Source organism: Doryrhamphus excisus, chromosome 21 (genome assembly GCF_030265055.1).
Source record: "Doryrhamphus excisus isolate RoL2022-K1 chromosome 21, RoL_Dexc_1.0, whole genome shotgun sequence".
Classification (NCBI taxonomy): Eukaryota; Metazoa; Chordata; class Actinopteri; order Syngnathiformes; family Syngnathidae; genus Doryrhamphus; species Doryrhamphus excisus.
Window position 1 is genome coordinate 10,325,795 of NC_080486.1, and position 576,716 is coordinate 10,902,510.

At 41.5% G+C, this 576,716-nt stretch overlaps 18 protein-coding genes and 1 long non-coding RNA gene across 49 annotated transcripts in view; 8 read left to right on the forward strand and 11 right to left on the reverse strand.

The window, feature by feature from the left end:
• Positions 1-15,859: 15,859 nt before the first annotated feature.
• On the reverse strand, positions 15,860-86,972 carry eya1 (EYA transcriptional coactivator and phosphatase 1). Of its 8 annotated transcripts, XM_058060168.1 has the most exons (22): positions 86,789-86,972; positions 85,136-85,209; positions 84,246-84,358; positions 78,576-78,661; positions 65,733-65,857; positions 65,539-65,574; positions 57,107-57,234; positions 53,215-53,292; positions 51,171-51,237; positions 50,735-50,880; positions 50,098-50,235; positions 44,573-44,655; positions 44,086-44,272; positions 42,040-42,182; positions 41,403-41,486; positions 36,293-36,382; positions 23,667-23,725; positions 21,047-21,207; positions 20,803-20,917; positions 19,456-19,577; positions 19,059-19,159; positions 15,860-16,343 (listed from the first exon to the last, which is right to left on the reverse strand). In XM_058060168.1, exons 7-22 carry the CDS (start codon positions 57,228-57,230, stop codon positions 16,263-16,265), a joined length of 1,779 nt encoding a protein of 592 aa, XP_057916151.1. In that variant the 5' UTR covers positions 57,231-57,234; positions 65,539-65,574; positions 65,733-65,857; positions 78,576-78,661; positions 84,246-84,358; positions 85,136-85,209; positions 86,789-86,972; the 3' UTR covers positions 15,860-16,262. The 8 variants fall into 8 exon arrangements, with proteins under 8 accessions (XP_057916151.1, XP_057916150.1, XP_057916148.1 ...); XM_058060167.1 differs by having other exon boundaries at positions 65,539-65,857; positions 84,252-84,358; XM_058060165.1 differs by having other exon boundaries at positions 65,539-65,857.
• On the forward strand, positions 85,429-138,872 carry LOC131108830 (uncharacterized). Its single transcript, XR_009120547.1, has 11 exons — positions 85,429-85,983; positions 89,698-90,967; positions 91,063-91,136; positions 92,045-92,125; positions 104,149-104,294; positions 112,045-112,172; positions 122,921-123,657; positions 125,148-125,222; positions 127,288-127,424; positions 137,863-138,056; positions 138,239-138,872. It is a non-coding gene; the product is annotated as an uncharacterized LOC131108830 (long non-coding RNA).
• On the reverse strand, positions 114,275-116,682 carry LOC131108829 (musculin). The gene is made up of 2 exons (XM_058060185.1): positions 116,309-116,682; positions 114,275-115,095 (listed from the first exon to the last, which is right to left on the reverse strand). Exons 1-2 carry the CDS (start codon positions 116,615-116,617, stop codon positions 115,012-115,014), a joined length of 393 nt encoding a protein of 130 aa, XP_057916168.1. The 5' UTR covers positions 116,618-116,682; the 3' UTR covers positions 114,275-115,011.
• trpa1b (transient receptor potential cation channel, subfamily A, member 1b) lies at positions 120,596-142,688 on the reverse strand. Its single transcript, XM_058060160.1, has 29 exons — positions 142,598-142,688; positions 140,460-140,559; positions 140,217-140,343; positions 138,490-138,652; positions 138,230-138,405; positions 138,050-138,157; positions 137,860-137,968; positions 136,069-136,214; positions 135,525-135,661; positions 133,257-133,305; positions 131,791-131,890; positions 131,608-131,708; positions 131,198-131,373; positions 128,786-128,950; positions 128,574-128,688; positions 127,238-127,404; positions 127,089-127,179; positions 126,945-127,004; positions 126,786-126,878; positions 125,409-125,479; positions 125,139-125,295; positions 123,765-123,854; positions 123,500-123,669; positions 123,300-123,429; positions 123,047-123,229; positions 122,895-122,963; positions 121,423-121,524; positions 121,235-121,353; positions 120,596-121,157 (listed from the first exon to the last, which is right to left on the reverse strand). The coding sequence occupies exons 3-29, from the start codon at positions 140,310-140,312 to the stop codon at positions 120,929-120,931; spliced, it is 3,372 nt and encodes a 1,123-aa protein (XP_057916143.1). The 5' UTR covers positions 140,313-140,343; positions 140,460-140,559; positions 142,598-142,688; the 3' UTR covers positions 120,596-120,928.
• Positions 142,689-161,096: 18,408 nt separating this feature from the next.
• kcnb2b (potassium voltage-gated channel subfamily B member 2b) lies at positions 161,097-260,606 on the forward strand. Of its 2 annotated transcripts, XM_058060161.1 has the most exons (3): positions 161,097-161,903; positions 162,362-163,056; positions 254,954-260,606. In XM_058060161.1, the coding sequence occupies exons 2-3, from the start codon at positions 162,472-162,474 to the stop codon at positions 256,844-256,846; spliced, it is 2,478 nt and encodes an 825-aa protein (XP_057916144.1). In that variant the 5' UTR covers positions 161,097-161,903; positions 162,362-162,471; the 3' UTR covers positions 256,847-260,606. The 2 variants fall into 2 exon arrangements, with proteins under 2 accessions (XP_057916144.1, XP_057916145.1); XM_058060162.1 differs by lacking the exon at positions 161,097-161,903 and having other exon boundaries at positions 162,042-163,056.
• Positions 260,607-260,799: 193 nt separating this feature from the next.
• Positions 260,800-264,633, forward strand: terf1 (telomeric repeat binding factor (NIMA-interacting) 1). 5 transcript variants are annotated; one of them, XM_058060176.1, is made up of 11 exons: positions 260,800-261,021; positions 261,101-261,196; positions 261,261-261,388; positions 262,892-262,978; positions 263,047-263,196; positions 263,543-263,646; positions 263,705-263,775; positions 263,831-263,924; positions 264,048-264,100; positions 264,207-264,250; positions 264,335-264,633. In XM_058060176.1, exons 1-11 carry the CDS (start codon positions 260,844-260,846, stop codon positions 264,494-264,496), a joined length of 1,167 nt encoding a protein of 388 aa, XP_057916159.1. In that variant the 5' UTR covers positions 260,800-260,843; the 3' UTR covers positions 264,497-264,633. The 5 variants fall into 5 exon arrangements, with proteins under 5 accessions (XP_057916159.1, XP_057916160.1, XP_057916156.1 ...); XM_058060177.1 differs by having other exon boundaries at positions 264,051-264,100; XM_058060173.1 differs by having other exon boundaries at positions 260,801-261,021; positions 264,048-264,139.
• LOC131108826 (somatomedin-B and thrombospondin type-1 domain-containing protein) lies at positions 263,614-273,639 on the reverse strand. 6 transcript variants are annotated; one of them, XR_009120545.1, is made up of 11 exons: positions 273,512-273,639; positions 272,949-272,984; positions 272,700-272,871; positions 267,773-271,210; positions 266,886-267,426; positions 266,239-266,433; positions 266,090-266,168; positions 265,724-265,900; positions 265,498-265,643; positions 264,558-264,621; positions 263,614-264,448 (listed from the first exon to the last, which is right to left on the reverse strand). XR_009120545.1 is itself a non-coding variant. In XM_058060179.1 (11 exons), the coding sequence occupies exons 6-10, from the start codon at positions 267,115-267,117 to the stop codon at positions 265,526-265,528; spliced, it is 801 nt and encodes a 266-aa protein (XP_057916162.1). In that variant the 5' UTR covers positions 267,118-267,426; positions 267,773-268,016; positions 271,092-271,210; positions 272,700-272,871; positions 272,949-272,984; positions 273,512-273,639; the 3' UTR covers positions 263,622-264,448; positions 265,498-265,525. The 6 variants fall into 6 exon arrangements, 5 of the variants coding, with proteins under 5 accessions (XP_057916162.1, XP_057916165.1, XP_057916163.1 ...); XM_058060179.1 differs by lacking the exon at positions 264,558-264,621 and having other exon boundaries at positions 263,622-264,448; positions 267,773-268,016; positions 271,092-271,210; XM_058060182.1 differs by lacking the exon at positions 264,558-264,621 and having other exon boundaries at positions 263,622-264,448; positions 271,092-271,210.
• A 251-nt stretch (positions 273,640-273,890) lies between these two features.
• zfhx2 (zinc finger homeobox 2) lies at positions 273,891-286,415 on the reverse strand. 3 transcript variants are annotated; one of them, XM_058060157.1, is made up of 5 exons: positions 286,089-286,415; positions 283,128-283,286; positions 282,306-282,360; positions 276,740-280,653; positions 273,891-276,630 (listed from the first exon to the last, which is right to left on the reverse strand). In XM_058060157.1, the coding sequence occupies exons 1-5, from the start codon at positions 286,131-286,133 to the stop codon at positions 276,241-276,243; spliced, it is 4,563 nt and encodes a 1,520-aa protein (XP_057916140.1). In that variant the 5' UTR covers positions 286,134-286,415; the 3' UTR covers positions 273,891-276,240. The 3 variants fall into 3 exon arrangements, with proteins under 3 accessions (XP_057916140.1, XP_057916142.1, XP_057916141.1); XM_058060159.1 differs by lacking the exon at positions 286,089-286,415 and adding an exon at positions 285,415-285,542; XM_058060158.1 differs by lacking the exon at positions 286,089-286,415 and adding an exon at positions 284,801-285,005.
• On the forward strand, positions 285,929-288,713 carry thtpa (thiamine triphosphatase). Of its 2 annotated transcripts, none has more exons than XM_058060184.1 (4): positions 285,929-286,200; positions 287,081-287,150; positions 287,541-288,044; positions 288,371-288,713. In XM_058060184.1, the coding sequence occupies exons 2-4, from the start codon at positions 287,081-287,083 to the stop codon at positions 288,469-288,471; spliced, it is 675 nt and encodes a 224-aa protein (XP_057916167.1). In that variant the 5' UTR covers positions 285,929-286,200; the 3' UTR covers positions 288,472-288,713. The 2 variants fall into 2 exon arrangements, with proteins under 2 accessions (XP_057916167.1, XP_057916166.1); XM_058060183.1 differs by lacking the exon at positions 285,929-286,200 and adding an exon at positions 286,410-286,581.
• Positions 288,714-289,561: 848 nt separating this feature from the next.
• dcaf11 (ddb1 and cul4 associated factor 11) lies at positions 289,562-299,496 on the forward strand. The gene is made up of 15 exons (XM_058059556.1): positions 289,562-289,757; positions 290,387-290,606; positions 290,695-290,822; positions 290,907-291,025; positions 291,167-291,231; positions 291,923-292,023; positions 292,154-292,300; positions 294,489-294,543; positions 294,845-294,913; positions 296,002-296,059; positions 296,262-296,447; positions 297,054-297,207; positions 297,403-297,555; positions 297,645-297,751; positions 298,830-299,496. The coding sequence occupies exons 2-15, from the start codon at positions 290,401-290,403 to the stop codon at positions 298,899-298,901; spliced, it is 1,620 nt and encodes a 539-aa protein (XP_057915539.1). The 5' UTR covers positions 289,562-289,757; positions 290,387-290,400; the 3' UTR covers positions 298,902-299,496.
• A 229-nt stretch (positions 299,497-299,725) lies between these two features.
• Positions 299,726-309,486, forward strand: LOC131108540 (fat storage-inducing transmembrane protein 1). The gene is made up of 4 exons (XM_058059561.1): positions 299,726-301,349; positions 302,425-305,338; positions 306,683-306,734; positions 308,875-309,486. Exons 1-2 carry the CDS (start codon positions 300,943-300,945, stop codon positions 303,062-303,064), a joined length of 1,047 nt encoding a protein of 348 aa, XP_057915544.1. The 5' UTR covers positions 299,726-300,942; the 3' UTR covers positions 303,065-305,338; positions 306,683-306,734; positions 308,875-309,486.
• On the reverse strand, positions 303,158-307,191 carry psme1 (proteasome activator subunit 1). Its single transcript, XM_058059563.1, has 11 exons — positions 306,955-307,191; positions 306,692-306,724; positions 305,784-305,846; positions 305,588-305,698; positions 305,469-305,514; positions 305,202-305,299; positions 304,899-304,967; positions 304,759-304,826; positions 304,632-304,686; positions 304,452-304,538; positions 303,158-303,354 (listed from the first exon to the last, which is right to left on the reverse strand). The coding sequence occupies exons 1-11, from the start codon at positions 306,991-306,993 to the stop codon at positions 303,274-303,276; spliced, it is 750 nt and encodes a 249-aa protein (XP_057915546.1). The 5' UTR covers positions 306,994-307,191; the 3' UTR covers positions 303,158-303,273.
• A 372-nt stretch (positions 309,487-309,858) lies between the features above and the next one.
• pck2 (phosphoenolpyruvate carboxykinase 2 (mitochondrial)) lies at positions 309,859-320,871 on the forward strand. Its single transcript, XM_058059555.1, has 11 exons — positions 309,859-310,008; positions 314,181-314,384; positions 314,454-314,638; positions 315,750-315,820; positions 315,898-316,033; positions 316,304-316,491; positions 316,564-316,726; positions 316,798-317,013; positions 318,081-318,218; positions 318,429-318,524; positions 319,868-320,871. The coding sequence occupies exons 1-11, from the start codon at positions 309,977-309,979 to the stop codon at positions 320,335-320,337; spliced, it is 1,899 nt and encodes a 632-aa protein (XP_057915538.1). The 5' UTR covers positions 309,859-309,976; the 3' UTR covers positions 320,338-320,871.
• LOC131108537 (protein disulfide-isomerase TMX3-like) lies at positions 320,491-458,234 on the reverse strand. 5 transcript variants are annotated; one of them, XR_009120478.1, is made up of 21 exons: positions 458,078-458,234; positions 457,769-457,826; positions 457,571-457,610; positions 456,938-457,061; positions 456,804-456,849; positions 454,939-455,019; positions 454,558-454,657; positions 454,382-454,459; positions 453,650-453,716; positions 450,645-450,743; positions 449,465-449,522; positions 449,222-449,275; positions 447,546-447,602; positions 444,137-444,266; positions 442,998-443,066; positions 425,217-425,271; positions 422,771-422,926; positions 341,235-341,290; positions 334,482-334,509; positions 332,158-332,211; positions 320,491-320,568 (listed from the first exon to the last, which is right to left on the reverse strand). XR_009120478.1 is itself a non-coding variant. In XM_058059557.1 (16 exons), exons 1-16 carry the CDS (start codon positions 458,217-458,219, stop codon positions 440,333-440,335), a joined length of 1,452 nt encoding a protein of 483 aa, XP_057915540.1. In that variant the 5' UTR covers positions 458,220-458,234; the 3' UTR covers positions 439,178-440,332. The 5 variants fall into 5 exon arrangements, 1 of the variants encoding a protein (XP_057915540.1); XR_009120477.1 differs by lacking the exon at positions 334,482-334,509; XR_009120480.1 differs by lacking the exons at positions 334,482-334,509; positions 425,217-425,271.
• On the reverse strand, positions 349,048-355,344 carry LOC131108533 (dermatan-sulfate epimerase-like protein). Its single transcript, XM_058059551.1, has one exon. It carries the CDS (start codon positions 354,380-354,382, stop codon positions 350,810-350,812), a length of 3,573 nt encoding a protein of 1,190 aa, XP_057915534.1. The 5' UTR covers positions 354,383-355,344; the 3' UTR covers positions 349,048-350,809.
• A 1,449-nt stretch (positions 458,235-459,683) lies between the features above and the next one.
• pxdc1b (PX domain containing 1b) lies at positions 459,684-474,771 on the reverse strand. The gene is made up of 7 exons (XM_058059564.1): positions 474,413-474,771; positions 473,257-473,345; positions 464,777-465,178; positions 461,724-461,815; positions 461,545-461,662; positions 461,355-461,466; positions 459,684-459,833 (listed from the first exon to the last, which is right to left on the reverse strand). Exons 3-7 carry the CDS (start codon positions 465,030-465,032, stop codon positions 459,722-459,724), a joined length of 690 nt encoding a protein of 229 aa, XP_057915547.1. The 5' UTR covers positions 465,033-465,178; positions 473,257-473,345; positions 474,413-474,771; the 3' UTR covers positions 459,684-459,721.
• On the forward strand, positions 467,171-473,185 carry prpf4bb (pre-mRNA processing factor 4Bb). Of its 2 annotated transcripts, none has more exons than XM_058059554.1 (16): positions 467,171-467,426; positions 468,221-468,299; positions 468,645-469,774; positions 469,857-470,030; positions 470,100-470,258; positions 470,325-470,406; positions 470,476-470,677; positions 470,744-470,817; positions 470,890-470,980; positions 471,046-471,193; positions 471,270-471,407; positions 471,472-471,625; positions 471,693-471,807; positions 471,871-472,022; positions 472,126-472,212; positions 472,276-473,185. In XM_058059554.1, exons 1-16 carry the CDS (start codon positions 467,266-467,268, stop codon positions 472,477-472,479), a joined length of 3,150 nt encoding a protein of 1,049 aa, XP_057915537.1. In that variant the 5' UTR covers positions 467,171-467,265; the 3' UTR covers positions 472,480-473,185. The 2 variants fall into 2 exon arrangements, with proteins under 2 accessions (XP_057915537.1, XP_057915535.1); XM_058059552.1 differs by having other exon boundaries at positions 467,175-467,426; positions 468,642-469,774; positions 472,276-473,184.
• Positions 474,772-474,946: 175 nt separating the features above from the next.
• gli3 (GLI family zinc finger 3) lies at positions 474,947-572,526 on the reverse strand. 4 transcript variants are annotated; one of them, XM_058059547.1, is made up of 18 exons: positions 572,469-572,526; positions 572,311-572,380; positions 566,413-566,448; positions 564,760-565,018; positions 546,280-546,453; positions 525,773-526,009; positions 512,417-512,522; positions 498,752-498,963; positions 496,530-496,703; positions 492,050-492,251; positions 489,890-490,112; positions 489,307-489,420; positions 487,988-488,128; positions 482,266-482,415; positions 480,653-480,817; positions 480,300-480,590; positions 478,444-478,834; positions 474,947-478,359 (listed from the first exon to the last, which is right to left on the reverse strand). In XM_058059547.1, exons 5-18 carry the CDS (start codon positions 546,410-546,412, stop codon positions 476,210-476,212), a joined length of 4,689 nt encoding a protein of 1,562 aa, XP_057915530.1. In that variant the 5' UTR covers positions 546,413-546,453; positions 564,760-565,018; positions 566,413-566,448; positions 572,311-572,380; positions 572,469-572,526; the 3' UTR covers positions 474,947-476,209. The 4 variants fall into 4 exon arrangements, with proteins under 4 accessions (XP_057915530.1, XP_057915531.1, XP_057915532.1 ...); XM_058059548.1 differs by lacking the exon at positions 572,469-572,526 and having other exon boundaries at positions 572,311-572,385; XM_058059549.1 differs by lacking the exons at positions 572,311-572,380; positions 572,469-572,526 and adding an exon at positions 571,218-571,288.
• Positions 572,468-576,716, reverse strand: part of LOC131108538 (C-C chemokine receptor type 9-like) — a 4,986-nt gene continuing 737 nt past the window's right edge. The window contains exons 1-4 of one of the 3 annotated variants that reach the window (XM_058059559.1): positions 575,578-576,716; positions 575,440-575,501; positions 572,809-573,878; positions 572,468-572,537 (exon numbers count right to left, since the gene is read on the reverse strand). The exon at positions 575,578-576,716 is cut by the window's right edge and continues 737 nt beyond it. In XM_058059559.1, the coding sequence (XP_057915542.1) occupies positions 572,817-573,878; positions 575,440-575,496 (1,119 nt within the window). In that variant the 5' untranslated portion in view covers positions 575,497-575,501; positions 575,578-576,716 and the 3' untranslated portion in view covers positions 572,468-572,537; positions 572,809-572,816. The other 2 variants (XM_058059560.1, XM_058059558.1) reach the window with 2 other exon arrangements.

Sequence of the window (576,716 nt, forward strand, 5' to 3'; positions counted from 1 at the left end):
TAGGTAGGTAGGTACTAGGTAGATACTGTATTCATCCCCATGGGGAAAGGGTCACGAGTATGACAACTTTAACAAACGAGTTTAACAAACTGTCTCTCTCTGACTTAAAGCAGCTGTACCATTACACCACAAGGGAAAGTCTTCCATTTTATTCTCAAGGTATCAGCTGTACCATTACACCACAAGAGACTGAACTTAGACATTCTGCCAATTTATCTTTAAGGTAGCAACTGTACCATTACACCACAAGAGACTGACATTTGACATTCAGACATATTATCCTTAATGTAGCAGCTGTGCCATTACACCACCAGGGACTGACATTTGTCATTCTGCCATTTTATCTTTAAGGTAGCAGCTTTATCATTACACCACAAGAGGCTGACATTTGACATTCTGCCATTTTATCTTTAAGGTAGCAGCTGTACCATTACACCCCGGAGACTGACATTTGACATTCTGAGATGTTATCCTTAAAGTAGCAGCTGTACCATTCCACCAGCAAGGACTGACATTTGACATTCTGCTATTTTATCTTTAAGGTAGCAGCTTTACCATTACACCAGGGACTGGCATTTGATAATCTGCCAATTTCTTATTATTCTGTCACTGTAAATCAATCAATAACTGTCTAATCAATACAGTGATTGTTTGGGTTGTTGTGTGTCACTTGTCTTGTGTCACTTGTGAAGCAGCACACACACACACACAACACAGAATAATTTCCACAGTGCAGACGTTTGCAAAAAAAAAAAAAACTTCCACAGAAAGATCATGATTATGTTTTTCTATCATGGACTGCAAGACAGAATGTGCCACTGATGTTGCCTTTGCGTCACCTTTTCCTTGTTTATCTTTAGTATCTATATCATATTTACCTAGGGTGTGGATGATTCCTGGGGGCCCTTAAAACGATTTGGCCGATGACCTCATCCAGTGCACGTACTTGTCAAGAAGCAAGTGTGAAATCTGTGCACGCAGCACTTTTTTTTTTAAAGTGGATAGAAACATTATAGTTGAGTGGTGTGGGAGCCAGCTGCAGCTTTAAGACAAAGGTAAAGCGCTCACATTTGCAGCAATGTAAACAAATCCCAACAATGAAATTCCTATAAAATGATGTGTTACGACTTGGATCCATCCTTCAGACTCCCAACGGTCACGTCCAGCCACATTAAAAGGTGAGTATTGTTATTCTGCCTGGGGTCCTGCTAGACTCATCAGTTATCCTCTATCGGCCTCCTCCAGGATGTCTGCCATGTTTGTTTTAAGACACGAAGTATGTGACACAAACGTAAAAAACACATCTTTCATGTCTAAATAAATCTGACAAAGAAATGCTTTATGAAGCGTCGCCGTTAGGTTTGTCCCAAAAGTTTAATCCAATTGGCTTCCACGCAACCGTCTTAGCAGATGGCCCTCTGACTGTAATAGCAAAGTTATTCACCCACTCACTACTGCGCTGTGTCCTGTTATTCTTTATGGCTTCCATAGGCACTAAAGAGGAGAGAAGTTATTTTCTTTTCATTACTTTGCTCTCTCGGGAGACCTGCAAGACTTGGTCCGGCTCTTCCACTCTTCCAGTGCAGAAATTCTTTTCAATTAAAGGCCAATCCCGGCAGATGGTGGAGACATTATAGGACGCCGCTGCAACCAATAAGACGGTAAATCTTAAAGCTCCTCGAAAATATTGTCAATTAGAACGCATGACGTCGAAGGGTCCTCTAAAGCGTGAATAATTTATCCCGAAACCCTACCACTGTGTTTGTATCGGTTACCATCGTAAAGCGCAGCGAGGGGGCGGAGGGTAGAGGGCGGATACATCAGCCAGCGTGACCGTACAGTAGGGGGTCAAAGGGGCAACAACATGCATGTAAATCCACATGTCTGACACATGTACAAGACAGCTAACAGTATTCATTCATTTTCTACCGCTTTTTCCTCACGAGGGTCGCGGGGGTGCTGGAGCCTATCCCAGCTGTCTTTGGGCGAGAGGCGGGGTACACCCTGGACTGGTGGCCAGCCAATCACAGGGCACATATAGACAAACAACCACCAGAGAAACATATGGACAAACTAGCATGTTTTTGGAATGTGGGAGGAAACCGGAGTACCCGGAGAAAACCCACGCAGGGAGAACATGCAAACACCACACAGAGATGGCCATTTTATTTTATAAAGGTAGCAGCTGTACCATTACACCACAAGAGACTGACATTTGACATTCTATGATATTATCCTTAAGGTAGCAGCTGTACCATTCCACCAGCAGGGACTGACATTAGACATTATGCCATTTTATCTTTAAGGTAGCAGCTGTACCATTACACCACAAGAGACTGACATTTGACATTCTAAGATATTATCCTTAAGGTAGCAGCTGTACCATTCCACCAGCAGGGACTGACATTTGACATTCTGCCATTTTATCTTTAAGGTAGCAGCTGTGCCATTACACCACAAGAGACTGACATTTGACATTCTGACATATTATCCTTAAGGTAGCAGCTGTACCATTCCACCAGCAGGGACTGACATTTGACATTCTGCCATTTTATCTTTAAGGTAGCAGCTGTACCATTACACCACAAGAGACTGACATTTGACATTCTGACATATTATCCTTAAGGTAGCAGCTGCACCATTACACCACAAGAGACTGACATTTGATATTCTGACATATTATCCTTAAGGCAGCAGCTGTACCATTCCACCAACAGGGACTGACATTTGCCATTCTGCCATTTTTATCTTTAAGGTAGCAGCTGTACCATTACACCACAAGAAACTGACATTTGACATTCTGACACTTTATCTTTAAGGTAGAAGCTGTACCATTACACCACAATAGACTGACATTTGACATTCTGCCATTTTATCTTTAAGGTAGCAGCTTTACCATTACACCACCAGGGACTGACATTTGATATTCTGCCAATTTCTTATTATTCTGTCATTGTAAATCAACCAATAGGCCATAAACACACCCAATAGTATTTAGAGGGTTTTACCCTGTTAAAAGCCAGCATCTTTGCATGGTTAGCTAGCAGAACTGTGGGTCACTAGCGCCCCTTGTCTTTTTTTGAGCCACACCTGAATCTTCTGCGGTAGGTTACCGCTCATTCCCTTAATCATGTGAGTCAATTCATTCATTTCATTTTTCATTTTGGCCATTTCCCGCCTTTGATCGTTAACGATTATGATCAAGTCACTGCGAGGTTTTTCCAGTTTCTCGATCTGTCTCAGAAAGTCCAGTTCCTTCAGTTTGATCTGTTTACGAAGATTGCGGATTGTGTTCTCGTAACGATCAAATTTAGCCTTCTGTGATTCGACAGCTTGAAATACGGCCAGGGCGGTGTCAATCATTCCTCCTTTGTCGTCGGCTAAAAGTTTTTCTTTTATTCGAATGATTTCCTTGATGAATTTGGTTGGGTTGTTCACCAGAGACATGGAGTTTTCTATGTCCAGGCTGATATTCTGGATGAAGGTCGCCTTGGCTGATATCTGGGATTCGAGATCCTGAACGATGGTCTGATGGCTCCTGATTCTGTGGTTGAGGAATTTGATGCGTTCAATCAGGACGCTGTGTTTCCTGAGGACCAAGCCGGATTTTTTTTTGGTGGCCATGTGAGCCTTCTGCTCTAAATCATACTTGTTCCACATGGCCTCCAACTCCTTATGCATTTCTGCTACGTTCTCGATCAACGTCGAGGTGCGCTTCTTCTCCCGTTGCAGCTTTTCGCCCACTGACTCCATCTGCACCAGTAAGTCGGTGTTTTCTAATTTTTTAATCTCCAGTTCTTCATAGTTTAGTTGAATCTGGTCTTTCAATGTCGTATTTTCTTTAACCATCTCCTCTGCTGTGGTCGATAAGGTCTCCACCCGATCGGTCAGAACCTTGTTCTTCATTTTGGCCGTCCTCATGTCCACCTGGTATTCAAAGTGAATTTTTTCAATGCTTTTTTTGTGGGCTTCTTGTTCCTTTTCATATTTTTTCTCCGTCCTGTTGAGATCTTGCTTTAATGTGCGGTTTTCATCTTTCAGTTCCTGGACCAGAGTCTCGATTTTTTCCATCTCCTTACGCTGCGTTTCGTCCTTTACCTGCAGAGCCATTTCTTTATCATGCAACCGCAACATGACCCTGTTTACCGCCTGTTTGAGGTTGCCTTTGTACCGCTGAGTCTGCAAAACCAGACGTCCCTCCAAGTGGGCCTGCACCCTTTCCAGATCTGCTATCCTCTTTTGCAGATCCACTTCAGTTCTTTTCAGCTCGCTGACTTCGCTCTCTAAGATGCTGTTCTTCTGTTCCTGGAGGAAGAGTTTGGCTTGAAAGACTTTCTGTTGGGACCGTAGGGTCGTGTTCTCGTTGTCGACCGCGGTGAGTTTGTCCTTGATGGCCTGTTGTTTGGTGTGAGACGCTTCCAGCTGTTCGTCGAAAGTCAGAACGTCCCTTTTCCAGAGGTTACTGAACTCCCCTTGCTTCTCCACCAGCCTCCTTGCTTTCCATTTGTGAATTTTCTCATGCTCTGAACTTGAACTCGCCATTGTTCAGATGTTACCTTCAAATCAAATATGGAACGTATATAATAATACCTGAATGGGACTTTGGTGAAGTGGTTAGTGTTCTGGACTCCGGAGCAAACACCCCGTGTTTGAATCTCCACTTGTAAGCATCATTGGTATTCGTCAGGAATCAGTATGCGAATCAAAACGACTTTGTACTCAGGAAAAAGCCGAAAAAAACAAACAAACTGGAAGGGACTTTGCTGTATACATACTCCCAAAGTCCAAAAATATTGACTTTTATATTTTGTCAAAGCCTCAAAGGTCTTTTCATATGATGTCATGGACCTCAAGCATCATTTTGAATTCCCAAATTGTGACTTTGATGGAGATCGATAAAAATAAAATACACATTTTGTCGTGGTACTCATAGGTTATGGTACACTGTCGCACATAACACTTTGGTATCAATAAAGACGCGGAAAAACGATATTGTTTATTGTTTATTCAGCCATCTTGGATCTCACAACCAAACACCAAATTTTGCGATACAGTAAACCTTGGATATATCGGACTCGGATATATCGGAAATTCGCTCACAACGGACAGATAAAAAAGAACCAATTTTTCTGTAATGCATTTCCAATAAAAATTTGTTGCATATATCGGATTTTTTATAACGGATTTCGCCTATTTCGGACAAAATCTCCAGTCCCGTTCCAATGCATTTCCATTAAATTTCCCTCGCATATATCGGATGGCCGCATCGTGGCGCTCCGATTCGCCGAATCGTGACAGGCCGCTATACGACGTCATTTGCAGCGTTTGCAGCGTTACCAGCGCGTCCAGGTACATTGGAAACATAGTCAAGGAAGTGCCTTTTTATAACGGATAAAATCCGATTTACGCATATACCGGATATAAATCCGATATATGCGTAAAATGGACATTTTCCGGTATACGCATATAACGGATTTCGCTTATATCGGACAAAACCAGTGGGAACAATTGAATCCGATATATCCGAGGTTTACTGTACTTACTGTGGTTTTCTGTAAGGCAAATTCAATTGAGTGTCAAGCTTTCGGTTTCAGTTCTCAGGGTCCCTTCTCTGATCCGTCGGATTTTACAGATCACGGTTGCAAAATAACCGACTGGGAGCCAAAAAAAAGTCGCTAGCGCGGTGATGAAGAATTCAAGAACTAACCCAACAACAACAACAAGTTTTCGATAAATGTTCATTTATACATTTAATTTGTCTATTGGCTACTAATCAGTATTGACCGATTTTTGTGTCCTGTTCCGCTCTAATGTCTTGGTTAGAGTCTCGCTATAAAATTAATAAACGTTTATATCCTGCAACACATACCACAAGACTCACGGTGCGGCAACAATCTGCCAAACGGCAGCTAACTTAGTCAACAATCATCGGTATGAGTGTTGACAAGTCGGAAGTCTAAGCAAATAACCCGGAAAATAATTGAATTAATCGAACTAAATGACTAACTCACGAGATAATCTACATTATTAAGTCCAGAATTAATTAAAATCAGATCTTAAATGTGTAGTCCACATGGATATTAGCAGGCAAATGGTGATGTCAATTGTTTCCATGGTTACAGCTCATCTTAACGAGTTCACCGATGCTGACATGACTTAACGAGCAAAACGGTGAAAAAAAGTGATATCACCTGTTGCATAACCAATACACCTTTGTAATCAAGCCATGCCGTGATGTAATAACGATGTTTCCACGACCTATGATGTCATCCGTCAGCTGTAATTGAAAGCGTCGCCAATTTGCTATTTAGCCTTGTATGCTAGCAGCTGAGGTTTTGTGGATTTTTCATAAGGTTCGATAAGAGTATGATGGCTTTGTTAAATGATGACAAAGGAGCCTGCACGGAGGGGTTTAACCTGGCGGGCAGGGGTTAGAGTTCAGGTTCTGGGTTGTCGAATTGAAGTAAAGAAAAAAAAGGATTCAGCCATTCTGGTTCAGGATGGAAATCTTACGGAGAAAACCACAAACCAAAACGATCATCTGCCATCAAGGCTTCCTTTACAATATCCGAGTCCCGCCTGAGAAGACATACAGCACCACAGTGGGTCTTCCCATTACGGAGCACGAACGGATCATGGAAAATGCCAGAGGGCCGAACGCCATTGAGAAAGAACTCCAGCTTATTAGACAAGCTTCTTTAAAAAAGAAAGAGATACTAAAAGCTGCAGAAGTGAGGAAGAATCAGATTATTGAGAGGGATCTTCGCACTACCAAGCAGGAGGAACTCTTCAAGAAGCAATCTGAGAAGCAGGCCTATCATCAATACCAGCGTCGACGGGAAAAAGCCCAACTGGAGCAGGACGTTCAGATTAAAATGCTGGACAGGTGGATCCTAAACAGCAAAATCCAAGCCGAGCAAGACAAGCAGCTCATATGGAAGAAATACTGCGAGGACGTTGAGGTCACGAGAGAAAAAGCCGAATTCGACCGAGTACTGGAGTGCACCCAGATTGCTCTAGCCCAGCACGAAGAAGTCGAAAGAAAACGTGAGAAGGACGGCAAGAGGCACCTGAAGTTTATCAAGGAGCAAGTGAGGGAACGAGAAGAGGACGCTTACATCAAACGTTGGGAGAGGCTCACTGAGGACGCTCGTATGAAGGAGAGCCGTCAGGACATTGATACATGGATGGCGGAGCTGAAGGAGGATCGACTGAACGCAATGGATGCTTGCGATATCCCCCATCAGTACCGCGAGTATGTGAGGAACAAGACCAATAGCGATGGATTGCGTATTATGGATTCCCAGTACCGTACGTTCAAAACCTATGACGTACTTCCGAGATGGATCACTGACAAAACACGCTACGTTAGGAAAAAAGCGGAGAACTGCGAGGACGATGACAATGAATTTTTCCATTTCAACAGGCCGTTTAATCTAATGGCGGACCTGTAGAACAAACAAAGAGGTACTACTTTCGATCCTGAGGTACCTTTGTTGGGGTTCACTCACTTTAGAACCAGAAATTTGACATTTGAACCAAGTTCCTTCAGTTAAATCAACCAATGATACCATGTACTGGGGGGTACTGGGGGGTGGGGGGGGGGCAACTCTTGACATTTCTAAGGAAATAGTCCTTCAATGTATTACCACTAAAATATTTACAAATTCACTCAAGTGTCCAATGATTTTCCCTGGAGTTCACCAGGGTAGCGTTCTAGATCCGTTTCTGTTTAATACACAAGTTGCATTGGTTCTGGTGCATCCATCCATTTTTGTTGTTTATCCGATTTTGGGTGTTGGGGGGCAGTAAACTAGACTAAGACTGAGGCCTTCCCAAGCCAATTGAGAGATGTGTTTATCCGATTTTGGGTGGTTGGGGGCAGTAGACTAAGACTGAGGCCTTCCCAAGCTAATTGAGAGATGTGTTGTGGGTCTTTCTACTGGTTGGTTGGGCCCTGAACACCTCCCCAGGTAGGTATCTCGGAGGCTTCCTGATCGGATACCTACGCTACCGCATCTGGGTCTAGGTTCTTCCGAATAACAGAGCTTGTCACAGGAACCCTATGGAGGAAACTCATTTCATAGCCTTACCAATAAGTCATGACCATACGTGAAGGTAGGAACCTAGACCGAGTGGTAAATTCCTCCTTCTCCGCAATTGACTGATATGGAGTACGGATCACTTTGAGGATGCAGATTCCATCCTAGTATTCCATCCTAGTCATTGCCGGTCTTCTGAAACCCATTTGGTCAAGTGTTTTCACAGTCACTGAACTTGAGTTTTGGGTATTCCTGATGTTTACATCCAGTCTTCAGAGACCTGGAAGACCAGGTCTTATTTTAAATCCTGAGGAAACTCATTAGTTGTTATTATTTGAGGTCAATTGTCCAACTTTGGAACTATAACCATGCCGTCCAACATGGAGGTGCCGATTTGATTGTAGGATAACTGGCGTTGGTCCCAATAGACTACAGACCTCTTCGGTCTATCGTCCCTGTTAGGTGACTCCCTCGACATTAAGACAGGTTTAGAGTTCTTCTATTAGTCATCCCGCAGAAGGGTTGGTTGTGGTCCTTAAAGAAATCCCAAAGCTAGCCGGTTGAATTTTTCAGGACTTTTGTTTCTACCAGCAGCACAATGTAAAGGATGCAGATGATGTCATAGTCTCTTAGGCTCAGCGAGGAACAGACCAGATTTAGCAGGACTGCGCTCAAGACATGACAGCTTTCATTACTCAACTCTGGCGGAGAGGTAAACTAATTGAAATGCTGTTACCTGTCAGGAGGCCAACCATCACGGAGGAGCAGGAACAGGCAGGAAATGAAGCTTTATCTCCAAATAAACTGTGCGTCTTTGCCGAGACAAATGTCTTTTCAAGGCCTAATGCTCTCTAAAATGTGTTAATGTCATGTATAAAGTCTTTCCGAGGGGGGGGTCTTTTTTTTTCCCCCTTCCCGCATAAAATACCAAATCAAATTATGTCTCTGGCCCAGCTGCCAGCGGCCATGGAGAGAAAGAGGCTTTAGGTCTTAGTACCTTTTTGTGTGACAGGAGCCATTACTGAGGCGCCATTATGGTGGAACACAACAGCAGATGAACAGATGGGAAGTTGCAGGGACAGTGAAGGTATCGCGGGTGATCTTTGAACCCCGGAAGGAAAACAACTCACCTGTGGGTTGATGCAGAAATTGATCCTATAAGGATTTAATTGTCATTTTCTAATAAGGAACATAACATGTATTTGAAAGGTTGGGGAATGTTGGAAAACTGAGGCAAAAAAAGATTGTGAACCAGGGCGTATGCTAACCAAGGTTTGACTGCATTCTTCACACATCTCTATATTTGTGTTAGTGAGCATTTTCTAATTAGGAACAACATGTATCTGAGAGGCTGTGGAATGTTGGAAAACCGAGGCAAAATGGCAAAAAAGATTGTGAACCAGGGCATATGCTAACCAAGGTTTGACTGCATTCTTCACAAATCTGTATATATTTGTGTTAGTGAGCATTTTCTAATTAGGAACAACATGTATTTGAGAGGCTGTGGAATGCTGGAAAACTGAGGCAAAAAAAGAAAGATTGTGAACCAGGGCGTATGCTAACCAAGGTTTGACTGCAGTCTTCACAAATCTGTCTATATTTGTGTTAGTGAGCATTTTCTAATTAGGAATATAAAATGTATTTGAGAGGTTGGGATTTGTGGGAAAACTGAGGCAAAAAAGAAAAAAGGTTGTGAACCAGGGCATATGCTAACCAAGGTTTGGCTGCATTCTTTACAAATCTGTCTATATTTGTGTTAGTGAGCATTTTGTAATTAGGAATATAAAATGTATTTGAGAGGTTGGGATTTGTGGGAAAAGTGAGGCAAAAAAGAAAAAAAGGTTGTGAACCAGGACGTATGCTAACCAAGGTTTGACTGCATTCTTTACAAATCTGTCTATATTTGTGTTAGTGAGCATTTTGTAATTAGGAATATAAAATGTATTTGAGAGGTTGGGATTTGTGGGAAAAGTGAGGCAAAAAAGAAAAAAAGGTTGTGAACCAGGACGTATGCTAACCAAGGTTTGACTGCATTCTTTACAAATCTGTCTATATTTGTGTTAGTGAGCATTTTGTAATTAGGAATATAAAATGTATTTGAGAGGTTGGGATTTGTGGGAAAAGTGAGGCAAAAAAGAAAAAAAGGTTGTGAACCAGGACGTATGCTAACCAAGGTTTGACTGCATTCTTTACAAATCTGTCTATATTTGTGTTAGTGAGCATTTTGTAATTAGGAATATAAAATGTATTTGAGAGGTTGGGATTTGTGGGAAAAGTGAGGCAAAAAAGAAAAAAAGGTTGTGAACCAGGACGTATGCTAACCAAGGTTTGACTGCATTCTTTACAAATCTGTCTATATTGGTGTTAGTGAACATTTTCTAATTAGGAACATAACATATATTTGAAAGGTTGGGGAATGTGGGAAAACTGAGGCAAAAAAGAAAGATTGTGAACCAGGGCGTATGCTAACCAAGGTTTGACTGCATTCTTCACAAATCTGTCTATATTTGTGTTAGTGAGCATTTTCTAATTAGGAACATAACATGTATGTGAAAGGTTGGGGATTGTGGGAAAACCGAGGCAAAATAGCAAAAAAGATTGTGAACCAGGGCGTATGTTAACCAAGGTTTGACTGCATTCTTCACAAATCTATATCCGTGTCAGTGAGAATAATTGGCCACAATAAAAGGCCACTTCAAAATGTGCACTTTAACAATATGAAAGGTTGTTTAGAATGCCATTTATGTATTATATATTTTTATATTGGCTGCATAGTGGTCAAGTGGTTAGCGCACAGGCCTCACAGCTAGGACACCTGAGTTCGATTCCACCCTCGGCCATCTCTCTACAAACAGTATAAAACGTATGAAGAATTCATGCCCTTTATTAAAGAATTAACCAACTAACCAATCAGGTGAAGTGGTCACACCTGCACACACACTTGCACGGACACACACACACACACACACACACACCTCATTTTGGTTGCACAGAATCCAAAAGTGATTGCCGTGTGAAAGACCCTCCTCCTGCGCTGAGAGTGCATCTCCGGTTACGAGGTCACACACAATTAGAGAGAGAGGATCAGACAGCTCACTGTTGTCATGGTGCAGTCACACACACACACACACACACACACACACACACACACACACACACACACACACACACACACACACCAGCTAATATGTATGCAAACATAGCAAAAATACATAACACACAAGTCTTCCTACTCTTATAGTATCTAAGAATGTCACGTATTTAACGGCTAATGGACTTCCTCGGTGTCATGGCGGCTCGGCGAGGGCGGGGCCCGGCTAGGAGAGATCTTATCCATGGCCGCCGTCCTCTTAGGTTACCTGCATTTTTTAATTCGGCATACTGGGAGCAACAATGACGCCTTTATGAGCGGCGTCACCCTCTCCTTGTGTACTATTGTGCTGCCCTCAGTCTCCTCTTGGATAAAAGTGCAAGTCCTTGATAAAATATGTACTGTGTTGTGTTTGTGTGGAAGGGAAGGGAGGGAGGGGGGTTGGTTTCCTGTCCCTGAAATACCTAGCTCCTGTCTGCGGTGCAGGTACACAATCCCCCCCCCATTTAGAGGTTCTGGATGAAATGATGGTTAACAGATCTGCTGTCACCTTTCCTTCTCCCCCGCCATGTTTGTTTACATTTTCCCGACCCTTTTTAGCATTTTCTGGTCAAGCCATATTCCTGTCACCGAGCACTTCCTCTATCGGTGGATTAGCTTTGTTTGTCCAAACTGTGGCCTCCTATGCGTCCAAGCACAACTTCCGTCTGTCCCACTTCAAGAAAACTAAATATTTCATGAAATAACATAAGAATTATGATATTCTTAAACTTTTCTCTCGATTTTAGTCCCTTCTTAAACCAAGCTAAGTCAAGCAGTAGCAGTTAATGGTGCTTTTTACCCTCCCTTTCCCTCTGTCCCTTATTAAATTTAGCAAACACATGTACTAGCAGGTTGTGTTGCTATGTTATTGTCCCCTTTTTGTCCCCTCTTAAAATAAGAAGCTAACCCCAGTACTCACAGGCAGTGTTGTCAGCCCTGTCTGTCCCCTGTTAATAATGTCAATAATGATATTCTTAAACTTTTTGCATGCTTTCTGGTCTTTTCTCTTGATTCTAGTCCCTTCTTAAACCAAGCTAAGCCAAGCAGTAGCAGTTAATAGTGCTTCTTACCCTCCCATTTTCTCTGTCCCCTCTTAAATTTAGCAAAGAAATGTACTAGCAGGTTGTGTTGCTATGTAATTGTGTTTAGTTCTCTTTCTGTCCCCTCTTAAAATAAGAAGCTAACCCGAGTACTCACAGGCAGTGTTGTTGCCCCCCTCCCACCCCTGTCTGTCCCCTGTTAATAATGTCAATAATGATATCCTCAACCTTTTCTCTAGATTTTAGACCCTCTGTCCCCTCTTAAATTTAGCAAACACATGCACTCGCAGGTTGTGTTGCTATGTTATTGTGTTTAGTTCTCTTTCCGTCCCCTATTAAAATAAGAAGCTAACCCGAGTACTAATAGACAGTGTTGTTGCTCCCCTCCAACCCCCGTCTGTCCCCTGTTAATAATGTCAATAATGATATTCTTAACCTTTTCTCTAGATTCTAGACCCTCTGTCCCCTCTTAAATTTAGCAAACACATGCACTAGCAGGTTGTGTTGCTATGTTATTGTGTTTAGTGCTCTTTCTGTCCCCTCTTAAAATAAAAAGCTAACCCGAGTACTCATAGGCAGGGATGTTGCTCCCCTCCCATTCCTCTCTGTCCCCTGTTAATAATGTCAATAATGATATTCTTAACCTTTTCTCTAGATTCTAGACCCTCTGTCCCCTCTTAAATTTAGCAAACACAAGCACTTGTGGGTTGTGTTTGTATGTTATTGTGTTTAGTTCTCCTCCCACCCCTCTCTGTCCCCTCTTAAATCAAGCTGGACTTCCCCATTTTGTTCGTTTTTCAAATTCAGACTCATTTCTAGGGCACGTGGATGCTGCAAATTTGAATTTGCGACCCTGAACCAAAACCAGTACGGCCTCGAACAACTGCAGAGGACATCCGAGCACCCCAAAAACGGTCGCGAAAGCCATTTTGTGCCCTAGAAAATTCCCCCCATCCTCTTCCTGTCTCAATTTGCCAACATCTGCTGGCTCCACAGACTAATTCCACCTCAAGTTAAGACACATTAGCCACCAGGAGGAGGCCTATTAATAGGCTCGTAAAAAGAGATGTGGCAGATCATGTTTTTGAAAGGGGAGTTTGATATGCATGTAATATAATATAAGTTCAATTGTGATGCACAGTCAGTGGCCTCCAGTATGGAAATGTGCATGAAATCACCGTCTGGGCAAGCCAGTAAATCACCGCTGGCTTGTTTATTATCGCTGTACGCTTTTATGGCGGGTGGGTGCTTTGCTGGGACGTCCCCGTGAGATGATGTGAACAAGAAGAAGAACAAGAACAAGAAGATGCTAACCTGACTTACACTAAAACTCCATCATCATGGACTAAATCCAACCCAACTCTAGCAAGATGTTGTCTTTTGTTGTTCTCGGTTCCCGACATTCGTCCCCTCTTAAATTCAATAAGTGATGTTGATGTCTGCTTTGTCCCCTCTTAAATCTTTTATTGTCTAATTGCTCACTTTTTTCGCACAATTTTGATGACTTTGGACTGGAATCGGGCGGCACGGTGGTCGAGTGGTTAGCGCGCAGACCTCACAGCTAGGAGACCAGGGTTCAATTCCACCCTTGGGCCATCTCTGTGTGGAGTTTGCATGTTGACGTAAGCTGGACTTGTATGTCATGACTCAAAAAGACTTGACTTTCTTGAGACTAATTTGATCCGTGCTTAATTAATGCATATTAGGACTGTAAATTGATTAACATATTTCATTGCTTTTTGTCCATAGTTAACTCACAATTAATCACAGATAGAAAGACGTTTTATTTCCAAGTAGGGATGTCAATCTCTTTGTTGTGATAAATTATTTAATGCATTTTAGGGCTGTCAATCGATTAACATATTTAATTGTATTTTGTCCATAGTTAACTCACAATTAATCCCAATTAATCACAATTAGAAAGACGTTTTTATCTCCAAGTAGGGATGTCAATCTCTTTGTTGTGATAAATTATTTAATGCATTTTAGGGCTGTCAATCGATTAACATATTTCATTGCATTTTGTCCATAGTTAACTCACAATTAATCCCAATTAATCACAGATAGAAAGACATTTTTATCTATAAGTAGGGATGTCAATCTCTTTGTTGTGATAAATTATTTAATGCATATTAGGGCTGTCCATCGATTAACATATTTAATTGCTTTTTGTCCATAGTTAACTCACAATTAATCACAGATAGAAAGACGTTTTTATCTATATGTAGGGATGTCAATCTCTTTGTTGTGATAAATTATTTGATATGCTTCTAAATATATGAGTTAAGACACAGTGAAAAAAATTATATATTTAAAAAACATAATAATTTGATACAGTGTACAAATAATATGATTAAAATGTCAGTTAATTCGGTTCCTGTGATATCTATTGAAAGCCAAAGTAGCATATGGGGGCCTTGCTGTTTGGTCTAGACGTGCACCAGATCCAGTTTCTTCCTGCAGGGATTAGTTAGACCTGTGACACGGCGCGCCACTTCATATTAAAAATATCAAAAAAATACATGGACTAGCAAAAACCAACATTGTGTACTACTTCACAAATCAGTTTTTATTAATTTAAACACAAATAATAATGTCCAAAAAAAAAACATCTGTACACATATATTGCAGACACAACAATCCGTTTCACAATGAGGCCTGTGTCGCGCGACGCGTTTCCAGTTTGCAACATTTCAAAAAAAAAAAAAAAAAAAAGTGGTGTTTCGCTATAAAACGTCCCTCGGATTCCCGATTATTTTGATCTAGCAGCAACATGTGGTTGTTTCAGATCACACAGACGGAGGGAAGGTAACATGTAAACAACATGTGCAAAAAAGAAGAGATAACTGTTTTAAGAAATTCACAGTGGATAGCACATGTATGTTCACCTCACAGAGGGGGCGGGGGGCAGGGGGGGGGGCAGAATTATATTTATTATTACGCTACATCATACAATTTTTAAGATGTTGTTTTATTTGTTTTGCCCGATCCAGATGTTCATTTTTTTTTTGCAATTTTTATGTTCTGATTTTTACTAAAATAAAATTCCGGTGAGCACATCGGACATTTTTTTGTACCATACTTAAGCAAGTGTACCAAAACCCCATCTTCAAGTGCTTGAATGAAACTAGATCGAGTCAACGGCGCTAGCAGAAAAATCGCGCCAGGTTTATGCTAGTGCATAAACATTGCTCGTTTGGTGCGCTAATGATAACAAACTGCGCTATTGTAAAAATGGCACCTGAACACATCTTAGGCTAGATTTATGATACCGTGTTTCAACACATTCTTAGTCGATTCTATGATAGTTTGAGTTATGAAGCAGGAGGAGCGTCCATGATTGTGCTTCTGCGTTAGCAAGCACTTATTTTGGTCTTAACAAAACACAAAAAAAAAAAAAATCATTATCTACATTTTTTTTTTTTTTTTTTTACTGAACAATCCTGGAACACATCAACACTTTGCAAGCTTTTTTTTTTATTTTTTTTTTTAGTTCCGTTAAAAAAAAAGCCACCTTTGAAGAAGAGCACATGGATATAAGTCGGAAGGAATAGTCCAGTGATTACAAACTTTTACACACGCACAAAAAAAAAAAAAAAATCCTCTGTACACGATTGTCTCAGCTTAAATTATTTTGTTTAAAAAAAAAAAAAAAAAAAAAAAAAGCCCCCGTTTATTCCTCCAGCTGGAAAAGTCTTGCTGCCGTGGAGTCCATAAATAAGAAGCCATGGAGGAATCACCAGTAGTTGCCGTCAGTAGTCCAGGTGTCCATTCACAGTTAGCATGGCTGGAAAATCACCTCTTGTCGTCGACAACAACAACAACAAAAAAAGCCTTAAGACAAAGTGTGTGCGACAAAGTGTGTCAACACATTGATTGTTCCTCGTCCTTGGGGAAGACAAGACGCCAGTGGGCCTTTTGTTTTTTTTTTCCGCAGAACCATCAACGGGGGGTCGACGTCTTCAAACAAGCGTGGTGGGACGGGTTCCGGAAAAATAAGCTGGATCAGTTTTTGGGGGGATTTTTTTTTTTCGAATACGATGTTGGCTACAAGTACTCCAGATCCAGGGCGTGATGGAGGGCCATGAGGTCTGAATGGCTGGAGATCCTCCAAAAGGGCATGTTGTGCTGAAATCACACAGGAAACCGTGTCATTCCGACAATATAAATAAACTTCCATACGGAGTGAGGTTCCCACGTACATGCAAAGTTAGCGCATCAATACATCCGCATCTTCTCCACTTTGCCGCCCTCAAGAGATGCTGTTTTACAGCAGCTGTACTTGTTTATGATGTTGCGTTGCACTTTAGCTCTGAGCCTCAGCTTCCTTCCTCCAGTTAGTTAGGTGCATCCACAATAGAGAAACCCGAGTCGCAGCAGAATGAAAGGTGCTCGTCACAGGTGGATTGGTGATCTCCTCAGTCCCGCCGTGGAGACCATTAAGCCCCCTAAGCTTCATGAGAGGTAAGGCTTCTCTCAGGCACACGTTCCGCTTAAGAGAACCTGCATTGACCCTTAAAAGCTCCTTGGCTTTTTTTTTTTTCTTGTTTTGTAAATTGACTTTGCTTTTAAAAGTTGAAAAGGCAGATTTTTATCTTGGCCGCCTTCTTCTCTGCTGAGTCTATTCAAATTAAATGAAGGCTTTTTTTTGTTCCCATGATTTAACCAATAATAAAAATAATAACCAATAATAAATAACAATCCACTTAGAACTACTGCTACTGCTAATAAAAAAAAAATTACATCAATTTTTTTTGCTGCTTATCCTTATTAGGGTCATGGAAAAATATATATATATATTATGTATATGAAAATAAAATAATATAAATAAAATTATATATCTAATTTATACATCATCCAATATATTATCCTTTTTTTTAATATATATATTATATATATGACTAAAATAATATAAATAAAATAATATATCTAATTTATAGATCATCTATTGTATTATCCTGACTAGGGTTGTGGAAAAATTTAAATAAAAATATATATTATATATACAAATAAAATAATATAAATAAAATTATATATCTAATTTATATATCATCCATTGTATTATCCTGACTAGAGTTGTGGAAAAAATTTAATAAAAATATATATTATATATACACAAATAAAATAATATAAATAAAATTATATATCTAATTTATATATTATAAATATAATATACAAAATCAAAAATGAATAAAAATGATCAAACCATGCATATGTTATTATTAATAAATTATTATTATTATTATTATTATTATTATGCTGGTATAAGACTGCTGCCCCCGTGACCCGGATAAGCAGAGGAAAATGGATGGATTATAATAATAATAATAATAATAATTATTATTATTATTATTATTATTATTATTATTATTATTATATACTATTTACATAAATATCCCAATTTGATACATATTTTATATTAAGATATATATTATATTTCATATTTATATTTATAGTAAATATTTTATACTACAACTACTACTATTATTACAAATATGTGATTTATTATTGTTTTCTATATGATATATAGGTATGTTATTACTATATAAATATGAAATATATATGATATAGTGTAACTATATATAAATATGAAGACATGAAACAGTTTGTCTCCATGTATGTTTTTTCCTCCCAGTGATTGAAGTGTCCTTTATGTGGAGGCCTTCAGCATGACTCAAAGGGTCCGGTCTAGTGTTACATGTGCAGCTTTCACACAGCTGAGGGTACGGAGCAGGAATATATAATTATGTCACATAGACCCCCCCCCACCCACTCCTCCCTCCACTACTCTGTAAACCTGAGATGGCGGAGGAAGAGCGCTGATTACACACTACTTTCTCTCCTGTACTGGGATGCCCTGTAGGAGGATACGTGAAGGGGAGTCACGTTGGAGGAGGAGCGTTGGTGACATCTGACAGCAATGGAGGAGAACGAGGATCTCCTCTATTTACTTCTCGGCAAGCACAAACATTTTATTCAAGGGGAGATTAGGGACTGTGAAGTATAAAACTGCGACATCCACCTGGTAAGCTAACATGGCTATCCTCAAATGTAACATTTTATTCAAATGGAGACTGAGGGCTGCTAGAAACTACAGCAAAAAAGAGACTGCGGAGTCTAGTACTCCAGCATCCACAATGTAAGCCAACATATTTATTTTGGGTTATTTTGGTTATCCTCAAATGTTATGGCCAATATATATATATATATATATATACAGTATTTTATTCAAAATGAGACTGAGGGTCGCTTAAAAAAACGCAACAAAGGGGAGATTGTTGAGTATAAAACTACAGCATTCACAGTATAACATAACATTTATCTTGGTTATCCTCAAATGTTTCAGAAAAGAGGCATTTTATTCAAAAGGAGACTGAGGGCAGCTAGAAAATTTAGCAAAAGGGAGATTGTGGAGTCCAGTATTCTAGAATCTACCGTGTAAGCAAAGATTTATTTTGGTCATTCACAAATGTTACAGCAAGGAGATGCATTTTATTCAAAAGGAGATTGAGGGCAGCTGGAAAACATAGCAAACTGGAGACTGTGGAGTCTAGTACTCTAGAATCCACCATGTAGGCTAGAATTTATTTTGGTCATTTTTGGTAATCCACAAATGTTCCAGCAAGAAGATGCATTTTATTCAAAAGGAGATTGAGGGCAGCTGGAAGTTGAGACTGCCGAGTCTAACACTGCAGCATCCCACAATGTAAAACAACATGTTTATTCTGGTTATCCTCAAATGTTACGGCAAGGATACATTCTATCCAAAAAGAGACTGAGGGCAGTGTGGAAAAAAACAGCAAAGTGGAGACTATGGAGTCAAATACTGCAGTTATTTCTCACCTTTTTTGAGCCTTGCTCCTCCTCCACGCCGTCGCCGACCACGATGTAAACAACTTTCCTCCCGAATCGTTGAACGACTCTTTCGAAGCAGCTCTCTTTACCTGCAAGGGCAAAGCGAAAAGATGAGTTCAAGGGGTGCTGTTTATTTTGCATTTGAAACAGTGAAGCAGGGAGGATGGTGTTTGAGGGGGGGCATTGGGGGGGTTGGAATGACATAAATGTCTCCAAGTGGTTTCATATGCAGAAGAGAGGCCTGAGGAGGCCCAACTCCAAGAAAATAATCCCAGACTGATGAGAGCGATTTTTTATGAACAATCAATGAATCAATGAATCAATTATTATGAACATGAATCCTATCCTTAAACGGGACAACACATCATGAAAGAAACAAATGTACCTATTTTGGTGGCGCTATAAATATTCTCGATAGGAAAGACGATGCCCAGGCCGTAGAGCAGGACCTTGGCCAGGGCGGGGATGAGCTGCGTGGTGGTCACCAGGATATTCACGCAATTTGACCTGCAAAATAAGAGCGCAGACGTCAGCGCTATGGTTTGTTGGGGGACATTTTTTGGAATATAATAATAATAACAACAGAAAAAAAACAACATCAGTAATTTTACAAAAAAATTAAAAAATAATATTAGTTATTACTATTAAAGGTGAAATATTACTTTAAAAATTAATAATATTACTTTAATACTATATTATTATTTTTTCATTATTATAAATATTATACTATAATATTATAATATTAGTTTTTACAAGAATGAAGAAAAAAATGGCAATTTTACAAGAATAACAAAATATTAGGAGGAAAAATAGCATCATATTAGCAGCGTGAAGTTGAAAAATTAAAGAACAAAAACAAACAAAACAAAATAAAGGTATAATTTCTGGAAAATTATGATGGCAGAAAAGTTATAATATCAAAATATGAAGTCAAAATATTATGTCAATAAAGTTAGAATATTCAGAGAATAGTTGAAAATAGTTAAAAACAATGAACCAAACAAAACAAAATAAAGTTATAATTTTTTAGAAAAATTACAATGGTGGAAAGGTTATAATATCACGTGAAAAAAAGCCAAAATATTATGTCAATAAAGTTTGAATATTCCGAGAATAGTTGAAAGATTAAAAACAATGAACCAAACAAAACAAAATTAAGTTATAATTTTTTTTTAATTACAATGGTGGAAAGGTTATAATATCACGCGAATAAAGTCAAAATATTATGTCAATAAAGTTAGAATATTCCGAGAATTGTTGAAAGATTAAAAACAAAAAAAACAGCAGAAATGGAGGAAAAAAATCTAATTTCATGAGAATGAAGTTATTGAAGTATTAAGAGAAAAAAGAGAACAATAATGTCCTTTTAGTAGCATAAAAATTACATATTGTTTTTTTAAACAAACAAATCTAAATGCTTTAATTTTTTGAAAAAATTCTAAAAATACGAGAATAAAGTCAAAATATTATGGGAATTTTTTTTTCAAAAATTACAAATATTATTGAAGAAAAAAGTAGATATATTTCAGAAAAAAAAACCCTGAGATGCAAAATACATACTGCATAACTGCTTAACAAATGTACATGTACTGCTTTATGAAATATCAACATATCCCTTGTACTCTTTCATGTTTAAGTATGTGGCCCACGGTGGAAAAAGTTTGGACACCCCTGATTTGTGCCACATGTATGGTATGTGGTATGGCTACAATTTCCCTCAGTGGACTTTTACCTTGAGTGGATTAATGTTAGTGCTTTCAGTGCCAGTGTTAACCAGGAGTCCGTCAAGGCTTCAATTTCTGCTCGCAATTGCAACCAGGCTTCCCTCTTGGCCGGGCCCAGGAGACCTGAAACGTATGGGAACATTGTTTAGCTTGGACCGCCCCTTCAAATACCCCCAAAATGTTCAAAGTACCCACGAAATACACTGAAGGACGGCTCTTTTTCGACTTATTGCAGGGGGGGGGGGGATTTACCTCCGACGTTATTTTTGTAGGTGGTGTAGATTTCTTTCACTCGTCTGTAGCGGAACGCCAGTTTTCTCATCCAATCGACTCCGCCCCTCACACCTGTGGCTAGGCAGAGGTTGGCGCTGGTCGCCGCTGCGTGGAAGCCGTCTGCGCCGAAGTTGTACGTACTGGGGGGAAAATTAGAGAGAGGGTCTGTCTTATAGCGGAGTGATGAACACCAAAATAAAACTAAAATAAAGCAAAACTGCTCACCATTTAGTGACACATGATACAAATGTAATGCCAACACTTTCTTCAGATGACAATGTATATTCTAAAATCTGAGATTATACTTCTTAAAAAAATATTATAAATAATATAAATATTATAGAAAAAATATTACTTAAATACTGTACAATAAAACTAAAATAAAGAAAAAACTGCTCACTCTTTAAGGGCAACTGACTAAAAATGCAGGTCAAAACTATGTATTTTGATCTATTAATGTATATTCTAAAATCTGAGATTATACTTCTTAAATAAGAGCAGAAAAAAATATTAGTTAAATACTGTGCAATAAAACTAAAATAAAGTAAAACTGCTCACTCTTTGAGGGCAACTGACTAAAAATGCAGATCAAAACTATGTATTTTGACCTAACAATGTATATTCTAAAATCTGAGATTATACTTCTTAAAAAAGAGCAGAAAAATTATTACTTAAATACTGTACAATAAAACTAAAATAAAGAAAAAAACTGCTCACTCTTTGAGGGCAACTAACTAAAAATGCAAGTCAAAACTATGTATTTTGACCTAACAATGTATATTCTAAAATCTGAGATTATACTTCTTAAGTAAGAACAGAAAAATATTACTTAAATACTGTACAATAAAACTAAAATAAAGAAAAAACTGCTCACTCTTTAAGGGCAACTGACTAAAAATGCAGGTCAAAACTATGTATTTTGACCTAACAATGTATATTCTAAAATATGAGATTGTACTTCTTAAATAAAAGCAGAAAAAATATGAGTTAAATACTGTACAATAAAACTAAAATAAAGTAAAACTGCTCACTCTTTGAGGGCAACTAACTAAAAATGCAAGTCAAAACTATGTATTTTGACCTGACAATGTATATTCTAAAATCTGACATTATACTTCTTAAGTAAGAACAGAAAAATATTACTTAAATACTGTACAATAAAACTAAAGTAAAGTAAAAACTGCTCACTCATCAAGGACAACTGAATAAAAATGCAGGTCAAATACTATGTATTTTGACCTAACAATATATATTCTAAAATCTGAGATTATACTTCTTAAATAAGAGCAGAAAAATATTACTTAAATACTGTACAATAAAACTAAAATAAAGAAAAAACTGCTCACTCTTTAGTGACACATGATACAAAATTAAGGTCAACACTTTCTTCAGATGACAATGTATATTCCAAAATCTGAGATTATACTTCTTAAATAAGAGTAGAAAAAACATATTACTTAAATATTGTACAATAAAACTAAAATAAAGAAAAAACTGCTCACTCTTTGAGGGCAACTAACTAAAAATGCAAGTCAAAATTATGTATTTTGACCTAACAATGTATATTCTAAAATCTGACATTATACTTCTTAAGTAAGAACAGAAAAATATTACTTCAATACTGTACAATAAAACTAAAATAAAGAAAAAACTGCTCACTCTTTAAGGGCAACTGACTAAAAATGCAGGTCAAAACTATGTATTTTGATCTAATAATGTATATTCTAAAATCTGAGATTATACTTCTTAAAAAAGAGCAGAAAAATATTACTTAAATACTGTACAATAAAACTAAAATAAAGTAAAACTCCTCGTTCTTTGAGGGCACCTGACTAAAAATGAAGACATAAAATATGTATTTTCAACTGACAGAGAGATAAGATATGAATAAATACATGGTAAACAGTCTACAATAAAAGTAAATGAAAGTAAAAAGAAACCTTAAAATAATATTCATTTTCAACTACTAACATAAATACTATATTAGACAAATTTGCTTATTGTAAGTCGTATGTAGTAATATGAGATATATTACTAAAAATAAGCAAAACAATCGGTCAACAGAACCATTTTGTTTATTTTAATTGTAATTATTTTACTTATTTTATATAACATAGCCCAGATTTCCTTTATTGAAGTACAATTAGTTCACATTTGATTATATATGTACATTGTTGAAAGTACATATTTTTTACTATTTATGTCAGGTGTCATAAATTTTTACATTATTTTAGTTTTATTTTACAGTATTTAAGTAGTTTTGCTTTATTTTAGTTTTACTGAAGTGTGTTTAACTTCTGTTCTTCATTCTTATATCAAAGATTTTAGATTATAACTTTGTTTCATGTTATTAAATATGAATTTTGATGACTTTTGGTATTTAATTTTGCTCGGATTTTAGTGTTTGCAGTACAGGAAAGCGACCCGTGATACGGCTAGTATATGTGAATGCTTAGTAAAATGAGTTTTTGTATGTAATAAGATGTAAACACAGTCAGAAGGTCTACTATGAAGTGCTATGAAGTTCAGTTTGTGGCTCTATGGTTATCAGCACACTATTCGAATCCCATGTATAAACATGTGTAATGTAGTGTTTTACCTTAGATCCTGGCCGTTATCATCGGAAGAAACATCGTCGATATGTACCTGGTCACATTCCTGGAATACATGAAAGAAAACATAACATATTTAGCGGGACTCCCAGACTCTAACCACACCCGACCGGAGCAGGGTTCTATTTAAAAAATTTGCAAAGGCTTCATTTTTTTGCGTGGAAGAAAATTGGCACTCCCGAGGACACATAAGTCATTTTTCACTAGAGAAAACACAGCCTGGCATCGCTCGGACGCCTTCATGTTGAAAGGCCCCCCCCCCATCCAAGAACGTTCTGAATCAGCACATGCCGTAATTCTTCCCATGTGCCCTCCTCGCCAGCGCCGTCTAAACAAAAACTAACCTCATCATCAGTCAGCACGGTGCTGAAACGCAGCTGTCACTAGGGGGCGGTGTAGAGGCCGACCGCAACTCTTAAGAGCATTCTCCGCGTTTTAAGTGCGCCGTTGATGTATATAAATATAGCAAACCGTACGTATAAAAGGACCTTGGATGGAACGGTCCAACATGTCTTTCCCTTTTGGCTCTTCTTGGAAAGCTCCACGGATTCTTCAGCTCCTCGCTGATTCCTCGCCGGCACGCCGTAACACAATCCAGACTTTCTGGTAAATGTAACCTAGTAGAAAAATTGAACCTGATGCTAACCGCCCAATGAAATTATGACCTCTGATTGCTGCCGCACACCACACACCATCACAGCCCCCGGGGGCGGCCGGCCAGCCAGCCAGCCAGCCAGCCGGCTAAGGAGTTCAGACTAAAAAATCTGCTATTAGTTTTCCATTTATAGGAAAGTGCTGTGCTCTGGCCTCCATTGCCCCCCCCTGCCATCTTGGTATATGCCGTTGTCTGCTATCTAGAAGTGACACAGGAAGTGAATCGGTAAGTGACTCGGAAAAAGGGTAGGATTAAAAATTAAAATAAGCTCTACTTCTTCCTACTCCTTTCGGACATGTTGAATGGTAATAGTGTACATATGTGACAAGGTACCTTTGCTAAGCATGTTCAACAAAAAACTAAACCATGACAATTAATTACTGAAAATAAGCTCAGCTTCTTCCTACTCCTTTCGGACATGTTGAATGGTACGAGTGTAAATACGTGACAAAGTAACTTTGCTAAGCATGTTCAATAATAAACTAAACCATAACCATTAATTAGTGAAAATAAGCTCTGCTTCTTCCTACTCCTTTCGGACATTTTGAATGGTACGAGTGTAAATACGTGACAAGGTAACTTTGCTAAGCATGTTCAATAATAAACTAAACCATAACCATTAATTAGTGAAAATAAGCTCTGCTTCTTCCTACTCCTTTTCGGACATATTGAATGATACTAGTGTAAATATGTGGCAAGTTAACTTTGCTAAGTATGTTCAACAATAAACTAAACCACAACCATTAATTCCTGAAAATAAGCTCTGCTTCTTCCTACTCCTTTCGGACATGTTGAACTTTGTTAAGCACATTTAAAAATTAACGATACCCATTAATTACTATAGATAAGCTCAGCTTCTTCCTACTCCTTTTTGGACATGTTGAATGCTACTAGTGTAAATACGTGACAAGGTAACTTTGCTAAGCATGTTCAATAATAAACTAAACCATAACCATTAATTAGTGCAAATAAGCTCTGCTTCTTCCTACTCCTTTCAGACATGTTGAATTGTGCTAATGTCACCATGCAATGTGCTTCAAAGTGACTTTGTGAAGCGCATTCAAAAATAAACCGAACCATGATCAAAACACTAATTACTGCAAATAAGCTCTGCTTCTTCCTACTCCTTTTCAGGCACGTTGAAATGTGCAAATGTAAACACGTAATGTTCACAAAAATATACCTTTGTTGAGCATGTTCAAAAATAAACTAATCCATGAGCATGAACCGCTGTAAATAAGATCTGCTTCTTCCTACTCCTTTCAGACATGTTGAGTTGTGAAAATGTAACCATGTGATGTGATTCAAAGTGACTTTGTGAAGCACATTTAAAACGAAACTGAACCATTATCAAAACACTAATTACTGCAAATAAGCTCTGCTTCTTCCTACTCCTTTTTGGCCATGTTTGAAGTTATGTGCAAAACGCTCATTTTGCATGTAATCCAGAAAGGAAGGGAAATCATTTCCTCCTGATTTTGTACGCTTTTCAAAAAAAATGAGGTTTCATCCAGCTGTTAGGACACCCAAACACTTCCTTGTTTTAAGTCGATCTATGTGAGCCCCAACGCTGACGTTATTGCATTCCTTGCTAATGCTAGAGCAGGGTAAGGGTAAAGGCTTTCGACCGTAAACCTTTTTTATTTTACTGGTTCCCCTCCGAACAAATTTTTCATCTCCCTGGATTTGTGGGGAGAAGGAGAGGGAGGGGGGGGTGGCGAGGTGAGGAGAAACTCAAACCAGCTGTTCTTTAACAGAATTAAAATCTTGACCCCCACCAACCTCTGCTCTAATGCAGCAGTTCTCTCGCCAAGCCTCTCCCCGGCAAGATCCAAAGAGGAAAAGACTTTGACCCCGTGACCCACCCTCCTCCTCCTCCTGCTCCCCTCGTCCTCTCTGGGGCTCCCCGCACCCCGATAAGGTATAGAGGTGGAAATGGAGGAGAGGAAACCCAAAGTGACCTCACATGGAGCCTTGCGGTCCACAAGAAGGACTACCAATAGAGATGTATGACGTGGACCTGTTTCACTCCACCTGGCAACATGTGAATTATAAAATAAGGGGAATGTTTGGAAAAATTAGGAAAATTCTGTAGTTTTCCGACAAAAATGGGAGGGTTGATTGATTCATGATTTTTCCTTTTTTGTTGTTGGAAGACATGCTCACATTTAAATAATCATTAGACAAATGGTCAGTGATTCGCAAAGACATTTTGGTTCGTGGCGGCCATGTTTTTCTACCAATCTTGATCAAATTAGACAAACAAGTGCTTGTCTGTCGCCTGAATGGGTTTACCAATAATTTACATAACCGGTACTATAGTAACTGTCAATGTAGTGATTGACAGTTACGTCATTATATGGTCATATCACCTTGTACTTTGGCATGTGACAAAAAACAAAACAAAAAATATAATAGGAAAGAAGGAAGTGAACAAATGTAACAGTATACTGTTACTGTTACAGTATACAGTTACTATAGTAACTGTCAATATAGTGATTGACAGTTACTATGGTACCGATTATGTCATTGTATGGTCATATCACCTCGTACTTTGGTACGTGACAAAAAAAAAAACAAAAATATAATAGGAAAGCAGGAAGTGAACAAATGTAACAGTACACTGTTACTGTTACTGTCATTGTATGGTCATATCACCTTGTACTTTGGCACATGACAACCCCCCCCCCCCAAAATATAATAGGAAAGCAGGAAGTGAACAAATGTAACAGTATATTGTTACTGTTACAGTATACAGTTACTGTCAATATAGTAACTGTCAATACAGTGATTGACAGTTACTATGGTACCGATTACGTCATTGTATGGTCATATCACCTCGTACTTCGGTACATGACCAAAAAAAAAAAAACTATATTAGGAAAGCAGGAAGTGAACAAATGTAACAGTATAATGTTACTGTTACAGTATACAGTTACCGTAGTAACTGTCAAAATAGTGATTGACAGTTACTATAGTACCGATTATGTCATTGTATGGTCATATCACCTTGTACTTTGGTACGTGACAAAAAAAACAAAAACTATATTAGGAAAGCAGGAAGTGAACAAATGTAACAGTATACTGTTACTGTTACAGTATACAGTTACTATAGTAACTGTCAATATAGTGATTGACAGTTACTATGGTACCGATTATGTCATTGTATGGTCATATCACCTTGGACTTTGGTACATGACCCCCCAAAAAACGTTAACTATATTAGGAAAGCAGGAAGTGAACAAATGTAACAGTATACTGTTACTGTTACAGTATACAGTTACCGTAGTAACTGTCAAAATAGTCATTGACAGTTACTATGGTACTGATTATGTCATTGAATGGTCTTATCATCTTGTATTTTGGTACGTGACAGAAAAAAACTTAAACTATGTTAGGAAAGCAGGAAGTGAACAAATGTAACAGTATAAAGTTACCGTAGTAACTGTCAAAATAGTGATTGACAGTTACTATGGTACCGATTGAAATAAAAAAAAATATATATATATATATATTTGTACAGAAGGAATGCTTCCTATGCTAGCTATGAGCGACTCAGGATCACGCTCCATGCCGGGCCGAGCATAAACCTCTGCCCCGGCTCCCTGGGAGGAAGCAAATTCAGGAGGTGGTGTTGGGTAATGTGGTACAGTAACCCCCTCACGCATACTCATTAGGAGCCACTTCTGAAGGCCTCGTAAACACCACGCAACCTCGGGACGCATGCATGTTCTTGCCGGCAGGTTCAGCAGGCCAAGTTAAGTAGAGTCGTATGCTGGGAATTTTACTGACTGATAGCCTCGGTGAAATGTCAGGCGGACTCTGAAGGGAGGTAAATGCCTCCCTGGGCGCAAATAAAAGTACCACATAAGCGGCCTCGACAATGGCCGATTTTCTCCAGAGTCTTTTGAACATCTCTTTTCCATCACCGAGATGATGAAATCCTACAATCACCTTTAATGTATAGCAGATGTTCCTACTGTACTCCACTACCTTGTACTTGGTTCTTTGTGTATTAAAAAAAAAAAAAAAAAAACGCAAAAGGAACAAGGAAAAAAAAAGGACTAATCATTCCGAATCCGAATGAATCAGTCAACTTCTAGTCTCGTCTCCGGCACTCTGTCTTTCCACTCGTCTACTCAAAACTTTTCAACAAGGAGGAAGCCATCAGAGGCTTCTTTGTTCCCGTGGCGTCTGTCATCGAGCAATCAAGCGATGACGGCCTGAGTCTTCCTGGAGAGAGAGAGAGAGAGAGCTCCGAGTCGGGAACTGCGGGAGCGCCGAGACCAAAGCGAAGGTTAATCACCGATGTGTGTCAACAAAACACTGAGCCTATTTGTTTCCTGTTTCCTGCCGTTATCCCACACAGATTTCCTAATAAATTTCCTAAGTCTTTGTCCTGGTTCGATTCCTTCGGTCAGGTGTGTGATGACGGATCGGTCATCGCAGGATTCCGACGCCATTTTAATGCCATGTGAAAAAGCCTCATCCGCGGTTCGCAGCTTCTCAATGCCGACACTCTAACGATAGAGCCTGTCATTTATACCGACCCCCACTCGGTGACCCCCAGCTCTTCGTTCCCACAGCAGGTATAGCAAGGAGGCGGGTGGAGGGGGGGTTGTGATTATACCTAAGGGGTCAAACACAGGATGTGGGGGAACAAAGGGAGAGTTCTTCCAAGCTATTTCATTCCGATCTGTGCTTGAACAGTTACGGAATTCAAACAATGGGGGCCAAACAAAGTATGGGGGCGGGTGGGATGCATGCTGGTAGGACAAATATTCACAGAATCGAAGAATAGAAACATGGATTTTTTTTTTGCTGCATTTTTTCTCACCAGGTGAGCTCTGGACGGAAAAACTTGTTGGTGCCTAAATAAACAGTAACCGGGGGCTGAGATGACGGGGGTGCGACAAGGTGGGGCTCCTTGTTATGAAAACCCTGTTTTGTCTCTCTGTAGCCGTTCCAGTGGTTTAATTAGACCAGGGGTCTCAAACTCCCAAATTTACTTGGGGGCCACTGGAGCTCGGGTCTGGGTGAGACTGGGCCGCATTAGGTTTTCCAAAAAAACCCAAAATTTATTAAAAACAAAATTTTTTAAAAAACTTCGCTTTGGTTCCGATTTTCTACAATAAAAGCTCTGATAAAAAATTCCACTGTTCTCAAATATCTTACTTTTTATTTTTTCTACACAAAATAAGATGAAAAATAAATAAACAAATCAAGAATAAAGAAAATCAATTAATCAGTAATAAATAAACAAATATAATAATATTAATAAAACGGCAAATAATAAAAACTTAAGAAACCACATATTATTATTATTATAAATTATTTTTTTCAGATTAAAATGAACAAAGCATTATTAGAGCCCTGTAGACATGACAAAACCCGACTACTTTTTTTATTTACAACATAAACTTGCGCAACTGCAGGGTCTTGAGACACATGCTAACTCGCAAACTAGAGCGCTAGCGACCTAAACGGTAGTACTTCAAGTTATTTCCTTTAAACTTAAATAGCCCAAAACTTACCACTTCCACACGGATAGAGAGGATAACTATTAACAGTTATTTAACCTTTAACATGAACATGAATCAAACGTAATAATTTTTTCTGGGTAAAAAAATTAGGCTGGGACGCATCAGGTTTTCAAGAAACCCCCCCAAAAAACGCATTTATTAAAAACAGAAAAGCCAAAAACTTACCACTTCCACACGGATAGGGAGGATAACTATTAACAGTTATTTAACCTTTAACATGAACATTAATCAAACTTAATATTTTTTTCTGGGTACATGATACCATACAGCATCCATATCAAACTTAAACTTTCATATCAAGGCGGGGGGCCTCAAACTAGTGTCCTGCGCCGCGTGTTTGAGACCCCTGAATTAGACATGATCAATTATGATACAAAAAACTAATCTACTCCAGAACCGCTTTATATAGAAGAGTGAAAATTGGTCAAAACATGCAACTCTACTGTGTTGCATGTGCTATTATTTTTCAGATAAATACACCACATGGTGGCGCTGTTATTAAACCCTGTGAATCTGATCTTAGCTCAATACGCGCCACAAAACACCGACTGTAACTTTAAGGTGTTTAATCGAATCATCTCGAAATTCGCTACACACCTTTAGGGAACTGACAAGCACATGGATGTCGAATTTCGGTGAGATTGGTAAACAAACATGGCCGCCATCAAGAAAAATGTATCCGCACTTATTACCTGTAGGTTAATGTTTATTATTTAAATCATTAAAATGATATTTTTGTGTTACGCAATCGAAGCAATTCACGGAAAAATTCCCAAACAAGCCCAAAAAAACCCACAAAAAAGTTCGCTACGAGACTTCGGAGGCCTGTAGGAAAAGAAGCTAACCGTTCAATTCCCAGCATCCGTCATTAACAAGGCAGAGCGCAGGTTTCAAGCTATAAAAAGCAGGCACTTCCACGGACGCCGCCATAGGCCCCCGGGTGTGCGATGCATGTTTTGGAGAGTGTGAAGGGCTGAGGCATCGGCGGACTAATTGAAAATGTTCCCACCTTTGGAGACCTCTCTCCCTGCCCCCCTTTTTCCACTTCCCCGTGAGTGGTTTGCCCCCGTGCCGGGAGTTGTTTTCTCACCCGGGGAAGGGGAGGGGGGGACGGCCGCCCGTGTACCCCACTGAGAGGAGAGCTCTGGGGGGATTGGCTGACACAAGAGAAGCCCCCCACCCCCGAGTTCCCACACGGAAAACTCACATCCCAAACCAATGACAAATTACAATATTTTTATTTTATCTTTAATTGGGCCAAAATGTTACTGATTTTAAAAATCATTTTTTGGTTTAAGTTTTTTTAACGGCATATGGAACAGTCTAAAAATATAATTTAATAAAAAGAAAAACAACAGCAAAACTGAAAAAATCTGCAGTAATTTTTAAGAATAAAAAAATCATAATTTTATGGGAATAACTGTGATATTATGGATATATATTAAATTCATCATATTTAAAAGAACAAATAAAGTTTGCAGAAAAAGTTTGTGTAATGACAATAAAGTCAAAATATTATGGTAATAAATTATGAGCAGAAATTCTACAAGAAGAATATTGAAATAGTCAAGAAATAAAAAAAATATCAAAGACTAACGTCAAAATATTCAGGAAAAAGTTGTATTCCAACAAGAATATTTTACCAGAATAAACTTCAAATATTATGAAGAAAAATAAGCAGCATAAGGTTGAATTATCTTTTATTTTTTAATTTTAATTTTTTTTTTTATTTTAATTATTTATTAATTTTATTTATTTTAGTTTTATTTTATTAATATTATTTTAAGTGTAATTTTCACAAAATTAAATTTGGTAATACATTGTAAACAAGTAAAAATATTATGGGAATAAAGTCATAATTATGACCAGAAATTCTACAAGACAAATGTTGAAATAGTTGTGAAATAAAAAATATTTAAGTTGTAAGTTTGGTAATACATTGTAATATGACACGTAACAATTAAAAATATTATGGGAATAATAATAATAATAATAATAATAATAATACATTTTATTTAAAAGCGCCTTTCAGGACACCCAAGGTCGCTGTACAGGAGATAAAAATAAAGTCATAATATTTTTAAAAATCAATAAATTAATTTATAAGTGGATATAATGCAAATATTTTTTATTAATCTGAAAAAAAATGTCAATATCAGAGTAATTTTTTTGGGTGAATCAGAATAAAAATGTGTGAACCCCCCACCCCTACAAAAAAAATGTTGTAGAATAGAATACCATTTTTCTGAGCCACCAGTCAAACATGAAACCGCGACCAAACATGAGTGATGTCAGGCTATAACAGATCCGTGTTGAATCCTTTGTCCCGCCCCCTTTCTTTTTATGACTTTCCTCTGCATCGTCGCTCACCAGCTCCATCAACACACACACACACACACATGAATGCACACCGGCTAAAAGTAGACTTCCGCATGCCGACTACAATGCCAGTTATGCTGTGGCCATGGCTAAAATAACACCCAAACAAGGTTTAATGGATTTGATTTGTGCACCGGCCATATTTAATGTTCCTCTACATTGGCTGGCAGGACACCGGTGTTAAGACTTAGATGGACCCCCCCTCCCCCGACCCCCCACTTCACTGTTAGGCCACTAACTCTGCACCTGTGTTTCTGCACGGCCTCCGGGGTCTCCCTTTATGGCTCCGACTAAATTAGATGGACCATATGCATTTCTGCACATGCTTAAATACATAACTGCTGCTGGCCTCCGTATTTATAGTCGCACTCCGTTTAGCTCCGTTTAGCTCTGTGCGCCCATGGACCACTGGAAATCAGTGGGAGAGGAAACACAACTGGTTAGGCGTTGCTGAGAAGCGCCACTTAACACTCGGAAGGAGAGGTCCATACGACTTCCAAGGAACGTCATCGTGTTGTTGGTGACAATCGGGGCAAAAGTCCCACAAGGAAACAAGAATTAATTCATCCCCCCTCATTCATTTTCTACCGCTTTTTCCTCACGAGGGTCGCGGGGATGCTGGAGCCTATCCCAGCTGTCTTCGGGCAAGAGGCGGGGTACACCCTGGACTGGTGGCCAGCCAATCACAGGGCACATATAGACAAACAACCATTCACACTCACATTCATACCTATGGACAATTTGGAGTCGCTAATTAACCTAGCATGTTTTTGGAATGTGGGAGGAAACTTCCTTCCTTCCTTCTTTCCTTGCCTCCTTCCTTCCTTCCTTCCTTGCCTCCTTCCTTCCTTGGCTCATTGCCTCCTTCCTTCCTTCGTTCCTTCCTTGTCTTCTTCCTTCCTTGCCTCCTTCTTTCCTTCCTTGTCTTCTTCCTTCCTTGCCTCCTTCCTTCCTTCCTTCCTTCCTTGGCTCATTGCCTCCTCCTTCCTTCCTTCCTTCCTTCCTTCCTTCCTTGCCTCCTTCCTTCCTTCCTTGCCTGCTTCCTTGCCTCCTTCCTTCCTTGGCTAATTGCCTCCTTCCTTCCTTCCTTCCTTCTTTCCTTCTTTGCCTCTTTCCTTCCTTGACTCATTGCCTCCTTCCTTCCTTCCCTGCCTCCTTCCTTCCTTCCTTGCCTCCTTCCTTGTCTCCTTCCTTCCTTCCGTCCTTCCTTCCTTCCTTGCCTCCTTCCTTGGCTCATTGCCTCCTCCTTGCCTCCTTCCTTCCTTCCTTGCCTCCTTCCTTCCTTCCTTCATTCATTCCTTCCTTGCCTGCTTCCTTGCCTCCTTCCTTCCTTGGGTCATTGCCTCCTTCCTTCCTTCCTTCCTTCTTTCCTTCCTTGCCTCCTTCCTTCCTTGACTCATTGCCTCCTTCCTTTCTTCCCTGCCTCCTTCCTTCCTTGCCTCCTTCCCTGCCTCCTTTCTTCCTTGGCTCCTTGTCTCCTTCCTTCTTTGCCTCCTTCCTTCCCTCCTTCCTTCCTTGCCTCCTTGCCTCCTTCCTTCCTAAATCCACTGGGGTTGAATATCCCAGCTGTCTTCGGGCGAAAGGCGGGGTACACCCTGGACTGGTGGCCAGCCAATCACAGGGCACATATAGACAAACAACCATTCACACTCACATTCATACCTATGGACAATTTGGAGTCGCTAATTAACCTAGCATGTTTTTGGAATGTGGGAGGAAACCGGAGTACCCAGAGAAAACCCACGCTTGCACGGGGAGAACTCCACACAGAGATGGCCGAGGGTGGAATTGAACCCTGGTCTCCTAGCTGTGCGGTCTGCGCGCTAACCACTAATCACAACATTTTTATTTTTATTTAATTTTAGTTTTATTTTACAGTATTTATGTTTTGCTTAACTTTAGTTTTATTGAAGTGTGTTTAACTTCGGCAGTCCCAAATGGAGCCGTTTGGAAATGAGCTATTAAAGAAAGGGATCAACTTAAGCATGATCTTCCGACTCTCGCGGTACACACACACCGTCGTTTGTCTTCATGTAACAACATCTCCACGCCACGCTGAGTCATGAGACTTGGCACGGCGGCCCGCACATCTCTTCGCACTTCAGTATCAAAGAAAACATTTCCTCTCCCGTGAGGTCAGCAGAATGCGGGGACGAGATCACATTCACTAACCCTCCATAAATCACACAGAGACTACTTTATTAGGTACACCTGTGTGGGATTATGCAATCCGGCACAATCAATATTATTCATTCATTCATTCATTTTCTACAGCTTTTCCTCACGAGGGTCGCGGGGGTGCTGGAGCCTATCCCAGCTGTCTTTGGGCGAGAGGGGGGGTACACCCTGGACTGGTCGCCAGCCAATCACAGGGCACATATAGACAAACAACCATTCACACTCACATTCATACCTATGGACAATTTGGAGTCCTTTTAAGGATTCATGTTGGTACATGTTTGTATATTTGAGTGTGAAGTTGCTGTATGATGACTTTAGTGACTATTATATTGTTGTATACAATATTTTTATACACTATACTGTTATATACAATCACAGGGCACATATAGACAAACAACCATTCACACTCACATTCATACCTATGGACAATTTGGAGTCGCTAATTAACCTAGCATGTTTTTTTTGGAATGTGGGAGGAAACCGGAGTACCCGGAGAAAACCCACGCATTCACGGGTAGAACGTGCAAACTCCACACAGAGATAGCCGAGGGTGGAATTGCACCCTGGTCTCCTAGCTGTGAGGTCTTCGCGCTAACCACTCATCACTAACACCACATAATGCATAGTGCAAAATGTTAGTATAATTATGTTAGAATGCTAACATGTAAGCATTAGCATGCTCACACCTAGCATAATAGCGCAAAGTGTTTGTAAAGATCCTATCCCTGAAAATGCTAGAAATGTTTGTATAATTATGTTAGCATGCTAACATTGACGTGCTAGCATGCTAACACCAAGCATGAAATGTCTGTCATTGCCTCCTTCCTTCCTTCGTTCCTTCCTTGTCTCCTTCCTTCCTTGCCTCCTTCCTTCCTTCCTTCCTTCCTTCCCTCCTTCATGCTTATGGACAATTTGGAGTTGCTAATTAACCTAGCATGTTTTTGGAATGTGGGAGGAAACTTCCTTCCTTCTTTCCTTGCCTCCTTCCTTCCTTCCTTGCCTCCTTCCTTCCTTTGTTCCTTCCTTGTCTCCTTCCTTCCTTGCCTACTTCCTTCCTTCCTTCCTTGCCTCCTTCATACCTATGGACAATTTGGAGTCGCTAATTAACCTTGCATGTTTTTTGGAATGTGGGAGGAAACCGGAGTACCCGGAGAAAACCCACGCAGGCACGGGGAGAACGCGCAAACTCCACACAGAGATGGCCGAGGGTGGAATTGCACCCTGGTCTCCTAGCTGTGAGGTCTGCGCGCTAACCACTCATCCACCGTGCCGCTTGCAATCAATATTAATTCTGAATTTTAATGGAGTGATTGCATGTAGAAATGTGCTGTAATGCAGTAATTTTGCACATTTTTTTATATAACTATTACAGGAATTATGCCAACATTAAGCTAACAGACACATAACAACAAAATAAACAGGCTGGGATAGGCTCCAGCATACCATACCAATTGATGGATTACTTTCAAATAATGCTACTAGCATTATGATTCACTCCTCGCTCAAATTCAAGTCGGTTTCGTCTTTGCTCGTCCGCAGACGAGACATCTAACGACACACACGTGCACCAAGCATGAGCGAGGCCAAGACATGTGGGAAGCAACATGTGGCGTAGGTGGACAGCGACACCAAAACACACAGCATGACATGCAGACAGACAGACGGGGCGGCCGCAGAAAACACTAAAGCCTGACAAATTGCACTGAGTGGGAAGGGGAAAAAGGGGGTGCGGGGGGGTCGGGAGACTGACAGCACGTGTAAAAGTCACGGCGTCCCTCGGGGGATGAAAAGGTAATGCGTCTCCAATATGAGAAGCTTATGGGCTTTCATAAAAATAAATCATCATACGTCTTACCTCTAAGTCGTTGAAGAATAAATGCGTGTCGGCCAAGTTGAAGATCATTTCTTCCATACGTAGTCCTAATGATACTGATGATGGTGGATCCTAAGGGGGAAAAAATACAAAATACATAAGTAATCATCCCATATGTGTCTTATCACATGTTTTTTTTTACATTTTTTTCAAGTGCGTACTCCTTGTAAGTCATTCAAATAATTTCCCAGCAGGCCTTTCTCATAAAAGACTTGAAAGTGTGTTTACGAAGTTGCAGAAACGGACCAGGAACGTCATCAGAAAGACCACAGACTGGAATGAACGCAGTAAAAAAAAAAAAAAAAAAAGTCATAAAATCTTCCTCTGTATACTTCAATCATTTATTAATTTTCTGGTGCTGGAGCCTATCCCAGCTGTCTTTGGACCCTGTACTGGTGGCCAGCCAATCACAGGGCACATATAGACAAACAACCATTCACACTCACATTCATACCTATGCACAATTTGGAGTCGCCAATTAGCATGTTAGCAACTAGCATGTTTTTGGAATGTGGGAGGGAGCCTATCCCAGCTGTCTTCGGGCGAGAGATGGGGTATATACACCCTGGACTGGTGGCCAGCCAATCACAGGGCACATATAGACAAACAACCATTCACACTCACATTCATACCTATGGACAATTTGGAGTCGCTAATTAACCTAGCATGTTTTTGGAATGTGGGAGGAAACCGGAGTACCCGGAGAAAACCCACGCATGCACGGGGAGAACATGCAAACTCCGCACAGAGATAGCCGAGGGTGGAATTGAACTCGGGTCTCCTAGCTCCTAGCTGTAAAGCTGAAGTTAAACACACTTCAATAAAACTAAAGTAAAGCAAAACACAAATACTGTAAAATAAAACTAAAATTAAAGTAAATTGAATAAAAATAAAAATAAAAATAAAAATAAAAATAAAAATAAAAATAAAAATAAAAATAAAAATAAAAATAAAAATAAAAATAAAAATAAAAATAAAAATAAAAATAAAAATAAATTAATAGTAAAACAGCCAATATGTCAATCACTGATTGCCAAAAATATATCAAAGTACTGTAAATGGAAATATGTAAAAAAAAAAACATGATTAAAAACCCCTTCAAACTCCAATTAGCACAAAATACCGAGATGCAAAAAAAGTTCTCATGGACTTATTTCTCGCAGCTGCATCGGGAGTGAAACCAGGCCTGCCAGGACCAGAAGCAGGGATTAGCGAGCTAAACCACCTGAAGACACACCTGAGCTTTCTACTGATTAGCCGTCGTAGCCTATAGCGCTTAGGTTTTCACTAAAGATGACAGCAGGGCAGCCACACAAGAAGCTCAATCCCCTTCCACTTCGGGGGGCTTTAGGACATGGGGTGTGCAAGAGGCGGGGGCCCATTTGTGGCCCTCAGCTTATTGGGTTAAAAAATAAAAAAATGAGGGGCCATATGTATATACTGGAAACTCGGTTCTTCCTGTCATATTAAATCGATAATAATACCGTAAATAAACAATAACACACACAATGCTACTTGCAGATAGTACTATTTATACATAACAATACTCGCTAATACTCACAAATAACACATTTTTTTCCCTCTAACCTAAAAAAATTATTACATACAGTAATGCTACTAGCAAATCATGCTAATTTCAAATACTTGGCCCCATGGCGGGTTATTTTGTCATTGATTTATTGGGTACTCCAGTTTGCAGAAAGGGACGGGTTTGTTGTAGTCGATTGAGACAGCGCCAAAAATTTTAAATCCTCTCAATTAGCATGAATTTTTAGCGCCATTTTTTTCCAACAAAAAAAAAATACTCGCAGAGATGAAATCCAAACAATCAGCGAGGAAATACAAGCCGGTGGTCCTCCGGCACCACCTGCCTCGAGATGTCAGTGCCATCCACGTAGGCCGCCGAGCCGACACCCCCCCCCCTCCCCCCGTCATCGTGTCCAAACACCCCCACATCTCCACCTCCTTTAAGCTCCGGCCCAATGGCATTACAGCTGGCTTTAGCCGTCAAAAGCTTTGTGGGGGCGGACTGCTGCCTTGATGCCAATTAAAAGAGCTGATAAGAACAGCGTGGTGTTTATGTGGTTGGAAGAGAAGCGGGGAGTTGGGGGTGAAGTGGGGGGGGGGGTCACCGAGTGTTAGGGAAAGTGAGGATACGCGCCTATTTATAGTGATTACAGGGAAAATGTGTTTTGTTTACGCCACTGAGACAGGGATGACACCCAGACGGGGTCAAGGGGGTGGGTGGATGTCGGGGTTTGTGCTTGCCTCCATTATTAATAATAATTCTGTTCAAATGGTCAAAAATGTCAAAGCAGTGAGTGGGACTCTTGCTGCTGTCACATCCTATATACAAGCAGATGAAACGGGGCCCTTATGGGGGCGGGTGTGTTTCCTGCTTCAGACGCAGGAGACCCTCCATGTGTGTGTGCGTCCCTCATGGGCTGCTACTTGGCATAAGCTCGTTCTCTATACCCAGCATGCCGGGCTTGGGAATAAAGTAAATAAACAGTGGAGGGTCGTGGGGCAGCCCCCTTCTTTCACCCCCAAAACAAAACAGTGCCCCCATCATACCAGAACAAAGGCGCACAGCGATGGGGCTGCAGACGCTAAGATCTTTGACATATGGAGGAGAAATATGTCAAAAAAGCAGACACCTCCATAGTCAAAACAAGCCGTGACTAAATAATGTCAATTCGTTCAGGGTAAAAAAAAATAAAATAAAAAAAAAAAAGTAAATGAAGGAGAGGAAGTCATGAGAATAAGATTCGGCCTTATTTCCCAAATCAAGTTTGTTTGCAAAGTTTAAATATGGAGACGCAATTTACATGGAATAATAAATATGAGACTAGAAAAGCAAACATTTCATCTTATGAGAATGCATAAGGAAAATAGCCTTGCTGTATCATGAATAAATACAGGAGTTCTAATGGACAGGAGGCATTTCAAAGCAACAAAGGAGGTCAGATATTGGCTTTTTGGACAAAAAATGATATTTTCTAATATATCACGCGATACCAATACCGATATGTGTCACTTTTTTTACAATCGGGAAAAAAACTGATATCGATATCAACTGATATTGCTTTTTTATGATGATATCGGTAGTCTGTAATCTGTGTAATATTAAAAACCTTCACCAAATCAATATGTGGAGTCAAATACTGTATTTTCTGGACTATAAGTCGCTCCGGAGTATAAGTCGCACAAGGCAAAAAAAATACATAATTAGGTAGAAAAAAAACATACATAAGTCACACTGGAGTATAAGTCGCACAAGGCAAAAAATGCATAATTAGGTAGAAAAAAACCATACATAAGTCGCTCCGGTGTATAAGCCGCACAAGGTCAAAAATGCATAATTGGGTAGAAAAAAAACATACATAAGCCGCTCCGGAGTATAAGTTGCACAAGGTCAAAAATGCATAATTAGGTAGAAAAAAAACATACATAAGTCGCTCCGGAGTATAAGTTGCACAAGGCAAAAAAATGCATAATTAGGTAGAAAAAACATACATAAGTCGCACAAGGTCAAAAATGCATAATTAGGTCGAAAAAAACATACATAAGTCGCTCCGGAGTATAAGTCGCACAAGGCAAAAAAATGCATAATTAGGTAAAAAAAAACATACATAAGTCGCTCCGGAGTATAAGTCGCACAAGGCAAAAAAATGCATAATTAGGTAAAAAAAAACATACATAAGTCGCTCCGGAGTATAAGTCGCACAAGGCAAAAAAATGCATAATTAGGTAGAAAAAAACATACATAAGTCGCTCTGGAGTGTAAGTCGCACAAGGCAAAAAAAATGCATAATTAGGTAGAAAAAACATACCTAAGTCGCACTGGAGTATAAGTCGCACAAGGCCAAAAATGCATAATTAGATAGAAAAAAACATACATAAGTCGCTCCGGAGTATAAGTCGCACAAGGTCAAAAATGCATAATTGGGTAGAAAAAAAACATACATAAGTCGCTCCGGAGTATAACTTGCACAAGGCAAAAAATGCATAATTAGGTAGAAAAAAAACATACATAAGTCACACTGGAGTATAAGTCGCACAAGGCAAAAAATGCATAATTAGGTAGAAAAAAAACATACATAAGTCGCTCCGGAGTATAACTCGCACAAAGTAAAAAATGCATAATTAGGTAGAAAAAAACATACATAAGTCGCACTGGAGTATAAGTCGCACAAGGTAAAAAATGCATAATTAGGTAGAAAAAAAACATACATAAGTCGCTCCGGAGTGTAAGTCGCACAAGGCCAAAAATGCATAATTAGGTAGAAAAAACATACATAAGTCGCACTGGAGTATAAGTCGCACAAGGCAAAAAAATGCATAATTAGGTAGAAAAAAACATACATAAGTCGCACTGGAGTATAAGTCGCACAAGGCAAAAAATGCATAATTACGTAGAAAAAAAACATACATAAGTCGCTCCGGAGTACAAGTCGCACAAGGCAAAAAATGCATAATTAGGTAGAAAAAAAACATACATAAGTCACACTGGAGTATAAGTCGCATTTTTTGCATTTTTTGTAATTTATTTTCCAAACTACTTGACCAAAACAGACATTACGTCCTCTTGGAAGACAAGTTCTAACAATAAAAGAATGGGTGTAAGATATGCTAACACAATGCTAACAGCTACATAAAAAATAAACAGAAACAGAAAAGGTGTCCAGTCTTTATGTAACATAAACAGTTTTTTCATTTATAAGTCGCTTGAAGTATAGGCTGTTTTACTTTATTTTAGTTTTATTTTACTGTATTTGTGTAGTTTTACTTTAATTTAGTTTTATTGAATTTTATAGTGTGTTTAACTTCAGCTGCACGGCCGATTCAATCCCACCCTCGACCAAATACGGTTAAAAATTTTCCGCTTTTTTTTGTTCCACATTTTCGGAGAAAGTCTCACTTAAATGTGTCACTAGACGCCCATGCGCAACTGTTGCAAGGCCCCCTGCAGCCGTGCCCCAAGCAGCCATGCACGGCTGCAACAGCTGCACGGACAAAGCACCGCCAAAACCCCTCCAAACGCTTTTGTGCCTTATATATATATATATCGTCATAAAAAACGTCCACTCACCCGTCCGTATCTGTTGGCGTAAGAGCCCGTGAGCAAGGAATGGAAAACGATGATTGTTTCATCCAGGTCCCAGATGAATACTCGCTGGAGAAGCACGGGGGGGTTTTCGGTGTGCAAGGAAGGAGGGAAAGAAAAACAAAAAAAAAAGAGGCAAAATCAATGGTGCACTCTGTCGGGCTTGCAAGGTGATCCTCCTGGTCAATAAGGCCAGGAGCGTGTATTCGTGCACCCGCAGGGACCGTCGGTCCATTTGCTCGGGACCGCAACACTCCTCTTCCACTCCTTGCCCTTTACATTAGCGTGATCAATAATGACAAACTAATTAACTAGATATGTTAACATGCAATGATGTAATCGCTTCAAATTCATATCCTATTAATGACGAGGAATTTTTTTGACAATAAATATACATAATTCACCCCAGGGATGACTTCACTTAATGACTTATTAATGAAGCAAGAACTTATATATAAAATATATGTGAGTCATTATAAACAATGCATTAATTATTGATTTTTCCCTTTAATGAATGAGCGGCCGTCACGCGTTAAAGGCAAAGTGTCAGCCATATTCTAAGTAGATTAATGTCCCCCCGGTGCCTCAGCCGTCTGTCGCCAAGGTAGCCACCTCACCCTACCTCAAGGTCGGAGTCGGGCGGCGGTGATGGGTTGTTGTTTCTTCTCCCCCGGCCACGTGATTTTCCATCCGAGGCCCGGCGCAATCGATCCGAATCTGAATCTTTAATGGGGGTTGATGGACTGTGGATGGTACTGTACTCTCCTGGAAGGGGAAGGGGAAGGGAAGACGGAAGAATGATGGTGTGCTTTTTGGCAAGGACGTTTCAATGCAACTTTTAATGATGTTCTAATAATAATATGTGTCACTCAAGTCTGATTATGAGCAAAAATGCATCATTATTAACTTGTTTGATTTACTTTTAAGAGACAAGATGCTCAAACGCTTACTTTTTAAATGAACCAGGCTTCGCTACACACCTTAAAATAAAAAAAAAAATCATCTATAACATAGGATGTATGTAAAAAGTGTAGAAACGGGTACATTAACGCTTCTTGGAGGCACACACAAGCATAGCTAATCACAGCTCATTAGCATTATAGCTACAGACATTTTGAAGCGTCCATTTTGAAGCATGACTGTTCTGGAAAAGACTTTTTGGAGTTTTTGCCCAGTAGTTAGTATGGATTTAAGTGTTCTTTTTTTCCACGCCAACCATCCGTGACTTTATGGACCTTGCTTTGCACACTGGGAAACACAAGCTGGAAAATAAAATGCATTTTCCCCACAAAGCTGGAAGCATAGAATATAATTTTTCTTAATGCCTTGTAATAATGCTATGCTGAATAATTAAGATCCAGGCAAAGCCACTGATGTTAACTCAGTATCTGATGTACTTTTATCCATATCTTGTAATTTTGCTTGATGGCGGCCATATTTGTTGTTTTAACAAAATTTCAGCCTTTAATGTGGAGCGTTTCGGGAGTAGAAGCTTACACATGGTCAAATTAGACCCGAGGCAGAATGTTATTTGAACCTGAATTTAGTTAGATTCATGTTTTGGACTAATATGAATCCAAGGGAAACTAATTGTTCAATAAAGTAATAAAATGTAAAAAAAAAAAAAATTCCGCCTTAGAAGGCAGCAACTGTACCATTACACCACCAGGGACTCAATGAGTAGGTCACTTTTGCCAACGTATTCACCTTAACATCAATTTTTAAAAAGTAGTACTCAGATTTTGGATCAAATAGGCGTCCTTAACCTTATAAGGCAGCAGCTGTACCATTACACCACCAGGGACTCAGTGAGGTCACTTTTGCTAACGTGTTTTCTATAACACCTTAACATAAACTACAAAAAATTAGTGCTCAGGTTTGGGGTCAAACCAGCGCCCTTTACCTTATAAGGCAGCAGCTGTACCATTACACCACCAGGGACTCAATGAGTAGGTCACTTTTGCCAACGTATTCACCTTAACATAAATTTTAAAAAAGTAATGCTCAGATTTTGGATCAAATAGGCGTCCTTTAACTTATAAGGCAGCAGCTGTACCATTACACCACCAGAAACTCAGTGAGGTCACTTTTGCCAACGTGTTTTCTATAACGCCTTAACATAAATTACAAAAATTGTAGTTTTTTTAGTGCTCAGGTTTGGGATCAAGCCAGCACCCTTTACCTTATAAGGCAGCAGCTGTACCATTACACAATCAGGGACCAAGAGGTGTATATGTATAGTTTGTCAGCATGTTTTCTATAACTAATTAACATAACTTAAATATACTCTTAAGGAATGGGACTGAACCAAAACTTTCGACCTTAGAAGGCAGCAGCTGTACTGTTACACCCCCAGGAACAGAAAAAATAAGTAGGTAAATTTCGCCAACATAGTTTCCATAGCAAATTAAGTGAATTCTAAAAAGTGCTCGGGGATGGATCAAACGTGTGCCCTTTGCCTGAAAAGGCAGCAACTATAGCATTACACCACCAATGACTAGTAGGTGAGCAAATACTTTCTTTTCTGTGTTTACATGTTTTCTACAACAAATTAAGATAATTTTGCTAAACTGTTCAAAGATGATACTGGACTTGCATTCAATGCCTTAGAAGCAGCTGTACCATTACACATCGCACATTAATGCACACAAAACGGGGGCCCTAATACCTGGAGGGTTCTCTGTGAGAGCCTGGCTGGTGATGCCGGCAGGAGGCTCCTGGAGGGTGTAGGTGGTCGTGGTGGAGGGCGTGCTGGGACTGGTGTTGTTATTCGTCATGTAGGGCGAAGTGTAGGGCGAGCTGTTGTAATACTGGGCGTACTGACCCTGGCCGAAGGCTGGGTAGCTGGGATACTCCTGTGGGAAGAGAGATTTTGATCACAGGGGTGAAAAAAAACAAAAAAAATGGTGGGGTAATGTAATGTGAGATATGCCCTTCACTATAGTTGCTACTTTACAGTGAGGCTTCCAAAAAACATAAATGCAAACATATGTCAGTTCTGTCCCACATCTGGACTACCATCCCTTGTGGGTTTTGTTGCCCTCTGTGCCACTCCACATACAAAATAAGAGGTAAACTTGACTGATTTATGCTTTATGGATTAAAATATAACATTTTAGCAAACACAACAACCGATAACAAATAGACACAAGTACCTGTTGCGTGCTGTTGAAGCCCGTGGAGTTTGTCAGGGAGTTGTTCCCTCCGTACAACCCTGACGTTGTTGTGAAAGTACCACCTGGAACAGTTCATGAACATGACTGAGTTTATTTTGCACATGCTTAAGTACTGAAAACTTATTAAATAATAGAAATAATAAAAATAACATAGTATAGATATTTGAAAATAAAATTAAATACAAAACAGAAAAAAGAAAGGCCTAAGGCAGGGGTCTCAAACTCAATTTACTTGGGCTCGGGTCTGGGTGAGACTGGGCCGCATCAGGTTTTAAAAAAAAACAACAAAAAAATGTAAAAAAAACTTCGCTTTGGTTCCAATTTTCTACAATAAAAGCTCTGATAAAACATTCCACTGTTCTTTACTTTTTATTTTTCTACACAAAATAAGATGAAAAATAAATAAACAAATCAAGAATAAAGAAAATCAATCAGTAATAAATAAATAAATAAATATAATAATAATAATAATAATAAAAACTTAAGAAACCACATATAGTTGGTGGGTAGACAAATTATTTTTTCCACATTAAAATTAACAAAACATTATTAGAGCCCTGTAGACATGACAAAACATGACTATAGTCACATTTATACTTTTTATTTACAACATATTGCGCAACTGCAGGGTCTTGAGACACTAACTCGCAAACTAGAGAGCTAGCAACCTAAACGGTAGCCTTCAAGTTATTTCCTTTAAACTTAAATAGCCAAAAACTTACCACTTCCACACGGATAGGGAGGATAACTATTAACAGTTATTTAACCTTTAACATGAACATGAATCAAACAACATTCAACTTCCATATCGAGGCGGGGGCCTCAAAGTAGTGTCCTGCGGGCCACATTTGGCCCGCGGGCCGCGTGTTTGAGACCCCTGGCCTAAGGGGTATCCCTGAATGGTGACTTTATCTTTCCCCTCTTCCTCTCTTATCAGCGCTGATGAATGAGAGTGGGGAGAAAATGTGGCACAAGGGGCTGTTGTGTGGGGAGCCACTGGAGGGTAACGTGTGGGGAGGTTAGGGGAGGGGGGGGGGCGGATCTGAATGCGATGAGAGGAAAAGGTGGGCAAGGCTGACATCCAGCCTGAATTCATATGTATGTTTCTCTTTTTCACTTGCTCAAAAGGATGATCCCTCCTGGGTAATTAAGTCATTCAAAGAGAGGCGACTGATAGCATCTAATGGCTTAATAATATACACGGCGTGTGTTATATAGAGTTGCTGTGGGCGCCTCCGGGCTCGAGCCTTTCAGCCGCGCTCCATCTGTACTTCAGTGGAAAAAGGAGCCGACACAGTGAGACGTCACATAAAAGGATATTCCTTGTATGTGATTTGTATTCAAGTGAAAAATCATACATTATTTGGATTGTGGAGTTTGGATGTGGCATTTTTATACCCGGCATAAGAAATGACAACAATAACTTCTGACATATATGACAGTAATAAAGTTTTAATAAATAGAGCCTGTGCTTTATTTGTATTCATATCCATTTAGCAGGATGTATATGCCACATTAGTGTGATAAATAATAAAGTTATACATGAATTTTAAAAAAATTATAGTACTTTGATTTATTATCATTTTCATTGCATGTTTAAACTTTATTTGAAGTGTATTTTGTAAATTTTTTACAAGGGGTTCTCGCGAACTGAAGGTGTCATGGTACAGCTGCTGCCTTTTAAGGAAGAAGGTGCGACTTTCATCCCATGAACAAGAAATGCTAGTTAGTTTGTATTTCTACAACATATAATAGATATAATAGTTATATATAATAGTTTGATTTATTATCATTTTTAAACTCGTATTTTGGGAGGGCATGAAACTCCCTCTTGTTTGTTGCCGGGTAGAAAAAAAGGTGTAATTACACCCACGTGTATTATATTATTTTATTTTGAGGCCAAACTAATTATCCTTATTTTTAGTGCCAAATACAAACTAACAGCATTTTTTTCATGGGATGAAAGTCGCACCTTCTGCCTTAAAAGGCAGCAGCTGTACCATTACACCATCAGTTCGCGAGAACCCCCAAAATACACAACAAATGAAGTTTAAAACTGCAATGAGAATGATAATAAATCAAACTACTATCATTTCTTTGTAAATTCATGCTTTTACAAGGGGTAAATAATGATGTAATGGTACAGCTGCTGCCTTTTAAGGAAGAAGGTGCGACTTTCATCTGATTAAAAAATGCTGTTAATTTGTACTTGGCACTAAAAATAAGGATAATTTTATTTTTTTTTAAATAAAAATAAGGATAATTTTATTTTTAGTGCCAAAATAGTGCAGGAAATAAGGATAATTTTATTTTTAGTGCCAAACACAAATTAACAGCATTTTTTTCATGCGATGAAAAAAATGCTGTTAATTTGTATTTGGCGCTAAAAATAAGGATAATTTTATTTTTAGTGCCAAAATAGTGCTAGAAATAAGGATAATTTTATTTTTAGTGCCAAATACAAATTAACAGTATTTTTTCATCAGATGAAAAAAATGCCGTTAATTTGTATTTGTCACTAAAATTAAGGATAATTTTATTTTTAGTGCCAAAATAGTGCTAGAAATAAGAATAATTTTATTTTTAGTGCCAAATACAAATTAACAGCATTTTTTTTTTCATCGGATGAAAGTCGCACCTTCTGCCTTAAAAGGCAGCAGCTGTACCATTATACCACTATTACACCAATTTGGCTTCAAAATAAAATAATATAATACACGTGGGTATAATTACACGTTTTTTTTCTACCCGGCAACAAACAAGTGGGAGTTCCTTTCATGCTCTGACCATTGGTCCCATCAATAGTGCTCTCCCACACCGTGACAAACATGAATCAGGTTTTCAGACGGAACGGGAAGGAAGGAAGTAAATGACGAAAAAGTAGGAAAGAGCAACGCTTCGGTTACGTTTCCAGCAATTAAAACACATGGATCTTTTCACCTTTTTTTTTTCATCCTGGCCCCTGCCGGTTATTTTGTTTTTCAAGGTCTTTCCAAGGGTTGGGGGGGCGGGGTGGTGTTTAAAACCGAGTTCAAAATGGAGTGAAAGTCTGACAGAACGATCAGGAAAAAAGTCAGAGAGGCTGCAAAGGACAACAAATTAGCCCGAAGCACGGTCATAAAAGTTCTCGCTGGCAGGGTTTTGAGGCTTTCTCCGTGGAGAGCGAGGAGCCACATAAAAGCCGAGGGGGACCCCCGTTCGGGGCCCCGGCGAGAATGGACTCATGCTGTTCGGAGTAGTGGTGCTGGGGAGGAGAGCGGGGTATTGTGGTTCCCCCGGGGGCATGTTTTCTCTCTCTCTCTTTCTGTCCTGCTCCAGTTAGTTCACTCAGTCAAGACCAGACATCCACCCCTCCCCGACTGCCTTCTGGCTCCACAATTGGAAGTCCATTTGCTTTGCTTGATCAGTCCCCTTGCCATGGGCTATGTCTATCATCAGCGCACAATATTTGTAGCAGAAGTTTGTATGCCCCACTTGGGAATACCCGATCAAGTCCAGATGGGGTCTTTTTTTTTTTTTAAAGAGGCTTTGGCTTGTGGCTTGCACAGACAGAATGCAGGAATCCAATTATTCACCAAATTAGCATCTGTTCAAACCCTTCTTACATGTACACTAGACCAGTTGGGCAGAACCCCCGACTTAAGGCGACTTTAGCACCCACCGTGGGCATCGAACATGAAAGCAAAGAGCAGAAACATGAATCTAATCGGTCGGTCGGTCGCCTTGACAGCTGGTCACAAGCTGAAAAACATATGAAAAACCGCTTCTTTGGTTTGGGGCACCACGGTGCCTAAGGCACCTCACCCCAGGCGGATCAATAATCAGCCAATCTGTCACGCAACATGGCAGCCAATAGTCGCAGATAGCGGCAAAACCAGACCAGGAATTAAGAGTAATACTTGGAAGACAAATGGGCACATAATGCTGTCAGCGGGAGTAAAACCGCTAAGAACTGCGAGCACATACCACCCCCCTCCTTTACTTGTGATCCACTGAAAAGAGACCCTACCCCCGCATCTGGTATTTACTGGAGTATCTTCAACGACCAATACAGGTGGAACTTTTGTGGTGTGGTGACTCTGAACTCCATTCCAACTGACAAAGAAGCGGGGGCTCGTCTTTATTAGCTTCAAGGCTATAAATCTCGGCAGTCCCGATGCTTAAACAAATACAAATATGATCACAGGGAGAGGAAAAACAAAGGCTGGGGAGTCGGGTTGAGTTGGGGCCGGTGCCTCCTAAGTGCCGGCCATTTTTCCATCTGTGTTGATTCTTCTAAGAGGGGAGGGATGTGAGTCTTTTGGGGCCATGTTGGGAAGGAGTGGGGTATTAAATCAAAGGCAGGGAGGTATTTTCTGTAATCGCCTACGAATGGCGCGAATTCGCCTGATATGGACTAGGCGAAAAGTTGGTCCCCGTGAACCAGAGCCAAGTCGTCCTTGATTTATACGTACAAAACAGCAGGTGCCACAAAAGGTTTTCTTCCAAACCAAGTCCGAGCTAACGTTGGATGACCCTGCGAAACCTGGTTCAATCCCTGGGAGTTCGATCCCCAGGAGCTGACGATACGGGTTACATCGGTGAGGTTTAGAGGGGTGGCTGTTACGGACGCGTAAGAGTACGTCGGTAAACGTCAATCATTGACATCTTAAGAGTCGTGCTGGACCTCGAGTTGACAGTCAGTGTTTTTAGCTCATGACTCTCAAATACTGGTTCGATCCCTGGATGTGTGCAGGGACGGACAAGGTGGGTTACATTGGTCCCTGGACCCGGATAAGAGGTTGAGTATCACAGATGCTAGCTGTGTATGTTTGTAAACGTCACTCCTTGACAACTGAAGAGTTGGACTTCCAGTTGACTGTCCACGTTTTTAGTTCTCGGACCCTGGTTCGATCCCAGGGTGTGTGAAGGGGTGTACCATTCGGGTTACATTAGTCCCTGGACCCGGATAAGAGGTTGAGTATCACAGATGCTAGCTGAATATGTTCGTAAACTTCACTCCTTGACAACTGAAGAGTTGGACTTCTAGTTGACAGTCGGTGTTTTTAGTTCTCGGACCCTGGTTCGATCCTGGGGTATGTGCAAGGACGGACAAGGTGGGTTACATTGGTCCCTGGACCCGGATAAGAGGTTGAGTATCACGGATGCTAGCTTTGTATGTTTGTAAACGTCACTCCTTGACAACTGAAGAGTTGGTCTTCTAGTGGACAGTCTGTGTTTTTAGTTCTCGGACCCTGGTTCGATCCCTGGATGTGTGCAGGGACGGATAAGGTGGGTTACATTGGTACCTGGACCCGGATAAGAGGTTCAGTGTATGTTCTAAACATCACTCCTTGACAACTGAAGTGTTGGACTTCTAGTTGACAGTCTGTGTTTTTAGTTCTCGGACCCTGGTTCGATCCCCGGGTGTGTGTACCATTCGGGTTACATTAGTCCCGTGATCCAGATGGGGGTAACAGATGCCAGATACAATCCAAAAAAAACAGTGTCTTCACACTCCTCACCTTGCATTTGGTAGCTGTAAGGCGCCTGCCCCGTTTGCGGCGTGTTGAACCCGGAACTGTAGCTGAGAAAACCGGTCTGCCCTGGCGACTGGGACTGGCTCAGACCACCTTCTGTCTTGATGCCTGCCCACAATGGACCTAAATCGGTTAGCGACACCAGATCGGTTTGATGCACTTATAACAGTCATCAGTTTAAATGACACGATAGTATGTTTACATGCACTTTTGGACCTTTTGGATCGGATTAACGATTAAATACAATATGCTAACATTAGGCAGCAGCTGTACCATTACACAACGACTAGAGGTCTCACAAGTCACTGGAAAAGTCATAAATTTAGCAGCAAACAACATTTCGGAGGCCAATGATTGAGTTAGTGTAGAAACATAAAAAAATCTGATTAATCCGATTAATTTAGTGCATGTAAACGTAGTCAGTGAGCTCAATGAGGACAATGGAATCAGACTGATTCAGCATTGTTTTATTACAGCTTGTGTTTATCAAGAACGCACACGTTAGTCTCCTCAGGAGAACATCCAGGGAACTAAACAGCAACTCGGCACATTTGCAACTCAAACAACGGGAATGTTGTCATGTCGCTTTCAGGGAAAAAAAACGGAGAGATGAGTTTCTTACCATAAGCCGAGATGCCATAAGGCTGTCCGGGTTGAGGGTAGCTAGCATACGCCGCGGCCTGCTGCATTCCTGTGGTGTACTGCGTCTGTCCGTACGCGGCCATATTTTGGGATGAAGGAGTTGGAAGAATATGCGGATATGTCCTGCTGTTTGAAACAAAAAAAAAATTGAATTTTCTTCCCCAAAAAAACCAAAAAACACTCAACTAACTATGCTGGCTGACAAATTCGAACGATGATATCGCATAAGTTAATATACATCATAAAAAAAACAACCACTTTTGCAAGATAAAGAACATTTGGAGGTACACAAGCTGCAGACATCCCGGCAAACAAACCCGTATGAAACTTCACAATCTGGCAGAAGGATCGAATTAAATCCTCAAATGAAGTTAGACGCTGCTTATTTATTTGAGGAAAAATAAAAGAAGCCTTACTTGGAGGGGTAAATCTGCGGAGAGAACTGGTGAGTTTGTCTTGGGCTGAAGCCACTGCTTCCAATTGCTGAGGAGAGTTCAAAAACACAAGAGCGCGTTTTAAACACTAAAGAAGCAAGGTAAATATATATTTTTTTTGCCAACAGGACCTCGGCTTTTTTTCCAAAGGAACCAGTAATTACGCTGCACGGCTATTTATTTGGCTAACCTTGCTAAAGGTTGACAAGACGGAGCGTAATAATGAAGTCAAATAATCAGGTTAGGAAGAGCGGGCTTTTTTTTTTTTTTTTTTTTCTGCTGACTCATTTTGTGGAGGAGATTGTGCTACCATGGCAACCGCTGGTGTAAACACTCACCAAGTGATCCGACCGCCCACAGGGGCGTAAACTTGCTGATACATAATTATAGTAATAAAAAATATAGAATTTAAAAACAACAACAATAATAATAATAATAATAATGTTAATAATAATTAATTCATTTTCTACCGCTTTTCCTCACAAGGGTCGCGGGGGTGCTGGAGCCTATCCCAGCCGTCTTTGGGCGAGAGGCGGGGTACACCCTGGACTGGTGGCCAGCCAATCACAGGGCAATAATAATAATAATAATAATAATAATAATATTATTAATAATAAAATAATAATAATAATTCATTCATTCATTTTCTACCGCTTTTTCCTCACAAGGGTCGCGGGGGTGCTGGAGCCTATCCCAGCTGTCTTTGGGCGAGAGGCGGGGTACACCCTGGACTGGTGGCCAGCCAATCACAGGGCAATAATAACAATAATATTAATAAAATAATAATAATAATAATAATAATAATAATAATAATAATAATAATAATAATAATAATAATAATAATAATAATAATAAAATGCTTCTAAGCCTGCAAGTAAATAGTTAGATTTTTCTAAATAAATTATTTATTAATTAATTAATTGGGTTTTTTTTCAAGTATTTAATTAATTAGAAATAATACAATTATATAATAAATAAATACAATTATTATTATAAACTATTATTGATTAATTCATTGCTTTTCCTAAGTATTTAATTAATTATAATTAATAAAATTATATAATAAATAAATAAATATATTATATATTTTAATTAATAAATAAATTTTTTACATATTTTTATGTATGTATTTATTATTTTTGTATGTATATTTATTAGAGCATTGCTTTCTTTCAAAATTAAAAAAAAAGTATTTTCTTGTTATTTTTTTATGCTAGAAAAAAATTCAAACAATTTTTTTTTTTACATTTTTGACGGTAATTGTGGAATAAAATAAATTAATTAATTCACATTACATTTTTAAGATGTCCAAATGAAGAAAAAAAAAGACAATAGAATAATTCTAATATTAGAATTCTCACTTCATTTGAATGAAAAATGTAAATAAAAATAAAAATGTCTCCTTCATTTCCTTCAATGTCTCCGTCAGTTTTGCCGCTTGCGTGTCATCGCTTGAAACGCACAAAATAATATGGCTGTACTTAATGTAGCGTCATTAACATGAACGCCATGCAGCAACTGTCACACAGGATGCATCCCCGCTCGCCCCGGTTTCCCCCTCGCCGGTGGTGGAGGATATGGGATATAAGATTACTAAACCCTCCAACAAAGGGCTGTGTGTGTAAAATAGTGACAAGATGTACGCTTTTCAGTTGTTATTCAGTTTCAGAGTGTGTGTGTGTGTGTGTAGCGCTTCAGTGTGGGGAAGGAAGGTGTGAAAAGTTCGCTTAACGGCCCCCGGAGAGCGAGGGCCAATGGGAGGCCTTGTCATTCCACCGCATGTTAGAATTCAGCTCTCACCGGCATGGGAACACACACACACACACACACACACACACACACACACACACATATACATATATATATATAAATGCTGACGGAAGCAAGGAGCAGTGTCTTGTTCTTAAACACACATACACACACTTTATTGGCAGGGACACTTCCTGAGCTTATCAGGCAGCCATCTTTCATTCGTCGCTTCTACACAAACACACACAAACACACAAAAAATGTACACAATCCTCACCTGATCCGGAGAAGCTGTCCAGAGAGGTGTCTGCTACTGTGGCGGCTATTTCGCTGCTGCTCATTGGCTCGCTTTTAACTGCAAAAAAAGTTTGGGGGGGGGGGGTTAAAAAAAAAAGCCACGTTGTCACAAAAAAAAGCACAACATCTGAAAGTGATTGGAGTTGCACACACACACACACACACACAATACACACAGTCTCACATTTTCACATTTTGCAAAGGGATTTTGGGAGAATGTAAAATAAAAACAGACCTGTCAAGGAAAAGGGGCGGAGGGTGGGGGGGGGTGCATTTTTCAATTAAGCGTGTACACAATACCGTTATCATTTTAATATTATTTGGTTATATTGTTATTTAGGGATGTCTGATATTGACTTTTTTGCTGAATATGCCGATATTGTCCCAATACCGATATCACCGATACAGGTGGAATAAACACATGTTAAATATCGGTTTTCATGATCGGGAAAAAAAAAATCCAATATCGACTGATATACCGATAATTATCGGACATCCCTATTGTTGTTGTTTTAGTGTTACAAGCTAGGTCTCATTGAAAACAACGAAATATCAGTTTTCATGATCGGGGGAAAAAAAATCCAATATCGACCAATATAACAATTTTTGTGCTGATTTCGACCCAATACCGATAATTATCGGACATCCCTATTGTTGTTGTTTTAATGTTGCAAGCTAGGTCCCATTGAAAAAAACCCCGAAATATCAGTTTTCATGATCGGGGAAAAAAAAAATCCAATATCAACCGATATAACATTTTTGTGCTGATTTCGACCCGATACCAATAATTATCGGACATCCCTATTGTTGTTGTTTTAATGTTGCAAGCTAGCTAGGTCCCATTGAAAAAAACGAAATATCGGTTTTCATGATTGGGAAAAAAAAAATCCAATATCAACCGATATAACATTTTTGTGCTGATTTCGACCCGATACCGATAATTATCGGACATCCCTATTGTTGTTGTTTTAATGTTGCAAGCTAGCTAGGTCCCATTGAAAAAAACCAAACAGGCTATACAAAATATCATAGACTGATCCAAAAAAAAGTCTTTTTGTCCCCAGAGACGTGGAATTACATAAAATAATTGGGAACCACCAAAGTAGACTAGTACTAGGGATCTATATAGTCATTTGTTGCATGTAAAAGTAACATACAACGTTTAAGTCGGCCATCATTCTTAAGATTCATGTGATGATCCGTAGGATTTGTTGACAACCGAGCGTAACCGAACTGTCAAAGATTTTCCAGGGTTCATTTATTTGGTTTTGTTCAAAACAACTTGAAACGTTCGGAATGGATTCGGATGAAAATTTGGAAAAAGGAATTGTCAGAAATGGGATGTGTAGGAACTTTTGAACTCAAAAATTTTGATCCGGATCCCTGTCTAGATTCAGGGATTTTTTTTGAAAGGATTCTTCAACATATTTGCTTGTAACTCCATAAAAAATTGTTAGAGCGCTTGGACAAAAGTTGACTATGCAACAGGCTATACAAAATATCATAGACTGATCCAAAAAAAAAAGTCTTTTTGTCCCCAGATATGTGGAATTACATAAAATAATTGGGAACCACCATACTTGGGATCTATATAGTCATTCAAAGTAACACGCAACGTTTAAGTCGGCCATCATTCTTAAGATTCATGTGATGATCCGTAGGATTTGTTGACAACCGAGCGTAACCGAACTGTCAAAGATAACGCATTCGCGTGTAAATTCACTTTAAATGCGTAGCAGCCGCTTTGTGACCTCGGCTGTCTGACTGAGCTCACTGATAGATCCGTAAAGAACAATTTCACAGCTACCTGACAGCTCTGGAATCTTCCAAATCATTCCACTTTCTTTTTCTTAGAGGCTTTGTTGACAATGTGGGCAAGGCGGTCATGCTCAACGGAATCCCGCACGGCTGAAGAAGCCATCGGCTTGTCATGTTCCGTATGTTTCCGCTGTGCTTGTTCAGCACAGAAAACATGCTGACAAGCGGAGATGCTTTTTGCAAGAAGACGCGGGTGGAAAAATTAAAAAAAAAAAAAAATGGAAGTGCATGCATAAAGTAGCACACACCAAAAACAGCAACTGAAAAGCAACGCTGGCAGTTCAAACCATGCTTGCAACACCACTAAATACCACAGATGTTCTGTATGAAAGGAACAACAGTCCAAGCAATGTATTGTCCTTCCATTTCGGCACCAAAAGTACACAAACCTGCGGCGGACTGCGAGTTAGAACCTAACAACCAGTCTGCTGTGGTAAGCATTGTGATGCTGTCACCTATGGGAAAGACACACCACGTGAGTCTACAACATGTCCGTCCCTCATCAAAAAAGCAGCAGCATCAAGATGTTTTTTCGGGACTCTTTCCCTCTGCTTTGGGACACGCATGTGAATCACCTGAGTCAATAACGAGGCCCGTGTTGGAAACCTCATGCAAACTGTGACGTCTAAGCATGTGCAGGGATTTGAATAATGACACGCCGGCTTAAATAAACACCATGGAAAACATCAACAGCAGCAATGGTGTCCACATACAAGGTCAGGGGTGTCCAAACTTTTGTTACATAATATATAAAAGTAGTACATAAGAGTATCTCAGTTAGTTTTTATATATATATATATATATGTATATATATATCAAGAAAAAAGTGCATCTCAGATTTGTGAAAAAAAATTGAAAAAAATTGAAAAAATTACAAAAATATAAACGCTTCACTTTTTGCTTTTTTTCCCCATTTTTGCAATTGTTTTTAAATATTTTCCAAATATTTAAACTTTCTTTTTACATAATCTTTGGATGTTTTCAATTCAGAATATTATGACTTTATTCTTATAATATTATAATTTTTTCCCCATTTTATTTCTTATGACTTAAAAACATTTTTTTGAATGTATTACATTTAAAAAAAATTCTGTAATATTTAAACTCCAGGCTACTAAAATTGCATTATTTTTCCTAATTTTTTTTCATGATATTATAAGTAAAATTGAGACATTTTTTCTCTGAATAATTTGACTTTATTCTCATAATATTGCAGTTTTTTCCATTTTTGTTGTTCCAAAACTTTTTTTAAGTTGTTTTTTTTTTACAATTTTCCAACTATTTCTTCCCATAAATGTTCTCCTCATAATTATCACATTATATTAACTTTATTCTCATTACATCATAACTTCTTCCACCACCTAATTTGCCCTCCAAAATATAATAAAATTTGTTGTTTGTTTTCCATAATGTTACAACCTGAAAAAATAATTATTTTTCTTGAATATATCAACTTTATGCTACAAATATGATGTATTCATATTCATCGAAGCAGTAACCGTAAACCTGAGCCATGCCACCTCTTGTACAGGGTCAGGCAAAAATGATCTGACAGGTTTGTAGGTTAAATAAAAGGCAAATAAAGTAAAGAAACTAAAAAAGTGTTTTTACATATTTTCTTTATAATGCCATTGTTTTTCCTTTCTTTTTCAGTTGCTGTCATGAATTGGACCGGTGAGCATCGCGCTTCCGTAACTGTAAACGAATCTGTAACTGCAACACAACGATCGTTCAATCTTGGTAGACATGATCCCGTACCAGCTCCAAACGTCATCTTGTTATGGGTTACCGACTTCAGAGCTACTGGATCTGCATTGAAACCAAAATCAACCGGTTGACCTAAAAACACTTTTTAGTATCTTTACTTTATTTGGCTTTTATTTAACATACAAATGTGTCATCATTTTGCCTGACTTTGTATAAAAGAAAGAAACGCAAAATATGCCATTAGTGCCATAGTGCCTTTTTCAACCACTATAACACCTTTCCGACTTAATCCTCACGAGACCGCGTTAACCGAAGTTCGAAAAAATCTCTAAGCCAAGCGTACATACCTTCAGTGCCATTGGGTGTCATGGAATTGTTATTGATGTGGGAGTTATCAAGGCTGGCACCGGTTGGAGATTCACTGCTTCCACTAACTCGGCTGTGAGGACTGGCTAGATCCTGCATTTCCATAGACCTGATTGACGAGAAGGAAAAAAAAAAAACAAAAAAAAAAACGGGAAAAGCAAATGATTACATATGGATGACAAGAGATGTCTCTTTGACACAACACTACAATTGTCAGAGATGAAGTGAACAGTAAACATTTGTGACAAACAAAGCCGTTTGTCATTCCTTACGGTCACGCCGAGTCTCCACTTTACACCCACACCAAACGGCTCGGCTGTCACTCGCAGCCGTGATGCATCTCCAAACAAGAAACGGCCTTCGTTTTTCATGACTGCTAACAGATGTTCGCTGGTTTGAGTGGGTGCTGGTAAGGGGGGAGTGGGGGGTGATGGTTTCAAAGTGAAGCGCTTGATTGTAAGAGGCTGCTCGCCTCGACTGACGGGCAGGCGAGGAGGCTCGGGGAGGCATGTGTTTGCTCTGGCGAGCTACTTAATTGTTGCTGTGTTTACATGAAAAGACCAACACTGCAGAAAACAAGTGTGCGCTCAAGGGATTTGATGGAAGAGAGACAATGGGGATGGTGAGTTCATGAAAACGGGACATTGTGTTGCAGATTTTGACTGCCGGTCCATGAACATTTGACTTTTTATGCTAGGTCGAAGCACCGGAGTAACCCTGAAAGATGCCTTCAAGAAATGAATGGACTTAGCAAACTATCATGACAAGGAAGAGATTGATGATGCACCTCTCCACTAATGCATTGTATTTATAATGCAATGTATTAAATTAAATTAAATTAAATTAAATTAAATTAAATTAAATTAAATTAAATTAAATTAAATTAAATTAAATTAAATTAAATTAAATTAAATTAAATTAAATTAAATTAAAAATTGGAAATAGTTCATGGTATTTTTCATGGTATTTGCAGATGAATTGTTATTTTGATGTAAAACAACCACTTTTTTGTGTTGTTTTGCAATGCTTGAAATGTATCTTTTCACATAAAGCTCTCCCCCTTTTAGTCGGGAACTGATTTTTCCCTGAAACTTACCTATGTTCTACTACTGAGAACAAAAAAAAACATTTTTTTTTTAAATGAAAGACAGAAGGGTGGGTTCCATCTCCAATGGACCAGGGCTGCAATTCTAAAAACAAATAAAGGCTCCAAAATGTACCACAAACGTACTACTGTACATTTAGTATGGCCCTCACTGCTGGAACAAGTACTTTATAGTTACTTGGCTGGAAAATCTACTATATTAAAAGTAAAATCGGTATCGGAAATTGACAATATTGCTATTTATTTACTATTAAATTAAATTAAATTAAATTTTGGAAATAGTTCATGGTGTTATATTTGCAGATGAATTGTTATTTTGATGTAAAACAACCACTTTTTTGTGTTGTTTTGCTATGCTTGAAATGTATCTTTTCACATAAAGCTCTCCCGCTTTTAGTCGGGAACTGATATTTCCCTGAAACTTACCTATGTTCTACTATTGAGAACAAAATAAACAAACAAACAAACAAATAAAGGCTCCAAAATGTACCACAAACTTACTACTGTACATTTAGTATGGCCCTCACTGCTGGAACAAGTACTTGTACTTGTACTTTGTTTAAATTGTACTCAAGTAAAAGTGTCTGAAAATCGACTATATTAAAAGTAAAATCGGTATCGGAAATTGACAATATTGCTATTAAATTAAATTAAATTAAATTAAATTAAATTAAATTAAATTAAATTAAATTAAATTAAATTAAATTAAATTAAATTAAATTACATTAAATTAAATTAAATTAAATTAAATTAAATTAAATTAAATTAAATTAATATTGCTATATCGGTTAGCAGGAAAAGAGCCAATATCGGACATCCCGTGACACTCAATTCAAGACAAGCTAACACGCTAGACGAGACAAGATTTTGACTTTTCTTTGAATAAAAGAACAATGATAAATATATATGACAATAATATATTACAATTTCTACTACATGACACTCTTCTACACTTTGTGTGTATGCTAGCGGCCCCGTCTCCACCCACCGAGACAAAGAGACTGAATGACTGCTGACATGCATGCACATGGCAATAGATTGAAGGTGGCAAAATTCCAGTTAATTTTAATTTACCGTGTGATTAATTCATTTAATTAATTAATTTAACATAATCCCAGAAATTGTGTCACTGACAATTCTACTTATTTATGTCTAATATATTTTATTTTCTGTTATTATGTCTACTATATTGGGTAATGTGAGTGTAACAGTGACTATAGGGGTGTTATTTAATATCTAGAGGGCTCTAATAATGTTAAAACAGGTTTTTTTTATACCGTAACTGTAAAAATATGCCATAAGAAGGTTAATTATGATGGAATTATGACACTTTGCAGCACTAGCTTGGAGATTCTAGCTTGCTGTGTCTAACTCGATACATATTTTCATTTATATGGGGATTATAAACATAAAGTTTTGGCGTTACGTAATGTAGTATAAGTGTCTACTTTTGGATTAAAGTGAACAAAAACATGCATTATCGTCTTTCTGCAGAATATACCGTCCTACCCATCAAGTAAAGTACTTTAAAGGCAACATACTGAAGTAAAAGTCCAGGTGTAGATTTGAAAAATTATTTAAAAAAGTATTAATACATAGTTAGTTACATAAACATGTGTAAATGGGGGGTCTGTGGAATGATGGGAAAAAGGTTCCCCATCCTTAAAACGAGCCTTCAGGAGGTCGGTTCTCACTCTTACCTGCACTCCAAAAACCCTGTTCCTGTTCCTGCCCCCCCCCCCACGCGGAGAAACAATGTCACTCCTTGTTCCTGCATCTCTGTGTCACAGTCCAGAGTCCATCCATGACACAAAAAGCCCGCTCTCTGAGAAAACATTATTGTTGAATGGGAAGACGGGGGGGGGGGGCAAGGCAGGCCCAACAGAGGCGGACATTGTCTCCCCGAGCGAGAAGCAGCAGCCCGTTGTTTCCTCCTACAGGTCCCCCCCCCCCCCCCCCCAGTAAAGTGGGGAGTGCAGCCAAATGACGGAAAGGTGATTCATCATTGGTCTACGACAGCTGCAAACTGGATTAGCCCTCCCCCAATCAACATGCAAAGCGACTTTAGCTAAGGTAAGCGGGAGAAAAAGGTAGGGGGGGGGGCGAAGGTAGGCAGAAGGAGATCACACAGTCCTTTTTTTTTTTTTTTTTGGGAAGGGAGATGGGACTTGTTGAGCGGCGACAAGTGGAGCGTGACAGCGCCCGAGCATCTCCTGCACATCTTTCATGTGCAATTGACACTATCTGAAATTTATCAGCACCCCCCCCCCGCCCCCCCCAACGCCACCGCCGGCCTACTGACAGCTCCTAATGAGCGTCAGGGCTGCTTCCCCGCGGGCCTGCCCCAGCCTGGGGCCCCGAGTTGCAGGGCACACAAATACACTTCAAAGCCCCATTCACTGTGAGCAAAGACGCAATAACATACTATATGAAGATCTCTCTATATATATATATGCATTGTAAAATCATGCTTCAGAACCCCCCCCTTCATGATGCACACACACACTCAAGGCACTTAAGAGGCCCCCAGATCAGCGGCATCAGCATCTCAGACAATGCAGCAAAACACATCGAGCATATGGAGCCACATATGTTTCCTATGACAACACCAATGCCTCCATTACTCTCCTTTAGATGACAGTTAACATTCTGCTCGGTCGCCTCCACAACATCAAGCCAGGCACCGGCCATAATACTATATTAGACCTGACTCGGGCCCACCGGGGGGGGGGGGGGGGGGGGGGGGGGGGGGGGGAATACAGGGGGGTCTCAAAAGGGTCAAGAGCATTAAAAAGTGGGGAAAAAATACAAATGATAGATGTTAGACTACACCAAAACATCATCATTGATATTCATTCAGGTCATAGAAGGGGTCGGCAACCTGTGGCACATGGGTAAGGTATGGGTGCTTGAGTGTTGGATCCGGCCTGACATTTTTTTTTGTATCATATTTGTCTTCAAAATTGTGTTTTCTATTTGGCGCTTCCACTTTTTTTTCTTTTTTCATTACTTGAAGCATTTTTTTAAATCATAGTAAATATGAAAAAAATAATAAAAAACAGATTTTTTTTTTGCAATTTTTAATGAATTTATTTACATTTAGTTGATTATTTGTTTTGGAAATCGGTATCCAAATTGTCCATTTAGAGAATCGTATTATCCTTAAAACTGCAGGATCCATACAAAATGATAGTAAATATGAAATACATTAAAATGAATGGATAGATGTGTTTATTGCAATTTTTTATGTATTTTTTGGGGTCCAAATTGCACAACGTATAATATGTGTCCATTTGGAGGTTCCACTTGATCCTTGCAAAATTTTTATTTTTTACCAGAAATTTGAGAAATTAAAAAAAAAATCTTTATTTTGATTAGTTTTTGATATTGTTTTTGTTTTTAACATACAAACTTTGATGTGTGTGCATTGGGACGTGGCACTTAATCTTTGCATCATATTTTTTTTCCCATAAAGTGGAGGATTACATTTTTTTTAAAGGAATTAATGTATTTATTGCAATTTTTTATGTATTTATTTAGATTTAGCTTAATATTTTTCTTGAAAATTGGTGTCCAAAATGTTTTTTTCCCCATTAAATGGACATGTTTTTAATTGTTTGTGTACGTTTTTCTTGAATACGGCTGTCGAAAATTTTCATCATGGGAGATATAACATAGAGAAAGGATGCTAAAGTGTAAAACATTAATAATTAATAATGCAAAGCCAGAATTTACTTTTTGATACAGTGTCACTGCATTATAATACATAGAATAGAAGCAAGATGGATGACAACCATCGCCATGCATTGCAAGGTGAACGCATGCAGGTGAGGCGTGAAAAAAAAGAAGAAGAAGGGATTAAAAAAAGTCTTTCTTCTGTGCCGCTAAATATTTGTTGCTGCTGGGGGTGGAGGGAGGGGGGCAAGGGGGGGGGGGGGGGGGGGGGGGGTTAAGAAGCATCTTTCATGTGCTTCCCACTTCAACCTGAACTGCTGGTGTGTCTTTGAAGAGAACAAAGCGGGTCCTGGATGTGTCACCATGACGGTGGGAGAAGAAGAAAAAGAAGACGAAGAAGCCGTCACGGTTGCTTTTTTTAAAAAAAACTAAACAACAACTTTTATCTTAACGTCACGTCACGTTTTTGCACGTGTGTTTTTTTTAATGACCGCCTCCTTAAAGGGCGGCGGAATCAAAAATGGAACCTTGAAAAACAACTAATCCCCCCACTTAAGCCGGTCAGCTGAGTCCACATGGTGGCCCAGGAAAAATAAATCCGCTGGTAGAAGAATGTAGATGCACATAACAATTGGACACAGATGTGCGTGGACGGTGACGGCGGGCACGGTTTACGTGACGCTTGGCTTGGCTGGAAACATGACGCGGAATGGCGCCTGTCGATGCAAATTCAAATCGCTGCCCAGAGTGACAGCACCTGCACGCGGAGGGTTTGGGGGAAATCGAATAAAGCCTCACATGCATATTTCAACGTAAATAAATGACTAATTAGCACATATTTGCACTTTAGGGACCTTTCGTGACTTGTGTAAATAAACGGCGGCAGCTGATTAAAGCGTGGCACGGATAAAAAGCGTGCTCGCCCCGTGCTTTCAGGGTGGCACCACGAATGGGGTCGGCGGCTTATTAAATCTGTTAATACCGTGCTCTTCAACCTTCAAAATCACTTCCAGGAGGCCCCGGCCTCGCTTTGCCTTTCGGGGACCATCAATCAAAATTTAAGGTGCATGTTGTGGTTTTTATTTAGCTAACCATCACTCCGAAAATTTGAATTATATGTCAGTTTTGTTATATTTATTAATTGTAATTTTTTAAAAACACTTTTAGACATAAAAAAAAAATCTAATTTAGGCTTCTTCCTGCTCCTTTTCGGACATGTTGAATTTCCAATATCAGCATTATATCAGCACCACAATAAACAATATGTGCAATGTTTTTGCAGCACTTCAAGCTCATTTCCTGCTTTGTCAGCCCCAAACAGTGATGTGTTCACAAAATAACACCCCCGTCCCCCCCCACCCACACTATTTAGTAAACAACCCCATCCCACTTTACAAGCAAGTAAAGTTATATTTTGTTATATTTGTTATATTTTTTAATATAACAAATATAACTTTATAAATTTGAATTATGTGTCAGTTTTGTTATATTTATTAATTGTAATTTTTTAAAAACACTTTTAGACATAAAAAAAATTCTAATTTAGGCTTCTTCCTGCTCCTTTTCAGACATATTGAATTCCCAATATATATCAGCACCACAATAAACAATATGTGCAATGTTTTTGCAGCACTTCAAGCTCATTTCCTGCTTTGTCAGCCCCAAACAGTGATATGTTCACAAAATAACACCCCCGTGCCCCCCCACACTATTTAGTAAACAACCCCATCCCACTTTACAAGCAAGTAAAGTTATATTTTGTTATATTTTTTATTATAACAAATATAACTTTATAAATTTGAATTATGTGTCAGTTTTGTTATATTTATTAATTGTAATTTTTTTAAACACTTTTAGACATAAAAAAAATTCTAATTTAGGCTTCTTCCTGCTCCTTTTCAGACATGTTGAATTCCCAATATATATCAGCACCACAATAAACAATATGTGCAATGTTTTTGCAGCACTTCAAGCTCATTTCCTGCTCTGTCAGCCCCAAACAGTGATGTGTTCACAAAATAACACCCCCGCCCCCCCCACACTATTTAGTAAACAACCCCATCCCACTTTACAAGCAAGTAAAGTTATATTTTGTTATATTTTTTATTATAACAAATATAACTTTATAAATTTGAATTATGTGTCAGTTTTGTTATATTTATTAATTGTAATTTTTTTAAACACTTTTAGACATAAAAAAAATTCTAATTTAGGCTTCTTCCTGCTCCTTTTCAGACATGTTGAATTCCCAATATATATCAGCACCACAATAAACAATATGTGCAATGTTTTTGCAGCACTTCAAGCTCATTTCCTGCTCTGTCAGCCCCAAACAGTGATGTGTTCACAAAATAACACCCCCGCCCCCCCCCCACACTATTTAGTAAACAACCCCATCCCACTTTACAAGCAAGTAAAGTTATATTTTGTTTTATATTTTTTAATATAACAAGTATGACTTTATAAATTTGAATTATGTGTCAGTTTTGTTATATTTATTAATTATAATTTTTTAAAAACACTTTTAGACATTAAAAAAATATCTAATTTAGGCTTCTTCCTGCTCCTTTTCGGACATGTTGGATTCCCAATATATATCAGCACCACAATAAACAATATGTGCAATGTTTTTGCAGCACTTCAAGCTCATTTCCTGCTTTGTCAGCCCCAAACAGTGATGTGTCCACAAAATAACACCCCCGTGCCCCCCCACACTATTTAGTAAACAACCCCATCCCACTTTACAAGCAAGTACCCCGCATCCTACCTACTCCCATTCTCGGCCTCCACCTTTATCTCCATGAGCTGCAACAAACACTTTAGCACACAGCAGGCAGCATCAAACAATGGCACTCCTGCTTGTGTGCATCCAGCAGCATGAGGGCAAATACGCAATGCAAACAACCCTCCTAAATCAACCCCCCCCCCCCTGCTTATTATGGCTTAATGGGATAAATAAGGTTATTGTGCGAGTGAATGGAAGCAGGCGCTTTGCACACGCCGGGCATGTTTGTCCACGCAGAAGGTCCCGGTGTGTGTTGTCGTACGGCAGCGACACACACCTTCAATTTAGATTTAAGTCATCTTAATTGCGGTGGACGGCGACCGGGGGAAGCGGCGAACGGTTACGGTTAAAGTCCGGCCTTCTGTCTCGGGGGCCCAGACGTCGAGGTCTCCTCATAGCATTCCATGGCCGCAGCAGATGGCGTAAAATGTCAACTGGGAGCTTTCAGCTAAACAGTTTTTTGCCATTTAAATATTCTCTTAACTTTATTGATTGTATTTAAATTACAATTTTTAGAAATTATAACATAACAATTACATTGTATAACATATATTGAATTTATAGAGAAAATCAAAATGGGTATTTGTTTAACATTTTAAAATTTAACTATATATTTTTTTATATTTTGTGCTCATCGTTAAAATATTTTGTACTTTTATTGCAAATAATTAAAAATATTTTTAGATGACAACTGAATTTTTGTTCCATATTATTTAATTCCATGCCATGATCTATTTTTGGTACTATTTTTAATAATTATAAATAACCATGTTGCTTTACATTTTTGCACATTTTACACACTTTAAATACAAGCAATAACAATCCAATCATAAAAAAGTCATACTCACTGCAATTATGGTTGAATCCCGGTGTCTTTATCCCTTCTTCCGTGTTTAAAAAAAAAAAAAAAACACACACAAAAAAAAATATAAAATTAAAAATCTGCAGAAAAAGAGTGCAGTCCAGGAAATTGGACTGCAAACTTTCTTTAAAAAACTTTTTCCGGATTCTCTGTCATGGTAGTCTCAAAAAACTGCCTTACTCGCTTTCATTTTACGCCTCGGAAAAAAACCCCACTGGAGCCCCCCGTGCTGTCGTATCTCAGGAGACCCAGTCCGATGGTGAGGAAAAGAGAGTTGTCCGATTCTGCTGCAGGCGGTGTGTTGTCTGAGAAAGTGGTGGAAAAAAAAGCTAGAGAGAGAAAGAGAGAGAGAGAGAGAGAGGGAGGGAATAGACTAAAAGGGAGGGAGAGGGAGGTAGTGGGCAAAAAAAAAAAAAAAAAAAAAACAGAAAAGTTGCTCTCTCACTACGGACAAGTAAAGGGGGGGGTTTGTGGCTGATCCCTCCACCAGCTCCCTATATGTCACCCACGGCTTTAAGCTAGCAGGTCTTCTCCAGATTGTATCAGCGGACGCTAAGACCCCCAAAGGGCGGCCACCACTAACACTCAACCCCAATTTCTTTACTTTTTCCCCCCATGTTGGATTTCTCTCTAAACAAAGCTTTAGGATATTAACCGTCTATTGCAGGGGTGGCCCAAATGCGGCCCGCAGGACACTAGTTTGAGGCCCCCGCCTTGATATGAAAGTTTAATGTTAGTGCAAGTGCACAAGTTTGATATGGATGCTGTATGGTATCATGTACCCAGAAAAATCAGGGGTCTCAAACACGCGGCCCGCAGGCCAAATGTGGCCCGCAGGACACTAGTTTGAGGCCCCCGCCTTGATATGAAAGTTTAATGTTAGTGCGGTATCATGTACCCAGAAAAAAAAAATTACGTTTGATTCATGTTCATGTTAAAGGTTAAATAACTGTTAATAGTTATCCTCCCTATCCGTGTGGAAGTGGTAATTTTTTGGCTATTTAAGTTGAAAGGAAATAACTCGAAGGCTACCGTTTAGGTGGCTAGCTCTCTAGTTTGCGAGTTAGCATGTGTCTCAAGACCCTGCAGTTGCGCAATATGTTGTAAATAAAAAGAGTATAAATGTGACTATAGTCGTGTTTTGTCATGTCTACAGGGCTCTAATAATGCTTTGTTCATTTTAATGTGAAAAAAATAATTTGTCTACCCACCAACTATATGTGGTTTCTTAAGTTTTTATTATTTGTTGTTTTATTATTATTATTATTATATTTATTTATTACTGATTGATTTTCTTTATTCTTGATTTGTTTATTTATTTTTCATCTTATTTTGTGTAGAAAAATAAAAAGTAAGATATTTGAGAACAGTGGAATGTTTTATCAGAGCTTTAGTTATATTTAAGTTTATTCATTTTTCTGTTTTTAATAAATGCATTTTTTTTTTTGAAAACCTGATGCGGCCCAGTCTCGCCCAGACCCTAGCTCCAGTGGCCCCCCAAGTAAATTGAGTTTGAGACCCCTGGTCTAGTGGAAGTCTTCCCTCAACACATCTGTCGACTCCAGTGGGGGTTAGAACTCGAACTATACGTGCAAACATGGCCTCGCTGCTACTGACCGGCGCTAAACTGATGATTTCTTTTGCTGTTTCTTATCAAAAAAGGGAAACATTTGCTGATTAAATCCATACATACTCATTTAACACTCATTAAAAATGCCAATGGAGCATTCCTTTATGCTAAAGAGGTGATGACAGAGGAAGAACACTCACGACTAAAAGAACGGAACACTGTGTCAGTCGTCGGACTGATGATTGGATTCAAACTGTAACACTTTACATCAACTAAAACCGAAGAAAAAGAGTGTAAGGGGTGGTAAAAACATTTGTTCTAGGTGTGCAACGAGACAGGTAAAACATGGTACGGTCCAGACCGGGCTAGACTCTGGACTGGTCGCCAGCCAGCCAATCACAGGGCACATATAGACAAACAACCATTCACACTCACATTCATACCTATGGACAATTTGGAGTCGCTAATTAATTAACCTAGCATGTTTTTGGAATGTGGGAGGGAGCCTATCCCAGCTGTCTTCGGGTGAGAAATAGGGTATACACCCTGGACTGGTGGCCAGCCAATCACAGTGCACATATAGACAAACAACCATTCACACTCACATTCATACCTATGGACAATTTGGAGTCGCTAATTAACCTAGCATGTTTTTGGAATGTGGGAGGAAACCGGAGTACCCGGAAAAAACCCACACATGCAAGCTCCAACCACTCGACCGCCGTGCAGCCGAAGTTAAACACACTATAAAATTCAATAAACTCAATAAAACTAAAGTAAAGCAAAACAACAAAAATACAGTAAAATAAAACTAAAATAAAGTAAAACAGCCTATACTTCAAGCGACTTATAAATGAAAAAACTGTTTATGTTACATAAACACTGGACAACTTTTCTGTTCATGTTTATTTTTTGTGTAGCTGTTAGCATTGTGTTAGCATATCTTACACCTATTCAGCCTTTTCGATGTTCTTTTATTGTTAGAACTTGCCTTCCAAGATGTCGTAATGTCTGTTTTGATCAAGTAGTCGTAAAAAATTGCGACTTTTTTGTTTTTTTCTACCTAATTATGCATTTTTGGCGATTTGTGCGACTTATACTCCAGAGCGACTTATAGTCCAGAAAAAACTGTATACAGTCCAATACTCTTTTTGTCCACTTTCAGCAAAATTATGGAAAGGTACAGTGCAAAATCTATTGAAAAACCGTCACATGACTCCCATAACTCGAATTCATAATTATTTGGACATGCTAGCATAATTTTAATACAGATATCCTGAATGTTTTCAAATCATTGGACAACTGGTCATTGGCTTATACGAAACTAATTAGGTGCCCATGTATACTGTATATGTTTTGCTTGGTGGTAGCCATGTTTTTTTTTAGCCAATCGCAAATGTTTCGTGACTGATCAAGTTCCACCGGATGTTTTGGACAAATTTTCACCCTTTTTGTGAGCGGTAGTTCAGAAATAGAAAACTTCTCCCATGACCAGACAGACAACTGACAAAAAACCAAGTCGGGATCACACGGAAATAGATTCAAGTGACAATGTGGACTCGCTGGAAGTGCAAAGGCGCAAAACGACCCCCACCCCCCCACCCTTGTTTCCGTTTCAGCAGCCGGCAGGTGAATCCATATAGGCTCCGGTTTCTGTGTGCGAGTAAATGGCGTTTATTGCGTACTGAACAGGCTCTCGATAACTCAATTGACTGATGGAAGCTCTCAAGTAACTAGGCTGCACACGAGCCAAATGAGGCGCTGGTTTTGGACTCGCCGTGTCGGAAGGGGGAGCTTGTACCAAAATCACTGCGGCGCAATTAGCCGTTTGTTTTAATGACTTACAACAGATGCATACAAAAAGCTAGGAGTGCTTGGACCTTGTTAATTGAATGATAGTTGCAAGTGTGATGAACAAAATACAGCGCTACCTCGGTTTTCATTATCAAGTCGCTCCAAAAAACCTACACAAACCAAGGCAGATTTTCCCCTAAGAAATAATAATGGAAACCCAATCACACTCACTCAACTTCACTCTATTGTATTTAAAAAAAAAATCACAAAATGTCGTTAGCTTCTAGCAATGCAGCTAGCTGGCATAAAACTAATAAACAAACATTTAAGGTTACTTTTATCTTCACTGAAGACGTGATTCTTGAAGCAAGTGTTCCCAAAGACACGATACAGCAGCAAGACACCACACAGATACCACCTTCTTGTTTTGCCATGAGTTTTTTTTCACCTTCCTTATCCAAAATACTGGCACTTTTATTTATTTGGTGTCATTTTAGTTTATTGAGCTGAGAAACATTGTATTCAAGAAATTGTATTCAATTGTATTGAATTGTATTCAAGAAAAAAAAACTCATGGCAAAACAAGAAGGTGGTGTGCGATTTTATTCTCATAAATGTACGAATTCTTGTAAATTTGCAACATTTTATTTTGTACATTTTGGACTTTTTCTTGTAAATGTGCAATAGTTTTCCCGTAAATGTACGACTTTATTCTCATAAATGTACGACTTTTATTCTTGTAAATGTTGGACTTTTTTCTTGCAAATGTGGAATAGTTTTCTTGTAACTTTACAACCTTTTTTCATGTAAATTTACATCATGAATTTACAAGAATAAATGTCGTAGATTTATGACGTTTTTCCCGTAAATTTATGACTTTATTCTAATAAATGTACAACTTTTATTCTTGTAAATTTGCAAAATTTTATTTTGTAAATTTTGGACTTTTTTTCGTCCAAATGTGCAATAGTTTTCTTGTAACTTTACAACCTTTTTTCTTGTAAATTTACGTCATGAATTTACGAGAATATATGTTGTAGATTTGTGACGTTTTTTCTGTAAATGTATGACTTTATTCTATTTTTTTTTTTTTTGGTAAATTAATTTTCTTGTACATGTGCAACTTTTTTCTCTGAAATTTTCATTGTAAATTTATGACTTTTATTCTCGTAAATTTGCGACCTCTTTTGCTGGTGTAATGGTACAGCTGCTACCAAGACTGCACAGATTCAATCCCATCCCTAGATTGTATTAATGTGTCTTGAAGTGCAATTGAAGAATTTGAAATATTAGATTGTGAAAACGAACATGTTGGAGCTGACTAGCCTTGACAGTGTTTACATAAAATGTGCAAAAACACACAAAAAAGCAAAAAACGATGTGACAAGGGATCAAAATAGTGCGAATGAAGCGAAACGCTAACCCCCGCCGGCGACACGGTTGCAATATTTTCTTATGTATATGCTGCAAATCTGTTTGCTTAGAACCACTGCTGTGTTTGTTCAGTGTCACACACATCGAGTGGGTCGGGGGTGGATTTTGCCCCCCCCTCCCCCCGAACCAAGAGAAGCCGAACTCAGGATGAAATAATGATCTATTTACACAGACATTACCTGGTTAAGGAGAAGGCCCGAGCGAGGGTGTTCAAGTCGCGGGGACGGGCAATTTGTCTAAGTGCTCTGCAAGTGCGAGGCACTGGATATTCTCGGCGTATTTAACACGCTTCCTAATGAAAACAACGACTCCGCACGGAGTGACACATCCTCGGTGAAGCAACGCAGCACTGATGACAAAGGTGAAATTCTAAACCGGTTCCAATTCGATGTCGTAGCGGTTTCGAATTCTCTCCTGCGGATCATTTTGATGACTCAGAATAAAAGGCAGCACGAGGGTATACAAGACGCTCTTTGATGATAAGTTGCATACAAAAAGCTAAGAGTGCTTGGACCTTGCAAGTTCATTGAATGTTAGTTGCAAGTGTGATGAACAAAATACAGTGCTACCTCGGTTTTCATTATTAAGTCGCTCCAAAAAAAGTCAGTCAAAAGCCGATACCTACACAAACCAAGGCATTTTTTTTTTTTAATCACTACTTTTTGTTAGCTTCAAGCAAAGCAGCTAGCTGGCATAAAACTAATAAACATTTCAGGTTATTTTTACCTTCACTGCACAAGCTGTTATTAGATTCTAAAGATGCTCTTTGATGATAAGATGTCGCCACAAAAAAAGCAACAACAGATCATTCCGACGTCCTTCAAGGTAAATTAGAAGCAAGTCAAGTGCTTTCAAGTGGCGAATGAAAGTTCACACCGAAGCCCATATGCCCCCCCCCCCCAACCCCCCCCCCCCCCACCACCAAAAAACATAAACATCAAGTCGGTCTACCTACCTCCCGATAAAAGTAAACATCTCTCCAGCTCCGAAGGAAATGGTTAACCTCGCACGGACGTCACAAACTCTGTTGCAGGCGTTTTGCTTCCAAATAAAATAAGGAGAACATGTTCTGAATTAAATCCGTTTCAACGTGAGCCGGGATTGAATAATGTGTCGGCAGAAGCTGACACATTTATCCAGCGATGAGGCAGGTTCTACTTTTACGACCAAGGAGAGACGCACTTAGGAAGAGTCTATCAGGGCCTTCTGACACGTGCTTTATTGCTCTCCGATGGCTCTAAAAAGGCTAAACAAGCACAGTGTGGAGAGCCATTACTCACAATGAGCCAACGCTATGACGGGAATTATCACTACAGGCACAATATTACCGCAACGTATCATAACGTATATCCTATTAGACCGGGAGTCTACAACATTGTTACACCAAGGATGCAATTAAGGGACACAAAACTTTCTCAAGAAAAAAATAACCCATCTCAGTTTTGTGATAAATGGGAAAAAAGCAACATGGATTTTGGTCCCCATTTTTTCAGTTTTTCTTCCTAATCTTCCTGAATTTATTTTAATTAAATTTTAATTAAATGTTATTTATTTTTATATTTGTATATTTGTATATTTTTATATTGTTATTGTATATTTTATTGTATGTTTTATTTTTATTTTATTTGTATTTTTTATGTTTTTATTTTTAATTTATTTGATTTTAAATTCTAAATAAAAAATAAAAAATAAAAATAAAATTCTAATAATTATTTTTGTAATAAAATACAATTCTTAAAAACTACATTTTTTCTTTTTCTGCTGTTGTTCCTTAACATTTAACTATTTCACCTTTTTTGTTAAATCTTTTTCTCACAATTATGACTTCATTCCCACAATATTTTTACCTTATTCTCATTCTTTTTTTTTTAAACATAATTTTCCCAAAAAATTACAATTGATCAGTTTGTTTCTCACCATATTATGAATTTTAATGCATTTAGTTTTTTTCTTTAATATTTTAAGTCTGTGTTGCAACATTTTTTCCTTCTGAATATTACAATTTCATTGTCATAAAATTGCAACTTTTTTGTTCGAATATTACTTTTTTATCTTAATATTTTTTATATTTTTTTCAATTTCTGCTGTTTTTTTCTAATTATTCAACTATTTCAACTGATGACTTTATTCCCATAATATTTTGACTTTATTTTTTGTAATATTCCGCAACCTAATATTAAAAAACAACTTGTTTTTTCGTTCACAAATTTGTTTTTTTGTTTGTTTGTCATAATATTACAACTTTAAAAACATCTTTAATATTTCAACTTTATGCTGCTAAAATGATATTATTGTTTCTCATAATATTACAATGTTTTTGTTGTAAAATTACAACTTTTTCTTGTTAGAGGACATTTTTTTTATATTATTATTATATTATTATTACTTAATATGTTGATTTTATTAATAACATTAATGCTGTTTTCTTGTTAAATTGTATTTTTAGAATGTGCGGTGGGCCAATAAAAAAATAGCCCCGGGTTGCAAATGAGTCCAAACATGAATCTCAATGTGTGTCCTGTCCCATTAATAGTGATTATAGTGCATTGCCTTTTTTGGTGTGACTTGGTTTACAACCTTTTTAGTGTGCTTCCTGATATCCCGCATTAAACATGCATGGAATTCTGGTCAGGAAAGACAGTCATCAGCTATAGGAATGCCTCTAAAAACCAAATAAGCAGCACCCTAAAATACAAAATATGTCTGGTCATAAATTGTCAACACCCCTCTAATGGCAGCATATGCGACCCAACTGGCTTTTGATTTGTGCAACCAGGACGTCCAGCAATGCGCCACTCCCCGTCGTCTCGCCCACAGCTGCCTGCGCAGCAGTTGGGCCAGGGTCAGCAGAGCTCCGGGGGCCCCCCTTAACCGAGTCTGGACATCTCCAGTAGAGTAGACTCCTCGGGGTGTCCACCCCCCCGCCCCGAGCCACCAAAACCCCCAGTAGTGCAGCCACTGAGTCCACACAACAAAAACACATTAGGCAAATGTCTGGGGTCAAACGTCTGTTTGAATTGGCCTGATGGAAGCCACGCACGTTGGGCTTGAGCCAGTCTGCAGTCCACTGAGGCTTTTTTTTTTTTTAGCAATAATTTTCTTGTAATTTTACAACCTTTTTTCTTGTAAATTTACGTCATGAATTTATGAGAATAAACATTGTAGATTTATGAAAAATTGCCTGTAAATGTACGACTTTATTCTCGCTAATTTGCAGCATTTTATTTTGTAAATTGACTTTTTTTCTTGCAATTGTGGAATATTTTTCTTGTAAATTTACGTCATGAATTTATGATAATAAATGTTATAGATTTATGACATTTTTCCCGTAAAATGTACAACTTTATTCTCATAAATTTACAAATTTTATTCTCATAAATTTGCGGCATTTTAATTTTTGTAAATTTCTGACTTTTTCTTGTAAATGTGCAACAGTTTTCTTGTAACTTTACAACCGTTTTTTCTTGTAAATTTACATCATGAATTTATGAGAATAAACATTGTAGAGTTATGAAAAATTGCCTGTAAATGTACGACTTTATTCTCGTTAATTTGCAGCATTTTATTTTGTAAATTGACTTTTTTCTTGCAATTGTGGAATATTTTTCTTGTAAATTTACGTCATGAATTTATGAGAATAAATGTTATAGATTTATGACATTTTTCCCGTAAATGTACAACTTTATTCTCATAAATTTACAAATTTTATTCTCATAAATTTGCAGCATTTTATTTTTTGTAAATTTTGGACTTTTTCTTGTAAATGTGCAACAGTTTTCTTGTAATTTTACAACCTTTTTTCTTGTAAATTTACGTCATGAATTTATGAGAATAAACGTTGTAGATTTATGAAAAATTGCCTGTAAATGTACGACTTTATTCTCGTTAATTTGCAGCATTTTATTTTGTAAATTGACTTTTTTCTTGCAATTGTGGAATATTTTTCTTGTAAATTTACATCATGAATTTATGAGAATAAATGTTATAGATTTATGACATTTTTCCCATAAACGTACAACTTTATTCTCATAAATTTACAAATTTTATTCTCTTTATTTTGTAAATTTTCAACTTTTTTCTTGTAAATGTGCAACAGTTTTCTTGTAACTTTACAACCGTTTCTCTTGTAAATTTACATCATGAATTTACGAGAATAAACGTTGTGGATTTATGAATTTCTTTCCTGTAAATGTACAACTTTATTCTCATAAATTTACAACTTTTATTGTCGTAAATTTGCAGCATTTTATTCGGTAAATTTTGGACTTTTTTCTTGTACATGTGCAACTTTTTTCTCTGAAATTTTTCTTGTAAATTTACCACTTTTATTCTCGTAAATTTGTTACCTGTTTTTTTTTTTGTAAATTTATGACTTCATTCTCATAACTTATTGTCAGAAATTTGTAGCTTTTTTTTCTTGGAAATATGCTGGTAAATTTCCGACTTATTTTTTTTTTTGTCTTATTGCTTCTACGTCCAAGTACGTCTAAGTCACCAAAAGGAATTGCACACTATAACAAACAATCAAAATATAGTTCTACAAGACCAAAAAGGGACCGCTTATTATCCATAACATCTGTTTTGGACAACAGTGTGAGCTAATTTAAACTACCGAGCTTCCTTAATCAGCGTAATCTCAAAGGGACATGAATCAATGGGATAATCATGATGTGGACGGAGTGTTGATGTATTTCTTCCAGGAAACTGCCTCTGGTGTTTGTTAAAGTCACTTCTGTGAATGGCGGAGACGTACTTACACGTACTGTTTGCTTTAGTCCGATATCGCTGTACTATCAAAGACTGTCTGGTGTATTTTTATGAGATATGAAACTAAGATTTTACACCAAGTCACTAGATAGGACACTAACTATAAACACAAACATGACAGAACAATATGGAACAGGTAAGGTAGTCTACACTGGTCACTAGGTGTCAGTAATGTTACTGTAATGTTCAAAGAGACACACAAGCACCAGGTTTTTAGTGTGATGTAAAAATGGGGACTTATGTGACCTTTGGTCTTGGTCAAAGGTAATATTATGACTTTTAGATGTTTAATATATTGTTATAATATATATATTTCATAAATTTGCAACATTTTATTTTGTAAATTTTTGAACTTTTTTCTTGGAAATGTGCAATAATTTCCTTGTAATTTTACAACCTTTTTTCTTGTAAATTTACGTCATTCATTTATGAGAATAAATAGATTTATGACGTTTTTCCCGGAAATGTACAACTTTATTCTCATAAATTTACAACTCTTATTGTCATAAATTTGCAGTATTTTATTTAGTAAATTTTGGACTTTTTTCTTGGAAATTTTTCTTGTAAGTTTATGACTTTTAGTCTAAAAAATTTGCAACCTATTTTTTTTTATTTACGACTTTATTCTCATAAATGTACAACTGTTATTGTCAGAAATTTGTAGCTTTTTTCTTGTAAATGTGCTGGTAAATTTCCGACTTTATTCTCAAAAGTTTATGTATTTTTTTGTCATGAACTTTGTACTTTTTTCTTGTAAATTTATGACTTTATTCTCGAAATCTCCGCTTTTTTAATACTCCGTAGTAGGCTAGCTACTTGTGTTTAGCATATCCAATTATATTTTTGTTTATGTTACCACATGAAATACATGCACATCATAGAAAGCTTCATGTTGTCACCCTAATGGCTTATTTATGCTTATTATGACGACTATATTGGATATTAAGAGTGTAAATGTGACTATAGGGGTGCTACTTCATGTGCAGAGGGCTCTAATAATGTTAAAAAAAACAGTATTTAGAAGGTCGTAAACAGGATTTCTATGCTCTAGCTACAAAAATATTCCATTCATAAATAATCCTACTTCTCACGGCCAGTTCTGGAACCAATTAACCACGATGAACGAGGGTTTAAAGTACGGCCCCCCAGTTAAGTCGAGTTTGGGACCCCTGCAGTTAAAGGAATCACTCAATAGCCAGAAAGGACTGAAGTGATGCAGATGAAGTCGAATAGAAGTTAGCATGTCATATGGAAGAGATCCTTGTCAACTTCTGACAAGTTTTTTTTTTTTTTTTCTCCAAGTGTCATGATAAATAATCAGTTTAATACAGAAGGTTCGCTGATGGACCTTTTGATACGGACGCCCGCTGCGAGTTTGATTCGCTTCGTGCCAGAAGCTCAGTATGTCTTGTACTTAAAAAGAAATAAAAAAAAAAACTGAAACTGAAATGCTCACTTGCGACATTTTGAGAGTATACACATAAATAGCAGCATAGCCCGCCGAAACAAGCGTGTAGCTAGCCTCCGAGTTCGGTTACAAAGTAGCAACTTTTTTTTTTATAGGTCAAAAAAAACTTCCAGTTGCCTGGGAAATAATGTGTGAGAATAGCGCCCGGAACAGGTAATACCGGTCAGGTGCAATTGGAGGTCAGTGAATGGGACTATCGGAGAGTAATTGAAGGGGTTGTCCCTCGCTTGGCCTCGCTGTGGGAGGCTGCAGCTGCACCTTGAACAATGCAACAACGGAACCACATAGGTATTTGTTTTCCGTCTGCAAATGGGGCTTTCCAGTGTGAAAGTGCAACGGAATGACATTTTTAGCAACATTTTAGCTGTTTTATGATGATGACTTGTGGCACAAAGTAGAAACAACATCGGGAATTCCCAATACAATGGCATCCTAATGATAACATTAGCGCCACAATACAGGGATTGTGTGATACACCATTTATGGTATTTTTCCATGCCTAATAAACACAGGAGAACTAAAAAAATTGTTTAAAAATACGCGATTTTCACATATTAGCATTAGGAAAATATGCTGATTATTTATCATTTTTTTGCATATTTGATAAAAAAAAAACACAACGGAAACACAGATTTAGCACCAGGACATTTAACATTATATTTAATGGCTTGGGGGCCATTTATGATTTTTAAAATTGACACTCTAAAGATATAATTTCATTTTTAAATTGTTTTAAAAATTATTGTTAATTTTACAATAATAAAATCATTTAAAAAAATTATTGTAATCTCAGTTATCTAAATTGTAATTTTGCAACAATTATATAATATAATATAATATAATATAATATAATATAATATAATATAATATAATATAATATAATATAATATAATATAATATAATATAATATAAATGAAACAACAAATAAAGTTGTAACTTTAGGAAAGTTAATATTATATAATATAAAAGTTAATAATAATACTACAAGAATAAATCCAAAATATTCATAAAAAATGTCATTAAAAAATATTGGTAATTTTACAATAATAAAATTATTTAAAAAAAGAAAAATAATCCTAATATAATTTATCAAAATTGTAATTTTGCAACAATAACATAATATATTTTAATAGCATTAACTTGAAATATAATTTTTAGGGGAAGTTTGTAATATTATGATAAAGTTGTAATTTTAGGAAAGTTAATATTATATAATAGAAAAGTTAATAATAATATTACAAGAATAAATCCAAAATATTAACAGCTGTAATTTGACAATCATTAAGTCATTTTTTTGCATTTTCCTGCTTTCGGTTAAGCTCAGTCCAGATGAATGAATAATGAATAAATATTATCAATTTTTTTCTTGTATTTACATTTTATGACCAATAATAATTAAGAAGAACTGTATTAAGATATATTGAATGTGCCAGTCCGGTCCCTTGTTGAGCCTTAGGACATGTTAGCGTTTCTTAGAAAGTGTTTGGGTTTCCTGTATATGAGGTAATGATAGGATATATTTAGCTCCACCCCCTTTATACCGTCTTTCCAACTCCGGCTCCACTGCCGGTTTGAACTTTTCTTTTAGCGACACATAAAACTCGCAGGCAAGTCCGGCAGGAGCGTGCCGGTCCGTTGCATGATGACTATGCAATTTACAAAATTACAAGCTCGCTGAAACCCGGCCCCGGCAGAATCCCCGGACTCTGTCTGAATTATTAATGGACTATTGATGAGGCCCCTGATGCACTGTGCTCGCAAACCCAATGACATTCTTGTCAGGCCGTCCTGCAGCTTTGGCTTTATGCAGCACCGAATGTCAGTTAATTACAGATTCACGCAAATGGCGTCCATTTTGTCTAGGAAGAAGCACACACACGGGTTCCTAAGCCCATCCAAGATATATGCCTGCATGTATCTTCCGAGATGCTAATTAATCAATACGATGCAAAGTGTCGAATAACTCTCAAGGCATGCACTTCCGACTCACCTCACCCCCCCACCCTCGGGGTACGTTCCTCCGTATCTCCACCGCCATCAACTTCACCAGACGCAGAAGCACTTAATAAATTGCACCTTGAACAAAAGGAAGAGGTGATGAATTGAAAAAAAGGCCTTCCATGCATTATTTATGCCGCCATCTCCCTCAAATTGGCCACTGGTAAATAATTAAAATTGATCTCATTATGGGAGTTTTCATTATTGGGTAATTGAATTAAATGGAAACCTAAAGGGACGTCTGAAGGCCTGGAGACTCACTAGGGCAAAACATTCATTGGGAAATTTATTTATTCATACTGCAGAAATATTTAAAATATTTTTAAGCATTTTTAAGGAACAAAGAGTCATTGTAATATTATAAAAAAGCATTTGAAGTCATAATATAATGAGAAAAATGTAAATTAAAGTGTCATTTTATTCAGGGATGTCCAATAATTATTGGTGCCGATAATTATCGGCAAAATATCAGCATAAAAATGCAATATCGGTTGATATCGGTATCAATTTTTTTCCCGATATTTAAAAAAACAAACGCGTTCATTCCACCACAGGAGATATGTCATCGACTAATATTGGTATCGGAAAGTAAGAATTGGACAAAATCGGTTTTCGGCAAAAAAAAGTCAATATTGGACAACCCAAATTTTATTTAACGAAGTTGTACTATTATTATTATTAGACTATTTAGTACCATGATATTATTAGCAAGTTGTAAAAGTTTAAAAGGCATTAAGTCAAATTAAAGTGTCATTTTATTCAGAGATGTCAAATAATTATCGGTGCCGATAATTATCGGCACAATATCAGCATAAAAATGCAATATCGGTTGATATTTTTAACAAAGTTGTACTATTATTATTATTAGACTATTTAGTACCATGATATTATTAGCAAGTTGTAAAAGTTTAAAAGGCATTAAGTCAAATTAAAGTGTAATTTTATTCAGGGATGTCCAATAATTATCGGTGCCGATGATTATCGGCATAATATCAGCATAAAAATGCAATATCGGTTGATATTGGTAGCTAATTTTTTCCCGATCATGAAAAACGATATTTAAAAAACAAACGCGTTCATTCCACCACAGGAGATATGTCATCCACTGATATCAGTATCGGAAATTAAGAATTGGACAAAATCGTTTTTCTGCAAAAAAAGAGCTAATATCGGACAACCCAAATTAACCCTAATTAATTTGTACTATTATTATTATTATTAGACCATAATATTATTAGCAAGTTGTAAATGTTTAAAAGGCATTAAGTCATAATATTGTGGGAAAAATAAATAAGAAAAAAAATAAGAAAAAGTTGCAAAATTATGAAAAAAAAATGAGAAAAATTGCTTAAATCTTGTTTTTTTTTTAAACATTATTGCAACTTTTATGATCAGGACATTCATATATTCATCAAACATTTTCACTGTTTATTGTGTTCAGTTAATGCACTGTTTTTTTAAATCAATATATCATTGACTTTTCTCAAAATGACCGCCTTTGTGGGTTTCTGAGACGACTATCGATAGTGGTTTCACCTGGTTTTGTCAGCCAATCAGCTGCTTGCATGTCGTCCACCACCCCAGTTGTGCCTGATGAGTCTATTTAGCTCCTCTGTGTTTCTCCTATGTTTTTTTTAGCGTGCATGTTTAAATAAGAGCCACATCAGCTTTGCATCACAAGCAGGATACCTTCAGTATAAACATTAGCATTTTGTGGAAACAAGCCGGTAATTAGTTTAAAGTGTAATAAGCTCGGGGGGTAGGCACACAATGAAAGAAAGCATTCTGCCTTTAAAATGAATAAAAATTGATTGTGTCCCAATAAAAACCGAATTGGCGGAGTGTTAACTAGATTGCGCATAAACGTCCGTAGCAGTCCCGGGCCACGTTATTGTGTGCTAATGCAATAGAGAACACTTAGCAATAAATGCTCCTCTCTGATGAGCTCACAGAGGGCTTTCCAAGATGGCCTGATGAAATTGGAAAAATTAGATTTCAGCGAGCTGCTAATGACTCCTAAAACAAAGGGAAAATCTCCAAATAGAATTAGCCTGGCCTCCTCCACTCTAAATACATCATATGTAAATTACTGTCATTTGGAGAAATATACTTGCCTGCAAGGTAAAGCCTTCATTAGAGAGCTCGGTGGGTTTGGGACTTGGACTAGAACTCCTCCAGGACGTTTCGGGAGTTTTAGTGCAGAGAAGCTAAATGTATTGTTCACTTATTGCTGCAGTGCAGAGATGCTCTGTAATTTACAGCCTTACTGCATATCCAAGTAGGAGTATATCGTATATATATGCACAGTATTCATTGTTTGTCATTCAGAATTATTATTTTAAAAAGTGTTCAAATATTATTCGATATATTTTTATAATATGTTTTAAATATCCAGATATTCAAATATTGACACTATATATGTATATTTTTGCACAGCCCTGCTTTCAACATAATATCAGTAATTGTGTGTAATTTTGCACCACCACTCTCAGCTGACTTAATCACGATTAATTAATTTGAACACTGATTAATTTGACGACAATTTTTTAAAGCATTGGACAGTCCTACTTTCAACACAATATCAGTATTGTGTGTATTTTTGCACCACCACTCCTAATGCAATTCTCAGCGGACTTAATCATGATTAATTAATTTGAAAACTGATTAATTTGATTACAGTTTTTTAAAATCATTTGGCAGCACAATATCATACAATACACATCAGTATTGTGTGTATATTTGCACCACCACTCCAAATGCAATTCTCAGCTGACTTAATCACGATTAATTAATTTGAACACTGATTAATTTGATTACAATTTTTTTAATAATTCGGCAGCACAATATCACACAATACACACTATCAGTATTGTGTGTATTTTTGCAATTCTCAGCTGACTTAATCATGATTAATTAATTTGAACACTGATTAATTTGATTAAAAAAATTTAAATAATTCGACAGCCCTACTTTCCACATATCAGTATTGTATGTTTTTGCACCACCACTCCTAATGCAATTCTCAGCTGACTTAATCACGATTAATTAATTTGAACACTGATTAATTTGATAAAAAAAAATAATAATTCGACAGCCCTACTTTCCATACAATATCAGTATTGTATGTTTTTGCACCACCACTCCTAATTCTCAGCTGACTTATTGGTTGACTTGAACCACATATGTTCAACTTCTATTTTGCACCATCACCATTTTTAATTATTTAATCTATATATGTTTAACAAAAAAACTGGTTTGGTTTACGTTAACCACATTGTTTATTCTTCTATTTTGCACTTCCACTGTAATACAATTTTTAGACTTAAAAGAATAAAAAATGTCAAATCCAAATCTCTCCACAAGGAACAATGCCACTTTGTGGAACTAACGGTTCCAGACACAAATCCTGCAACCAATTATTTGCCCTCCTGGAGGATTCTCCACTTAACCACTCCATGACCTTTCACGCTCCCCTCCGCTGTTTGCGTAGGGCAGCAAAAACAGACATTATATGACAACTGTGTGGGAATTACACACCAATTAAACGGGGTAAGTCGCTGCGTTTGTGGGGGGGGGCTGCTTCCGAATGCAAACAATGAGCCTGTCAGTTGTGTGGGGGGGACACAAGGCCTTGTATGTTTCTAGCAGGTAGGTAATTGACTTATCTAGGCATTGTTCTGGCTTCATCCCTGTTGAATAACATGGCTTTGCTGTGAGATTTGCGGAGCTTTAGGTAAACCTCCGATAAATATATGCACAGACCTCACAGGGTTTCCCGAAATAAAGCATGCAAAAGGTTCTGTTGTGTGTTTTTAAATGCACGTTTGCTGTACATCTGATGCCCCCCCCAGTCCTACTTTCAACACAATATCAGTATTGTGTGTATTTTTGCACCACCACTCCAAATGCAATTCTTAGCTGACTTAATCGTGATTAATTAATTTCAAAACTGATTAATTTGATTACAAATTTTGAAATCATTCGGCAGCACAATATCACACAATACACACTATCAGTATTGTGTGTATTTTTGCATCACCACTCCTAATGCAATTCTCATCTGACTTAATCGTGATTAATTAATTTTAACACTGATTAATTTGACGACAATTTTTTCAAGCATTCGACAGTCCTACTTTCAACACAATATACAAATTTTTAAATCATTCGGCAGCCCTACTTTCCACATAGTATCAGTATTGTGTGTTTTTGCACCACCACTCCTAATGCAATTCTCAGCTGACCTAATCACGATTAATTAATTTGAACACTGATTAATTTGATTACAATTTTTAAAATAATTCGACAGCCCTACTTTCCACATAGTATCAGTATTGTGTGTTTTTGCACCACCACTCCTAATGCAATTCTTAGTTGACTTTAACCACATTTGTTCAACTTCTATTTTGCACCATCACCAATTTTTATGCCCCCCCCCACATGCATGCATGCATGCAGGCTGGCTACTGTACGGCAACTTAGAGCTCGCTCTAAGTATTTTCTGAGCATTTGACAGGAGGCTCACATATGGAGCGACGGCTCTGCTGCAGCTGTGGGGTATTTCCACTATCCATAAGCACCTTCCTATTAATGGGCTGGGAAAAAGCCAGCATGCATTTAATTCGCTCGACAGTCACTCTGTTGTGTTTTGGCTGGCATTAAAAGCGCTTCGATACATAGCAGAGATATCAATATAGATATTTAATGTCATTAAAGAAGCAAAGATGCCACATTTTGCTTCTTGAAGGCGGCGGGATTATAGTAATTGAAAGTCCATACTGCGACATAAATAACCGTTCTCCCACACCAGCTAGGCTAGACCCGCTGGTGCCGCTTGCTGTCTGTTGCCGAGAACTAAATATAATTTTCTGCATTCTGAATCGCATTCCGCTCGAACGCAATACATGCCAGTAGTTAACAGCGCATGTGAATAAATAGCTTTCCTCAGTCCGGGACCTCGAGACGTGTCAAAGTATGATGCAAGTGATTTGTTTGCGCGCAATTAAGACGTGATGTACGTTAGCAGCTGCGGTATTCTTTGAGCGTGATCGCCATTTTGGTGGCTTTATCATCACACGAGGGAACAGGTCGAGGGAAACAGTCAAAGTAATAACTCCTCTTGCACAGCGAGGGCCCGACTCCTAAGGAGCCGAACGCGGAGCCAGAATTATGTCACTCCCACCACCTGTTACTGTTGAAAAAAAAAAAAAAAAAAAAGAACGTCACCAAGCCGTAAGGAGTTCCGGCATGCATCCAAAATGTGAACTTCTGAACCGTAGCGCTTAACTTTCTCATTTGTGCACAAGCAGGAGGGGTAGCGGCGTGTAGCAACAGCCAAGCTAATTTTGTAGGATGCCGAGACGTGCCTGTCACTCAATCTGCCTCCGACGTTGTTGTCTTGTGACTATTAATTCATAGAGGAAGACGGTTTGTTGCACCCTCATTCATATGCAATCATATCAAAAATAGGCTCCAAAATTATCAATACTTAGATATTTCAGTCATTTGAGGTAATGCATATCATTCACAGTGGAAGACAGTGGACACTATGTACATTATTGAGTCCTTGTCTAAATAATAAGCAGTTGTTTACATGAATAAATGTACTGTATATAGTTCATACTATGCTATTATTTGAAATACACTACTTTCAAAAACGTACCCTTACTTATCGGATTAGCATCCGGTCTCCAGCTCATTCTTCATCAGACTTCTCCGGTTCTGCTCCCAACAGTGAACGCTATACGTCATCCGGCTCGACAATACCTCACCTGTCTGTAACAGAAAAATCGATATTTATTAAAATTTTGCTTTTGTTTTCATTCATTCATTCATTCATTTTCTACTGCTTATCCTCACTGGAGCCTATCCTAGTTGTTTTCGGGCAAGAGAGGCGGGGTACACTCTGGACTGGTGGCCAGCCAGCCAATCGCAGGGCACATATAGACAAACAACCATTCACACTCACATTCATACCTATGGACAATTTGGAGTTGCTAATTAACCTAGCATGTTTTTGGAATGAGAAAACAGAGAAAACCCACGCATGCACGGGGAGAACATGCAAACTCCACACAAAAATGGCCGAGGGTGGAATATAAGTATTGTGTGTATTTTTGCACCACCACTACAAATGCAATTCTCAGCTGACTTAATCATGATTAATTAATTTCAGAACTGATTAATTTGATTACAAATTTTTAAATCATTCGGCAGCACAATATCACACAATACACACTATCAGTATTGTGTGTATTTTTGCACCACCACTCCTAATGCAAATTCTAAGCGGACTTAATCACGATTAATTAATTTGAACACCGATTAATCTGACGACAATTTTTTCAAGCATTCGACAGTCCTACTTTCAACACGATATCAGTATCACAATATCACTAATGCAATTCTCAGCTGACTTCATCGTGATTAATTAATTTGAACACTGATTAATTTGATTACAATTTTTTTAATTATTCAGCAGCACAATATCACACAATACTTTTGGTTTTTTTCCCTTTTTTTTCCCAGTAATGAACAAGACGTAGACCTCACCTGTTTTGAGAGTTGCCGTGACGATAACAATTCCTCCAAAACCCACGAAAGACTGATCCATTGTCTCCGGTAGTCTACAAACAAAGATCAAAATTAAACAATCATAGTTTCTAGTAATCCCACAAAATGATGCATTTTGAGGTATAATGTGCCTCTGCGTGCACTTTAAAATGTCCGTTGCAATACAACTACTAATACTCCTATAATAATAGCAAAATTTGCTACTATTTTAAACCGAGGTAGCATCAGATACCCAAAACTCATAATCCAATCAAATTGGGTGAAGTGTTTGGATTAGGACGCAATAGCAGCACTGCTAAGCCGCCTGTTTCTGCACAACTTTGACTTCCTATTTGTTCAACAAATAACCCCATAAGCATACTCCTACATGACTTACAGTAGCTTGGGCATACAAGAGTGATTCAGCGAATAAAAAAATAGAAAGTCATTGGCATAGACTCACAAATGATGTAACTAGCAGCGGCCACCCTACCAACAGCTGTGCGTGTGTGGTCTACAGATGCTGGCTCAGCTATTTAAGCAACGTCCAAAAGAAAAATACTGAATAATTTAGCTCTCCACACCAATAACAGGCAAAGTTACACTTAGCATAGCTATTACATGAAAGACACCCCAATGAACAAAACACTACTAGGGTATTAAAAACAATAAATACATATAAATACATTTTTGTTTTGACAGACAAATGGAGCCTTGCCACAGACTAACTAAACGTTTTTGTGTCTGTACAAAAATGTTAATTTTCACCAGCAGTCGTTTGTGTTTTTGGATGCTAAAAGGCTCAACACTGCGCTAATAGCGTTAGCACGTCAATGGCGTTTTCCAAGGTAAGTTACCATTATGCTAATGGTTTCAGTTGTGGCCTACACTTGCCTTGCTATCTGGCGACATATTTTACAACGATTAGCTCATCAATCATCCGATTCTGGTGTTTATTTTTGTATCTTGACATTGTTAGCTCCGTGTTATTCCTGCGAAGTGTGTTTTTGTATGTGTAAACACGACGCTAATCGCATTAGCATGTCAATGGCGATTTCTAGGGTAAGTTAACATTATGCTAATATTTCAGTTGTGGCCTAAATTGTCTTGCTATCTTGCGACATATTTTACAACGATTAGCTCAATTAATCATATGATTCTAGTGTTTGTTTTTGTATCTTGGCCCTGTTAGCTCCGTGTTATTCCTGTGAAGTGTGTTTTTTGTATGTGTAAACACGACGCTAATCGCATTAGCATGTCAATGGCGATTTCCGGGTTAAGTTAGCATAATGCGAATGGCTTCGTTTGTGGCCTATTTTTGCGTTGCTATCCGGTGACATATTGTACATCGAATAGCTCAATAAATCATTTGATTCTAGTGTTGTAGTGTTCCTGCCATTCCTTTGACGTTAGTTATTTGGATGTTTAATTATTATGCTACTCGAGTTAGCATATATATGTTCGATGCTAATGCGTCAATTGCGGCCGACACTTATGTTGCTATTTGGTGAGTATCTCAACGAATTAATATTATTCTGCAATAATGAAGCAAACTATATTTGATTCTAGAGTTGGTTTGTTTGTTGTATTTTCGTTTTAAAATAAGGAAAAACAACCTAGCTAGCTGCCGCCTAGGTGATGTTAGCTACCTACCATGCAAGCCACACTTCCATTATGCTTCATATTGAAGGCAGAATATAGACTAATATATACTTTTTTGTGCGTGTGTTTAAAGTTAATATAAACTGACTCAGTTGTAAAACCAGCTAAGTTTTTCATTGGAAATATTCTTGCACTAAATAGGATAAATGTCATAGCCCTCCAGTATAATACATGGCTTCTATTTGCACCATAGGTGTCTATCATCTGCGAAACAAGCTTATTTTTCCACAGCCGTGCCTTTTTGACTCTGGTGACATAATACTAGAGAGACTCGGCAAATATTCCCTCATTTCAAGCGGCGAGTTCAGCAGGAAGACGTAGTAAAACGAAATAGGCAAGACTGCCAATGTTTCATAAATAATAGGTAGCTGGGAGTTCGCAGTGACGTCAAAACATCAACACCGTATAAAAAGTTGATCGTTCATTCCCGGGGAGAAAAAGCCAACGCTATAAGTCATGCCTTGCGTAAAAAAACAGAAATTAGATAAATAAGCACCAAGCTTTTTATAGTGGCTGATTGCGTTGCTTTATTTGGACCTCATTTGTGACTCAGGTGGTCTGCAGCCCACCTGCATGCATACTGTAAATTACTCGCCGGGCCTAATTGCCCGTGTCCGCTGTATTCCTATAACCCACCAGTGCAGCGTTAACTCTATTGTCAGGTACTTCATCAACACTGCTGGATTTATTTCCTTGTAGCCCCTCTCAGTAAAAAAAAAAAAAAAACACCAGAAGAAAGCATAGTAACAGGATCTTTTTATTATTTTATTGAAAACCCTGCAATTAAAGACCTATTCTTAACGAGAGCCAGGCTTTTGGAAATGATAACATAACCGTGTTATCAACCAACACCATATGAGACCGAGCCTAGCATTGTGGGAGTTGCATAATGCATTATAGGCCCAGATGTTGCCCTCATGTGACCTTACCTGGGGGGTGCGGTGCCATTACGCCAATCAAACACTGTAACACTTGATCGGTCGCAGGCACCAAGCAGGCACGAGGAAATCAATTATTCAGTTTAGCATTACATATGCACGGCAGAACGCAGGCTAACTTGTGGACATCAAATGTAGCTTTTTTTAAAGTTGGTGCTAACTGCATGTGTCTCGACTGTATAGTTGTATTTTTTTTTATCCTACTGGATAAGCTATGGTCATCTTTTACTTTGTTGCCCTGCAGCACAATTTATTGACTTGATCTTGTAATGATTTATTTGCTACTTTCATACATTTTTGCATAACCTATGCATTTCAACATTGTAAAATATATGGATTTAACATATAGGCAGATGATTAATAATGTTTTAATTGTTAAATCTCAAGCAAAATGCAAAAAAAATTATGTATCTTTTTTCTGTATATATTTTTAAATTTCTATTTCTTCTTTGATTTTTTTCATGTTTTAATTTTCTTCCAAATTTTTTTTAGACTTTTACATATCAAGCAAAAAATAATAATTTTGTGTATTAATTATGTTTTTCTTGTTCCTATTTTTAAAAAACATTTTCTTCTCTTACATATATTACATATTTTTTTAAAAATAAAAAATATACATTTTCACTCAAGATTTGAGAAAAGTATAAATCATATTTACATGTTTATTTCAAGGAAAATGCAAACAATTAAAATATAAATATTTGTCTATATATTTAAGAATATTAATTCTTATTTTACTAATTTTTCTATGAAATTTTCTTAATTAAAAAAATATTTGAATCAAATTTGGACATGATTTTCATTTAATTGCCATTTAATTTAATTTTGCAGAAGTTACACTTCACTACAATAGGAGGAGTTTGTGAGCATGACACCCAATTGTTCCTTACTGGTGCTTTAAAACAGAGATGGCCTATTTGTTGCATCATAAACAGATTTCTTTTAAATCTTAGTACGGACATATTTACGGTCATATTTATAAAAATGAATGACTTTCTTGGGTCCAGCAGAGGTGAAGTTGTTAAGTGGTGAGAGCTGACATGTGACTTCTATGGGCGGGGGGATGTGGTCTACATGTCAGGAGCATAATGGCCAGCTGAGTCATAGGTTATAAAAAGCTGTCATTGGGGATTTCTTGTCTTCAACAGCTCATCATCACATATGACCTGCAAATTATTTATTACACTAGAAACTGAAGTGGCCTGTTACCACCTTGTGTTATGGTCTTCCTTATTAAAATATCACTTAGGGTAAATAATTAGACCACTACTAACTGTTTGGCATTAAGTTTTATCCAACAGGTTTTTCATGTTTTAGTGCCTCAGAGTCCACATTTTTGTTCGCAAACTCCGTGCAGGCATTTTTTTTCCCCCCACGTTGTTTTGTCCTCGCTGTATGAAAATGGTTAAAAATCCCAAGGGTCAGGGAAAACGATCCCTCCTACTTGAGTCGCCTGCTCAAAGTCAGCCAAAACATTCCAGACTTCAAACGGGAGAGTTTTGCCATTTCTGTGCCCAACCTCCATGGCCCAGGAGGACTTGGTTATTTGGATAAATTAATTTCTGGAGTCTGCCCGAGTTGCAAAAACAACCTCCTGCTTGACAGCAAATTAGTCTCACTGAAAAAAACCCTTAAAAGTGTAAAGAAACACACCTTCTGACTTAAAAAAAAAATATTAATCTTCTGTTTCATGTGTTTATTTTGGTAAACATAACTCTGGTCATAAAATACAGTGGAATTCAGTTTAACTACCTCCATGCAGGTGAGACTCTCAAACGTAGCACAAAGCTGCCAGGTTGCAGCAGTGCGTCGTGTTAAAAAAACATGACACAAAACAGAAACCATGCTAACATTTGCGTCTGCTAAAAAAAAAAAAAAAAAAAATCACAGACGGTAAATCTAATAGCAAATTATCCAAGCAGATGAAGACAATCCAGATCTAATGGTCCACATCTTTTTCAGGCACTCCGAGACATCCAAGGACACCTTTTGGGGGAGACTGCTCATGTAATTGGAGGAGCACGGAGCTTCAAAATGAGTCTGGATGCAAACATGAAGCATGTGTTTTGTACAGTAGGTGATATGTGTGAATGGAGCTGGTTGTGGTCGTAGCAGCGAATGTAGCGGCGGCTAACAAACAAACGACAACAGCCTCTTTAACACAGCTTGGAAATGTGAATGGCAGCTGGCAGAAAATATTCCATTCCTATCAAAGGCCACACAAGGGTAGATAAATGCTGAATTTATTTTATTGTTTTTATTTTTTATTATTTACATATATATATTTTTTTATTTCTTATTTTCTTATTTATTTTTCATTTCTCTTTCCGCCAGTATTGAGTGTGTTATTATTATTATTATTGTTATTATTATTATTATTACATATATATTTTCTTTATTTCTTATTTTCTTATTTTCTTATTTCTTATTTATTTTTTATTTCTCTTTCAGCCAGTGTTGAGTGTGTTATTATTATTATTATTATTATTATTATTATTACATATTTATTTTCTTTATTTATTATTTATTATTTATTTTTTATTTCTCTTTCCGCCAGTATTGAGTGTGTTATTATTATTATTATTATTATTATTATTATTATTATTATTATATATTTATTTTCTTTATTTCTTATTTTCTTATTTCTTATTTATTTTTTATTTCTCTTTCCGCCAGTATTGAGTGTGTTATTATTATTATTATTATTATTATTATTATTATTATTATTATTATTATTATTATTATTATTATTATTATTATTATTATTATTATATATTTATTTTCTTTATTTCTTATTTTCTTATTTCTTATTTATTTTTTATTTCTCTTTCCGCCAGTGTTGAGGTAAAGATACAAAATAATTTGTCTCAATAGTCTCCACATACTGTGTGAAAAACTATATGGCAATATTTTGCAATCTACCACTATGTTACACGCTTCTGCATTCTGTGTATGTATGTATGCTATGACCCCGCCTCTTCCCACCGAGACACAGTATTGGACACAGTATTGGACACAGTATTGGACACAGTATTGGACACAGGTTGGACGGCGCTATCTGCAGGGGGAAAAAAAAGAGTGCTGCTGCTCTGAATCTGGAAGACGGCGTTGTCTCAGAAGTCCATTCACTCAACATTTTCCAGCAGGAAAATGCTTTGTCAAGACGTGATGTTGAGGAACTCTAGCAGCAGCACAGAGCCATTATAGAAGAATGTACAACCACTAACCAGAGGTGAGGAGCTTCATATGATGTAACAAGGTGCTTACATATACAGTAGAAGCATCTTGAATGGACATTAAAACGGTTGATGGACTTCTATTTGACAGCCTCTTCCTCCTTTCGGACAAAGAAAACATCCAATCATGGAGGTCCAGCATTATCCAAGCTGGACGTATTCGATGTACGACGGCAATCTTGATGGCATATCTTCAACAAAAGCAACACTTTTGCAATGCATCACTCCCGACGAGCAAAAACTAAGTGTATCACCTCAGAATGGGAAAAGCAGAATAGGGGGGGAACACAATCTTTCCAAGGTTCTTTTTGGTTTAGAGCGAAGAACGCCATGTGCGCTTGATTCCATCCAACATACACGCAGAAGAAAATGTTCATTTTTACCCTGTTATCCATCACTGTCAGCTTGCGGTGCACTGTAAAAAAAAAAAAAAAAGGAAATAATTAGACAGAAAAATGACGGCGGTCGCCGGCAGAATGAAAGAGCAGAAACGCTAAGCTCCCAAATTTGTACATTCAAAGGCAAATCATATTAATAAATCACAAGTTGCGCATGTTTACACTTGCACAACTTAAGCCCTTCTCTATGACTTTATACAGTGTCATATTTGTTATGCTGTATGTCAGATATTTATCATAACCAGATGCCTCAAGAGAGGAGAAAAACTGCATTCAATTTATTTTTGTGCCTATATACCTCTATGGAAGTGTATATAAGACACAAAAGATGCAATATTTTTTTTTTTTTTTAGGGGAGGGGGGCGATGCTCCATCTGTCGAAATGATCAAGTGCAGCCATGATAGAAAGCAACAAGATTAAATTAATCAGGTTTGTCCATTACAGAGCTGCAGGCCCTTCACAGATTGCAATTTCTCTCAGTCCATTATTGAGAGATGCGTTTAAAGGCGTGATGCGATTAAAGCGTGCCTTTAATGTAAATGCAACAACACAAAATAATAATGTTTCCGTGGAGCAACGTAGCCATTTTTAACTGCAAACAAAGAACACGTGTTATCCGATTACCATGATCAATAACTATGTTTCATGTTTTTGTGTTCCCCGGGATGTCATAGGATCTGGTTGCAGCCGACCACCCTTGTCTGGACACCGGTCGGCAGGAACACAACACCTTCCACGGGGTAATATCGGAGGAGGTGAGTTTAATGGAGACGCTATTAAGCGTGCAGGCTTATTGTTCATGAACGTCACGGCACGGCGGTCAGGCAGAATTTATTAATAATACACAGAGTCGATGTGATGCGTTTCTGATTGGTTTCTTCCTTCCTGTTGGATCGGATCACTGCCAGCGAACAAAGCTGGACAGGATGTGTGGTTAGCAGGAGGGGAGCATCTTTTTAACACAGGAAACTGCTTTTTATTCATGCCGGAAAGTTGTACAATTTGGAGTTTGGACAAAAATATGCCTCAAAACTTCTTCGTTATTGAGAATTAGTCAGCTAGCTTAGCACATATTCACCTACATAGGATTGGTTTTTACATTTTTAACGTACAAAATGTATCAAAATGGCCTCCTTGTATGCGATAAAGTAAAAAAAAAAACCCAGAAAGTACTTTATTTATTAGTTTGTCAGGCCTCTTCAAAAGGTGAGCAGTTTTACTTTATTTGAGTTTTATTTGTTATACAGTTTTTATCTTCTTCTTATAGTGGAAATCTGGACGTCAACCAGCGTCACATAACAGATTGTAGCCTTCTGATTCATTCCATACAGTAAAACATAACAATGCACTAACGCTTCCTCCGAGTAGATCCGCTTCCCTACGCATTTCTTTTTGGTCGAGGAACCATTTTTCATGAAGCTGTCCGCAAAGTCAGAGCCACATCTGTTTTTAAGTGTGCTTACAGGTTTCGACGTGGCTCGGGTTTAAATGTTCTCTCCGGCACGAATGAGTGAATAAATGAGGAATTACCATAACCAATCAGACAATACTCTTTCTTGCATTTTTTCTCAGGTGTTTTGCATTAGCTTCCTATCACGTTTCAAGCGAAGTGAAAAGAAGGAATTTTCTTATCACACAATGAGCTTTAATTCCAACTGCACCGCCCCTGGTAACGTGAGTCGTTGTGTTTGTTGGAGGCGCTTTTCATACAAGGTGCATTCCTGCGGTCGTGACAGGCCAATGACGAGTCAGTCAATCAGGATCATTTAGCAGCTCGGACAAAACACAATCGCTTTTGTTAGCCGTAGAACGCAAAAACGGCGACAGGAAAATTAAAGGGCATTCCAATGCACTTGACCTCTATCAGCAGTTATTAGCAACGGATGCAGCTTTGTGTCAAAAGTTTTGGGATCGGTCAAGGCAAAAATATAATGGATTTTGAGCGGATGGTCAAGTTAAGATGTACATCGATTTTTAAAATTATGCCAATCGTTGGTCAAGGCAAGAGTCGGATTGGTTAAGGCAAGATTTCCATTGATTTTTGTAAAATTGTAAGACTGATTAAGGCAAGAGTCTTATTGATTTAGGAAGGTTTTGGGATTGGTCAAGGGTGTTTTTCATTTTTCAAAGATTAGCCAATTGGCAAAGAGAGAATATGACTGATTTTGGACCCACTGATTTTAGAATTAGTCAAGGCTATATACATTTGGTGATTGTTTGCAAAGGCAAGAGTCCTATTAATTTTGGAAAATTTTGACCTTGGTCAAGGCAAGAGTCCCATTTTTGTTAGAAGATATTTGGGATTAGTCAAGGCAAGATTTGCTTAGATTTTTGAAAGATTTGGCGATTATTGGTCAGGACCAGAGTCGTAATTCATGTTGGAAGATTTTGAGATTGGTCAAGGCAAGAATCCAATTAATTGCAATAAGATTTTGACTTATGTCACGGTAAGAATCCAACTAACATTGTCCCATTGATTTTGGAAGATTGTAGGATTGTCAAGACAAGAACCAAACTGATTTTTGGATGGATCAAAGCAAGATTTGAATTGATTTTTGTAAAATTGTAAGACTGATTAAGGCAAGAGTCCTATTGATTTAGGAAGGTTTTAAGATACTATACATAGGCATAGGTCAGCAGTAGGTGTGGCTAATGCAACAGATGAATGGCGATCATGTGGATTCAAGTGTATTCAGACACACTTGACTCCTGGGATTTTCCTCTGGCTACATGCGGGCGGACACCGAGCCAAAACCCCGGCTTGCTATTTTGACAGCGGAGCCAGAAAAAACAAAAGTGTTTTGCTTTTTCTTTAAGAAAAAAAAAAAAACAGAGTGAGAGAAAGAAATGAAGATGTAGTGGAGAGAAACGGTAGTCCCTCAGCCACCGCCTCACTCGATCTATATGCAAGGCTTAGAGGCAGGAAATACCCACAATTCAGTGTAATCACGGTAGAGGCTGCATACCCCATTAGAAGAGCCCCGGTGGAACTGATTGGGCACCATTAGAAAGAGCTGAAATGTTATATTTTCATACATCTATGGAATGAATCAAAGTAGCACACAGAATATTCCATCTTGAAGTTTTCCAATGTTGAACAAATCCCTTATCTCGGATCCTCAGTTTGGGAACCCTACATCAGTGATGCATATTCAAGTATGTAAATGTCCGACCGCCGCAAAAGCACCAAAATCTCCCATGTGTGCTGGAACCGCAAAGGAATAGTTATATTTGTTACCCGTTAGGATATGCTAATTCCCCGAACCCACTCATTTGGTTTGGACCGAAGCAAACAACAAACGTTGTTTGACAAGCTAGTGGCTTTGTTTCACGTCGAGAAGGAGAACTGCTGGCATGTTTGAAACCATAATCACACTTTCTCCCCACTTTCAAAACTAGCGTGCTAGCTGTAGTCTGGTGTCACAACCAGCGAAAGGGGGATTCCCGGTTATAAAAACAGATGCCAGTTGCAGCTTCTTGGCCCCCCGAGCTTGTGGAATTTTTAGGAGTCTGCATGCTGGGTGATAGTTGGTTTTTGGTTTTGTCCCTTTTTTTGGAGAAATAATTGGAGAGGGAAAGAGGAAACAAGATGAGCGACAGCTGATGTGGTTTGGTCAAAACGGGGAATGAACATCTGAATCTCATTTACTTGTGTGGCCTAAAAGACAAAACCAATGGTGTTGTTGCAATATTTTCTTATAATTTTTATTTTTTTTTACATTGTATTGTTTCTATTCTGACTCAATCACTGTTTTCCACATGAGTTTGGATTCAGTGGGACAGTCATTTGAAACTTTGTCAAAGATCTTGAGGGTTTTGGTTAAGAGGTAGACCCAAAAAAAATGTCGGAGGATTCAACTGGCTGTCTGTTCAGAAACAGGACCATCCTCGGCCCAAATGAAGTTTGTCACTGTTCGATAACCATCTTTCCCTTTCATTTTCTGTGAGGAAAAAATATAAACTTGACTTCCAACATTACCTGGACAGTGAAGGCAGCACCATCACGATCCGGGGTGCTTTTTCTTTAATGGAACAATGGAGCTTCAAGTTCTGAAGGGGTATCAAACATCAGCTGGCTGTGTGGAGATGTTACTTGGGGCAACCTTCATGACTGAAGGCCCTCGTCTGGGTGGTAATGACTGGCTTTAATCAATAGGACAACACAAAAACGTCTTCCAGGGGAATATCATCAATTTTTCGAGTGTCCCTCTGATCTAAATCCAACGGAGAACATTTGGGGATGGGTGGCAAGGGGCGTTTACAAAAATTGACATCACTTCCAGACGGGCCCACGAAACTCCCGGAAACTCTACCCAACCAATTTTTGAGGTGATTAACAAAAATCCGTGTTTTGTTTTGTTTTTTTCGGTTCTGGGGGGTTCTCAAACTGTCTCCAAGAGTGCAAAATATAAATTATTATATTTTTCATCTGCTCTTAAATTTTTTAGTCAAGGGTGTATAGGGGATCTCGTGTCTGTTAGAACCACAGACTTATTTTGTGTAGGAGAAACCTTGCTGGAATAGTTCAAGTCCTTGATTTGTACCTTCTCCTAACTCTCACAAGTCCCCCTTTCCCTCCCCTTCGACAAGCCTCTCCGCCTCCCACACAATTCCCAAGTCAAGGGGAGCTCTCGATATGAAGCTATGAGGCATGTCTGGTCTGCTGTGACGCCATATGGTTATCCACTCAAGGTGTTCGCATACATGTCCAACAAACAATAGGCTTACAAGACGCTTGTTCACTCTCTGCTTGTAAAAAAAAAAAAAAAATGTCAGACTGGTGAGTAATTTTGGATTGTTACTCTCTCTTTCTTTTTATTACTCATCCACTCTGCAATCGGAGCTTCACTCGTACACTCTGTTTATATGATGCTAGGTGGCGGTTATTATTAATAACTAGTGAGCTTCACTTGTTCTTGAATAGCATCACATTATCATACAACGTTGGTTTGCTGAAACTTTCCTGACCTTGTAGCTTATTTCAAGTCATTCTGCTATGCTAGGTGGAGGTTATTATTAATAACTAGTGAGCTTCATTGTTCTTGAATAGCATCACTTTATCATACAACACTGGTTTGCTGCAACTTTCCTGACCTTGTAGCTTATTTCAAGTCATTTTGTTATGCGAGGTGGAGGTTATTATTAATAACTAGTTAGCTTTACTTGTTCTTGACTATCATAATTTTATCATACAACACTGGTTTGCTACAACTTTACTGACCTTGTAGCTTATTTCAAGTCATTTTGTTATGCTAGGTGGAGGTTATTATTAATAACTAGTGAGCTTTACTTGTTTTTGAATATCATCACTTTGACATACAACACTGGTTTGCTACAACTTTACTGACCTTGTAGCTTATTTCAAGTCGTTTTGTTATTCTAGGTGGCGGTTATTATTAATAACTAGTGAGTTTTTTTGTTCTTGAATACATCACTTTATCATACAACACTGGTTTGCTGCAACTTTCCTGACTTTTTAGCTTATTTCAAGTCATTCTGTTATGCTAGGTGGAGGTTATTATTAATAACTGTGCTATCTGCTGTGACGCCATATGGTTATCCACTCAAGGTGTTCGCATACATGTCCAACAAACAATAGGCTTACAAGACGCTTGTTCACTCTCTGCTTGTAAAAAAAAAATAAAAAAATGTCAGACTGGTGAGTAATTTTGGATTGTTACTCTCTCTTTCTTTTTATTACTCATCCACTCCGCAATCGGAGCTTCACTCGTACACGAAGCGAAGAGTAAACACACTAAATGAGATGCTGATTACATCACAGGCGTCTGGAATGGTATCGCTTGACGTTTTATGAGCACTGTCAGCTACCTTTCAAATAATACACTCGCCACGGAGATGATGTTTACTTTAGGGGCGAGTGTTGCCGTTCTTCCTTAAGTGGTCGTGCGCAGATGTTTATACTGTAAACACTGTATAAAAGCACAAAAAAAATGAAGTAACGCTGCCACTCCACGGTTTCTGTGTAATTAACCACGCTGGAGATGCTAATTTGATGACTTCATGCCGCATCCACTCCCATCAGATGTGACTGATTGTCCGCCGAGGATGGCGGACAGTTTTGTGCGGTAGAATGGATAGCATCTCAGAGAGGCAGCTCCCCAGAGTTAATGGGGGAGTTTATCCTATTAGAGGCCCTTCACTGCTCCACTCCTCCTTCATTGTTCTGTCTCTCCAGCAAGTAGTGCAGGCTAATGGCTTCTGAACACAGCAAAGCCGTTTACTCCCTTTCCCCGATTGCCACCAATTCCCCCGGATCGATAATTCTCAGCAGGGGGTTTGTACATTTTCCCTCTCTGGACATCTTTACCTCGTAAATCACACTCATGGTTCTCCGACCGAGCCTAGAAGAACGTCTCCAGCTAGCTCAGGTCAAGCGGAAAGGTGAGGACAGCTTTAACGGACTGTCCCAATAACATGCCATCCTCTATTGCTTTGACCAAAGACATTTTGTTCCTCAGTGCTGACTTAAAGGATGGATTGGGAGGGGATAAATTAAGAAGAGGCATTAAGCTGTCACCCCATTGCGCAGATGGACTTTTCACATGTGGTTCTCAGAGACGGGGTGCTGAGGAAGCGGGTGCATCTTGAAGCCATATTGATACAAGAAAAATACAATACAATCGTGGAAGGATGCGTTTCAAGAAGACTATCCTGTACTGTGTTTCCGCAATACAGGCCTCCTTTGCCCACACAATTAGGAAACAAATGTCATTAATATACCCAAATAAATAATAAACAACAAACAAAATCTGTAAACCCTTCATCCCTTGTGTTTCACTGCGTACCCAAATTGTACATAAATCTGGAGCTCATGACCGACATATTTTTATTGGGGTAGGCTGTGAACGGGACCGACACTGGTGGCAGTTTTCTGGTTTTTGGACCTGTAACCAAGGTAGAGTAGGGACTATATAAAAGTTTGCGAACTAAAACATCTTAAAAGAAGGCACAAGGGAGTAGTATTGTAGTTTATTCGTAAAGACGGGACAGATAAAGCGGAAAAAGAGAACATGGTGATAGACAATAGGGACGGTCACATTAAGTCTTGTTGGGGGACTCTGGGGACGGACAGGAAGGAAGAGTGCAATACAGGAACAGACAGTGATAACATCGACTTCATCGCCTGTTTGTGGAGAGGACTGGTTGAGATGGTTAGGTACTGAGTGTAGGAGTAGCTGGAATCTGCAAATGAAGACCCGATTCTGACTCAGTATGAGGATCTACCAAACAATTTTCAAAATACCGTATTTTCTGGACTATAAGTCGCTCCGGAGTATAAGTCGCACAAGGCCAAAAATGCAAAATTTGGTAGAAAAAAACATACATAAGTCGCATTTTTTGTGGGTAATTTATTTTACAAACTACTACGACCAAAACCTACATCCTCTTGGAAGGCAAGTTCCTACAATAAAATAATATAGAACAAGCTGAATAGATGTAAGATATGCTAACACAATGCTAACAGCTACACAAAAAATAAACATGAAAACAATTTTCGAAATACCGAATTTTCTGGACTTTAAGTCGCTCCGGAGTATAAGTCACACAAAGCCAAAAATGCATAATTATGTAGAAAAAAACATACCTAAGTCGCATTTTTGCGGGTGATTTATTTTACAAACTACTACGACCAAAACCTACATCCTCTTGGTAGGCAAATTCCAACAATAAAATAATAGAGAACAAGCTGAATAGGTGTAAGATATGCTAACACAATGCTAACGGCTACACAAAAAATAAACATGAAAAAATTTTCAAAATACTGTATTTTCTGGACTATAACTCCGGAGTATAAGTCACACAAAGCCAAAATTGCATAATTATGTAGAAAAAAAATACATAAGTCGCATTTTTTGCGGGTAATTTATTTTACAAAGTACTAAGACCAAAACCTACATCCTCTTGGTAGGCAAATTCCAACAATAAAATAATAGAGAACAAGCTGAATAGGTGTAAGATATGCTAACACAATGCTAACAGCTACACAAAAAATAAACATGAAAACAATTTTCGAAATACCGTATTTTCTGAACTATAAGTCGTTCCGGAGTATAAGTCGCACAAGGCCAAAAATGCATCATTAGGTAGAAAAAAACATGAATAGGTGTAAGATATGCTAACACAATGCTAACAGCTACACAAAAAATAAACATGAACAGAAAAGGTGTCCAGTGTTTATGTAACATAAACAGTTTTTTTATTTATAAGTCGCTTGAAGTATAGGCTGTTTTACTTTATTTTAGTTTTATTTTACTGTATTTGTGTAGTTTTACTTTACTTTAGTTTTATTGAGGTTACATAAACATAAACAGTTTTTTCCTTTATAAGTCACTCTGGAGTATAAGTCACAGGAAAGGCCAACCTATGAAAAAAAGTGCGACTTATAGTCCGGAAAATACGGTAATCGTCATAGCTCAAGAACAATAAAGTCCAAAATGTCACTAAAGACAATGCAACATGTGAAACAACGACTCTCTTTCCACCCCCCCCAAAAAAAATCCCCTTTAAGAAATGGCACCCCGTTGCTTTATAGCAAACCCTGCTGCAGTGTGATTTACACAAGCACAGATCTGACCAACATATAAAGCATTTTTACTGCGCATCACTTTGGTAGGGAACGTCATGGGAGGAATCTTTGAAGACCCGCGAGGAGTGTCCGCATCTGGGTTCCTCTCGGATCGCCGACTCCCTCGAAGCGCAGCCGCCAGTTATTTCCCCCCCCATGGCTCCTGAAGACGGCAGAAGACATTGACCCAGGCCTCCGTAACGGCCCCTTTGTGACCGAGCCGGCTTGCAATGTTCCGTGGACACGGACTGAAGCGCATGACAGTTTAAGCCGCTTCTTGCCTGGCGATACCATTTCAACAAGGGGGCAATAGGAAGATACTACAATAACGGACGCGAGGGGAGTGCTGTAAAGAAGTTGGAAAGATTAAAACAACGGCATACATCAGTGTATGTCAACAGGGCTCCGCTAGCGTCTGCTTTTGCAAATACTTTTTCACCATCAAAACATCGAAGGTGAACCGGGGGAGGAGAGTCACCCTACGGACATAAGAATGATGAATGTTCTGGTGAGGGAGGGACGGACGGACGGGGGTTTGGGGGGGCTTCAGGCTCATTGAGGGGCTCATGTGGAGCGTTCTTGGACAAACTCTCACTGCACCGTGTTTTCCCCGGAGAGGGCCCATTCATTTCCTGGTGTTTTCCTTACAGAAGATGCTCAGCCGTAGTCGGCCGTGGATCTGGCAGTGTAAACATGACAAGGCTTTTACCGCATGTTTATGAAGTTATTGTTTTCAATGGGGCGTGAGCTGTTTTGGCTTAAAAAAAAAACACCCTACTGTTGTAGTAGTACTTCATAGCTGTGGGGTTTAGTTATTGTTGAAGTTTAGTGTATTATTTTTGTTTGTCGGCAACTTCCTGCTTTGTTTGCATGCTTTGCTCTGTGAAACATTGGAATAAACGCCATTTTTATGTACTTGTTCTGGTTTGCCGCAACTTTCCTGACCTTGTAGCTTATTTCAAGTCATTCTGTTATGCTAGGTGGTGGTTATCATAACATAACTAGTGGGAAGATCGATCCAAATCTGCCCTGTGTATGATTGAGTGTCCCTTGGGCTTTGACTTTTGGATTATTTCGAGTCATTCTGTTTATATGATGCTAGGTGGCGGTTATTATTAATAACTAGTGAGCTTTACTTGTTCTTGAATACCATCATTTTGTCATACAACACTGATTTGCTGCAACTTTCCTGACCTTGTAGATTATTTCAAGTCATTCCATTATGCTAGGTGGCGGTTATTATTAATAACTAGTGAGCTTCACTTGTTCTTGAATAGCATCACTTTATCATACAACGTTGGTTTGCTGCAACTTTCCTGACTTTGTGGCTTATATCAAGTCATTCTGTTATGCTAGGTGGAGGTTATTATTAATAACTAGTGAGCTTTACTTGTTCTTGAATATCATCACTTTATCATACAACGTTGGTTTGCTCAAACTTTCCTGACTTAGTGGCTAATTTCAAGTCATTCTGTTATGCTAGGTGGCGGTTATCCCAAAATAATACATGCCTGTGCATGACTGGGCTACAATGGGCTTTGACTTTGTGGATTATTTTGAGTCATTTTGTTTGTTTATCATATGCAAAATGCCAGTTATCATTAATAACTGGTGGGCGGAGAGATTGCATTTAAATAATTCTACTTCTACAGTCTGCATGGGCACCATATGCTTTATCGTTGTGGTTTATTTGGAGACTAATGGTCTAAAGGTTGTCCATTACTACAGCACAGCGAGTGCATTATGCCTATAAAAGTGTAAGACTCCAGAGACACTGACATTGCTACTGCAAGCGTGTCTAATTGTCCCGTGAAAGGAGGCCCTGCGTTTTGGCAAATTGCACCAGATTCATCTCACTATAAGCATCCCCTTTCCTGCCCCCGTCTCGGCTTTCCTCCACCTCATCGTGAAGCCCCGTTCTCAATAGAAGCCAGGGAAGGAACCTCACAGAAGGAACAGGTGTCCCCTCTGTCCGCCTGCAGTCGAGGTCCCGCGCTGGAAGCCTGGGAAAGGGCATGAGCCACCAGTGCAGGTTCTACCCCAGCGGGCAGGTAACAGTGCGCCTTTCAGGGGAAGCTGAGTTTAGCTAAATTGTCGATGCTTTTAGGGGAAAAAAAGGGAAAGCAGTCGAAGGTCCGTGTTCTCACCACTGGGAAGTGTTTTGATGTGCAAATGCAATGAGAAGGAGACCGCGGGCTGACCTTCTTCGTTGGTCTGCATCCTCATGTTTAAATCAGTTATATTTTACCTGCATCATGCTGCCCTCAGTCTCCTCTTGGATAAAGTTTTGTGCCAATTAAGACGGCACATGAAACATGAAACACTACACGCTTTTTTTTTTGCTACCTTTTTGAATACACGTGAGGGCGGCACGGCGGTCGAGTGGTTAGCGCGCAGACCAGGGTTCAATTCCACCCTAGGCCATCTCTGTGTGGCGTTTGCATGTTCTCCCGTGCATGCGTGGGTTTTCTCCGGGTACTCCGGTTTCCTCCCACATTCCAAAAAAACATGCTAGGTTAATTAGCCAATCCAAATTGTCCATAGGTATGAATGTGAGTGTGAATGGTTGTTTGTCTATATGTGCCCTGTGATTGGCTGGCCACCAGTCCAGGGTGTAGAAGACAGCTGGGATAGGCTCCAGCACCCCCCGCGACACTCGTGAGGTTAATTGGCCAATCCAAATTGTCCATAGGTATGAATGTGAGTGTGAATGGTTGTTTGTCTATATGTGCCCTGTGATTGGCTGGCGACCAGTCCAGGGTGTACCCCGCTTCTCGCCCGAAGACAGCTGGGACAGGCTCCCTCCCACATTCCAAAAACATGCTAGGTTAATTAGCGACTCCAAATTGTCCATAGGTATGAATGTGAGTGTGAATGGTTGTTTGTCTATATGTGCCCTGTGATTGGTTGGCGACCAGTCCAGGGTGTACCCCCGCCTCTCGCTCGAAGACAGCTGGGATAGGCTCCAGCACCCCCCCCAACGACCCTCGTGAGGAAAAAGCGGTAGAAAATGAATGAATGAATGGATACACGTGTCTCCTTTCCAACAAACACATCTGAGAAGTAAATACAGGAATCTCGGCCCTCGTTCTCCGACATTGTTCCTAGCTTGTGTGGTTATAACTGATGCGTTTTCCAGCGGTACTATCATAAAGTGGGGGAAAAAAAAAATCCACCTCAAACAAAGGCAAAAAAAGAATCTGAGAGAATAGTCGTTTTTATGATTTAAAGCAGTGAAGATGACAAAGTTGTCGGATAATGCTCAAGCACCGGGATGGATGTAGCTCCCACAGGGAAGAAGGTCATTTGGGAAAAGACATGAAAAGAGCTGAAGTGTGCGCCCCGCAGCATAAAGTGAGTGATCAATGGCGCAGGTGTGGAGGAGGAACAGTAGGGCAGGTAAATATCTCTGAGGCTAACACCCTAAACACCTCATTAGGTACAAATTTGTGCGAACCCTGACGGATGGCTGTATTACTACACCATTCCCAGCATCCATTCATAAATACGGCAGAGCAGCTAATCAGTCAACATGAAGGATTCGGTTCTACGCATGACCCCCTTCAACACGAAAAGTCCACCGAGTGATAATATATTGATGGGGAGCGCCATTAAAAAACGGTTTCAAAACCCCCCTCTTGCAATCATTTGCGCTGACCCAGAATGCAGTATTTTCTTAACGCAAGCAGCAGGCCGCTTTGATGTTATCTCCCTATCCAAACAAGCGGAGGGCCGGCTGCCCCCGCCGCCTCGCCGCCCCACGCCTGTGGCCACAGAGGATGGCGTCGATTAATCACCGTGAAGCCTGCGAGGGCCCTCTCATAAATCGCATCGCCGCTCCTTAAACAGGAGAGCCCCAGGGCGCCGAGGCGTCATTCATCAACACTCCCCCTTCTGGAGGAAGGGGTAAATAAAACTGGGCGAAGCAAATCGCTCACTTGTGATTTTAGACGTTTTTTACTCTGTTTTGTTTGTTTAGGCATTCATCACAATTTATACTGAATTTTGTTTTTAATTTCAGGCACTAATATCCACAAAAATAAAAAATAAAATTGAAGCAAAGTGACAATTTTTGATGTTTCGCTAAGTTAAAAATTAGTAAATCAAATTCAATGCATTTACAGATAGAATTATTATTACCTCCATTTTGTTTCTGACCCCTTCTTTTTTTTTCTCCCTTTTTTTGAGCAGTTCAATCTCCATCATCAGGCTTGTGACCCCCACAAAAGGCCTGCCTGGAGACACATGACAGCGCCACAAAGACAACACAGGTGGCTGCTTGAGGACCACCTGGAGCAAGATGGGGCAGGAGAGCTGCGACATCTGGGAAAATCACCGTAAGTATTCCTGGAAGAAAAGACACGGATGCATGCACTTTTATATTCATTGATTTTAGTTGTCATAGTTTGTATTAACCATCGTCAAACTTAGTCATTTTTAAATCTCTTTATTTTAAAATGTATCATTATTATTGAGATTATTATATATTGAATTTATATTATCTACATATCTATAATCTACATATTTAAAATCAATGCGCATGGAAGTGTCTGGATGACTTAAAGAAGGCGAACAATATTAACATGCTAACATTAGCATGCTAACACCCAGCATTCATTCATTCATTTTCTACCGCTTATCCTCACGAGTGTCGCGAGTGGTGCTGGAGCCTATCCCAGCTGTCTTCGGGCGAGAGAGGTGGGGTACACCCTGGACTGGTCGCCAGCCAATCACAGGGCACATATAGATAAACAACCATTCACACTCACATTCATACCTATGGACAATTAACCTAGCGTGTTTTTGGAATGTGGGAGGAAACCGGAGTACCCGGAAAAAACCCATGCAAACTCCACACAGAGATGGCCGAGGGTGGAATTGAACTCAGGTCTCCTAGCTGTGAGGCCTTTCGCACTAACCACTCATTCGCCATGCAGCCTAACATCCTGCATAATAGTGCAAAATATTAGTGTAATTATGTTAGAATGCTAACATGCAATCATTAGCATGCTCGCACCTAGCACAATAGCGCTAAGTGTTTGTACAAGAGCCTACCTCTGAAAATGCTAGAAATGTTAGTACAGTTATGTTAGCATGCTAAAATTGACATGCTAGCATGCTGACACCTAGCATGATAGCGCTAAGTGTCTGCATAACTTCATATTCATGAAAACTGCACAAATGCTAGTGTGCTCATGTTAGCATGCTAGCAATGCTAACATGCAATGCTAACACTTTGCATGATAGCGGTAAGTATTAATTCATATACGTGTTTACCCATGTAAACAGCAAGAAATGCTAGTATGCTAACATTAGTATGCTAACAATGTACTGGAAAGTGCTCTGACCATTTTGTAGTGGCGTTATATGCACAAATTACAATGTTTAGGAATCCTTTAAAAAAATTCCTGGATCCAAACGGTGAGCCAGATCGCCCCCAAAATTGTATCTTCCATTTTTTTCTTCCGTATCCCATTTCCGACAATTCCTGAAAATATCCAATTCCATTCACTGAACACAGACAAACAGATAAACTTATCAGTGCCTTTAGAGTTATATAAATTAAGTGTAATATAAATATTAATTTTAGACGGTTTTCAATATGACTTCATGTTATTTCAGGTGGTGGATATCATCATTAAGATGCAACAATCAACCTGTATCTATCTATCCATCCATCCATCTATCAGCAACATCCAAATTTGACCTCTTTCTCCCATTTCCTCCACTACTGCACTTTCCCAATGAGATGCTGTGTCACGCTGCATAGTGAGATTACATGCCCTCCTTTCATGACCATGATAAATCCCTACGGTCCATGCCCACCTTTGAACCGTCCGCTCCATCCAGGCGACACAACCCACATTTGTCATCCATGATGGAGAATTAGACTCCAAATCAGCGGAGATGTAAGGGGATTCCCAAGGAGAGCAACAGAGGGCTAGAAAATGGAATCAAAGGACATGAATCGCCTGCTTTTATCATGCAGACTTACTTTCTGGAAGAGCATAGTTGGACCACGATCAAGGAGCAGTCTCCCCATTAAGCCACTTCGCAGGAAATAAACACAATAGTAAAACTGTGGAAAATACTCCTCCCTTTCTTGTTATCAGTTCCCAACATCCCTTTTCACCTTTATTTTCATCCTGTCACTATACTACTTCTGCACGCGCTTTATTCAATTTTTTGCCCTTTTTCTTGCCTTACAGCACAAATCTCCACTGTAATATTTGCACAATTCCACATTGAAAAAAGGAGGAAATTATAAAAACATACAAGCCCAGACAGTCATAACTTAACTGGAGTGCCAGTGGTGCCAAGAAGCAACAGAAGAAGAGGTCAAAAAGTGACTTAGCTTGATGCTATCTCACTTTTTTTATATACTGCAAAGCTCTAAAGCGGATAGAAACGTGCATGACTGGAATTCCAGACCGGGAATTCTACCACTACCACTACCACTACCGCTGACCTATAGGATACAGCTAGTGAGAATAATAAAAAAAAAAAGAATGACAAAATAGTACTTCTGTGGCCAACAAACAGGACGATAAGAGGAATGGACACATGACCTTTCACCCCACCTGACCCCTCCGAGCACCTCCTCCTTCCTTCCTCGTCTGCCACCAACATCACAAAGAAACACACACATGGTGGAGGGGGTGTTTTAAGTACCCAAATCCTTCTCGGACCCCCTTCTTTTTCTTCGTCTTCTTCTTGTGTCCGTCACATCAAAGCTGCCCAGGGGTTGAGAGGGAGCTGACCCATGGGAGAGGTAGCAGGAGGACCCTGCTGTTTGCCTTGGCGGCCGTGTGGAAAGAGACAAACAGGCAGCTCCCAGGCTTCTGATGCATTAAATCCACGGAGGGTTCTCAAGGCCATGAGCTGATTGTTTGTTCTCTGATCACACACACACACACACACGAAAGGACTTTAACTACACACACTATAGGCACACACTTGTCATTCACTGTCAGTCTGAGCCACTGACATTGATTCATTTGCACTAGGGGCAAGTTCTGTTGTGCCCCATATTTTATTGATTATATTCAATTATCATATTTTATATGTAAAGCGCACTAGTAAGCAACACCATCCATTCATTTTCTACCGCTTATCCTGGAACCTATCCCAGCTGTCACTAACACCACATAATGCATAGTTCAAAATGTTAGTATAATTATGTTAGAATGCTAACATGCAAACATTAGCGTGCTCACACCTAGCATAATAGCGCAAAGTGTTTGTAAAGATCCTATCCCTGAAAATGCTAGAAATGTTAGTATTAATTATGTTAGCATGCTAACATTGACGTGCTAGCATGCTAACACCTAGCATGATAATGCTAATTGTCTGCATAACTTCATTCATTCATTCATTTTCTACTGCTTATCCTAACGAGGGTCGCAGGGGGTGCTGGAGCCTATCCCAGCTGTCTTCGGGCGAGAGGCTAATTAACCTAATTAGAGTCGCTAATTAACCTAGCATGTTTTTTGGAATGTGGGAGAAAACCGGAGTACCCGGAGAAAACCCACGCATGCACGTGGAGAACATGCAAACTCCACACAGAGATAGCCGAGGGTGGAATTGAACCCGGGTCTCCTAGCTGTGAGGCCTTCGCGCTAACCACTCATCACTAACACCACATAATGCATAGTGCAAAATGTTAGAATGCTAACATGCAAGCATTAGCATGCTCACACCTAGCATAATAGCGCAAAGTGTTTGTAAAGATCCTATCCCTGAAAATGCTAGAAATGTTAGTATAATTATGTTAGCATGCTAACATTGACGTGCTAGCATGCTAACACCTAGCATGATAGCGCTAGGTGTCTGCATAACTTCAAATTTATGAAAATTGTACCCGGCGAAAACCCACGCATGCGCCGGGAGAACATGCAAACTCCACACAGAGATAGCCGAGGGTGGAATCGAACTGGGGTCTTATAGCTGCGAGGCCTGTGTGCCAGCCACTCGTCCACCGTGCAGCCCTAGATTCATGACAGTAAAAATGAATTCTCCTCGTATTCTGTGTGGAAGTGGTACATTTTACGCTTTCTTAGTTTAGATTAGAATAAGTTTAGAATAAAAGTAGTTTAGAAAAGGTGTGTAAAGGTGACTATGAAGTGTTATTTGATGCGTACTAGGCAAGTCATAAATGTTTACATATATAGTCTATCTATTAACATTGAGTCCTATGTGTAAGTTGCCCCTAATGAGGGGTTACTTGTACTGTACATACTGTACTGTATGTAATGATTTATATTTATACAATTCACTACATCCTTTGCGCATGTGCAGAGAATGCGCCCCCTTTATTTTACTTGCGGCTGTGTAGTTACTTCCTGTAAGTGCTAATACAGACACGGATGCGGTGTGTGTTTTTATAAAGACGTGTATTTAATTCAACTGCTGTACACACTAATGACCCATAAGGAGGAATATTGATGGGAAAACTTAACAACCGGCAGCTCCGATTTCACCGGGCGAGATGGATAAAATACACGGCTGATCGCTTGAGACACCTGACGCTCGTTTGAGCTACTTCTCATACTTTTTTATGAAGTGTCTCCATCTCTAGAGTGCAACTAAAATACATCAGCGGCGTTCACAGACTCCACGCATCTTATCTTTGCTTTACAAGGTGACAAAGCTGGCCGCTGTGTCCGAGCACAGCTGGCATCCGAGCAAAGGGGGGAGGGGGGCTCCCATGTGTTCTATCGTGTTATGTCCGGCGAGGGCATTTAAATCTCGATGCCTTTTCCACATGGCTAGTGGAATGAAGATGTGGGAATCGTGCAGGATGTAAGAAAGACGGTGTCTGATACGCCAAGTATAACCTCAATGATAAATATATTTGATGTGTTAGCCTCACAGAATAGCGACGGAGGCGGGGCTTAAGTGTCCGTCCATCCGCATGTCCATTATCCACCACGCCTTTCCCCCCGCCTCTGACCACCAAACCCTCCCCTCCTCCTTCCCCTTTTGAAGGCTGAGTAATTAACACGCCATCTGATCCATCATCCTTCCACAGAGCCTCTCTAGGGTAACACACATAAATCTATGAACACACACACACACACACTGACACACACTCGCATGAACAGGTGATCCATCACACGGCGTTAACTGGACTGGAGGAGCTGTCAGTCGCGTCTCTGGCGCATGGCGGTGACCCTGAGGTCAGCACGAAGACACCGTCATCACGATCCTGTTAGAAATGGGATGTATCATAAAGCCCTCGTGATGGGCTGATATTATATATAAATCAATAACTTAACGTCCAATCCTAAGACATCATTTGTTTTCTAAAGGTCAAAAAATTTATTTTATTAATTTGCATGCATGGGAATATTCTTTTTCAGGCTATGCAGTTATTTGGTGTTAATCCAGAGATTAACCTTTCATAATAATGCACAGCAAGGAAATAATTAATCTTTATTGTGAATGAACAATGATGATTTCATATGCATCCACAATAAATGTAAGCATTATTAGTGCACATCATATTAATTTTGTTATTTTTTAAATATTATTTGGCATTTTTATTGTTCATTTTTATTTATTTGATTGCCTTGTGAAAGTACTTATATTAAAAAAATATTTATAATTTATTTATGTAAAATGTAATACATTTTAAATTAATAATATTCAATGACATTATGATTAATTGGATTTTAATGAATGGTAATTAGAACTTTTTTTGAATGAAATGTTGTGTATGATGGATGTGTATCCATGATAAATGTAAGCATTATTAGTCTATATGATTATATTAATTGTGTTATATTTATAATAATAATTATTATATAATATTTAATATTATTTAGCATTTTTATTGTTGATTTTTTTATTTTATTGCCCTGTGAAAGTACTTATATTAAAAAATATACAATTTATTCTTAGATTATTTAGAATTTATATATGTAAAATGTAATACATTTTAATTAATATTATTCAATGATAATATGAGTAATTGGGTTTTAATGAATGGTAATTAGAACTTTGTTTGAATTAAATGTTGTGTATGATTGTTGGATGTGTATCCATGATAAGTGTAAGCATTATTATTGCATATGATTATGTTAATTTTGTTATTTTTTTTATATTATTTAGCTTTTTTATTGTTGATTTTTATTTATTTTATTACCTTGGGAAAGTACTTATATTAAAAAAATTATAATTGATTCTTAGATTAGATTTAGAATTTATTTATATAAAATGTAATGCATTTTAAATTAATATTAATTATTATTATTCAATGATAATATGAGTAATTAATGGTAATTAAAACTTTGTTTGAATTAAATGTCGTGATTGTTGGATGTGTGTGTGAAAGGTTGAATAATGTAACGTTAGAAGGAGCGATAACCTCAATAAAAGACGGAAAAGGGCGACTATTTGTTCGCCATCAAAGTGTCTATTTAGTGGCACCTGTGCCGACTCGACGCTCCCAAATCTCCCGTCAGTTTTAGGACATCACGTTCTACACAAAGAGCGTGAAATCGCTTTGATTTCCGATGTGGTCAGGAAAAGTTCAAGCCTCTTAAAAAGCAACAGAAAGAGAGAAAAGGGGGAAAAAAAGTTGGGATTTAGTTGCTTGGGCCAGGTCATCAAAGATGTTTGACAGAATACTTTCTCTCTGAGGTCAAAGGTGAGGCAGGCTGTCCAAAATAAGACTGATGCACCGACTGATTTATTCTCTGACATTTATTTGGGCATGTCCTCCATTTGATACCTTTATCTGATTGGCTTCCCCGCAGGTCTCATGTACTCATGTGTGAGAAAGTACATTGTGAGATTTGTGCTTTCTTCTGTATTCATTTCTATGATGCAAAGTGGCGGTTATCCTAAATAACTGGCAGGAGGAGTGACCACTTTATTGTAAAGTTGCTTGTGCACGAGCAGGTGTTCCTTAAGCTTTGTTGATTATTTTTGAGTTTTTCTATTTATTTATATTGTAGAAGGTGGCAGTTATCATTAATAACTGGCAGGGGGAGTGAGTATAATTATACAAGTTGCCTACCACACATGCACATGTATTGTTATATGAGCGAATGCATTCTTATTTCAAGTCTCTGTGCTAATTTCTATTGTGGAAGGTGGCAGTTATTAATAATAACTGGCAGGAGGAGCCAGCAAAATAACTGCAGAACTCATCTACAGAGGACACACATGCTCTTGTATGAACGAGCACATCGTTATTTCAAGTCTTTTTGAAAATTTCATTTGTGAGAGGCGGCAGTTATCATTAATAACTGGCAGGGGGAGTGATTATAATTATACAAATTGCCTAGTACACACGCACATGTACTGTTATATGAGCGAGTGCATTCTTATTTTAGGTCTCTGTGCTAATTTCTATTGTGGAAGGTGGCAGTTATTGATCATAACTGGCAGGAGGAGCCAGCAAAATAATTGCAGAACTCATCTACAGAGGACACATGTGCTCTTGTATGAGTGAGCACATTGTTATTTCAAGTCTTTTTGCAAATTTCTTTTTGTGAGAGATCATTAATAACTGGCAGGAGGAGTGAGTATAATTATACCAGTTGTCTAGTACACACGCACATGTACTGTTATATGAGCGAGTGCATTCTTATTTGAGGTCTCAAATGGGTCTCAAAGGTGGTAGTTATCATTAATAACTGGCAGGAGGACCAAGGAAATAATTACATGTGCTCTTGTATGAGCGTGTTGCTATTTAGAGAATAGAAGAGAACTTATTTCTATTGCATGTGTTTCGAGCCTTTCTGTTGTATTTCTGTTGTGCAAGGTGACCGGTATCGCTGATAACTGGCAGGGGGAGCATTGTGACTATCGCTATTGCGTTTGGCTGTCGCCCCACAGAGTCAGGGACTTTTGATGTGTTCCAACAGCGCCAGAGGCAAAGTGTCAGCACAGAGAAAAGAAAAGAGGTTCTAATCCATAGTTTGCAGGTGTGTTGGACTTTTGTAGGCCAGCAGAGGTTGATGCCGACAAAGAGCATTGTGGCCTGGAGAACAATGAAGGCAATGTCTAATCCCTCTGCGGCGCTGACACTTTGGGCCTTCAAGCAACCTGACCGCTCATTTCTCTTCTCTTCTCCAGGATGACACGCATGGGAAAAAAGCCACTGAGAGACTTAGCCTTCACCTCCTCCTGCTCCTCCTCCCTCCATTATCACCTTAGAAGATGAGAGCGTGCCACTCTCTGAGGCTGTGTGATCTTGTACACAGGTATTTGTTTTATGTACATTTTAACCATGGAAAACACATGCCATAAATGCTAAAATGGCATCAAACAAAAAGTTATTTTTAAAAGGATTACTAGCTGGCAAGAATAACATCTTGCAAGGTGAACAAAATGTATTGGTAAAGAAAAATATGATTTATTTATGCAGTTGCAGCTCCTTAGTCTTAAGTCTTAAACATATATAGCCATATATAGTTTTTTAATGAAAACATATTTTAAAAGAAAAAAAGGTCATTTTTAAAAGAAAAAAAAAGAAACATGGAATAAATCTGATTAAAAATCGATAAAAAAATTTATTCAAATTAATTATTCATTTTTTTCCCCCAAGAAAAAAATGTTAGGAGAAAAAAAATGTAATCTTTAAATCCTAAACCTTGAAAATCACATTTTAAAGAAATGAAAATCAATTTAATAATCATGTAAAATTAAAATATATATTTTTTTAATTTCCAAGAAAATGTTTTTGTGAGAAATAAAAACCTTAAAATTCACTTTATATAAATATTAAAAACAGAAAGATATTTCTAAAGGATTAAAAGATTATCTCAAGATATTTGGGGAAAATAAAATTAATATTTGTTGATATGTTTTTGAGAAACAAAATTATGAGTAAAAAATGTAATTTCTTTTAAAGGTGGCATCATAAACCTTGAACATTTAAACATTAAAAAACTTTTTTTTTCATGAAAAAATATTTTAAAATGAAAAAAAAAAGCTTTTTGAAAAGAAAAACTCCTAATTTTGCATGAATTAATCTGACTTTTTTAGTTCAAAAAACATTTTTAATTTTAAAAGAATGTCTTATTATTTATATCTTCACATTTTTTAAAGAATATATATCTATATTTTTTTTATGGGGAACAAGGTAATTTTTTAAAGGGGAAATAGTATGATCATATTGTGTTTTATTTTTAAATGGTAATTTTACATGATTAAGGTCATTTTTAAAGTCAGAATGTACATTCTTTTAACCTCAGTTGCAGAACTCATTCAGCTAATTCCTGTATTTCAGACGACCGTTTCCCTCCCAACAAAGAAAGTATCTTCTATTATTATAAACAAAGCTGTGAGGAACTCATCTGACTCATAAGGGGAAGTGTATACACGAGAGAAAAAAAAGGTGATTGAAATAGTTTGGGATTCCTCATTAGTGCTATTTGAGTGAGAGGATATGGAATAACAAACATTCCCAAAGTGCTTTTGGAAAAAATCTTCAGCGTCCATCCAGTTTTCAGGGCGGTCGGTCGGTCGCAGAGGCATCCTCGCTGAACCTCCTCATGTTGGCTTTGGACCTAACAAGCTCCTTTCTGTTCAAGGAATGCTGCAGTCATACCAAAAAAAGCAGGACAAATTTGCATTGTGCTGATTTTTCATAACTGATGGCTCAACCGAGCTTTATTTTTTTGCTACCATACATAGTACGAGTTTGAAATAACTTGCAAAAATTGGTAACAGAATTATTGGCAAATTTTTCATTGTTTTTTACTTAGTAGAGGAGGAGAAAAAAGAAACATGACAGAAAATCCCTATGTGGGGTCAAACATGTGGGCACACTGCCCTCTGCTGGATGTATAGAGTTATTGCTTGTCAATATGTCACTGCAGTAAAATTGTATATGTCAATCTTTTTATTTTGTAAAAAAAATTGAATTACCATTAGTAATTTTAAAAAATTACCATTGATATTTGGGTTTTTTGGGGGGGTCAATAATAATAATAATAATGATAATAATAGTAATAATAATAACAATAAAAATAACAATAAAAATAACAATAATAATAATAATAATAATAATAATAATAATAATAATAATAATAATAATAATAATTACTATTATTATTATTATCATCATCATTTTACCTTCCTGAAGTCTGCATTTTTCTAGAAATGTATGTTTTTTTGTAAAAAAAAGGCTAAAATAAAAGTAATAATAATTATTATTATTATTGTTGTTGTTTTTTGTAAAAAAAAAGGCTAAAATAATAATAATAACATTATATTATTAATAATAATTATTATTATATTATAATAATTATTAATAATAATTATAATAGTTATTATTATTATAATTAGTTTTGCCTTTTTTTTTTACAAAAAACACACATTTCTAGAAAAATGCAGACTTCCGGTAGGTAAAATCTGTTGTTTTATTCTTGTTTTTTCTCTATTTCCCCCCTTTTTTCCTCTAAAAAACATTTTCATTGAAGAAAAATGAACGTAATTATTTTAAGAATGAGTTATGGTTATAATCTGAATATAAATGTTAATATATATTTATTTCACATCATACAAAGTGTGTATTTTAACCGGCCATACATGCGTTCCCTTCACATAACAATGTAGGACTTGCAGTTCTATTTGCAACCACTAGATGAAGCCAATGTAACACTGTCAAGTGCTGCTGTTTTTTAACCAAACGTCAACTGGTGTTGTCGCCGTATTATTTATATGTCAACGTACTGTATCTATTTCATATGAAAAACCAACGTCACGCCACCCACATCATCACTTCGTCCCCACGATTGATGGCCCCACTTAAACACAGGACACTTTGTCCTTGACGAGTGTGAGAAGGCAGCTCATTAGACGTCCCCAGAGAGTCCCTGAATGCATGCTCGGAATTCTGGGAAAGTCACCAACATGAACAACAGCTGCAACTTTACAACAACCTGATGAAAAGTGCTCTTTTTGTGTGGTTCTCCTCTACTGTTGGTCACAATATTAGGCACACCTGTACCCTCATTTGGATGGACATTAATTGAATAGGATATGTTTATTATTGTGACCTTGAACAATCATAGATGATAAGGTCATGGCGAGGCCTCAGCAGGCGGTAGCTCCATAAAGTCTTCCAGTGGTGGACAAGTCTTGGTCCTCGGAGTGTCCTGACGTCACAAACGGCCATGTCTGTTCCAAAGACAACACATGGGCATGACAGGAAGTACAAATATGGGCTCCTTCCTCCTCGCTTCCTCGTACTTTTCACCATATTATGGACAGTAGCATGTGACTTCCCAACAGCCAATAATAAAATAATATTATATCATGAAATTAATACATGAAAATAACGTAACTATTTTATCCAAGAATTTATTTAAAGATATGTTTTCTATAAAAACATTAAAATAAATAAGTTGATACAAAAAAATATACTAAAAAGATATAAATATGTTTGAATACTTGAATACTAATAAAATAAAGCAAAATTAATTTAATTTTGAAAAAAATAATCGCTTTTTAAAGTAGGGTTTTTAGAGCAAAACATTGTTCAGTGATGTATTTTAATTTTAATAGAATAAATAAAATCCATATAATTTGTAAAATAATTAGTAAAAATATTTTAAATAAAAATGTGTTGAAACAACATGTTTAATCTTAAAAGAATAATTTGTTTAAAAACACTTTTAACAAAACATATAATGTTTTGTTATTACTTCATATTTTAATAATATTTAAAATATACATATTTTACAGAAGTGGGAAATAGGGGTACATATTTCTCAGTGAAAAAAATATATTTAATTTTATTTTAACATGATTAATCTTAAAAGAATAATTTGTTTAAAAACACTTTTAACAAAACACATAATGTTTTTTATTTCTTCATATTTTAATAATATTTAAAATATATATATATATATTTTACAGAAGTGGGAAATAGGATTAAGAATTTCTCAGTGAAAAATGAATATTTTATTCTATTACAATAAATAAATAGTGTTTAAAAAGCCATAAACAAAAATCATGTTTAAAAGTAGTTAATGATTTATTTGTACATAATTGACAAATACTTAAAATAAAAAAACTTTAAAAAACTTTTTAAACTTTAAATAAAAATTTAAAATAAAAATGTATTTAAATATATTTTAAAAAAATAGTTTTAAAACAATTTATGTTTATTTAATTATATTTTAATATATTTATTTAAACAAGAAAATGATTGTAAATTATTTAAATCATCTGTAAATATTATTTATTGTTTATTTATTATTATTAATATTGTAATTATTTTATAATGTAATTTGAATTGTTATGGGTGAAATAATGTTATTTTAGGCCATCAAATATATGATGGAGCCCATAACTGTATTAAGTAATGTAAATACAGTAATTGTCATACCAAAGCGGACGTCTGCACAAAGCTGTCCTCCAGTCGGTCCTCCTGCAGAAGCTGCCTCAGATGTGAGATGTAGTTTGATGCCAGACGCAGGGTGTCCAGTTTGGACAACTTGGTGTCCGCCGGCACCCACGGCAAACTGGTCTTAAGTCTGGAGAAGGCTTTGCTCAGCACCCTCATCCTCGCCCTCTCCCTGGCGTTGGCCGCGTCACGGTGCGACTGGCGAGCATCCTTCTTGGACCGTTTGTCTTTGGGTGCGCCGTTCCGGTCCGAATAGTCCTCGGCATCGCTCGCCGACGAACCAGTGGACATGACCACCTGCTCTGGAGGAGATGAGAAGTCCAACTGGCTTCACCGGGCGTCCTCTGAAAGCAAAACATGCCCATGGCCTGGAAATCCTTGTCATTTAAGACGCATTCTGGACATCTGGGCGCTCTTTCTCCATAACATTCCTCCTCCCACTTTTCCCACTTGACGTCACGCAACAGTAGACTATGCTGGGATTAGGCTACAAGCCATATGACAAGTGAACGCATCACAGCACAAGGGCTGGAACCTACCCTAGCTGACCACGACATGATCAGTACCTTCATTTAATTTCATGTATCCATCTGTTTTCTACACCGCTTACGCTTATCCTGTTCAAAATAACCGAAAGCTGGAGCCTACCCCAGTTGATCTAAAAATTGTCTTTTTCGTCATCCATATCACACCGATTCCGTTCAAAATCCCAGGAAGCTGGAGTCTATCAGACTGAACTATCAGAGTCTACTGCTCATCCTGTTAAGACTCACATGGTGAGCTGGAGCCTACCCCAGATGACCACTATGCTATCAGTGCCTTCATTTAATTTCATATATCCATCCATTACGCTTATCCTGTTCAAAATAACCGAAAGCTGGAGCCGACCCCAGTTGATCTAAAAATTGTCTTTTTAGTCATACATATCACATTGATTCTGTTCAAAATCCCAGGAAGCTGGAGTCTATCAGACTAAACTCTCAGAGTCTACTGCTCATCCTCTTAAGACTCACATGGTGAGCTGGAGCCTACCCCAGATGACCACTATGCTATCATCAGTGCCTTCATTTAATTCCATGTATCCATCCATTACGCTTATCCTGTTCAAAATAACTGAAAGCTGGAGTCTACCCCAGTTGTTCACTACACTATCAGGCGCTTCATTTGATTTGTACATTTTATTTCACTTCAAAATGTAAAAATCAAATGAAGGCCCTGATAGTGTCATGATCAGCTGGGGTAGGCTCCAGCTTTCTGCTGCTTTCTGCCTGAACAGAATAAGTCGTACAGAAATTGGAGGGGTTGATACATGACCACCTGGGATAGGCTCCAGCTTGCTCTCTTAACAGGATGAGCGGTAGACCCAGTGTAGTGTAGTGGGATAGGCTCCAGCTCCCTATGTATTTCTGAATAGTATCACCGGGCCATAAAATGGATTGGTAATGTGAAGTGAAATAAACTGTAAAAATCAAATTAATGCCCTGATAGTGTAGTGATCGGCTGGGGTAGGCTCCAGCTTTCTGCTGCTTTCTGCTTGAACAGAATAAGTCGTATAGAAAATAGAGGGGCTGATACATGACCACCTGGGATAGCCTCCAGCTTGCTCTCTTAACAGGATGAGCGGTAGACCCAGTGTAGTGTAGTGGGATAGGCTCCAGCACCCCATGCATTACTGAATAGTATCACCGGGCCATAAAATGGATGGGTAATGTGAAGTGAAATAAAATGTAAAAATCAAATAAATGCCCTTATTGTGTTGTGATCAGCTGGGGTAGGCTCCAGCTTTCTACTGCTTTCTGCCTGAACAGAATAAGTCGTACAGAAATTGGAGGGGTTGATACATGACCACCTGGGATAGCCTCCAGCTTGCTCTCTTAACAGGATGAGCGGTAGACTCAGTGTAGTGTAGTGGGATAGGCTCCAGCTCCCTATGTATTTCTGAATAGTATCACCGGGCCATAAAATGGATTGGTAATGTGAAGTGAAATAAACTGTAAAAATCAAATTAATGCCCTTATAGTGTAGTGGTCAGCTGGGGTAGGCTCCAGCTTTCTGCTGTTTTCTGCTTGAACAGAATAAGTCGTATAGAAAATAGAGGGGCTGATACATGACCACCTGGGATAGCCTCCAGCTTGCTCTCTTAACAGGATGAGCAGTAGGCCCAGTGTAGTGTAGTGGGATAGGCTCCAGCACCCCATGCGTTACTGAATAGTATCACTGGGCCATAAAATGGATGGGTAATGTGAAGTGAAATAAGATGTAAAAATCAAATGAATGCCCTTATAGTGTCGTGATCAGCTGGGGTAGGCTCCAGCTTTCTACTGCTTTCTGCCTGAACAGAATAAGTCGTATAGAAAATAGAGGGGTTGATACATGACCACTTGGGGTAGGCTCCAGCTCACTCTCTTAACAGGATGAGCGGTAGACCCAGTATAGTGTAGTGGGATAGGCTCCAGCACCCCATGCATTACTGAATAGTATCACCAGGCCATAAAAGGGATGGATAATGTGAAGTGAAATAAAATGTAAAAATCAAATGAATGCCCTTGTAGTGTAGTGATCAGCTGGGGTAGGCTCCAGCTTTCTGCTTGAACAGAATAAGTAGTACAGAAAATGGAGGGGTTTATACATGACCACCTGGGATAGCCTCCAGCTCGCTCTCTTAACAGGGTGAGCAGTAGACTTAGTGTAGTGTAGTGGGATAGGCTCCAGCTCGCCACAACCAACTCCTATTTTGTTGTTGTTGTGTTTTTCGCTAATAGAAGTATCTCGGGGTCCTCATCAAACGTGTGTAATCCTTTTGGAGGTTTCACAGAGGGATTGTGTTTCCGCACACGGAGCGCCTCAGCCACAGCTGTTTGCCGTTCCCATGACATCTGGCGCGTTGGCATGACGAGGGATAATGCCGCCGTTTTGCACTTTGCCGTACATCCCACCTTCTTTCACGCCACTCCGACGTATGAAGCAACAAGTTAAAAAAAAAAAAAAGTTTGTAAAAGTGTCAATTTGGAGAAAGGACGAGCGTGTATCTTGTAAACCTGCAAGTCCAGCCTGAGGGAAAAGCGAAGTATGATTTAAGGTGTTGGCAGACGGTGGGAAATAGGAAGCGTTGGGCAACTTCCAATACTTGGAAAGCAGCGCGTCCTTTGTTAGGTGTTTATAAACAGCTCCCTGTTGATGTCACATGACACTGGTCTGACTTATGGAGGTTCCCGTGCATGTAAATCCGAAAATATTCCCTGTAACGCTGCTTGCTAATGGATGGTTAGAGGCTTGTTATGATACTTGCCCTGGGAATAATAACATTCCTGCAATAAATACCGCATGATGCTTCACTTAAAGGCATTTGTCCGTCAGCAATGACTTTTTCTGGGTCGTGACCTCTGGGTGGAAGTTGGAGGGGGTCTAACGGGGGACAGGTGCAAGCCTGTGATGATGTCAGAAGTAGAAGAAGGCAGGGTACACCCTGGACTGGTCGCCAGCCAATCACAGGGCACATATAAACAAACAACCATTCACACTCACATTCATACCTATGGACAATTTGGAGTCGCTAATTAACCTAGCATGTTTTTTTGGAATGTGGGAGGGAACCGGAGTAAACCTCCACACAGAGATGGCCGAGAGTGGAATTGAACTCGGGTCTCCTAGCTGTGAGGCCTTCGCACTAACCACTCATCACTAACACCACATAATCCATAGTGCAAAATGTTAGTATAATTATGTTAGAATGCTAACATGCAAGCATTAGCATGCTCACACCTAGCATAATAGCGCAACGTGTTTGTAAAGATCCTATCCCTGAAAATGCTAGAAATGTTAGTATAATTATGTTAGCATGCTAATATTGACGTGCTAGCATGCTAACACCTAGCATAATAGCGCAAAGTGTTTGTAAAGATCCTATCCCTGAAAATGCTAGAAATGTTAGTATAATTATGTTAGCATGCTAACATTGACGTGCTAGCATGCTAACACCTAGCATCACAGCGCTAAGTGTCTGCATAACTTCATATTTATGACAATTGTTTTTGGAAACCGGAGTACCCGGAGAAAGCCACGGGGAGAACATGCAAACTCCACACATAGTCGAGGGTGGCATCGAACTCGGGTCTCCTAGCTGTGAGGTGTGTGCGCTAACCACTCATCCACTGTGCAGCCCATAAAAAAAAACAATTATTCTTATTAGTATTTTATTAATTTATACTACATTCCCTCATTCGGTGACCACATGTTTATTTACTCAACTGCAGAGGGTAACAGGCATCATTTAAGTAAGGCATTGGAAGGGGAAGCATAAATATACTGTATGTCAAATTCAACTTAACTGCAGAGGGTACCAGGCGTCTATTAGCGGTCAGGTTTATTTGGACTAATTAATTTTGCCATATAATTAATTACAATCATAACACATATTTGGAATATTAAGTCGTATGAGGTGATTTACTCAACTGCAGAAGGTACCAGGCATATATAAAAAAATATTAAAAATGAATAATGATAGATGAGATGATGCTGTAAGTAACTTTTGACTTTTGGTAACCTAGCAACCAAATTAAAGGACTAAAGGATGTGGACAAATCCAGAGAAACTACAAGCGCTTCATTTGTGCTTGGACTCGATGGCCTTCATGAGCGGCACCCAGCGAGACACTGTCCCGCCGCCGCTGCTGCTGATGGAGCGTTTGGGCGTGCACACTCGAGGCCACATGCCGCCCCTCTTGTTCACGGGACCGTCGTACTCGTCCGCCTCGGACGTGATCTCCATCTTCTGGATGATGAGCTTCAGCAGGGTGTGCTGCTTCTCCAGCATGTTGGACATATCCTTCATCCTGGGGACGCAATGATGTTGCTTAGCATAAACACTAGGGGGCACTAATGCATCACTTTAGATTACAGTTATTATTACCTGCACTTCTGCTTTTTCAGCTCATTTTCCAATACCGTGCATCTTTGTGAAGCGGCCTGCGTGCGCTTCCACGCGTCGTCGCCGTCCTCCCCGCCTGATAATAGTTGCATTATGAAGTGCTGCAATTAAAAAATAATAAAAAAAAAATATTTAATTAATGTATTCCCAAAAAGGCGTTAATATCATACCTTGGAGCACTTCCGGTTAGGATGAATGACGATGGAGCGTTTGTCGGCTCGTTTGATAAACCAGTAAGGCAGCTTGTCTTCCAGAGCGGTGTGGAGATCGATCTACAGCGGGGCAAAAAGTGCATTTTTCAACCAAATAATTAATCACGACAGTGGTCGCCCCACAGGGTTGTGTTTATTAAAGACTACCTTCAGAAATTGGGAGTAGAAAGAACGCCATTTTGGGTTTTAACCCAACAACGGCTGTGGGATCAGCACCGCTGACTTAGTCTGTCGGTGTGTTAAATGCCATCCCACAACAGTGTGTGACCAGAATGACTCATTTGAGTCGTTCGGTTTACTTCCTGTTTAGCTGTTCATTTCAAATGGATTGAACGAACATAGGGGAAATTTCCATTTTATTTATTTACAATTTTCATTACTCAAATTAGTGTGATTGGCTAGCGACCAGTCCAGCGTGTACCCCGTCTCTCGCCCGAAGACAGCTGGGATAGGCTCCAGCAACCCCCGCAACCCTCGTGAGGATAAGCGGTAGAAAATGAATGAATTATTCAAATTAGACAAAAAGCAAGACATTTGTTTCTCATGACAAAATTATTGAAAAATGTTTTTGATCCCGAATTAATCTTAAAGTGGACCTTTTTCCACTTTTATGACCTATAAATGTCGTTAGAATGTTGTATTCTTGTGTTAAACAATGCCAAAGTTTCAGATAATGAGGTTTGGACATTCGGAAGTGAGCCCTAAAAAAAGTTTGGGACGGCTCAAAACGCTCGGTTTCAAAAGGCGTGGTAATATCGTTCCTTTTGTGATGTCACAGAGGGACAGTGTTACTTTAAAAAAAGTAATTAGTTATAGTTGCTAGTTACTTCTCAAAAGAAATAACTGAGTTACTCCACTACAAAAGTAACTAGTTATCAGTAAAAGTAACTATCCCCACCCCCCACCAACTCAACTTCTCTGATTGGCTGAAAACGCAATCTTACTAAACCTTAGCCAATCCTCATTGCTTATGTGCTCTAAACACCCGCCCACCCAACTTCTCTGATTGGCCGAAGACGCAATTTTACTACGTAATTAGTTAGATTACCCGTTACTGAAAAAAAGCTAACACCGTTCGTAGCGCTATTAACCGTTATTCCCATCACTGGGGGTGGACTTCCTTAAATGGTCCATACGTAGGTAGCACATTGGGCATGTGACCAATCACAACGGAATCTGCGTTTACGGAATAGGTGCAGATTCTGGAAAATCTAAAAAGTTTTCTGTGCGGGTTATTGTGTGTAGCTGCTCTATAGGAGACCACAACTCAATACAAAGTGTCAAAAATTTAGCATAATATGTCCCCTGTAAATATCGTTATCGGCTGATATCGGAAATTGAGAGTTGGGCAATATCGGAATATCGTTTTTTGGCAAAAAAATTATTAATAATAATATTAATCATAAGCAAATACTTGGACATTGACATACCTGCATGGCTATTCTTTTCATTGCAGCGTTTTTCTGCACTTCGGCGATGTCTCCAACCGCCAATCCGATCTGCAAAGCGACACAAAGTGGCCGATAAGGTGAAAGGTCGAGGGGAGGAGCCTGTTCTGTTCCCTTCATCGGGTCGCGCTCACCATCAGATTGACGAGCAAGATGGGCATGAGCAGAACGAAGGACGTTAAAATGAACAACGTCAACACATCGAATGGAAGCTCGTTGTTCAGATAAGCATCCAGGAAGTTGTTCTGGTAGTTGAGCTCCCCCACCATCATGACAAAGGACTGCATCAGCGCCAGCGGCAGGTTCTCAAACTCTCTCTGTGGGGGGGAACAAACTCACCAGTGATGTTTGAAATCAACTAAAACCATCAGTACGGCGTTCCCGTACCTGGTTGAGCATCAACGCATGGAACGCCAACGCAAACGCCAACAAGAGATAAAAGAAGAGCATTACGACTCGATACAGCGTCCGCATGATCTCGCCGAACATCACAACGTAGATGCCAATACCCTCAAACCTGCAGGAAGAACAGACCCGGTCAAGTGGGCGGCCTCCATGGATACAATCAACAGAACTTTCCAAGGTACCTCTGGAGATAGAGAAGAAATCCAACCCAGGATTGTAAAACCGCCATGGCGCCTGCTTGCCAGTGCAAAGAACCTTGCGCGTTTGCCATTAGAGGGATAACGAACAGAAGCGAGAAGATGGCGGAGAACCAGTCGTTTTGGTTGGAGGAGTCCTTGAGGTAGTTCCAACGCTGACAGGAAGAAAACGTCAGTAGGATCCACTTTGTTTGTTTGGGTTATTATTATTATTATTATTATTATTATTATTATTATTATTATTATTTACCTGCTGTATTATCTGCAACACTTCCTTAACTATGGCGTAGATGTTCATGACCAACACCATCACCATACAGAAGGACAGGAACAGACTCTGCTACTCAAAAAAAAAAAAAAATAGGGGGTCATGACAGAAAAGGAGAACCAACTTTGTTTATATTTGAATTTTCAAGCATAAAAATGGTGAACGGTGGTCAAGTGGTTAGCGCGCAGACCTCACAGCTCGGAGACCCAAGTTCAATTCCACCCTCGGCCATCTCTGTGTGGAGTTTGCATGTTTTCCCTGTGCATGCGTGGGTTTTCTACGGGTACTCCAGTTTCCTCCCACATTCCAAAAACATGCTAGGTTAATTAGCGACTCCAAATTGTCCATAGGTATGAATGTGAGTGTGAATGGTTGTTTGTCTATATGTGCCCTGTGATTGGCTGGCTGGCGACCAGTCCAGTATAAACCACGCCTCTCACCCGAAGACGGCTGGGATAGGCTCCTTCTCACATTCCAAAAACATGCTAGGTTAATTAGCGACTCCAAATTTTCCAATAGGTATGAATGTGAGTGTGAATGGTTGTTTGTCTCTATATGTGCCCTGTGATTGGCTGGCGACCAGTCCAGTGTAAATCCCGCCTCCCACCCAAAGATAGCTGGGATAGGCTCCTTCCCACATTCCAAAAACATGCTGGGTTAATTAGCGACTCCAAAATGTCCATAGGTATGAATGGTTGTTTGTCTATATGTGCCCTGTGATTGGCTGGCGTCCAGGGTGTACCCCGTCTCTCGCCCAAAGACAGCTGGGATAGGCTCCAGCGTCCCCCTGCGACCCTCATGAGGATAAGAAAATGAACAAATGAATTGAACTACAAATATAAGGCATTGGGAAAACCCATTTAAGGATGCCGTTATGATACTACAATGATGACTACTGGTCATCAGGTGTCAGTAATGACACACAAGCACAAGACTCGATCGCCAGAACAAGCATCACACAATAATCCTACTGTTACAGCTTATTTACTCTTAATTTAATGGGTAACAAGAATGTAAATATGACTATAGGGGTGCTATTTCATGTCTAGAGGGCTCTAATAATGTACAATTATAGACAATTGTAGACCAGTCCAGGGTGTACCCTAACTCCCACCCAAAGAAAGCTGGCATATTAGTCTTGGAGCACATGGCTTAATCAATATCTATCAAGTGGTTGGATGCCATTCAAGTGGAATTAATCCACGGCTGCTATATTTATTGAGCAAACGCTTGTTAGGGTCACTTGATGGCTTGTTTAAAAAAATGGGAGAACCAAACCCAGCTAATGTGTTTACCCGAATATAAGACAACAGGTCCTGAGGGACCACGGTCTGTTCTAATTTCATTGTGTTTTACCTCCTTCAGGGACACGGGCACCATGATGAGTTGACGCTCGCCCGTTTCTGTGACGTTCATGGACGGCCTCAGAGCAACGATAAGGTGAGTCAGCGGCAGCAAACCAAGGAGGTACAGGAACATGTTGAGCATGTGGGCCGTGCTCCCGTACGCCTCCCTGCATAGCCACACAAAGACCAGAGAACCACTTGTGGAACCACAGGATTGCAATCTAGCTGCGACTTTGAGTACCACATCTACAGTATCTGAGATGTGATAGCGAGCACTCACCACTTCATGGAGAGGTACTTTTTGCAGACCGGATGGTTGAGGAGCTCAAGGCGGTTGTATTTCACCATCGCCTGCAAGGAGATGCAGACACGATTTTCATGACTTTTGATTCAACTTGACAATATACATAATTCAAGACTTAGGACCTGACTCGGACTTTAGTCTGATGACTTGAAAATACTTTTCAGTGAGTAAAACGAGTCCCCATTTAAAGTATTCCATTTACGTGATTGTTATTATGTCATTTCCAGCAAAACAACACATTTTCCCGCATAACTATTAACGTCCAATCAGCTTTAAGAACGAACAACAAGGGTTTGAGTGTCAGACCAAGGGCAATCATCGACATAAACAAAAAAAAAATAATTGCATTGTGCAAAACCGGCAACGGTTTTTATATACAGCGCTTTAACACATAGTATCAAATGGTGATTAATCATTATTAATTTGCACTGTGTGATTGATTAGATTTAGAAAAATGTGTCATCCCTTTGACATCCCTACTTTTGTTTAGTTTTTGCCAAATAGTGAATTAAATGGTGATTAACCATGATTAATTAATTTGAAAGCTGTGATTAGATTTTTTTAATGTGTCCTTTGACATCCCTACTTTTTTGTTTTTGCCAAATGGGGATTAATCATGATTAATTAATTTGAATGCTGTGATTAGATTTTTTAATGTGTCCTTTGACATCCCTACTTTTGTTTTGTTTTTGCCAAATAGTGAATAAAATGGTGATTAATCATGATTAATTAATTTGAAAGCTGTGATTAGATTTTTTTTTAATGTGTCCTTTGACATCCCTACTTTTTTGTTTTTGCCAAATGGTGAATCAAATGGTGATTAATCGTGATTAATTAATTTGAAAGCTGTGATTAGATTTTTTAATGTGTCCTTTGACATCCCTGCTTTTGTTTTGTTTTTGCCAAATGGTGAATCAAATGGTGATTAATCATGATTAATTAATTTGAAAGCTGTGATTAGATTTTTTTTTAATGTGTCCTTTGACATCCCTACTTTTTGGGTTTTGCCAAATGGTGAATCAAATGGTGATTAATCATGATTAATTAATTTGAATGCTGTGATTAATTGGAGTTTTGAAATGTGTCCTTTTACATCCCTACTTTTGTTTAGTTTTTGCCAAATGGTGAATCAAATGGTCATTAATCATGATTAATTAATTTGAAAGCTGTGATTAATTCGTTTTTTTTAATGTGTCCTTTGCCATCGCTACTTTTGTTTTTGCCTAATGGTGAATAAAATGGTGATTAATTAATTTGAAAGCTGTGATTAATTCGATTTTTTTTTGTTTATTTTTTGCCAAATGACAGCCTTAAAAAGGCTGATATTAGTTAAAAGAAGAAAAATACGCTTACGTTAAGTGAAGCTAGGGGCTGAATCCGATGGGACTTGTCCACGTCCTTCTGCATTTCAAGGGGAGCTTGGAGCCATTTGAAATCATACTCAATCTGTTGAGCACAGAGGTTGCCTTCACGTCCTTCCGTACACAACGCAATCATGTGTGGCGAGCTTACATTGTAGTTGAGGCTGTTATGGTCGTCCTCAGACTCCCTCACGCAGCAGTCCAACAGGTGCTGAAGAGCAGAGGAGTCACAGAGAGGGACTTTTAATGACTTTTGGAGGAGCCGTAGTGGCTGTGATACACCACGGAGGCAAACCTTGTAGGTCTCAGGCAGATATTCGATCATGTCGAGTATGGGGTTTCGCTGAGAGGAACCGGGTTTAAAGAGGATCAGAGCATCCTCACACCTGCCGGGACAACATATATGATGGCGCTGCTCGGTCGTGCCGCTTCCTCTTGACATACCTTTCGCTGTCAATGACAGAATTGACCACATCTTGTCTTCCGTTCTGCAGCGCCTCGTGGAGGAACGACGTGTTGTTCTTGTTCAGCGTGAACTCCGCGGACCGATTCACCAGCACCATGACCGCAGCCACGTGGCCCATCCTCGCCGCGATGTGGAGGGCGGTGTTCTGGGGTGGCACACATGGTCGTAAGTCAATCTTTTTAATCCATATTCACACATTCATGTGTAGCAAAAATTTAAAAATCTGCGGTAAAGTGAAAATATTCAGCAAAAAGATTGTCATTTTATGAGAATAAGAAATAACATCATTTTAGTAGCATTAAATAAAAAGATTGAAGAAAGTTATTTTTGTATTAGGTTGAGGTATAAAATTTATTAAAAATGGAAAAAAATCTATTAAAATTATAATAAAATTAAACAACAGTAAAGGACAAATTGTCATACTTTTCCAGGAGAAAAAAATAATATTCTAACAAGAAAAATGTCCTTTTAGTAGCATAGAGTTTAAATATTTAATACAAATATTTTTTAAAGTCATAATACTCTGAGAAAAAATAAGGTTATAATATTTGGAAAATATGGTTAGGGTAAAAGTTATATTATAGTAATAAAGTCAAAATATTACAGTAAAGAATATTACTGTAATGGAAAAAATATATTATAATTATATTGTATTATAAAAAGTTATATTATAGTAAAGTCAAAATATTACAGTAATGAATATTACTGTAATGGAAAAAAAATATATTATAATTATATTGTATTATAAAAAGTTATATTAAAGTAATAAAGTCAAAATATTACAGTAATGAATATTACTGTAATGGAAAAATTTATATTATATTATAAAAAGTTATATTATAGTAATAAAGTCAAAATACTACAGTAATGAATATTACTGTAATGGAAAAAATACATTATAATTATATTGTATTATAAAAAGTTATATTATAGTAATAAAGTCAAAATATTACAGAAAGGGAAAAAATATTTTATGGGAATTTTTTTTACATTTTTTATATGATTTTTTAAGTTGTAATATTATGACAAATATAAAAAAACAAATAAAATTGTAATTTTAAGAAAAATTAATGGGAGTAAATTGGAATAAAGTCATAATATTCCAAGAAGAAAATATTTTGGAAAAATAAAAAATAATAACTGAAAAAAATGGCAAAGAAAACGCCAAAGTTCATAATAATAGGCTTTTTTTCAACATCACAAATATGAGATGCAGTTTTCATGAAACAAATCTACATCATCCAAGTGGCCCTTGCACACACACACCAATATGTGGCCCTCGGTGGAAAAAATTTTGGACCAATAAATGTATACCCCATCTTCATCTGTTTTATCTAGTAGCTTCATATTGGCCGATAAGATAATCTCCATGGTTTGAGTGAATCCCTCGGAGGCGGCATGGTGCAGGCAGGTCCAGCCCTTGTAATCACTGCAGACAAACAAACATTAAGTATGGTCATGGGGAAATTGGTTGTGTACATAGGACTGCACATCAGCGGATGTGATTAAATGTGTTGGAGTTTTACCTGTGAAAAAGAGCACCTTTGCGCAGCAGCAGTTCCACCACCTCCGTGTGCCCCCCTCTGGACGCCAAATGTAGAGGTGTCAGGCCGCGTTCGTCACCTTCGTTCAGCAAGCGCGAGTCTTTGATGGTCTCTAGTAACCTGTGACACGTATTAACACGTCCATACCTGCAGTGACGGAGAGGGGGAAAAAAAACGATAAGCAATACCTACCTGATTAATTAGATTTTTTAAGTGTCTTTTGACATCCCTACTTTTGTTTTGTTTTTGCCAAATGGTGATTAATCATGATTAATTAATTTGAACGCTGTGACTAATTAGATTTTTTAAAATGTGTCCTTTGACATCCCTACTTTTGTTTGGTTTTTGCCAAATGGTGAATAAAATGGTGATTAATCATGATTAATTAATTTGACCGCTGTGATTAATTAGATTTTTATGTGTCTTTTGACATCCCTACTTTTGTTTTGTTTTTGCCAAATGGTGATTAATCATGATTAATTAATTTGAACGCTGTGACTAATTAGATTTTTTAAAATGTGTCCTTTGACATCCCTACGTTTGTTTGGTTTTTGCCAAATGGTGAATAAAATGGTGATTAATCATGATTAATTAATTTGAAAGCTGTGATTAATTAGATTTTTATGTGTCTTTTGACATCCCTACTTTTGTTTTGTTTTTGCCAAATAGTGAATCAAATGGTGATTAATGATTAATTAATTTGAAAGCTGTGATTAGATTTTTTTTGTTTGTTTATTTTTTGCCAAACGACAGCCTTAAAAAGGTTCATATTAGTTAAAAGAAGAAGAAAAAGACGCAGGTCAGGGGCGCTCAGGGGCCAGGAGCACGGGTACGGTGTCTATAACTCATAAGTGGTATTATGAGCCTCCTTGGCCTTTAAAGCAGTGCCACGCTAGGACTGGAAGAGCTGTCTAAAAGATTTAAAGCATGATATCATAGCACGGCTTTTTATTCGCCCCTTAGCTCTCCTGGAATGATTGCGCCTAACGTACAAGTCAATGACAAAAAAATGGTGGATGTCCACTCATTTCACACTCTTAGTTATAAAAAAAAAAAAAAAAAACTCACATATGCCTGGCTAATTGAATTCTATTCTAGTCCTTTGAGTCACTGCGTAATGGAGATGTCACGGACGATTAATCCTCAAAAAAGCTTTTTTTTTTTTTTTTGCGCACAAAAATTGCCGCCTGGTCTGAAGCGACAGAACATTGAGGTATCTTCTAAAGAGCACTTATGTTGATAATTTGTTCTCATCACGCTGTTGTTCAATTATATAGATGAAAGATTTGGCTGGTGGAACATCGTGACTCAAGCCTCAAGTCTCCAAGGCTCCATATTTTAACGGTTATGCTTCTGCCGAGTCACTGATCGATAAGCAATCTTTTTTTTGTATTTTATCATATGGCGTAAAAGTGCCACAAAGTGATCCGCAGAGTTTTTGATTATTGATTTGCACTTAAAAAATAGCACAGCGAGGAAACTGTAAAATGATAAATGCTGTTTATATCTGAAATTTTATCCAAGGGGAGACTGAGGGCAGAAGGAAAATGGGCCGCTGCAGCTAAGAGGCTACTAAGGAGAAGCACAAAAGTAGGGCAATAACACTTTTTTTTTACATGTGTTGGTGATAGGGCTGTCACTTGATTAAACATTTTAATCAGATAAATCCATTTTCAAATTAATCATGATTAATCATCATATGGAACGATGTCTGAACTGAAGAGAGATCTGAGGAATTTTTGATGATTGATTTTCACTTTTAAATAGAAGAGCGAGAAACATTTAAAAAAAAGATGGTTCTCCTGTGTTTGATACAATTTTATCCAAGAGGAGATTGAGGGCAACTGCAGCTAAGAGGAGATTTTGGAGTGTAATTTTGCAGATTATTATTTTTTTTAACATGTGTTCGAGATAGGGCTGTCACTCTATTAAATATTTTAATTGGATTAATCAGTTTTCAAATTAATCATGATTAATCACCATTTTGAATGATTCCTGAAAAACAAAACAAAACACATTTTTTAATACTGGTTCTCCTGTGTTTATACTTAAATTTTATCCAAGAGGAGACTGAGGGCCACGGCAGCTAACAGGAGACTTTTGAGTGTAATTCTGCAGATTATTTTTTTTTTACATGTGTTCGAGATAAGGCTGTCACATGATTAAACATTTTAATTGGATTAATCTGTTTTCAAATTAATCATGATTAATCACCATTTTGAATGATTCCCGAAAAACAAAACAAAACGCAAAACAAAACATTTTATACTGGTTCTCCTGTGTTTATACTTAAAATTTTATCCAAGAGGAGACTGAGGGCCACGGCAGCTAACAGGAGACTTTGGAGTGTAATTCTGCAGATGACTTGAGTAGAAACGGTGCAAACCGACTCACTCTGCAGCAAAATGCAGGGCGGACTTTTTATCCTTGGACTTGCACGCGAGGCCCATCTGCCCCGAGAGTCCCAGCATGTTCCGCACCGAGTCGTGGATGCCCAGCCTGCATGCGTAGTGGAGCGGGGTGCAGCCCTCGTTATCTTCACAGCTCAGCAAGGCCTTGACGTTGTTACGCTAACAACGACACCATAGGAACATGTATGAATAGAAGCGCGGCGTGTGCTAAAGCAGTCATGCGGCTTACATAAATAAATACGATGCTATAATAAACAAGAAGATGCAGACTACACACTTGCACTTTATATGAATCGCTTTAAGTGCATGAAGGTCAATATAGAAATAAGATGCTAATCTTTTAATGGCAAAAACAAACGCAGGACGCAGGGCATGCATATTTTAAAAGGATACCTGCAGAATGTCTTCTGGGAGGTTTTTCAACCCCTTCGGTTGCAGGATGGCCAGGTGGAGGAAGTTGCAACCGAATTTGTCTTTTAGATTGACGGTCGCCCCTATAGTAAAAATAAAACTGATGAGGCTATCTCGTATGAATGTCCGTTTTGGCTATGCATGTACGCACGGCGTTACCATTACCTTTTGACAGCAGCAACGCCACGGTTCTCCAGGCCCCGCAGCTTGTAGCCACCAGCAAGGGGGAGTTCCCTTTACAGTCAACGGAGTTTACCTCGGCGCCCTGAGGAGATAATTTGGCACATGACCCTAAAATATGTATCCCCATATCTCTAGTTTCTGTCAACTGGCATTTTGGAGTGTAATAATTAAAATAGTTGAAACTGTAAAAAAAAAAAAAAAAAAAAAAAGATGGTTCTCCTGTGTTTATAGATGCAATTTTATCCAAAAGGAGACTGAGGGCGACTACAGCCAAGACGAGATTTTGAATTTATTTATTGTAATTCTGCAGATTACTTTTTTTTTTTACATGTGTTAGAGATAGGGCCGTCACATAATTAAACATTTTAATCAGATAAATCCTTTTTCAATTTAATCGTGATTAATCATCATTTGGAATGATGTCTGAAACTCAGGGAGTAAAAGTGTCACAAAGAGATCCGAGGAATTTTTGATTATTTATTTTCACTTAATATAGTTGAGAGGGAAAGTTAAAAAAAAAAGACGTTTTTCCTGTGTTTATAGAAATATTATCCAAGAGGAGACTGAGGGCGACTGCAGCCAAAAGGAGATTTTGAAGTGTAATTCTGCAGATTACTTTATTTATTTTCACTTAATATAGTTGAGAGGGAAACTTAAAAAAAAAAAAGACGGTTCTCCTGTGTTTATAGAAATAATATTATCCAAGAGGAGACTGAAGGCAACTGCAGCTAAGAGGAGATTTTGAAGTGTAATTCTGCAGATTACTTTTTTTTTTTTAAACATGGGTTAGAGATAGGGCCACATAATTAAACATTTTAATCAGATAAATCCTTTTTCAAATTAATCATGATTAATCATCATTTGGAACGATGTCTGAAACTCATTGGGAGTAAAATTTTTGACGATTGATTTGTACTTTAAAATAGTTGAGTGGAAAACTAAAAAAAAAAACAAATTCTGGTTCTCCTGTGTTTTTAGATACAATTTTATCCAAGTGGAGACTGAGGGCAACTACAGCTAAGAGGAAATTTAGAAGTGTAATTCTGCAGATTACTTTTTTTAACATGTGTTAGAGGTAGGGCCGTCACATAATTAAACATTTTCATCAGATAAATAAATTTTCAAATTAATCACGATTAATCAAGTCACCTGGCGCGTGGTGCATCACTAATTTAAGATAAACAGCCTGCAGAGCGTCATTTCCTGTTGCGCTGTTTGCTCATGTAATGACTTGACAGGTTTCTCTCCCCCCCCCCCCCCCCCCCCAAACAGCAGATGGTCAAGAAATAATTGGTTGCACCCTTTAACATTTACACAGCTAATAAGTGACTAATACAATGCAAATGTATTAGTCACTATTACCATTCATTAAAGCAGCTCGTCTTCATTTGGAATGAATGACGCCAACATTATTGCCGTGTATATTTGTACGTGTGAACCTTGTTTACCAAAGATATGAGGTAGTCTGCTAGCTCCACGTGGTCAAATATTGTAGCCCTGCAAAAGAAGGAGAAACAGGCGTTGTGTAATGTAATAATATACATGAGTCATATCATTCATTTCACAAGCAGATGGTGTATTGGTTTTTCATCTCATAGAGTGACGTGAGGTACAGAATGATTCCTGAATAGATGAGGACATGAACTCACCGTGAGACTCATTAGTCTCTCTTCGACCACCAACCTTTTATAAAAGTACATTGCGCAACAGAACCAATGTTGGAATAGCGATAAACCGGCATTAATACGGCTGTTAATGACACTTTTCCTCATAAATTATAATCTTGTTGTCATTTTTATTGATTTAGAATTAACCTTAAATAGAGAAGCACTCCCCCCATATTTTGATTGACACCAAAATAATATTCATTCATTCATTCATTTTCTACCGCTTTTCCTCACGAGGGTCGCGGGGGGTGCTGGAGCCTATCCCAGCTGTCTTTGGGCGTAAGGCGGGGTACACCCTGGACTGGTGGCCAGCCAGTCACAGGGCACATATAGACAAACAACCATTCACACTCACATTCATACCTATGGACAATTTGGAGTCGCCAATTAACCTAGCATGTTTTTGGAATGTGGGAGGAAACCGGAGTACCCGGAGAAAACCCACGCATGCACGGGGAGAACATGCAAACTCCACACAGAGATGCCCGAGGGTGGGATTGAACCCTGGTCTCCTAGCTGTGAGGTCTGCGCGCTAACCCCTAGACCACCGTGCCGCCCCAAAATAATATTCCTACATTTTTATTTATATTTTGTAGAACATGTTGGAAACGTGCACTTTCTACACAGAGATAGCCGAGGGTGGAATTGAACCTGGGTCTCCTAGCTGTGAGGTCTGCGCGCTAACCACTCGAACGCCGTGCCGCCCCTTGTTAAAGAATCCTTTTTAAAAATTCCGGAATCCAGACGGTGATGCGGACAAATCACTCCCAAAATTGAATCAGTTCTTCCATATCCCATTTCCGACAATTTCTGAACATTTTGTCCAAATTTATTTAAATTTATTTTATTAAAAAAAAGTTATTTGGAATACAAACTTCCAGACTTCCTTATATAGTTCATAACCAATTACAGTGGAGTGGGCATGCCCGAGTGGGTGGAATAAATGAAAACCGTTTTGTAAGGAAGCACAAATCCACGGAAATACAGCTGGAATAGGTGCAGATTCTAGAAATTCTAAAAAGTGTTCCTTTGCGGGTTATTGTGTGTAGCTGCTCTATAGGAGACCACAAGTCAAAACAAAGGGTCTAAATATGAATCGGTGAAGATTCTGGAAATTCTAAAAAGTGTTCCTTGCGGGTTATTGTCGGTAGCTGCTCTATAGAAGACCAAGAGTCAATACAAAGGGTCTAAATATGAAGGGGTGCAGATTCTGGAAATTCTAAAAAAGTGTTCCTTGCGGGCTATTGTGTGTAGCTGCTCTATAGGAGTCCACGAGTCAATACAAAGTGTCTAAATATGAAGGGGTGCAGATTCTGGAAATTCTAAAAAAGTGTTCCTTGCGGGCTATTGTGTGTAGCTGCTCTATAGGAGTCCACGAGTCAATACAAAGTGTCTAAATATGAAGGGGTGCCGATTCTGGAAATTCTAAAAAGTGTTCCTTGTGGGGTTATTGTGTGTAGCTGCTCTATAGGAGACCACAAGTCAATACAAAGAGTCTAAATATGAAGGGGTGCAGATTCTGGAAATTCAAAAAAAGTGTTGCTTGCGGGTTATTGTGTGTAGCTGCTCTATAGGAGACCACAAGTCAATACAAAGAGTCTAAATATGAAAGGGTGCAGATTCTGGAAATTCTAAAAAGTGTTCCTTGTGGGTTATTGTGTGTAGCTGCTCTATAGGAGACCACAAGTCAATACAAAGGGTCTAAATATGAAGGGCCGCAGATTCTGGAAATTCTAAAAAAGTGTTCCTTGCGGGTTATTGTGTGTAGCTGCTCTATAGAAGTCCACGAGTCAATACAAAGGGTCTAAATATGAAGGGGTGCAGATTCTGGAAATTCTAAAAAGTGTTCTTTGCTGGTTATTGTGTGTAGCTGCTCTATAGGAGACCACAAGTCAATACAAAGGGTCTAAATATGAATGGGTGCAGATTCTGGAAATTCAAAAAAAGTGTTCCTTGCGGGTTATTGTGTGTCGCTGCTCTATAGGAGTCCACAAGTCAATACAAATATCTAAATATGAAGGACTGAAGAGGTAAATAAAGTAACCCCACCTGTGTAGAGGCGTCTGACAGGCCCCGTCCTTGAGGTTAATGATCTCCTCCACTCGGCCGTAAGAGCATAGCATCAGTTTGACCACCTCGATGGCGCCCTGGGTGCAAGCCAAATGAAGCGGCGTGGACCTGTCGTGCTGCACGCCAGGAAACATACAAATACCACAATTAGTCCGTAATACATCCGGTTATTATTCACAATATTACACCAGTCGCTGTGACATATTGGGTTTGACAGAGCGGAATGTAGTACACACACATACATACATTGACAAAACGTACTTAGTAAAGTATCTCCCAGACTTGCCTGGGATGTGTAACACAAGCCTTTAATGAGATAACCAGGACCGGCAGGAGGAGGCCAATGATTGTTCCACAGTGTAAGTGGAGGTCATTTGTAACAATTTAGCCAGGCCGCTACTCGCTGATCCAAACTCTGGATGCTAGCCCAGAGGATAGACGTGAACATCCCCCACCAGATGGACGCCATTATACCGCTGTGCAAAGCCAACACGTTATAGGCAAAATGAATGGATTTAGGAACCTGTCGCTGGTCCACTTTGGCTCCCATGGAGATGCAGAATCGGATGGTCTCGATGTTCCCGCCTCTCACGGCCAAGTGGAGAGGACTGCTGTTGGATTTGTCCACATAGTTAATGTGGTTGTCAGTGAAGTAGCCCAGCTCCTCTCCTATTGGCGGATAATTCAATAACATAGGATTAGAGCTTTAAAAATATTGTTCCAAAAATGGTAATGGTAATGGTTTCATTTCATTTGAACATGCATCAGATTACAATTGAATGCATCACATAATCAGTTCACAGTTCCACATGTCCAAAAGGAGTAGGAAGAAGCAAAGCTTATTAGATCCTACCCCTCCATCTGGTACTTTTACAATCAGTAACTGTTACATTTGTTCACTTCCTGCTTTCCTAATATAGTTTAAGTTTTTATTTATTTTTATTTATTTTTTGTCACGTAACGAAGTACAAGGTGATATGACCATACAATGACATCATGGGTACCATAGTAACTTCCTGCTTTCCTAATTAGTATTTTTTTATTCATTTAAATGTTATTTAATTTTATTTTAATTTTATTTAATTTTATTTAATTTTATTTAATTTTATTTTTTGTCACATGCCGGTGTACGAGGTGATATGACCATACAATGACATAATGGGTACCATAGTAATTTCCTGCTTTCCTAATTAGTATTTTTTTATTCATTTTAATTTTATTTAATTTTATTTAATTTTATTTAATTTTATTTAATTTTATTTAATTTTATTTAATTTTATTTTTTGTCACATGCCGGTGTACGAGGTGATATGACCATACAATGACATAATGGGTACCATAGTAACTTCCTGCTTTCCTAATTAGTATTTTTTTATTCATTTTAATTTTATTTAATTTTATTTAATTTTATTTTTTGTCACGGGACGGTGTACGAGGTGATATGACCATACAATAACAATGACATAATGGGTACCATAGTAACTTGTTGCTTTCCTAATTAGTATTTTAATATGATTTAATTTTATTTAATTTTATTTAATTTAATTTTATTTTATTTTTTTGTCACAGGCCGGTGTATGAGGTGATATGACCATACAATGACATAATGGGTACCATAGTAACTTCCTGCTTTCCTAATTTGTATTTTTAATTTTATTTAATTTTATTTAATTTTATTTAATTTTATTTAATTTTATTTAATTTTATTTAATTTTATTTAATTTTATTTTTTGTCACAGGCTGGTGTACGAGGTGATATAACCATACAATGACATAATGGGTACCATAGTAACGTCCTGCTTTCCTAATTAGTTTTTTTTTTTATTTTATTCTATTTAATTTTTATTTAGCAAACATCAACTGCTTGTATTGTTTCTTGAATTGGCTCATCGTTGTGCATTGTTTGATTTCCTTACTCAATCCATTCCATAGTTTGATTCCACATACTGAAATGCTACGGCTTTTTAACGTAGTCCTAGCATATAAGTGTTTCAAATGTACTTCTTCCCTGAGATCATATTTCTTCTCACATTACAACATGAAGTAATTGGTTATTTTTAGCCTTATGCATTATTTTAGCTGTTTGAAGATGAACTATATCAGCAAGTTGAAGTATTTGTGATTTTAGAAATAAGGAGTTAGTATGTTCTCTGTAGGCGCCATTATGAATTATCCTTACTGGCCTTTTTTGCAGTACATTTAGCAAGTGAAAATAGTTATTACTTCATATTTCCCCCATATTTCCACACAATAAGTAAGATATGGTAGAACCAGAGAGCAATATGTCACTGCAGGTCTCGTTTTTCTGTCCTACCAGCTTTCAAGATGACTTCCATGGCCTTCCTTGCGCCCGCGAAGGCAGCAGCGTGCACAGCAAAATGGCCGAGCTTGTTCTGCTGGCAGAGCCGAGCTCCGTGTTTTATCTTCGAGAGACAAACAAAACAAAGACGCTTCTTTGTCAGAAGATAACTGCGATGGACGTGCAGGGACTCTCGGATGCTCACCAGCAAGGTGAGAGCGTCGCAGTTGTTGAGGGAGCAGGCCATCATGCAAGGGGTGTTGCCGAGATCTCCTGACAGGTTGTAGTCTACCGTGCTGTAGGAGAGCAGGAGCTGTGAAGGTCCAAACAGTTAATGTCAGTACCGTAGGGGGGTCGGTCATGGTGTGTTCCGTCTTCTGCTCACCTCCACCAGGTTGTTGTGTCCGAGACTGATGGCCAAGTGCAGAGGACACAGCAAGGCTTTGTTAAGGATGTTGGGGTCGGCCTTGAGGTCCAGAAGAGCCCTGCAGCTCCCTGCCTGGTTCTTGTCCACGGCCAAGTGAAGGGGAACGTTTCCGTGGTCGTCGCAGATGTTGAGAACTGCAGAACGTTACACAAACACGCCGCCGTGAAGGTAAACACACTGAAGAGGTTTTCATGATCAATGAAGGCCAAGTGAAGTACCACGCGAGCCCATGACGGCGCTGATGAAGTGGATGAGGCCGACATGGCCGCCGGCGGCGGCGTGATGGACGGGACTGGCTCCGCTCTCATCTTTCTCACTTAGGACCTCAGGGTTCTTCCTCACCAGGTTCTCCAGCAGAGCCTGGTCACCCTTCTCGGCCAACTGACACATAGAATACAATTGGTTAGTATTGCTCAATTAATATTTTTATATTGTAGGTTTTTTATTCTCATAAAATTGCAAGTTTTTTCTCATTAGAATACACATTTTTTTCTTTTATTATTTCAAGAATATATTCAGAAAATTACGACTTTTTTCTGATTAGAATATCCCTTTTTTCAAAACATTTCTGCTATTTTTATTTACTAATTTTCCACTTGTTTAAATTTTTTTCTTGTAAATTTTGTCGTAAAAAATACAACTTTATAGCCATAATATTTTGCCTTTATTCTTATAATATTTTAATTTTGAAATTTCCCCTCCAATTGATTTTGTTTGTCATATTAGGATTTTAATTGTTTTTTGGAATACTCTATGATACTAAAATTATATATTTTTAAGTTTATTTATTACAGTTTTATGCTTGTAAAATTGCAATATTTTTATTTTCTTATCATTGATACCGATATGTGTGAATACAGCATTTTATGCTAATATCAGGCCGAGAAATATCGGTATAAATAATTATCTGACATCCCTATTTTTAACTTTTTATTCTCAGAAAATTTCTGCTATTTTTATTTATTAATTTTCCACTTGTTTACATTTTTTTCTTGTAATTTTTTTTGTAAAAAATACAACTTTACGGCTATAATATTTTGCCTTTATTCTTATAATATTTTAACTTAACTTTTCTCCCCATTGATTTTGTTTCTCATATTCGGATTTTTATTGTTTTTTTGAATACTCTAATACTAAAATTACATTTTTTTACAAGTTTATTCATTACAGGTTTATGCTCGTAAAATTGCAATTTTTTTCTCAATATTTTGATTTTCTTATCATTGATGCCGATATACGTGTATACAGCATTTTTATGCTAATATCAGGCCAAGAAATATCAGTTTCAATAATTATCTGACATCCCCATGTTTAACTTTATTCTCAGAAAATTTCTGCTATTTTTATTCATTAATTTTCCACTTGTTAAAATTTTTTTCTTGTAAATTTTTTTGTAAAAAAAATACAACTTTACGGCCATAATATTTTGCCTTTATTCTTATATTTTTACTCTTCTCCCCATTGATTTTGTTTCTCTTTTTTTTTTAATACTCTATGATGCTAAAATTACATTTTTTTATGCTCGTAAAATTGCAATATTTTTCTCAATATTTTGATTTTCCTATCATAAAATTACTGCTTTTTTCCAATTATTTCAACTATTTTCTTGTAAATCCTCTTCTGGTGATAATGACTTTATTCCCATAATAATAACCTTTTTTCTTGTAATATTACAACTTTTTTTGTGTGTATTTTCCCTTATATTATTACAATGTTTTTAGCTAGCTTACAACTTTTTCTCTTAATATTTTGACTTTATACTTGCAACGTTATTGCTGATATTTCTATTTTTTTCTGTTTTTTTATTACAAGGTACCAGGAGCCAATGATGATGTAAATAATCCGTATTAACGTTGTATCCGATCGATACCAAAAATTGTCTGTATCACTTACCTCTTGTAGAAATATCCTTCCGATTACAAAAAAATGTGGATATCAGTCTCACCTCAAACACATTTAGACACGCCAGGGCTGGATCCTCATCTCCTACGACGTACGTATAGCAACTGGTCTGTCGAGCCACCTCCCTGCCAAAGTTCATCCCTCAGCTGCCGATCAGCGCCGTCGGGGCCCTGCGTGTACCCAAATAGGAAAAACAAATCAGGATGTATAGTGCGGTATCTCCACAACAGATAAGGCCTTAAGCCCATCCTTGAGGGGAAATTGGCCCATATGACATTGTATCTACCAGGAAGGGCATTCAGATCCAGGAGTCAGGGTGTGTGAGGTGGGGGTGGTTGCTAGAGAAAAGCAATTATGTCCCCTGCAACTCCTGTCCTTGGGTGGTCCTAGGTGGGCGACATGGAAAGTAGGATATGGTATTATTTATAATAATTGATATTTCACTCTTTTGCAATGTGTAGTAATGATATATGATATATAAGTGATATGTAATCAGATACATTGATGTTTTCCAGGACGCTCCCATCAATATTTTAACACTTAGCATTTTATCAGCTTCCACGCTTAAGACCGCAAAGCGGAAACGCCCACTAAGAACTTCCTGCTTTCGTGATAAGCCGGGAAACGTGCGGTCATTTTTATTCAAATTAAATGGCGTGATGATGCTCATGATGATGGCGGCGGCGGTGGAGTGGTCGTTTTTCCAGGCAGCGTCTACAAATGACTCCCATTTGCGGTGTTGCTGTTGTAGTATTAATAATAATAATCATGTTATATTGGCATCAGGATGTACAGCAAAAGAGCGCTGCTATAATGCTATTAGGGTTTTTTTTTTTTTTTTTTGCAAGCAGTGTTTATTGAATCCATATGCTAACCAGACAAAAAATGTCTTTGTATTTAATTTTTAAAAATATACATATATATAAAATAATATTATACAATATAATATGGAGTTATTATTTTTCCTGCTATTATTATTATTACCCTTTACATTGAAAACATGATACAATAAAATATAAAGTCAATATATTACATGAATAAAGTCACAATTTTATCAAAATATATTTGTAATAATAGAACAAAAAAATGTGAGTATACACAAGTATACTCACAAATAAATATTACAAGAAAAAAATATAATTAAAAAAATTGGAAAATAAATTGTCTATTTGAAAATTGTAACGTTACAAAAATAAATGTAAAAAATTAATAAAAATTATAAATTGTGAGAATAGGAAAAATGTGACAAAAGTTCAAATATTGGATGTATATATCATATAATATTTATAATAATATATAATATATAATATTTTAAAAAAGCATCATTTTCCAAGAAAAGGTTAATAATATAACCTGATGAATACTGTTTGTATCAGGGGTTTTAACCATATCCAAAAATTTATAAAAAAATTATAAATTCTGAGAATAAAACGGTGATATTACTAGGAAAAATGTGACAAAAGTTCAAATATCGGATATATATATAATATTGAAAAAAAGGCATAATTTTCCAAGAAAAGGTTAATAATATAACCTGATGAATACTGTATGTATCAGGGGTTTGAACTGTATCCAAAAAATTATAAAAAATATAAATTGTGAGAATAAAATGGTGATATTACTAGGAAAAATGTGACAAAAGTTCAAATATTGGATATATATATAATATAATATTACATAATATTATAAAATATATAATATTGAAAAAAGGCGTCATTTTCCAAGAAAGGGTGAATAATATAACCTGATGAATACTGTATGTATCAGGGGTTTTAACTGTATCCAAAAATGTACAAAAAATTATAAATTCTGAGAATAAAATGGTGACATTACTAGGAAAAATGTGACAAAAGTTCAAATATTGGATATATATAATATTATATATAATATTGAAAAAAGGCGTCATTTTCCAAGAAAAGGTTAATAATATAACCTGATGAATACTGTATGTGTCAGGGGTTTTAACTGTATCCAGAATTGTATAAAAAATTATAAATTATGAGAATAAAATGGTGATATTACTAGGAAAAATGTGACAAAAGTTCAAATATTGGATATATATATAATATAATATTATATAATATTATAAAATATATAATTTTGAAAAAGGGCGTCATTTTCCAAGAAAAGGTTAATAATATAACCTGATGAATACTGTATGTATCAGGGGTTTGAACTGTATCCAAAAAAATATTTAAAAAAATATATAAATTGTGAGAATAAAATGGTGATATTACTAGGAAAAATTTACAAAAGTTCAAATATTCTATATATATATATATATATAATATAATATACATATAATATTATATAATATATAAAATTGAAAAAAGGCGTCATTTTCCAAGAAAAGGTTAATAATATAACCTGATGAATACTGTATGCATCAGTACTAATATATATATTTATAAATATAGTACTTACTCTGTGAAGAGGGTTACAGATGGTGTCGCTCAGCCTTGCGAAGCTTCCTCCTTTCTTCTTCCCTCCTCCAGCAGACAAGACGCCGTCCCCCTGCGACCCAATCACTTTCATTATGTTGCAGTGGGCCATGCCCATTTTGGAATGGGAGGAAATACGAGCGAATTCGATACCCCGCAATCTCACTTCTCGTCAAGCACGGCCACAGTAAAGGGAACGTGGCGTGATTCTGTACTTTGTTGTTGCGCCGGAGTGGAGGGTTGGGTGTCTGACATTTGAACAAAGCGACCACCCGGTGTACTACACCACTGTACTGTATATATTGTATATATTGTATACGCTGTATACAATAGCATCCATCAAAACATGAATGCACTCATGGAAGAAAGCAATTTCCTTCTTCCTTCTGCTTTCTTTCTACCATCATGTCTGAAAACAGAAAGAAGCATGACCTTTAAGACCTCCGTGTTGACGGTGGGATTAAGGAATTCTCTTCTGGGGAATCTTTATCAGGCTGGATTATCAGATAAGGTATATCATTAACAAAGGATTATTCAAGTATTCCCACCGGTATCATCAGCGGAATTAGTATCATCTGGGATCACCGCATTGTCAAACATTGCAATTACTCAATCTCCAGTCAGTCAGTTATTTTTTACTTTACCTCTCAAACATGACAATAAAGCCAAGATATTACATCAATAAACATGAAAAAATGTATTATATTTTATGAAAATATATCAGGGCACATAAAACCTTTAATTTTACATGAATAAATGTGAAATATTACAAGAAAAACTCATCATAATGATTGGAAATAATACAAATAATATTAATAATTCAGAAAAATATTCATGTTACGAAACAAAACGGTAGAAAATGAATAAAATAAAATAAAAAACAAGATAAAACATAAATAAAATAAATAAACACTAGAAATTATTCTGAAACCAAAGCTGTGTTATTATGATGGGAAAAGAAGTAAAAATATTCATGAATTTACAAGAAAACCTGTAAAACAGTAGAAAATAAATAAAATAAAATTCATAATTCAGAAAAATATGTTACAAAACTCAACTAAACTAAGATAAACTAAAATAAAATAAAATAAACACTAGAAAGTCTAAATATTCATGAATTTACAAGACAACCTGGAAAACCGTAGAAAATGAATAAAATAAAATAAAATAAAATTCATAATTCAGAAAAATATGTTACAAAACAAAACTAAAATAAAATAAAATAAAATAAACACTAGAAATTATTCTCAAACCAAAGCTGTGTTATTATGATGGGAAAAGAAGTCTAAATATTCATGAATTTACAAGAAAAAATTTAATTTAATTTAATTTAATTTAATTTAATTTAATTTAATTTAATTTAATTTAATTTAATTTAATTTAATTTAATTTAATTTAATTTAATTTAATTTAATTTAATTTAATTTAATTTAATTTAATTTAATTTAATTTAATTTAATTTAATTTAATTTAATTTAAACAAAACTACAAATTATTCTGAAACCAAAGCTGTGTTATTATGAAGGGAAATAAAGTCTAAATATTGCATACATTTACAAGAAAACCTGTAAAACAGTAGAAAATGAATACAATAAAATTAAATAAAATTAAAAAATAAATAAAACATAAATTAAATAAAATAAATAAAATAAAATAAACACTAGAAATTATTCTGAAACCAAAGCTGTATTATTATGATGGGAAAAAGAAGTCTAAATATTACATGAATTTACAAGAAAACCTGTAATTTTATATATATACGTATATATTTATATTACAGCAATGGCCACCGGTCTCACACTGTTGTGTTTACTTGTGTGGGAATATTTAGCTTCTCTTTTCAAAACATGTCTTTTTTTATGTTTATTCCCCCATTTCTTTCTTTGTAGTACATGGAACTCATATTCCTTTGTAGGCTTCAGTCGTGGCTTCAGATGTGGCGTGTGTGTGTGTGTGTGTGTACATTTTTTTTCCCTTTTTTATTGTGTGTGTACATTTAACCACTATAAACTAATATTTGCCCGGTTATTGTTCTCCAACCTCACATGCTGCAGAAGCCAAGCAGCATGACAAAGCAAACAAGCTCATGTAGGATGAATAAGCACGGCCGCTACGTGTGTGTGTGTGTGTGTGTATATGGAGGGGGCCACGTTTTCGGCAAATGAGTGTTGCTGTTTGTGTAGTTAATGGCTACGTAAACATAACACCATTTGAATATTGTCCCATTCACTGCCATGCGTGTGTATTGTCTTGCAGCGCTCCGCTGCACCTGTCGAGGTGGCTTCATCCTACGTGCAGAATCCGAACCCAACGCCATTCCCTCCATGCGTGTCCATCCATGCGTATTTCCACGTATTTCCACATTTACAGGTGAAGTACTACCTCAAAAGTTCCTCCTTGCTCGACAAACTACTTTAAATGTTACATAAAAGAGGCTGAGGGCAGCAATATGCCAGGCCTGTCAATCAAAAGCCTAAGTGATGTGTACCGTATGTCCCATCACTTATGAATGAGATTTGCACTTAGGAGCAATGCGGCGTTCCTCAGGGACCGTGCACTTTTTTTTTTTTTTCACATCAGCGGTACATTCGCCAGGTACAACTTCTTTCCTCGACACTGTGGAGATCCTATAATACGAGGGAAGCAAATGAGTACATGTATTAATTCTCCCACGGCAATTAAACACACCACGGTGTCATTACTGTATAATGAGAACACATTATGATATATATGACCACATGTAATGAGCCCAGTCGCTTTTTTTTATGCGCTACATAAAATCATAACTCACATATCTATTCTTTACATACAGGCACGGGGCAAATAATCTTCTTAAATAATATTAATAATTGTTGTATAGCGTAGAAAACCTGTTTAGAACAATCTAAATACAGTTTTACAGACATTATTAGAGCCCTGTAGACATGAAATAACACCCCTACAGTCACCTTAACACTTTTGTGACTCAATATAATAAACATAATGTGTGTCAGAGGCGGACAGGAAGTGACATCACGGGGTTCAGAGTTGAGTTTTAGCCCTGTTGTGAGGTCATTCATTCACATCTAACACTACAGTAGCATCGCTGACACCTAGTGACCAAAGTGGAATACTACATTGTAATTAATGTCTCAATGCATAATTGATAATTGATATTTTTATGCTTGAAAATTTTAATTTAGGCCTGTCATTGGCTTGCCCGAAAACAGCTGGGATAGGCTCCAGCACCCTCCGCGAGCCTCGTGAGGAAAAGCGGTAGAAAATAGAATGAATGAAAAAAAAAATTAAAAAAAAAATAAAAAATAAAAATAAAATAAAATAAAATAAAATATTTAATTTAGGCCTACCATTGGTTTGCCCAAAAACAGCTGGGATAGGCTCCCGCACCCCCACGACCTTTGTGAGGATAAGCAGTAGAAAATGAATGAAAAATAAAAAATAAAATAAAATAAAATAAAATGTTTAATTTAGGCCTACCATTGGCTTAAAGGGGGCCTATTTTCCCCCCCATGACCCTTGTGAGGAAAAAGCGGTAGAAAATGAATGAATGAAAGTAAAATCAAATCAAATCAAATCAAATCAAATCAAATGTTTAATTTAGGCCTACCATTGGCTTAAAGGGGGCCTATTTCCCCCCCCATGACCCTTGTGAGGATAAGCGGTAGAAAATGAATGAATGAAAAATTAAATTAAATTAAATTAAATTAAATTAAATTAAATTAAATTAAATTAAATTAAATTAAATTAAATTAAATTAAATTAAATTAAATTAAATTAAATTAAATTAAATTAAATTAAATTAAATTAAATTAAATTAAATTAAATTAAATTAAATTAAATATTTGAAAATGTTTAATTTAGGCCTACCATTGGCTTAAAGGGGGCCTATTTTCAGCCCTTTCTATTGCGTCGTCTCATATTGCGTATAAAGCTGTCTAGAGCTTCCAGATTCTGCACCTATTTGTGCAGCGTTTCCATGGACTTCCTGCTTTCGACACAAATGGTCTGTTTTCATTTATTCCGCCTCCAGGCACGCCCACTCCGCTGTGATTGGTCACATTTCCGGATACATAGGTCTGCATAAACTTGACTTGACTTCCAAATATATATATAAGTAAACAGTTCTCTGTTTGGAGTGTTTCACCCACTCGTCCACCGTGCCAAAAAGAAGGAAAAGAGCAAATAGAGACGAGCGTGACCTTTTTTTCTTGGCCCTGTTTAGCGGCAGAGGACGTATGAGATTGTGGACGGGTAATGAACTGTCTCCACTCCATTGCGGCTATTATTTTGAAGGTCAACAGACGGGTCGAGACTGCCGTGATGACCGTTTGGCTTCCTGGTCTCGCTTCAGCGGGTCGCTCTCTCGTTCACTTTGGGATCACAAGTATTCAGTCATTTATTATTTATTAGTCATTATTTATATTATTATAAATAATGTATAAATAATAATACATAATAATAATTATTATAAATAATAATACAGTTATTATTTATATTATTAGTCATTTATATATATTATTCATTTTCTTATCGCCGCTTATCCTCACAAGGGTTGCTTGGGGATGCTGGAGCCTATCCCAGTTGTATTTGAGGCCAGCCAATCACAGGGCACATATGTGTTGTATACAGCATTATTTACAAATATCGGATTGTATTGCATTTTTATGCTAATATCAGGCCAAGAAATATCAGTATCAATAATTATCGGACATCCCTATTTTTAACTTTATTCTCAGAAAATTACAGCTGTTTTTATTTATTAATTTTCCACATGTTTCAAATTTTTTCTTGTATATTTCTTATAAAATTACAACTTTATCGCCATAATATTTTGCCTTTATTCTTATAATATTATACTTTTTCCTACCCATCAAATTTTCAAATTTTATTTGGTTTTGTTTCTCATATTAGGACTATTAAAATGACATTTTTTTCCCATGACATTACAAGTTTATGCTTGGAAAATTGTGACTTTTTTCTCATTAGAATATGACTTTTTTCTCAATATTTTGACTTTATTATCATAAAATTATTGCCGTTTTTTAAATGTCGGATTGTATTGCATTTTTATGCTCATTTCAGGCCGAGAAATATCAGTATCAATAATTATCGGACATTCCTATTACAGCTGTTTTTATTTATTAATTTTCCACATATTTAAAATGTTTTCTTGTACATTTCTTATAAAATTACAACTTTATCGCCATAATATTTTGCCTTTATTCTTATAATATTATACCTTTCTCCCCCATCAAATTTTTTAATTTTATTTGGTTTTATTTCTCATATTAGGACTACTAAAATGACATTTTTTTCCATGACATTACAAATTTATTCTTGAAAAATTATGACCTTTTTCTCATTAGAATATGATTTTTTTCTCAATATTTTGACTTTATTATCATAAAATTATTGCCGTTTTTTCCAAGTATTTCAGCTATCTTCTTATAAATCCTCCAGCTGTCTTCGGAGCGAGAGGCGGGGTACACTCTGGACTGGTCGCCAGCCAATCACAGGGCACATATAGACAAACATGTAAACTTATAAATATTAAATATTAATGTACTGAATGCACACACACACAAGCTGCAACTAATGAGAATGACACCCCCTTGTGGCGAAAAAATACAGGAGGCCACACAAGAGGCTGAAAGACTCGTTTCTAGGTACGCTGATATAGAACATCAGCAGCATTTCTTTTTCCATCACAACCCACTTTAAACATGAATTTGATTTAGCTTGTAAATCTTTACAGCGTAAAAGAAGCGAGAAGCGGTGTCAGTCGTTTCCAGATTTATCGCCGCTCCTTCTTGTTCGGGCTGCTGAAAACAGCCTCGTAAATGTTTTTGATGCACGGAAAATAAATTACACGCAGTGCGTCTGCTCAGCAAACGATAAATAATTCTCAAAAGTTCCATCATTCTTAGTCGTTTTGATGTATTTATGGCTTGGTAGTAGAAAGTAAGCTTGTAGTACAGGTGTGTATACTTCCTTATGGGCGTGGCTGTACGCCTGCTACACTCTTCTGTGTTTACGTAGCTAGACTCAGTGACGCTAACCAAGGTTCCGCCCATAAGCTCATTGATTGGCTGTGCCGTGACTCCATTAGACTTCCTTGTTTTATGCCTTGGCCGGGCATCCGTGTTCATCTGGGCGTTTGTTCTGCTTGGGTCACCTCAGCTGAAGTGATTTTAATACCACAGGTTTGATTTCCATTGACATTTGAATCTGTGTGTGCGCGCGTGTGTTTAGTGGAAAAAAAGTGGAGGTATCACTAAATGGTTCGGAACGCTTGTTTAACAGCCTTGTGAACTTTACCCAAAATAATACATACGGTGTGTACAAATTCTGTATTATGCAGATGTATTGTCTATACATTATGTTAGTTTGATATTATTTGTTTGTATGTGCATCAATGGGGCAAACCAAATGCTAGCTCACTGTCCATACATTTTGTATTGAGTGTGACTGCTAAATAACCCGCCATGGGGCCAAAAAAATAATTTATAATTATTGCAGAGCTAGAAAAACAGTTTAGAACATTCTAAATACAGTTTTTGACATTATTAGAGCCCCGTAGACATGAAATAACACCCCTACAGTCACCTTTACACTTACGTGACGCGATATATTAGACATAATAATTATAATCATAATTATTTCTCATTGGTTAGCACGCAGGCCACACAGCTAGGAGACCCGAGTTCAATTCCACCCTCGCCTCGGCCATCTCTGCATACGTGGGTTTTTTTCCGGGTACTCCGGTTTCCTCCCACATTCAAAAAAAAAAACATGCTAGGTTAATTAGCGACTCCCAAATTGTCCATAGGTATGAATGTGAGTGTGAATGGTTGTTTGTCTATATGTGCCCTGTGATTGGCTGGCCACCAGTCCAGGGTGTACCCCGCCTCTCGCCACAAAGACAGCTGGGATAGGCTCCAGCACCCACCACGACCCTTGTGAGGATAAGCGGTTCTGAACTGTTGACCTCAAGTACTGAAAATTCTCCAACTTCTTTATCTCTTCTCCCTGTAACCTCACTCTTCATTTTCGCTGAAACTCTTCTATCACACGTTTCTTCACCTCCTTTTCGCAATCTCCATTGTTTTGTTCTGAAGTGCTGACCCCAAGTAGTTAAGATTATCCACCTTTTGTATCTCTTCTCCCTGTAACCTCACTCTTCATTTTCACTGAAACTCTTCTATCACATGTTTCTTCACCTCCTTTTCACAATCTCCATTGTTTTGTTCTGAACTGCTGACCCCAAGTACTTAAGATTATCCACCTTGTGTATCTCTTTTCCCTGTAACCTCACTCTTCATTTTCGCTGAAACTCTTCTATCACATGTTTCTTCACCTCCTTTTCACAATCTCCATTGTTTTGTTCTGAACTGCTGACCCCAAGTAGTTAAAGATTATCCACCTTGTGTATCTTTTTTCCCTGTAACCTCACTCTTCATTTTCGCTGAAACTCTTCTATCACATGTTTCTTCACCTCCTTTTCACAATCTCCATTGTTTTGTTCGGAACTGCTGATCCCAAGTACTTAAGATTATCCACCTTTTGTATCTCTTTTCCCTGTAACCTCACTCTTCATTTTCGCTGAAACTCTTCTATCACACGTTTCTTCACCTCCTTTTCACCATCTCCATTGTTTTGTTCTGAAGTGCTGACCCCAAGTAGTTAAGATTATCCACCTTTTGTATCTCTTCTCCCTGTAACCTCACTCTTCTTTTTACACTTAATGTTAATCATGTTAAAATAGTCTCTAAAATTGCCTTTGAAGTTCAGCAATTTGCAGTTTATTTGAACGAATCAAACCCTCGACTCCCGAAGCGGTTGTCACGGTAACAACAAAGATGCTATTATTACAAGCCATATGATGATTTTGAAGACAGAATGACTTCCTGTGTGTGCAAGATGCTTAATACTGCTCTTTTGTGTGGAAAAAAAAAAAAACACTCACGGTACTCCCACAGAACACTGCAGCCCACATGCACAGGTCAGTGTAAAAAGTACCTTTGTACAACTCACTACTCATTATAAACACGCTTGTCTTATGAAAAGGACACGGCGTTAATGCATTCACACATGGCTAAACTCGCATTTGTCTGTGTGTGTGTGTGTGTGTGTGTGTGTGCAGTCGTGCGGGAAGCTGAGCTGCATTTAAATGTTTGTGTTGGTGGAAGGTTTCCCCCCCCTGGAGAAAAGACCATGAAGTGAAAACAACATAAAACGAAGCAATTTGTTCCTGGGCATTGTAGGAAACCATCTGTATTAAGCATCTGTATTGATTCATTGCTTTTTATGTCTTTTATCAAACATAACAACGTCTTAAATTAACAAGCTTTGTACATAGCATCAGTATATAAACCAGTGGTTCTCAACGAGTGGCTCGGGACCCAAAAAAAAGTGGGTAGGCTTCTTTCGGCTTTCACCACAGGAAATCAATCTCCTGTCTTCTGACACTAACTTACCCTTATGTCCTCCTTCACTACATCCATAAACCTCCTCTTTGGTTTTCTTGTACGCCTCCTACCTGGCAACCATCCTCTGGACAACCATCCCAAACATCTAAGTCTGGCCTCTCAGACTTTATCTCCGAGGCTTCTAACATGTAATATCCCTCTCATGTATTCGGTCCTGATCCTATCCATCCCGGTCACTCCCAATGAGAACCTCATCTCTGCGACCTCTAGTTCTACTTCCTGTCTTTTCCTCAGTGGCGCTGTCTCCAGACCAAAACAACATGGCCAGTTTTGTATACTATGATGTACTCCTTCCTGATCCTATCCATCCCGGTCACTCCCAATGAGAACCTCATCTCTGCGACCTCTAGTTCTACTTCCTGTCTTTTCCTCAGTGGCACTGTCTCTAGACCAAAACAACATGGCCAGTTTTGTATACTATGATGTACTCCTTCCTGATCCTATCTATCCCGGTCACTCCCAATGAGAACCTCAGCATCCGCATCTCTGCTACCACTAGTTCTACTACCTGTCTTTTCCTCAGTGGCACTGTCTCCAGACCAAAACAACATGGCCAGTTTTGTATACTATGATGTACTCCTTCTTGATCCTATCCATCCCGGTCACTCCCAATGAGAACCTCAGCATTTGCATTTCTGCTACCTCTAGTTCTACTTCCTGTCTTTTCCTTAGTGGCACTGTCTCTCGACCAAAACAACATGGCCAGTTTTGTATACTATGATGTACTCCTTCCTGATCCTATCCATCCCGGTCACTCCCAATGAGAACCTCAGCATCCGCATCTCTGCTACTTCTAGTTCTACTTCCTGTCTTTTCCTGAACTCTTCTATCACATGTTTCTTCACCTCCTTTTCACAATCTCCATTGTTTTGTTCTGAACTGCTGACCCCAAGTACTTGAGATTATCCACCTTCTGTATCTCTTCTCCCTGTAACCTCACTCTTCATTTTCGCTGAAACTCTTCTATCACACGTTTCTTAACCTCCTTTTCATAATCTCATTGTTTTGTTCTGAACTGCTGACCCCAAGTACTTAAGATTATCCACCTTCTGTATCTCTTTTCTCTGTAACCTCACTCTTCCACTCGGGTCCCTCTCATTCACACACATATACTCTGTGTTGCTGCGGCTAATCTTTATTTTTCTCCTTTTCCAGGGCAAATCTCCACTCTTGTAGCATCTCCTCCACCTGTTCCCTACTGGGTTATGGGGAGGGGGGGTCAGAGTCAGCGACAAACTAAAAACGACCAATGTCTGACTTTTTTTTGACAGTAAAAGGGCCAAAAATGTTCAATAATGTTGAATCCAAGTGCCCTAAAAATGTTTTTTGTGGTTTTACTGTGTGTGGGGGGGGGGGCATTGTGAGGTATCTGTGAGGTACAAGAACATTACACCCAGATCCAATAACTACATACTGGTACGTACTTGTGTCAGGGATCCCGTTGAAAGATTCATTGAATCCTACTCCCCGTAATTAAACTGTACCGCTTTAATTACCTCTACGCCTGACAGGGTAATCAAACAGATCGGGTTCAGCTCCGACGCTAGCTAACCTTTCCCTCAGGTGTCCCTTACAAGTACGCAGTCTTCAGTCAGGGATAACGTTACCCCCCCCACCCTCCGCGTCTGTCATTTCTGTCGCTTGCGTCATGGCTTTTTTTGTTTCGGATGGGATTTGCTGGCCGTACTGATTGTACTTCTCCACCGGAGTCAACAAAAAAGCTACAAAGTTATTTTTAGAGCGATGACCCAAGCTCAGTCCCTGGTAAAAGTAAGCTCGTGATCCCTCTGCTGGAAGGTTAATATGGCTGCAATGATCCAAGGACCGCCATCTGCCCGCATGGGTTGTCCTTTATGTTGACAGCAATAAGTTATTGTGATGCGTCTCAACATGATTTTTCCCTTTTGAACCCGCGCCGCGTAGAGGGCACGCTGCAACCAAGGAGGGCTGCCAGGAACATCCTCATGATCGATTGCAGGACGGTACGCCTCAATTCGGCCTTTGCGTCGTCCGCCGGGGACTCGCAAGAGCGAGATGCTTGTTAGAGTCTTTCAGGGCATTAATTCATTTACGCCCTTGTTCCCCTTCCCTCCCTCCCCCCGAGTTGATCTCAGCTTCTCCCTCACCAATTTTGTGTTCGGATTTGTTGGATCAACTGAGCTCGGACACAAGCACAAAAATGTATCCACTGGGACTTTAACTGGCTTAGAGTGGATTTACACTTTTGTATTAGCGGGGGTAAGCTTCTATTATGCTGCCTGTGTGTCTCGGGAAAGGTAGAATTCTTTATTCTTGTGTTCATTCGGGATCGGGATCGGGACACCCCTAATTCCAGTTGTCGCATCATTGGCTTTATGATGCTCAAAGGTAAAGACATCCTAACGAGCCAGATGGAGCGAGAAGGCCAAAAAAGATGAGCAAAGCCTTAAGGCTAGTCTGCTGTCCTAAATGTACAGATGTTGCTGAAGACCATGTTGACTTTCCTGCGAAGTTGTGGACCAGAAATAGAAACAGTATTTTTATTTATTTTTTATTTTTTATTTTTCGTTTCAGCCTTTCATCCACATGGAAACGGCGATCTCAGTTGCTGGCACCAGCATCTTTTAAAATAAATACAAGCACAGTCAGCAAAACACGTTAATATTTTTTTTTCCAGTTCATTTCTAGGAGGATGAAAATAACCCCCCCCCCCCATCCCCCCATCCCACCCACCTCACCATGGCCGAACTCCTACAAGGGTGTCAGTTCTGGCTTTTCTGCCCATATGATGAATCGTTGGCTGTGTGAAAACCCATTCTACTCGAACAAAGAATTTGATTTATATCTTTTATAGTATTTGATGTGGAATTATAATTTTATAGGCTTTGTTTATTAGAATAAAAAAACAATAACAAGTGCAATGTTTTTTTTTTTTTTATTATTTTTTTAAAATTAATTATTTTTATTTTTATTAATTAATTCCTGAATTTAAACTGATAAATAATCTAAAATAAAATCACATTTTAGATTGATTCATATTGATGATGCGTCCAACTATTTAAAAGTAACATTATCTATATCGCCGAATCTGGCATCGTATTTACTTGGTATCGAATCGACACCAAATCTAGCGGTATCGTACACCACTAGCAAAGATGGCTACTCTTTACATTGTTTTGCCTGTCGTCTTCTCACTGTTTTCTACCACTAAACAATTGAATGTAGGCTAAAATTATTATTAGTATATAAAATAGTAACATTCCGCGAAGTAATGTGAATTACTAAATGTGAAAAAAATACGTTTTGTAAATTAAAAAAAAAAGTTTCAGTCAGGCGCATGTATAGACGACCTGTTTTTGCTGGGGTCCTGTTTGCTAGCAAGAGGACGCTAACCGGTAAGTGCTAAAAATAACAGCTACGTTACATTAAGTACTACTTTCCCGTGTCTTTATAGAATATTTAACGAGGTGAAACTCACTATATACATCTTTATTCCTAAATTAGCAAGTCTTTTCACAATGTTAAGTGCTAAATGTATTCTTTTATTTCATTCAAGGTAGCGTTACCCAGCGAGCAGTTTCAGTAGGGATCCAAATAAATACCGGACTTTTTCCAATTAGGCATCTGAGGCTTGTATGCATTATTCAAACCCAAGCAGCAGGACTGAACAGTGATCAATCATGTGTGTTTGTCCCCCTGTTAGCGCTGAGAAAACACTGAAGCCTAAGCACCATGCACACACGTAGAAAAAAAATGTTTTTTTTTTTTTAAATGGCTGCAGCTACCTTGCTTTGATTGATGGCACTAGGGAGATGACATCATCAAAAAAAGTCCTTGGTGCAAGCGGGATTCTGTGGTTGTGTGATTACAAAGTTATACCGCTAAGAGTGTATATTTGTTGTGTTGTGTGTGTATTTTTGACATCTAAGGTGCTGTTGGCAGTGTCAGAGGTGAACAGGTGTTTGTTGCTGGATGAATGAAGAGATGACATGGATTTATGACCGTGGGGCTGTGTTGGACCATTATATTGAAGGCCTCTGCTGCCCACTGTGGGTGGATGGGTGCGTTGTGTGAACCTTGACATGGCCGCCATCTATAAATAGCCATAAGGAAGAAGAAAAAAAAAACATGAACACACTGGTGCAATCATGTGTTTCCTCCATTTTATTGACTACACTGAGTCCCTACGCTCACACTTGGTGGGTTCTGCACCTTCCCCAAATTTGAATATAACAAATAACACCTTTTTAAAATTGCATTATCATAACATAGAAGGAGAAAAGTTCATTAGTATTTTGCACATCTTGTATAGGAGTTTTCTTTTTATACAAAAGCATCCCCGTGTGTATCGCTACATCAGTATTCAGCAATACTGTCCAATATCAAAGTACAATAATGATGCCTTTTTAATTGGTTGTGTTGACAAGCAATATAATAACTCTGCAATAATTGAGTCCTTGACGCTCTGTTCATTTTGTTTTTTGTGCAGAGTGAAGACACCGCAATGAAGGGCACCAGTCATCGCTTCTTTGCTTTCATAAAGTGCTGACAACTTTGGGTAAGGAATGTAATCAAGTTTTAAAGAGACTATGACTGTTTTTTCACGTGACATTGTGATCTAAGAAAAGGGAATGTAGTTGCAAAATTATTCACATTTTACAGTCCATGTTGTAATATTTTGTAGATCTCATGACATCGTCCCCGTAAAGATGTAATAAATTTGTTGGCAATTAAAAAAAAACATGCACTTCATCCTATTTAGCAGAGCCAGAGAGCCTATTAGATAACTGCTAAGAATGCCATGGCCTCCAGGGGGCACCAAAAATTCGCAAAAAATTGTTTATTCATTCATTCATTTTCTACCGCTTATCCTCACCAGGGTCACTGGAGGTGCTGGAGCCTATCCCAGCTGATTTCAGGTGAGAGGCGGAGTACACCCTGGACTGGTCGCCAGCCAATCACAGTTCACATATAGACAAACAACCATTCACACTCACATTCATACCTATGGACAATTTGGAGTCGCTAATTAGCATGATAGCAACCTAGCATATTTTCGCAATGTGGAAGGGAGCCTATCCCAGCCGTCTTCAGGCGAGAGGCGGGGTACACCCTGGACTGGTCGCCAGCCAATCACAGTTCACATATAGACAAACAACCATTCACACTCACATTCATACCTATGGACAATTTGGAGTCGCTAATTAGCATGTTAGCAACCTAGCATATTTTCGCAATGTGGAAGGGAGCCTATCCCAGCCGTCTTCAGGCGAGAGGCGGGGTACACCCTGGACTGGTCGCCAGCCAATCACAGTTCACATATAGACAAACAACCATTCACACTCACATCCATACCTATGGACAATTTGGAGTCGCTAATTAGCATGTTAGCAACCTAGCATATTTTTGAAATGTGGGAGGGAGCCTATCCCAGCTGTCTTCGGGCGAGAGGCGGGGTACACCCGCGACTGGTCGCCAGCCAATCACAGTGCACATATAGACAAACAACCATTCACACTCACATTCATACCTATGGACAATTTGGAGTCGCTAATTAGCATGTTAGCAACCTAGCATATTTTTGGAATGTGGGAGGGAGCCTATCCCAGCCATCTTCAGGCGAGAGGCGGGGTACACCCCTAGACTGGTCGCCAGCCAATCACAGTTCACATATAGACAAACAACCATTCACACTCACATTCATACCTATGGACAATTTGGAGTTGCTAATTAAGCTAGCATGTTTTTGGAATGTGGGAGGAAACCGGAGTCGGAAAAAATGTTGTGGGATTGGCGTTTGTGACTTGTATTTCCTTACAGGCAATTTATACTGTCTGTGAAACATTTGGAGCGTTTCTTGAAATGCTGCCTTATCAACCCTATTAAAGAGCAGCATTTTTTGGCGTGTTTTTTTTCCAGGTGGAAAAATAAGCGTGATGGATAGTTTGTGGGCAAGTTCGTTTTGTTGCCACTACTTTCGATCAAATTCGGTAAGAAAACTAAGAAAGCGACAACATGACTGACAAGAGGTCTCACGCCACGCAGTACAGTTATATACAACCACAACAATAAACATATAGTTAAAGTAATACCCTTATGAGAGTACAATGTTCGATAAATGAAGACTACCACAAGTGCCCTTTGGTGGCGAACGCCGTGGTGTACTTTCTACGAAAAGGTGACACCGATAATGATGTGTCTCTCTGATGTGCTGACAGCGTCAGAAGGAAGGAGCTGCCGGGGCCTCAGACTACGTCCACGCTGTTGTTGGGATGATTGAGCGGACATGTTTTGTGACAAATTGGAAAAGGGAAAATACAGCAGCAGGCAGTGACAGCTCAGGGATGAGGCAGCTGCTCGAGTCAATCAGCTCGCTAACTGTCGGGACTGGTTGACAATAGTACAGCGCTGGAATACTTAAGGACTCTTAAGTGCAAAGCATAGGATTGATATATAAAAGTACTTTTGTAGGACTAAATCCTTCATACACTCACTGGCTACATCCATTGTATCTGTACTGAGCAATGACATGGTCTGTTTATGTACTTCACTGGAAAGGCTCAAACCAGGATTATACTTCTGTGTAGTCACCAGGCCGTCCCCTCGGATGCCGTGTTGACGCTTTTACAGCTCTTTGTCCGGGTTGAGTGCAACTATCGTCGACCGTTTAGCTTGTTAGCTTCCTCCATCACAAGCAATTGTCATGTTTACTGCAAATGTTGAACTGAAATCGGTGTAGAAGCATTCAGAAAAGTGGGTGGGGTGACAACAACCGGATATGACGTCACATGAAACCTTTTGAAAGGGTACCAGAAGCTACCCAGCATGCCTTGTGGCATGGGTATTGCACGTAGATACTTAGTCAAGACTTATGACTTGAAAATACTTTTCAGTGAACATGTCGAGTAAAATGCGTCACCTATTCAAAGTATTCCGCTAAGGTGATTAACTTAAAATTTTTATTTTCTAATGCCCACAAGGCATGCTGGGTAGTCCAACCGCAACAACACTATGAACAATAATAATTATAATAATAATAACAAGAATAATCCAGACAAACACTGCAAAATGTTGGGATAAATGGTACCGGAAGCTACCCAGCATGCCTTGTGGCATGCGTTTGCACGTAGATACTTAGTCAAGACTTGACTTGAAAATACTTTTCAGTGAATGTGTTGACTATTCAAAGTATTCCGCTTAGGTGATTAACTTAAAATTATTTCTTAATGCCCACAAGACATGCTGGGTAGTCCAACTGCAACAACACTATGAACAATAATAATTATAACAATAATAACAATAATAATCCAGGCAAACACAGCAAAATGTTGGGAGAAATGGTACCGGAAGCTACCCAGCATGCCTTGTGGCATTGGTATTGCACTTAGATACTTAGTCAAGACTTGTGACTTGACTTGAAAATACTTTTCAGTGAACCTGTCGTCTACTCAAAGTATTCTGCTTAGGTGATTAGCTTAAAACTGTTATTTCCTATTGCCGCAAGGCATGCTGGGTAGTCCAACTGCAACAACACTATGAACAATAATAATAATAACAATAATAATCCAGAGAAACACAGCAAAATGTCGGGAGAAATGGTACCGGAAGCTACCCAGCATGCCTTGTGGCATGGGTATTGCACTTAGATACTTAGTCAAGACTTATGACTTGACTTGACTATGACACAGTGAGTATTGGTGATGCAAACTGATGCCACACAACAATTCCAGTATTAATGTTTTCTTTTAAATATCACCCAGGCTTGATGACTTGCTGCATGCCACTCATGACGATAATCGATCCCCCCCCCCACATCGCTCCTGTGTACCGTAAGTCATCAACTTTCAGGTCAGTCAGTTCATCATCTTTGCATAAAAAAACCCTTTTTAAAAAGAACATTTCACACAGCTTCCTGCCACTTTCAAATCAAATTTGCATGTCCAAGCCCACATGCCGGACACGGTGCAAATAATTCATCATCTCCATATGTGATTGCCATTAAAGGTGCATGCGTATGTACATACATAACCCATACGCGACACCTGCGGTAGTGCGGCTTTTTAACCTTCACGCAGTATTTCCTCCGCACAGGTTTAAAGCCCGGTATTTGTGCGGCAAAGCCTCCCTTTAAATCAATGCGGCGCTATTGATCACTCGTCCCTGGGAGGAAGGGACATGGCAGGGAAATCAATTACACATATGCAGTGCATAATCAAATTTCTGAAAAACGCTTGGCTAAGGGGAAATGTTCAACCGACACACACACACACACACACACACACACATGCTCTACGGGGAAATATCATTGCTCTCATTGCTCTTTGAACAATATTCACTACAAGCAAGAGCTTAGTGAGAGTGAGAGAGAAACTAGTACATCAGTGTAGGTAATGATCTGGGAGATAATAAGGGATACATAATTTAATATCTCTATTTATTCATTTAAGACCAGGGAGTGGGTAGATCATTACATATTGATAACGGATGACTAAGATGGGTTTTGATTACTTGGAGGCATGCAGGTGTGTCAGGTGGTTTTAGCGCTCTCTCTTGCAAGTGGTCCAAAAAAAGGATCAAGGTGTCTTGGTTTCGAACCGGGATCAGGTTGCGTGAATGCGGGTCGGATCGAGTCGTTATATGTTATATGTGTGTGAATGGACAAAACAATGTACACTGACTTATTTGCTGCCCGCCATTGTAATGTTAAACAGAACTACGGTGGCCCTTAAGGTTCATACTGGGTCAATACTTGATTGATTAATGAATTTGATTAATTAATAACATTCATTCATTTTTTACTGCTTATCCTCACAAGGGTCGCAGGGGTGCTGGAGCCTATCCCAGTTGGTACACCCTGGACTGGTCGCCAGCCAATCACAGGGCACATATGTGTTGTATACAGCATTTTTTTTATTGTATATTGCATTTTTATGCCGAGAAATATTGGTATCAATATTTATCGGACATCCCTATTTTTAACTTTATTCTCAGAAAATTACAGCTGTTTTTATTTATTAATTTTCCACACATTTCAAATTTTTTCTTGTACATTTTCTTCTTATAAAATTACAAATTTATCGCCATATTTTGCCTTTTTTCTTATAATATTATACCTTCTCCCCCCCAATCAAATTTTCGAATTTTAGTTGGTTTTGTTTCTCATATTAGGACTATTAAAATGACATTTTAGAGCCTGGAGTCTGGAACCTATCCCAGCTGTCTTCGGGGCGAGAGGCGGGGTACACTCTGGACTGGGTCGCCAGCCAGCCAATCACAGGGCACATATAGACAAACAACCATTCACACTCACATTCATACCTATGGACAATTTGGAGTCGCTAATTAACCTAGCATGTTTTTGGAATGTGGGAGGAAAACATGGAAACTCCATGCAAACGCCACACAGAGATGGCCGAGGGTGGAATTGAACTCTGGTCTCCTAGCTGTGAGGCCTGCGCGCTAAACACTCTACACCGTGCAGCCTAATTAATGAGTTCATTAGTAACATTTTATGTTGTGTATCAAACAGACACATCACATGGTTGTTTGACGTGTATACTAGGTGCAAGACGGCGTGCTAGCATGAATTAACTTGAGGTTATGCACCGCTCGAACTCAGCACAGACGTAAACGGCATCAAACCTCGCTTTTATGTGTAAACACACACACACAGCATCAGCATTTGGAAACAACAATGAGGTAAAAGAAGAATAGAGGGGAAAATTGCCTGTTTGCGGGAGAATGAGAAAGCTATACAGAGCACACAAGTATGGTGCGTTCAAGGACGCCGAACAACATGGGAGAATGCTTGGAGAACAATGAAACTAAACAACATAATCATATAATTGTGAGATATTGAACAGCCAGGTTTTTCACTTCTTGATGTTTATTTTTAAAATTAAAATAATTATTTAAAATTTGTAAAAATTAGTAAAAAATTATAAAAAAAATAGTACAAAATTAGTAAAAAATAAAAATATTTTAATAAATATTTTAAAAATTATGCATATATAAAAAATATAAGTCAAGTTACTTAGTTATGGGCTCTATACCCATATTTGCATATATTTGTTTGCAGTGCAGGTGTGTGGCGTCTTCCTAGTTACAAAAAGTTAAATATTCTGTGGTTATCATCACACTTTTCAACTTGACCAACACTGGCACCTGTCCATAAACTCCAACAAAAGGATCTTTTGGTGTGTGTGTGTGTGTGTGTATGTGTGTGTGTGTCCTGCAGCTTTCACTACCCACACAAATCAGTGTTTACGCAATGGAGCAAGCCGCTTGCATTCTCCAGCCTGTAGCAAGCAATAAGACCGCCGGTGGCCACTTCACCTCTCCTCCCCTCTCCTCTGCTCTCGTCGGGAGGTGCCGCAGCCCGAGTGCGCCCCTCTGCTCCTTATGTAGTGTGCAGCGGGACGCTCCGTCCACGCACTTGCCTTTTACGCGCACGACGCGATCGCAACAAGCGAGCACTTTGGATGGAGGCGGGACTCTTATTTTTCCCCCCCTCTCTCTATCTCTCTCTCTCCGTGTTCCTGAATGATGCCTTGACTCCACTCCGGTGATTATTTGAAGGAATGACATTTTTCTGAACCCCCCCACCACCACCTCACCTCACCACCACCAACCCCTCCCCGATACTTCCTCTCGACTCGACAACATGAGGAGAGCGCGTTTTTTGCGCGGCGTCCGTGGATCGCTCTCGGTCGTGGCCGCTTGACTACACTGGATTTTGGGGAGGGGGGGGTGGGATCCCGGGTCGCTTCCTGCTTGGAAGAAGACGACTTTTCATGAACAAATGTGAATTATATCGGCAAGGTAGGACTACACTTTGTTTACATTTAATATTGCATGTGCAGGTTGCTTTTAATAAATAAATTGTAGTGTAATGTAACAGGTTTTCATGTTATACTATTACTATTATACTATTTTTTTTACAGAAATGTCACTTTTATGCTAATAATCAGTCATCTTAGTGAAACTATGTTTACACTTTATTATAGGTATTATAGCATGTAATTCATAAAGAAAACCAGGAACTCGTTTAGTTCCTGTTTATTTTTTGCGCTTGTATACACCGTAAATTGTCTTTTAATGTGTGTGATTATTCGTTGCAAAGCAGTATATTGACTTTTAAAACAAAATGATTGATTCCGGCCAACACCTTCCCACAGAGGTGATGAAGAGGGGCCATTAACAGTAGAGTGAATTTGTAATACCTGAAATGATGTTTCATGTTTCCGTCATCAACACAACTCTTTGCTCTATTTCCTCAGCCATGGAGGGACTTGCCTTAAGAGGACCGAACGACCATTTTTAGAATTTTATTTTTTATTTTTTACAATTGTAACATCAACGTCTGCTCCCTTTTGGCCTTTTCGTCACCATGGCTGAGAAGCTGGGATCCGCAGGGGTCAAGCCCACCAACATGCGCTCCACTTCCACAATACCCCCAGAACCTATCGACATCATCCGCACCAAAGCCCGCTCCCGCCGTGTCCGCCTTAACGTCGGGGGTCTCAACCATGAGGTCCTGTGGCGGACTCTGGACCGGTTACCCAGGACTCGGCTCGGCAAGCTGAGAGACTGCAACACTCACGAGTCCCTGATGGAAGTGTGCGACGACTACAGCCTGAACGAGAATGAGTATTTCTTTGACAGGCACCCGGGGGCCTTCACTTCCATCTTGAATTTTTACCGCACGGGTAAATTACACATGATGGAGGAGATGTGCGCCCTTTCATTTGGCCAGGAGTTAGACTACTGGGGGATTGATGAGATCTACCTGGAGTCCTGCTGCCAGGCCCGTTACCACCAGAAAAAAGAGCAGATGAACGAGGAGCTGCGCAGGGAAGCGGAGACCATGAGGGAGCGGGAGGGAGAGGGAGAGTTTGATAACACCTGCTGTCCGGACAAGAGGAAGAAGCTGTGGGATCTCCTGGAGAAGCCCAGCTCTTCTGTGGCTGCCAAGGTAGGGCAACAAAACCGGGAGTGTGATCACACCACTACATCTCCCGAGTTTACAGTTTTTCCCTTGAGAATCATGAAACTGGATCTGGTTCTTCATCTGTTTGGAGGTCAAGCTTATTATTATTATTATCAGGCGATAATTAGGACTAATAAAGTCAATATCCACGTATACATGGACACAAATAGTCCAATTGCATTCAGTTTATTTGCTCAAACGGAAAGAATTTAACCATTGTATACAACTGATTCCGATAAAGTATCAATCCGAATGATCATATAATCGGATTCACAGGGGTGGAATATTCCTTTCCCCAATCCAATTAGCCACGTTTACATGGACCCAAATAGTCCAATTGCATTCGGTTTATTCTCTCAAACAGAAAGAATTGAACCTTTGTATACACCTCATTCCGAAAGAAAAGTGCCAATCCAAATGAACATACAATCGCATTCACAAGGGTGGAATATTCCTTTCCGATATCCGATCGAGGTATCTTGTACCCGCTCAAACGGAAAATTGTCAGGGTGCGTTCTTCTTCTGTTGTTTATTGGCGGTTGTTTTTGTTTTTTGGTGTTGTTTTTGATCCTAAATAAAATTTCAAGCCTGGACGAACGGGGAAAACTAGCAATACGGAGTTATTCCAACAAGCGAAAGAAAAAAACGGTATCACGTGATGTTGATGTTTTGATGTTTACGTTTTACTGCGATTGCCCCATTGACTATTCCGTTTGATTATACAAGATACTGGAATATTCCTTTCTTTGTATACCATTGTTTTCGGGAAAAGTCATTCGGAAAGAGGAAAAACTCCTCATGTAAATGTGTTTATATCTGCCACGGAGGTTGTTTTTGCTCCCAGTATGATTCCCTAAGTCGCTAGTCTCCGCAAACATGAACCGTTGCATTTATAGCTAGCTAGTGGATCATTGTGTAGCAGCTACTGTCAACCGTATGTAGGATATTCCTATGAACCGCTACCATATCCTAATGTTTATAATGGGTGAATCCCTTAGATATCACCAACTGCCACTCAAAGTATTGAAAATGTTGTAGATCGAATATGCAAAATAATAAAAAATACTCCAAAAGGTCAGCAATGTCAACAAAGTATGCTTATGAACGGTCTTTAAAAGCTCATGAAGAGTCTCTATGACTCTGCAGACAGATTTAACACCTATTCATTCCAAGGATCAAATGAGTGTGCAGCAATGTCAAGGCTACCCCCCCCACACCCTCCCACCCTGATAAAAACAGTGACATCTCCTTCAACTCCTTCCTCCGACTCATTCCATCCGTGCTCTGACTCACTTCTCAATTAGGTAGGTCAGCCTCGATGAAATCCAATCACTGGTCATTTACGTTGGGTCTCCAGTGTCCCGATCTCATCAGGGCAGGGTAGGGCAATGCCGGACGGGATTATATTCCATGTCGGTGGATCATAAAGGCAGGGTCACACGCACGGTTGTATGTTTTGTTTATGTAACTAAAAGGGACATTCCGTGTTGGTGCCGTGTTCTATTGTGGTGTCGGGTTTGTACATAGAAGATGGTTTATGTTATGTTCACTGTACCACTCATCCTGCATGTGATATTCCCGCACACACTATTTCTCTTCTCGGTAATGCTAACAGGAAAGGGAAGCTAAGGGAAGCCCATGCTAGCCTCTGAAAGGGAAATCCCACCCTAATTCAAATTGCATTGACATTGTTCTGAGTGCTATGGGAGGAGGAATCGGAACGTGACTTCAATGGCTCAGTCATGTGGGCGCACAGTGGAGAGTTTCAAAATAGACTCCGATGGCTGAGGTCAGGGAAGCCTTTTTGGGGACACGGGTTGAACCCTTGGGAAGGTGTCGATGGAAACCCACCAGTGATATGCTCAGGAGAAATGGTTCTGATGTAGAACCGTATATTGGATGTGACTATAAGTTCAAGGATTCTTGAACATAATAATACATGGAGAGATGCATTGGTGGTAGCAGTACCCCAGGATACGGAATTGGATCTTTGCAAGTCATTCTTGATGAACTCGTCATAGAAAGGGACACGGGTTTTGAGCATCCAGTCATGTCTTAGCTTGTCATCTTAGTAGCAGATGGAGCCAGTCCTAGACATCCAGGGGCCCCCAAAGCAGGATAAGCTCAGGGGTTCGGGGGGGCTGCTGTCAAGAATAATTAAATATTTCTAAAATCAGATACAGTTACCAGGTTCTGGTAACTCTTTATTGACAGCTTAACCGATAACGGATTTGGGTAACGATGATGTTCTGTTTGGTGGTACCCCAATTCGGACGGTTTGGCTTTGCAGTGATCTGCACCGCCGATCCCAGTTCTAGTTCCAACCACATTACTGAGGTCGCAGGTAACGGTTACGGTCACATAATAATAAAATCGACTTTGTAGTTCGAGGTTATTCGATATTGACCACTGGTTTTGATCTTCGTTCGGAATTTCTACCAATTCCTGTATGAATCAAAACATTTCTAAAGTGTTTTGAATTCCCTCAGCCAAGCCAGGAAAAACCTCTTGTAATCAGTCAATATCCCGGAGCGTTTTTAAAGAGATTATTGTTTATACTTGACATTTCAGCTTGTTGCTTTTGAATTAATTACAATTATTTGTTCACGCGAGGCATAAAAATGGAAGAAATGTAATTTAGCAGCTGGATTGTTCCCCCCGCGGGGCTTTTTACTTCACTGAATAAAATATTTGGGATGTCATTCCCGAGCTAAATATGAAATATGAACGCGAAACGAGGTGCCGTTTTTCATCCCAGTCAGGCTTGTCATCGTGTCGTCAGCCTTTTCAACTCTGCGGGAATTGTGGTCGTTCTTCAGAAGATTAAATCAATAGGTGGTGATATTTTAGGGAGGAATTGTGTTTTTTTTTTATTATTTTTTGTTGGTCAGACATACAAGTTTATAGACCGCCCGCCGTTTGCTGACCTTGGAAATCATACTCATTGAAATCAGATTAATCAAGTCAGTTATTTGTCTCATCCTTAACCTTGCAAGAGTTATGGTTGATTCACACATCTGCTTTGGCCTTCAGCATCAACCATCGGGATGCGTTACAGTGCTGGAATTTTAGGTGGAGGCGCAACTTCTACTCCCCCCTGCAGCCTCCCGCAGTTGCATAAGCCTTCCGACAGGCCTCTAATCACTGCAGCCTTGCATTTAGGCACCGGCACCTAAATCCTCTTTATCCCACAATCATAATCAGATCAGAGAGAACCTTCTAGATTGTTGGTGACATGTAGTTCTTGTAGAAGGCTGCGTGAGCGCCGGCGCTAACATTGATCATAGAGGTGTCCGACATTGTCTAGTGTCTGTGAAGTTTGAAATACTTCCGTTCAGTCAGGGCCATGCATCTTTCAGCGTTTTGCATTAGTGGGAAAAGTTTAATTAGCCACGTATACATGAAGAATGGAATCTTTCCGAAAACAATAGTATACATGGAAAGGAATAATCCAATCTTTTGTCTACATGCGGCGCTATAATCAAACAGAATAGTCAATGGGACAGCTGCTACACAACGATCCACGAGCTAGCTATAGTACAAGCGACAGTTCACGTTAGGGAATCATACTGGGAACAAAAACACCTCCGTGGTAGATATAAACTGCTTCATTAGCCACATTTACATAAGGAGTTTTCCTCTTTCCGAATGGAATCTTTCTGATCTGATTTTTCCGAAAACAATGGTATACATGGAAAGGAATAATCCAATCTATTGTCTACATGCAATCAAACGGAATAGTCAATGGGGCATGCGCAGTAAAACGTAAACACCAACATCACGTGATACAGACTTCCTCCAGTTTTTCTTTCACTTGTTGGAATAACTCCGCATTGCCACTTTTTCCGTTCGTCCAGTCCAAAAACGAACTTTTCGCAGCACTCCAGTGCCGATTGCTTGCCTCCATTTTTAAAACCGAACAACATCTCGAGCTGCGTGTTACGTCATATCTGAGCATGCACTGAAAGAACTCACACGGGATAAATTTAAACAGGAAAAGATCAAATTAAATCTTGCTAGTAGCAAATAAACTGAATGCAATTGGAATATTTGTGTCCATGTATACGTGGATATTGATAAAGCCTTTCAGCACTTAAGATACATCACTTGTGCTACCTTTTAGGCTGGTAAATTCAAGCTATGCAGAAACTCCAGTAGCTTGCGTTACCTCTCAGAATGAGGTACTGTGTCAGTACGGCGGAAAAGTAGTTCTTTGGTGTTAGCTTCTACAATAACGTTGTTGTTGTAGCTTGGTTGCTAAGCAGGTTAGTTATGCTAGTGGACATTGTTGCAGTTTTTTGGGCCCTTTTGACATCTCACCGCGCCCGCCCCACTATTTGATAACCACTGTATTTAGGGGATGGGAATAACTTCGGAAAAATGATAAATAACATTCATTAATTTTCTACCGATTATCCTCACGAGGTTTGTGGGGGGTGCTGGAGCCTATCCCAGCTGTCCTCGGGCGAGAGGCGGGGTACACCCTGGACTGGTCGCCAGCCAATCACAGGGCACATATAGACAAACAACCATTCATACTCACATTTATACCTATGGACAATTTGGAGTTGCTAATTATAACCTAGCATGTTTTTGGAATGTGGGAGGAATCCCATGCATGCACAGGGAGAACATCAGAGATGGCCGAGGGTGGAATTTAACCCGGGTCTCCTAGCTGTGAGGTCCACGCGCTAACCACTTGACCACTGTGCAGCCTATAAATAACATTCATTCATTCATTCATTTTCTACCGCTTTTCCTCACGACGGTCGCGGGGGGTGCTGGAGCCTATCCCAGCTGTCTTCGGGCGTAAGGCGGGGTACACCCTAGACTGGTCGCCAGCCAATCACAGGGCACATATAGACAAACAACCATTCACACTCACATTCATACCTACGGACAATTTGGAGTCGCTAATTAACCTAGCATGTTTTTGGAATGTGGGAGGAAACCGGAGTACCCGGAGAAAACCCACGCATGCACAGGGAGAACATCAGAGATGGCCGAGGGTGGGATTGAACCCGGGTCTCCTAGCTGTGAGGTCTACGCGCTAACCACTCGACCACTGTGCAGTCTATAAATAACATAATTAATCAAAATGAAGGTGGGCCAAATGAAGTCAAGTGCCCACCCCTACAAACCGTTAGATGTGTTATACTGATAATATTCCCCCCGTGTGATGTTATCATCCATGCTTGCCGGATCTCATTTGGGTTCTGCCAAGAGAATCATCCCAAGGTCATATTCAAAACGAGCCGGCTCGGGCAACGGCAACCTGGTATCGATCCCACTAAAGCCGTGTTTCTAGTAAATAAAGGGAGCATCTTCCGCACCCGGAGTTGAAAGGGAACTTGTAGAGTGCACAGGAGGGTTATTTAGAGAGAAAGCTACTGATGCAGCTCATTCTCCGGGAGTGCTCTTTGTCGATGTCAATTAGCCGCCTGCAATAAAAACACCATTTCCTGAAAGAGGACTATAACAATGATATCAAATACCATATTTCATGATCGGAATTGGAGAGAATGACAGCTGTCATGATGTTGCATTCATGCTCATTTACTTAGAATGACGTTACGTGCCGTTTTTTTTTTTTTTTTTTTTACAGCAGTGTGTGTGTGTTTCCTGTCTCTCTCTCTCTTTTTTTTTTTTTTTTTTTGCTTTGCTTTGCTAAATTGACCCTCTGCTGGGCCCGCTTTAATTTGCTTGATTACCACAGAGAAATGCATGTGGAAGAGTTACAGCTCGGCGGAGATGGCGTCGCAGTGCTTCAACAGTGATTCATAAATTAAGATGGATGGAAAATTGTGTGCTATAAGATGTTTGCAGTGTTTAGGGAACAGGGGAGAATCCATTCAGCAAGTTTTTTTTTTTTCGTCAGCAATATTACATTGCAATTCAAATTGATATAAATGTGCCTAAAACACACCAGCATCCCACCAGGTCGTCTAGTCTAGTCTAGTCTGGCCATCGTGAATTAGCTTTGAACATGATATCAGCTAAGGAAATGTGGTGACATAGACTTTCGGCATTTTTTTTTACTACATATATCATTGTCCTGGCTGCTCAGTGCAATGTGCAGGGAAATTTTGGAAGTAAAAATAAGCATTGCACACCAGAAAATTGACAGCAGCAGCAATAATTTGTCAATATTAAATCACAGCAAAGTTTGCAACATGATAAAATGCTATGCTATGCTATGCTAAGTAATGACTGTACAGTTACTAAATGTTTTATGATGGCAGGATTGACTATGGAATAGATTAGTCATTTTCCAAATTATACACCACTACTTTTTTCATGTTTTGAACCCTGCGGATTAAACAATGATGTGGCTAATTAATGGCTTAAAAGAACTACAATTCCCATGAGTGCTGAAAACAGGAAGTGTATGTCTGCAATAGAAGCAAATATCACACGTTTTGTACAGTGATTTTGTTTTGATCTGACAAATCTTAACTAGGTTTGATCAAGTGTAGTGTTACTATGGAAGGTGGGGGGGGGGGGGGGGGGCATCTCATTGAAGCTAATCAGTTTTCCTTAAATTTGATGGGTACAGCTTATATTTAGGTTTGCGTAATAGTACGGGATTTACAGTAATTTAATTAAAGAAAAAACGGTCCTATCTCTATAGGTCCCATTGACTCATTATTTTGTAAGATTTATTGATTATTTCATAAAAATACAGGGAAAGCTGTACTTGGCTCACCATAATAGGTATTGCATGTACAAGTGGTCCTCATTTTACAATGTTCTGTGTTACAAAAGTAAGGAGATCACTTTTGTTGTTTTTTGAAACTTTAGCCTTCGTTTTGTCTGACAGGCTCTTATGGCGGCAGCGTGGACTTGAAAAGGAATGCAAAGTCAAATATAGTGAACATCAAGGAGAATTGAACATAGTGTCTCTCCCTCTTTTGCAACGCCCCTTATGGTGTACAAGACATCCAAAGGGATAAAAATGTCTTTTTTTATCATTTTTTTTTTCAATTCTTTGCTGTAATTATTTTTTTAGTACTGTATTTTGTATGTCGGTCCGGTCATGTGTCCCGTGTCCAGTATGATTAGCTTAGTAGCCGTTAGCTTAGGTATTATTTTTATTATTATTAAGTACCGCCTTAGATAATTATAATTAAATAGTAATACTAATAATAATTATAATAATTATTATAATTAATAATACATATAAATATAATAATAAATAAAATATTACTAATAATAAAATAATATTTTTGAATAAATAATAATTTAAACAAATTAAAAAAACAAAACAAATAAAATAAAATTCTGTACTGAATTCTGCACAGATGTATTATAGTGTCAAAAAATAGCCCCATGGGGGGGGGGCGTGGCTTTGGCGCAGTACAGCGAGAGACTGCATCACCCGCCTGAGTGGCAGTGGGGGTAAGAGGCTAATGTGTTCCCTCTTCGTCCTGCCTTCCTCATTTCCTCCCTATCCTCCTTCTCGGTGCCTCCTCGTTAGCCTCTGGGGTCTCCTTGTCGTTTGCTGTGCCCCCCCCCCACACCCCCCCAATCCTAAATTGTGTGGAAAAGACAGCAAGACTTGCAGGATCATTCACATGGACACTGGGTGTCTATTACATGCTCCAGTGATCGCACATCGGCGGTTCATGCATGCTGTAACGCACACTTCTGCTTGGCAGGCTTGCCCTTGTGTAGACTTTATTAGAAAACAAAAAGCTGAGCCAGCTTTTTTTTTTTTGTTGCAAGTTATTGCAACTGTGACGTCTCCCTTTTGGAACCCTTCAATCCCCCCCCCCCGACTCCCTCGCTCTCTGTGCTTTCATGGCCTCACTTGAAATACACATTCATGTTGTTTTAAAGCTTTCACACTGCTTTTGCACTGGGGGGGGCTGAATTTCCTTCCCGGAGCACGATTGCTATTTACCGCGCCGTTATTACATTTATCACCCCATCGATCAACTTTAGCATTGTTGACCCCCCCCCCCCCCCCCCCCCCCCCCGATCCACATCAGACCGCTCGGCAGCGCATTGGCGTGCAATCATTTGACTTCATTTGTGTTTTTGCGCTGTTGCCCCGGCGACCGCGGCGTGCACCCATGATGACTTATCGACACTGAGGGAGCATTTCATCTCTGTACAGACGATGTGAGAAGACAGAGCAGCTGGTCCACGCCACACACACACACACACACACACACACATAGTCGACCTCCAATCCACTGCAAATCTACAGCTTCAGTCTGCTTCCTGTTTGGGTTTTTTGACACTTTGGAAGTGTCGGGTCAGGGCGATAAAAGTCTCTTTTGGGTTCTCTTCCATGGCTTAAAAGGAAAATCTATATGTGTGTGATTCTGAGATGTAATAATTTTGCCCCTCTTTTTGTTCTGAAAGGAACCAGGCAGACTGAGTTTGTGTTTATGCACAAGAAGAAAGAATCCCTCTTCCAAGCCGATCAGACGCTTTTATAGGCCTTCAGCAGACACACTTGGATAGAAGTGATTATTTAAAAAAAACAAAAGCAGTGCATATGGGAGAAGTGCAAATTAGTGAGGTTAAAAAAGGTTGCAGCCACTGCCTGGTGCGTTGACAAGGCCATTTTTATCTCCTATATTGGCCTCTGTTGTTTTTTTTTTTTAATGCAATTGTTTAGTAGCGTTACCTCCTAAAAATGTTGTATTTCTACTCACCTGTTCTATTGTCAGTCAACTAGAAGCTTGGATACAGTGGTTTAGTAGCACAGTTGATTATAATCAGCTTACTGCCATTTGAAGCAATGACCTGGCTGGCCAGAGGGCACACAGGGACGACCGGGACAGTCCTGAACAGTCCTGGACAGTCCTAGACCAGGGTGACGTTTGGAGTCAAAGCAGCACAGCTAAAATCCACACAGGTTGTCAGGTGTGTTCCTGTTCTTATGGTAGTGTATTAAAGGGATGTGACATTCATTTGTTTAAAGCCTTGCCTACTATTGATTGGATGACTCGGGTATTGATTCGTATGGTGAAAGACTCGTTTGTCTTGTTTTATGGATCGGTGTTGTATGTGCAGTGCTGGTGTCCATTCACAAGCAGACACTTCAACACATTCTTTTTCATGAAAAGTACAGTCTCTACTTCCTGTCACTCCTGTCCTTCCTTCGGAAAAGTAGAGTCTCGACTTCCTATCACTCCTGTCCTTCCTTCCTTCGTTCGTTCCTTCCTTCCTTCCTTGCCTCCTTCCTTCCTTCATTCCTAGCCTCCTTCCTTCCTTGCCTTCTTCCTTGACTCCCTCTTTGCCTCCTTCCTTGCCTCCTTGCCTCCTTCCTTCCTTGCCTCCCTCCTTGCCTCCTTCCTTGCCTCCTTTCTTTGTTCCTTCCTTTGTTCCTTGCCTCCTTGCCTCCTTCCTTTGTTCCTTCTTTCGTTCCTTGCCTCCTTGCCTCCTTCCTTCGTTCCTTGCCTCCTTCCTTCCTTCGTTTGTTCGTTCCTTCGTTCCTTGCCTCCTTCTTTCCTTTCTTGCCTCCTTCCTTTCTTGCCTCCTTCCTTCCTTCCTTGCCTCCTCCCTTGCCTCCTTCCTCCCTTTCCTCCTTGCCTCCTTTGTTCCTTGCCTTTTTCCTTTCCTCCTTCCTTGCCTCCTTTCCTTTCTTGCCTACTTCCTTCCTTCTTTGCCTCCTTCCTTGCCTCCTTCCTTCCTTCATTCCTTGCCTCCTTCCTTCATTCCTTGCCTCGTTCGTTCGTTCCTTCCTTCCTTCCTTCCTTCCTTCCTTCCTTCCTTCCTTCCTTGCCTCCTTTACTTCCATCCTACCTTGCCTCCTTCCTTGCCTCCTTCCTCCCTTGCCTCCTTGCCTTTTTCCTTTCTTCCTTCCTTGTCTCCTTCTTTCCTTTTTCGCCTCCTTCCTTCCTTCTTTGCCTCCTTCCTTCCTTCTTTGCCTCCTTCCTTGCCTCCTTCCTTGCCTCCTTCCTTTCTTCCTTTCTTGCCTCCTTCTCTCCTTGCCTCCTTCATTCCTTGCCTCCTTCCTTCCTTCTTTCTTTCCTTCGTTCCTTGCCTCCTTGCCTCCTTCCTCGCCTCCTCGCCTCCTTGCCTCCTTTCTTTCTATCCAGACATGTGCCTGCCAAACCCCTAAAGGTGTGTGCCACATTTGGTGGCATTTTGGCTAAAGTTCCACTGTGTTTTTGTCGACTGCTTTGGAGAAATTTCAAGCGGATCTGACTTATGGGGTCAAACGTTGGGGTTTGGTAGCAGAGCCACGGATGATAACACAGTAGGGGTGCATGTTATGTCAAATTTTCAACCCTTTACGAGCAGAGTTGGCTTACAGAAACGGGTACATACATTTATTTTTGTATCTTTGTCGCTAATTGTGACCCCAAATCCGTCTTCCTTTCCCGGCCAGTCATAATGTGTATACGTGTGTGAGACCGTTTGGCTTCCTCTATACAGTATATTAACCATAAATACAACACTCTCACAAGCTTCCTCTTGTGTGAAATTTGCTTTGCTCACTTCATTCAGCGCTTAAGTGTCCTTCAGTCGTTCACCTTTGCTCCAAAATCACTCATCGCCTCTTCAGCCGCCACCCTTTCCTTCTCTCCTTTGCAACTCCTTCCTCACGGGGGCACCCCAGTGAACCGCAATCTCGCTGCCGTTTTCTGGCAGCGCACCAGCTAGCGATTTTTCAAGTATACTTGTTTTGCAATAAATTCCTCCTTAAAGCAGCGTGACAGTATCTAAAGGCCACCTCTTTAGTCTTAAGTAGCCGGGCTTCTTCTTCTTCTGTTCCAAAGTCATGAATAAGGTGTGGCCAAGCAAATAACGATGCTAATTGTGATGGATGAGTGTCGATGCGATGCAAAGTATCGCCGGTGTTGTCCCGTTTCCAGCATTGTTGTTGGCGTTTTGAGCGATGGCGCTCCCATAATAAGCGCTTAGATAGTCTTGCTTTCGCTGAAACCAATTTAAAAGTCTATTTAATTCGTCAGGGAAGTCATCTCGAGCCAGGTAGATATAACGCTCATCTCTTAATAATACAGCGGTCGGTCTTAACGACGCAAAACAACAATGTGCAATTATGCCAACTATTAAACCGGAAAATACGGAATCTCCTTGTTTCTAGAAAATACTGACAGAGATTAGATTGTTTTCTTTTAAATGGGTAGAGTGGACAAAGGCTAATGCGGATTATAATGTCATGTATTAAATCAGGTTGAGGCAGTAATTCATCCACCCCGACATGTGAGTCATCCCTTCTGTTGTGGCTGCAATATGGATTTTCCCCTTCTTTATTCACATGGGATTCGTTGCCTCATCGTGCTATTCAGCACCAAAAGACGTATTTAAGAAGCGGTTTCACCAGTCAAGACCTACAAAGTTGCATTCAAGTACCTCATACGTTCACATTTGAACAATTTAACATGTTTCCATCACTTTCTGTGTCTCTCTTTAGCATGTACCAGATTGTTATCCTTTTCTATTATAGAAAATAAGTGATTAATTAATCAAATAATTGATTAATAGGTAAATATTCTAATTCCAAATTTCCTCAGTCATCCATTAAAGCCGACCTATTATCTTTGTGTTTTAGGGCAAACAAAATATTCACACACATCAGCTTTGAGTTAACTGAAACAACAAACTTCAGATTAATCGACTAAGAAAATAATGATTAATTGCAGCGTTTGTAGATGGATAATTAAAGCCGACCTATTATGTTTGTGTTTTAGGGCAAACAAAATATTCACACACATCAGCTTTGAGTTAAGTGAAACAACAAACTTCAGATTAATCGACTAAGAAAATAATGATTAATTGCAGCGTTTGTAGATGGATAATTAAAGCCGACCTATTGTGTTTGTGTTTTAGGGAAACAAAATATTCACACACATCAGCTTTGAGTTAACTGAAACAACAAACTTCAGATTAATCGACTAAGAAAATAATGATTAATTGCAGCGTTTGTAGATGGATAATTAAAGCCGACCTATTATGTTTGTGTTTTAGGGCAAACAAAATATTCACACACATTAGCTTTGAGTTAACTGAAACAACAAACTTCAGATTAATCCACTAAGAAAATAATGATTAATTGCAGCGTTTGTAGATGGATAATTAAAGCCGACCTATTATGTTTGTGTTTTAGGGCAAACAAAATATTCACACACATCAGCTTTGAGTTAAGTGAAACAACAAACTTCAGATTAATCGACTAAGAAAATAATGATTAATTGCAGCGTTTGTAGATGGATAATTAAAGCGGACCTATTGTGTTTGTGTTTTAGGGAAACAAAATATTCACACACATCAGCTTTGAGTTAACTGAAACAACAAACTTCAGATTAATCGACTAAGAAAATAATGATTAATTGCAGCGTTTGTAGATGGATAATTAAAGCCGACCTATTATGTTTGTGTTTTAGGGCAAACAAAATATTCACACACATTAGCTTTGAGTTAACTGAAACAACAAACTTCAGATTAATCCACTAAGAAAATAATGATTAATTGCAGCGTTTGTAGATGGATAATTAAAGCCGACCTATTATGTTTGTGTTTTAGGGCAAACAAAATATTCACACACATCAGCTTTGAGTTAACTGAAACAACAAACATCAGATTAATCGACTAAGAAAATAATGATTAATTGCAGCGTTTGTAGAGGGATAATTAAAGCCAACCTATTATGTTTGTGTTTTAGGGCAAACAAAATATTCACACACATCAGCTTTGAGTTAACTGAAACAACAAACTTCAGATTAATCGACTAAGAAAAATGGAGTCAGGCATGCCATGCCCGACGTAGTTATCCTCCCATTCCGTGTGGAAGTGGTATATATTTGCCTTTTTACTTTGTCCACTCCGTTTGAAACACTTTTATGACTTTAGAACAAATAAGATGGTAACTATTGAGCTCTGTAGTTTGATATAGGGGTGTTATTTCATGTCTGCAGGGCTCTAATAATTGTTAAAACTGTTATTTAGAAAGTTATTAAGACGTTTTCTATAATCCTAACTCAGAAAATCTTAAATTCATGAATATTGAATCCTACTCTGAGGAAATTCTTCGATGTCGGTTGGGTCTGGAACCAATTAACCACGATAAACAAGCGGCGACTTTCTATAAATAAATAATGAAGAACAATCGACAGATTATTGGCGACCAATAAACCATTGTGCTTACCTATTTGTTTTGTATTGAATAGATACAGTAGGTCAGTATTTTAAAGCTACTTGTACAAAAGTTGGCCAGGATATGTTTTATAATATTATTACAAATATTTAATCTAGGAATAATTTTTTGGGCATTTTTTAAAAGTTTTTTTCCCCATAAAACAATCTAAATATATTATTTAAAAATATTATTATATATTTTTATTATATATTAAATATTTTTATTTTATATTAAAATATTATTACAATATATTATTACACTTATATTATATATAGTGTAATATAATATTACACTTTTATGAGAGGGAACATGGTGGACGTATTATATTTTTAATATTTAATAGTTTAAAGGTTCAATAAATATTCATTTAAACATATTTACCACTTTGGCGCCTTGAAGATGTCGCAGATTTCAGGAGCCGAGGGAGGGGGTGTGGGGGGGTGCGCTTTTTCCTAATTGCGAGTCGGGACTTCTTGCGGGGATTAAAAGTAGCGTGGGGCGGTGTAAATCCAACCTCCTGTCAGTCTGACTCACAGGCGCAGGGCACAGACACACCCTCACCAATGACTAACCCCCCCACACACACACACCCACACCCCACCCCCACGGGCTGCTGCCGCCTTAATCCCGCTGTGACGACACCACCAGCGAGCATAAGGACACGAGGCGATGTCCGCCGCTTCTTGACGAATCAATTAGCGGTGCTGCCGTAAACGAGGGCCAAAGTAAAGTCACAGTGTGTGGGGGGGGGGTTCGAGATGCACTGATTTTTCAGGGGTTCAAGGCTAATCAGCGACTCTGCGAAACACATGTTAAGTGGATGCATACATGCTAACTGCGTCCGACCCCTTTCTGATGGTATGATATTAGATTAGAAGCATTCAAGAACGATACCGGGCGGCACGGCGGTCTAGTGGTTAGCGCGCAGACCTCACAGCTAGGAGACCAAGGTTCAATTCCACCCTTGGCCATCTCTGTGTGGAGTTTGTATGTTCTCCTCGTGCATGCGTGGGTTTTCTCCCGGTACTCCGGTTCCCTCCCACATTCCAAAAACATGCTAGGTTAATTAGCGACTCCAAATTGTCCATAGGTATGAATGTGAGTGTGAATGGTTGTTTGTCTATATGTGCCCTGTAATTGGCTGGCCACCAGTCCCGGGTGTATACCCCGCCTCTCGCTCGAAGACAGCTGGGATAGGCTCAAGCACCCCCACGACTCTCATGAGGAAAAACGGTATAAAATGAATGTTTCTTTTTTTTAGTTGGGAACTGATATTTTCCCAAAACTTCCGGATGTTCTACTACTGATTACTAAAAAATGGAAAAAAAGGTAGAAACAAATTTTTTTGTTTGTGATGAAACATAGAGGGGCTGCACGGCGAACAAGTGGTTAGCTTGCAGGCCTCACAGCGACTAGACCCGAGTTCAATTCCACCCTCGGCTATCTCTGTGTGGAGTTTGCATGTATTTTCTCATTTGAATTTAACTCCGTATGACTTATCAGCGGTCGATACTACATCTGCTCTTTTTGTTTCGTAGTGGTAGCGTTCTAAAGGAGGAACACACTGTGATAGTTTGACATGAAATATTAATGTCCGGGCTTGACTTGAAACGAGGAGCTGTCAGACACACACACATGGAAAAAGCAGCAAAGTAAAACAAGAAGTCCCATAGGTTGTTCCTGCAAGTATTAACATTGCCCACGATATTTCACTTTACTCACCTCCAGGACAAAACATGGCTACCTTGTTCAAATCAATACTTTGTAAACATGTGACAAGTTTTCACGGTGGCTTTCATCCATTAGTGTTCCTTGTGCATGTTAGTACGCCCCGCCATCTTTCCTATGTTGCTGCCTGTTAGACGGGAGTAAATCTTTAATGAGCGTGTTTGTCTGACCCTCGCAACGCTTGTACTGCAGAATCAAACCTTTAAAAAAAATTCATATACCAACACTTTTTGGCATGAAATAGTCTTCATGCTTAAAAACAGCTTATTTTGCTTATATATGTGTATATAATATATGTTTATGTCCCCTAAATCATCACATGTAGTTATTATAATATACCGTATTTTCCGGACTATATATTTTTCATAGGTTGGCTGTTCCTGCGACTTATACTCCATTTTCTACCGCTAATCCTCACGAGGGTTGTGGGGGTTGCTGGAGCCTATCCCAGCTGTCTTCTGGCGAGAGGCAGGGTCCACCCTGGACTGGTGGCCAGCCAATCACAGGGCACATGTAGTCAAACAACCATTCACACTCACATTCATACCTATGGAGTAGCCAATTAAGCTAGCATGTTTTTTTGGAATGTGGGAAGAAACCGGAGTACCCGGAGAAAACCCACGCATGCACGGGTGGCCGAGCGTGGAATTGAACTTGGGTCTCCTAGTGTGAGGTCTGCACGCTAACCACTAGACCGCTGTGCATCCCTCCAGAGTGACTTATAAATGGAAAAAAAAAACTGTTTATGTTACATAAACACTGGACACTTTTTCTGTTCATGTTTATTTTTTTGTGTAGCTGTTAGCATTGTGTTAGCATATATTAAACCTATATTGACACTATTCTCTATTCTTTTAATGTTTTGGTCAAGTAGTTTTTAAAATAAATTACCCGCAAAAAATGCGACTTATACTCCAGAGCGTTTATGTTTATTTTTTGTGTAGCTGTTAGCATTGTGTTAGCATATCTTACACCTATTCAGACTGTTCTCTAGTCTTTTATTGTTAGAACTTGCCTTCCAAGATGATGTAATGTCGGTTTTGGTCAAGTAGTTAAAATAAGTTACCTGCAAAAAATGCGACTTATGTACTGTATGTTTTTTTTCTACCTAATGATGCATTTTCGGTATTGTGCGACTTATACTCCGGAGCGACTTATAGTCCAGAAAATACGGTATGTAATGAAAGTTCTGTGTCAATATATTTTTTATGTATATTTGAATTAATTTTATTGTAAGCCTATCCTTATGGGAAACATGACTTGTCTTTTGTGCTTGTTATTAAGAGAAAAAAACAGCTAGCATGTGGGAGCTAAAAATTAAAAGCGCAGGGGCGTTACTCCGTCCTGAGTGGATCAGTGTCTGTGACTTTGAATCTAACCCACTCAAGCTTGTGAAGGGTGTGCGTTCAACTAACAGTGCAGTCATTGTTTATTTTTGCAGTACTTACTTACTTATATACTTACTTATAGTGTCTAATTGTAGTTTTGTGCAGTTTTCCTTTGTTTGTCATTTGCGTACTACCAACAGGATGCTTAGGTGTCTCTGTTCTCGGATGCCAGTGTCTTATTTCCGACCTCTTCTGGTTGCAGCATGACGCCTCATCTAGCAGAGCAAAGTACCCCCGCAAGTTAACCATCCCCTATGAAGGACACTCCATGTAACGACTATCATCACATCCTTTTCCGCTTCGTATCGCTCCAGTTTTCCTGGCGGGAGTAACCGTTGCATGAATGCGAGCGCATCCTCTACCCCTTCTTGAACTCCTTAATGCTCCGCTCCCTCTTCGGCACACCTTATCTCACTTACCTGACGCCAGCGCCGCTAAGACAATTTGGGAAAATTAGCAAGGGAACTGCTCGTGCGTCTGTGCTAATCTGGCGTCCAGAGTGGGCTATTTAAAGTCCCGTTTCCAACTGTGGCGTGTCAAATTTAGCGACAGGCCCGCCGAGGTGCGCGGACGTCACTTTATCATCCTGATAACTTCATCTCGTCTCTGTGTGGCAACGCAATAGAGAGAAAGAACGGGTGGATTTGGAGGTTGGAGTTGAGTGAGTGTGGACTTTGTGGACATACGCCCTCACGTGCAGCCTCATCCCAAAATCAGGATGCAGTTCTCAGTGCTCTCTGCCGTGGCTAATCCTGCAACTCAAGTCACATCACAATTAATTATTAACAAAAACGTCATCCATACATCAATGCGTCACACTGAGACGTGAAGTGGTGGTTGCTTGTTGTTCAGTGAAGAGTAAATGGTTTATTCCACTTATCCTCGGTTCCTGTGTCGTTCTCAATCACATTTGGTGACCCTCAACCCTCATGAGTCCTATGTAGACCTTCTATGGTGTTAGAGCGGCGCCACTCAATGGTAACGAGGCAGCTAATGACGGCGCTATGTATGCCTGACTTTATAAACGCATTGAAACACAGTTCTAGTGGCCGTGCTGGACCTCCAATTTGGAACAATTCATTCATTTTCTACCGCTTATCCCAGCTGTCTTCAGGCGAGAGGCGGGGTACACCCCTGGACTGGTCGCCAGCCAATCACAGGGCACAAACAACCATTCACACTCACATTCATACCTATGGACAATTTGGAGTCGCTAATTAACCTAGCATGTTTTTGGAATGTGGGAGGAAACCGGAGTACCCGGAGAAAACCCATGCATGCACGGGGAGAACATACAAACTCCACACAGAGATGACCGAGGGTGGAATTGAATTCGGGTCTACTAGCTGTGAGGCCTGCGCGATAACCACTTGTTCGCCGTGCAGGCCCTCTATGTTTCATCACAAACAAAAAGTTTGTTTCTACCTTTTTTTCTGTTCTTTAGTAATTAGTAGTAGAACATCCGGAAGTTTTGGGAAAATATCAGTTCCCAACTAAAAAAAAAGAAACATTCATTTTATACCGTTTTTCCTCATGAGAGTCGCAGGGGTGCTGGAGCCTATCCCAGCTGTCTTCAGGCAAGAGGCGGGGTACATCCTGGACTGGTGGCCAGCCAATCACAGGGCACATATAGACAAACAACCATTCACACTCACATTCATACCTATGGACAATTTGAAGTTGCTAATTAACCTAGCATGTTTTTGGAATGTGGGAGGGAGCCTATGCCAGCTGTCTTTGGGCAAGAGGCGGGGTAAACCCTGGACTGGTGGCCAGCCAATCACAGGGCACATATAGACAAACAACCATTCACACTCACATTCATACCTATGGACAATTTGAAGTCGCTAATTAACCTAGCATGTTTTTGGAATGTGGGAGGAAACTGGAGTACCCGGAGAAAACCATGCAGATTTAGACGATGGTGGAATTGAACTCGGGTGTACTAGCTATGAGTAACCACTTGACCACTGTGAAGCCACTTTTCAACAATATAACATAGAATTTTATGGAATTTTTTATATCGTTGCTATACCTTGCCACAGGTAACCGACCCATGTCTTATTTGTAATCAGCTTTTTTTTTGGTAGGGAACATTTGGTACGGTACAGAGGCGTCTTGTATTGAGCAGATTAAAGCTGTCAGCTTTCTGGATGGAGCTCAGCCTCCCATAGCAGATGTCTTGTTGTGCTTCTTGAGACAGACAAGTAGTTGAGACGGAAATAATAGTGCCGATGCTGCTCGGAAACATTTTGGATCCCATTGGATTGCACCCAATACCTAATCTTTCTGGAGGTCTTGGATTGGCTTTGATAGTTATGAATGGCAATGTGTGTTTTTTTTTTGTTTTGTTTTGTTTTGTTTTTTAGGTGAAACGGCGTTTAAAAAATGTTCAAAGGTAAACTAAAACATGCCTGAGATAGTAGGGTATTTTAAAGTCAACACACTCCCACACGACTGCTTCCAAGAAAGCGCTCTGCCCAAAAGCAATGGATGTTTACCTCCAGTAAATCAACAGGCTACATAGTGCATAGCTCGAGACTCTGCTGCCTCTTCGCTACATTGCAGGGAGCTGAAATGGAAAAACCTCCAACAAACCATAGTACACGTTGAGATGATATATAGAGGTATCATGTAGAACGTGAAAAAGAACAGAGATGCTAATGTGGCCTCTGTGAAGTGGAGGCTAGACTAAAATGGCCCCGGTCGTATATAGCTAAATTGACTCCATTTACACGAGCAGCGCACCGGAAAGCATCAGTGACATCACCCGGTCCATCCCCGCATCCCAGACGGGCGGTTTGAATTCTCCAGAGGCAGCAGTAGAAGCAGCCTATCTCCAGGATGTGGGGAAAAACATTGCGGTTTAGGCGTGCCAAATGCTGTTTTGCATGTGCCCTCTCGGTGCAATCACTTCATTCATGCTTCATAAATTATTTGGATGTGTGCAGTTGGCTGTTCATTGCTGTTTGTTTGATAGTTTGTGCGGGAGCCAAATTGGGAAAAAAAAACATTGCATTTTTTTCACATGACCAGAAATGAAGAGATAAATACTTTATTTATCGGCATTTTGGTGCCTCTTATGGGGTTGGCGTTTTGGACGGCATGCTAGCACATAGTAATATGGGTGTATAATACAGTTTTATAATCATCAATGACTTGCGTCAAGGGTTGGGAACATGAGAGAACTCATATAACTAATATACAGTATAAAAAAAATTCTCATGCATTTTAAGTTTAAGTTTGTTTCTACCTTTTTTCCGTTATTTAGTAATCAGTAGTAGAGCATCCGGAAGTTTTGGGAAAATATCAGTTCCCGACTAAAAAAGAAACATTCATTCATTTTATACCGCTTTTCCTCACAAGAGTCGTGGGGGGTGCTGGAGCCTATCCCAGCTGTCTGGGATAGGCGGGGTACACCCTGGAATGGTTGCTAGCCAATCACAGGGCATATATAGACAAACAACCATTCACACTCACAGAGAACATGCAAACTCCACACAGAGATGGCCGTGGGTGGAATTGAACTCGGGTCTCCTGCACGCTAACCACTTGGTCGCCGTGCAGCCTATCTTTCATCACAAACAAAAAGTTTGTTTCTACCTTTTTCCGTTCTTTAGTAATCAGTAGTAGAACATCCAGAGGTTTTGGGAAAATATCAGTTCCCCACTAAAAAAGAAACATTCATTCATTTTATTGCTGGTTGCTGGAGCCTATCCCAGCTGTCTTCGGGTGAGAGGCGGGGTACACCCTGGACTGCTGGCCAGCCAATCACAGGGCACATATAGACAAACAACCATTCACACTCACATTCATACCTATGGACAATTTGGAGTCGCTAATTAACCTAGCATGTTTTTTTGGAATGTGGGAGGAAACCGGAGTACCCGGAGAAAACCCATGCATGCACGTGGAGAACATGGGATTGAACTCGGGTCTCCTAGATGTGAGGCCTGCACGCTAACCACTCATCCACCATGCAGCCCTTGGAGTAAACGGTACTATCCAATGTTAATAATGTCGTTTTTGTCGTCAATTTTCAAAACTTGAGTATAGTTGTAGTTTTCATGATAGATTAATCTGGCGATTATTTCTATTAAAATCTTGAAATGCAGATACTACGTATGTACTACCCAATACCCTTCATGTTTCAAGACAAACGAGGCTGACTGTTGATGTTGTTGTGGTAATATTACCCTCACTGACAATAGCGCTTTTATTACGCCATCGAACAGGTGTGTTTATTGCCACCGAGACTGAGAGTATACATTTCTGGACTAAATCCTACCTTGCAGCCAGGATGGAGAGTCGCACAACGCGATCCATATCGTCAGTGTCGGATTGCTTGGCTTTAGAGAAGGTCACGCAGTCACATGCCTTTTTGAGTCGTGTTGATTTGTGTCCTCTTACAATGATGTCTGTAGCCTAATCCTCATTACTGATATGGTGACAGCCCTTTGTGGTCCACGTCACTCACATCCCTTAGTCCCGCCTTAGTCCATGCACCCATTTTTAATTCATTCATTCATTCATTTTCTACCGCTTTTCCTCACGAGGGTGACGACAAACAACCATTCACACTCACATTCATACCTATGGACAATTTGGAGTCGCCAATTAACCTAGCATGTTTTTTTTGGAATGTGGGAGGAAACCAGAGTACCGGGAGAAAACCCACGCATGCACGGGGAGAACATGCAAACTCCGCACAGAGATGGCCGAGGGTGGGGAAAGACAAAATAAGAAGCCAAAAAGTTACCACTTCCACACAAAATAGGAGGAAAACTCATTCATTCATTCATTTTCTACTGCTTATCCTCACGAGGATATTGCTGGAGCCTATCCCACCTGTCTTCAGGCGAGCGACGGGGTACACCCTGGACTGGTCGCCAGCCAATCACAGGGCACATATAGACAAACAACCATTCACACTCACATTCATACCTATGGACAATTTGGAGTCGCTAATTAACCTAGCATGTTTTTTTTTGGAATGTGGGAGGAAAGCGGAGTACCCGGAGAAAACCCACGCATGCACGGGGAGAACATGCAAACTCCACACGGAGATGGCCGAGGGTGGGGGAAGACAAAATAAGAAGCCAAAAAGTTACCACTTCCACACAAAATAGGAGGAAAACTCATTCATTCTTTCATTTTCTACTGCTTATCCTCACGAGGATATTGCTGGAGCCTATCCCACCTGTCTTCAGGCGAGCGACGGGGTACACCCTGGACTGGTCGCCAGCCAATCACAGGGCACATATAGACAAACAACCATTCACACTCACATTCATACCTATGGACAATTTGGAGTCGCTAATTAACCTAGCATGTTTTTTTTTGGAATGTGGGAGGAAAGCGGAGTACCCGGAGAAAACCCACGCATGCACGGGGAGAACATGCAAACTCCACACGGAGATGGCCGAGGGTGGGGGAAGACAAAATAAGAAGCCAAAAAGTTACCACTTCCACACAAAATAGGAGGAAAACTCATTCATTCATTCATTTTCTACTGCTTATCCTCACGAGGATATTGCTGGAGCCTATCCCACCTGTCTTCAGGCGAGCGACGGGGTACACCCTGGACTGGTCGCCAGCCAATCACAGGGCACATATAGACAAACAACCATTCACACTCACATTCATACCTATGGACAATTTGGAGTCGCTAATTAACCTAGCATGTTTTTTTTGGAATGTGGGAGGAAAGCGGAGTACCCGGAGAAAACCCACGCATGCACGGGGAAAACATGCAAACTCCACACAGCGATGGCCGAGGATGGAATTGAACCCTGGTCTCCTAGCTGTGAGGTCTGCGCGCTAACCACTCGACCGCCGTGCCGCCCTCACTCAATACAAAGGGTAGAAAAATTAGCATAATATTTCCCCTTATTTTAACCTTATCTGCCACCTGAAACGACAACACCACTTCAACGCCCGGAGCTTGTTCCTATCGCAAAAAGTTTGCCAAAGATTTTAAACATTTTGAAATTTTCTTACCGCCGTTACGGGCCACCACGAGCCAGTTTGAGCCACTGCACGCCACCTTATTGGCGGACACTAGCCGCAATAGCAAATTGCATTGGCGCGAAATGGCGCCAACTGGCACCAACTGGCGCCGGCCTAGTGGACTCATAGCATTACACCACCAAATACAGACTACATACTCACATACATGACAGTGTCCTAGTTTAATTTCTAAACAGTTTTTTGAACTGGTCTAGTCCCTAAACAATCCCCAATCCCTTCCCTAAAGGTTTGGAGTGTAAAATTGTCCAAAATGTGCCTTAATTGATGACTTTTACGGATTAATTTCCCAATTTAATCTGGGCGCAAACACTAGGCGCAATAGCAAATTGCATTGGCGCAAACTGGCGCCAACTGACACCACCAGTACACTCCTCGCATTACACCACCAAATACAGAGTCCTAGTTTAAGTGCTGCCGCCATTTTTTTTAATCATTCTTTCCAATTTGCTTCTTGGATGCTTGAGTGTTTTTCCAACTGTTGACTCATACCATCAGGGGCTTCCTCCGAGTTCAGCTTCCCTCCGCGTTATTTATAGAGGCAGAAAAGACAAGACGGAAAAAAGATGTAACCAAGACAACAGCGGATACTTTCACACTTCACATAGCGCAAGGCAAAATGGAAAAGAAAGCATGTAATTATGTGTCTTTCTTTACCGGGACACAGCTGCCTGATTATATAGAGAGAAGACACGCACAAGGCGGTGATTACATTCAGAACAAAAACAAATCGGGATAATAACATTGTGTTTTTCCCGGTTTTTTCCGCGTATTGGCAAACTGCACTCCAAAAACTCCTCAACCTGAGTCATCTCCTCCGGGATGAGTAGTGGTCATGTGAGGTCAGAATAATATGGCACGTAGCAGCGAGACACTGATTAGGGAGGTTAGAGGAGTAATTATGGAGCTGCGTGGATGAGTTAATTAAAAGTAGAACTCCGCTACATGGATCACACGGAGCAAAAAGATTGAAGCGGGTGGCCGTGGTTCCGTACATTGGGAACAGTGGGGAGCAGCTGCCTCCTGTCTGGACGCTGGCCCGGTGCTCGCTTTAGCGCCCCGTGGACCGCTCGCATTCATTTCCAGCATCAATGGCCAGCGTTTCTTGGAAGCCCCAGCACCTGCTGTTGTTTGATACTGGGATTCATTGCCCAGTGGGTAGACATTGTTGTTAGTCAGGCAGGCAAAGGGAGACAAAACAGAGTTCCGGTCATTGTTTTTGGAAATATTGGTTTCTTTTCTGGACTCTGATCCAACATTGGTTGGGACTCGTGCCTCCATAGCAAGAAGGTTCCGTCTTGGGGGCTTTTTGTATGGAGTTGAATGGTCCGGTTTCTACTACAAGCAACATCAATTCATCCTTTATTTATGTTTATTTCCAATACTGAGGTATTAACTAGCCAAGTGAGGTTGAGCCAAAACGGGGAAAATTTTGTCCAGCACTTGTGGACGAGTTCAATTCCACCCTCGGCCATCTCTGTGTGGAGTTTGCACATTCTCCCCGTGCATGTGTGGGTTTTCTCCGGTTTCCTCCCACATTCCAAAAACATGCTAGCTTAATTAGCGACTCCAAATTGTCCATAGGTATGAATGTGAATGGTTGTTTGTCTATATGTGCCCTGTGATTGGCTGATGACCAGTCCATTGTGAACCCCGCCTTTCGCCCCAAGACGGCTGGGATAGGCTCCCTCCCACATTCCAAAAACATGCTAGGTTAATTAGCGACTTCAAATTGTTCATAGGTATGAATGTGAGTGTGAATGGTTGTTTGTCTATATGTGCCCTGTGATTGGCTGGCCACCAGTCCAGTGTAAACCCCGCCTCTCGCCCCAAGACGGCTGGGATAGGCTCCCTCCCACATTCCAAAAACATGCTAGGTCAATTAGCGACTCCAAATTGTCCATAGGTATGAATGTGAGTGTGAATGGTTGTTTGTCTATATGTGCCCTGTGATTGGCTGGAAACCAGTCCAGGGTGTATACCCCACCTCTCGCCTGAAGACAGCTGGGATAGGCTCCAGCACCCACCGTGACCCTTGTGAGGAAAAGCGGTATAAAATGAATGAATATTTCTTTTTTAGTTGGGAACTGATATTTTCCCAAAACTTCCGGATGTTCTACTACTGATTACTAAAAAACGGAAAAAAGGTAAAAACAAACATTTTGTTTTGTGATGAAAGATTGAGGGGATGAGTGGTTAACACGCAGGCCTCACAGCTAGGAGACCCGAGTTCAATTCCACCCTCGGCCATCTCTGTGTCGAGTTTGCATGTTCTCTGTGAGTGTGAATGGTTGTTTGTTTATATGTGCCGTGTGATTGGCTGGCTACCAGTCCAGTGTGTACATCGCTTCTCGCATGAAGACAGCTGGGATAGGCTCCAGCACCCCTGCGACTCTTGTGAAGATAAGTGGTAGAAATGAATGAATGAATTTTGTACCTTGAGGAGATTTAGGGGTGTAGCCACTTTTGTCAGATTGTGTATTAATGTTTTTTTGGTTGAAGCACTTGCAAAAAAAAAACCTATCATGTGTAACACGTGCATGTATGTATGCAGAGTACAGTTATTCATAATATCCACCGGGCTAAATATATCATGAGATTCTCAGAGGAACATGCTGTGGGAGTTTTCTACTTGGAGGTGGTGGATGTATTGCAAGCGCATTGCACAGTTTAGAGCCGTGTGTGCGCAGGAGCGCAGGTCAGGTCATTTAATATAGAGTTATTGTTCAAGGGGAAGTAAATACAAAGGAAAAAAAAAACACAGTCATCGAAGAGGGATTGCTGCTCGAACCGCCGCACTAAAAGTCGATTAATGCTCCCTGTCAGAAGCATTGTTCCTCTTTTTTGGTAGCTAGTTCCTATTCTGTTATTTGGACTTACTTGCCAGAAAGGGAGCTATATGAAAAAAAATGGCGTCAATATCCGAGAGTCAGCATAGCGGACGTCCATTAACCGACTCCCCACAGTCATTCAGCTTTTGCACATGGCCCCGGCGTGCAGCAGCTTGCATTGCATGAATAACAATATCTGACTATTCAGACAGTAGCCAAGTGACTCAGCTGTCTCCATTGTATCATCTCAGCTCTTCTCCCCCCCCCACCAATTGTTGTCTCTTTTTGCCTTGAGCGTGCGCCTTTTATCCTGTGGAAGGTTTCTGGTACATCATTTCTACAGCGTCCTTTCACTTTCAATACTCCTTTGTATGCATTTTTCCCCTCACTTATAGATGTGGAGAACCAGTGGTCATGTCTGCTGGGAGCTTACCCGGGACAGGTAGAGCATAGAAAAAGTCAGTCCGTTTATCAGGACAGGAAAATAAAGCAAAGGACAGGAGCGCCCAGAGGGATATAGCGCGCCTTGTCAGTTCCTACTTTCGACTATATTTAACCTCCAGGTGGTTATATTTAAAAAACAGACTTTCGTTCATGCGTTCAAATACAGTAGACCTTGAGCTGAGCACAGATTGGGGAGTTACTCTAATCCACAGTTTTGGAGAGTCCGTAGTGAATATCATCAATAGGAGAACAGAATGTCTGACCAAAACAAAATGCTTTGGAATACACAAGACTATATTTAGCCAGATAAAGTATCCAGCCATCAAATCCAAAGCCAGGATAAATCTCCCATCGTATGAGGCTGGGTGTATTTGATTACAATGAAGATTATTGTGCTATTTTAATGAAGAACTCTGTCAATTGTTGGTATTTTTACCAGGAAACCAACTGCGGTTTGATTTCCTGCATGACATTATGCTATGGGTTAGCGATGGGAGGCTCGATACTTGTATTGATACTTCCGATACCAGCTCTTCATGCTGTAAAATCAAATGAAAACATACTATTTATACTAGGTAATGTTTGTCTGAAAGTTTGTCTGTTGAAATGACCTTCGGTTTCTCAGCTCATATCATGCTATCGATATTTTTTGGGATGAAAAATGCCTGAAAAACATGGTTTGATTGGCGCGTACACAGTGTTGCCAACTTTTGCCGACATTTCAAACCTTCTTTGCAACATATTTTCTCAAAAGCGCACTACTGACAAATAAATCTAGAAATCTAGTGACTTTTTTTTGGCCTTGTTGGAAAGTTTTCTGTTTTGGGGGGCTTAACAGTGAAAGCACATACTCGTCTGCGTTTTTTTTTTGTTGGAATTAATGTTAAAATCCTGTCTCGAGTACTGACAAATAAATCTAGTGACTTTTTTTTGCCTTGTTGGAAAGTTTTCTGTTATTTTGGGGCTTAACAGTGAAAGCACATACTCTTCTGCGTTTTTTTTTTTTTTGTTGGAATTAATGTTAAAATCCTGTCTCGAGTACTGACAAATAAATCGTGTGACTTTTTTTTGGCCTTGTTGGAAAAGTTTTCTGTTATTTGGGGCTTAACAGTGAAAGCACATACTGTTCTGCGTTTTTTTTTTTTGTTGTTGGAATTAATGTTAAAATCCCGTCTCGACTACTGACAAATCTAGAAATTTAGTGACTTTTTTTTGGCCTTGTTGGAAAGTTTTCTGTTATTTGGGGCTTAACAGTGAAAGCACATGCTGTTCTGCGGTTTTGTTTTTTTGTTGGAATTAATGTTAAAATCCTGTCTCGACTACTGACAAATAAATCTAGAAATGTAGTGACTTTTTTTGGCCTTGTTGGAAAGTTTTCTGTTATTTAGGGCTTAACAGTGAAAGCACATGCTGTTCTGCGGTTTTGTTTTTTGTTCGAATTAATGTTAAAATCCTGTCTCGACTACTGACAAATAAATGTAGAAATCTAGTGACTTTTTTTTTGGCCTTGTTGGAAAGTTTTCTGTTTTTTGGGGCTTAACAGTGAAAGCACATACTGTTCTGTGTTTTTTTTGTTGGAATTAATGTTAAAATCCTGTCTGGTCTTGTGAGTTGGGGGCAGTCATAGAACTGAAAATGCATGCTAGCAAAAAAAAAAACAAAAAACACAAGTCAGGGAAAAAGCACGGAGAGGAAGTGAGCCATGCGGTCAAGGTATCAATGTGTAGCTTCCTCGGATAAGAGGATAAACCGCACACATTTCCAAGGATCCACCTGAGTCAGCCAGTTTCACATATTTGAAACCCTTCTTTTCCGTCCTCAGCCATTTCATTCTTTCCCGTCAAACGCTGTAACTCCGGAGACTTATCCTCTTGCACAAACGCAAGGACAGACAGTTCCACAAAGTCTTTTAATGTTCTGCATCCTATGAGTGTCTTTCATTTCACCTCCTTCAGCGCAGGAGACCTCGCGACCCCGAACCATAAAAGCTTTAATTGTGGTGATGGAGCGCTGCCCTGCGATGATGGGGATGGAGAAAAGGGGTCATGGGAATCACTCCTGCAGCAGGGTCGCGATGTTATTTAGCAAATGAGGAGGTGAGGTGGCCGTCATGGCGACCGTGACGATGCAGGTGTGTGCATGAGCCGTGACACAACATCGGCGCTGTTAAACGCGGGGGTAAGGATAATTAATAGTGGTATGATAACAAGGCCGCTCTGCTGCAGCGTTTGGTGCTGCCTTGAGGCTTTGATTGATAATTACCCTTCTAATGAGAGTTAGGGGGAGGCTAGATCGTATCAGGGCAGATAATAGCATTATGTTAGTTAAAAAAAAAAAAAAAATCAGTTTTCTTCCCATGCGCTAATTAGCGCTCATCAGGACTAACTTAATCGTCTGCAAACCACAAACGTGATATTATTTAATACAGACAGTGTTACAGTGCAGATTAAATTGGGGAATTAATCCGTAAAAGTCATCAATTAAGGCACATTTTGGACAATTTTACACTCCAAACCTTGAGGGAAGGGATTGGGGATTGTTTAGGGACTAGACCAGTTCAAAAAACTGTTTAGAAATTAAACTTGTATGTGTGTATTGTGAGTATGTACTCTGTATTTGGTGGTGTAATGCTAGGAGTGCACTAGGCTGGCGCCAGTTGGTGCCAGTTGGTGCCATTTCGCGCCAATGCAATTTGCTATGGTGCCTAGTGTCCACTCAAACTGCCTCCAAACTGGTTCATGGTGGCCCTTAACGGCGGTAAGAAAATTTCAAAAATGTTTAAAATCTTTGGCAAACTTTTTGCGATAGGAACAAGCTCCGGGCGTTGAAGCTGTGTTGTCTTTTCAGGTGGCAGATAAAGTTAAAAGGGGACATATTATGCTAATTTTTCTGCCCTTTCTATTGAGTGAGGGCAACACGGCGGTCAAGTGGTTAGCGCGCAGACCTCACAGCTAGGAGACCAAGGTTCAATTCCATCCTCGGGCCATCTCTGTGTGGAGTTTGCATGTTCTCCCCGGGCATTTGTGGGTTTTCTACGGGTAAACTAATTTTTCTACCCTTTGTATTGAGTGAGGGTGGCACGGCGGTCGAGTGGTTAGCGCGCAGACCTCACAGCTAGGAGACCAGGGTTCAATTCCACCCTCTGCCATCTCTGTGTGGAGTTTGCATGTTCTCCCCGGGCATTTGTGGGTTTTCTACGGGTAAACTAATTTTTCTACCCTTTGTATTGAGTGAGGGCGGCACGGTGGTCGAGTGGTTAGCGCGCAGACCTCACAGCTAGGAGACCAGGGTTCAATTCCATCCTCGGGCCATCTCTGTGTGGAGTTTGCATGTTCTCCCCGTTGAAAATGCGTGGGTTTTCTCCGGGTACTCCGGGTTTCCTCCCACATTCTAAAAACATGCTAGGTTAATTAGCGACTCCAAATTGTCCATAGGTATGAATGTGAGTGTGAATGGTTGTTTGTCTATATGTGCCCTGTGATTGTTTGGCGACCAGTCCAGGGTGGAATTGAACCCTTGTCTGTGAGGTCTGCGCGCTAACCACTAGACTACCGTGCCACCCCAATATGGCGGACAAAGCAGTACAAATACAGTATATTATTCAATAGACGAGATTAATTTAGCACCAAAGTACATTTAATTTTAGTTAGCATTACTGTCGACGCATATGAAAAACATGTACAGTACAAATCCTATTATTAGTTGAGTTTAGTTATGGAGGACAAGTGAAGGGAGCCAGCGCGGCATGACGACAATTCCATCCCGTCTTTTCACGCTCGCGGAAGCCATCATTGTGATTCATTTATCACTGGAGGTGTGTGGGACAGCGCTGTGATTAATAGGAGCTTCATGTTGGTGTGCACATCTTCTCCTTTTTACCTCCCCTGTCCTTGTTTCATCCCTGCTGTCTTCCCCCCGACCCACCATGTCCTTTTCCATGTCGCCTACTCTATTTTTTTTTTGTTCCGTTTTGACAGAAACACCAGAGCATTTGGTGAATGATGCGTCCTAACCCCTCTTGCACCCCTTCTACAACCCTTTTTTTTTTTAGGGGGGGGATAGAATAGTCATAATGATAGCAATTGTGAGTGGGTGTGAACAGACGGCCCGGATGCACCTTATGGAGTGTGAGGGGTGCGTATGACACATTTAGGGCTTGTAGTGTCGGGTGCATTCATCGCTTTCAAATGTGTTGTCGTTCCATGCAGCTCAATAATAAAAAAACAAATACTTCAAATTTAATGTGTAAATATACAGACATAGCAATAAGTACTTTATTGTTCAGTTTCTGAGGGAAAAAAATGGCATAACTTCATCAAAATTGAAGAAAAACATACCATTTAAATCAGTCACGTCTGTAGCTGACTCATGGTTAGTTTGCAGACGTCTGTATTCTTCGGCTTTGTTTAAAGACGTGTAGAGAAGCTGAATTGGTGACATTCAGTTTAGAATTCAATTTTATTACACTTATTTTGCCAGCACCACCCTCGGCCATCTTTGTGTGGAGTTTGGGAATGGTAATGGTAATGGTTGAATTTCATTTGAACATGCATCAGATTACAATTGAATGCATCACATAATCAGTTCACGGTTCCACATGTCCAAAAGGAGTAGGAAGAAGCAAAGCTTATTAAATGCTACCCCTCCATCTGGTACTTTTACAATCAGTAACTGTTACATTTGTTCACTTCCTGCTTTCCTAATGTGGTTAATAATAAATAAATAAAATTATTAAATTAAATTAAAATTTTAATAATATTATTTATTTTTTTTACCACTCCAAAAACATGCTAGGTTAATTAGCGACTCCAAATTGTCCATAGGTATGAATGTGAGTGTGAATGGTTGTTTGTCTATATGTGCCCTGTGATTGGCTGGCCACCAGTCCAGGGTGTACAAAGCTTCTCGCCCGAAGACAGCTGGGATAGGCTCCAGCACCCCCGCGCCCCTTGTGAGGATAAGCGGTAGAAAATGAATGAATAATTCGGTTAGAGTACGTTTTGGTTTGAGTCGGACCTTCTGAAAGGGAATCATGACACTAACCAAGGAGGATTAAATAAACCTGAATAATGTCAGAGGCTGCACAACGGAGACCGGAGTTCAATTCCACCCTCTCCGGGTACTCCGGAAACGTTCCAAAAACATGCTAGCTTAATTAGCGACTCCAAATTGTCCATAGGTATGAATGTGAGTGTGAATGGTTGTTTGTCTATATGTGCCCTGTGATTGGATGACGACCAGTCCAGGGTGTACAAAGCTTCTGGGACAGCTGGGATAGGCTCCAGCACCCCCGCGAACCTCGTGAGGATAAGCGGTAGAAAATGAATGTCCATCAATTTCAGGAGTGTTCCTCCCAATTTCTGTAAGATTCCGCATTTAACAGTAAATTCCGTTTTTATTGTCCAGTTCCGCGATTCCGTCCTCGATTCCATTAACGCGGAAATCCGAGATTCCAGTTTATTTTTATTGAAATCTCCTTGGAGGACCACCAATGACAACCATGTCGCTGGCTGGGTCCCATCCTCCCCCGTGTGACCTCGCATCTCCAGATGGGTGATGGGTGACGGTCATGAGCAAGCAGGCTTATTAGCCTGCTTCTAATTTAACGCATGCTGATTATATGACACTGTGACACACCTGAAGGGTTTTCATTGCCCATTGATAAAGAAACGTGGGCAGAATTCCTCATGAACGATTCGATTTGACTCGTGTATCGGGTAGCGTTGAGCGTCCTCCACACCCAGATTTCCGTCTTTAGTTTGTTTCATGAGCAAGCATGTGTACATTTAAGAAATATTACTACTAATAATACTTTATCTCGACATTATCGATTGCTCTTAACCACTAAAAGCCATCAGCTGCATCAGTTCTTCATCTTGAATGCGTTTCACTTCATTAATGAGGCCATTAACGCAGATGACGCCTATATAAAGATGAGATGGACGCAGTAGTGTGATTGCGCGTTGCCTACAACGCCTTCAAGGTGATTTCCTCACATCGACGTCTCTCTTTTTTCCCCCCCCTCGACGTGAGGTACAGGTAACGCTAACCCAGGGGTGGGCAAACTACGGCACGGGGGCCACATCCGGCCCGCCAAGTGTTTGAATACGGCCCGCCCAATCTTTCAAAAGTGTTTAATTTAAACTCAACATACAACCTGGCATCATGGCCTGAGCCAACCTTTTGATGGTTGTATCAATTTCGTTGTTTGACATGGTCTGTTGTTTACAAAGTGCTCCTGAAAAAAGAGACACAAGCACATAATTATAATAAAAATTAAAATAATAATGATTATATTATTATTATAACTATTATGATTATTATATTTATTATATTAATGCTAATTATTATATTAATTATATATAATAATATTGTTATGTTTGCATATTTTACATAATAATAATATAATAATTATTATTTTAATTTTATTTTAATTATTATAATATTTATATTTAAATAAACAAAGAAAATAAATATTAAATATAAATATTTATAATATTTTATTATTTTTAAAATATTTAAATATAAATATAAAATAATAAATAATAATAGCAGATTGCATGACAATTTTACAGATACAATAATACCAGGTGGACTGTTACGTGTAAAATATATAGTCTGCCCCCCCCCCCCCCCCCCCCCGGAAATTTTGTTATATCAATGCGAGTCAAAAAGTTTGCCCACCCCTGCGCTAACCCATCTCGCAGCAGGTGTGACAGCACGGCTAAGTGAGACGGAACCTTTTCCCCGCGTTCTATGATGAGATCCATTTCAAGAGAGTTACAGAAGCAAGCCATCATCGTAACGTTGCGCCATTATCCATCTCTGCCGCAATTTACCGATCCCGGTCTGGTGGCTCGCAGTGGCTCGTGACTCAATGCTAGCCAATTGTGATTTATCCATGGCTTTTGACATGGGGGGGGAAAAAATGATTCATGGCGCCACTTTGTTCGAAACGCATGCACTCTTCTCGACCGCCCATCTTCCATAAATCACCCCCTTAAATATGTATTGATTTGCTTTAAAGCGACAATAAATTGTCAGTGTTCCTTAAAATAACTGCTTCAAAGTCATTATGGTACGCTGGCGTCTAATAAGAAGCAGCAGCACTTTATTTTATTAGTAGACCAGATCACTTACAGTTGTTAGCATGCTAGTGATGATGACTCGTTGCCATGACGCATTTGAATGTCATTTTGAATCCCATAATAGTGTGTTTGGTGGCCAGCCAATCACACGGCACATATAGACAAACAACCATTCACACTCACATTCATACCTATGGACAATTTGGAGTCGCTAATTAACCTAGCATGTTTTTGGAATGTGGGAGAGGTTGGAATTGAACTCGGGTCTCCTATCTGTGAGGCCTTCGCGCTAACCACTCGATTGTTGTGCAACCTCTGACATTCATTCAAGTTTATTTAATCCTCCTTGGTTAGCGTCATGATTCCCTTTCAGAAGGTCCGACTCAAACCAAAACGTATTCTAACCAAATTATTCATTCATTCATTCATTTTCTACCGCTTATCCTCACGAGGGTCGTTGGGGGTGCTGGAGCCTATCCCAGCTGTCTTCAGGCGAGAAGCGTTGTACACCCTGGACTGGTCGCCATCCAATCACAGGGCACATATAGACAAACAACCATTCACACTCACATTCATACCTATGGACAATTTGGAATCGCTAATTAACCTAGCATGTGGGAGAGGGTGGAATTGAACTCGGGTCTCCTATCTGTGTGGCCTGTGTGCTAACCACTCGGTCGCCGTGCATGTAAACTGAATTTTAATAAACTTGCATCTAATATGTGAAACTAGTCTGACATTGAGGTTGCATGGCGGACGAGTGGTTTGTGCACAGGCCTCACAGCAAGGACACCCGAGTTTGATTCCACCCTTGGTCATATCTGTTTGGATTTTGCATGTTCTCCCTGTGCATGCGTGTGTTTTTCTAGGTACTCCGGTTTCCTCCCACATTCCAAAAACATGCTAGGTTAATTAGCGACTCTAATTTGTCCATAGGTATGAATGTGAGTGTGAATGGTTGTTTGTCTATATGTGCCCTGTGATTGGCTGGCTGGCCACCAGTCCAGTGTGAACCCCGCCTCTCACCCGAAAACAGCTGGGATACGCTCCCTCCCACGTTCCAAAAACATGCTAGGTTAATTAGCGACTCCAAATTGTCCATAGGTATGAATGTGAGTGTGAATGGTTGTTTGTCTATATGTGACCTGTGATTGGCTGGCAGTCCAGTGTGAACCCCGCCTCTCGCCTGAAAACAGCTGTGCTAACACCCCCTGCGACCCTCGTAAGGATAAGTGGTAGAAAATGAATGAATAATCTGACATTAGCGTGTGTAGGTTAGCGTGACTTCTGGTCATCGGTCATACAAAGTGAATTAGCGACTGCAACACACATAAAGTGACAGCGCCAACCAATCACCAGTCATTTGTGGTGGTCAAAAATTATTAGTAGCCATCCTCCCCAAATAAATGAATGCATGGGAATTAGATACATGTCATTCTTCTAAAGGTGTCTACTAAATGTTGCGGTGGTTCATCCTAAGACCCTGAAGGTATCATGGGTTTTGTTTTGTATTTCTTAAGTCAGATACAAAATATGCTAAGTCATCAGGTTGAAAATGTGTTTTTTTTTTGTTTTTTTTTTGTGGACATTAATGATACACTTTGTTATTCCTGTGAGGCGGCAGCTAATTATTGGATATGTGAAGGTGCCTAAAGTCTGTTCTGGGAAATAGATATGCTAAAAGCTCTTAGAGCACTTTCACTTCCATCACGACCAAATGCTTTCCTCACCCTCTCTAACGCTAAATACACTTGTTGTGGAAGACGCACACAATGGCTGAGAGAGCGCAAGCGTAAGAGTTTTTTGAGGGAATTCATTTCCAGGCGTGCATATGCGATGAGTAGAAATGGACCGGAAAAATCAAAACAGATGATTTAAAGTGGTTGTTGCCTCTTTTTAAATATGTATTTGTCTCTTGATCAGTTGTTCTTGATCCCTTATGGATATTTCCGAGTTGTACTGCACATCCATCTTTATGGGTTTGTCATATCCAGTCACAAAGATGTGACTTTTCCATTTTAAAGGTTTGATCCCCTGGTTGTTATCTTCGGTCCCTCATGTCTTTTTATTGTGTGCTGTCACGGAACAGACATTTATTAGAATGCTGCTGACATGCGACCTGCATGTCTTTTTTTTTTTTTTTTTTCTTTGCTGCCGTTTGACTCAAAGTGACACCCGACGTGAGCGCACTGCTTAATAAGTCACCTAAAGTAAACCCCGACTGTGTAGGCAAAGGCACGTATATATATATATATATGTATGCGCCCTGGTTTGCGTATCCGCCACTCATGTATGGAAATGACTGAAACACTCTGCAGGCGCATATCAATAATAATCAGTTGGCGGTCAAGACAATAAGCGCATGGCATTCATAATTCATAACCCACTTCTGGAGCGTCCAAACGAGAACTGCCTGAGTCATTGGTGCAGGTTCATGGAGCGTTTTGACCGGGGTTAATCTATAATCTATAATATTGGCTGTACGGATTTAACAAGCTGAAAAGTATGAATAATAACGTTAATTTACCTCGGATTTTACCCTTAATTAATATTCCCGATTGGGATTACCCTAAAATTGACACCCAGACACCAGCATTAATGTGACAAAATTTAGACCTAGTTCTATATGGTTTATCATAACAGTCCTACCCAAAAAGCTAATCCAATTAAACGGTTGTAATTGCAGTATTAATTGGTATTACATCAGCGAGTCACTAAAATGTCGAGATGTGTGTCTTTTCCGGAAAGCATAACAGGGAGAGAGCTAGGACCGGAAGTTTTGAGTGGATAGAGGAAGACCGACTCGGATAGAATTACTTTGCCATTACAGACCACTTAAAAGCCGAAGACCCTCACACACACACACACACACACACATATATATATATATATATACACACACAAATATGCACACACACACACAGTCACATCCAGGTTCTGAAAGTCTCGATGTAAACACTTGAGCCGCTTTTTTCTGGAATTTCATCTGCTGGAAGGTTTAAGCCGGAGGAAACTTTTTCGAATGGAAGAATAGAGGTCATGTATTTGGATTTGAACTTGTGCTTGATTGACAGATAAAAGTTCAGGGACTGACGTTCTTTTAGCTGTATAGTGATTTTTCCCGATTTTTGAAGGATTTGCACAGAGGTGACATCTACAAAGCTTTTGTGTCCAAGCCAGGCCTACTTTTTTTTTTTTGGACTGTTGCCCGATGAAATTGCTACACTTGTCAAATCCTTGAAAAGAATGAAAGTCAGTTGACAGTTAAAGACGTTTAGGTGCGTCTTCAGATAATACTAGTTACTATGGTAATACAATTAATTACAATTTTCCTGACACTGAGGGCATTGCTGGGTTGGAATGACCCTTTGATCCATGTTTTATAGAACCTAGAGAAGGTTGGGGCACAGATGATTGGAATCATGGGTGCGAGACAAGACCAGGATTGACAAAATCGTGTTCCAACCTAGGCACTCAAGAGTTGAGGGCGTTAGCCGTTGAGCTAAAAGGCTCATCCGGGTTAAGGCACCAATTTAGCCATCTGGTTCTGCCCAGGGTTGAACCATTGTCAAGAGCTCTAGCCCGGACCGTCAACTCAACATCTAGCGTAACTCTTAAGGTGCCAGGGAGTACCATTCATTCATTTTCGACCACTTATCCTCACGAGGGTCGCGGGGGTGCTGGAGCCTATCCCAGCTGTCTTCGAGCGAGAGGCGGGGTACACACCTGGAGCCAATCACAAGGCACATATAGACAAACAACCATTCAGACTCACATTCATACCTATGGACAATTTGGAGTCGCTAATTAACCTAGCATTTTTTTTTTGAATGTGGGAGGGAGCCTATCCCAGCTGTCTTCAGGCGAGAGGCGGGGTACACACCTGGACTGGTGGCCAGCCAATCACAGGGCACATATAGACAAACAACCATTCACACTCACATTCATACCTATGGACAATTTGGAGTCGCTAATTAACCTAGCATGTTTGTGGGGGGAAAACTCCACACAGAGATGGCCGAGGGTGGGATTGAACTCCGGTCTCCTAGCTGTGACGTCTGTGTGCTAACCACTCAACCACCGTGCAGCCCTGAGCTCTAAAAATGTACTTTATATCCATTGGGATATATAGCCATTGGGTCGAACCATTATCGAGAGCTGCAGCTGTAGCATAACTCTTAAGGTACCAGGGAGTGAGACGTACCAAGGTACAGCTGCAAATCCAGGTTGAGGATACTATCCTATTCTGAGTAAATACAGGCAAAATACTTAGAAATACTCGGTATGGGGGTTGTTGCTCTGAAAACAAATAAAAGTTAGTGTACCTGAGCTCCACTGTTTTCCCTCGTCCGTACTTCTCCTCAAAGTGATTTATTCATTAATTAGCTGCATCAGAGCGCTCCGGAGGCAGAATATCATCTTCTCTGAGTGGGCCAGCGCCGTTGACCCTTCGCTTGAACCCCCCCCTCACCCCCCCTCGCTGTAAAACACATTGTTCTATTCAAGCGAGGTCAGCGTGGAGAAAAGGTTTGTTGTATCGGTTATGTAAGTGGCGCTTTTTGGGAGAATGAATATTTGATTGGGGCTCTTAATGCAGAGTGAGCGTTCAGATGAGGAGGCGGCACGGTGGGCGGAGAGCAGCGAGCCGCATCGCTGTCCGGGGTGCTGGCAGCGGGCCAACACAGAGGAGAGCTTTTACTGTACCCACTCTTCTACTCGTCTATCTACTCTCCAATGTGCTTTTTTTTCCACTTCTTCTCTCCTTTCCTACCTCCTCTCCCTTTTTTTTTTTTTTTCTATTCCATTTCATGGCTCCGCATATTTTTCCCAGTAAGCTGTCAGATTTTACTGCTCGCAAACTGCAGTGTAGTCAACAGGAAGTCGGGGAACAGTTTGAAAAGGAGAGACTTCTCCGTATGAGGATGGTGTGACAAGTCGGTAAAGCGTTATTCCAGACTGTCAACGAGACCCCTTAAGGGTTTAGTTGGAAGTACGAAAAACTCCACAAATTTTTATTGTAACAAAACAGTTCATTAATCGAAAATTCTTATTTTGTAACATTCAAAACAAGTTAAGTCAGGGGTCAGCAAACAACGGCTCCAGAGCCGCATGTGGCTCTTCAGCCTTGTTGTTGTGGCTCCCTTTTTCCACCCTTTCTGTGAGACCCTGAATGATTCCTGACTGAGTTCTGACTACTGATTGGATGAGCTCGAGGAATGGATTAATCAAATGGATTAATCGAATTAAGAAAGATTCTTTCAAAGAACTTTCAAATTGTTTTTAAATTATGTTTTGCACGGCGGTCAAGTGGTTAGCGCGCCGACCTCACAGCTAGGAGACCAGGGTTCAATTCCACCCTCAGCCATCTCTGTGTGGAGTTTGCATGTTCTTCCCGTGCATGCGTGGGTTTTCTCCAGGTACTCCGGTTTCCTCTCCCACATTCCAAAAACATGCTAGGTTAATTAGCGACTCCAAATTGTCCATAGGTATGAATGTGAGTGTGAATGGTTGTTTGTCTATATGTGCCCTGTGATTGGCTGGCGACCAGTCCAGTGTGAACCCCGCCTCTCGCCCAAAGACGGCTGGGATAGGCTCCCTCCCACATTCCAAAAACATGCTAGGTTAATTAGCGACTCCAAATTGTCCATAGGTATGAATGTGAGTGTGAATGGTTGTTTGTCTATATGTGCCCTGTGATTGGCTGGCGACCAGTCCAGGGTGGACCCGGCCTCTCGCTTGAAGACAGCTGGGATAGGCTCCAGCAACCCCCGCTACCCCAGTCTCTTTTTCTTTAGTGAGCTTAAGGGTAAAATGGCTTTTTTGATAGTAAAGGTTGCCGACCCCAGAGTACGTAAACACACTAGTATGGTACTTAAGAGTGTAGTTTTGTATAAAATGGTGGGATTCTGCTGCCTGCCAGATTCAATTCATGGCACATGTGACCCCTGACGCCAATAGCTATGTATAGAAATCCCATGATTCATCATGGGTGTTATATCCCATATGTCATTTTTAATAGCTTTTTCCATGTACAGTATAAGCATTAATTCAGTGCACGTAGGGCCAATCCGAAACAATGAAGCAGGATGTTTCTCCCTTCCCTTCCCTTCTTCAATGGCTGGTCGCTCCAGGCTTGCGGCTTTTAACGTGTCCTTTCTCCACCGTCTCCCAGCGTGACCACTTCCCCCAGTCGGGGGAGGTCACGCAGAAAGGCGCCGGCCTCCCTAATTGTGGCTCCCAGCTGGCTGAGAGCAAATGATAGTGATGCAGAGAGGTCGGCCTAATGATAGAGAAGCAAGGGCGACCAAGGAAAACCTGGTTTACAGCAGTTTGGCCCGTTAGGGTTGGAAAATTAGGGACATTTTTGAAACTCGTGGAAATGAATAAGAATTAACCGGACATTTGAAGTAGCACCCTCCCCCAAACCTGAAAAAGGATGCTGGATGGTGACAGGTGAAGAGCATCAGTCCTTGCGTGGTATCCATGACTCAGCGGTTTACAAGGTTGCTGCTGATGTTGTTGTAAATACCTCACATCTGCAACGTCACCGCCTACAGTACACATAGTCCGGCCTCTTCTCCTCATGTGACCTCGGATTGTTTTTTAATCAATTGCTTTATTCAACGTCACATTTATACTCTTTTTTTATTTACAACATATTGCGCAACTGCAGGGTCTTGAGACACATGCTAACTCGCAAACTAGAGAGCTAGCGACCTAAACGGTAGCCTTCAAGTTATTTCCTTTAAACCTAATAGCCAAAAACTTACCACTTCCACACGGATAGGGAGGATAACTATTAACAGTTATTTAACCTTTCACATGAACATTAATCAAACATAATATTTTTTTCTGGGTACATGATACCATACAGCAGGGGTCTCAAACTCAATTTACTTGGGGGGCCACTAGAGCTCGGGTCTGGGTGGGACTGGGCCACATCAGGTTTTCCAAAAAAAAAAAAAAAAACGCATTTATTAAAAACAAATACATTTTTAAAACTTCGCTTTGGTTCCAATTTTCTACAAGAAAAGCTCTGATAAAACATTTCACTGTTCTCAAATATCTTCATTTTTATTTTTCTACACAAAATAAGATCAAAAATAAATAAACAAATCAAGAATAAAGAAAATCAATAATAAATAAATAAATATAATAATAATAATAAAACGGCAAATAATAAAAACTTAAGAAACCACATATAGTTGGTGGGTAGACAAATTGTTTTTTTTCAGATTAAAATGAACAAAGCATTATTAGAGCCCTGTAGACATGACAAAACACGACTATAGTCACATTTATACTTTTTATTTACAACATATTGCGCAACTGCAGGGTCTTGAGACACATGCTAACTTGCAAACTAGAGAGCTAGCGACCTAAACGGTAGCCTCCCAAGTTATTTCCTTTAAACTTAAAAAGCCAAAACCTTACCACTTCCACACGGATAGGGAGGATCAGTTATTTAACCTTTAACATGAACCTGAATCAAATGTAGTAATTTTTTCTGGGTACATGATACCATACAGCATCCATATCAAACATTAAACTTTCATATCAAGGCGGGGGCCGCGTGTTTGAGACCCCTGCCTTAGAGGATTCAACAGTGTAATGCAAATTTTTATATGATTTTGTGTACTTCCTACTCTTTTCCCCAACGTGACCGTGCCCTGCATAAACAAGCCACATTTACATAAAGCCAAAATTACTTGTTGATATCATAATTAGCTATGATTGATTCCCTCCGCTAGTTGTATGTCGGAGATCATTATGCAAATTGACGGGACTGTATTTCATTAAAATGAACTGTCAGAGTGAGAATACAAACTCATTAATGGGTTCCGCAAAAGGTTTTCTCGTGAATGATTTTCCTTCAGACCTTGATCCCCCAAACCTGAGTTATTCTTAGCTTCAGTAGCTCTTGGCAACACTGTTGCCATGCATACATATCCATAGATACGCTCGGTGGGTTTTCCTCCCGCGGCGGGGAAGCTCGGCAGCAAAGCATGGAAGGTGATTGGTGGAATAAACCCGACGGATAATTGATTGAAGAGCGGAAACAAAGCATGAAACCTCCATTGTATTACTTTAATGCTTAATTTGTCAATAAATCGATGATCTGTCGGGGTCCAATGAATGGCGGCAAATAAAGTAAACATGTGATCAAGATGCCGACCCGATGCGGGCAGATGTTTGCTTCCCCGGAAAAGCTCCCATGTAAACATTCCGCCAATACCTTTAAGCTCCTTACCGAGTTATTTATCGTGGTTGCATTTGATCCGTTCTATTTATTTACTGCGCAAAGCTAACCACCTCAAGAGTCGCTTGTGTGACGTTTCCTGTAATTGAACGTGGTGCCGGTGACCTGCAGTCGGATCGCTTTCGATTTGCTACCCGACCCCCTGACATACGAGACTAAACCGGACTTGGAAGATTCCGATACGTTACTATTGTGTTTCATGTCATCACTATTATCACATTTCCAGTTTAACCCAGTTGAATCAATCCCATGTTAATCAAATCAAATCAACTTTATTTGTATAGCACTTTTCCTGCAAAGTGCTTTACAGAATTAAAACAATTATCACAATTAAAAGGAAAAAAATTGATATTACGTAGTTTTACCCAGACATCTTCGGATTGAAGCTCACCGATTAATGTTTATAACCTTGCGTCTTTTCTATGGAGTGGTCTTGGTGGCACTTGAATGACGGAAAACGGAAACCTGCGTGTTAGCATGTGCGGCGAAGGTAACGACAGATTGAATTTCCTCAGCTCGGCTTCATCTCTTGGATGGATGGATTTATCCCTAAGCTTGCATCCTACCTCATTAATTCTATCCTGGAAATGTGTGCACGGGATGTAAACTTTTAGCTCACCATGTTGATGACTTTGTTTACCTTGTTAGACAAAGATGAGGCGTTCATGGAATAAAGTAGTGAATAGTACACATACTGTACAATTAGCTGGAGTATGGTGTTTCACGGCTGCACGGAGGTCGAGTGCTTAGCGCGCAGCTAGGAGACCCGAGTTCAATCCCACCCTCGACCATCTCTGTGTGGCGTTTTCTCCGGGTACTCCGGTTTCCTCCCACATTCCAAAAAAAACATGCTAGGTTAATTAGCGACTCCAAATTGTCCATAGGTATGAATGTGAGTGTGAATGGTTGTTTGTCTATATGTGCCCTGTGATTGGCTGGCGACCAGTCCAGTGTGTACCCCACCTCTCGCCCCAAGGCAGCTGGGATAGGCTCCCTCCCACATTCCAAAAACATGCTAGGTTAATTAGCGACTCCAAATTGTCCATAGGTATGAATGTGAGTGTGAATGGTTGTTTGTCTATATGTGCCCTGTGATTGGCTGGCGACCAGTCCAGGGTGTACGCCCGAAGACAGCTGGGATAGGATCCAGCACCCCTGTGACCCTCGTGAATGAATGAGCAATAACATTGCACAGATAAATTCAAAATATTAAGAGAAGAAAGTTGTAAGCTAACAAGAAAACGTAGTAATAATATGAGGGAAAATACACACAAAAAAGTTGTAATATTACAAGAAAAAAAGTTATTATTATGGGAATAAAGTCATAATCACCAGAAGAGGATTTACAAGAAGATAGTTGAAATAGTTGGAAAAAACGGCAATAATTTTATAATAATAAAGTCATATTCTAATTAGAAAAAGGTTGTAATGTAACTTGTAATGTCATGGAAAAAAATTCATTTTAATAGTCCTAATATGATAAACAAAACCAAATAAAATAAAAAAATTTGATGGGTAGGAAAAGGTATAATATTATTATAGAATATTATTATATAATATTCTATATCTTTATTCTATATAATATATTATTATAGAATAAAGGCAAAATCTTATGGCAATAAAGTTGTAATTTTATAAGAAAAAAATGTACAAAAAAAATTTAAATGTGTGGAAAATTAATAAATAAAAAAAGCTGTAATTTTCTGAGAATAAAGTTAAAAATAGGAATTTCCGATAATTATTTATACTGATGTTTCTTGGCCTGATATTAGCATAAAAATGCAATACACAATTCGATATTTAAAAAATGCTGTTTTCAACACATATGTGCCATGTGATTGGCTGGCGACCAGTCCAGGGTGTACCCCGCCTCTCACCCGAAGACGCCATGTTTTGTTTTTGAGTCGATAGATTTTTAAGCTCCATTTGACCAAATCCGACTTCATTATTATACGTCCTTCCATGTACGTTCTTCAACTTTCCATAATCCTTTTCTCATTTCCATACTGTACCTCCCTATCACCTCTACCCCCTGCCTTGGCGTCGAAAGAAGGGGGGGGGGCTGTCGTCCCCACTTCACTAACCCCGCAACTAACTCCTATACAGCGGGTCAATGCAGCATCTTTATTCTATTTATGTTGCCAGGTTGTCTTTGCAATATTTATCACCTTTCACATTTGAGTTGAAGCTTCAGTTGGCAGAAAAGTGCCAGATTGCATTTAGAGGCGAGTCTTTCCTTTGATCTGCCTTGCCAAAGTGCTGCATTGATGGTGACGTCGAAGTTCAGAAGGTGTGTTTGTTGGTTTCAATCGGTGATGTTTAAAGCTTAAAGCTAATCAGTAGTAGAACATCCGGAAGTTTTGGGAAAATATCAGTTCCCGACTAAAAAAGAAACATTCATTCATTTTCGACCGCTTTTCCTCACGAGAGTCGCGGGGGATGCTGGATCCTATCCCAGCTGTCTTCAGGCGAGAGGCGGGGTTACACCCTGGACTGGTGGCCAGCCAATCACAGGGCACATATAGACAAACAACCATTCACACTCACATTCATACCTATGGACAATTTGGAGTCGCTAATTAACCTAGCATGTTTTTTTTTTTTGGAATGTGGGAGGAAACCGGAGTACTTGGAGAAAACCCACGCATGTGTGGTGGAATTGAACCCTGGTCTCCTAGCTGTGAGGTCTGTGCGCTAACCACTCGTTCGCCGTGCAGCCCCTCTATCTTTCATCACAAACAAAAAGTTTGTTTCTACCCTTTTTCCGTTCTTTAGTAATCAGTAGTAGAACATCCGGAAGTTTTGGGAAAATATCAGTTCCAGACTAAAAAAGAAACATTCATTCATTCATTCATTTTTGACCGGAGTACTTGGAGAAAACCCACGCATATGTGGTGGAATTGAACTCTGGTCTCCTAGCTGTGAGGTCTGCGCGCTAACCACTCGTCCACCGTGCAGCCCTGTTAAATCATTCATTCATTTTCTACCACTTATCCTCACAAGGGTTGCGGGGGATGCTGGAGCCTATCCCAGCTGTCTTCAGGCGAGAGGCGGGGTACACCCTGGACTGTTCGCCAGCCAATCACAGGGCACATATAGACAAACAACCATTCACACTCACATTCATACCTATGGACAATTTGGAGTCGCTAATTAACCTAGCATGTTTTTGGAATGTGGGAGGAAACCGAAGTACTTGGAGAAAACCCACGCATGTGTGGTGGAATTGAACCCTGGTCTCCTCGCTGTGAGGTCTGCGCGCTAACCACTCGACCGCCGTGTAGCCCTGTTAAATCTAATTGAATAAAAACTGTCTAGTACCATTATAATGAGCATCAATTTTCCTATATATTCATGTAAATTTGCATCCATTTTATTGAAATTGTTATATAAAAGCAAAGAATCTGATGTCACCCTTTTGGCAAACCCGACTAATATTGAATATGTGTGAGAGATAAAGCTTAAAAGAGGCGTTTGTGAGCAAATGCAGCTTGGCCGTAGGACGCTCAAAGCGATGGATACTATTATTTCATAAGAATATGAGAGCAGGGAAAGTGCAGAACCTTTCAGACTAATAGACTGCCTCATATCCCCTCATGCCTTGCCAACTGCGTAATGTCAGGAAAAAAAAAAATGCAAAGAAACCCTTTACAGAAATATGACTGCCATTGCGAATATTCTCGTTCCTCCTGACGGGCAGTAATGTGTGACTCAAGGAAAGCGCTTTATTAGCTACGACAGATTATATTGCTCTGCGATGGACACCTTATCCATCCTCCTGCACTGCAACTTTAACTGCCATCACCTCATTACAGGAACCCAGAGCACGGCCGAGTAGAATGATAGCAGAAGAGACAGGCTTATAGCGCTACAAAACACAACACCTGTTCAAGCACACCGCCGCGCTAGCTCATCAGCGGGCCGCCGTCGACGCCTTTGCATGACTGTCATTTCAAGTACTTTGCTGCAGAGGTGCCGAAGTGGCCGTGTCAGCATCGTTTCAAAACCACAAGAGTCACTCTCGGTTATTGGAGTCATTTGTGGAAATAGATTATCACAGCTAGGAGAACTGAGTTCAATTCCACAGGTTTTCTCCGGGTTTCCTCCCACATTCCAAAAACATGCTAGGTTAATTAGCGACTCCAAATTGTCCATATGTGTGAATTTGAGTGTGAATGGTTGTTTGTCTATATGTGCACTGTGATTGGCTGGCCACCAGTCCAGTGTGAACCCCGCCTCTCGCCCAAAGACGGCTGGGATAGGCTCCCTCCCACATTCCAAAAACATGCTAGGTTAATTAGCGACTCCAAATTGTCCATATGTGTGAATTTGAGTGTGAATGGTTGTTTGTCTATATGTGCCCTGTGATTGGCTGGCTGGCGACCAGTCCAGGGTGTACCCTGCCTCTCACCAGAAGACAGCTGGGATAGGCTCCAGCATCCCCCGCGACTCTTGTGAGGAAAAGCGGTATAAAATGAATGAATGAATTAATGTTTCTTTTTTAGTCGGGAACTGATATTTTCCCAAAACCTCCGGATGTTCTACTACTGATTACTAAAGAACGGGAAAAGGGTAGAAACAAACTTTTTGTTTGTGATGAAAGATAGAGGGGCTGCACGGCGAACGAGTGGTTAGCGCGCAGGCCTCACAGCTAGGAGACCCGAGTTCAATTCCACCTTCGGCCATCTCTGTGTGGAGTTTGCATGTTATTTGTGAGTGTGAATGGTTGTTTGTCTATATGTGCCCTGTGATTGGCTGGCTGGCGACCAGTCCAGGGTGTATCCCGCCTCTCGCCTGAAGACAGCTGGGATAGGCTCCAGCATCCCCCCAGACCCTCATGAGGATAAGCAGTAGAAAATGAATGAATGATGAACTCTCACCGCATGTTGTCCTAGTGGTTAGCATGATGCCATCACATCAATTTGCCGCTCAGTGTGGAGTTGGCATGTTCTCCCTGTGCGTGCGTGGGTTCTCTCCGGGTACTCCGGCTTCCCCCGACTTCCAAAAATATGCATTGTCGGTTATTTGGAGACTCTGAATTATGAATGGTTGTTTGTGTATGTGTGTCCCGCTATTGGCTGGCGACCAGTCCGGGGTGACAGCTCTTTATACAGTAATGTATAATAATAATTATGTATCTTCAGATATCTCTTTCTGTAATTTGTGCTACTCCTTTTGACATTGAATCACACCAAGAAATCCACACACTTGCACCCATGCGACTAATTGTACCAGGCGGAACCACGCAGCAGTAAAGTGAAGGTCACCTTGTGTTTGGCCCCAGCTGATAAGCCATAATGTCGTCTTTTATGTGATGCCACGTTCTCCAAGGACCCTCTGCAGCTTACAAAGGCTGATCAATACACTAAATCAGACTCGTCTCATTATAGCACTCTGTAGTTTATTTGTGTGTGTGCGTTGGGGGGGGGGGGGGGGGGGGGGGGTTATGTTACATTTTATGAGGTGTTTTGCATAATGTTTGTGCACATTCATTCCTGTGCATATTTTATGTAGATATCATCAAATTTGGTAAATTTGTCTCCACTGACATTTCCACACCTATGCTGACACGCTGTGAAATTTAGCTTTTAATGTCTTTTTTTTTTTTTTTTTTTTGTTAGGTTTGCAAGCGACTTGACCTTTTCACGCCAAGTGGCAGCATTTGTGTGGGAGCTTTGGTTTGTTTTTCCCCACATGTGCATGCATGAATGCACATGCATGAACTGGCAACGTTCGGTACAATTTCATAAGAAAAAGAGAGAGAGACGCTTAGAAAAAAAAGTATATTATTATGGTTGTAGTTTAAAATGATTGAACACGTACCATGTGCATGCAATCTTCAAAAAAATATTAAAAAATATATTTTAGTTATTATAGCAATGTTCATTTTCACATCAGAGCAGCTCCGTATCACAAAGCAATGATACTCATAGCAGAAGCAGAAGGTTTGAGCGAAAATAAAGTCTTAAGAATGAGGAGAAAATCCAAATCTCTCCATTAATCTGCTTTGGCTCCCCTGTGGGCAGATGTTTGCGAGAGTCTGCTGGGGTCATAGGTCAGCAAAACAGGCAAGGAGGGGGAAATAAACAGAAATGGAACCTGCAACGCTTTACATAATCTTTTCTGCCCTTCCCACCACCTTGTCTAAATCATCCCGTCTTCAATCCGCACAAACCATCTGGGCTGTGGGATGGTACAAAGTGACCCGTGGACTAGGATGGAGGTATGATGGACAACGTCATAAACGCTGATCTTCTGGGAGGTTTATGAATTTACTCAAGATGTCTAGGGTCTATTGGAGACACTCAGGAAACATGACTCTGGTTCTACCTGGATTCTTTTGAGCACCAACAGAGATGGTTAGAAAGGGGACTGAGGGAAACGGGGGTCCATCTGCATTGAATGCTAGCAAAGGCGATACCACGCAAACGGTCATCATTAGCAGACAGGGCAACCTCACTCCATTGTATCCCAGCGAAACCATTCCCTGTCTGGACATGCCTCTTGCACCGAGTTCTCAGACTAGAACTGTCTGATTAGTGATTGTCCATGAACCGATGAACCCTACTTGGTAGAACTTCTTCTAAGGTAACTCAAAACAGTCCAGTTACGATCGAGTCAATGCCCTGAGAATACCGTGAACGATAGAACTTGTCCTATAAAGACATCCGAGCATCTGGACATGCTTCTTGCACCGAGTTCTCGGACTAGAGCTGTCCTATCAAGTCTGATTAGTGTCTGTCCATGAACCCATGAACCCTGCTTGACAGAACCGTCTTTTAAAGCAACTCAAAATAGTCCAGTTACGATCGAGTCATTGACCTGAACGATAGAATTTGTCCTATAAAGACAGCCGAGTTATCTGGACATGCCTCTAGCACCGAGTTCTCGGACTAGAGCTGTCCTATCAAGTCTGATTAGTGTCCGATAAACCGATGAATCCTGCTTGACAGAACGTCTTCTAAGGCAACTCAAAACAGTCCAACTGTGATCAAGTCAATGCCCTGAACGATAGAACTTGTCCTATAAAGACAGCCAAGGTATCTAGACATGCTTCTTGCACCGAGTTCTCAGACTAGAGCTGTCCTATGGAGTCTGATTAGTGTCTGTCCATGAACCGATGAACCCTGCTTGGCAGAACGTCTTCTAAGGCAACTCAAAACAGTCCAGTTGCGATCGAGTCAATGACCTGAACGATAGAAGTTGTCCTATAAAGACAGCCGAGCTATTTGGACATGACTCTTGCACCAAGTTCTCGGACTAGAGCTCTCCTATCGAGTCTGATTAGTGTCTGTCCATGAACGCTGCTTGGCAGAACGTCTTCTAAGGCAACTCAAAACAGTCCAATTGCGATGAAGTCAATGCCCTGAACGATAGAACTTGTCCTATAAAGACAGCCGAGCTATTTGGACATGACTCTTGCACCGAGTTCTCGGACTAGAGCTGTCCTATCGAGTCTGATTAGTGTCTGTCCATGAATCGATGAACCCTGCTTGGCAGAACGTCTTCTAAGGCAACTCAAAACAGTCCAGTTGCGATGGAGTCAATGACCTGAACGATAGAATTTGTCCTATAAAGACAGCCGAGTTATCTGGACATGCCTCTTGCACCGAGTTCTCGGACTAGAGCTGTTCTTCCGAGTCTGATTAGTGTCTGTCCATGAACCCTAATTTGGCAGAATGTCTTCTAAGGCAACTCAAAACAGTCCCGTTGCGATCGAGTCAATGCCCTGAGAATACCGTGAACGATAGAACTTGTCCTATAAAGACATCCGAGCTATCTGGACATGCCTCTTGCACCGAGTTCTTGGACGAGAGCTGTCCTATCGAGTCTGATTAGTGTCTGTATATGAACCGATGAACCCTGCTTGGCAGAACGTCTTCGAAGGCAACTCAAAACAGTCCAGTTCCGATCAAGTCAATGCCCTGAGAATACCATGAATGATAGAACTTGTCCTATAAAGACCACCGAGCTAGCTTGACCAATCATCGCAGGGTTTTAGTCGTGATTTTTACACTTTAATACACTGGAAAATATCCGATGATTCGTCATACTGTGCATCAAAATGGAGGGGAACTCCTGTCAGCGTGTAATTTAGCAAACAGCAGTGGTCTACGGTGTGTTTAAGGAACCTCCCCTTTGTTCAATTTGCGATTCCGTCCAGATTAGATTATTCCACCGTGCTTTAATCAGCGTCGGCACATGTGATAAACAAGGTGCTCGCCACGCCGACGGAGGGGGACATCAGATAGTAAGACAATACGCAATCACAAATGCAAAAAGCACTGTTGTTCTGTCCAGTGGCGAATTCTAATCAGGCTATTTCCAGCGATAAGCTTCCTTTTGTGAAGATCTTACCCCCCCCTTGCATCTCACACATAAACGATGCTCATCTAAGTGAAAGCCCGCGCTAGCGCTGTTTATTCTGCTCAATCGAGCCCACAGGAGCTCTACCGCGATTCCACCGTCTGCAGTAAAGGATTCAAGTTATTTTATCTTATGCAATAAAAACTGATAGGTGTATGAAATGGCTTTTTTCCTAAGGCATATATATATATATATACGGCTGATCTCTTTTCTTTTTGATAATGTAGCGCTGCAAGACGGCCGAGGTGTGACATTTTCCGTTTCTTTTTCACCGTACAGAATCGAATCAGCTTGTGACTCGACATAGAGACAGATTAAGCCTGTGGTTTTCATACCGATTGCTATTGTAAATGATTGAGTTGGCTATTATATCACATATAATAAGATTTTTCTACACCGGACTATGAAGAACGATGCTGTTTAAAGTTTTCCGGTGGTGGTTTTCTCAGCAGTGGGATTAGCAGATATCACCAAATCACAGTCTTATTACATCATGCATGATGTCATTGTATTTATGATGATTGGAACATACCAGCTGGTTTGCGTGCGTTGGCTTAAATGACATGAATAAGGACGGATAGGAGATGAATGATACCATGTTCCGTCACTCACCCTTCATGAGTTTGTATAACGACAATCATTCATTCATTCATTTTCTACCAGCTGTCTTCGGGCGAGAGGCGGGGTACACCCTGGACTGGTGGCCAGCCAATCACAGGGCACATATAGACAAACAACCATTCACACTCACATTCATACCTATGGACAATTTGGAGTCGCCAATTAACCTAGAATGTGGGAGAGGGTGGAATTGAACTCGGGTCTCCTATATGTGTGGCCTGTGTGCTAACCACTCGGTCGCCGTGCATGTAAACTGAATTTTAATAAATTTGCATCTAATATGACAAACAACCATTCACACTCACATTCATACCTATGGACAATTTGAATTAACCTAGCATGTTTTTGGAATGTGGGAGGAAACCGGAGGACCCGGAGAAAACCCACGCATGCACGGGGAGAACATGCAAACTCCACACAGAGATGCCCGAGGATGGAATTGAACCCTGGTCTCCTAGTTGTGAGGTCTGCGCGCTAACCACTAGACCGCCGTGCCGCCCATAACGACAATCAAAACAAAAAAAACGGATTCTTTTCATTGACAATCGGATCAATCCATACACAATATAGCCATGTTTACATGAGTTTTTCTTTTTCCGAATGACCTTTCCGAAAGCAATGGAAAATACATGGAAAGGAATATTCCAATCGCGTGTCTACATGCGGTGCTATAATCAACCAGAATAGTCAATGGGGCATTCGCAGTAAAACGTAAACAACAACATCACGTGATACCGACTTCCTTGAGTTTTTCCTTTCACTTGTTGGAATAACTCAGTATTCCCAGTTTTTCCTTCGTCCAGTCAAAAACAAACAGTGCCGATTGCTCGCCTCCATTTTTTTTAAAATCGAAGAACGTTTCAAGCTGCGTGTTACGTCATATCTCAGCATTCGCTGAAAGAACGTACCCGGAAACAGGAAAAGATAAAGTTCAATCTTGCTAATATTTTATAATTCATCTTGTCACATGTTTTATATAGATATGTATTTTCATTTTTAATAAAACCGGATTTGTGAATGGCGTATAGAAGGGTTTAGATTCTGTTCCACAAATGGCGCTAATGCACACGAAAGCTGCTTGCCAACCACCAATAAACAACAAAAGAAGAAGAACACACCCTGACAACTTTCCGATTTTAGCGGATACAAGATACCTCAATCGAATTAGGGAAAGGAATATTCCACCCCTGTTAATCCGATTATATATTCATTCGGATTGGCCCTTTCCATTCGGAAGTGTTACATTATTTCCGTTTGAGCAAATAACCCGAATTGAATTGGAATATTTGTGTCCATGTATACGTGGCTTATGAAACTCCATTCTATCAAGCTGTGGTACAGATACATGCGGTTCTGTTTGTGGTACCCGCTATAGTACATCCTTGCGCCGCAGTTTGAAGCCCTATTAGCGCCAACACATTTCATCTTGACACTAATTACAGCGTCACAGTAAGCCGTGCAACAGTTTAGACAATGAAAGGCGGCAATCTCGCCATCAGTCGCTTTTGTATACGGCATTGTTGACAGGTGTGGGGGAAGACGGGGGGGGGGGGGGGCGGACTGCAACAGTGACACTGTGTCTTTTGTAAGATGTTGAAGGGGAGATATATGATGTTCATAATGTGGCACATCAGGAAGTAACTTAGGACCCATTGTGAAAAATGGTATCACCCATACTTCATTCATTTTCTACCGCTTATCCTCACGAGGGTCGCGGGGGTGCTAGAGCCTATCCCAGCTGTCTTCTGGCAAGAGGCAGGGTACACCCTGGACTAGTTGCCAGCCAATCACAGGACACATACAGACAAACAACCATTCACACTTACATTCATACCTATGGACAATTTGGAGTCGCTAATTAACCTAGCATGTTTTTGGAATGTGGGAGGAAACCGGAGTTGGAAAAAATTGGCGTTTGTGACTTGTATTTCCTTACAGGCAATTTATATTGTCTGTTAAACATTTGGAGCGTTTCTTGAAATGCTGCCTTATCAACCTTATTAAAGAGCAGCATTTTTATGCGTTTTTTTTTTTTTTCCAGGTGGAAAAATAAAAACAACCATTGCCTGGTTAGTACGCAGGCATCACAGCTAGGAGACCCGAGTTCAATTCCACTCTCGGCTATATCTGTGTGGAGTTTGCATGTTCTCCCCGTGCATGTGTGGGTTTTCTCCGGGTACTCCGGTTTCCTCCCACATTCCAAAAAAAAACATGCTAGGTTAATTAGCGACTCCAAATTGTCTATAAGTATGAATGTGAGTGTGAATGGTTGTTTGTCTATATGTGCCCTGTGATTGGCTGGCGACCAGTCCAGGGTGTATACCCCACCTCTCGCCTGAAGACAGCTGGGATAGGCTCCCTCCCACATTCCAAAAACATGCTAGGTTAATTAGCGACTCCAAATTGTCCGTAGGTATGAATGTGAGTGTGAATGGTTGTTTGTCTATATGTGCCATGTGATTGGCTAGCGTTGTATCCCGCCTCTCGCCCGAAGACAGCTGGGATAGACTCCAGCACCACCCTTAGTCACCCTCATGAGGATAAGCAGTAGAAAATGATTGAATGAATAGATCCTTTAACATGTTCAAGGACACTGAAGCAACCTGTTAGTGTTCAAAATTAGCGGTTTCCGACCGACTGAGGAAGATGCCTGCATGCAAAGAGTCCAGTTGAGTTTGCTGATGTTGTTTTGGTGCGGTAGCGTTAATCGACGACCTCCTCGTCATCCTTACAGCCAACCGGGTAGCCATTAAAATACGATCTTTATCCTTCAAGTCCGGCATCCAGGCTAGATTTTCGTCAACAAAGTTGAAGCACTACTGGTCGGTAGTCGGTAGCTAAAAGTGTCTCCATTCTGGCATCGCTAATTGGCTCACAAGCAGCACTTTTTCGAGGATGCAACTGGTGATGATGAAGGTGTGTGTGTGTGTGTGGGCGGTCCCACTAACATTGCCGCAGATCAGAAGAAGGGAGCGCATACACACACACACACCGAATAGATAAACAGTGAGAGACATAGGGTGGGAGTTTGTTTATAGTTAGGGTGTAGCTCATAACACAGATACCAGGGATTGCACTTGTTTCTACCACAGTACACTTGGAATATATATATATATATATATATACAGTAAGCAGCTGGGTGTCCAACCCGGCTTGGACACTGTCTGGAGGTAGTTCAATACCCTACGGAAGGATTTATCATAGCCACCCTTTCCTGGGATCATCTGTGCGGATAGTAAGTCACAGTGAGTGCCAGTCCAAACAAGAGGCTTTGAGTCCCACATGGTCTTCATCTCCAAAAAGCACCAAACATGGAGCGTAAGCAACACAGTAAATTCTGTCATTTTCGCCCTCCCACGTCTCCTCCCGACTTATTTCTAGTAATGCACAGCTCTGTACTCTTCTCCTAATGTGCATACACGCAAGAATCTAGTTATTATTTTCCCACCAAAGTGAAACATGAAATGAGACAACGGAGAGCCAAATGTGCTGACTTGTCTTTGTGGATGTTTGTGTGTGCGAAACAGGAAGCTCATTTCCTCACACCGTCATGCATGTTTCCTCACATCCTTCTGATTTTTTTTCCTTTTTTTATTGTGTGTCTCCGAGATGAATCCGCTCCCTACACAAAAAGGAATCAGAGAAATTAAGTCATTGGCAGTCAATATGGCAACTCTTACTCGACCGAGGCAGGATATTAACATATTCAGCAGGATTAATACGCCGTCATAGCGTGCAATATACTGAAATAAAGGGATGAAATAAAGGGGAAGCCTGGTGTTTCTGGAATTTATGGGAGGAAACCGGAGTACCCGGAGAAAACACACACACATGCAACATGCAAGAACAATCAAATTCCACACAGAGATGCCGAGATGGGGAAGTACCCGGGTATTCCCGATCTACATATGAACCACTTGTCCACCATGCGGCCAAGTAGCATGCAATACTAATCAATGGAATAGTTGTGGTATAGAAAACCTGTTTACATTATTAGAGTCCTCTAGACACGAAATAGCACCCCTATAGTCACCTCTACCGTCTTATTACCCAATATATTAGATATGATGAGACATATTAGACACACAGAGATGCCGAGATGGAGAATCGAGCTCGGGTATTCCCAATCTCCTACATGTGAACCACTCATCCACCATGCGGCCAAGTAGCATGCGATACTAATCAATGGAATAGTTGTGGTATAGAAAACCATTTTACAGTATTAGAGTCCTCTAGACATGAAATAGCACCCCTATAGTCACCTCTACAGTCTTATTACTCAATATATTAGATATGATATAAGAAAATAAGACATATTAGACACACAGAGATGGCTAGATGGGGAATCGAACCCAGGTATTCCCGATCTACATATGAACCACTCGTCCACCATGCGGCCAAGTAGCATTCAATATTAATAAATGGAATAGTTGTAATATAGAAACCCTGTTTACATTATTAGAGTCCTCTAGACATGAAATAGCACCCCTATAGTCACCTTTACAGTCTTATTACCCAATATATTAGATATGATGAGACATATTAGACACACAGAGATGCCGAGATGGAATATCAAACTCAGGTATTCCCAATCTCTTACATGTGAACCACTCATCCACCATGCGGCAGCAAGTAGCATTCAATATTAATAAATGGAATAGTTGTGGTATAGAAAACCTGTTTACATTATTAGAGTCCTCTAGACATGAAATAGCACCCCTATAGTCACCTTTACAGTCTTATTACCCAATATATTAGATATCATGAACTAGTTCTTTTTTGTGAACGGAATGAACGAGGTCAGCGCCCCTAAAATACCCGTTCAGTTCCTTTTGCAGGTCGGGACTATCGGGTTTTATCCTATAGTCGCGCCTCGCTCTGTGGGTGGGTGTGGTTAGCTTACTGAAAGATCGAGAGATTGACCGACATTGTCTGTGAACTCGTTCATTCCGTTAAAAAAAAAAGTTCTTTTGACCCGTTCGTTCATGAATGACACACCACTACTCATCACTTGTTGCGCTGTTGAGTCGTAACGAACAACATGGCTGATCGGGTCTATGCACGGGGAGATCACAAGCTAATGACTAATTGACCGAAATGAACGGATCTTTTTACTGAATCAACCGGAATTATCCGGTTTTCCCCACCACTAATGACCCCAACATTAGCGTATGTTGTTTTTTTTTTTTTTACTAATAGGCCTTATTCAACTATGTTTTGTTTATAGTAGTCCACCATAGTCCAAATATGTATTTATATAGATAATATCTGAGCATAGTAATGGCACACGTGGGAAACAAGACAATGCATTTCTTTTTTTTAATACTAATTAAAATGAATTGATTGCACACTAATGAATATCTGATGTAGTGTATATTCTACTTTAATTGGTGGTTTGTCTATGATGAGCGTCCTTTGGGTTCACAGGGGTTACAAGCGTTGGTAATTATACAATATGGAGGGAAAAGTTAGCTTCATTAAGAAGTGAGAAAATGAATGTTTCAGCGTATTTATTTTTGGCGTTGGAATGGTATACATGCGAGCACGCTTCAGAGGTTATTTGTGTGTTGGATATCACGTGGTGAGTGCTTTAAATGCTGCAATCCCCCCCCCCCACACACACACTTCCATTTTTGCCCCAAAGGCATCCACATGTTCCATGTTCCATCTCTTTGCCTCATTTCCCAGCGCGGCCTCACGCCGACATCAGACATAAGGAAAGAGAATATTGCTTGTTTATGCAGCAGCCCGCAGTCCGACCACATGCTCGGCGCATTGCAGCATATGAGCGATGCCGTGCGTTGCCATCAATATTGTCCTCATTTGTGTTCATAAACGAGGAGTCTGACAACGAGACTCATTAAGAAGAGGCGGGATTACTCTCAACCCCCCCCCCCCCCCCCCCCCACCCGCAGATGGCCTCTGAAACTTTGCTTATTGTCCCGATCCCCGACAAAGACATCCGTCCAATTGTGCTGATGCGACATCGCTTCATGTCAGCCCCAACTGATTATGGATTAGGAGTAATGAGCCTTCGCTTTCTTCATTCAACAACCTCATTCAAAACGTGTACGACGGAAAGGATGCAAAGTCAATGGTTGATTATTAGGGCTCGAGCACTGACCAGTGCGAAAGCCCTATTGTAATCGTAATGTTTATTAGGGCTCGAGCACTGACCAGTGCGAAAGCCCTATTGTAATCGTAATGTTTATTATTATTATTATTATTATTATTATTATTATTATTATTCTGACGAAATGACGGCCTTTTTGAGGGCCTGAACATGCCCGAAAACTCACCAAATTTGGCGAGCGCATCAGGTCTGGCGAAAAATTTGATATTTTATGGGTTTCAAATATAATGTCCCAAAATTGGCTCTCTAGCGCCACCTTGAATTTTAAAAAAAATTAGCCCCCGCCACCACTTTCACCGATCGTCACGAAACTTGGTGGAGACGTCTATCGTGACAGGACGGACCAAAAAGTCTCAAGAACCCATATTGGAAAACGAACAGGAAGTCGGCCATTTTGGATGGCGCCGGCCTTTTTCGGGCCAGAAGTTGGGGTCGTATCTCGACGAACTCCTCCTAGGGGGTTTGACCGAATGAGTCCGTTGTTGCATCAACGGACACTAGACGGATGGCCGACGTTAAATTGCGAAGGATTTTGGGATATTCCATACGATGTGGGCGTGGCACGCCCCCAAATTTTGCCCTTTTTCATTTGTCCGGGCCTTGCACGCTGAGCGTAACTGTAGACGTGAATAACTTGGCTCCACGTGGTCAGATCTTCATCATACTTGGTACATGTGATCATGTTCCCGCCCCGAAGGTCCCCGTAGGTCACTTCCTGATTTCGTCGCAGCGCCACCTATTGGCGACAGGCTAAAGGCGTGTCATCTACATGAGGCCTTTTCTGGCAGGAGATTCATCAGATGAACACCGAGGTCACAAGGTCACTGCCTGACAGCCTGGTGAAGCCTGTTGATGGAGCATGATGCAGGAAAAGCGCACGTGGTGGGCGTGGCCTGGCGGCGAATGCTCAGGCCTCGCCGTTTACAAAGAAAGGGTCATCATTCGCCCGCAGAAGGTCGCATGTGCTTGAAAACTCATAAGGGGGGGCAGATTCCAGGCCTGAGGGCCCTGGTGGGGCCCCCATTTGAAACCAAGCCAAATTGACTCACTAGCGCCACCTACAAGTTTTAAAACAATTATCCCTCGCCTCCCGTTGCACGTATGGGCATGATTTTCGGAGGAGACATCACTCGTGACAGGACGCACAAAAAAGTCTCAAGAACCCATGTTCAAAAACCAACAGGAAGTCGGCCATTTTAGGTGGCGGCGGCCATTTGGGGGAGGATGTAGGGGTCGTATCTCGACGAACTCCTCCTAGGGGGTTTGACCGAATGAGTCCGTTGTAGCATCAACGAACACTAGACGGATGGCCCACGTTAAATTGCGAAGGATTTTGGGCTGCTACTTAGGATGTGGGCGTGGCACGCCACCAAACTTTTACTTTAACCTTAACTTTTACCTTATCTGGCCCAGCCTGGTGTCTGGCCTTGCCTTGAAGCAATGTACATCAAAGTCAATACACAGTTTGACTGACAGACTGATGATGTCAGTTGATGGACTGTGATGTGTGTAAAGCACATGTGGTGGGCGTGGCCACGGCGAATGGTCAGCCTTCGCCATTGACCATCGAAGGCTCATATTTCGCCCGCAGAAGGTCACAGGCTGCTGAAATCTTACACGTAAGGTCAGAATCCAGGCCTGAGCGCCCTGGTGGTGCTCCCATGTGACACCAATCTAAATTGACACACTAGCGCCACCTAGAAGTTTCAATTCATTATCCCTCGCCACCCGTTGCACGTATCACTATGATTTTCGGTGGAGAAGTCTATCATGACAGGACGCACCTAACGCTCCAGAACCCATGTTCAAAACACAGCGCCACCAACTGGTGGAAATGTATATCTGCTGTAACTTCCTCACGCATGGTCGGATCGTCTCCTAATTTTTTTGGGTGGGTTCGGTCACCCTCCAGTCTGTGACTGTGTGTGTATATGGACTCTATAGCGCCACCAACTGGTGGAAATGTATATAGCTGTAACTTCCTTCCACATGGTCCGATCGTCTCTAAATTTTTTTTGGTCGGTCGGGTCACCCTCCACACTTTGAATCTGCGTGTCCATAGACTCTATAGCGCCACCAACTGGTGGAAATGTATATCAGCTGTAACTTCCTTCCACATGGTCGGATCGGTCCCAAATTTTTTTTGCTGGGTTAGGTCACCCTCCACTCTGTGACTGGGTGTGTACATAGACTCTATAGCGCCACCAACTGGTGAAAATGTATATCTTCCGTGACTTCCTTCCACATAGTCGGATCGGTCCCAAATTTTGCCCTTTTTCATTTGTCCGGGCCTTGCACGCTGAGCGTAACTGTAGACGTGAATAACTTGGCTCCACGTGGTCAGATCTTCATCATACTTGGTACATGTGATCATGTTCCCGCCCCGAAGGTCCCCGTAGGTCACTTCCTGATTTCGTCGCAGCGCCACCTATTGGCGACAGGCTAAAGGCGTGTCATCTACATGAGGCCTTTTCTGGCAGGAGATTCATCAGATGAACACCGAGGTCACAAGGTCACTGCCTGACAGCCTGGTGAAGCCTGTTGATGGAGCATGATGCAGGAAAAGCGCACGTGGTGGGCGTGGCCTGGCGGCGAATGCTCAGGCCTCGCCGTTTACAAAGAAAGGGTCATCATTCGCCCGCAGAAGGTCGCATGTGCTTGAAAACTCATAAGGGGGGGCAGATTCCAGGCCTGAGGGCCCTGGTGGGGCCCCCATTTGAAACCAAGCCAAATTGACTCACTAGCGCCACCTACAAGTTTTAAAATAATTATCCCTCGCCTCCCGTTGCACGTATGGGCATGATTTTCGGAGGAGACATCACTCGTGACAGGACGCACAAAAAAGTCTCAAGAACCCATGTTCAAAAACCAACAGGAAGTCGGCCATTTTAGGTGGCGGCGGCCATTTGGGGGAGGATGTAGGGGTCGTATCTCGACGAACTCCTCCTAGGGGGTTTGACCGAATGAGTCCGTTGTAGCATCAACGAACACTAGACGGATGGCCCACGTTAAATTGCGAAGGATTTTGGGCTGCTACTTAGGATGTGGGCGTGGCACGCCACCAAACTTTTACTTTAACCTTAACTTTTACCTTATCTGGCCCAGCCTGGTGTCTGGCCTTGCCTTGAAGCAATGTACATCAAAGTCAATACACAGTTTGACTGACAGACTGATGATGTCAGTTGATGGACTATGATGTGTGTAAAGCACATGTGGTGGGCGTGGCCACGGCGAATGGTCAGCCTTCGCCATTGACCATCGAAGGCTCATATTTCGCCCGCAGAAGGTCACAGGCTGCTGAAATCTTACACGTAAGGTCAGAATCCAGGCCTGAGCGCCCTGGTGGTGCTCCCATGTGACACCAATCTAAATTGACACACTAGCGCCACCTAGAAGTTTCAATTCATTATCCCTCGCCACCCGTTGCACGTATCACTATGATTTTCGGTGGAGAAGTCTATCATGACAGGACGCACCTAACGCTCCAGAACCCATGTTCAAAACACAGCGCCACCAACTGGTGGAAATGTATATCTGCTGTAACTTCCTCACGCATGGTCGGATCGTCTCCTAATTTTTTTGGGTGGGTTCGGTCACCCTCCAGTCTGTGACTGTGTGTGTATATGGACTCTATAGCGCCACCAACTGGTGGAAATGTATATAGCTGTAACTTCCTTCCACATGGTCCGATCGTCTCTAAATTTTTTTTGGTCGGTCGGGTCACCCTCCACACTTTGAATCTGCGTGTCCATAGACTCTATAGCGCCACCAACTGGTGGAAATGTATATCAGCTGTAACTTCCTTCCACATGGTCGGATCGGTCCCAAATTTTTTTTGCTGGGTTAGGTCACCCTCCACTCTGTGACTGGGTGTGTACATAGACTCTATAGCGCCACCAACTGGTGAAAATGTATATCTTCCGTGACTTCCTTCCACATAGTCGGATCGGTCCCAAATTTTTTCTGGTGGTTTGGGGTACCCTCTGGTCTATGACTGTGTGTGTACATAGACTCTATAGCGCCACCAACTGGTGGAAATGTATATAGCCGTAACTTCCTTCCACATGGTCGGATAGTCTCTAAATTTTTTTTTGGTCGGTCGGGTCACCCTCCACTCTTTGAATCTGCGTGTCCATAGACTCTATAGCGCCACCAACTGGTGGAAATGTATATCTGCCGTAACTTCCTCCCACATGGTCGGATCTGCCCGAATTTTTTTCTGGTGGTTCGGGGTACCCTTTGGTCTATGACAGTGTGTGTACATACGCTATAGCGCCACCAACTGGTGGAAATGTATATCAGCCGTAACTTCCTTCCGCACGGTCGGATCGGCACCAAATTTTTTCTGGTGGTTCGGGGTATCCTCCGGTCCGTTACCGTGTGGGCGCATAGACTGTATAGCGCCACCCACAGGCGGAAACGTATATCCGCAGCAAGTACCTACCGCACGGTCCGATCGTCGTGAATTTTTTTATGGCGGTTCGGGGCGCCGGACGGGACGTGACCGCGCACATGCCTCCCCGCCGGCGTCGCCCCCTCCGGGCGGAAAATTGCAAGTGCCGTAACTCCCTTACCGCTTATCCCATCGTTGCGGTTTTTCGTACGGTGCGTCCGCGCGCCCGTCCGAACACGCGCGCGCCCCCAACCCGCGTGTACCCCCGACCCGCGCGTAGCCCCGACCGCGTCGGGGTGCTCGAGCCCGCTCATCACTGCTTGCAGTTTTAATTATTATTATTATTATTCTGACGAAATGACGGCCTTTTTGAGGGCCTGAACATGCCCGAAAACTCACCAAATTTGGCGAGCGCATCAGGTCTGGCGAAAAATTTGATATTTTATGGGTTTTAAATATAATGTTCTAAAATTGGCTCTCTAGCGCCACCTTGAATTTTAAAAAAAATTAGCCCCCGCCACCAGTTTCACCGATCGTCACGAAACTTGGTGGAGACGTCTATTGTGACAGGACGGACCAAAAAGTCTCAAGAACCCATATTGTAAAACGAACAGGAAGTCGGCCATTTTGGATGGCGTCGGCCTTTTTCGGGCCAGAAGTTGGGGTCGTATCTCGACGAACTCCTCCTAGGGGGTTTGACCAAATGAGTCCGTTGTTGCTTCAACGGACACTAGACGGATGGCCGACGTTAAATTGCGAAGGATTTTGGGATATTCCGTACGATGTGGGCGTGGCACGCCCCCAAATTTTGCCCTTTTTCATCTGTCCGGGTCTTGCACGCTGAGCGTAACTGTAGACGTGAATAACTTGGCTCCACGTGGTCAGATCTTCATCATACTTGGTACATGTGATCATGGCCCCGCCCCGAAGGTCCCCGTAGGTCACTTCCTGATTTCGTCGCAGCGCCACCTATTGGCGACAGGCTAAAGGCGTGTCATCTACATGAGGCCTTTTCTGGCAGGAGATTCATCAGATGAACACCGAGGTCACAAGGTCACTGCCTGACAGCCTGGTGAAGCCTGTTGATGGACCATGATGCAGGAAAATCGCACGTGGTGGGCGTGGCCTGGCGGCGAATGCTCAGGCCTCGCCGTTTACAAAGAAAGGGTCATCATTCGCCCGCAGAAGGTCGCATGTGCTTGAAAACTCATAAGGGGGGGCAGATTCCAGGCCTGAGGGCCATGGTGGGGCCCCCATTTGAAACCAAGCCAAATTGACTCACTAGCGCCACCTACAAGTATTAAAATAATTATCCCTCGCCTCCCGTTGCACGTATGGGCATGATTTTCGGAGGAGACATCACTCGTGACAGGACGCACAAAAAAGTCTCAAGAACCCATGTTCAAAAACCAACAGGAAGTCGGCCATTTTAGGTGGCGGTGGCCATTTGGGGGAGGATGTAGGGGTCGTATCTCGACGAACTCCTCCTAGGGGGTTTGACCGAATGAGTCCGTTGTAGCATCAACGGACACTAGACGGATGGCCCACGTTAAATTGCGAAGGATTTTGGGCTGCTACTTAGGATGTGGGCGTGGCACGCCACCAAACCTTTACTTTAACCTTAACTTTTACCTTATCTGGCCCTGCCTGGTGTCTGGCCTTGCCTTGAAGCAATGTACATCAAAGTCAATACACAGTTTGACTGACAGACTGATGATGTCAGTTGATGGACTGTGATGTGTGTAAAGCACATGTGGTGGGCGTGGCCACGGCGAATGGTCAGCCTTCGCCATTGACCATCGAAGGCTCATATTTCGCCCGCAGAAGGTCACAGGCTGCTGAAATCTTACACGTAAGGTCAGAATCCAGGCCTGAGCGCCCTGGTGGTGCTCCCATGTGACACCAATCTAAATTGACACACTAGCGCCACCTAGAAGTTTCAAATCATTATCCCTCGCCACCCGTTGCACGTATCACTATGATTTTCGGTGGAGACGTCTATCATGACAGGACGCACCTAACACTCCAGAACCCATGTTCAAAACACAGCGCCACCAACTGGTGGAAATGTATATCTGCCATAACTTCCTGATTCATGGTCAGATTGTCTTGAAATTTTTTTTGGTGTGTTGGGTCAATCTCTGGTCTGTTATACTGTGTGTACATAGACTGTATAGCGCCACCAACTGGTGGAAATGTACATCAGCTGTAACTTCCTTCCACATGGTCGGATCGGCCCCAAATTTTTTCTGGTGGTTTGGGGTACCCTCTGGTCTATGACTGTGTGTGTACATAGACTGTATAGCGCCACCAACTGGCGAAAATGTATATCTACCGTAACTTCCTTATGCATGGTCGGATCGTCTCCACATTTTTTTGGCTGGGTTGGGTCAATCTCTGGTCTGTTATACTGTGTGTACATAGACTCTAAAGCGCCACCAACTGGTGAAAATGTATATCTGCCGTAACTTCCTTACACATGGTCGGATCGGTCCCAAATTTTTTCTGGTGGTTTGGGGTACCCTCTGGTCTATTACTGTGTGTGTACATACACTCTATAGCCCCATCAACTGGCGGAAATGTATATAGCCATAGCTTCCTTCCACATGGTCGGATCGTCTCTAAATTTTTTTTGGTCGGTCGGGTCACCCACCACTCTTTGAATCTGCGTGTCCATAGACTCTATAGCGCCACCAACTGGTGGAAATGTATATTTGCCGTAACTTCCTCCCACATGGTCGGATCTGCCCAAATTTTTTTCTGGTGGTTCGGGGTACCCTCTGGTCTATGACAGTGTGTGTAACTCCCTTACCGCTTATCCGATCGCGGCAGTTTTTCGTACGGCGCGTCCGCACGCCTGTCCGGTACGCACGCGCCCCCGACCCGCGCGTACCCCCGACCCGCGCGTACCCCCGACCGCGTCGGGGTGCTCGAGCCCGCTCATCACTGCTTGCAGTTTTAATTAGGGCTCGAGCACTGACCAGTGCGAAAGCCCTATTGTAATCGTAATGTTTATTATTATTATTATTATTATTATTATTCTGCCAACCGTCGGCCTTTTTGGGGGCCTCAACATGCCCGAAAACTCACCAAATTTGCTGAGCGCATCAGGTCTGGCGAAAAATTTTATATTTTATGGGTTTCAAATATAATGTTCCAAAATTGGCTCTCTAGCGCCACCTTGAATTTTAAAAAAAATTAGCCCCCGCCACCAGTTTCACCGATCGTCACGAAACTTGGTGGAGACGTCTATCGTGACAGGACGGACCAAAAAGTCTCAAGAACCCATATTGGAAAACGAACAGGAAGTCGGCCATTTTGGATGGCGCCGGCCTTTTTCGGGCCAGAAGTTGGGGTCGTATCTCGACGAACTCCTCCTAGGGGGTTTGACCGAATGAGTCCGTTGTTGCATCAACGGACACTAGACGGATGGCCGACGTTAAATTGCGAAGGATTTTGGGATATTCCGTACGATCTGGGCGTGGCACGCCCCCAAATTTTGCCCTTTTTCATCTGTCCGGGCCTTGCACGCTGAGCGTAACTGTAGACGTGAATAACTTGGCTCCACGTGGTCAGATCTTCATCATACTTGGTACATGTGATCATGGCCCCGCCCCGAACGTCCCCGTAGGTCACTTCTTGATTTCGTTGCAGCGCCACCTATCGGCGACAGGCTAAAGGCGTGTCATCTACATGAGGCCTTTTCTGGCAGGAGATTCATCAGATGAACACCGAGGTCACAAGGTCACTGCCTGACAGCCTGGTGAAGCCTGTTGATGGACCATGATGCAGGAAAAGCGCACGTGGTGGGCGTGGCCTGGCGGCGAATGCTCAGGCCTCGCCGTTTACAAAGAAAGGGTTATCATTCGCCCGCAGAAGGTCGCATGTGCTTGAAAACTCATAAGGGGGGGCAGATTCCAGGCCCGAGGGCCCTGGTTGGGCCCCCATTTGAAACCAAGCCAAATTGACTCACTAGCGCCACCTACAAATTTTAAAATAATTATCCCTCGCCTCCCGTTGCACGTATGGGCATGATTTTCGGAGGAGACATCACTCGTGACAGGACGCACAAAAAAGTCTCAAGAACCCATGTTCAAAAACCAACAGGAAGTCGGCCATTTTAGGTGGCGGCGGCCATTCGGGGGAGGATGTAGGGGTCGTATCTCGACGAACTCCTCCTAGGGGGTTTGACCGAATGAGTCCGTTGTAGCATCAACGGACACTAGACGGATGGCCCACGTTAAATTGCGAAGGAATTTGGGCTGCTTCTTAGGATGTGGGCGTGGCACGCCACCAAACTTTTACTTTAACCTTAACTTTTACCTTATCTGGCCCTGCCTGGTGTCTGGCCTTGCCTTGAAGCAATGTACATCAAAGTCAATACACAGTTTGACTGACAGACTGATGATGTCAGTCGATGGACTATGATGTGTGTAAAGCACATGTGGTGGGCGTGGCCACGGCGAATGGTCAGCCTTCGCCATTGATCATCGAAGGCTCATATTTTGCCCGCAGAAGGTCACAAACTGCTGAAATCTTACACGTAAGGTCACAATCCAGGCCTGAGCGCCCTGGTGGTGCTCCCATGTGACACCAATCTAAATTGACACACTAGCGCCACCTAGAAGTTTCAATTCATTATCCCTTGCCACCCGTGGCACGTATCACTATGATTTTCGGTGGAGACGTCTATCATGACAGGACGCACCTATTGCTCCAGAACCCATGTTCAAAACACAGCGCCACCAACTGGTGGAAATGTATATCTGCCGTAACTTCCTGATTCATGGTCAGATTGTCTTGAAATTTTTTTTGGTGTGTTGGGTCAATCTCTGGTCTGTTATACTGTGTGTACATAGACTGTATAGCGCCACCAACTGGTGGAAATGTACATCAGCTGTAACTTCCTTCCACATGGTCGGATCGGCCCCAAATTTTTTCTGGTGGTTTGGGGTACCCTCTGGTCTATGACTGTGTGTGTACATAGACTGTGTAGCGCCACCAACTGGCGAAAATGTATATCTGCTGTAACTTCCTTATGCATGGTCGGATCGGTCCCAAATTTTTTTTGCTGGGTTGGGTCACCCTCCACTCTGTGACTGTGTGTGTACATAGACTGTATAGCGCCATCAACTGGTGGAAATGTATATCTGCCGTAACTTCCTTCTACATGGTCGGATCGGTCCAAAATTTTTTCTGGTGGTTTGGGGTACCTTCTGGTCTATGACTGTGTGTGTACATACACTCTATAGCGCCACCAACTGGCGGAAATGCATATAGCCATAGCTTCCTTCCACATGGTCGGATCGTCTCTAAATTTTTTTTGGTCGGTCGGGTCACCCACCACTCTTTGAATCTGCGTGTCCATAGACTCTATAGCGCCACCAACTGGTGGAAATGTATATCTGCCGTAACTTCCTTCCACATGGTCGGATCGGTCCCAAATTTTTTCTGGTGGTTTGGGGTACCCTCTGGTCTATGACTGTGTGTGTACATAGACTCTATAGCGCCACCAACTGGTGGAAATGTATATCTGCCGTAACATCCTTCCATATGGTCGGATCGGCACCAATTTTTTTCTGGCGGTTGGGGTACCCTTTGGTCTATGACTGTGTGTGTACATAGACTGTATAGCGCCACCAACTGGTGGAAATGTATATCTGCCGTAACTTCCTCCCACATGGTCGGATCTGCCCGAATTTTTTTCCGGTAGATCGGGGTACCCTCTGGTCTTTGACAGTGTGTGTACATACGCTATAGCGCCACCAACTGGTGGAAATGTATATCAGCCGTAACTTCCTTCCGCACGGTCGGATCGGCACCTAATTTTTTCTGGTTGTTCGGGGTACCCTCCGGTCCATTACCGTGTGGGCGCATAGACTGTATAGCGCCACCCACAGGCGGAAACGTATATCCGCCGCAAGTACCTACCGCATGGTCCGATCGTCGCGAATTTTTTTATGGCGGTTCGGGGCGCCGGACGGGACGTGACCGCGCACCCGCCTCGCCGCCGGCGTCGCCCCCTCCTGGCGGAAAATTGCAAGTGCCGTAACTCCCTTACCGCTTATCCCATCGCCGCGTTTTTTTGTACGGCGCGTCCGCGCGCCCGTCCAGACACGCGCGCGCCCCCGACCCGCGCGTACCCCCGACCGCGTCGGGGTGCTCGAGCCCGCTCATCACTGCTTGTTATTATTATTATTATTATTATTATTCTGCCAACCGTCGGCCTTTTTGGGGGCCTCAACATGCCCGAAAACTCACCAAATTTGCTGAGCGCATCAGGTCTGGCGAAAAATTTTATATTTTATGGGTTTCAAATATAATGTTCCAAAATTGGCTCTCTAGCGCCACCTTGAATTTTAAAAAAAATTAGCCCCCGCCACCAGTTTCACCTATCGTCACGAAACTTTGTGGAGACGTCTATCGTGACAGGACGGACCAAAAAGTCTCAAGAACCCATATTGTAAAACGAACAGGAAGTCGGCCATTTTGGATGGCGCCGGCCTTTTTCGGGCCAGAAGTTGGGGTCGTATCTCGACGAACTCCTCCTAGGGGGTTTGACCGAATGAGTCCGTTGTTGCATCAACGGACACTAGACGGCTGGCCGACGTTAAATTGCGAAGGATTTTGGGATATTCCATACGATGTGGGCGTGGCACGCCCCCAAATTTTGCCCTTTTTCATCTGCCCGGGCCTTGCACGCTGAGCGTAACTGTAGACGTGAATAACTTGCCTCCACATGGTCAGATCTTCATCATACTTGGTACATGTGATCATGGCCCCGCCCCGAAGGTCCCCGTAGGTCACTTCCTGATTTCGTCGCAGCGCCACCTATTGGCGACAGGCTAAAGGCGTGTCATCTACATGAGGCCTTTTCTGGCAGGAGATTCATCAGATGAACACCGAGGTCACAAGGTCACTGCCTGACAGCCTGGTGAAGCCTGTTGATGGACCATGATGCAGGAAAAGCGCACGTGGTGGGCGTGGCCTGGCGGCGAATGCTCAGGCCTCGCCGTTTACAAAGAAAGGGTCATCATTCGCCCGCAGAAGGTCGCATGTGCTTGAAAACTCATAAGGGGGGGCAGATTCCAGGCCTGAGGGCCCTGGTGGGGCCCCCATTTGAAACCAAGCCAAATTGACTCACTAGCGCCACCTACAAGTTTTAAAATAATTATCCCTCGCCTCCCGTTGCACGTATGGCCATGATTTTCAGAGGAGACATCACTCGTGACAGGACGCACAAAAAAGTCTCAAGAACCCATGTTCTAAAACCAACAGGAAGTCCGCCATTTTAGGTGGCGGCGGCCATTTGGGGGAGGATGTAGGGGTCGTATCTCGACGAACTCCTCCTAGGGGGGTTTGACCGAATGAGTCCGTTGTAGCATCAACGAACACTAGACGGATGGCCCACGTTAAATTGCGAAGGATTTTGGGCTGCTACTTAGGATGTGGGCGTGGCACGCCACCAAACTTTTACTTTAACCTTAACTTTTACCTTATCTGGCCCTGCCTGGTGTCTGGTCTTGCCTTGAAGCAATGTACATCAAAGTCAATACACAGTTTGACTGACAGACTGATGATGTCATTTGATGGACTGTGATGTGTGTAAAGCACATTTGGTGGGCGTGGCCACGGCGAATGGTCAGCCTTCGCCATTGACCATCGAAGGCTCATATTTTGCCCGCAGAAGGTCACAGGCTGCTGAAATCTTACACGTAAGGTCATAATCCAGGCCTGAGCGCCCTGGTGGTGCTCCCATGTGACACCAATCTAAATTGACACACTAGCGCCACCTAGAAGTTTCGATTCATTATCCCTCGCCACCCGTTGCACGTATCACTATGATTTTCGGTGGAGACGTCTATCATGACGGGACGCACCTAACGCTCCAGAAACCATGTTCAAAACACAGCGCCACCAACTGGTGGAAATGTATATCACCTGTAACTTCCTTCCACATGGTCGGATCTGCCCCAATTTTTTTCTGGTGGTTTAGGGTACCCTGCAGTCTATGACTGTGTGTGTACATAGACTCGATAGCGCCACCAACTGGTGAAAATGTATATCTGCCGTAACTTCATCCCACTTGGTCCGATCTGCCCTAATTTTTTTCTGGTGGTTTGGGGTACCCTCTGCTCTATGACAGTGTGTGTGCATACACTATAGCGCCACCAACTGGTGGAAATGTATATCAGCTGTAACTTCCTTCCACATGGTCGCATCGGCCCCAAATTTTTTCTGGTTGTTTGGGGTACCCTCTGGTCTATGACTGTGTGTGTACATAGACTGTATAGCGCCACCAACTGGGGGAAATGTATATCTGCCGTAACTTTCTCCCACATGGTTGGATCTGCCCGAAATTTTTTCTGGTGGTTCGGGGTACCCTCTGGTCTATGACAGTGTGTACATACGCTATAGCGCCTCCAACTGGTGGAAATGTATAACAGCTGTAACTTCCTTCCACATGGTCGGCTCAGTCCCAAATTTTTTCTGGTGGTTCGGGGTACCCTCTGGTCTATGACTGTGTGTATACATAGACTCTATAGCGCCACCAACTGGTGAAAATGTATATCTGCCGTAACTTCCTTCTGCACGGTTGGATCGGCACCTAATTTTTTCTGGTGGTTCAGGGTACCCTCCGGTCCGTTACCGTGTGAGCGCATAGACTGTATAGCGCCACCCACAGGCGGAAACGTATATCCGCCGCAAGTACCTACCGCACGGTCCGATCGTCGCAAATTTTTTTATGGCGGTTCGGGGCGCCGGACGGGACGTGACCACGCACCCGCCTCGCCGCCGGCGTCGCCCCCTCCTGGCGGAAAATTGCAAGTGCCGTAACTCCCTTACCGCTTATCCCATCGCCGCGGTTTTTCGTACGGCGCGTCCGCGCGCCCGTCCGGAAAAGCGCGCGCCCCCGACCCGCGCGTACCCCCGACCCGCGCGTACCCCCGACCCGCGCGTACCCCCGACCGCGTCGGGGTGCTCGAGCCCGCTCATCACTGCTTGCAGTTTTAATTATTATTATTATTATTATTATTCTGCCAACCGTCGGCCTTTTTGAGGGCCTCAACATGCCCGAAAACTCACCAAATTTGCTGAGCGCATCAGGTCTGGCGAAAAATTTTATATTTTATGGGTTTCAAATATAATGTTCCAAAATTGGCTCTCTAGCGCCACCTTGAATTTTAAAAAAAATTAGCCCCCGCCACCAGTTTCACCGATTGTCACGAAACTTGGTGGAGACGTCTATCGTGACAGGACGGACCAAAAAGTCTCAAGAACCCATATTGGAAAACGAACAGGAAGTCGGCCATTTTGGATGGCGCCGGCCTTTTTCGGGCCAGAAGTTGGGGTCGTATCTCGACGAACTCCTCCTAGGGGGTTTGACCGAATGAGTCCGTTGTTGCATCAACGGACACTAGACGGATGGCCGACGTTAAATTGCGAAGGATTTTGGGATATTCCGTACGATGTGGGCGTGGCACGCCCCCAAATTTTGCCCTTTTTCATCTGTCCGGGCCTTGCACGCTGAGCGTAACTGTAGACGTGAATAACTTGGCTCCACGTGGTCAGATCTTCATTATACTTGGTACATGTGATCATGGCCCCGCCCCGAAGGTCCCCGTAGGTCACTTCCTGATTTCGTCGCAGCGCCACCTATTGGCGACAGGCTAAAGGCGTGTCATCTACATGAGGCCTTTTCTGGCAGGAGATTCATCAGATGAACACCGAGGTCACAAGGTCACTGCCTGACAGCCTGGTGAAGCCTGTTGATGGACCATGATGCAGGAAAAGCGCACGTGGTGGGCGTGGCCTGGCGGCGAATGCTCAGGCCTCGCCGTTTACAAAGAAAGGGTCATCATTCGCCCGCAGAAGGTCGCATGTGCTTGAAAACTCATAAGGGGGGGCAGATTCCAGGCCTGAGGAACCTGGTGGGGCCCCCATTTGAAACCAAGCCAAATTGACTCACTAGCGCCACCTACAAGTTTTAAAATATTTATCCCTCGCCTCCCGTTGCACGTATGGGCATGATTTTCGGAGGAGACATCACTCGTGACAGGACGCACAAAAAAGTCTCAAGAACCTATGTTCAAAAACCTACAGGAAGTCAGCCATTTTAGGTGGCGGCGGCCATTTGGGGGAGGATGTAGGGGTCGTATCTCGACGAACTCCTCCTAGGGGGTTTGACCGAATGAGTCCGTTGTAGCATCAACGGACACTAGACGGATGGCCCACGTTAAATTGCGAAGGATTTTGGGCTGCTACTTAGGATGTGGGCGTGACACGCCACCAAACTTTTACTTTAACCTTAACTTTTACCTTATCTGGCCCTGCCTGGTGTCTGGCCTTGCCTTGAAGCAATGTACATCAAAGTCAATACACAGTTTGACTGACAGACTGATGATGTCAGTCGATGGACTGTGATGTGTGTAAAGCACATGTGGTGGGCGTGGCCACGGCGAATGGTCAGCCTTCGCCATTGACCATCGAAGGCTCATATTTCGCCCGCAGAAGGTCACAGGCTGCTGAAATCTTAGACGTAAGGTCAGAATCCAGGCCTGAGCGCCCTGGTGGTGCTCCCATGTGACACCAATCTAAATTGACACACTAGCGCCACCTAGAAGTTTCAATTCATTATCCCTCGCCACCCGTTGCACGTATCACTATGATTTTCGGTGGAGACGTCTATCATGACAGGACCCACCTAACGCTCCAGAACCCATGTTCAAAACACAGCGCCACCAACTGGTGGAAATGTATATCTGCCGTAACTTCCTTATACATGGTCGAATCGTCTCCAATTTTTTTGGGTGGGTTCGGTCACCCTCCAGTCTGTGACTGTGTGTGTATATAGACTCTATAGCGCCACCAACTGGTGGAAATGTATATCACCTGTAACTTCCTTCCACATGGTCGGATCGTCTCCAAATTTTTTTGGGTGGGTTCGGTCACCCTCCAGTCTGTGACTGTGTGTATATAGATTCTATAGCGCCACCAACTGGTGGAAATGTATATCTGCTGTAACTTCCTGATTCATGGTCAGATTGTCTTGAAAATTTTTTTGGTGTGTTGGGTCAATCTCTGGTCTGTTATACTGTGTGTACATAGACTCTATAGCGCCACCAACTGGTGAAAATGTATATAGCCGTCACTTCCTTCCACATGATCGGATCGGCCCCAAATTTTTTCTGGTGGTCTGGGGTACCCTCTGGTCTATGACTGTGTGTGTACATACACTATAGCGCCACCAACTGGTGGAAATGTATATCTGCCGCAACTTCCTTCCACATCGTCGGATCAGTCCCAAATTTTTTCTGGTGGTTTGGGGTACCCTCTGGTCTATGACTGTGTGTGTACATAGACTGTATAGCGCCACCAACTGGTGAAAATGTATATCTGCCGTAACTTCCTTATGCATGGTCGGATCGTCTCCACAGTTTTTTTGCTGGGTTGGGTCACCCTCCACTCTGTGACCGGGTGTGTATATAGACTCTATAGCGCCACCAACTGGTGAAAATGTATATCTGCCCTAACTTCCTCCCACATGGTCGGATCTGCCCGAATTTTTTTCTGGTGGTTCGGGTTACCCTTTGGTCTATGACAGTGTGTGTACATACGCTATAGCGCCACCAACTGGTGGAAATGTATATCAGCCGTAACTTCCTTCTGCACGGTCGGATCGGCACCTAATTTTTTCTGGTGGTTCGGGGTACCCTCCGGTCCGTTACCGTGTGGGCGCATAGACTGTATAGCGCCACCCACAGGCGGAAACGTATATCCGCCGCAAGTACCTACCGCATGGTCCGATCGTCGCAAATTTTTTTATGGCGGTTCGGGGCGCCGGACGGGACGTGACCGCGCACCAGCCTCGCCGCCGGCGTCGCCCCCTCCGGGCGGAAAATTGCAAGTGCCGTAACTCCCTTACCGCTTATCCCATCGTTGCGGTTTTTCGTACGGTGCGTCCGCGCGCCCGTCCGAACACGCGCGCGACCTCGACCCGCGTGTACCCCCGACCCGCGCGTACCCCCGACCGCGTCGGGGTGCTCGAGCCCGCTCATCACTGCTTGCAGTTTTAATTATTATTAGCATTCTGCTAATGCTCAGTTTTACATTAGTTTTAGTTCAATTTTAATTAGTGTCATTTGATTATTTTGTATGTTTTTTTATTAATTTTACTTTTTCACATTTTCCTTTACTGATTTATTGGTGTTATTGGTATTATTTATTATTTATTATTTATTATTTATTATTTATTATTTATTATTTATTATTTATTATTTATTATTTATTATTTATTATTTTATTATTTTATTATTTATTATTTATTATTTATTATTTAATTTTCTTTAGGTAATTTGTAATTTTTTTTACTTCTTTTTTATTATTTCCTGGATGCCAAATGAACAAAAAATAATGTTGTTTTTTGCAGAACAATGTAAAAATACAATTAAAACAACAATAATTGAAAAATAGGCTACATGGTGGATGAGTGGTTAGCATGCAGGCCACACAGCTAGGAGACCTGAGTTCGATTCCCGGCTTGGTCATGCTCGTGCATGTGTGGGTTTCCTCCCAAATTGTCCATAGGTATGAATGTGAGTGTGAATGGTTGTTTGTCTATATGTGCCCTGTGATTGGCTGCTGACCAGTCCAGTGTGAACCCCGCCTCTTGCCCCAAGACAGCTGGGATAGACTCCCTCCCACATTCCAAAAACATGCTAGGTTAATTAGCGACTCCAAATTGTCCATAGGTATGAATGTGAGTGTGAATGGTTGTTTGACTATATGTGCCCTGTGATTGGCTGCTGACCAGTCCAGTGTGAACCCCGCCTCTTGCCCGAAGACAGCTGGGATAGACTCCCTCCCACATTCCAAAAACATGCTAGGTTAATTAGCAACTCCAAATTGTCCATAGGTATGAATGTGAGTGTGAATGGTTGTTTGACTATATGTGCCCTGTGATTGGCTGGCGACCAATAAAGTTGGTAGAAAATGAATGTTGTGGTTTATAAAAATGTCTGACTTCAATTTTGCTATTGAATGAGTTATTAGTATATTATTATGACTTTTCCTAATTGTATATTTTTCCGGTCTTTTATTGGTGCAACATCCAGCAGACAAACAAGGGTGTGTTTTATCACAGCGTCAATGAAACAGGAGCTGGTGCGCGGCGTGCAATGTCATGTAGACGCCAAGGTTAAAATCACTGCCGCTCATGTGACAACTGTTTGTAAAAACCCAACCCTTCCAACCCCCGATGACATCAGAAAGCGGTCCGCAGCCTAATTTAGACACTGGCAGCCTGGACCTCCACACTGTTGCTGTTTGTCATGCTGGAATGACATCATCTCCTTCTCACACACACACATATATATAAAAGCATTCCCTACAGGAATATCATCTTCACATGCTACAAATGCGGTCCGTGTTATTTGTGTTCCATCGGTGTCGTGTGTCACAGTGCAGCACAGTCATTGTGGTGCAGGCAGGAAGAAAGCAGGAAGTTGTAATAATTTAATAATCATGTCGTTTCCTGCAAAGCTGTCTGTGTCTGACTTTAAAAAAAAAATGGATTTTTCCAAGTCCATTAGAAGTCACCCACTGTGAGAGCCTGTGACTGGACTTAATGAAAGGGGATCAATATTTGACATTGATTAGGGGATTTTCTGACACGGTGGTGTGTAAATTTAGAGTTTGGGAATAAAAATATCAACAGTTGCTTGAAGTATCACGTAGCTTAAACTATTTCCTGTGTGTGTGTGTGTGTGTGTTTTAGTATCGCCGCAAACGCATCCATCACGCCCAGTGAGGAATCACTTTACAAGACATTACGCCTAATGTGCATCACTTGTGGCAACTAATGCTCTTTAAGCTCCAAATGTGCGGTTGTAGATAACCATAATGTATACCACTTGGGGGTGGGGTGGGCAAACTCTGGGATTTCTCATGATCTGCTGCGCCACCTAGTGGCAAATTTGGCTGAAATTAACCCTTCACAATAAATCATCAGTATAAGTGATATTCCCTGGATTTCATAGTAAAATGCATTTTTAAGCATTTTTTTTTGCCTAAATTATGTATTTTCAAGTATAAAAAATGGCCGAGGCGGCACGATAGTCGAGTGAATAAGCGCACAGACCTCACAGCTTAATAGACCAGGGTTCAATTCCACCTTCGGCCATCTCTGTGTGGAGTTTGCATGTTCTCCCCGTGCATTCCAAAAACATGCTAGGTTAATTAGCGACTCCAAATTGTCCATAGCTATGAATGTGAGTGTGAATGTTAACCACTGTGAAAAAGAAGTAAAATGAAGTGGAACTACGATAAATACTTTTTGGTTGCAATAATCTTTGGTTTTTCGGTTATTCTTTTGGAATAAAAAGCATATTTTTCCAGAAAACTCTCCCACTTTTTGGATCATTCCGCTACATTTTGAGGTCTTTAAAGCAGTTCAGCTGTTGGCACTTACGAGCATCTAACAATGACTGTTTTATTATTATCACCTTTGGCTGTCGTTTTTGTCCAACCGTCGGCCCACACACTTGAATGCAGCATTGTGTTTAACCCATTGTGTGTATGTGTGTACAACGTGTTGAGTAACAGCAGCAGGGGGGCTCTCCTTGTATCCTTGTATCCTTGTACTCTTGTACTCTTGTACTCTTGTACTCCCGCCTGCGCTCCGGCTTTTTGTTTGTGGAATGTCGAATATACAAACAATTTCCTTCATAGCACTTCATCCATGAATGATTCGGGATAATTGTAATAGGATTGACGTCCATATTTACGAAGGATGGAAGCAGTTACTGATAACCACACACCTAGCTTTTTATCTTCTAACCCCCCCTGAGTGGAAACCTCGCTGGTGTTTGCGGAAATGTTGTGGGAGATTATTGTCTTATACGCACAGATTTGTTAATCCAATACCTGCTCCGACGCAGCAGCACTAATTACCTGATTTGACTGGACCTTAAGCCGGATGACCACAATTCGTCCAAGTCGGCCCATGTTGCTTTTTCAGGCGTCTGGCTGGACCAGTTTAGATTTTTGTACATTAATCAGTGTATAGTTTTCCTGAATGCAACATTTACCAACAATGCAAATGACAGCTAATAGATAGCAGTCATCAAATTGTTAATATTCTATGAATGTGTGTTAATGACAGAATTATATATATTTTTGAAGGTGTTGAAGATGTTTTGAATATGTTTTTTTCTACCTAATTATGCATTTTTGGCTGTGTGGGACTTATACTCCGGAGCGACTTATGTATGTTTTTTACTACCTGATTATGCATTTTTGGCCTTGTGCGACTTATGTATGGTTTTATTCTACCTAATTATGCATTTTTGGCCTTGTGCGACTTATACTCCGGAGCGACTTATGTATGTTTTTTTCTACCTGATTATGCATTTTTGGCCTTGTGCGACTTATGTATGTTTTTTTCTACCTAATTATGCATTTTTGGCTTTGTGCGACATACTCCGGAGCGACTTATGTATGATTTTTTTCTACCTAATTATGCATTTTTGTCCTTGTGCGACTTATACTCTAGACCGACTTATGTATGTTTCTTTCTACCTAATTATGCATTTTTGGCCTTGTGTGACTTATACTCCAGTGCGACTTATGTATGTTTTTTTCTACCTAATTATGCATTTTTGGCTTTGTGCGACATACTCCGGAGTGACTTATGTCTGGGTTTTTTTTTTACCTAATTATGCATTTTTGGCCTTGTGCGACTTATACTCCAGTGCAGCTTATGTATTTTTTTTTAACAAATTATGCATTTTTGGCCTTGTGCGACTTATACTCCAGTGCGACTTATGTATGTTTTTTTCTAGCTAATTATGCATTTTTGGCCTTGTGCGACTTATACTCTAGTCCGACTTATGTATGTTTTTTTCTACCTAATTATGCATTTTTGTCCTTGTGCGACTTATACTCCAGTGCGACTTATGTATGTTTTTTTCTACCTAATTATGCATTTTTGGCCTTGTGCGACTTATACTCCAGTGCGACTTATGTATGTTTTTTTCTACCAAATTATGCATTTTTGTCCTTGTGCGACTTATACTCCAGTGCGACTTATATATGTTTTTTTCTACCTAATTATGCATTTTTGGCCTTGTGCGACTTATACTCCGGAGCAACTTATGTATGTTTTTTCTACCTAATTATGCATTTTTGGCCTTGTGCGACATATACTGCAGTGCAGCTTATGTATGTTTTTTTCTACCTTAATTATGCATTTTTGGCCTTGTGCAACTTATAGTCCAGTCAGACTTATGTATGTTTTTTTCTACCTAATTATGCATTTTTGGCCTTGTGCGACTTATACTGCAGTGCAACTTATGTATGTTTTTTTTCTACCCAATTATGCATTTTTGGCTTAGTGGGACATACTCCGGAGCGACTCATGTATGTTTTTTTTTTTACTTAATTATGCATTTTTGGCCTTGTGCGACTTACACTCCGGAGCGACTTATGTATGTTTTTTTTTTTTTTTTACCTAATTATGCATTTTTGGCCTTGTGCGACTTATACTCCAGTGCAACTTATGTATGTTTTTTTCTACCTAATTATGCATTTTTGGCCTTGTACGACTTATACTCTGGAGCGACTTATAGTCCAGAAAATCCGGTATGTTGATTACCTTTCCAAGGACTCCAGAAGATGTCTGGTTGGATACAGTGTTTTATCCTTGAGGAGATTGAACCATTTACAAATGAGAGCTATTCTTCACCCTAGTGGCCGCAGTAGTGCATGTAGATTTGTGTGTGTGTGTGTGTGTGTGTGTGTGCATTTCAAGTGTGTCCTCATTTGGATTAATTAAAGGAAATCCCCCATGAAGAGCGTGGGCGTCCCAATCGGATCTCTCAAAGACAGGCGTCCTGTCAATAATGCTCTCCCTTGGCCTCTATTGGTGCACCCCACCCACGCAAGGTGTGCACACACACACACAAACACACATACACACAAGTCTGATCGGAACACCATGGAAACGGTTACCTGGTTGGTGTTGCACCCGAACCTCGCCGTCGTCAGTTTCCCCCGGCTGTGAAATGTGCTCTTTCATTGCGGCTGCCTTATCGGCTCGCCCTGCTTGCCGTAAAAAAGCCACTCGGCTCAATTGCTCATTCATATCAGCCTCTTTCTTTTTTTTTTTTTTTTTTTCCCCTCTCACTCATTCATTTTTTTTCACAGTCACATTGTGGTCTGTTGGCTGTTCCTTTGTTCCCAAACGACCACTGAGTATGATCCAGCATGAGTCACAGCACGTGTTGTTGTTGTTGTTAAAGGTTGAAGCTAAGATAACCGCTTGCATCCTTGTCACTTGTTACTTGTTAAAAAGTCGTGTCGTCAGCGTAGGGAAAGGCGTTTTTTTCTCCTTTTTCCATTGTTGAACTACTTATTTTTGTGTAGAACAGCAACACAAGGCTCAACCATATCATAAAACTTGGATGATGAAACACTTACTGGTCACAGATCTGTGTGCTTTGCTGTTTTTAGGAATGTGATGCTAAAAAAAACGAGTCAAATATCATTAAATGATAGAACTGCTGTTTTTAAGGATCTACTGCAAAAAACACTAGTCGACGATCCTCCTGTTTTTAAGGATATTTTGCAAAAGCAAACATTTTCTGCTGTTTTTAAGGCTCTAAAATGCTCGTAAAGATCTTCAATATAACGGGGGAGTTATGCTGTTTTTAAGGATCAAGTGAGAAAAACATGTCAACGATGATGACTCTTTGTGTTACAGTATTGGTACTGTGAAGATCCTCTCTGTGACGGGAGTGTTCTGCTGTTTTTGAGGATCTAGTCCAAAAAACGTTGGAGATTTTCAACTTGACAGGCGTGTTCTGCTGTTTTTAAGGATCTACTTTCAAAAATAGACGTTCTATACAACCGGAGGATCCAATCCAGCAAAAAAAACGCTACATATGCTCTATATGACAGGAGTGCTCTGCTATTTTTAAGGATCTATTTAAAAAATGCTTGTAAAGATCTTCTATATAAAGAGGGTGTTATGCTGTTTTTAAGGACCTAGTGAGAAAAATGTGTCAACGACGATTACTCTTTTTTTAATCACAGTAGTGGTACTGCGAAAAAGTCAAAGATCCTCTTTGTGATGGGAGTGTTTTGCTGTTTTTGAGGATCTACTCCAAAAAAGTTGGAGATTTTCAACTTGACAGGCGTGTTCTGCTGCTGCTGTTTTTATGGATCTACTTAAAAAAAATAGACATTCTATACAACAGGAGGGATCTAATTCAGCAAAAACGCTAACGATGCTCAATATGACAGGAGTGCTCTGCTGTTTTTAAGGATCTATTTTAAAGATGCTTGTAAAGATCTTCTATATAACGGGGGTGTTATGATGTTTTTGACTCTTTTTTTTAATCACAGTAGTAGTACTGCAAAAAAGTCAAAGATCCTCTCTGTGACGGGAGTGTTCTGCTGTTTTTGTGGATCTACTCCAAAAATGTTGGAGATTTTCTACTTGACAGGCGTGTTCTGCTGTTTGTAAGGATCTACTGAAAATGTCCGAGTCAAATATTTTCTATGTGAGATGAGCCATCTGCTGTTTTTATGGATCTACTTTCAAAAATAGACATAGTCAAAGACATTCTATACAACAAAAACACTAAAGATGCTTTATTGGACAGGAGTGCTTTGCTGTTTTTAAGGATCTATTACAAAAATTTTGCTGTTTTTAGGGAGGAACAGCAAAAATGCCGTATATGATTGGAGCGTTCTGCTGTTTTTGAGGACCTAATGCAAAAACTTAATAGATTATCTACATGACAGGTTTTGCCGTTTTTTTTTAGGATCTCCTGAAAATGTGCTAGTCAAATATTTTCTATGTGACTGCTATTTTTAAGAAGCCACAGCAAAAACACTTTAAATTCTGTATATGACGGGAAAGTTCGACTGTTTTTGTGGACCTACTGCAAAAAAAATCTTGTATGTCTTCGCTGTTTTGAAGGATCGATACCGTAAATATCAGTCAGTAGTGCCGTCCACTGCCACAAGAGGGCATGTTTACATTTCCCATGATAGCACGTCTCTATAAATGTCTTTACAGGCCATTTTTGTTTATCGACAGCCTCTTTTTTTTTTAATGTTGTTGTTGTTTTGTGTCTGTTGCAGCTGCCATGCGTATCTTAACAGTGTCACTCATGCATATATTCATGCACACAACAGGAGGGTGCATCTCATTAGCAAAGAAACCTTGTTGTCAGTCGCCGCTGTCTCTGGCGGTAAACAGACTTTGGTTCATATTTCGCTAGATCTCTTACCCCGTTTTTTTTTTGTTTTTTTTTTCCCAGAAGGAGACGCATGAAAAGCTCAGAGCACGGAATAGATCGTGAAGCGGCGGTGACATTTTTAAAAAGTCATATTGTATGTAGTTATTGGCTAAACCTAGTATAGTAAGTCCTACGATTCATCATCCCTTGTCTGCATATACATATTTAAATGATACAATGAGTAAAATCCGTATTTCCCACCCAAAAAGAAGCCCTCGAAGTACCTTCCAAGTCTCCTGCTTGTGATGGATACAATGTGTCAGTTCCGTTATAAAGGAGCGACTCTGCCCTTGGAAGTGATGCTGAATAACAATCAATCCGCCCTGATTGAGATTTGCAAGTCTGGCACATAACATGAAAGAAACGTGAGACGTGTGTGTGTGTGTGTGTGTGTGTGTGTGTGTGTGTGTGTGTGTGTGTGTGTGAGGCAGCATTGAGGTTGACAACAGACAATGTTCGGGTAGAGTACTCGAGGAAGACGAGGTGCTGTTAGGGTTCATCATCGTCCTCCATCAATTGGCCTGACTCCTTAGTGACCACCAAAAAGATGGAGGTGTTACTTTATGAAATATACCATCCCCCATGCTTAGTTTCACTACTCGGCTGCACGGTGGTTGAGTGGTTAGCGCGCAGACCTCACAGCTAGGAGACCCGAGTTCAATTCCACCCTCGGCCATCTCTGTGTGGAGTTTGCATGGGTTTTTCTCCAGGTACTCCGACTTCCTCCCACATTCCAAAAACATGCTAGGTTAATTAGCGACTCCAAATTGTCCATATGTATGAATGTGAGTGTGAATGGTTGTTTGTCTATATGTGCCCTGTGATTGGCTGGCCACCAGTCCAGGGTGTACCCCGCCTCTTGCCTGAAGACAGCTGGGATAGGCTCCAGCACCCCCGCGACCCTTGTGAGGATGAGCGGCAGAAAATGAATGAATGAATAATTTGGTTAGAGTACGTTTTGGTTTGAGTCGGACCTTCTGAAAGGGAATCATGACCAAGGAGGATTAAATAAACTTGAATAATGTCAGAGGCTGCACGGTGTCCGAGTGGTTAGCGCACAGGCCTCACAGCTAGGAGACCTGAGTTCAATTCCACCCTCTCCGGGTACTCCGGAAACACTCCAAAAACATGCTAAGTTAATTAGCGACTCCAAATCGCCCATAGGTATGAATGTGAGTGTGAATGGTTGTTTGTCTATATGTGCCCTGTGATTGGCTGGCGACCGTTACAGGGTGTACCCCGCCTCTCACCCGAAGACAGCTGGGATAGGCTCCTTCCCACATTCCAAAAACATGCTAGGTTGCTAACATGCTAATTAGCGACTCCAAATTGTCCATAGGTATGAATGTGAGTGTGAATGGTTGTTTGTCTATATGTGCCCTGTGATTGGCTGGCGACCGTTACAGGGTGTACCCCGCCTCTCACCCGAAGACAGCTGGGATAAGCTCCTTCCCACATTCCAAAAACATGCTAGGTTGCTAACATGCTAATTAGCGACTCCAAATTGTGAGTGTGAATGGTTGTTTGTCTATATGTGCTGTGTGATTGGCTGGCTGGCGACCAGTCCTGGGTGTATACCCCGCCTCTTGCCCGAAGACAGCTGGGATAGGCTCCAGCACCTCCACTGTCCATGTTTTATAAATGTATTTTTCATGCATGTATGATTGCGTCATACATAGAATAGTTTCACGATACTCAATTCTAAGCGGTCCTGAGGACCTGCAGGGGTTTGTGAAGAAGATGGAGCAGTCAGCAGGGGTAAGAATAATTGCTGCTAAGAACACAATGGCCCCTGTGGCTCGGGAGCGACCACCGTGTTTATCATTGCGCAACGACGTTTACAAGGAGGAAAGAAACACACAAACGCAAGAGTTCATAACATGCTCGCCTGCATGCATGCACGCATGCTAATAACTGCAAAAACATAGCATAGCTTACACGGTCCCTGCTTCTTAAAACCCTCCCACCCCTGGAGTCTCCTGATAACATCATCCATCTGAGCTCAGAGGCAGAAGGAGGCTGGGGAAGATGGAGCACCGACGAAAGGCATACGTGTGCGGTGCTTTCCTGGAATTTACTCGGAATAAGAATGACTCTGCCGTCACCTCGACTTTCACAGATAAAAACCACTAAAACCTCAAGAGTGAAGAGGGGAACACAAACCCAACATCCCTCACCTCGCTTTTCCGAAAAAAAAACTGTCAAAAAAATCTGAAGAGAATTTCCGCCGTCATCTTCAAGTACACTCTGCTGCATCATGGGACGTCAAAGAACAAAAAGCAGCAGCTTTAACTTTCTTTCTTCTGTGATCCACAGCCTTTACCAGTGAGCTGCTGGATGATGGACAAGGATTTTAACCGTAAAGAAGAAGAAGCTTGAGAGGTCCCTTGGGGGGGGGGGGGGGGGGGGATTCAATTTCAAGCTATCAGTCCGAGAGATTACCATGATGAATTCCAACCATATGTGATAACGTGACATTTGAGGGGGAAAGTGTGTGGAGATCTCAGCATCCATACTAATGCAGGGGTGCAATTATTTTTCTTTAGTCTTAGATTCTAACTCCATGACTTTTCCTCAAAACATGACTCAATAACAAAAAATGTGGATGTTATGTTGTTATAGCAGTCACCTATGCTGTTTACAGCCACTAGGGGGCACACAGTACACTATATAAGCTATATAAATACATGGGGGCTTGTGGTGAAATTCATTCATTTTCTACTGCTTATCCTCGCAAGGGGGGCAGGGGGTGCTGGAGCCTATCCCAGCTGTCTTCAAGCGGGGTACACCCTGGACTGGTGGCCAGCCAATCACAGGGCACATATAGACAAACAACCATTCACACTCACATTCATACCTATGGACAATTTGGAGTTGCCAATTAACCTAGCATGTTTTTGGAGTGTTTCCGGAGTACCCTGAGAGGGTGGAATTGAACTCGGGTCTCCTAGCTGTGAGGCCTGCGCACTAACCACTCGAACACCGTGCAGCCTCTGACATTATTCAAGTTTATTTAAGCCTCCTTGGTTAGTGTGATGATTCCCTTTCAGAAGGTCCGACTCGAACCAAAACGTACTCTAACCGAATTATTCATTGATTAATTCATTCATTTTCTACCGCTTATCCTCACAAGGGTCACGGGGGATGCTGGAGCCTATCCCAGCTGTCTTCGGGCAAGAGGCGGGGTACACCCTGGGCTGGTGGCCAGCCAATCACAGGGCACATATAGACAAACAACCATTCACACTCACATTCATACCTATGGACAATTTGGAGTCGCTAATTAGCATGTTAGCAACGTAGCATGTTTTCGGCATGTGAGAGGGAGCCTATCCCAGCTGTCTTCGGGCGCACACATTCATACCTATTGACAATTTGGAGTCGCTAATTAACCTAGCATGTTTTTGGGAGAAAAAACTGCGGAGAATCGAACCCAGGTTTTCCCGAAAATAGATGTTGAGACAGTTTCACGGTGATTGAACGAAACAACCTTAACTCACAGTGAGTGTTTTTGTAGCTTTTACATCAATCCCGCGTTAAAAAAAACAATGCTACCATGTTTTGTATTGTCCACAAATAAAAGCATAGGCAACACAGCAGGGGCGCATGCACCGTATTGGCAATTTTTCTCTCTTTTGTGTGAGTATACTCTTAAATGGACGACACCGCCACAAATCAATTACTACTCCTCATTTTCTTTCTTTACAGCTCATTGGAAAACTACATCTGGTTTCTTTTCACACTCTTGTAAACATATTGTTCAAAGCCACCCCCGCATATATGCCATATTTTTGCATTTATTTATTGAAATGATACTGGAGAAATATTTTGTTTGGTGCTCAGAAGCGGGACTGTGCTGTGTATGAAATATTTATGGAGTTCTTTTCCTTTGCTGCATGGATCAGGCAACACAGCCGTGTCAGCAAACCACTTTTTTTTTTTTTTTTTTTGATAGATTGATGTGTCTTCCATAAAATATGAAATTAGCCTGACGTGCTGCATGGACAATTCATCAGCGTTAACTGCTTCAAAGTGTGACATTTCACCTTTAACAAGACACGTTCAATCATTTTTTTTTTTTTTTTTTACAGTCGCAAAAAAAATTTAATTTATGCAAATGCAAGTCACACACATGCTGACCGGGTGTTGCTAAGCATTTAACGTAGCAAAAAAAAAACAGTTCCTGCTGTCACCCTCAGAGAGAAATTTAGCAATGCGGTTATCGATAAATCTATTTAAAGCCACTCCTCGGCTGAAATAGATCGCTATATCCACCGTTCGCTACTCCGTCTCACGTTCCGCGGATTATATTCAGGACAGATGTGGCGGCACATGAACTGTCAGTCATATTTGTTCACATTTCCTGACTAAGCACTTTTCGGAAAAAACAAAGGACAGTGAGGAAAGTCACGTTAAATAAGGATTTGGACAAGTTCCTGATTATTCCAGGTGTTGCTGGAACCTAATCAAGGCGACTTTCAGACCCTTTTTTTTTTTTTTTTTCCATGTTTGGCAAAACTTCTAATCTCACTGATCTTTGTTGCACTCTTTTATCTCGCTCTCTGCGCCCTTCCTCTGTAATCTGTCCATCACCACTGCCCTCGACGTCACCTTGCGGCCACTTACTGGTGACTTTCACATCAACATCAGCAGCAGCGGCTGAAAACAAAGAGAGCGAGGTGGTTGCTGGTGTTGGTCATTGCAGGGAAAATGCGGAAAAATGTTTTTACCTTCGCCAACAAGGTAGCGTGGGACTATTTGTTTATTTGTGTGCTACTTCCTGGCTACAGAGACGGTATGAGGGTGGAATCGAACTCGGGTCTCCTAGCTGTGAAGCCTGAGTGCTAACCACTCGGTCATTTAGACCAGAAATATGGTAATGGTAATGGTTTAATTTCATTTGAACATGCATCAGATTACAATTGAATGCATCACATAATCAGTTCACAGTTCAACATGTCCAAAAGGAGTAGGAAGAAGCAAAGCTTATTAAATCCTACCCCTCCATCTGGTACTTTTACAATCAGTAACTGTTACATTTGTTCACTTCCTGCTTTCCTAATTAAATTAAATTAAATTAAAACAAATTGAATTCAAACAAATTAAAACAAATTAAATTAAAACAAATTAAATTAAAACAAATTAAATTAAATTCAAACAAATTGAATTAAAACAAATTAAAACAAATTAAATTAAATTAAAACAAATTAAATTAAAACAAATTAAATTAAATTAAAACAAATTAAAACAAATTGAATGACATTAAAACAAATTGAATTACATTAAAACAAATTAAAACAAATTGAATTAAATTCAAACAAATTAAAACAAATTGAATTAAATTCATACAAATTAAATTAAATCAAACAAATTAATTTAAAACAAATTAAAAATTAAAACAATTTTTTTTATTTTATTTTTTGACCATACAATGCATGCGTGGGTTTTCCTCCCACATTCCAAAAACATGCTAGGTTGCTAACATGCTCATTGGCGACTCCAAATTGTCCATAGGTATTAATGTGAGTGTGAATGGTTGTTTGTCTTTCAAAGTTTTTCAAATGTAGTTCTTCCCTGATATCATATTTCTCATCTTTTGTAGAGAAGTATTACGTGACATTTTTAGCTAATTGGTTATTTTTAGCCTTATGCATTATTTTAGCTGTTTTGAAGATGAACTATATCTTAAGTTGAAGTATTTGTGATTTTAGAAATAAGGAGTTAGTATGTTCTCTGTAGGCGGCATTATGAATTATAACCATGCTTGGAATTTTGAGCACGGAACAGCGCTGTTTTAATAACATCTGCGGCGAGGGAGGACTACATTTGTATGCATGCGGGCATCTTATTCTTGAACTGCTTTCATCGTTACTTTAAAATGCACTTTGGGCAAGTAATTATGATAAACAAATATATTTGCTTGGTTTAGACTTAAATAAAAGTGAGTTGCGACGTGGGTCCCGGTTTGAGACCGTTATTCTGACCTCTGTCCATTTAGGGTTATTCCACATCTTCTGTTGACAAACATACCCAATGTAGATTTAGCACTTAGCCGCTATTACCATCAGCAAGGACAGTCGGAATCACGAATGTGGAGCTTTGAGTGGAAAAATGCTTAATATGCAAAGCGCGCCCCCTCATGCTGATTGGGAGGCCCCTCACTGAGAGACAGAGCCATGCAATTTACACTCTGCGCTGTGCCCCCAACTTAAAACACCGAGGACCGCTACGTATAAACTTGCTGACTGATGACGAGGCAAATTACTCGTAGCGACGCAGCAGGGTTTCTGATTCACCGCCGTTGTTGACCCCCCCCCCCCCCCCAACCGTGGAGGCTTTTTAAAAGATATATGCACAGCTTAGTTTAGGCTTTGTTGAACTAATAAGCCTTCATTTTCATGCAGCCTTGCCAAAGATAGTTAGCCTGCTGGATCTGGAATTAACTCAGATGGATCAATTTTTGCTCTTTTTTTCATCTTGAGAACGTAATTATCTCATCCAAAGACGACAGCTTCCAAATTGAGGTGCAGTTCTAAAAAGAACTGGCGTTCTTCCATACCGCTCGGAACATGAGAGGAACTACAAGGAAAAAAAGTGGGTGGCTACTAAATATCCAAATCATATCCTGTTTTTTTGGGGTTTTTTTTGTGAAGTTTCTGGAAGGTTTCCAGAGATGACTCTTTGGCGTCGCTAAAATCGGCATTCAAGCTTCATGTTCAGCTCTACGATATTTAGCAACAACTTCAATTAATACCTTTTCCATTAACCGTAACGTCTCCCGAAGATGTATTTGCACATGCAAATAATCGCCCGGGACTCTAAAATTAGCATTAGCATTAACATCTGTTACTCCAAGAAACTTCCTGATGTATTTTTTTTAATTAACTTCACAAGATGACAGTAGCTTCATTTGCATAGACTCAATATTCATGACCCAGCAAATTAATACACTTTTGGGCCTAAAAATTAGTAAACATGTCTCATTCGGTCGGCAATTATTTATTAGTAGGTATTAAAACATGTAACTCTACAGCGTACATATAATACAGTTGAAAAAAAAGGCATGTTTATGCTTCACTTCACTCAAGCGCCGAGATTTCGCACTTTATTTGGCAGCCATTGAACAGACCATACTTTTGTATGTGCCGTGAATCGACTCCTATTTCATCTGTTCCATCGATCATGTTAATTTTTTTGTTTTTTTGTAACCCCGCCTCTCGCCCAAAGACAGCTGGGATAGGCTCCAGCACCCCCCCACGACCCTCGTGAGGAAAAAACGGTAAAAAATGAATGAATGAATGAACTTCACAAGATGACAGTAGCTTTATTTGCATACACTCAATATTCATGGACCTGCAAATTAATACATTTTTGGGGCCCAAAAATTGGTAAATATATCTGCAATTATTTATTAGTAGGTAATAAAACATATAACTGTACAGCGTACATATAATACAGTTGAAAAAAAACGGAATATTTATGCTTCACTGATGATTTTTTTTTAACTAAAGCGCCGAGATTTCGCACCTTGTTTGGCAGCCATTGAACAGACCATATTTTGTATGTGCCGCGAATCGACTCCTATTTCGTCTGTTCCATCGATCATGTTACTTTTTTTGTTTTTTTGCCTCTCACCCAAAGACAGCTGGGATAGGCTCCAGTAACCCCCCCCCCCCCCCCCCCCCACCCCCCCGCGCGCGACCCCCCGAAAAGCAGTAGAAAATGAATGAATGAATAAGTCTATGTAATGTATTTAGCTTGTTAGCTTCCGTCACTGGTAATTTGGGGCTACAACAGTCCTTTTTATTGCAAATGTTGATGCAAAATTGGAGTCGAATGTCAACAAACTCCGACAATATTGGAGTGGAACGGTCTAAGCAAGTCATCAGCGTATTCCCCCGTTTAAATTTAGCCATAAACACGTGTCGGAATTAATGAAGGCAACTTGATCCGGTCGATGAACTTATTACAGTAAATCATTCATTTAACACTTAGTTGTTAATGGGGTCGTCACACCGCCGGTAGATGATGAAATACCACGCACAAGTCCCCGGGATCAATGCCCATTACCATACCCTAATCACCTGGATTGATTCTGCTGCAAAAAATATATATAATCCCTGAGAGAGAGCTCAATTTATCCACCCACAAATTGAGAACATAAATGAGATGAAGGGACTAGAAAGGGGAAGGGAGAGGCGGGGTACACCCTGGACTGGTCGCCAGCCAACCAATCACAGGGCACATATAGACAAACAACCATTCACACTCACATTCATACCTATGGACAATTTGGAGTCGCTAATTAACCTAGCATGTTTTGGGAATGTTTACAGAGTACCCGCAGTGGGTGGAATTGAACTCAGGTCTCCTAGCTGTGAGGCCTGCACGCTAACCACTCGCCCCTGACATTATTCAAGTTTATTTAATCCTCCTTGGTTAGTGTCATGATTCCCTTTCAGAAGGTCTGACTCAAACCAAAACGTACTCTAACCAAATTATTCATTCATTCATTCATGAGCGTCGCGGGGGTGCTGGAGCCTATCCCAGTTGCCTTGGGGCGAGAGGCAGGGTACACCCTGGACAGGTGGCCAGCCAATCACAGGGCACATATAGACAAACAACCATTCACACTCACATTCATACCTATGGACAATTTGGAGTCGCTAAATAACCTAGCATGTTTTTGGGAGGAAAACGGTGCGCGGAATCGAACCCAGGTCTTCCCCAAAAATGTTGAGACTCACTGACTCGCTTGTCAGTTTCATGGTGATTGGGCGAAACAACCATTCACACTCACAATTCATACCTATGGACAATTTGGAGTCGCCAATTAGCATGTTAGCAACCTAGCATGTTTTTGGAATGAGTACCCGGAGAAAACCCACACATGCACGGGGAGAACATGCAAACTCCACACAGAGATGACCGTTTGTGGAATTGAACCCTGGTCTCCTAGCTGTGAGGTCTGCACGCTAACCACTCAAGCACCGTGCAGCCCAATTTCGGATTATTGTTAGCTAAATAAACCCCATAGACAATAGTCTGAAAGAGCCTTGTCATGCTAAAGTAGACATTAGCACCAGTCAGCTGTCCAAAGGCTACTTTTCCGACTCTGAGTCACAAGTCGCCTAATCATCTGTAGACGTTACCCTTCCGTCTAAGCCAATCAGATCCCATGACTGGCCCGACCGTGACCCTGCCGGGCCGTCTTTAGGTCAAATCCGTCTTAGGAGAGATCCTGGCGCATCGACTGTTTTGGCTTAAAGTAAATAATAAGTAAATAATGTTTGATTTGGGCTGCATAGTGGGCGAGTGGTTAGCGTGCAACCAGGGTTCAATTCCACCTTCGGCCATGTTCTCCCCGTGCATGCGTGGGTTTTCTTCCCACATTCCAAAAACATGCTAGGTTAATTAGCGACTCCATATTGTCCATAGGTATGAATGTGAGTGTGAATGGTTGTTTGTCTATATGTGCCCTGTGATTGGCTGGCAGGCGACCAGTCCAGCGTGTACCCCGCCTCTCTCTCGAAGACAGCTGGGATAGGCTCTAGCACCCCCGCGACCCTGAGGATAAGCGGTAGAAAATGAATGAATGCATGAATTAATGAATAATTTGGTTAGAGTACGTTTTGGTTTGAGTCAGACCTTCTGAAAGGGAATAATTCTGCTAACCAAGGAGGATTAAATAAACTTGAATAATGTCAGGGGCTTCACGGCACTCGGGTGGTTAGCGGCCTCGCAGTTAGGAGACCCTAGTTCAATTCCACCCTCTTCGGGTACTCGGTAAACATTCCAAAAACATGCCGAGGATAAGCGGTAGAAAATGAATGAATGAATGGATCCTTTAACATGCTCAAGGATCCCACTTTAGTTGTTAAATCCAAGACATTTTGTTTGATGGCAGCCATGTTTTTCGACCGATTTTTGTCAAATTTTTCTTCCATGTTTTTGTCAGTCCCTTAAACATGCATGCTAATTTTCACGGTGATTCAACTTAGCGCACTAAAATTTTCAGTGGGTTGTTTTGCAGCGCCACTTTGTAGCTTAGTGTAGAGGTTAGAAAAATGAACACAGTGGGGGTGCATTTTTTTTTTTTTTTGCCAAGTTTTCACTCCCTTTTGTGTGCAGCGAGCGCTTCAGGAGAAGAGACATGGCAGGTTTGCCCCGCTTATCTGATAAATGGTTTAACCCAATAAGTAGCAGCAGTGACATTCATTTAGTGACAACACTTCCTCATGTGAGCCGTGACACCACTCTCGGTTGCTTTGCATGGTTTTTATTACAAAGTTCTAAAGATGACTCCTCATGAACCAATTTAATAAGGAGGACAAGAACTTGGGGCAGTTTCCGTGGGAAAAGATTTACAGCTAACCCGGACAGGATTATGAATTTTTATCACGGGATTTTGTCGGCCCTGCAGAACAATAGCGTCTTAATGTGACATTCAGTATGAGTAAAACCTCTAATGATCTCACATAATGGTGATTGCTTTACTGTCACCAGCAGGTGGCGCTGCCTCTCAAACACACACACACACACACACACATAGACGCCGCATCGTGCCAAAATTTGTAGCCTCGTTATACGTTGTAATTGTAGATTGTGTTGCTATAGGCTGCACTTATTCAACGTCTTAATGACTTATTTAGTTCCTGCTTGACTCTTTACTTTAACGGGCGCATTAATCCACTTTATACACAATGCTTGGCCCGTGTTTTATATTCCTTTTGCACACTGTGAGGCTCATTTTTTATTCCGAGGCATGCACACGGTGTCGTTCCCGCACGCGCTTTTTTGATTCACGTCGTTTATTTCGTTCCTTTAAGCTTCTATTTATGCATATCTATTGCACTCGATGAAAGTCACTCTAGTCATTTCCGTACCTGAGCTATAATAGGCAATTTGAAACAAACATTATATCATTTTTTTTTTATTTAGATTATTTTTTGTTTAGACTTTAGCTGTGAATATTCATCCTGTTTTTAAAAACAATGATAACCTTCTGTTTGGCAAGGGTTAAAAGTAAACGTTGCATGCTTCACTAATTAGCATTATGATCAAGAACTGCAGTAGTATGTTAGTATGCTAACAGTTTGTTTGCGTGAATGCTGTCAATGCTGATACCGAACTGTAGTACTGTAGCTAGTATGCTAACAGATTGTTTATGTGAATGCTTTCAATGCTGATGCCCAACAGCAGTAGTATGTTAGTATGCTAACGGTTTGTTTGCGTGAATGCTGTCAATGCTAATACCGAACTGCAGTACTGTAGCTAGTATGCTAACAGTTCATTTGCTTGAATGCTGTCAATACTGATACCAAACTGCAGTACTGTAGGTAGTATGCTAACAGTTCGTTTGAATGAGTACTTTCAATGCTGATGCCAAACTGCAGTACTGTAGCTATTATGCTAACAGTTCATTTGAATGAATGTTGTCAATGCTAATGCCGAACTGCAGTACTGTAGCTACTATGCTAACAGTTTGTTTGCCTGAATGTTGTCAATGCTGATACCGAACTGTAGTACTGTAGCTAGTATGCTAACAGTTAATTTGCTTGAATGCTGTGAATGCTGAAGCCGAACTGCAGTACTGTAGCTAGTATGCTAACCGTTCATTTGTGTGAATGCTGTCAATGCTGATGCCGAACTGTAGTACTGTAGCTAGTATGCTAACAGTTTGTTTGTGTGAATGCTGTCAGTACTGATGCCGAACTGTAGTAGTATGTTAGTATGCTAACAATTCGTTTGCGTGAATGTTGCCAATGCTGATACTAAACTGTAGTACTGTAGCTAGTATGCTAACAGTTTGTTTGCATGAATGCTGTCAATGTTGATGCCGAACTGCAGTACTGTAGCTACTATGCTAACAGTTCACATGCTAACACTTGATAGCACTAAGTGTGCATTTAATGCTAACAATATACCTGGTAGCATGCTAACACATACCAAGATCTTTGTAAGGTTATGACCTATTAGAGTGGTTAAAAATTTTTACCCTAAAATTTTTACCCTCTTGTTTTAGATTCCTCCTCCCTTCGCATATATACACATCCTATATAGCAACATGTATTGTTTTTCATGCCTAAATACCCAAATACTAGTACTAGCGCAAAAGTACTTTTTATTTTGGGGTCAATATAATAACATTATTTTCCCTTCTTTCTGTTGACAGATTCTGGCCATCATATCAATCTTGTTCATCGTCCTCTCCACCATCGCTCTGTCTCTCAACACCTTACCGGAGCTCCAGGTCATGGACGAGTTCGGCCACGCCAACGACAACCCCCAGCTGGCGCACGTGGAGGCGGTGTGCATCGCCTGGTTCACCATGGAGTACCTGCTCCGCTTCCTCTCCTCTCCCAACAAGTGGAAGTTCTTCAAAGGACCCCTAAACGTCATCGACCTGTTGGCCATCCTTCCTTACTACGTCACCATCTTCCTAACCGAGTCCAACAAGAGCGTACTGCAGTTCCAAAACGTGCGCCGCGTGGTGCAGATCTTCCGCATCATGAGGATACTGAGGATCCTGAAGTTAGCCAGGCACTCCACGGGACTCCAGTCTTTAGGGTTCACCTTAAGGCGGAGCTACAACGAACTCGGTTTGCTTATTTTATTCCTCGCCATGGGCATCATGATATTCTCCAGCTTGGTCTTCTTCGCTGAGAAGGACGAAGATGCCACCAAATTCACGAGTATCCCCGCCTCGTTCTGGTGGGCCACCATTACCATGACGACGGTGGGATACGGCGACATTTACCCGCAGACTCTGCTGGGAAAGATAGTCGGCGGGCTTTGCTGCATCGCCGGAGTACTGGTCATCGCTTTGCCGATTCCCATTATCGTCAACAACTTCTCAGAGTTCTACAAGGAGCAGAAGAGGCAGGAGAAGGCCATCAAAAGACGAGAAGCTCTTGAGCGAGCCAAAAGGAATGGAAGTATCGTATCCATGAACCTTAAAGACGCCTTCGCTCGTAGTATGGAACTAGTTGACGTCGTAGTGGAGAAAGGAGACGATAAAACGTCTCTGGACAACCATCTGACACCGAACCGCTGGGGCGGCTCCACCAGATCGGCCACCTCGGAAACCAACCTTAAATCGCCGGATAAAAGAACCCAGGATTCCGTAGCGCAGAGCTCACCCCAACGTATCACCATCACGACCACCGGGAGTCCGCAATGGACCAGCAGAACTCCTCAGCATCTGAACGTGCAAAAACTGGAGGAGATGTACAACCAGATGACCAAGTCCCAGTCTTTCACTAATATTAACACGGCAAGTTCAGCGAGTACGCTGAGCACCACCATGACCGCCCCCGGTTCGCCCAAGAGATCTCAAAGTCCAGAAACCACATTAAAGGAAGAGGTGGAAATGAAAGAAGTCCGGTCTTCTTTGGAAGCCGGTCCATGCGAGATCAGACACCCACGCGTACCACCGACTTTGGATCTGAGACCCCATCCGGATCAGATTCCTGAAGACAACATCCTCAAAGATGGCTTCTACGAATCAGGTGACGGTTCAGAACTCCACATAAGGGAAGGCGAGAGCTTTAGCAGCGCCGTAGAGAACATACAAAAATCTCTCCGAGGGAACAACCCTCTTAAAATTAAAGTCACCAGGACGTCCACGGAGGGACCTCCGACGCCGCCCAGTACCACGTCTCCGGGGGACATCAGTTCCAGCATCCTTGAGGAGGAGTCACCAGAAGGGGAGACCTCGCCGCTTATAAGTTCCGAGCCGTTGCTCCCACCTAATGAGGAAGAAGAGGCCGACAACGACGACGATGGGGGCCCGTTGTCCCCGAAGCGGTTGGTAGTCGACACCCCACCCGGCGATGAAGACCCATCCTCTGAGAAGCACCTAATGGAGGTAGCGGGCGCTTCCGGTGCGCCCTCGTCGCCTAAGTCAGGCGCACAGAACTGCAGCCCAGGCGGCGGGGTCGGGGCCCCCGAGGGGGCGGACACCAACCAAAGCGGACATAAAGTAGAGAACCACATGTTTACCTCCGACATCCACCTGATACCAGGCGACGGTAGCCTGTCACCTACTTGTGAAACCAGCATGTGACTGCTCGGAGGGACCCTTTAAGGGGCGGCAACCTTTTGGGGGAGATCTGAGGGGGCGGCTAACGGATATCGATACACTGCAAGATATTTTTGCATGGCATGGCAAGTTCCTTTTACTTGTGTTGTTGTGAAATCCTGAACAAAGCGCTGCACCACGTCGGGACGGGACAGGACAGGACGGAATCCATCGCAGGAGTGCAGCCACCCCCCAACGCCCCCACCCCTTGTACATAAAAGACTTCAAAAATGAAACTTATATGTATAAAAAAAAAAGCATGCATTTTAAAAGACTATTTTCCGGTGCTTAGTTTGCTGTAAATAAACGGAAGGTACCATTATTAGCAATGTGAAAAGGGGGGCGGGGCAAACCCACAAACTGGGTGTTACATTGTAGCGATCTATTTAAAACCAACAAAAAAAAAAACATATCACCTGTTGTGTAAATGTGTTCCCCTTTCTGTGTGTGTGTGTGTGTGTGTGTGTGTGTTTGGTTTCAGTTTCAATTCAGCATCACATGACAAAAAGTAATTAACATTTTTAAGCTAGTTTTTTCCTCCTTGTTCTTCACCTAAACTGCTAAAAATGTACTCTCCCGCGTATATACCTTTAAAAAGTAGTCCTCTATTAAGTGAATAAAGTAGTTAAAGTAGATTAATACAATAAAAAAATAAGTAGATTGAGATCCATAATATGGAATTAGGAGTATTTATACATAATCGGTTATTATATATGCTTTACGGTTATATGAATGGACCAAATCAAGCACACAGATAAGCTTCGGCTATAATAATAATAATAATAATACACTATATGGTCATGATAGTTATTACATTTTTGTTTATTTGATTTTGTTGTATTTATTATTATTATTTATTCAGTCCAACTTAAACCCAAAGGATTTTTATTATTATGATGATGATTTCTTGTGTTTGACTGGGAGTATCTCTTCTGTATGTTGCCTTTTGATTCCAATTTATTGCTGGAATTTTTCATCGTCGACACATGATACATTTTTTTTTTTTTTAATTCTTCTTATTTGTTGTGTTTTCTCACAGAAAAGTGTGGAATGTGCAATACCGCTTACTGCAAATCTATGCAGGCCAAGAATTGTGGCACTTTATTTTCCTCTGTCTGTCTTTGGGATTTGTAATGTACAGACAGAAATGTATTTTTCATATCTTTAATATGAGGCAAAACAGTATTACCGACACCGTACTCTCACAACAGTGCAATTTAATACGATTAATCTAATTTGTGAGATGGGAGGGGTAAAGTGGGGGGGGGATGGGGATCCAAATTGACCACTTTGGGCCTTTTATATATTGCTAGAAATCCGACCAACGAAACCTAAAAAAAAAAAATCCAAAACGGGCCACACATACGATTTTTTTTTTTTGTTCTGTGACTTTAATGTGAAGAATGAGTCTATTTTTTGTAAAAAAGAAAAAACAAAAAACCACGAAAACGAGCACGACCACAGTTTCCTGCCGCGCGGTGGTTGAAAATGATGCGTGCCTTTTCATAGCGCGATGAGAAGGCAGCGACGTCATTCGGCTTTGTTCATATACGATAGCGCTGTACAGAAAACTCTAATTTTATAGCAGAAATCAGGTCTTTATGTAATAGATATTGAGTTCTCAGGTTTTCTACAACTACTCTCCGATGTCTTGCCCCCCCCCACACACAAAAAAAGATTTGCGTCCAATCCACGTTGGTCTTGTCTTGTTAAACGGGAAGAGTTTCCTCCTCAGTAGCGAAGTCCTCAGTGATGGATTTAAGTTGTAAGGGTCTGTGTTTCCTTTGGGAATCCCTGGTCACGGCATCAAGAGACCCCCCCCCCCCCGTATCCCTACAGTTCACCGCTTCCCGCGGAGATGTCGAGATTTTTTCCGGCTTTCATTTTGTTTACATATCTCCCTTTTGTTGTAATGCAGTGTCCATGTTACCACTGATGAAGCCTTCGTTTGGACCCCCCTGAGCAGGATGTGTGACTTACACTACTGATATTACCATAGGTCAAAGGTCAGGGCTATTCAACTAACTTGTTCTGTTGGGTGGGGGGGGGGCATTTTCACAACTACTGTATTTTTATTTTTAATATGACGTTGCGGCAAGGCTCTGTCATAGTCCTCTGATAGGAGCTACTGTAAACACACCAGTCAAAGATTGTGTATTTGACGTGAGCACTCGGATGCTTTTAAAAGCATGAAAAGATCCTATAAGGACTGGCTGCAAAAAATGGATCCTTGATCCAGAAAAGCATTAAGCTGTTTTTAATGCAAAAATGCTTGTCAAAAATCCTCAAAATGATAAGAGCATTATGCTGTTTTTGGGGATCTACTGCAAAAATTACCGTCAAAAATTCTCAAGATGACAGGAGTGTTCTGCTGTTTTTTTAACACACGTGCAGAAATGCATGTCAAAATTTCCCAAACAATAGGAACATTCTGCTGTTTTTGAGGATCTACTGCAAAAATTTTTGCCACAGATTCTCAAAATGATAGGAGCTTTCTGCTGTTTTTGAGGATTGACTGCAAAAAAGCCAGTTGAAGATCCTCAATATGACAGGAGTGTTCTGCTGTTTTTTAACACCTGTGCAGAAATGCATGTCAAAATCCTCCAAACAATATTGAACATTCTGCTGTTTTTGAGGATCGACTGCAAAAATGGTCGCCACAGATCCTCAAAATGATAGAATTCTGTTGTTTTTGAGGACCTTCTGCAAAAATGTTTGTCAAATATCCTCAAAATGATAGGAGCTTTCTGCTGTTTTTGAGGATCTACTACAAAAATGGTCGCCACAGATCTTCAAAATGATAGGGGAATGCTGCTGTTTTTGAGGACCTTCTGCAAAAATGTTTGTCAAATATCATGTCCAAATCCTCCAAACAGTAGGAACATTGTGCTGTTTTTGAGGATCTACTGCAAAAATGGTCGCCACAGATCCTCAAAATGATAGGAGAATTCTGCTGTTTTTGAGGACCTTCTGCAAAAATGTTTGTCAAATATCATGTCCAAATCCTCCAAACAATAGGAACATTCTGCTGTTTTTGAGGACCTTCTGCAAAAATGTTTGTCAAATATCATGTCCAAATCCTCCAAACAATAGGAACATTCTGCTGTTTTTGAGGATCTGCTGCAAAGATGACCTTCAAAGATCCTTAAAATGACAGAATTCTGCAAAAAAAAATTGTCAAAGATCCTCAAAATGATAGGAGCTTTCTGCAGTTTTTGAGGACCTAGTCAAAGATCATTTAATGACAGGAGCGCGCTGTTGTTTGTAATGACCTATGACAAGAACGCTAGACAAAGATCCTCTCTTTGACAGGTGCGGTTTGCTGTTTTGACGAAACGGCTGTAAATGCAGCATTCAAAGATGCCGTATATGACAAGAGCATCCTGCTGTTTTTAGGTCATGTGACGGTTTTAGTTGAATAGCCCTCACCATGCTAGCGGATGAGTGTACCGAGTTGAAAGGTTGTGTTTATTTTCTCTGCGAGAATGCTCCCGATCGTTCATAAGCTGTCTTTGTGCATTCTGCCACTAACCAACATGTCCTGGCTGAAGAGATCGTCACCGTTTCTGAGACTGTTTCAAGCCACATCTTTGTATGCATGTCGTCGTCCATTATGATCATGTGGCCACGGACAACACTTTGTCATGGTACAAAATGTATGTCAACGTTTCTGTAGAGCATCTTTTTTTTCCCATGGCGTCTATTAGCATATGCAGAATAACAAATAAATGTATATATAACTCAACCTTTCTGTGTATTCTCCATTTTACTGTACTATATTGTCCAAAATTGATAATTGATTGAGTGACACATTTTATTTGCGTACAATTTACCGTAATACATTGCCAAACAACCAGTAGTTCAGTGTAAGATGGTGCAGTTACCCTCCCAGACTGCGGAGGGCGCTCTTATGTTTGTACTCAATATATATGTATATGAACGCAGCTGTTGGTCGCGGCAATTCAAACAAGGAAAAGCCAACATGGACGCACAAGTTCGAAACAGAAAGCGTGCATTAATGACTGAGGACGACGAATGCTTCAACCAGGCCTCCCTTGTCGCGTCAAAGTGGATTCTGGACTACCTTTTTGTCAATGTATGTCGTCGTTTTAAGGCGGGAAACTATGAAGCATTCAAAGACGCCGTTTCTACCTACCAGTGTAAGTTTCCGTCCGCTCAATAAAGTTGATACAAGTTTACCCGCGCGTTTAGCTCATTTTTGTGCGTTTCATTCCTCAGCCGTTTCTCAGCAAGCCTCGCTGAAAGGAGGTAAATCGAAGGAGAAAACGAATATATGTGCTTTCCTCCACAGAGTCATGCACGGGAAGAGGACAGGTAAGCTAAAACATCACGTTTGTCGCTTTTTCATTGTGTTTCATCGCTTTGTGTTCGGATATAGACACTCATTTTGAGGAGGACGACAAGTTGATGCCTCTCATGTCTGCGTACAAAGTGTGGTTTCAACTCAAAGAGACTGTGGGAGATGACAATTTATTTGGGACCGTCACCGTTCTCTTGATGATTCAGGTATGGTACATCCGGGCACTTTGTGGTGTGGGCAAACAATCACAGTATTCAATTATGTTACATCCGGGCACTTTGACTGGTGTAAACATATTCAGATATTTTTACATCCGGGCACTTTGTCGTGTGCGCTAACTCACATTATTCAAGTATGTTACATCCGGGCACTTTGACTGGTGTAAACATATTCAGATATATTTACATCCGGGTACTGACGTGTTGTACGCTAACAATCACATTATTCAAGTATGTTACATCCGGGCACTTTGACAGGTGTAAACATAATTCAGATATTTTTACATCCGGGCACTTTGTGGTGTGCGCTAACTCACATTATTCAAGTATGTTACATCCGGGCACTTTGACTGGTGTAAACATATTCAGATATTTTTACATCCGGGCACTTTGTCGTGTGCGCTAACTCACATTATTCAAGTATGTTACATCCGGGCACTTTGACAGGTGTAAACATATTCAGATATTTTTACATCCGGGTACTTTGTGGTGTGCGCTAACTCACATTATTCAAGTATGTTACATCCGGGCACTTTGACTGGTGTAAACTTATTCAGATATTTTTACATCCGGGAACTGACGTGATGTGCGCTAACAATCACATTATTCAGGTATCGTACATCCGGGCACTTTTACGGGTGTAAAACAATGACATTATTCAAGTATGTTACATCCGGGCACTTTGACTGGTGTAAACATATTCAGATATATTTACATCCGGGTACTGACGTGTTGTACGCTAACAATCACATTATTCAAGTATGTTACATCCGGGCACTTTGACAGGTGTAAACATAATTCAGATATTTTTACATCCGGGCACTTTGTGGTGTGCGCTAACTCACATTATTCAAGTATGTTACATCCGGGCACTTTGACTGGTGTAAACATATTCAGATATTTTTACATCCGGGCACTTTGTCGTGTGCGCTAACTCACATTATTCAAGTATGTTACATCCGGGCACTTTGACAGGTGTAAACATATTCAGATATTTTTACATCCGGGTACTTTGTGGTGTGCGCTAACTCACATTATTCAAGTATGTTACATCCGGGCACTTTGACTGGTGTAAACTTATTCAGATATTTTTACATCCGGGAACTGACGTGATGTGCGCTAACAATCACATTATTCAGGTATCGTACATCCGGGCACTTTTACGGGTGTAAAACAATGACATTATTCAGATATGTTACATCCGGGCACTGTCATGTCCAAAAACACGACATCGCCGCCATATTGTGATTTGGTTTTTTTTCCAATTACTTTTTATATTACACAAGTTTTAAAGTATTTAAATGTAGTCAGAAGAAAGTCACTAGTTACTTTTTAAGGAGTGGGTCTCCTGCTTACAACAGAAAGCACATATAAACGTCTCAGTATAGGTGTTGTTTAATGGTTGATTTTAATTATTCATTGGGGCTTGTTAAAGTTGTGTTGAAATCCTAATTCAAATACTGCGGCTTTACTAAATTGGTCTTTTCACAGACTGTAGTCATGTGCTTGGAAAAAGGTGATAAAACATCAGCCTCCTTCGCCCTCAAGTGGTTTCAAGAGCATGCCAGCATCAACAAGGTGGCCATTTTATTTATTGTCCTGCGTTCATTGAAATAGAATAGTAAGTTTCATCTTCCTACACACAGACAGTGCGAGAAAAGCTTTCCACCATAGTGGCCGAGACGGACACCTACAACCTGTTCCTCACCGGTTTCACCTTCAGCAGACTACTGGAGATGGTGCGGTCATATTTGGACACCTACCTGGCCCAGAATCCATCAGACTATCTTGTTAAGGTACGGGAACTCGACAGCGCCTCCGATGGTTGGGGTAGGTTCCAGCATACCGCTGCAGTATAGAAAATGGATGGTTCTTTTTTTTCTTCATGATGAATTAACAATCACTTAATTGACTATTTGGCCTCACAATGTTTTGGAAGGGCACACGACCACACCCAGCATGGCCGCCCTCGGGGTGCGTGTCAAAATAATGTTTTTACATAATTGAGAAGGACCTTGAAGGCCGTTTTAATGGCGTGCCTCATTGGTTTAGCCTCATTTGGCACGACTTCAACACCCTTTTGATGTAAAAGTTAATTGTGTTGGAAAGGTATGAGGGAAGATCATTTATACCATCATTCAGGAAGCCATAAAGACGGTCCAGAGTGTGGATGCTAAGGACGCCATGGCAACAGAGGACACATCTCGCCCAGAGAAGGTCGACGACTCGCAGAAGGAGGAGACAAAGTAGGAAATAAGTGTTTTATGTGACCGGTGTAGTTGTTGATGTATTGCACTGTCCCAGCAGAACAAAACACAATCTTCAGCCCGCCTTGAAGAACGCGTACATCTGTCTTCCGAGTACATCAGCGCAAGGTAGTACATTTCACTCAAGTCTGAACTTGAATGAGGGTAAACATTTTGCTCACAGGGTTGCTGGAAAGAAACACCAGGACCACCAGCAAGGAAAAACCCAATGTCGACGCTCCAGAGGACGAGCCGCTCCCACAGACAGATGATACCCGGTATGAATAATGACACTCTTATCAGGCAGGAACGGGCTGAAGGACAGTATTTGTACACTGTTTTACATTTAATGTCCACTAGATGGCGTGCGCTTTCAATTGTTTGTTTGTTTTTTTCCCCAGCAGGTCTAAACGTAAACTTCTGTCCACAAAAGCAGACGTGTGGGAAGGACAAGGTGAGAGTAAAATGTGCACCAGACCAGCGACTTTAAAAGGTAGACGTTGCATCTCGTTGTCCTGTTTGGTTGTCGTCTAAAGCGTCTTTTATTTCTCCGATTCCAGACAGCACAAATACTTCAGTTCTCAAAAAAAGGAAGACACATACGGTGAGTTTGGAAGGCGGCCCCATAACCTGCATTTACAAATACACTGCTCTATTTTGGTATTTATTCTTTTTGTTTTTTTTTAAGAAATGGACCTATGAATTGGACAAGAAACTCAAAGATGGCGTCAAGCGTCACGGCGTGGGTAAGTGGTCTCGAATTCTGTTGGATGACGACTTCGAGGGCCGCACCGGCACCATGCTGAAAGACAGATGGAGGATCCTGGTGAAGGATAATAAAGTCGACTGAAGACGTTTTGAACGCAGTACGTATTCGGGGTATGAGGCACCCTCCTGTTTTTGGGACGTACCTTAGTGTTAACGTCATGGTTGGGTTTTTTTTTTTTTTTTTACACACTCCAAACCTTAAAGTACCTGGACAATAAATATCCAATTAATAATGTTCAGGAAAGTAAGAATTTGAACATAACAGTGTTATATATTGTATGTATATATTTGTTACCATTTATTTTGTTATAAAAGGCTTAACATGTAAAGACAAATATTTGTTATTAGTACCGACAGCTTTTTATACGTACTTTTTGCAGTTTGCAACAGTGTGCAACAGACCCATAAATATACTTTTGAATTTGTTACTTGGAAAAAAATTGAGTCCGAATACTTATTGCTGTATAAAGTTTAATTTTGTCAATCATACATTTTCCATACAGGGGAGCCTATAGTGACCCTAACATGCTAGTTTAGAGAAGAGCCAGAAAGTAAGAAACATTAGCTTAGACATCATTGCATCATCTTTCCTCACCTTTCTGCAAGAGAACAAATATGTGCAGCGGTCCAAAAAAAAAAAAAAAGCAGATACATTCACATTCTTACATCATTCGCTAAAAATGGCACTTTGTTGATGATTTGGCCTCTCAGGGGTAAAAAATGACCACAGCCAGCATGGCCGCCCTTGGGGTGCATGTGACTCTTTTTCATTTAGCTGTCAAAAGACCGTTTTTACCTAATTGAGGGACTTTTTTTTTTTTTTAGTGGCGTTGCCGCATTTGGCACGGCTTCAACATCTTTAATGTACAAAGTTTGGAGACATTATGTAAGTATGTGACATCATTAGCTCATCCCTTCTACTCTGTTGTATTGCTGTAATAGGCTTACTCACCACCAGAGGGCGTGTGATTGTATATATTCCATATTTTGTTTGAGTGAATAAAAAGTGAAAAGCAGCTGAATCCTTTACAAATATGATAATATCAGTACGGTGTATAAGCTGCACTGCTGTAATGTTCTTACCCAATGAGAGTAGAGAAGTGCTTGTTGATCAAATGAAGACGAAACTGTGCTGCGGCGGGCAGTTGCAGCGTTGCGTTTTCCGGATCCTCCTCCACGTGCCGCTGCATCGAGGGTTCCCCACCGCCTGCCAGCGCAGCACCGCCTCGCTGCAACACAAAAGTGTGACACGTGTTTAACTGGACCGCGCACACACACACACACACCGCACAATGTTGATCTTCCCTACCTGTCCGTTTCCTGCCCGTCTCCTTGGCAACCGCCGCTGCTGTTGCTCAGGGCGGGCGGATTGCACGCCACACACACCGTAAAGCCTTCTGTAAAGTAGCGCATCCAGTATGTGTGGGGCCTGTTCTCCACTGTGCAGTGGGGGGAGCGCGACTCCAGGGAGAATTCCACACAGAAACTGCCAGAAGACACAAAGTTGTTTATATGCACATCCAGCATGGGCGGTGTAATTCTTAGTTTCAACACTGGGTGGTGCTGTTGTGACAAGTCAATACTTTAGACACAGCTTTTACCCCTGCAGGGGCTCCATTACAAATCAGTGTAATATCTTAGTAATTGATTTAAGAAAGTTAATATGGAAACCAACCCAGGATGAAGAGGACGTCCATAGTTGTCATGCTTGGGCCTCCCTTTGCCAAACTCCATGCTGGTGATGAATGCAGGACCTAATAATTATAATAATAATGGAAGAGTCCATCAGTACAGTACATATAGACACTAGTAGCTTGTGCTTACCCGAGCTGATTCCACATGCGTGACCTTGGTGGTCTCTGTAGTCCATGCAGCCGGCCTTTTCCTCCAGGGCGGGGCAGGGCTCTCCATTGTTGCTGGGCCGCTCCTCCACGTGACGGATTCTGAGCCGTAAGGAAGGCCGGCACGCCTCGGCACAGCCGCTCCAGAAGCTCCAAGGGCTCACTGTGCAGGCCTGAGCTGGAGGGGGAGGAGAGTAAATACTGTGTTACTACAAAATGGTAATGCTGAGGACAATGTATCATAACAATCCTCATGCTACGAAAATAATGTTTAGAATGGTCCTATATAGTCATAAAAGTGAAAAAAGAAGTTAAGTGATGATTTGAGCTGCTAGACCCTGAGTTGTTGTCCCAGTAGTGTTCATTCCCAGCTCAGTGGTTATACTGGTACCCTCCACAGCGTCTCATGGCTGAACCTGGACTCGGGTCCCCTTTTGGGTGCTTTGCCTCGCCTGAAAAGCCGAGTGTGCTTTCCATGGATGACGTAAGCAGATTTAACATTCTCTTAAACTGATTGACTTAATGGCATTCTTCAAATATTTGCAATGAATTGAAACGCTCATTCTCAGCCTTGTCATGGTCATGTGATGCGGCAGGTGATGGCGTGTGTGTGTGTTTGTTTGCGTTCACCTGGGCAGAGCGTGAAGTAGTCCAAGCAGCAGTCTTTGGTCCCGGCGCAGCCCTCGTCGCAGTAGCACGTCCCGTAGCCGCGGTCCATCCTCCAGTCCGTGGAGGTGCACCTCATGTCTCTGGTGCCGCCGCCGCCGCAGCATTTGCCCAAACAGCCTCCGGAGATCACGTGATTGGTTCCCAGGCTGCAAAGCAGCAGCAGCGAGTAGGCAAACTCCACAGTGGAAGCCATCGTGAAGCTTAATCACCACCACGGGAAGGAGGTCCCGCAGCCCCTCCGGACCTCAAATTCCTCCATGGCACCTTAGATCACACTCCCAGGTCTTCTCCTGCCGCACCTCTTGGAGTGTGTGTGTTGTGTGTGTGTGTGTGTGTGTTGCCTCAAAAGGAGACAATACAGCCACAGAAAAGGGAGGAGTGTGTTTTTCTTCCCTCCTCCCTGCTTGGTGGGCCCGCTTGGCTTCCTTGCATCACGCCCGCATGTTTCACAATCACTGTGACCCCCGATGGCACTTTGGGCCACCACAGGCCACTCAAAGTCCTGGAAGAAAGGAAGGAATGTGAGCATTAGGATGTTCTCCGGTAGAACCGTGTGCTAGGATTGCTTTTGTAGGAAGTCTCCAAAGAGACAGACTCGGGTAATCTCGCATGCACCTCTTATCATTACGACTGCTGATATGACATGAACTATCATGTCATGCAAACCCGCAGACAATAAACATAATAAAAGTTGTGCGCACAGAGGGGGGTTCCCTTTGAATGTCGGTCAAGCGACAATAACAGCCTTCATCTTTGCCGCCATCTTGTGAGGCGCGTGTGAATGACCGGAATACTTTTGTCCGTAAGTGTCAGGTGCACATCAAAGAGTGTTGTTCATGTGACCTCACCGTGCACCGCGCCTTACATGGAGATCTCGCCGTGTGCTCGTCCACACGGATGTATCCGTGGAGGAGGGGTCCATCAGCGCACCTGGGGCGTGGCGATGCATCGTAGACACAAATGGGACGTTGGTTGGATTTAAGCGCTTTGCGTCCTGGTTGTCGAGGCGACGGCTGGTAGGGAATCCCCGCCTCCATCTCATCTATATGAGGAATGTAAACTGTGGCTGTCGCCATGGGTGACACCTGACCCCTGTTGCCATGGGTTACAGAGATTTGTTGACAAACATGCGGGGAGTTTTTCCTTGCCTCTGTCGCCAAAGTGCTTGGGTTGGTTTCCTTTAATAATAATAATAATAATAAATGTATGTGTCTGTAGCTTTAATGCTAATCAGCCTTATCTGTAATTGGCAGTCCATTTGTCGTATACTTTTGTATAAACAAACATGCAAATTTAATGAAATGTATGTATATTAAATTTATGATTACATTTTAAAAAATACCCTAAAAATAAAAAATGTCACAGAAAATTTTTATATGACCCCAGATTGTGAGAAAAGACGATTTATTTTTAATACAGATTAAATTTATGTATCTTCAATTTGATACCATTTTTTAAAATACCCTAAAAATAAAACAATTCACAGAAAATTTTAATATGACCCCAGATTGTGAGTAAAGACTATTATTTATTTTTAATACATATTAAATTTATGTATCTTCAATTTGATAAAATATAAGCAAACATGCAAATTTAATGAAATGTATGTATATTAAATTTATGATTACATTTTTAAAAATACCCTAAAAATAAATAATGTCACAGAAAATTTTAATATGACCCCAGATTGTGAGAAAAGACTATTTATTTTTAATACAGATTAAATTTATGTATCTTTTTAGTACTAATTACATGAAACATTTTTTGCACAAAATCTACTTAAGTTCTACTAAAAATAATTATTTTTAATTATCTTATCTGAAAGTGACACCCAGGCAGTGACTTGCTTCGTGGACACCCCCCCCTCCCCTCTCAAATTCATATTAATTATGAATTTCTGACTGGAAAGTTTTGAAAGTGACATTTAGGAATAGTAGTTACTTTACTGAGTGCCTCGCTGGCTCCCCAGCATGCTTTGCGGCACTAACTAAAGTTAATGTAGTCGTTTTAGTTTCCCCAAGCAGCGCACGCCTTCGACGTGAACGCAGCAGACCAATCGAATCCCACGAATCCCAAGCACTTTGAGCACGGAGGCAAGGAAGTGGCAGTGACGCGAGTGCATCATCTATTTCTGCACAGTTCGAAGCCGGCGTCCTCCCATCCACCCAAACAACATGTGACCTAAACAAGGCCCGCTAATTGCTCCGACTGGGCCGAGCTTCCCCCAGTCCTCCCTAATGAGGACCTCTGTGGCGGGCATGAATCAAGGCTTTTGTCTGAGAGCGCCCATTCATTTTCATTCATTCATTCATTCCGCTGGTTTGTAGTCATCTCCATGTTGACACGTGTGCACTTGAAGGCCTCTCTGCGTGAAGGCATTCAGGGAGGGGAGCGCCGGGACGCAGCAGACCGTGACCCGGGTTCTTACTTACGGACGTTTGACTTGGCTTCTGTCTACAGAACGCCGTTAGAAAGCCAGTTGAGGGAGGGGTCGGGAGCCAGAAGTTAGCGGACAAACCCGGGAGTCACCTGTACGCTCATAAGGGCGTGTTATGATGACACGTTTAGTGGCGCCCGCTAATGATGGCCATCATTTCATCTTTATGGATGATAAGACAGCAGAGAGGACTGGCAGTCTGCTGCTCTTGGAGAGACTCCAGTGGAGCAACAACACAGTTTTTTTTTAGCCAAGGATAATTGCCCCCACACATCCCTCTCTACGTATATGCATGTAAATGGCACTAGGGGGAGCGGAGGGGGGGGCGAGGTCTGACCCCTGAGAGATAAGATGGAACTGCAGGTAATGACGGGGACAAGGAGAGAGGCCACGTCTCTCATGAATCACACCGAGGGCCGTGTGGATTTCACATCCTGTGGGAACACTGTAGGGAATGCAGGGCCGTGTGGATGCATTTTTTCCAACAGTGTAGTCTTGTGGGAACAGTTAAGGAAAGGGGTGTGTGGATGCAGTTTACATAACACAGTAGGCATGTGGGAACGGTTTAGGGAACTAAAGGCGGTGTGGATGCCATTCACTTTGCAGTGTAGGCATGGGGAACGGTTAAGGGAACTAATGGCAGTGTGGATGCCATTCACTTTGCAGTGTAGGCATGGGGGAACAGTCAGTTTAGGGAACTAAAGGCGGTGTGGATGCCATTCACTTTGCAGTGTAGGCATGGGGAACGGTTAAGGGAACTAATGGCAGTGTGGATGCCATTCACTTTGCAGTGTAGGCATGGGGGACAGTTTAGGGAACTAAAGGCGGTGTGGATGCCATTCACTTTACAGTGTAGGCATGTGGGAACGGTTTAGGGAACTAAAAGGTGGTGTGGATGCCATTCACTTTGCAGTGTAGGCATGGGGGAACAGTCAGTTTAGGGAACTAAAAGGTGGTGTGGATGCCATTCACTTTGCAGTGTAGGCATGGGGGAACAGTTTAGGGAACTAAAGGCGATGTGGATGCCGTTCACTTTGCAGTGTAGGCACGGGGAACAGTCAGTTTAGGGAACTAAAGGTGAAGTGGATGCCATTCACTTTCCAGTGTAGGCATGGGGAACAGTTTAGGGACCTAAAGGCGGTGCGGATGCCATTCACTTTGCAGTGTAGGCATGGGGGGACAGTTTAGGGAACTAATGGCGGTGTGGATGCCATTCACTTTGCAGTGTAGGCATGGGGAACAGTCAGTTTAGGGAACTAAAGGCGGTGTGGATGCCATTCACTTTGCAGTGTAGGCATGGGGGACAGTTTAGGGAACTAAAGGCGGTGTGGATGCCATTCATTTTACAGTGTAGGCATGTGGGAACAGTTTAGGGAACTAATGTTAGTGTGGATGCCATTCACTTTGCAGTGTAGGCATGGGGAACAGTCAGTTTAGGGAACTAAAGATGGTGTGGATGCCATTTAGATAACAGTGTAGGTATGGGGGGACAGTTTAGGGAACTAAAGGTGATGTGGATGCCATTCACTTTGCAGTGTAGGCATGGGGGAACCGTTTAGGGACCTTTACAGTGTAGGGATCAGTTTAGGGAACTTGACTTAACAACCCTGGTAGCTCTAAAGACCAACATGGTAGATTCCAAGTTGTTTCCAATTCAAATCAATTATCCCTAAAGCATACAAAGTAAAGTAAATGAATTTGTTGAATAAAACTAAAGTAAAAGTACTCACCTAATACAAAGGGCAGCTTGCAATTTCCCGCCACATCCAAATCCTTAAGTCTGAATTAGTCCGTTGTCCCTGGTGCTGATAAGACTTCACGGTTAGGAATTTACGGTTGGAGCTGGAAGCTGTAAAAAAACATAAAAAAGGTGTAAGCAAACATTGTCATGTGATAAAGCCCCGGCAAACAGAGCAGTAAACACCTGTGGCACACACACACAAAAAAGCTCTGTTGCCATAGATTCAACATCAGCTGTACTGCATGAAAAAGACAAAAGCATCGACCCCCGGGTGACCCCCCACCCCCCACCCCCTTGCTTGAGTACACGCAATTTCTATTGAAGCAGGAGTTTCTGTTGACATGCGCCTTGTTTGCTCTATCATTGCTTTCTGATCACTGTGTAACCATCTCGCGGAGAGCTTTGTCGGTCGGTCTTTTGTTTAGGAATCGAAACCGGCCACACAATGGAGCGGAGCTCTGTGTGGTGACCACCATGGATTACTTTCTTGGCACAAAAGTTTAGCACTCAAATGCAAATAGTAGCAGTTAAATGTCTGATAGCACACGGATAGCTTTTTTTTTTTTTACTTTTGTAAATGTATTTTTATTTATTAATTATTAGTATGATGATGAAGGCTCCAGCATACCTATGACCCTAATATCATAATTAGGGATTGAACGATAGGTTTTTTGCGGGCCGATGCCGATACCGTTTTTTTCCACCATCAGCCTTAGCCGATGGCCGATTGTTAGCAACTAGCATGTTTTTTGGAATGTGGGAGGGAGCCCATCCCAGCTGTCCTCGGGCGAGAGATGGGGTATACACCCTGCACTGGTCGCCAGCCAATCACAGGGCACATATAGACAAACAACCATTCACACTCACATTCATACCTATGGACAATTTGGGCCGATATTTGTGGCCGATACTGCTTTTGCTCCCTCAATTTACATTAAAAAATGACAATAATTACAAATATTACAGGTCTCAAATTAAAAAAAAAATTATTTAAATGTAAACACTGAACACACATTTAAACGCCATTATCAACTTTAAATGGAATAAATATTCAACCTTGTGCAAACCATTTGTATCATAGTTTAAGCTTTGTGTTAAAGCAACACAAAGCTGCCCGGCGGATGCCTGTCTGAAAATAATGCGGCGGAAAAATACATCGGCGAACCCACGTGTGTAATCGGTCGATATGGATTCAAGTAAAGAACGCAAATATCGTCCGGCCGATCTTTAATCATAATGCTACTTTAAGATGAAGCAAGATGGCCTTCAGGCACAAATCAGGCATAATACACACCTATGCACACAAGGAGAGGCAGGGATGCAAACAGAAGTGTGTGTGTGTGTGTGTGTGTGTAGGCGCCAGTGATAGATAATACTGTATACTCCCTGAATGGAAGCACTGTTTGGGTTTTAATGGAGGTGAAGTCATTAAAAGCCTCTCCTTTACTGAAAAGTACACTCAAAAGCAGTTTCCGGCTTTTTTCTACTGTATATTTACAACGCGCACACACGCCCCCCCCCCCCCCCCCCACCCTTCAATGCCATCCCCGTGGCCCGATTGTGCAATCAAGTGTCAAGAGCGTAATAAAACAGCAACCTTGATCTCCCCCGCTTTGCAAGGTTCCCAGCTCAGCAGGCCTTGATGCGTCACTTCCAAGTTCGTCGGCTGGCCTCCATGCTAAATTGATTTGATTGACAGGCTTTGCGGGGGCTTTTAGCATCCTTCAAAAAAACGACATGCGACGAGTCACGTTGCCTTTGGCCTCAGCCTGGAGGGAAACAGACACGTGACACAAAAACAGGATAAATAATGTAATTTACACTAAAATAACTACTATATACTGACCTTTGAACTGAGCTGGCCTTTTATCACAGATGACTTCTTGTCGCCATAAGGGGGAGACAAAATCACACATTTAAGATATGCCTTTATTCGTTCCTCAGTGGGGAAATTTACTCCATATATATCTTCTTTTTTTGTTTTATTCAACCCAAGTTACTTAACCGTATTAATACTTTTAAAACATCACAGGCTAAAATACAAGAAAAATATTTCGGAAAGCCTGTGATTATTCCTAATATTAGGAAATAAATAAGTGCTCTATTAGGACTCGTGAATGACAATACAAGAGCAATACCGCCATCTAGCGGTCACCAGCAGTAGTGACAAATATTCAGTGTGTATTGCATTCAGGTGTGCAATTAGCTGCCATTAGTTGACTATACAATGCTATTATTTAATTTTAACAACAAAAATGTTTTGGAATAATATAGCTTTTTTTCAATATACCTTAATCCGTCTGACAGACCATAAAGAAAGCAAATATAAGAGGCTGTCAAAACAAAAGTAGGTCAAAAGTTCGCAGTGCTAAGCTTTTTTTTACAGAGATTAGACAGAAGAATACATACCTAAGTGAACGTAGCAACATTGGTCAAACGCCGTCCATGCAACCGCTCAAATTATCGACTACTTTTTTGTTAATTAACTGAGCAGAAATGACGAAAACATGGCGTGTGCGACTACGGCGGCGACGTACTTCCGGTTAAGAGTAGCGTGTCACCAAACACAATGCGTCACTCTCATTGGTTGTTGAATAATTCGGTCCCACCCATTGGTTAACAAGAAAAACACTGTTGATTGGCTTAGGCGTCTGCTTGTCTTTTTTTTTGTTTTTTTAAAGAGCCCATTTATCAGCGTTCTCTTTTGTGTATTATGATTTCCTGTTTATAACAGATTCTAAAATGTTTATGTGTGCATTTAAGACAAGTAAAAACAATCCCCACGCTATTTTTTTTACCATGTTGAACTGATTTTATTTTTCTGTATATCAAAGAAAGCATAATGGAGACCAAACACAAAAAAGCAAGGTACAGTGAGGAGGGAAAAGGAGGGGGAACAAACTTAATCAGGCGTCTAACAAATACATAACAACACTGCCACTATTATTGTTCAATATTCAGAGGAATACCATACTCAGTCTGAGCAGAGAGGTGGCATAAAAATAATAATGAACGGGTAAATCAAAACAGCATGAGTAGTTAATGGTAATAAGTAGAAGAGTTATAACAATAGTGATAATCAAAAGTGACAATGAAATGTAAGATAATAAAAAGCAGATCTCCATTTAAAAACTCTAGTCTAATTTGGACAGTGCAACACCGTGTTTGTGTTTGTGTGTGTGTTATCCCAGTCTTGAGGTTCAAGCACTCATACCCTTGTTTTGTTTGTTTGTTGTTTTTTTTTTTTACATACAAGATAGTTTCCAACAGACAAAACATCGTAGAACTCACGAAAGAACACCGGTCTTTGTTTGAAAGACACACCAAGTAACTTTTTCGGTTTGCATTTATGATGGCTGTGTTCGATTTTTTTTTCGATTTTTTTTTTTTTGAAATGTCTGTAGCTTGTGCAAATATAGTGGACTTAGTGCAAGTGTCAAGCCGTGGGATGTTCTTTACAGTTTGCATTTGTGAACACATCTCCTGCTCCAACCGCCACCTCAAGATTGCTTTTTGGTTTTCTTTTTCTTTTTTTTTTTTTTTTTTTTAATAATGACAGAAAGCGAAAAAAAAAAAAAAAAAGGATTACTTTGGAATATCAGTTATTTTTAATATATTTCATTTACAAAAAAGATCATTTTAGGTTTGCATTTTTTGTTAAAACTATCAATAGTAACATGAATATACAAACTGAAGGAAAAAACATCTTTAGTAAGTTGTGTGTCCTTCAACACAGCACCATCTTATTTAGCTCTCAGTCAAAATGATAAAAATGTTCCCCAAATGTACTTCCAACAATGGAGTATCCATTTTAGTGCCTTAAGGATATTTAGTAAATAGCCAACTTCCTCCCTTGTTTGGTTTGAACAGATCATGTCGATTTTCACAGCACGTGCATGACCAGAATTGGCAACTACGGGGACGAGGGGGGGTAGGGGTGCTATGGTTGGTTTGTAGAGCAATTTATACTATTTGCAAAATTGTTTTCAATTGAGAAAAACCTATGAGGATCCTCGTTAAGGCGGTCAAAATGAGACATATACATAACACAATACATTATTTGGGTGGGGAAATAGAATAGAAATCCACAGGATCAGAGATTTGAAAGATTTTTTTTTTATCCTTGGCTGAGAGAGAGGGGGGGGGGAAAAGCTGGCGACATGTTTACAGGCAGAATTTGCTATGTTCTATTAAAAAAAAAATGACATTCAGATCTCCTCTCCCTCCACCCAAAAGTGTGTAAAAGCCATTGTGTGTTGGGGGGGGATGGGGGGGCAGAGCTCTTTTTCATGTTTATACCCTCTTGCACAATACTATGCTTACATGTTTCAAGAGACTAGCAAAAAAAAAAAAAAAAGAATCAATTTATTTCACAATTTATATTAAGGCATCCAACATGCATGAATGCATCTTTCCATAAAAAGACACTTGCATTAGAATGCTTTAAAAACATTTCAATCTATGTAAAATGTGTCAAAGTGCGGTATGCCAAGATTTTTTTTTTGTCTTTTCTACAACCTGTGTTTGGATTGTCATGAAAACTATACATGGGGGAGGGGGGGAAAGGAAAGTTAAAAGCCCTCGTCTATCTCTCTAAAGTACCTCTAAGTATTCCCAAATGAGTACACACGCAAACACTCCCCAGACCACATTAGCCCGTAGCAAATTAAAAAGGGTGACAAGTCACATTTGTTCAGTCCATTCATGTTAGAACCAAGCAATATTTCCTCTGGAGATTAAAAAAAAAAAAAAAAAATTCCACAGGCGCAAAGTGAAAGTTATTACTGCGACTATTTCCTGTAATCCCAAATAGTGACTTGTTGGGCCTGCAGGCCGCATCCAAAAGCGCATTTGCAAGTCTCAAGCATGGCAAGTTTGAATACCTTCGCCATTTGTAAAGGAAGGTCTTGAGAAGAAGGGGGTATTGTCCATCACTCAGAAGCTCTGTTTGATTCCGGAGTCCATTTGAGTCGTCAGAAAAAAAGGATATGGAGGTGCAGAAAAAGCCAAAAAAAAAAAAAAAAAAGCAAGTTAGGTTGTGAGGAATAGTGCTCAAACTCGTTTATTAAAATTTGAGGAGCCCAAACGGGTCCGATAGTCAGTGTGCAGACCAATCCTGATCTGAGTTTTTTTTTTTTTTAGCTGTTGCTGGTGGCCGCAGACGGAGGACACTCGATGACCACTTCGATTCCGGAACTGGCGCCGGAGCTGGCTAGGGCGCTGCCGGTTCCGTTCTTGTTGACGAGCGTCGTGGGCTGGCCAAAGTCAGTGGTTCGCAGCATGGCGAGGTGATGCGGGGAGAAGACGTGGGCCCTGGCGGCCGCCCCGGATTTGAACGAGACTTTGCAGGCATTGCAGCAGCCCGTCAGGGTCTCGCTCGGCGTCGACTGGCCGCTCGCTGGGGACGTCGGCGATTCGGTGACTGTCAGCTGAACGGGTTTGGGCAGGATGGGACGATTGGCTTTGAGAGCGTTGTAATGCAGGTAGCTTCCTGAGCTCACGTCCACTTTACCACCGCTTGATAGAGACTGAAGCGCAGATGGGGGGCGGGGGGTTAGGGGGCAGACAAAAACAAACGGGAAAAAATTAATATCATTGCACCTTTTATGACCGTGTATCAATTCTGAAATGCCTTACCAGTTTCTCTTGCTGCAGCCTCCAGCGCTTCTCCTTAGCTCTGGTGTTTTGGAACCAAATCTGGACCACCTTGAGGGGCAGGTTGAGGGCGGTGCCGAGGGCCTCGCACTCTATGGCGTTGGGGTGGGCGCAAGTCTCGTAGCAGGACTGCAGGATGTAAAGCTGCAAGCAGGACAAGTGCGTGCGTGGCCTGCGGCTGGAAGAGTGGCTGAGGAAGCGGTTTTCCGAGGATTTACTCAAAACCGGGATGGGTACCTTGCCCACTTTGGCCGGGTTCGGGATGTTCGGGCTGACGGGTGCGATGCTGGGAGTGGGAGGGGGAGGGATGGTGCGAGTGTGTGTCGGAAGACCCAGTTGCTCCCGGGAAAGAGTGTTGATCTTGATGGGGACTTTAGTGGTCCAGTAGTTCAGGCCGTTCTGTTTCTGGGGCGGCGGCGGTCTACTGTTGACAGACGTCATCGCCATCTTGGGTACCATACGGTTCGTTACCGGGGGACCCTTCTCGTTTTCGTCTTCCTCCTCCTCATCGGTTTTTTCCTCCTCGCTCGCCTCTAATCGCTTCTGTTCAGAAGGTCTCGGGGCGATGGGGACGAGATCCTTTAGGGGTGCTACAACTTTGACCATGGTGACGTTGCTGGTGGTTTCGAGCTTGGTCTTTGGCATTGCAGGGGCGCCGCCGCTCGCCGCGGAGCCGCCGGAGGAAGAAACCACTTCCTTGGGCTTGATCGGAACCGGCGTGGATTTTTTCGGCGCGGCCGCAGGTTTGGACTCGGTCTTGAGAGTGCGCACAATCGGCGCGGCGGTGATGGTCGCCGCGTTGTTGGTGACCGGCTTGTTGGAAAAAATGGGTTTGGAAAGCGGCCAGGTGAATTTGATGAGGGGTTTACCGACGGCCGCCAGGGTTCCGTCGCTGATGAATCGGACCTCGCCCTTGCGTTCCCTCGCCCTCATGTTCTGGAACCAAATCTGGACAACTTTCTTCGGAAGGTGAACCCATTCGGCGATCTGTTCAAACTCATTTTTCCCAGGGTTCGGATCTTTGAAGTAGCATCCGTAGAGAACGTCGAGTTGTTCCGCTTGAATGATGGTCCTCGAGCGCCGCATATCGTGGTACCGTTTCCCTTTGGCCCGCCTCTGCTGTTGTTGCTGCCCACGTTCCTTGTCCTCCTCTTTAACTAAAAGCGCTGCATTCGGTTTTTCGACCGGCCTCGTGTAATGACCAGACTTTGTCAGGTTATTGCTGTTGACCAGAGTCATGCTAGTGTTCGAAGCGGTCACGGTGGTGAGAGACTCCGGTTTAACCTGAACCACGACTAGACCTTGGGAAGTGGGCCTCAAGCCGAGCCCGTCCAGCAACTGCCCTTTCTGTACGGAGATTTTATCGGCCTGAGAGGAAGAGGAATTGTTTTTTCCCATACTGAGATCCAGCGCCGTCTCGCAGTCGCCGCCATTGGACAAATATTGAGACGTTTGACTGATGGAAGAGAGCGACTGCGAGAGAAGGGAACTGGAGAAACTGGTGACGGTGGGCGTGTTCGTGAAGACCGGCACTTTGCTCCCGACTCCGACTAATGACGGAGCGAGTGAGAGGACGTAAGGGCTCAGGAATGGCGTGGAAAAAGGAGTGAGAGACAGAGGGAGCGAGTGAAGAGCGGCACTTGGAATCCGGTCAATGGAGAAGGCCTGTGAACTTGGAGGATCCGCTTGGGCCTCTAATTCGAGATCCACATCCGGGTCCTGTCTCTCTCGTTTCACCTCCACTTCATGTTCGAAGTCCCCCTTTCGTTTTTTCTTCCTGGATCTGTGCGTGTTTCCGCTTTCTTCGTCGTCGTCGTCGTCTTCTGCGTCCGAGAGGAAGACTGTTGTGGAGCGCAGGACTTTTCCTCCGATGGCCCCTTTCTCACACTGGACCTCACGTTTCACTTCTTCTTTAACGGGGCTTTCTGGAGCCTCTTGAAGACCTTCATTCTGACTTTCCTCGTCCGTCACAATCACGGAGGTATAGACCTCATTTTCAGAGTCAGAAGTCAAGCAGGCATCTCCCTGGCCTTCCCTTCCTGAACTTTTCTGTTGGCGATGCCGACTTGAACTCGACAAATCCACCGCCTGACTCCCTGACACAAAATCAGCGTCCTCCTCGTCCTCGTCCAGTTCTTCTTCCGCTATAATGAGCGAGTTTTCTTCATCGTCGTAGTCGTTGTCGCTGCCTTGAGCGGCCCTCGCCGATCCCAACAAACCTTGCTGGTGTGCGAGCTCCGCCCTCTGTCTCTGTTTGGTATATCTGGCCTGGCAAAGCCATTTGCGCACCTCCTCCTCGGAAAGCCCCACCTCTCGCGCCAGCGCCTCGCAGTCCTCGCGGGGAGGACTCGCCGCATCCGCCTCGCTTCGCGATTCAAAGAAAGCCCAAAGAACCTCGGATTGAAACTCGGACAACGCCGGGAGTTCTGGGTAAATTGCTCCCAAGTTACTGCAACGGAGGCGGGACTGGTTGGTTAAGGCGACGGGGCTGGACTTTGGGGTACCGACGGAACCGCCCGGACTGGCGGTTGCGTGTGATTTTTGAGGGGTGGAATCGGGGCTGAGCGTAAGATTTAAATGTACAGGGCTGTAGCTCGAGTTGCTAGGCATTGACGGAGAAGGTGAGGGGTTGTTGTTATGGACGCTCTTTGTCATGGCGACCGGGGCAGGACCTGGACTTGCCGGTTTGTCAACTTCCATGTCCTCGTGGTCGGTCGGGGTTTTGCTATCGTCGTTACTCTCATCCTTGTCGTTGCTTTGTGTATTAGGACAAATCTCTTCATCGGTTTCCTCGGTCTTGATGCTAACCCCGTCCAGCAGCTTCGCTTCACCCGGGGCTGCTGGTGTGGTAGCTGGAACAGCAACAGGGGGCCACTGGTGCTGTAGCATGCTAAGTCTTTGGGTCAGGAGGGCTTGCTGCGCTGCGTTGAGACCCACAAATGGCACACACGGGGTAAGGAGCTGTCCTTGCTGGTTCTCGGGGCATTGCTGGGCTTGCTGGGCTTGGAGGCCGTTCAGGATCAAGGGCATGACCATGTGAGGCTGAGGCACAATCTGAGCTGCGTCTGCACCGGCGCCAGGCGCATACAGGGACGGGATGAGGGGGTGCGAGAGAGCGCTCGGGCTGGACGTGAGGAGGGTGAGAAAGGCTGAGACCGCCTGAGCTGAGGCCACGGGTGGGGTGACGAGCGAGGGAGCCGCTTGGGAAGTTTGGGTCTGCTCCGCATCGACGGCTGTGGGCGCCATTATTGTTCCGGGAGTAGCGCAGTTAGCGGTGGCGGCGGCGGCCAGCTGACTGCTTCCACTTGCAGCAGTACTCACTGCAGTATTTGGAGTACTAGTACTGCCTCCACTACTACCGAGTGCGTTGTTTGCAGCACTCCGACTGCGGGTTTGATGCAAGACCGACTTCAGATGGCTCTCGAGCGTAATGGAATGATTGTACGAGACTCGACACACGGCACACTGGTACGGTTTGTTTGAGACATACGGCCGAGAAAGGGCGGCGGCGGAAGGCGATTGGGGGTCGGCGTCGCCACTTTGCATCGTCGTCATTTTCTGAATGTGCGATGCCGAGTAATAATGAACGCTCAGGGCAGTTCTGCTGGGAAACGTTTCCAGGCAGGCGCTGCATTTGAACGAGAGCGCGTTATTCTCGCCGTTTTTACCAGCCGACTTCGGAGTGCCGTCGCCTTCGTTTTCAGCCGCATTTTGCCGTTGTTTGGCTTCCGGGATTTCATTGGCCTCATCTTCTGGCTGCGGTTCAGCTTCACCTCCTTCCTCGTCCAACATTCTGTCTTCCTCCATCTCCTTATCTCGATGGGTGGCGTCGGAACGAGTTTGGCAGGGTTCTGAGGCGATGTTTTCAGATGGCCTCTCTTGTGTCCAAACTGCAGCTGGAAAAAAAACAGAAACATGGAATAAAGACAATAAATGTCACATATTATTCAGTCAAAAACAAGACGCCCGGGTAAAACTACGCAGTTCAAATTAACAGATGTTTTGTTATATAATTTATAAATCGCGTTCAATCTTTCTACATGGACGTCTAACAAAGTTAACATAAGCACATCAATGCTAGTGTCTATTAGTCCAAAAATATTCATATTGACACAAATGTTACATATATTTTTAACTAAATTAAGCATTTTCAAGCATAAAAATGGCTAAATTAATTAACAATTTACTGTGAATTATACACAGTATCAGTAATGTTACTGTGAGACACACAAGCACCAGACTATGTCACCACAACAGGCTTTTATTGCAAGTTTCAATGATCTCAACTGCCAAAAATAAAAAACACGGCTACTACCAGTAACCCACTCCAAGCTAAAATCTGAACTATACATACTTGATGTCACTTCCTGTTTGTCCGCCACTTAGCTCCCCTGGAGAACACATTTATAGCAACACACATGAGCACAAGCCTTATTGATGTCTTAAATGGCTTATTTGCTCTTTATATGCCCACTGTCGTCATAATTGTAATAGAGTGTAATGCCTATAGGGGTGTTATTCCATGCCTAGAGAGCTCTAAAAATGTTTTTTTTTTTTTTTTTAAACTGGTTTTATATGCTTGAAATAAATTAACTTCGGTTCAGGTCTGGAACTAATTAACCGTGACCAATGAGGGATTACTATAACGGCTGGTTGATTAAGACATAGCCAATTAAAACACTACATTTCATTAGCTAAAACGTTAAGTATAATATGTTTAAATTTTTCCTTAAACATATTTATTTAGGCTCTCTGCAAAGTATCTTAATAAGTCAATCTCACAGTAACATTTGTGTTATATTATTTTACCTGATATTGATTATATTAATATTAATACGTATTAAAGTAACTCTGCGTAGCGCACTAGGCATCTATAATTCAACCCTGTTCTGTCTCAGCAATAAAAATCAACATATGAAAATAAAAAAAATTATCGTGCAGACTGACACGCCCGTTGACGTTAGTTAATTGCGTCTTTAGTGGCGATAATTGCTCGACATGGTTTACACAACGTCTTGTTCTCCAAGCTGTCGGCATGAAACTTGCAATTACAATATTGCGGCACACAAACCGCCCCACCTCGTAAAGACGGTAGTTATGATTGGATCTCCTCTGTAACTCATCCCGACACCCGCCCCCCCCCCCCATACAGCTAAAATAGCCGTGATTGGATATATCCCTAGTTTGTCTAGACCGAATTAGGTACAGGGTCTCTACAGGTTTCAACAAGTCTAATGTAATGTAATGTAAGAAAATTAAAACATTTGCTTTAAATAAAGAGTTAAAAATGGCGTCTTCAGGATGGAAGCAACCGACGCTACTTCAACAGTTTGATGTGAAAAGGCAAGAACATACATGTGACGTGTACGTTATGTCCCAAAGCAAAGAATTTCTTGGCGTCCGTTGTAACTCTAATCTCATAAAACATTAACAAGTACTACAAAGATAATCCAAATTCTTTCTAAAAAGTAACTAATTACTTTCCCTACACTGCTCATTACCTCATGTTGATGTTAGAGTACTATATATTCATGACTCAGGTACTTACCTGAAGATAAAGCGCCTTTTCCCTCTTCCTGCCTCGCCTCTTGTGTGAGAACAGACTGTTTAAAAGAAAAATAAAAAAAAAAGTCAGCAAGTCCTACAACTGCTGTTAAGATGCAAAATAGTTCTTCAATGGCGCTGATCTTGGGTGTGACTCATTGCTGTGCGGGCTGTATTACACATAGCAGGCATGCTACGTCTTTCATTTTCTAAATTACCCCTAAAGGCACACATATAGTACGTAAGAAGACTGCTTTCATCCTGACGCGCAACTGGCGAGCTTGTGTATGGATTGAAAATGACTGCTAATGGGTGGCATCGTACGCAAACTGTACTTTGTCACCGCTGTCAAAACTCTCAATAGTCCGCTAATGCTGGATGACAGTAAACGTTAAATTTAGCGGGTTCCTCCAATTGCCTAGAGGGCACCAATCTTTGAATGCATTATATCCCGCCTCTTCCTGCTTGGAGCGCGCGCTATTAAACTATCTTAAACTAATAAATCATGCAAAAATTCTTAGTTTGTACCATTTAAACAACATAGAATTGTTTGTACAACTAATTTTAGCGGATATATGAAAGGTTTTAGAACTAAAAAATAGAAAAAAATAAATTGCTAATTTAAATGAATTTCCGATTAGTCTAAGTCAATATAAATGCAATTTCATTATAAAAAAAAATATTATTACTGTGTTATTGCAATGGAATAGGCTTTTTGATGTTTTCTATTTTACTATGTATACCAATAGAACTGGCTAAACCGCGATGATATTAGATATGAGTTATGACAATGTCAGTCAGGTTTGTCAGGCAGCGTCATACTTACGATGTCTAGCAGTTTGTCAAGACACGTCGGGAGCACGCTGTGTTGGTCGGTGAGGTGTTGAGACAGGGAGGCTCTGTCCGCTTGCCCTTTTTGGCACAAAGGGCACAGCCACTCCGCTGTCCCATTGCTGTTGCTGCTCGCCTTCTCCCCAGACTCCTCCTAAAAAAAAATATATATATACATATTTATTAAAACAAATTCAAACTCAGGGAACAGATTACGCATTCCCCAACAAGCTTTTGACGTTAAAATGATAATTTTTGACCATCTTGAGCATCTTTAATGTGTTATTTTGTACAAATAGGCTTTAATAGTTTTAATTTATTCACGTATAGTTAAACCATTGTTACTTTGAGGCACTTTTAGTAACAATAGTTGTGCAATTAGTGCTATATAATACTGGTCAACAATACTAAGTACAGTAATGGCAGATATTACTAACTCATAACATGATAGAGTACTTCAAACGGCAAATATTTTTACCATATTTAGTCTTAGTATGACTTCATACTTATGACAAGGAATGTTATTCAGGCCTACACCATTAATTACGATTTCAGGCTTTCTTTTGTTGAGTAAGTGTTTATGTAGGAATTCAACTAGTGTCATGGAACAAAGTGTGTTCAACTGCCACATACAACACTCCTTTCTATGTATTATTTAATAGATTATTTGCAGATAAGTTGCTAAGTACAGTATGGCATTTCATATAGAATAGATAAACACTATCCAAAAAATGTAAACAGGCTTGTTATTACACATTAGGTACACCTGCATAATCTAATAACAATCAATACAGTATAAAATCTCACAATGTTATTCATGAGTGTAACAATACAGTTGTATTACTACGGAATAGTAATAATACAAAGCACAAACTCCATTGCCAAACAGCGTGTCCATTTTAATACTGTATATTCCACTAATGCTTTCCAAAAACACGATCAAGTAACTTTTGTGTCGTGTTTATTTTAAAACATATACTCCTACACATTTCCCACACCGCACAGATGCATTTTAAAGGCTCCGAAATGCGACAAAGACAGCACAAAACTTGCCCATGAGGCGAACTCTCTCCACTGCAATCCTCACTTCCTCGTCACGCCAATTAGCAAGCTAGCAGGGTCGAATATGAACACACAACATTCGCACATCAATTTGAGATCTGTTTCAAAAGAAGCCTACCAGTGTTGCAAACGAACAACAGACACAGTTTGATTGTCGTTCCGTGCGCTTAAATGAGCTAATTAGCGAGCAGTCTAATTAGCTGTGCCTAGCAGACGTGAATCAATTAGCTAGCTAGCAAGCCCCAAGTCCTAACGTCGCGGTACTGAGGTGTCTCCGGGTCGGTTTATCGACAATTAACCAAGTATTGAAGCGGATACCTTTGCGAAAGGGGTGATTTATTTTTAAAAAGAGGTTAAAAAGTGCGGCTAAAAAAGCCGATCGCTCGTAAACACAAACACGGGAGTTCCAGTCGTGTCACTTTGCTAGCTATAGCTTGTTAGCTAGCCTGGGATAATTAAGCTCAGACGGGCGAGTCTCGTTTGCCTTACTTGATCTCCAAGTGGTATCAACTGCCACACAAAACACACACACACGCACCCACGACAAGACAACACGCTCCCCTTGGCTCCGGATTCAAACACCTCGGCCTCGAGTTGTCGCCTTACCCCGCTGATTGTGCCTCGCCGAGCGGGCATGTAGCGCTTGCACCGCCCGCCGCTTCCTGCTCTTCCTGCTGCTGCTGCCGCTGCTGCTGCTCAACAGCGCAAATTGAGGCCTAGCCTGACTAAAGCCATTTAATTAATGAGCTTGGGCTCCGTTTACAGATGTGTTAGAAAACACTCCTCACCCCTCCTCCCCCTTTGCAGACCTCCTTTTTGACGCGTCCTTGCTAACCCACCCCCCCTTCCAGAAAAACCCTTGTAATCCCCCATGCCGTGCAACACATGCTCATCTAAAATGTAAAAATAAAAAAGCTTATAGTAATTAAAACGCATCGACGGTGGTTGTGGTTGGGGGCTAATAACAACAAAGCATAGCGAAACAGCACAGAGCCAAACACAGATAGGTGGGTGTACGAAGAGGGGGGGGGAGAAAAGTTTGGAATTTAATGTTATATTTCTATAAAAGGTTAGTCAACGAAACAAATCCGTCGATCGTCTATCGGTTGCAGGCCACTCTCTATCTCGACACCCCCGCCGCCACCCCCCCTGCATCGGCAGCAGTTATCCGATCCGCGTTTAATGAAGTTGCCAGCAATTAGCTAATAATGCCTTTTTACCTGCATGGTCGCCCTCTCTCCAGCACACACACACACTCTCTCTCTCTCTCTCCCTCACACACACATACACACACACATTCGTCCTCTGTGGATCCTCACAAGTGAAAAGTTTTCGAGCCTGCCCCCCCCTCGCTCTCTCTCTCTCTCCCTCTCTTTCGATCTCTCTTTCCCCTCCCTCCATTCGCCCTCTCTCATTCCCTCTAGTAAACACTAGAGGCGGGTGATACAGTACTTTTTAGTGTCGATTTCCAAGTTAATTCAGTGATACAGTTTTCGATACCGCTTACCTTTTAACTTTAGATTCGTTGAATTAGTTAGCATTTCTGTCTTTTAACGATTTTTTTTGGTAGAAAATTGTTGTCGCGATTAAGAAATTAAAGACAAAATCACCACAGTATTCAAAACCGTTTGACAATTTTATTATCGATTTCCACCATTAATTTGTTTAGCATTGGATCGTAATTACACAACTCTAAAAACGATTGTTTTCTCGTTTTTTGTCGTTTTTCCCCTAAATCCCTCCTGTGTCCAACACCTTATCCCTCAAAGTAATACCACAAACTACAAAACACATATATTTCAACGAAAATATCGATTTTTTTCGAGTTAGTATCGATCCAATAGTGATACTACCCCGGATATGGATATTTGTATCGAAACCCAAGTTAACTCACCACAGCTCCCCCACAAGGCTGATTGCTGACATTCAGAAGCGACATTAACTTCCTTATGTAACCCCGCAGGATATGTATATTTACTTAATTAACAACAAAGTATCTAATTGCGGTATGTATGTCATATTCAACATTTTGTCACTTCAAATAGACACAAAGCGACGTAATCAGCGATGTATTCTAAACATACAATTCCCGACTCTACCTGAATTAATTATGTGCCGTTTTTTTATAGTAAATATATATTTATCTATTTTACATGCAGTATATATTACTCCAACTCATAATATTGTATAAAACGGTTCCATCTGCACGCTTCTACGCTACTGGGACAGGAAGTGATGGTGGTGATCCTGAAGGGCCTAATAGGTGCCCCTAATTGCGCCTGAGTAAAATTGACTTTGCTGACGTGGGGTGGACGAGAGACCTGACAACCGGAAATTAACCGAAGCTGATATTTTTAGTTTTTGCTTTCTGGACGTCAACTTTAAAGGTGTGTGAGCATATATGTAATAAATGGAGACGAAAGGTGGTTTAGGTTGGTAAAAAAAAGCAGGTGCAGCAGCGTGAGCTACGACTTAAATTGTGTTCGACATATGTTGTTGTTGCTAGTAGCTTTATTACTAATGTGTGTGATGAGTTCAAGTCAAGTTAGAAACGAGATGATCCACCTAATAAACATGTAAAAAAGAGGAATGTGGATGTTTAATAAAATTCCCCAGTGGAATTACCCACAGTGTTTATTAATTTAAAGCATTGTGACGCTAAGCTAAGTGGCAAATGTTTCGTTTGTGGTAGTAAATGTCTGTTGTATTCTAAATGTATACACACTTGCACCTAATATCATTTCTCTCGTTGTTGGGCGATGGAATAGTTTCTATTTAGTTCCTTTATTGCATACTACTGAACATTAACATATATTCTATCACATTGAAACGATTTGGGGTTCGAACTGTATTAATGTGTTTTTGATGTTAATATGTTTTTTTCAGATGAGTATAGAAGTGGAGAGGAAGTTTATATGCAGTGCAAACACTCTGAAAACCCTACAAGAAATTGGAGGTACAGTATGTTGTTATTTCCTCCATATATTTCCGCCAAAATGTGTAGTCAAATGTTGAGCCCAGTATAAGACTGTCAAATGCCCTCAATATGCGGCCAGCGGGTCCCATCCGGCCCGCCAAAGCTTTTCATTTAGCCTGCCAAACATGAATCACCCAAATAATGTAAACCATTCAATCTTACTTGAGAAGTACTCATTCATGCAATACCTGCTACTGTCTTCAGGGGGCAACAGTGAGGCATATGCATCACAATGAAGCAGCAGTCGAAGAAAACAAATATGACACATATACCATGGTTACATATACATTTAAAATCTCATTTGTGTATCTGGGTAATAAAATGGGACTTTTATTTTAATCTGTCTGTTTTATATGACTTTATTTACAGTTTGTGCCGGTCAGAGCAAGTTTCACGACCAGTACTTTGACACGCCACAATTTCACCTCACTTTAAGAGACATGTGGCTGCGTAAACGCAAAGGATGCTGGGAGCTCAAGTGTCCAACCACAAGAGTAAAAGTAGCGGAGGAATCTGAGGCGTCTGCGCTGTGTAGTCGCTACAAAGAGATAACTAATTTAAGCGATATTAAGCTGAAGCTGCAAGAGGTTCTAAAGGATATTGGAGAACATGTGACCAGCACAAAACAGTCATCCTCTGTGACCGAGATGGACTCTGCACAAGACCAATGTTGGACGAGGAGCATGAATCTGGTCATCTTTGCAGAGTTTACAACAGTGAGGCAGACATTCACTTTAGAAGAATATGGCGTGCAAGTGGATCTCGACGAAGCAGACTTTGGCTACTGTGTGGGAGAGATAGAGGCCCTCATACCAGAGGGAGGAGATATGCAGGCCGCCATGGACAAGATTGAAAGAACAGCAAAGAAACTTGGTGAGCTCACTACTGAAACATCTGATATTGAGTGTAATACCAGAGTTGTTGCACTGTGTAAATACAGCAAAAAAGAACACTGCTATTCCCATAGGAAATCATGGAACTATTCATAATATTAAAGTATTTTATTCTTTAGTATACATGAACTAAATATGAGTAATTGCTGGAGACATTATTTTCATACATGTTGAATTGTGCAAGTGTAAACATATGATTCACTTCAATCCAACTTGTTAACATTTCTATGACAGGCAACATTGTTAATATTAAGATTTAAAAACAATACAACACTTAAGGTGGACTCACACTGCGCTTCTTCACAGGTTTGACAGGCAATCAGCGAGTTGATGGGAAAATGTCCGTTTATCTTCAAGAACACTACCCAGAGCACTACGCAAGATTACTGAGCGAACACATTATTTGAACGACTCACCACAGATTCACACTGGCTGTCATCCATTTGAGTCTTTGTCCAATACGGCGCAGATGAGGGAGGAGCGATTCCGTTCAGAGGAGTCAAGGGGTCATTGTGTTGTCCCCATTGCCAGTCAACGCACACCTTTGATAGAGCAGGTAATACAAAAACATAGTCATCAGCAGGGGAATTATTTATTGTATTATTTATGAATAAATTAAGAGTAAGCCATTAAATTTACACCGACTTTGCTTTCTCTTGTTTGGCTTTTTTTGTAGTTATGGGTTCCTGCAGAACTGTTGTTGTTCAAATAAGGTTGACACTAAAGAAAAGTGTCATAATGTAAGCATAATCCTTATTCCGTATTATGCTAGCATTTCAATGCAAATACTTTTATTTACCTTATTGACCCAATTATAAAAATGTATTTTTCACTAGAAAAAAAGTCTCAAAAAGACTCATCTTATAGTCATGATCTAGTATTTTATTTTTGCAACGCAAAAGGTGGCATCTCCAAGCGAGTCTGAGCTTTTCCTCCTGTCACACACAGCAGTCACTTGGAGTCATGCAGCTGACTAGCCTTTCTGCAATAGGTCTAGCACAGTATTCCTATTGTAAGAGAAAATAATCTTTAGTCAAGGTCAGGGTGTGGGTTGCAGCCATCAATGACACATTTCCTTGTCATAATTTATCTTAAAATACCTTTTAAACTTTTAAACTTTTCAAACATCACCACCACTGTTTTTCAAGGCATGCGCCAGTTTTCATTCTCAACCGCCATTCGACAGTTCCTCAACTAATCCTGTACAAAGTTATACTCCTTCGCCGCAAGGTACACGGGTAGGTACGTCTTAAGGCCGCCATATTGGAGCGGTACTGAGTGGCTTCAGGTGAGTGACGTACATATTGAAGTCCCCGTGAGTTGGCACAGGAAAATGCCTACACGTTCCCTTTGTGAATGTTTCATAAAATATACATTAATAATGTAAGGTTTTATCCAGAAATTGTGAATTTGAACTGTATTCAACCGTGGCGTTTTTTTCGACAAGGAAGTCTCACAGTCACGTGACGGTAAAAGGGCACGGGAGGGGGCACGCGCAGGGTTTTTTCACACTTTTGTAAACAACATGGCGAATTACGGATTGGCCAACCGATGAACCGCCGTGCTCACCAGCAAGAAACCTTTGGATTTTTTAAAATAACCACACAGTGGTTTATGTCGTACCTAAACGCAGCAACACGACGGGACTAGAAGCCACGGAGAGGTGGAAAGAAGACCGTTTGACAACCAAACGGTAATGTCAACTCGTTAGCATTGTTGCTAGCTCACCAAAATCATGTAGCTTCCAGTTTTCAAGTGATATGTCATTAGAATTTGATGAAAGAGCACACCTACACTCTATCAGGGTTTTCGGTCTTACAGTGTATCCTCAAGTACTATATTTTTTACATGATAAAGGGCATTGTTTTCTGTGTGAAGATAAAGCTGTAGATTAGATTAGGTTGTATTGTTTTCAGACTAGCTCAGGTATAGTCAACTGGCGGCCCACGGGCCAAATTCAGCCCATGAAGGACATCAGACCGGTTCACAAGTTCGGTTTCAGAACTTGGGAAACAACTAACATTTTTACCGCAGGTCCCCAGAATGGTATTTTCCTACAGAGCATCTTGGCTAGTATTTTTGTAGCATGTGCTGAAAAACAGCAGGAAGCTGCTGCCATATAGAGGATGTTTGGCTAGCATTTTTTCAGTAGGTCCTTCAAAACAGTACAGTGTTCCTATCTTTTGCTTGACTAGCCTTGTGCTCATTTGTTTACCTATTCCCACTCTGATTATCCATGTATTGGACCTTTTTGTGACTCATTTTTACAGGTAAATGTTCATATATAATGTTAATATGTCCTTGTATCTGTCTTCCGACCAGGCCGTCTTCAGTCTATGGGCTCTCAGTCTAGCTCTGGGATGTCTGGTGGAAGGGGCTCTTCCAGTGGCAACCCAGTTGATCAGTCCGAATCTGCAGAACCGAACCAGAGCAGCAACAGCAACCAAGGCCGCAGGACGGCTGATAGGCAGCAAGGAGACAGACAGTCAACATCAGAGGAGGACCTTGACTTAGCTGAAGTGCTGGCTTACCTACTGAGGAGGTGGATTTTATTATTGTTTGTTAAATATGTCTTGTGAAAAATAGATATTTTGTCCTCTATTAGTATTATTTTGTGTCTGTATATGCAGGGGCCAGGTCAGGCTGGTCCATGGCAGCGGAGCCACCGGGCTACAGCTTGTCCAGTCGTACGCGGACTCGGATGAGGACAGCGATGAAGCCTGGGAGGGTCGACTGGGTGACCGCTACAATCCACCGGGTATAATAATATCATGCGGTGATCTATACTGCATACTGCATGAGCGGCGTGATTGTTGAGAATTATGACCGTTTGTATTGTCAGTGGACAACCAGCCTGACACACATGACGTGGACCGCAGTGAGATCCGAACCCAGATCCTTCTGGCCACGGCTTCTGGTGCCCTGAGAGGGAAAAAAAGTTTTGCCCACATGCTAACAGAGGTGAGGCATGAATCACGTATAATGAACAAGGAACTTGTCATATTGATTACAGAACATATTTACTGAAGTAGTACGGTAAATATTATTACAGGCTCATAAATGTGTAATTGGTGGTAAATGTCATGTGTGTGTGTCAACTAGAGGGAGCAAGGAAGATGTAGAGGCTCAAGTTTTTCCCATGGAGAGTGCAGTCGCATCCGCTCGCAGTAAGTGCTATTCATTCACAATCTTTATGTGAAACATGAATACATATATCTTATATATATATCCTGTTCTATGCTCTTGTTTTGGTACCATTTCCTGTTTTGCCCTGGGTTTTGTCTGCCTGCTTTACTTTTCCCTTTCCACTCGCACCTGTCGCTATTTGTGTTCCTTTCCTATTTAGTTCAGGTGTGTGCGCCATTGTTTGTTGTAGCTCCCCACGCTACTCCAACCGTCTTCGCTCGTATCCTGCACCTGTATATCAGCTATCTTTATTAAAATATGTTTTTTTATCTGCTGCTCTCTGCATACTGGGGTCGTGTCACAATGCCGAAGCCAAAACGTAACATATCTATTCTTTTTCTGTGCATTATAACGCAAGAAAAGTACTTATGAGATAGCTAACAATAAACTTTTCAATGCCCACACTATTTAATATTTTTCAGATTTGGTTGACTGATTTCTATGCTAAAATCAATGCAATATATGTCACAATATGCTATATACCTAAATATATTTAACCCAGCTTTGCATTAGAAGCAACAAAGGAAATGGTTTGTAATTGTTCTGATGTGATTATGTAGGCCAATGAAAAATGAGCTCCGGTCATCAAATGGAGGGTCCACCGTACATATTTTTAATCAAATGAAGTCTTTCTAGTGTGCTTATATCTTCTCCCTTGCGTTCCCGTCCTAGTTTCCTGCCAAACTACGTCTCTCACAAGGATACGTACCAACAGAAAGCCTTCTGTGGCGTCTACAGCGAGGATGGCAACATGTTTCTCTCTGCCTGCCAGGGTATATTACCTAAGATTTATTTTTTTATTGCTCAAACATAACTGGTTTATAGTTAAATATAAATTATGAATATTAAATGTATGGATAATGCACAGTATGTTTGTTTTTTTTCTCCTGTATTTCGCTTCAGATCAGAACATCCGCTTGTATGACACAAGCAGAGGACGTTTTCTACTACGGCAAACGGTGAAGGCTCGGGACGTTGGATGGAGCGTGCTGGATGTCTGCTTCACTCCAGATGCGCAGCACGTGCTCTACTCCAGCTGGTCGGACTACAGTAAGAAGGGGGAGGGGGGCAGTCACTCACTCTATTCTAGCTATGTGTACATTCATCCGTCACTACTCAGCGGTTCAAATTTTGCAACTTCCTTCTATCACGGTTTATGAAAATATATAAAAATAATGTGTCGTGGTTGAACATATTTAAGCTAATGTAAAAAAAATTAATAAATTAAGCATTTTCAAGCATAAAAAGGGCTAAATGTACTAAAATACAACCAACTAGAAGGCATTCAAAAGATGCATTCAAAGACATTGATGATACATAGTAGTCTACACTTTATTATATGCCTACTATATTGGGTAATATGAGCGTAAAGGTGGCTGTAGGGCTGTTATGTCATGTCTAGAGGGCTCTAATAATGTTTAAAACCATATTTATTAAATATATAAAAAATATGTATTGTGGTTGAACATATTTAAGCTAATGTACCATTTTTTTCTAAATTAAGCATTTCAAGCATAAAAAGGGCTAAATGTACTAAAATACAACTAACTAGAAGGCATTCAAAAGATGCATTCAAAGACATTGATGATACGTAGTAGTCTACACTGGTCACGAGGTGTCAGTTATGTTAACTGTAATGTTCGGTGAGACACACAAGCACCAGATTTGATCGTCAGAACCACAGACCAATGATCCTTAATAAAAACACCGGCTTCTGTAGCTTTTTTCCCCATGGCAAAATGAAACTCAACTCTGTACCTGACATCACTTCCTGTCCGCCACTTATTTTTTTCCCCAAAGGAACACATCTATAGCAAGAACAATGTATTAAATGGCTTATTTATTCTTATTATGCCTACTATATTGGGTAATATGAGTGTAAAGGTGGCTGTAGGGCTGTTATTTCATGTCTAGAGGGCTCTAATAATGTTTAAAACCATATTTATTAAATATCTAAAAATTATGTGTTGTGGTTGAACATATTTAAGCTAATGTACCATTTTTTTCTAAATTAAGCATTTCAAGCATAAAAAGGGCTAAATGTACTAAAATACTAACTAGAAGGCATTCAAAAGATGCATTCAAAGACATTGATGATACGTAGTAGTCTACACTGGTCGCCAAGTGTCAGTTATGTTAACTGTAATGTTCGGTGAGACACACAAGCACCAGACTTGATCGTCAGAACCACAGACCAATGATCCCTAATAAAAACACCGGCTTCTGTAGCTTTTTTTTCGCACGGCAAAATGAAACTCAACTCTGTACCTGACATCACTTCCTGTCCGCCACTTATTTTTTTCCCCAAAGGAACACATCTATAGCAAGAACAATGTATTAAAGGGCTTATTTATTCTTATTATGCCTACTATATTGGGTAATATGAGTGTAAAGGTGGCTGTAGGGCTGTTATTTCATGTCTAGAGGGCTCTAATAATGTTTAAAACCATATTTATTAAATATATAAAAATTATGTGTTGTGGTTGAACATATTTAAGCGAATGTACCATTTTTTCTAAATTAAGCATTTCACGCATAAAAAGGGCTAAATGTACTAAAATGTACTAAAACTAGAAGGCATTCAAAAGATGCATTCAAAGACGCTGATGATACGTAGTAGTCTACACTGGTCGCAAGGTGTCACTTATGTTACTGTAATGTTTATTTATTCTTATTATGCCTACTATATTGGGTAATTTGAGCGTAAAGGTGGCTGTAGGGCTGTTATTTCACGTCTAGAGGGCTCTAATGATGTTTAAAACCATATTTAGAAGGTTGTAAACAAGTTTTCTATGCACAAACTATGACAATGTTTCATAATCGCACTTAATTTATCAAGGCAGGGCCTGGAACAAATTAATTATTGTACATAATAGTAAAGCGAAGCACACATCGACATGATCTAACACATGTGTAGCAAGCGCAGACTTGAATTGTGTCGGTTTTTCTATCAGACCGTATGACGCGGTGCAGGCTCAAACGTAGGCGGCAACTAATTATTTCAGCTATCCATGCTATCGATAGGTGCCAAAAGCACAGTGACGCATTCGGTTCTAATTGCACCATGGAAATATAAATAATTACCCTTACTCAGTCAACCCTGACACAAGCATTTGACGTCTCATACCTTCTGCAGTTGAGCATATAAACACAACAGAGCATTATATTTTTATTGATTAAAAACTGATTAAAAATATCACCCGCTTATTGTGACCTGTGTGCGATGTCGTCCCTGCAGTTCACCTGTGCAGTATCGACGGGGACAGTGAAAACCACACAGCATTGGACCTCAAGTTAGTGTTTCCTGTTATAGTAACTTATACCTTTGCAGAACAGGTAATCCATCATTCCCCACCACGCAACGCAGACTCCCCACTCTCCCCTCCATTACCATCTGGATGAATGATGATGTCCCATGCTGTCATCTTTCTCTACAGTCATCCTTTCTCTGTGTGTGTCTTGGCTAATTGCGCCAAATGACTGCAGTCCATTAGGGTTTCACACCACCATTAGCATATAGCTTTTTTTTTTAGGTGAAGTGTCAAGTGTTGGTAACCAAAATGTGTTTTTTTTTTATTTTATTTTTTTTTTCAGTCCAGATGAGAGGAGGTTCTGTGTGTTCTCACTGGCTGCGTCCACAGATGGCAAAGAGATCCTGGGAGGGTGAGCGACATTATCGTCCATTTAAGTTGACATTCTCGGACAGGGGTGGGCAAACTACGGCCTGGGGGCCACATCCGGCCCGCCAAGTGTTTCAATATGGCCCGCCTGTTTTTTCATTTAAACACAAGTATTTCATTTAAACTCAACATACAACCTGGCATCGTGGCTTGAGCCAACTTTTTGATGGTTGAGGTAGCTGCTTTATCAATTTCGTTATTTGATGTGGTCTGTTGTTTACAAAATGCTCCTGGAAAAAGGAGCACAAGCACAATAATAGTAATAATAATAATAATAATGTTGTCAATAATGATAATAATACTACTATTATATTAATATTGTTGTTAATAATATTAATATAATAATGGTAGTAATATTACAAAATACTCCTGGAAAAAGGAGCACAAGCACAATAATAGTAATACAAATAATAATAATAATGTTGTTGTCAATAATGATAATAATACTACTATTATATTAATATTGTTGTTAATAATATTAATACAATAATGGTAGTAATATTATTATTAACAAAATAATAATAATATAACATTACTATAACTAATAATAATACTAATAATAATTCTAATAAAAATAACAATAATAATAATAATAATACAATTATAACACACTTTACATCAAATAAATTAAATAAAAAAAATAAAAATAAAAAAATATTATATTTATATTATTTATTATATAAATATATCATATAATAAATAATATATTATATTTATTATATTTATATTTATTATAAAAAATAAAAATATAGGTGTAAAAATGGACTGTTATAAATACTACATAATCCCCCCGTCAATTTTGTTAAATTAATGCGGCCCGTGAGTCAAAAAGTTTGCCCACCCCTGTTCTAGGAGCTCTTCAGACTCTGATCTTCTCGCTAGAAGTTCAGGATGCTCTGTCTTGAATAGAGAGAGAACTTGCATAAGGAGCTTCTCAAAGGCAACCTTCGGACAAACCTAAATCCTTATCATGATATCACATTTATGTTTTTTCGTACATATACATACATTGTACATCAGATGGTGTCTTGTTCATTTGTTCAGTCTCTTTTTCTCCTCCTCACCATTCAGAGCAAATGACGGCTGCCTTTATGTTTTTGATCTCGACCAGAATAAAAGAACACTGAAGGTGAGTGTTTGCATTTGCGGGCGTCATTTCTGTATTTCACCCCCTGCCCATAAAGAGTGTCTTTTCTGTCAACAAACATCACTGTTAACATCTTCTGCACAATTCGCCCCTTAGTGTAAACCTACGTCACACATAAGCAGATAAAATCGTCCCATCGTCCTTGTCTGACACCTGCATCTTCTCCTTCCCCCGCCTGCGCCAGATTGATGCTCACGAGGACGACGTGAACGCGGTGGCGTTTGCTGACAGCTCGTCCCAGCTGCTGTTCTCCGGCAGCGACGACGCGCTATGCAAAGTGTGGGACAGGAGGACGCTGCGGGAGGATCGACCGCAGCCTGTCGGACAGCTGGCGGGCCACCGAGACGGCATCACCTTCATCCACAGCAAGGTGTGGGCGGAGGAGGGAGTGGCGTTGTACGATAGCTACATGCAGGCAGTGTTGCAACGAAACTGAAGGTGATGGAGTGGCCAAGTATGTCTTCTCCGTGCCGAAAGCCGATCCCGGCACAGATGGAAGGAAGGTGGAGTGCATGGTGTCCTAACATCCACCAGCTCCACTAGTGATGTCATCATGGAGGAGTGGAAGAGGATTCCAGTTGCAACCTGCTCGATTCCATGCCCAAAAAGATTAAAGCGGTGCTAGCTAACGATGTTGTTGACACTAAATGTTCACACTAAGGACAAAATTAGGTCACTGTGAGCTGTACTCACTTGTTTTGATAGCTATTTAGACTATAATTGTTGTGTATTGACTCATTTTCAGCTATGCTAAGACTATGCTAGGTATTTCTATTTCTATTACAATGTAACATGTAATAAAATGTTGAAACGTGAGAGGTTTGCACAGACACCGCTAAGCGGCACTTCTCAATTTGAGCAGTAAATCCTGGATTAGCCGTCAGCCGCCGTACCTGTTCCGCTACTCTCTTCCATTGTCGCTTTGTTTTCACCTCTCTATTGTTTCCTATCACGTAACTTTCATATCTCGGCACAGGGCGACGCACGCTATCTGATCAGCAACTCGAAGGACCAGTCCATCAAGCTCTGGGACATTAGGAAGTTCTCACCCAAAGAGGGATTGGCAGCCTCCCGCCTGGCTGTCATTCAGCAGAATTGGGATTACCGCTGGCAGCAGGTTCCTCAGAGAGGTAGGATGGGGCGAATCCGACAGATGCAAGACAAAAGACGTGGAATAAAGTAGACAGGAGATAATAAGTAAATAAAATACAGTGAAAATGTAAATATTTCAGACCAATGGTGATTAATCTGATTTAGGAGTTTTAATCATGTAAAAAAACTAAACAAGATAAGATTGACTGCACTTTCTATCTTCTCCATCTCAGCCCTGAAGCGACACAAGCTGGCCGGCGACACCTCCGTGATGACGTACCGCGGCCACGGCGTTCTGCACACCCTCATCCGCTGCCGCTTCTCGCCCGAGTTCAGCACAGGCCAGAGGTTCATCTACTCGGGTTGCTCCACCGGCAAAATCGTCGGTGAGTCTCCCATTTTTCAATGCCAAGCAGCGGCTCTCCCATCAAGCATAACATCACTTCGCTATTTTTTTTCTTTCTTTTTCTCACAGTTTACGACGTGCTGACGGGCAATGTGGTTACCAGACTGTCGGGACATGACGCCTGCGTGAGGGACATCACTTGGCACCCGTATGAAGACAACATCATCAGTACCTCTGTGAGTGTCATATTATCCCAAGAACACAATTTGAGCTTTTCAGACAATAATGCCCATGTGATCCTTTGCTATAACATTGACCTAAACCTTGCTTATCGCCATTAATTGGCAAAATTAATTTCTGCAAAGTAAGATTTATTTAGTTAGAGCATGAAAAAACATTTTTTTTAACATTATTAGAGCCCTCTAGACATGAAATAACACCCCTAAAGTCATCTTTACACTTGTATTACTCAATATGGTCGAGATTCATTCATTCATTTTCTATTGCTTATCCTCACGAGGGGTGCTGGAGCCTATCCCAGCTGTCTCTGGGCGAGAGGCGGGGTACACCCTGGACTGGTGGCCAGCCAATCACAGGGCACATATAGACAAACAACCATTCACACTCACATTCATACCTATGGACAATTTGGAGTCGCTAATTAACCTAGCATGTTTTTGGAATGTGGGAGGGAGCCTATCCCAGCCGTCATCGGACGAGAGGCGGGGTACACACTCTGGACTGGTGGCCAGCCAATCACAGGGCACATATAGACAAACAACCATTCACACTCACATTCATACCTATGGACAATTTGGAGTCGCTAATTAACCTAGCATGTTTTTTTTGGAATGTGGGAGGAAACCGGAGTACCCGGAGAAAACCCACGCATATACAGGGAGAACACACAGAGATGGCTGAGTGTGGAATTGAACTCCGGTCTCCTAGCTGTGAGGTCTGCCCGCTAACCACTCCTCCACCGTGCAGCCCTATGGTAGAGATAATAAGAGTAAATAAACCAGTTAAGACTTGTTGCTATAAATGTGTTCCCTTATGTGAGAGAGCTGAGGGTGGAATTGAACTCCGGTCTCCTAGCTGTGAGGTCTGTCCGCTAACCACTCGTCCACCGTGCAGCCATATGGTAGAGATAATAAGAGTAAATAAACCAGTTAAGACAGAAATAAGACTTGTTGCTATAAATGTGTTCCCTTATGTGAGCTAGTACACTGTATGTATATAATACAGTATATTTAATCTACCATTTAACAGCATGGTTGTCATTCACATGTAATAACATCACTTCCGTGTCCACAGTGGGACGGAGGCGTGCGAATGTGGGAGCACAGACAAACTCACCCACTGGAGGAGGAGCGGGAGAGAGATTGACGTCTCAGAGGCTGCAAGAGACTGAGAGACGTGCCGGCGACGTCGCAGAAGCCGCCAGAGCTCGGCCCCAAACAGAGGGAAGTCCACTCACTCAGGCCTTTAGAAGAGACTTAAAACATCTTTCAAATTCACTGCTGGGTGTAATGATTACAAAATTGTAGACAGAACGGCTATAAGTGGGGCGCTACCGAGAGACACAAAGCAATTCTTGCAGCAAACTTAACTCGACCAAGTATTCTACATTTGGTCCTGAAATCTTAAGCACTGCGTTTTACTTCACAAGCTTTTTCAAAACGTATTTGAACATGGCAGGGAGGCGGTGACAGGCAATTGTGTATAAATGTATAGTATTTTAATGGTACAGTATGTGCTTTCCGGGAGTGTTTAGATAGTTTGTTGAAAGGACTTCAGCTTTTTCTGCTTTCAGGGGCCAAAACACGCAAAAAAAAAACAACAACAAAAAACCCATAAACAGTCCTCACAAGTCATGTCATCCCCTAAATGGATTTTTCTGAGTGCATAGATTGTGTTGTGATGCGGAGATGACTCAAAATTAGGAGTTAATTATAAAGGACACTTTATTATAATAACGCAATTTAATAAATGGAATGTGTGTAATAATTCTGTCAAAGTATGATGAACTATGTGTGTGTGTGTGCGCGCGTGTGTGTGTGTGTGTGAAAACCTACAATCTGATCTGCTTTTGCAATTTTCTGGCGCTTGTATCACAGCTCATATTTCACTATCAAACAATTTCACAGTAACATTAAAACTTTTAAACGTGTCCCTGCACTTGATTAATAGGCTTTCTTGATAATTGAATGACATGCAGCCCGCATGAAGTGGTCTTTCTGCACAATATGTTGAAAATGTCCTACAGTATAAGTATTTTTTTTTAACAATTTTAAGACCAAAATGTGTCTTGTAGATCAGGGGTGATCAAACTTTATGGTAAAATTAAAAAAAATAGAAGGGCCACTTTGATATTTTGCATTTTGTAAACCAACCCATGTAGATATATGCTCACAAATTATGTATTTTTAAAGACAAAATGGCCTCCATTTCAGTTTTGTATTATAGTTGACAGTATATTATTACTTTTTCTCCACTGCTCATTTTTTCTATTTAATGTTTTAGCAGGGCAGCATGGCGGTTTAGTGGTTAGCGCGCAGACCTCACAGCTAGGAGACCAGGGTTCAATTCCACCCTCGGCCATGTCTGTGTGGAGTTTGCATGTTCTCCCCGTGCATGCGTGGGTTTTCTCCGGGTACTCCGGTTTCCTCCCACATTCCAAAAACATGCTAGGTTAATTGGTGACTCCAAATTGTCCATAGGTATGAATGTGAGTGTGAATGGTTGTTTGTCTATATGTGCCCTGTGATTGGCTGGCGACCAGTCCAGGGTGTACCCCGCCTCTCGCCCGAAGGCAGCTGGGATAGGCTCCAGCACCCTCAACCCTCGTGAGGAAATGAATGAATGAATGAATTTTTTAGCTTTTTTTCCATATTTTTTTTCCGAAAGTCATGTGCATCATGGAACTTGTAGTTGTCAGCCCACTACCATAACAAGCTCTTTATTATACCACTAAAAAAAAAACATATAATTGTCTTAACAAAGCCCGACACAGATCTAAGTTTACTTCTTCAAAGGGTCCAGCAACGAGCACCAACTTCCCAAAGTCATGTGAAAGTCATTTTAATGGCAGCGACACCATTAAAGCGCGCTAAAATTACACAGCTATTCCTCTGTAGTAATCAATCCCCTTTCATACAGAGGAGGCGTAACCAATGAATGGCATTTTTTGCAAATGAAAACAAGTTAATGGTGAAGAAGTTGCGCTAATGACTATTTTGTGCATGAGCGTCGGCGAGAAACGACAGCTGACACAAAAAAAAAGCGTCGGTGACAAAACGCAGCTGCTGGCGGCGCCAAATGCATCTCCTAAATTAGCTTTTAACAGCTGACTCCAGAAGAAAGTGAAGTGAGTTGATGTGAATTAAGATGCATTGCGGGGATTCTTTTTAAGGCACAGTTTAATGTCATGAAGGAGTTAAAGCATGGCTGCACTCAAGGTTTAAGGGGGGGAGGCGGGGCGGGCTTTAAGGGCAAAGGGGATGATGGGGGGGTGTATTTTTATAAACCATGTGCTCTCCTTCACACCTGTCGGTCTCATAGCACACAGTTCAACTCCATTCACACACACGCCACATTCAAGAAGAAGACTCCCAAGATGGTTTCAGGGCTCATCGTTCTGGCAAATTTTCTTCTCGGGCTCCTGAACGCCTCACTGGTGTTCGTAACTAACCTCACAGGCAGAGTTGTGGGCAGCGAGGCGTTCAGGAGGCATTTCCACTTATTGTTGTCCACTTTGGTTCTGGTCGGGCCCGTGCTGAGTTTGTGGGTGTCCAAGTACAGCATCTTTGCAAACAGCAACCACTATCTTTACAGGTAAATCATATTATGTTACTATTTGTTGGCATTGTTATGAATGGAAGCTTAGCCTAGCTGAATGACTTACATATATGTATACAGTATATTGTTCATTTTTCACATCCATGTCAAAAACCTCTGTATATACAGTATAATATAATTTGTTTTAAAGTTAAAAAAATGTTAAAATGCTATTGGCACATTTTAGTAGAAATATAATAAATATACATTACGTCTTTAAGTACGTATAGTTACATTTGGTCGATAGGCTTATGTCTGTGCTGACTGGCTGGGAGGAGTCACGTGGTTTTGCTACCAAGTCGCGAGCTACTGTTGCCAAATATGGTGCCATCCTTCCATGCGTGTATTGCTGTGTTTTGGGCCGCGGGGAAGGTGAAGCCAATCTTAATTGACTGCGTAGAAGGTTTAACTTCTAGCCTACAGTGTACTGTTACTTGAAAATTACTGAAAATTATTTTTTATGTATAAACTTGCCTTCTCGCGCTCGCCCTTCTGATACTACGAGTCCCATAATGCATCGGAACAGCTAGTCGTTACCTAGCTGTCCGCGGTAACACTTATAAATGTTAATATAGCTCGTTTGAAATAGCCTGAAGCGGTAATTGTATGACAGACCTATAAATGTTCAACTACCAATTTAAGAAAATGTCAGCGTTTATATTTGTTTTATTGTAATTGTGTCGGCTAGCTTCCGTTGCCACTCACTCGCCCTTCTGATACTACGAGTCCCATAATGCATCGGAACAGCTAGTCGTTACCTAGCTGTCCGCTGTAACACTTATAAATGTTAATATAGCTCGTTTGAAATAGCCTGAAGTGGTAATTGTATGACAGAACTATAAATGTTCAACAACCAATTTAAGAAAATGTCAGTTTATATTTGTTTTATTGTAATTGTGTCGGCTAGCTTTCGTTGCCACTCACTTCCTTATGTATGGCGGCGTTTGAGGGTCAAAAAGGGTGTAGTGAACCCGTGTCAATAAATAGACTATTCGTTTTCTTAAACACGTTTTGTGTTTTTTGTAAAGCACTTAATGAAGAACATTAACATGTACTCATGTCTACCAAACAGGAAGTTCCTCAGTTCAACTTGGGGTTGGACTTGCACCCTAACAAGTTCTTTCATCATCCTCCTGTCCCTCTCAGCCCATCACTCAGCCTCCCTCTGCCTCCGCCACCTCTCTCGACTCGGCCTCTCAGGCCTGCTTTGGTTGGGATACCAGCGTCTCCTCACATTGCTGGAGGACGCCGCCGGGACCTGCTATGAGCCCGTCCTCCATGGCCAGGAGAGCTCTGCAAACTCCGCACAGCCTCTTCTGCTTCTCCACGAAGACCAGACTAAAGCCTCCTGCCTTAACGCCAAAATGCTTTGGAGAGGATATGAAGTATCTCAGGATGTTCTCATTCTTTGCTTGTGCTGCCTCTTGCTTGTGGAGGAGCTGTCAGTTTTTGGACATCACCTCAAACAAAAGTTCCCCCACGGAGGCCCCCTCAGGTTCATTTTCCTCCTCTGTGTGCTTCTTCTCGCCGTCTGGGTGTTCCTGCTACTGTGTGTGCTGGCACACTTCCCAAATTTCCCCGCGCAGCAGCTAGGAGGAGCTCTTGGCTACCTAGGATGGAGAGGCCTCTATCAAGGATGGTTCCGACTCAAACCAAACTGGCACTGTCCCGGTCTGCCTGGAGTGGAGATTTCACCCAGCACACCTAATTAGGATGCTTGCTTGCAACTGTAGAAGTACTGTCATGAAATCATGGAGTTCGATTCCCAACGTATCCCACCAGACAACTGATTATGACATACAGAATGCAAGAAATCCTCTTTTATTTTGTCACGTGTTGGAAAAGATAAACAAGAAAAGCGAAGATACACAATGGCAGTGCGGCCCGTTTGTACTTCCTTGATCTGGCACGGTTACTCATGTTAGTAGATGAGCGCTTTGCAGTCTCCCCGAGGCCTCTTAATTTTGGCATAGTTCTTGGTGATGATGTCATAGAGTGCCGCCTAAAAGAGGAACAAAGGCGTCAGAGTCATAGGTCTGTGACTTGTGTATTTTGCACTCCTGTTATATAGAGGATCTTTGGCCAGCCTTTTCACAGCAGAGCACCCCTGTCGTATAAAAAGGCGGGACAAAAATGATGCCAATCAATGAAATTATTTTTTTCCATTTGGTTGGTGGCCACCACATAGGGAAGGAAAAGGTGATGATAACCATTGAACAGGAAATTTAACTTATTGCAATAGGCTCAGTGCAGTTAAGATTACTTCCTTACACAAACAATAAATACAGTAATCCCTCGTTTATCACTGTTAACTGGTTCAATCCTAAGTAGAATGCCTTATTTAAAAATGCAATATTTGTGTAGTTATACCATAGAAAATCAGTTTATGACCTTCTATGTATATCTTTTAATATTAGAGCACTCTGGACTTGATATAGCACCCCTATTGTCACCTTTACACATATATTACTAATCTAATCTGTGAAAATAAGCCATTAAAGAGATAAATAAGACCCGTGCTGGTGTGTGTTTCAAATCATGTTTTCCAGATGTGTGGACAGGAAGTGACATCAGCGATTCAGAATTGAGTTTTAGCTGGAGTAAGACTGGCACTGTCTGCCAGCACAGCTAATTAGGATGCTCACTTGCAACAGATAATTATTATGTTGTTATTTTTGTGTGATAAAAGCCTGTAGTGCATGTTACTAGTGACACCTAGTGGCAGCTCATCAGTATTGTTATGCCTTAAACTGGTTTAATTAAAGTGGGGTACACCAATTGTAATAGGTAGTGAATGATGTAAAAGAGAAACAATTTGCGCCTAACACTCACAATTACGAGTGTGCCTTAACGCCTCCGGTTGAATTTTTATTTTGCATTATTTCCTATGGGAAACATTGTTTTGAAGAATGCTGTGCATCATACTGAAAGATCATTTTATGTTGCTAAATAAGGTAACATCTCTGAGTGTGATGCATCAGACAGTAGCGCCATCATCTCCCTATCTCTAAAAGTGGATCTAATGCAAGAGCATGCAGTTTTAATGGTGTGTGTATGAACGCGGTGTTTTAATAGAAGGCAGCTGTAGCGCTTACTTACATATGTGGCGCACATGTCCAGCACCGTGAGGCGGAGCTCAAAATACTGAGTCTGGTCCAATTCGTGAACAAGCTCCCTGTAGTCTCCCTGGAGAACACGACACGATGCTTTCATGGTATGGTTTAACTTGAACTAATACAGAATAGCACATCCAGTAATTCCACGACATAAGGTACTGACCACGTGGGGTGTTTTCGATGCTTTGGCAACTGCATCCCCTCTCTCGCTGTAATACCTGCAAACAATACTCTGTTGTGATACACTGGTAAGCGTAATATAACAATTATGCTAGTAGAGGCGCCCTTACTTTGAAATCTGAGTCTGGAATCCTTCGATTTTGGTGCGTGAGCTTGTCAATATCTCAAACACTTTTTCCTTTGAATGAATAAAAAAAAAATAAATGTTAAAAAAAAAAGGAATTTAAAAGAAATATGAACTGTAACGAACCTGCACTGCTACTCCGAAGTTGTTGCCGTCTTCAATTTTGGGGATTTGGAGTTGTATCCACATAGAAACCTGCAATTCATTGTGTGAGTGAATAGTTGTGTACGCTGGAAGTACCAACAATCATGTGCTATGGCTATCATCACGCTTTTTCATTACTGTTACCCGTCACAAAATAACACAGTAAAGCTAACAAACAATAATGTAGCTCTTTTAGTTGCCTTTCAAAATAATGCTTACTATGTTAGTGTTGATTGAAGGGTTCATATATTTTTTTTCCATCCACAACTAAATGTCAGGACTAACCGTGTTGAGCTTCTCTTTCAGCGTCTGGATCTGAGGCTTGACTTCTTGCAGGAGTTTCTCCACTCGTTCGTTGCAGCAAATGGGACCACAAGGAGGGCCTGGTGCAAGAAAACATCCCCCATGTTGATTAACATAAGGTAATCAAGAGCTTATTTAAACTATAATACGTACATGGTTACTAATAATGACAACAACAACTGAGTCATATCGTTATTGGAATCCTGCGGTCGTGCTTGATTTGTAAATTTCCAGCTTGATATTACTCACCTGAATCATCCTCCTCTTCCTCCTTCTTGTCTTTCTTCCCCTCCTTCTATAACAAAAAGACAGCACATCAAAATGTACATTTAATGATGCAATTATCCAAACAAACATGAACTCCTTACCTTTTCCTTCTCCTCCTTCTTCTTGCGTTTGGCTTCCTCCTTCGCCGGATCCGGCATAGGGATATCCAGCGGTGCCTTCAGGGACGTCACGTCATTGCCGCTAAAAGAGGACTGAATTCGAAAATAGTTTGGAAAAAGCCTCATTTTGGGTATTCGGTGTCATTTTCATACGTGTAGCAATCATGTAAACACAAACCTGTAGCAGCATTTGCAGCTCTTCAATCTTCTGGGGGAAAAATGTCGAGACCAGTTCTTCCGCCTTTATTTCCCACAAAAAGAAGAAGAAAAATGTTTTACAATTATTAATTTTTTGACAGCTTTGGACATTTTGTCAAATCTAAAAAATATATTAAAAAAGCCACAATATACTTATTCACATTTTTACACACTGGATTATGCCAGTAGCTATTTGGACTATGGCAAATCTTAAATGAATATAGTGATTTAAATTAGAAATACTAATGACTTATATTACTAATAATAGCTCTAATGTTTCTTCATCACCTCTTTTTGGAGAAGGTGCGCCCTCTAGTGGCATATATCCCCTACTGCTTTCTCTTGCTCTTAGTGTATCTACAGGATGGGTGAGTAAACTGCAATTTTTTATATCGTCCTGATAGCAAGTACTATATACAAGGCCAGTATTGCCAATAGCGATATTAGTTTTACTTGAAAATGTTCAAGATTATTGAATGATTTAATGATATTGCCTTTAATTTGTTTAAACATATTTAAGGCACTACAAATGTATATTGTAAAAGATCGTGGTAGATACTAAAATCATCTAAAATCAACATTAAATTTAGGGAATTAGATTTTTAAACTATGTTAATCATTTTTTGGATTTATTTATTAATAGTTTAAATGTTAGGAATATTTTTAGGGTTTAGTTGAAAAAAAAACTAAAAACAATACGTGTTTCTTCTTCGGTTTTTCGTCTCCTCCTGTTTTGGAAGCGAGTGCGCCCCCTAGTGGCCGTCTATCCGCTACTACTGCCCATTTCTTTATCTGCAGGTTAAGATTAGCTGTGGAATCCAAGTAGCATAAAAACAATACAACAGCAAAAAGTAATATAATAAATATGTTTTCCAACAGGTCTGTTACCTCCTTGGTGAGCTTCTTGGAGAAGTCATCCACCTGCAACGAGGTAAGATCATGTCATGTAAAAGTATCTTTATTGTGTCACTGCGTGGCTACCATTACACAACTCAAACGGCTCGCATTACATGACCCCTGCTGTGTAGCTGTATAAACATTTAGCAACAAGTTGTCTCAAATGAGGTGCAGTTTTACAGTATTTAAAAACATCCAAATCACATTAATAAATATATATATATATATATATGGCATATATAGGTATAACTCACCTGTTGCTTCGCCTCGATGCTAATATCCATAGCAGCCATGGCGCTTCTAAACTCAGACCCACTGAACACGAAATATCGTTTTAAATTAGTCGATATTTCAAGTGAGTGTTGTTAGAGAGATGGAAAATCCCGACCCTTCTCGGAAATTCAACGCCACACAAAAGGAAAGCCTCAATTACTCAGCAGTAAAACTGAAAACGAAAGTTTTACGAAAATAACTTCCGCACTCCACCCCCCGGGGCATCATGGGACTTGCAGTTCTAGTCCCTTTAATCGCTTTTTTACGACGTTGGTGGCAGTTTTCCCAGGGGGGAATTATTCGAAAATGACCTTTTACCTGTTTATAGAAAATACTAAAACCAAACCAATGTAGTTTATTGATAAACATACATTTATTTGGTGAATATTTTGGCATCTACAAAGAGGACTACAGCCAGAGTATGTTACTAGATTATTTAATAGATTATTACATAATTTATTAAAATTAAAACATATTTATTTATAATTATTTATTATTAAAATATGTTAATATATAATTTAATATATATTATTATATTATATATATAATTTAATATACATATATTATTATATAATATATTTAATAGATTAATAGATTACATATATTAATAATTATTTAATTATTTATAATTATTATAATTAAAATATATTAATATATATTATTTAATATATATTATTATATTATATATATATATTATTTAATATAAATAATATATATTTAATAGATTATTTCAAACACATTGTTTACAGCTTCATAATTTAGCATGTTTTTGTACTAAGTACTAATAGTTTCTTCACTTCCTGTGTACAAAATCTACCAGTTTATTCATTACGCTTCTTATTTTGTATATTTATATGCTCTGTAGCTGTGTAAAAGGTACTTAAAGATGCATAAAGACAAATATACATACAATGTTATGCTTAAACTCATTCACATGTGAGCTATCAGGCGCTGTCACATGGTGTCTTTCACCTGGGGGTCTGCTGCTGCTAAAAACAAACAAAGAACAAAAAAAAAAAGCTGTCGGCACCTCCCACTGACAACAGTTATTGAACGTATCACATGCATGAGTATTTAAATGGTAACATCAATCATAAATCCTGTATTGAAGATCACAAATTGTAGTATTTGTAATAATATTGATGTGGAATAATAGAGCAATAGTCTCTATGAATGAGTAGAAGACTAACTTAACTTGAAATAACATGTTTGTGTGCACACACGCGACACATCAATAAGTCACTCATTAAACGTGTGTTATTATTCATGTAGGCACCCAAAGGGCAAAGGTACCGTGCTTGTTTGCACTGCAGCGAGAGGACCATTATTTGTTGATTCTTTGATTCGATTAAGCTGTGTATTCAAACTCTGTAGCCGATAGTTAGTCCCGCGTGTCACTGTCGCCGCTTAGCCCAAAGGTCGCACACACTGGGGTGTTTTCCCTCCTCGTCTGCAAGTCACAAAGACATGCAAAAGTGGCTCGACGTGATTTGGTTAAGCACATGCCGAGCGGGTAGTCATGTGCAGTTTATGCTGTGACAAAACCAGTTATGCATGTCTTTATTGCATGGGGCCAGTATTTTATTTTTTAATTCATAATTACTACTGAAAACAGTCATTGGTCGGTCTACGTTGCAGACAAGCACATGTCAGTTTACATGCTAGTCATCGATAGTAGTAGAAAGTAAGAAAGTAAACTTAATTTACTGATTAATTTACTGATTTCTGCCAAAGAAGCGAAAGAAAGCATTAATATTATTTGTAAACTGGAAGCCATTTTAGCACCATCTTCTGACCAGACATGCTGCGTGCTTATCTCTCATGTCCTGTATAAATTCTTCTGTCTGCCCCCCCCCAACCCCCACCCATGCATTTCCTCTCACTCTCTTAACAAATGGCAGCTCACAATAAGGCACTTTTTTGGGATTTTAATTCAACAGCTCCCTTGTTTTAGCAGCAACTTCAACAACATGACTTTACAGTAGCATAACACCACAAGCAAAACAAGATCATATTATTAGGCCTAAATATGAAACAGGTATAAATATGATTATTATTACTATGGCATTGCTACTATGAATGATAATACAGTAATATAGAAGTATAAGTAGGGGTGGCCGTTTAAGCGTCCATTGCATTAAATACAAGTTATCAACAAGCTAAAGTCTCTGCTGAGCATTAGAGTAGAGATACAGCAGAAAAATATGAAATAGCAAAAAAATAGGGGTCATATAAATCATTCATTTATTGTTTTGAAGCAATTGTGACAAAATTGACTGCACTACTTTTTCTCACCAGCGGAGGCGCTGTTGATTCGACTTCAGCTTCCCATTTAAAAACGTCTTTCTAAACAAACACACACAAAACAGCAACACACCTAAATACCAATGCACTTACTGCATGCTTGGAATGTGATGAACTATTTAAAAGTTTATTTCGTTTTCTTTTTTTCACTTTACGTCTTGTTTTTTAACACGTCATGCATCTGTTTCCGGGTTCTGCCTCCACGCTATTTGCAGGCTCCTTCTGTACATCTGTACTGCTGCTGTTCCTCCTCTTGCTGCTGTTGTAGGAACTCTGGAGACTTGCGTCAGCCGCACCGCTGCTTTGGAGAACAATAAGAGCACAACTTGCATGGAAGTCAACTTTTTGAGTATTTTTTTTTTCCCCCCTGCGGAGGAAACCCAGCTGTACGTCATCCGGGTGAATGAAAACAGCCGGTGCGTTTAAATGTTTGAAGCTCCGGTCTGACTTTCCCCAAGTTATTTATCTACTTATCTATCTATCTGTCTGTCTATCTATCTACCCACAGGGTTGACTTTAACATCCACCGTGCTGCTGACATCAAGGTGTCCGTGTGAATGTCCACGCTGAGCAAAGTGCAAGGTCCTCTCTCCGAGCACAGATATGAAGAGTGACTAGCTCGAAGCCGCTGCCTTTCGATAGCTTCCATGCGCCTTCACTTCGTTTGACTCATTTTTGTCGACTTTTCTGCCGCCGAGGATGTCTTGTCTTATTCTGGGAGCTATACGAAGGTAAGCGAATTCGACTTTTTTTTTATGACGTTTTATTTAACTCTTCTTTTGCGAACCTTTTGATGCATTTAACAGTGGTCGTGTTTTCAGACTCTGAATATTACCCTGAACGCCTCATTCGCTTCAATATAGTCTTACTCAGCATATTCGCTGGGTGTCAGTGTGTGAAATATTGTGCAGTTTTAAGTAAAACAGTTCTATACTTATTATTTATAATTCTTAAAAAAATATTTAGTGTTCAAATAATATTTTTAACTTATTTACATTAGCAATGTGTATTCCCTAGTCAAAGATCCTCTCCATGAGAGGAACACTGATATTTCTACGGAATCCTGTCATATCTAAATTATCGGAAAACTGGTCAAAGATCTTATATATTACTGAAGAACTCCTGTTTTTAAGCACACACCGCAAAAACAACTAGCCAAAGATCCTCTATATAACAGGATAACTGGTATTTTTAGGAATCTGCCGGAAAAAAACAACATCCGTGTTAGTTTTAAGGACCTACTTATAAAAAAAAGAAAATAAAGCTCTGTTGTTTTTAATTACATACTGTAAAAATACTACTCAAAGATCCTCTATATAACAGGAGAACCTTGCCGTGTTTAGGAAATACGACAAAAGACCTACTAAAAATTGCTAGTCAAAGATCCTGTATACAGTATGATAAAGTTCTGTTGTTTTTAAAGACTTTCTGCAGAAACACAAGTCAAAGATCCTCTATATAACAAGGGAACTCGTCAAAGAGGACTACTAAAAGGTCAAAGATTATTTATACACCATGAAAGGAAAGCTGTACTGTTTTTAAACACCTGCTGTAAAAACACTAGTCAAAGATCCTCTATATAACAGTAGAACCTTGCCGTGTTTAGGAAACACGATTAAAAATTCTCTAAGAACCTACTAAAAATTGCTAGTCAAAGATCATGTATACAGTATGACAAAGTTCTGCTGTTTTTAAAGACTTTCTGCAGAAACACAAGTCAAAGATCCTCTATATAACAAGGGAACTCGTCAAAGAGGACCCACTAAAGCACTGTTTTTTTATGTTTCATAAATCATTTTCGACTGGAAAACGGTGCTTTTAAGGACCCAACTACTTTTAGTGGGTCCTTAAAAGGACCCAGTACTTTTAGTGGGTCCTTAAAAGCACTGTTTTCCAGTCGAAAAGGATTTATGATTGCGTTTTCACAACATATTCCTAAGAAAAGCAGGTTTTGCCTGTTTTATATAGAGGATCTTTGACTAGTGTTTTTACAGTAGGTGCTTAAAAACAGCAGCGCTTTCCTTTCATGGTGTATAAATAATCTTTGACCTTTTTAGTATGTCCTCTTTGACGAGTTCCCTTGTTATATAGAGGATCTTTGACTTGTGTTTCTGCACAGTCTTTAAAAAGAGCAGAACTTTGTCATACTGTATACGTGATCTTTGACTAGCAATTTTTAGTAGGTCCTTAGAGAATTTTTAATCATGTTTCCTAAACACGGCAAGGTTCTCCTGTTATATAGAGGATCTTTGTGTAGTGTTTTTACAGTAGGTGCTTATCTATAGATCCTCTATATGACTTGATGATTTTTGGTGTTTTTAAAGAGGTTTTAAATCTCTGATGTCATTTCCGTGGCCATATTTAACCCTTTACTGTGAAATTGTGTATTCCCCATCCAATGTCGTTGTTGTCGTTGTTGTGAAGTGTTAATGAAGAAGTGTTTTGACATCTTACTTGGCAGTGAGCTACAATGCAGCTTGAAACTTGTTAAACCAGAGAGAAGGTCTTTTGAATGCCAAATAACAGCAGTTGGTTGCTCCCAGAGAAGGTGATATGAGGACATCATTCTTTCTCTTTACTGCTTCCTCCCTGCAAGCTTTGTGATGAAAGTAAATGTTAGCCTTGTGTTTGTGTGTGTGTGTGTGTGTGTGTGTGTGTTTAATGACAGGAAACTCCTGATGTTCCTGTCATTTTTGTGGTTTGTTTTTCTGCATGTCTATTTGCTCTGTGAAGTGAACATTGTGCCCCATTGATAAGCGCCGAGTACCTTATTTCCTTGCCTGATTTGGTGATGCGTTTAAGGTCGGTGCACGGCGAGCTTTAGATTTTCTCCCTCACTTGCGTAATGTAATACACATTGTCAGAGTATGTCCCGTTTCTGGCTCTATGGTTATCATCACGTTCGTTTTGTTTGCCCGTGTTCAATCATAATTAAATAAGTGTTATTATGGCTGCACGGTGTTTAAGTGGTTAGCACACAGGCCGCACAGCTAGGAGAGCCAAGTTCGATTCCAACCTCGGCCATCTCTGTGTGGATCTGTACATGCAAGGGTTTCCTCTCGCATTCCAAAAAAAACATGCTAGGTTAATTAGCAACTCCAAATTGTCCATAGGTATGAATGTGAGTGTGAATGGTTGTTTGTCTATATGTGCCCTGTGATTGGCTGGCGACCAGTTCAGGGTGTACCCCGCCTCTGGCCCGAAGACAGCTGGGATAGGCTCCAACACCCCCGCAACCCAAATGAGAATAAGCGGTAGAAAATTAGTATTATTAAGTATTATTATTATGTGGTATGAAGTCGATTAAATCACTCCACAATGATTTATGTGATTTATAAATAGAATGTGGCTAAATGATAATGAATATTTGGTTGAAGAGTTGTGTAAAAAAAAAACAAAAAAACAAAGATGGCCCTACTCCGAGTGCTAGGCGTGGCCATTGAGAGGAAACCACAAGCATTAACACAGAACAACCTGCTTTGCAACCTGTAGACAAAACAAGCGCTGGAATAAACACAACAGGCTTCTCCTTTAGTCTCTCATTGTTTTGCTGTACAGGGTTCACCAGCAAATGCACGCTCATCATTTTTTTTTTAAACAAGCGGCACGTTGCACATCATCACCTGTTCAGGGCGAGTTTGAACCCCGAGGGCTGTCACTGGGATGCTTTTTTTGTCTTATGTCTGTTTTTCCTCTCACAGCCTCTGTTTTTGTTATGGAATATATATTTATATGAACCGGTATTTGTCTTGTAAATTCATGAATTTATTCTCATAATATTCAATTTTTTTGTCTTATTATTATTATTTATTTATTTATGTAATTCTTAGGGTTTTTTTTCTTGCAATTTTATGACATGAATATGACGAGAAAAAAATCCTTTTATATAATTGTACAACATTTTTCTCTTAAATTTACAATTTTATTGTTGTAATTTTTACAAGTTTTTTTAATTGTAAATTTACAACTTTATTTTCATAATATTCCGATTTTTTTCACATAAATGTCTGACTTTTCTCTTGTAATTTTTAAAAATTTTTCTTGTTAATTTCGACTTTATTCTAGAAATATTAGGAGAGTACAGTCTGAAATAATACAAGAAATAACGACACGGGAGACACGTTGTCATAAATGTCCGCCTTTATTCTTTATTTTTTTCATGAACTCATTACCATAATATTATGAGAGTAAAGTAATGAATACAACTGAGAAAAAAAAATCATAATACATGACACGTAATCTTACTACGTTTTTTTGTAAATGTACAACTTTGTAAATTTAAATTAAATAAAAATATGACTTTAGTCTCGTAATATTCCGATTTTTGTCTTGTAATTTTCAGACTTTATTTTTGTAATAGTACGAGAAGTATACGAAAAGTTGTAAATAATAGAAATAATAGAAAAAAAACTGTTATACATGACACAATATTGCAAGTTTTTTGGAGTGGTGTGTATACACCGTACATTACAAGGATTATAGTACAGATTCATTCATACTCTGCACAGCACCATGTAGATGTGTCATTTATGTATGCCGCCTGACCCGCTTTGTAATGTGTATTAACCACAAACACACACACCCACACATAAACAGCCATTTGGCCAGCTTTGGATGTCATCTCAATGTACTTTATTCTTCTAATGTGTCTTTATTAGCTCAGCCCAGAAGCTTTTTTAATTAACATACATATGAATATTTATGCGACTCATTCATTTTTAAATAATATTTATTTGATCATTTTCCACATTAATTTATTGATTTAACAATTTGCAAGCAAAGCGCCATCATTTCTCATTTAATCAGATTGGCCTGAAGAACTGTACAGTACATAGATTGTCTATTTAACAGATGGTTGTCCTGCCCTCTAACACTCAAAGATCTACTGTATTTCTCATTTCAGAAAGGGGACCAGTGTCGGGGTCCGGTCCCTAGCCTCCATCCCCTCGCTGCCCCCCGCGGTGGCAGAGTTTGTCAAGGGCGCGGTGGACGAGTGCAAGCCCAGCGGCGTTCATGTAGTGACGGGGACGCCGCAGGAGACGGCCGCCATCCTGGCAGGCCTGGAGAAGGAAGGGATGGTGAAGCGTCTCCCCAAATATGACAACTGGTAATGAACGTAGATCCCGGTAATAGACTTGATTGACATCACACGGCTCATTGCGTGCGTCTTTGACAGTTGGCTGGCACGTACGGACCCGAAGGACGTGGCCCGGGTGGAGAGCAAGACGGTGATCGTGACCAAGAACCAAAGGGACACCATCCCCATCCCTGCTGGGGGGGTGAAGAGCCAGCTGGGCAGCTGGATGAGCGAGTCGGACTGGCAGAAGGCGAGACAGGACCGCTTCCCTGGATGCATGGCAGGTAAGTTGGCCAACTTGTGTCAAGAAAACCTGAGTACTTTTACACAGTACTTTCATTTGATGTGATTACCATATGCAGTATACAACACGGGAATAGCAATAGCAATAGCAATAGCAATAAAGAAAGCACATGTAAAAAAGGCACCGTAGCCCCTTTCACACAGTTTTGGCTAAGTAAGTAAGGACATTATACAGTGTCAACAATGTCAACCGGCAATATTCAGGCTTGGGTAGTCTAGTATCTGAACCGCTTGTGTAAAACAGTTTTGGTAATCCGTCGCCATGTTGCTAGGTTCTGTGTAAAAGGCTAAGGAACTCTGTCTGAGTACCGTTAGTAAGTAAGGACACAATACAGTGTCAACAATGTCAGCCGGCAATATTCAAGCTTGGGTAGTCTAGTATCTGAACCGCTTGTGTAAAACTGTTTTGGTAATCCGTCGCCATGTTGCTAGGTTCTGTGTAAAAGGCTAAGGAACTCTGTGAGTACCATTAGTAAGGACACAATAGTGTCAACAATGTCAGCCGGCAATATTCAGGCTTGGGTAGTCTAGTATCTGAACCGCTTGTGTAAAACTGTTTTGGTAATCCATCGCCATGTTGCTAGGTTCTGTGTAAAAGGCTAAGGAACTCTGAGTACTGTTATTTCCAGTGTGTTAGCAACCACTTTTTACTTTGAACTTTGAACCTTACGGCTAATTTATGGCTACATTCTAATCTTATGACAACACTGTACTTCGAAAGTACTAATTATATCAATACGCTTGCGAGTCAGTGAGGAAACCTGAGAAATGTACAAACGGGTACCGATACGAATTTAACGTCTGAGCAATGCATTTATTGGCAAATGCGGGCACTGCGATGACATCAGCCTCTTTCTGGCAGGCTTTTTTTATGCAGCTTACCTTCTTATCTTGTCAGATGATAATGAGTTCTAAAATGTTAAAACTTGTATTGATACATATATGTGTATTTATCATGTATGTATGTATGTATATATGAGTGTTAAGTTGCTATGTGATGAATTTAATGGATATAAATATATGTACAAATGTGTTTTTTTTTCTCAAAATGTAGCGTTTGAAAATTGTTTGTTGTTTCCCTCCACTCTCCAGGCCGCACCATGTACGTGATTCCTTTCAGTATGGGTCCAGTGGGTTCCACTCTTGCCAAATATGGCGTCCAGGTACATATTTAAAATTTTTTTTTTCAAGGTAAAATTGCTGTCAAATGAATAAAAACGTTGGTATTCTTCCTTTTAAGGTGACGGACTCGCCGTATGTTGTAGCCAGTATGGGCATCATGACTCGTATGGGCACGCCTGTTCTCAATAAGCTGGCGGAGGGAGTGGAGTTTGTTCGTTGTCAGCACTCTTTAGGACGACCTCTTCCACTGAAAGGTACGCAACACAAACACAACACGGGACATACCTGAAGTGTGTATTGTAGTAATTTGTACGATGTTCCTCAATGTAGAGATAATGTACATATGCACTTTGACCTCAATGCATAGAAATAAGTAAAATATCGGTGAATTATTATGCATGTTTCTGATTTAAACGAACTTTGCACACATTACATAAGACACATATCCAAATTTGTAGCTTTATTTATTGTTTGTCATCTCCAAGATAGTTTTTGAATGGTATTGATTCTTTTCCTGTTGTCAGCCCCTCTGGTGAACGCGTGGCCCTGCAACCCAGACAAGGTGCTGATCTCCCACCTGCCGGACACCAGGCAGATCCTGTCGTTCGGCAGCGGCTACGGAGGAAACTCCCTGCTGGGGAAGAAGTGTTTCGCCCTACGCATCGCCTCCCGTATCGCCAAGGATGAAGGCTGGCTGGCGGAGCATATGCTGGTAAGGATGGACACAAAAGTGAGGTAAACAATAAGAGAATGGGGGATGACTTTTGAAATGTTCCCTCCTCAGATCCTGGGCATCACCAACCCTCAGGGAGTGAAGCGTTACGTCGCGGCGGCGTTCCCCAGCGCCTGCGGGAAAACCAACCTGGCCATGATGAAGCCGTCGCTGCCAGGCTGGAAGGTGGAGTGTGTGGGGGATGACATCGCTTGGATGAAATTCGACAACCAAGGTGAGAAGATTTGAACCTCTTCGCCTGGCTCTATTTCATTTCAATTTTAATTTCTCCCCCCCCCACGGCAGGGAAGCTGAGAGCAATCAACCCCGAGAATGGTTTCTTCGGCGTGGCTCCGGGAACCTCAGACAAGACCAACCCTTACGCCATGAGCACCATCGCCAAGAACACCGTGTTTACCAACGTTGGTGAGACCAGTGATGGCGGCGTGTGGTGGGAGGGTTTGGACCCCCCTGCTCGTGACGTCACTTTGACCGACTGGCACGGCAAACCCTGGAACCAAGGTATTATCTATCTCTCTGACGTTCACTCTCCTCAAAACACTAAACTTAGATTATCTTAGATTAGATTATATTAACCTAGATTAACTTAACTTAGATTATATTAACTTAGATTAGATTAACTTAACTTAGATTAGATTAACTTAACTTAGATTATCTGAACTTAGATTAGATTATATTAGATTATCTTAACTTAGATTAGATTATATTAACTTAGATTATCTTAACTTAGATTAGATTATATTAACTTAGATTATCTTAACTTAGATTAACTTATCTTAGATTATCTTAACTTAGATTAACTTAACTTAGATTATCTTAACTTAGATTAGATTATCTTAACTTAGATTATCTTAACTTAGATTAGATTATCTTAACTTAGATTATCTTAACTTAGATTAGATTATATTAACTTAGATTATCTTAACTTAGATTAGATTAACTTATCTTAGATTATCTTAACTTAGATTAACTTAACTTAGATTATCTTAACTTAGATTAGATTATATTAACTTAGATTATCTTAACTTAGATTAGATTATCTTAACTTAGATTATCTTAACTTAGATTAGATTATATTAACTTAGATTATCTTAGATTAATTTAACTTAGATTAGATTAACTTATCTTAGATTATCTTAGTTTAGATTATCTATCTTAAATTAATCGTACAATTCAAATACAAGCATAAATCACCCATCACCTCAGGCCGAACCATTGAGACTTTGGAACCCTTGTCAGGGTTTTCTGAGAGAATGACGCAGATTTGATGTTTGCTCAACGTCCACCTGTTGAAATGACAAACATACAAACACGCTATGGAACACGGGTCCATAGACTGTACTCAGTGGGGTGGCCAAAGATGACCAAGAGATCAGAGTAGAGCCGCTGCTCCTTCACATCCAGAGGAGCCATAAGACGACATGTCCTGAACACCTCCCAAACCAGGTGGCCAAGACATATCATCTGGCTCCTCTCGATGTGAAGGAGCAGCGGTTCCACCCTGAAGAAACCCCCTCCCCAATTACCTCACAATTGTCTTCCGCTTTTCCTTTCCTGGTTGTCAACAGGAAGTGGCACTCCTTGCGCCCACCCAAACTCCCGCTTCTGTGCGCCGGCTGCTCAGTGCCCCATCATCGACCCGCTGTGGGAAAGCGAAGAGGGCGTCCCCATCGACGCCATCATCTTTGGCGGTCGCAGGCCGCAGGGTGGGTGCTGCTCGTTGTTGCCGTCACGTCTGTGACACTTCAGTGTCTGCAGATCTGCAACACATACATGACAGCATAATATTAGTAAAGTTGGCATAATATTATGAAAAACAAAGTTGGAATTTTTATGAAAATTACTGCAGATATGGGTCAAGATAAAAAAAATTCCAAATGTTGGATGTATTGTGCTATTTTTTTGGATCTCACCAGGAGTCCCTTTGGTGTACGAGTCGTTCAGCTGGCAGCATGGCGTGTTTGTTGGCGCCGCCATGAGGTCAGAGGCCACAGCGGCCGCTGAGCATAAAGGTACACTAGCGCAATTTTTTTGGGGGGGGTTGCAATCTTTATTTTGCCCATCATTCGCAATCCTTATGTGAAATATGAATATATATTTCTTTCCCTTTTCTGTGTATTATAACGTGAGAAAACAAGTTACAATGCATGTCGTTTGGACATGATATTAAGTCCAAAAACATGCAAAAAAAAAAAACAGGCCTTACTATTTTTTTTGCATGTTTTGGACTCAATAATATCATGCAAAAAAAGCCTTACTATACATCATGTCCAAAAATGCCTAACAATGGTAAGGTTTTTTTAGCAAGTTTTTTTGACATGATATTATAAGGTCAAAAAACATGCAAAAAAAAAAAAGCCTTACTATAGTTAGGTATTTTTGGACATGATGTATAGTAAGGCTTTTTTTTGCATGTTTTTGGGCTTAATAATATTATGTCTGAAAACATGCAAAAAAAAAAAGCCTTACTATAGTATGGCATTTTTGGACATGCAAAAATAACTGAAAAAAAAGCCCAAAATCATGTCCAAGAACATGCACAAAAAAAGCCTTACCATACTAAGGCATTTTTTTCATGTTTTGGACATGATTTTGGGCTTTTTTTTCCAATTTATTTTTGCATGTCCAAAAATGCCTTACTATAGTAAGGCTTTTTTTTTTTTGCATGTTTTTGGACATTATATTATTAAGCGCAAAAACATGCAAAAAAAAAGGCCTGGACATGATGTATAGTAAGGCATTTTTTTTTCATTTTTTGGACATGATTTTGGGCTTTTTTTTGCATGTTTTTGGACATGATATTATTAAGTCCAAAAACATGCAAAAAAAGGCCTTAGTATAGTAAGGCTTTTTTGGTCATGATGTATAGTAAGGCCTGTTTTTTTTTTTTTTTGCGTGTTTTTGGACTTAATATGTCCAAAAAAATGCTTTACTATACATCATGTCCAAAAAAGCCTTACTATACTAAGGCCTTTTTTTTTGCATGTTTTTGGACTTAATATCATGTCCAAAAAAAATGCCTTACTATACATCATGTCCAAAAAAAAATGCTTACTATAAAAAAATGCCTTACTATAAAAAAATGCCTTACTATAGTAAGGCTTTTTTTTTTTTAGCATTTTTTTGGCCATGATATTATTAAGTCCAGAAACATGCAAAAAAGCCTCACTATACATCATGTCTAAAACATTGAAGGCATTTTTTCGGACATGATAGTCCAAAATCATGGAAAAAGCCTAACTATGCATGATGTCCTGAAAAAGCCTTACTCTACATTTACAAGGATTGTGAATGACGGGCAAAAAAGTGCACTTTCCCTTTAAGGCCAGCCATACTTAGCAGATGTTCTTACCAGGCAAGGTGATTATGCACGACCCGTTCGCCATGCGACCCTTCTTCGGCTACAACTTCGGCGACTACCTCTCCCACTGGCTGAGCATGGAGAACAGAAAGGCCCCCACTCACCTGCCCAAGATCTTCCACGTCAACTGGTTCCGCAAGGACCCGGCGAGCGGCGCCTTCCTCTGGCCGGGCTTCGGCGAGAACGCCCGCGTGCTGGAGTGGATCTTCAAGCGTTGCGGCCGAGGGCGGGACGACGAGGCCGCCAAGAAGAGCGCCATCGGCTGGCTGCCGCAGGATGGCGCCATCGACACCCGCGGCCTGGGTGGCGGTGTGGACATGGGCGCCCTCTTCGACGTGCCGCGGGACTTCTGGCAGAACGAGACCAAGGAGCTGAGGGCGTACTTCAGCCAGCAGGTCGGGGCCGACCTTCCTGATAAGGTGGAGGCTCAGCTGAAGGCTCTGGAGGACAGGGTGCACAATTAATAGCCTGCATGACGCCGCCACCGGGTGGGGCTTCTCACACTAAACACTGCCCGTCGGCCACGTGTGTGAAACCCCACCCAGCGGCACTTGAGGAGTAGGAGACAGGAAAAGCTAATAATCAACAATGCAATACCTCCCTTGTGTACTTGATAGTAATTCCAACGTGGCTGCGTAGTGCTCCACGTTAGCACCGAGGATGCTAACGTTTACAAGCTGTACCCCAGAAGGCATCTGCAGGATTTGTAAAAAAAAAAAAAAAAAAACACCAAAGTAAACCTTTAGGTCCAAATATTTTTCATCGACTATAAAACAGCAGCAATGTCAGAGTGCATTCCTTTTTTGTCTTTTTAAGTAATTTCAGGTGATGTTTCTATGCAAATATGTGAAAATGTTGGACCGAAAAGAGTTTCTTCAGGTATTTTTAAATATTTGTATTTCATTTGTATTGCAAAGAATGAATAACTTAAGTGCCTTTTATCAACTTGTTCATGTAAAACTAATGGGTCACACAATAAAAAAATCATTTTTAAAGAATCAATTGTCGGTGTCTTTCCTAAAAATGTCCAAAAAATTATAAAAATGCCTTACTATACTGTTACTATTTATTCTATTATTTAAAATTTTGTGATTTTTGAAAAAAACGTAAGGGGTTAGTATGTCGTTTTTTTCAATTTTTTCAACTTGCTGAAAATGCACTTTTCTGGTGAAAATAACAAAGGAAACCTCACACACACTCAACAGGGGGCCCAGAAGAGCCCAAAAATGGCATAAAATGCAAAAGTTTGAGGGTGTTGATTTTTGAAAAAAACGTAAGGGGTTAGTATGGCGTTTTTTTCAATTTTTTCAACTTGCTGAAAATGCACTTTTCTGGTCAAAAAGACACCGGAAACCTAATACACACTCAACAGGGGCCCCAGAAGAGCCCCAAAATGGCATAAAATGCCAAAGTTTGAGGGTGTCGATTTTTGAAAAAAACGTAAGGGGTTAGTATGGCGTTTTTTTCAATTTCTTCAACTTGCTGAAAATGCACTTTTCTGGTGAAAATAACAAAGGAAACCTCACACAAACTCAACAGGGGGCCCAGAAGCACCCAAAAATGGCATAAAATGCCAAAGTTTGAGGGTGTCGATTTTTGAAAAAAACGTAAGGGGTTAGTATGGCGTTTTTTTCAATTTTTTCAACTTGCTGAAAATGCACTTTTCTGGTCAAAAAAACGGGGGAAACCTCACACACACTCAACAGGGGGCCCAGAAGCACCCAAAAATGGTATAAAATGCCAAAGTTTGAGGGTGTCGATTTTTGAAAAAAACGTAAGGGGTTAGTATGGCGTTTTTTTCAATTTTTTCAACTTGCTGAAAATGCACTTTTCTGGCCAAAAAACCAGGGGAAACCTCACACACACTCAACAGGGGGCCCAGAAGCACCCAAAAATGGCATAAAATGCCAGTTTTAAATTTTGTGATTTTTGAAAAAAACGTAAGGGGTTAGTATGGCGTTTTTTTCAATTTTTTCAACTTGCTGAAAATGCACTTTTCTGATAAAAAAAACAGCTGAAACCTCACACACACTCATCAGGGGGCCCAGAAGAGCCCAAAAATGGCATAAAATGCCAAAGTTTGAGGGTGTTGATTTTTGAAAAAAACGTAAGGGGTTAGTATGGCGTTTTTTTCAATTTTTTCAACTTGCTGAAAATGCACTTTTCTGGCCAAAAAAACAGGGGAAACCTCACATACACTCAACAGGGGGCCCAGAAGCACCCAAAAATGGCATAAAATGCCAGTTTTAAATTTTGTGATTTTTGAAAAAAACGTAAGGGGTTAGTATGGCGTTTTTTTCAATTTTTTCAACTTGCTGAAAATGCACTTTTCTGGCCAAAAAGAGAGCGGAAACCTCACACACACTCATCAGGGGGCCCAGAAGCACCCAAAAATGGCATAAAATGCCAGTTTTAAATTTTGTGATTTTTGAAAAAAACGTAAGGGGTTAGTATGGCGTTTTTTTCAATTTTTTCAACTTGCTGAAAATAAACTTTTCTGGCCAAAAAGACAGCAGAAACCTCACACACACTCATCAGGGGCCCCGGAAGCACCCAAAAATGGCATAAAATGCCAAAGTTTGAGGGTGTTGATTTTTGAAAAAAACGTAAGGGGTTAGTATGGCGTTTTTTTCAATTTTTTCAACTTGCTGAAAATGCACTTTTCTGGTCAAAAAGACACCGGAAACCTAATACACACTCAACAGGGGCCCCAGAAGAGCCCCAAAATGGCATAAAATGCCAAAGTTTGAGGGTGTCGATTTTTGAAAAAAACGTAAGGGGTTAGTATGGCGTTTTTTTCAATTTTTTCAACTTGCTGAAAATGCACTTTTCTGGTCAAAAAAACAGGGGAAACCTCACACACACTCAACAGGGGGCCCAGAAGCACCCAAAAATGGCATAAAATGCCAGTTTTAAATTTTGTGATTTTTGAAAAAAACGTAAGGGGTTAGTATGTCGTTTTTTTCAATTCTTTCAACTTGCTGAAAATGCACTTTTCTGATAAAATTTTTTCAACTTGCTGAAAATGCACTTTTCTGGTCAAAAAGACACCGGAAACCTAATACACACTCAACAGGGGCCCCAGAAGAGCCCCAAAATGGCATAAAATGCCAAAGTTTGAGGGTGTCGATTTTTTAAAAAAACGTAAGGGGTTAGTATGGCGTTTTTTTCAATTTTTTCAACTTGCTGAAAATGCACTTTTCTGGCCAAAAAAACAGGGGAAACCTCACACACACTCAACAGGGGGCCCAGAAGCACCCAAAAATGGCATAAAATGCCAGTTTTAAATTTTGTGATTTTTGAAAAAAACGTAAGGGGTTAGTATGGCGTTTTTTTCAATTTTTTCAACTTGCTGAAAATGCACTTTTCTGGCCAAAAAGAGAGCGGAAACCTCACACACACTCATCAGGGGGCCCAGAAGCACCCAAAAATGGCATAAAATGCCAGTTTTAAATTTTGTGATTTTTGAAAAAAACGTAACTTTTTTCAACTTGCTGAAAATAAACTTTTCTGGCCAAAAAGACAGCAGAAACCTCACACACACTCATCAGGGGCCCCGGAAGCACCCAAAAATGGCATAAAATGCCAAAGTTTGAGGGTGTTGATTTTTGAAAAAAACGTAAGGCGTTTTTTTCAATTTTTTCAACTTGCTGAAAATGCACTTTTCTGGTCAAAAAGACAGCTGAAACCTCACACACACTCAACAGGGGGCCCAGAAGCACCCAAAAATGGCATAAAATGCCAGTTTTAAATTTTGTGATTTTTGAAAAAAACGTAAGGGGTTAGTATGGCGTTTTTTTCAATTTTTTCAACTTGCTGAAAATGCACTTTTCCGGGCAAAAAGACACCGGAAACCTCACACACACTCATCAGGGGGCCCAGAAGAGCCCAAAAATGGCATAAAATGCCAAAGTTTGAGGGTGTTGATTTTTGAAAAAAACGTAAGGGGTTAGTATGGCGTTTTTTTCAATTTTTTCAACTTGCTGAAAATGCACTTTTCTGGTCAAAAAAACAGGGGAAACCTCACACACACTCAACAGGGGGCCCAGAAGCACCCAAAAATGGCATAAAATGCCAAAGATTGAGGGTGTTGATTTTTGAAAAAAACGTAAGGGGTTAGTATGGCGTTTTTTTCAATTTTTTCAACTTGCTGAAAATGCACTTTTCTGGTGAAAATAACAAAGGAAACCTCACACACACTCATCAGGGGGCCCAGAAGAGCCCAAAAATGGCATAAAATGCCAAAGTTCGAGGGTGTTGATTTTTTAAAAAAACGTAAGGGGTTAGTATGGCGTTTTTTTCAATTTTTCCAACTTGCTGAAAATGCACTTTTCTGGTCAAAAAAACAGGGGAAACCTCACACACACTCAACAGGGGGCCCAGAAAAACCCAAAAATGGCATAAAATGCCAGTTTTAAATTTTGTGATTTTTGAAAAAAACGTAAGGGGTTAGTATGTCGTTTTTTTCAATTTTTTCAACTTGCTGAAAATGCACTTTTCTGGTCAAAAAAACAGGGGAAACCTCACACACACTCAACAGGGGGCCCAGAAGCACCCAAAAATGGCATAAAATGCCAGTTTTAAATTTTGTGATTTTTGAAAAAAACGTAAGGGGTTAGTATGGCGTTTTTTTCAATTCTTTCAACTTGCTGAAAATGCACTTTTCTGATTAAAAAAAACAGCTGAAACCTCACACACACTCATCAGGGGGCCCAGAAGAGCCCAAAAATGGCATAAAATGCCAAAGTTTGAGGGTGTTGATTTTTGAAAAAAACGTAAGGGGTTAGTATGGCGTTTTTTTCAATTTTTTCAACTTGCTGAAAATGCACTTTTCTGGTCAAAAAGACAGGGGAAACCTCACACACACTCAACAGGGGGCCCAGAAGCACCCAAAAATGGCATAAAATGCCAGTTTTAAATTTTGTGATTTTTGAAAAAAACGTAAGGGGTTAGTATGTCGTTTTTTTCAATTTTTTCAACTTGCTGAAAATGCACTTTTCTGGTCAAAAAAACAGGGGAAACCTCACACACACTCAACAGGGGGCCCAGAAGCACCCAAAAATGGCATAAAATGCCAAAGTTTGAGGGTGTCGATTTTTGAAAAAAACGTAAGGGGTTAGTATGGCGTTTTTTTCAATTTTTTCAACTTGCTGAAAATGCACTTTTCTGGTCAAAAAAACAGGGGAAACCTCACACACACTCAACAGGGGGCCCAGAAGCACCCAAAAATGGCATAAAATGCCAAAGTTTGAGGGTGTCGATTTTTGAAAAAAACGTAAGGGGTTAGTATGGCGTTTTTTTTCAATTTTTTCAACTTGCTGAAAATGCACTTTTCTGGTCAAAAAGACACCGGAAACCTAATACACACTCAACAGGGGCCCCAGAAGAGCCCCAAAATGGCATAAAATGCCAAAGTTTGAGGGTCTCGATTTTTGAAAAAAACGTAAGGGGTTAGTATGGCGTTTTTTTCAAATTTTTCAACTTGCTGAAAATGCACTTTTCTGGTGAAAAAGACACCGGAAACCTCACACACACTCAACAGGGGGCCCAGAAGCACCCAAAAATGGCATAAAATGCCAAAGTTTGAGGGTGTCGATTTTTTTAAAAAACGTAAGGGGTTAGTATGGCGTTTTTTTCAATTTTTTCAACTTGCTGAAAATGCACTTTTCTGGCCAAAAAAACAGGGGAAACCTCACACACACTCAACAGGGGGCCCAGAAGCACCCAAAAATGGCATAAAATGCCAGTTTTAAATTTTGTGATTTTTGAAAAAAACGTAAGGGGTTAGTATGGCGTTTTTTTCAATTCTTTCAACTTGCTGAAAATGCACTTTTCTGATAAAAAAAACAGCTGAAACCTCACACACACTCATCAGGGGGCCCAGAAGAGCCCAAAAATGGCATAAAATGCCAAAGTTTGAGGGTGTTGATTTTTGAAAAAAACGTAAGGGGTTAGTATGTCGTTTTTTTCAATTTTTTCAACTTGCTGAAAATGCACTTTTCTGGCCAAAAAGACAGCTGAAACCTCACACACACTCATCAGGGGGCCCAGAAGAGCCCAAAAATGGCATAAAATGCCAAAGTTTGAGGGTGTTGATTTTTGAAAAAAACGTAAGGGGTTAGTATGGCGTTTTTTTCAATTTTTTCAACTTGCTGAAAATGCACTTTTCTGATAAAAAAAAACAGCTGAAACCTCACACACACTCAACAGGGGGCCCAGAAGAGCCCAAAAATGGCATAAAATGCCAGTTTTAAATTTTGTGATTTTTGAAAAAAACGTAAGGGGTTAGTATGTCGTTTTTTTCAATTTTTTCAACTTGCTGAAAATGCACTTTTCTGGCCAAAAAAACAGGGGAAACCTCACACACACTCAACAGGGGGCCCAGAAGCACCCAAAAAGGGCATAAAATGGCAGTTTTAAATTTTGTGATTTTTGAAAAAAACGTAAGGGGTTAGTATGGCGTTTTTTTCAATTCTTTCAACTTGCTGAAAATGCACTTTTCTGATAAAAAAAACAGCTGAAACCTCACACACACTCATCAGGGGGCCCAGAAGAGCCCAAAAATGGCATAAAATGCCAAAGTTTGAGGGTGTTGATTTTTGAAAAAAACGTAAGGGGTTAGTATGTCGTTTTTTTCAATTTTTTCAACTTGCTGAAAATGCACTTTTCTGGCCAAAAAGACAGCGGAAACCTCACACACACTCATCAGGGGGCCCAGAAGCACCCAAAAATGGCATAAAATGCCAGTTTTAAATTTTGTGATTTTTGAAAAAAACGTAAGGGGTTAGTATGGCGTTTTTTTCAATTTTTTCAACTTGCTGAAAATAAACTTTTCTGGCCAAAAAGACAGCAGAAACCTCACACACACTCATCAGGGGCCCCGGAAGCACCCAAAAATGGCATAAAATGCCAAAGTTTGAGGGTGTTGATTTTTGAAAAAAACGTAAGGGGTTAGTATGGCGTTTTTTTCAATTTTTTCAACTTGCTGAAAATGCACTTTTCTGGTCAAAAAGACAGGGGAAACCTCACACACACTCAACAGGGGGCCCAGAAGCACCCAAAAATGGCATAAAATGCCAGTTTTAAATTTTGTGATTTTTGAAAAAAACGTAAGGGGTTAGTATGTCGTTTTTTTCAATTTTTTCAACTTGCTGAAAATGCACTTTTCTGGTCAAAAAAACAGGGGAAACCTCACACACACTCAACAGGGGGCCCAGAAGCACCCAAAAATGGCATAAAATGCCAAAGTTTGAGGGTGTCGATTTTTGAAAAAAACGTAAGGGGTTAGTATGGCGTTTTTTTCAATTTTTTCAACTTGCTGAAAATGCACTTTTCTGGTCAAAAAAACAGGGGAAACCTCACACACACTCAACAGGGGGCCCAGAAGCACCCAAAAATGGCATAAAATGCCAAAGTTTGAGGGTGTTGATTTTTGAAAAAAACGTAAGGGGTTAGTATGTCGTTTTTTTCAATTTTTTCAACTTGCTGAAAATGCACTTTTCTGATAAAAAAAACAGCTGAAACCTCACACACACTCAACAGGAGGCCCAGAAGAGCCCAAAAATGGCATAAAATGCCAGTTTTAAATTTTGTGATTTTTGAAAAAAACGTAAGGGGTTAGTATGGCGTTTTTTTCAAATTTTTCAACTTGCTGAAAATAAACTTTTCTGGCCAAAAAGACAGCAGAAACCTCACACACACTCATCAGGGGCCCCGGAAGCACCCAAAAATGGCATAAAATGCCAAAGTTTGAGGGTGTTGATTTTGGAAAAAAAACGTAAGGGGTTAGTATGGCGTTTTTTTCAATTTTTTCAACTTGCTGAAAATGCACTTTTCTGGTGAAAATAACAAAGGAAACCTCACACACACTCAACAGGGGGCCCAGAAGCACCCAAAAATGGCATAAAATGCCAGTTTTAAATTTTGTGATTTTTGAAAAAAAACGTAAGGGGTTAGTATGGCGTTTTTTTCAATTTTTTCAACTTGCTGAAAATGCACTTTTCTGGTCAAAAAAACAGGGGAAACCTCACACACACTCAACAGGGGGCCCAGAAGCACCCAAAAATGGCATAAAATGCCAAAGTTTGAGGGTGTTGATTTTTGAAAAAAACGTAAGGGGTTAGTATGGCGTTTTTTTCAATTTTTTCAACTTGCTGAAAATGCACTTTTCTGGTGAAAATAACAAAGGAAACCTCACACACACTCATCAGGGGGTCCAGAAGAGCCCAAAAATGGCATAAAATGCCAAAGTTTGAGGGTGTTGATTTTTGAAAAAAACGTAAGGGGTTAGTATGGCGTTTTTTTCAATTTTTCCAACTTGCTGAAAATGCACTTTTCTGGTCAAAAAAACAGGGGAAACCTCACACACACTCAACAGGGGGCCCAGAAGCACCCAAAAATGGCATAAAATGCCAGTTTTAAATTTTGTGATTTTTGAAAAAAACGTAAGGGGTTAGTATGTCGTTTTTTTCAATTTTTTCAACTTGCTGAAAATGCACTTTTCTGGTCAAAAAAACAGGGGAAACCTCACACACACTCAACAGGGGGCCCAGAAGCACCCAAAAATGGCATAAAATGGCAGTTTTAAATTTTGTGATCTTTGAAAAAAACGTAAGGGGTTAGTATGTCGTTTTTTTTCAATTTTTTCAACTTGCTGAAAATGCACTTTTCTGGTCAAAAAAACAGGGGAAACCTCACACACACTTAACAGGGGGCCCAGAAGCACCCAAAAATTGCATAAAATGCCAAAGTTTGAGGGTGTCGATTTTTGAAAAAAACGTAAGGGGTTAGTATGGCGTTTTTTTCAAATTTTTCAACTTGCTGAAAATGCACTTTTCTGGTGAAAAAGACACCGGAAACCTCACACACACTCAACAGGGGCCCAGAAGCACCCAAAAATGGCATAAAATGCCAAAGTTTGAGGGTGTCGATTTTTGAAAAAAACGTAAGGGGTTAGTATGGCGTTTTTTTTCAATTTTTTCAACTTGCTGAAAATGCACTTTTCTGGCCAAAAAAACAGGGGAAACCTCACACACACTCAACAGGGGGCCCAGAAGCACCCAAAAATGGCATAAAATGCCAAAGTTTGAGGGTGTTGATTTTTGAAAAAAACGTAAGGGGTTAGTATGGCGTTTTTTTCAATTTTTTCAACTTGCTGAAAATGCACTTTTCTGATAAAAAAAAAACAGCTGAAACCTCACACACACTCAACAGGGGGCCCAGAAGAGCCCAAAAATGGCATAAAATGCCAGTTTTAAATTTTGTGATTTTTGAAAAAAACGTAAGGGGTTAGTATGTCGTTTTTTTCAATTTTTTCAACTTGCTGAAAATGCACTTTTCTGGTAAAAAAAAAACAGCGGAAACCTCACACACACTCAACAGGGGGCCCAGAAGCACCCAAAAAGGGCATAAAATGCCAGTTTTAAATTTTGTGATTTTTGAAAAAAACGTAAGGGGTTAGTATGTCGTTTTTTTCAATTTTTTCAACTTGCTGTAAATGCACTTTTCTGGTCAAGAAAACAGGGGAAACCTCACACACACTCAACAGGGGGCCCAGAAGAGCCCAAAAAGGGCATAAAATGCCAAAGTTTGAGGGTGTTGATTTTTGAAAAAAACGTAAGGGGTTAGTATGTCGTTTTTTTCCAATTTTTTCAACTTGCTTCTAAAGCACTTTTCTGGTCAAAAAACAGCGGAAACCTCACACACACTCAACAGGGGGCCTAGAAAAATCCAAAAATGGCATAAAATGCCAGTTTTAAATTTTGTGATTTTTGAAAAAAATGTAAGGGGTTAGTATGTCGTTTTTTTTAATTTTTTCAACTTGCTGAAAATGCACTTTTCTGGTGAAAATAACAAAGGAAACCTCACACACACTCAACAGGGGGCCCAGAAGAGCCCAAAAATGGCATAAAACGCAAGCTTAAAATTTTGTGATTTTTGAAAAAAACGTAAGGGGTTAGTATGTCATTTTTTTCTTTTTTTTTTCAACTTGCTTCTAAAGCACTTTTCTGGTAAAAAAAAAAATAGGGGAAACCTCTCACACACTCAACAGGAGCCCCAGAAGCACCCAAAAAGGGCATATTCAAAAAAAATGAAAAAAACGCCTCATCATGAATGCATCATGAATGCAGTAAACATGTTTAAAATAGTCCAAATCCATCATGTCTAAATTGTGCTCTTTCTGTCCCTGACCACAAGGTGGTGCTCATTCTCCTCTTAAACACAGCAGAGCAATTTCATCTCTTGCAAGCGGACTGAAAGGTTGAGGCTGCTCTGCTGACCGGAATGTTAGCATGAAGGCTATAACAACACATTTAATTGCAAAATGGTTATGTTTTGACTTGTAACATAACTTTTTCTGTAACCTAAATTTCCCAAAACATCCAATTTGATTTATTGTTTAGTTTGTTTTTCATAATATTATTATGAAATTATGATTAACCAAGATGGATGCTTCTCTCGGCAAGTCAACAATGCACTGCAATTATTATTTGTATTTTCCTCTCCAAAACCACAATGGCGCGCTAATTAATGAGATGATTGTTCCGGCGGTAAAGCCAACGTCTCCTGAGGCTGATGATCGTCTTTGTGTTCCATCAATGCTCTGCATATTTCCACTGAAGATGAGTAGTTAGAGCAGGTGCACCAGAATAACAGACTGCTTCTTATGTTTTTACTGGCTTATACATGAAGGGATCTGATTGGCTGGGGCTTAACTGCTGTTACTGTCCATAATACAACTGTTTGGAAATGATCAGAGAATACTAAAAAAAACACACACAAAAAAATGGAGGGAAATGTGTGTTATTTCGTGTCTAGAGGGCTCTAACGCTAAAAGGTGTATTTATTTTCTATTATTACGTCTATTATATTGGGTAATACAAGTGTAAAGGTGACTATAGGGGTGTTATGTCATACATAGAGGGCTCTAATAATGTAAAAAATATTTATTTTGTGTTATTATGTCCGTTATATTGAGTAATGCAAGTGTAAAGGTGACTATAGGGGTGTTATGCCATACATAGAGGGCTCTAATAATGTAAAAAAATATTTATTTTGTGTTATTATGTCTATTATATTGGGTAATACAAATGTAAATGTGACTATAGGGGTGCTATTTTATGTCAAGAAGGCTCTAATATTTAAAAGTGTATTATTGTGTGTTATTATGTCTATTATTTTGGGTAATACAAGTGTAAATGTGACTATAGGGGTGCTATTTCATGTCAAGAGGGCTCTAATGTTAAAAACTATTTATGTTGTGTTATTGTGTCTATTATATTGGGTAATATAAGTGTAAATGTGACTATAGGGGTGCTATTTTATGTCAAGAAGGCTCTAATATTTAAAAGTGTATTATCTTGTGTTATTATGTCTATTATTTTGGGTAATACAAGTGTAAATGTGACTATAGGGGTGCTATTTCATGTCAAGAGTGCTCTAATGTTAAAAACTGTATTTATTTTGTGTTATTGTGTCTATTATATTGGGTAATACAAGTGTAAATGTGACTATAGGGGTGCTACTTCATGTCAAGAGGGCTCTAATATTTAAAAGTGTAATTATTTTGTTTTATTATGTCTATTATAATGGGTAATACAAGTGTAAAGGTGACTATAGGGGTGCTATTTCATGTCAAGAGGGCTCTAATGTTAAAAACTGTATTTATTTTGTGTTATCATGTCTATTATATTGGGTAATACAAGTGTAAATGTGACTATAGGGGTGCTATTTCATGTCAAGAGGGCTCTAATGTTAAAAACTGTATTTATTTTGTGTTATGTCTATAATATTGGGTAATACAAATGTAAATGTGACTATAGGGGTGCTATTTTATGTCAAGAAGGCTCTAATATTCAAAAGTGTATTATTGTGTGTTATTATGTCTATTATTTTGGGTAATACAAGTGTAAATGTGACTATAGGGGTGCTATTTTATGTCAAGAACGCTCTAATATTTAAAGGTGTATTTATTTAGAGTTATTATGTCTACTATATTGGGTAATACAAGTGTATATGTGACTATAGGGGTGCTATTTTATACCAAGAGGGCTCTAATGTATAAAAGTGTATTTATTTTGTGTTATTATGTCTATTATATAGGGGTAATACAAGTATAAAATGTGACTATAGGGGTGCTATTTCATGTCAAGAGGGCTCTAATAATGTTTGAAAGTGTATTATTTTCAGTTATGTCTACTATATGGACCGATATGAGTGAAAAGGTGACTATAGGGGTGTTATTTCATGTGTTGAGGGCTCTAATAATGTTCAGAAATACTCACTTTGGAGTCTGGAACCAATTAACCGCCGTCAGCCATGTCTTTGTTGACAATAAACTGAAACACAAAACAGGAAGAATGTAAACAAAACATATTTAGAAGGTTGCAAAAAGGTTTTCTGTGCTCCAACTACAACAATATTTCCTTTATAAATATAGAATCCTACATAGATTCCATACACGGCTTCAAGTATTGTGAAGAGTTACAGCTTTTTGCTTTTGGCAGGGCGGAACATCTTTTTATGAAAGTGACAACACTTGTCAAATTTGTGCAGGGTTCTCCGAAGCGACGAGTGCAATCTAGAAGGTGACATAGAAGACAAGCAATGATGGATTTATTTATTCTTGTGGTGTTGAGCTGCGAGACAAATATTGAATCATGTCGAGCCGAGGCGCACAAAAACTAATTCAAACACGGGACCAGTCAAAGCCGACAGGAGAGCGCCGTTCGGTTTAATTGGGACGACTCGAGGCAGAGCGATGCAGACAAGATCATCAGATGCCATCTGGCCGACATTAATAACTCAATTCTTCATGTGACGTGCTCAAATTAGCATCAACACGCTCCAAAAACAAAAACCCCCGGATACGTGAGTGGCGCGCTGACTCTACTTCCTTTTGATGTCACGTTCTTGTGTGTGGGGGGGGGAGGTTACATATTTTAGAGGATGCTACTTGTACGCTTCAACTACCCGGGTCTGCTTCAGAAGCAAAGCTGACATCTCACGGGGACGATTAGACGACAGGTGGAATAAGCTTTTTTGGCACCTTCACTGCCGGGAGATGAATCATTTGTGCTGACAAAAAAAAGCATCACTTGCCGCCAACTGTATGTCTAACGTATGGGGAGGGGGGGTTAGGGGGGGTACCCTCCAAGACACCCACAAAATACCCAAAAGGTCATATCACGTCTTGCAAAGCATCTTCCTGCTGGAAAATGTTGACTGAATTGTTGATACAGTATTTCTCTTGAGTTGTATCATTCATTCATTTTGTGCTGGAGCCTATCCCAGCTGTCTTTGCTTAAATTTACAGTGAAAATTTAAACAAATCTGCAGTAAAATTACAAGAATAAAGTCAAAATATTACAAAAAATAAGCTGTAATCTAAGGAAAAATGTAATTTTAGGAAGATGCTAGGGGAAAAAATATTTAAATATTAAATTTAAAAAGAGACATGACAATTAATACAAAATATGGTAGGGAAAGTTGTGATACTATAGGCATAAGGTCAAATATTATGTATTATTATATATAAAATATAATAATAATAAAATAATATGAGATTTTAAATAATATTATTAATATATTATTATATATTATATATGATATTAATAATATATTAAACATAATATTAAATAATATTAGAGAGAGGCTGATGTCATTGCAGCACCCTAATAAAATAATATTAAAAGAGAAGGTAGTATACAAAAGAAAATAAAAACAGCAGAAATGAAAAAAACTGTAGTAATTATAAGAGAATAATTGCAAAATATTAAGCAAAAAAAAGGATTTTAAGTTGCAATTTTACAAGAATAAATGTAATAGTATAATGGCATTTTAGCAGCACAAAAAGTTGCAATTTATGGAAAATTAAGTTGGAAAAAAGTTTTAATATTATGGGAATAAAGTCAGAATATTACATAATATTACTTAATATAATATTAATATATTACATAATATTACTTTTTACAAAAAACATGATTTGTCCAGTGTCTGGTCTGAGTACCTTGAATTTACAACTAAAAAGGAGAAAAGTAAACATGCCCTAGTGTCCTACCTACCTCCCTACCTCCCTCCCTACCAGCAACAGCTGTAGGGTACTAAAACCACAAGACACACTGCACTGTCAATCTACATCACCACACGTTCAATTCCCTTTTACTGGGCCCACATGTTCCAACGTGAAGGTTTATGACTTTCCGGAAAACTGCTTATTCAGGCTGGTATTGCAACATCAAAGCCGATCTGCTTGCTCAATGTGGTGATCTTTATGTAGCTGCAGTTACCACAACTATCCAGCAGAGGGCAGCGTTGTATTCAATGTAATGCAGAGACCCCTATGACTAGATCATTAATACTGTGCCTCAGTCACATCCTTTTGGGGAAGTTTGGATCTTAAACATGGAGGTGGAGAGGGGTGTCGGGCTCGGCGTGAGTCATCATGTCCACCACGTGCGGTTCATAAGTGACTTCCTGTTTAACAAGCGCAGTGATTCATGGGTCGGCCACACTCTGTGTAAATTGTTTGCAATGTTGAAGCAGAAGCTACAGAAGAATCGAACATGCAGCTGTAGAGTCACGCTAAAGAAGTTTTACAAGCACTTACTGGTGCTACAAATCACTGGATGGAGTGTCTGGAAGAAAAAAAAAACACAGTGCAAGGGCTTCCATTAGTGGCAATGTAAAACAAGGGAAATGGTGTCAAGTGTGTTTTTTTTATCATCCACTTGCTTCTTAACAGTCAGGGGGGGCCAGGGTGTGAAAATCAAAGGCAGTAAGAGTCCTTTCACGGACTCTAATGTGCTATTAATTCAACATGTGGACGCCTGAAGATCCCAAGAAGCAATCTTGATGGTGTCCCAAAAATCTAACTAATATGCTGCTCCTTAGTATCCTACCTACTTGTGTCAAAACAGCAATCTCCGGGTCTTCTATGGAGTCCTAACAATCTGGACTTCCTTGGTCACCTACCCAACTGTGTCTAAGATACTTATATGTGCCCTGGTGTCCTATGCAACTATGTCAACTATGTCGTTCATGGACTTATCCTGGTATCCTACCCACCTGTATCAACCGATTAGCTCTGATTCTTAGTGACTTACCTAAATGTGTCCAAGATATTAGCTCCAACTATGTCAACCAGTCATTCGTGGGCCCGATCCTGGTATCCTACCCACCTGTATCAACCGATTAGCTCTGATTCTTAGTGACTTACCTAAATGTGTCTAAGATATTAGCTCCTGGTGTCCTATCCAACTATGTCAACCAGTCATTCATGGACTTATCCTGGTATCCTACCCACCTGTATCAACCGATTATCTCTGATTCTTAGTGACTTACCCAACTGTGTCTAAGATATTAGCTTCAAATATGTCAACCAGTTATTCATGGCCCGATCTTGGTATCTTACCCACGAGTATCAACCGATTATCTCTGATTCCTAGTGACTTACCTAAATGTGTCTAAGGTACCAGATACTTATGTGCCCTGGTGTCCTATCCAACTTTGTCAACCAGTCATTCGTGCCCCTATCCTGGTATCTTACCCACCTGTATCAACCGATTACCTCTGATTCTTAGTGACTTACCTAAATGTGTCTAAGATACCAGATACCAGATTACGTGCCCTGCTGTCCTATCCAACTATGTCAATCAGTCGTTCATGGACTTATCCTGGTATCCTACTCACCTGTATCAACTGATTAGCTCTGATTCTGAGTGACTTACCCAACTGTGTCTAAGATATTAGCGCCAACTATGTCAACCAGTCATTCATGGCTCGATCCTGGTATCCTACCCACCAGTATCAACCGATTACCTCTGATTCTTAGTGACTTACCCAAATGTGTCGAAGATACCAGATACTTATGTGCCCTGGTGTCCTACCCAACAATATGAATCAGTCATTCATGGACTTATCCTGGTATCTTACCCACCTGTATCACCCGATTAGCTCTGATTCTTACTGACTTACCTAAATGTGTCAGAGATATTAGGTCCTAGTGACCTATCCAACTATGTCAATCAGTCGTTCATGGACTTATCCTGGTATCCTACCCACCTGTATCAACCGATTACCTCTGATTCCTAGTGGCTTACCCAACTGTGCCTAAGGTACCAGATACTTATGTACCCTGGTGTCCTATCCAACTTTGTCAACCAGTCATTTGTGGCCTTATCCTGGTATCCTACCCACCTGTATCAACTGATGATCTCCAAGCCTTCTAACCACCGGTGTACCCACCTTGTGTACCCACCTATGTCAACCAATAATCCTCTCCACTGCCCTAGTGTCCTACACCCATCCAAGACCTAGCCTTCTCTAGGGTCATCACCGCCTGTGTCTTCCGGAATAGTTCCGGGCATCCAATGCCAACCGGTTCTATTGACCAGTGTTACTTCAGTCCTTTTGCTGCTGTTCCAGGCCTCAAACCTTCCCCCTGTATCGTGATCCAGTCCGCCGGATGTGCAAATCCAAGACAAGTCAGGAGAAAATTAACAGCCCTTGTTGACAAGGTGTCTTTTAATGGGGATGCTATCCTAACAGCAACGCTCTCCGGTTGCACTGCCACAGTGCTTTTAAATATTTAATGGGGGGGGGGGGCCTGTCACGGGAGCTGGCTTCTGACATTGACGCCAACCTCTTGGCAACGTCTTTCTCAAGCGCCTGACTGAAAATCATCAGGGAGAGTCATAAAGTTGGGACTGAAAGGCTGCCGGGAGGCGCCGTCTGAGGATTCTTGGACGTGTCAAGCCGGTTGACAGTCCCGGTGACAAAACTTGACGCCAAGCATGAGCGGCTTTGGCAGCGTGACTGTAAATAGCGAGAATTAGTCCCTCGCGTCCCCCCGGCCTGTCACGTCTCCACTTTGACAAAATCCACAAAGTCCTGGGAGAAAATAAATCCAAAGCATGTGTTTATCTTTAAAAAGCACCAAAATTATTTTTTTAAAATCTATTTTTACTCCTCGATCTTATCTTTTATTCAGATTTTCATTGCAGTAAATCCATTGTTTTTGTTGAGGGAAAAAGTCATTTACAATGTAAATGAGGAATGTGACGATCCCAGCTTCGGAATACCGCAAGCGCTTAATTCCTGCTCCATTTTTAATTACAAGCCAAGCAGTTCAATATCACAGCCTGATTAAAAACTTCACACATTGGCTGGCTGCCCCGGCGTAGTCAATTCTTTTATTTGTGGAGATTACATCTGCAAAAATGCTTCACAATGAGCGATTTTACAGCACCCTTCGGTCCGGGAAGCAGACTTTTAATGGGTCTTTTGGGCGAGTCCCCCGCCTGCCCCCCAGGACGTTATATTGACTTGGAATGAGTGCACGCTGAAGGCTGCTTGTGCTGGCTGAATAAGCAATAGGGGACACTTGTGGCCTTTGCATCAATCCATACAGCTAAAGGCCACACGCCATCTTTAAGATGGAGAGATCATTCACATGCCGTTTGCTGTATCTTCCCATTTTGCCAGGAATAAGCTCAAACACGGCGGACATGTTAGTAGCAGAGAGGAAATAGGACGTTATTTGAATATTTATTTAATTGTCACCGCAGCCAATTATGTTCATTTTGCATGACTCAAGAAAAGGGAATATATACGCCCTTAAAGCACTAATTTATTTGTAGTTATTAAAAATAAGTATCATTGTAATTTACTTTTAAATTGATATTTTCATAATTTTTTGTATTTTATTGTAATAATTTTTTGTATTTTATTTTAATATTTTATTTTTATTTGTGTTAATTTATTAACTTAATTAATTTATTGAATTTATGTTAATAAAATAATTGTATTTAATGTTTAATAAATGATTATATATATATATATAATAAATGAAAATAAATTTGGGTTAATTTTTAGAAGACAAATTTTCACATTTTGTTTCATGCTAAATTACAATAATAATAATAAACAATAAATAATAATAATACATAATAATACTACTATTAATAATAGTAATTAACAATAAATAATAAACAAATTCACAATAATAACTATGAATACTTTTTGCAGCGCTGTCAAACGATTAAAACATATTAGATTAATTTGCTGCAGATTGTGATTAATCACAATTAAATATCATCCTTTTCATGTTAACAAAAACCTTTTTTTTTTTTTTTTTAGGAATGTCCAATTATTGATACAGATTATTGCAGTAATTATCGGCAAAATATCAGTCGATATCGGATTTTTTTTTCTCAATCATGAAAAGTGATATTTACAAAATTCTGTATATAACATACATATATTTCATGTCTACAAGGCTCTAATAATGTTTAGAAATACTCACTTTGGAGTCAGTTAAAACATATTAGATTAATTTGCTGCAGATTGTGATTAATCACAATTAAATATAATTCTTTTGATGTTAAGAAAACACTTATTTTGTATATTCATAAATGTGTTTGATTTAAAAAAAAATGCTGTTATTTTATGTATTTTTTTGTACATACAGTACTTGTCTTTTCATTTTATGTCCCTTCTTGAATCACCAAATCAGTTATCATCAAGGGCAAGATGAAATAAGGTTCTTCCTACTCCTTTTCGGATGTGTTGAATTATGCTTTCTTACCAGCGTGTGACCTACGTAAGGTGACAATTTAACAATTTGAAAAATGCTAGGGAGGAGATGAAGCACATTTAGTGCAAGTGTAAGACAAAAAACGTTCCCGTCTCAGTAGCGGTGCAGTGAGCGAAGCCCCGAAATAGCCTCTATTGATTGCTCATCAGCCATCAGGGAGGCCGTTTGAGAGAAAGATGACTAAATTATATGAGAGGACGTTAGCAAGGTGCACCCGCTAGCTGACATCCATAAAGATAACGTCTTTCACATGAGAGATGTCTGGAAGAAAAACAACACACACAAAACAGCGAGCCAGAGGTCGTATCGGTGACTCGGCAACATGTTCTCGTAAAAGCGTTCCAATTAGAGCCGTTAAAGCATTCATGGGAGTCGTCTTGAAGCCGAAGCAGAAGCTCAAGCTTTCAGCTGGATTTGTGCTGCAAAAAGACTTTTTTTTTTTTATAAATCAAATGACTGACATTGACTAAAAATAAGCCGGGACTGGTGGTTGGGACTGATAAAGCCCAAAAAGCATCTTCAAAGTTTTAACTGTGATATTCGTGTAAATTAATGAGCAGATTCTACATTTATTTTATTTTTATTTTTTCACGTGGCGTTTAAGATTAAAAAAACAATTTTTTCTTTAATATTGACAACATGAAAATCCCTTTTCCCCCCAACTTTACATATAATTACTTTTATAAACACTTTTTTTAAAGCCACAGTACCGTAAACGTCATAAAATGGCATATTGTGGCAAGTACGAGTCCGTAAGGGCAGCTCTTGATTGACAGGAGTCAATCATGAAAAATTATTTTTTATAAAAAAAAAAACTCATGTCCAACTTGTCAACCCATTTGAAATTGCAGGTCATTACTCGTAATGTCAAATTACATAGAACACTAAACTCATCACACAGCAACTTAACACAAAAAAAGGTATACCTAATAAATATACAAACATGTACCAATACAAAATGAAAGGTTATCCCGTAATGCATTTGAGCAACGTATTTCATTGGATGACAAGCAGCATAGAAAAAAAGGATGGATGGCAGTCTCCAGAGGGAGGCTGATGTCATTGCAGCGCCCCTACGAAGGCATTGCTCAGACACAAAGCATTATGGGAAAACTTTAAGAGTTTTTTTTCCATTCTAAACTTGCATCGGTACATGTTTGTGTATATATATATATACCTTTTGAGTGTTAAGTTGCTGTGTGATGAGTTTAGTGTTTGTTTGACCTAATGCGATTTTAAGCTCGTCGTGAGAGCACTGATAGCTTGTGATTGGAAATACGTATTTTTTTTTTTGAAAAACCATGATAAATATAAAACGTTTCTGTACACAGTAATTGACTCGCGCGATTGATTATTTAAAAGTCTACTTGTCTGTCACCGTCAAGATATTGGCTCCCGCTAATGAGAATGCGGCTCCGAACAGGCAAATGACCTCCTTTTCTTGTTTCCTTTTCCCTCCAACCCCCCCCCCCCAACCCCCCCTTTAAATATTAGCGCGGCGTGTCTGCCAATAACCCTGATGAGAGTCTACACTCAATTGGCATGGCGAGCAGAGAAAAACAGCTAACTGGGTTGATATTGACGTTCCGTCTGCCAAGAGCTGGCGTCGTGATCAGCCGGCTGGGATAAAGATATTAAAAAAAAGAAAAAAAACTTGATCAAAGATGACATTCAATCAAGAAATGTAACTATGAGATATTTAAGTATCGGCTGTGATAGAGAAATATATAAATGAGGCATCTTTGTTTGGTGACTTAGACCTTATTGAATGATTTCCATCAGCAGCCTCATAAGGACTAACTTGGGAAGGTTTTTTTTTTTTTTTTTCCATTCCCTCGTCCTTGAGAGAAAATACTTGAAATGTCAATAAAGGAGAACACGCGTGCACGCGGCCTTTATCGAGCCGGCGGCTGCTCAAAGCGCTGGTAAATGAAAATCTCAATGAAGTTTCCAGCGGAAGGCCACGACTTCATATAGCGATGCTTGGGAGCTGTGAGCAAACAGTCTTTAAAAGGGGTGGGGGTTGGGGGGGGGAGATAAAAACATATTTGATGAGCTATGCCGGCTTGTAACAGATTTTGCTGGAGAAATACTTCATTTGGAACACGTTAATAATATTAATTGTAACACAGGAGCCACTGGGTACACTGAATAATTGTCACCCATTCATTGTCATATGCATGCCAGGCCAGTAGGTGGCAGCGTCCAGTACACTTTTCCAGAAAACTGTCTCTTTATATCAGCTATATCGGGTCATTTTTTTTGTATTTATGTTAATAAAATAATTGTATTTAATGTTTAATAAAAGAAAATAAATTACGGTTAATTTTTAGAAGACACATTTTCACGTTTTGTGTCACGCTATATTACAATAATAATAATTAACAATAAATAATAATACATACTACTACTACTACTACTACTACTACTAATAATAATAATAAACAATAAATAATCAACAAATTCACAATAATAATTGTGAATACCTTTTGCAGCGCTGTCAAACAGTTAAAACGTATTCGATTAATTTGCTGCAGATTGTGATTAATCACAATTAAATATCATCCTTTTGATGTTAAAAATTGTTTTTTAACAAACAAATTGACATATCAGTCGATATCTGATTTCTTCTCGATTATGAAAAGTGATATTTACAAAATGCTGTATATAACATACTATAATATAATGTACATAATGTATATAAAGGTGACTATAGGGCTGTTATTTCATGTCTACAAGGCTCTAATAATGTTCAGAAATACTCACTTTGGAGTCCGGAACCAATTAACCGCCGTCAGCCACATGGCTTTGTTGACAATAATCTGAAACACAAAACAGGAAGAATGTAATCGGCCATTGTTGTTTTTGGCTGATTATTATCATTATCATTCATTTTCTACCGCTTATCCTCACGAGGGTCGGGGGGGGGGGTGTTGCTGGAGCCTATCCCAGCTGTCTTCAGGCTGGACTGGTGGCCAGCCAATCACAGGGCACATATAGACAAACAACCATTCACACTCACATTCATACCTATGGACAATTTGGAGTCGCTAATTAACCTAGCATGTTTTTGGAATGTGGGAAGAAACCGGAGTACCCGGAGAAAACCCACGCAAACTCCACACAGAGATGGCCGAGGGTGGGATTGAACTCTCCTAGCTGTGAGGCACTAACCACTAGTCCACCGTGCAGCCCCTCAAACCAAGCATTTATTCTATATTTTAGTCAAGACTAAATTTACCATCCTTGTAGTTGACTAAAATGTTACAAGATCATTAAAAAGGCAAGTTTTTTTTTTTTTTTTTGGACTCAGTGAGGCTCCCGGAGCGTCGACATTTTAATGATCACACATTTTGAAACAAAAAAAATCATACATAAAATACAAAAGCGGCGGAGTGAAGGCACCGAATAATAACGTTGATAATAACGAACGGCATTATTGAGTTCAAACAGAGCGGCGTTCAAAAGAAGGAAGCTGGTGTTTGAAAAGGTGCAAATGAGTGGTGCCACAACATGTTAAAAGTTGAGGGGGTGGGGGTTGGTCGGGGGGGGCAAACGTCACACAATCAAGACCAATAATATCAATAACAATACTGACAGTGATGATGATATTGATCATGATGAACGTTGCCATGTATTTGGGACGTGTTTACGTCTGGCATCTCCAGAGAGCATAAACGAGAGCGCAAACAGCAACAGCGAAGGCGGCCGTGAGCTCGGGGACTCGTTAATGCGACACTTGGTGTGACTCGTCCGATTCCCGAGTGTTCCGCTTTGAAATCACTGACACGTTTCGAGGCAACCGCACTGCAATTTTTTTTTGTTTATCAAAAATAATTGATTGAGACTCGCCTCAGGATTTTCAAACGTGAGCTGATCTAAAAAGCTGAATTATGCTCCAGCGTCCTACAAAAAAAATGGTGATTGGTCAGCTGCAATTTTATAACAATGAAATCAAAATATTTAGAAAAAAAAGCTCTAATTTGAATATATTTTTAAGTAATAATATCTTGGGAGCAAACAAAACAAATATCCAAGAATTTTTTTTAAATTGTAATATTATGAGAAAGACTTGGTTGCACGGTGTTCGAGTGGTTAGCACACAGGCCTCGCAGCTAGGAGACCTGAGTTTAATCCCACCCTATGTGTGGAGTATGCGTGGGTTTTCTCCGGGTACTCCAGTTTTCTGGTTTTTAATTGTAATATTATGCGAAAGACTTGGTTGCACGGTGATCGAGTGGTTAGCACACAGGCCTCACAGCTAGGAAACCCGTGTTAAATTCCACCCTTGGCAATCTCTGTGTGGAGTTTGTGGGTTTACCCCGGGTACTCCGGTTTCCTCCCACATTCCAAAAACATGCTAGGCTAATTAGCAAATCCAAATTGTCCATAGGTATGAATGTGAGTGTGAATGGTTGTTTGTCTATATGTGCCCTGTGATTGGTTGGTGACCAGTCCAGGGTGTACCCCGCCTCTCGCCCGAAGACAACTGGGATAAGCTCCCTCCCACATTCCAAAAAGCATGCTAGGCTAATTAGCGACTCCAAATTGTCCATAGGTATGAATGTGAGTGTGAATGGTTGTTTGTCTATATGTGCCATGTGATTGGTTGGCCACCAGTCCAAGGTGTACCCCGCCTCTCGCCGGAAGACAACTGGGATTGGCTCCAGCACTCACCTCATGAGGATAAGCAGTATAAAATGAATTAATTATAAAAGTATAAAAGTTATAATATTATGTAAACAAAGTCAAAATGTCTGACAAGTTACTTTTGCTTGTCGGTGGCCATGTTTTTTCCAACCAATTTTGCTCAAATTCGATACACACATTCTTGTCAGTGCCTTAAAGGTGTGTACCAAATTTTATGGCGATTCGGCTAAGTTAGCATGCTAGCGCACATTGAGCAAGACTTAATGTTGTTTAACAACAGCACCCCCTTGTGGTGTATTTGTCCTAAAACTAATAGCACAGGCAACACAGTAGTAGTTTTGCCGCATTTTTCCCCCTTTTGTGTCTAGCGGTTCAGTAGTAGAATAGTAATCATGTGACAAATTAATAATTTTTCATACATACGGTAATATAAAAAAATATATATATATATACGTATATATATATATATAAATACATAGAGTCAATCCGCCCTAAGTGTGTGTGGAATAACAATGAAGAAAAGTGATTAAGTTGTTCCCACAATCCTGAGCCACTTAAATACACACACCCACTCGCCCCCCCACCCTGATGCCCAGGATATTTTCAATTAATCAAGCACGCCTCATCAATAATGCATCGCCCCCGCAGCCAGTCACTCTTCGGCAGCCATTTAATGAGGCAGCTCGGACCGCAGGGACGTCGCCGACGTTTGTCACCGCTCAGCTCACCAGCGGGGCGACGGGTCGTTAAGGTAACGCGTCTAACGATTTGTGGGGATGTACTTTTCGTTTGTCACGTTCACTTGTTGCTAGGCGGACATCAGAAGTCAAATGATTCCAAAGACGAGGGGGAAAGGATTATAATGCACTGAGAAACCTCGGTTAGCGTGTTTCGGTTAAGGTCAAACTTACGTCTCGGTTTAAGTACGCTCTCCCGTTAGCGTACAATACAGTTTTATTAATACACCGGCTGAGTCCATCTGAGTTCCTAAGCTTCTAAACAAAGAAGCTAGCTTGCTAATGCTATCTATTAATAGTTAGTTAACTGAAAATTGTAAAAAAAAACAAAAAAAAACACGGCTAGCGTTTTTTCAGTTAACGTCAAAGTTGCGTCTCGGTTTAAGTACGTTCTCCCGTTAGCGTACAATACAGCTTTATTAATCCACCGGCTTAGTTAACTGAAAATTGTAAAAAAAAAAACAGGGTTAGCGTGTTTCAGTTAACGTCAAACTTACGTCTCGGTTTAAGTACGCTCTCCCGTAAAATACAGCTTTATTAATACCCCGGCTGAGTCCATCTGAGTTCCTAAGCTTCTAAACAAAGAAGCTAGCTTTGCTAATGCTATCTATTATTAGCTAGTTAACTGAAAATTGTAAAAAAAAAAAAAAAAAAACATGGTTAGCGTGTTTTCAGTTAACGTCACACTTACGTCTCGGTTTAAGTACGCTCTCCCGTTAGCGTACAATACAGCTTTATTAATACACCGGCTGAGTCCATCTGAGTTCCTAAGCTTCTAAACAAAGAAGCTAGCTTGCTAATGCTATCTATTAATAGTTAGTTAACTGAAAATTGTAAAAAAAAAATTGCATAATAATAATGGGATCCCCTGAAGCTAACATTTTCTCACGTACCACAACACAACACTTATATTTATTCTTCTTCCCTTTAGCGCTAACTCTTAATGCTAAACACATCAGTGTCCCGTGCTTGGGTATTAATACGTTGTGAAAAGCCGCGCTGTTTGCATGCATGTGTGCTCAGCTGCCGCCTTACATAATAAAACGCTGAGCCGGCGAGAGCAGCAAATGTAAACAGGAAGTGAACTGTGCTAACGCCTTGAAAAAATGTTGCATATATTTCCTCAGGCCATTTTTTTTTTTTTTTTTTTGCTGATGATTGATTCCGGATATAAAAATGTGAAAAACACATGCAGTATTCAGTCTGGAATCAAGCATTAAGCAAGTTAGCCAACTAGCTTAACTAAACACTTAAGTGACTGGAGCGCTTGCTGCAAAACATGCTGGGAGGCAACATCACTGCCAATACAAACCACACTCCTGAGCTGATCTAAAAAGCGGAATTATGCTCCAGCGTCCTACAAAAAAAACTGATGATTGGTCCGCTGCAATCTTATAAGAATTAAACCAAAATATTAAGAAAAAAAAGCTCTAATTTTAATATTTTTTTAAGTCATAACATCATGGAGGCAAACAAAACAAAAATCCAAGAAACATTTTTTTAATTGTAATATGAGAAAGACAACTAGCTTAACTAAACACTTGCTTGCTGCAAAACAAGTACCGCAAAGCATGCTGGGAGGCGACATGACTCCAAATACCAACCACAGTGCCTCTCCAGCTGCACACAGACTACTCTAAAGTATATTTCTATTGTCACCGCCCGATGAAAAGCTAATATTTCCTTACTTTTGACAGCGACTTTGAAGTAGACTTAAGTAAACAGAGAAGTAGGTGAGTTGACTTAATAAATTGGCAGTTTTTTTTGGTGTGTGTGTGTTTGTGTGTGTGTGAGGAGTCGGTGTGCACGGGCGGTCGAGTTCCTGCATTAATTTCCTGTCTGGGAGCTGTTGTTGTGTTGTAATCTTCCACATTTAAAGCAGCAGTTCCTCCTCCTCCAGACACGAGTTCCACTAATTAGCCATCAACGCTCGGAAATGCTAAAACACAGAAAAACATTTGTCGTGTTTAAAAAAAATGATAAAAAAAATAAATGTAGGACATCTTAGGCCGGCTACAGCTTGTAAGATTTTAGGGTTCTGGTATCTGGCAGAGTCGTAATGAAGGTCTGTGTCATTGCGGGAAAAAAAAAAACGGGCCGCTCCCCTGCTCCCCTGCTCGCCTGCCAGCTCGGACCAGCTGGATTTCATCTTACGCCCTCGGAACAACACACAACTTCACATGTTGGAGTCTCGACTGGCAACCGGAGCTCATAAAAGCAGAGCAGAGCTAACGGCTAAACCTCACTTTGTTTTTTTTTCTTACTTGAGCTAATTTATTTGGTCGGGAGGCGATCCCGGAAGTCCGTGCTTTTGCTTTAATATTCAGAATCCCTAGCTTCATCTCGCTTATTATATTCCCGGTTGATTATTATTACCGATGCATCCGAACACACCACGAGATGACCCGAAGACCTCGTTTTTTTTTTTTGCGTCTAACGATTTGTGGGGATGTACTTTTCGTTTGTCACGTTCACTTGTTGCTAGGCGGACATCAGAAGCCAAATGATACCAAAGACGAGGGGGAAAGGATTATAATGCACTGAGAAACCTCAGTTAGCGTGTTTCGGTTAAGGTCAAACTTACGTCTTGGTTTAAGTACGCTTTCCCATTAGCGTACAATAAATACACCGGCTGAGTCCATCTGAGTTCCTAAGCTTCTAAACAAAGAAGCTAGCTTGTTAATGCTATCTATTAATAGTTAGTTAACTGAAAATTGTAAAAAAAAAACCAAACAAACACGGTTAGCGTTTTTTCAGTTAACGTCAAACTTACGTCTCGGTTTAAGTACGCTCTCAGAATCCCTTGCTTTATCCCCAAGACGAGGGGGAAAGGATTATAATGCACTGAGAAACCTCGGTTAGCGTGTTTCGGTTAAGGTCAAACTTACGTCTCGGATTAAGTACGCTTTCCCATTAGCGTACAATACAGCTTTATTACTACACCGGCTGAGTCCACCTGAGTTCCTAAGCTTCTAAACAAAGAAGCTAACTTGCTAATGCTATCTATTAATAGTTAGTTAACTGAAAATTGTAAAAAAAAAACAAACAAACACGGTTAGCGTTTTTTCAGTTAACGTCAAACTTACGTCTCGGTTTAAGTACGCTCTCAGAATCCCTTGCTTCATCTCGCTTATTATATTCCCGGTTGATTATTATTACCGATGGCGCTCGCTGCATCCGAACACACCACGAGATGACCCGAAGACCTCGTTTTTTTTTTTTTGCCAGCTTCACGGTGGCTCAGGGTGAAGGGCTGATGGATGGCGGCTGCAGCAAAGGTTAATTAATGAGCTGACGGCGATGGAGCGGCTCTCCCGGGGACAGACGGATACACGGAAAAAGGAAGTCTCATTTTTAATGTGGCTCACCTGCGGCTACCTCGGAGACACAGAAGCACGATCCCAACCGGTTATGTCTACTGTCGCACAATAAACGATTACATCCAATTAGCTAGAAATCTATATATCAGTTCCTGTGATGCATTTTTACGGATTCGATATGCAAATTTGTGTCGATTTTCTTTTTTTTTTTTACTATCAGGTGGAGACTTGTTACCTTGTTCTATTCCCAAAAAGGTCAAGCGACATTATTCCTGTTTGAAATGTCTGCAGGCAAAGTAAATGAATAACTAATACCACACACAGAATGGGAGAAAGTTAAGGTGCGGCCTCATGATAAAGAAAAAAAAAAAAGTCCACAACAAGTCGAGATTCGTCAAGGGAAATATTCGCCTCAGGTGTTTCCAACAAGAGCTTACATATGAGAGACAAAGATTTTTTTTTTTTATTATTACACATAGCAGGATTTTTTTTGTGTTTTCTGTAGTTTTAGAAATATATTTTTTCAATATAATTATACATATGATATAGTTATTCTGCCTCATAGTCAGAGCCGACTGCCCCATAAAGCAATATAGATGAATGCTAAGGGCCCCATAGCCTGCAGGGGGCGCTATAAAACTTAAACCTTAATAATAATATACAATAACATATAATATACGATATATAGATAATAATAATAATAATATATTTAAATAAATAATAATAAATGTAAATAAATAAATAATAATAAATATTACTAACAAAAATAAATAATAGTAATAATAAATAATAATACTATTTAAATAATAATATTTAAATAATAAAATAAATAATAAATGTAATTGAATATGAATCTATAAAAACTAATTATGTATATCCTGGACTATTATTATTTTTATTAAGATTTTTATGTTGGTAAAAGGTATTTACTGCATATTGTATGTTGAATTTTTGTTCTAATAAATAATAATAACATTTAATAATCATGAATCATATTCAATTAAATTTATTATTTATTTTATTATTTAAATATTATTATTATTTATTAAAATTTATTATTATTTATTAAAACAAAAATTCAACATACAATATGCAGTAAATACCTTTTACCAACATAAAAATCTTAATAAAAATAATAATATTCCAGAATATACATAATTAGTTTTTATAGAATCATATTCAATTAAATTTATTATTTATTTTATGTATATTCTGGAATATTATTATTTTTATTAAGATTTTTATGTTGGTAAAAGGTATTTACTGCATATTGTATGTTGAATTTTTTTTAATAAATAATAATAAATTTTAATATTTAAATAATATTTAAATAATAAAACAAATAATACATAATAAAACAAATAATAAATGTAATTGAATATGATTCTATAAAACTAATGTATATTCTGGAATATTATTATTTTTATTAAGATTTTTGTGTTGGTAAAAGGTATTTACTGTATATTGTATGTTGAATTTTTGTTTACATTAATATGAAATTTATTAAGCATGTATTTTGAAATTCAAACAATGGCACAAATACTACCAAGAGTACAGGAAGTGTACCAAACCTGCGGCGCACAAGCCATAAACGGCCAATGTGAGTATTAACCTGCCATAAAAAGACCCAAACTACACAGTAAACTGTCCATATCATTAGGTACACCTGCACAACGGAATGCCATCCAAACACTAAATATCCAGCTGGAAATATAATAACGCATTTTCACCCTCTGAAGCCTAAATATCAAGAAACACCCGCCGTGTTTGGACCTCATTAAGTTGTGCAGGTGGCCAATGCTAATGAGCACAACAGCAAAAACGCACACAAGCTAATGAAAAGCGATGCACAAACCAAACGGAGGGGTTGGCTCCACATATTGAATGAATTTATTTCCCGTTACATCATCTCAGCACCTTGCAGGACAACCTTTGCAATAAATCAAGGCCACAGAAGCGGGAGGTGATGCCCCAGACGTAATAGCTAAGCGAGGTGTGGCGGGCGGACGGAATCCCCCCCCCCACACAAAAATAAAACACCTCCTTTCTCTAAGAATACAAAAAATAGATCATTAGAAGTCTGATTGAGCGAGACAGGAAATGGAAACTGTTTGCGTTTCCTCCACGCCTCAACAGCCAAACGCCTCATTTGTGACATTTTGCAGATTAATGCGAGCCGCTGAAGGGGTGGGGGGTGGTGGGGGGGTGCTTTGGAAAATTGCTTTGACTGGAAATGTGTCACAGCTAACAGAGCCTCTCCTTTTCTTTCCAGTTTGATCCCCGTTAAGCACTTCCCTCTGATCTAATTCAATAAATGCCAAAGGGAGTTTGAATAATCATATTCATGCACGCTCCTTTGGGATACGTAGAAATACTTCATACTTCTATCTTTACGAGGTGTGTGTGTACTTCCGCTGACATGACAGTGGATGTACAAATATGATTGGCTTACGACCCAAAATGGAGGCAAAAGTACAATTAGAAATAAGATTTCTCAGTTTTAAAAAAGAAGGCTGCACGGTGGTTGAGTGGTTAGCGCGCAGACCTCACAGCTACCAAAATGAAACCAAAATATTCCGAAAAAAACTCTAATTTTTGAATATTTTTTAAAGTCATAACATTATAGGAGACAAACAAAAAAAATTCCAAGAAACATTTTTTAAATTGTAATATTATGAGAAAGACTTGGTTGCACGGTGATCGAGTGGTTAGCACACAGGCCTCACAGCAAGGAAACCCGAGTTCAATCCCACCCTTGGCCATCTCTGTGAGGCGTTTGTGGGTTTTCTCCGGGTACTCTGGTTTTAAATTGTAATATTATGTGAAATACTTGGTTGCACGGTGATCGAGTGGTTAGCACACAGGCCTCACAGCAAGGAAACCCGAGTTCAATTCCACCCTCACCATCTCTGTTTGAAGTTTGTGGGTTTTCTCAGAGTACTCCGGTTCCCTCCCACATTCCAAAAACATGCTAGGTTAATTAGCGACTCCAAATTGTCCATAGGTATGAATGTGAGTGTGAATGGTTGTTTGTCTATATGTGCCCTGTGATTGGCTGGCTGGCGATCAGACCAGGGTGTACCCCGCCTCTCGCCTGAAGACAGCTGGGATAGGCTCCAGCACCCCCCTGCGACCTTGTGAGGATAAGCGGTAGAAAATTAATGAATGAATGAATGAGAAAGACTTGGTTGCACGGTGATCGAGTGGTTAGCACACAGGCCTCACAGTTCAATCCCACAGTCGGCCATCTCTGTGCGCCTCTCGCCCGAAGACAGCTGGGATAGGCTCCAGCACCCCCCGCGAGGAAAAATGGTAGACAATGAATGAATGTTTTAAAGGGAAGCAGCATGACGGCGCGCATCAAAATAAAAAAAATGGCCAATAAATATATGATACTTTGATATTGACATATTAATACATCCCTCAGCAGTGCTCAAACACAATCTTTGCAAATGACATCACAGATTAAGAACAAAAAAGAATCACAGATATCATAATTCAACACACATTTCAGACAAAATTAATCCATAAGCGCCCGCACGTCCATTTTAATATAAAATGGAGTAAACACAGCATACATCCCCAGTCGCCCCCCGTCCCCCTGCCCCCATGTCAAGTTTCAAATCAGTGCAAATCAGTTAGCGTAACCCACCCGCTTCATCACGCCCCCGCATATGTCCTCCACTAGCTTCACGTCCCTTTGCTGCATCTTCTGCCGCCACATATCGATGTTGGCGGGGGAAATGTCCCCCTCGTAGAGGAGGTTGAACAAGTTAGTGGAAGTGGTAAACTGCAGCTGGTTGAGGGCGGCGGGGGACAGCGGCACCCCCAGGAAGGAGTGAATGCTCTCGGCAGTCTCTCGAGGGAAGTTGACCGTGTCCTCAAAGCGCACTTGGAGGTACGAGTCCTCGGGGAGGCTCTGGCTGATCCTCAGCACGGCGGAGGTGTGAGCCAACCACAAGTGAGCCAGTATCACCACCGGGTCGCTTTCCGAATGAGCCAGCAGATTCCTGAGGGCGGTAAATTCTGGCGCCACGCTCGGGCAGCCATCCCCGACGGCGTCCTTCTTGAATATCAAGGAAAGGTGCTGAGGGATGTTCTTCAGGGAGTACAAGCTGGGCTGGTTCTTATACAACATGAGATAAATCCATGCTCGAGGGTCCCTCAGCACATAGATGGTCTTCAGGGGGGGTCCAACAACCTCCTGAATAAAAGGCAGTTTAAGCGCCCAGCTCCCACTGCGCATGTTCAGGACAACACGACTGTTTGGGTACTCGGCGAGGTGGCGCCTCATCGCCCTGATGTACTCCGCGTCTCTGTCGAGGCTGCCTCGCAACGACTCCCGCCGTTTGGTACTTTTTTTTATGTTGCGGGGGGAGCCGCCCTTCTGGGTCAGGCCGCCCCAGCCACCGTCTGCTAGCTGAATGTTCTGCAAATGCAGCTTAGTGTTGCGGGACAGAGAATGCAACCATCCTTGGATCATCTTAAAACGTCCTCGTTCGGCGTCCACCCGGGACCACTCACAAGGGTCCACAAAGGAATCAAACTCAAACTCCGTCTCCGGAATATCCATGTGCTCAGTCGGAACTCTAATGTAAACAAAGTCGGTGCTGTTGTAAAAAAGGTGCTTAAGGATGTCCGACCCTGAACCGGGCAAGGTTGTGATGAGGACGGTGGGAAGAACGAGTTGGCGCCGGTCTTGGGGTCCGCCCCGGCTTTTCCATTTCACGCCACATAGGAGCTGATCGCAGCTATTGGACACGAAAAGCAACTCGACTAGCCACAGCATGAGCACGGTGAGAAGTGCGTACCGCATCAGGCGCCGTAGCCTGAAGCAAATGTCGTAAAACTTCCTATGCACGGCGAGGAAAACGGCGGCGACGCATAGAAGTAAACCCGCCATCAAATTGAGCGTGAATGCAAAGTCAAACAACTGATTAGCGTTGTTGGATTGTTTGGGTAGAACTTGCGTTCCGAGACCGAATCGAGTGATTTGATACCGATCCTCCATTTTACAGTGACCGCCGTATCCTAAATAATCAAATCTGGCGCCGATATCTTTATAATTTGTCGCTATGGAGACTAACCGTTCGGTGTTATTGATCGTTAAAGACAACGTCACACCGTTTTTGCTAGCATCGACAAATTTACAGTTAGACACTTTGACATACGGTCCGTGAAAGACATACGCCGCTCTGCTAACCGCGCCCGTCATCGGGAACGTCACGTTAACATACTGAGTCCATCTTTTTTTAAACTCCGCCGACTGTTCCGCTTCCTGAATTCGAGTATCAGGACTGCGACCGTGGGTGTCGAACCAAAACATTTTATAATGGGCGTCCCACACGTCCATCATGGCGCCATTGTACCTGTCCATGAAGCGGAACGGGACGTATTTAAAGTCGATATCGAGGTTATGGAAAAACGCGCTGAACGACGTCAAAGGTGAATCGGTTTCCTTTTCAACATGGTCGAGCACCACAAGCGTTTGGGTGTCCATCAGAACCAGAGCTCTGTAAACACTTTTCAGTCTCATGGCCGACGAGTACGCCGACGCCGCTTCTCCGCTCACAAACATCGTATCCCCGTGTGACGCGGCGGTGATCACTTCCCCCTTGGTGTCGCCCACTCCTTTATCGGTCCAGTGCAGCCATTTTCCGCATTCGCCCATCTGACCCTCCCACGGAGCGTTACATTGACTGCTAGGAGACGGACCGAACACCAAAACGTTGTTGAGGTAGGTGAACTTTGGCCCGTAAAGCGCCTCGGCGACAAAAACCTGTCCGTTGGGAGCGAATGTGAACGAATTTTGATCCGGGTGTTCGTGACCTGGGTTGAAACTGTTCCACCCGTCCAACCAAGTGTAGGGTCTCTCGTGGACTATGTCGTAAACCGCACGCCCACCAAGATTTCCAGACTTAAAAGACACAAACGTGTTCCCTTGACCGCTGGGTAGACCAGCTCCGTAGGTGACCACGCCCCAATTCGAGAAAATATGCATTCTTGCTTTGCCGAAGTCTTGCGGCGGTTGCGGGATGAGCCGGGCGTCGTACCATATGTACTCTGTGTGTAGCGTGACCCAACGCTGTGACGACGACTGCCCCATGGGACCGTCCTTGGGTCGGTGTTTCCGAATCTGCTGAGCTAGCCAGTTTCCCGTACCGTTCCTCATAACGAACGAGTCCAGGAACACCAACTGACTCTCGGGCCCGTAGAACCAGTTGTAGTTGGAGTCTGCGATACCGACTGTTCTTTGAAAACCGGGTAAAATGGTAGCGTAGTAGAACCAGAAGTGTTTCCGCAGCCAGTTGTTCTGAGTGCTCTCGATGCTGAAGTGCCGTTGAGCCAAGAAGATGTACTGCATAACGGACTTGGCGGTGTAGCTCCCGTAAGCGACCCCCTCGTCCAACGTGCCATCCACGATGTGATTTAACAGAAACATCGTTTTCTCCATATAATTCACCGCCACTTGCTTCCACATCATCGATTCCTGGTCGTCATGTGAACCCACCACAATGGCGCCGATCAGTATGGCGAGTATATTCGTGGTCTGATGATTGTGTAGGTACTGTTTACCCCACGCGCGGTACTTCGAGAGCTCAAACATCTCCTCTGTTACGGATCGGATTTTTTTTAAGTAAATATCCTTCCGTTGATTGTCCAAGTAGGAATAAACAAAGTCATAAGCGGTGGCGAATCCGGTGAGAGAATGCGCCACAGGAACTTCGTCATTAGGCGCCGGGGTCACCTTCCAGTCCGGGTATTCCGCCATCCTGTCCATGAACTTGATAAGAAACTGCATGGCGGCAGAGTCCTCGGGTACTAGGACGCAGTACAAAGCCAACGGAGGTAAGTTATTCCCGTAAATCTCATTCCACTTGCTCTTGAACGCCTCGTGTTTGGCGGGCGGAATATAATAAGCGGCGTTGGATAACATGGTGAAAACGGCCGCACGGATGACTTTAAATATGTGGCTGTGGGTGGTGGAAGATCTCTGCCTCATAAGCGACAGGTCCCCGTGGCTAAAATACAGGTTAGGGTGGGACGCCGCCGCATGTTTGGGCACTCGGTCGGGGGCCGGCTTGACCTGGAGTAAGTCATCCTGGAAAAAGTCATTGTCTGTGGCGTTTAGAAGCCCCGAAAATGCTGCAGTCGCTATCCAGAGTGGGAATAAAAAGAAAACATATAGAGTCCACTTCACTGCCATGATTGTGGTCGGGATTTCAAGAAATTAGTCCTGTTAAACAAACTTCAGTGCACTTTGCAAAAAAATACATATTCTTCAAATGTGTCCTTCACTTCCAATAGTGCACAAAAAAAAATGCAAAACTTAATATCCTCCTTAATATTGGCGCAAACAGTCAGCCCCAATCAGTGTCTGGTCCCGTCAGTGGCGCCCAAAGGCACCGCGAGCAACCGGACCGAACCGCAGCATCTGTGGAGCGGATCCCCGGCGAGCGACGCTCCTCCGCGGGCGACATCGCTCCCTTTCCCCGGGGCTGCAGAGCACCGCGAGTATGCCCCGTATGGGCTTCACCCAGTCGCGGCTTTTGAATCTTTCTTGTACCGCTGCTTAGTTCTTATGCCTCGGAAAGGCAAGGAAAGTTGTCGTCACTCCTCAAGTATTCCCTTTTTTCCACATTGTGCGCAGGAAACAGTAAATCAGCTTCCCAGATGAGGATGAAGAGGAGGATGATGAATATTCCAGATTCCACGCAGCAGTAAAGGTGTTGGGTCGACGTGTGCTGGCGTGTATGAACACACACGCACACACACGCACACACTGACGCCGCGTACATGTGTGTAATCTGCGTCGTCGTCAGCTTCGCTGTTCAACACTTTGATTGTTTTCCAGGCGAGTGGAACCGCTGGAAAATGTTACACCAAATGTCCGCCAGAGGGCGCTGTGGCACCAAATAGCTCTCTCTCTCTCTCTCTCTCTCTCTTTACTGAGCATGAAGGCCAGCAAGCAAAGCTGGGAATCAAACAAGTGGTGCCACTACATAACCTTTTTGATACCCACGTCACTCACACTCATGTAAATATACTGTGTAAACATCGAAAGAGTGAAAGAAAATACATTTCTGGGGATCACTATAGATGAAAATATGATCTCATATTACCTCATATTACAAATATACAACAAAATGTGGCCAGAAATCAATCAGAAATCACTCCACACATTTTATTGCGCTCTGGTTCTACCATATCTTACTTATTGTGTGGAAATATGATGTAATAACTATAAAAGCAATCTTCACTCGCTAAATGTACTGCAAAAAAAAAGGCCAGTAAGGATAATTCATAATGCCGCCTACAGAGAACATACTAACTCCTTATTTCTAAAATCACAAGTACTTCAACTTGCTGATATAGTTCCTCTTCAAACAGCTAAAATAATGCATAAGGCTAAAAATAACCAATTACCTAAAAATGTCATCCAATACTTGATGTCAGGGAAGAACTACATTTGAAAGACTTATATGCTAGGACTAAATTTAATTTAATTTAATTTAATTTGTAGAAGTCATTAACCCGTTGCCAAGAGCCTTGGAGCGCAAGCAACAAATGCAGAAATCACAGAAATGGAGGACGAAATAAGGTAAAGAATCGGAAAAAACCTCCATCAGCCCACTCAGGCACGGAAATGTCAATCATAGCTTAGACTAACTTTTTTTTGTAATATTTTGACTTTATTCTTGTAAAATTACAGCTGAGTTTTCTATTTGTGCTGTTTTATTTTATTTTTTTCCTATAACAAATTTATTTTATTAATTTATTCTCATGAAATTGTGACTTTTTTTCTTCTTAGACTATAATAACTTTATTTCTTGAATATTTGGACTTTATTATTGTGACATAACCTTTTCAACAACCTAATTTTCACAATTTTGTTTCTTGTAATATTACTTAATTTAATTTAATTTAATTTAATTTCAAAAGCGGTAGAAAATGAATGAATGAATTTAATTTAATTTAATTTAATTTAATTTAATTTAATTTAATTTAATTTAATTTAATTTAATTTAATTTAATTTAATTTAAATAAATATATTAGGAAAGCAGGAAGTGAACAAATGTAACAGTTACTGATTGTAAAAGTACCAGATGGAGGGGTAGGATTTAATAAGCTTTGCTTCTTCCTACTCCTTTCGGACATGTGGAACTGTGAACTGATTATGGGATGCATTCATTCTGGATGTTTGTCAGTCGTGCCCAAAACACGGAAGACAGAGCCTGGCACAATTCCATGCACACGAACACAAACATAGCAGAGTCACGCAATGACAATAATGCAACACAATTCCTTATGGAAATAAAATAGACAGACTCCAAATGATCCAACAGTGCCCGAGTCCAGTACGATACAAAATGGCTTCCTGTGAGTACGCCGTTAGCATCAAGACATTAAAAACACTCTTAATTTCTTTCCTTTCAGCCGTTTGGCACGCTATTTGCAAACGGATTGCATTTCCATCTTATTTGCACATTCAAAAAAAGCATGCTAGCAAGGTTGTTACGCTTCTGCGCACAAGTTCCTTCCGGCAATGTGAACTTTAAAAAAAAAAGAAACGACACTGCAGAACCTTCAAAATATGTGAATGTCGGGGTAATGTGACAACAACCGTCAAAGCCAACATTTGTACGATGTGGTGGTTTGGTCGAGATAAAAGCAGCACAGTCATACTGTGACGTAATATGGTTACGTCTTGTTATTATATTATGTTATGGTATTGTATTATATTTCTACAATGTGGTACCCCCCACAGAGTCACATTTTGGGCACTGCTGGGTTACAGTAAACAGTAAATCAATGATCATGGCACAAGTACCACTGCTTGCCTATATATACATATTTTTGAAATATTAAAAAATATGATTGGAAATAAAATATGAAGTTATCAAATCTTTTTCCTCGCAAGGGGGCGCATTCTCGGCAAATGCGCAAAGAATAAGCATGGCTGCCATGGGGACGAGCATGAAGTGCTAAGTCTGCTCCAAGCAGGAGAGGGTTAGCGGAAAGATACGTAGTTTCTGGTGGTGTAAAGGTACAGCTGCTGCCTTTTATGGTGGTTTTATTCTGTTAATTTGTTATTTTGCACAAAAAAAAATCTTGAATAAATATCTGATATACGACAAATACAAAAATTTTTCTTGCATGTACAGTTTTTCCATGTACAGTTGTCCCTCACATAATCATGGTTCGATTATCGTTCCCTCGCTGTATCACTGTTTTTCCAAAATTAAATGAGGTCGACTAGTCAAAAATATTAAAAGACAAAAGGTACATTATCGAGTATTGAGACATGACGTTAGATGAGAGTGAATAAAAGTACTCCTCCCATTCAGTGTGGAAGTGGTACATTTTGGGCTTCTCCCAATTTAGCATCTGTACAAGCTAAAATGGTGGCACATACCATCCTAGTAGGCAATAATTGAGTCCTAATAGAAGAATGTGCACTATAAGCATGGCTGCCATGGGGACGAGCATGGAGTGCTAAGTCTGCTCCAAGCAGGAGAGGGTTAGCGGAAAAATGCATAGTTTCTGGTGGTGTAAAGGTACAGCTGCTGCCTTTTAAGGTGGTTTTATTCTGTTAATTTGTTATTTTGCTCTACAAAATATTGAATAAATATCTGAAATATGACAAATAATTTTTGTATGTACAGTTGTCCCTCACATGATCACGGTTCGATTAGCGTTCCCTCGCTGTATCACTGTTTTTCCAAAATTAAATGAGGTCGACTAGTCAAAAATATTAAAAGACAAAAGGTACATTATCGAGTATTGAGACATGACGTTAGATGAAAGAGTGAATAAAAGTTCTCCTCCCATCCAGTGTGGAAGTGGTACATTTTGGGCTTCTGTACAAGCTAAAATGGTGGAACATACCATCCAAGTAGGCAATAATTGAGTCCTAATATGCACTATAAGCTGATGGTTAAGTTATTAAAATACATACTTAGTAGGGGTTTGACCTTGGAACTGACCATTTCTATTCCTATTGTTGAAGAATAACGACGTATGCATTATCTCTCCCTGTGTTTGTTGTTGTTCACGTGGGCGTGACTCCTAACACGAGCCGCCATCGACTCATTGATCACCTCCTACTGTGTATATTAGCTTAGTGTGCAGCACCGTTTCATGATGGATCACTTGTTCTGTCTTTCGGTTCTAGAGCATGCTCCCCCCCGCTGGGACCCGCTGTAGCATGATGCACCCCCCCCTTCATCATTCTCCGCCTGCACACATGGCCTTATCAGCGTCACTGCAGGGAAGGCATCTCTCGAAGGACGCAACTCTTCCATATGGAGAAACGATTCTTTTTTATTAAAAAAAAAAAAAAAAGGAAATTGCAAGTTCCTTCCTGGGCTGCACCTGCATCGCTTTTGCAGAGGATGCTATTGGCAAGTGAACTATTTCTGTCCGACATGAATATGCAACGGTGTAAGCGTTAGATTGTGCATCAGCAGGTACTATCACCCCCTGATGTTTTCCACACGCCGCATCAGATGGAAAAAACGGCACTTTAGAGTCGTTCGGCGTGTTCACACGCTCAGACGTGTACGCAGGGCATCCCGTTTTACAGCAGAGGAGGGATTTTTCAAAACGCGCTACGACGACGATGACAACGGCGGCGGGACAGCTGTCAGGCGGTGCGTCGGGAGCACCGTTTGAAGTCCCGCTTCAGAACGTCACGGCTCCTTAAGGCGGCCGCCAGGAGTGAAAGTTGAGCTCGAGTTCAGCGGGCATCCCAATTAGTAACATGTCCTGGTTGCCTGGCGACGGAGCGCACAGGGAAGATATAGTACTCTCAAAAAGTTATCAGGTGGGATGACACTATAATGCATGGGTCTCAAACCCGTGGGGCCGCCTTATCTACTATGGTGAACTTTAATGGTCAGAGGTTTTAAGCAATAATCAACCAAACTACAATAATCATGACTTCACAAATATGCAACAGGTAAGTAAGTAACTTGAACGCAACCGACCGTTTACAAAACAAGTGCTGCAAGGCATGCTGGGAACTAGCATTGGTCCAATCACATCAAAGACAAAAACAGAGCTAAGCTAGTATACACAACTCAAAGTGCTTCACAATGAAGTGAACCCATTATTCATTCACACACACACATGTGGGTGGTAAACTACGTCTGTAGTCACAAGTGTTGTGCCCAGCAATCACTGGGTTGAGGAGCTAGCTAGCTAATAATAATTATTAAATTATATATATAATTAAATTCTTAAATTATTGTTACATAATAATTCATTTTTAATGTAATAATGACAAATTTATTTAATAAAAAAATAAATAATAAATGTATTATTATTATATATATTTATTAGATTTAAAATAAATTCATTATTTATTTAATAAATTAAATAAATATTATACTACATAAAAAATAATAAATGTAAAATAAATAATAAATGTATTATTATTATATATATTTATTATATTTAAAAATAAGTTTGTTATTTATTCATTTAATAAATTTATAATTATTATATTATATATATAAATTTAGATATATATTATTTAAATATTTATAATAATAAATTATTATAGTATTAAAGTATTATATTAAATATATTGTATATATATATATATATATATACATATATATATTAAAGTATAGTATTAAAGTATTATTATTTATTTAGATATAATAAATAAATACATTCAATGAGCTTTAGTGCATTTTTAGTGCATTTTTAGCGCATTTTAGCTTCATGCCGACACGTCAACCCAAAGCTTGGATGTGAGGATGACTGGCAGTTATGAAGCACGGAACAATGTCATGGAGGCCGTTGGAGGCGTGCACGGACACTCAATGCCCTTATTAAAAATATGACATGCTGGGAGCAAAGAGGGCGACAAACCTTGCTCTTGAAAGACCCCCGCCCACACCTCCACCGCCCCCACCACCACCACCACCACCACCACCACCACCACCACCACCGACTTCTGCCTGCAGAGAATTCCAACCCCTCCCCTAAGGGGTATCTGATGTTATGTCTCCAGTTTGTCCCTGTGGCCAAAATGGCAGCTTCAATCATCTGAAAGGCTTCAAGGCTCCTCCCTTGCAGGAGGTGGCCTGTCAATCATACAACTTCCTTGGGTTGATTTAAAGGAGAAAACAAACACCGGAATGTTCCATGTGATGCCCGACTTTAAACAATTTTTTTTTTACACTTGCATGATGTTTTAACACATGAATATTAAGAGTGGTTAGCTTATTTTTACACTTATATATGACAGTTAATGTTACGTGAATAGAGCTTTTATTTATTTCACATAATTATTTCCAACAACAACATAATGTGGACTTGGATTCTCCACATATAAATTCCACTAATTTCACTAAAAGGTTCTGCCAGATGCAAAGCCGTTTGTTTTGTTTTCTTTTATGATGGCCGCATTTTTTTTTTTTTTTTTTTTTTTTTTACGATCGCTTCGCCGCTTGTGAATGAGTCCATTTACGCATTTATCCTCCCGGTGTCCTTAATACCTGCTGCTAAATGTGGATCATCTGCACCTGCTCACAATAGCGGCTTTTCCATACACTCCTTCCCAACATGGCACCCGAGGCGAGGTTTTTTAAGACACCTACTCCATCGGTGATTTACATGGATTTCATTTGTAAGGTAACATTTTTTTCCCATTGTTCATGAATTACACACAAATGCGAAAAAAATCTAAAATTTTAGCTAAAATGTTGTATTATCGAGTTAAACGATGCCAAAGTTTCAGATAATGAGGTTTAAGCGTTTAGAAGTGAGCCCTGAAAAAAAGTTTAGAATGGCTAAAAACGTTCGGTTTCAGAAGGTGTGGTAAAAATGTTCCTTTGTGACATCACAGACGGACTTCCTTATATGGTTAATGGTTATTAACTGTTAATGTGACTGTAATGTTCGAGGAAATGCACTAGCATCAGACATATAAGGCTTTTATGGCAGGTTTCAATGACCTCGGGTACAATAAACAAACACTCACGGCAACCTGGAACTCAACTCTGAACCCCCAACGTCACTTCCTGTTCACACACCAATCATCTCCCCTAACATCGGACAGCAATATTACTCTGATTATGTCAACTATATTGGTTAATATGAGTGTAAATGTTATTGTAGGGGTGTTATTTCATGTGTTGAAGTCTCTAATAATGTTAAAACCCGTATTAAATTATTAAGGTGTTCTAAGCTGTAACTACAAAAATATTTATAAATGTATAAATAAGGAGGGTCCTACTTTTTGGAAATCTTTGTGGCAACCTGGAACTCAGCTCTGAACCCCCAACGTCACTTCCTGTTCACCCACCAATCATTTCCCCTAACATCAGACAGCAATATTACTCTGATTATGTCAACTATATTGGTTAATATGAGTGTAAATGTGACTGTAGGGGTGTTATTGCATGTGTAGAGGTCTCTAATAATGTTAAAACCCCTATTAAATTATTAGGTTTTCTTAGCTGTAACTACAAAAATATTTATAAATGTATAAATAAGGAGTCCTACCTCGTGGAAATGCACTAATCTCGGTCGGGTCTGGACATAAATCACCCGAGACAACCTGTCAATCAACGAATGGCAAGGTTTACACTAATTTTGCATGTGTAATTAAAGGTAATTTGCATGCTATGGCTCAGTGGGAGCATACAAACACAACGTGAATGACAAGTTAGATATCAATTCCTTCTTTATAGCTGCGCTAGCACAATGCTAACACGCCCTATCGGGAATGTTTATTTAAATAAACCCAAGCCTTTGATACCCAAAGACGAAAAAAAAAAAATATGAGTACCTTGGAGTATTCCCTCCCGTGACTTTTACGAGGCAGCTCGCATAAAAAATTAAGCAACGCTTGGGCCCAGGTTGAAACGCTACCTGTATACCCCCCCCCCACCCCCCCTCTCATAACCACTCTCCACTTCCCCCCTCTGCCCTCTCTGAGGTAAACCCTACAAGCTCGCCATGAATATTTCAAGCGGCTAAATTTGGCGTCCCAGAGGGTAATTTGAATTCGAAAAAGGTGACTGCAAAACGGCGGGACTCGAGGGCGGGAAAAACGGCAAATGCCACGAAATGCTGAACGCATTAGTCGGAAAAAAAAAAAAAAAAAGACGACAATGAAGCATCTGATTTCTTCAAGATGTCCTCCTTTGCCTTATCCCACCTTATGCCCAAAATGAAATGCATGTTGTGGGTTGTGACTATGTGCTTAAACAGGCAAGGAAAAAGATTAGGAATATTAGGAATTAATTAGGCACAGTAAGTAGTGTTTGCTTGAAGGGAATCCATCCAAGTTTTAAATTGCTCAGGCAACACCAGGAGGGACTAAAATCAACGATAAGGACAAGTGGATTCCCAGGCAAGATGAGAGAACGTGGAGATTAAAACACACACTTTGATGAAAAATGGAATTATGAGTGAGAGACGAGTCGTCGCCACAAAGTGGGCTGCCTCCACAAAGCCTTTCAGTGAATCCCCAGACATCTCTTCCTTGTGTGATTCTTTTTTTTTTTTTTTTTTTTAAGTTTCTTGCAAAAATCCGAAAACTTTTCCCACCTCAAAGGGAGCGAGGGGGCGTCCTTTTTGATGGCGGGATGTGACTTCATCTTTTCATCAAAAATTTCCATCAGATCTGAACTGCGATCATGATAAGCAGCAATTATTTTTTTTCCCCCGCGTTTGGCCTAATTATCATCACACTGTACCGATCCAAAGCTTTGTGAATTATATATTCAAAATTAATATGATTCATGATCTGACAATCATTTCCTCAATTAGAAAAAAATGGGAAAAAAATTGTGACTGTAGTCAAATTTAATTGTAAATTTAAATAATAAATTTAATTGCAATTAGGTGTAGTTTTCTATTTTGATTAAGTGATTTTTGATGGACGACCGCTTCGGAAAAATCTACAGTATTTTAGATCAACACAAAAGGTTACAATGTAACATGGAAGAGTTTGCAGCTGTGGATTGGTCACATTTCCCAGCATGCTTTGCGGCAGTTAAAATAATGACTTTTACTCACAAGGGATACACACAAAGGGGTGCTGGAGCCTATCCCAGCTGTCTTGGGGCGAGAGGCGGGGTAAAACCGTAGCCACTGGTCGCCAGCCAATCACAGGGCACATATAGACAAACAACCATTCACACTCACATTCATACCTATGGACAATTTGGAGTCACTAATTAACCTAATTAATGTGGGAGGAAACTGGAGTACCCGGTGAAAACCCACGCAGGCAAGGGGAGAACGTGTAAACTCCACACAGAGATAGCTAAGAGTGGAATCGAACTCGGGTCTCCAAGCTGTGTAGCATGCGCGCTAACCACTCGACCGACGTGCAACCACACCATCTTTCATCGCAAACAAAAAGTTTGTTTCTACCTTTTTTTCCATTCTTTAGTAATCAGTAGTAGAACATCTGGAAGTTTGGGGAAAATATCAGTTCCCGACTAAAAAAAGAAACATTCAATCATTAATTCATTTTCTACCGCTTTTCCTCACGAGGGTCGCGGGGGGTGCTGGAGCCTATCCCAGCTGTCTTCAGCCAAGAGGCTTGGTACACCCTGGACTGGTCGCCAGCCAGCCAATCACAGGGCACATATAGACAAACAACCATTCACACTCACATTCATACCTATAGACAATTTGGAGTCGCTAATTAACCTAGCATGTTTTTTTGGAATGTGGGAGGAAATCGGAGTACGTGGAGAAAACATGCAAACTCCACACAGGTGGAATTGAACTCGGGTCTCCTAGCTGTGAGGCCTGCGTGCTAAACCACTCGACCGCCCTGTTGATACTTGTATGTATTTATTATTATTACTGAGTCAAATCACTCAGTCCTTAAAAATGTATGAACAACACTTCACCTGCACACAACAAAAGTTCCTCCTGCACATGCAAGTATCGACCGATATCGATACCGTCTTTTTTCATATCATCGATATCAGCCGATTGATCGAAGAATCCTTATTCCCATCAAATACAGGTTAGCCTTGTTGGCAATGATACAATTTTGAAAGTTGCACATTTCTATGTGTCCCTCTTGTGAAAGGCTTGCCCATAATAAAAAATGGGAGCGCCTGTCATCTACTTGTCGTCAGCAGACTGAAACTTTGACCCCGTGCATTTTTTTGGTCCTGTGAGTTATTGTTCCTTTGCATGAATGAGCCTCCTCCTATTTTCCACATGCTACGCTATCCATAGATATGAAGGAAAAACACGGAAAAAAGCAGGATTATTGCCGCTATATCAGGCATATCATTATGTTGATAATACGCCGGTCTTTAAACTAAGGTTGTAAAACTGTAAAATACCACAATGACGCCAAGAGGGGAGCGAATCCAAGCGTTAAAAATATAATCATGATTACATCACGGGCCCTGCTTGCATTGATTAGCTTCAGGCTTCCCAACCCGTTTGATTGACAGGCTCAATTCTCCTGCAGCGCTGGGCTGGCTAACGCGCTATCATGTGTCCGATTGTTCCCAAGACCACAGTCAGGATGCGGACAAAACGATATGCGGCGAGGTGGGAATGGCTCTGAGCGTCTCCATATCATCGCCGCTGCAGCTCCCGTGGAGGTCGGCGGGGTCGCGTCTTGTCTATTTCTTTCTCTCGCAGGAAATTCCGACGCGCGCTCGACTGCGGCACTACACATTTTCTTTTTCTAAAGCCAAATAGGACTCAAAATTGGAAATAACAGGCTGAAAGGGAAGGTGTATGAACGCATTTACAGCAGGAGCAAGGCCGATAGGAAGCGCTTTGTGATGGAATTCACTTTTTCTTCTTGCAAAGGCCCTCAAATCAAACCAATTCTACATTGTTATGTCAAAGATTGATGCTCAAGATAAACAACAATTCAGGGGAAGCAGGTAAAATGAAAACCGCTTAGCTTAGCATATTCATATGCAAACACGAACTAAATCTTTGTTCCACATGCTAAAATTAATCTTTTCTTCTTGTTAGGTCCGCTAATCAAACAAATTCTACATTTCTATCTGAAAAGAATGCTAAAATAACCATTCAGGGTAAGCAGGTAAAGTGATCACCGCTTAGCTTAGCATATTAGCATGCTAACGAGAAGCCCTTAAGCTCTTAAGTTAATGTTATTATGTGAAAATAAGTGTCCAAAAAATTCATTAAACTATATTTAGTTTAGCGTACGAGCGTGCTAGCAAGAAGCCTGTCAACGGGAAAAGCTCTTTGTTCCACATGGCACGATCACCGCTTAGCTTAGCGTATTAGCATGCTAAACAGAAGCCCTTAAGCTCTTAAGTTAATTTTTACTTTGTGAAAATAACTAAGACAAGTGTCCAAGATGTCTACATACAGAAATTCATTAAAATATATTTAGTTTAGCGTATCAGCATGCTAACAAGAAGCCTGTCGGCGGGAAAAGCTCTTTGTTCCACATGCTAAAATTCATCTTTTCTTTTTGTTAGGTCCGCTAATCAAACAAATTCTACATTTCTGTGTGAAAAGAATCCTAAAATAATAATTCAGGGTAAGCAAGTAAAGTGATCACCACTTAGCTTAGCATATTAGCATGCTAACCAGAAGCTAGTGTTACTTTGTGAAAATAAGTATTAAAATTAAATATTAACATGCTAACAAGAAACTATTTGTTCCACATCCAAGAATTGACTTTTTCATCTTCATCAGATTTCTAAATCCAACTAATACTGTATTTTTATGTGGAAAAAGGACTCAAAGTATGACTATAACAACGCAAACAATCACAATAATATATCTAGTTAGCATATTAGCATGCCGACAACAAACATTCAGGAGTAAGCTCTTTGTTCCACATGCTAGAATTGCCTTTATATCGTGTTATGCATATAACAAATTCTATATTTCTATGTCAAAACAACTTTAAGAGAAGTGTTCTAATATTTTTAGGAATATACTTCATTTAGCATGCTAGCACGCTAACAAGAACTCTTTCAGGGGAAAGCTCCATGTAAATACAGTATGTTCCACATGCTAGTATTTACTTTTTCTTCAAGTTAAGCCAGCTAATCAAATTATACGTTTTTATCTTTCAAGATTAATTAAAAGATTAATTCAGAGCAAGCAGGTAAAAATTCTTAGCATATGAACATGCTAACAGGAAGCTCTTCAGATGAAGCTCTTTGTTCCAGATACTAGAATTGACTTTTTACTGTATGCTAATGTGGAAAAGGACTCAAAGTATAACTATAACAACGCAAACAATCACAAGAATATATCTAGTTAGCATATTAGCATGCCGACAACAAACTTTCAGGAGTAAGCTCTTTGTTCCACATGCTAGAATTCACTTTACATCGTGTTATGCATATAACAAATTCTATATTTCTATGTCAAAACAACCTTGAGAGAATTGTTCTAACATTTTTAGGAATATACTTAATTTAGCATGCTAGCACGCTAACAAGAACTCTTTCAGGGGAAAGCTCCATGTAAATACAGTATGTTCCACATGCTAATATTTACCTTTTCTCCAAGTTAAGCCAGCTAATCAAATTATATGTTTTTATCTTTCAATATTAATTAAAAGATTAATTCAGAGCAAGCAGGTAAAAATTCTTAGCATATTAACATGCTAACAGGAAGCTCTTCAGATGAAGCTCTTTGTTCCAGATACTAGAATTGACTTTTTACTGTATGCTAATGTGGAAAAGGACTCAAAGTATGACTATAACAACGCAAACAATCACAAGAATATATCTAGTTAGCATATTTACAATTTCTCAACTAAGTAACTGCTATGCAATTAGCATCCATTATCGCCTTTGCCTCAACGTGAACGAGCGCATAGCGTGCTTCGCCGCCACCGTCTTTTCTTATTCATCAGGAAGCTCGCTACCACAGAGGTCACGCCGCCTAGCTGATAAGGTCATCCTTCTCTGCACTGCGCCACTGATTTGATTAATCGACATCAATTAGTGGAAGCTTAAAGAGGCCTGCAGGGAAGGAGGAGTAAACGGCGTTCTCCCGACACGAGAGCACTGTTCAAGTTCCTCGTTTATACGGTAGACGCTGCAACATCACAATAAAAAAAAAAAATCACATTTATATGAATGAATAGCTTCAAATTATTTATTGTAAAGGTCTGAATGCCTGCCAGCCGCTCAGCTACACAGGAAGTCTCTCTCCAATCAAGCCGCCGCCCCTATTTGTTGAAATAAATAATGAAATAGTCACAAGACTCGACGGGTGGTAATTGCTGCATTTAAAGGCAGCATCAGATGTGCGCCGTGGGAGGCCTGCTTGGCTCCACCGCGACCTTGGCTGAGTTTGTCTTTTTTACACCAGCTTAAGTGGCGCAGCGGCGTAATCGGGCACCTCTGATTGGTGGGCCGTATGCCGCTGGGGAAGCTGGCGACCCGCGGCGAACGACAAGGCTCACGGAGCGACGGCGCCTTAAGTTGTGCATTGATGCATTGTGACTGTCGCAACGCAACATGGAGGGCGTCTCTGCAGATTAACCTCAACAACAGACGCTCATGTTTGACTGCTGCTGTTTACCCCACCCGGGCTTGACATTTCATCCCGTTATTATCCCTTTGAGGATTCTATTTTTGGATCTTTATGATCTTCCTGCGTGCTTTCAACAATGCAGCATCCATGAAGACATATTTGGATGCGTTTGGTGTGGAAGGTACCTACAAAGATGGCGGTATAGCGAGGTTTTTACCTCGCAAATGAACATAAAACATGCAGAACATTCATTCATTTTCTACTGCTTATCTTCATGGGGGTTGCAAGGGTGCTGGAGCCTATCCCAGAAAGGCGGGGTACACACTGGACTGGTCGCCAGCCAGCCAATCAGAGGGCGCATATAGACAAACAACCATTCACACTCACATTCATACCTGTGGACAATTTGGAGTCGCTAATTAGCATGTTAGCAACCTAGCATCTAACAAGAACAACAACATCTAACAACAACCTAGAATCTGAGAGGGAGCCTATCCCAGCCGTCTTCGGGCGAGAGTTGGGGTTCACACTGGACTGGTGGCCAGCCAATCACAGGGCACATATAGACAAACAACCATTCACACTCACATTCATACCTATGGACAATTTGGAGTTGCTAATTAACCTAGCATGTTTTTGGAATGTGGGAGGGAGCCTATCCCAGCCGTCTTTGGGCGAGAGGTGCGGTTCACACTGGACTGGTGGCCAGCCAATCACAGGGCACATATAGACAAACAACCATTCACACTCACATTCATACCTATGGACAATTTGGAGTCGCTAATTAGCATGTTAGCAACCTAGCATGTTTTTGGAATGTGGGAGGGAGCCTATCCCAGCCGTCTTTGGGCGAGAGGTGGGGTTCACACTGGACTGGTGGCTAGCCAATCACAGGATACATATAGACAAACAACCATTCACACTCACATACCTATGGACAATTTAGAGTCGCTAATTAACCTAGCATGTTTTTTTGGAATGTGGGAGGAAACCGGAGTACCCGGAGAAAACCCACGCATGCACGGGGCGAACGTGCAAACCCCACACATATAGCTGAAGATAGCTGAAGGTGGAATCGAACTCGGGTCTCCGAGCTGTGTGGCCTGTGTGCCAACCACATTTTAATTCAATTTGGACACCCCTGCATTAGCATGTTTTGACAAATCTTCACTCTTTAGTGTGCTGCGTTTGAGTAGAAGAACACAGAGATAGCCCAGAGTGGAATTGAACTTGGGTCTCCTAGCTGTGTGGCCTGCGCACTAACCACTCAGTCACTGTGCAGCCCCAACATGCAAAACATTTTAATTCAATTTGTTAAATTTTTTTAAGAATGTGACATGGTCCGCAAATGTCCCCCGGGCCACACTTTGGACACCCCTGTATTAGCATGTTTTGACAAATCTTCCCTCTTTAGTGTGCTGCGTTTGAGGACTAGAAGAGTTCTATCACAAACACTTCATGGGTCACATGTACACAGCTCCATATTTTGCATTCAAAATGATAATAGGGGGGCACATATTGGGGGGGTCGCCTCCTTCTCGTCAAAAAGCGAAACCTTTCCACAACAATACGAGATCGACACTCGCCCCCCCCCCACAGGTCACGAGCCGCAATCTTTGATTCATGGCCGCCTTTTATCGCCTCATTCCTCTTCCAGCTCGCCTTTCATCCGCCATCATCCATCATTCATCGCTCTGCCCACGTCGCCCCCCCCCCCACCAAGTGCTCCCAGGGCCCGGACCTCCGCTAGCCTCGCAGCCCAAATGTCAAGCTCGATGCGGAATAATTTAACCATCAGAAACTTAATATAACCTTGTAGCCTCGCACGGTGGATGCGGGTTTGTGTAGTCGATGCCACGCACGTGTAAAGACAACTTTAACGCTACAAAAACAAAAAAGAAATTAAATAAAATTTGGAGTCTATTTTTTTTTTTAGCTTAAAATTGCACCAAACATGCTCACTTTTATTGTGGAGTTGCATCATCACCTCTTTGTGCATCTCACAAAGAAGACTAGCAAAGTCCTAAAAACACGGCAGAGACAATGCGATGAGCACCGGCATGGCCGCTAAGCGCGAGGACGGCGTCCAAGCAGCAAATCACAGCCTCGCCATGCAGTGAGCCGTGTGCTGACACGTGTTCGAGCCCAGCCTCCCAGGCCTCACTGCAGCTCTCTGGCAAGAGTGTAAACGTGTGCGGTCGCTTGAGCCGTGCACGGCTCAGCGGCTGGCAACCGCGAGCGGAGGTTTTTTTTTTTTCGGAGCCAGCTGTGAGTGGCGTGCACGGCTGCTTTGTGTGCATGCTGCGAGGAAGCAGATAAGCATCCAGGCTGCGCCGCGCTGACAGGAAGTGGTCCATAGGAGGCGGCCGGGGAGGGGAAAGACCATCTGAGACATTGTTTACATTGCTGGGATTATTCCATTGGACTGTAGTGCTTAAGGCTCACAAAACATATATTTGGCTATACGGTGGAGAAGTGGTTAAAACGTAGGCCTCACAGCTAGGAGACCAGAGTTCAATTCCACCCTCGGTTATCTCTGTGTGGAGTTTGCATGTTCTCCCCGTGCATGCGTGGGAGCATGCAGCACACTAAAGGGTGAAAATTTGTCAAAACATGCTAATGCAGGGGTGTCCAAAGTGTGGCCTGTGGGACAATTGCGGACCGCGGCACATTCTTAAAAAAAAACAACAAATTGAATTAAAATGTTGGGGCTGCACGGTGACCTAGTGGTTAGCCCACAGGCCATACAGCTAGAAGACCCGAGTTCGATTCCACCATTGACTATCTCTCTGTGGAGTTTGCATGTTCTCACCGTGCATGCGTTGGTTTTTACCCGGGTACTCCAGTTTCCTCCCACATTCCAAAAACATGCTAACATGCTAGGTTAGTGCACAGGCCTCACAGCTAGGGGACCCGAGTTCGATTCCACCCTTAACCATCTCTGTATGGAGTTTGCACGTTCTCTTCGTGCATGCGTGGGTTTTCTCCCGGTTACTCTGGTTTCCTCCCACATTCCAAAAACATGCTAACATGCTAGGTTAGTGCGCAGGCCTCACAACTAGGAGACCCGAGTTCAATTCCACCCTCAACCATCTCTGTATAGAGTTTGCACGTTCTCCCCGTGCATGCGTGGGTTTTTACCCGGGGACTACTGTTTCCTCCCACATTCCAAAAACATGCTAACATGCTAGGTTAGTGCACAGGCCTCACAGCTAGGGGACCCAAGTTCGATTCCACCCTCGACTATCTCTGTATGGAGTTTGCACGTTCTCCCCGTGCATGCGTTGGTTTTTACCCGGGGACTACGGTTTCCTCCCACATTCCAAAAAAACATGCTAGGTTAATTAGCGACTCCAAATTGTCCATAGGTATGAATGTGAGTGTGAATGGTTGTTTGTCTATATGTGCCCTGTGATTGGCTGGCGACCAGTCCAGCCCAAAGACAGCTGGGATAGACTCCAGCACCCACTTTGGTGAGGATAAGCTGTAGAAAATGAATGAACAAACACAAACATCTCTTAACAACAGAATCCAATAAAACCATGTGATCCCACTCAGCCAATCAGAGAAAACAGAAGGTTTTTCTAAGTTCTAATGTCATTCAGACATTAGAAATCATTGGCGTTTGGGTTCTGAGCTGTGTAGGCGTGCCCATTGTGTTGTTGTCACCTGCGCTTGAAGTGCGCATTGTGTTCCTGCTGCTGCATGCTGATCAACGCCAGACAGCGACATCAAGAGAAACAGGAGCAGGAAGGTGCTAGAGGGCTGCCGACGCCACACTATGTGCTCCCTTGATATTTCCAACACTGTAATCACGCGCCAACGCCGACAGTGCTCGTTTAGGCGGGGGCCCGAAATGAAATGATGACCGTTTCTGTTGAGGGAAGACGCGACACGACAACAACAACAGCAATAAGGACAAAGGAGGGATGACGATAAGATGATAAATGATGAATGAAACTGGAGCACTTAGCCTCGTTATTGCAGCGTCATCAGAAAGGAAAAAGTGTAACGGGAAAAAAAAAAAAGTCTCTGGCGGCACTTTGAAAAGGAAAACAGAGTGAATGCATTTGTCTTTTGGCCTTAAGTGGAGCCGGGATGAAAGAATCATGAGATAAACAACCGACGGTCTCGAACTTGGGGATCCACACCGCATCATAAGTCACTTTACATTGTTTCCTATGGGACTTCTTTTCAATGATGATCATTTTTGGACTTGAAAAACAAATACAACGGCACAACATTTAGAAAACTATAAGTATAACTATATAGTATAGTATACCATATAGTTATGCTATATAGTATAACTACAAGTACTATAAGTACACTAAAGTTTAGTCATACTATTTATACCAATATTTAATTTATATTTCATTTAGATTTTTTGTTAAATCAGATTTACAGATTTGTTCATATTGATTAAAAAATAATTATAAATTAATCTGTATATTAGAATAAATACACACACTATATATATATATGTATATATAAAATATGAAATATTTGATTTGTAATATCTATTAAATATGGTTATATATTTAAAATTTATAAAACTATAAGTAGAACTATATAGTATAGTATACTATATAGTTATGCTATATAGTATAACTACAAGTACTATAAGTACGCTAAAGTTTAGTCATACTATTTATACCAATATTTAATTTATATTTCATTTAGATTTTTTTTGTTAAATCGAATTTACAGATTTGTTCATATTGATTAAAAATTAATTATAGATTAATCTGTATATTAGAATACACACACACACTATATAAATATATATAAATTGAAATCTTTGATTTGTAATATCTATTAAATATGGTTATATATTTAACATTTATAAAACTATAAGTAGAACTATATAGTATAGTATGCTATATTTACTATATAGTACTATATAGTTATGCTATATAGTATAACTATAAGTACTATAAGTACGCTAAAGTTTAGTCATACTATTTATACCAATATTTAATTTAGATTTTTTTGTTAAATCAGATTTACAGATTTGTTCATATTGATTAAAAATTAATTATAAATTAATCTGTATATTAGAATAAATAGACACATTATATATATATATATATATATATATATATATATATATATATATATATATATATATATATATATATATAATAAATGAACTATTTGATTTGTAATATTAAATATGGTTATATATTTAAAATTTATAAAACTACAAGTAGAACTATATAGTATAGTATACTATATAGTTATGCTATATACTAGTATAACTATAAGTACTATAAGTACGCTAAAGTTTAGTCATACTATTTTTACCAATATTTAATTTTTATTTCATTTACATTTTTTTGTTAAATCAGATTTACAGATTTGTTCATATTGATTAAAAATTAATTATAAATTAATCTGTATATTAGAATAAATACACAAAAATTAAGATATTTGGAACATCAGCATTTATGTCATTTCCAGTCATACATAAGTAAAGTAGTGTTAAGTATATGCTAGACTCCATATTGTTTTCAACAGCTATAAAGTCGAGTATGTAACCGAGTCCATGACAGCAAGCAGACCGAAGTGGTCTAGAGTGTATCAGGTCCCAATCCCCGTCATCCACCGCCCCCGACTTGGAAGAGGAGGTGTAAAAGTATACACCCGTAATGTAAGCGATTGACTTCCATGTTGGCCTATTCATCGGAACACCACAGCACAGATAGGGAAGACGCTCGCTCGGCCCGGCTGCATCGATCCACGTCTCCCGCTCTAATTCCATCCCGTCTCCGATATCTCCCAGATTGGTGGCCGGTGCAGCCGAGCTGATCCATCACACAAGGCAAACGTATATCGCCACGCATCAAACAATTGTTTTTCGCGGCTTAACTCGCTTCCTGATGAAGTTCATTGATTGTCGAGGCTCTGCGGCGTCCTCCGCGGGAATGATTGGTTTGATCCGAGGTGCCGCATCAGCTCTAATCTCCGAGATGGGATTTCAAAATGTCAGTGTGGAAAAATGGCCTTTGGACTTTATTGGTCTGCCGTTGGCCGGAGGTGCTAGCTGCCATATTTATTATCCACATTTTTCTGTTATTTACACGGATGGCGATGCCCTCACACCCAAAGACTATTTGACCAATGAGGGATCACATGACTTGGAACTTCCTGTCTGGTTTGTTTACCTGCTTATTCAGAACACAATTACACAAAAGACAATTTCACTTTTTACTTGGATTCTAACATACTAATATTTAAAATTGATTTTTTTAATAGGATAAAAAAAATATAAAATTTGATTATTACTATATAATACAAAGATTGATTGATAATAGATTTATTATAATAGATGGTAGATTGCCAGCCTACTATTTATACCAATATTTAATTTATATTTTATTTACAATTTTTTTATTTAATCGGATTTGCTGATATTGATGAAAAAATTAATTATAAATTAATCTGTATTTTAGAATTAATACACACACAGTATATATATATATATAAAATAAATATTTGATTTGTAATATCTGTTAAATATGGTTATATATTTAAAATTTATAAAACTATAAGTATAACTTCATAGTATAGTATACTACTTATAGTACTATATAGTTATAATATATAGTATAACTATAAGTACGCTAAAGTTTAGTCATACTATTTATAACAATATTTAATTTATATTTCATTTAGATTTTTTTTTTGTTAAAACGGATTTGCAGATTTCTTCATATTGATTAAAAATTAATTATAAATTAATCTATACATTAGAATAAATACACACACACTATATATTTATAAAATTAAATATTTGATATGGTTATATGTTTAAAATATATAAAACTATAAGTACGCTAAAGTTTATTCATACTACTTATACCAATATTTAATTTATATTTTATTTAGAATTTTTTAAATCTGATTTGCAGATTTGTTCATATCAATTAAAAAAAATATTATAAATTAATCTGTATATTAGAATTAACACACACACACTGTATATATATATATATATATATATACATATATATATATATATATATATATATATATATATATATATATATATATATATATATATATATAATTATATAATTTTATAATATATAATTAAATATTCGATTTGTAATATCTATTAAATATGGTTGTATATTTAAAATATATAAAACTATAAGTACACTAAAGTTTATAGCATTAATACTGTATTATTATGACATTATATAATGAATGCATAGCAGGATAAAGCTGCTTTTTTTCAACATTTTCTTACATTTTCCTGATTTCTGCCAAGAATATTCATGATACAATGTTCCTGTCGGACGTGCATTGTGAATGGCGAGGTACTTCAATGTCGCCGCGTGCGCACATGCAAAATAAAGTCAACCGTATATTTCCCTCGGTTTTCCTTTTTCCCTGTTTGCAGCCCTCCCAAGCCTAACAATAGCAGTTATTGTAATACTACATGAAAGGAAGGTGAGCACACAAATCAAACGGAGCACAAAACTGGATGCCATATGGAAATGTTTGTCATTTCCACAATGGACTTGAATGCATCTCACAGCATGTACACACCTATTCAAACCATACAATATTCTTATCCTTGTCACATATTTAGATGTTTTTATATTTTTACCAAGAAAACAACAAGCCGTCAAAGAACTTTTTCCCTGCCCAGGTCCTCGGAACGCCACATTTGTGCGTGGCAGCGCTCTTTCCAGATCAATTATTCCCACTCAAATAAGTAAGAAGGCTCCATGAAATATTTACGCAGAGGCAGAGCAAGGGTTGAAAGCCTTCCCCAACGCGGGGGTGTTGTATCTCTTTTATATTTCATGACCACAGAGGGACTGTGGAGGCGCGCTCGCTGCTTTGGGACGTTTTTTTTTTTTTTTTTTTTTTCTTCCTCGTTTTGCGGCGGTGGCTGATTTATTCAACCGCTGCAGCGAAAGGGAAGGTCAAAGCTCACGTTTCAAAACAACAGCTGGCTTTTACTCAAGAACGCTACAATTTGGATGCATTTACAATGCAAACTAGTGTTAAAAAAAATAAAAAAAAAGGTAAACACATACAGGAAATACGGAGGACGCCATGCAAAAAATATTTGGCTCGCTGGTGCCTGTCACACAGCTCATTTTTCGAAATTTTTTAAACACTGTCACACAAGTGTAAAAAGAAGTCGACCATAGTAAAACTTATTGGGGTATATTTTTGTAGCACCTTTGACCCTAGCTCTATCACAGTTTTCCATTAAGTGATTAATCAATAAATGGCCGCCGTTTGGTGGTTCAATACTGCCTATTATTAGTAAAAAAATATATGCATATTGAAGAAAATTGTACTTATTATTGTGACACGTACACATGGAGTTTTGTTTATGTCTTATTATGTAAATTATATTGGGGAATACAAGTGTAAAGACATTTAAAGACAGCATTAGAACACACTGATGAAACAATATGTATTATTTTGTCTGATTATATCGTTGAATACGGCCTATTATTAGTAAAAAATATAAGCATATTGAAGAAAATTGTACTTATTATTGTGACACGTACACATGGAATTTTGTTTACGTCTTATTATGTAAATTATATTGGGGAATACAAGTGTAAAATATTTAAAGACAGCATTAGAACACACTGATGACGCAATATTATTATTATTATTTTATTATTTTATTTTTTAAATAATTTTTTAATATTATTTTCTCTGATTATATCTACTACATCGGGTAATACAAATGTACAAGTGACTATAGGGGTGTTATCTTGTGCCTCGAGGGCTCTAATATGCTCTAGTTAGGGCTCTACTTCTCTGTGGTGTTATTGGGAATGTTTTAATGCGTCTTTAAATGAATCTGATTTGGTTCCAGTGGCTGGTGTGATCACCATGATGGTGGATTGCATGCCTCGGACTCGGACTTGGGGCCGATTGTCGTCCACAACGCCATACTATCAATATCCAAACTGGGCCACACAGGAGACAAAAACACTCCAAGTGGGTCACTTCCTGCGTTGACACTGCTTTCGTCTTTGAGCTGGTGTGCATGCAGCAGCACTTTATCTCTCTAAATAATGAGGTTACATGAAAGCTTCCCCGTTGTTATGTACGCCTTCGGCGTACAGCGAAGAATGGCGTAGATATGTCAAAAAGGCGTGTCCCGACGTGTTCACGGACATCCAAATATTAAACATTTAGTGACTCTTGTCGCTGGATATTTGCATGAATTACTGGACTGGCAGGAATATGTGAGACTACGCCCCCCCGCCCCCGCCACCCAGTCACCTTGTTGAAGTTGTAGCATTAAAAAGTCATGGCCTCGGTGTGACTGCTGGGGTAGCGCCACGATTACAACGTCTGCACAATGGAAATGTGCTGTTGGCCACACGGATACAACACAATGAAAACAGGAGCAGGACGCCCATCAAGTATTCATTCATTTTCTACTGCTTATACTCACAAGGGGGGTGCTGGAGCCTATCCCAGCCGTATTCAAGCAGGACTGGTCGTCAGCCAATTACAAGGCACATATAGACAAACAACCATTCACACTCACATTCATATCTATGGACAATTTGGAGTTGCTAATTAACCTAGCATGTTTTTGGAATGTGGGAGGAAACCGGAGTACCCGGCGAAAACCCACGCATGCACGGGGAGAACGTGCAAACTCCACACAGATAGCTGAGGGTGGAATCGAACTAGGGTCTCCAAGCTGTGAGGCCTGTGTGCTAACCTAGCCTGTTAGCATGTTTTTGGAATGTGGGAGGAAACCAGAGTACCGGGAGAAAACCCACGCATGCACGAGGAGAATGTGCAAACTCCATACAGAGATGGCCGAGGGTTGAATCGAACTTGGGTCTCCGAGCTGTGAGGCTTTTGGGCTAACCTAGCATGTTAGCATGTTTTTAGAATGTGGGAGGAAAGCGGAATCCCCGGGAGAAAACCCACGCATGCATGGGGAGGAGGTGCAAACTCCACACAGTTAGCCGAGAGTGGAATCGAACTAGGGTCTCCTAGATGTGAGGCCTGCGCGCTAACCTAGCATGTTAGCATGTTAGCATGTTTTTGGAATGTGGGATTCCCCAGGAGAAAACCCACGCATGCACAAGGAGAATGTGCAAACTCCATACAGAGCTGGCGAAGGGTGGAATCAAACTAGGGTCTTCTCGCTGTGAGGCCTGCGTGCTCCTGCATGCTAACCTAGCATGTTAGCATGTTTCTGGAATGTGGGAGACAATTGGAGTCCCCGGGTGAAAACCCACGCATGCACGGGGAGAACGTGCAAACTCCATACAGAGATAGCAGAGGGTGGAATCGAACTGGGGTCTTCTAGCTGTGAGGCCTGCGTGCTCCTGCATGCTAACCTAGCATGTTAGCATGTTTTTGGAATGTGGGAGACAATTGGAGTCCCCGGGAGAAAACCCACGCATGCACGGGTAGAATGTGCAAACTCCATACAGAGATAGCCGAGCGTGGAATCGAATTGGGGTCTCCTAGCTGTGAGGCCTGCGTGCTAACCACTCGACAGCCCATCGATAAAGACGTGGTAGATGTAAGCTACCTTAGCATGATGTTGTGTACGTTTCTGTATGTGATATATAGCATCTATTCCATTGCACCATAGTTGCAATGTTTATGTACAAAGATGGATGAATTTTAATGCCAAAACCGGTGCCGCAAATAAGGACAGGTGAGCCTCGGTAGACGTCTGAAGCTCCGTCGAGTGCCACTTGATGGATGAAGGCGTCAGCGATTCAAGTGACTTTCCCCTCCACGGTACAAAGAGAGTGGACTTTTCTTCTTTTGACCATAACGACTTTTAGGAGGAGTCAAGAATTATGGCTTTAAATGTGCAGCCTCCACCCAGGTGTTATGATTTATGGCTCTACTTAATAATAATATATCACCTTCGCCCTGACAAAGCAAGCACAAAGGGAATTGGAGGTCGGCTGCTACTTTGACCGTGAAAAAAAGAAAGTGAAAAATCTGATGTTATTGTTTGTCGTTTGTCTTGTCGGGGGGAACGCATTTTGAATTTGACTTTATTTTCGGTTGCCGGTGACGGTATAAACACCTCAGGTTTTGTTCTTTTACTTCCTCCTTTTAAGGACTGTACCGTTCCAGTGTACTACGTAGTACTTTTTGACTCATTAGTAGTCAAGAAAAACATCGAAAGAGAAGATGCTGGAGATGAATGTGACTCGGATCTCCTCCTCGAGGGCCATTCTCAGACCTCATTCACGAGTGTTGACTTTGAGCCTCCCACTCCGAGTGGGTCACTCGAGAGTGAAGTGGCGAGACGCGTCGCTTCTTGACTGCCTGTCCGTACTCTCAGAAGAAAACGAGACGATGTTTTGACTTTTGTTTTGGTTTGACTTTTGGTTTGACGTTTTGGACGTGTCCTCATATTAGTACTTTTGTTTCCGGTTAAGTCCCGCCTTCCTGCGCTGCCATTGGCTGGCTCGTTTTTAGTAATGTATCGTTTATCACGGTTATGATAAGTGGATTTCCGCAAAGTAGGATTCCTTATCCACATGCTATGAGTATGTGGAATCAAACTATGGAATGGATTGAGTAAGGAACTCAAACAACGCCCAACGATGAGCCAATTCAAGAAACAATACAAGCAGTTGATAGTGATATTGACGGTTACTATGGCACCCATTATGTCATTGTATGGTCATATCACCTCGTACTATGGTATGTATCAAAATTAATAAATAAATAAATACAAATAAAACAAAAAAAATTACAAAAAATGCAAAAAAAAAATACAAAAAAATATTATAAATTTTATCAGAAAGCAGGAAGTGAACAAATATAACAGTTACTGATTGTAAAAGTACCAGATGGAGGGATAGGATTTAATAAGCTGTGCTTCTCCCTACTCCTTTTGGACATGTAGGACTGTGAACTGATTATGTGATGCATTCAATTGCAACCTGATGCATGTTCAAATGAAATTCAACCATTATATACTCATTTATAGTTAATACAGCATATAAAAACCAGTTTAAATACGGTTTAACATTATTAGAGCCCTCTATACATGAACTAACACCCCTATAGTCATCCTTACACACATATTAGCCAATATAGGTGAGTGAAGCTCGTTCCTTTTAGCAGGGGGAAGTCCACCCAGATTATTATTAATACTACCAGTCTCAAGTCAGGTTTAAAAGTTAATATCAAAAGGAGTCGATAAAAGCAATTATAGAGAAAAGCAGACAAAAGACATCATTAGAGGACCATATATGAATATGAATGGAGGAAGCCAAACGGTTGGACTTTATGATATAAAAAAAGAGCAGCCATGTCACGGAGGCGACCTGTATTGTTTCTGTGCAAATTGGTAGCCATGCGGGTCAAGATGCTTGTCATAAATTGAAAGGGGGGGGGGGGGGGGGGGTGCGTGTCAGGCGGGTATATGTTTTGCATAATCACTTCAACGGAGACACTTATAATATAAGAATATAAGAATAAGTCTTTCTTGTGCTGAAAGGTGTTGCCACAGATTAGCGCTCTGAAATAAGTCAAATTTTATATTGATATTGAAATTGTTATTGATATTTAAATTGATATTTAAATTTAAATTTATAGAAATTGTTATTGATAAATATAAAAATAACATTTTATTATTATATATTATATTTATTATTAATAATAATAACATCAATATCAATATTAATATTATCAATACCAATATCCATATTAATATCAACATCAATATTAATAATATTAATATAATATCCATTAATATCAATATTAATATTATTATGATTAATATTAATAATATTATCAGTATCTATATATCTATATTTATATCAATATGTATATTAATATTGATATAAATATAAATATTAATATAAATATTAATATTATCAATATACATATTAATATCAACATCAATATTAATGTTGATAATGTTATTAATATAACAGTATTTATTAATATCAATATCAATATTAATATTTATATTATTAATATCAATATCAATATTAATATTATCATTATATATATTTATAATGAATATATATTAATTGATTTATATTAATATTGATATTCATATTCAACTCACTAGCAAGATCTCATAGTGTGTTGTCTGGTCATATATTTCATCTCATATTTCATACTATCTTGCAAACTGTATTTGTATATAACTCTGGGTAAAATTGTTAATTTATTAATACTTGGGTTGTTTATATTGTTTATTTTTGATATTGTGTACTTTGTACTGCTTAACTGAATCTGTACTCTTGCTGCTGTGCAATACAAATTTCATGATTATTTCATCATTATTTCAAAATAACATTATTGCAGTAAGAGTAAGAACGTGCATTGATTACAAAAACATATTAAACAAACTAGTACATACTTAATTAGGAAATAAAAAAAGTGTTATTTTGAGGTTTTCCCTGCATTTTCATTGACTAAAGCCTGAATCCCTTTAGTGGCTCCAGTCAGGCTGGTAATCCCATGCTTACAAAGTTAATACCTGCACCACAAACAAGATTAGGTCAGCATTAAATGGGTATAATCCCAGATTCATATCCAATTGTGTGTTATATTATTCAGTATGTGAGGATGTGAATTGCATAAAAATGGATTCTGCTTTTAGAAAAAATAATAATGCTTATCTTTGATGGCGTTGGTTGAAGAGTGTGTTTATTGCTGTGGTGGCAGAGCTGCACGGCGTGATGCGAAGCGTACAGCGGCGTCACAGAGGTCTTACAAGTTGTTGCAGTGCACTCGGCTACGGGTTTAAACGCAGACGAGGCTCCACAAAAAAAGGAGCCTGTAATTATTTCGCAGGCCAGCAAATGAGAACACCCACGGGAGGCAGGCTGGAGGGGGGGCCGCGAGGAGCGATGATGGCTGAATTGTTGATTTTCTCATTTTACTGTCAACGCCAACACGTACACGTTGGATTTTATGTTTTTTCCTAGATGAACCGCAGTTCCCCAGTGTTAGGAGCACTCGTGCAGCCTGCACAGCATGACACTAGCAGCACCTTAGGCAATTTTTAAATAATTTTCCAATATCCATGCTAGCAAAATACCGTATTTTCCGGACTATAAGTCACACTTTTTTTCATAGGTTGGCCGTTCCTGCGACTTATACTCCGGAGCGACTTATGAATGAAAAATCTGTTTATGTACATAAAAACTGGACACCTTTTCTGTTCATGTTTATTTTTTGCGTAGCTGTTAGCATTGTGTTAGCATATCTTACACCTATTTAGCCTGTTCTCTATTCTATTATGGTTAGAATTTGCCTTCCAAGCGGACGTAATGTCTGTTTTGGTCAAGTACTTTGTAAAATAAAATGCGACTTATACTCCAGTGTGACTTATGTATGTTTTTTTTCTACCTAATTATGCATTTTTGGCGTTGTGCGACATATACTCCAGTGCGACTTATGTATGTTTTTTTTCCTACCTAATTATGCATTTTTGGCATTGTGCGACTTATACTCCAGTGCGACTTATGTATGTTTTTTTCTACTTAATTATAAATTTTTGGCATTGTGCGACTTATACTCCAGTGCGACTTATGTATGTTTTTTTTCCTACCTAATTATGCATTTTTGACCTTGTACGACTTATACTCCAGTGTGACTTATGTATGTTTTCTTTCTACTTAATTATGCATTTTTGGCCTTGTGCGACTTATACTCCAGTGCGACTTATGTATGTTTTTTTCTACTTAATTATGCATTTTTGACCTTGTGCGACTTGTACTCCACTGCGACTTATGTATGTTTTTTTTCTACTTAATTATGCATTTTTGGCATTGTGCGACTTATACTCCAGTGCGACTTATGTATGTTTTTTTTTCTACTTAATTGTGCATTTTTGGTCTTGTACGACTTATACTCCAGTGCGACTTATGTATGTTTTTTGTCCTACTTAATTATGCATTTTTGGCCTTGTGCGACTTATACTCCAGTGCGACTTATGTATGTTTTTTTTCCTACCTAATTATGCATTTTTGGCCTTGTGCGACTTATACTCCAGTGCGACTTATGTATGTTTTTTTCTACTTAATTATGCATTTTTGGCCTTGTGCGACTTATACTCCAGTGCGACTTATGTATGTTTTTTTTCTACTTAATTATGCATTTTTGGCCTTGTGCAACTTATACTCCGGAGCGACTTATAGTCCAGAAAATACGGTAACATTGCAATATTCAAACCCTTCCAAATATGACAATGACGTAAATAACAAAGATGCACATTTCGCTTCAATAGCTAATATTAAAAAATACACCTGTTGTCGCCACCTATAGGAATATTCATAAACGCCAAAAAAACATGCGACATGTGACCTCCCAAATTGAGAATCACAGCTTTAATGTATTGAAAAGACCAAATGCTGTCTAATTAGTAGAACAAGCCCAATAATACAAGCGGTTGAAAGCAGGCATAGTGCCCCCCTATGGTGACAAGCCTGCATGAATATGAGCCGTGTATTTACGACATGATTACATCCCGCCAAGGACGTGTTTTCTCGAGCATATTCGACAAGAGCGCGTTCCCAAATGAACATTATGTTTGTGATTGTTTATTTGCCACGATGACACAATGACAATAAAGCAATGTTCCAGGGAAGAAGGAAGAAGAGGAGGAGGAGGGGGGTGGGGGGGCTTGGAAATATTTCTCGTCGGCGCTCCCCCCCAGGGTTTATTCTCCATAAAGCGTACAAAGCCTATAAATGTGTCATGCGAGCAGCAGGAGGTAGAACTGCTGCTCTGTCTTGATTTCCCAGCTTCGGAAGAGTACCTTTGATTTGGCGGGGCTATCAGCTTCCCATTGATACCATCTGGCAGGAGGGGGAGCGCTCGGAAGCAGAGGAAAGGATGGAGGGGGGGAGGGGGGGTGTCGCTGTCTGACTAATCATGCTAATATCTGCGGAGGGGTTAGAAGTCCATTAACCCGTTTCCCCTCAAACGCTGCAGATTGTCATGTGGACTCGGCGGACTGCCAGCCACAGATGGAAAGGGGGGGGGGGGGGGGCTAAAACTGGAAGAGGTGCATAGAAGTATGCCCATGACGGGTCATGGCGGTTCATGACGGGTCTACAAAACCCAACCAGTACAAAAAATATAATCTCATGTGTGGGCTGAACGCCATGTTTTCCGTGTTAATAAGCTGTGAGATTAACCAGGCCGCCCAGTTCGATTCCAGTTCCCGCAAGAAAACACATCATTGCTAGTGTCTGTTCACTACGGTCTATTACTCCAAAAATATTCATATTGAAGTAAATGTTACATATATTTTTAACTAAATTAAGCATTTTCAATCATAAAAATTGCTATTTGCAGTATTCTACACTGGCCAGTACGTATCAGTTATGTTACTGTGAGACACACAAGCACCAAAGCAGGCCGCCCAGTTCGCTTCCAGTTCCCGCAAGAAAACATAAGCACATCATAGCTAGTGTCCGTTCGCTACGGTCTATTACTCCAAAAATATTAATATTGAAGCAAATGTTACATATATATTTTTTTTTTACAAATTAAGCATTTTCAATCATAAAAATGGCAAAATTAATTAAAAAGATACTGTGAAATATTTGCAGTATTCTACACTGGCCAGTACGTATCAGTAACGTTACTGTGAGACACACAAGCACCAGAGCAGGCCGCCCAGCTCGCTTCCACATCATTGCTAGTGTCCCTGTTCACTATGGTCTATTACTCCAAAAATATTAATATTGAAGCAAATGTTACATATATATTTTTTTTAATTAAGCATTTTCAATCATAAAAATGGCTAAATTAATTAAAAAGATACTGCAAATTATTTGCAGTATTCTACACTGGCCAGTACCAGTATCAGTAATGTTATTGTGAGACACACGAGCACCAAAGCAGGCCGCCCAGCTTGCTTCCACATCATTGCTAAGGTCCCTGTTCACTATGGTCTATTAGTCCAAAAAAAAAAATTCATATTGAAGCAAATATTTTTAACTAAATTAAGCATAAAAATGGCTAAATGAATTAAAAAGATACTGTGAATTATTTGCAGTATTCTACACTGGCCAGTACATATCAGTAATGTTACTGTGAGACACACAAGCACCAGACTAGATCACCACCCGGGCTTCAAACAAACACCTGACTCTCCAACATCACGATATTGATTTTTATTCAGTGTCATATTTTTATTCTTTATATAATCATGCAGACTGCTAGGTAAGGTCAAGTTCAAGGTCAATGATGCTGTATGCTGAATGAGAAGAACGAAAGAAGGGCAGCACTTGGGCCGACGCTCTTGTCGAAATTGAATTCTTCCCGACAAAAGCAGAGCGGAGGAGTTTTTCTTCACACCGCGGGCATGTATTTTGTGCGGAGATTCAAAGAAAATCCTTGGAAATTTACTGAAAAGTACACAAGGTCGCTAAAGAATCTCTGATTTCCCCCCCTTGAGTCCCTCGCTATTGATTAGCTCATTAAAAAAAAAATATGTCAAGAAAATAAATCCTGCAATGTCCTTGCAATATGTTCCGCGTTTACTTCACAGCCCACTTTGTTGTACGTTCGTTCCAACAACGTGCAAGATTTCATGTAAGCAGCCGCCGTCTGAATAATAATCATCATCATCGCTGGGAACAAACAAAGCGGTGGAGTTTATTGTGATTAATGGAGCAGGTGCCGACGCTTTTAGTCATCTTTTCAAGATAGCAGCTCGTGCTTGACGTTGCTTAGTCCAATCATTTATAATAATAATGCTAGTACTAGGGATTCAGTGCACGGGCTACAGGTGTAGGCGGAAATTGAACTTGCAAAGAAGAATCGACCAAAGTTCTTGTCCGATATCGTAAAAAAAATTTTCTTAGTGGTGTATATTATAAGTACCTTACATGTGCCCTATACTTTTGCAGGATAATTTGTTGTAATATACCGTATTTTCAATATATTGATATATGAATGTTGTATTTTTACGTATCTTTTACTTTGTTTACTTTTTATTCAACTCCATTTTTCGGTAAAGTGTTTTTGAGTACTTTGAAAAGCGCTATACAAAATAATATGTATTATTATTTTTATTATTATATTAGAGTCATTTTCCCATATCCATGCTAGCAATTTGCATTAGCAATATACCGTATTTTCCAGACTATAAGTCGCACTTTTTTTAATAGGTTGGGTGTTCCTGCGACTTATCGACTTATACTCCAGAGCGACAAAACTGGACACTGGACACCTTATTTTGTTCATGTTTAGTTTTTTGTAGCTGTTAGCATTGTGTTAGCATATCTTACACCTATTAGCCTGTTCTATATTATTTTATTGCTAGAACTTGCCTTCCAAAAGGACGTAATGTCTGTTTTGGTTAAGTAGATTGTAAAATAAATTACCCGCAAAAAATGCGATATACTCCAGAGCGTTCATGTTTATTTTTTGTGTAGCTGTTAGCATTGTGTTAGCATATCTTACACCCATCCAGCCTGTTCTATATTATTTTATTGTTAGAACTTGTCTTCCAAAAGGACGTAATGTCTGTCTTGGTCAAGTAGTTTGGAAAATAAATTACCCGCAAAAGATGCGACTTATACTCCTGAGCGCTCATGTTTATTTTTTTGTGTAGCTGTTAGCATTGTGTTAGCATATGTTCCATCTATTCAGTCTGTTCTCTATTCTTTTATTGTTAGAACTTGCCTTCCAAGAAGACGTAATGTCTGTTTTGGTCAAGTAGTTTATAAAATAAATTATCCGCAAAAAATGCAACTTGTACTCTAGAGTGTTCATGTTTATTTTTTGTGTAGCTGTTAGCATTGTGTTAGCATATCTTACACATATTCAGCCTGTTCTCTAGTTTTTTATTGTTAGAACTTGCCTTCCAAGATAACGTAATGTCTGTTTTGGTCAAGTAGTTTGGAAAATAAATTACCCGCAAAAAATGCGACTTATACTCCAGAACGACTTATAAATGAAAAAACAGTTTGTTACAAAAACACTGGACACCTTATTTTGTTCATGTTTATTTTTTGTAGCTGTTAGCATTGTGTTAGCATATCCTACACCCTTATCTTACCTGCAAAAAATGCGACTTATAATCCGGAGCGACTTATAGTCCAGAAAATACGGTACGTACAGTTGGCAGATCCTTAAACTATCTTGCATTTGACTGGCTATAAACCAACCACTGGAACTTCATGATGGTTAGCCAAAACATCACAAAATTTGGTGTATATCTTTAGGGCATTGACAAGCATTTGTGTGTCAAATTTGGGTAAAATTGCTTGAAAAACATGGCCGCAGTCCAGCAAAATGGCCCTAAGTCATTAACCAGTTTTTCTAATGACTACAAACTGAGGATATCTGTAGTCCACATACTTTATGTTTTATTAAGAAATGTTAGCGATTTCATCAGCTTTATTTAACCCCCCCCCCTCCGAGTAATGATCTCACTCGGACTGGTCGGGGCTCCAGCACTGTCGGGGTCCAATGCAGGAACAAAGTTTTCTTTGAATTTCAGAGAAATGCCCAGGGAGTAAAAGTACTCCGCTGGATCGTCTCTAAGTCGGACTACAGCTGACAGAAAGCAACGTTGGGGAAAACTTCTTTGGCTTTGATGCAGATCCATCTCATTTCACCCAGTTCCCAAGATTTGTTTTTTTTTTGGGTAAATTCAGTTCTGCGCTCCGTGCTGTGCGCGGCTGCGATGATATCAGCACACTCAGAAAGCAAACTTTGTTCGTTTGATAAGAAACAAAACACTTCCCAGCTCAAACAGACTTGATGTCGGCACAGATGAAGCGAGGCTTCCCGGTGACTCATTTTGTACACACACGCCTATGAATAGAACGGAATCGAACAGAATAGAATAGCCTGCCTGTGAACCGACTGCAGCATAGTCGAGATTTTCTGGGTCTGAACAAAAGCCTCGAACCGTAATGGTTACTATTCGTCTTTTGTGTCGACTAATCACTTAGTCCAACGCCCACTCTTATCTCGCCTACGCAGATCTTCCAAGTAACCCCCCCCCCCGCCCCTTAAGGCCGTGAAGGGTGCTTGACTTGAACCACATTACAAGAGCGGAACCTTTCAAAATATAAGAAACATGCCATGCTTATCTCCGTGGAAAAACACAGGCTCTTCTCCCACCAGGCGGTCCTCCCACCGTGTCAAATTTCACACTCGTATGACTTCTACCGTCCATTTTTTTTTTTTACATTTCCCCCCACTTGACACAAGCATCCAATTTACCGGGCTCCAGACCTGCACAGGACATCCCCACTGGCCAGGAACCAGTGGGGTTTGACTAATATCTGGCAAAATGGACAGGAAAACCGAGCTCTCTCTATATGGTTCATGAACAGGTACAGGTGGTACACAGGATCCATTCTTAGACTGGGACCCAACTGGAATGATTGGGGGGGCAGTGGGTGGGTGGCAGCTCTTAGAACATTCACAACTAGACGTTTTTACGGCTTCAAGGGGGCCCTATATAATGCACATTTCCGGCCCTTTCAGAGTCCTATAGAGCAGCTACACACAATAACCACCAATGAAAGCTTTCCAGAGCTTCCAGGTTCTGCACCTCTGTCTGCAGCGTTTACATGGATGTCCTGCTTCCCACCGAAACAGTCTTTAAAAAAAGTTTAATTGATACCACCCACGGCATGTCTAATCCAAAGCGCTCCCGAGGACTTCCAGGTATGTAGGTCCGCGTTTATTTCATTTGAACATGCATCAGATTACAATTGAATGCATCACATAATCAGTTGACAGTTCCACATGTCCAAAAGGAGTAGGAAGAAGCAAAGCTTATTAAATCCTACCCCTCCATCTGGTACTTTTACAATCAGTAACTGTTACATTTGTTCACTTCCTGCTTTCCTAATATTACAATTACAATTGAATATTACAGATTACAATTGAATGCATCACAGTTCCACATGTCCAAAAGGAGTAGGAAGAAGCAAAGCTTATTAAATCCTACCCCTCCATCTGGTACTTTTACAATCAGTAACTGTTACATTTGTTCACTTCCTGCTTTCTTAATATAGTTTAAGTTTTTTTATTTATTATTTTTTAAATTTTTGACACGTACCGAAGTACAAGCTGATATAATAAATTACATAATAAACAAATAAACAAAAATTCAACATACAATATACAGTAAATACCTTTTACCAACATAAAAATATTGTAAAAATAATAGTTCAGAATATGCAAAATTAGTTTTTTATAGAATCATATAAGCGGTAGAAATTGAATGAATGAATGAATATTTAATTAAATGTATTATTATTATTATATTTATGATATTTATTTATATTTATTATATTATATTTATTATTATTATTATATTATCAGGCAAAATAACTTTCCTAATATAGTTTACGTTTTTTTTATTATTTTTTTTTTTTTGTCACGTACCAAAGTACGAGGTGATGATGATGATTATTATTATTATTATTATACGATATTTGTAGGTCGGAAAAGCCAAAAAAAGCATAATAGGTCCCCTTTAAAACTGCACTACACATGATCGCTTCTATTGTGTACTTACATCATCATCTCTATTTGCCTCTCGTGTAAATGTGCAAATATAAAATACATAAATACGTCTTTGGATTGGGCGTTACGATTGAAAAGAACGTGTAAATACGCAAATGAGTTTACAGTACAATCCTGTATCTTATAGTATGTAGTCAAGGAGCAGCCATGAGGCATTAAACAAGCACTATGCGCCAAGTGGGGGGCGCGGCGCTAGTAACACAAGACCAACATGCTCCACAGATCACTCACAGCATTATGTTTCTGGTGCCACCCGGATGGGATGGAGACCGGAGCTGCGATTCATCACCACGAGCGTTAAACACGGAGGGAGGGAGGGTCACGAGTGCGGAGAGGGTGGGAGTCGCCATATTAGCGAGCAAGACGGCCGCGTCTCAGTGTGGGGATGATTGATGGGGAGGAGGAATGAGTCCTGTCACGGTGCAATTACAGCGGCCTGACGGGATGCGTTTGAAGGACAAGAGTCGCAGAGGAGAATGAAGGGATTCAAGCGGAAGGAGAGAAAGTGTCACAGTCATGACTTTGGAAGCAGAGTCTGCGACAAATATCCTGCGTGACGCCATTTGTTTGTTCTCTTCATTACAACTCAGCAGACAGCTCCCGGCCACTGGTGTTCGTGTTTGTTACATATTAATAGGATGCGCACAAAACGCCAAATGTATATACTCTCCGGCAACCCACTGGCAGGATGTCTTTGACCCGACTCTGAGCTCCGTTGTCTTTGTTGTCTTTTGATTGACTACAAAACAACTTCAGCAATACAAGCTAGACAACAGAATAATAATAATACAACATAAAAAGACATATAAAAAAACATATTACACCAATACTGGAAGCTGAAGGTCATAAACCATCTGCTTTTGGATGATGTCATACAAGTGTAAAAAGAAGTTAAAGGGGCCCTATCCTATAATGTATATCCCTAATTTACAAAAACATGCTAGGTTAATTAGCGACTCCAAATTGTCCATAGGTATGAATGTGAGTGTGAATGGTTGTTTGTCTATATGTGCCCTGTGATTGGCTGGCCACCAGTCCAGGGTGTACCCTGCCTCTCGCTCACCCGAAGACAGCTGGGATAGGCTCCAGCATCTTCTTTGAGCACCCATGAGTCAGAGAACCTTGAATCTTTAGTCTACCCGTGAGTCATTGAAACCCGTATAGCTGTTCAGTACGTGTGAGTCAAAAAAAAAACCTGAGTATTCGTCGAGTACCTGTGAGTCAAGCAAACTCGAGTCTTCTCCAAGCACCCATGAGTCACTGAGTCAAAATGAATAGGAGTCTTTGCCGAGCACCTATTAGGAAACAAACACCCGTGAGTCAGTGAAACATTCATTATCAAGCATCTGTGATTCAGTGAACATTGAATCTTGATTCTTAGTAGAGTACCCATGAATCACTGATTTTTTTTCCCTCCTTCACCCTTGAGTCAGTGAAAATAATGTGTCTTCTTTGAGCACCCATGAGTCAGAGAACCTTGAATAGTTGTAGTTTACTCGTGAGTCAAAGAAACCTGAGTCTTCGTCGAGTACCCGTGAGTCAAGCAAATTCGAGTCTTCTCCCAGCACCCATGAGTCACTGAAACTCGTGTTGTGGAGCACCCGTGAGTCAAAATAAATAGGAGTCTTTGCTGAGCACCCATTAGGAAACAAACACCCGTGAGTCAGTGAAACATACATTATCGAGCATCTGTGATTCAGTGAAAATTGAATCTTGATTCTTTGTAGAGTACCCATGAATCAGTGATTTTTTTTTCCTCCTGCACCCTTGAGTCAGTGAAAATTGTGTCTTATTTGAGCACCCATGAGTCATGAGTTGTAGTTTACTCGTGAGTCAAAGAAACCTGAGTCTTCATCGAGTACCCGTGAGTCAAGCAAACTCGAGTCTTCTCCGAGCACCCATGAGTCGTTGAAACTCGCGTTGTGGAGCACTTGTGAGTCAAAATAAATAGGAGTCTTTGCTGAGCACCCATTAGGAAACAAACACCCGTGAGCACCCGTGAGTCAGTCAAGCATCTGTGTTTCAGTGAAAATTGAATCTTGATTCTTTGTAGAGTACCCATGAATCAGTGATTTGTTTTCCTCCTTCACCCTTGAGTCAGTGAAACTCGTGTCTTCTTTGAGCACCCATGAGTCAAAGAACCTTGAATCTTTGGAGTCTACTTGTGAGTCAAAGAAACCTGAGTCTTTGTCGAGTACCCGTGAGTCGTTGAAACGCGCGTTGTCGAGCACTTGTGAGTCAAAATAAATTGGAGTCTTTGCCGAGTACCCATTAAGAAACAAACACCCGTGAGCACCCGTGAGTCAGTGGAACATTCATTATCAAGCATTTGTGATTCAGTGACACTTGAATCTTGAATCTTTGTAGAGTACCCATGAATCAGTGAATTTTTTCCCCTCCTTCACCCTTGAGTCAGTGTCTTCTTTGAGCACCCATGAGTCAAAGAACCTTGAATCTTTGGAGTCTACTTGTGAGTCAAAGAAACCCGAGTCTTTGTCGAGTACCCGTGAGTCGTTGAAACGCGTGTTGTGGAGCATTTGTGAGTCAAAATAAATAAGAGTCTTTGCCGAGTACCCATTAGGAAACAAACATCCGTGAGTCAGTGAAACCAGAGTGTTCACCAAGCACACTTAAGGCAGAGAAACTCAGGTTTCCGTCAAGTACCCGTCAGTCCAGAGTAAGTGAACGAGTCCCTGGACGAGTACCTGTAAGTCCTGACATCTCTTACCAAGAACCTGGCATTGTGACTCCTGCCAAGACATCCCGTTGTTAATTATTCCTGGGAGAGGTCGCTGAAGGACAGCTATCACTCAGCTTTACGGCTCAATGGTCATTAACATGCGGCACTCTTAACGTCCATGATTAGCCTGTAGGCAAGACGCCATTGTGAGTGACACGAGCAAGAAAATCCAATAGCGAGCACTTTAATAAGTCCTCCATTGTGCGCCACCTTCACGCAAAGGCCACGAGTGTCTGTCACAAGCCATTTTTGTTTTCATAGAGTGGCCTAATCCCGGCTTTTCCATAGCCGTCTGCTTCCCTGCTCCTTCCATAGAACCATGCGACTATCTGATTATCTACAGCATAACAAGTGTCCGGAGCAATAGCGCCTCTTTGTTAGGAGTATAAAACGCGTGAAGCACATCTGACTTTTCACAAAGATGGACTTTGAATTGCTTGAGCCGGCAGCATCCGGTCTGTCGAGGACGGTAATGATATTCATAACCTTTCCTGCGTCCTGTGGCAGCATATTTCCCCATCGGCTTGACGGTATTAGCAGCACTAAGATAAGTCAAAAAAAAAAAAAAAACATGGAGGGGAAGCCAACGTGTTTCATTAGCGCTGCTTGTGGCTGAACCTTAAATAACTCGCATGAGTGGAAGTGACGTTCCCGTCGTCTCCCCCCAGGAGAGACGACATTTGACCTGCTGTGTTTGGAAAATACTCGGGCTGTTATTAAGCTTCGGGCCTGAGGTGAATCCGAAGACTGTCGTTAAACAAACCGAGCTCGGCCAATTACATTGATAACAACCCCTGGCGGGCTCCAGTCATGCTTCCGCCCGGCCCTCGGATAACTCTTAGGCTGCGGTCACACACCCCAATTGGATTTTTAAAAAAAGAAAATTTGATCCTTTTATGTAGTTGTTTACGTTACCCCCTCCAATACAAAACTTTTACGTACAAAGCTCTTTACTGACGTAAACATCGATTTTATGCAACATATTCCGACCCAAATTATTTCAGAGGGATGTTTGTGGGTAAGAATTCGGGATTCCGAAATGTTGGGACAGTAATGCGAGTAATCCGATCTACTTTTAGCTGCTTCTTGGTTCGTAATTTCGACCAATTGTGATATTAGGCAAATATCAATAATTGCTGTTTCAGTGATTTTACTTTGAAGAACTATACGGTAAATAAAGTATTTTTCCGGAACAGTCAAATCGCCAATATTTGCTAGTTTTTTTAGCAATTTCAAAACACTTACAAATATACCAACTAAATACGCATTAAACGTACAGTGTCAGGCAAAATGATCTGATACATTCGTAGGTTAAATAAAAGTAAAATAAAGCAAAAATGATCTGACATATTTGTAGGTTAAATAAAAGGAAAATAAAGCAAAATTATCTGACACGTTCGTAGGTTAAATAAAAGGAAAATAAAGCAAAATGATCTGACACGTTCGTAGGTTAAATAAAAGGAAAATAAAGCAAAATGATCTGACACGTTCGTAGGTTAAATAAAAGGAAAATAAAGCAAAATGATCCGACACGTTTGTTGGTTAAATAAAAGGAAAATAAAGCAAAATGATCTGATACATTCGTAGGTTAAATAAAAGGAAAATAAAGCAAAATGATCTGACGCATTCGCAGGTTAAATAAAAGGAAAATAAAGCAAAATGATCTGATACATTCGCAGGTTAAATAAAAGGAAAATAAAGCAAAATGATCTGACACATCCGTAGGTTAAATAAAAGGGAAATAAAGTAAAGTAAAGAAACAAAAAGTGTTTTTATTTTCGAAAAGTACATAATGATGCCATTTTTTTCATATAGTGCCATTGTTTTTTGTTTCTTTTTCAATTGCTGCCATGAATTCGACCGGTGAGCATCGCGCTTTTGTTGAGGAAACGTTTATCAAAACAAACAAATCTGTAACTGCAACACAATGAGCGTTCAATGTTGGTAGACATGATCCCGTACCAGCTCCAAACGCCTTGTCTTGTTATTTGGTTACCGACTTCAGAGCTACTGGATCGGCATTGAAACCAAAATCAACCGGCCGACCTAAAAACACTTTTTTGTTTTACTTTATTTGCCTTTTATTTAACCTCCAGATCATTTTTGTATATTCCATTGAAATGGTGATGTTATACAGTAACAGTTTTTCGGACTATAAGTCACACTTTTTTCATAGGTTGGCTGTTCCTGCGACTTATAAATGAAAAAAACTGTTTCTTACATAAAGAATGGACACCCTTTCTGTTCATGTGTATTTTTTTGTGTAGCTGAATAAGCATTGTGTTAGCATATCTTACACCTATTCAGCCTGTTCTCTATTATTGTTAGAACTTGCCTTCCAAGAGGACGTAATGTCGGTTTTGGTCAAGTAGTTAAAATAAATTAGCCGCAAAAAAATGCGACTTATGTATGTTTTTTTCTACCTAATTATGCATTTTACTGCATAGCGACTTATAGTCCAGAAAAGACGGTAATCCTACCATAACACAACCAGGCTCAACAAGACATGGGACCTGCACACAGCATGACTAAATAGGAGTAGCTACTTCCTGACTACGGGAATTCTATCCCCTATGGCAGGCATGACAGAAAATAATTGGGAACCACTGTGCCGTGCTAATCATTACAGCAAAAAAAAAAAAAAATCCCAACCAGATTTCATCACCATAACAACCCAGGTTATTCATCCCGATCGGCACTGAGCACACAATGGGTCCCGGGCATCAAACGGGCGCATAAGAACATCCCAGTGCAATCAGACCTTTCACTGCACAAGTCTCTTATCGGGGCCGCCCGCACTGACAGGGCCTGGAGCGCAATCAGATCCGGTAAAGAGCAACACCAGACGCCGACTGCCACTTTGAATGTGATTGGGCGAAGCGATGGGAGCAACACGGAAGGGAGGAAAAGCCTGGCATTAAAGTGTATAATGAAGGACGGCTTAAAGGCGGTCATTAAGAGGACGTAATCGGGAAAATATTGCGAGTCATGAAGCATTAGCAGTATCAATTTGCCTATGCTGCACAAGCTAATATTTTTTTTTAATGTCACTTTCAAACTGCACCCAAGGTATATTTGTCATTCTTGAGATGTCTCCATTATGTCATCTGTTTTGCGCACGCTTTTTGAATTATTAAAAGTATTTAGTCGCATCGGCTGCATAATTGAGTTGCATCAAAGGCCTGTGTGTGTGGGGGGGTTTCGACTTTGAGGCTGTGGAGCATAGTTAACTATGACTGCAGTGGGAAAAAAGCGGGATTTCTATCATCATAATCGGGAAAAGTAGCCAGCAAAGATAGGAAAAATGCAGTATGGTTCTTTTATTCTCGATGTAAACACAAGCATTAATATCTTGTGCTACACAACACTTTTTGGCATTTGTTTTGTATCAGTTCGGTTTTCCTTCCTCATCAAAATTCCACGGCTTCTTCCGTGGCCCATGCGCTACCTCATCACAAAGTTTCATGAAAATCGCTTTTGTACTTTCGGAGTACTGTGCCAACGATCAAAACAACAAAGTTAGCGGTGCACGGCAGCGTATATTTCCGTAATAACATGTTGTGCTCGGAATGTAAATGTCCGCATGTGACCCCGCGTACGCCAAAAGCTCGACAAAAGATGCTTCCGGCTTCCTGTTGCGGTTGTCTGCTCTGCCCTTGTGAATTCTAATTCCTCAGGTCGTCTCTCCTGCGCGAGCGCGCCGAGCTACATATTCATCACGGCCGATACATTGGGGCTGCATCGATCGTATCAAACTGACTTCCTGTGCGCTTTTCCTGCGGCGATGATCATGCAAATGTGATATACTTTGTTGCCCCGCAGCTCCCTCTTCACAGCGCACCAAAGATGCTTTAACATATCGCACGTTGTTGCTCTGTAAAATACGCTGGGGGGGGGGGATGGAAGACATAACATTAAAGTGGAACTTTGCACATAAAAACAGCACTAGCTCCTATTGTATCCGACCTGCAAATTAGATTGCCTTCCATTCACTAAGAGTGAGCACTGTCCTGTCTACGGTCAAGCATGGTGGTGATAAAATCTTAATCTGAGGCTGCATGAGTGATGCCTGCACTGGGGAGCTGCGGTTCATTGAGGAGAAACATAAATTCCGACAAATAAATTGTGTCCCGTCTACAATTAAGCATGGAAGTGATAACAACTTGGTCTGAGGCTGCATGAGTGCTGCTGGTACTGGCGAGCTGCGGTTTATTGAGAAGAAACTTAAATTCCAACATAAAAAATTGTGTCCTGTCTACAGTCAAGCATGGAGGTGGTAACATCTTGATCTGAGGCTGCATGAGTGCTGCTGGTACTGGGGAGCTGCGGTTCACTGAGGAGAAACGTAAATTCCAACAAATAAATTGTGTCCCGTCTACAATTAAGCATGGAAATGATAACAACTTGGTCTGAGGCTGCATGAGTGCTGCTGGTACTGGGGAGCTGCGGTTCATTGAGGAGAACCGTAAATTCCAAAAAAATAAATTGTGTCCTGTCTACAATTAAGCATGGAAGTGATAACAACTTGGTCTGAGGCTGCATGAGTGCTGCTGGTACTGGGGAGCTGCGGTTCAATGAGAAGAAACTTAAATTCCAACATAAAAACTGTGTCCTGTCTACAGTCAAGCATGGCGGTGGTAACAACTTGGTCTGAGGCTGCATGAGTGCTGCTGGTACTGGCGAGCTGCGGTTCATTGAGGGGAATTCTGAATTCCAACCAAAAATAGTTGCAAAATAATTGTATCCTGTCATCCTACAGTCCTGTCTACAGTCAAGCACGGTGGCAGTAACATCTTGGTCTAAGGCTGCATGAGTGCTGCCGACCTTGGCAAGCTGAGGTTCATTGAGGAGAAACCAATATTTCAACCAAAAAAATTGTGTCCCGTCTACAGTCAAGAATGGAGGTCGTAACAACTTGGTCTGAGGCTGCATGAGTGCTGCTGGTACTGGCAAGCTGCGGTTCATTGAGAAGAAACTTAAATTCCAACATGAAAAATTGTGTCCTGTCTACAGTCAAGCATGGAGGTGATAACATCTTTGTCTGAGGCTACATGAGTGTTGCTGGTACTGGCAAGCTGCGGTTCATTGAGGGGAATACTGAATTCCAACAAAATTAGTTGCTAAATAATTGTATCCTGTCTACAGTCAAGCACGGTGGTGGTAACATCTTGGTCTAAGGCTGCACGAGTGCTGCTGACACTGGCAAGCTGCGGTTCATTGAGGAGAAACCAACATTTCAACCAAAAAATTGTGTCCTGTCTACAGTCAAGCATGGAGGTGATAACATCTTTGTCTGAGGCTGCATGAGTGTTGCTGGTACTAGGGAGCTGTGGTTCAATGCGAGGAAACCTGAATTCAACCATAAAACAAAAAATTGTGCCCTGTCTACAGTCAAGCATGGTGGCGGTAACATCTTGGTACAAGGCTGCATGAGTGCTGCCGACACTGGCGAGCAGCGGTTCATTGAGTAGAAACCTACATTTCGACCAAAAAAAATTGTGTCCCGTCTACAGTCCAGCATGGTGGCGGTAACATCTTAGCATAAGACTGCATGAGTGCTGCCGACACTGGCGAGCTGCGGTTCATTGAGGAAAAAACTACATTTCGACCAAAAAAAAATTGTGTCCCGTCTACAACCAAGCACGGTGGTGGTAGCATCATAGTCTGAAGCTGCACAAGTGCTGCCAGCATGAGAAAACTGCAGTTCAAACATGATTTCCAACATGTACTACGCCCCTGTAAAGCAGGAACTGGGTTGCAGTTGTCCAAACACACCTCGTAGAAGACAAGTACTACTAACTACTAGTGTACTTTGTCGATACGAGTTACAATACGAGTGCAGTACTTACTACTTTTGCGGTTGTACATTAACTTTGTGTCCTCTCCATTGGTGAACATCCTTGTTTGATCTAAAAGCAATGGTTACATATTTAAAGAGAGCAGCTAATATATCAGAGGCGTGTGAAAAATTCATGCGGTGCTACTATTTTTGGCTGAATGACTAAGCGGGCCGAGCCTTGAAGGACTCGGAGCGGCTGGGATTAATTGCGGCAGCGTGGGTTATTGAGCACCTACGGGGAAACTCCAGTGCAATTTCAGGTCTGCACCTGTATTTTTTATTTTTTTTATTTTTTTTTTTAGGCCCAAAAGGAATGGAAAATAAATGGATGTTGGCGTACTTTTATTTATGTGGGCCACATTAATAGGAATTTGTACGGTGAGAGTCTTTCAGAGAGGAATCTCAATTAAAAGAAGTGCAAAAGTTTGCCAGTTATGTTTGACTCGGAATGTCTGTTTGGTTTTTCTTTAGCGCTGAAAAAAGAATATGAAAAAGAAAACAAACAGGAGTCAGTGAACGCTTTAAAAGTTATGATTATTAAGAACACTACTTACTATATTGGATTTACTTACTGTGTTTTTTTCATGGGAAAAATTGTCTTGTTTTTGGCAGACTTTTTAAAATGAATTATTATTCTATTGTATTTCTATTATATACTATTATATTTAAACAAATGTTGCATATTTATGCCGAAATTAAGGATTATTCAAGCATGAAAACAGCTAAACCATTCAAAAGATGCATTCAAAGACATAGCGATGATAGGTAGCACTCTAGTGTGAACACTCAGTAATGTTACGATAATGTGCCTGTGTGACACACAAGCACCAGACCAGATCAGATCAGCGGAACAGCGGCACAGCAAGCTCAAGTGTAAGGGTGACTATAGGGGTGTTATGTCACGTCCAGAGGGCTCTAATAATAGCTAAGCCATTCAAAAGATGCCTTCAAAGACGTAGCGATGATAGGTAGCAGTCAGTGTTCATGATGTTACGATAATGTGCCTGTGTGACACACAAGCACCAGACCAGATCGGCGGAACGACGGCACGGCAAGCTCAACTCCGAACCGCTGACATCACTTCCTGTCAGCGCCACCGAAACACTTTTACAACACACAAGTGCAAATCGTATTTAGCTGCAAAATAATAATATAAGTATAAAGATGACTATAGGGGTGTTATGTCACATCTAGAGGGCTCTAATAATGTTAAAAATGTATTACTATGCTCTAAAAACAGAAAATATTCAATGTGTAAAAAAAATAAGGGTGACTATAGGGGAGTTATGTCACATCTAGAGGGCTCTAATAATGTTAAAAATGTATTTCTATGCTCTAACCACAGAAAATATTCAATGTATGAATAAATAAGGGTGACTATAGGGGTGCTATGTCACGTCTAGGGGGCTCTAATAATGTTAAAAAATTATTTCTATGCCCTAACCACAGAAAATATTCAATGCATAAATAAATAAGGGTGACTATAGGGGTGTTATGTCACGTCTAGAGGGCTTTAATAATGTTAAAAATGTATTTATATGCCCTAACCACAGAAAATATTCAATGTATAAATAAATAAGGGTGACTATAGGGGTGTTATGTCACGTCTAGAGGGCTCTAATAATGTTAAAAATGTATTTCTATGGTGTAACCACAGAAAATATTCAATGTATAAATAAATAAGGGTGACTATAGGGGTGTTATGTCACGTCTAGAGGGCTCTAATAATGTTAAAAATGTATTTCTATGATGTAACCACAGAAAATATTCAATGTATAAATAAATAAGGGTGACTATAGGGGTGCTATGTCACGTCTAGAGGGCTCTAATAATGTTAAAATTTTATTTCTATGCTCTAAAAACAGAAAATATTCAATGTATAAATAAAGGAATTGACTGATCACAGTCGGGTCTGGAACCAAGAGACAGGAATAAATGGGTAGTCATAACTTTTCATGAGTAGTGTGCCTGCTACTTGGCAGAATACATTTTTTTTTACCTGGTCGGCCATGTATTATATTTGGCAAAGCATGGAGATGTTGTGTTTGGAGCAATCTCATCCTATGTAATAGCCGCCATTGGGTGGCCGAGGCCACTCAATCACACCACCGTCCTTCCTTGGCCGTGTGACAAATAGACGAGCTCCTGCCAAGCCTCTCTTACAAAATGAATGTATTTTCCAAAAAAGGTGGGCCGCCACGCCAGACTTTTTTTTTTCTTTTCTTGCCACTGAAACAAGAAAAACACTTGATGTCGTTAGTCACTCGAGTGGCGATGTGTGGTGTTTTCCAGGCTGGCAGATACATCAGTTACCCAGTCAGGCGGTCTGCCTGCACCTTGACATTCCGTGTTACGTTGCCTTTTTTGGGAGATAAACAGCTCACGCTGACATTGAACTATTTGTCATCTCATCATTTCTAAAATATTATACCTACGGTAAAAACACCTGCGTCTCTTTGCATGACCACGTCTATCTATCTATCTATCTATCTATCTATCTATCTATCTATCTATCTATATGATGGGTGAGGCACACATGATTGAAAGGACAACAGGCACAATAATCTTGAATAAACAACACCACACCCAGCTCAAACTCAACTCTGAACCTATTACATCACTTCCTGTCAGTCCCTCACTCAGCTTCTCCAGCTGCAAAATAATAATATAAGTATAAAGATGACTATAGGGGTGTTATTTCATGTCTAGAGGGCTCTAATAATGTAAAAAAGGCACAATAACCTTGAATTAATACACCGAGCTGAAACTCAACTCTGAACCTATGACTATAGGGGTGTTATTTCATTTCTAGAGGGCTCTAATAATCTAAAAAACACAATAATCTTAAACACACCAACACGCTGAGCTGAAACTCAACTCTGAACCTATTACATCACTTCCTGTCAGTCCCTCACTCAACTCCTCCAGCTGCAAAACAATAATATGAGTGTAAAGATGACTATAGGGGTGTTATTTCATGTCTAGAGGGCTCTAATCATGTAAAAAAAAGCACAATAACCTTGAATAAATACACCAACACATTGAGCTGAAACTCAACTCTAAACCTATGACTATAGGGGTGTTATTTCATGTCTAGAGGGCTCTAATAATGTAAAAAAAGCACAATAACCTTGAATAAATACAACACACCGAGCTGAAACTCAACTCTGAACCTATTACATCACTTCCTGTCAGTCCCTCACTCAGCTCCTCCAGCAGCAAAACAATAATATAAGTATAAAGATGACTATAGGGGTGTTATTTCATGTATAGAGGGCTCTAATAATGTAAAAAAAAGCACAATAACCTTGAATTAATACACCGATCTGAAACTCAACTCTGACTATAGGGGTGTTATTTCATGTATAGAGGGCTCTAATAATCCAAAAAAGGCACAATAATTTTAAACACACCAACACACCGAGCTGAAACTCAACCCTGAACCTATTACATCACTTCCTGTCAGTCCCTCACTCAGCTCCTCCAGTTGCAATATAGATGCAAAATAATAATATAAGTATAAACATGACTATAGGGGTGTTATTTCATGTCTAGAAGGCTCTAATGTAAAAAAAAATATGAAAATATTCCATTTGTAAATAAGGAATCCTACTTCACAGAAATTCACTTATCACAGCCAGATCTGGCACCAATAAACAAGGGATTACTGCATACCTGTAGGAAAAAACATGGAGCCAGTAATATTTTTTGGGTGAGAAAAAATATATAATCTTGAGGTAGATGCAATCAGTGACAGCCTCTATTGCATTTTAACTATGGAACTATGGGTAATTTACACATTAGGAGTTAAACCATTGTTAAAAAGCTTGAAAATCTCCGCTCCCCACCTGAATTATCACAGGTTGTCCTCCAAAGCGACGACAAAAAACAGCATATTGGTTTCTTTTTAAATGGCAACGCATCATCGCCTTTTCACGCGTTAAGCAGACCTTGAAATTGTGTTTTCGGCGGGAGATCTCATTGATATCACGGGGCTTTTGAATGTGTTTACGTGGCAAAAGAGGAGGGCATCCTGCGTCCCGTTGTAAAAAAAAAAAAAAAAAAAAAACCTCAGTCGGGGTGTTCTGTGCTGCTGCACAACAGAATGCTTATTTTGCATCAGGGTTCACACGCTTCAACACACTAATGACTAAACAAACAAGCCAACAAAGGCTCATGCTAAAAAAAATAAATAAAACTGACACTCTTTATACATTTTCCATTGTGAAGGAATCATCACGACAAACAACAAAAGTGCATTGTTTTTCCGCTTTTGAGTTAAAAGCCTCTCAGCCACTCCAGTTGTCACTTTGTAATGAGGACCTCATTTATGTGTCAAGTGTTTTGTTGATGTCTGGCAGCTTGGAAAGAAAGAAAAAAAAGAGGGGCCGTTGTTTAATAAATGACTTGTTCTCCTCAATTACAGCCAAAAATCTGTCTCGCTTCTTGGCATCACTCCCTCCATCAAATAATGGGGGTCCTTCTAATCTCACCCAGAGGTTGTTTTTTGTTGTTGTTAACAGCTGCCAAATTTACACTTCTTTCAAGTGTACTCTTTTTAGGAAAAAGTACACGAGTACAAGGTGTGAACTTGACAAATGGAGGGAAGCGGAGTAACTGATCAAAGCTTTATACTTTATACTTTATACTCAATGCTTTAGTCTAAAAATTCCACCTTAGTGTTCAGATTTTTTCCACACAGAGGGCCATGCATGCTAGCAATGCTAACATGCTAACAAGGGCATGCAAACATAGCATAGTGCCACGTGTTCATGTATGCGTCTGGCTATGAAAATGTCTAAAAATGCCGCTATGCTAATCGTCACATGATAGCAATGCTAACATTAGCATGCTAACACCGATAGTCCTAAGTCTTTATATGTGTATACGTATGAAAATGAATTAAAGAAATGCTACTATGCTAATGTTAGCATGCTAGCATGGCTAACATGCTTTAGTCTAAAAATTCCATTCACTCGTAAGTTTTAAACCTTAGTGTCCAAGCTTTTTCCTCAGAGGGCCATGCATGCTAGCAATGCTAACATGCGAAGAAGGGCATGCAAACACATAGCAAAGTGAAAAGTGTTCATGTATGTGTCTAGCTATGAAAATGCCGCTATGCTAATCTGGACATGATAGCAATGCTAACATTAGCATGCTAACACCGAGCATGATAGTCCTAAGTCTTTGTATGTGTATACCTATGAAAATGGATTAAAGAAATGCTCCTATGCTAATGTTAGCATGTTAGCAATGCTAACATTAGCATGCAAACACAGCATAATAATGCCATGTGTTCATATGCCTACCTTGGAAAATGGCTAAAAATGCTACTATGCTCATGCTAGCAATGATAACATTAGCATGCTAACACCGAGCATGATAGTCCCAAGTGTATATATCATTAAATTATGAGTTAAAATGTGTTTTTTCTTTAATATTTCTAGCTTTAGACCTTTCATTAAAAAACAGAATACGGTCAGACACCCATAAAGGTCACACCCCGAACTTTTAAATTCACCTCACTCCATGACCGTGAATCCACACAAACACCACACCCTTATCAGAGCAGTGGGGAGATCCAAACAGGATGCTTCCATTCCTCCATTTGTGCCCCGTATCGCGGGGGCGCAGCCCGCCCAGGCGGACGCTTTATCTTCCAGCTCTGTTGGGGCTGCGTCTTGTTGACAAATGCTTCCATTTCTTACAGATAAACTGAAGCATCTACACAGGAAAATAGGGAAGGGGGGCCCGCATAGAAGAACTGGAGGCGCCGTCTAATCGACCAAGCCGGGCCCACCACATGTGACAAAGAAAGCAGGCCATAATTAGAGGGATCGCATGGGAAAGTATATCTATTGCTCAACACGGCCACAACAGAACCAATGCTGGAATTGCGGTACGGACCAAACTGCACAAGCCAGCATTAATACGATAAATGTGCGAGTCAAGACGAGTCATTCCATGCTAGCATGGCTAACATGCTTTAGTCCAAAAATTCCATTCACTCACAATAAGTTTTAAACCTTAGTGTCCAAGCTTTTTCCCACAGAGGGCCATGCATGCTAGCAATGCTAACATGCTAACAAGGGCATGCAAACATTGCATAGTGCCACGTGTTCATGTATTCGTCTAGCTATGAAAATGTCTAAAAAAATGCCGCTATGCTAATCTTAACATGATAGCAATGCTAACATTAGCATGCTAACACCGAGCATGATAGTCCTAAGTCTTTATTTGTGTATACCTATGAAAATGGATGAAAGAAATGCTACTATGCTAGTCCAAAAATTCCATCCACTTTTTCCCCAGAGGGCCATGCATGCCAGCAATGCTAACATGCTAACAAGGGCATGCAAACATTGCATAGTGCCACGTGTTCATGTATGCGTCTAGCTATGAAAATGTCTAAAAATGCAGCTATGCTAATTTTAAACATGATAGCAATGCTAACATTAGCATGCTAACACCGAGCATGATAGTCCAAAGTCTTTATGTGTGTATACCTATGAAAAAGGATGAAAGAAATGCTACTATGCTAATGTTAGCATGCTAGCATGGCTAACATGCATTAGTCCAAAAATTCCATTCACTCGTATAAGTTTTACACCTTAGTGTCCAAGCTTTTTCCCCACGGCCATGCATGCCAACAATGCTAACATGCTAACAAGGGCATGCAGACATTGCATGGTGCCACGTGTTCATGTATGCGTCTAGCTATGAAAATGTCTAAAAATGCTGCTATGCTAATTTTAACATGATAGCAATGCTAACATTAGCATGCCAACACTGAGCATGATAGTCCAAAGTCTTTATGTGTCTACTTATGAAAATGGATTTAAAAAATGCTACTATGCTAATGTTAGTATGCTAGCATGGCTAACATGCTTTAGTCCAAAAATTCCATCCACTTTTTCCCCAGAGGGCCATGCATGCCAGCAATGCTAACATGCTAACAAGGGCATGCAAACATTGCATAGTGCCACATGTAAATGTCTAAAAATGCCGCTATGCTAATCTTAACATGCTAGCAATGCTAACATTAGCATGCTAACACCGAGCATTAATAATTAATAAAGCTTGCCAACGTTTTTTGACCCAGCGTTCCTTAAGAGAAGACTTAAGACTCAGCAGTTGATTGGAATGTTTACTGCATTCTCCAGGATGATCTCCAGGAAGTTGCTAGCTTTCTTAAAACAATAAAACATAAAGATAAATTAGTATAGCCACTCGCTAGCAAAGATATTGGCTACCCAACTGATAGATGGATAGATATATATGCTATAGATGAGACACTGTAGATGTGCCACTGCATAGAGTTGACTTAGTGGCCCATTCAGACACACCAACAGATCGCTTGTGTGATTGTACCCCCCCGCCCCCCCAACCCCTCTTCCCATCATGATGCAATAGCCATGAAACATCACCAGTTGCAGCAGTGGTGGGCGGCTGACAGTTATGTCCGCCTTGACGTATTGCGCCATTAAGAACAAAAGCTCCATCGTGCCCGAGGAGACAGCACGGGACGGTATCGCCGCACATCTGACGCCAGTGCACATCTCTGACCTCCGTATCGCTTTAGCTGAAGATAGATGCATTTTCGCTAGGGGGGGGCTCCAGGCGCTAATCGTCAATTGATTCGGTCGCAATATGGCCCAGACTCAGCCTGGTGTCTCATTATTTGCCTTCCTCCTCAAAGCTTCGGTTTTCTATCTCATCTGTCTTATTAAAACGTGACTGCAAAGAAGCCCCCCCCATCTCTTCGCTTGTCTGTCTCGATCTGCCGGTGCCGAGAAAAACAATTGGAAAAAGGATTCCTGATGGCTCCATGAGGAGAAAACACTCTAAGGTCTTGGATGAGATAGACCTCCCAATCAATCAGCACCGCTAGACGTTTGCTCTGATGCTGACTGACAGTCCTTGCTTGGCGCCTACGAGCGCTGCGTTGGTCCTATTCAACATCAGGAGTCACGTAAAGGATTTCTGTCCACGAAAGTTTAAGTTCCACCAACAAGCTTTGTGGCTTTGGAGTTTTCGAATAAGGAACCGGCTGCAGAATCCTGGTAATGGGCCATGGAGTGGTTCAGCGCCAAGGTCGATGGAGCCCTTTGCCAAGCAGTGCTACTTATATGCTAATTCATATTTCACTGGCATGGCGTCTGATATCTGTACACATAGATGTTTGCTCCAGATGCCTGCTCATTGCGGCTGCCAGAGATGTTTGGAGATGTTCTCTGCATTGGAGATGGGGTGCCGAGATATCACAACCCGAAATGACAAGACCTGCGTCCCTACTGACCATCTAGTTTTTCCTCTTTCCGAATGGAATCTTTCCAAAAACAATGGTATTCATGGAAAGGAATATTCCAATATCTTGTCTACATGCGGCGCTATAATCAAATGGAATAGTCAATGGGGCATGCGCAGTAAAACGTAAACATCAACATGACGTGATAACGGCATCCCAGAGTTTTTTGTCCGTATTGCCAGTTTTTCCATTCATCCAGTCTTGAAATTTAGTTTGAATCAAAAATAAACCATCCGCATCAGTCCAGTGCCGATTGATATTAGATTGTGTTTAGATTCTGTTCCACAGATGGCGCTAATGCACACCGAAAGCTTGCCAACAAACGCCAATAAACAACAGAAGAAGAACGCACCCAGACAAGTTTCCGTTTGAGCGGGTACAAGATACCTCAATCGATTGGGGAAAGGAATATTCCACCCCTGTGAATCCGATCATTATATGATCATTTGGATTGGCAGTTTTTTTTAATCGGAATCAGGTGTATACAAAGGTTCAATTCTTTCCGTTTGAGCAAATAAACCGAATGCAATTGGACTATTTGGGTCCATGTATACATGACTAAACAGATTGGGGAAAGGTATATTCAACCAATGTGAATCCGAATGTATGTTCATTCGGATTGACACTTATTTTTATCGGAATGAGATGGATACAAAGGTTAGATTCTTTCCGTTTGAGCAAATAAACCGAATGCAATTGGAATATTTGGGTCCATGTATACATGGCTAATTGGATTGGGGAAAGGAATATTCCACCAATGTGAATCCGATTGTGTGTTAAATCGGATTGACACTTTTCTTTCGGAATCAGTTGATTACAAAAGTTAAATTCTTGCCGTTTGAGCAAACAAACCGAATGCAATTGGAATATTTGGGTCCATGTATACGTGGCAGATCAGATTGGGGAAAGGAATATTCAACCAATATGAATCCGATTGTATGTTCATTCGGTTTGGCACTTTTCTTTCGGAATGAGGTGTATACAAAGGTTAGATTCTTTCCGTTTGAGCAAATAAACCGAATGCAATTGGAATATTTGGGTCCATATATACGAGGCTAGCGAGGGTAGACGACTGGAGTTAATTGATTGATTGAAAAGAAGCTAAGATGATACGGTTGCTAATTTACCCGAGTAGTCATTCAGACCGAAACAAAAAATGTTTCGACAAAGCGAAAAATTCCATGTTAGCAACACCATGATGTTTTCCATAGCTAATCTAAGGCACTCTTTAATACAAAATTATGTAATTTCACCTTCAAATAATAGCTTCTAGAACTAGTAATTGGGAGGATGCTTCCGGAAACCAGAGTGACAATTAGCGACGTTGGAAACCCGCCTCGGAATTCTCTCGCCGCTGCTTTTTGAAAATCTTTCCTGTGATTTATTGCAACCAGAGGATTTGTTTCCCCGATGCAGAAAATTCATGGGCGGGATTGCATGCCAAGGATGAAATCCACATGTAATAAATCCAATCTGTCTGGAGCTAAATAATACACAAGAAGGCACAAACGTCTCAGCGTCGGACTTTTTTTGACATGATGACGGTTGCCACTGGCAACCCGCAGCTGAGGAGCGTAGAATACATTTCATAGGACAGCTTTATGTCTCCTCTAACAATAAAAGTATGATAATTGTCAAGCGAGTCACAATAAATCTATTCTACGGTCTTTTCCTTGTTGAACATGCACTTGCATCAAAGTGTAGCCTGCAGCTAGTGAGATGTATCACATGTGACAATTTCTCTGCTGCTGATCAGTTGTATTAAAAAGCATGGATGACCGATTAAATTACAGGAAATGCGTGTGCTGCCTTCTTCCTGTTTTGTCTTTGACCTCGTGTGGCAGCAAAGGTTAATTGCTGTTCCCGCAAACAAGTCAAAGCATGTTAAGATGGGCAAACAGGATCTTCCCGGAAGTTAATTAGAAACGACCAAAACAACAACAAAGTGCTGTCAGGCAGACAGGCAAGACAGGAAGCGGCATATGGTGAATGCTGTTAAGCAGTTAGCCGCTCGGTTGTCGCGCTTTAAGTCTGGCTTCCATGAAACTTTGGAGAGGGGTGGTTCCAAACAAGACAAGAGTTGAACTAAAGAGGACCGACAACATCGTCCACGCAGAAAGCTTTTTAGATCTTCCAGATTCTGCAAATGTTTTGGTAGCATTACCATGGATTTCCTGCCTCCCGCCCATACGGTCTATTTAATTTACTCCTCCCACTATGCTGTGATTGGTCTCAGTCCTAAGAGCTCCGGAGGACTTCCAGACAGCTGCCGAAACCCTTTTTCTTCGATCACAAAAGAAATATGATCTCAGGGAAGAACTAAATTTGCGAGGACTACGTTACAAAGCCATAGCCTTTCAGTATGTGGAATCAAACTATGGAATGAAATGAGTAAGACCCTCAAACAATGCACAACGATGAGAGAATTCAAGAAACAATACAAGCAGTTGATGTTTGCTAAATACAAGGATGAAGAGTTTTGAGCCAGTCGTGATGTGCTATATATATCACTATATTGACACTTACTATGGTACCCATTATGTCATTGGATGGTCATATCACCTTGTACTTTAACTACTTTAATGTTAAATTAAAGTAAAAATTAAATTAAATTAAATTAAATTAAATTAAAAATTAAATTAAATTAAATTAAATTAAATTATTAAAAAAAAACTTTGGAATTATATTAGGAAAGCAGGAAGTGAACAAATGTAACAGTTCCTGACTGTAAAAGTACCCGATGGAGGGGTAGGATTTAATAAGCTTTGCTTCTTCCTACTCCTTTCGGACATAAGGAACTGTGAACTGATTATGTGATGCATTCAATTGTAATCTGATGCATGTTCAAATGAAATTAAACCATTACTTATTATAACCTAATAAGCAATTAGGACATTGATCAACTGTTACAGCTTGTAACAACTCAAAAGGCTGTAAAGGCTTCAAACTTTATCAACAGTTTCGCGGATGACTGGCTGGGAATCAGTAACTCCAACCACTTCTGCCTGATGCTTACCTAAAATTACAGTATTTCCATATAAGGAAGTTAAAGGCAGTTAAACTGCATTATGAAGTAGCCTTTTTTTATTGTAGCCAAAGCATGGATTTACACAGATTTGTGAATAATATTTCAGCAAAATAGTCCTTTTCAGGTCAGTTCTTCAAAAATGCATTTATATTTTTGTTGAGAATAGAATTGCAAAAACAACCCACCCAATGCTACACACTTGCTAATATGACTTTGGCTGCAGATAACCACTGGAAACATTCCCATCCCATAATAGGAGTCAAAGTGGCACAGCCAGTGGCACTTTCTGGCCTAAATCCATTTCCGTAAATACTCAGGTGGGCAACAACTAGGGTAGAACTTTCCCCAGGCCTACTATACGTCTTAGCAAAGTTACTTTACCTTGGGGATACTTTATTGTGTACAGTAAAAAGAAGAGCGTAGTAACATTTTAAAGGGGACCGTATATCACAAGGGCCAATTTACTGCTCTGCCAAACCTGCTAATAGCGTTAGCCTGAAGCTCTGTCCTGTCAAGGATATTACCCGCATGTCCAGCCCTAACATTGTTTCACTTTTGGAACCTTGCTGAGGGTTCTAATTACCGAGGTATCATAGGGACGTGGGCTTAATGGGAAGTGGCAGCAGGTTAAATGGTTTACTACACAAAAGTGCCTCAGCTAACTCGACTACAAAATGCTAAAGATACCCCAATCATGTTGAGTTGTATCATGGAAATTTTTTTCCGAGGGGGGGTATTCATCTCGCTGTTCAAGCGGCTAACCGGGAACATCATGTGTAAACACTATCCAACACACAAAAGCACAGCATGTCCCCGGAATATGCGGCCCCGGATGCAACAAAGCAGCGTAATTGCGGCTGCAAAACATCCAAGAGCACGTTAATTAAAGTGTTCCGTTTCATGGAACTCACTGTTCCCGATACCCCCCCCCCCCACCCCTCTCTTAAATTTATTCGCAGTGGCCCCACTTTCAAATGCTCGCTGCTTCGATATGCGACCAAAAAAAAAAAATGCATGTTGGAGCCATAAAAAGCGCACAAGCGAGCGTAGAGACTAGCCAAGTGTTAAAAAGACGGCGTTTCCGCCCGCGGCAGCTGTTGCAAAACCGCCCGTTCACACCCACACGCAAAAAGTAGTACTTAAAACACCCTTCGTTTGTTCGCGGTAAAGCGATAAAGTGGCCTGGAACATCAAGCATCACAAAACGTTGAAAAGCAAACATGGTATGTAGAGTCCATATTGTTTTATCAGGAGCATGATATTCATGTCGCGTAAAAAAAAAAAAAAATGATAAGATGATGGCCATACAAACAAGAGGACTTCATGAATACTAATGAAGGTGTGGGCTGGAGTGGTGGGAGGGTTCAACCCACAAAGGGATCATTGATGCATAAATAAATACTGTACAGTATATCGTGCATGCGTGGGTTTTCTCCGGGTACTCCGGTTTCTAAAAACTATTTACATAAATATGAAGTTATGCAGACACTTAGCGGTATCATGCAAGGTATTAGCATGTTAGCACGTCAATGTTAGCATGCTAGCAAAATTATACTAACATTTCTAGCATTTTTTGAAGGGATAGGATCTTTGCAAACACTTTGCGCTATTATGCTAGGTGTTAGCATGCTAGCACGTCAATGTTAGCATGCTAACATAATTATACTAATATTTCTAGCATTTTCAAGGATAGGATCTTTACAAACACTTTGTGCTATTATGCTAGGTGTTAGCATGCTAGCATGTCAATGTTAGCATGCTAACATAATTATACTAACATTTCTGGCATTTTCAGGGATAGGATCTTTACAAACAATTTGCGCTATTATGCTAGGTGTTAGCATGCTAGCACGTCAGTGTTAGCATGCTAACATAATTATACTAACATTTCTGGCATTTTCAGGGATAGGATCTTTACAAACACTTTGCGCAATTATGCTAGGTGTTAGCATGTTAGCACGTCAATGTTAGCATGCTAACAATTATACTAACATTTCTGGTATTTTCAGGGATAGGATCTTTACAAACACTTTGCGCTGTTATGCTAGGTGTTAGTATGCTAGCATGTCAGTGTTAGCATGCTAACATAATTATACTAACATTTCTGGCATTTTCAGGGATAGGATCTTTACAAACACTTTGCGCAATTATGCTAGGTGTTAGCATGTTAGCACGTCAATGTTAGCATGCTAACAATTATACTAACATTTCTAGCATTTTCAGGGATAGCATCAAACAAACACAGAGTACAGACTCGGATTTAGATTTCGGATTTAGGACTTTAGCAAGCCACAGCGAGAGCGTTAGTCTGTTAAGTCTGGGGATGGACAAAATCAGATTTGAAAATATTGTGAAATACATATTTATATAATATATATACTACATAATAATATTATGTAATATTATAATATATATTTATTTAATATATTTAATATTTATTTATACACGCATATATATACATAAAATATTAAAATTGCCATTTAAATCCCAGACAATAGGCAAAAACTGTCAAAAATAATAATAATTGAGAACCAGAATCAAGCAGAAATTTAAACACTGCCCCCCCCCAAAAAAACAGCATTCCTGGAAAGTCGAACTGGGAGGTGTTGACACCAAAATAGTTCTGACGCATCATATCAAACATGTGCTTTTTTTTTGGGGGGGGGGGGGGGGGGGGACCTTCCTGCCAAGAAAAATACAATTTCAATGATAACAGCACTGTAAGAGATAGCGGTTAAACGGGGTCCTTTGGGTGGGTGCCGCTTTGCCCGCCGACACTTTTTGATGGCGAGAAATGTGTGTGGACCTTAAACGCACCTTAAACACTTTTTGCTTGTTTTGGTCTGCCGATAAATGCATACGGATGTTGGACCGGTCTGTTCAAAGCGATTATGGTCTTATGGAGGATAAAACTAAAAAATTACAGGTCACGCCAAGTTCGAATTTATTCGTCAACCGATATGACAACTATTCTACCGGCGATAATCGCTGTGTGGTTTCGGCATTCTTAGTAGCGATAAAACAAGCATTTCAAGCTCTGTTTCACAGAAGGCGGCGATTCATCCCACTGATTGATATAAGACTCATTACAAACGTGTTACGGCATCGAACACGGGTAATTGGATATTATTTATGATACGAGATTGTCAGCGGGAATGATTTGTGTCCTCCTCCCATCCAGTCTAAACATCCCTGATGACCAAAAGTCTTGTTTTCCTCCGCTTTAAAAAAAAAGAGTCGTTTGGGGTCGTCTGTGAGTCAGTTCAATCAAGAACCTCTCCTTCTCCTTCTCTTCACTTTGTGCAGCGGTTCGAGCATCATTGGTATGAGCGAGGGATTCTGCCACGCGGCGCTCAATCGATGTGGCCACACAGCTTCCCGCGGCTACTCGATGAATATCTCCCGTGGCGACGCCGGGCCGGGGCGGCGTTTCAAGCAACATCAATGGAAGGCAAAGCAGAAGAGAGCGCTTTGTGCAATTTAAATTAAATCATTGTCTATCGCTGGTGAAATCACCAAAGACTATCTGCAATTGATAGATTCTCACAACACACACACACACACACACACACGAAGAGCGACAAAAAGGACGCCCAATCTAATTTGTTTTTTCCATTTTGAAAAACGCCATGGTCGAGAATTTAGGGATTTGCGTAGCAATGTCGCATCTCATTTTTATGCAGCAATCGTTTTCGCTTTGGCTAATTTAAGTACGCGTTTGTCACACTTGATTTGGAGCAAAGTTAAAACGTCTTAATTGGATCCTAATTGGAAGTCATTTAAAGCCATGAATTAGGAATGAGGCTCCCGCCCGGGATGCTAACTGCCACAAATACATCATGTATCGCTGTCGCATTGACGTGTACTTACTGGAGAAATACCGGAAACATCCCTCGTCTGTGATTGGCTGGCAACTAGTCCGGGGTGTATACCCCGCCTCTCGCCCGAAGACAGCTGGGATAGGCTCCATACGAGCTGAGATCATGCTAACAAAGCACCGACTCTTGAGTAAAATCTCGGATTTAGGACTTTAGCAAGCCACGGCAAGAGCGTTAAGTCGGTTAAGTCTGTGGACGGACAAAATCAGAATACAGTCAACATCGTACGTCATGTACAGTCGTCCCTCGTCGCCACAGTTCAAATTCCAAAATAAATGTATTAATAAATTATGCTCGTTAAAAGTTAATTACGGCCTATTAGTCAGAAAATATATTCATTCATTTTCTACCGCTTATCCTCACGAGGGTCGCTTGGGGTGCTGGAGCCTATCCCAGCTGTCTTGATATATATATATATATATATGATATGTCATGATATGTATTGGTCACTGGGTGAGACACACAAGCACCAGACATCCGGCAACAAGATTCTTCAATAAATAAAAGGCAAAAGTAATATTAAATCGTCATTTATCCATCACTATTTTGCATTGTTTTCTGCATGTAAAATGTTAAAAGTGTATTTTCATAGTATACACTGGTGGCCAGCCAATCACAGGGCACATATAGACAAACAACCATTCACACTCACATTCATACCTATGGACAATTTGGAGTCGCTAATTAGCCTAGCATGTTTTTTTGGAATGTGGGAGGAAAATGGAGTACATGCAAACTCCACACAGAGATGGATGGATGGATTGAACTCGGGTCTCCTAGCCTGTGAAGTCTGCGCGCTAACCACTCGACCACCGTGCAGCCTTAAAATATTTACATATTTAAGCTATTTTTGGGGCCTAAATTCAGCATTTTCAAGCATAAAAATGTCAATATTTACAATAATACACATATAGAGGTTGTGAATTCTGGTTCCAGGTTTGATTTCTCACCAGAGGCAACATCACTTCCTGTCCGCAGAGTCTTATTTATGTGTTACATGGCTCATTTACCCGATTTTGTCACACTTGAGTCTACAAGAAGGAGACAAGACCTGATTTTAACTTGGATAGGAAATGACAATACAAAGCAATCTAATCAATATTTTTACAATGTTACACTCTTTTGTGTGTATGCCAGTGGCCCCGCCTCCGCCCACCGAAACAAAGAGACTATGACAAACTGACTAAATCCGTTCATGCTGTTGTTCAAGGTGCTGAAATGCACAGAGTGAACCCTCTTCCTGTCTAGATAAGGAAAACAGGTATGAGGTAGGTGTGTAAAGGTGACTATAGGGGTGTTAGTTCATTTTTGGAGGGCTCTAATGTTTTAAAAAGAGGATTTTAAACAGGGTTTCGACGTTCTAAATACAAAAATATTCAATTTATGAATGAGGAATCCTACTTTGCAGAAATTCACTTATCACAGTTTGTTGTGGAACCAATTACCCGCAATAAACGAGGGATTAGAGTCCATTCATTGGACTCGTAACGGGACTCCGTCTTCTCTAAACTCTTCTTGGTGTTTTGGTGCTCTGACTCGGGAATTTTGATCGTTCTTCCAGCAATACCTGGAAAATCTACCCCAAATCCGTCTTTTCTTTGCACTTGAGAGTTGGCTGTCATCCTTGTGATTGCCTCGCTCCGTGGGTACTTCAAAAACAAAACGTTCTCCGGGTGAATTTTCTCAAAGCTCAGATAACACATCACGAGTGGAAAATCCAGCCCCGACCCCCAAAAGCCGTTGTTTCAGCATCGGAATCCAGTTGACTTGGAGAGCCTTCCCATCTTCCGTGTGATATCTACTGGAAGCTTGCACACACACACACACACACACACATGAAGCTTTTAGCCCCCCAATTTGCAGGGAACACAATAGGCCCGAGACCCTCTCCTCTTAACAGGAGCAAGCCGGCGCACGGAGTGCAATATCAAACCAGCGCCTAGCTTATGTTGCCATGGCGATAATGGCAGAACCCAATGTCTCCTTATTTTCCACCCACCTTGTGTCGGTAATTCTGTTATTTCAGCATCAGAGGTGGACCTCGTCAGTGAGAGAGCTCACAAAGAACTTGGAACAACCGTTTCAAATGGAGTGGGGGAGGAAAGACAAAACAAGAAGCCTAACCACTTCCACACTAAATGGGAGAACTTTTCACTATGTCATTAAGGTAATCTAATGTGTCTCAATGATGTAACATTACTGATGCCTAGTGAATAGAAAACTAACATAACATGGTCTTTGAAATTATTTGGCTAATAATAGTTGATAATCACAAAACTAATAAATATTTATTCATTAATTTTTAAAAACTGCGATACAAGTAAGGGAGTGATATTTGAAAAGTGATGTAACACAAAAATCCCAAATAAAACCATAAATACTGAAACCAAAACATCACTTACTGTCCATTGTTTACTCCTCTAGCTTATGTGTTAAATGGCTTATTTTCTGTTATGAGGTTTATTATATTGCGGAATACGAGCGTTGTAAAAAGTTTTTTTTAATGCTCTATAATTAAGAAAACATTCAATTCATAAAAAAGGAATCACACTTTATGGAAATTCACTTATCACAGTCGGGTCTGGAACCACTTACTCGTGATAAACGACACCTCGTGTCGGTAATTCTGTTATTTCAGCATCAGAGGTGGACCTCGTCAGTGAGAGAGCTCACAAAGAACTTGGAACTTCAGGCTTTTTTTACCCCTCATGACCGATGGCGCCATCGGTCAAGATGGCGTCGGAATTGTTTGTCATGTTTCTGCTATCAACAGACCAAAATATTGAGGTTCTGAAACCTGATTGGTTAAAGAAACAGCCCTATTTGTGACACTGGGGCCTGCATCATTAACTCTGAAGGCCGTGGGAAGATTACATTGACATATAGAAGCCAAAATCCAACATACATGTATTAAAAGCAGTGCCACCAAGATATGTTATACTAAATTAATATATTTGAAATATAATTTCATGGAAAAAATACTACAAAAATTTATATTATAGTGCTTGTGATAGTCTTTCGGTAGTCTTGACTTCACCACATCGCAAGATAACCGCCTATTATCTCCATGGTGAACAATTACAAGCAGTTACTACCACCTACACTCCAGTAATACCAAATAATAATCAGGCCGTGACATAATACATACACTTCAAACATCAATTATTCCAACAACGCCAGGGTCGTGGCTGCTTTGATGCGTGGGTGAAGGGAATGTTGTTCAATCACCCACACAACCCCGACAACGTTAAACTGTCGGTGCTCCTCCGTTTCCCTGGCATACACGATGAGGCTCCCCCGGTGGAGCAACATATGCTCGGGAAAAACAAGGCGCGCTCATAAATATTGAAGCAGTCAACAGACATATTCCATCCAGCAAACAAGAACGCTTCTTGTTTTTTTTTTTTTTATGGACGCTCCCTAAATCAACTAGAAGAAACGTCACGTTGAAGGGCTTCGGCGCATTTGATGAAATGTTTCAGCCACACCGACACGTCGAGAGAGTTGCTTTTGAAAAAAAAAAAAGGCTTTCAATTTAATTTGGCACCCCTCCGTGGTGGTAATAATTAACCAAATCGCTTTTTCTAAAGCCAACAAGCGTTTCGGCGCCGCTCTCACCATTGACGAGCTCCATTAATCATCCTTCCTGTCTCCAAATTGCCTGGATAACTTTAATAGAGACTGACGGCAAATATTACGACAGGCAGGATTAGTATTCAGACACGTATTTGGTGCCGCGGTGGCATTTCATAGGCTTTCGAAATCTGATGCCCTGACTGTGACAGTGACCACGGAATAGCGGCCTGTTATACTGATAAAAAAAAAAGTGACGACTCAAAGATAAGAGTCAACAAAACACGGATCACGTGATGTTTACCATTCAGCTACTCGGGCAGAGAGCAGGAAGTTGTGTAAAAAACTACAAAACAAAACAATTTCCGAATGTCAAAGTTCACCTCTAAAGGTTATATAGTCGTCCCTCGTTTATCGCTGTTAATTCACTCAAGACCCCGGCTTCAAAAATGAATGAAACATTTTAAATAGAGCATAGAAAACCAATTAGAGCCCTACGGATATTAAATAACACCCCTATAGTCACCTATACACTTTGCCGCTTTAAACACGGCATGCTACTGAAGCAACAGTTTCAAATGGAGTGGGGGAGGAAAGACAAAACAAGAAGCCAAACCACTTCCACACTAAATGGGAGAACTTTTCACTATGTCATTAAGGTAATCTAATCTAATGTGTCTCAATTGATAATCAACCACAAAACGAATAAGTATTTATTCGTTAATTTTTAAAAACTGCGATACAAGTAAGGGAGTGATATTTGAAATGTGATGTAACACAAAAATCCCCCCAAAAAACATCAAAATTGAAACCAAAACGTGACTTCCTGTCCGCCGTTTACTCTAGCTTAAAAAGTACAAAACGGAACAATTTCAATCAAAAGCCCGCATGTCAAAGTTCACCTCTAAAGGTTATACAGTCGTCCCTCGTTTATCGCTGTTAATTCACTCAAGACCCGGCTTCAAAAGTGAAGTAGATTTCAATATTAATGAATGAAACATTTTAAATACAGCATAGAAAAACAATTAGAGCCCTACGGATATTAAATAACACCCCTATAGTCACCTATACACTTTGCCGCTTTAAACACAGCATGCTACTGAAGCAACAGTTTCAAATGGAGTGGGGGAGGAAAGACAAAACAAGAAGCCAAACCACTTTCACACTAAGTGGGAGAACTTTTCACTATGTCATGAAGGTAATCTAATCTAATGTGTCTCAATGATGTAACATTACTGATGCCTAGTGAATAGAAAACTAACATAACATGGCCTTCAATATTATTTAGCTAATAATAGTTGATAATCAACCACAAAACTAATAAGCATTTATTTATTAATTTTTAAAAACTGCGATACAAGTAAGGGAGTGATATTTGAAATGCGATGTAACACAAAAATATAAAATATAGAAACCAAAACATCACTTACTGTCCATTGTTTACTCCTCTAGCTTATGTGTTAAATGGCTTATTTTCTGTTATGATGTATATTATATTGCGTAATACGAGGGTTGTAAAAAATTTTTAATGCTCTATAATTAAGAAAATATTCAATTCATAAAAAAGGAATCACACTTTTTGGAAATTCACTTATCACAGTCGGGTCTGGAACCACTTACTCGTGATAAACGAGGGATTCCTGTCGTGTATTTTTGATCAAAAATGTCAACTGACGCCAACGAAAAGCAACCACAAGCAAGGGATGAGGATTACGGCGTTCATCTGTGAGGAAATGAGTCTCACAAAACACAAAAACAATTACACACGGCTGCCGGTGTCGCTGTTGTTCGAACGACAACTCTCAACGGGCCTTCCCCCCCCGTGCTCGCCTTGAGCCAAGCGATACTATCAGTGCGACGAGGCTGCTGTTGTCTAGCTAGAAAATGTCAGACATGCAGACACGAGTGCTGCGGTCCCGTCCTTAATGATGTGAGACACCAATCAAGCCGGCCCCTGCTACCTGCCGACGTCCCGTGACAGCACACAATGAGAAGAGTGGGGGGGGGGGGAATAAAAGCGGCGAGAGACATCAAATATCCAGGAAATTGCTACCATCGCAGTCGTACGTGGAGCTAGAAAGGGCAGATGCAAAATAAAAATTCTGGCGTGTCGGGCCGGCACGCGGGACGTCATGCTTTCATATATCATCAGTCTTTTTAATGTGCTTTGTATAAATGTGAAAATAAGTCAATAAATTACCTCAGGGAAGGCGGTTTAGGTACAGTATAAGGCGTGGCATTTGGGCGACTTCCTGTTACCAGTAGGTGGCACTGTGACTAAATGAGGAAATTACACATGGGTCTATTTTGGGTTAAATGCTTCTGGAACCAAAGTAGTGACATTTTTCTTGGTTTAGGTCACTCAAGGAAAAAGTAGCTTAGCTATAGTTTGCAGGATTGGGTCAAAAGAGTAAAGTTATGTAAAATAAGGCAAAAACTGTAGTTTATCAGAACGTACAAGAATTTTTATGCATGTTAAGGTCCTCAAAAATGCAAAGAAATTGCTGGTTTGCTTCGCTAAGGCTCTAATAAACATCGTAGTTCCGCACCGCTAACGCTTATATATAATATATAAAGAGCACTGTTGTGTTTTTTGCATAATAACTAGACAGCCTGAAATGGAAGTTGAGGTGCAGAGCTGCTGATATGACCGGCGTGTAGGACGCCCGCACGACAACACCGCCATTGGCAGCGATGCTGTCACAGGCTGACGGAACCCAGAGGAGGAAAAGGTAGCCTTCTTGATGCTTTATTCATTCTGTTCTGTCAGGAAACAGGCGCGATCCTGCATTGCAATGCCGCGTCGTCGCTTTGCCTGATGTCTAAATCTGTCCGCTTGAACCGCGCGCGCTGTTGGATGCTATTTCCGGCACTCTGATATGAGAGGACCCGGGGAGATGTTTTATTTTACCCCCATCATAGCACGAAAGATCGCTAATTTCACAAATTTAAATCTTCTCAGATGTTTACTTTATATGCAACCGTAGTCCTTAAGGATGTTAAACAGTCAAGAGTCAACAATGAGTCAACAATGAGTCGACATCCGGTCGACATTCGGTCGACATTCAGTCAACAAGTAGCCAACAAGTTGTCAACAATCAGTCAACAAGTTGTCAACAAGTTGTCAACATTCAGTCAACAAGTTGTCAACATTCAGTCAACAAGTTGTCAACATTCAGTCAACAAGTTGTCACCAAGTCGTCTAGATTCAGTCACCAAGTCGTCAACATTCAGTCAACAAGTCGTCAACATTCAGTCAACAAGTCGTCAACATGCAGTCAACAAGTCGTCAACATTCAGTCAACAAGTTGTCAACATTCAGTCAACAAGTTGTCAACATTCAGTCAACAAGTCGTCAACATTCAGTCAACAAGTCGTCAACATTCAGTCAACAAGTCGTCAACATTCAGTCAACAAGTCGTCAACATTCAGTCAACAAGTCGTCAACATTCAGTCAAAAAGTCGTCAACATTCAGTCAACAATCAGTCAACAATCAGTCAACAAGTCGCCAACAATCAGTCAACAAGTCGTCAACAAGTCGTCAACAAGTCGTCAACAAGTCGTCAACATTCAGTCAACAATCAGTTAACAAGTCGTCAACATTCAGTCAACATTCAGTCACCAAGTCGTCAACATTCAGTCTACATTCAGTCTACATTCAGTCAACAAGTAGTCTACATTCAGTCTACATTCAGTCCACATTCAACAGTCAAGCTGGGAGTCCATGTGACCCTTGAACTACCAGAATGGTTTATTTTACATCCCGCCCAGGTCAAGACAAGACAAGTCATAAATGTAAGACAACCTATATTTACACCAAAGATGCGCTCTGACCTGAGTAGTCATTACCAGCAGTGCAAAAGGAGGAAATTGGATGATATCCGATGGAAAAGGTGGTAGGTAATGAGGGTTGGGTTCAAAATAAAAACAAAACACCTCCATCTAAGGAAAAGAGCGGTATATTTTATTTTCCCTCCAAACCTTAACAGCGTGCTTATTACTGCAACCAGCTAAAGATAACCTCCCACAGAAATACTTCAATATGTGTCTTACATGAAGAAGAAAAAAATTAGCTACCACATTGGAATCCCAAAAACTCCTCCTACTCCTTCCTCCCATCATTAAAAATCCCAGATTATACATTTCACAAGTTGAACTACGTATATTCTTAGCATGCTGCCCTGTGGAGGGATTCCATTTTGGACATTATCACGCATGAGCGTTTGGCCTGGGATTGGCTCGCATCCATGGGTCCGCCTCTTTTTAATCAGGTTTTCACAGAGCAGTACAAAAAAAAAAAAAAGTGAAAAAGAGCGCAGAGAAGGTCGGAAAAGTTCAACTAGCAGACAGGAAGACATCCATGACCGAAAGGAGGCCTGGGGGGAGGCAATAAACCCGAGTGCTTCTCCGAACTTAACCACGACCTCAACCTAAACTTGAGATGACCTTCAAATTCTTGGTTGACAGAACCAACACGGGGAAGCCAGTTCAGCAGTAAGTTTGAATATGTTCAAAGTTGCAACCGAGTGGAAACGCGGATAGAAAGTGACTTCGGCAACCTCAAAAATGAGCTCAGTTTTTGCCCTGACAGACGATTCCACAGTAAAAACCAACTGGAGAACTGGAAAGAAACCACTTGGGGGATCCTGTATGTGAAGTTTTCAACCCTCAAACAAAGTAGTCTTGCTTTTACGCATCCAAATACTTTGTTGATGTTGTGTTGGGTTCTGTTGGTTCTACTTTTGGACGATTAATGGCTGGTACCAACAATGGTACCGAAGATTGTCAGTTCATGCACTGGTTCTGTTCCTACAACGAGTTTTATTGTACCATCATCCCGCCCACGACACTCCTAAATTACAGTAGTTTACAGTAGTCAATACTAGTACATGGAATAGTACATGGACTTTCTAAATACAATTGTTACCACTAATATAAACCGGCAGACATTAAATAACGCCCCTTTATACTCTTATTATTCTTTATTTACATCACATTGTAATGCGCAGGCAAGCTAGCAAGCTAACTAGTTAGCATGCAATTTATTTACAGTATTCTAAACTTAAGAATGGGTTTAAAACCAAGTGGGTTTATCCTTACAAGGGGGTGCTAGAGCCTATCCCAGCTGTCTTGGGGCAAGAGGCGGGCCAATCACAGGGCACATATAGACAAACAACCATTCACACTCACATTCATACCTATGGACAATTTGGAGTCGCTAATTAACCTAGCATGTTTTTTGGAATGTGGGAGGAAACCAGAGTACCCAGACAAAACGTGCAAACTCCAGAGATGAACGAGGGTGGGGGTGGGACAAAGAAGCCAAAAACTTACCACTGCCACACTGAATGGGAGAACTTCTTTACACTCTATCATATCAGACATATGGCTGACACTGATAGCATGGCTTAATAATGGAACAATACTGACACCTAGTGGTCAGACTACTGCATAGTATTCCTTTGTCCAATATTTTTCAACTCATAATACGCCATAGTAAACCACAAAGCAGCAATCATTCATTTATTCATTGATTTTTGAAAACCCACAATAGAGCAAGTAATGCTAAGAGTCCACAGTTGGTGCCAAAGATTATGTGATTGGCGTGTAGTGGTTGATATTTCTGCATGCAAGTGAAGGCCACAGCTCGTTTCATGCTAAAAGGGACACGGAACGAAACATGAAGGCAAGCTAATCAGAAGCTTTGAGCACAAGATCCAAAAATAAGCCGGACTATTTTTGGAGGGCGCCTTCTTCCTCGTGTCACCCCTTTCAGGTGCCCTCAGACACGTACTTGTGAAAGTCAAAAGGTAGTACAAAGTGCTGCTTGGAAATGTCAGATGTTTGTTGAGGAGGAGCGCAGCGGGAGCGGCAAATTTTTCCCCCATCCCGGTTCTGAGGAGGCGCGGCGCATCTCGGCGGGAGGGGGGCGGGGGGGGGGGGGGGGATCAGACGGAAGCGACGTTTTAACGTGCATTGTGAGACGCTTTTCCAGCCAACGCTTTTTCTCACGTGCGTCGGCGACAAGCGCAATCATTGCCACACTTTTACCCGACATAACAAGGTCTGCGGTGCGTTCACTGTCGCTGTGTTTGGGATATATGCATACTACTGACACAGTAGACACTTTTGAACCTTTTTTTTTCTTCTTCTTCTTCAGCATTTGAATAATTTTAAACGAGAACTCCGTCTCTTTAGATGCTTTAAAGGTTTGTGTTGCATACCTTTATAATTCCCACGTCGCACTTTCTTTTAAGATGTGTAGCGAAGCCTGGGGATGAGGGGTTTTCCCTTCTATGACGACATCAGAACCCAGAGGGTTTGAATCCTGGAGAGCAGGGGCGTCCAAACGTGCGTTTTTAATTGGTCCACAGCGTGTTCTAGAAATAGAATTTAAGAAGAAAAGCGGAACAACATTTTACATTAAAGACAGAACCATCCATCCATCCATTTTCTACCGATTATCCGAGATCGGGTTGCGGGGGCAGCAGACGCCCAGCTCCTCCCGGCGGATCCCGAGGCGTTCCCAGGCCAGTTGGGGGAGATAGTCTCTCCAACGTGTCCTGGGTTTTCCCCGAGGTCTTCTACCGGTTGGGCTTGCCCTGAACACCTCCCCAGGGAGGCGCCCAGGGGGCATCCGCCACCTCATCTGGCTCCTCTCAATGCGGCGGAGCAGGGGTTCTACTCGGAGTCTCCCCCGGATGACATCTGAACTACCGCCCTGAACTACCACCTTATCGCAGTAGAGGAGTTTGAGTGTCCCAATGATCCTGGGGGGGCTTTTATGCCCCCTGTTAGGGTCACCCATGACAAACAGGTCCTAGGTGAGGGTTCCGACAAAGAGTAGCTCAAAATGACCCTTATGATGAGATCAAACTTTGGACCAGGTCTTCCCTTGCCTGGACACAGGCCCCCTTCTGGAGCCAGGCCTGGAAGAGGGGCCTATACCTATGGGGCCCGGCCGGGCACAGCCCGAAGAGATTACATGGGTCCCCCCCAAAAAGGGTCGGGGGCACAGTGAGTTGGGTGGAAGCCGGATCGGGAAACCTTGGCGGTCTGATATTGCCCGGACACTGGTCACCGGGGCCCCCTTCTGGAGCCAGGCCTAGAAGAGAGGCCTATATCTATGGGGCCCAGCCCGAAGAGGTGACATGGATACCCCCCCCCCCCCAAAAGGGTCGGGGGCAGAGTGAGTTCGGTGGCGGCCAGAGCGGGAAACCTTGACGGTCCGATATTGCACAAACACTGGTCACCGGGGCCCCCTTCTGGAGCCAGGCCTGGAAGAGGGGCCTATACCTATGGGGCCTGTCCGGGCACAGCCTGAAGAGGTTACATGGGTCCCCACAAAAGGGTCGGGGGCACAGTGAGTTGGGTGGCGGCCAGAGCGGGTAACCTTGGCGGTCCGACCCCCGGCTACAGAAGCTAGCTCTTGGAACGTGCAAAGACAGAACGTTATGTAATCAGGAACAGTAACAGTAAATGTAATGTAAACAGAAGCTAGCCTGGCTAGTTTGTTGGTAGCATTTACTGTCAACGTAGCCTTCCCCTTTAATTGCCTGGTCATTAAAATGAATGTAATTAGCCTCTACTGTGATTAGTCATCCGTAAGCCGCAGCAATTATGGCCCTAAACGCACCGTCGACTACTGACCACCATGATTCTTTTCTTACGATTGAAGCCAATGACAGTACCGACTCCCGGGAAAAGAGGATTTGGAATCTGATCCGAGCCAAGTTTAGAGTGGAAATAAATACGAGTAAATATGGAGGAGAATAAGTTAGCTAAATTAGCTGGGTTGTTATTTGTTTTTCAGGCGAAGACTCCACAGTTTGACCCTCTAATTTCCACCACGACGCTCCGTCGTGCTTCCCACAAATCCGCGACTTGGCCTGAAAAAGACAACCAACCAGCGAATCAGCCTGCCGGCCAATTGGAGCGGGAGCCCCCCCCCCCCCGTGAGTAATGCCGCTAATGAGCGCAAGGAGGCTCTCGGTGGCAGCGATCGATGATGCAAGCGGAGCCGGGGACGAGTGGCGGCCCGGGCGGCGTCGGGGTCGTCGATGTATCCATAATCACCTGTTATCTCTTCCCACAACAACACCTGAGCCACTGGCGCTCTGTTTCACATGCATACTTTTACCCTTTTTTGGATCAAACTAGGGGCTGCATGGTGGTCGAGTGGTTAGCGTGCAGACATCTAGTAGACCGGAGTTCAATCCCAACCTCTGTGTGGAGTTTGCATGAAGTTTCCATGTTTTTTTCTTCCATTCCAAAAACATGCTAGGTTTATTAGCGACTCCAAATTGTCCATAGGTATGAATGTGAGTGTGAATGGTTGTTTGTCTATATGTGCCCTGTGATTGGCTGGCCACCAGTCCAGGGTGTACCCTGCCTCATGCCCCAAGACAGCTGGGATAGGCTCCAGCACCCCCTGCGACCCTCGTGAGGATAAGCGGTAGAAAATGAATGTATGAAATTACACTTCTATGGTAATTGCGTTATTCATTTCTTGATGAAATCTGACACTTATGTAGGAATCCAATTAATCTATGCCAGGCATCCAATAATATTTACAAAAAAATACACTTTATAGAGATAATTAAACATTTTACATGCAGAAAACAATGCAAAAATAGTGATGGATAAATGACAATTTAATATTACTTTTACCTTTTCATTTATTGAAGAATCTTGTTGGCGGACATCTGGTGCTTGTGTGTCTCACCTAGGGACCAATATATATTAAGACATCACATCATCACAGTGTCCATAAACAAGTCCAAATATTAAAAAAAATATATTATCTTAGCTCAATTTGCTGTTATTGTGCTTGAAAATTAGGGATGTCCGATATAGGGATTTTTTTTGCTGAATATTTGCTGAATATTTGCTGATTTTTGCGATATTAGCCGCTACCGATATGTGTAACGTATCGACATAAACACATATACAGTATGTGTTGTATACAGAATTTTTCCTAATATCGTTTTTTCAGGATCGGGGAAAAAATCTGATACCGATATCAGGCTGATAATCATCAGTACAGATTATCGGACAGTTTATACAAAATCATGTATAATCATGTATAATAATAAATCATGTATAAGAATAATAATATAATATTTTTTATTGTGCTTGAAAATTAGGGATGTCCGATATTGGGATTTTTTTTGCTGAATATTTGCTGATTTTTGCGATATTAGCCGCTACCGATATGTGTAACGTATCGACATAACATATATACAGTATGTGTTGTATACAGAATTTTTCCTAATATCGTTTTTTCAAAATCGGGGGAAAAAATCTGATACCAATATCAGGCTGATAATCATCAGTACCAATTATCGGACAATTTATATAAACTGTATATAAGCATATTGATTTTTGAAAAACCCACAAAAGTTTGCCGAAAACGGTGTGCGAAAATAGTGTCCTTAATTTTGCAACCATTTATCGAAAAAAAAAAACCAATCATACAAAAACCGATGTCTTGAAAGACGAGGTTAGACTCCATTTTTATGCTTGTAGGCGTCGTCAAGTGTGCGACGCGACCTTATGTGACATTTCCAGTCCATCAAGTCCCCCATCAATGCGTCGACCTTTTCGGGGGAGCTTTAGTCTGACCTACGCCGGCTCCTCCGCAGGGAGCCCCCGGCGCCATCAAACCTCTTATAGATCCACGTGCTAATCAATGGTTAGCAGTGAATGTAATCAAATGTCGCCTAGCTTGCTTGCAAATAAATATGCGAGCTACTTTCAAATTTCATTCGGTCTTTTGCCCGCACGTCTCTCGCAGCGGGAGTCCGGCTTTGCTCCGGGCAAGACGTTCTCTTCCACGGTTCTCTTTGGTGAATTAGCTCGTATCTCGCCTTTCAAGGATCACTTTCATACGGAAAAGAAGCGCTCGTGTCCTGCGGTCGTTTTTCCGGGCCTCGCGGCGAAAATAAATATCCGTTTCAAAAGGAGGTGACAATCTGTTTGCACATAACAGCCTGCGACCCCCCCCCCCCCAGATGTGGGTTATTCATTTTCATCATCAAGAGGTAGTAGGGGGGTTGTGGGGCAGGGGGGGCGGGGGTCCTCATGAAAAAGGCATGGCATCCAACTGTGGGAGAAAGCCACTGGGGTTGGTGTCCACATAGATAGACTGAAAAACTGTGTCTTCTCCTATCCCATCCCACCCCAACCTTCCCAAAATTCCCAACAGTCCCAAAATTCCAAGAGTTAACGGCTCGCATTTGCGTTCATTGACTTCCTCCTGGTTTGCATCACACGGATTTATCTCTCCTGAAGCTCCGTCTGCGGACTCAACCTTTTTTGCAGATAGTAGTGGGGGGGGCGGGGGGGGCAATGGGAGGGGGGGGGGTAGCCTCATGAAAAAGGCATGGCATCCAACTGTGGGAGAAAGCCACTGGGGTTGGTGTCCACATAAATAGACTGAAAAACTGTGTCTTCTCCTATCCCATCCCAACCCACCCCGACCTGGAAGTCCCAAAATTCCAAGAGTTAGCGGCTCACATTTGCGTTCATTGACTTCCTCCTGGTTTGCATCACACGGATTTATCTCTCCTGAAGCTCCGTCTGCGGACTCCACCACGGTCACAATTCCAATTCAACCTTTTTTTTGCAGATAGCAGTGGAAAGGGGGGGCCCGAATGGTGTGGGGGGAGTCGGTTAAAATGTGATAACGGCCAGTGATTACGGAATAATGAGCAAAAAAAAAAGGGAGAAATGAAAAAAAAAAAAAGAAATCTCAAGAGCGATCGGAGGCATATTCATGCAGTAATATTTAAATCCAATATATATGCTGTGTCGCAAATGTTTTATTCATTGCTTATATTCTCAGCAGAGGAGCAGAAAATAGGCAATAACTTGCATTTGGAAAATGGCTCCCCCCCCGCCCCCCCCCCCCCCCCCCTCCAGCACTCATTGACTTTGACACCAACCGCACAAATCACAAAGTGATGTGTCAAGACTAAGAACGGACCGGATCACGGATTATAGATCATCATATTCGTATTCCTCCGATGAATGAACGCAGCGGGGTTAACGGCGTCTGCTAGCCGTCGTACTTCACCGCTCGTCGGACATTCTGCTGCAGGCAAGTCTCTTTTAAGCGGGAATCATCTTTGATGATTTTGGTATGACGCTCCTGGGTTGTTCAAGACCTCCGTTTTTATCCTTTTCCAATTGGGGACGCATTCCAAAATGTCACGACTAGCCAAAAAAAGGTCTCAAACTGTGGCATGTGGGACTGCCAAAGACTACAGTAGACGGTGGCTAATACACAAGGAATGCTGTAGGGAGTACTCCGGGAATAACGGACCACCCAATTTAGAGATTGATGTGATTCCGCTAGCTTCATCGTGACTGTGACCTCTCAGCTCTCAATGTGAAGCAACTGGGATGAGAATCAGCTCGGAAAAGGGTGTAATGTAAAGGGGTGGGCAAACTACGGCCCGGGGGCCACAAGCGGTCCACCAAACGTTTGAATGCGGCCCGCCAGTTGCTTTCGAAGTATTTCAACTTTTAACATACAAGCTGGCAACACGGCTTGCAAGTCGGATGTCTTATTCAGTAAAATAAATAAATTAATTAATTAATGTATTAATTAATTGATTAATTAAAACTGTAAAATGTAATTTCGGAATTTGATGTGGTCTGAATTTGAAGTGCTCCCGAAAAAAGGGACATCAGAACGTATAGCTGATAGCATAGCACTTTTACAGATAAAATTAGACAAATAATTCAATGCGGACTGTTTAATTGAATTATTATTATAATTATTAAAAAATAGAATTATAAGCATAAAATAGTGTGTGTTAAATATATATTCTGGCCCCCCACGTTAACCATTCATCCATCCAATTTCCTCCGCTTACCCGGGTCCGGGTCGCGGGGGCAGCAGTCTAAGTAGGGAAACCCAAACTTCCTGGGCCCCGGCCACCTTCTCCAGCTCCACCAGGAGGACACCAAGGTGTTCCCAAGTCCAGCTGTGAGACCTAATCCTCTCCAGCGTGTCCTAGGTCTGCCCCGGGGCCTTTTCCAGGCTGGGCATGCCCGGAACACAACACCAGGGAGGCGTCCAGGAGAAATCCGGACTAGATGCCCCAAGCCACTTCAACTGAACGGGGCCCACAAGTCAAAAAGTTTGCCCACCCCTGGTGTAAAGCCATCTTTGGGTCAGGGTAGAGACCCTGTCCCAAGTGGAGGAGTTTAAGGGAGTTTAAGTCCTATGGCCGGGGGAAGACCCAGGACATGTTGGAGAGACTATGTCTCTCAACTGGTCAACTGGGGGGGGTGGGGTTGGGGGGGGGGGGGGGGGTTCTCACCCAGACTCCACCTACAACACCTAAGATCTCTCAGAATGATACGATGCCATTCCTAGTCCTGACAACAAAACTATTAATGTATACCACCCCCCCCCCAAAAAAAGACAGAGTTCGACTACAACCGTCTTCAGTGAGCACTCCTAAAAAACGAATGTGAAAAGAATGAGGAAGTTCAGCGCTCCCTGCCCCGACTATTGCAGCATCTCTCATTTAGCACCGCGTCGCCACATTCAGCCTCTTCTTATTTCAGCCCTTTTTATTGCGAGGAAAAAAAAAAAAAAAAAACGATGTGAGATAGCTCATTATTACACGCAGTGAGTGATTTCACAGCTCGCAGCTCCATTTGGTCCGGCGAGCGATGCGGCGGCGCCGCTGCAGTCCCGCCAACAAAAGTCCTGCAGAGGCAACACAAAAATAAGTAGCACTCCGCTAATGTCCTGTGTGTGTGTTTGTGTGTGAAAGACTAATAGTGTGCGTGTCCCTGCCATGATTGGCGTCACACCAAAGAGTCATTATCGAGATAACACGGCGGGAACCTTGTGATCATGTGCTGTTTGGGATCTCAATGAAACGCGGCGTGGGCGGACCGACTGTTCGCCAAGACAATGCGTCTTCATTACGGTTGCTTCAGACACTCCAGACGCGGTGGTTGTTTATCTCTCACCGACACACACATGTCTGGGTTTTTTTTTTTTTTTTACAATTCGGGAGTAGCGGTTCATATTGAGACATCCTGACTTCAGGATGCCGCTTCAATCATGAACTTCAGCTTTTTTTTTTGACACGGCGCCATCAAAAAAAGCTTTTGGCGGCCGATGAGTCACTGTCGCCTTCAAATGCAACTTCAGCTAAATGTCACCGTGACACACAAGACTCAGTTTCCTGTACGTATCCATGCCTCAACAAGTATCACCAGACTTGTACTTCCATGTCATGGATCTTCTCAAGGAGGCCATGGAGTCTTGCCCCAGTTGGAGGTGAAGACTAGGGCTGGGATTACATCGACACAAAAAATACATCGACAGAATTATTTATTCATTTTCTATCGCTTTACCTCACGAGGGTCGCGGGGGTGCTGGAGCCTATCCCAGATGTCTTCAGGCAAGAGGTGGGGTACACCCTGGACTGGTCGCCAGCCAGCCAATCACAGGGCACATATAGACAAACAACCATTCACACTCACATTCATACCTATGGACAATTTGGAGTCGCTATTTAACCTAGCATGTTTTTGGAATGTGGGAAGAAACCGGAGTACCCGGAGAGAACCCACGCAAGCACGGGGAGAACATGCAAACTCCACACAGAGATGGCCGAGGGTGGAATTGAACTCAGGTCTCCTAGCTGTGAGGCCTTCGCGCTAACCAATCATCACTAACACCACATAATGCATAATGCAAAATGTTAGTATAATTATGTTAGAATGCTAACATGCAAGCATTAGCATGCTCACACCTAGCATAATAGCGCAAAGTGTTTGTAAAGATCCTATCCCTGAAAATGCTAGAAATGTTAGTATAATTATGTTAGCATGCTAACATTGACATGCTAGCATGCTAACACCTAGCATAATAGCGCAAAGTGTTTGTAAAGATCCTATCCCTGAAAATGCTAGAAATGTTAGTATAATTATGTTAGCATGCTAACATTGATATGCTAGCATGCTAACACATTTTGAGTACTTTTAACTAATATTCATTCATTCATTCATTTTCTACCGCTTTTCCTCACGAGGGTCGCGGGGGTGCTGGAGCCTATCCCAGCTGTCTTCGGGCGAGAGGCGGGGTATACACCCAGGACTGGTTGCCAGCCAATCACAGGGCACATATAGACAAACAACCATTCACACTCATATTCATACCTATGGACAATTTGGAGTCGCTAATTAGCATGTTAGCAACCTAGCATGTTTTTGGAATGTGGGAGTAAAACCGGAGTACCAGAAGAAAACCCACACTGTAAACCTGAATGATCAAAGTACTTAAATACGGACTGAACGGATATTTTGTGGGCGGTTTGCAAAAAAGAACTAGTTCTTTTGACCCGTTCGTTCGTGAACGCAACACCACTACTCAGAATCAAAACATGGCGGCGTTTCAGTTTCAGTGAGTCTAAACTGACAGACACACACTCCTCAAATACACGCTATAGTTAGTATTTCTATTATTATTGTTATTATTATTATTATTATTAGTAGTAGTAGTAGTAGTAGTAGTATTCATGTTATTATACTTTATTGATATGAGCAGATCATTTAGAAATATATATTTTTATTAAACTGTGCATGTGTTTGTGGTTTATGTTTTCAGGAACTAATCAGGGCTTTCAGGGATTAATCAATGCATCGAAAAACTATTTTCTAGATTAATCGATTACAGAAATAATGGTTTAACCCAACCCCAACCCACCACATGAATCTTCCCTAGAGTTCATGAGGAAGGTGTGTTAGGCTCCAGGGTGATGACTTCAGGGATTGGACTTGAAATATTTGTTTTGTCACACCGGTCCTGGAACTTTTCCGACACACCTCGTATAATGTGATGTTTCTCGCCCTTCAAATTGGCTGACATCTTTCTCTTTCCTGTCATGAAGCTGACAGGTACAAAGCGGAGCATGGAAGGCTGCCACGGTGTGACAAATTCAGTCTGTGATTGGCTTTGGCAGGCTGCGATCCGGCAAGGTGCCTCCGCGTCGCACGTGAAGGTTTTCTTCATTAAAGTCCTGGTGCTAGCTATACTGTATGTTGATGATGTAACATACTGTCAATGTCTACTGATATTTTACATTGATGGGGTTGGGTTTGTTTAAATTATAATACCGGACTACAAGTTTTTCAGGTTGAGGCATTTTTTTTTTTTACTAAAACTGCGACATGTGGGGTCAGATAGTAGTGGACAAAACCGTTCATTTCGATCAATTGGTCGTTAGCATGTCGAGTCAGTCCGTTCAAGTTCGTTCCGACTCAATAGCGCAACTACAAGTGATTACTAGTGGAGTTCATGAACGAACTGGTCAAAAAAAAAAATAGTTATTTTTTTGTGAACGGAATGAACGAATTCACAGACAGTGTCAGTCAATTTCTCGGGCTGTGTTCGAAACCGCATACTTACCTAGTACTCATACTAACTCTTTGAGTATGCAGTGTGTCTACACTGCAAGTATGCGATTTCTGAGTATGCGAGAAGTTCCCGGACGTGACATGACGTCACCGCGGAAAAAAAAAAACGAACACTGAGCAGCAGGATGGACCAAACGGCGGTGTCAAGCAGGATATATTGCGAGTTAGTTCGCTTCTTGTTTTCAAAGTAAAAGCAGTGCTTTATCACTATGTTTTTTTTTTTTATGAGAAAAGTAAGGTGTTTTATTTTTGTGAAAATAACCCGAAGTGCGTTGCTCACTTCGGCTAGCTCAAATTTTGCCGAATTCGTCTGAACAAAATTGTAAACGGTTGGTATTTGGACAAATAAATGGCACACTCGGGATCTAAACGGCCACTTTCTCGCCTGATTTTAAAAAAAATCTCAATAAAGTGATAAAGATAAACCTATACTAAATTAGGAAAGCAGGAAGTGAACAAATGTAACAGTTACTTATTGTAAAAGTACCAGATGAAGGGGGTAGGATTTAATAAGCTTTGCTTCTTCCTACTCCTTTTGGACATGTGGAACTGTGAACTGATTATGTGATGCATTCAATTGTATTCTAATGCATGTTCAAATGAAATTCAACCATTAACATGACCATGTATTTAAAGAGTTTAGAGCTAAAGTGAAATCAGCAATGCATTATGGGTCATCATGTAGTACAATGTAGTGTAAACGCTAGTGTCTGATGGATTGGGTATTCAGTATGGGGTGTGGATAGTATGGGCATGGAAGTATGTAGTAGTTAGTATGCGGATTCGAACACAGCCTCGGTCTTTCTGAGTCGGCTAACCCCACCCCACCCACAGAGCGAGGCGGAACGATAGGATAAGAACGGAGATAGTCCCGCCCTGCAAAAGGAACGATCAACTGACTCTCCTGCCAATCAAAAAAATAAAAAACAGAACGGACTGAACGGGTATTTTAGGGACGGTGACCTAAAATAAAACAGTTCGTTTGACCCGTTCGTTCATGACCACTAGTGTCAGAAGTGGGAGGGCCAGTCGAAGTTCTCTCCAAAACGGAGTATACATCCAGAATGTCATGTACCGGACAAGTAATACTACAAAATAAGAACCGTGTAGGCAACAATAAGTACTTGATTGGCATGTCTTAAAATGAGCAACCAGTGTTGTCTATCGAGCGCAGCAAGGCTTTTTGTTTGGTGACAAGCGATAAGGTTTATATTATGAGAGAGCCCACAGGGGCTAAACACAAACAATAGGCTCCCCCACCCACCCAGCCAGCCTTGCTTGGTCTAAATCCACACTTAAGCCACCCATTGGCAACATGCACGTATCTTAAGATAAATATGCTCTTTTTTTATGCTCTCAAACAATGTTTTCCTAATTATGATTGTTCCATGATTACAGTGTACTTGCAGGAGAAAAACACAACATGGTCTAGAGGTGACGGTGACAATGGAAGCAATTAAAAAGCTTTCAGGGGGACGCTGGGGGGAAAAAAAAAAAACACTTCCAATTGGATAGATTGTAAACATAGCAACCTGAGCGCTGACCGAGGGCGGTGATACACCCCGCGGGGGCACTGCCTGGTGTGACTGCTGCGCTTTTCCTCAGAGAAATGCACACCAGGAGAGGTGAAACCTTCCTGATTCATGGCTGAGACGTCGGGGCCACCTAGCCGGGATTGGTTGAAAGCAGATCAGACCAATAACGGATCTCGCTAGGCTAGGTGGCTGACCGTTCTCGCAAATGCCGACGTCGTCATTGCTTGTATTAACTCTAAATTTGGCGAAGGTAGCCATTTCACAGTCGGATTAACGACCCTGGGGTGGTTTCCGCTCTGGAAAATGGGCCGAACCAAACAGTAGCAACTGCCGTTAGAGCACATAAAACCGAACGCCGAACTATGGTCTTGATAGAGGCTACAGAGTACTTACAATTACGTACCTGCTAATAGCTAGCATACGTTTGTACAAGCTTCTGGCTAGCAATTGCAGTTAAAACATCCTAAGAGTCACACAGTTGATAAGCTCTAATGCAGGGGTGTCCAAACTGCGGCCCGTCATCCATTTTTAACTGGTCCATATCAAAGTCTGAAATTCTAATTACCAAATTGGTTTGTACTTCTTAGTTTACATTAGTTTAGCCGATAGCTACCAATAGTTAGTACAGGTTGCTAGCTAGCAATCGCAGTTAAGAACAAGTAGTTGCGATTTTTGGAAGCTAATGCCTAGCTAACGACTTCCAGGTGATGAATACTTTTCGTGGAAATATTTGCTGATAGCTAGGATACGTTTGTATAAGCTTCTGGCAAGCAATTGCAGTTAAAACATCCTAAGAGTCACAGTTGATAATTTAGGGGTGTCCAAACTACGGCCCGTCATCCATTTTTAACTGGTCCATATCAAAGTCTAAAATTGTAATTGCCTATGGCCCGCGCACATTTTGTGCGTCTTAGTTTACATTAGTTTAGCCGATAGCTACCAATAGTTAGTACAGGTTGCTAGCTAGCAATCGCAGTTAAAGAAGAAGTAGCAGTTGCGGTTGATGGAAGCTAATGCCGAGCTAACGAGTTCCAGGTGATGAAAGCTTTTCGTGGAAATATTTGCTGATAGCTAGCATCTGATCGCACAGGTTGCTAGCTAGCAATCGCAGTTAAGAACAAGTAGTTGCGGTTGATAGAAGCTAATGCCTAGCTAGCTAGCAATCGCAGTTAAGAACAAGTAGTTGCGGTTGATAGAAGCTATTGCCTAGCTAACAACTTCCAGGTGATGAAAGCTTTTTGCGGAAATATTTGCCGATAGCTAGCATCGGATCGTACAGGTTGCTAGCTAGCAATCGCAGTTAAGAACAAGTAGTTGCGGTTTTTGGAAGCTAATGCCTAGCTAACGACTTCCAGGTGAAGAAAGCTTTTTGTGGAAATATTTGCTGATAGCTAGCATCAGATCGTACAGGTTGCTAGCTAGCAATCGCAGTTAAGACCAAGTAGTTGCGGTTTTTGGAAGCTAATGCCTAGCTAACGACTTCCAGGTGATGAAAGCTTTTTGTGGAAATATTTGCCGATAGCTAGCATCTGGTCGTACAGGTTGCTAGCTAGCAATCGCAGTTAAGAACAAGTAGTTGCGGTTTTTGGAAGCTAATGCCTAGCTAACAACTTCCAGGTGATGAAAGCTTTTTGTGGAAATATTTGCTGATAGCTAGCATCTGGTCGTACAGGTTGCTAGCTAGCCATCGCAGTTAAGAACAAGTAGTTGCGGTTTTTGGAAGCTAATGCCTAGCTAACGACTTCCAGGTGATGAAAGCTTTTTGTGGAAATATTTGCTGATAGCTAGCATCAGATAGTACAGGTTGCTAGCTAGCAATCAGAGTTAAGAACAAGTAGTTGCGGTTTTTGGAAGCTAATGCCTAGCTAACGACTTCCAGGTGATGAAAGCTTTATGTGGAAAAAATTTGCCGATAGCTAGCATCTGATCGTACAGGTTGCTAGCTAGCCATCACAGTTAAGAACAAGTAGTTGCGTTTTTTGGAAGCTAATGCCTAGCTAACGACTTCCAGGTGAAGAAAGCTTTTTGTGGAAATATTTGCTGATAGCTAGCATCAGATTGTAAAAGTTGCTAGCCAGCAAGCGCAGTTATAGCTTCATAGGCTACGTTCACACTGCGCAGTTCAGATTTTTTTATGTGGTTGTTCGCATTTACGAAAAAATGTGACTAATCAATCGAACGCAAGTGACGTGCACGGGCAAAAGCACGACATCACACGCATTTCCATGAGCATTTCACGAGCTAGCAAAGGCAGTTCTCGCCTTGCCAATGCTAATGGTGCAGGGATAAGGTCGGGGGAAATGTTCTTTAAAAAGGTTCAAGACCCTAAGCGTTTAAGTTGGATAAATCCCACTTACGTTTAAGAGTATAAAACTCAGCTGTTCTGTCGTATCGTTTTTAGGGCTTAAAAGTGTTTTTCCCGTGCACGCAGAGTGTGTACATTAGTGCGTGTATATGTAAATAGAGTGGAGCGTAGTTAATTCCCAGCTGGCTGCCGTCACCCAGGGTGCTTGGAAGTAAGCTGTGCACCCAGCGGGTGGGAGGTGGTGGGGGGGAGTCACGGCACATCCCGGCACATCTGCGCCAGTGAGGCGACCGAGGACAGGATTAAACTCAGGCCCTCTTCCGCACACAACACCGGACCGGTTTCCTTGCCCTAGCAAGACCTGATTTTTTTTTATTTATTTTTATAAGCGCTTAGAATAAATCAGGTCGCGTGACGGAAATCGCCCCGGGCAACAGTTGCAGAGACAACATTAGCAAAAGAGCGAGTCTCAGGTAGTGGAAGCCTCAACCGGCCGAGCCCTGAGGGGATGACGGTTATGTTCGGAATATGATGACGACCCCGGCAACATCATTAGGCTGCGGTTGAGAGCCAGATTGTCTCCGCGGAGGGAAATGCTTACCACGCACTTGTGAGGTGACACGCGTAATGCCGGGCAGGCTGCCATCATTGTTATTCTTTTGCTGAGTTGTATTTGTAAACTTATACCGCAAAGAATTTGTGCAACATTAAAATCGACCGCAGTACTTTTTGTTTTGTGTGGTTAAGCTTTGATCAAAGATGTTGGCTAATAATAGCAATTCGAGCCTACAGCGGATAAAACGCTAATTGTATGCTTGATACATTCTTAAAAAAACAACAACTGCTACGAATCAACTGGAAATAGCAACGAAAGGTCGCTAGCGGCTTTAGCAAACGGTTAATAAAGGTGGCTAGCAAGCTCGTTTCATCGTAAGCTACGGTAAACGTTGATGTGCTAGCAATAGTCATCATCTGAGCAATTTGTTTCCATTACTACTGTCACTTAGCTTAATCAAAGCTAACGGCTAATGGCTGTTAAACAGCTAACCAAGAGCCACTACCGTTGATAAAAGCTAATAAAGCTAGTTACTTGGTTGTTGATGTTAGCTAGCCTAATTGCGGCCCGGGAACATTCAAAAAAATATTACTAAACTTAAAAAACTTAAAAAATTAAGGTGGCTAGCAAAGCAGAAGAAGCTCGTTTCATCGTGAGCTACGGTAAACATTGATGTGCTAGCAACAGTCATCATCTGAGCAATTTGTTTCCATTACTACTGTCACTTAGCTTCATCAAAGCTAACGACTAATGGCTGTTAAACAGCTAGCCAAGAGCCACTACCGTTGATAAAAGCTAATAAAGCTAGTTACTTGGTTGTTGATGTTAGCTAGCCTAATTGCGGCCCGGGAACATTCAAAAAAATCTTACTAAACTTAAAAAATTAAGGTGGCTAGCAAGACAGAAGAAGCTCGTTTCATTGTGAGCTACGGTAAACGTTGATGTGCTAACAATAGTCATCATCTGAGCAATTTGTTTCCATCACTACTGTCACTTAGCTTCATCAAAGCTAACGGCTAATGGCTGTTAAACAGCTAACCAAGAGCCACTACCGTTGATAAAAGCTAATAAAGCTAGTTACTTGGTTGTTGATGTTAGCTAGCCTAACTGCGTCTCTGGAACATTCCAAAAAATTACTAAACTAAAATTCAGCTTTTGTTGTGTAAGATTTTTTACAATTTTTTCTAAACAAAAAAAATATCAGGATACTCGATAATCAACCAAAATACGAGTTTTGGTCCAGATCACCCAGCCTAGATAAATATTCAGTTTTTCAATGGCTACTCCATTTCAAATAAAGCCTAATGGCTAAAAACAGCAGATAAAAGCATCACAAGATAAGCTAGTTAGCACGAGTGCCAACTACAACGCATAATACAATAACAACGTAAAAAAAAAAAAAACCATGGCACAAATTACAGCTTGCCGCGACGCTGGCTAGCCATTCCACGGTGCTTCAAAGCGCCGTTTGAATTGCATCCTTGTCCGCCTCGCGCGGGTTTTTTTTTTTTTTTTTTACGAGGATGTAAGTGCTCTTTGAAGACTTTGCCGCGTGACCTCAAAAAAAAAAAGACGCGATAAAAGCAGAGGATGTATTCGCTCGCAGAAGGCAGGAAGAAAATGTTTTCAAAAAAAAAAAAAGAAAAGGAGAGCAGAAGGAAACGGCGGCGGCGACATGCATGCGGCAGCATCCACGGTGACTGACAAGCGCCAAAAATAGCCAGAAAACGAGGGTCCATAACACAGGAAACAGACTGAGACGTCCGCGTGTGGAATTATTTGACAGATGGATCGCATGCACCCAATCATCCACTCAGGCAAAAAGTTAGCTTTTTTTTTTTTTTTTTAAACAGTATCGGTAAATAGAGCGCATGTCTGTTGCCATGGCAACCCCAATGGCATCACGCTCAATGTCAAAACACATGGACATTCCACCATTGTGGAATTGGCCAATTAGAAAGCTGAAGAAAGTCACCAGCAGAAAAGGCGCAACATCTAGAAATTATTACTACTTTTTTTTTTAAGTTTTAAAAGGATTTATCAAAATTGCTGAGACCCCCCCCAAAAAAAATAAAAGGTTCATTCACCAAGAAAAAAAGGGAACAATCTTTATTTCGGTCCAATGTGAAGAGGAGGCGTGGCAAAACTACAAAGACCACAAGGCAAAAAGCGAGGGTTTTGCTTCACAGTAGTAATAAGATGCCCCCCCCGTTTGGAAGCGCAGTCAATTCGGGATAAGCGAGATCAACTAAACCGGATTCATTTTTCATAATATAATAATAAGTGGAGCTAAAATGGTTCAAATGATGTTTTGTGCTTATTTGCTTACATATAAAGACAAGTTGCATTCAAAACATACCTGGAATTGTTGTTTCTTTAACCCAAAAACGTCTGGGATGAGAAGAAAACACTCCTATGTCATACAGTCGTCCCGCTCACAACCACAAGGGGGCACATTTTATATGGCATCTGGGGATGCTATGATATGCTGCCATGTGTCACACTCAAGATTCCCTGTTTGAATGCAAAAAAAACGTCTCACAAAGTATTGGCACACACGGTAATCAAATTAAGAGGTTGGCCGAGCTAAATGAAGACTTTAGCTTTAGCATGCATGTAGCGTGACTTGGAGGGGGGGGGGGACCCAACACGGACTGATGGGAGATTTATGTTAAAAGCATATATGATGTGTGCTCACACAAATAGGTGGCCCCACTGACTTGCAACGCCGCCTGGCAACGGAAGCTAACCAGTTCCGTTGCCAGGCGGCGATGCAAGTCAGTCGCATGGCTAAATTAGCCTCCTAAGTCACTCACACTGTACACACGTACACAAACATAACATGTTGGAACAGTAGGAAGATATGAAATACAAGAATAAAATGAATCTTGAAATAGTCCCTCGTAACAGCGCATAGAATCCATGACCCTGTAGCATTCATAATCATTTATGGTTCTGGTAGTTGAGCAGTTCGGACCGAAAGGGCGGCTAATATCTCATCGATTTTAACCCTCCGGGGTCTCCAAGAACATTTTTGTTTATGCGGGTCAATTATTATTTGGAAGGATTTTGAGTTATGAAAAAATCTGAAAAATCAGAAAATTAAAATTTCAGATTTTTTGGAGGCCAACCAGAGGCCCAGCTGCCAAACATCATTGTGTATGTGACATCATTGAATAAAATGGGTATTTATAGGGTTAAAATAATAGAAGTCAAGTTGATTGACAGGTCTAAGCCAAAAAAAGTAGGAAAAACTAATTGTTAAAAATAGTTTTGGGAGTAGACTTTTCGTCCCGTCAGGGCTTCAACGTGTATTAAATTAAAAAAAAGGACCCCAGAGGGTTTTTTTTTTTTTTTTAAACCATGTTCATTTCTATTCCCATTACCATAATGATGGCTTTCCTTTTCTTTGGCGCACTGCCGCTTGGGAGGCATAATGATGCGGCACACATTCCTCAGCCAGCGTGTTATCAATGTGATGTTTTTAATTCATTAAATGGGAGCCATAAACCGAGGACCACTTGGAACCCCCCTGAAAAAGGAAACATTCCCGTGCAACAACATGGAAAACTAAAAAAAAAGCGCAACTCATTTATGGCAGCGTTTCCGTTTCGGGCACTTTCACGTTTGGATGATTAACCGACACGTTTGAAGGCAACATTGACTTGTGTTCTACGGGAGGCTAGAGCAGGAAAACCGAGATCTGGTTCGTCGAGGGGGTTTGGGTCCCAGACTCCGGTGTTTTTGTGGTGAAGGCCGTTTTAAATAAAGATTCAGAAATACGGGAGAAAGGCTTGGAAGTGTGGGGGGGGGGTAAGTGAGTGAGATGGAAAACTAAGACCATCGCCACAGATGATGCGTCATGGATGAGTCTTGGAGTCCCACGCCAACCGCAGCCGACTCGGCCCATCATCCGCCATCCATCCATCCATCCCCAGCGTTAATCCGTTTTCTTCTCTTCGGGGTCCTTCTCCGCTTCATCGTCCGGGCCCTCCAGCCCGCCCGTCTCCTCCCTCTCATCCTCATCATCATCTTCCTCCTCCTCCTCGTCCGTGAGGCCCTCCCGCTTGAAGTCGTCGGAGCCGTCGTCCGTCTCGGCTGTGCAGATGCCGTAGCACATGAGGCTGATGACGCCCAGCGGGAGCCCGAATAGGAAGCAGCCCAGTAGCGGAGAGCTGCGGAACACCGACTAACAGGTGCAAAAAGAAAAGAGTAGGATGGGGGCGGGGGGGTTGGGAAGGGATTGTTGGATAGAGGCGGGGCAAGAGGAAGAGAGTTACGTTCACCTGGACCTTTGAGAAAAACGGGATGGTGCCAAACTTCCTGTTGGGAAATCTACGCAAAAAAAACCCGCACGAGGTTCGCTCGGCTGAGGAATAAAGCCCGCGACTCTTCAGCAGCAGGCCGTATCCTTAACCACATGGCCACGGCGTCCCCGCAGTGGCGGCAATAAACGTCAAGAGCGTGTATCTAATTCTTCTTTAAAAGCTCCCTGCGGCTAATAAGTTAGCACGCGCTAATATAGACCAACAGAGACAGGAAGGAAGCAAGGAGAGAGTCTTAAATCACGGGCCAAGCTGACAAGAGAAATACCCCCCACCCCCCCGCCGCCGCCGCTCCAGTCATCGCCACGGGAACAGCGATGTTAACTGCCAGCGTTGCCAGATGTGACAGAGATGGGCGTGCTACGCTAACACAGCGAGGCTGTGATGCGGCGGCTGTCAAGGTGTGCAGTTAGATCTCCACGGGGGGGGGCTCTTTTTATCTGCGCCGCATTCCCGCCATGTCACCATGTTAGCGAGATAAGCAGGGGACGGGGGGGGGGGGCGACATGTTAGGATACAATCCCTCCAAATGTTGCATTGTTTTCCCTCTTTCGGAGACTTTCGGAAAAGAGGCTGAAAATTCCACGCCAGATGTGTTAGCATTCCTGTCGTAGCCGTGGTAAGTCCACACACATTCCCCCAAAAGAATAAGGAGGGAAGCGGGTGGAAGTGACACCCACCTGCCCCCCCCCCCCCCCCCGTTACACCATCTCCACATCCTCTCCGCACGTTTACTGCTTGCCTTGCATATTCTCCTGCTGCATGCGGTCCTGTGAAACTTGTTTATCTCCCAGAGGGGGAAGTGAACGCATCGGGGACATTTGTTCCACTTCTGTCGGAGCAGCTCACTGCGGCGTGATGTGCGACAACGCGGTCGATACCAGCGTCCCTCAAGTACTGCAATCTAACAACTACCCTAACCACAAAAGTAACTACAGGATGATATAGCATAATAGCAAAATAACATGAGTACAGGAGTAGTGGCTCCACCCCCTACAGTACCTCCTTGCAAATCAACTTTACATTTTTCTGTGGGGGTGGAGCCACCAAAAGGTACAGGTGATGGCGCTCAAACGTGTACTGAACGCCGCGCGTTGTATTCACTCAGAAATGTGCTTCGAGGGCACTAAAACGTCACTGATGAAAATAAAAATGGCGCCATCTTTATTCTTGGCAGGCGTACAAATGTTTGCGATTTAACCGATGAGCGCAGGGATGCTCGCCCTTGATGGATTTACAGCAAACAATACGAGGAAAATGTTGTCATGCTTAGGAAGATATGTCGCACTGACACGACAATGTGACATGACTCATCACTTTTCTAGGTATTAATAATCACATACGGAATACAGGAAGTGAACGAATGTACTGCATACACTCAAATCTTTTGATACGAATAATGCGATGGCCTCAATTATGACTTGTAAGCATCTTCAAATAAAATAAAATTAAAAAAAATACCACAGGAAGTGTCATACTTAATAGTAACCGTTTAAGGCAATAGCGCGTAATAATAATAGCGTGCATCATTTCACAACCTTACCTTGTTCTGGAACTATTACAGATAAACATATATATACACATATATGTATAGTATCAGATAGCACATGGGTGTGCAAACTACGGTCCGGGGGCCACATGCCCGCCAGTTGCTTTCAAAGTATTTCAACTTTTAGCATACAAACTGGCAACATGACTTGCAAGTCGCATGTCTTATTTAGTAAAAAAATAAATAAAAATAAAATAAAATTAAATTAAATTACATAATTTGATATGGTCTGATGTTTAAATTGCTCCTAATAAAAGGGACACTAGAACATACAGCTGATAGTATAACACTTCTACAGATAAAATTAGACAAATAATTTAAGGAAAATTATAAGCATAAAATAGTGTGCGTTTTAAAATATATAATATTTAATATATATATTATAATATAAAACAAGTCAAAATATTTTCCCACCCCTGAGATAGTATATGAAATATTTATAAAATATTTTATTTATAAATAATAAATTTATAAATATATATATATATACACACACAATAAAATCTGTCAAGTATATCAAGAAAACATGTAATAAAGTGTATATTGCTATATAAAATAATAATGATTATAGTGTAAACTCCTGTACTGCAAACCCAGAGCCTTTAATTGGTCCTCCTGGAATCAATGTATTGAGATGCCCCCCCCCCGTAAATGAATATGTCGAAAAGATGAAACCTTGCATCTCTTTGTCGGAATCCCGTCTAATACCGCACCGAGTGAGCTCGACTTACCATAACGGTGGATCTGGCGTCGAACGCCACACGCTTGATCCTCTGAATGAAGCCGTCACCCCCGTGCGCCTGCAGCGAGAAAGACACACACACACACACACGTACGTCACTTTAATGGAGTCGCAGTGGAGGAAACAGTTTATATGCTAATTTTACGCCGCCGCCGCTCGCCGTCAGCCATTTGTCGCAATTACTCGAGGACGACTCGGCACTTGCGTAAAGAGGACAATTATCGGCGTGTTTAGAAAAGAACACAATTAACATTGAGGTGCTCTTTAGAAGCCTTAAAGCCGGAGTTTGCGCTCGGTGATTGAAAAGCTTCACCTGAGCAGGCTGTCCCACTCACCAGGATGGGCCAATTAGCGCGCTCAGACGAGTTTGTTAGCCGGGTAGTTAGAGAGAGCCTGCTTGGGATCTGTTTATGCCGCGAAAGTGTGCCGGGTGGGCTTGCTCGCCGCGTGTAATTGCATCAGATCCTGGAATGGCAAGCAGCCAGTTGGGCGCCAAGATAAAAACAAAAACACAAGAATCCCCACTATGCACCGGGAGAGAGAAAAAAAAAAAAAAACACTTCATAACCGTCATAAAAAAACTGCCAATGAGGCCTGGCTTCCTGTCGGCGATGATTCTGCTAACTACGCCGTGGTTTATGCTTCAGCAGGTGGACTCTCAGGCCACACATGCAGCAAAATTAGACACAAAGATGGCTGCCGCAGGCTGCTGTTGACCACCACGTTATCTTTCAGACCCTTCAGACGTCTCAAGACTTTCCAGGCCTTCAAGACACCGCATGAGGTTTCCACTGTTTACATGCCTGACCGTGCGTTTGTTTGTTATGAGAGGCAAAAAAAAAAATAGCGCAGGGGATTGGGTACATGTGGCGACACGCGGATTACAATACATAGCGGTGTACTAATCTCGCCGTTTGAATTATTTGGGGATAATCTACTCAGGAAGGATGGCGATGTAAAATCAAAACATGCAAAAAAGGAGATTGCGGCAGCTACCTATTAGAAATGCGAGGCAACGTTCTTGATTAATAAAACTACTGGTGTGATGACGCTGGTAAATACCAGGAGCTGAGCTGAATGCATAAACACATGGAGGTATGAGGAAAAGGAGGAGGAGGGAATTTGGACCTGCGCGGAACCGTTCAAAACGCTGCTGATGAACTGGACCAGCTGCTCCGTGGTCTCTGTGGGCTGGCTGGGCAGGAAGTACTGCTCGTTGGATGTGTTGAGGATGATAACCGAAGGCACCGTCACCTCTCTGAGGGGAGATAGACAAAAAAAAAAAAAAACACAGCTTTTAATCCGCTCAACACCTCGGACCGCCATCATCAAAGGGCATCATTTGGTAGGAACAAATTGTGGTTTCTCCAGGAACAAATTGCCACATTGAAGAGCACAATGGCGTGATAAACAAAGCCTTTGTAAGAAGCAGCCTCACTCGTCTCACGGGAATTCTTTCAGGAAAAAAAAAAAGGAAGGAAGTGTGGTACATACAGGATTCAGTCTTTATAAATTACATATTTTCATAGTTATGGCGTAGAAAACGACGTGTTTTAACATTACAGATATGACATCACCTTTACATTCATGCTACCCAATATAGTAGACATAACCTGGGAAAATAAGCCATTTAACGTAGTTACAATGTTGCATTCTCGTGTTAAACCATGCCAACATTTCCGATAATGGGGTTTGCAAATTTGGAAGTGAGCCCTGAAAGTTTGGGATGGGTTTCAAAAGGCGGTACAACTGTTCCTTGGGAAGCACTTGGGGCATATGACCAATCGCTGAGTAGTGGGAGTGCCTGGAGGCGGGCCGTGGGTGGCATAAATTAAAAGAGACCATTTTGGCAGGAAGCATAAATATAAAGGAAATACAGCTGGAATAGGTGCAGATTCTGGAAAATCTAAAAAGCTGTGTGTAGCTGCTTTAAAAAGGAGACCGCAACTCAATACAAAGGGTCGAAAAATTAGCATAATAGGTCAAGTGGCTAGCGCGCATGCCTCACAGCTAGGAGACCCGAGTTCAATTCCACCCTCGGCCATCTCTGTGTGGAGTTTGCATGTTCTCCCCGTGCATGCGTGGGTTTTCTCCGGGTACTCCGCAGTATACTTTTCCCTTTTTTGTATCAAACTAGGGGCTGCACGGGGGTCGAGTGGTTAGCGCGCAGACATCTAGTAGACCCGAGTTCAATCCCAATCTGTGTGTGGAGTTTGCATGGAGTTTCCATGGTTTCCTCCCACATTCCAAAAACATGCTAGGTTAATTAGCAACTTCAAATTGTCCATAGGTATGAATAGGAGTGTGAATGGTTGTTTGTCTATATGTGCCCTGTGATTGGCTGGCCACCAGTCCAGGTGGGATAGGCTCCAGCACCCCCGCGACCCTGGTGAGGATAAGCAGCAGAAAATGAATGAATGAATGCATGAATATAGTGCCTGCTGTGAGGTAATATAAACCTGCAATAAAACCCGGTTGTTGAAGTCTGGTGCTTCACCGGGCAATTACTGACACCTAGTGGCCAATGTGGAACATGACATTCACAGGTTGGTGGTCTTAATGGCTTACACTGTATTTGTATTTTACTTCATTTAGGATTTTTTATGCTTGATTTGGACGACGACATTCGTTTTCTACCGCTTATCCTCACGAGGGTCGCGGTGGTGCTGGAGCCTATCCCAGCCGTCTTCGGGGCGAGAGGCGGGGTGCACCCTGGACTGGTGGCCAGCCAATCACAGGGCACATATAGACAAACAACCATTCACACTCACATTCATACCTATGGAGAATTTGAAACTGGAGTCCCCGGAGAACATGCAAACTCCACACAGAGCTGGCCGAGGGTGGAATCGAACTCGGGTCTCCTACCTGTGAGGCATGCATGCTATCCACTTTTCACCGTGCAGCCACATTTTAGGTTCGTCCAGGAAATTTCCCCCAAACTTTTTAGTCAGTATTGTATACACAAGACGCATATCCGTGTTTAACCTTGCAAACTGCACTAAAACAAACCGCAGGGTTTTGTGGAAACGAGGTTTAAGATGCAGACACACCCTCCGTGCACTCTAAAGCTGCCTCCTTAGACAAATCAGCAGAGGAATTACACAATTCCACCACATAACAAGGTCATGCAAACACGCAATCCCTCTTTTCTCGCAGCGAGGAGGAACCGCGCCGCAGACAACCCGTCCTCCCGCACGAGCGCGCACACTCAGTCGTGCCGTTGTGCATCCCCGCGGTGATACTCCAACTGGCAACCAACTGCGCACATCCATCACTGCCCCCGCTGACCCGCACGGAGTCATCAAGGGCTCGCCGCGCTGACCAGCTGAGGTGTGCAGTCAGGCGTGCGTACGTACACACACACACGGGCATTCCACCTGATGTGCTGCCTCCAACAGATGGCCCCCATTTTAAATAAATATGGATTAGCTTTTTCACCTCACACAGAGGGGAGAACAATGAACAGTCATATACCCTAAATGGCTTCGAGTCACACAGTCTAACGATTAAAAATAAAACTTCAAAAGTTGACGGAACCCAAGTGTGTGTGTGTGTGGGGGGGAGGGGGGGTGAATAACTCACCAGCCACAACAACCGTTTCCAATATAAAAAAAAAATGCCAAACACGTTGTAGGGGTAGAATTCTTAACGCCACGCCGCTGTTGCTTCTCATTATTGTGCAGGTGCGCCCACCGTTGTGGCTGGCGAGTGTGTATTAAGATCAATTCTCATCTCATATAAATGCTAATTACGGCAACGGTGCCAGGAGACGGTGAGGCTTAATGATTTGAAAAGTGACTGAATCATTTAAGAGAGCCAGAAATCAGCACATACTCTTGGCTGTACTGTCAAGCAGAACGGGAATGCCTTCTAAATTATGTTTTAACATCATTAGAGCCCTCTGGGGATGAAATAACACCCCTATGGTCACCTTTACAACTAATAAAGTGAACATAACGGAAAATACGCCGAGTGATTTCAAGCACAAACTAACCTAAATGCGTACCTGGTGAGCGGGGAAGCATATTTAAGGGTTAAATGCCGGCATGTGTGTGTGTGTGTGTGTATCGCGCTCGGGGTGAAAGTGGTGGCAGCCTGATGCCAGACAGACTGCTGCCAGGACACAGTAATCGCTGTGATGACAGAACGCGGGATAAAAAGCCATCAGATTTATTTCCCCGGCCCTCCTGAGGGAGAGGATTAGCGGACATTGACAGGCCAGGATTTCATCCCTCAAAAGGAGGGCAATTAAAGCCTGTGCCGCTGCATCCAAAAATGTCAGTCCTGGAAAACTGAGCGGCGTGCTCGAGGGGGAACGGGGGGGAAAAAAAAAAAAAAAAACACAGGAGAGGCCAATGACAACCTTTTATCCTTGGAGTTGTAAACACTGAGTACGACTGATGTTCTTCTTCACCCATAGCATAGCATCACCTAGCATAACATTTCATAGCTTTAGCAGCATAACGTGACCACAATATTCCATCTCCGTGTGAGACAAAGCGACACAGGAAGTGAGCGAAGAGGCGGGGCTTACCCCATGATGAGGCTGTTGATGTAGTCGTTCCCGTCCATGTGTCCAAACTGGAAGTCCCTGTGGACAAAAGGCAGCATTAATTAAGTGTTGAAGCTTAAGTACACAAAAAGACAGTCGAGTAAACTTCCTGTCTCGGTGGAATGCAAACAAAGTTTTCCGTAAGAGAGGGATTTGGGATATAATCATTGCATTGTGGGTAGCTCAGGTAGGAAGGACTCAAGTCGTCGTTTAAGTCTGGGTTTAATAAAGCATTTCTGGTGAATGAGTCACATTGTAACAGTTGCGGGGGACGAGTGGAGGGGAGGGGGGGGCTTGGGCTGCTTGCTTGATCTCACCCCCCCATCCACCCTCCCCAAGGAAATGAATCCATAAACCGGGATATCCATTGGAGGCGTATTTATTATCAGATAGGCTCAGTGGTTACCGTGGTGAAGGGTTCTAAAATTGAATCTCATGGCTTTTCAAGAGTGTGTGGGGTCGGGATGGGTGGGGGGGAGGATGGGAGAGGGGGTGCTATCTGGAAGCTACAGAAGCAGTCATATTTAAAAAAAAAAAAAAAAGGTAAAGAACGACCAAACAGAAATAGCTCGACTCCCACATTCCCAACCATTCCTGACCTCTATTTCTCAAAATCCTTACTTCTTATTCCAAACAAACAAAGTCATCCCATCTTGATGTTGGACTACAAACACAGATGATGAAACGTGATCTTTTAACTCATTCCATAACAAAGATGCTGGAGCCTATCCCAGCTGTCTTCATCGCCAGCCAATCACAGGGCACATATAGACAAACAACCATTCACACTCACATTCATACCTATGGACAATTTGGAGTCGCTAATTAACATAGCATGTTTTTGGAATGTGGGAGGAAACCGGAGTACCCGGAAAAAAAACCACAAACTCCACACAGATGGCAGAGGGTGGAATTGAACTCAGGTCCTGCCACTACTCACTAAAAAGTTTGGGCGAAATTTCCTGGATGAACCTAAAATGTGGCTGCACAGTGATCAAGTGGTTAGTGCGCTAGGAGACCCAAGTTCGATTCCACCCTCGGCCAGCTCTGTGTGGAGTTTGCATGTTCTCCGGGTACTCCGGTTTCCTCCCCCACATTCCAAAAACATGCTAGGTTAATTAGCGACTCCAAATTGTCCATAGGTATGAATGTGAGTGTGAATGGTTGTTTGTCTATATGTGCCCTGTGATTGGCCACCAGTCCAGGGTGTGCCCCGCCTCTCGCCCGAAGACAGCTGGGATAGGCTCCAGCACCCCCCAACGACCCTCATGAGGATAAGCAGTAGAAAATGAATTAATTAATGAATAATTCGGTTAGAGTACGTTTTGGTTTGAGTCGGACCTTCTGAAAGGGAATCATGACTCTAACCAAGGAGGATTAAATAAACTTGAATAATGTCAGGGGCTGCACGGCGTTTGAGTGGTTAGCGTGCAGGCCTCACAGCTAGGAGACCCGAGTTCAATTCCACCCTCTCCAGGTACTCCAGAAACATTCCAATAACATGCTAGCTTAATTAGCGACTCCAAATTGTCCATAGGTATGAATGTGAGTGTGAATGGTTGTTTGTCTATATGTGCCCTGTGATTGGCTGGCCACCAGTCCAGGGCTCCAGCACTACTAAAGCATATATGGCTAACTCGGCCAATGCTGGTGCGTACCTGTTAAGGTGCTCTCTGTATTCCCTGGCCACCGTCTGAATCATGGCTTTTAATCTGAAAGGAAAAAAAAACAAAAAACAAATCAAAATGTCACATGCAAACTTTTTTCTCAAGTGTAGCAATTGGGTGGCGAGATGCAAAAGAAGCGCGGCGGGTCTTATCTTGATTCAACAGCGCCGCACTCAAAAGCGGCGGCTGTGCTTTTTTCCCCCCCATTTCCGCGCCCCGCCTTTTTCGCCGTACCTGTCACTCTCCTCTGTGGGGTCCTTCTCGTCGATGACTGCAATCGCCACCAGTTTGCCTAAAGGGTGCAGACGAGGAGGGGGGGGGGGATTACGAGTGGCAATCGCAAGCAGCATGTGAGAGGACAACGGCGGGGAAGATAAGCGGCTCTGGAGGAGCTCAAGGGGACCACACGGCGGCAGCCATCTTACTTATTACTCATTAATGTTAACTTGGATTGGGACAGGAATGATAGACGGTGTTGAGAAACATGACAAACACTTGACATTCTTTCCTCTACTGTATGCGCCCGCCTCCATATGTGTGTTGTGACACCAGTGCCCCCTGGTGGTGAAGGCTGGTGGAGACGCTGTCATTTTTACTACTAATGAGATTTCAGTATCTTAAATACTGAAAAAAAAAAAACAATTGCAAAATTATTGTTCCTTATTTGGTCTTAATAATTGAATTATTTACATTTATGTTCTTCTTAGCTCCTTTCCCCGAGAGTAGTTCAAGTGTCGCCTTCCCCTTAAACAGAACCCATCCGCACGGTCAAACTACTCAGCGAGTACGGGTACACGGGCACTTAGACACAGACGCGACGCTTTGTGTCAGCGGGAGTTACGGCGCGTGTCTGACGAAGCCGCGGGAGCGTAAAATCGTATTCCGCCGGCTGCGTTTTTTTTTTTTTGAGGCCGTGCGACTCGAGTGCAACACTTTGACAACACGTCTCCGATTGCCAATCTTTGCCAAGTACCGGTCGCCATCTTTAATCAGCAAGCGTCTGCGTCTAATTAAAATGCATTTTCGTGTGTGGCAGCAGTGCTTGTTAGGTGGGGTTGAAGGGGGGGGGGGATCAAAGCAGTCATCACGGGAACGTGCACATTAAGAGCTAAAATACCGTATCTAATATTAGAAAGAGCAGCAATGCCAGGGCTGAGCATCAGTTTCAATTTCTCTTTAAGACTTTGTCCTTAAATCCCCCCCCCCGACCCCCCCACACACAACCTTTCTGCAGGCGGGTGGGCAGGCAGGCGGTATAGAATTGAGTAAACAGGAAAGTCCTTGAACAACCCTAGTGGCTATTTGAGGGTGTGATGATTGCTGACAAGTCATCGAAAAAAAAAAGCAGCAATAATGACAGGAAGTGAAGGGGCGGGGGGGGGGGGGGGGGGCGAGGGGGTGGGGTTGATCTCACCTGTCTCTCCAAGCTCGTACAGCGTGAAGCCATCGATCGGCAGGTACCCTTGGAAGCGCTCCCTGTTCACCCACCCGGACAAACCGCCATCCTCGTACTCTGCCAACACACAAACACATTTTTAGGTGTTGATGCCCTCCACATAACCTGAAGCCATTTTCAATGCATCCAGCACAAGTAAAGAAGTAGAAGTGGTAATGGTAATGGTTTCGTTTCATTTGAACATGCATCAGATGACAATTGAATGCATCACATAATCAGTTCACAGTTCCACATGTCCAAAAGGAGTAGGAAGAAGCAAAGCTTATTAAATCCTACCCCTCCCATCTGGTACTTTTACAATCAGTAACTGTTACATTTGTTCACTTCCTGCTTTCCGAATATAGTTTAAGGTTTTTTTTGTTTTGTTTTTTTTTTGTCACTGATTGATATGACCATTCAATGACATAATGGGAACCATAGAAACTTTTACATTTGTTCACTTCCTGCTTTTCCAATATAGTTTAAGTTTAAATATATATAATATAGTTTAAACCGAAATACGAGGTGATATGACCATTAATGACATAATGGGTACCATAGAAACTTTTACAATCAGTAACTGTTACATTTGTTCACTTCCTGCTTTCCTAATATAATTTAAATTATTTTTTTTAATTTTTATTTTCTTGTCACATACCAAAGTATGAGGTGATATGACCATTCAATGACATAATGGGTACCATAGTAATTTTTACAATCAGTAACTGTTATATTTGTTCACTTCCTGCTTTCTTAATATAATTTAAGTTTTTTTTTTTGTCACATACCAAAGTATGAGGTGATATGACCATTCAATGACATAATGGGTACCATAGAAACTTTTACAATCAGTAACTGTTACATTTGTTCACTTCCTGCTTTCCTAATATAATTTAAGTTTTTCTTTTTTTTTTGTCACATACCAAAGTATGAGGTGATATGGCCATTCAATGACATAATGGGTACCATAGAAACTTTTACAATCAGCAACTGTTACATTTGTTCACTTCCTGCTTTCCTAATATAATTTAAGTTTTTGGTTTTTTTCCATTTTATTTTTGTCCCGTACCAAAGTATGAGGTGATATGACCATACAATGACATGAAGTAGAAAAGTGAAGAGTGTAGAAAAGAGGGAGTGTGTAGTAAAGTAAAGCCACATGTTTCCACATCTGGAGGCCACATGTAGAACAGGACCAATTCCTCAGCGTTAAAAATAGGACAAAGAGAGACGACGAGGGCCTCATGATGGTACGTTAATACGTTATCATGACCTTACAGCCGCCGTGAGAGTAATTACAAATCGCCAAATGACTTTGACGTGCTTAAACCGCGTGCCTCCCCCCCTCCTCCAAAGGGCCCGAGGACCCGATGTTGTACACGACACCAGAAAACCTGGAGAGATTTGTTTAAAGCGCAAGGTCACGCCGTCTCGGTATTGTTGGCGGAGATATTAATGCTGCGCCGTGCACGGAAAAAGCTGCTGAGTCGACTCCAGCGCATTCTTTCCACAGATGTTTGGGATTTATGGGGCCGCATGCAGACGCTCTTCCCCCCCCTCGGGGGCGAGGGCGAGCTGAAGGCCTCGATGCAGGCTGCTTAATAGACTCCGCCCCAACACACGCTGAGCGCATCTGCTTCACCTTGGAGCAAATTAGAGATGCCCTCATCCCGGGTGCCGGTTTCGGACGGGGGCGGGAGGATCCAATGTCGAGAGCGGGGAGGAAAGGGGAAGGTTAACGGAAGACGAGACGGGAGAGTCAAGTTATGATCAATATATTTTCAAAGTTCATGTTCACGTCTGCCGTTCTAATTACCGCCACCCGTTCCACGTCTCGGCGGTGAGACATCGTCGTCATCATCATCATCGGCGTGGCGTCTTGTCATCGCCGTCATGGCACGTTAAGAGGCCTGTCGCTTCAACGCCGCCGGTAAATGTATGCAAAGTAATTCTGCCTCACAGCTGGCTGCTTTTTGTACGCTCTCCGGGGAGGAGCGCCGCAGTCGAAACTACGAGCACGAGGAGAGATTAGCAGGGAGACTTTAAGCCGGGCATTAACTAGGACGGCCTAACGCTCAGAGAGACGCTTTAAAAGCAGACTCCGAAACGAGACGCACGTGGACGTTACGTCGACCTTCCTGCTAATTACGCTCTTCCGCTTCATCAAAACCTGAAACGCGGTGACGAGAGAGAGCGAGAGAGAGAAAGAGAGACCGGCGAATGTTGCGCAACAGCTTCTGTGGCGTGACAGCGAGGATTCTGGGAATTAAATATGCATGAGCCGCGGTGCAGTGCTCTTTAGTTTAAAAAAAAAAAAAAATTAAAATAAATAAAGATGACGAGGCTGCGGCTTGTGATGTGCGCTAAAGCAATCAAAGATAAACAACAAGGCGCCAAGGAATTATTCATGCGCAAACGAGACGCTGGATTTCTCTCTTCGTAGGCACAAGAATGAGGAGCAGGAAATGTGCTTGGGATCCAAGTTAGGGGGGGGGGGGGGTAAGATTTAGGTTCTCTAGGAACTGCAAGCTCGCAGGCAACAACAATGCAGTCCATAGAAAATAAAAGTGTGTTGTCAAGCGTGAGGAATTTGTGCGATCTACGCTTTTTCTATCAACAACAATGTTTTTATAGCGGCCGTATCTTCAGAAACACAAGCAGAAAGGATTTCGTTACTCGCCAGAGCGCCTCCTATTCTGGTCCGCTGCCTAAGCAGGCTGCCGTGGAAAAAAATAGATAAGAAAAGTTAATGCCACTAATTATACAATGATAATACAGACTGTTTGTGTCTATGGAGTACTAAAAGACAGCAATATTATTGGCCGACGGAGCCATGCACCCATTCGCGTACGCTACAAGCGCTGCGGTCTCCCACGCCCACAAAACCGCCACGACATCGACGGGCAACACCGCAAGCACAGCGGCAGCCAGGCAGAGGGCCGGGCATGGAACATGGTGAGGAGAAAAGAAGGAGCAGGACTCACCGTCGTATGTGAAGTAGGCGTCATCTTTAAAGACGATGACCGCAGGGACCTCTGGCAAGGTGACGGACTGAAAAGCAAAAACAAACGTCCTTCAATAGTGAGTAGTGTTGTACGTACTTGGAGAACTACAAACAAGACAGAATATTTGTAATAACTGCATGTGGAGCCCAGATATACATTTCATATTTACGCTATCATTTTTTTTCTGTTAAGTTCATCTTTTTCCAACATTAAATGGACATTTTATTCTATTCTATAATGTATACATTTCTACATTTTTATATTTTGTGATTTATTTTTACCGCTTTACCATTTATTTTTAATCACAAAAATTTTTTTCGTTTACAATTTCTTTTCATTATAAATTTTGCTTTTTTATTAAAATAATTTAAACATATTTAATGTAAATTTATATTTTTATTATAATTTTTAAATATATTTTTTTTAAAAATTTATTTTAATTTTTAGTTAAATAAACAAAAGATTTTTCATTTTAATTTACAATTGTAATTTATTGTCTGTTATTTTTATAAATAATTTAAAAGGCAAAATAAAAAAAAATAAAAATAATAAAAATGTTAAAAAATTACATAAATTAAAATTTGTATTATAATTTTTGGTAATTGTTTTATATTTTTGTTGTAATTTTATTTTTTAGTTAAACAAAAATCACCCCAAAAATGTAGTGGAAGTGTACACCACAGATAAGCAGCAGCACCAATGAAGGGTTACCTCTGGCAAGACGTCCTCAGAGGCGGAGAAGAAGTACGTATAGACGATGAGCTCAGTGGCGACGTCGTTATACTTCTCCTGTGGTGACAGAATGTATTCTTTCAAGTTACTGCGCAGCTTGAACGTCGTCGACGGTGGCGGCGGCGTCTGTCATTTGAAGCAGGTGATGTGCTTACTTTGAGGGGAGACTCGCCGCCCACGTAGACAAAGAGCACGTCGTGTCTCTTCATCATGTGCTGAAACATCTGCTTACTGGGGAGGGCTCGAACAGCTGGCCTGCAGGGGATTGAAAAGATTTAAAGAAGGCGACAAAATGGGAGAAACGTGTTGAACTTCTCATGTTGTCTCAGTGAAAGCTGAGGGTTTAACATTGGGGCTGGTGAAGGGGATGGGAGGCGACTTGTGAGGCTTTGGCGCCACCCAGTGGTGAGTCGCCGTATTAGCAGCCAGAGAAGCCAAGCGAGTGAGTGTGCCATAACAGTCATGTAGACAATAAAATTTTGTGTTATTTTTATTTATTTTTTTACATCATTCTACATGGAGGCAACAACGCTTACCCCGCTACCCTGTTGGCAAACTCCACAATGTCGTCTTTTGTCCTCGGACCCTTGTAATTATAGGCAAGGTCCCCCTTTAACCTGCAAGGAAGACAGAAGAAATTGGATAGAAAATATTATAATCTGTCTGTACTATATTCTTAATTTTCATACACATTAGGACTTTATTCCCATATGTTTTTAGACCAGGTAAATCAAGACATTTCAACTTTTGTTTTGCATTTTGTTATTTTTTTTTTAAATTAAAAAACACTTTTTTCATGATTATGACTTAATTACCACAATATTGACTTTTTAAAAAATATTTAAACTTTATTCTGCTGTTTTTTCTTTGGTTTCCTGTTAAATTCTATTTTTAGAATAATTTAATTTTATTACATTTGTATTCTTTTTATTATCATTGAATTAAATGCAATTTGACTATATTGCTATATGAATTTACTGTAATTACAATGCATGGAGTGTTAAGTGTGCTGTGGTTGATTCAGTGCAGTTGCATCACCCCCACAAGGCTTTAAAAGCCTCGGGGGTGGGTGGTGGTGGTGGTGGGGGGGGTCTAAATGAAGTGGCCGCCACATGGGATGGTCTGATGTCCTTTGATGGATGTTTCATCAGCCGCCCCGCTTTAAAACGTTACCAACCTGCGGCCATCTCCCCAATGAGCTTGATGAAACTACACTGGGATCCCATTACGGCAGCAGAGGAAAATGTCTTCCACTGTACCTCCCACGTCAACAGTGGCTGAGCTTTAATGGAGGACTCCAGCACAGCGAGCTCAATTTATGTGAGAGCTGTCGCATTTGATGAAGACATCGGGATATGGCGGCGTAGCCGAACTGAAGGTAAATGTAGCAAGCCAGGTGTGTCACTCTATTAGACCCCGGGGACCGTACGACAACAACAACAGTGTTGCCTCCTGAAGGGCACATCTCTCCAGGCTCGAACCTCCACAGCAAGGCACTCGCGGTGGAGAGGACCAGCTGGGAGGAGACGCCGCTTTGCTTTTAAGGAATGAAACCAAATGAAGCAAGACATGGCGGCGTGAAGCAAGAGGATGAAAGTTGCAACCGCCCAGGCTGGGTACCCCAGCAGGAACTCCTCTCAAAATCAGTGCACATGTATGCTGAATTAAACGCAATGACTTCCGTACTTAGTGCTATCTTGCTATGGGGTAGCATGCTAACTGTTAGCATGTTACCAGTTTTTCCATTACGGTCAAATTCCCTATATTTACATGACATGATGTAACTCACTATAGTACATTCCATACTTTGTGCTATCTTGCTATGGGGTAGCATGCTAACTGTTAGCATATTAACAGTTTAGCCGCTGTGTTCATTAAAACTGTATACATTTACACGACACGTACTTTCGACACTTAGTGCTACCTTGTTATGGGGTAGCATGCTAACTGTTAGCATGTTAACAGTTTAGCCATTATGTTCATTAAATTTTTATACATTTACACGACATTATGTAAATCACTATAGTACTTTCGACATTTAGTGCTATCTTGCTATAGGGTAGCATGCTAACTGCTAGCATGTTAACAGTTTAGCCATTAAAATTGTATACATTTACATGACATGATGTAAATCACTATGGTACTTTCCACACTTCGTGCCATCTTGCTATGGGGTAGCATGCTAACTGTTAGCATGTTAACAGTTTCGTCATTATGTTCATTAAAATTGTATACATTTACACAACATAATGTAAATCACTATAGTACTTTCGACACTTAGTGCCATCTTACTATTGGGTAGCATGCTAACTGTTAGCATGTTAACAGTTTAGCCATTATGTTAATTGCAATTGTATACATGTACATGGCATGATGCAAACAACACAAAGGTGACACTTACAGTTTTATCGTAGGATAGCCACGCACGCCAAACTCTGACGCCATTCCTAACAGTCACAAAATCATCCAATCAGAAGACAGCTTTTTTTTTGTTGTATTTTAAGTATTTTGTAAGAAAAAAACACACACACTCACCAGAGTATGCAGTGGCATCCATCTTCCCCACTCGGACCGGCGAACCGGAGCTCCTCAGCTCGGCGCCCACTTGGTGCCACACGGGCTCCAGTTTCTTACAGTAGCCACACCATGGCGCGTAGAACTGAAGGTGAGACGCGGAACATTATTATTATTATTATATACAACACATATTTACATTTCATCAGCAGCCAACTCAAATGTTTTAAGGACATGTTTGTAGTAACGCTAAAATGCAGTTTTTCCTTCAAATCTATAACTTAGCCTATTAATCATTAAAATGGCCTTTTTATTTTTACGTTTGTGCCCCTCGGTGGACAAAATTTGGACAAGACATGAATAACCCCCCCAAAATAGAAATAAATAGCAACAAACTACCACGTCACTACTTCACTAATTATGCATAAAATGTTTTTTTTGGTTGTGCAAGGCATAGAAATGAATAAGAAACAGTCTACAATGTGTACCCCACACACACCCCCCTTACCAAAAACATGCATGGCTTGTCATTGAAGTCATCACAATCACAATGTACCCCTCCACTGACCCCTACCACGCCCGTTTAGAACCACAGACTGCTTCCGCAAGGGATGAGCCCACTGGCAAAAAGTGTGTGTGTGTGTTCCAACTTACATCAACCAGCCAAATATCATTCACTCTGCTTTCTTTAAACCTATGGAGAAAAAAAACACACACTTTACTCAAAACGACTCCGACGATACAAGAAAAACAATTATAGAACAAAACAGTGATTATAACGAGTGTACTTAATGGCTGACCCCGGGTTCTAATTATGAATTATGAATTACAGCTGTGTTGAATTATACTTACGTGTCATCCAGATCTTCCACAAAGACCTGCACGGTTGAGCTTATCAAAGCTGCAATGACTACAAAGAAATATAAAAAACGGAGTAAAAGAATTAGAAGGTTTTTCTGTGACAATTAGCAGCCTCTCCATCCTAGCTAACTGACTGAAGCATCACTAGGCTAAAAGCTAGCATCAATTTAGCCCTCGTACTCCGCCATAGTTTTTGTACTAACTGCTGCTTTTAGAGCGACTGGGAACTGACACGTAGGAAGAATGGGTTTCATGTCTGAGAGGGAATAATAAGTTTAAAAAGACGGGGGGAGAACGTACCTCCGTAAAGCAGGGACACCCGAAGTGCTGCCATTGCTTCGGCTGGAAACAGCAGCAAGCAGGAAATACGGCAGTGGCTCAATGGAGCACGTGTGCGCATGCGTGATGTGACGTCACGCCAGACCGCTTTCTGAAATGACATTATTTTAGAATGTGGCGTGACATATTTCAAAGAATGCCTGCTTGAATTTATTACATTATTTAATATTAACTAATAATTGCATACGATTACATTAATGTACATTTTGATGGTATTTACTGTATTTGATATGTTAGCAAAATAAGAAAAAAATGTAAACACTACCAGTCTTTACCACAAGATGGCGTTTTTAGATCATTACACTGGCTCTCCAGCCACCTGCAAACAAAAACAATACGTTAAATAAAATAACACTCATTTTATTAAACATTTGTTTTAAGGTAATAAGTGTATATGATTACATTAATGCACATTTCGATGGCATTTACTGTATACGATTTGTAAGCAAAATAAGAAAAAAAATGTAAATACTACCAGTGTTTACCACAAGATGGCGGTAAAGGATCATTTTCTGGGTCTCCAGCCACTTGCAAACAAAAACAACACGTTAAATAAATTAACACTCATTTTATTAAATATTTGTTTTAAGAATTAATACTGTCAGAATAGTTAAACACACAAAAATGATGGTGCCAGTTCATTATGATCCTCATAGGGTTTTACAATGTTATTCACATTAGGTAGAGAAATCATATATTTCATAATTATCAGCTAAAATGACACTGAATTTAAAATTACTGCAAAAGGGTTTGATGCACCATTTGATGCGTTATTGCATAAGTGGAAGGCGTGTTTACCGCAAGGAAGGGAATTTAACCTGTAAATAGCAACTCTCCAAAAGAAAGTGACGGACGGGACCCAAAAGTGCACCCAGACAACGCTCTGTCCTTTCTCAGCGGGGAGTCGTGATCATGACTGTGTTACTAAACAGACTCATGCCGAGGCCTTGTGTGCCAACTTTGTGAGGGTTGAATGCCTTGGTATTTGTTGGGGGGTGGGGGTGGGGGGGGCGGAATACTGCACATAAGCTGTCGTGGGCCCGCATTGTGTCTTCTGCATTCATTGAAGTGGCAAAAGGGAGTTTGGTCACACGCAAAAAAACAACAACACAAGTTTAAAATTTTGCAAGGAATCTGTTAGCTAACGGCTCGTTAGCGGAAGGATCCATAAAACACCAGAAGAAGTGAATTCTGATCAGCTTCTTACAAAATTCCCCCCAAAATATGTGAGTTTCTTTACAACATGGCATCTTAAAGGGGCTAAGAAAGGATCCAAGAGGTACACCAGAACCAAAATTCCATTGTGAAATAATAATCCTCTGCTTTAGGCCGCAAAGCTTCAAAATCCGCCTAAGAGATTGCTTTGGTGCTCCAAAAAAAGCACAATAAACAAAGATGGCAGACAACCAAAAGTGAGGAAAAACCTCCTTTGGGAGCAGCTAGCAGAAGTCCACATTCGGGATTAGGTTACCACCACGCATGTCAAACTACTTTCCACAGGAACGGTGAAGGTGTCGTGACAAAAAACTGGTTCTTCTTCTTCTTGCTGCTTCCTGGGAACGCCGCACAACAGCAGCGGGATGTCGTGTTCCTCACATGAGCTCCTCATTCCAGGATGTCCGTTTCAAAGGGCACCAGGTGGTAGTAGGACAGGTTGGTGACGTACGCCTCCTCGTCACACGCTTCCATCGGCAAGAACTCGTGTTGGTCCTCATACCTGGCAGAAGAATCAGTATCTGTGTTATGGAAAACATCAACGATACAGGAATAGGAAGGGAAGGAAGGAAGAGGCGTGAAGTACAACTTCCTGTATGAAGGAGTGGAGGGGTCTTGACTTCACATACGGAGCTTAGCTAAACGAATAGCGGACATAGCGGTCAAAATACCCTCCTATTGCGTAAAAGTGATGTACGACTCTCTTGTGAACCTCCATTTTTTACCCAGGCTTCGCTACACATCTTAAATGAAACCAGGAGCTCTGCCAACTAGTCGGCGACAGACGAGTTGTCATTCGTTTTTCTTCGGCGAATAGGCTAACCTGTGAAAATGTTAGCTCACATTGCTAACCTCAATGCTAGTACATTGTAGTGTGCGATATATGGTATCTATTATAGAGCTAATTATTATTATAATTATTATTCATTCATTCATTTTCTACCGCTTATCAACCCAGCCAATCACAGGGCACATACAAACAAACAACCATTCACACTCACATTCATACCTATGGACAATTTGGAGTCGCTAATTAACCTAGCATGTTTTTGGAATGTGGGAGAGGAAACCGGAGTACCCGGAAAAAAAAACCCACGCATGCACGGGGAGAACATGCAAACTCCACACAGAGATGGCCGAGGGTGGGATTGAACTCGGGGTCTCCTAGCTGCGCTAACCACTCGACCGTGCAACCCGTTCTAAAACCAAATCATATCATTTTTTTTTTTTACGTGTTCATTCCACTCATATCGGTATCAGAAAATGAGTTGGACAATATCGGCATATCGGGTTTTTTTGGGGCCAAAAAAACAATATCGGACATCCCTAATATTTTTATATGCAGAAAACAATATGAAATGGATAGATCCATATCTCTACATCGGTGACCCCGACGTGATTTGAACACGGAACCTTCTTATTCAAAACAAAAACAGTTTTTGGCTAAGGTCCGCTGGGGAACACATTTACTGCAACACACACAAATAGGAGTTTTATATACATTATTATTATTATTATTGCTTATTTAGTCTTATTATCTACTATATTGGGTAATATGAGTGTAAAGCTATTTAAAGCCATCATTACATTACACTTCTGACACAATAACATGCCCAGGAAGTTGGCTTTCCAGAACAAAACAACAATATATATAATAATACAAATGTAAAGGTGACTATAGGGGTGTTATTTCATGTCTAAGGGGCTCTAATGATGTGTTTAGAAGGTTGTAAACATGTTTTCTATGCCATAACATCTACAATATTCCATTTATTATAGTGTATGTAATATTAATTCATTCATTTTCTACCGCTTTTCCTCACGAGGGTCGCGGGGGTGCTGGAGCCTATCCCAGTTATCTTCGGGCGAGAGGCGGGGTACACCCTGGACTGGTCGCCAGCCAATCACAGGTGTATATAATATATGTAATAATAATAATAATATATACTGGAAATAGTGAATAAAGTGCACAATAATTGGAGACAGCACAGGTACAAATTGTTCCGTGCAGGGCTACACTCACGTTTGCTCCACAGAGTCGGTGGATGAAGGTCTCTCCTTGTCTTCCGGTAGTTTGTGATCAAACACGATCGTTTCAGTATTTGCCAGACAGAAGCCGTTGGAGCGCATGATCTCTGAAACGTACGGAACACACAGACTCACATGAAGGCAACACAGACGGAAAATGACACAAAACGCGACACCGCTATTACCCGAGATCTTGACCGGACTATCAAAGCAGGGCTGGATTCTGTGGACTTTGTCGTTGCGGAGCACCTGGTCCAGCGGCGACCTCTCGAAGAAAGTCAGCATGACCTCTGACCTGGAGTACTGTCGGAGGCAAGGACTCAGTATACGGGTTGAGGGGCGCTGTGCGTTGAAATGGACGCACCTTGCAGGGCATGTTGATGGCGTTCTTCAGCAGTCTCTCCACCTCGTTCAGTTTTTCCTCGGTGTCGTTGGCGTCTTTGATTTTCACCAAGCCTGGAATGACAACATAAGGCATTGCATCGTAATATTAGAAGGAAAAGTAAGAAAAATATCATTTTAGTAGCATAAAGTTGAAAGATTAAGAAAATAAAGATCATTTTGGGATTTTTTAAAATAAAAAACAACACAAATGAAAAAAAAGTAGTACATGAATAAACTCAAAATATTAAGAGAAAATAGTCGTATTCAAACAAGGGGGGAAAAAAATCATAATTTTACACGAATAAACTAAATAAAGTTCAGCATTATAATAGCATAAGTGGTGGAAAAAGTTCTGTTGCAACAATAAAGTTAAACAATATGGGAATAAAGTCAAAATACATTAAAATATTTGGCAAATTTTACCCCCCAAAAATTGCAGAAATTGAAAAAAAGCGTCAGTAATAATAAAACAATATTAATAAATTGTAATGAGGAAAATAAAGTAAAAAAAATTAAATAAAAAATTATAAAATAAAATAATTAATGAAATAAAACATAATAGAATCAAATAATTAATGAAATAAAAATAAGAAAATAAAAGAATTAATGAAATAAAAAATAAGAAAATAAAATAATTAATTTATCATTTACTAGCATTAAGTTGAAATATAAAACAATATATTTGTTAATTTGTAATTTTCTCAAAGTCATAATATTATGAGAAGCAAACAACAAAAGTTGTCATTTTTAAAAATTAAGTTCAAGAAAAAGCTAAACTTTGTGGGATGAAAGTCTAAATATTCCAAGCCTCTCGCCCGAAATTAGCTGGGATAGGCTCCAGCATTAGCGGCATAGAAAATGTATGTATGGATGTCAAAAGTTACAATATTATGGGAGTAAGATTCAAATATTAAAACAGGCTGGCGTACACGCTAACCGTAAACTAACCAGCGTGATGATGTAAGTCCAGCTTACGCTGACGTTTTAGGGGAAGTGTGGGTGTGACATCAGCACATTTGGCAACACCAAACGAGAGAGAGAGAGAGACGCCTCGTGCGGTCAACAAAACGTCATTCCAAGCGACAATAACATCCAAGCAAGGAGTGAGTAAGAGGGCCTGAAGCCACCCCATCATCATCATCATCATCATCATCATCATCATCGACATGTGTCTCTGTTTGGACCGATCTGTGCCTTTAGTGGACTTGTGCACTAAAGTTCCCACTGATAGTCTAATGATCCAGGAAGTGGTGTGATTGTATCGTTAGACTTATCTTGTCTGCCTTCCTGCTGTCAACATCAGTGCAGTAGCATGAAGGCCACCAAAACAACCAGCAAACACGACATCATCTCCAAGTAGGAGGTCACAGGAAGTAACAATTAGCGACACCGTTGTCTAACGGCTAAGTATGTGTCAACATCGGCGTACAAAACTTTTGAGAGTGACCTTCCACGGCTAAAGACGATGAATATTCATGGAGGATCGATCAGCGCAGGAAGAGGAACGTGAGGGTTTTTTAAGGTTTTTCCTCCTGTGAGCAATGGCTTCCCGTCTGTGGGATCACATGGAAGGTATGTGTTATGCATCAGTCAAGAGGACTAAATATAGGAAGTCCACCCGCTTGGTCTCTGTCATAGTGACATCACTGCCAAGGCCTTCCTTGTTGCCTGGACGCGGGACAGGAACAGGAACAGGAAAACAAGATCCAAACGACAGAGAAGTAACAGAACCTGTCAACAACTTCAGTTCGCAGGAAGTCACAGCATTCCAGTCGCACCCTATGACCCCCTATGGATCATTTTACACTCTCCAATTAAATTAACCTGACATGGATTTTTTGTTTTTTTAAGAAAACCCTCCCATGCACGAGAGGGACGTGCCCTGACAGGGTTCGAACTCAGCTCTTCCAACAGTCTAATCACCAGCTGAGGTCAGGTCATGATATTAGTAAACACCGGTCCACGCGGAGTGGACTTTGCTGATTATTGACCCCCCCCTGAAAAACCTCCACATGTCAATGGGACTCATAGAAAACAGTATAAATGATTGGTTTCGGTCTGGAACTGGGGCTGCACGGTGGTCGAGTGGTTAGCGCACAGACCTCGCAGCTAGGAGACCCGAGTTCAATTCCACTCTCGGCCATCTCTGTGTGGAGTTTGCATGTTCTCCCTGTGCATGCGTGGGTTTTCTCCAGGTACTCCGGTTTCCTCCCACATTCCAAAAACATGCTAGGTTAATTAGCGACTCCAAATTGTCCATAGGTATGAATGTGAGTGTGAATGGTTGTTTGTCTATATGTGCCCTGTGATTGGCTGGCCACCGGTCCAGGGCGTACTCCGCCTCTCGCCCAAAGACGACTGGGATAGGCTCCCTCCCACATTCCAAAAACATGCTAGGCTGCATGGCAGACAAGTGGTTAGTGCGCAGACCTCGCAGCTAGGAGACACAAGTTCAATCCCACCCTCGGCCATCTCTGTGTGGAGTTTGCATGTTCTCCCCGTGCATGCGTGGGTTTTCTCCGGGTACTCCGACTTCCTCCCACATTCCAAAAACATGCTAGGTTAATTAGGGACTCCAAATTGTCCATAGGTATGAATGTGAGTGTGAATGGTTGTTTGTCTATATGTGCCCTGTGATTGGCTGGCTGGCTGGCGATCAGTCCAGGGTGTACCCCGCCTCTTGCCGGAAGACAGCTGGGATAGGCTCCAGCACCCCCGCGACCCTTGTGAGGATAAACGGTAGAAAATGAATGAATGAATGAATGAATAGTCTTCATAAAGTGTGGAACTTGAAGAGAAGTGGATAGTTCCTCGCTACAATCATAAAAGAGGAACTACAGTGATGAATAGATAAGTTATTATATAGGAAATTGCTTCTTCTCTAAAATGTCTATAGTATTTTAGTTTTTTTTTACATATTTACATTTGAGACAGAAAAAAAAAAGGAAATTGGTAGCATTCCGGACATTAAAGTGACAGCACCTAAGATCCTTCGCTACGCCCCTGGAGGAGCCCATGAGTGTTTTTTCCAACCTTCATGGAGCGGAGAGGAGGTCAGGTCTCCGGCGTCCTCCGGGAAGGAGTCGTTGAGACGTTTCAACAGGCGACCCAAGTCCGAGTAACTCCTGTGTAAGTAGAGAACATTCCTATCCGACCACTCGGTCCGGATCTCGAAGAAGTCCTCCTCCTCTCCCCGCTGGCTGATGACGAGTCTCCGGACCCCGTTGACCCAGCAGTCCCGCACGAACATGTTGACCAGCGACGTGCCCTCGAACACGGCCGAAGCCATGCCTCTCAGTCCGGCATGCTGCTCTGGAAGTGGCGATCCGATAATTCAATACAACTTTACTAACTTTTTTTTTTCTCCCACTCTCTCTCTCTTTCTGTGTCAAAGCTCAGCCCCTGCAGATCAAGTCAAACGTGGCGTGATTGTTGCTGGAGGAGGAAAAAAAAGGGAGAGATAACGCCCATTTGGAAAATACTCCCGGTCTGGTTTCCATGCAAGAAAAAGACAATCGGTACATCTCCTAAAAGTGCTGCTGGGTCTCTGCCTGTTTGCACTATTTTCTTCACTTTTTTTTTTTTTTTTTTAGCAGTTTCCTCCCCTTTGCTTCCTCCTTACCTCCTACCTCCTTCCTTGACAACAGGACTTTATTATGCAAAGGATGAAGGGGCTAAAAAAGACCATCTTCTTATTTATATCCATTATATTACATTACAAGTAGCCACTGGTTTCTCAGCTGTTTACAGTGTAGATCCCTGCTATTCAAAGGTACCAAAATATATTAAAAAAAATAATCATAATAATAACAAATAATAATAATAATAATAATCATCATCATCATAATCATAATCATAATAATAAATAAACAAAGCACCTATAGAAATGGCTATTTTTGAGGCTCTAAGCCAATGGTGTCCAAAGTCTAGCCCAGGGGCCGTTATTGGCCCATGGCACATTCTAAAAATATTATTTAACAGCAAAACTCTGGAAAAAAATTAGCAGAAAGGGAGGAAATCAGCTGAGAATAAAGTCAAAATATTATAAAAAAAAAAGTAGAAATTTTAGGACAATAAAATCATATTATTATTACGAGGAAAACAAAGTATAGACAGTAAATATTTAAGAAGTTACATTTTTTTCAGAAGAAAGTACAAGAAAATACAAATACCACAAGAATATAGTAAAAATATTACGTGAATAAAAAGAAAATATAGTAAATGTAGATTTTTAAGTTGGAATATTACGTAAAATGAGCAAAACTAAATAAATATACATAAATATGAATATTATTATTACTTCTAAATGCAGTACTAACTCAATATTTTTCCAGAAATAATACAAATTATTATGTAAAATTATGTAACATAAGTATTTTTATTCTTTATTAAGGTTTATTTATGCATCGCTGTATACATAACTGGCGATAAACACATAAACGTTTTAACAAACACATAAAACGGGATTCAGATTGTACTTTCCGAGCAAAAAAAAATTTGGCAAGCTTTTCCAGCGTCTAATATTTGTGCTAGACAATGAATTGGTGCGGCTATACCCAAGTTAAACATTATTCTGTGTTTTTGATGGAAAACACGTGAGCAGAACATCTACTTTGTTTTGTTCAGTGTGTGCCGCCAAACTCTAAATAGCAAAAACAAACATTTATGATAATTTAAAGTGCAAAATCTTGGAAAAAGCCTGTAGCTTTTGTCTATATGTGCATGCAGAATCAGAGGTTATGTGTTATTAAGTGTGCAGCCTCGGCATTCCCACCAGTCCTCAGTAATAAAGGATGTGTCTCGGCGGAATATATGTGGTTTGACCACTTTTGCAAAGTCAGCACATAGTCTTCAATACATTTGGTATGGAAAAAAAAAGGAACACTTGCCTTCTCCTACTTTAGATCCAAAGGTATCAGTATCAGTATGGCCCCTTTACTAATGGAGGCCTCCGATGAAAGCCACTTTCCTGCCCAAAATTGGTCAAAAAGATGCCAAAATAAACATCGCTAAGCCGTATCCTTCAAGCCATGCCTCGGTGCCCACAAGAGAAGTCCACGAACGTCCATGGTTCTCCTAGAAAGTGCTATAAAGGAGGTGCGGTGAACAATTGGGAGGATGAGAGCAGACGTTCTCCTTTCTACATTGGCATCTGTTGGACCTCACGTTTTATGGCTGCGCCTTCATTGTGTTTGGCTCAGGGTAGACCTCACATATGTTTACGTCTTCCTTTTATGGAGTCAAAAGACGTAAATCTGATGTGCATGAAGCATGCAATTTCGACATTGAATACATTGAACAAGCTGTTTTGTATTTTGTTTATCTTTTAATTCTGATTAACTTTCACTCAACTACTTTACTAATATTGGGTTAGTCCTTTTTCTAAAATACTATTATATATATTACAAACATGACGTAAAAGTAGAGTTATATTGTATATTGTTCAAATAATTAATTTCTGACCTTTGTGCAAATATACTTTATATGGAAGAGTGCATTACCGCACCCTGCCGGCGAAGTCTATGTTTGTGCCATTGCGCTGCACCGCCTGTGCGACAGGGGGCGGTCTCGTCACACGTGGCTGTTTATCCCCGAAGAAGACAGGGGTTGTTCGGTTGAGGAAAATGGCCGACGTAGAGATGGATATCACGGCGAGAAGAATGAATAATTTCAACGAGCACATGTAAGTATTTCATTTCAGCATACAGTGATCGTATTTGTAGAAGTGGGCCGTGTTTGAGATTTATCACTGAACTACCCGGTAAGTTTATCATCCTGCAAGGCGGGCAGCGTTGTTGGGTAACAAATGTTGCCAGAAATCCGTAATGATCTTAGCTTAGCTCAGCTAGCATTAAGTTTTGCTAAACGCAAAATAAACGTGAGTGGAAATGTATCCCCGCGTTGCATATATTCTCATACACTATATGAACAGTGCAGTGTTCAAATAAGTTATTTTTTAATGAACGGAATCTGTGTACTATAATATCTGTGATGGTGTAGCCTAACTTGGCTAGGATCGGTTAGCATGTGAGCGCTTGATGCTTGAGCCCCATTTTGACTGATGTGCCTAATAAAGTGACTACCCTTTCCTTTGGGACTTTAAAGTAATGAGTACATTGACGCTACATTGGCACAAACTATACCCTGTTGTTGGGTTTGTAGTGTCTTAATGAATCGGCAATACTCACATTAAAATTCCGTGTCTTTCGTAACCGCTGGAAAGTGTATAAAGTGTACCGGCAGCAAGACTTGTTGATTTAACGCAGCCTGGAATTAGTGCAAATTAATCACGAAGGGTAAATGTCAAAGCAGTACAAGGTCAGTGGCTCGATAAAGAGGTTAGATGTTTGTTGACGGAATTAGCCTTTTGGTTGCCAGTGGTTACGGGTACGTGTATGATGTATGTATATAAATATATGTGATGGATTATTTTATCCATTGCTTTATTTTTTTCTGTTTATTTTCTGAACTAAACAGAAAACAGGAGATGGAAATCCAAGAGAGAAGCGGTAATGAAGACAGCGGAGATGTGTCTGAAGAGGACGAGGAAGAAGAGGTAAAAAGTGGTATCGATATTCTAAATAACAGTTCTGATATTGCTTTTTAAATATGGTGGCATTAAATACTTCAATACTGAATAAAGCAGAATATATTTTGAATCAAAAAAAGAGTGTGATACTCTGATCGATACCCTTTTGGCTCCATAAATGGGGCCCTGATTTTTTCCCAAAAAATTCCACTCTGAGCTTGTACGGTGTCAGCGGCCATTATAAAACACTCCATACATTGAAGTGGTAAAACACAACATGGATGAAAATACACACATCCAGCCTGAGTCTCACACACACAGCCGCACTAGCATGCAATGCTAAACTAAGCTAACCCCGCTTCTTCCCAGGAGGAGGCCGAGACTAACGGCGAGAAGCCAGAGGAGGGCCCCAAACACCACAGCGGTGGCGGCAAACACAAGAGGAAAAAACACAAACATCGCAGTAAGCATAAAAAACACAAGCACGCTTCAGACGAGGACAAGGACCGCAAACGCAAGCATCGTCACAAACACAGGAAACACAAGCGTAACAAGGAGGGCGCCTCTCCCTCCGCGGGCGCCATCTTCGCCTCGTCCGGCCACAAAAAAGGCGAATCGTCTCCTTCCTCGGGGAACCCCAGTCTGGACGACAGGGCCGTGCTGGAGGACCTGGAGAAGCAGAGGGCCATGATCAAAGCCGAGCTGGACAGCCAGCTGATGGAGGGCAAGGTCCAGTCGGGAATGGGTCTCATCCTGCAGGGTTATAACTCCGGATCGGAAGAAGATGGAGATCGGGTGAGAAACGGGGAGCAGCGCCAGAGAGGCGGCTCAGGGAAAGTCATATCTCCCCGCAGAGCAGGAAGCGGTAAAGCTCGAAGGGACTCGACAGAGGGCAGTAAGACCACCTCCAAGCGCCACAGTCCAAGCAAGGCCACGGACCGGCCTACTAAGGAGTCCAAGCAGGATAAAGTGAACAAAAACAGCAAGGACGCCGGCGCTAAAGACAGAGGGCGTGGAAGGAGCACTTCGAAAGAGCGGAAACATTCGGAAAGCACGGATCGGTCCAAGGAGAGAAGCAGGAAGTCCGTTTCGCCATCCGCTTGGAGAGCGGAGCAAAAAAGCAGTCGCCCCGAGAAACGTCCCTCGCCGCATCGGGACGAGCGGCCAGCCCAGGAAAAAGTCCCGCCGAGACCCAGATCGCCTGGACGCGACCGAGCGAGTCGCTCGGACGCTGACAAAAGACCCGCCAAGTCTCCGTCCAAGGATGCGTCGTCCGGGAAGGAGAACCGCTCCCCGCACCGAAGGCCCGCCCCCAGCCCGGCAAGAAAGCGCAGCGCCTCCCCGCGCCACAGAGATTCCCGGCACGTCTCGGCCGGCGCCACGGACCGCATGAAGCGGAGCCACTCCCCCGTCCCCAGAGCCAGGTCGCCGCCAAGGAGAGCACGCAGCCGCTCCCCAGACGTGAGGAGGCGGGACCCCGAGAGGCAGGAGTCGCCGCTCAGGTTTGGAGACCAATCTTCTTCGCATCGCTACACCTCAACGCTCTTCTTCATGGTTTGGGTCCTTGCTCTCATACTCACACAGGAAGCGACTGCGAGCGGAAGGCGGGCCAGGGCGAGATCGGTCTCGCGACAACAGTCCCAGGTCGTCCTTACGCCGCAGAGTGAGTCGCTCGCCTTTAAGGCGGCGTTCTCCGTCACCACGGCGGCGCTCTCGTTCCTCCCCACGCAGACGCAGCCGGTCGCCACTGAGACACAGGTGATGGCCGCCACACTTAAACCTCCACGGCGTCTCTAACGTTAGTAACAAAGCTTTATCCAACATCAGGTCCGGGGAGAGAGACCGCTACGGGAGGCTCAGACAGTACCGGCGATCCATGTCACGTGATCGGGAGAGGCGGCGGCGGCGCAGCAAGGACGAAGACAAGTTCAAGGGAAGCCTCTCAGAGGGCATGAAGGTGGACCAGGAGTCCTCAGAAGAAGACATGTGCGTTAAAAACATCTTTAGATGATCGCCATATCAAATATTAAAACTATATTGTCTTATTCCCAGGTTGGATGATTTTGACGGAGAGGAGATCGACGAAGAGGCGTTGATTGAACAACGCCGACAGCAACGCATGGCTATCGTACAGGTGTGTTTCGACATCCCATAATACCGCACACGCGTGCACCCGGCGTTGACGCTTATGTTCTCCGTACAGAAATACAAAGTGTTAAACGAGGACAGCAACATGGTGTCGGAGCCCAGCAGCCCGCAGAGCAGCACACGCAGCCGCTCGCCGTCGCCCGATGATATACTGGAGCGAGTCGCCGCCGACGTCAAGGAGTACGAACGCGAGAACCTCAACACATTTGAGGCCAACATCAAGGCCAAGCACAACCTCATCGCCCAGGAAAAAGACGGTAATGCGTCATCGGGTCTGTCGCCACCGAATCAAGCGCTCACCTCCTCGTTCGATGTCGTTGCAGGGGCCAACCCAAAGAAGCCATCGGCGCCCGACATGTTCACAGAGTCGGACGACATGTTTGCAGCCGACTTTGATGTAAGCGTCACATGTTGAACTATCATTAAGCTTAAATTCTATTCTAATTTTTTTAATACATTTTCCATGAAGGGTGCTAGAATGAGAGCAGCAGGAGTCGGGAAGGACTTCAAGGAGAACCCCAACCTCAGGGACAACTGGACGGATGCTGAGGGCTACTACAGTAAGTGGCGCCTCGCCGCGGATGAAGATGGCGTTCTTATCGCTAACAATGTTTCTTTTTTGAAGGGGTCAATATCGGCGAGACGCTGGACAAGCGCTACGATGTGTACGGGTACACGGGTCAGGGGGTGTTCAGCAACGTGATCCGAGCCAGAGACACCGCCAGGGCCGGCCAGGAGGTGGCAGTGAAGATCATCCGAAACAATGAGCTCATGTGAGTCAGTTATTTTTTATATCTATTTATTCTTATTTTGATAAAAATATGACTTTGTTGTGTTTTTGTCCTTCAGGCAGAAAACGGGTTTAAAAGAGCTGGAATTCCTCAAGAAGCTAAACGACGCCGACCCTGATGACAAGTTCCACTGCCTGCGTCTCTTCAGACATTTCTACCACAAGCAGCATCTCTGTCTGGTCTTTGAGCCACTCAGGTACCACAGAAGAAGACACTTCCTGTCTGTTTCAACATCTAATGTGTCATATTCCATCTGGCAGCATGAACCTGCGAGAGGTGCTGAAGAAGTACGGCAAAGACGTGGGCCTGCACATCAAGGCGGTGCGCTCCTACAGCCAGCAGCTCTTCCTGGCCTTAAAGCTCCTCAAGAGATGCAACATCCTGCACGCCGACATCAAGCCCGACAACATCCTGGTACCGGCTACGATGATGCTAGTCCACGACAGGTCATGAGTTGAACCGTGGTGTCTTATCTCCGCAGGTCAACGAGTCCAAGACCATTCTGAAGCTGTGTGATTTCGGTTCGGCGTCGCACGTCGCCGACAACGACATCACGCCGTATCTAGTCAGCAGGTTCTACAGAGCTCCAGAGATCAGTAAGTTCGCCTTTTTTAGCCTGGAAGCGGCTTCTAGCTAACACCACCTCTCCGTCTCACCAGTCATAGGTAAACCGTACGACTACGGTATCGATATGTGGTCGGTGGGGTGTACGCTCTACGAGCTCTACACGGGAAAAATCCTCTTCCCGGGATCCTCCAACAATCACATGATCAAGCTGGCTATGGACGTGAAGGGCAAGATGCCGAACAAGGTAGACTGACGCCTTGCATCATCGCGTCCACACTTTTTTTTTTGCTTTTCCCTTTTCCCGCCACAAAGCTCCATGATGCAATCATGTGATGCTCTTTCCGCAGATGATCCGGAAAGGCCTCTTCAAAGACCAACACTTCGACCAGAACCTCAACTTTCTCTACATCGAAGTGGACAAAGTAACGGAAAGGGTAAGAGAACCCGGCACACTTCAACAACACACAACACAAATGTTGACTTGACGTACCAAACAGGAGAAGGTGACCGTGATGAGCACCATCAACCCCACCAAAGACCTGCTCTCCGACATGATTGGCGGCCAGCGTCTGCCGGAGGACCAGAGGAAGAAAGTGATGCAGCTCAAGGACCTGCTGGACGGCACGCTGATGCTGGACCCGGCCAAGCGCATCAGCATCAACCAGGCCCTGCAACACCCCTTCATCCAGGAGAAGATCTGACCCCCAATTTCTCCCAAAAGCCGCCCCTGACCCCGACACCCCTCGACGGAGACCAACCACTAAAAAGCAGCTCTCATAGGAACCCACAGACTTTCAGAATGTCATTTTTTTTCTGTTCTCCATTTCTTCCTATGTGGCCACTAATTGTTTTATTCTAAATATAAAATGGTAGCCCATCTTTAAACTGTTTTTTTTTTAAAGGCCATTGTAAACTTGCATTGACACATAAATACACATGGTTTAATTTAAGTGGCATTGGAGTGTTTCAAAAGGAGGAAATTGCTGTAAATACTGTCAACAGCAGTGTTTTTGTTTTTTTTAATGACATCTCATTGTGTGGCGATGCATGCTTTCAGATGTGGTGCTGGCCCGTGTAAATGTGTCTCTAAGCTCAATACGGTTTTTTTGTTGTTGTTTTTTTTAAATTCACCCTCGTCTCTCAGCACTGTCTCCTGGTTTTGACTCCTGAGGCTCACAGATTTAAGTGCCTCCTGCTTGGCCACGCCCCTCTCCTCCTTAATGTATATAGACCCCTGTTAATGTCTCCTCCTCATGGATGATGCTTTAGTCCCCCCCCCTCCCTTCCCATTACCCCTCCATCCTTCCTAATAGGCAGTTCAAACCAATCTTGTGATTTCAATGAAGACTACAGTAGTACAGAGAGAGCGAGCACCTTCAGTATAAGACGACTTTTTAGTAATAAAAATGTTTCCTATTATCAATACCTTCTGTTTTCATTACACACACACACACAAGGAGAAATGCTCTTGTACTTACATGTGTACGTTCAGTGTAGTCACACAGCCGGACCAGGGCCTTCATAGTAGTTTCTAAGAAAGGCCACAAGAGGGAGCTCTATGCATGACCTGTCAATGAAGGTTACATGGGAACACGTGCACCTTTCACTTTAGCTTAAACATGCAAAGACAAGCAGACTTCCTCCAACACTTTTAAACGTACTTATATTTACATATATTAAAAATACTACAAAAGTCATTATTAGTCATTAGGATAAATATCTCTTTTGGGGGGTTTTGTTTCATTTTATATCCCTAATATGCATTAGAGCTCAGATGATTTAATGCAGATCAACAATGCTGCCACGTTCAAAGACATTTACAAAATACGTAAAGGTGAGTGGTTCGATCCAAATATCTATATTAATCATACCAGGTTAGTATCAGTATCGAATCGATACAAATGCGATGGGATCAATATTTTTCCAGTTCTCTTGTTTTGTTCATATATATTAGTATATACATATATTTTTATAATAGTTTACAATAGTTTTACAATAGTAGTTTTTGCTTTTGTTTGCTTATTTTGCATTATTGACTTTATTTCGCTCAAGTAATATGTAATAAAAGCTAATTGTGGTAATACTTTGATATTATGACATTGTTATGGTTATGATTTTATTTCATTTGAACATGCAGCAGATTACAATTGAATGCATCACATAATTAGTTCACAGTTCCGGCTAGCAAGTCTGATAGTATTGTATTAAATATTAATGTTAAGCGTATAAATATATTAATTGTATGTATACATTATATGTAACGTTAATACAATGACTAATGATTGTATTAATACCAAATTTATACCGCCCACCTCTACAAAATGCACATTTCAATATTTTCACTGCTCAATAGTCCTATGCTGAAATGCTACCGTAATAAACAATTTGTGTTCCAAATCCCGCACTTTGACACTAAGCACTTGAGTACTTAAGTGCGGTCACGTTGAGAAGTACTTCAAATTGCCGTGAGTCGCCAGTACCCGGATGTTCCGTTCTACTAGCATTGAAAAGGTGAACAACATAATCAAAATTGGCGCCCTCAGAAAGGACGTACTAAGCAGTGTGCTTAGTTTACATATTTGAAGTGCGGAAGTGCGGCATTTGGAACACAGTTAATTAGAGCGTTAAACTCACCTGACGTTGGTCAGACTCCGACTTCCAGCCTTCAAAAATTACCATTAAAAATGTATTAAAACTGCCGTAAGTTGTGGCGCAGTAAAAAAAAATCTAAATTACACACTTTACCGAAGCTCATATTGTTGACTTTCTATTTCCGGGTCCAAACACGTTAAACTAGCCGGCTAGCAAGTCGTGAAGTAGTCTACGTCAACTTTCTGACACAAGACACCTAATAAAGCTTGACGTTTACTTTTCCTCTGATACTTTTTTAGCTGTTAATTCAATTTAACTGCATATTAAACCGTGACTTCTGGAAAGAAAAAAAGAACTTTTCATGTTTCCTTTTTACTCACGAGCTCAAGTGATTAGCAGTGGCCACGCCCACCTGTCTTCTTCGAATTTAATGCGTCTTATCGTAGCAGCGCCACCCAGTGTTGAAAGTTTAACATTACAATAGATACCTCATATAAACCAAGTTGTGAGCAAACTAAATTAAAATTAAATTTAAAAAAAAACAACCGCAAAAGTCAAACATAGTTTGCATTTTTATTAAAACCATACAAACATTTGTAGTCATTTAGAAAAGAGCCAAGTGGCTCCGCTGGAAGGGCCTTCAGAGTCCCTGCTGTTTTTGGCCCCAGGATGTTGTACCCCCTTTTTTTTTTTAAACCCCTCAGCTAAAACCTACACGTGTCATGTATGGACACATTTTTATTTATATAGATTTATATATAAAAACACAGTAAAAGGTGAAAACTTAAAACAAAAATAAATGAAAATGCATTTGACAAATCTTTTCCCCATAATTGGACATTTTAATATAAATGTTCATGTTTATTTTTTTGTACTATTCACAATGGAAGATTGGCAGTGTTTCTTCTTTTTTAATGAAACATTTAAGGCACATACCTCAGTGTCATTTCCTCCTTTAAAAGGAAACAATTTCTTGTTTTTTTTAATAAAAAAAAAAAACAAAAAGCCATCAATGCCCGGCTATAATAATAAAAAAAAAAACAGTACCAAAAAACAATAATAATAAAAAATGTACCTCATTGCTTTGACGCTAAATAAAAGTTAAACTAAAATTTTAAAAAAAAGGTAAAAAAAGGCGATATACTAACACTGGTGATGACGTCGCTGCAATACTTGGCGGTACACATTCGGAATTTAAGAGCTTTGGAGAAAAATGAGCAACAAAAAAAAAACACATCACTGTACAGCATTGCAAGACCACAAAAAAAAAATGTGCTGTTGTACCAGCGTCAGCGTCCGTAAAAAGAACACAAAGCACCTCAAAAAAGAGAGACTATAAAAACACTGTTACAGTATTTACACTGGAGTACCTCACCACACCAAGTAGAAGAACTTGATTGTATTATCCTATGTATATTCGGACAAGGACAGCGACTGGAACACTGAGGGCCCGTATTGTAACGTTTATGAACACGGCGAACCGGAAAACAAACCATCCCGTGGACCAATAATAGCGCACGAGCTGCATGTTACCGCACCCCTGATATATAGTTTGTGTGACCCGGAGTGACAAGCACATACGTTTGTGCTTTAAGGACAGTATTTCCACTTGAATACATGCATTTTTTTTTTTTACCAGTAAAAATGGCGAAAATACGCGGGAATACTGTCACGTTGTCGTAAGTAGAAAAAGGTTTAATTCCGTAAAAGGAATGATTTATTTGTCTATACATCCTTTGAATCCCACTTCTAAAGAAGAAATGGAAGTACACGTTTTGGAAAGTACTACTAATTACCTTCACGTACACCAGAAGAGCGAGCGAGAGAGAGAGGAGGGATCTACTGCATGATGGCCAGGAATTTGCTCTCCTCCGCGAGGCTACTGAGAAGAGAACTCATGTCTCCGATGGCCATGTTGTTGACGCCGGGCGCCACGGCGTGGAGGGGCGGCGCCGCCGCGTTAAAGGTAGCCGACGCGCGAGGGGTGGTCAGGCGCGACGACGTCCTGGAAAGCCCCTGGAACATGGAGGGACTCAGCGGCCCCGACACCAGGCTACCCTGGTCAAAGCCGTCTTCCATTATGGCGCCGAAGTCCAGACCGGCGGCGTCGTCCAGCACGGTGGCGCCCTCCACCGTGCTGGTCACTTGGTCGGAACCGGGAGACAGAAGCGAAGTGGATGTGTCCCCCCCGGTTATGGAGTCCAGCAGGTAGTGGTCCTCCACTGTCGGGAATGATGATGCCGGCTTGGGATTTGTCTGCTGGAAGGAGATGGGATCACTGAAGTCATGCTCCAGCAGGTACGCGTGTTCCGGAGCTTCCAGTTTCAGCCCCTCCTGTGTGAGGGAACACAGACCCCCACCGTTCTGAAACCGATGGGCTTGACCGGGGTTTGGGTTGAGGTGGTTCCTCCCCGAGTTCCTGTTCATGGGTGGACCGTGCTGATTGTGATGAAGGACGCCGCCCTGGGAGACGTTCTGGAGATGGTCTGCGGAGGCCCGACTGAGCATGAGGTTGTTTCCCACCTGGCAGGAGACTCTACTATTGTGGAAGTGGTTCTGCTTTGGCGGAAGAGGTCCATCTGTGGGTTTGGAGAAGTGTGACCTAGCAAAGGTGCCGGGAGCAGCTCCTCTCATCTCCATGCAGGAGGTAGGAGACCCCTCCAGCTTGACCACAGGGTTGACGGTGCAAGCACTTTGGGACTGGTCCACCTGGAATCCGAGTGCGGTATGCTGCTGCTGCTGCTGCTGTTGCTGGACCACCATGTTTCCAAACCTTCCAAAAGGTTCAGATGTAACCTGAGCTGACCACTTTCCGCAGTTCCTCTGAGGAGAACGTTCAGCGCTCCCGGAGCTGACTTCATTCCACTGGATAGGAAGCACGCTGGGGCTCCTCCTCTGCTGCTGTTGGAGGCAGTGGTTTCCCGGGAAGGTCTGCTCCGTCACTTCCATGGACTGGTGTACTCTATCTCTGGAGACCTGGTCCTCAATGTGCATGTAGGGTCCACCGTCTGCTTGCACCTGCGAGCGGAGATACTGCACCATGTCGTCGGGGAGTATATCTTCATCCTCCAGGAGATGATAAGCCTCTCCGTCACCCTCCATGGCCAGAGCTTCTAAAGCGGCGTGCTCCGCGATGCTGGGGGTGTAGGAGGAGTTCTTCTGGAGGTTCCCTTCTGAGCGAGTGTAATTCTGCAGGTTAAAGTTCCGAATTTCCGGCATGGGGTGCTGAGCCAGGGGTGGAAGAGGGTGGAGGTTGCTCAGGCTGTTGAAGCGCTGCACCGGGGGCAGGTAGCCGATGTCAGAAGAAGCCTGCGTCCTCACTGGGTCGCTGGCTCTCCTGTTGCCGCCCAGCGGCCCCTCGCCGGGGTACAAGACCCGCCTCCTGTAGCCCGAGTGTCCCACGGTGGTGTCAGTGCAGCGGTGGGGCCTGACAAGGGGCGGCAGAGGCTGGTTGGCGCCGCCGTCCATAATGGCCATGCGGGTCTTCATGTTGGGTAGCGGCGTCGGGGGCGGGCCGCCGGTCGCTGCAGCATACTTGGCCTTCAGGTGGTAGTGCTGCGCTGGGGTTAAATTAAGCATCCCCCGTGAACCCCCGCCTTCTCCGCCCCCAAATACGCCGCCCGAGTGTACCCCGCCATATCCGGCTCCGTACCCGCCTCCATACTGGCTCGCCTCGCTGGACCGACGGGAGGCGTCGGTGGAGATGGGGTCGTACGAGTCGGTGGAGCTGAGGTTGTGGAGGCGGCGGTGGTGGGCGGCCGCCGTCGTGCCCTCGCTCTGGGACGCCTGGCTGGAGCGGCGGCTGGAGAAGCAAGGGGAGATGCCCGAGGAGCGGCGGCTGCTGCTCAGGTAGGCGGAGCTGGTGGCGCTCCCGCTGCTGTCGCGCCGGTCTCGGAGCAAATTGAGCACCGTTAACTCCGTGCCGCCCAGTTCGGGGTGAGCGGGGGGCTGAGGAGCAGCTACCGTCCACTGCTTACCCAGACAGGAACCTGGGGGGGGGCGGATAGCCATGTAGATTAGAGTCATGTAGACAAATGTATGAATGTTGTGACACGCATGCAACAAAAACTCACCCTTCCCCTGGATGGTGGGGAGTATGGAACCCTTAGGGGGCGGCGTCGGGGACAGGGGCCCCTGCCTGGGCAGCGCTCCGTTCACCTGCTTCAGCCTCTCCATCTTGAGGTGCTCCATCCAGCGCATCGGGCGGCCCACGCTACGCCTCGCCTGCAGCGTCAGCATGGCCGCCGTCGCCGTGGAGACGGTGGAGTCCATGATGGGGGCCGGCTGGCCCTCGCGCTCCTCCTCTGCCTCATCCTCATCCACCTCGTCGTCGTCCTCCTCCAACCCCTCCCCTGGCGAGCGTCCGGCGCTCACAGTAAGCTGGACTCCACCGCTGGGATAGGTGCTGACGGGGGACTGGTCACTGCTGCATGTAGACTGACCGCCAGGGCTTGGCTGAGACGTCTGATGGAAGAATTCCGGAACAATCTTCACATGCGTTTCACTGGACCACCACATAATAAATCCGCTTCTAACCCCATTAGGTGGGGGCCTGGGGGCCATTTTTTTTTATCAATGACCACGTTCCTGTAATATGTAATTTGCAAAGAGCAGGAAGGAGGCAATAAACTACAAAACTTCAAACCCTACTGTTACATTTGTTCACTTCCTGCTTTCCTAATATAGTTAAAGTTATTATTATTTTTTATTTTTTATTATTTTTGTCACGTACCGAAGTACGAGGTGATATGATCATACAGTGACCATATTGACGGTTACTATGGTACCCATTATGTCATTGTATGGTCATATCACCTTGTACTTCAGTACGTGACAAAAAAAAAATAATAATAAAATAAAATAAAATAAAAATTTAATTTAATTTAATTTAATTTAATTTAATTTAATTTAATTTAATTTAATTTAATTTAATTTAATTTAATTTAATTTAATTTAATTTAATTTAATTTAATTTAATTTTATTAAATACAAGGAGTCTTGAACCAGTCATGATGTGCTATACATATCACTATATTGACGGTTACTATGGTACCCATTATGTCATTGGATGGCCATATCACCTTGTACTTTGGTGCATGGTAAAAAAAAAACCAAACAAAATTAAAATTAAAAATTCTAATTATTTCAATTAAATTAAATTATTAACTATATTAGGAAAGCAGGAAGTGAACAAATGTAACAGTTACCGATTGTAAAAGTACCAGATGGAGGGGTAGGATTGAATAAGCTTTGCTTCTTCCTACTCCTTTTGGACATGGGGAACTGTCAACTGATTATGGGATGCATTCAATTGTAATCTGATGCATGTTCAAATGAAATTAAACCATTTTTACTTCCTGGTTTCCTCACAGTGTGTATTTCTATGGGTAAGACGCACTTCTGCCACCTTGTGGTCGTTTTTTTCATCTTAAAACTCCACCAAGAGTGCTCTAATATATTGTGGAGTTGCATCATCACCTGTTTGTGCCTCCTGTGCAAAAAAAAGCTAATGTGAATGAGACCCACTGTGATAGGCCCCGCCCACATTGCTCGCACATAGGCTGTACTGTACTTTATACTATACTTCACCAGTAAAATAACCGATTTAGTCACTGGAACGCAAAAAAACCCGAATGACCTCCTGTAGTATGTTGACTAATTAGGTTGTTTATGTAATCGGGCGGCGCCATGCATGCTTTTATTGCCCGGGCGGTAAAAAAAAATGGAGGTGAACGTGTGATGAGATGAGTCACGAGACAATAAAAACACAAGAGGGGGACACCCGTCTCACCTGATTACCCACTGTCCTTAGAAGGAAGAGGAGGAAATGCCGAAGCATTGAATAGAAGAAGACATGCACTAGTTAGAGTTAGCACGCTAACTAGCATTGGTTTTTGGTAAGCTAGGATGCCGACGTGTCGAGTCTTACCATGGGCTTCTCCGTCTTGATGGATTTGACCTGCAGACAGTCGTCCTGTTTTGAGGTAACGTGGTTGTACTCCCTTTGGTCCGTGTAGCCCCCCAGCGACAGCTGCCCCGGAGAACGTCCCTGGTTGTTGGCGCCGGGTTCCCGAGGTTGCGTCGGAGGCCGCGGGTAATCTCCACGCTGTTTCTTGGTGACGTGCGCCTCGGGACCGTGCACGGTTTTCACGTGCTTGCGTAAGGAGCTGGGGTCCGTGTAGCGTTTGGTGCAGCCGGGGATTTTGCACACGTACGGTTTCTGCAATGTGGGATTAAAGCACGTGAGAGAAGGCTGGTGTGTGTGTGTGTGTGTGTGTGTACCTCGTTGGAGTGTGTACGATTTTGATGTTTGGCTCGGTCCGACGCGTTGGAGAAGGCTTTGTTGCAGCCTTCGTGTTCACACACGTATGGCTTCTCGCCCGTGTGGGAACGCAAGTGAGTCTTGAGGTTTTCCAGACGAGAATAGGCCTTGGCGCATCCCTCAAACTGGAAAGGGGGAGAAGCAGTCCACGTCATTCCGATCCTTCTTTACTTTTCATACAAATACAGGAAGTCCTTGGTTCATTTCCTTTCACACGATGTAAGCCTAAGTCGGAACTTTGACGTATCAGCGACGGCACATGAAAAAAAGTGAAAAAAAAAAAAGTTCTCCTCCCATTTAGTGTGGAAGTGGTAAAAAAATTTTAGCATCTTACTTTGTCCTTCTTTCCCACTCAGTATGGAACACTTTCTCAAGGTTACAAGATTTCAATTGGAAGCTAACGAGGCTAACATAGTTGTTGTAAACATAGTAGTTATGTAATGTAAAGGTGATTATAAACAGGTTTTCTATGCTCTAACTATGAAGAGATTATAATAATAATATAATAAAAATATTTCTTTATGGCTGCACGGCGGTTGAGTGGTTAGCGCGCAGACCTCACAGCTAGGAGACCCGAGTTCAATCCCACCGTCGGCCATCTCTATGTGGAGTTTGCACGTTCTCCCCGTGCATGCGTGGGTTTTCTCTCCGGGTACTCCGGTTTCCTCCCTGTTTAAAGAATTTAGTTCGGAATTTACAGTAAATGCATTGCTAATTGCATAATTGGGAAAACTTAATTCGGTTAGAGTACGTTTTGGTTTGAGTCGGACCTTCTGAAAGGGAATCATGACGCTAACCAAGGAGGATTAAATAAACTTGAATAATGTCAGAGGCTGCACAACGGATGAGTGGTTAGCGCACAGGCCTCACAGCTAAGGGGACCGGGTTCAATTCCACCCTCTATGAGTACTCCAAAAAAAAGTACTCCAAAAACATGCTAGGTTAATTAGCAACTCCAAATTGTCCATAGGTATGAATGTGAGTGTGAATGGTTGTTTGTCTATATGTGCCCTGTGATTGGCTGGCCACCAGTCCAGGGTGTACCCCGCCTCTCGCTCGAAGACAGCTGGGATAGGCTCCAGCACCCCCGCGACCCTCGTGAGGATAAGCAGTAGAAAATGAATGACTGAATGAATAATTCGGTTAGAGTACGTTTTGGTTTGAGTCGGACCTTCTGAAAGGGAATCATGACACTAACCAAGGAGGATTAAATAAACTTGAATAATGTCAGAGGCTGCACAACGGATGAGTGGTTAGCGCGCAGCTAGGAGACCCGAGTTCAATTCCACCCTCCCCGGGTACTCCGGTTTCCTCCCACATTCCAAAAACATGCTAGATTAATTAGCGACTCCAAATTGTCCATAGGTATGAATGTGAGTGTGAATGGTTGTTTGTCTATATGTGCCCTGTGATTGGCTGGCCACCGGTCCAGGGTGTACCCCGCCTACCCCTGCGACCCTCGTGAGGATAAGCGGTAGAAAATGAATGAATGAATATTCCCTTATGGCGGTCGGGTCTGGAACCAAAACCAAGGACTTCCTGTTGATAAACGATGAGCCGGCGGCTTCCTTACGGTGCACTTGTGAGGTTTCTCCCCAGTATGCCTGCGCATGTGGACCACCAGCATGTACTGGGCCTTGAAGGGCTTCTGCTCCCTGGAGCATTCCTCCCAGCGACACACAAACTCCTTCTTCTCCCCGTGGATGTGGTCGTTGTTGATGTGCTGCAAAGCAAGGCAGCAATGTTTTAGCAAAGGAAGTCACAGTTAGGAGTTATTGTGTTTTTGATGGGTTTCTTTCCCATCCTAGGAGGAATTTTCAATGCATGGAAGAACTTTGAAGTGTTTTATGGAGAACAATCCGGCTCTGTTAGAGACACATTCCTCGGCAGCCAATAGGAATCTTCTTTACATCAACGCGGGAAGAGACACACGACAATGAAAGCTCTTAAACGTCTGGAGAAAATGTGCGAATAAAAATCATCCAGGGTCATAATGCCCCCCCCCCTTCAGGGCAAAGACTCTCCCCTTGTCAATGACATCCTTGTCCCGCCCCCTTGGCCTGACTGTGACCCACAAAGCATCCTATTTTAGCTAAATTCGGACCCCCAGGCCTCATCTCCTGGAACAAACGTGGTCATTTTCAGGACATCAAAAAGCAAAGAGCGGACTTGACACCAACGCGGGACCTCCATTATTCTCACTTGACACTTTTTTAATTCTAAAGTGACAAAACAAGACTAATTCCGGGGGAAATGATTGGGAGGTCGATGACTGGAGACGTTAGTGAAGTCCCCCCCACCTCCCGGGAGATTGATCTCCTGCCCGCCTCGGTCGGAGGCCCTTTAGCCACCGCTTGTGTGAAGGGGGGGGGGGAATCCCCGTGGCGAGCGATCGCTCTGTCGTGAGCGGCGTTCGATATCCTTCCGAGAGAGAGAGAGAGAGAGAGCGCAGAGCGATGGGAGCACAAGCACGGCGTACAGACGGATACACACTCTGGCCGTGTTTGTACAAATGATGGAGGCGCTTGACGGATGTGATGCATGAGCCTCTGCGGTTGACAGGGAGCTGGAGGGACGTGTGGGAATGGGGGGCGGGTGGGGGCTTAGGAGCGAGAGGAGCCGTCGAGAAACCTAATGGCAATTCTTATTGAATCAATAATCTCCATGCTGAGCAGACGGGTCCCGTTGGCCCGACTAAATCGACAAACAGGTGCTGATAGCGGCCGCCCGGCGGTTATTCATCTTCCCACTGCCAGCTTATCGGCCAACAACTGTAAAAACGCCACCAAGATGGATTTAGGAGGGAGGTGCGTGACAGGGGGAGAGGACACGGGGGACGCTCACACACACACACACACACACACACACACACACACACAGTCTATTTGCTTCCTGATTGGACAAATGAACTACATTCCGCTCCTTTGAATGAATGCATATTATTTGTGGCATACTATGGAATGAATGGATGGGGGGGTTTGATTGTGTGGGCTTAGTCAGTTAGCATGCTCTCACTGAGTCTAGATTAGCTTACATGTTGACAAAAACATACATTGGGAGACTGTGGAAACATGTAGGTTTTAATTTTAGTGTACACGTGCCTTAAATGGTCACGTAAAATCACATAAAATCGGATTTCTAAGCGCTTTCAGTACAGGAAGGCGGCTGCTATCATCAATGGATCAAAGTATGAACAGCCGTTTGGTTGCAGAGGAATCAGATGAGGCAATGTGAGCCGGCAGTGCCCCCAAGTGGCCTAATAAGGAACCGCTAGTTAATCACTAACACGTTAAAGTTTGTATTATTTTTTTTAGGTGGTTTTAGTGCAGAAATGTGGCCACTATCGTTAATGGATCAAAGTATGAACAGCCGTTTGGTTGCAGAGGAATCGGGAATCGGATGAGGCAATGTGAGCCGGCAGTGCCCCCAAGTGGCCTAATAAGGAACCGCTACTGAACCACTAACACGTAAAAATCGGATTTCTAGCCACTTTCAGCGCAGAAATGCGGTTGTTATCGTCAATGGATCAAAGTATGAACAGCCGTTTGGTTGCAGAAAAATCGGATGAGGCAATGTGAGCCGGCAGTGCCCCCAAGTGGCCTAATAAAGAACCGCTAGTGAACCACTAACACGTAAAATGGGATTTCTAGCCGCTTTCAGCGCAGAAATGCGGTTGTTATCGTCAATGGATCAAAGTATGAACAGCCGTTTGGTTGCAGAGGAATCGGGAATCGGATGAGGCAATGTGAGCCGACAGTGCCCCCAAGTGGCCTAATAAGGAACCGCTAGTGAACCACTAACACATTAAAGTCGGATTTCTAGGCAGTTTTTGTGCAGAAATGCGGCCGCTATCGTCAATGGATCAAAGTATGAACAGCCGTTTGGTTGCAGAGGAATCAGATGAGGCAATGTGAGCCGGCAGTGCCCCCAAGTGGCCTAATAAGGAACCGCTAGTTAACCACTAACACGTTAACATTTTTATTATTTTTTTAGGCGGTTTTAGCGCAGGAAGGCGGCCGCTATCCTTAATGGATCAAAGTATGAACAGCCGTTTGGTTGCAGAGGAATCGAATGAGGCAATGTGAGCCGGCAGTGCCCCCAAGTGGCCTAATAAGGAACCGCTAACACGTAAAATCAGATTTCTAGCCGCTTTCAGCAAAGAAATGCGGCCGCTATCGTCAATGGATCAAAGTATGAACAGCCGTTTGGTTGCAGAAAAATCGGATGAGGCAATGTGAGCCGGCAGTGCCCCCAAGTGGCTTAATAAGGAACCGCTAGTGAACCACTAATGAAACGAATAAACCCGAAACATGGCATATGGAGGCCTCGGCGGGCCGTGTCCCTCGTGCATGAGAACGTGTTTACAATTTTCCCCGCCAGCCTCGGGACCCGCGGCCGTCGTTTAGCTTTATCAAACGCCACCTAATAAATCATACTCTCTTTTGTGATGTCACTCGGCAAAGTGCTTTTGTTGTAAAGCAAGAGTAGTGGAGGCAAGGAAGAGAGGACAGGGGGGGTACAAAACGGAAAACGGGGGGGTGGTAAGGGTGCGAGCTGCAATTGGCATGTGTAATTCAGCACGGTCTTTTCATCTTCCAGCGAGATACTCCACAGCGATAAGCGTCCTAATCCTTCTCCTGATCAAAAAAAATCTGCATTTTACCAATTAAAAGGCCTGCGCCTGCAGTTAGAAAAAAAAAAAAAGGGGGGGGGTGCTTGGGAGGGGGACGGTGGGACCGCGGCGGCGTTTATCTCACTGAAACAACACAGAGGAGGCGGCCATGATGCTACCCTCCCAGTTCTGAGCAAGTGCCACCTATGGAGGTGAAGCGGTTCGGAGGGGGGCGGGGGACCACCAAGTCCAACTAAGGGCGGAAGGTAAGGTAGGAATAAATACCCTACGAGGGCATGTGTGTGTGGGGGGGGTTTGTGTGGGGGGGTTGGCATGTGTGCAGAGAAAAAAAAGCCCACTTCAAGCGAGACTTTAAAGAAGCCACCAGGCCTTATCTTGAAAAAGTGGTCCCTCAGAGGGGAAAAGACGGGAGGGAAAATGAAAGTGAAAACTAGAGAGGGAGGGAGAGGTCCACCCCCCCCCCCCCCCCCCCAAAAAAAGGGGGTGAATCAAGAGGAGGGCCCAATTGAGTTACCCGGCTGCAAATGGAATGAATGAAAGAAATAAAGAGCGTAAAGTAAAAGTGACACCCGCCTGGCTTTTGCTGACTGGGTAGGCCAGATAAGTGAGCTAAATTGCACAGATCCGATGCTTATCTTATCGGCGGCGAGCGAGAGCGGCGGCGATAAAGGAGCGCGGCGTGGCGGCGGCGGCGAGAGCATGTTTGAGGGTGTAAAAATATGCGCCCAGAGCTTTTGAACAAGGTGGAGCGCGACGAGGGTGGTGTGAAGGCTTAATTCCCGAAATGAGGCCAAGCACAAAGGAGAGGCGACGTTTGAATCCCTTTGAATTCCTCTGCAAGGCATCGGCGTGTTCAACCAATGGATGCCACATCGGGCCGTCACAGTCCACATGCATCGGGGGTTTTCGGAACTTTACCAAATGTTTACCATTTTTTTTGGTGAGGTGATGAACTCTGCAATACAAGAGTGCATGTTTGATGAAATACCAGGAACCAGGAAGTGAAAATGTTGTTGGCTAAATTGGTGTCAAAGTGAAAGTTAAGGTTTTTTTTTTGTTGGGAGCTGATATTTTCCTGAAACTTACCTATATTCTACTGCTGATTACTAAAAAACAGAAAAAAGGAGAAAAATGAGATTCTAACCTTAGCCCAAGGACACAATCATCTGTGTGCCTTGAAAAATCTCAATGCTTTTTTATCTCCCTTTTTTTGTTGGGAGCTGATATTTTCCTGAAACTTACCTATATTCTACTGCTGATTACTAAGTAACAGAAAAAAGTAGAGAGATAAGATACTAACCTTGTCTCTATAGCCCAAAGACACAATCATCTGTGTGCCTTGAAAAATCACAACACTTTTTTATCTCCCTTTTTTTTGTTGGGAGCTGATATTTTCCTGAAACTTACCTATATTCTACTGCTGATTACTAAAGAACAGAAAAAAAGTAGAAAGATGAGATTCTAACCTTGTCTCTATAGCCCAAGGACACAATCATCTGTGTGCCTTGAAAAATCACAACACTTTTTTATCTCCCTTTTTTTTGTTGGGAGCTGATATTTTCCTGAAACTTACCTATATTCTACTGCTGATTACTAAAGAACAGAAAAAGTACAAAAATGAGAGTATTTCCTTTTGGTATAAACCATGTCTCTTATAGCTTAAGGACATAATAATCTGTGTGCCTTGAAAAATCACAAAAAAGGCTGTAGCGAGAGGGACAGTTTTCTCATATGTGTACTGATCCCGATCCAAATGAGGGGTTTTTACAGCCTTGGTGGAGGTCTACACTTAAGTGCCATTGGAGTCCCCCCCCCCCATCCCAGCCCCAAGCTATTTGAGAAAGGGGGAAGGGGCTCTCCATTGTTTGCTTATATGGAAATCCCCCCCTCACCCCCAAGCCCTCCACAGTGCTTGTGAGGGAACCCACTGTGGTCCAAATACTGTACTTATCCTATTACTGAGGAGAGAGGAGGCGGGGGGGTCGGGGGGAAGAGGGGGGGGGGGGCACGAGCCAGATAAGAGCGTTCTATCGTCTGTGTTGTTGAATTAGAGGGCACGGGTTCTGTAGGCGACTTTTAATGACATCTGAGCGCATATCTGCACGTGTGTGGAAAATGGGAAATAAAATCTATTCCGAAAAAAAAAAAAAAAAAAAACAATTCCAAGAAAATGGATTGATTTGATGAACAGCGAAAGAGGACGGCCACCTGGTGTGAGTCGAGTACATTTCCTCCTCTATTAGGACAACGCCCCCACCGTTTCCCCCGTGATCCACCCCCCTCTCCCCCCACGCACACACACACATCACATCACCTTCCCCATCATCCCGCCGGCTGAAAAACACGGGCAGGAAGTTGTCAAGATCCTGAAGCGTTTGAGCCGAGCCCTTCAAACACGGGAGGCAGCCCATTCGGAGGTGAGGATATCAATTATAGATAGAGGTTACCACCACGGCGGAGGATTGCCATGTCAAGACGCAAACAGACAGCCGTTGGAGAGCTCCAGATCTTTCTATCAATGTGTGTGTGTGTGTGTGTGTGTGTGCGCTACCGTCCCGTTTTATTTTTATGTTCAATTCTCTACCTGTGTGACAAGGGGGGGCAGCGTAGCGGTGTCCTTGGCTAAACAAACAGCACCGAACCCCGGTTTGCTCTTACTTACTTGCACAAGCTGCTCTTGGGTATCGAACTCGCGGCAGCAGTTCTCCCAGTGGCAATTGGTCTCGTAAACCACCTCCGGCTCCTGTTTTCCTTCGTCCTTGTCCCCTTCCTCCTTCACCAGCGTCATGCCATCGGGGTGATCCTGGAAGAAGCATAGGAATTATTTCAGTTGGCGTTGAAATCCCGGATTTTTAGTGTTTTACTGCTTTTTCCCAGCACAGAAGCAGACCGGGAGAGTATTTAAGGAATCTGAGGCCCCTCTCTTCCTGCTGCAGGCCGCTCTATTAGCTCACATATATTTCACTGTCACAGCCTGGTAACTGAACCGCACGGTCCGGGCCTCCTGCTCGGGGCTCCGCCCGCTGTTAGCGTGCTCGCTCGGCCTGGCGGCTGCACTTGACTGTTATTTATTAACACTTTGATTCAAGTGAAAGCAAGGCTTCCTCCAGCGCATAAAAGTCAATCGAGCTGATGGCAGAACGGCGGCCGCCGAGCTCGACTAAAAAAACTGATGTTGACGTAGGATTGTGAATTGGGGAATCAGGATTAATCTTTAATGCTTTTATTTGGGGGGGAAAAAACATAATCAAAACATTTAGTAGAAAATCTGCTGGAGCCTATCACAGCGGGGTACACCCTGGACTGGTCGCCAGCCAATCACAGGGCACATATAGACAAACAACCATTCACACTCACATTCATACCTATGGACAATTTGGAGTCGCTAATTAACCTAGCATGTTTTTGGAATGTGGGAGGGAGCCTATCCCAGCTGTTTTCGGGCTAGAGGCGGGGTACACCCAGGACTGGTCGCCAGCCAATCACAGGGCACATACAAACAAAAAACATTCACACTCACATTCATACCTATGGACAATTTGGAGTCGCTAATTAACCTAGCATGTTTTTGGAACGTGGGAGGGAGCCTATCCCAGCTGTCTACGGGCAAAAAGGCAGGGTACACCCTGGACTGGTGGCCAGCCAATCACAGGGCACATATAGACAAACAACTATTCACACTCACATTCATACCTATGGACAATTTGGAGTCGCTAATTAACCTAGCATGTTTTTGGAATGTGGGAGGAAACCGGAGCACCCGGAAAAAACATGCAAACTCCACACAGAAATAGCCGAGGGTGGAATTGAACTTGGGTCTCGGGCCGAAAATAAAACATTATTTTATAGTCATTCATAACCCGCAAGGCATGCTGGGCAAGCCAAGCGCACTTTTCCCCAACAGGAAGTTACTTGTGGAAGTGACTTTTTGGTGGCAGCGGCATTGCTTTGTGTTGTCACGGATGTTAGCTAGCATCGTACCTGTATGCTAACCGCTCCCGGGCTTGGCAGCTCCTCCTCCGGTTTCATTTTGGAGCGCTTGTGGTGCATCGGGTCGCCGGTGCTGCTCACCGCAGATTCACTGGTTGGTTTCATCTGGACATACAGAAAGATTTGGGGGTCCTGGATGGTTTCCACGGTAACAGAGCTTCGGGGCTAATATTGTATGTATTCAATTTCCAGCATTGGGACATGACAGAGGTAATAAAGATGGAATATGGGATTCAAACGTGAGCCCGCACATACAGTAAGGTTCAGGTAAAGGAAAGTAAAAGCCCTTTGGATGCATCCATCCATGTCAATATTCCCTCTGTGTGCCCCCCCCCCCCCTCTCTTGTGATTAATGGCGTCAGCGGTGCAATGTGATGCTAACAAGCCCCTTGTTGTTGGCAGCGACCACGTCGTAGGCGATGCTCGCGTTCGCCGGCCTCCACGCAAGAGTCGGCGGAACTCCCAGGAGGAAGCGGCGCTACTCCAGCATCCTGGTTTGTTCGAGGCAACGCTGGCGCGTGCGACGCCGCTATCTATTACCTGTGATGATGAATGGCACTGGCGCGGATCTCACCTGCGAGGAGTCACCCGAGACGCCCGAACGATCGTTGGCGTGGAGCCCGGCGGCGGGGAAGCCGGACACGGGCCTCTGGTGGGTGGCGAAGGCCGGCGTCGGGTGGATGAGCGGGGGGCTGTGGCCGAAGGCGGAGCCCACGATGCCCGGCTGGCGGCTCATCAGCTGCTGGTGCATGTGCAAGGCCACCGGCGTGGGCGGGTAGGCGAAGCTCAACGCCGGGCTGCGGAGCGAGAGAGAGAGCGAAATGAGAAAAACCTTGCAGTGAGGCGTCGAGGCAAAAGAGGGCGCCGGCTGAGTCAAATGGATTGTTCTGGATTGCTGCTCATCCCCGAGGACAATCTGACAGGAGACGGAGCGCTAATGCCGGAACCATGAGGCCGACAGCGAAGCTTTAGCGCAATGAGTGTTCAGCTCGTTAGCACGTTAGCACGTCATCCTTCGAGAAGGCGATGATAAATAAGTGTGAAATAAAGCTGAATTAATTCACTTTCTTACGTCAAAACCTTGCATGAAAACATTTATTCCGAATATACTTTTGATGCTTATTTTGCACTGAACAGGAAGTCACAGAAACAACCCCTTTGGATCTCAGATTTGATGCCGGTATCACCATTCATCGTGACGCTTCCTCCTCGCCGCCGCACATAAGTCTACCGCTCTTATTACCAGCGTGGCGGGAATCAATGTTCCGAGACGCATTTGGGGGCCCACGGGGTTGTCATATCACTCATAAGTCCGCGTGCTCGGGCCTATTTGAGTCCTGTCACCGGCACGGCGGCTCAACGGGCGACGCGTGATTGATCAGGCTCTTCCTACAGATCGCTGATCAATGGCTATGGGTGGGGCCATGGATCTTTTCCTCGTTCGCTCCTATCTTGTTTTCTTTCGCCGCCCACCGCTCGCCTCTCGTTTATGACTACGCGGGACGTATGACTGACACCAGCCGCCAGGGACGAGGGCTGGCTGGTTGGGAGACGGTCACCCACATGGGGGGGTTGATATGGATATTAACTCATTAATAGACGCACGCTTAATACCAGTGATTAAATCGTCCAGAAATGCCATTTTAACAATATAACATCTACAGTTTACAATGAAGTCCCGAGTCATTGAACACAACAAAATTTGTTCTCAATCAGAAATCACTCCACACTCTTTAATGGTTCTGCCATATCTTACTTATTGTGTGGAAATATGGGCTAATAACTATAAAAGCAATCTTGACTCGCTAAATGTACTGCAAAAAAAGGTCAGTAAGGATAATTCATAATGCCGCCTACAGAGAACATACTAACTCCTTATTTCTAAAATCACAAATACCTCAACTTGCTGATGAAAATAAAAATAAAAATAAAAATAAAAATAAAAATAAAAATAAAAATAAAAATAAAAATAAAAATAAAAATAAAAATAAAAATAAAAATAAAAATAAAAAATAAAAATAAATAAACTTGCTGTTATATGCATAAGGCTAAAAATAACCAATTACCTAAAAATGTCATCCAATACTTCTCTACAAAAGAGGAAAAATATGATCTCAAGAAGAACTAAATTTGAAATACTTATATGCTAGGACTACGTTAAAAAGCCATATCATTTCAGTATGTGGAATCGAACTATGGAATGGATTGAGTAAGGAACTCAAACAATGCACAATGATGAGCCAATTCAAGAAACAATACAAGCAGTTGATGTTTGCTAAATACAAGGATGAAGAGTCTTGAACCAGTCATGATGTGCTATATATATATATATCACTATATTGACACTTACTATGGTACCCATTATTGGATGGTCATATCACCCCGTACATGGTAAAAAAAAATATATATATATTATTACAATTTAATTTTTTAAAATTTAATTTTTTTAAATTTAATTTTTTTAATTTAATTTAATTTAAATATATTAGGAAAGCAGGAAGTGAACAAATGTAACAGTTACTGATTGTAAAAGTACCAGATGGAGGGATAGGATTTAATAAGCTTTGCTTCTTCCTACTCCTTTTGGAACTGGGAACTGATTATGGGATGCATTCAATTGTAATCTGATGCATGTTCAAATGAAATTAAACCATTACCATTATCATTGATGTCAAAGTAACCGGAATACACAACCATTCTACACGTACAAGTAACGCCGGCCATGTTGGATTACCTGATGGCTCCGGCAGAGAGGTGTCCGTATGAGCCGCTGGTGGACGAGCTGGAGCGCGAGTTGTTGAGCATGGTGACCAGCGAGTTGGGCGAGTTGCGGATCATGGTCTGCAGGTCGAAACTGTGCTCCGACAGCGGCGAGATGGGCAGCGGCCGCTTCCTGCTGGGCCGCGACGGCAGCCTCGGGCTCGGGAAGCGAGAGCCTGCAAGGAGAGGGGACACGCGGCTGCTGAGACAAAAAGTGCGTAAAAAAAAAAAGTCGGGTCCCTCTTGAACAGATGACATCTTTGTCAATCACGCCACAAAGGGATGGCGTGAGTGCGTGTTCGGCTGTCACTTGATGCACTGCTTGCATTTCATACGGGAGAAAACAAGCCTTTCATGTTGCTGAAAAGCTCCGACTGTGTATGCTAATATTTCTTCAAGTCCAATTTGACTCGTTATTCAAATGCAATCAGTGTTGACTGGGAATCCCGAAAAAGGGGGTTTGAATAGGTAAGAGGCGGTTGGAAAAAAAAAGGCGCCGGCATTCTCCGCGCGCGTCGCACAAAGAGCCACGGGTGGAGATTAAAACATGACTTTTGTTGTCTTTTCACATGGAGATGTCACAAACAAGACGGGGAACAACAGAAAGGGGAGGGGGGTGGGGGGCAGGGGCGGCCTCAACGCACTGAGGGGATGTGGCGCTTTTGTGCGTGAACTGACACAATGACTTTGTGACTCAAGACTTGGAGATAAAACATTTGGAGTTGGTTCATAAAGGCAAACAAAACCAGCTTACGCGGGCCCGGATCAACCCCCCCCTCCCCCATATTTACGTCCCCCACAATCCATCCATCTCCCAAATGTAAATGTTCCGTCTCTTCGTTTGACACATCCAACGATTACAGAACACTCCATTCAGATGGTAATCAGTGTGTGTGTGTGTGTGTGTGTTTAAACCAGGGGTGTCTGTTTAGTGTCAACTTTTGTTTGCATAAGAAGTGCACGCGCCCCCCCCCCTTATCCTTCTCCGGGAAAAGTCCTGCTACTTTGTTGGAAAACTCCGACCACCTCCTGGTGAGCTTCTGCATCTTGGCAGTTCAATTCATTAATTTGTTCATTCAGCAGAGAATAAAAATATACTTCCTGTATTTGAGGGGTGCTGCTGTTGGAAGGACGGCAGTGACAAGCACCTTGTAGGGTATTGGGGGGGGGGGTACTTTTATATTTTTAGATATATTTTATTTTAATACATTTAAGGCCAAAGCTTTGTGTTAGTAATTATTTATTACATTTATTAATTATTATTTATTATTATAAATAATTTAAAAAAATATTTATTTAATTAAAATAAATTAGTTATATTATTATAAATTTTTTTATTATTATTATATTTTTTTCCTATTTTTGCTGATTTTTTTGTTCATTCATTTTCTACCGCTTATCCTCACAAGAGTCGCAGGGGGTGCTGGAGCCTATCCCAGCTGTCTTCATGCGAGAGGCGGGGTCTACACCCTGGACTGGTCGCCAGCCAGCCAATCACAGGGCACATATAGACAAACAACCATTCACGCTCACATTCATACCCATGGACAATTTGGAGTCGCTAATTAACCTAGCATGTTTTTGGAATGTGGGAGGAAACCGGAGTACCCGGAGAAAACCCACGCATTCACGGGGAGAACATTCAAAATGGCCGACGGTGGAATTGAACCACTCAACCGCAATGCAGCTCTGACTTTTTTTAGTATTTACTTTTATTTCTATACATGCCATGAGACAATAATAAAGGAGTCACGGCCCGCAAACGGCCCTCGTGCCACACTTTGGACTCCTCTGTATTATATTGTCTATTATATTGTTGTTTCTGCAACATTATAGTGGGTGAACCCTGGATGTATTTGACTGACAAATCTATGAGCGTGAGGAACACTTTCCACCCGTCTGGGGGTGGCGACGGCGGGGGCACACACGCCCACCAGTGTCCCACCGCAGAAGCAAAGCCTCATGGGAGCGATGTTTATTAGCGCAGCGCCCAAAAATGATAAATCGGCCAAGCGTGGCGACGGAGAGAGCAGCGTCCCGTCCCGCAGCGGAACTGTCCCTCTAATTTCCTCTTGATTTATGAACAGCGGGTCCCGCTTAGGCACCGCGTCATTAATTCCTGTGGCCACGCCGGGTTCAGACGGCGGACTGACGGGACATAAAAAGCGGTTCTAAAAACTCCTGGCGTCACATGCGAGCGTGAGAGAGAACTACGAACGCCAACATGATCATTTGCAGTGATATACATGGTTGGAGACGACCACAATGACCCCCACTGGGCATTTTTGTTTATTTTTCTGCTGAGTAATATCGTTTTTATTGCATTTGAAGAATATGACAAAGAAATAGCAGATAAAGAGCATAAATCCAGACTAAAACAGTCAAGTATTAGCGTTTTGCTGCTAATTAGCTACTAAAATAGACGAACAGGCCCATTGTTTCTTTAGCACAGCTAACAGTGAAAGTAATTACACTCAAATAGCCACCATAGGCCAGATTATCATTGAACGCCTCATGATGGAGGCCCCCCTCCCCCCCGATAGCGTTCATATTGTAGCCGATGTGTGTGTTATTACCAGCGAGGATCACAGGCCACTTTTAAGTAAAGAGCACCGCATCCCCGCTTAAATGTGGCCCTAATTGTTTTGTTTCAGTCTATTAATCTTAAAAAGTGACAAAGAAGAAAGGATTTCCCTCGTGATGAATGGCGGGACATTCCAATTCCCGCTTAATAGCAATTAATTTTCTGATACCCGCGCCAAGTTTGGCTAGTTTTAATTAGTTTGTTCGGGAGAATACCAGGGACTTCACCCCGGATTTCCGTGACGGCGGCGTCCGCCTGACTAAAAAGCGCCCCCATCAAAGCGAGCCGGGGCCAGGCGCTCCGACCTCGCCGAGATTCAGCGTGCGTTTAATTTCCCGATTTACACTTGAAAATAACTCATTAGCATAAGTCCCCTGCACACGGCACGTTAAGATAATGGCTCATTTAAATCATGTCACAGGGAAGGCCGGTCCATGCATGGTGGCAGGTAGCGCCCGTTTACGTCCGCACACCTCCGTAGATTTTGTGCTACAGTAATCCTTCGTTTATCGAGGTGATGAAGTGAATATCCGTGAATGCAGCATTAATAAATTGAATATTTATGACCGTTTATGACTTTCTAAATACAATTTTTAACATTGTTAGAGTCCCCTAGACTTGAAATAGCACCCCTATAGTCAGCTTTACACTCGTACTACCCAATGTGGTTGATGTAATCATAACATTGTTAGAGCCACCTCGACATAAAATAGCACCCCTATAGTCAGCTTTACACTCATACTACCCAATGTGGTTGATATAATCAGAGCCATTTTTAACATTGTTAGAGTCCCCTAGACATGAAATAGCACCCCTATAGTCAGCTTCACTCATACTACCCAATGTGATTGATATAATCAGAGCAATTTTTAACATTGTTAGAGTCCCCTAGACATGAAATAGCACCCCTATAGTCAGCTTTACACTCATATTACTCAATGTGGGTGATATAATCAGAGCAATTTTTACCATTGTTAGAGTCCACTGGACATGAAATAGCACCCCTATAGTCAGCTTAACACTCATATTACTCAATGTGGTTGATATAATCAGAGCCATTTTTAACATTGTTAGAGTCCCCTAGACATGAAATAGCACCCCTATAGTCAGCCTTACACTCGTACTACTCAATGCGGTTGATATAATCAGAGCAATTTTTACCATTGTTAGAGTCCCCTGGACATGAAATAGCACCCCTATAGTCAGCTTTACACTCATATTACTCAATGTGGGTGATATAATCAGAGCAATTTTTACCATTGTTAGAGTCCACTGGACATGAAATAGCACCCCTATAGTCAGCTTTACACTTATACTACCCAATGTGGTTGATATAATCAGAGCAGTTTTTAACATTGTTAGAGTCCTCTAGACATGAAATAGCACCCCTATAGTCAGCCTTACACTCGTACTACTCCATGCGGTTGATATGAGAGCAATTTTTAACATTGTTAGAGTCCTCTAGACATTAAATAGCACCCCTATAGTCAGCTTTACACTTGTACTACCCAATGTGGTTGATATAATCAGAGCAGTTTTTAACATTGTTAGAGTCCCCTAGACATGAAATAGCACCCCTATAGTCAGCTTAACACTCATACTACCCAATGTGGTTGATGTAATCAGAACATTTTTAGAGTCCCCTGGACATGAAATAGCACCCCTATAGTCAGCTTTACACTGGTACTACGCAATGTGGTTGATATAATCTGAGAAAATAAGATTGAGCTTGCATGTGTTTCGATAAATCTGCTCCAGACGTGTGGACAGGAAGTGATGTCGACCGACGTTGTGGACAGGAAGTGACGTACCAGATGGATTTGGATACAGTACATTGCGTGGGAATGAGGTAGTATCCATGCACACTTACTGTCCATGGCCTGCAGGTACTCCATATGCAGAGCGCCGGCACCGCTGGCTGCCGCCGCCGCCGCTGCCGAGGATGCTACGGAGGGGAGGAGGTCGGCAGAGTAGGGGCTCCGGTGACCGGCCAGCAGAGCCATCTGGTGGTAGTACTCGGCGGGGGTCAGGCCTGCGTGCGGGGCTGGGGGGGCGGCACAAGAACGGGTCAGATGTTTATTTTCAAGGGGATTAGCCAATGCATGCTAACAGATTACAGTAAACATGCAGTAGTGCTGCATTCAGTTACAGTAGGATTCTTAAAGAGCCTTTACTCTTACTTATTTGTATCTTAAACAAAAAAAAAGCCGGTCTGCAGTGTGCAGATATGCAACCTGCTTCCTTAAACTCATCATGCCAGGAAACAAAAGGCCTAAATCTTCCCGGATAGATCTGCGGCATCAACCAATCACACGGATTCCTCCAAGTTATGCACGCCCCTATTCCTATTCCTTTTTCCCAGCCACCCCCCCCCCCCCCCCCACCACACTCGTTATGGAGCGCTGTAAGTCCTTGAACCGTCGCCTAAAAATAAACATCTGGCGGTGGGCTTCCTTATGCAAATATCCCATGAAAGACGCCGCTTTTGGATGCGAATACGTGAAGCGTTCACAGACCCACCGAGTTCAACACCCCTCCTCTCTCTTTCGCTGCGTTTGGAAGAAGTGTATGAGATTTCCTCCGCAGGCTGCCCTGTATGCCTGCGGTGTGCGTCCACACCATTGGTTGAATGGATGTAAGAAAGAAAAAAAGAGATGCTAAATTAATTTGATCTGGGTATTATGTCTCCAGTGGAAGTGGGGAGTTGGGTAATTGTGCTGTGCTGTTCCGCCTTAGCTTTGCATTTGCATTGAGCCGTAATGTGGCCCATTCAGGATGCACGCACAGAGAAGAAGAGCTTTGCAGGATTTCTAAATAAGAAACACTGGCATCGGAGTGGGATCCCGGGGGCACATTGTGAGGGTGTCTCTGTGTGTGTGTGTGTGTGTGTGTGTGTGTGTGTGAGACGTTCGTAGGACCTGGGACAACAGCAGCCTGAGAACCCCGTAGAACCTGAGGAAGGGGGAGGAGCTAATGTGCCACCCACTTTAAAGCTCCATTAGATTGTGTTAATTAATTCATCATCATCATTCAAATGCTGTTTTTTGTTGGGTTTTTTTTTGGGGGGGGGGCTGATGGGGCTAATTAACGAGCGCATTGATGAAAGGCATAATTAGGGAGCATTTGTGCAAAGCGAGTAAAATAGTGCAGCAAAAAAAGCTTGAAATGTAGCATACCCTTTTAGTTGGGAACTGATATTTTCCTGAAACTTACCTATGTTTGATTGCTTCTTACTACAGAACGGAAAAAGGCGGAAGAAAACTTTTTTTTTCAAGTGAAAGACAAGAGTCTAATCTTTGATTTGGTAGGGTCCATGTTTCTTGAAAAATCGGGCAAATTCGTTTACTGTAAATAAGTAAATAAATAAGTAAATAATAAGTAAATAAATGAGTTAAGGCACCGTGTAATGTTGTTTATATTATTTGTTTATCTTAACAATAGAAAATGTAATTTTATTGTCATTCAAAATGCTATAATGCAGCTTACAATGTTAATTTTCTTATTTCTAAATTCATCACCCTGCAAGTTAACATTAAAAAAATGTACTCATATTTTGCACTAATTAAATCAGGTTATTTTTTTTTCCTAAAGGAATGAATAAAAACATGATGTCAATAAAATCGAATCATCTTTTAATCAAAAACCTATTATGGACTTGAACTCCGCCAACCATGAACTCAAGCTGCCGCCCACCCCCACCCCCCCACCCCCCACGCGGTGTAACAGTAAGTGACCCTGGCGGTCTCTGGCACGACTCACAGATCAAAAGGATTAGCCTCCCCCCCCTCCCCGACCCCCCCGCCCACACAGATCACATCACCCTCATAACACCCCTGCGAGCTCGCTCTCCCTTTTCGGCCCTGATAGCATCTGAGCGAGCCCCCGGGTCCTAATAGAGACGGATCTCACCTGACCTCCCCTTTTCCTTGTGCAGGAATTAGCCTGATCCCGGCAATCAGGAGCCCTGCGATCGAAGCTCACTAATCAATCGGAGCAATTAGACGTTTGTCGTTTTTTTTTTTTAAGGGTCTTCCTCTTCGGTTTGTGTCTCTCTCTCTCTCTCGCTCTCTCGCTCGCTCGCTTGCTACTCACCATCTGCGGGGCTGAGGCCTCTGGTGGCCGACAGCACGGAGATGGAGGGGCTGCCGAGGGGCTGCAGGGAGCGGATGTAGTCCACGTAGGGGTTGATGTACGGGTGCGAGGGGTGAAAGGGCGACTCCGCCCCCACCGACGGGTTCCGCTGCGGCGAGATCCGGATGAGGGAGATGTCTGAGAAGGCCGGACTCCCCGCCAGCGCGGGAGGCCTGCAGAAAGATCAAAGGTCAAATTCAAATAACAGACACCTTGTTTGAACATACGATATTATGGAAGTCATATATAAGGCCCCGCGCAGCGATACACTAGATTCAATTCCCTGACTGGACTCTAGACCGCTCTCAAAAAAAGAGAACGCGAGCGACATTCCGACGTCTTCCTACGCAGACATTTCCTCGGATCAAAGTCAGGCTTTAACGGCGGCGCCTTCATCAGACAGCGAGAGCATCGACCCACTCGCTGCCGCTGACCGGAACCGTAGCAGCGAGTTAGCGGCGTGAAACGCCTCATCTCCAAGTCTCACAGAAGGGATTCTTCAAATAGAATGTCAACTTATTTTCCTTATCAAAAGCGTTTTTTTTTTTTTTTTTTGATGGCCTCTGATGTGATATAAAAAAAAAAAAGTTGACAAAAGTTTGAAGTGATTTGTCTCCATTCTTCTAATTGGCTAGGAGGGGTAGGAAACTTCATAATGATGGTCTTCATCACAAAGGCCCTCCCCTGAGGATGACGAGAAGTCCACATATCAGCCAGACATTAACAGGCTGAGAGATTAGACCGAATTAGCCCCCCCCTTTTCCGCCCCCGCCTCCCAAGAGGACCAGTGCGCGGCGACAAAAGACCCCAGGAGGAAGCGGCGGCGATGAGGTGTTGGAGTAAGTTGTGAGGCGAGACCTGGCCGGAGACTTTGTCTCACCGTGACCTTGAGAGAGAGAGAGAGAGAGAGAGAGAGAGAGAGAAGCCGGGGGAGAGGAGCGGAACAGCCCAATTACGACCTCCGCCCCGTCCCCTGATCCCCCCACCACCACCACCACCACCGGCCCATGTCGGCCCTTCCACTCCACAGCGGTTACAGCTAATGAAAGAGCTCAGGCCGGGGGCCAATAATGAGTCCTGCACACATTATTAAAGGTTGGACACGGAAACACACACACACACACACACACACACACACACACACACACACACACACACACACACACACACACACACACTGCTAACGGCGCCTTTCTTTAATTAGCCCAAAGGGTCTGTTGGGTTGCGTTCAAGGCTTTCACTGTGTTTAAGAGTGTGACGACACGTCTCAGTGATGATCAACACTTTGGACAGACAATGCTAAACCTACTTAGCAGAATAATTTACTTCACATGCAGTGGATTTATTAACGTGTTCAATCCCAGACATTTTGTGTTTGTGTATTTTTTGTGTGACACGACATCGCCAATCACACAACACAAATGCACTTTGATGCCACACGTGTCACTAAGTCCTGGACAACCGCCCCCCGCCCCGGAAAAGTATCCGGCTACATACAGGCGGCATTCCATTGCATCACACAGCATGTACATGATATTAGAGTGTGTGTTGTTGTCATGATTGCACGCAACGCTGGAGGGTCCCGCTGTTCGATATACGCTAAATGTGTCCGCTTGTCTTGTTTTTCAGATGAAGTGAACCAAAGAGGAGCAAAACATTGTTAATTTGTGGTAAGATTGCGTAACACGGAGGAGGGGTGTTAGATTAGTACACCTTGGGTGTCCAAAGTGAGGCCCCTGGGCCATTTGTTTTTTTTACTGGCCCACATCACTTTGTAAAAATAGTATATATATTGTAAATATTTGTATTAATTTAAGTTAGGAAAAAATTGCAAAAATTGAATTAGTAATAATTTTACAAGAATAAAGACCAAATATGTCAAGAAAAAGAAGTCATAATTTTACAAGAATAGGAAAAAATGTCGTTTTTTAGCATGAAATGTAAATATCAAAGATTTTTAAAATTATTTTATTATTATTTTTAATTTGGTTATATTATATTATTATATTATTATATTATTATATTATTATATTATTATATTATTATATTATTATATTATTTTTATTAAATACTTTTTTATATTATTATTATTATTATATAACGTGAAACAAACTAATGAACAAATAAAGTATGAGAAAAAATCATTTTACAAGGATAAACTCATAATATTGTAGGGACAAATTATGTAATTTTAGTAGCATAGTGTTAAAACATTCAAGAAAAAAATACTTCATTTTTTAAAGTTGTAATATTATGAAAAACAAAACCATTAAATTAAGTATTTTTGGTTGGGAAAAGGTTGTAATATTATGGGAAAAAAGTTTTAAAAAATTGGCAATAAAGTGAAAAAAAATGGGAATAAAGTGAAAAAAATTTGGGAATAAAGTGAAAAAAATTTGGGAATAAAGTGAAAAAAATATTATGTAAGAAAAAGGCTGGGCTCTGTGTGGATAAATGCCGCATCCGCTGTTGCACAAACACACCAGCATCAGGATCTCTGTGTGAAAGGGGCTTCGTGCCGCCATAACAATCACCTCAAGTGGCGAATGAAGTCGACGTGTCGAATCCGTGTCAACGTGCAGGAAGTGTCAGTTTTCCCACACCTATCCAAAGATTTACGCTTCCCCCAAACCCCCAGACGCCGTTTAGCCGACAGCGTGCAAGGAAAGAGTTAGTAACGGACATATGGAAGCCATTTCCTTCCCCGTGGCTCAAAGTGGCGTCTTTTACGACATTGCATGTTAACACACGGGGCGGCCACAGGATGTTGTTTTATTTCCTTGCACGACTGTACATGTGCCAGAGTATAAATACGCCACCAGGAGATGTTTGAGGTTTTTTTTTTTGTTGTTTGTCTGGCCAGGGAGTTTTTGTTTGCGAACGAGGGTTACGTCAACACGTGCTGGTTTTTGTTGGGCAGCGGCGGTGTCGTTTTGACGGCTTCATTTAGGCACTGAAGGTATCATTGTGGCCCAGGCAGCTGGACCCGGCTGGTGTTGACACGGCGGTCTGCAACAACAGGAAGCAAGCCTCGGCAAATAGTTGCGGGTTAACTTTGGAATGGGTACACGTGGATGGAAAGGAGGTATACAGTAGGGGCCGACACACTTACGATAACGCCGCTTAATACATCATAACCTATCATAGCAGTCCCCAGATACCGTAGGTTACGGGTTCCCAAACTTTAGCAACTCAGGGCCCACTTGAAAATCGAAAAAATGTCCGCCGCCCACCTTTGACCTATAAACCGTACATAGACAAAATGCTGCGTTCTCAGTGCACTTCACTTATTATTATTATTAACACAATAATAGCATAATTAATTAGCATAATTGTACTAATTATTATTAATTGATGATAAGAATAATAATAATCATATAATAATTATTATGCTCCTTATCCTTATCCTTTATCCCCATGCTTTCATTTCAATCCTGAATCTTTATAATATTTCTAATTTATTATATTTTAATATTTTATAATTATTATTATTATTATCATCACCATCAATCATGAATAATAATAATAACTTCTCTTTAATTTCCATCTTGAATCTTCATAATAATATTATTATTATCATCATCAATAATTAATAATAATAACAACAATAATAAGAGTTATATTATTATTATTAATTAATTAATTTATTATTATTATTAATTTATTTTTAATTTATTATTATTATTAAATACTTTTTTCTATTATTATTATTATTATATTAGGTGAAATTATAGTTAAAAATGATAATTTTACAAGGATAAACTCATAATATTGTGGGGAAAAAATATGTCATTTTAGTAGCATAGTGTTAAAACATTAAAGAAAAAAATACTTATTAAATACTAAAATACTTACTTGCAATATTGTATTTAAATCGTGCAATAAATATTTTACAATAAAAATAATTTTTTAAAATAATATTTGTAAAGATGAATCATTGCATAACAGCAGCAACGGAACCAATGTTGGACTAGTGGTAGGGCATAACAGTTCAAGCGCATGCAGAGGTACATAAAGCTCAATTGTAGTCGTCCATTGGTTGGTTGCTAGGCACCCAGGGTCAATATGTGTGCCCCTAGCCCTCTTAAAAGAGCGGTGAGGCACAATCTCTAACATCAAAGGCCCAGGAGGGGGGGGGTCTCTATTCACGGACCCATCATGAGGTATTCCCGATCAGCGGGAGAGACCTCTGGAGGCGTGCCAGACATTCCCGTAAACTGCACAGTCAGTGCACAAACTCGCCTACAAGAAAAAAAAAAATGGAGCGCACCCACACCCCCCCTCCCCCGCTCCCGAGGGCACGCTTGACGTCCTAGCTAGCGGAGCGATATCCATCAATGGAGCGTCGTGACACCGCCATGTCATAACAAGCGGGTCCAGGTGTTCCAACCTCCAACCGTGAACTCGCTCAGGTGAAGAATGACACCCCCCCCCCCCCCCTCGGAGGGATGTAGCGGGATGACATCATCGGTTGTTTTGTACCGCAGCACGCCGCAATCAAACATCGCTTCGCCGATAAGAAAGTCGAAGCAAAACAAATCTACAGATTAAAGGCGAATCAAGAAAGGTGGAGTTGAACTCGAGTTTAAGTTTGTTGGGCTTCACAGATGAGGAGAGAGGCTAAAAGCGGCAGCGGAATTAGCCGTGCTCCGCGTCAGTGTTTTGACTTCCTGCGGCTTGCCCCGAGGCTAGCGAGGAGCGAGGAGGCCACTCCCGGGTGAGGCGGCGTTCAACTTCAAGAGGAAAAAAACAGGAAGGAAGCGCATCTATCTTTCCTTTTTCCCACTCAAGCGGCGCATCTGTTGCGTTGATGCGTCCGCACGGGGGGGTTCGCCTGGCGCCCGCAGCTAAACTACATCTGACCCCCGCCCTCTTATCCACCCCGCAAACCCCGACCGCCCCCCACCGGCCAGCGAGAAGTACACGTGCGTCAGGTGAGTCTCAATTCGCCGCATCACGCCAATGAGCAGCCGCTCGCTCGGGTCTGATTCGATGCCGAACAACAAGGCAACGCCGCAAGACACGCCGCCGCGGAGACACTTAATCCTTCAGATTGATCCGAGGCGCAATAGGAGGAGGGAAAAAACAGGGAAGCATCAGGTACAAGACGGAATAATATGTTTCCTTTCCCGCTATGACATCCATCACTTCCCGCTAATACACACTTCCCGTGTTGGCGGAGGGAAGGATGGAGAAGCCGGACAAGGAGGCTGGCTGGCTGGCTGGGAAGTGAGCGGCCTACTTTATGGCGGCCATTTCATCCATCTTGTTGGGCTAATAAAACGTCAAGCGGCGCTCCTCGATATTTAATCACGACCGCGACGTCGGGCTTTGGCGGCGTGGACACGAACATGAGGGGGCGGGGTTAAGAAAAAAAAAAACCTGCTCAGAACTTTTTTTTAATCATTAATTTGAATGAAGTAGGAATTTTTAGTTAGATTAATCTCACTTGTCATGTGAATTAATTGTGATTAATCTAAATTTGCAACAATGTGCCGTTTTAACTGTTTTAAGTTATACACGATACATTTGTTTATATTAAGAGCTCCAAATGAATTGAACATTTTAATCAATCTGACAGATTGTATTATTTAGACCAGGGGCCTCAAATGCATCGTTTGGTTTCGGCATGTCCGTGAATGCACCTCGTGTGACTTTTCAGGTCAGAATAAAGTTAGAAAAATGTGGGGGTGCCAAACATTCAAATGAATTTAATTAAATAATTTAGTGACGGTTTAGTTGCAGAAACTGACAATATAATACAGAGGAGTCCAAAGTGTGGCCCTGGGGCCGTTTGCGGGACGTGACTCGTTTATTATTGTCTCATTGCATGTATAGAAATAAAAGTAAATAGTGAAAAAAAAATCAGGGCTGCACGGCATATGAGTGGTTAGCGTGCAGACCTCGCAGCTAGGAGACCCGAGTTCAATCCCGCCCTTGGAGTTTGCATGTTCTCCCCGTGCATGCGTGGGTTTTCTCCGGGTACTCCGGTTTCCTCCCACATTCCAAAAACATGCTAGGTTAATTAGCGACTCCAAATTGTCCATAGGTATGAATGGGAGTGTGAATGGTTGTTTGTCTATATGTGCCCTGTGATTGGCTGGCGACCGGTCCAGTGTGAACCCTGCCTCTCACCCAAATACAGCTGGGATAGCCTCCAGCACCCCCCAACCACCCTCGTGAGGATAAGCAGTAGAAAATGAATGAATGAATGAATAATTCGGTTAGAGTACGTTTTGGTTTGAGTCGGACCTTCTGAAAGGGAATCATGACACTAACCAAGGAGGATTAAATAAACTTGAATAATGTCAGGGGGTGCACGGCGTTTGAGTGGTTAGCGCGCAGGCCTCACAGCTAGGAGACCTGAGTTCAATTCCACCCTCTCCAGGTACTCCGGAAAAACATTCCAAAAACATGCTAGGTTAATTAGCGACTCCAAATTGTCCATAGGTATGAATGTGAGTGTGAATGGTTGTTTGTCTATATGTGCCCTGTGATTGGCTGGCCACCAGTCGCCCGAAGACATCTGGGATAGGCTCCAGCACCAACCGCAACCCTTGTGAGGATAAGCGGTAAAAAATGAATGAATTTAATGACGGGTATGAACTGCTCTAAAGAAAAGTTATTTAAATTTTTAAAAAAATAATAAAATTAATATCCATGCAGAAAAGAGAGAGGGAAATAAGGACATTTGGAGGAAAAGGCTTCTTTTTTTTTGCCAGATGAAGCTATCAGACGTAATGGACGTCACATCTGATAACAGAGATTGCTTTATGCGCTGGGAATTCATTTTCACTGGTGGAAGAGGAGTGAAAATTCCCCGCCAGTGAGGAGACAAACATTCAAAAGCGGCTGCAAAAAAAAAAAAACTGTTGCATTTGCGGGTTCTGCACATTTACGGCTGGTGTGGAAAAAAAGAGAGAGGATTTACGACGGCGTTCCTCCGCCCCGGTTCTCCTCGCTCGCAGTAACTGGCCCCCAGAGCTGGCTAGTCGGGTCTGGAGGCCTTGGATGAAACTAATGCAAAGTCCATATTTGAAACAAAAAAACAACAATTATTCGGTTTTACGATAAATAGAAAGCTTTGTTTTGTTACTTTTTTTTTTTTTTTTTTTTTTAGGGGGTGTCAGAATAAGTGACACACACGCAGAACTCACACACACATCTGTTATCTCGTCCCCTCAGACGTGCTCCGCCATTGTGCTCCATGGGAGAGCTACAAATTGAGACCTCAAACATAAAAAAAAGGAGGAGGAGGTGGGGGGGAGAAATCGGCTAATGTGCTCATATGTACTCATATTCGAGATGAGTACACCCCCCGACCCCACACCACCACTTTCCCTTTTATCAAAATGTACCCCCGCCCCCCCCACAACCCCTTCCAATTACACCTGCAGAAACGGCAAAGAATGGGATATTATGTCAAGAAGCGTTTACAGATTAGGAACACAATGCTAATGCATTTAGCGTGCAACAGGAGCTGTGCATGCCTTTACGCAGCTGCACACACTAAAAAAAAACACTCCATCCATCTCCAGATACGCAGGTGCCTTTAGATATCACGCAACGGTGCACGGATGAGCCCATTTAGGGTGCTAAAATGGGTGTACGACCAAAAAAAAAAAGATATATTGCCGCTTCAATCTGCTCCATATTTCTACTTTTTTTTTTTTTTGGCATTTATCTTCTTTCTCTCTAAATCCTGCATTTTCACACACACTGCTGCATAACTTTCCCCCCTTACCCGGCCCCCTCCCAACGTACTCTCGCCCTTCCTCCGGTGAAAATTGAAGAGGCTTTATGTCAAATGCGGCTAAAGCCAGCCTCTCCATATCAAACAAACGCGGCGCAAAAATTACTGTGGCGATGATAAGGCTGCCAGATAGAGCTTGGAGAGCGGGGCGAGCATCCAAAAGGGGGGAGGAGGAGAAGGAGGAGAAAAGGGGGTGTAGAGACGAAACTGAAAGGAAGTGACTCTACTCAATTATACTGCAAAATTGGTATGACTGAATATTTTTCATTCAGGTGACTGATAGTATCAGTGAAGCTGCAATGCAGATAAATAAAGGAGCCTTCTGTCAAGAATAAACACCATTAATCATGAAGAGAGCTACTGCATGACCGCCTGTCCCCCCCAACCCCCCCCCCCCCCCCCCCCCCACCCCACACTGCCACGCTACGCAGGAAGTATTAAACATACAGCGAAGGAGGGGGCTCAGGTGACCCGGGAAGTCAACTCGGAACACGAAAGAAGATGAAGAAATGGGCGCCGTTTTCTAGCACGCGTTTTTTTCCGTGACAGCGCCCCAATCTGGACAGAGATGATCAGACCCGATTAAGAAGTAATCGTTAATTTGTGCAGTAATTGATGACTCGCCCCGTCAAGATGTCTCGGTCTAGACCGTATTCAAATGGGAGCAGAGCCGAGAGCCCCCCCACGCATTCGCCGTTCAACGTTCATGCTAATTTAGAATTTTTTTGGGGTCCAAAATTATTAATTAGTTGATCATAATTTATAAATATTCAGTATTACCAATAAAATCCATGTAAACACTGTTAGAAAGTCACTTTTTCATCAAGTGCTGAGATTTCCCACACTGTTTGGCGGTCCTCAAACGCACCATAGATGCTATTATACAGAGTTCAGCTATGGAAGCTTGTGTCAAGTGTGTAAACAATACACAATTACACGTACATCGACTGTAATAACATTATTTTTATTAGCTAATTCGCTACCAAAGATATATTTATACTTTTTTTTTGCACTAGAGGCAAAAAAGAGGTGACGATGTTTAGTTTTAAGCCAGGAAAACCTTACTAAACCTTACCTTACTAAGCCTTACTAAACTAAGCTTTATAGTGTTGAAGGGATTATGCATGGAAATTTGAATGCATTCACATATTCAATTGCAAATGTAAAAATAATAAATAGTTCATGGTGTTATATTTGTAAAGAAATGCTTATTTTCCTGTATAAAATAAACATGAAAGTTATGCTTAAAATGTATCTTTTGCTACATTTTTTGTTGAGAAACGATATTTTACTAAAACTTATGTTTCCTTATGTTGAACTGTTGATTACTAATGAACGGAAAAAGGTAGAAAACAATTTTTTTTCCTAATGAAAGATGAGAGTCTTATCCTTTTTTTGGTATATATCATATCTATATAGCACAAGTATACAATATTCTACATAGGTCAAAAAATCGGTCAAAAACATAAAAAAAAATATTGAAAAATGGTTGGGATTGAATGCATTAATAGAAAAAATAATAATAATTTTAAGAATAAATTGTATAATGCTACAAAAAATGTTTGGTAATAAATAAAGAATATACATGAAAGAGTTTTTCTCCAGAAAAACAGGGGCTGCTGGACTTTTTTCCGCCTCTCTTCCGACTTTCCTATTTGATTTCCTCCACTTCAATAAAAACTACACAAGAACCTTTTGTCTTCCTATTGTTTTCCACCATGCATGCAAGTGTGTGTGTGTGTGTGTGTGTGTGTTCGCAATGAGGCCTCGTCCCATCTGGAAGAGGGGGGTAGTAGAGATAAGGATGTGGTCTTTATGCTAAGCGCCGCGCCGCTCCTCTATGCGCAGATTGGGCGCTCTGACAACAGTTTATGTAAATAACAAAACACTGTGTACACACACACACACAGCAGAGGAGAGTGGGTGTGAAAGTTGTGGGACATTGAATGTTATTTGGACACCGTATGGCTAACCGGTGACGCTAACGTACGGTAATAATGTTTGCTTTACAAACTCTTTAATTGACTCATTGGGAGTCATCATCTCCTAAATCCACACCGGGTCAAAAGGGTGCTGAGTCAATAGCATGTCAAAGCCTGGGTAACCCCCCCCCCCCTACCGGGCCCCCCCCGGGCTCCCTCAATGAGCGCTGATGCTGATCATTGACTCTTTGCAAATAGTTGTGATTGTAATGAGCGGTCGCTAGGTGACGTGAGTTTGTTTGGCGCCTCTCCCGAGGTCGGGCAATGAAAAGGAGCACCCTTGGTTCTTGCCCCCGACAACCCCACCCCCAGCCGGGGGACAATGGTGGAGGCAGGGGGCACCAGAACCCCCCGTGGATGGGGCCCGGCCCTCTTCAGCTATTAAGGAAACGGGGTCCTGATCCAGGCCAAGGTAGATGCGGTCCTGGGAAGCCCACCCCCCCCCCGCCCCCACATGGGTGTGCATACGGGTTAAAATAGTCAACCCCTCCCAACACGTTGGCTTTCATATTGACAGGCATATTGGTACCTTCCCCCTCAGAAATTCATAAAGTAAACGATTAGCCTGTCTGTAATTGCGCTCCCCCCTAATAGGGGGACGGGGGCAAGGAAAGGGGGGGGGTTGAAAAACAAAGGACAGTTAATTTGTGATTTCCTTTGCTCATTTGAAAGCAAATTAAGTGTCAAACAGCTAATACGGAGCATATTTCATTTTATGAGCTTTTAATTCAATTCCGCCGCCTCATATCGCCGCAGCCCGTTAGCCGCCACGCTAACGTTCCCAAAGCAGCGCCCATAAATAAACATGTTTCAATTAGACCCGTCACAGTAATAGGATATGATCCTGTTGCCGCGTAGGGATGGAGCACGGCGGAAAAACAAGCGGGGCGGCGTTTTTTTTTTTTTTTTTTTGCCGTAGCCGCGGACGCCTGACGTGGCGTGCGTGCGCGGGGTAGGGGAAGCCGACTGGATTGATGGAAGCGCCGCGGGGTCCGGCCCAAGTGTAATTACAGCACATAATGAGAGGCTGCATGGGGAAGTACCGCAATAATAGCCCCTGTGTACTTAGCCGCATCTCGGGGAGGACTAATAACGATGGATTCCTCTCACCGACGGGAACGGCTTTAAAACAATTCCGGATTTCTCCATAAGACGCCATCTTCCGAGATCAATCGGTCGCATCTGGGAGAATCTTTGTCCGGTTGTGCGGTTCTAGAACACAAAAGACGCTTGCAGGTATCAAGCACACTTGGCCGATACAACTGATGTGTCCAAAGTGTGGCCCGGGGGCCATTTTCAGATCACACTAACAAAGCAAACTACACATCAATGACGATTAAAATTCATAAATAGACATTTGACATGACTTCTATTTTGACTGAAAGCTAGCAAACGCTGATATGAGTGGAGGGAGGAGAGAAAGGACGGAAGAGCCACGCGGAGGCTGTTAGCATGTTTGAAACGTAACTTAAAAAGTGGACGGTTGGAGGCGTTTAAAGACCTTTACGGTACAATCCTAACGTAATAGACGCTAACTTTGTTAGCTTTGTTACCAACTCATCTTCTGTGTTAAAGATTTGGGCGGCTGAGTCTACAGATATAGATTACCACCAGCAGTGTGTGACTGAGGACTCCCACTTTTACACTGGTGAAGCACCAAGATCCGATACGTTAGCATACAATGAACTACACTGGATTGCTTTTAGCATCTTTAATGTGTTTTTTATGTAAGCGCCCCCCCCGACCCCCCCAATAATGTCTACAATAATGACAAATAAGTGTGGCATAAAGCGTTACATTAGATAGCACCTGAGAACTTCTCCCCTCCGTAATTCAATTCCATTCAAGTCCACCAAATCACCCCCCCCCCAGCCCCACTCCCGCCTCCTAACCTGCTCCATACATCCTTCCCTTCCAAGCGCTCCTGACGGATAACAAGCCAGCCTGTTTTTGCTCCAGCCCGTATTTGCCGGCGCGTGTTCGCCCCATTATCTCCGCATAAGCTAAATGCTAAATTATATTTGCCATTTTGTTTACGGTGACACGGGACATCAATCACAACAGTTTTTTTTTTACCCCCCCTCCTTCCTCACTCCTCCTCCTTCTCCTCACTTTCCCCTATTTCCTCGCCGCTCTGCCTCCGTCTTCCCGCCGCCGCCGCCGAACAGGAGACGAGGGGCTTGAAAGGTGGGATGGGCCGGAGGTGGAGGCGGGTGCATAAAAAATTCATTACGCTTAGTGGCACATCAGCGAGGGAGAGATATGACTCCTGAAGAAGTGGAAGAGGGCGAGAGAGGGGGGTGATGGAGGGGGGGGGGCTGATAATGATGAGGAATATCAAACATAATGCGGCCCAAGTAGCTGCCCCGTCCAATTTGTCCTCGTCGTGCGCTGATCGCTTCCTTCGTGTCCCAACAAACGCAGCAAGGACGACGAGGCGTGTGGACACGGGGAATACAAATGACGTCGGGGGAGGTGTGTGTGTGTGTGTGTGTGATTAAACGTGCGAGCATGCAAGCACACGCTTGTTTAGAAGTTGAGCAAAGTAGTTCTTAAAACGGGCAAGGAACCAAATTTAAAAGGAAAACAATGATAACGTTATAATTATGCTGATTCAGGGGCGCCCATAGAGGGACATAATTAACTCCTTCACTACCAAAGATGTATTTTTATATGTTTGTTTTTTTTTTCAACCTGATGTTTTTATATTTCATTCATTCATTTTATACCGCTTATCCTCACAAGGGTCGAGGGAGGTGCTGGAGCCTATCCCAGCTGTCTTCGGGTGAGAGGTGGTGGCCAGCCAATCACAGGGCACATATAGACAAACAACCATTCACACTCACATTCATACCTATGGACAATTTGGAGTCGCTAATTAACCTAGCATGTTTTTGGAATGTGGGAGAGGAAACCGGAGTACCCGGAGAAAACGCACGCATGCACGGGGAGAACATGCAAACGTCACACAGAGATGGCAGAGGGTGGAATTGAACCCTGGTCTCCTAGCTGTGAGGTCTGCGCGCAAACCACTTATCCGCCGTGCAGCCTAGCATGTTTTTGGAATGTGGGAGGGAGCCTATCCTAGCTGTCTTCGGGCGAGAGGCGGGGTACACCCTGGACTGGTGGCCAGCCAGCCAATCACAGGGCACATATAGACAAACAACCATTCACACTCACATTCATACCTATGGACAATTTGGAGTCGCTAATTAACCTAGCATGTTTTTGGAATGTGGGAGGAAACCCACGCATGCACGGGGAGAACATGCAAACTCTACACAGAGATGGCCGAGGGTGGAATTGAACCCTGGTCTCCTAGCTGTGAGGTCTGCGCGCTAATCACTCGAACGCTGTGCCGCCCGTTTTTATATTTATTTTATTTATATTTTTTGCCCATGAGGAGCACAAAGGGGTGATGATGCAACTCCACAGTAAAATAGAGCATGTTTGGGGAAGTCGTTCGTCCAATTGAAATACACGCTGCACAGCAACCAGGAAGTAAAAAGGCAGGTTACGCATTGAAAGGAAATTTCAACACACACACACACACACTCATGAGGCCTGACACCACATATTTACCTGGATTTATGTGTGATGGTGTGTGGTCACATGACTGGGAGTATATGTGTGTGTGTGTGTGTGTGTGTGTGTATGTATGTCAGCAGTCGCACTTGATGAGCTTATGAGGATCACATGCTCACAGGCCCTGCTCTTTGACACATGTTCATTTGCGTGTCTCTGACACGAGGATCGTGTTGCGCGTGTACTCGCCGTTGGCCTTTGATCCTGCGAGGCAGCGAGTAAGGCACCCGGGAGGCGGATGCGAAGCTTTTCTAGCCGGCGGAAGGATGCTAGCGTCGTTAACGGGAGACTTGTGTGGAGACTTACACGTGAAGAGGGGGCACGGGCGAAGGCTCGTAGATGTAACGGCCCTGGGCGTGTCTGTCGTCGATCGGCACTGGAGGGTGAAAGGTCGGGAAGAACTGCGGTGCGGCTGCAGAGGAGAAAGCGACACAAGTCAGTGGATTGGGTTGTTAGTTCATTTAGAAAATGCTAATGGTTGAATTTCATTTGAACATGCATCAGATTACAATTGAATGCATCACGTAATCAGTTCATAGTTCCACATGTCGAAAAGGAGTAGGAAGAAGCAAAGCTTATTAAATCCTACCCCTCCATCTGGTACTTTTACAATCAGTAACTGTTACATTTGTTCACTTCCTGCTTTCCTAATATAGTAAAATTAATTAAAATTAAAATTAAAATTAAAATCAAAATCAAAATCAAAATCAAAATCAAAATCAAAATCAAAATCAAAATCAAAATCAAAATTAAAATTAAAATTAAAATTAAAATTAAAATTAAAATTAAAATTAAAATTAAAATTAAAATTAAAATTAAAATAAATTAAAATTAAAATTCATTTTCTACTGCTTTTAAAAATGAAAATAAAAATAAAAATATAAAAAAATAATAAAAATAAAAAATAATTCATTTTCTACTGCTTTTAAAAATTTAAATTAAAATAAAAATAAAATAAAAATATAAAAAAATAATAAAAATAAAAATTAATTCATTTTCTACTGCTTTTAAAAATAAAAATAAAAATAAAAATAAAAATAAAAATAAAAATAAAAATAAAAATAAAAATAAAAATAAAAATAAAAATAAAAATAAAAATAAAAATAAAAATGAAAAATTTAATATTATTATTATTTTTTTTTACCATGTACCAAAGTACGGGGTGATATGACCATCCAATGACATAATGGGTACCATAGTAACCGTCAATATAGTGAGATATATATAGCACATCATGACTGGTTCAAGACTCTTCATCCTTTATTATTATTTAGCAAACATCAACTGCTTGTATTGTTTCTTAAATTGGCTCATCTCATGGAGTGCAACGCCTGTCTGCAACCAGCAGAGGCACTCTTTATTCATTATATCCACTAACGCAAAGAAGAAGATGACGTTTAACCTCTGCAACGGCAAAAAAAACGTCATTTTCACACACACAGTCTTTACTGCGAGACCTCTGCCGAGCTGTGGTTCAGCACCCTAAGGCAAAGTGTCAACATCTGCATGCCTTCATGCAGCGAGTCTCTGATGCTTTAATGCTACAATCTGAGGGGATAAAAAAAAAAAAAAAAAAAAAACAACATCTGGCAACGTGCAAAGTGATGGCAGGTGGCCGACAGCTCAACAAGTGTGGCTTTATGCAGCCGAGGAGGAGGAGAAGGAGGAGGAGCGCCTCTCAGGTTCATTTGCCTCATCACTCACCTCAACGTAATGAGAGGCGGTCTGCACGTACACTGTGTTACCCGGCATAACCCCCCCCCCCCCCCCCCCCCCCCCCCCCACACACACACATCACTCCCCCCCGCCCCCCTTTCTGCGGCCCATGTGGTTTATTTGAATCCAGCTCCCAAGTTGACTTTACTTTACCCAAGCGCCGTCTAAATAGATCTCGCCACCTCTTTTACGCCATCGCCGCTTCTCCATTAGCGAGGCAAACAGCCGTGTGTCACTGGAGGGAATGTACACACTGGCGGGAACACAAGTGGGGGGGGTGGGAGAGGGGGGGGGGTTTCATCCTGCAATCCATCTCCAGTGTTTCCTGTGGGGACTCCTCGCTGTTTACTCTCGGGCTAAATTGCCGCCGCTCTTCTGGATATTCAAGGAGGGCGTCTGAGGCCGCCATATGGGGGGGGGGGGACTGCTAGTCGTAGCGAACCTCGCCGCCGAAAAGTAGAGTTTAGCGTTTGATCAGGACTTTTTTCATCATCATCATCATAATAATAATAATGACCCTGACGTCACATTGTGGAGCGGCACAATTCATTTTTATGCTTTTGTTCTTTTTTTTTTTTTGTGGAAGTCATTAAGACATGATTACAAGTAGGTCTTAATAAAAAAAAAAAAAAAAAAAAAAGGCAATTAGAGGCAAACTTTGACGAGGCTCATTAATTTTCAGCCAGTGCAAACACACCAAAATAGGCGGATGGTAATTGCCTGGTGCTTTATTGGACACTTGAATGGTGTCAAAAGAGAGGAGAAGAAGAAGAGGATAAAGACTAAAGCACATCATTTGCTACATTCTTATTGGCTAATCTCCTTGTTTTGTCAGGAAAAGTTCCCACAGAGGATCTTCACTGAGCTTGTGGAACTGCAGGAGAATGTTGGCTTCCACTCATAAATCTCCGTCAGGTTTTCATAAACAATTTCCCTTTCTCGTCTTTTTGTTGTCAACTCAGCGCCCAGAGCTTATCGTCTCCTCCTCCGGGGCGCCCCAATCTGGTGAAGGTTCAGCGACGCTGCTCTCAAAACGGAACGTCACCCGCAGCCCGGCGATGCGGGACCGTTCCCTAAAAACGCCGCCGCTCGGCTGCCAGAGCACAAAGAGCCACTGACAGACTGTCATAAGCCACTAAGGCGGAGTGAGCATGTGCAGGGCTTCCAGAGATCTGCCGCGCGCCCGCTAATGTGGAACATATGAAGACGCATTTCATTGTGCCACCTCACCGCTGAGATCACCGCCAAGGCATCTGAAGCCGAGAACTACGCTAGGTCTGCACAAGAATCATTAAAGTACAAAAGAACTACGGCAGAACTAAACAGGAACTACACTAGAACTGAGTCCAAGGGTTCTCAACTGGTCTCATTCTGGGAATTTAATTTGCATTAAAGTAGCCTGCAAAACTCATGCAAGTCAATAAAAATACACTCAATTATATATATATATATATTATTACTAGTAGTATTTCTGAGTACAATGTCAGCTCTTCAAAATAAAATAACATGATATAATTTACATACATTACAAATTGGATTTAAATAATTCAAGTATTTGAAACACAAATGTTGAATTTTGAAATAAAAATCAACTAAAATGTTAATATAATTTCATTATGTATATTAAATAATTACATAATTTAAAAAAATATATATCATTTATTTTTTTATTTTGAAATGCAAATGTTTTGAAAATCTTAACATTTTTAAATAAAATATATAAATAATAATATAATAATAATAGGCTGCACGGTGGTTGAGTGGTTAGCGCGCAGACCTCACAGCTACGAGACCTGGGTTCAATTCCACCCTCTCTGTGTGGAGTTTGCATGTTTTCCCCGTGCATGCGTGGGTTTTCTCCGGGTACTCCGGTTTCCTCCCACATTCCAAAAACATGCTAGGTTAATTAGCGACTCCAAATTGTCCATAGGTATGAATGTGAGTGTGAATGGTTGTTTGTCTCTATGTGCCCTGTGATTGGCTGGCCACCAGTCCAGGGTGTACTCCGCCTCTCCCCCGATAACAGTTGGGATAGGCTCCCTCCCACATTCCAAAAACATGCTAGGCTGCACGGCGGAGGAGTGGGATAGGCTCCAGCACCCCCTGCAACCCTCGTGAGGATAAGCGGTAGAAAATTAATGAATGAATGAATAATAATAATAATGTAATAATAATAAATATAGTTTGTAGTTTATAGTTGGAAAAATACCTTAAATATTTTATATAATGTTGTAATGTATCATATTTGTTCAGTACAATTAAATTACAAATTAAATTAAATATTTTCATGTAATTTTCTGATTTGTGTTGTTTTGTTTATATTATAACTATTTTATATTATTATATATATTAAATTGTTTATATTATTTAATTTTATATTTTCATTTTTAATTATAATTTTTTTATTTTTAATCGGATGAATATTCTAAAAATATATTTTGCACTTTTTTCATATTTTTCCACTCTACCACCCACCAAAAAGTGTATGCGGCCTATTCTTGATTGCCAAAACTCGAACTAGAACTGCTCTAAATGAAACGAGAACCGCCAAGAACTCCTTGAGACTACATGTGAACTGCAATGCAACCTCAAACACAGAGAACCATAAAACTACACGACACCAGACCTACATTAGAACCACTAAAGAATTCTGCTTAATGCTATACTCTTCTGTGATGCATTCAAGCGTGCAAGAGCTTTTGAGAAGCACTACCTACGACGACTCTCCTCTCGGGAAACAAAAAAAAACACAAAAAAAACGTGGCAACGTGAGAGGGTGATCCCATAATCCACCCCAAAGAACGTTAAAAATAGATGAAATCACAAACCTCTGGAGGGGCCCCAAATCCCACGGACTTAAAGCAGAGCTATGATTAAGTTTGGAGGTAAACATTTGGAGTTAATATCAGGTTTGCTTTTTCACAGCATCTTAAGTGTGGACCGCGATATGGACCGGCTTGTCTGTCACCCACGTTCAATTTATACCTCATCATTATGTTCAGGTTCTGAAGAGACAGGAAGCTGACGACTCGGCATGCACGGCGCCATCCGACCCAGGCCGTACCCCGCTTTTTCCTCCCATCCCCCCCCTCCTCTATCAGCTATCCCAGTGCGGATCAAGGGAGTGAGAGTTATTTCACCGGGGCCTCTGCGGAGCGCCGATCTATCTCCTATATTTGCTGAATTTCTCCAGATTGGGGTAAGCTGGGAGGGGGTAGCCGAACAAAGCGCTACGTGGACCCCCGACCCTCCTTCCCCCCCCAGCCCCGACAGTCCTCACAGGATGAGGAGAGATTTACACAGCACTTTAGTAGCTGAGATACACCTCCATCCTCTTCCTCCATCTTTATCTGGCTCAGATTCCCTCTTCCCTCCAAACGCCTGATATGTCTCCAACGGCAGGCAGTTGATTTAAACCTCAAGTTAACTCAGCAGCACCTGGCAACATCTATTTTACTTCCTCTGTCTGATTCCTTTGACTCGTGGAGCCGTAATGGGCCAACCTTTAGCATCGAACAGCCCACTGCCCACTAGCATAATGCTTTATTTTTACACAATTTCAAATCCATTCATTCATTCATTTTCTACCGCTTTTCCTCACAAGGTTCTGGGGGGCGAGGGGGGGGGGTGCTGGAGCCTATCCCAGCGGCGTACACCCTAGACTGGTCGCCCACTCAGCCAATCACAGGGCACATATAGACAAACAACCATTCACACTCACATTCATTCCTATGGACAATTTGGAGTCGCTAATTAACCTAGCGGCGGCACGGTGGTCTAGTGGTTAGCGAGTCACACCCGACACCCTGACCCCTTCACCTGTGGTCATGAGTTTTGGGTAGTGAGCCGCTGCCCCTCAGCATTGACAGGAGGTGGCTTGGGCGTCTGGTTATAATAATAATAATAATAATAATAATAATAATAATAATAATAATAATAATAATAACAATAATAATAATAATAATAATAATAATAATAATAATAATAATAATAATAATAAAAGTAAAATAAATAAAATAAAAATAAATAAAATAAAAGACGCTTTACAAAAAAAATAGTTGAATAAAAGCAAGTAAAGGGCGGCACGGCGGTCGAGTGTTTAACACGCAGACCTCGCAGCTAGGAGGACCAGGGTTCGATTCCACCCTCGGCCATCTCTGTGTGGAGTTTGCATGTTCTCCCCGTGCATGCGTGGGTTTTTCTCCGGGTACTCCGGTTTCCTCCCCCACATTCCAAAAAACATGCTAGGTTAATTAGCGACTCCAAATTGTCCATAGGTATGAATGTGAGTGTGAATGGTTGTTTGTCTATATGTGCCCTGTGATTGGCTGGCCAACAGTCCAGCGTGTATACCCCGCCTCTTGCCCGAAGACAGCTGGGAATGAATATTTTCAAATATTTTCAAATATTTACGACAGCTTTAACATGATTAGAGCCCTCCAGACTTGAAATAACACCCCTATAGTCACCTTTACACTGTACTATCATTGACATAAACATAGAAATGACCCATTTGGGTTTCATAATGTTATGAAAACATAAGCGGGTACTTCGTAGTAAGAATACGACGACGGCGGTGGACCAGGATGTGATGAGTTGTTCCACACAGACGGGTTATCGTTCTTCAGACAATAGGTAAGTCTGTGCGGGCCCCCTCGGGGTCTGTGATGGTTATTGGACTAAAAGGGGAAACTGTGTGAGAGGGGACAAAGCCCAAAGTCACAGCCTCACAAAGTGAGCGCCGGCTTCCGTGTGCAGGCCCCAGGCCAAGACCGGGGCCCAGACCTTTGGAACACTTAGGTCTTCTGAGTGCAATAACATGTGGAAAAATGTCCTTCCCTTTCTTTGTCACTTATCCTTTCTCTTAAAGGCTGCTCGCTTGTTTTTTTTTTTTTATTATTCAAAGCGCATCTCCCCTCCTCACAACATCCCAAAACAAGGACAAAGTTGTAATCCATTTAGCGCACCCCTGTCAACCGTTTCCACCCCGAAATAATCCTCAAAGATGGAGCGCTGGGGCCGAGGTGCTATCAGGGGAGGGAAGAGGCAAAAAATGGAGAGTGAAGAGAGAAAGTGAAGAGGAACTTGTGTCACAGTGATTTTAGAGTCTTTGTCACGCAGGTGGCGCTCTGGGCTTCCCCGCACCCCCTGGGCACGGAGACAAACTGGGGCCCGTGTAAACCTTCAAGAGGATTAACCACCGCCGGAGCAATTTAATGAGACCTGAAAGCGCCGGGGCCCGGGCGCCGCTTGGGCCGAGAGTTTGGAGTCGGCTCCCTAAAGTCCGCTCAGAGCGGCCCGCGGCGGCAGCGGCGGCGAGGAGGAGCAACATCAAAGCGTCTGGGAGAACCCTGAGATAGTAGAAAGGGGTGGAGGGAGAGGTGGAGTGAAGGAGAGGAGAGGAGAGGAGGAGGAAGGTGCCTGCATGGAGGAATCCCTTATCTCCTCCTGAGAGGATGCTGCTCTGCGCTGTGAGATTGTCTGGAGCTGCCACCTGTCTCGGGCGTCTTTGAAGGCAACACTAAAGCCTGTGATGGGCCTGACCTCCTTGTGCTCCTATTCTTTTATGTCTCTCTTCATTTCAGGCTTTGTTACTCACACACACCCCCACCGCCGCCAACCACCCCCGCCGCCCTTTCTTTTTTCCCCGCTCACTCCGCTATATCCTGTAGACATCATGGTGGTTGGTAATGTTCTAATCCCACCATGGTCTTCAGCCTGCAGATAAATATTTCCGAATAATCGCACGCCGATGCACACAACGGACGTGTTTTGGGAGGCACAAAATCCCCCGCGTCCCCTTCGCTCCTCCCAAAGGTGTCATTTCTATGTTTATGTCAATGGTAGTACAGTGTAAAAGTGACTATAGGGGTGTTATTTCAAGTCTGCAGGGCTCTAATCATGTTAAAGCTGTTGTAAATATTTGAAAATATTCATTCATCCTCACAAGGGAGCCTATTACAGCCTATTACACGGGCGAGAGGCGGGGTACACCCCGGACTGGTGGCCAGCCAATCACAGGGCACATATAGACAAACAACCATTCACACTCACATTCATACCTATGGACAATTTGGAGTCGCTAATTAACCTAGCATGTTTTTGGAATGTGGGAGGGAGCCTATCCCAGCTGTCAAGGGACAAGAGGCGGGGTTCACACTGGACTGGTCGCCAGCCAATCACAGGGCACATATAGACAAACAACCACTCACACTCACATTCAACAATTTGGAGTCGCTAATTAACCTAGCATGTTTTTTGGAATGTGGGGGAGGAAACCGGAGTACCCGAAGAAAACCCACGCATGCACAGGGAGAACATGCAAACTCCACACAGAGATGGCCGAGGGTGGAATCAAACCCTGGTCTCTTAGCTGTGAGGTCTACGTGCTAACCACTTGAACACCATGCCGCCATTTACTTGCTTTTATTCAACTCAATTTTTTTTGTAAAGCGTCTTTTATTTTATTTATTTTATTTTTATTTCTTTTACTTTTATTTTATTTATTTTATTTGTATTTATTTTTATTTATTTTACTTTTATTTTATTTATTTTACTTTTATTTTATTTATTTTATTTGTATTTATTTTTATTTATTTTACTTTTATTTTATTTATTTTACTTTTATTTTATTTATTTTATTTATTTTATTTATTTTATTTATTTTATTTATTTTATTTATTATTATGATTATTATTATGATTGTTATTATTATGATTATTATGATTATTATTATGATTATTATTATGATTATTATTATGATTATTATTATAACCAGACGCCCAAGCCACCTCCTGTCAATGCGGAGGCGCAGCGGCTCACTCCCCAAAACTCATGACCACAGGTGAAGGGGTCAGAGTGTCGGGTGTGACTCCACTTTGTAGGTGCATTGAAAGGTTAATGTCGAAAAGGACGAGGCTAGCTTCTAAGCCATGGCGAACACAGAGAAGTGATTATCCCGCTATGCTAGCGAGGCTTTAATCAAATTGTTTCAATTGCCAAGATGGTCAAGATGCGTCAAATCTTCGCTTTAAGCCGTCGCTACATCAGCAAGAGTTTTTTTGGGTTTTTTTGTGCGCGCTCTCCGCAGCGAACGGGATGATTAAAAGTCCGGGGCGAAGGGAAATAAAAGCAGACAGATGTTGCGACACTGATACAGAGAAATGCTCTTCTTTGAACGTGCTAAGTTCCCTGGAAATTCTGCTTAATTCTCCTTTAGCCCCTTTCACTTTTAATCTTGTCATTGTTAATGAGAGCTGCCATTATTCCGAGACGCCGCGTTCAAACGCATCAGCTTTGCGAGTGTCGAGAGCGTCACATGACTTTTAAGATGGTACACTTGAAACTCTGCTTAACCCCCCCTCGCTTCTTCTTCTTCTTCTTCTTCTTCTCCCAAGTCATGAGGCGCTACAAAGAGGAACGTGCATGCGAGATCTGACAGCGAGAGATGCCGCTAATAAGCTGTAAAAAGGGGGATCATGTGATTATCCCCGGTGGGTTGGACCGTCGGGGGGCCGGGGCCCGCGTGTTGTTCTGTCCTGATGAAAGGCGGCGAGCGAACGGACGGACGGATGGAAGGCATCCCCGTCTCGCTTGCCTGCAGTGTGCCCGCGGGCGTCTTTGTGGCGGCAACGCTGCCGAGGGACGGCGGCGTGCCACCGTGCTCAAAACGCCAATATTTGAAGCGTAACAAAAGACAAAACACGAACCCCGTGTCTTTGTTTTGAACCCACGCCGACGTCTTCTTGAAAGTTTCTTCTCCCGGGGTCGTTCCTTGGTTGTTCCCCCCCCCCTCACCCCCCCATTCTAAACATATACTTTTCCCTTTCAAGATAAATGGAAATGTCTTGTGCAGTCCACATGAAGTGAAGCACTGTAATTACTTGTCCACACTCCGCCGCCATTGTTGTGCCGATCACGTTCCCTGCGGTTGACAGCCGGGCGGCTCAGTTCAGTGGTCAGCTACGTTTTGATATTGAGACGGACGAGCGAACGAACGGACGGACGGACGAAGGCGATATCGTGACGCGCCTCAGCGATCCGGAGATCAGCACACCACAGCAGTTTTGTTCTTTTTTTCAACGCCGAGCTTTCCGAGGACTCATGTGATTCCTGGCGGCGGGTCACCTCTGTCCGGGTCTTAGGAAGGGTACACTTGTCCGTGCATTCTCTTCCTGGCTCGGATTGGTCCATCAGTGTAAGACAATAGAGGATTTTATAGAAAAGTGTCTAATCAAGAAAAGCCATTGGACTTATGGGATATTAAAAACCTGCTTTTTTGCAGATATTATATCGCCAAAAACCCAAAGTGCAAAGATTCTTTCTCTCTTTTCATTTCACATTCTCTAGTGTTTTTTAGCGCAGTTTTAACATTTGCAAGAAAGCCGTTGCAAAGAATAGGGGTTTAAGTCCTCGCCGCGGATGCGTTTATTGTTGGCAAGTGTTTAAGAAAGACGTACTTTAAAAGAAGACGAGAACTCGCCAGCCAGCAAGTGGGCTCACTGTTGCTTGCAGGACCCGCTGACCGGCTAATCGGCGTATAATAATGTAAACAGATGTCGGCGCCGCGCATCCTATTCACACTTGCAGACAATTAGGATCTTAAAAAAAAAAAAAAAAAAAAAAAAAAAAACACTCCTCCCTCATTAATCCACATCTCAATGCTTTCTTCTTATCCCTCGGCAAAGCCGCGTGTATTAGCGCGGTGGTAAGAAGGATATGGACTCTTATTCAGTGTTTGCCCAAGAAAAGCGGCTAAGACTCAGGCATCACCACGATTAGCTAATGCTAACAATAGGGGGCGGCCATGTTTGGTGCCTTAGTGGGCTCCTCTTTGCTGCACTCAAGTGGGTGTAAAGCCTAAAAGTAAACACACACAGTCTCAAGGCCACGGACCAAAAAAAAAAAACACAGGAAGGGGGCTCACACAACTCGGTGAATAGCGGGGATTTCGGATTTCGCCTTGTCTTGTTCTTTTCGACTTATTCTTCATCATCGCCGAACACATTAAGAGGCAGACGCCAGGTGTGGGGGGACGCTGCAGGTGCCGTCGCGTTACAGGCCAACGACGCCAGGAGTAATCGGCTTTACCTGGCAACTTGTGTTGTGTGCTGTTGCGTTGTCGAGCACGCTTTGCAAGCACAGGGGGGGCTACCCTTCTCCATCACTAACGCACACCTGGGATGAATTTCAGGAGGTGACACAGAGGAGGTGTGTGTGTTGCATGTTACACCTCGGGGGCCGAGGATTGGTGACCCCCCCTTGGTTCAAAGAAGCAGACAGAAACAAGGGCAAAGGTTTCTTCTGCTGACCGGTGGAGCTGTTAGGGAAAGCCATGTTCTAACACCTGGGGCCAGGACAGGGGGGGTCACGTGGGGGTGGGGGGTGGGGGGTTACACACTTCATAACTCTTCCTTAGCACCGCCAGAAGCATAGAAATGACACAAATGTGTTTCATTGCTTGGTCTTTTCCGTCTACTATTAACTAAAACGCAGATGTCTCATTTGTAATAACGAGCACCTCGTCTAATGAGGTACGGTCAGACGTGTGGAATGTCGTTTTTTTTTTTTTTACACCGAAAACACAAGAACCGGCAGGGCGAGTCAATAAAAGAAAAAAAGCATTCTATACTTGAACACAATGAAGTAGACTTTGTGACTATTTTTTGCAGCGTGGTGATCCGATTGACTTTTCTTCATGACCTTTCGCCCCCCCCCCTTCTACTCCTTCTCAAGCGCTTCATGGTCCACAACCTCCAGCGCTCCCTCACACACACACACACACACAAGAGGCGGGGTACACCCTGGACTGGTCGCTAGCCAATCACAGGGCACATATAGACAAACAACCATTCACACTCACATTCCTACCTATGGACAATTTGGAGTTGCTAATTAAGCTAGCATGTTTTTGGAATGTGGGAGGGAGCCTATTCCAGCTGTCTTCGGGCGAGAGGCGGGGTACACTCTGGACTGGTCGCTAGCCAATCACAGGGCACATATAGACAAACAACCATTCACACTCACATTCATACCTATGGACAATTTGGAGTCGCTAATTAACCTAGCATGTTTTTGGACTGTGGGAGGTAGCCTATCCCAGCTGTCTTCGGGCGAGAGGCGGGGTACACTCTGGACTGGTGGCCAGCCAATCACAGGGCACATATATGTAGACAAACAACCATTCACACTCACATTCATACCTATGGACAATTTGGAGTCGCTAATTAACCTAGCATGTTTTTGAAATGTGGGAGGGAGCCTATTCCAGCTGTCTTCGGGCGAGAGGCGGGGTACACTCTGGACTGGTCGCTAGCCAATCACAGGGCACATATATGTAGACAAACAACCATTCACACTCACATTCATACCTATGGACAATTTGGAGTCGCTAATTAAGCTAGCATGTTTTTGGAATGTGGGAGGGAGCCTATCCCAGCTGTCTTCGGGCGAGAGGCGGGGTACACTCTGGACTGGTCGCTAGCCAATCACAGGGCACATATAGACAAACAACCATTCACACTCACATTCATACCTATGGACAATTTGGAGTTGCTAATTAACCTAGCATGTTTTTTTGGAATGTGGGAGGAAACCGGAAAAAACACAAGAAAGCATTCTATACTTGAACACAATGAAGTAGACTTTTTGACTATTTTTTGCAGCGTGGTGATCCGATTGACTTTTCTTCATGACCTTTCGCCCCCCCCCCCCTCGACTCCTTCTCAAGCGCTTCATGGTCCACAACCTCCAGCGCTCCCTCACACACACACACACACACACACACACACACACTTATACACACATCCATAAAATGAGAAGTGGCAGTGTTGCTGACTTTGGTCAGGATTGTAATGGCCGCTAATGTTCTGCCCTGGAGGGTCCATGGCCTTTCTTTTAAAGTAACCTCTCTCTCCTTTAAAGAGGCATCCAAGATGGAGGTGGAGTAAATAGAGTTACACTACATGGTCGGGGTCCGGTGGACTTTTCATTACCGCTACCGTGCCCCCCGTTTGAAGCCAATTGACGGCAAACCCAACAAGCAATTAACCTCCTAATCAGACAATTGACCGTTCACTCTTAGCTAGCACGCTATCCATCACGACTTGGCCTGGAATGATCGCCGCTATCTCGCTAAAGCCACGACGGTCCTTTCCGGAATTACCTGTGGATGTGAGTGGGAGGAAGGGTTGAAAGGGGTGGCGAGGTTTGACTTTGCGGTTTTTGAAGTGGGTGCTGATGAGACGGAGCCCGGCTATGGCGAAGGCGGTACAACATATAGCATTTCATTTCCTGTGTATTAGTGTACAACATTTCCCATGATGCTTTGGGTGCAGTAGCGTCATGTAAGGAGTGATGTGGAAGCTAATGTCAGGTTTCGAAGTCGATCTCCGGCAAGTGTAGAACAGGGGTCTCAAACACGTGGCCCGTGGGCCAAATGTGGCACGCAGGACACTAGTTTGAGGCCCCCGCCTTGATATGAAAGTTTAATGTAAGTTTGATATGGATGCTGTATGGTATCATGTACCCAGAAAAAAATTATTACGTTTGATTCATGTTCATGTTAAAGGTTAAAATAACTTAATAGTTATCCTCCCTATCCGTGTGGAAGTGGTAAGTTTTTGGCTATTTAAGTTGAAAGGAAATAACTTGAAGGCTACCGTTTAGGTGGCTAGCTCTCTAGTTTGCGAGTTAGCATGTGTCTCAAGACCCTGCAGTTGCGCAATATGGAACCAAAAATCGGAACCAAAATTAATTTTTTTTTTAAATAAATGCGTTTTTTGGTTGTTTTTTTTTGGAAAAACTGATGCGTAAATTGAGTTTGAGACCCCTGGTGTAGAATTACTACGTCTTCTGTTTGGAATTCTCGGACCGCCAAACGTCTACCAGGACTACCTGGTAGACAACGAGAGCGTGTCGGGAAAAGTTCTGGAAGTTTTGACTTACGATAATGCGATTCCAAGTAGCCGTTGCGGGGGTCCATGGCAAAGAGCGTTCCCCGGTACGGCAGGGCGTGGTCAGCCAGGTGAGGCAAGGAGCCGTGCAGCTCCTTCTTCAGCAGCGACGGGCGCTCCTCCGTGGAAGTGGAGGGCTCCTCGGTCACGGGGGCGCCGGGTGCCGCGGTCGTGGAGCTGAGGGCGTTGCGCCTCTCGCGGTGGTACGGCGAACTCGAGCTGTCATCCTCTGTAAAGACCATACCAAAGAAAAAGAGGGGGTGTTTATGAATAGACAGGTTTGGCTACACGTGGGAGTGTCCAGGCCAAACATTTCCAAGTTTTTTTTTTTTTTGCAAAGATAACAACTGAGTCTATTCCCGGAATCCCGGCATTCCGAGCTGCCCATTAAACAGCATCATGGGTTGTATCAAACACACCACTTCATTCTCTGACTGACACCCACCACCCCCTCGCTGTTCTTAAAGAAAATCCCTCCTCTGCTGGATGGCGGAGAAATTGGGAGGAGCGGGGATCTCTGGGGAAAGCTTCCTGGCATGCCGGGGAAAAGAAAAGGGATAAAATGTGGAGTTGAGTTCAAGGGCTGATCTCAGCTGAGAAAGACACAACCTTTGCCCTTTTGGCTTGACCTCTGAACTGACAGCTATGCTTGATCGGGGATTGAGTGGGAAGGGGGGGGGGGGGGGGGGGGGGGGTCACAAAGCCACCTGACTGGTTGTTAAACTGGAGGCTAACTTTAAGATTCCGAAACTTATTTGTTTCCGGATGGTCGCTGAGGATGCCGATGCTAGGCGGCCGCTAGCAGCCAATTAAGAGCAACAAAGCGGGGCAGATTAAAGAGCTCTACCTTAAGAGGGCCACCACAATGCACTTTATGGAGGGGGGGGGAGAGGGAGGGGGGGGTTTGGATGTGGTGGAATGAAGCAACCCACACGAATCCCGCTCTCATTCCCCTCGCTCTCTCCCACATCCATTACGTCGGGTCGTCGGCGGCACGGCGCCGCTCTGGCAGCCGATTCCAGGGGATCCCTTTAACGCGGAACTGACAGGCTGAGAGGCGAGCCGCCCTCATCCGCAGGAAATGACAGCGTCAGTTATGATATAAGTATTTAATCCCATACTGCACAGCCCCGTGATCTTATTAAGGGAATAATGCCACTTATACGCTTTAAAGCTGGATTAATAGGTCGGCTCGTGCAAAAGCGCAATATTAACATAAAGGGATTTCGGAATTGGGTTCATCTCCAGACATGGGCTGGAAGTCGAGGCATCCGTAGACGCGGAGCATCGAACGTCAAACATCTGAGAAAGCAGAATCAGACCGGAGTACATATCGTATTTATGAGCTTATTTTTCTGATGTTTTATGAATGGGCTAATGTTGGCGTTAAAAGGCCGCTGAGCGCTCATGTCCGCCGGCCAATTTAACCTCGGACACAATCTGGCAACGCCGGAAAACACTTGGATGACAAAAGTTTTTGGAAACTCAAAAACCATAAAGAGGCTGCACGGTGGTTGAGTGGTTAGTGCGCAGGCCTCGCAGATAGGAGACCCGAGTTCGATTCCACTCTCAGCTATCTCTGTGTAGGGTTTGCACGTTCTCCCCGTTCATGTGTGGTTTTTCTCCGGGTACTCCGGTTTCCTCCCACATTCCAAAAACATGCTAGGTTAATTAGCGACTCCAAATTGTCCATAGGTATGAATGTGAGTGTGAATGGTTGTTTGTCTATATGTGCCCTGTGATTGGCTGGCGACCAGTCCAGTGTGAACCCCACCTCTTGCCTGAAGACAGCTGGGATAGGCTCCCTCCCACATTCCAAAAACATGCTAGGTTAATTAGAGATTCCAAATTGTCCATAGGTATGAATGTGAGTGTGAATGGTTGTTTGTCTATATGTGTTCTGTGATTGGCTGGCGACCAGTCCAGTGTGAACCCCACCTCTCGCCCGAAGACGGCTGGGATAGGCTCCCTCCCACATTCCAAAAACATGCTAGGCTGCACGGCGGACAAGTGGTTAGCGCGCAGACCTCACAGCTAGGAGACACAAGTTCAATTCCACCCTCTGCCATCTCTGTGTGGAGTTTGCATGTTCTCCCCGTGCATGCGTGGGTTTTCTCCGGGTACTCCAGTTTCCTCCCACATTCCAAAAACATGCTAGATTGCTAACATGCTAATTGGCGACTCCAAATTGTCCATAGGTATGAATGTGAGTGTGAATGGTTGTTTGTCTATATGTGCCCTGTGATTGGCTGGCGACCACTCCAGTGTGAACCCCGCCTCTTGTCCCAAGACAGCTGGGATAGGCTCCAGCACCCCCCAACGACCCTAGTGAGAAAATGAATGAATGTAAACCACAAAGATGAGTTCAACCCAAAACACAAGCATAAGTGATATCGCCCACTAGTGGCCTGGCATACAGGGCGCAGTTTTTTCCATTCACTTCTTCCTATTCAGATACGACTCCCCCCTCCTGCGGAGGTCAAGCGACTAATGGCTCAATCACAGCCATGTCAGAGTCTCACCATCCCCCAGCGGTTACCATGGCGAGGCCGGGGGGTTCATCAATGTAGCATGTAGTGTTAAGGGGCTTCATTACAGCAGTGTGTAGCACCTTTAATAGTTAAGCAAACACTCAAGAGGCACAAAGGGTCAATTGACTCCTGGGACTAAATGGTGGAAAGCGAGGCCCGGTGCTTTAAAAGTCAGGTATCTGTCAAACGCGGGCCCTAATGGAGACAGAAAGGAGTTCTGTACACAACAAGTTTGAGAAAGTTCTGACCGTCCGCTCAGCGGACCCTTTTTTTTTTCCCCTCCCTCATTTTTCATTCCTCTTTTATTTGCTTCTCTTTTTCCCATGGTCGCCGCATCCATTCCTGCACCGGTTTTTGCGGGTCTATTCACACCAACACAAAAGCAGCGAGTCGGGGCCTCTGCGGACCAGAAGGAAGCATGCCTCTCGACAAAAAAAAAAAAAAAAGAAAAAAGAACTATCCCGCTCTCTCTCTCTTTCTCTCTCTCACTCTCTCTATGGTGATTGAATTTCTTAACATCTTTTCAAAAAGCGCTTAAATGCCTGGAGGCGAGAGGAAGAAACAAGCTAATGGTGGATGGGGAGCACTGAACAAATTTCAGAGCCCTTTCCTGCTCGCGTTTGAGGTTGAAAGCGGGGCTGCAGCCCTTTCAACTGTTCAAAGTCCTCCTTCCTCCTGCAGTGTCACTGAAGGATTTGAAAAGAAGGTAATTGTGCTCGCTGCCGTCCTGATCAGAGCGCACGCCCCGGCTTTAGTATTTCTCCACTAGAAAGGTACCTGGAGCTCCGTCCTCTACACTCCGCCCCCCCCCCGGCCACTTTAACGCTCATTCTCCCGCCTTGCTCTCACCGTAACCCTACTCAAATGCTCCCGCTCTTGCGTTCTCTCCTTTCAACACCTGCGAGCCACTCATTAGAGCCCCCAAACCCCGAGTATCACCCTATTTTGCTCTCATCCGGGGGCCTCCATTGTCATACGGAAAGCCATAAAAAAAAGTGATGTAGTGTCCAGATTCTTCAACTTAAACGAGGTAATGAGATATGAAGTGGGGGTTCCTTCCTGTATACGTCAAAGCTCAAACTATTCAGCCGAACCTTAAAGCGCTTTTTTTTTTTACAAAAAAAAATTCTCATTTTTGATTATTTTCAAGGCATAAAGAATATTGTGTTCTAGAGTATAGACCAGGGGTGGGCAAACTACGGCCCGGGGGCCACATGCGGCCCGCCAAGTGTTTGAATACGGCCCAAAGTATTTCATTGAAACTTAACATACAACCTGGCATTATGGTACCAGTACATATAGCTGATTGCACTACATTTTTGTATATATAGTATATATATATATATATATATATATATATATATATAGTATGCACCCCCCCTTCATCAATTTTGTTAAATCAATGCGGCCCGCGAGTCAAAAAGTTTGCCCACCCCTGGTATAGACTATATAAAAAGAAGAAAATAAATCATCTAAAATAAGAAAAAAAAAGTAGTTTTCTACAATTTCCAGTGTTTTCGTAATCAGCAGTAGAACATAGGTAAATTTCAGCAATATATCAGTTGTATTTAATTTTTTCATTTCAGTAATTGTGTTTTTTTTTTGTCATAATATTGCAATTTAATTCCGGTAAAATTACCACATTTTTCTCATAATATTATGATTTTAATCTCCTAATATTTCAGCTTTATTCTGGTAAAATTGCTGCTGTTTTCTTAAAAAAAAAACATTTGCGGGAAATAAGAGTTCAAATGTTTTCAGGAAAAAAGTAGTTTTCTACAATTTCCAGTGTTTCCAGTGTTTAATCAGCAGTAGAACATAGGTAAATTTCAGCAATATATCAGTTCTCAAGAAAAAGTTGTATTAATTTTTTTCATTTCAGTAATTGTGTTTTTTTTGTCATAATATTGCAATTTAATTCCGGTAAAATTACCACATTTTTCTCATAATATTATGATTTTAATCTCCTAATATTTTGGCTTTATTCTGGTAAAATTACTGCTGTTTTCTTAATTTTTGCGGGAAATAAGAGTAAAAAATATTTTTTTAGTCTGGAGTAAAAAATAAACATAACCGACCTTGCTGTTCCATTTAGAGGGCACTGTAAATTGGTCGACTGCTTTTGTTGACATAAATTTGGGGCCCAAAAGTGTCAAAAAATGAGTTTATGTTAACATATTATGTCCAACTACTGGCTAGTTCTACACCATTATAATGGGTACACTCTGACTTCCTGTTCAGTGCAAAGTAAGCTTGAAAATACAAGCACGCTAGTATTAACCTGGATTCTCAATGGTTAGTTCCGGTTACAAGTGGTAGTAAACCTGCGCTTGCTAACCTGCGGCCGTCTTTTGTCCATTTAAAAGTAGCCAAGGTGTCAAGATGTCACGCATGATGTCACCAACACACAAAACAGGAAGTGCGAATACAAGAACCGTTCACAAAAGAAGAAGCTATATACGTTGAGTGCACCTTAAAGCGCTCCCCCCCCAATGCTGAGCCAGAGGTTAAAAAACAAGGACTCCTCTTCCTCCACATGCTAATCCATCTTTCACTCTCAAGCATCTGATTTGCCCTCCGGCCTGAACTCTTGTCAGTCTCCGAGGTTGGGACGTGCACGTTTCAGGGGCGCACAAAGACCCCGTTGCACAAACCCGCTCCCAACCCCCCCCCCCCCACTTTTGTGAAGCCCCGCAAAACATCAGAGGAGGTGTTGTTGTACCTCTGAGCCAAAGCTCAGATAGATGCTGTGCTCCACCTTCAACGCCCTCAAAGAAGCGCTTGTCAATGGCACAAACAGGTTTTGGCTCCACGTGCGCACTCCAGAGGAGCGCAGGACATGGAAGTGAAAACACTTCTTCTTCAAAGCTCCTCTCCTCCTGTGCAATAATCTCTTGCGCCCTTTTTTTTTTCTCTCTCTCTTCTTTCTCTTGCAAATCAACTCCCGGGAAAGACTCAAGACTCCCCCAATTAACAATGAGGAGAAGGGAGGGAGAGAAAATTCCGGCAGCTGGCTGGAGTTTAATAAGACCACCTCTCCAAGCGGCTTAGGCTTATGTACCTGATTCGCCGCAATAGACACAGAGGAATCATCGGTGATTAGCGAAGGCTGAAAGACTCTGCGGAGGAATTCGCCCGAGCCCGACACAACAAGAGCGTGCCGGGGCTGAGACAATAGCGTGAGGTTCTGATCCGCTGTAAGGTGAATTCACTTCCTGTATGTCTTTGACAAACAACCGCTACGCTGGTAGCGGTCTATAAATGTGTCCATTCTTGGAAGAAATTAAAAAAAACATTTCCCCTCTCGTTCTGTGTGGAAGTGGTAAGTTTTTGACTGCTTTGTTCTTCTTCGTTGCTCCAATTCAAATGCATAAGTTTAGAAAAAGTGACTTGGAGAGGCTAACTAGAAGGCTCAGTAGCTTGCTATGCTAGCGCTGGCCGTCTGTTGTCCGTGCAGTGATGTAGGTTTTTGAGATTGGATCTGGAACCAATTAACCACAATAAACGACGAACGGCTGAGCCTATACATTATGACACGCAATACGTTAGCATTGTGTTAGCATGGGAAAAGGAACCGGACGTTATTGTCCCCTAGCTCAGTCACCCGTCAATGCTATTGTATAGCATATATAGCTCTTCGCTAACTAACACATTTATGATTAGCTGGCCGCCAGTCCAGGGTGTACCCCGCCTCTCGCCCAAAGACATCTGGGATAGGCCCCAGCACCCCCCAACAACCCTCGTGAGGATAAGCGGTAGTAATAATATTTGGTTAGAGTACGTTTTGGTTTGAGTCGGAAAGGGAATCATGACACTAACCAGGGAGGATTAAATAAACTTCAATAAAGTCAGAGGCTGCACAACGGACGAGTGGTTAGCGTGAAGGCCTCACAGCTAGGAAACCCGAGTTCAATTCCACCCTTTCCGGGTACTCCGGAAACATTCCAAAAACATGCTAGGTTAATTAATTGTCGACTCCAAATTGTCCATAGGCATGAATGTGAGTGTGAATGGTTGTCTTTTTTAGTTGGGAACTGATATTTTCCCAAAACTTCCGGATGTTCTACTCCTAAAGAACGAAAAAAGGTAGAAACAAACTTTTTGTTTGTGATGAAAAAAGGGGGGCTGCACGGTGGTCGCGTGGTTAGCGTGGATGCCTCACAGCTAGGAGACCCGAGTTCAATTCCACCCTCGCCCATCTCTCTGCGGAGTTTGCATGTTCTCCCCGTGCATGTCTCAGGTACACATGCTAGGTTAATTAGCGACTCCAAATTGTCCATAGGTATGAATGTGAGTGTGAATGGTTGTTTGTCTATATGTGCCCTGTGATTGAAAGTGAATGAATAATGTCAGCATACTCGGGTTCCTTAATGTAAGTTGAAATGAAGCATTACCAAAGGTCAGTCAGTTCGAGGATTGAAAGGAAATAAGTTGAGGGTGTTCCTCACCTTTTTTACATCCCAAAGGCATTTTCACCTGGTTAAGTAAGCAACGTAATGATAAATAAACTGTTGAGCAAACATAAAGTTCCCTCTATTTAACCCGTGTTCATAATGGATTCTCTGTGTAGCCAAAGTGTAGCGGAACGCGATTCAACTGTCAGCAGGTAGGAGGGTCCCATTCCTGGTTTGCAGTCAGCAGCTGATTTCACACACCACAAATGCCCACTTCAATATTCATCTAGGCAAATTCAACAACTCCCACATCTCAATTTGGCTCCCAACAGCGTGTGCACAGTTCCACCAGCCCCGTCTCTCTCTCTCTGTTCCTCTATACGCCGCCGGGGCTCTGCTGGGACCCCCCCCTCGCCCCCAGGAGCTCAGCCCCTCGCAGTCCCGGCCGCCGAGCCTCAGGGCTGGGGAGGGGCAAATCAAAGCCTGCCTGGCTTCTTCCATCTTCCGTGCGCTCACCTCAAATCAGGCTCACAGCAGGATTGTGTCATGCCAAGACTCCGCCGGCCCACTCTGCCCCCCCCCCCCCCCCTTGTTCGCCCCATCAGGGGCGCAGGCTTCGCCACGGAGCGGCCCCCGAAACCCCACCAGCATGTCATCAGGGCTACATTGTGATGGAGCAATGAGCAATGGCTAGATACAGCGAGAAAAGCTTCGCGCTGATGCATTTTTGAGGGCGGATAGTTACGGCTTTTAAGACTTTTTCCACTCAAAGGGCGCACCGGCTTGCATTCTTACAGGAATCAAACACCAAGTGCATTTGATCGCAGCTTCAAAGTGAAATATTCCATTTAGTTCTCAGAGCCAATGGGCTCGGCAAGTCGGTAATGAGCAGCCATGACTTACGTTTACTTACGTCTAACTGTCCTCTCCAACAATGTGACATGATTGCGTATAAAAGCAGAACTAGCACCGGTTGGGACGGTGCTTCTTAAAAGGGGCGGATCCAAGGGAGGGGAGCAACGGAATCCCACTTCTGACACGAGAGCGAGGCGGACTCGAGTCTGTGGCACGCAGATTAGGAAAGGCTCGCCAAGAGAAACGGACACGCGGCCAAAGCAAAGAAGCCCCAACGCCAACAGTTAGGATCAAGTCTAGGGGAAATAAATAAATATGAAAGCGGGCTATTTCAAGCGGGATCCAAAAATGCCACTGTGCATGTTAGAAAAGTCATTACATCCAAGTTTTGACTCGGGGGGGGGGGAATGTCATCAAACATGGACGACCATTAAGAAAGTGCTCGCTAAGCGAGGCTTAATTAGGCACCTGCCCACCAGCCGTTGCAAAACATGTTCGGCGCTAACGAAGGCGAGCAGGCTAATTTAACTTTTGACATTTGATATCTAAGGAATGAGGGGGATCAGCCATTTATCTGGAACAGGATTACCCCCCCATTCCCGTCCTCACACTCCTCCCTCCCACTCTCGCTCACACACACACACACAAGCTAGCCCATCTCCCTCCTGCTCTCCCAGTCAAGCCCGGATTCATTAATTTTCCTGCTGCTAAGTACTTTATCAATGACTGGCGCTGGTCCGGAGTGGTCTCTTCCCGCCTTTTTTCCCCTTCCAGTGCTGCCGTGGATGTGCTCTCTGAACTGCTAAACAGTTCAGTGAACATAAGTGGGACATCATGGATGGACTTTTGGAATGGTGGAAAACGCCAGATTGCCACGGAAGGCCGGGGCTGTGGAAGAGTTGAAAATGTACAAAAAAAAAATTCTCATTCCGGTATCAGACATTTTTGATTATTTTCAAGGTGTAAAGAATATTGTGTTCTAGAGCTAGAAGAAAATAAATCATCTAAAATAAGAAAAAAAGTAGTTTTCTACAATTTCCAGTGTTTTCGTAATCAGCAGTAGAACATAGGTAAATTTCAGCAATATATCAGTTCTCAATAAAAAGTTGTATTTAATTTTTTTCATTTCAGTAATTGTGTTTTTTTTTGTCATAATATTGCAATTTAATTCTGGTAAAATTACCACATTTTTCTCATAATATTATGATTTTAATCTCCTAATATTTCGGCTTTATTCTGGTAAAATTGCTGCTATTTTCTTAATTTTTTTTGCAGGAAATAAAAGTAAAAAATATTTTTTTTTAATCTGGAGTAAAAAATAAACAACCGACCTTGCTGTTCCATTTAGAGGGCACTGTAAATTGGTCGACTGATTTGTTGACATAAATTTGGGGCTGAAAAGTGTCAAAAAATGAGTTTATGTCAACATATTATGTCCAACTACTGGCTAGTTCTACACCATTATAATGGGTACACTCTGACTTCCTGTTCAGTGCAAAGTAAGCTTGAAAATACAAGCACGCTAGTATTAACCTGGATTCTCAATGGTTAGTTCCGGTTATAAGTGGTAGTAAACCTGCGCTTGCTAACCTGCGGCCGTCTTTTGTCCAATTAAAAGTAGCCAAGGTGTCAAGATGTCACGCATGATGTCACCAACACACAAAACAGGAAGTGTGAATACAAGAACCGTTCACAAAAGACGCTGGCATCCAAACCTGTCCTCTTTCCAGTACGGGACCTGTGACCTATCACACATGGGAGGTGCTAGGAGCTAATCTGCATCCATAACACCGCATTAGTCTCAGACCAACGCCGCCCGCTAAACGTCTACATTACACGTCGAAAGCGGGTCTGCACGTGAGTGTGACAAATTTGAGTTAAACTAACAGCACAGTCGGGCCTTTCATGCTGCAGCTGGCAACACTCACGCTGTCTAGCCCATCCGCCGTCGGACACGAGGAATTTTTTTTTTTTTTTTACTTCACCAGCGAGCATGACAATCACAATTCCAAACCGCAAGCCAGGTGCCGTAAAAATAACATTCTAACTACCTGGCACCCACAACGAGGAGCTGTTCTGGCCATGGCACTGAGTCACCGCTGTTAAACTCTCAAGCTAATCACAACAACGTTTGGATTTAAATGGGTGACACGTGATTTTTAAATCATGTCAGAGGCGCCAATTTGCCTCACAAGGAATCTTTTATAACCTTGTCAATCATTGTTTGCCTTACAACCAGCCGACGCCATCACTGCAGCAAAAATATCAGGGTGCAATTCTGCCCTGGGACCATTCATTCATTTTCTACCGCTTACTCTCACAAGGGTCGCGGGGGTGCTGGAGCCTATCCCAGCTGTCTTCCCAGCCAATCACAGGGCACATATAGTCAAACAACCATTCACACTCACATTCATACCTATGGACAATTTGGAGTCGCTAATTAACCTAGCATGTTTTTGGAATGTTTCCGGAGTACCCAGAGAGGGTGGAATTGAACTCGTGTCTCCTAGCTGTGAGGCATGCACGCTAACCACTAGCCCGTTGTGCAGCCTCTGATATTCATTCATTCATTTTCTACCGCTTTTTCCTCACGAGGGTCGCGGGGGTGCTGGAGCCTATCCCAGCTGTCTTCGGGCGAATGGTCGCCAGCCAATCACAGGGCACATATAGTCAAACAACCATTCACACTCACATTCATACCTATGAACAATTTGGAATCGCTAATTAACCTAGCATGTTTTTGGAATGTTTCCGGAGTACCCAGAGAGGGTGGAATTGAACTTGGGTCTCCTAGCTGTGAGGCCTGCACGCTAACCACTAGTCCGTTGTGCAGCCTCTGATATTATTCAAGTTTATTTAATCCTCCTTGGTTAGTGTCATGATTCCCTTTCAGAAGGTCCGACTCAAACCAAAACGTACTCTAACCGAATTAAGTTTTCCCAATTAGTCCGTTCCAAACTGTAACTGTAAATTCTGAACTCTAAGAAGCTACTTTTCTCACGTGCTTTGAACACACACACGTCTTAAACAACAGTTCCCACAATGCTTAGGGTGCAGAATTATTCTGACAAAACTTAAGTAAGTTTGATCACATGTAGAAGTACTACAACTTCTGCTTGGACCGTGGGAGCTGTTGAACTTCGATGGAAATAAACCTCTCATATCTCACTCATCGGAGCTCACGAGTGTAGGTAGGATTTTGGAATGTGGGAGGAAACCGGAGAAAACCCATGGATGCACGGGGAGAACATGCAAACTCCACACAGAGATGGCCGAAGGTGGTCTAACTGTGGAACAACATGGCAGCACTGCTGTAGGGTCTTTAACTTGACTTTTTTTTTTAATGCTTCAGCATTCCTTTAACCCACTACTGTGTCCTTTTCCTCGTCCTTAACCTATCCGTCTGACCCCCCCCCCGTCTTGTTGTCCCCCTCCAAAACGATCCTGTCACTCCGAATACCTCTCACCTCCTTCTCTAATCGGGTCTTGACTTCCCCATTAATCCCACATTCCACATAAATATGGCTTTAGCCTCATATCAGGTGTCCTTATTGGAGAGTGGTGTTTAAAAAGCATCATCGCGAAGGCTCATCGGCTCAAGGCTGCTTTAAGATTGAAGTGCGGCATGTCTCGCTGTGTCCAATTACCCACCTCTCCGCTTACTTCCCGATCCCCCCGCCCCCCCGTGCATCGCATTCTAATCTCCTACTACACACTCCTTCAATATACCCACGTTATATTCCCGCTAATATGTCTGCATCCACTGTAACCGCCCGGCATCTCCCTTTCTGGGCTAGAGTGAAATGATGGCGGTGGTGTTGGGGGGGATGGGGGGGGGGGGGGGGGGGGGTTGGACTCACGCAGCCCCACGCAGAGCTGTCCCAGAGCCAAAACCAGAAACAAAGAGCCCACAGAGAGAGGTCGAGACATAATGTGGAGCGCCTCTGACAGCGGTGAAGATGAAGTCATGAGGTCACCAAATAGTTAATAATAACCCCCCGCCCCCCTTTTTTCGCCCCCCCATCATGCTAACACTACCGCCATACTGTTCCGATCCAGCTGTGTGCGAACGTTATTTAGCGGGAGAGAAAAATGTAAACGTTAGCATCAACAAGCGACGACGGATGAAAAAGCTTTTAAAAACGGAATCGGATACTCGCCGGGTCCCTCGAGGGGAAAAGAAAACTTTTGGCTTCGCTCCAACTAAGTTAAAGTACGGCCCCTCGCCAAAAAAAAAAAAACGCCTCTTTCCTTAGTGGGGTTTGTCTGACATGAGACATGTCCCGGCGGTAATGGAGCTGTCTGAGTGAGGCCCACCCCCCAACCCCCAACCCCCTCGGACACTGTTAGCCTCCCTGAATTATGTTTTTTTTTAACTCATGAATGAGTTGAAACAATCACTTTATTGCAAATGTTAATCCCAAAAGTGGGTTGCATGTCCTCTTAAATTACATAAATCACACATAATTGTGGGTCCAGCCAAAATGGCATATTATTGGAGGGCAGCGGGGTGTGCGGGGGACTGCTGGGGTGCTGGGCACTCGGTGGGTGCACTCAGGGGCTAGGGGGGGTCGGGGCCAGGTGGGTTGACTGCTATGGCGTGGAGAAGGGGTAGGATTTAATAAGCTTTGCTTCTTCCTGAAAATGTAATTTTTAGGAGTTTACATCACGCTATGTAGCATAAAACAGGCTTAAATTGTGTTATTTTTGGTCATAATATTGCAATTTAATTCTGGTAAAATTACCACATTTTTCTCATAATATTATGATTTTAATCTCCTAATATTCCGGCTTTATTCTGGTAAAATTGCTGCTGTTTTCTTAATTTTTTTGTAGGAAATAAGAGTTCAAATGTTTACCAATACCAGTTCTCAATAAAATGTTGTATTTAATTTTTTCATTTCAGTAATTGTGTTTTTTTGTCATAATATTAAAATTTAATTCTGGTAAAATTACCACATTTTTCCTCATAATATTATGATTTTAATCTCCTAATATTTCGGCTTTATTCTGGTAAAATTGCTGCTATTTTCTTATTTTTTTTGCGGGAAATGAGTAAAAAATAATTTTTTAGTCTGGAGTAAAAAATAAACATAACCGACCTTGCTGTTCCATTTAGAGGGCACTGTAAATTGGTCGACTGATTTGTTGACATAAATTTGGGGCCCAAAAGTGTCAAAAAAATGAGTTTGTGTCAACATATGCTGTCCAACTACTGGCTAGTTCTACACCATTATAATGGGTACGCTCTGACTTCCTGTTCAGTGCAAAGTAAGCTTGAAAATACAAGGACGCTAGTATTAACCTGGATTCTCAATGGTTAGTTCCGGTTATAAGTGGTAGTAAACCTGTGCTTGCTAACCTGCGGCCGTCTTTTGTCCATTTAAAAGTAGCCAAAGTGTCAAGATGTCACGCATGATGTCACCAACACACAAAACAGGAAGTAAGAAAAAAAAATGTCATTTTTAGGAGTTGACATCACGCTACGTAGCATAAAACAGGCTTAAGAATGTGTGTTGACCCAAAGAAAAAAATGGAGGGGGCGGAATGGTGAAAGACGGCGATGCTGTTGCTTCACACGAGAGAACGACTTGCTCAAGTTCAAGTTGCACCGCCGCTCTCCTGTAAGCTACAGACATTTGTTTCCCTGCAACTCTGTGTAAGACATCTGAGTTCAATTCTCCGCATGCCCTCTCTCGGAAAATCAATCTCCAACTCGTCTCCCGCAGCTCTTCTTGCGAGAGGATTACACCGTCCCTCCCCAGATCCAGACCCAGCAAATGGTTCTTATCAGCTGACAGCCCCCCTACTCTCGATTCCTCGTCTTGCGCTGCCATCCAGGAGGAGCGATTCACCACTCCGGCGTGGCGTGGATGTGATCCCGGGTTCTCGCTGCCAATAGTGGCAACTCTTTTCACACTTGAAGCCTGAGCTATTTACGAGAGCCCTGGGAGAAAGAGGGTGGGAAGAAGCGAAAAGCGGGAGCGCCCGCCGCCTCTCCGCGTCTGCTTCTAATCAATCGGCAGAAATCACTGCCATGCTTTCTGGCCTTTGATCCGAGCTCCTCTTTCACACGGCGCGCAAGCAGAGCGAGAGCTGGGAGGAGAGGAGCAGGGAGAGATGGGTGAGATGTGAGCCCCCCCCCCCCCCCCCCCCCCCCCCGGGGGAGCGGAGGTCAGGGGGGAGAGATTAAGGGGTACAGGGCCTCCTGGCTCAAGCTAACCTGAAAGCATGTCTTGAGTTGATCAGGTTTGTCAGAGGTGGAGCTGATGGTGCGTTTGTGGGCCGTTGCGGAATTGACCTCCATTGAGCAAAAACACACAGAAGGATGTCGGTGCTTTGGAATGGTCACTACTACTACGCCTTTTGCTGATAAAGGCAAAAAAAACATTTATTTAGAAATTAATTTCCCACAATAGCATAGCGAGGTTACTAGTTACCAACTTCACCGAGTTCCCGATCTCATTCCACATTAATTAATCCATTGAATCCTAGTCTGAATTCTAGAGCACCCTTATATATTTGTATGTATTTGTATATATAAGTCACACCGGGGGCGGCACGGTGGATGAGTGGTTAGCGCGCAGACCTCACAGCTAGGAGACCAGGGTTCAATTCCACCCTCGGCCATCACTGTGTGGAGTTTGCATGTTCTCCCCGTGCATGTGTGGGTTTTCTCCAGGTACTCCGGTTTCCTCCCACATTCCAAAAACATGCTAGGTTAATTAGCGACTCCAAATTGTCCATAGGTATGAATGTGAGTGTGAATGGTTGTTTGTCTATATATGTGCCCTGTGATTGGCTGGCGACCAGTCCAGGGTGTACCACCGCCTCATGCCCGAAGACAGCTGGGATAGGCTCGATATGTCCGCAAGGCATGCTGGGTAGTCCAACAATATAAACAATAAAATATCAGCTATCAAGAGTATGTTAACCCTCCTTTGTTTACTTCTCTGGTGACCTCCTCGACATATTTAGCAAAAAAAAAGTTGGGTTGTACGATCACCACAACCTACCCAGCATGCCTTGCGGTGGGGATATAAGGGCATAGATAATTTGTATGCTTCCATGGTGTCATGAGTGTTGCTTTTTTTCTACAAGCTAGCTTAGCACCTCAAGTCATGTTACCAGCTACACTCTAGATGCTAAATGCTACCGTTTGCCAACCCCTGCATGACAACATTCGATATGTCCGCAAGGCATGCTGGGTAGTCCAACAATATAAACAATAAAATATCAGCTATCAAGAGTATGTTAACCGTCCTTGTTTACTTCTTACTTTACATATTTAGCAAAAAAAAGTTGGGTTGTACGATCACCACAACCTACCCAGCATGCCTTGCGGTGGGGATATAAGGGCATAGATATTTGTATGCTTCTATGGTGTTTCTACAAGCTAGCTTAGCACCTCAAGTCATGTTACCAGCTACACTCTAGATGCTAAATGCTACGGTTTGCCAACCCCTAGCATGACAACATCCATTCCCGTTCCGGTTCACTCCAAAACATGAATCAGGTCCATTTTCTGGCCTTGGCAGCGGTCGGCACACTACAGGCTCTCAGTCAAGTTGTGTCTATTTAGCCTTTTATGCACACGTCCAGCTAAAAATCCGCAAATAATTCCCCAGCCAGACTCGAACCTTTAACTAATTATATGTTCTCACCACAGTCACATGATGTGTGTCAAGGAAGCATTTAAAACCCAAACTGGAAAACCTTTTTGTCATCGCAGATTTTCTTCTGATCAACACCAGATGCGGCGTGCAAAAGCTATTATACGCTAACGTCCGTCACTGCATGAAAAAGAAAGGCCGGGGGCCCTGTTAAACCGGGCCACGCATTGCCACCAAGACTTTGGTCGGGACCTGAGAGTAGAGGAGCACAAGGGGAAGAGCGCACCATAATAAATCCTCCTGGCAGGCTCGCTCAGGGACGCTCCTGCTTTTGTTCCTACCAGCGGGAGGGGGGCCAGCGATGCCTGACAACAAATAGGAAAAAGTACAAGCACTGTTTCCCCACTTTACGGGGGCCTCCCGGAGACCCCTTTTGGCCTTCCCGCTCTCGAGATGGGGGCATTGGTGGAGTGGTTGCTGGGTTGTAGCTTAGCTAACCTTAACCCATGACATCATTTTCCGAGTCACTCAGAACTGGCTCATTTTGGAGACGGGGGGAGGGGGGGTCATGATTGGTTTGGGGATTAGTCTCTGACCCCGGCGACCTTCTGGTTCCTCTGAAGATCCATTGTGATGTCCAAGATGAAGTAGAAACTTTTCCCGTCTGAAGTCACGTCACTTTTTTCTCAGCGATGAGCTCCAAACTGTCAAAACTTTGACAACATTCCAGAGTATTCTGAAATCTTCACAGAGGTCCAAAGTTGCTCAAAGACCCCCCCCCCCCGCCCCCCCGGGGGCAAAGCATTAGAGACATTTCTGGCCGCACCTTCCCGGCAAGCGTGCATCTTCCAGCAAAAGCTCCGGCCCCGGACGGAAGTCTGCCAGACAAGAGAGTCCGAGGCTGGGCCAGGCGGCTCATGTTCCATCTCCGCCCTGAGTAGCGGCGAGGCTAAGCTAATCCTGCGCCTCAGGCCCCCCGGGTGAGGTGGCGCTGCCAAAGGCTGTCCCCCTTGCTGCTCCTGCAGGAAATTGCGTTCAGTGCAGAGGTCCATGAAATAAGTACGTATGTTTATGTTTAGCCAGGTATGTCCGACTTCAAATTTTACATGTTTTATGTATTATTTATACTTTTTTTTTGGGGGGGGGGGGTTATTGGGCACAAATAGCCAGTTTTGCTGCGAGGGGGCTGCGTGTCAGCCTCAAAACGCCTCCTCCATTGTGCTGTTTGACCCCTGGGCCAGGCTAAGCTCCCTTGAGGTCCCTTATCCCTCCATCAGTCCTCTCTCATTAGCCCCAAAGACCCAGAGAACCTGGAGCGGGGCAACATGAAAAGGGCGCCTGCTTCCTCCAAGTACATACAGCACAAATACAGATGGCGGGAGTGGTTTTTTAAGCACAGATCACTCGTATGTGCTGGGTTCTCTTTCCAGATGTATGATTTTTATTCCCAAAACAAGAAAAGAGAAGAAGGTTCTTCCCTGATGAGGGAGGAGGAGAAGAAGTAGTTGATTATGAGTCCCATCAAGTGATCAATGATTTCATTAACAAGACGGATCACGCAGCTGTCATAGAGGTGACACGGTGCTGAGGGATGATCCGCTACCGAAGCTCCATTACACCCAGTTCTCCGATCTCCCACCCTGCCCCTCCAATATCCCTGTTCCGGTGGTGGACGGTGGAAAAATCGGAATAGTAGTGCCGCTGACGGGGAGGAGGTGGGGGCGGAGAAGAGAGGAAGAAAAGTGGAAATCCATTTTGAAACCCATTTTCAATTAGGGGTCCACAAGCTGTTATCACAGGTGTCCCAGAATGGCGGCCCCCGTAAGTGAAAATGTCTCCTATCCGTTTCTGAAATGAAACCTTATCTGGGAGGCACAAAGATGGCGGGGACAGCGTATCTGTAAATTACTTTCCATCCCCGCTGTTAACGGGAACTTTATTTCTGTCAGATGACACCCTCCTCTATTTACTGTTGATCATTTAAATGGCTGCCTAAAAAGAAGGTGGCCCCTCACGACCCCTCCACCCCCTCCCCCGAGCCCCTCGCTATACTCTTCACCTGTCAGATTTTCTTCCCAAAGCAGTCAAGATTCCCTTTCTTCCTTAAAGCGTTCCATTTGGGATTTTTCTTCCCTGGCTATGCCCGTTTGGCCGTCTTACATTTGTTGTCCTCATGTGACCCCGCAGATAGGGGATCCACTTCCGAGCACAACTTTTACTTTCTTTTCGTTGTGGAAAAATTAGACCACAATGGTGACATTCATTCCCCCAAAGACATCCGCCATTTTTTTTTTTTTTTACTGAAAACCCAACAAAAGGATCAGGGGACTCTGCGGTCCACCTGCCCGTTGAATGATGACTATACGAGGGGGATGGGGTACCTCCCCGTAACCCACCCCCGCATCTTTTTCTCCCCCCCTCCTACGGGGAGCTCCAATCACGGCATTGTTGCGGCACAGTCGGCTCTTTTGAGCTGTCAGGCAAGACGAAAAGGGGGGTCGTAGGGGAGGGGTGGCCACGCCGATGAATGGCACGCCGACCACGTGGGAAAACTTTGCCGAGACCCAGAAACGACGAGTGGCGCTTGGCCACAAAACGGGACCCAAAAAAAAAATGCCATCAGGTAAAACTTCTTACCCGACCCGATCAACTTGGACCTGGCCCCCCGACGTCCACTGGGGCTCGGCAGCTGCTCACAATTACCTTTTTGTTTAGAGGGGACGGGGGGGCAGAGGGGGTTAAAGTTGAGGGTAAGGTTACACCTGATAAGAGGTTATGAGTTTTTTTTTGGGGGGGGTGGGCGTCGTCTTGGGAATGTGGCGTAATTATAACTGCACAAAGAATGTGTAAGCTATCTTATGATGGGGGTCTGGGGGGGAGGGTGGCACACTCATGAGTAAAATACAAAAATACAGGTGAGTAGTTATTCGCATTAACTCTGAAAATACTTATAAAATAAAAACAATATGTTATTTCGATATGTCCGCAAGGTATGCTGGGTAGTCCAACAATATAAACAATAAAATATCGGATATCAAGAGTATGTTAACCCTCCTTGTCTGGCAACCTCCTCGAAAAAAGTTGGGTTTTACGATTACCACAACCTACCCAGCATGCCTTGCGGTTGGGATATATATTTGTATGCTCCCATGGTGTTGCTTTTTTCTACAAGCTAGCTTAGCACCTCACATCATGTTACCAGCTACACTCTAGATGCTAAATGCCGCAGTTTTCCAACCCCTACCTGACAACATCCATTCCCATTCCCATTCCCGTTCACTCCAGATCCCTCCTTCAAAAAACCACAATCATGGATCCAAATTAGATCCATGATTGTTCTACATTCTTTCTTTCTGCCGCCCCTCCTTAATTAACAAAACCCGTGCCGGCCATCTGGCAATGACTAAGAGTGCTCCCAAGATGCTCGGGGGGATGTAGTACTTTACCCACTTCCTGTCCAAACTCCCAAATGAGGGGAGAAAGTCATGGCCACGTATTTACCCTACGTTTGGACTGTTTGTCTTCTATTCACACTCGGGATTATCCCATTTGACATCAGCGCACACTCGAGGGCACGCTGACAGAAGCCTCCTTCGGGCCGTCCACCTCCAACCCCCTCGCCCCCCCTCCCAAAAAACATTCCAAATCCTCTCGCTGCTAATGAGCGCAGCTGCGGCTTAAAGGCGGCGATGAGCTCAACTCTGCTTTTCTTATGTCTTAAGCTACATTTTTTTTTTAAGAAAAGGGAATATCCTCCGTTCCCGCATGTGAATAAAAACGGTAAAAGTGCATGACGACAGGCGTAATGAGCACGTATAATAGCGTAAGTTGAAGACATGAGGCTATGTCAACAAGCCAGTCAGTGTTGTATATGACTCACAGGGAAGCATGGGAAAGCAAACAGTCACATGCGAGGCTAAATCTTTAAATACAGCTTTGGGGAGTTGCTCACAAGAAATGATATCATGGTTACCAAAACAACATCTGCACTTACATACTGTATGATGTGTATATTCTACGTGTACAAGCTAGGGAATGCACCGCTAACACACATATTGCATTGAAGACATCAATAAATGCACTGAAGGTTTTAGAAAGAAAATACATGATTAAAACAAAAACATAGCTAACAAGGTTAGCCGTTAGCATCAAGTGTCAATACAGTTTTTTTTTTAATCTAAAATTTTGCCTAGTTTTTCGTACTATAGTGCACTTAACAAATTCGTACCTGTGCTCTATTGTGACTCACTTTCAATGCAAAATAACCCGCCACGGGGCCAAAGGACTTTAAGAGTGCCAGCAATTTGATAAAGAATGTATTTAGCATTGTTTGCTACATTTAAAACTATAATTATTCTCTATATAATATTAACCGAGTGGTGAGCATGTCGGCCACACAGTCAGAAGACCTGGGTTCGAATCTGTGCTTGGGCAACTCTGTGTGGAGTTTGCATGTTTGCACTTAATTCATTTTTCCTTCTTTTTTTATTATTATTATATATTATTATTATTATATAGATTATTATATAGAGAATAATTAAAGTTTTACATGTAGCAAACAATGCCAAATACATTCTTGATCAAATTGCTGGCGCTGTCAAAGTCCTTTGGTCCCGTGGCGGGTTATTTTGCCGTCACATTGACCCACTATTTCAACTGTGTTCTTGTAAAATTTCTTCTTGGCATATTTTGACTTTATCTCCATAATATTATGACCTTATTCCCATCTAATTTTCCAAAAAATCTTCCCATTTTTTGTTTGTTTCTCATCGTATTACAACTTCAAAACTTTTGTGCTACTAAAATGATGTTATTTTACCTCCTAATACGTTCTTATCGGGAAATTTGACTTGATTTCTCTTCATATTTTGATTTTACTCTTGTGTTTTCTTAAATGTTAAATAATATTTTTAGAACATGTGACATGCAACACTTTCGTCACCCCTGACTTTGGGGAAGACCCTCCATTATTTTACTTTTTTTTTGCACGCGTCTGGTTTTGACATATCCCGTAAAAAAAAAAAAAAACCCAAACTGTCTCCAGTCTGCGTGCACGGTTAGTCAGCCCAGAATTATTTTTACATGCGCTGGGAGAGTCTGGCATACCGTTAGACGTGGTGCTGGAGGCCACCGCCTTCTCGCTGATGTCATTGCGTGCTGACGAGCCCTTGGTCGCCACGATGGTCTCCACCCTCTTCTTCTTCTCAGCTGCGGAACTGGCCTGGGACTGGGTTTCCATGGCGAATGGTCATTCCTCAACACCGCATGGAGACGGGATAACTGGGGTGGAGGAGATATATTATTATATTATTATTCAAATAACTTTTATAACTGTATGTGCTCAATAGACCCTGCTAAAACTGGCTAGCTACCTGGCTAACTAAATAATAAAGACCTATCTTCCCTCCCTTGCTAGCGAGCGACCTAGCAAACTCATAACATCCTACTAAATCCTATTATTAGCCACCTGGCTACTAACTAACTAACTAATGAAGACCTATGTGCTCAGTAGACCCTGCTAAACCTGGCTAGCTACCTAGCTAACTAACTAAAAAAGAAAGACCTAGCTTCCCTGCTAAGCTAGTTAGCTATGTGCTCAGTAGACCCAGCTAAAACTGGCTAGCTACCTGACTAACCAGCTAATAAAGACCTATCTTCCCTCCCAAGCTAGCGAACAACCTCGCTAACTCATAACATCCTACTAAATCCTATTATTAGCCACCTGGCTACTAACTAACTAACTAATGAAGACCTATGTGCTGAGTAGACCCAGCTAAATCTGGCTAGTTACTTAGCTAATAAACTAAAATAAGACCTAGCTTCCCTGCTGAGCGAGGTAGCTAAAATTCTACTACTAGCCACCTGGCTGCTAACTATTTAACTTACTAATAAAAGACGTATGTGCTAAGTAGACCCTACTAAATCTGGCTAGCTACCTAGCTAACTAACTAAAAAAAAAAAGACCTAGCTTCCCTGCTAAGCTAGTTAGCTATGTGCTCAGTAGACCCTGCTAAATCTGGCTAGCTACCTAGCTAATAAACTAAAACAAGACCTAGCTTCCCTGCTAAATCTGGCTAACTAACTAATAAAGAACTATGTTCCCTCCCAAGCTAGCGAGCGACCTAGCTAACTCATAACATCCTACTAAATCCTATTATTAGCCACTTGGCTACTAACTAATTAACTATTGAAGACCTATGTGCTGAGTCGACTCTGTTAAATCTGGCTAGCTAGCTAGCTAGCAAATAAACTAAAACAAGACCTAGCTTTCTTGCTAAGATACATAACTACCTAGCTAACTCATGACACTCGACTATATTCTACTACTAGCCACCTGGATACTAACTAACTAACTAACTTACTAATAAAAGACTTATGTGCTAAGTAGACCCTATTAATTGTGGTTAGCTACCAAGCTAACTAACTAATAAAGAAATTGCTTACCTGCTTCGCTACATAGCTAACTCATAAAATACATTTATAACCTCTATGCATAAACCCACCCACTTCCAAATCCAGGCTTCTGATTGGTTATCCCAAATCTTATTTAGGGCCACTCTAAACTTCTGACTTCCCAAAAGAAACAAAAACTCACAAAACTAGCAACAAACCACAAACAGCGAGATTTTGGATCTGACAAACAAAAGTCAAAGCGTGTGCAGATCGTCATGTTTGTGTTTGAGAGAGTAGAAACCTTAGGGGTATATATATATAGGAGAGGGGGGTTTGGATGGGGGGGGGGGGGGGCAGTCCTGGAAAAACAAGGATTGTTTGAAGGCCCTGTTGGGAATATCATGGTGCCGGGCAATTTTTCTTTCAAAGAATAAAAGGTGGTTCAAGTTAATGCCGTCTGTGGGTTGAGAAAAGAAGGATGCAGCGTGCGGCGTGGCGTCTGCTGGGTTCACAGCACCTTCGAGGCCCCGTCTACAAAGCCGACACGATCTAGGTCACGCGGGTCTATGATTGGGGAGACCAAAGCACCACCGCCACTCATTGACACCCAAGTACGGGACGGCGTTATTCATTGAAATATTTCCTCTGACTAGCAGCTAATTAGCCAACAGTCATTTAATTGCCACCCAGTCTGTAAACAAGTGTACAGACATGTTTTTTTTTTTTTTTTTTTGCTAGACTGGAAGGGGGCGGGGGGTGTTTGGGTGTCCACACAGGAAGTAGCGAAGGCTAAACTTCATACAAACAGTGTCCGCTTTGTTTGTGTTTTTTTTTTTTTCATCCATGTCATCTAGCATCTGTAACCAATTGCCAGCTCGCAGAAAGAGAAGGAGGGGGGTGGGGGTTGTGTTTGGGGGGGGTAGGAAAAAACACACACAATTACTCCCCTACCAATCAAAACAGAATTAAACAAAGCTTGTCGTCTAATAGCTCCCACATGAGCACACACAAGGGGAAGATCACAAAACACGGTGGTGCTTTCAAGTACGATGCGATGCTACGGCGAATAAAATATGCGCTATGAAATAATAGATTACAAGTCCTATGTAAACATACGCGTCAAGGTGTTTTTATCTCCAGGCATTTTTTTTTGTTTGGTTTGTTTTTCCATTTGAAGTGTGCCAGCCGGGGTTCAAACAGGTGTTGCGTTCAGGGATCTTTATGTAACAGTTTGCGGTGAGCCGTGTCGGGTGTTGTGGCGAGTGGGCTGGGCTGTGTTGTGCTAACCACCGTAACAGAAAGAAGCCACAAAGTGAGGAAAGCAAGACCGAGTGACTGTGAAAAAAATATCTTCCTCCCATTCCTTGTGGAAGTGGTATCTTTTTTCACTTCTTATATCTTCTAGACTCAGTTTCAAACCCTTATTCCCGTTTAGAATAAATCAACTGGAGGCTAACTAGTTACCTAGGTAGCTCACTATGGTTAGAGCGGCGGCCATTTCCTGTGTCCCTGATCTCATAGAGTTGCGCAATGTGGTGGAAAAACACACCTCAAGGAATTTATTAGCACTTATTATGTCTACTATATAAGGTAATACGAGTATAAAGGTGAATATAGGGGTGCTATTTTATGTTTGGAGGGCTCTAATAATGTTATAATGTTTTCCTTATTAGCACTTATTATGTCTACTATATAAGGTAATAAGAGTTTAAGGTGACTATAGGGGTGCTATTTCATGTTTGGAGGGCTCTAATAATGTTATAATGTTTTCCTTATTAGCACTTATTATGTCTACTATATAAGGTAATAAGAGTTAAAGGTGACTATAGGGGTGCTATTTCATGTTTGGAGGGCTTTAATAATGATATGTTTTCCTTATTAGCACTTATTATGTCTACTATATAAGGTAATCAGAGTATAAAGGTGACTATAGGGGTGCTATTTCATGTTTGGAGGGCTCTAATAATGCTATAATGTTTTCCTTATTAGCACTTATGTCTACTATATAAGGTAATAAGAGTTAAAGGTGACTATAGGGGTGCTATTTCATGTTTGGAGGGCTCTAATAATGTTATAATGTTTTCCTTATTAGCACTTATTATGTCTACTATATAAGGTAATAAGAGTTTAAGGTGACTATAGGGGTGCTATTTCATGTTTGGAGGGCTCTAATAATGTTATAATGTTTTCCTTATTAGCACTTATTATGTCTACTATATAAGGTAATAAGAGTTTAAGGTGACTATAGGGGTGCTATGACATGTTTGGAGGGCTCTAATAATGTTATAATGTTTTCTTATTAACACTTATTATGTCTACTATATAAGGTAAGAGTTTAAGGTGACTATAGGGGTGCTATTTCATGTTTGGAGGGCTCTAATAATGTTTTCTATAAAAATGTGGAAATTCACATATCGTGAAACCATTAACTGTGATAAACGAGCGTACAGGAGACACGGGGCGTGTGGTGTACCTAATGAAGTGTCCAGGCCTAGGTCGGAGTAAGCAAGCCAGAGGAGCATTCCACCAGCAGCATTCCCAAGTCCGGGCCACTGGAGCGTGTCTGACGGGCTTTTTGTGTTTGTGTGGGCAGGCAGGCCCGACAGCCCCTGAAAGCAGCAATTAAAAGCAAAGACCTTTTCCACCCATAATCCCCCCTGACCTGCACTGCAGGCTGCAGATGTTGCAGCCCCGCTCAACGCTCTCTTTTTTTCGGCAAGGACACAAAACTCACCTCCATGCCGGGTCACGACCTGGGAAAAGTTGACGATGCGTTATTGGCTAATGCGTGCATCTTTTATTTGCAATGTAATCCCTCCGCAGCGAGTGCCATAATGCGCACTGTTCAGAACGGGTAGAGCGGGAGGAGGGGAAAGGAGGGGAAGGGGAATGGGGGTGGATCCTTATTTTATAAGCACATTAAGCAAATCAATTTAACATAAATTATACGCCTGGCGACAAAAGCAATGAGCTGAAAGTCAAATTGAAGACATCAAAGTGAAGGCGCTGAAATAAAGTTTTGGCCGCGTTACCTGCTCACGCGCCAAAAACTCCTCAAGTGCCTTTTTAGATTTGGCACACCTCCTCTCACACACACACACACACACACACATGAGGTGCTGTATTTGTGTTCATTTCATTAGGGTGGCTGTTCAGTGTCGAGCACCCCCCAACAACACCCCTCCGCCTCCCCAAAGGAGGCTGGCGGCGGTGCAGCATTCATCATCATTACATCAGCGACCACCGAGATCTGCTATCTGACGCTTATCAAGACTGCACCAACTTGGAGGGGAGGGAAGAGATGGAGACGATTGCTAGCAAAAGCGGGATAAAAAAAAAAACACAGGTTTGTGATGTGTGTGGGGGGGTGGTGGAATGAATGGGTAGAGGGTGGAGCCTGAAGCTGTGTGTGTGTGTGTGTTCACGGTGCCCCTGCATGCCTGCACATGTTTTCCTGTGTGTGTTTTTGCAAATTTCACAGCTATGCCAACAACATTAAGGTTCTCCTGCACAGCTGGAACAACTAAAAACACTAAAGGAGATGGGGAGGGGGGGGTAAAAAGGAGTCGAAAGGGGGCTGCGTCTAAGCCCCCGGAGCCAGATTAGCATGAATCTTGCAATAAAACAGAATGGCGTGCATGTGTTTGCATTGGATAAGGCTACGGCGTGAGCGATGAGGGGCCCCCCACTTCAGGAGACCAAGTCATGAGGTTCACACTCTCCACTGAGGAGGGTGTTCCCAAACGCGTCGTCGGCTCTCCGAGGGAAAACCGCAGACTTAAGTTTTTCCATGCTGGGGCTTACAGCTTCCCCCCTTATGTCTTCTGGTGGGAGGAGGGAGGTTTTGGTGGCTGATGTTCACCAGCGAGAGTAAACACGGGTGCCCAGATGGCACAGAGTCTCGCCTTACAGCTAACTGGGAGGGGGACAGACCTTCTAGTGGGGGCCATTTAGCAGGAATTAGTCACACCCTGCCACACACACACACACACACACACACACATACATCAAATCCACTGATATGCACATGCAAACTGGTTTAGCGTACGGCCTTTTTCACCCTTTTGTGTATTTGGACATGCTTGAGCTATTGAGACTGTTGCTCATTTACATGCTGCTAGAATATTCCATGTGGGAGTTCCGCGGTTCATTTGTTTAAATACATTTTTCATTTTTTTAATTCAAGATCCAGTCGAAAAATTTAAACGATAACGATGAAGGAACGTGGTAGCATAAATACAATCAAATAAAATGTATTTATATAGTTCTGTAATAATTATTACCGGAGAATGGACAGGAAGGGGCGGGAGGAACGAACAAAGTTGATGTGAAAAAGACTAAAAAAATAACACTAATATATTCAAAATTTTATTTTGACTTTATTAGATTCATTTTTATTTAACCCAAAAATAAGTTTGTTTTTTTAATACAATTATTTTATATATTTATTATTATTAATTATTATTATTATTATTATTATTATTATTATTATTATTATATTTTATTATTTATACATTTATTATATTTATCATTCATTTATATTTAATTTTATTTCTATATATTTTTAATATTTATATTCATATTTGTTATATTTTCATATCTATAAATATTTAAAAATATAAAAAATATACACTAAATATATGTTAGTTTAAACATACATGATGTATAATATTAAGTAAAGTTAACTCCCCCTCTATTTTCTTTTTTCTCCTTTTCTATCCCCTCCTGCTCCGGTCCAGCTGTTCCATATTTGCATAACAAAAGCCATCAAATAAAGCCAAATATTTATATATTTATTATATTTATAATTAATTTATAATGAATTTTATTTCTATATATTTTTGATATTTATATTAATATTTATTATATTTTTATATGTATAAATATTGAAAAATATATAGATATTTTAGTTTAAAAAAAGAGTAGTCAACCTAAAAAATATACACTAAATATATGTTAGTTTAAACATACATGATATTAAGTATAATATTAAGTAAAGTTAACTCCCCCTCTGTTTTCTTTTTTCTCCTTTTCTATCCCCTCCTGCTCCGGTCCGGCTGTTCCATATTTGCATAACAAAAGCCGTCAAATAAAGCCAAATAATACTCCATATAACAGGGTATGCATGTAATGGAATTTAGATCAATAATACTATATAGGATCTAAAAAAAACAAAAAAGTAAAGTTAACATATTTAAGAATGTATATAAAATATAATATACAATATCATAATAATTAGTAATAATTTTTTAAGCTTTTAAGCTAACATTTGTGTGTTCCTGTCGACCCTCCTTGTGTGTTTTTTTGCTGTTATTTTTTTAAAATATAGCTTAGTCACAAATACTACAATCTCAATAAATGGAAGAATGACCTTGACTGGCATCACCACTAGAGAGAAGTACAATGCAGTATTCCTATCCTACTATGTGTGTACTCCGGTTTGTAATCATCCAAACCGAAGTGCAGCTTGTGCAAACGAGGGATGTTTGTTGTTTTTTTTTGTCAAGGACAAACAGTGCAACAAAGCGTCCCATCAGTAGCTTTGAGCGGCGCTAATAGGATTATCCCAGCGAGCGCCGCGCTAGCTCAGACCTCTCCACTTACTGTACAATGCTTTGGAGGGGTCTGCTGTGGGACCCCTGAGCGAGCCGAGTGCATCTTACATTCCTGCGTAACAAACCCGCACGATGTAATCGGGGACGTTTACACGATGATGCCGTTTTTTTTTTTTCACGCTCGCTACCCAGCAGATAAGGCCCGAATGAAGCAACAATGGCAGCCTGGCACGCATTGTTGAACCCCGCCGCTCCCTCGCTTATTAAAAGTACTTATTTATATATTTTGACTTAGCATTGGCTGCCACGCTGCAGCCTTTGATGCGACACCTCCTGATGCGCCGAGGAAGATGCTTGTTCAGCGCTTTAAATGCGAGGCCCAGGGCGCTCGATGCAGATCATGACTGCAGTTAAAAAAAAAAAACAACCAAGGTCCTTGGGAAAGTTTCCCAGATTTGAACTTTGCGAGACGCCGTGGAAGGGGTCCGCGTTCCCTGACTTTGGGGTCTCTCTGCTGCACAGAACTAAAAAAGCAAAGTATGAAGCTACAGGTTATAAAGTCATTAGCAAAGTTGCCCCCGTCCCCCCCCTCATCTGTGGCGCTCTTTAATTTGTCTACTTGCACTTTCATTCACTCCCGTGAGTCATTGTCGTACGTGTCGTACGAGCGCCGTGGCGTGATTAATGGCGGGAGCGAGCGTCTCCGAGGCCAAAGCCCCGACAACAGCCAGGGGGCAGCGCGATAATACGCAATAATAAAGGCGGCAGACAATCAGCCAGGCAAAGCGAGGCCTATTAGCTCGCCCCCATCAGGACGGCTAAGTGAGAAATTAGCCTTTCCCGAGCTCCGACGCAATTCATCCGCCGCTCTCCCCCCCTCCCCCCCGCTCAAGAAGTCATAATGTTTACTTAAAGACCGGACTGGATGCCCCAGCGGCCGGCTTGATTGGCTCTTATTAATTCCCGTGCTGGCCCCCGGGCCGTGCCATTTAAAGCGCATTAAAGGGGTCCAAATTGGATGAGATGAAGTTGTCTTGCTGTTTGGCTGAGCCGTGATAAAGCCGGACCTAAACTGGGGGAGACTTGCAAGAAAATGAGCGGGGGGGGGGGCAAAGCAATCAGGATGTAAAGGAATGCTGAATGAGGCTAGGCTGAAATGTGCCACAGTCGGGCCGAGGAATGCAAAGAGAGAAAAAAAAAAAAGGGGGGGGGGGGGTAGGAATGGCACGGCTTTAATGTCCCACTTCCTGTGCGGAAGATGGGAAGACGTCCAGGGGGTAACGGCGGGTTACGCATTCCACGCGCGCTGAAAGGGATGATTCTCTTAAACGTCCACGTTTCACCTTATCTTTCAGGAGACGGGATGAACATTCCTTGGAATAAGGTCACTCTGTCAGCACGCCATCCGTGAGCCGACATGTCGGGAGAGACGTGGGAGTGGTTGACGGTCGACTTTACCCTCAACTAACCGCGGATGAATCACAAATGCGTGATTAAGTCTGAAGAAAAGGTGCCTGTAGCTTTAATTATTATTAACTGTGGTTGTCCAACAAGTGGCACAGGACACAAACTAGCATAGTGCTAACATTGCACTCATATTTCAACAGCAGGTTAGCCTATTCACTACGTTTTAAGATGTGTAGCAAAGCCCGTGGAAAGAGGTTTTTCCCTTCATGTTATGTTAACCGAGGCAGTTTTTTCCCCACAGGAAATCATGCAAATCCAACCCAAAAATAATGCTAAATACTAAGGATGTCCAAAAATATCATTCGGTATCAGAATTTTTTTTTGACAGTTGAACAATATCAGTATATCAGCAAAAAGACCCAATATCGGATATCCATACAAAACACATTTTTGAGGGAGTAACTGTAATTTGGTCCTAACAAACCTTGGTTATCATTCTAATTGGTTGCAAACCAAAAAAAACAAGGCAAACCAACAAACAGAGATGATTTCTCTAACGTTTTGTGATCACAAACCTGTTTTTCTGATTAATTATTTCCAAAAGTTCAGATTTTTCCCATGAGGAAGCCAACCCCACCCAAAAATATGAACAAAAAATACATTTTAGAGACAATAATTATACGTAAAATAATTATAAATGGGCTGCACGGTGGTCGATTGGTTAGCGTGCAGACCTCAAAGCTAGGATACCCGAGTTCAATCCCACCCTCGGCCATCTCTGTGTGGAGTTTGCATGGGGTTTTCCTCCCACATTCCAAAAACATGCTAGGTTAATTAGCGACTCCAAATTGTCCATAGGTATGAATGTGAGTGTGAATGGTTGTTTGTCTATATGTGCCCTGTGATTGGCTGGCTGGCGACCAGTCCAGGGTGCACCCCGCCTCTTGCCCCGAAGACAGCTGGGATAGGCTCCAGCACCCTTGCGAAATTTGTGAGAATAAGCAGTAGAAAATGAATGAATGAATAATTCGGTTAGAGTACGTTTTGGTTTGAGTCGGACCTTCTGAAAGGGGGTCAAATTGCTGGTCACTTTCTTTGGCCCTGTGGCGGGTTATTTAGCAGTTGTACTAGTTTGTTATGTAAGGCCGATATTGTATTGTTTAATACAATTTTTGGACAAAAAAAAAAGTCGATTCCCACATTTTTTTACTGCTAACTTCTATAGAAAGTGGTTTGAGGTGCTAGCAGCGAGTTCTACTTAACATTTTCCAGCAGGAAGATGCTTGGACAAGATGTTTTGGGAGTGCAATACCATATAAGGTATGCCTGTAATTGTTTTTATGTGTAAAAGAGCTTTTAAAATGTGTTTAAGAGGCGTATTATATGATAGAAAGTATCAAAAATGGGCATTTTTACGGCCGCGTGTCCATGATGTTGGACTGTTCACGACACTTTTAGTCTGAGCTGTACTTGTGCAGACAAGTGAATTGACTCCCGGGTCGTGCAGGCGGGCACACTTCAAAAAGGCAAAAACCCACACAGAGTGGAAGTGGCTGTGCTGTGGAGCGCGACTCCTCCACTCCGCGGGCGTGGAGCCGGCGATGGCAGGCGAGGTGTGACATCAAAAGGCGAGCGGCGGCTCAGATGGGAGTCCCGCAGACTTTGGAGACGACGCTCTCCCTTTGCTTTCATATCAGCCACGTTACACTTCACTCCCCCCCCCCCCATCCACCCACCAACCTTCACCCATCCCTCCACGGCAACTTGTAGAATACACACACTGTGGGTCTCGGGGGGATTTGAGTGTACTTGACACACACACACACACATACACACATACTGTTACTCATCGGAAGTATCGAAATTCATCAAAAACACACAGCTGCATACTTTGGAAGTCGCTGAAGTCGGAACACTACACAAAAAAAAAAAAAAACTTCCCAAAGAGTTGGCACAACCGCCCTGAAAAATTCCCGACATCAAAACAGAGCAGCAAGAATGTCATTAGCCCCCCCCCCCCCCCCCCCCCACCACACACACACACTTCTCCCCCCTCCCTCTACAGTTGTATGTTTTTACTAGTTTTACTCACATAAATGTCGAACCCGGAGTACATCTCTGTGGGTAAACAAAGCCGACATAGTAAAGAGGGGCGGGGTGGCGGTGGGGGGTGGGGGGGGTCTTAATGAAGGCAAGGGGAGGTTGGGGTTAATTGGGAAGCATGGAGAGCAGCTGTGCTCGGCGCTGGAAGTTAAGACAGGGATAATAAGTTCACCCGTTGCCACTTAGCCGTGGACGACATCAGAAGAGGAAGCGAGCGCTGTAATCTGCGGTCACATCTCCCGACGCGGCAAAAAAAAAAAAAAACGACAACCTCATCACTCACGCACAAGCATCCCTCGCTCCGGGACAGAACAGGAGCTTTATAAGATGTATGTAAATTTACCCCAACAATAAGAGAGAAGGGGGGGGGGGCGCTAATAGCTTATTAGGGCCACGTTAGCTTGTTTGCATCGATCCCCGGCCTTGCTAGTATGTAGCATGCGGGGTTATAATCGCATGTGGGCTTGTTTCAATAAAAACGACATTAACATAAAACCCCTCACAAACCTTCATCCTGCTTTGTTGCGTGCTAAAAAAAAAAAAAAAGGGAGGGAGACGCTGGTGGATTACCCGGTAATGGACGCCATATGGGGACGGGGTCAAGAGAAACTTTCTGGGGCCCTCTCTGAAGTGACCTTGTGAGAAAAATACTTTTATATTCCTCAATAAAAACATTGGGTGAAAATGTGTTTTCTTATTTTCCCAACATATACGTACATCATGGTTGCACATTAAAAACCCAAAGTTCGACCCCCTGAACTGTCAAAACACACACTGTAACTTTAACGCATTTCGCCGAATCACCACTAAACATCGTTAACGGACTGATAAGTACATCAAGATGTATTAAAAAACATGGCCGCCATTGAGTAAAATGTCTCCATAGTAGCACCTAACAAAATGCCTGTAAGTCATGTGTAAGTTTCTCTACTAAGGATATGACTATTACATGGATTCCTGCAACCCATAGGGGGCGCCACTAATTCATTCATTCATTTTCTACCACTTTTCCTCACAAGGGTCGCGGCGGGGTTCTGGAGCCTATCCCAGCTGTCTTCGGCGCGAGAGGCGGGGTATACACTCTGGACTGGTCGCCAGCCAATCACAGGGCACATATAGACAAACAACCATTCACACTCACATTCATACCTATGGACAATTTGGAGTCGCTAATTAACCTAGCATGTTTTTTTGGAATGTGGGAGGAAACCGGCGAAAACCCACGGGGAGAACATGCAAACTCCACACAGAGATAGCCGAGGGTGGGATTGAACTCGGGTCTCCTTGCTGTGAGGCCTGCACGCTAACCACTCGAACACCGTGCAAGAAAGCAAGAATCTTAAGACATTTTGAATACGTTTATCGTCTGTTTTGAGCAAAGTTTATGTCGATTTTCAATAATATATTATCATATATACAGACCTCACAGCTAGGAGACCAGCGTTCAATTCCACCCTCGGGCATCTCTGTGTGGAGTTTGCATGTTCTCCCCGTGCATGCGTGGGTTTTCTCCGGGTACTCCGGTTTCCTCCCACATTCCAAAAACATGCTAGGTTAATAACGACTCCAAATTGTCCATAGGTATGAATGTGAGTGTGAATGGTTGTTTGTCTATATGTGCCCTGTGATTGGCTGGCCACCAGTCCAGGGTGTACACCGCCTCTCGCCCAAAGATAGCTGGGATAGGCTCCAGCACCCCCCGTGACCCTCATGAGGATAAGCGGTAGAAAATGAATGAATGATTATCATATATACATATTTCTCTGCTCCAGTCACTATTTTGTGCCAATTTCGGAACTTTGAAGGTATATTTTTTTCACCTGTCAAATGAAGATTTATGAATGATATCTCAGCAAGCGTGATTATACGTAAATCCAATTCTGTAACAATTTTTTTTTAACTTTCAAGGCTAATTGGAATTGAATCTAGCTGTGAGGTCCGCGCGCTAACCACTAGACCGCCGTGCCGCCCTAACATTTGTTCATTTAGTCAACATTTGTTTCAATTTTCAAAATATTTTATGTTCTTGCGGCTCGTGGCCTTAAGGGTTTCACGCCCACCTTACCCAAGGATGCCAGAAGGGGGTCCGAGGGAGCGTTTGGGGACAAAAAAAAAAAAAGGGGAGCGCAGGTAAAGTCATAGCCTGTAATGGGAGGAGACAGAGACTTAGAGCGCCACACAAAAGCCGAGCTTTATAAATAATTCTAAAAGCTAAGGGGATCCTTGTAGGTGTTGAGTGTGCGGAATGCTTTCACACACACACACACACACACACACACACACACACACATAAATATGGCAGCAAGGGGTCCTTTACACGGGGGCTGGTGTCAGTCTAACCTGCTTGATCGCTAATAACGGAGCAGAATTTCATGCGGAAGAACAAGAAAGGTCAAGTTATGTGAATCACACACACACACACACACACACACAATCCAAGTCCGCCACTTATCATGCAGGGCAGTGAAACACACCGGAGACCTGTCTTGTAAATCTCTTTGTGAAAGCAGCTTTGGGGTGGGGTGGGGGGCAGCGGGGGGCGGGTGTAGACAGGGGGCTTACACACTGAGCCCTGAGGTAGAGCTAGGAGTGGTTGTCCACACACACACTCTTACATTTTATCTCCTTCGCTTTACATCCGCCCCACATTTCCTCCACCGTGCTCTCAATCCACCCGCCAACCTTTTCCCCGTATTCTCGCTAGCAGCCCCCCGGACTCCCAGAGCTGAGGTCCGTTAGCCCCCTGCAGGCTGCTGGGGCATGGCGGTGACTAATGTCCTGCCCGGGTCCAGACAATGAGTTAGGGAACGGATGGGGGAAAGTGTTGAGGAGTGGGAGAAAGGGGGTCCGCCACCTTTGACAAATGGAAGGCTTCGTGCGGGGCCCCCGCTCCCACCGAGGGAGGCTTTACCGTGTCGCGCTCGGCAACCTGCATCTGAGATATAATTAATTCTTTAGGAAGTCCGATCTTGGCTTTTTTTTCTTCATGAATAAGATATACTTCCAAAGAATGCCGCCCCCATCACCCCCCCTCCCTTTAATAAAAACACCAGTTTGGGGGCCTCGGGTTTTTCTTTTTTTTCCTCTTCTGGCCTGTCAGCAGCAAAAGGCCGCCCCCACGTTTCACCGGGAAGTTCAGGGAGCATGATGACAAACTGTCATTAAAAATGTCTCCCCTCTCTTTCAAGGAACTTGGATGTGCCTCATCCTGCCCCCCCCCCCCTAAAAAAAAAAAAAAAAACTCCCGCGGAGCCCTGAAAGGAACTGGGCTTTGTCAACAGAGAAAAAGGAAAGAGGACCCCCCCCCCCACACACACACATATACACACACATATACACACAACCCACCGCCCCTTCTTCCATCCCCAAAACCCTGTTCCTCACTCCCTGTGGAGTATTGTTAAAACACAGCTCACCCCCCCCCCCTCTCTCTCTCCATGGCCAGGCCTCTTAAAACAGCATGCTTTGCATGAGAAAAAACGATTAGTCTTCAAATGCAGTGCTGTCAAAAAAAAAAGGGGGGGGGGGGCGCTTGTGGGTCTCCGTAAGCTTGGGGCAGAAGTTTGCTCAGATAGTTGAGTTCTTCTTTTGTTTCTCCGAGATGAGGAGGCACTATTAAAGCCAGGCTCTGTCAGCATTCTTTGGGAAATACAAAAAAAAAAAAAACGGAAATGAAGAGTGAAAGTGGAGGGCGGGGGTTCGGGGGGGTGGGGGTACAGGGGGGGTGCTCATCTAAACATGTTTGCTGTGCTTCTTTCAGGTATTAACCTCCTGACACGGCAAACAATGGACCCCTCGTTGACCTCCACTCCAGGATGAGCCAAGACTCCAAAATGAAGGAGCACCACAGGGCAAGGGGGGGGGGGGGGTGTCATGCTTTAAAACACATAACGTCATTCATGATGCAGGGACAATACGTTTAGAGGATGCATTGGAGGAATAAGGCTGGAGTGACGGGACCCCCGCCCCCCCCCCACCACCAGCCACCCACCACCCCGGTCCCGTCACAGGCGACACAATGCCACATGTGCAAAAACAACCCCCGGGTTTCTTTACTTTAGACACTCAACTTTACAAGCAAACACCCCCCCCCCCAAAAGCAAAACACTTCACCTCTCGCTGCGACACTTCACGCCGCCCCACACTTGAACACGTGAAGTTGTAGGAGACGAGCGGCGCCCTCGTGTGAAAAGAAAACAGTCGTCGTAAAAAAAAAAAAAAAGCAGACTCTCTTTCATTTAGACCGGCGCTAAAACTCGACTTCCTGTTCATTAGGCAAACGCGGCGGCGAGATGAAGAACGAATCGAATAGACCCGATGCCGAACACGCTTAGCCCTGCTGGCCATACAACTGAGGCGGGTAAACGTACACGGATGCGGCTCGCAGAAGAAGAACTATAGTCTATCATTTGGTCTGACAACATCTGAGAAATGGACTCCTAAGATCCTATTTCCCCTGAACGCAACAGATTGGTTGGCGTCGTACGGGAAAGGCACCATAACAGATTTACCCTAAGAATGGGTTGACGGGAACACATATTCACAAAGACCTTCACATCATCTGCTGAACCCAATACCCGGGACCAGCAGACCCAGAAACCTTGGTATTTGGATCCTATAAAGAGCTCAGAAACTCCTGGTGGACTTGGTAGAACTCTTCAAGAAGTTAACTTCATCTTGTACACAAAACAGATAACGACTTTTGCCTTGTTTTTTTTTGGACTACCCATCTGCTTAACCTAATACCAGGTGCAAAAGACTTAGCAACTATGGTATTTGGACCCTATTAAGGTCTCAGAAACTCCTGGTGGGCTTGGTAGAACTCTTCAAGAAGTTAACTTCATCTTGTACACAAAACAGATAACTTTTGCCTTGTTTTTTTTGGACTACCCATCTGCTTAACCTAGTACCAGGTCCTACAGACTTAGCAACCATGGTATTTGGATCCTATAAAGAGCTCAGAAACTCCTGGTGGACTTGGTAGAACTCTTCAAGTAGATAACTTCATCTTGTACACAAAACAGATAACAACTTTTGCCTTGTTTTTTTGCACTACCCATCTACTTAACCGAATACCAGGTCCTACAGACTTAGCAACCATGGTATTTGGACCCTATTAAGGGCTCAGAAACTCCTGGTGGACTTGGTAGAACTCTTCAAGAAGTTAACTTCATCTTGTACACCAAGTTCATAACGACTTTTGCCTTGTTTTTTTGAACTACCCATCTGCTTAACCTAATACCAGGTCCAAGAGACTTAGCAACCATGGTATTTGGACCCTATTAAGGGCTCAGAAACTCCTTGTGGACTTGATAGAACTCTTCAAGAAGTTAAGTTCCTCCTGTACACAAAGTACATAACGACTTTTGCCTTGTTTTTTTTTGGACTACCCATCTGCTTACCGAATACCAGGTCCTACAGACTTAGCAAACATGGTATTTGGACCCTATAAAGAGCTCAGAAACTCGTTGTGGACTTGGTAGAACTCTTCAAGAAGTTAACTTCTGAACCTGCACGAGCCACATTGCCTGCTACTTATAGCTTCTGCTGGATGTCGGTGATTGTCACCTTAGACAACCTCAGTTCAATCACACAAAAATGACAGCACAACATGTAACAGGCCCATAAACACATCTACAACTATTAATATGGGAAAGAATAAACAACTAAGTTAACTCTAAACACCTAGCTTTAGCGGCCCAGACACTTGAGACCCCTGTACTGTACTGGTGGGCTTGATGAGTAGGTCAAGGGTCAAGTATCGTTGAGTCATTTCAACTATTTTTCCTTAAGCGCTCCAATTTTTGGGAGAATGAAGTATAGCGATAAGCAGGAAGTGTGCGCATTCGGATGCTTTGGTCCCATAGTAGTTTCTTCAAGCGCATTATGAAAACGGCGGCGTCTCCGCCTCGGATAGAAAAAGAGGACAAGAGGTGGATAAAGTGAGCATATCAGCTCCTGAATATGCGCAACACATATCTAAAATGACAGTATATCTTTAGCCTCCTCCCCTCGGCCTGCCTCGCCATATGCCTTATCCAAAGGCATCACCCAGCTTGAAAGGTGCCTTTAGGAGGCTCCTTGAAGCAAGGGGATGGGGGTCGGGGGTCCCGCACTGGGACAATGATGGCTGAGAAGGTGGGGTGTGGGTAGAGGGGGGGGCGGGAGCGGGAACACATAGCATATTAAATCGGCCGTCGGAGCTGGCTGGTCCGCACGGAGCGCCGCAGAGCCAGATCTGAGGCATGCCCTGAAGGGATGGCTGGGCCTGGGGATTAGCGGGCCGAGGAGGAGCCCTCCTGCGCCCCCTTTTTCTTGTCTCGGCTCGCACGCAAAATGCATCCGGACGTTTTTTTTTTTTTTTTAACGGTGCCTTGCTACAACTTTCTCCTCCCCTCACACTTCTTCTTCTACTACTTAGTACGCTCCTGGTAGTAAACGTTCTACTGCGGCTACTACAACTTTATAAACAAACACGCCGAGACGAGGCAACGTGCCCCGACAAGCAAGTGGTAAATTATCTGAAAGGAAAGTCAACTTCCTTCACAACACAACCTCTCGCACCTCTTTGAGGGCCGGCATTAGCACGACAACGCAGCTCATTAGGGCCTCCTGCATACAAACTTGATAGCAGGTACTCTTCTAAGGGGGCGTAAAAAAAAAAAAAGCCCGAGGACACACTATGTGTGTGTTAAAAAAAAAAAAAAGGAGGAGAGACCATAGCTCAAAAAGCTAATAGAATGTCACCTCCTCGCATTAACATGACAGCTTCTATTCTGCAGGGTCACAAAGGTCACGGGTGCGCCGGGGCGAGCGTAACTCTTGCATAATTTGGGACTTAAAAAGTGGAGATAAACAGCATGCGGCGGCTATCTGGAATATCCGCCGGATATTGGTATTATCCGGATCGTTCCTTGCCGCCGCCGCTTCTTCTTCTTCTTCATAAGCAGTTCCTTGTCGCGCGTCTTATTTCGGCAGATTAGCATCTTAAACGCCGCGGCATTCATCACCATCTTAATGTTGTTGTTGGTTAAGGTGAACCTGTTTGACACCAATACCCTTCAGTATTTTCATTTAAATACACAATAAATTAACTCATTTATAATTATTTATTAATACATATATTGTTTATATATTTAATAAAAAATGTGTGGCTATTATAGTAATTTTCTTGATTATTATTATTATTATTATTATTATTATTATTATTATTATTATTATTATTATTATCAGGCCCTTAATGTACAGGCCCCTTACAAATAAAATGTACTTATAAATAAAATTTGAATTATTCTCATGTTGTCAATTCAAACCTGAATTTCACAGTATAATATTCAATTTTTCATAAATAAAATTACAACCCCCCCCCGCCCCTCCTCAACCTAACCCCAGAAAGAGTAGGGAATGGAACCCTGGCATGATGTGAAACCCGAGAGCAGACAGAGCAGATCAAATGTGGAACAGCTGGCCAGGACTTTCAAGCAAATATCTCCACATGTGGAAGGGCTTTTTTCATGTGCCCCCCCCCCAAAAAAAAAAAATCACCACAAAAAAAAACAAAAATAAAAACACATGATGTCTATTTAGGCGGTTTTTAATTGGGGGTGTTGACTGTTTTTTTTTTTTTGGATAGACTTAAAACCTCCTATAAATCATTTTTAATTCTCTGATGTGGCCTCACATCATTTTTGGTACGATATCATCATCATCATGTTGATATTATAAACATAATTATTATACCTGGATGCATGAGGTTAAAGGTTAAAGGTCAAGCCACGTGCTTACAGTTGTTGTTGTTGTTTTTATTTTAAATAAATTATGTGTCTTCTTGTTAACGGTTTCAACAAGTCAGAAACAGGAGACACACACACACACACAAACACACACACAGTGAAATATGATCACACGTGTCCCCCCCCACACACACACACACGCGTTTCTCTTAAGTGTGCGTCCACTAAAAAGTTTAGTATTAAAGTTATATATGCCGTAAAGCGTGCTTATACTGTATTAATTATGTTAAAAGTTTTTTTTTGCTCCGAGTAAACTTTTCCACGAAACGGCATGACGGAGGACTTCACGCTGTTCTAAAAAGTGTGTAAATGTGCATGGAAAAGGCGTGACTTACTTTTTTTCTTCTTCACGGACACGGCGTCTTTAAAGCAGTTGCGTCTTTTTCGGAGATGTCCCGGACGACTTTTTCCTCCTCTTTCGCTTTCTCCACGCTGCAACTCCCAAAACGGCGCGGTCAGAGTTCGTCCTCCTCTTGCGGGTCTCCTTCTTCTTCTTCTTCTTCTTCTTCTTCTAGTACTTGGGACTTGGGTGCTTTCAAAGGCCGTCGGACAAACAAGCATCAAGTCTGCCCCACAAGTGAAGACGAGCGTGTACTGCAAAAAAAAAAAAAAGAAAGAAAACACCATGCACGTCACTCTGTTGTGGCGTTTTAGTGCGCGTTTTTTTTTCTCCCCCCGCAAGGAGAAGAGAGGGTGAAGTGTGGGACTCCAGCTGCTCCTTCTCCCGCTTGACTCCTCCCTCCTCAACTCCATGCAGCCCTCCTTCTTAAAAAAAAAAAAAAAAACTGTACCCCTTTTTTTATTTTTCTTGCTTTCTGCTTCCTATCACTTGACTAAACTTTTTTTTATGGTTACATTATGTACTTATGTAAATATTTAAAGATACATACAATAAGTATTAATATACTCAATAATCCAAAGTATAAAACAAAAAACAATTTTTTATCCTTATGTAAATATTTAAACATACATACAATAAGTATTAATATACTCAATAATCCAAAGTATAAAACAAATAAACAATTTTTTTTGCATTTTAAGAGTGCAGGTGTACCTAAAATTATGGCATAATTAAAATTAAAATAGCTCAATTTATGTAGAATATTAAAAAAAATGCACAAATAATTTGTGCAAAAGTTATGGGACCCTTAACACACACCTTTACCGCAGCTTTATATACATAAACGCCTAATCAATATACATAATCAATAAACAGGGAAATGATGTGATAAGAGGGCTCTTTAGGGGGCCGCCCCTGATCAATGAAGAGGAAAGCACTTCATCGTTTAAGTGAGATTTGAACATGTGTGTGTGTGTGTGGGCGTCCATTCAAAATCGGAATTCCTAACAATTCCGGAAATATGATGGGAATATTGAGTGACTTAATCAATCAAAAGCTTCTGTCATCAATAAACCTGCTCATCAATCAGTCTGAAATTGCTTCATTAGGGTTTTGTATTTGTGTGTGTGTGTGTGTTTTGGGGGGGGGGGGGGGGGGGGGGGGGCAAGGTGTCATGTAAGCGCCGACTCCGCTGCCAGCGCTCATCTGGACCGGACTCGGATCACACCAAAAGTCCTTGTTAGGAGTCTCTCAAAGAGATTCCGGGGAGTGCGGTGGTGCATGGGGCCCGGGGATGGTCTGTGTGTGTGTGTGTGTTGGAAAGGGGGGTTTTGAGAGGGGGGGCGGCTCCCTAAAGTATTCCATCAAAGAGGGCCAGGATCCCTGGGATTGAGATTGTGCCTGCAGGCAAGTAACCGACGCTCTCCCAAGAACATATTCCAAAGTCGGACTCGCCGAGCCAAAGCACACATCAAAAGCACCTCTGGAGCCAAAGCGATTCTGGAGGAGAAAGAAAGAGGGAGAGAGAGAGGGGGGTACTGTCATGCCACCCCCCCCCTTTTTTTTTTTTTGAACCCCTCATCTCACCCCAATTAAGAAGCAACCACATAACTCTTGGGTTCGAACCCTGGTATTTTAACACACTCACCGGTTAGTGGAGCTTCACAGTCGGATGACCAAACGCCTGAAAAAAAACAAACACAATTCAAAACACAACCAACTTAAGTGGAAGCTAGCATTGTGTAGTCAAAAGTAACGATTTGTGAGGTCAAAGGTGACTGATGTTGATTCAGGAGTAGTGGTTGCAATTTGCAGTTAAAAAGGAGATAAAGGATTTTTTTGGCTTGTTTTGAGTCCCTTAGAAATAATAAAAGCAAAAAAAGAAAAAAGAAAAAACTGTATCCACTTGGGCAATTTAAGCAATTTCCCATATGATAACCAACTTAAGTGGAAGCTAGCATTGTGTAGTCAAAAGTAACGGTTTGTGAGGTCAGAGGTGACTGATGTTGATTCAGAAGTAGTGGTTGCAATTCGCAGTTAAAAAGGAGATAAATAAAGGATTTTTTTTGGCTTGTTTTGAGTCCCTTAGAAATAATAAAAGCAAAAAAAGAAAAAAACTGTATCCATTTAAGCAATTTCCCGTATGATAACCAACTTAAGTGGAAGCTAGCATTGTGTAGTCAAAAGTAACGGTTTGTGAGGTCAGAGGTGACTGATGTAGATTCAGGAGTAGTGGTTGCAATTCGCAGTTAAAAAGAAGATAAATTAAGGATTTTTTTTACTTGTTTTGAGTCCCTTAGAAATAATAAAAGCAAAAAAAAGAAAAAAACTGTATCCATTTAAGCAATTTCCCGTATGATAACCAACTTAAGTGGAAGCTAGCATTGTGTAGTCAAAAGTAACGATTTGTGAGGTCAAAGGTGACTGATGTTGATTCAGGAGTAGTGGTTGCAATTCGCAGTTAAAAAGGAGATAAATAAAGGATTTTTTTGGCTTGTTTTGAGTCCCTTAGAAATAATAAAAGCAAAAAAAAAGAAAAAAACTGTATCCATTTAAGCAATTTCCCGTATGATAACCAACTTAAGTAGAAGCTAGCATTGTGTAGTCAAAAGTAACGATTTGTGAGGTCAAAGGTGACTGATGTTGATTCAGGAGTAGTGGTTGCAATTCACAGTTAAAAAGGAGATGAATAAAGGATTTTTTTTGGCTTGTTTTGAGTCCCTTAGAAATAATAAAAGCAAAAAAAAAAAAGAAAAAAACTGTATCCACTTGGGCAATTTAAGCAATTTCCCGTATGATAACATCCCGTGGGGGTTTCATGTGGACTCCAAATGACGACATAATAAACCCCCCCCCCCCTGCCTCTTATCAGGGTGGATTAAAAGGGAATAATGAAACAAGAGCGGGTTTTGGAGCCTTGTGTGGTATGAATATGATTATCTAATGGACGCCAACGGAAAAGGCATGTTAATTCCGACGTAGCGCCAGACCTTTCCCAGACTATCAGCTGCCCCCCCCGGCTCCAAGCGAACATAGCGGCGGCGTCCTCCCTCTCTCTCTCTCTCTCTCGCCTTCAAGTTGGTGCTTTCTCGCCACAGAAGTCATTACGGCCGCCGTCTATCGCCACAGCCAAAGCACGGGAGAGCGATAAATCCTCCCTGGGCTCCTCCGATTGAAGCGTGTTGCTCTGGTAAATTCCAGACAAAAGCACTCAAGGCAGTTATCAATAATATGACTTTTTTTTTTTTGTCTTGTCTAACAGCGGCCTGCAGAATGTGGGTCACTTTCATGCAAAACTCAAATGAAACTTTGTCAAATCATATTTCATGGTGTCTACGGCCTTGCTGGTGGAAAACTGGGGCAAAAACTTACAATAACTTCCGATTGTGTGGTTTTTTTTTACAGATATCACAAAAACATCAACAGAAATATTCATCTGACACGTCAAATATGCCTTTAAAGTTCCAAAATTGGCAGAAAATTGTGACCGGAAAAGAAAGAAAAAGCACTTTTCATGCTAATATGAACAGCCTTGCCGATAATGATCCATAATCAACAAAAAATACGCCTTAAAAGTTCCAAAATTGGGACTAAATGAGCGCCAAAAAGGACTATGCGTATACATGAGCATATGCGCCTAAATATCATTCAAAAATCAACAATCTGACACTTCAAAATGCGTCTTCAAAGTTCCAAAATTGTGCCGATTACGTTCATCCGTGCTGAGATATCCTCTAAAATCAACAAAAATCATAATATAACATGGAGAAATTAGCCTTGAAAGTTCCTAAATTGGTACAGAATTGGATTTATGTTCACGCTTGCTGGGATATCATTCATAAATCTTCATTTGACAGGTAAAAAATATGCCTTCAAAGTTCCAAAATTGTGACGATTACATTCATCCGTGCTGAGATATCCTCTAAAATCAACAAAAATCGTAATATAACATGTAGAAATTAGCCTTCAAAGTTCCAAAATTGGTACAGAATTGGATTTATAATCACGCTTGCTGAGATAGCATTCATAAATCTTCATTTCAAATTTAAAAAATATACCTTCAAAGTTCCAAAATTGGCACAAAATAGTGACTGGAGCAGAGAAATGTGTATATATGATAATATATTATTGAAAATCGACATAAACCTTGCTCAAAACGGACGATAAACATATTCAAAATGTCTTATGATTCTTGCTTTTTAGGCTGCACAGTGGTCGAGTGGTTAGCACACAGGCCTCACAGCAAGGAGACCCGAGTTCAATCCCACCCTCGGCCATCTCTGTGTGGAGTTTGCACTCCGGTTTCCTCCCACATTCCAAAAACATGCTAGGTTAATTAGCGACTCCAAATTGTCCATAGGTATGAATGTGAGTGTGAATGGTTGTTTGTCTATATGTGCCCTGTGATTGGCTGGCCACCAGTCCAGGGTGTGCCCCGCCTCTCGCCCCAAGACAGCTGGGATAGGCTCTTGTGAGGATAAGCGGTAGAAAATGAATGAAACTACTATCTACTAAACTACTAATCATTGATTAGTGACAGAAACCAGTTGCATTAACGCTAACAATGCTAACAATGCTAATGCTAATTGAGGCGTTTACACTGAAAAGAAATTCCATCAAATTCGTCAACCCGGGACTGACCTATGTTTGCCCTCTGGTTGTTTTGGACCTCATTAAAACCCCAGCCTGCAGTGTTTGAAGGTAATAAGACGGTTATACAGTCTAAATAGAGACGTCGGGAGACAGAGAGGCCCAGTGTTTGATGCCAAGACAATCCATCAACACATAAATATTGAAGCCTCCCCTGTCAAGACGGTCTCGATTAGCGGCGCTTGATTAAACACCTCTCCGCTTCACACCCGCTCAGGTCCACGTGGCAGGTCATCAGCGCGCCCATTAGGCCCAATAACGCTCCCTCAACCAAATAGTCGAGTCCGTTCTCATCCAGCTCAGCGCCGAGCGCATCCTGAGAGCGCGCGGGGCCTCCCATAGGACGCCGTTAACAAAAAAGAAAAAAAAAAAAGACAAAAGAAAGGAAGCGATCATCAATATTTCATCAAACTACGTTCTCTTTCTGGTCCAGATCAAAGCGCCCCCACAGTCCTACAGGTAGAGATGGGGTCTTTTGTTTGGGGCTCCTCAGGTAGAACGTTCACACCATTCATCTCACGCATCGTTTCTTCAGAACTTGAGACCGTTTCCACATCTACGGAGTGTTTTGAAGGCGAAGAATAGCCCTTTTTAAGTTTATTTCGGACATTTTATACCACTGATAAAGGGCAGCCATATTGGATTTAAATAGTTTTTGCTCTTCTATTGAATCCCATTCGACTATGTAGGTGTATATAATAAAGCGGCGCAGTGAGTCCATACGTGTACATGTTCCCCCGCGTCCCCGGCGCCAAAAAAACGACCCCGCCCCTCATAGATCTGCGGCTGTCACAGGGCCGAACACGGACAGTGACTAACGACACACACACTCCGCCACACACTTATCAGCCAATGACTGACATCAAATGGAAACGTCTTTCAGTCTCCGGGCCCTGGGAGCCGAGTTGAAATATTAGCTTGGTTGAAGTGGGGGTGAGCGATGGGGGGGGGGGTGGAGATGGCGGCTGATAGTATGTGGCGCCATGCTACGGGCTACGGGCTCGGGCTAAACAATGGCGTTGCTTTTCAATTTCCATGTATGCTTTGTATTACTTTGTATTGTTGAACATTGCCAGTAAAGGTTGTTTTTTGCCCCCCCCCCCCCAAAAAAAAAAACAAGCCCCAGGTGGCGGACCCGCTCCAAGTCCAAGGGGTCACAGACGACTCTGCCTATTAGTCATTGGTTCCACCGCGCTCAGTAGCACCCACTATACCATTGTAGCAAGATGGATGGCGGTGTTCCCAAACTACAGGTGCTGCTCCACTTGGAAGCATTTCCCATTTTTCTCCTCACGCCTCTTTCCCGGTGGTGATTAAACAAGGAGTACAAGCTACAGCGGTGTATCGGTGCGTTACTTTAAAAGGCATACAATCAATCACTGACTAATTGAGGCTCTTCCTGGAGAAGTGAAGCTCACGGTGCAGTTCAAGCAATAACCGCTAGAGGCCGCGCATTTCCCGTTTTCCCTCCATGGAAAGAAAGAGGGCGCTTTTAATGTGCAAGGTACGCCACCTTGTGGTAAATCCGCGTAGTGATTAATGAAAAAGTAGTTCCACATCATCCGCACCATATTCATGAGCACAAATGACTATATTTATCAGCATATTTGGAAAACTAATGACTAATTAAGAAAACCCATTAAATGTGATGTACATGTGTGTGTGTGGGGGGGGGGGGGCGGGGCACAATTGCACACATAACAAACATTATTTTTTGTTTGATAAGTGTTTTGTTAACGGCGTGGGTTGCCAGCTGTGTCCCCAGCTCTCAACCCTGACACCTGACCCACTTGGGTGTCCCACCTGAAGACTCAGCTCCTGCAGGTACGGCTCTCAGGGTCACTGGAGGCCCCTGACCACAATAAGGTGGCAATCCTTCAGATGAGAGGGGGGGGGGGGGGGGACCTGAAATATTAAAAGTAAAATAAAAATATATTAACATTTATTTTGGGTAGGGGGTATCTGTATCGAACCGTTCAATACATGGGGCCATTCAAAATCACATCAAACTAACTGCTAATTTAGCAGAGGTACAAACACGGTCGGCGTGACATGTTCGACGGCCGCATTTTGAAAACGATCCAATTACGGAAATTTAAATTACAGCCGAACATGCTGCCAAAAGCCAGAGAGTAAAGATAACCATTTATTTGTGAGGTTTTCCTTTTCTGTGTTGCTTTTATGTTCCTTTTTTGATATCCGGCCAAACGGCAATGTAGTTTTGAATTGGGTTTGTAACCCCCATTGAAAAGCAAAAACCCATTGATGCCTCAATGTTTACTGAATTATTTTGATACTTAAAGTACATGTGTTTATGATCCTGGTCAAATCATATTCATTTTGATAATGAAGTACAAAATGCAGCATGAATTGTTTAATGACGTCACTAACAAAGGGCATGGTGCTTTTTTTTGGGTGTGTACTGTACTTTTAAGGTGAGAAAGGTTGTTATTTTTGTGAATTTTGTGTATGGTTGCCACCCTAATGTATATGTATGTAATGACAAAGTGTGTTATTATCATTCTAATGCTTTATTTTTGTTATTGTATTTCAAAATGGTACATGTTGACTACAGGAAGTGAACAAAGCAACTAGCATTCAACTAGGATTAAATAAGATTGCTACTCCAATGTATCATATATGCTATATAAATGACTATTTTTGTGGTTGTAGTATGCAATAAGTGCATCATTAAGTGTGTAGGTCAACCATTGTAGTCATGAGACAAAAATATAAACAAAGTTTTGCAAGAGGATGTGACCCTTTTTTTTCTTTTTAACCGTTTCTCCTTTTTTTTGAAGAGCGTCGTGACAGTGACGGGCACTTCCTGGTTCACCAAGGGATGACTAAAATACCATGTGTCTGAAATGTTCATGAGCGTCAAAAAGACACTTACATGCGTGACTGTGGGGGTGTCTCCAGGGATCTCCACGCCGTCCAGCACCGTGTGCGTTGTTGCCGACTTCCTGTCGTGAGAAGCAGAGGTTAGTGTGAGTTCTCTCAGTCTCTCACCTGTAGCCCACAGGTAGGCTGCAGCAGTCGTCTGTGGCTTACCGCACGTGAAGGTTCTTGATGTAGACGTTTGCTCATGGCGTATGCTTTTCTGCACATGACCTGGGCCTGCTGGCAAAAAAAAAACAAAAAAAAAACACACCAGGCCCATGTGAGCCATGTGACATGTGACACATTCTCACCTGTAAGACTTATTATGCACCTGACGGGATGAAAAATAATATTAGTAAAGATCTGTTTTTTTAATGCTGGTTGTGTGTGAAAATATACAAGTCTTCTAATGCGGTTACACATGTAGGAAAAATGACAGTATTTAGAGTATTTACACTCATTTACATTATATACACGGCTAGAACTGAATTCATGCAGGATTGATACCAACCTCTTGCCTTATAAGGAAAGAGCAGGTGTGGTATCAGTGTCAGTCGCGACCGACGGCCGTTTAGGACCGGCTTGGCTTTTCCCGAGTCCCCCTTTGCTCAGTCCGCTACCGCACATCTTTATCATTTTCAGTAGATCCTGCCTGAAGCGCACCCCGACGAAGACGTACAGGAAAGGGTTCAAGCAAGCGTGGGTGTACGCTAGGCTCTTGGCGATTTGACCGGCCACGTCGAAACGCTTGACGACGTCGCACTCGGTGATGGTGGTGTTGGCGGCCTGCGAGGCCTCCATCATTAGTAGGCCGTTGTGCGGAAGCTGAGAGACGACGAATACGAATACCACGATGAAGATGACGCGTAGAGCTTTGTGTTTTTCAAAGTTGCGGGCCTGCAAGAGCGTGCGGATGATGACGGAGTAGCAGAAGATCATGACAAGGAGCGGGAGCAAGAAGCCCATGCAGATCTGCAGGGACAGCACTAAGATCTTTGTTCGGTTGTTTAGGTTGTTCCAGTAGACCAGGACGCAGAACGATGACCCGCTTAGGTCCGTCTTCACTTGGGCGAAAATAAACTCAGGCAGAGCAAAGATGGTGGAGAGCAACCACACAACCAAGCAGGCCAGTTTGCTGTAGAAGAGACGCTTTTTCTTCCAGTTTTGAGCCTTGGTGACCTGCACGATGGCGATGTAGCGGTCCACGCTGATGCACGTGAGCAGGAACATGCTGCTGAAGAAGTTGATCCTGTAGACAGCGGACACCACCTTGCATAAGCCGACGCCAAAGTCCCATCCTTTGGTGGCGTCCATGGCCCAGAAGGGCAGCGTACACAGGAAGAGGAGGTCGGCCACGGCCAGGTTGAGCAGATAGACATCGGTCATGGTTTTGAGGCGGTTGCGCACCGTGGTGTAGATCCAGACCACCATGAGGTTGCCAAGGGAACCCAGCACGAAGATGATCCAGAAGAGGGGCGGTTCGTACCGCCCTCGAAACTGTCGGACCCAGCTCCTGTCACACATTCCGGTGGTCTCGGTGGGACCGGTGTCGTAGTAGTCGCTGTAATCGTCCGCGGGGTCCTACAACACAAATATAAACAATTGGGAGGATGCCCGGTGAGATACGTTGTGGTCTACATTGTACCTGTTTCTCTATTTCTCACTTTTTTCTTACTTCCTGTCGTGCAGACTCCTTGTGGAGATACGGTTAACGCAACATTAAAAGCATCATCACACACACACACACAAAGTTACCCAGAGCGACTGTGTCTTGTTGTGCAGGTGTTGTGTGTCTGGAGAAACCGCACAGCTGCATTCACGACTTCCTGCTGCTATCCAAAGCGTGTGCAGGCGGCTGCCAAAAGATCCACAGGGTGCGTGGGGGGGGGGGGTCTCTTGCTTCCCCGTACGTTGAGATGGGTGTCGGAGATAAAGAGCGTCACGGAAAGACGACAGCTGCGGTTTGCAACTGTGACTATCCACTGTTTGTTGTTTACAGTCTGATGATGCCAAACACTGTAGCTTGAAGTACAATTAGGAGGTGTCACCTGTAATTAGCCTTATGGGGACCATAATTGGATCTTATGCTGTGTATAGCTATTTATAGAACTCTTTTTGGGTGGGGCGTGGGGGTGGTTTTTACATTGTAGATCCCACTCACCACATCTAAATGGGAGCATCTGAAGGATGCATCTGAAGGTGCTTGCATGAAATCATCAGTACACTCGTCACATTTTTGTTTTTTTACATTTGAAGTCACGTTTATTTGCATATTTTTTGTGCATTTATTTAAATTATTGCATTTTAGTGCATTTTTAAAATTATTTTTATGCTTTTATTTAAGTCATTCTGATTTACTTTTTTTTATTTTTTGCACTTTTATTTAAGGTATTTGGATTATTTATTTTATCCTTTTTTGATTCAACATTTTTATTTGTATTTATTTCAATAATTGTTTACAGTCATTTTTATTTGTATTTATTTTTTAAATATTTTTAAGTCATTATTTGTATTTATTTCAAATTATTCAAGTCATTTTTATTATTTCCTTTAACACTTTTATTTCAGCCATTGTTTATATAGGTATTTATTTTAATTTAGTTTTAAAAAATTTACACTTAAGTCATTTGTATTAATTTTTTGGTAATTTTTAAATTGAATTTTTTAATTATTTTTGACAGTCATTTTTATTTTTCCTTTTTAACCATGACTATTTAAGTCATTAAGTCTATTTTTTAAAGTTAAGCCATTCATACCTGTATTTATTTGAATATTTTTAAAACTTTTTTTTCCAGTCATTTATACTTTTTTTGTTTACAAATACTTTTAAAAACGGCCTGTCGTCTTATGAAACATTAACAAACATTGGTACATGTCCAAAGTGCAATTTGGAAGAATTTATTAAGGCACGCATGGGTATGCTGGAGCCTATCCCAGCTTACTTCGAGCGAGAGGCAGCGTACATCCTGGACTGGTCGCCAGCCAATCACAGGGCACATATAGACAAACAACCATTCACACTCACATTCATACCTATGGACAGTTCGTAGCTTCCCAGTATGTAAACAATGGAAATGACGTTAAATGATATTTTTGCTATGACAATAAATAGCCTAAGACTTCTTAAAGGTACAGTACTCACAGTAACAAAGTCATGGGTGACTCCGGTCATATATGTGGAATGAATGAGATCCTCCATGTTGCCTAGAATGAGAACGAAAATACATAAATAAACATGCTTCCTGCTGTAGTTGTACTGCTGTGGTAGTAAAACACTCACCCTGTTGTGGAATGTACAAGATCTGATGTGATGCACGGCTCTTCTTCTTCTGAGTGCGAGTGAAGTGGCCGCATCCTCTTCTCCGCTCTTTTATGGTGTTCCTCAGCCGCCGTTAAGATCACGTGCTTGTATCATTCTATCTCTGTGTCTGCAACATCAACACGCGCCCCCCCCCCACCCTCACACTCACGCTGCATCCTGCCCACCTTCTTCTACAAAGAACATGAGCCGTGCACCCTGCCGACGTCTCACATCACACATCACATCAACCAAAACAATTTCCTCATCATGCTTCTCTCTACACATGATACAGTTTCATTTTTTTTCTTAAAAAAAAAAACCTTTGTGAGCACAGGTGGAGCACTCATCATCATACATGACTGACGCCTGAAACCCAAAACCCTCAGGTGTGATTAAAGAGTAGAGACAGCAGTTTAAAGCGTGACATGGATGGCGTAATTTAATGCCGCCTTCACTGTCACTGCTTGGATGATGGATGATAGAAGGCTGAGATACACCTGCGTCGGCGCTGTCTGTGTCATCAAACTATATGTCACGGATCAAGCTCTCAGTTCGATGTAGAGGTCGGGTTCGACCCCTGTGACCATGTGTTTCATGTGTAACACACACTGATGGACCCCATTAGTCAGACTAATACGTCATAACAACACTTTTTGATAATAATGACAGTGCATGTCTATATCATAATCAGTCTGGTTTGATACGGTCAATAAAGGACAGGACTAGTTTTTTGTACTTTTTTACATTTCACGTAACGTTTATTTGCATATTTTTTGTGCATTTATTTGAGTTATTTGAACTTTTTATGTTATTTTTATGCTTTTATTTAAGTCATTCTGATTTATTTTTATTATTTTACTTTTATTTAAGGCATTTGTATTATTTATATTATCCTTTTTTCTTTGATTCAACATTTGTATTTGTATGAATTTGTTATTTATCATTGTTTACACTGTCATTTTTATTTGTTTTATTTTTTATATTTTTAAGTCATTATTTGTATTTATTTCAAATTATTATTACAGTCATTTTTATTATTTCCTGAAATACTTTTATTTAAGCCATTGTTTATAATTTATATAGGTATTTATTTAAATTTAGTTTACATTTCCTAAGTT

Bases quoted from the DNA above. Each gene is read 5' to 3' on its own strand.
- eya1 (XM_058060172.1), bottom strand. From the start codon at position 71,325: ATGTTTACTTTTATCGGGAG. The intron at 50,236-50,734 runs GTAAGAAACTCA...TAACCGATTTAG, and splicing joins TTATGGCATCTCGGCTTATG to GTCCATTGTGGGCAGGCATC. The intron at 19,160-19,455 runs GTACATTTGTTT...TTGCCCTTGCAG, and splicing joins TTATAGCGCCACCAAAATAG to GTAAAGAGAGCTGCTTCGAA.
- LOC131108829 (XM_058060185.1), bottom strand. From the start codon at position 116,617: ATGTCCACTGGTTCGTCGGCGAGCGATGCCGAGGACTATTCGGACCGG. The intron at 115,096-116,308 runs GTATGACAATTA...TCTTTGGAACAG, and splicing joins TTGTGCAGACGTCCGCTTTG to ACATGGCCGTTTGTGACGTC.
- trpa1b (XM_058060160.1), bottom strand. From the start codon at position 140,312: ATGAACTTTGGCAGGGAGGTGGCTCGACAGACCAGTTGCTATACGTAC. The intron at 138,406-138,489 runs GTACTTCACTTG...AACGTTCTGCAG, and splicing joins CGCCGTCATGGGCTCGCGTG to TTCTCAACATCTGCGACGAC. The intron at 135,662-136,068 runs GTTCCTAAATCC...CCTGGCGTGCAG, and splicing joins CCAAAGTGGACCAGCGACAG to CACGACAGGTCCACGCCGCT.
- kcnb2b (XM_058060161.1), top strand. From the start codon at position 162,472: ATGGCTGAGAAGCTGGGATCCGCAGGGGTCAAGCCCACCAACATGCGC. The intron at 163,057-254,953 runs GTAGGGCAACAA...TTCTGTTGACAG, and splicing joins GCTCTTCTGTGGCTGCCAAG to ATTCTGGCCATCATATCAAT.
- terf1 (XM_058060173.1), top strand. From the start codon at position 260,844: ATGGACGCACAAGTTCGAAACAGAAAGCGTGCATTAATGACTGAGGAC. The intron at 263,197-263,542 runs GTACGGGAACTC...ACCATCATTCAG, and splicing joins CATCAGACTATCTTGTTAAG to GAAGCCATAAAGACGGTCCA. The intron at 263,776-263,830 runs GTAGTACATTTC...TTTTGCTCACAG, and splicing joins TCCGAGTACATCAGCGCAAG to GGTTGCTGGAAAGAAACACC.
- LOC131108826 (XM_058060182.1), bottom strand. From the start codon at position 267,117: ATGGCTTCCACTGTGGAGTTTGCCTACTCGCTGCTGCTGCTTTGCAGC. The intron at 266,434-266,885 runs GTGAACGCAAAC...CTCCCCCTCCAG, and splicing joins CTACTTCACGCTCTGCCCAG to CTCAGGCCTGCACAGTGAGC. The intron at 265,644-265,723 runs GTAGGGAAGATC...TTTGTGTTGCAG, and splicing joins GACGGGCAGGAAACGGACAG to CGAGGCGGTGCTGCGCTGGC.
- zfhx2 (XM_058060157.1), bottom strand. From the start codon at position 286,133: ATGTCGCTTCTGAATGTCAGCAATCAGCCTTGTGGGGGAGCTGTG. The intron at 283,287-286,088 runs GTGAGTTAACTT...ATTTTTTTTTAG, and splicing joins AGCCTTGTGGGGGAGCTGTG to GAGGAGTCTGGGGAGAAGGC. The intron at 280,654-282,305 runs GTAAGTACCTGA...TTTTTTTTCCAG, and splicing joins AAAAGGCGCTTTATCTTCAG to CTGCAGTTTGGACACAAGAG.
- thtpa (XM_058060184.1), top strand. From the start codon at position 287,081: ATGAGTATAGAAGTGGAGAGGAAGTTTATATGCAGTGCAAACACTCTG. The intron at 287,151-287,540 runs GTACAGTATGTT...CTTTATTTACAG, and splicing joins AACCCTACAAGAAATTGGAG to TTTGTGCCGGTCAGAGCAAG. The intron at 288,045-288,370 runs GTGAGCTCACTA...GCTTCTTCACAG, and splicing joins AAGAACAGCAAAGAAACTTG to GTTTGACAGGCAATCAGCGA.
- dcaf11 (XM_058059556.1), top strand. From the start codon at position 290,401: ATGGGCTCTCAGTCTAGCTCTGGGATGTCTGGTGGAAGGGGCTCTTCC. The intron at 290,823-290,906 runs GTATAATAATAT...TTGTATTGTCAG, and splicing joins TGACCGCTACAATCCACCGG to TGGACAACCAGCCTGACACA. The intron at 291,232-291,922 runs GTAAGTGCTATT...TTCCCGTCCTAG, and splicing joins TGCAGTCGCATCCGCTCGCA to TTTCCTGCCAAACTACGTCT.
- LOC131108540 (XM_058059561.1), top strand. From the start codon at position 300,943: ATGAAGGAGTTAAAGCATGGCTGCACTCAAGGTTTAAGGGGGGGAGGC. The intron at 301,350-302,424 runs GTAAATCATATT...TCTACCAAACAG, and splicing joins AGCAACCACTATCTTTACAG to GAAGTTCCTCAGTTCAACTT.
- psme1 (XM_058059563.1), bottom strand. From the start codon at position 306,993: ATGGCTGCTATGGATATTAGCATCGAGGCGAAGCAACAG. The intron at 305,847-306,691 runs GTAACAGACCTG...TGGGAAATAAAG, and splicing joins CCAAGAAGCTCACCAAGGAG to GCGGAAGAACTGGTCTCGAC. The intron at 304,968-305,201 runs GTTAGTCCTGAC...AATGAATTGCAG, and splicing joins TGAAAGAGAAGCTCAACACG to GTTTCTATGTGGATACAACT.
- pck2 (XM_058059555.1), top strand. From the start codon at position 309,977: ATGTCTTGTCTTATTCTGGGAGCTATACGAAG. The intron at 316,034-316,303 runs GTACGCAACACA...TCCTGTTGTCAG, and splicing joins ACGACCTCTTCCACTGAAAG to CCCCTCTGGTGAACGCGTGG. The intron at 318,219-318,428 runs GTGGGTGCTGCT...GGATCTCACCAG, and splicing joins TGGCGGTCGCAGGCCGCAGG to GAGTCCCTTTGGTGTACGAG.
- LOC131108533 (XM_058059551.1), bottom strand. From the start codon at position 354,382: ATGGCAGTGAAGTGGACTCTATATGTTTTCTTTTTATTCCCACTCTGG.
- LOC131108537 (XM_058059557.1), bottom strand. From the start codon at position 458,219: ATGTCATTTCAGAAAGCGGTCTGGCGTGACGTCACATCACGCATGCGC. The intron at 449,523-450,644 runs GTGAGATCAACC...TGCACCCTTTAG, and splicing joins GTACGAGCTTGGAGAGACAG to GCAAACTGGTGGCGATTGCA. The intron at 449,276-449,464 runs GTACGGCGAAAA...TTTTCCTTTCAG, and splicing joins CCCACAGAGGAGAGTGACAG to ATTAAAAGCCATGATTCAGA.
- pxdc1b (XM_058059564.1), bottom strand. From the start codon at position 465,032: ATGGCTTCGGCCGTGTTCGAGGGCACGTCGCTGGTCAACATGTTCGTG. The intron at 461,816-464,776 runs GTTGGAAAAAAC...TTGTCATTCCAG, and splicing joins CTCCTCTCCGCTCCATGAAG to GCTTGGTGAAAATCAAAGAC. The intron at 461,663-461,723 runs GTGCGTCCATTT...TGCCTCCGACAG, and splicing joins CCATCAACATGCCCTGCAAG to TACTCCAGGTCAGAGGTCAT.
- prpf4bb (XM_058059552.1), top strand. From the start codon at position 467,266: ATGTTTGTGCCATTGCGCTGCACCGCCTGTGCGACAGGGGGCGGTCTC. The intron at 471,194-471,269 runs GTGAGTCAGTTA...TTTGTCCTTCAG, and splicing joins ATCCGAAACAATGAGCTCAT to GCAGAAAACGGGTTTAAAAG. The intron at 472,023-472,125 runs GTAGACTGACGC...CTCTTTCCGCAG, and splicing joins AGGGCAAGATGCCGAACAAG to ATGATCCGGAAAGGCCTCTT.
- gli3 (XM_058059547.1), bottom strand. From the start codon at position 546,412: ATGGAAACCCAGTCCCAGGCCAGTTCCGCAGCTGAGAAGAAGAAGAGG. The intron at 526,010-546,279 runs GTATGCCAGACT...TGGTCTTTACAG, and splicing joins CTCCAGCACCACGTCTAACG to AGGATGACAGCTCGAGTTCG. The intron at 490,113-492,049 runs GTAATCCAACAT...CTCGCTCCGCAG, and splicing joins CTCTCTGCCGGAGCCATCAG to CCCGGCGTTGAGCTTCGCCT.